This window comes from Lepisma saccharinum, chromosome 20 (assembly GCF_977018435.1).
Source record: "Lepisma saccharinum chromosome 20, izLepSacc3.1, whole genome shotgun sequence".
Lineage (NCBI taxonomy): Eukaryota > Metazoa > Arthropoda > Insecta > Zygentoma > Lepismatidae > Lepisma > Lepisma saccharinum.
The window spans coordinates 34,073,218-34,649,933 of record NC_139248.1 but is presented as its reverse complement, the minus strand read 5'-3'; the positions used below and the strand labels follow the sequence as shown (position 1 = coordinate 34,649,933).

General features: G+C 38.7%; 3 protein-coding genes across 5 annotated transcripts; 1 reads left to right on the top strand and 2 right to left on the bottom strand.

Annotated features, from left to right (window-relative positions):
* Positions 1 to 15,776: 15,776 nt before the first annotated feature.
* On the bottom strand, positions 15,777 to 140,093 carry La (La autoantigen-like). The gene is made up of 9 exons (XM_083141387.1): positions 139,931 to 140,093; positions 75,615 to 75,702; positions 71,537 to 71,713; positions 69,817 to 69,999; positions 58,143 to 58,288; positions 48,580 to 48,685; positions 38,568 to 38,783; positions 31,554 to 31,723; positions 15,777 to 16,751 (listed from the first exon to the last, which is right to left on the bottom strand). Exons 2-9 carry the CDS (start codon positions 75,678 to 75,680, stop codon positions 16,652 to 16,654), a joined length of 1,164 nt encoding a protein of 387 aa, XP_082997513.1. The 5' UTR covers positions 75,681 to 75,702; positions 139,931 to 140,093; the 3' UTR covers positions 15,777 to 16,651.
* A 64,068-nt stretch (positions 140,094 to 204,161) lies between these two features.
* Positions 204,162 to 544,550, bottom strand: LOC146003575 (uncharacterized). Of its 3 annotated transcripts, XM_083141873.1 has the most exons (23): positions 544,507 to 544,550; positions 508,967 to 509,192; positions 506,140 to 506,373; positions 458,563 to 458,671; positions 457,307 to 457,497; positions 453,868 to 453,950; positions 445,583 to 445,705; positions 443,348 to 443,464; positions 442,923 to 443,045; positions 431,394 to 431,519; positions 416,770 to 416,886; positions 407,134 to 407,256; positions 336,056 to 336,178; positions 332,049 to 332,186; positions 331,273 to 331,392; positions 273,551 to 273,673; positions 216,365 to 216,487; positions 214,252 to 214,379; positions 213,398 to 213,668; positions 212,427 to 212,492; positions 211,129 to 211,246; positions 208,164 to 208,249; positions 204,162 to 206,257 (listed from the first exon to the last, which is right to left on the bottom strand). In XM_083141873.1, exons 2-23 carry the CDS (start codon positions 509,179 to 509,181, stop codon positions 206,118 to 206,120), a joined length of 2,997 nt encoding a protein of 998 aa, XP_082997999.1. In that variant the 5' UTR covers positions 509,182 to 509,192; positions 544,507 to 544,550; the 3' UTR covers positions 204,162 to 206,117. The 3 variants fall into 3 exon arrangements, with proteins under 3 accessions (XP_082997999.1, XP_082998000.1, XP_082998001.1); XM_083141874.1 differs by lacking the exon at positions 331,273 to 331,392; XM_083141875.1 differs by lacking the exon at positions 407,134 to 407,256.
* Positions 544,551 to 568,856: 24,306 nt separating this feature from the next.
* On the top strand, positions 568,857 to 572,133 carry LOC146003417 (uncharacterized). Its single transcript, XM_083141700.1, has 2 exons — positions 568,857 to 569,070; positions 571,592 to 572,133. The coding sequence occupies exons 1-2, from the start codon at positions 568,857 to 568,859 to the stop codon at positions 572,131 to 572,133; spliced, it is 756 nt and encodes a 251-aa protein (XP_082997826.1).
* The last annotated feature ends 4,583 nt before the right edge of the window (positions 572,134 to 576,716 follow it).

The following is a 576,716-nucleotide window of genomic DNA, read 5'->3' as shown; positions in this document are numbered from 1 at the left end:
TTTGATTTGATTTTGATTTGGTGTTTTAAGTCCACTTTATGCACAGTAAGGCTAATCGGGACTGGACCTACAGTTTAAAGTGGGATCCGAACCACTTGTGCCTCCACCGGGTATCGAACCCGGGACCCCTTGATTACAAGGCGACGACGATACCACTGCGCCATCGGGGAGGCCCGTGAGTAGCGTTTGACATAATTTCACAGTTCAAACAGCATTTTTCACGGCTGAGTGAAGTTCCACTCCACATCTCCCCTCCATGTTCAAGTAAGATGAGCAGGAAACGTGTTTTTAAGCTGGCCGTTGGAGGTTCCATAGCAATAGTTTATTATGGAATCCTACCGAGAAATCAATAGGTCTGGCAACACTGACGTTGGCCGCTCTGAAGGCTCCTTCCTCCTGTCTTTTTCCCCCACCCGCCAGCGCGATGGGGTCTGCGCAGGTTTCTTTCCTTGTGGTTCCACTATAAAATTGTCTTGCTCGCAATTCCTGCTTACGTTCCAGTATCACCAACCTCAGAGTCTTAGCTAGGGGGCGGTAGGAGTCGGGCCTGGGCCCCGAATGATCTAAATGAAAAAGTTGTAAAAGAGAGAATGCCATGGCACCCTGTGAAATTATTTGCACCCTATTAAAAGAATATTGTTTTCAATTTGCAAGAATTGGATCTAAAAATGTTCTTCTCGCTTCGCTTGCAATGTCATTTTTTCGCTGTAATGAATTGCAAATTACCAGAGAGAAAAGTAAAATCAAATATATACTTCACGTAGTGGGGATTTGACCGCAAATTTCTGTCCTTGCTTGCCTTTTTGCGCATTCGTGTTGGTTTGGCTCCTTCCCCCCAACATATCCATGCTGGGCATGCTGGATATTGATTTTATGTGGCGTAAAAATCTTCATGGGGTGCCAAGCCATTCTGTTTTATAATTTTTTTCATTTAGATTTTCGGCGTCCAGAAGTTGACAAGACTGCAAGAAAAGCAGATACTGCGAGCAAAGCGAGCAACAAAATTAACAAAATTTTGCGAAATGTTTATAAAATTTGAAATCGAGGGGGCAATTGCAGTTCTGTGCCCCCACTGCAGGTGCTCTTGCCCGTCTGAAGAAATAATTCAAGAAAGACGTGAAAATTAATTCCATCTTGAGTACGAGGGTCACTATTTATATTTTGAGCCTTGGCAACACTGATTGAAGTTAGGCGCGATTTGACGTTTGCACGGAATCGTCTGGCATTATTGACCATAACGTACTTCAAATGTTTTGTCAATAGCTTCATTTGTGTTGTTTATGTTGCCTTGGAGATTGCGCGACAACAATAAAATGGAATTAACTCGTGAACATTTTCGTGCGATGATTGTTTTACGATTTTCGACGTGGATTATCAAGACAAGAGTGCATCGATCAACTTACTTCCACATATGGCGATGAAGCCCCATCCTTTGCCACTGTGAAACGCTGGTACGTATAACGAATTTAATCGTGGCCGCCATTCGCTCACAGACGAGATTCGCGAAGGTCGTCCAAAATCAGTTGTTGTTCAAGAAAACATTGATGCTGTGCAAAACCTAATACTGCAAGATCGTCATGTGACATACTGTGAGATTGAGGCAACCATAGGCATTAGTTCCACCAGCATATATAAAATATTACATAATCATTTAGCTGTGAGAAAGGTATGTTCTCGTTGGATCCCACACAATTTGACAAAAACTCAAAAAGACGCTCGCGTCAATTGGTGCAAACAAATACTCAATAAATACAATCGTGGTGCTTCAAAAGACGTATATAAGATTGTAACAGGTGACGAATCATGGATATATGCATATGAGCCGGAACGTAAACAGCAGTCGACTGTATGGGTGTTTCAAGATGAACCCAATCCAATCCAACAAAAGTTGTTCGCGCTCGAAGCACATCGAAACAGATGGTCGCCTGCTTTTTCGGGAAAACTGGTCATGTGGAACTGTGCCTTTAGAGGAACGTAGAACGGTCAACTCTGAATGGTACACAACAATTTGTTTGCCAGAGGTCTTCGGTCAAATACGGAAAACAAACAAACGCCGTCGGATCATTCTTCATCAAGACAATGCCAGCTGTCACACATCTCGTCTAACAACCGACTTTATGAACATCAAAAAATCGAATTGATGGGTCATCCGCCGTACAGTCCTGATTTGGCACCCAATGTTCCCGAATGTCAAGAATAAATTGCGTGGACAACGATTTTCGTCGGCGGAAGACGCCGTTGATGCGTTCAAAAACCATATTATGGAGGTGTCTCAAGAAGATTGGAAAAACTGCTTTGACAAATGGTTCAAACGAATGCAAAAGTGTATTGACCATAAAGGAGAATACTTCGAAAAACAATAAAGCAGTTTTCAATGCCAAATTCCTGTTTTTTCATTGTTAGGCTCAAAATATAGATAGTGACCCTCGTACCCCTTTGTCCTGCTATTCTGCTTTCCTTTACTTCCATGTTAGCCCCCTTAAAATTGATTTCCGTCCAAGGTTGGGGGCAATGCCCCTTGCCCACTCTGTTTTCGCCATCACCCTCCTTTTCCCGTAGTTGCTTTGGACTTTCATCGGCTTGAAAATACTTCATTTTCTTTAAGAGTATAATATCCTTTAATAACGGCGATAAGTTTCCTCTATCCTAAATTTCTAGGTGCAAATTTAATAATATAGGGGCATGGACGTCTGAAAGGGGGTTAAGGATGGCCATATCTTCCCCTTAGAAAACAAATGTCAACCTAAAAGTACATTTTCACAAGTATAGTTTGATTTCAGTCATAATAATTTAGATTAATGATTATAATGGGGATGCAGGAATGCGATAGTTTCAAAATCGAGAGGTGTTTCTTGATGGGGCAACACTATTATTAGGGTAATATGCCCCATGGTAAAATACCTTGCTTGTCCCTTCGTGGAAAAAAATATGCGGACGTCTATGATTAGGGTGGGCATTAGCCCCCCCCCCCCGTGCTCACGCCTATGCTGTTCACTCTACACATGCCGTGAACACGTAGTATTTTAATGTGTGGAATGTAAAATGGAATTTTAATGGCGACGAAGAGGATGTGGAGTAGATGAAATAAATAAATTTAAGAAAAAAATACTGGATTAGTAAATGTAGAAAATATACTACAATAGTAAATAGCTTTCAGCATCACAATTTTGATCTCTCTAAAAATCATTGCATTAAACTTATTTGTTTCATAATTATATCTCCTCACATAAGATGTTGCCGCGTACATTCTCCCGGGTTAAGCAGTTTTGTTTTAAATGTATGAACAATTGTTTTGAGGAAAAGGAGCACACACACGAGAGAGAATTTATATAATTTTTGTTGTTGGTTTGTTATGAGGTGGATGAATTGATTCTGTAAGGTATTTAAATAAATAAATAAATTTTAGAAAAAAATTGTTTTCTTTCTCCTTCTTTGTTTTTTATTTGGCCCATTTTGCCGTCCATGCTTTTATCCATGCATTATATACGAGGGGATATCAAAAAAGTTCGTGCAATTATCTGGAAGGAAACAACTTTTGACAAGTACGAAATCATGGTGGTATTAGTCCTTCTCCCCATAGTCCAAATGCTTGGTGACACATTTCTGCCAGCGGTCTTTCACCTTGCGTAAGCCATTTTTATAGAACACTGCATTTTGGGCTTGAATCCACTGTTCCACCTCAGAAATGACACCATCCCTCGTGTCAAAGTGGCGTCCTTTGAGTGGACACTTCATTTCCGGAAGGAGGAAGAAGTCACTCAGTGCCAGGTCTGGGGAATATGGAGTGGGTGGCAAAATATCGTATCCTAATTTAAATGTTTTCGTAATGGATGCATGAGCAGAATGGGCTGGTGCATTGTCTGCCAATAGCAACACTCCTTTTGTGAGCTTTCCTCGCCTTTTCACCTTCAATTCTTCACGTAACCGAGCTAGGAGATCACAATAATAGTCACTTGTGATTGTGTAACCCTGTGGCAGGTAGTCCGTCAGGATGACTCCCCCACAGTCCCAGAAATCGGACATCACCACCTTAGGGGCTGACCTTTGCCCTCTTGCCTTTATGGGAGGCGGTGAGGAGCTGATTTTCCACTGCTTGCTCATCTCATTTGTTTCTGGGTCACAAAGGTAGATCCAGCTTTCGTCCATTGTAACCAATCTGCTGAAAAAAATCCTCTTCATCCAGCTCACAGCTGCCTAACATCTCAGTGCTGCTTCCTCTCTAGTCCTCTTCTGGAAAGGGGTGAGCAATCGTGGCACACACCGTGCCGACACTTTATGAAGGTGCAGCTGGTGATTGATATTCCAGATGAACCCATAACTAACACCGATTACAGCCATCACACTTTCAATGGTGATCCTCCTGTCTTCCATTATCATCGTCTCCACTTTCTCCATCAATGTGACATCATTTGTGAAGGACGGTCTCCCTGTGCTAAGGGCATCGGAGATTACCATGTGACCGGTTTGGAACTGCCGTTCCCACTTGGAAACCATCTCATAGAATGAGCTTTTATCCCCGTACACTGCTTTCATCTCATCGTGAATTTGCTTCGCTGCTTTCCCCTGGAGATGCAGGAATTTGATGACGCTCCTTGCCTCAACTTTGTCAATTATGACACCTTCCTTTATTCACGTGTATAAAAAGAATAGCAATAAACATCCAAAACAGACAAAAATTTGTGTGCTTAACCTAGCAGGGCCAATGTAACACTTATAAGGTATACCCAAATGAAAAGGAGACTACGGTTATATCTAAAGAGTATTATATTACAGAATATTTGCATTATATAATAAGTGAATTACAATTAATGTGTAACATGATACCTACACATAATTGCCGTTGATTTTGATGCACTGGTCCCAGCGCATAGACGGGAGTGGATGGCTTCAGCGTAGAAACTCCTGGTTTGTTTACGGATCCAGTTTTCCTCTGTGTTCTGCCTTCCTTGTCACAGGTGAACCGTTTACCTTTCAGTGATTGTTTTAAGGGGCCGAAGATATGTGAGTCACGTGGGGAAATATCGGGGCTGTATGGAGGATGTGTGAGGACTTTCCATTGAAATGTTCTCAGCAGGTCGAGGGTCAGCTTGGCCACATGTGGCCTAGCGTTGTCCTGGAACAGCACTATCCCCTTCGAGAGCTTACCTCTGCGCTTGTTTTTGATGGCCTGTTTAAGCCTCAGCAACGTGTTGCGGTACCGCCTGCGATACATTTGTGAAGCATGCTCGCCTTCTGCGTGAAGAAATTGGATTACAGCTCTCTGCACTGATCTGGAGGAATCCATAATGCACCCGTCCGCGCAAAACCACTCTCGTCAACTGAGGAAACGGCAGGCGAAGTCGTTCGCTACACCTGCAAAATGGGACAAACACCACACCATCTATCGGCAATCATATTTACCTTCTTCGATTAGATATAACGCTGGTACAGCAAAGGTCCCCTTTTCATTTGGGCATACCTTATACAATACACATATCCGAGGGGATTTCTAGTTTGTTTCCTTCCAGGATATTGCACGAGCTTTTTGATACCCCCTCGTATATATATATGTTGTTATTGTTACTTCATGAATGTAAATTATTTAAACATGATCAAACTGCTATCCATGCAAGTAAAGTTTAGAAACCCTTTAAACAGCTCTAGTAAGCCTTGTTGTTACTTGAGCTCCCTTTTCCATTTTATTTTATTTATGTGTGTACTTTAATAGACCTGAAAATTTTCTTGGAAAGGGATAATTGCTAATCTTAACCTCACCAAGCTGCTTCACCTATGGAGGCGATGGTTCAGTTTTCGCACGTTGTAGATGCTGGATGTTGTGTTGTCTGTTGGGCTACATCTTTCTTCAAGTTGTAGTAGTTTCCATGGGAAGGGTGCTGTGTGTTACTTTGGTGGTGTCCGAAAGGTGCAAGACCGTGCTTGAAGCGAACATCCTCTGAAAACTGTATCTCAGTTTAGCCTTGTAACCTTGGACTGGACGTGAAAGTCTCTCAAATTCCACTTTGACTGCAGCGTCAAATACGATTAGCAGATAAAACTCCACACATTAGAATAACTTCAACCAACATGTGGTTGACTTTTGACTTCCGTGATTTGAAATGAAGGAATGAATGCACAAGTCAAGTATTCAAGCCTAACAATACAAGCTTCGTGCTATGGTCTTGATTGCTCGTTTAATTGGCACTTTCGAACTGCACTAGGTGATGTCACTTCTGACAAGACCATGCTTTGAGCCTGCTTTATGGACCTTCTGGACAGAGCCTTTGTTTGGCAAGAAATCTTTAGAACTACTGGGGGCTGTGTGGTACGGACCCGTGCACAGAATGTATGTGTACCTTTTATACCAGAGATCATAACTAAACCTGGAAAGTGGGTAGGCCCACACCACATTGAATCCAGTACTTTTAGAGATTCTTGATTATGAAAACAACTTGGCATGCCCATTCACCTTCTTTTAGAATTATCTCTTAGCCTACATGGCATTTTTAGCTTCATGTAATTTTAAATTCTATATTCCAATACCCTCTTTTACCTAATCCTGGATTTATTTTTACATATATGACGAAGTATTTTATATACTGAAAAGAAATACCTACTGCCTGCACAGTCCCAAGTGCAGACTTCTGACCTGTGAGGCCTTGCACACTCTCGTGTCAGTTTGGTCCTTTTTGGCATTCACGCCTTGCGAAGTAATGTTTCAGCATTCAAATTTGCACTACTGACTGTTTCTGCGAGGATTTTTTTTTTCATAATCTTGTGTAGTAGTAGTTGTGCGTTTATGTATCTTTCTTGTGTAGTGGTTGTTATGTGTTTGTGTGTCTTGTGCAGTAGTTGTGCTGTGTAGTGTGTTTGTCTTGTGTAGTAGTTGTGGTGTCTAGTGTGTTTGTCTTGTGTAGTAGTTGTGCTGTCTAGTGTGGTTGGGATTGTCTTGTGTAGTAGTTGTGCTGTCTAGAGTGTTTGTGTTTATCTTGTGTAGTAGTTATGCTGTCTAATGTGTTTCTGTTTGTCTTGCGTAGTATCGGTGGTGTGTATGTAAGTTTCTTGTGTTGTAGTTGTGCTGTCTAGTATGTTTGTGTAGTAGTTGTGCTGTCTAGTATGTTTGTGTAGTAGTTGTGCTGTCTAGTATGTTTGTTTTGTCTTGCGTAGTAATTGTGGTGTGTAGTTTGTTTGTGTTTATATTGTGTAGTAGTTGTGGTGTGTTTGTGTTTATATTGTGTTATAGTTGTGATGTGTTGGTGTGTGTCTTGTGTAGTAGTTGTGCTGTCTAATATGTTTGTGTTTGTCTTGTGTAGTAGTTCCTCCATTCATATTGGGGGTTAGGCGTAGAGCTGACAACTCTGCACTGTAAAAAAGCCATGTCAAGAAACAGCAATATAAGGCCATGGATGTTCCCAAGGTAAAATATTCCGGAGGTAAAATAGTCTCCCGTTCAGATCTCCGGGTGGGGACTACTTTGGGAGGTCCCTGGACTAAGGATAAGATCTACGTAAGGAATAAGGATATTAAATTAGGCACCTGGAACGTTCTGAGCCTTTACCGGCCTGGGGCATTTCAGTGCACGGTTAATGAGATAGTTAAGTATAAATTAGTTGTAGTAGCTGTCCAGGAAGTTAGGTGGCCAGGAGAATGGAATTGTAAAACTAAAAATTATACTTTTTTCTATGGTGGTACTGAAAATCATAATTTTGGAACAGGCTTTTTCATAAATAATAGAATTATCTCGGCTCTTAAAACAGTAGAATTTATTAATGATAGGATATCATATGCAGTTTTACAGGGTAGGTGGTGTAAAATTATTTTAATAAACATACATGCACCAACGGAAGATAAAGATGATAATACTAAAGATGATTTTTATACAGAGTTAGAACAGGTCTTTGATAAATTTTCTCAGTATGATATGAAAATTCTCTTAGGTGACTGTAATGAACAGATTGGCAAAGAAGAGACATTTAAACCCACGATTGGTAAAGAAAGTCTTCATGAATTAAGTAATGATAATGGTATAAGATTGATTATTTTTGCAACCTCAAAGAATTTAATTGTGAAAAGTACCACTTTTAAACATAAAGATATCCATAAATATACCTGGTCTTCTCCAGATGGTAAAACTCATAATCAGATAGATCATATTCTCATTGATAAGAGAAGGCATACTAGTATAATTGACGTTCGTACACATAAAGGTGCTGACTGTGCCAGTGACCATTATTTAGTAATTGCTAAATTAAGAAAGATTACCAAATTAAACTGTCAAATAGATTTGATGTTTTGCAGGATTTAAATGATGATGAAAATATAAATGAAACAGACGTAAATAAGAATTGGGAACACATACGTAATGCAATAGAATCAGCAGCTAAAGAAAGTATAGGATACCTTAAACCGAGAAAAAGTAAGCCATGGTTTGATAATGAATGTCATAATCTAATAGAAATAAGAAATCAGGCTAGACTTAGGTGGTTAAATAAATCTGATGTTACAAATCTAAACAATTATAATAGAATAAAGCGAGAAGTTAACCGCACGTTTAGAAGTAAAAAAAGAGATTACTTGAAAAGCAAAATTAACGAAATTGAAACAAACAGCAAAAATAAAAATATCCGAGATTTATATAAAGGTGTAAATGAGTTTAGAAAGGGGTGGCAACCTAAAGTAAACTTGATAAAAAATAAAGACTGTGATTTTCTAGCTGACCCAAGCGATATTCTAAATAGATGGAAGAACTACTTTAATGACCTTTTAAATGTCCATGTAGGAGATAAATCAGAAGTAAATGAAGTACACACAGCAGAACCTAACTTGACTGAAGTTAAAGATGCTATTAAAAGGCTAAAGTATAACAATGCACCTGGCATTGATTTAATACCAGCTGAGTTAATTAAATATGGTGGAAATTCATTAATATTCATAAATTAATTTGTTTAATATGGAGTAAACAAGAAATCCCTCAACAATGGAAAGAATCCATAATTGTTCCTGTGTTTAAAAAAGGTGATAAAATGACCTGCAATAATTACCGTGGAATTTCTCTACTCTCAACAACATATAAAATATTATCTAACATTCTTTTAACAAGACTAACCCCATATGCTAATGAAATTATAGGTGATTATCAATGTGGATTTAAACGTAACAGATCAACTACAGATCAAATTTTTCACATCAGACAGACACTTGAATAAAAGTGGGAATATAATCAAAATGTCCATCAGCTATTCATTGATTTCAAAAAAGCATATGATTCGGTCAAAAGAGATAAATTATATATTATATTAGTAGTTTGGAATTCCTAAGAAGCTTGTTAGTATGATAAAAATATGCACCAGTGAAACAGAAAGTAAAATTTGTGTGGGTATTAATATGTCTGACAAATTTACAATTCATGATGGGTTAAAACAAGGAGATGCATTATCTCCATTGCTCTTTAATTTTGCCGTAGAATATGCTGTTAGGAAGGTAAAAGAAACTAAAGAAGGACTAAAATTAAATGGTGTGACTCAGTTGTTAGCATATGCAGATGATGTAGACGTACTGGGGGATGATGTGAATACAATTAAGAATAATGCTAAAATATTTTTCAAAACTGCTAAAGAGATAGGTTTGGAAGTCAACAAAGAGAAAACTAAATATATGCTTACAGGACGAAACCAAGTGTTAGGTAATAATCAAAATCTAATTATTGATAACAACTCGTTTGAACCGGTTTCCAAATTCAAATACTTAGGAGTAATATTAACAAATGAAAATTATATTAAAGAGGAAATAAAAAGTAGGCTTAATTCAGGAAATGCATGTTACTTCTCTCTTCATAAACTTTTGTCTTCTCGTTTAATATCTAAGAAACTAAAAGTTAAAATATACAAAACAGTAATTTTGCCTGTAGTATTATATGGATGTGAAACTTGGTCCCTTACATTGAAAGAGGAACATAAATTGAGAGTATTTGAAAATAAGATTCTTAGGAAAATCTTTGGACGTAAAAGGGATGAGGAGACAGGTGAGTGGAGAAGGTTACATAATTTAGAAGTACATAATTTGTATTCATGTCCAGATATTATTAGAATAATTAAATCAAGAAGACTTAGGTGGGCAGGCCATGTGGCACGAATGGGAGAGGAAAGAGGAGTTTACAGGATTTTTGTTGGGAAACCTGATGGTAAGAGACCTGTAGGAAGACCAAGACGAAGATGGAGGGACAACGTTGAGATGGACCTAAGGGAAATCGGTAGGGATGGAAAAGAGTAAATAGATCTTGCTCAAGATAGGGAAAGATGGAAGGCCTGTGTTGCTGCAGCCATAAACCTTTGGGTGTAAGAAGGATAGAGAGTTAGTTAGTTAGGTATTTAAATAATATATATGTATTAAAGAAACATTGAATATGTGCACAATTTAGTGTTAACATGTTACATATATATTTTCTTATTTTATGTTGCTCCATGTTGCATATGTCCTACATGAAAGTTACACATGTCATATGCACAAAAATAATTATATTAGTCATTTTTGAGTTTCAAAAATACAGTGTGTGTGCTTGTTTTCCATTATTGGCTAATGTGAAATTGAAGGTGTTGAAAAAATTCCAGGACAAAACGCCAATAATAATAATAATGTCATTATTATTATTAATTTTATTATTAATATTATTCCTTCCATTATTATTAATGACACGTTTATCCTCCTGGTACTTAACATCCAGACAAAAATTCATGGTTGTGCCCCTGGTTCGTACAGTGACATATTCTGAAAATTCCACAATAATTATTTTTTATTGCATATATTTATTATGCACCTCATCTAGATCAGTTAGATATAATTTAGTGTTAACATGTTACATATATATTTTCTTATTTTATGTTGCTCCATGTTGCATATGTCCTACATGAAAGTTACACATGTCATATGCACAAAAATAATTATATTAGTCATTTTTGAGTTTCAAAAATACAGTGTGTGTGCTTGTTTTCCATTATTGGCTAATGTGAAATTGAAGGTGTTGAAAAAATTCCAGGACAAAACGCCAATAATAATAATAATGTCATTATTATTATTAATTTTATTATTAATATTATTCCTTCCATTATTATTAATGACACGTTTATCCTCCTGGTACTTAACATCCAGACAAAAATTCATGGTTGTGCCCCTGGTTCGTACAGTGACATATTCTGAAAATTCCACAATAATTATTTTTTATTGCATATATTTATTATGCACCTCATCTAGATCAGTTAGATATAATAGAAATAAAACACCAATGCAAGTACAACAAAAACAGAAGTCCGACAACTTCAAATTTTCTGGCAATTTATGTAATATATATATAAAACTTGTTTACTGCCTACAGGTAGTAACAGATAACATGAGAGAATACGTTACTGGGTTCCTAGCCTCAGAACAAGCTCTGGTAGGTTCAACTATAGTTGACATATTAAAATCAAAGAGTGTAGTGCTTTACAGTGATTTACTCCGTCCCTCAAATCACAAAGGCCCATTTTGGTCCTAAATTTAACTTAACCTCCCCCAAGTGGTAAGTTGTGGATAAATCCCTGGTGCTTTGTAATGTTATAATGGATTCCTTTGTATTTAGCATCACTTTCCGATAGTCAAGACTAGAACCCGGATGTTCAGGCAATGAAAAGTATTAAAAATGACAGGCAAAAAGGCAACAAAAAATTGAAAAAAAAAGGCAGTCAAATTTCAGAAAGAGGCAGTGAAAATTGAAGAGAAGGACTTAAATTCTTCTTAAATCTTTAAAAATGTATTTACAAATAATAATTTGAATAACGAGGGTTATTGAAAAACGAAATCAAATAGAAGAGAAATATAATTTTAAAAAATGCCTTGTCGGAATGACAAAAGAGGCAAAAAAAGGCAGCGTAAGGTGAAATAGGCAAAAAAGGCAACATAAAGTATTGTTCACACAATAGAGAGCCAATGGCAGCATGCAGAAACAGAAGTCTTCAGGTCGAAGGAGGTGGATTCCCTGGCACCCTGATGCTTCCCAGTGCAGTACCTACTGAGTCTCCTCAATGGGACCCGTTCGGATAAATGCGTCTACTGCCACAATTCGTGTCTGAACCGGCCAACAATACATGGCAGACTAATTGCAAGACTTGCAGCTGCCTAAGCATGGGAAACTTCTGTGCATGCGCACCTGCGTTCCAACAGGGTTGTCAACTTCTATTGGTAGATACAATATGCGCCACCCTGTACATACTGACAATCTATCTGCATGTCAGTGCCATTTTTCACATGTACCGATACCAACGGGGTTTAATGGCACAGCTGCATGTGGACTTACATAGCCTAACAAATTTCCCAGAAGGACCATCAAAGAGGTGGTATGCAGTCCAAACTCCCCTCGACAAACCAACCACAAGACCCCCCCCCCCCACCTGCACCTCAGGTAATGAAAAAGAGTGCACAGACCCAAGCCATTAAAAGTTTTGCTGTCAAGGAGGAAGTTATTTTGAAGCGGGGCAGCGATGCCAACCCTAGCTCAATTTGAGCTTCACATAGAACATCCATTGTGGTCTAGCACCCTATGTTTCCTATGTTTGCATAATGGGAAAACCTAGCATAATTTGCAAACTTGCTTCTCCGGGAGGGAAAAATTCACTTCAAAGAACAATTTGAGAAATTAAAAATAAAATTATATCCAGATCTTATTTCCGGTTCAAGGATACGCTTTTCCAGCCACACCCTCTTCTCTTCATCCAGATTCGGTTCCAAAATGGGGGGGGGGAGGGGCAAGAAAGTATATTTTCTTTGTAGATAGGATTTAACATAGTGCAGGGGCAAAGTGGCAAAAAGTGGAAGGGGCAATTGACCCCCCTAATTGCCGCAACTATCTTCATCTTTTCATTATTATCCCCTGTTAATCTCACGAGGAACATTTCATGGCAAGAAATATGTAGAAAGTTGTGGGGCACAAATAAAACAAATGTTCCGTTTTGCAGTTGACAAATCATCTCAAACTTTCTCTGGTTCAATGTTGAACTCATCTTGCATAACTTAAAATTACAATCCAAAAAATAATTATAACAAATTACTATTACTAATTATATCAATAATAGTAATAATTCATTAATAATATTATTATATAGATCCAAGCAAAATTCATCAGCATTTAGCATAATTTCACAAATTAAACAGCAAGTTTTCTTATCGGGAGGTTGGCAACGGTGGCCAAGAGCTATCTGCAGTTTCAGGCTTTGTCCGTCATTTAGTGTGGCCCCTCCAACGTATTGGCGAGAACCCCAACTTTGTCAGTGCATGTGCAAAACTCGCTGCTGGCATAGGTGTTGTCACGGAAAATTACCTCGACAAAAGAATGGCACGTGTGCAAGCACACTCATGATCGCTATTAGTTAAAACAATACAAAACATAAAATTAGCAAGAGGTTCATTGTCCCAAAACCACGCATCAATTAATATCTTGCTTATTCTCTTCAAGTTAATATTGTAGTGACTAAGACCATTAATCGTGATGGAGGGTTCATACACTACCAGTACGGGCTGATGATTGATGTTGTCCTCCGTACTGAGGAATTCATACACCATGTCAGTCTTTTTTATGGGCATGGCAAGGGGTGACGAGGTCAAACAAGCTAGTTGGCCTCCTTTGGAAATTGTTGTTCACTTAAAATTAGAAAGAAAGCAAAACAAATAATATTTTGAAAGTCCACATAAAGTAGTTAATTAAAATATAAAATGTTCCAACCCAAAGTAAAAAAAAAGGGGAAAATGGGAGTATACAATCAAACTTCATGTTTTTATACTTCCACTTGATCCAAAGAATATAATCACATAAAATGCTAATTACTATCTGAAAACTTCCAACTGGAGTACACATCGATGTATGAATTGGGAGCATAAAATTCAAGATCATCTTTTTATTGAAAACTCGTCCTGAAACTTGCCAGCTGAAAGCTCATTCACCTCAACTTCCACCTGATGCAAAGAGGAGTGGATAAGAAATTTCCACTCGGTTCTTCAGTGTCAGCAAGACAATGGTTCTTGCCAGCGGTGAATGCACCTCCACCGAGGGATATCCCAACTGAACAGCTGGAGGTGTAACGTCCACCACATTGGGAGGAAAATCAGAACTACTCCTACAGATGTGGATTCGAAAGAACACCCCATTTGAGGAGACTTGCAGAGAACATTGATGCACTGAGAGATTGTGACATTATGAGGTGGCGACACTTCCACAGTGGTTCTGATGTGACAGGAGTAAGAAGCCAAAGAGCAAATCCAGGATGCGGAGAATTATGTCCAGTGCAACTGCATGTCAAATTTCCTGCCCTTCCGTCACTAGTTGCCATGTGACATCATGGTCAGTGATATCTCTGGTGGCCTCCTACCATCTCCAGGGAGCCAGTTTCCTTCCCAACCATCGCCGACTACAGCAGCAAGGGGCAAGTGATGTTAACATTGACACCAGGTCCAAATATCCTTCATTGTATTCATCACTCAAGGTAGAGGTAGCCAACGAATCCCAAAATTTGAAGTATCTGTTTATCTGGTTCCGGTCCCAGCATGACCGGAACCAGACATCATGCTAAAATATAGTGGAATCTCGATTTTATGTTTTTCAGAGGAACCAAGCTAAAAAAAATTTAAAATTGCGGGAAAATTTTAAAAAAAAGCAAATGTTGGGATCATCAAGTCTTGATTTTTGAAAGCATTCGACTCTACATCATAATTACCTACTACATAACTTATCTAATCAATTCGGTATTCATAGCAAATTTAGCTCCAATCAAACACTACCTCCAAAACAGACAACCAAAAGTTTACTTTCTGGAACCACCTCTTACCAAGCTGCATCTACTACTGTACCTCAAGGCAGTGTTCTTGGACTTCCTCTCGTTATTCTGTATCTTCAGGATCTTCCAGAATAGCTTCCTGACTCATGAGGAAATGTTCTTCTGTTCACCAATTGCAAAATATGTAGAAAATCTCTACATTCAGTGACATATCACTTCTGCAAAATAATTTAGATTCCGTAATAAAGTGGGCCAAATATGGAACTTGAAATTTAACCCTTAAAAATGTTCTATGATGACCTCCTTCAAGGAAAACAAATCAACACAAAATTGATGAGGAACTCTCTTTATCTGAGCACATCTCCACAGTCACTAAGAGTTCCTTGCATATACTGTGTATCATTTTACTGAAATAAACAACTTGTCTGCTCTCAACACTTTCTACAATCTTTTGTTTCACCTAAACTTCAATATTGCTCTCCAATCTGGTTCATGGCATATACCTCAAATTTAGATGCCTAAATTCCATTCAAATTTCTTCTTGGCAATTGTTTTTCACTGAAACTCTCCTTCCGAAAATTCTCATTTATCCATACTCCTCACGAGAGAAACTGGAGGACCATATACAGGGTGGTTCAAAAGTATGGAGACACCCAAATAAAACTTGAATGACACTGTTCCTTAAAACTAAGACTGTAGGTTTGTAATAGGGACAGGGGAGGGGTGTTATAGGGCATATGACAATGATGACCACCTTCCTGAATTCAACTTCAGAATTTTAGATGGAAACCATAGCTTCCGACACCTCAATTGAATAAGAAATTTTCTCACCGAGTTCAATACTCTTCCAAATCAAGTAAGCATTTTTGAAAATCTGCAAGTTTTTGGATACATTAGTGTAAAAATGTGCAAGTCACTTTACAGCATGTTTATGTTACTTTCTGTTAGTATATTCCAGTGTTTTGAAATCTTGTTAAATAAATAAAATTAAAAGAGGCAAAGGAGTTCTGATTAGCAAGGTTTATTATTTCCAACAAATATTTAAACAAAATTTCACATTTTTCATTTTTCGTTCTCTAATTCACTGTTGTGTGTAATAAAAAATAATCCAATGTCATAAATTAACACTGCACATTTGCTCCCAAACAACTTTCATATTGACCTATTATATCTGTAGCTATCTGCTGCAATTTCCAGAACATATGATAAAGCACGATATGAAATAATTATGCAATTATTTACAAAAAATGCATGTCAATTCAATATAATCATAAAGAACATTATTTTTTGTTTTGTTGCTCATCAGATGGATGATATACAAATAAAAGTTTGTAAAAGAACTTAAAAACTTGCACTGTTCACAAAAGAAGTGGAAAGTAAAATTCACATTATTGCAACTCAATATTTTCTGCAACACACTCACAATCATGGGACATTGAAGTGTACCAAAATAACTGATGGTATAATATTTACAAAGTTTGCTAACTTTTGTAGATTCAATTACAAAATATAAGAACATAAATACAGTAAGAAAAGCAATTCTTCTAAACAAATTAGTGCAAATAACCACTGTAAAAATGATTGAATTACCACATACCCAGTACTGTTTTGCAAATACCTTCAGAGCTCAAGACTATGTCATACAGATCTCTATAGCTCGAAGTCAAAATCTGAATTTGACTTGCTTCATAAAGCAGATTCTCTCATGATAAAATCAACATTGTTAGCGACACTAATTCATCTCCATCATGGCCATTCATAAGGAATTCATTTCCATGTCACAATTGTGGATAACATATTTACAATGCAGCACAGTCACATAAAAATAATTTCACTGCATTACTTGTCATTAACATTACGTCAACTTTTTAAATTCAATTTCAGTCTGATTCATTTCCCTTGTCTTGCCTTCCTCGCCTCTTAGAAGGTGGACCATCTCTGTGAAAGTCTCCTCTCCTCTTCCAACCTCCTCTGTGACCTCTCCCTGGAAAGATAAAGTTACAAGATCAGAGCAACTTGGTATCAATTCATGAGGTTCCCCTATCTTCGTAAGTAGCAGTACCACAGTCTGCTTCTGGCAAGTCAACCCCTTTAACTTTTAGTCGACAGACCCTCGCGTGCCTGTATTCCCCTTGAAGCTGGCACGTGCTTTTCAAACTTGCCGTAAAGTACAAAAAAAAAAATCATAGATGGAGAACTAAGTATTGTAGACAGTTGAAATTGGTTGTTTTCTTAAAGACAGGGCTTTTGGCGGCGGTAACATTTATACATTGTGCCTCCCAGTAATAAGTGTTAAAGGAAGAAAATTGATTAAAAGAATCAATAGACCGAAGTAAATGGAAAAAAATGCAGTATGTAGCAGAGATACATCCAATAACCATGCAAAGTTTCGTTGAAATCAGACTGACAGTTCTTGAGTAAAAAAATAATGCATAAAGTGGCAGTGTTGCCAGCTTCGGGACAATGTCCGGAATTTCGCTTCTAGCATCAGCCCTATGGATGCTGGATGAACCAAATTTGGAGGGAAGCATGACAAAAGACCACTATGCGGATATATAATAAGCACTTTCTCAAACTTAGCTTGTTAATAGTAGTAACAATGGAAATATTGTTTTGCAATTTGAGTATGTCATACATACAAATGTATATTAAAGATAACAAAAGACAGAACTGAAATATCATGTCTAGTTTTCAAGAAATGGCATTTTTATTGCTGCTGGCCAAAATATAGACTATACTTCCTCAATGGAAATACAGACGTGGTTCCCAGATTGACCATCAAGATGCTAAAGGTTAACCCTCCTGTAGGCATGTGGTACCAGTGTCCCCCATCAATATTCATTGCAAGATTGCAACTTACTGAGAAAAGTGACCACATGGCTGAAAGTGAATATGACATTGCTTAAGTTGTTACATATTCAGGCACATAGGGAACAACTGTCTCCAAAGAATGCGACTGACTAACTTTATAATATTACGTCACTTAGAAAGTGCAGCAGATAATTGCGGCTGATCTTGGAAGAAAGAATGCTCAGCATAATGTATTTCAAACCTTAAATACAGTTAAAAGGGTTGGGGGGGAGGTGTGTAACCCATGCACCTATGTTTGTTACAAAAAAATACACCTAATGCAGGGTTAATGCAAGATTGTGACTTGTGTCTAGCTGTTCATTTCTGTAAAACAATGCAACTACCACCATGGGACTGCTATTCACACCCAATAATAAACCCCCTCTCCCTTACCAGAAGGCTGGGTTTCTAAAGATTAAAGAGAGGTTAGTTCTCTCAAAACAGCCACTTCTGTTCTTCCTGAGTTGGGTAAAACAGGGGGTTATGCAAATTCCCCATTTTCCTACACCAAACCAAACAAGGTTTTAAGGTTGAAAATTGCTGGCCATCATCTTTAAAGCATTTTGTCTCACAGTAAACACTGTGGATTGTTTCTCATTTATAATAGAAATAAGGATAACAATATTCATATTACAAAATAGTCCGGCACTTTGGCCAAGTGGTCCAAGGTATCTGGCTACAGGGTGCATGGTGCTTCGAGTCTCAAGGGAAAAGCGTAACGTAACAACTTCGGCCAGTGCATGGGACCAGTGGCCAGCCATAGGCAGGTGGTAGGCTCTGGCCCTCAAGGGCCATTGCATCAAGGATTATTGCATTACAAAACAATGCACGTATATTAGAACGGAGCTGCAACCACTTTCATTCAATGACACTGCCAACTAGTTTAGAATATTTATAAATTTTCCATTGGAACTAAATCATAGAAATCTACCAATGTTTGCTTTAAAATATTCATAACTCTACAAGAGATAATTATTTAACCACAAAATCCCTCTCTCTATATATACTGTTACAAAAATAATGCATTTCACAGACTTCACAGAACACTTCCGAAGACTCCAGAAAAGTATCGATGATTTAAATTTCAGCAGATATTTTCCAATGATGGCACAGTGAGATTGGTATCTGCTTAGCCACACATACACATCAAAGGAACCTGCCACTTTAAGTATGGATAGGCTAATTGGTACTGGAGCTACAATTTAAAGTAGGATCCAAACCACTATGTACCTCCACTGGGTATCGGACCTTGGACTCGATTACAAGGTAACAATATAACCACCATGCCATCGAGGAAGCACTGAGCTAGGTTACCCTTCACTCCCTCCAGTTTGATTACTGCTACGTCTGCAAACTGACCGAGACACAACTACAGTTGTTATTTAATCAAACTGAAATATAGTCCAAGTTATTTGTTACCAATAAATATTATAGTAGAAGTTCAGTGGAATCAGATTTCAAGTTTCTGATTTTAACATTTTTCCACATGAGGGGTTCAGAGCACAAGTAGCATCACTTCAAGACAGTTTTGAGAAGGCACATTTAACCCTTAAACCTTTTGGGCTCAAGGCTATTTTCACAGGTAACCAACCCCCTTGGCACCAGGAGCAGATTTTGAGCAAAATGCAGTTTCAATTAAATGAGAGTAGATCAGATGCTAATTGCCCTAGAGATATGAATGATATACCGTGGTACGCAGAATGAACCAGAGATTCAGACTATAAAATTTATGCAAATTTGGCATATATGTGGTGGGGAAAGGGGAGAACCCCCAAAATTCCAAAATTTCGGGAAAAAAATGGGGATTTTCCTCCAGCTGCCAACAAAGGGTTGGAAAACAGCTGACTGCTCTTTGCTGTTTCACAAAACTAAGTTAAAATAGTTACTTTCTCTTTCTTCTTCTAACTGATTAAGGAAAATTTATTTTCTTTCCATCAGGATTATAGCTCAATATACTGAACACGAGGCATCATTTGTACCTCTTAACATTCTTAGTTCCGGAAATATAAAATTTCATTTAGAAGCATGCAGAATTTCAAATTTCCCACTGTAAACAAGCTCGGCGTTAGTGCAAATACCTGGAAAATCAGACTCTGTGTCTAAGGGTTAAATAACTTAGTACTGTGTTTAACTGTTGGAGCACAAACACAGTGGTGTCTATGTGAGCAAGAATTTGAAACTTGGGAGATACTTACTTCTAACACTGAAATGTTGAAACTTCACAGTTCTGTGTTATACATGTAACACCATCTCCATGAAAAGTGGAGTTATGTCACTTGTGCTATGAATCCTCACATAATTCTACTTTTCCATTACCCTGTCTAGCCACAACTATAGCTCGACCACAAGGAAAAAAAACCTTCCGTCCAAAGCGTTCATGCAACTTCCCTGCCGTTATCGTTGTTCAGGGCAGTGTTGCCAGGTCAGATTTGAAAAATTCGGGAGATTGTTCCTTGGGAAACCAGAAGATCTGCTACAAAATCCGATGATCTAATAGTAGCGGATGAACGACGTTCTTGGGGACGGAGGGGTGGCATAGTCCTGCGCACTGGGGGGGGGCAAGGTGAGTGGCGCTGGAGTGGCACGCATTGTTTACGGTGTAAACGTCACAGATACTTTTGTAACAATGGTGCTAAACCCAGCACCCTGTGTTTGGCGAAAATATACCGAAGATCTCCATTTCAGGAGTGGATATGTTTCAAACAAAAGAAAGTAAACTGCCCGAGGGAACCAACCAACATCTTTCATCTCTTCCGCATTTTCCGGTTAGAGGGTGCGTGGAAAATACCCTCAAATTTGCCCTTTCTCAGCACCGACACAAGGGGTTTGCGATGCCTCTATTATCGTAAGGAATTTTTATGACAGGAAATGGTAGAAAGTTGTGTTCACAGATGAAGCTAACGTGCCGCCTTTCGTTGTCGGTGATTTTCCACAATCTTTCAAGTCGAATGCTAACAATAACAAATCAATTTGCCTTCTGCTGGTGTTCGGTGTACAGCTATCGTTAGGGGTGGTCACGCGTCCTGCACCATAATGAGAAAATGCATTATGTATGTGAAATATATTTGGTGAATTAGACAGCATGTCTTCCTCAATAATTGAAGATAGCAACACTTATGCTAGGGTGCCACCCATCCTCCCCATCTGCTAGAAAAACACACCCACACTCACATACACATACATGTATAACATAATTTGCACAAGCTACGAAGTCAGTGTTTCCACCTCGTAAGGCAAGGGCGTTTCACTGTGTTTGTCACATCATCCATTTAATCAGTTTTTCATTCATCCATATTGTCGTACTTACCCGTAGAGGCACAAAAGCGACGTAAATTAACTAAAATAGAAATATAGTTTAGGGTTGGATGAAATATAGCCATCTAAAAATAGTAATGTAGTAAAAGTAATGAAATAATGTCCTAGCACAATTGAGTAGCGTTTGACATAATTTCACAGTTCAAACAGCACTTTTCACGGCTGAGTGGAGTTCCACTCCGCATCTCCCCTCCATGTTCAAGTAAGATGAGCAGGAAACGTGGTTTTTAAGCTGGCAGTGGGAGGTTCCATAGCAATAGTTTAAGGAATTTTCCCGAGAAATCAATAGGCCTGGTAACGCTGACGTGAGCCAGCGCGAATGTTGCTTCCCCTGCCCTTTCCCGCACCCGCCGGCGAGATGTGCTTCTGCGCAGGTTTTTTTGCTTGTGGTTCCACTATACATACCGTATTGCTCCAATAACCCTGCTTTTTTTTTTTTTTTTTTCAGCCCACAAAAATGGTTTATAACCATTCATAGCCTAATCTTCGCATGGTATAATTCTGTTAGTCATGCTTAGGGACACTGAAATTTCGCGAACGCTTTTAAATGCGAAATTAGTTTAAAGTGTGTATAATTTTGTTTCGAGTCAAGTGGACATGAGTTATGACCATTTTCCGCTCCAATTTATTAACGAAGTTCCGCGAAATACAAATCAAAATGCGAAATGAAAAGAAAAGTGTCGAAGTTTACGAAATAACACCGAAATTCAGTTGTCAAAACAAAAGAAAAAACAACATTAATTTAACTTCTTTCATAATAAAACATTGGAATGTTATTTTGCTCGTGAAAGTTCAACATTTCATTACAGGTGACAATGACTGCGTAAAGTAGTTTTACATCATCCGAAGCACAAAGCCGCACAGTGCAAGCGGTGTCAGTGATAAGTATTTAGCCTCTTTCTTTTCCGTTCGTTCATTTCTCCATTCCTGCAACTCAGGCTATCTCGCTCCAACGTAATGCGTAAATATGTTGCTGTCATGCAGAAAATATGGAAATTAGTTTTCTGCTGTTAATGTTATGTTTTCGTAGCTAAAACGAAAGTGTTACAGTAGGACTATTTTTTTTTTCAGCCAAAGTTCAGTCCAGGAAGTTCCAATCAGAGGCTTACAGAAGATCGTGTGTAGTCTGTCTCCATTACGTGACACACAAAAATACGAGTTTCAAGGATTTTCGTGTTCATGCTTCTTGTGTGCTTGCTCATAGTTTCTTTGGCGCATTACAATGCCCAAAGTTATTTCAGTATTTGAACGTGCTCGAGAGTTCGAGGAAGAAGGATTCTATGTCTCAGACAAATTTTAAAAAATACTGATGTGCATACTGCAATGAACGAATTGACGACACAATGTGTGGATAGACCAGGCTCATCAAAAGCAGCTAAATCGGATAAGAAGGACTTCGTGCTATCAATCACAAAGGGTTTCTTGGTAGCTAACATACCACTAGAAAAGTTAGATAATCCTGTACTCTGGCAATTGTTGGATGGACATGTTGAAGGTAGGTAAATTTTCAATCTTTAAATCTTTTTTTGAGTTTTTTGATGACAAAGAACTCACCTTTGCACTGTTTTTTCTTTTGTTTTTTTTGCGAGGTGGTACGGGAAGTGCAGAGTAGTTTTCGAGGTGCAAAAATGAATAGTGAGGAAACTATACATGCTCGATATTGGGTCAAAACATTGTTTTTCAAGCATTTACATTATGCGATTTTTGATCCTTTCTTTCTCTGTTGCCGGGTGGTGTGTGGAACATATAAGCAACGATTTTACCTCAAGTGCAATTAGGTTAGGTATGTCAGGTTTTTTTTTAAATAGTAATGTAAATTAGGCACACATGAATTACCACCTTTTGTGGATAGCAAATTAGACCTGCCTGATATAACCTAATGGTATGTAAGGTAAACTTGAAAACTTATCTATTTTCTTTTTTATTTTAAAGGGTGCTGTAGAGAATATTCCATTTCAGCTTAGTTCATTCATGTTGAAACAGATTATTTTTTCTTCAGGTGCTGGTGATTTACGAAAAAGTGCAACTGAAATTCATGCTCAGCAGGGTGCTGATTCATGATGGTTGCGGTAAACGCGGTTTAAAATTACTTACATGAAATTTAGAAGATTCGACACTTCCGCGTTGCACAATTTAATAGTTCAATCCTATTAATTTCGAAGATCCACTGTCTTCATTCACAAAAGGGTACGGCATTTGAAGCGAAGATGGTACCGCGTCACTGCATTGTTTGTTCCCGGGCAGCGGTAGTTGCGATTTCTCCCGTTCGGCTGCAACTGGCACGTGCATCTTGGTTTGCGTCGTCTGCTTCCTGTTGTCAGGTGGCGTTGCCAGTTGGGGGGCTGGGCCGTGCTGCTCAGCAATGTGCCGTTCCTGTTCCCCGCGTGGCTGGAAGGGGGTCGAGTATGTGCACCGCATCTTTTCTTTTTCAGGTCGGGGATCTTTCTGAGGACAGGGTGCCAAGTTGGGTGTGCCTGTCCATTGTCCAGGTTCAGTGCTGGTTTCTGCTGGATGATGGCATGGGTTTCTTTGATGGTGTTTTCTATGACAGAGCCGGTGGGTGCAGGGGCGCCGACTTGTCAAAATTATTGGGGGGGCTCTGATCACTGAAATAAATGAATGAATGACTCACTCCCTCCCTTTTTTAAAAATAAAAATTACGTCTTCGTATACCAGTTTTTAAGCAGCTATTATATTCTTCATGCAAATGAAATGTAACATAAAAAACGTTTAGAAAATATTTAAGACTTTTTATGTCTTTGTGTCTGTTCATTTGTTTTTTAGATAACAATTAACATTTTTATTGAAAAGTATGTATTTACATTAAGAGACCAACCTAACAGTTTTATGCCGGCCTCGGTAGCCGAGCGTGTTGGGTGGTCATCTCAACTCGCTGTGATCCAGAGGTCTCGAGTTCGAGTCCCGGCGAGGGCATGGGTGTGTTTCAATGTCCGCAACAGACATGTGATGGGTTACAAATAACCTTAGTGTTGACGTACCCATAAAAATAACGAATATTTACAATATTTAACAGTTTTATTTAATTATTTACATAAATGCTAACACAAATCACAGGAAAATAGTTTACTTTTTTGTTCTTGCTACAATATTTAACTTTTTTAATATAATTTTGCAATAATAAAAAAAAAATAGGATGTACACTAAGATATAAAGTGACATACGCAACAAAAACATATGAACATGATTTAAAAATAAAGCAAAAGTTGCTCTACGCAGTGGGTTATTTTTTTATGAACTCATTAACGAGCGGCCTCAGGTCCAAATTATCAAGCCCAGTTTGATGTATGTGGAGTACCGCTAAGCTGCTTAGTCTCCTCTGCCTCATTGTAGATCTCAAATATGTCTTTAGTCAGCGAATAGCACTGAATGACCTTTCGGCTGTGGTTGTCGTCAGTGGCACAGCGCGGAGGACCATCATGAATTTGGTAACTTCAGGCAGAAGCTCCTGGAGGGTGCTGTCTTCCAAAAGAAACTTCCTTATGTCACGCATGGTAGATAGAACCACTTTCTTCTGTTTGGCGATATCACCAAGCATGGACATGTGTATACCGCATTTGCTATAAGGAGAGCCTATCGGCATCCAAATCTTGGCGAAAGAATTATCGCGTTTGCTGAAAGTTTGTTGTGCAACTGTTCACAGTTGAGATGCATTCTTTCTCTACGGCTGTCATTTTTTGTAGTCCTGTAGATTCATGTCCTTGTTTAACACATGATTTTGCTGTGTCACACACGTCAGTGTATATTGATTTATAATACTATTTTGGAGTGTAGAACTTTTGATGTTTGGCAGCATCAGGATTTTCAAGTCTCTTAGGGACGTGACGTTGCCGGGGCAATTCTGGCTCATCAACGAGGCTCGGTTTGCCCTCTGTGCATTTCAGTCAGAACTGCTCAAAACACATTCGCCTTTCTTGAAAGATGTCAGTCAAGTATTTTAGTTTTGATTCCACTTCTGTAGCACCAATGCGTGGAGACTGAATCTTACAGTTCACCTCTTCTATTGGACCCATTACATGGCAGTAGAGGGAGAGAAAGAAAAATGTCTTGAAGTGAAGCACATTTTGATGCTGCGTCAGTAGAATCTTCTTCAGAAAATTTCTCAAGAAAATTGAGAAGGTTTTCATAGTTCCTTAAGATCTGTTGCACACTGGAGGCTCTCAACGTCCACCGACGAGGGCAAAGTGGTCGCAGTCCAGTATGGCCAGCTTTCTCATTCACATCAATAATACCATTAAATATTTGCATTCTTTTAGGGGATTCCCAAACAGTCTTTAACAAGTCGTTGGCTAAATTCATTATGTCATTGATTAATATATGTATAATAGTAAATAATAATTATATACTTAGTACCAGGTGGTTATAATTAAAGTGACTGTGTTCAGAGTGGTACAGCACGGGCTGTAATGAGAGTAGCAGTCTGAAACTTCGTAGATATGATAATGAAGCAATGCGCTCGCGAATTATGCAAAAAAGTTCCAATTCTCGCCACCAGGGTAAAAAATGGCGCTGTAAGCAATCAAAACGTGGAATTTTCCGTAACTCTGACGTCAAAGTCGGTGACATTGCCTAACCATTGTGTGAGCTCCCTGGTTGTTGTTGGTGACGCTTGTTGCTTTTTTTTTCCTTTAGTGATGTGAATGTTCGCCGAACATTAAAAGTTTGATTTTTCCCATGTAAAAAGCAATGGCTATTGCGAAGAAAGACCGTGCACTGCTAGTGAAGTTGTTTTACCAGAATGGGAGCAATAGTAACGCTGCACTGCGGAAATATCGCCAACAGAAAGGGCTGAGAAGAGGGCCCATGTCAATTAATGGGCTGAAGAAGATGAAGAAATTCGAGGAAACAGGTGAATTGGGTGTTGCACCAGGGAGAGGAAGGTGGCCCATCCCCGTGGAAGTTGTGGACGAAGTTGCTGTAGCTGTAGCTGACCGTGCAGCACATGCCTCAACTTCTGCAACCAGTGCTAGAGCTGTGGCACGTGAATTGTCACTCCCCTGGTCAACAGTTCGCAAGGTATTGCGGTGCATTTTACACTGGTATCCCTACAAGATTCAAATTGTGCACCAATTGAAACCCCAAGATATTCCACAACGCCGTGAGTTTGCCCATCGGTTTTTGGCACGCATGGAAGTGGATGACATGTGGCCGGGGAATATTCTGTGGACTGACGAGGCGCATTTTACTCTGGTCGGTACAGTGAATACTCAGAACTGTCGCATATGGGGTTCCACTCGTCCACATGTTGTGCAGGAACAACCATTGCACTCAGTTTACGTGACTGCATGGTGTGGGTTCACTAGCTCCTTCATTCTTGGTCCGTTTTTCTTTGAGGAGATGACACCTCGAGGGCCTGTTAGGTGTACAGTGACATCTGCACGTTATAGGGACCTCCTTGTGCAACACGTGATTCCAGCTTTGCAAGAACGGAACTGTGAACACACCACCATTTTCATGCAAGATGGGGCAACACCACATGTCGCTCGCCACATGAAAGATTTGCTGCGAGAAACCTTCACTAATGACCGCATCATCTCTAGGCAGTTTCCAGATGATTGGCCTTCCAGATCCCCCGACCTTAATCCATGTGACTTCTAGCTGTGGGGATATTTAAAAGATCGTGTCTATCAGGGACATGTCCGGTCTCTGCCTGATCTGAAGGCTAGCATACAACGACATGTCGCTCAGATTTCACCCGACATGCTGCGAGCAACCGTCGACCATGCCGTGTTACGAATGCAGCATGTTGCTGAATTGGGAGGCCATATTGAACAGTTCTTGTAACCATAGTTCCTAATAAACATGCCAGAGCCATTGTTCTCATGTGTTTGATCTTTCCTGCCTTTTTCCTGTAACTATACCACGTTTTGACTGCTTACAGCGCCATTTTTTACCCTGGTGGCGAGAATTGGAACTATTTTTTTTTTTGCATAATTCGCGAGCGCATTGCTTCATTAGCATATCTACGAAGTTTCAGACTGCTACTCTCATTACAGCCCGTGCTGTACCACTCTGAACACAGTCACTTTAATTATAACCACCTTGTATATAGTAATAAGTCATGTTTTTTGCTGTCTCCGATCATAGCACCCCAAAGTTGATGATTTAGCGGTCTCAGCCCCCCCAAAGTTGATGGTCTAGAACATTTCAAATGTGTATTTAAAGTTAAGTTCATGTGGCACAATTTAGAGTAAACGTTACAAAAGAAGAAAAATAATACATTAGATCCTCTTAAGCAAAATTATTTGGGGGGCTCTGCCCCACATCATTAACATTGGGGGGGCTCGAGCTCCCCTAAGCCCCATGGAGTCTGCGCCTATGGGTGGGTGAAGTATGGATATGGAGGAGATGGTGTGGTTAGTGGAGTAAAGGTGTTGGGAGAGGCCTGATTTTGGTGTGTCGTTTTTGGCATCTTTTACATGTTCGTTAATCCGTTCTTGGATGCTGCAGATGGTTCTGCCAATGTAGGTGTTGTGGCATTGGTATGTGGTCTTGTAGACACCGGGGGATGCAAGTTTGGGTAGGTAGTATCTCTTGAAGTTGGGTAGTGCCCTTCCAATTTGGGATATTTGGTTTGTGTGCTACACGGATGTTGAAGGGTTTGAGGGCCTTGGCAAATTTGCCAGATGTGGTGGGGTGGTATGGAAAGGCGATCCATTTGGGTTTAGGATTTTGGGTCGGGTTATCTCTGTTTCTTGGGTGTCTGAGCTGAGCTTCTGTGCCCTCCTTCAAGATAGTGAAAAGAAGAAACTAAGGAACACCCACCCCAGCCTTCCCTGTGCATACGGCATACCAAAAACTCACAAACCAGGAACCCCCTTGAGAATCATAGTGGCCGGCTTCAATCAACCGAATGTCCACCTGACCAAATGGCTCCTCCAGAAACTGATCGTGAACAATGACAAACTCACCTACTGCCTAAAAAACAGCATTGAAGCAAAAGAATTTGTCACCTCTCTTGTCAAAGCCGACAACTGCAAACTAGCCAGCATAGACGTAGTGGACATGTACTCCTCCATTCCAATCAGCCTTGCACTTGACTCCACCAGAACATGGCTCCTCAGCAATAGCACGCCCCCATTTGTAACAGATGAAATCTGCAACCTTCTGCAAGCCTGCCTCACCCACAACTATTTCAAGTCGAGGACAGTTTCTTCCACCAGACAGGAGGCCTAGCGATGGGCAACCCCCTTTCTGGCCCCCTTTGCCCAACATTGTGCTGCATGTGGCCGAGCAGGCAATTCTCACCCAACCAGAGTTTGCTCATATAAGATACAAAAGATTTGCCGATGACACCATAGTCATTTACAAACAGGAAGAGGACCTAACCCATCTCCTAACTGCCCTCAACAACATACACCCCAACATAAACTTCACCGTTGAAAGGGAACAAAATGGCCACCTCAACTTTCTCGACCTCAGCATCCGACGACACAAAGACAAGTTCATCACATCCGTATACAGGAAACCAGGTTCGGGCACCCAGTACATCCATGCAAAATCCAACCCACCAAAACAGAAAGCTGGAGTATGGATGAACTTTTACAGAAGAGCCTTCACACACAGCTGCACAGATGACCTGCATGATGAAATAGCGTGCGTAACGGAAATAGGCCTAAACAACGGTTACACCGAGCGCGAACTATCCATGTGGTGCGCAAAAACAGAAGCCCAGCTCAGACACCCAAGAAACAGAGATAACCCGACCCAAAAGGATCACCTTTCCATACCACCCCACCACATCTGGCAAATTTGCCAAGGCCCTCAAACCCTTCAACATCCGCGTAGAACACAAACCCATATCCCAAATCGGAAGGGCACTACCCAACTTCAAGAGATACTACCTACCCAAACTCGCATCCCCCGGTGTCTACAAGACCACATACCAATGCCACAACACCTACATTGGCAGAACCATCCGCAGCATCCAAGAACGGATTAACGAACATGTAAAAGATGCCAAAAACGACACACTGAAATCGGGCCTCTCCCAACACCTTTACTCCACTAACCACACCATCTCCTCCATATCCATACTTCACACAACCGGCTCTGTCATAGAAAACACCATCAAAGAAACCCATGCCATCATCCAGTAGAAACCAGCACTGAACCTGGACAATGGACAGGCACACCCAACTTGGCACCCTGTCCTCAGAAAGATCCCCGACCTGAAAAAGAAAAGATGCGGTGCACATACTCGACCCCCCTCCAGCCACGCGGGGAACAGGAACGGCACATTGCCGAGCAGCACGGCCCAGCCCCCAACCGGCAACGCCACTTGACAACAGGAAGCAGACGACGCAAACCAAGATGCACGCGCCAGTTGCAGCCGAAAGGGAGAAATCGCAACTACCGCCGCCCGGGAACAAACAATGCAGTGACGAGGTACCATCTTCGCTTCAAACGCCGTACCCTTTTGTGAATGAAGACAGTGGATCTTTGAAATTAATAAAATTGAACTATTAAATTGTGCAATGCGGAAGTGTGGAATCTTCTAAATTTCACGTAAGTAAAGGGTTCTGATGTTAAAAGCAAAATTAAGGGGGAAAAGGTTGCTGAACACTGTGATGAAACAACAGACCGAAAAGGACAATGTGTGTTCATAATTTTGTTCGAAACTTTGTGCCCATAACCTGAACTATTTGTTGCTGGTGTGAAAGTGTTAAATAGTGCAACAGCAACAGAATGTGCACGAATATTAATGGATTGCTTCCACAAATATGAAATAGCTTACGAGGACATTGTCTGCTTTGTTAGTGATAGTGCACATTATATGACGAAGTGTATAGACTCTCTGAAGGTGCTGCTCTCTGAGGAATTTATTCACGTTCACTGTTGGGACCATAAACTGAACCTTGTACAGTCACAGTGGCCTTCAGCATTACCTGAGCTGAATGAGAGTATTTCCAAATGTAAGCTAGCTTTTCAAAATACTCGCAAAAGAAAACAATGTTACTTTCTTAAGAGAGAAGTATCCTAATGGTGAAAAAGCCCCTAATATGTTTCCATCCCCAGTTTTAACAAGATGGAATTCCTGGTATCATGCTGTTAAATATATTGAAGTATATCTTACAGATCTGGTTCAATACTTGTGCTCACTTCATGGTGAAAGTTCTAGTGCAATTGATTATTTCAAGAATCAACTCAGACTGAAATTCGTGCCATAGAATGCCAAGCCAAATTTTTGGTAGAACATTTCAGCACTTTGCTGCAACCATTACAGAATATGAAACATCCAAGAAGCCAATGTGTCACAGACTTGTGAATGAAGTTTGCGAGCTAAAAAATACAGCCCAGTTTGTAGCTGATTGTGTGTTGGGAGAAAGAACATCAAAGGTTCTAAACAAAATTTCTACGCTGAAAGCGGCTGCTCTAAAAGGGCAATTTAAGATGTTAGGCAACAAGGCTTGTGCAAAATTAAATGACTTGCTCCGTGAAGACCCATGTAAGAATTTTTTTGAAAATGTTAATGTTTTATTCAGTATGAGGAATGTTGCAAGAAATACTATCAATGAAGACTTGTACTACATTTGCAAGAATGTGCCTATTCTAAAAGCATGTTCACAATTCGATTTTTTGAGAGGGTACAAAGCTTTTCAGGATATGGTAAAGAGTGATGTGAAAGAGTCAGGTACATCTTTGAATTTAATTAATATGCTGCTAGCACTTAAAGATGATCACTAAAGCTTTGTGTCACTAGCTGTGCAAATGTTGTGGTTTCCTGTTAGTGATGTTGACTGTGAGCGTGCTTTTTCAGCTTATGGTAATATAATGACCAACCAGAGATACAATTTAAAACTATGCAATGCAGAGGTTATTTTAAGTGTACCCTTTAACTGATAAAAGGTAGGTGCAGACTACTTAACTTTGACTTTCATTTACCACTTTTATATACCGAAATTGTAACTTTTTAAATACGAAATTCATGGATTTTATTTACCATAAATCATTGTCCCTAGCCATGCTGCTTAAAATATAAACAGAGCACCAATGGCATACGGACATGTTTTTTCTCTCTCATGCACTGCGAGCCTAGAATTCTCAGTGCATGAGCATTGTCAGTACATTTCCAAAAGCCGACTTGTGTGGTTTGTTTAGCTGTAGTTGCAACGAGATCAGGCAGGTGAAGCTGGCATGAGTAAGGTCCGTGATGTGGGAAGGCTTGCATCTTCCTACGCTGGCGAAACTGTACAGATTGTCCGCCAGTGATACATTAATGTGTGAAGTATTTCTTTCTGATTATGGTAGAATATAAACATTATTCTGCATGCTTCAAGCTGAAATTGATTCTGTTCGCTGAACAGCATGGAAAGACAGTTTTCAGTGACTGAAAAGTTTGTGCAAAACTAGCGGAAATTTAAAGAGAAAAGCTTCACATAATGATTGAACCCCAAAAATGTGAAAAAAAGGCATAAAATCTGAGACTTATGCAGTGAAATACAGTAAGCAAATGCAAACAAAAATTGAACTATCTCTACTGTTTTCAGGTTTGATATTCTTACATAGGAAATTGTTTGTCGACAAGATAATTTTAAACATCCATATATGAACAAAGAGACACAAATGTATTTACAAACTAAATTTCCCAGTAATAACTTGCCTCTCCTTCCTCGCTTAAACTGAGCTGCATGTGTTCTTCTCTTTTCTATTTGCTCCATTGTTTTCTTTAGGAATTGTTCTTCCTCTTCCCCTTCAAGAAGTCTGATGGCAATTTCTTTCCCTCCAATTTCCAACTTCTCGCCATTTTCTTTTAACTTTTCCATAAACTAGAACAGAGAAGTACATAATAATATACAGCTGTTAACGTAGTAATTTTGTTAAGAAAACTTTGCTTGTGATTTATCAACATTTCTATACAATAAAGGGGGGAACCCCCGAATGTTACCAAACCTCCACCCCTATGCATTCGAGGGCATACGCTTTGTCCCAGTGCCTCTGTGAATAAACTGGGACGTCTTTTGCTCGAATTACGGTTCCCCCGTTATTGTTTTGCTCTACCACTTTATTAAATTTCCCATTACAATATTTGAAAGTATACAAGAAAATAACATTACTACATACATGAAATGATTACATAAAATAGTGTATGGACACAGTATTACAGTACACAATTATTTCTTCGTGAGATGGAGATTCTGTATGAAAGTGTTTGCAGTTTATTGTAGTTTGGTATGGCTGTAAGTACCGGATTCTGTGGTACCAGAATCTAAGAAATTGAGGATTTGTATGGCTCGAGTGCTCTATTTAATATAGTTGGTTTTTAAAGGTATGATTAGGCTCCTGGACCAGCCACCGAGAGAGGGTGAGTTGATGGTTGAAGACCATTTTTAGTTTGTATTGTTTCGTCGTTTGCTCCACCCCAGAGGATAGGTGTTCCGCCCTCGGTGTCCCGTCCCATTTCCTTTAGGAGGAAGTGGACAAGGTATAGAGCACTCGAGTTCCATCACTATAGTGGAGTATTGCAATTTGTAGTGAGAAAAAACAAAACAAAAAAAAAAAACAAAAAAAAAACAAACAGAAGTTGATAATTTTATGAATTTGGGTTGTGTTGTTTTGAGGCTGTCTCCCTCAGAAGGTAGTCCTTGTGTATTTCTCCTTGCATTCGCATGAGACGAAATCTTCTTCTTTCGGCTGCTTCACTTCTGCCTGTAGATGTCACGAAGAATTTCCTTCTGGGGGCATTTACTGGTGCGTCCTCCTTATCGCTCTTCTCCCCGGGAACTACTGTGGGTGATCTCTACACGTCGAGAGAGCATTTTGGGGCCTCGTCACCCTTCTATCTTGAGGCTGGCTGGGAGTAATGAGAGGTGTAGTAGGTCGAGTCTGCAGCTGTGAGTTGAACCGTTTCATTTCCTCCAAGGAAACTGCGTTTGTCAAGCATTTCAATTTGTCTATTTGTTGCTGACAGAGAAGGATTTTGATATTCGTCGTTGGTAGTTCCTTCCTCAGATTCTTGATGTAGTCTCCAGCTGCCGGGCAGAAGAAGACCTTATGTTCTGGAGTATCCTCTGTCTCTCCGCATGTGGCGCATACTGTTGTTTGCCTGCTACCAATTCGGTGCAAGTGAACTCCATAAGGACCATGGCCTGTCAGCAGGTGAATAAGTCCTCTTATGGGGAGATCACCAGTAGGAATTTTGGCTCTTATGTTCGGGATGAATTCATATGTTCTTCTCCCGTTTTTCGCTCTTTCCCATTCTCGTTGCCAGTCCGTGGTTATTTTGTCGTGAATTTCTTGGAGTGTCGGGTGGAAGGTCCCTATAGTTCTTATTATGTCTCTTTCATTGCCCTTCTTGAAATGGTATTTAGTGGCTCTCCATCTCGCTTCCAGATCCATTGGCAGGTGTCCTGTGACAGCCAGAAGCGCCTCAGTCGATGTTGTACCAAAGGCACCTGTCGTTCTTAAAAGTATCCTTCGTTGTGAGCCTCTTAGTGTCCTTAAATTTTTTTTGTTGTTTAGGCCATCTACCCACGTTGAAGCCGCATATGTTACTATTTGTGCATATATGGATTTAATGTAAGATTGTATAATGTTAGGATGTAGATTAAAATTCTGGGAGGCCAACCTTGTCAGTTTATTCATGGCTAGCTCCCCTTTACTTGTAATAGATTGTATATGAGCTCCAAATTTTAGCCCCTCTTCCAATGTTACTCCCAGATATTCTACTGCATTTGCTTGCTGTATAGATTTTCCTGATATTCTGATTGTTGGATTTCTACTTCTGCTGAGGCGACCTTTGACGATCAGATACTTTGTTTTAGCAGCCGATATCTCAAGTTTAGCATTACGGCACCACCCGTTTAGTTCACTTAGAGCGTTATTTGCTTTTCTCTCCAACTGAGCTCTCGTGTTTCCCGAACAAATGAAGGCAACATCGTCTGCATAGGCTATGACTCTATCGACGTTATTGTTCCTTCCTAATAGTCTCAAACAGGGCTCGAGGTTTATATTCCACAAATGTGGTCCCAACACTGATCCTTGTGGGCATCCTTTTGTTGACATTTTGGACACAGTTTCGCCATTTCAATTTAATTTAACTTTCCTGTCTTTGAAATAGCTCTCCAGGATTTGGATTATGGTCACGGGACAATTCATTTTGTATAGTGTGGAGAAAAGGTGCGGCCACCATAAGTTGTCGAACGCTCCACTGATGTCGGCAAAAATAATTATGATATATTTTCCATCTATTTCCCTTGTTGCTTTTGTTAGTGCATTTACGGCATCCTCGGTGGAGCGACCCTTCGTGAAGCCGTACTGATTTCCAGTGTTACCAATCATTTTGAGGAAGTCCTGAAGTCTTCTATTTATAAGCTTTTCCAGTAGTTTACCAATACTATTTAACAGACAGATAGGTCTATAGGTTTTTAATGCCAGCTCATCTTGTTTTCCCTCCTTTTTAATTACTATCAATCTCCCTTCCTTCCATGGGGTAGGGAATTGTTTCTCAATTAGGCACAAGTTGAAGAGTGACGTAATGAATTGAAGCATCTTAGGGAGAGACATTTTTAATATCTCAGCCGGAATGCCATCAGGCCCTGGAGCTTTGCCATTTCTTACTGTAGCCAGTTCGCTCAACACTTCTTCAGGTGTAAAAGGAAGAATTGGGTTATTATTTGGGTACCTTCCCATCTCACTTCTAATTATGGCATTAACCTCGTTGTCCGTGTCTTCATCATCATCTGGCAATAGTCCATACAGCAATGCTATGGCAGTTTCCTTTAAGTCCATGGTTATGGACCCATCAGGTTTCCTGAGAGTAGTAATTCCTGAATCCTGTTTAATTTTATTTGTTGCAATCCTGTACGGGATTCCCCATTTGTCCTTATTGAGATTTTTATTTACACATTTTTGCCAATTTTTCTTCCTAAAATCCTTGAGCTCCTCTGCGTACCTAGCCTTGGTTCTGCGGTAGTCATCGAGTAGGATCGCTCTAGTGTTTGGAATATTTGATTTTTGATATGCCTTCCTACATCTTCGCATGTTTGCTCTTAATTTTGTGAGTTTTTCTGTCCATGGTCTCTTTTGTATTGCCATACCTCTCATTGGGGTGGATGTTTGTATTGCAGTTTGGAGTTCTTTAGTAAGTATCTCTGCCCATTCATCCAGACTATGCTCAGGTCCAGGATAATCCGGCAACACAATACTATACATTTCTATACATTATATTGTTATTCATGGTTTTCATGATAAATACAGTTTAAATAATGCATAGGTAAAGTTAGGGATGGGCCGTTATAAAATTTCGGCCGATACTGATAAAGTACAGATATTAAATTTACCGATACCGATAACCGATCAGATATAAAATTAGAAGTGATCCTTGAAGAACCTGAAAGGTTCATTGACCTCCTTAATAAATTGTTTCAATGTGACTGCAGTGCAAGAGAAGTTGCATATTTAGACATTTACATTTTAGAAATTGGAGCATGGAGATTATCCATAAAAATTACAACAAAATGGCAGAATTTTGCACTAATTTATCAGATATTTATTGATATATCGGATCGGTAAAATAATCGGTAATTTTACCGATATGCCTATATCGGGCGATTCTGATAAGAGTACCGATTAATCGGTCCCATCCCTAGGTAAAGTTATGTTTTTTCAGAATTTCCAAGGACAACTGCTACGGCATCTACAATGCTGTAACCTTTGTTAATAAAGGCAGTGGTCCTTCGAAATTAAACAGAAAAAGAAATAAATAAAAACTGCAACATGGAAATGCAGAACTTTACATGCGTAATTATAGTGTCAATTATGGAATACATTCCTACATAATCTTATGGGAGAAAACAAGAAGGATTCTTCATCACATGCACAATAATACTGGGGACCACATGCTATTAAATAATTAAACTTAAGCTATCAACTGTGGTGTATTTTACTTTTGTTAATAAAATGGGGTGGGCTTCCAAATTTTTTGTTGTCCATATATTTGCCAAGTGTGTGTAGTTCATAAGACAAAAAACATGCAACTTGATGGGTGGGAAAATTGTCAAAAATTCTTTCAGCAACATGTCCATGTACCTGACTAGAATTGTAAAGATCTTGAAGGTTAAGTAACACTTTCTACAAAAGTATCAGCTGTCCTCAAAAGTGAGCAGTAAATAAGACCAAAACTTCATTTAGTAGCTCAATATCAGCAATTACACATGCTCATAAAACAAAAATAATCCTAAAGCATTTATGTGCACAGAAAACTGTTGGTCCAAATATTTTAGTGCAAAATTTTGCCATCTTGTTATAGTTTTTATGGGTAATCTCTATAACCTACTATTTAAAAAAATAAATCTCTATAACCTACTATTTAAAAAAATAAATATCTAAATATGCAACTACTTTTGCACTGCAGTAATTTTGAAACACACATTATTAAGGAGGTCAATGATCCATTGAAGTTTTTCAAGGTCCACTTGGAATTTTATATGGGATAGGTATAATATTGGAAATCAGTATCCGTAAATTTTGTATTGGTACTTTATCGGTATCAGCCAAAATTTCATGTCGGCCCATCCCTAATATATACATTAAAGTTACAGCATATCAAAGGCTCCCATGTAGCTACAGGTTAGTAATATATTTAAGTCTTGACTCCACATTCAAAACACTAAAAACATTACCGAGTTCATTCTTAGTTTTGGACTTTTAACCATTGTGTTAATCTTTAAATACCAAAGTTTTGGAGGCTAATTCTGCCTCCGTCTTCAGGATAGTGTGTTAATCTACTAAATCATTGTTCAGTACCTGGACACAAGATGTGTTTGGGGACGGTGTCTATATGGAGTGAGAAAAAATGGTTGCCTTGGAGGATTATTCTCAGTCGCCCAGGCTCCACCACCTCGTCTGATGGTCATGTCAAGACCTGTTCTTATATGTAAACTGCCAGGGAGAATTATATTGCGCTGGCCAGGCTCCACCTTGTCAAAGGATTGATACTGCTGGAAACCAACCCCAAAAATGCAATATTCTTCTTCAGTGCTATTACGTGCAATGGTTGTGGGCATATTCTGACACAATCCCTCCATACACCTAAGATACCACGGACAGTCTCTATAGATTATTCATATACATTGCACAACAACCCCCTCTACGTCACTTTAAACATACATCTCCAACCCTGCTTTGGGCAGTCAGCATAACGAGAGCCTGGGCCACCGCAATATAATCCCCCCTGGCAGTTTACACATAAAAACAGGTTTTGACGTGACCATCAGATGAGGTGGAGCCTGGGACACTGATAATCCTCCCTGGCACCTTCCCCCAAACACATCATGTATCCATGGACTGAACTATGAATTAGTAGATTAACACACTATCCTGAAGACTGAGGCAGAATCAGCCTCCGAAATGTTGGTATTTAAAGATTAACACAGTGGTTAAAAGTCCAAAACTAAGAATGAATGAATCGGCACTGATCAGCTACAAAGAAGAATATTATTGAGTTCTTCCTATGAGGAAAACCTGATAGAGGGTAGAAACGTTACATGTAAAGTGTTTCTAAATCTTAATAAACTGCCTTGTTCTACAGGTTAGCAGTCTTGCAAGGTGGGAGCTCAAAGAATTTCCAAACTGACCCAGAATCATGAAGATAATTGGGGAGCTATTTGAAAAGAAGTAGCAGGTTCTGGTCGTGAGTCAGAAAACAGAAGTGATGGGACTATGAGATGGCAATGCATCACCCCAAGAAAAAGGCACTCTGGTCGGGATTGGCCCTTCAAGGGCTGTTGCACAATGGAGTTTAGTTTATAGCATATCAATGTAACAAATCCTTCCTCAAGTGTCTTCATCTGTTACTTTCTGTCCATGGGTTTGATAACCGGAGAAGGCACATAGTGGTTCAGATCCCAATTTAAACTGTAGATCCAATCCCAATTAGCCATTCTGTGCATAAAGTGGACTTACAAACTCAATCAATCAATCATGAAACAAACTCAATCAATCATCACATCTGTAATCACAAAACTGATTTATAAATCTTGATTGTGCAGATCTGGCATATTTTGTATTCCTCAATTTCAATAATTTTTGTTGATCAAAATTGAAGTTCACATACTGATTAAAAATAATTTAGAAAAAAAAATAGGAAAAATTAGAGTTAAGCAGAGTAGCTAACTTTTCAGTTATCAAAAGCATGACAGATAAATTATACATACAAAAAATTGGTACATGCTATTCAACAGCAAAAACAGCTTAGTGCAGTTCCAATTTAATTCTAATTGAGCCTTTATCCAATGATAATACTTCTGAATAAAAATAAATTTTTAAGTTTGTATTTTTCTGAAATATCAACATATTACAGCACTTGAAAATTACATGAAAGTTTTTTTTCAAGTTTACTCAGGTTGATCAGGACTGGACCCACAGTTTAAAGTGAAGTCCAACGGGACTGGACCTACAGTTTAAAGTGAAGTCCCAAATCACTGGTGATCGATCTTGGGGTCATTTCATCACAAGACAACAGTGTTACCACCATACCATGCGTGGTATTTAATAAAAAAAAATATTTCATATTACAAGTGACGATGTTTCAGAAAATTCCTCACCAGACCAAATGGAAATGTAAACATGGAAGCTGTAAAATATGAATGTAAAAAAGGTGGAAAAACTTACAACAACAGCTGCATTCTCTTCATCCAATCTTATCCATCCTTCTTCATCTCCTTTGTTGAAATCCACAAACGCTACTTCAGCACCAAGTTTTGTTAGTGCATCCTTAATATCTTCTCTTGTTGTTTCTTTGGAGATTCCATTAATATAAACAATGGCACCTTTCGGCAAAGTGTTCTTTGGCTTTTTCTCTTCTTCTTCCTCTTCCTCGGCATCTTCCTAAAAAAAACAAAGAATATCACATCAAATTGGTTTCACTTGCCGTGGCCAACCTCACAGGTTGTCTACATAATCAACACACAGAATGCTCGTCATAACATAGGAGATTTTTAGGTAAAAACATTTTTTCATCATTGTAGGAGTGCTGACCATTTGGCTGCAATGTAATATGTGAAGTCTTATTTCACACAAAAATGCATAATTTTCCCTTTACCACATAAAACTCATAAAATTATGAGCTGCGGTGGTCTAAACTCCGTACCAGCTAACTGTAGACCATGTGAAGGAGAACAAGTCTATGTGCAAGTAGTGATGCGATGTTCATCAATGAACAGTGAGAGAAACGGGATTGTGTAATAGGCGACCGGTTTCCTATGCAGCATTGCAAACTTTTGAAAAAATAATACCGAACGCACATGGCAAACGTACCATATTTTTGTCTCCAGGTCCGTACGATTGGTTTAGGGAAATATTAGGGATAAGACTGCAAGAGCAAATTTTGACAAGCAGTGAATTTAGCGTACAGACTAAGGTCTGGACAGTACGTTCGTACATGTACGGTCAGGACCGTACGGTTCGCGACGCTGGGCTTTGACCACACTATGTTCCTCCTCCTCCTCTGCTGATATGCAAGGCCCTGCTCTACAGTTAGTTGGGACAGGGTATAGTTGGTAGGGCATCTGACTGCGGGAGACCCAGGTTTGATGCCGGGGTAGGTGATCTAAAATCAGAATTTTTCTGGCCTTGTCCCTTGTATAAAAGGTGCTCTGGGGCTCACCCAGCCTCACATCACTGGGTACCTGGGGGCAATTCTGCGGGGGTGTTTGGTAAAGGTGGCCGGAGCATGGTGCTGATCACACCACCTCCAAAAATGTCTTGAGATTGAGAATGTGTGGGGCAGCCTTCATGGCATGGTGTTATATGCACGGGGAACTTTACCTTTTTTACCTTTTACATAAAATACATATTTCTATGGAAATAACACAAAATGTATATATTTTAGATATTCAGGACAAAATAAAGTTTCCAAATTAGGTATTTGTGTAAACCCATATTTTGGAGCTAATGCATAAAATAGATGTTTACAAAACTATTTCAAGTTCCTATCTGCAAATCTAAGCTTTTCGTGTGGAGTGATAGAAAAATTGGAAAACTTCTACACAACTGCTTTGCAAAACAGTGGACATATTGCAGTTCGAATGTAATTGAACTCTCTATCAGGCACAACATTGCATGTGCTTAAAGGCAAATTCCTAAGTCTGAAAACAACATGGGGTACCAAAAACTGTACAGTTACTCAGGTTCTGGAGAGTGAACGTATAGGTGAAATTGATGGTGTAAGTGTACTTGACAGCCTGCCTGCACTTTAAATATATGAGGGCATTTTTTTTTTCAACCTCGATGGCCCGTGAAGCACTAGGAAGCTGGGTGTCACACAGTGTGATTGGCATTTCCCTGCCACTACCACTGCCAAGGCCAACTCTTCAGTTGGAGATGAGCGACGGGCCTGTAGAGATGTCTGTACAATCGACTCCCGCCAAGTAGGAGGTGCGTAGTTTGACACAATTTCTACAGGCAGAGAGGCACAATCAATGCTGCTGCATACTGTGAGACATTGTGCAGACTAAAGCCATCCAGAACAAATGGAGAGGCATAATGTATTCAGGCATTGTCTTGCTTCATGATAATACCTGACCCCATGTTGCTGAATCAACCCAAGACCTTCAACGATTCCACTAGGAACTGTTTGATCACCCTCCCTACATCCCAGACCTGGTGCAGAGTGACTTCCACCTTTTCCCGGCGATGAAGAAGTGGTTGGGAGAACTGCACTTCCACACCAATGAGGAGCTTCGGGACACTGTGCAGACCTGGCTCAACAGACAGGCAGCACCTTTTTTTGCAGAGGGTATTCGAAAGCTGGTGCATCGGTACGATAAATGTCTGAATCTTTTGGTGATTATGTTGAAAAGTAGATTATATGTGTACATAACTTTTGCCAATAAACACATTTTGCTATTCACTGCGGTTTTGATTTCATGTCCTATCGGAGGTTGAAAAATAAAAAGCCCTCGTACATGTCTGACTATAAATCATGTGGAAAGGTAGTTTTCACAAGTCATTGTTCAGAAATAATTAGCATATATTTTCAATGAGAATCTGGAGATGTGCTTTTTTCATTGTGATCAACAGAATGCAATAAGTAAGGAATGTCCTGCTGTCACTGGTGAGTATCTACTTATTTGACAATTTTGATGGAAATCATTAAAAGATGCCGTATTTATGTGTGTATAATGCACACCCTGGTTTTTCATGGGGGAAAAGTGACGAACAATTACGGTACATCTCATATGTAATATGTATTACAATTCAGATTCAAGAAATGGCTTTCTTAGTTGTAGGTCGTGAAGCTGTTGCTATGCAGATCAAGAGCAAATAACCAGAGCTAGGAATTTTAGGTGCAAAAATTTGCCAATAAAGGTGTAAAAAAGGTGCCAATTTTTGTACAAAAAAGGTGCTAAAATAGGTGCTAATTTTCAGATGTAAAATTTATTGTGAGAAGTGCATACATATATGATTCAACTTGTCTGGATAAACACTGAGTATTCACTGGTTTTAAATCGTTTAATATAACTAAGCAAAGAAAATTCTCTGATACATTAGAAAGCGACATAAAGGAAAACATGCTTCTTCTTACTTGCTTAGAATTAGTCATCTAGAAAATTGTTAAAATAGATTACATTCAAAATTGCTATGTTCTTCTGAGTGAGGCTACATCTGCGGGCACTAAGCAGATACAAGTGGTGCATATTTTGTTTTCAACTGGTAATCCACATCCTTGTTGGTTGAGATTTCTTGAACATCAGGGTTTTTGGATCAAAACAGCCCACTGTGCTTTCTTTTCAGGACACTGATCCTCCAGTTTTGTGATTGCAGTAGTAAGGAAAGAGAAGCCATGTACAATATAGAGTTCATCTTGCAATACCTGTTTAAATGCAATTTTTTGGGCTTTTTCTACAGCTGAGGAATCACTAGGCAAAGCATTTAAAAATTTCGATATTGTAAGGAAATGATTGCAAATAAACACTGCAGCTTTTAACCATGTACCCCATCTAGTGAGGATGGGAGAGGGTGGTAGTGGAAGTTTCGTAATTTCTACATACTTCTGTATTCTAGAAGGAACCTTTTTCAGTATTTTCTTAATGCTAGAAACAAATTCGTTCACATATGTAAGAGCTTCACAAACTCGATGCAAAGCATGAACAATGCAGGTCACATGTTTTAAGTTAGGATACATATTCTTCAGATTAGAAAATGCAGCTAAAATGTAAGATGTTTGGTTGAAGAACTAACCACACACTATCATATTTTACGCCCTCTGGCCACAATACAAAACATGCATCATTGAAACTTTGCATTACACTTGCATTATCTGTTTTGCCGAGAAAACAAGTTTTTAAAAGCATGGGTCTCACTTGATGTCCATTGAGAGGTGCTACTAAAATGTTCAAAACATACCTGTTTTGCCTATCTGTGGTTTCATCTAGTATGAAATAGACTGGATGGTCAGCTACTATTTGCCTGATCTGCGAGATTTTAGCTTCATAAAGAGGTTGAAGGTAAGATTTCCTTAAGGTGCTCTCATCTGGAACTGACTTCCCAGTATATCTTTGCAAATATGATTTCATGACAGGATTGTTAAGTTTTGAAAGAGGTATTCCACATGCTATAAATGTCCTTACTGTCTCACTGAAAAATTCATTTCTATTTCTGGAACTCGAAGATGCAAACGCCTCACCAATGTATTGCTGTCGCTTCCCACCTTTACCATCTCGTAGTTCTTTATTCCTGACGTGCTTCCCACTTTGTAGATGCTGCACAACCCGAGTGCATTGGTGTTTATCATCTACAGCAATAGAAATATCACACACATCACACCTCAGAACAGATCCATCACTCTGAATGGCGTCACCGCTAAACTGTTTAACTATGTCCTGCAGTTTCCCAACATTTACTGTATGTTTTGGCATGGTGAACAAGCAAATCCGATGCATCGATCAGTCGATCACAGACTGCAGTTATCTTCCTAGCTGAGACGGGAGAAGGAAACGAAAACAAAACAGTTTTCCTACAACAATTCATAAACAATACAGCATAGGACAAAAAGAGCACAACTTCTAGCAATTGTAACACGTCATTATTGGCACTGTTTAAAGACAACGCGTTTACTACATTAACGTCCAAGAACTGGAGAAAGCCGATTCATTGTTGTGCGGTAAACAAGAATCGCGTGCCAAGAAACCGTGCCTCAAATGTGGGTGAGGTTAAACAGCATGCGAGTTGTATTTAAAAAATGATGAAGATGCAATAAGGGCGAAAAGGTGCAAAAGGTTCTGAGATTGTGACAAAGGTGCAAAAAGGTGCAACCGAAACACCATGAGTAGAGTTCAATACGTGCTTATTTTGGGGATGAGTCACTTTTTTACCCATTTTCACACAAAAAAATTTAAGGTGCAGCACCTAAAATTCCTAGCTCTGCAAATAACATCATACCAGTTCAATGATCACCTGTTGCTATGTGGACCAAGAGGAGAATATCATCTTGTGTATACAATGAGTCACCAACCCATGACACCTCCCCAATCTCCCTCCACTGTAGTTCAGCATCTCAAAGCTTTCACTTCTGTAACCAACTTGTTTATTCTGAAGTAGACGAAAGCAAGATCAAAATTATGTTATGGGTTTGCATTGTTTAGGATGTTAGATTCTATTATTTCTTGCCACCAAATACCCCTAATACACATCCCATGTTTATATTATGCCAGAACGGGATGGCACCACTTTTCTTGGTGTCGCAGAATATTTTGTTACAAAGTAAACAATCATGGAAAATGGCAATTTCACTTTTATATTGTTTTTTTTTTTAAAAAAATCCAACCGGGTAATTTGTACTTGGTCTAGTAATATATATGTGTTACACGCAGTGACATAGTGAAAACATGTGTGATTTTAATGTTAGCTGTCTGAATTATTCCGTGCATAATACACCCCACACTTTTTGGGGTCAAAAATTTTGGAAAAAATGCGTAAATATGTTTCAGTTTTTTAACACCTACAAATATGCTCCCGTCATAACATTTAAAAGTATTTAATACCTTAAAATGAGGCCCACTTAGATGAGTTGGTTTGAGTTGACGTTTTAAGTCCACTTTATGCACAGTAAGGCTAATCGGGACTGGACCTACAGTTTAAAGTGGGATCCAAACCATTTGTGCCTCCACCGGGTATCGAACCCGGGACCCCTTGATTACAAGGCAATGACGTTACCACTGCGCCATGTGGGAGGCCCTCCCACTTAGCTGAGTAGTTTAGTTAGAATTCATGGGAATTTCAAAATTTGGTTTTAACCCAATATCGTGAGGACAATTGGGGAGGAATATGAAAAGCAGCAGCTGACTTCCATGTGTAAGATTTGAAGCATTGACCACGTATCTCCAGAATTAATACTTCCTTTATTAGTGACAAATGCATAATTTGACTCTGCTATTATCCATTTTACATTTCTTCGAGTTTTGAGTTTGGCAACATGAAACACAAAACAGTGCAATATCAAATATTTAATGATTGACTTGGTTTATATTACTTCGCTTTACTGTCACTTTTGGCTAACAGCGAAGATGAAGATGAGTGATGGTATGATGAAATTGATGAAGGGATGTACACAAGGAACACCCATGTCCAGGTTCTGATTCAAACCCGCGACCCCTGGCATTGTAGTGCAGTGTGCTTGCTTGGTAACTATTACTCTACGGAGGCTGGCTTATCAAATTATTTAAAAATAATACAGTCAGTCAAGGGTGAGTGCCACACTCACTTTTTACTGGGTAGTTGTCAAGAGGACCATCCTAGCAGAAACTGAAAGTGATGCGTACCTCTTCAACAGATGGTTTTATCACTTCAAAATGGAGCTAAACAAATAATTGACTATGCCAACTCCATTTACATTTAATAATAATAATAATAATAAAACCGTGTACTGTGCTTGCCGCTCAGCCAACAAAGGGTAACACTGTATCAAAACTTAAAAAATATTTATCCACCTTATGGATTTTGGCAACTACTTCCACCATTCACAGAATGTTTTTAGGGGTGAGCTTATACCAATGTCTATGTATCGGTATTGGAAAATACCAATGGTATCGGCATCAATTGAATTTTATTTACCAATAATTCTCAAAACTTTACTGGAATTTTGGTCTTACGCCTCAACACTTTCGCAGTCCAATTATCCTGAAAGTTATGCAAAATTTGAAGTTTATATTTATCTTACACCGAGGTTGTGTGAAAAACAGTATTTCATGATTACACAACAGGTACAGTGAAACCTCGATCATATGTTTTTCAGGGGATCAAGTTGTAAGAACTTAAAATGCGGGAAAATTGTATAGCATTTTGCTCTACCGGGACCATGAGAATTTGATGTATAATGCGGGAAAATGTAAAATTGAGGTTTCACTGTACAGTCAACTCTCGATTCAACGACCTTTCACAGTTCCCGGGAAAAGGGTCGTGATTTAGAAGGGGTCGTTATTGGAATTTGCACCAATTTTCAGCTTAAAGGGAGCTCAAACGGACACAAAGATGCCTAGGAGATGGTAACACCATTTATCCTGGTAGTTATACAACCTGTTATGCACAGGATGTGTGTTGTGAGAAGGAAAATAGAACATGAAAAAGTTTTCACAAAAGAGAATTTAAAATAATGTTACTTTGTTTCAATTGTGCACAGTCGTTGCTTTTCCAGGAAATTCTTACATTTCTAGTACATGAGAAACCCGTTTGCACTGAGACCTATGGAAAGGAAAACAATCTCTCGCTTATTGCAAGCGAAACTCGAAGAATCTTGACACCAGTCAGACTGGTGCCAGCAAAAGTCGGGAGATAATCGGGCAGAATGAATGTTGGATTTTATACAGGTTTACTGGAGCATTGTCTGTTACAAGATTAACTGGTAAGATTAGATCTCTAGGGAGAAACAACACAACCTCTCTAGGTACCAGACAAAAAGAAATAAAGGCAGGGCTGTAATTTTCGTTCTGGTTCGGCTGTGTAAAATACATCGTAAAAAAAGTCACTTTTCTTCGCTTCAACCAACTTCATTCACCCTCCTTCCCCATTCAAGGAAGCAGTCCAAACACCTTCCTTGACTTGCATTGTAATCCAGCGTGAAAAAGGAAATGCGCAACTTGCGATCTGTTTTCACCCAATGCGTATTGTAGGACAGGTCATTAAACAACGTGGCAGTTGATAATCATTTGGGTTTGGAATTGAATTTCACTTTAAACTGTATATTTAGTCCCGATTAGCCCATCAGCATAAAATGAACTGAAAACAAGCTTTATGAAACTGTGCATTTTCACATATCAAAATGGTAGATTGTTATTTACTCTCACGTTAATCAACGATTTAATGTTGGATTTAGGAGTATTCTCGATGTCAAACACCCACCCCTCCAAACGCTTTCCCCTTTCCCCTTGAATAATGTCTTTTTAATCTCTCAGCGACCACTACATTGAACACTTTTTTTTTTCCTCCACATAAGCAAGAGCTTTGCAGATGCTAGACAAAACACTGGTGTCAGCTGCATCGTAAAAACAAGGAGACGGGCTGGAAGTTCGAGCAACAGGTGGCGGAAGAGAAAAGTCCCAGCATTTTAAAGATAACGCAACTGTCGAAGACGGAACTTTTAACAGCAGTGTAAAGAAGAAAGAAATGACCCTTGCTTTACGTTTTACCACGCAACAGACAATAATACGGGCAATATTTCCTATGCAGACAACAGCATTAAAAAAAAATATATAATAAATAAATTTAAAAAAACAACTGAATTCTGCAATTATCAACATTGCCGTGCACACCAGAGGCGGAGAATGAGCTGGGGAAAGGGTAGAGGGTCACCTTTTCTTTTACTTGTTCTATGGTTCTTGTTCGTTTTCAAGAATATATCCAGAACTGGTTACCCCATTTTAGACGTCAAAGGAAAGGAAGAGGGTGGGTCCTTTTCCACCCTCGCCTGTAATCAGCCCGCATCAGCAAGAAAATCGTGGCTGAATCAATCTGCACCCCCCCCCCCCCCCGTTTGCTGACAGGAAAAGAGGGAGAAGTCAGTCAGCCAACGGAACACTTTTTTGGCAGATATTACGACATCGACACAATTAGGAAAACGTATGAAGTGGGAAACGGGAGTTATGAGCGAAGTAAACTTTTGTGGAAACCTGGATGACAACGCATTAAGCGGGTTGACGATCTTTAGTTCACCTATGTGGTTTTGATTATCTCTAACAGTTTCGCTTTTATGAAGTGTTGCAGGGTACAAAGAACACGTTTTGAATGAAAGCAGTTACCGGAAGTTGTCGGCTACAAGGCCGAGAGTTGCTCACTCACGGGAACCTGCTGAACTCTAGGTCAGAGCTGGACAGATGGGCCAGACTTCCAGGCGCCACACATTTGTATTTTCGAACATTCCTGCGATCTTATCTCTCAAGGTGGTGTATTTATCGATGAAAGAGCTTGACCTGCCATACACATTGGCAAAGACTGCAAGTCCAGCAGTCATTTCGGGCTGCTCCCACCCTTCCCCGCGAGTTGTCAGCAGCTCTTAGGACAAGGAAACAAGTCAAGTCGATTTAAAATAACATCCAAGCACATTCGATCTTCTCTTCTCGCGTATCCAAGAGCAAGCGTGACAAAACAAGCCTGGCGCATTGGGTAGCGGCAGTCGGGTGCGGGGTAACATTGGTGCACTTGAGGGAGGGGAGGGCAGAGGTCAAGTGCTATTGGATATCACTCATGCATGGTGTGGTGGTGTCTATTTTTTAGTTCAGACCTAATTGTGAGCGGTAGAGCGCTCGTAAAGGGAATGAGTGGAGGAAAAAACAACGCATTTTTCGGCCGATTTCCTTCAATTTTTCAACTTTTTTTTTCAAATTTTTCTATCTTTTTCTAAATTTTTCACGGTTCCCGGGAAAAGGGTCGTTACTTCGAGAGGGTCGTTATACCCGGGGTCGTAGAATCGAGAGTTGACTGTATTTTAATAATCTGATGTAATTCTTGAATATGGATGGGCGGATATGAAATTTTGCCGATACTTATATAAAACTCAATGTTTTTTTAAGAATCTAAATGGTTCATTCACCTCCTTAATAAATGTGTATTATCACATGACTGCAATGCAAAAGAAGCCACATATTTAGAGATTTGAAATGTTGTTTTAAGTCCACTTTATGCACAGAAAGACTAATTGGGACTGAACCTACAGTGGGATTCAAAACAGTGTGTGCCTCCACCAGGTATCAAACCAAGGACTCCTTGATTACAAGGGATTCCACATATTTAGAGACATACTTTTAAGAAAAGTAGGGCATAGAAACTACATGTTAATATTCATAAAAATCATAAAATGGCAGAATATTGTACTAAATTATAAGATATTTATAGATGTATCAGATTGGTAAAATTATCAGTAATTTTACTGAAAAACCAATATACCTTTGGCTGATACTGGTTAATCTTGTCCCATCCATAATTTTGAAGCAAAACTGTTAAACTGATGATTATAATTGGAGTGGCATAATTACACGATAACATTAACCAATATTTTGAACAACTTTTAATTGTTACAATTTTCAAGCAGACGATTAAAATATTCTTTTGTGACTGAACTGTGTTGACACTTTACTAGGGCTGAGTTGATACCACTTTGAACTGATGTTAAATCAGATAAATTAAGACTAACCTTTTCATTTCCATCATCATCTTTTTTTGTCGAGCCCTTATTTTTACGCTTTCTTGATTCCTTTTTAGCCATAACTTCCTTTTTCTTCTCTTCACAATACACTGTCCTAGGGGGAAAAAAATTCCTGATGAAATTACATTTTGCACATGTGACGTTTCATGTTTCCGCATTGTGAATTGAATTATCTCCCCCAATGTATGGAGATGCCGTAACCTCATTTCACGAAGGTAGTGGTCCTTTGAAGTTAATGAGGAAAAACAATTCATTTTGCAACATGGAAACACAAATATCACTTAAAAACCATGTTTATGGTAGGCTACACAATTTCACCACAAAAAAATATTACAAGAAGGGGATCTACAATTAAAAACAATATAAAAATTTCATGGAAGAAAATGTAAAATTGAGGTTGAACCATGGCCTAAATAAGTGGATATTTTTAAAACATAGGCATAATGAGTACTTTTAGACAAATCCTGTTCTTATTGAAAAATTAGAAGAAATTTACTGATTTACAAAGTAAAAAAATAAAATCTTCAAGATGCTTTTCCTTAAGTCTACGCTCAGGCAGGGAAATTGGGACTGCACTGGACCTAGATTTTAATGTGCGATCCAAACAACTGTGCAATGTGCCTCCAGTGGGGATCAAACACAGGACCTCTTGGATTCTTCGTAGGTTATCACTATCCTATGAAATTTTGAAACAACTTCTGATAAATAATTATAATTTCAGTGCATTTTTTGGTTATTTATATAGGTTATTGCAACTTCTCCCTCCCTTTAGTTTTCTGTGTCGACCAAAATTACCATGAAGAATGATTATAATCATAAGATATCTTTATTTACTACACAGTAAGAGGTTGCTTTACCACATTAACTCTTGACATTTAAAACAAAGAAACCGTATATATTAATGAGACTGAATCAATTACTTAATTACCTCAACAGCTCAATTTATAATCAATCTAAAATAAATCAACCTAAGAGATTTCTATGTCCAGAATTTGTTAATATGGTGAATACAGTAACTTGAGTGCTTTATATTGTGGAACCCCGATTTTAAGTTGCCAGCTTTTACATTTTCTCATATTATACATTCAATCTTGAAGGTCCCAACATAGCAAAATGTTATAAAAGTTTCCTAGATTTTATATTTTACTGTATTTTAAGTTTTTTCAGCTTGGTCCTCTGGAAAACGTAAAATGGAGGTTCTACTGTATTGACTTCAAGCAGGCCTCCTTGATGGTGACGTTGCAACATCATCACATTGTATTCAAAGGCTCCCAGCTTCAATACCTGCTGGAGGCATATAGCGATTCATATCCCACTTTAAACTGTAGGTCCAGTCCCGATTAGCTTATTTGTGCATTAAAAAAATCTGGCTTGTGTATTTCAAGCACACACAATATCCCTGCCTCCCCCTCTCAATCAGATATTGTTATATTTATCAATGAGATTTTGGATGCCAAAACATCATACTGAAGACTAACAAGGTGTGTAGCGTTGTAGAATTGTTAGGTAGTGAGTAACCTGTTGTGCAGCTTTTCCTGTTTTACTTTCAGTTTTAACTAGTTCATTATTTACATCCCTACATCCCTTCCAAGTTAGGTTGAAAATTTTGACTTCATCTCTGAATCATCATGGCTTGTCGACAGTTACACTATTTGTTGTGAGTGTTTTTTAATAAGTGTGTTTGTGGCACGTAACATAAGAGGCTTAAGAAGCAAATATTTATTAAGAAATATTTCCTTTTCTCACGTGTGTATAGATCAGTAAGGTAAGAAATCTGATGCAGTCATGAACTGCTCAGAAAATCAAGCAAGATTTTGCAGAATACCAAAAGCTGCAGAGGTGGTTCTTGCATGAGTACAGCAGGAACCAGTTACACCCTTACAGAGATAGAAAGTTCAGCTGAGTTTTTCCTATACCAGTCAGTGGTAGTTTCAAGCAGTCAGCAACAAGCGGAACAGCGTTCTTCCAGATTCAATTTCCCTTACAATGAAAATTACCTTTCAGACCTTCAAATTTCATGTGGTGTCTGTCTGTCAGGGTGGCTACAAACAAGCAGAAATGAAATTCCCTGACTTTTCCAGGTTTTCCAGGACAAAATTTAAATTTTTCCCTGACAATTACAAACTAAACTAAATCGATGTTTTTGCAAATGGAAATAATAAACTCATACAGATTCACGTATGGTTTTGCTAAGTACCAATATTATCTTCTATTAAATTGACTTAATTTCTCTATTCTCTATGATTTCAATTCAAACTGCAAAATAATGAATTTGGAAAATTATTACAATTCACAAGCTAAGTAAGGATTATGGAATCTTGTCATACGCAGTAAGTTTAAAATAAAATACTTGATTATTTTTAAAGTTACGACTAAATGAGATAAGAGTGATTGATTAAGAAATACAATTTGTAATTTATCAGTCTCCTTATACATTCTCTGTATTATATGCTGATATTTCCACTGAGGTTTGGAACCCTCTGCTTGCAAAAACTATGAGTGCGGACTCATTTTTCAATGTATAAAGCTACTTCTCTCTTCTCTGTAAAGCAAACAACTTAACTCTTGCCTATAAGTGAAACAACTGAATCAAACAAAAGAAAGTGTCATATTTCCTTACATTATCGATGGGATTTCTGCTTCAGTACAGTATATCCAAGTGAAGTACTGTGAAACTGACAACATGCAGTTATACCATTACTGCTGACGAAAAGGGTATGTAAGTATTAGAAATTTAACGCAAGGAATTTATAGAATTGCATTGTATAGGTACCTGATTTAGCTAACCAACCCATTAAAACAGGAACACTCAAATAATAAAAGTTTCTGAAAGTTCATATACGAGGGGCATCCTGAAAAAGCTCCAATAGTGCCTATACGCAACACTAGTGGTCGGAGAGCGACACACACACATACAGGCAGGAAGAAGTGGCATGTAGCTGTAATCTGGTACAGTTGCAATGTAGCCGGTTTAGGACGGTTCTAGGTTAAAGATTGCAGCTCTCATAAAGTCTCTCACCGACTGCGATGTAGCCTACATTGCACGCTCAGAATTTGGCACAGAGCAATCGTGTGAGTTGTGCAGACCGGACGTCGTGCGTGATAGTATGGTCAGACGATGGTGCAGACAATTCACGGAAGGCCAATCGAATGTGCACAAGCACAACCCCATAGAGCTGAGTACACACGGGCCCTTTGCATCACTTCAGGTGAGAGATCTTAGACCACTCCCTGTACAGCGCTGGCCTTGAATGTACCTACTTTCATCTCTTTGTTTAACTGAAGAGGTTTCTGGCAAGGCAACGATTTGACAGCTACATTGCTGTAAAGATAGTTCCAGTCTTTGCTGTCAGACACATATACCATGGGCATACAAAATTTAGTGCCATGCTGCGACACATGCCAGAACAACGGTGGTGATTATGCCGAAAATTTTTCCCAAAATTCACATTTTCATTTTAGCACATTTTCTGGCAAATATCTAAAATTATACCTTCATGGTGTTTTTAAACTACTGTTTCAAATTGTAAGTCACATGGCTTATGCCTCTTCGCGAGAGTTTGATATCTTGAAAGGTATTTTGGGAAAGTTATTTTCCATACCCCTTTATTAATTTTAAGGTAAGGATATTAGATAATGGAATTTTGGTGTGGAGTTAGGGCCCCACACTTTCTTGATCACGGCTGAAGTTGGGGGTAATGTGATCAGCACCACACTCCTGGCTACCTTTATCCCTCAAAGTTTCCTCAAGGTACCAGCTTCATATGATGCTGGGTGGGCGCCGGAGCAGTTTGAATAGGTGGAAAACATCCCGGTTCTCCCCCGCAGGGGATCGACCCCGGGTCTCTCACATAGTAGTCAGATGCCCTAACGACTGAGCTCCATTATTACTCACTCGACAAATGCCGATAGTGCGCACTTAGCTTGGTAATTCAAAACATATCTCGTGCGACAAATTCGAAGATGTGGCTCCCGTGTGACGGTAGATACACACTCGATCTCCTGTTAGAACCCTGCCACTTTGCTCTGTGATGCAAATGGTTTTGATAGAAGTTGAAAAAATCGTGGGAAATAAATGATTTAATGTGGCTGTCGGAATTATTCCACGTACGTATAACTCTATAGTTTACTCTTGAGTAAAATGTTGGAAAACTTACATGTTCTATGTACACAAACATGGCCTAGAAAAGACAAGGGTGTTGGATTTCATGGAATTTTTCATTGTTTTAGGGCATTTCTTTAAAAAAAAATCGCTAAAAATGCCTATAATTCGCATTATTTCGATATTTCGAATGGGCGAAAAATGTGTCCAGACATCACTGCACATTCCTAAACATAATTTCGCAGCAATTACCATTTTTCACGGTTTTGGAGTTTGCAAAAAGTCAATGTACCTAGTAATTGGAAATTACTTTCTGGCCACCCCTCGTATAAATCAGTAGATGGAAAGTGAAAATTTAGCAGGGCTGGCAGAGAAAAGTCAATTCTTGAAGAAAGTGATTTGCTGTTATGATTGAATAATTTGAGTAAATATGATATTAGAATATTTACGTATTTATTATTAGTATTTTATTTCATAATATTGGACATTAACTTCACTCAGTGAGAGATTTAAGACCATCTCTCACGAGATTAAACAGACAGGACAGAGAGTGGCGTTAATTTCATTGCAATACTAGTGTTGCAGTATATTTGAGGTTGGGAGCATGCACTTGCCAATTTTTAAAACATTCACCAATGCAGTTTTATGTTTCACTTTTTCGTGATAGTATTTAATATATATCCCGTTTGGTTGGATTCTATTTGATATCTAAGAATATTGCAATGTCATTGTAAACGTATGTTAACTTGTGCGAAACCAGTAATACGTCAGGATTATAAAAGAAAGCCTTCGCAAGCACTGCTACATTCAATAAGGTGAAGTGAGCCAGAAGAGTAATAAAATTCCAGCAGCATATTTTCAGTCTAAAGCTCTTCTTGTTTATGCATGCGATTTTTGTTGGATGTTTCAGTCCATTCAATTTCTGTTGCATGTTGTAGTGAGATACTTTGTCGGGTGGCGATATTCAACAAAAATCGTATGTATCAATGGAACATATTTGTTTCCATGTTCCTTCAGTTTGCCCAACAAAATGCCTTACTACGATGTCCGACAACTATCGGACGGCGCCACCCGCTCTTATCCCCTCCATCTGTCGACAGGTCCCCTTACTACTCCCATACGGACAAGAAAAAATGATAATTCAATGCATTTTCCACATAATAACATAATATTTAGAGGCTTAACCTTTACTCCTCCGATGATACCAACCATGGTATCATCAGAGTAAGGTCGTACTGGCCCGATGATACCATATGGTATCATGGTGCTGATTACGAAATGAATGTGCTTTTTTGACCTTCATACTCTTATGTTTGTGTGGAAACTCGGACACAGGTCTGGAGCAAGCCTGGGAAATTCATATTGATGACCAACCTCACCCCCCCCCCTCCCCCCCGCTCTCTGCAACATATCCATGCCACATTTCCGAACAGAGTTTCTTTCACATTTTGGCTCATTATTCAACTTGTATGGCACCAAAGAACATGAAATATGTTTCATTCTTTTGAGAAATGTTCATTCTTTGAGAAGAATACTAAGGTTTGCGCCTTCTTCCCAAAATAGCGGGAGAAGAGGATGTAAACTCCAGATTTTTATGTTGTTTTTTCATTGAAATTCGGTGGTCGCGCCCACAACCCCCCCCCCCCCCTTCTTCAGTTCGGTGTTCTGAATTGTACACGGTTGCATGCTATGATGTTTTAGCTGAAAACCAAAACTTATCCGAAGTAGATTGCTCCCATAGTACCCGAGATATAACAATTTTCCTCCAAACATGCAAATTACCTATTTTTCGTAAAAAAAGAAAAATCACATTTTGGCATATTATTCAACTTGTATTGCACCAATGAACATGGAACATGTTTCATTCTCTTGAGAAATGTCCATCCTTTGAAAAGAATACTAAAGTTTGCACCTTCTTCCCAAATAGCGGGAGAAGAGGGGGTAAACTCCAGATTTTTAATTATTTTTTTTTTCATTGAAATTCGGTAGTCGCTCCCCCCAAACCCCCTTTCCTCGGTTCAGCGTTCTGAATTGTACACCGTTGCATTCTCTGATGTTCTAGCTGAAAACCAAAACTTATCCGAAGTAGATTGCTCCCATAGTACCCGAGTTATAACAATTTTCCTCCAAAAATGCAAATAGTTATTTTTCGTAAAAAAAAAAAAAAAAAATTGGCTTATTATTCAACTTGTATGGCACCCAAGAACATAAATCATGTTTCATTCTCTTGAGAAGTGTCCATTCTTTGAAAATAATACTAAAGTTTGATACTTCTTCCCAAAATAGCGGGAGAAGTGGGGGCAAACTCCAGATATTTGTTTTTTCCATTGAAATTCGGGGGACGTGCCCTCCAAAACCCCCTTCCTCGGTCCGGTTTGGAAATTGTACACCGTTGCATGCACTGATGTTTTAGCTGCAAAACAAAAGTTATCCGAAGTAGCTTGCTCCCATAGTGCCCGAGTTATAACAATTTTCGTCAACAGAGTGTTCGAAGTCAATGATGACGAAATTCCCTGACATTTCCCTGACTTTTTTTGACACCTCAAATTCCCTGACTTTTCCCGGTTTTCCAGGTTTTCCAGGTCTGTCGCCACCCTGGTCTGTTAACGTGTTTTAACAGCATCCACATATTTAGAAACAAAAATATGTAATGCTCGAATTGAAGTGAACAAAGTACAATATGAGCAGAAAGAAATAAAGAGTTTAGTTGTGTTGACTTAATATTTCCACATTTCATATACATATGGTGGAACTTCAATTTTACATTTTTCAGGAGACGAAGCTGAAAAAACTTAAAAATGCGGGAAAATGTAAATTCGAGGAAGATTTTACAACATTTTGCATGTTTGAATTATAAAGATTGAATGTATAATGCCGGGTAACATAAAATTGGGGTTTCACTGTATTTCCTTTTACTTTTCCTGTATTTTTTGCCTCCAAAAATTTCCCTGCTGGGAACATCAATGAGCAGTCACTAGCGGCCACAGACAGAATTATTTACCCCACTCTTTTTCCTTTCAATTTTCCAACGAAAGGGGAGAAAGAAAAATATTCCTCTTTCACTTGATCCTGTGCTGAAAAACCTATTCTGAGACTTGTTGACTTTTGGTTTGGCTACAGAGCAATGGTGCATGTTGTAATGTTTTTCAAATCATATAAGGTGTGCGTGTGGTGTGTCTTTCACATTAGTCTGTGTTGTGCTACTGCAGCCCTAATAGAATGAAACACTAAGTAGTTTACTGACAAAGTCTTCCTCCCCTCCCAAGTCTCTCTTACGGAATTTGTAAGTCCAATTGTGAATTTAAACGCATATTACAACCAAAAGTCAACTAATATAACAACCAATTTTGATTAGATCCTCTCTCAATTTTTCATGTAGGTCAGTTTTGGATAAGCTTTCAATGTTTCAAGAGCTAAAATCACTATCAGTCAGTGGGAGAATTAAAAAGGCATTAATAATAATAATAATTTCCTCTTTACATAAGGCAAGTACTGGTTAAGTTTCAGTATTACAAAATTTGATATTTTTTATTGGGAACTAAGCAAAAGTAAAAAAAAAAAAGGTAAAGTGTCCCCCTGTGCATAGCACCACGCCATGAAGGCGTATAGGGGGTGTGGGGGTAACGCCCCACACTTTCTTGATCCGGTCGTGAGTGGGGGTGATGTGATCAGCATCACGCCCCTGACCACCTTTACCCCCCAGGGTTTCCCCCAGGTACCCATGTTATTCGACGCTGGGTAGGCGCCGGGGCCGCTTCCACAGTTAGAAAAGTTCCCGGATTTGAACCGGCCGGGGATCGAAACCGGGACCTTGAGTATGGTAGTCAGACGCGTTACCGACTGATCCACCGCGGCCACTAAGCACACTTTAAAATTTAAGGTGTTATAGCCAGTGTGGTATTTTTTTAAAAAACTAACTTCTTTTGAAACATTGAAAAATTACATATAAAAATCCACCAAGAGCCAAAATTTGCAACCAATACGGGGTTCCAAGAGCAGGAATTCCCTTCGCCCATTCTCTTTTAAATACCGCCCTATTCATAGTTCCCTATTCTAAAGTCGTTTTCACGTTCAGAAGACACAATGGCCTCTTATGGACAATGCTTTTCTTATGGGAATTACGAGCGTGCTGTTGTGAAATTTCTCGATTTACAAATTTAGCTTACGTAAAATTGGTACCTGCAGTTTTGCAGGAAATTTTGTAGAGAATACGATGGTGAGCACAAAAAACTGGTAACTTGTTTACATATTTTTAGATAAATTAAAAACGCAAATTTTCTGTGAAAACAAAATTTTTACATTGTTTTCATTCCTAACGTTGAAACATGCCGTAAAATTGAAGCATTCATTATGAAAAAAATTGACACGGTTTTCTAATTGTCATAGGTGATGATCGTGCTCAGAATTTATCAATACTTTAAAGCATATTCGCATTAAAAAAAATTTAAAAAAAGTATGTGGAGATTTTTTATATTCGTGCAGTAGAAAATGTTGTCGCTGGCAATTTTTTGTTCTGTAATTCCAAGTAAAAACTTCCAGCGACAAAGTTGTGAAGAAAATAATGAAATTATTTTTTATAACCACTCAAAGGTTCCCAGAAATATTACTTCCATGCATTTGGAGTTTCTTTTTAACCCGAACCGCGTGCGAAGTAAGGGGACGTTGTCTGGCCATCTTGAGCCAACTCACCGCAGCATTCCGGCTAATCACCACCAAGTTTGAGTTGTTATTTTATTTCCATTCAGTAAAAATATTAACTTCATTCAGTTTGTTATAATAGAATTGCAATTACTTTAATTTAATAATTGACAATTATTTCCAATGCTGCTGTTGTGAGCAACATTAGTGCTGTCGGAAACACACGTTGTTTTTGTTAACATTACTGTCGACATTAATACTGAAATGAAGATCACCTTTCAGTTTCAAACGTACACATAAATTCATAGACAATAATGAATTTATATATATATATATATATATATATATATATATATATATATATATATATAACACATTACCATATCTCAATGTTATTCTATGAAATAATTACAGAGAAAGGCGAATGAATATTAAATGTGCCTGTGTGTTAAATTAAATCTAATGGGAAAATTACATGCTAATGAACTGTAATGTTCACAGTATAATATTAATATTAATAATTACATATAATTATCATTATATATACAAAATATGTAACACCTTCATTGTGAAGGAAGGTCATCATTTCCCGGCGACATGAGCTAGCGCTGTATTGGCAACACTGTACGGTTTCTCCATAAGCGCCGTTGTGTCTTCTGAACGTGAAAACTACTCTAGTCACATCTGTCTCAGAAGAGTGCAAAAACACAAGAACACCACAAGCCACCACTTCTCTCAATCAGATTCAATTCCTACTCTTTTCCTGGTTTTCTAAGTGTGCTTCCACCCTGAAAGAGAACATTTAACTTACTGCCACTTTCTGATGAGCTCTGTGTCATTGTACTTCACAGATTCTTTTTGTAGAAATGCTTCGGCCAATTCCTTAGTTTCAAAGACAATGAATACAGATCCCTTGAAGCCACTTTTCTGATGTTCTTTGTCGATAAACCTCCTCATCTATAATTGCAAGAACAAAAAGTCAATTATGCAATAAGTATCATTACTATGGTAAAATGTTGGAATTTCTCTAATGTATCAAGATTACATAGAGATAATAATTATTCTTGAAAATAAAAAAAACTAACACTAACAAAAAGAACTATATAACCAAAATAAATTACTCTGGGCCAAGAATGAATTATATTTGCCATCATACAAGGTGCATTCAATAAATAACCGGAAAAGTAGTATAAAAAAATTTAAAATACGGCCGTGATTCATACAGGTTTGTTATTTTTTGAAGGCATCAGTAAGCTATTCATAGCTGGGGCTGACATGCCTGCCTCGTGCATGGGACACTGGGAAACAGTTACACAAGATGGTGACAAACTTACAGGAGTGCTCCAAGGTGGAGCAGCGAAGTGTCGTGAGATTTTTGTTGTGTAAAGGCGTGAAACCGATAGAAATTCATTGCCGCATGACAGTTCAGTATGGTGACAACTGTATGAGTCGATCACAAATATACAAGTGGGTTGAGAAGTTCAAACACATAACCAGTCTTCCAAGATTATCTGCGTTCAGGTCGCTGTCACTGCAGTCTAGGAAAGCAACATTGCTCAAGTGGATGACTTGATACCGGAGAACCCGCATATTACTGTCAGTTAAAATGCTTTATGACAAACTTTGTCATAAGCGACATTCATGGGTGAATTAATTTGTTCTTAACTCACATAATATAATTTGTAAGGGTATAATATATAACTGCCAACCTCGATTTGTTGATTTAGCGAAGTTGGCTATCGTTCATTGATTGCTCACGTGATGGCAGGAGCATACAGCACAGCAGACTGAATTGTTCTGTAGTACCAATTGTACTCAAAAGATATCCTTGGCTTACTCTTTGTATCGAAATGGTATATTTATTGTTTTTAAATGCTCATGAATGTTATAATAAATATAAGGAATAACAACGTATAAATAAAACAGTTTATGTTTTAAATACGATATGAACTGGGATTTACGTATTTAACTTTAGTACGAGTGAGTGAGCATAACATCTCAGGAAGGGAGAATAGGAGTCGCATGGAAGAAAAGTACGAACAATGGAAGTTTGATTTTACGAGCCGCGAGGAATCTGACGAAATCGGGGATATCAAAGGTGTACGAGTTTATTAGAGTAGCATGATATAAGCACCAAAGATAGTGTTTTGTGATATGGTACGAATATAGAGACTAAAGACAGTTTGAAGAAAGTTGAATTTTGATTACGGCCAATGTGGACTCACGGTTTGTATACAGTGACGGCGTAAGTACCCACATCGTCTAAGTGGCAACCAGATGGTTGTATGAGGAACTTTGGAAAGACCAATTATCTTCGCTTTCTATGTTATGCTAGCATTCGTGTGCTGCGGTTTATGGCCATAATTCGTGTAATCATCTTATCGCAAAACATGGTCGGGAACAAAGTGTGTCACGTAGCTATCTTGAAATAATATCTTTGACTAGTCATAAATGAACGTGTAAAGAACTGTTACTGTGACCAACTCTCATTATCGGTATTAAATTTCACTTGGATTGTTTGTAAAGGGTGAAATTAGGTCAAGGTTCTGTGATGCATATTGACATGTAAAAATCTACTGTTTAAAGTGAAGGCTGTTATCTCCTCGGCCAAAATCATTTTTATGTAACTAATCTCTCATTTAACGATATATCCTTATAATTTATCTAATTGGATATCCATCTTATTATTATTATTTTTTTATGCTTTTACTTTTGTCAAGTTAAAGATGCTGTCAGGTGTTGTATGAAAGGCACTAGTATGATATAAATGCTTATACAGCCACATTTGTTTTGGTCTGAAAGTATCATGAAAGTACTCGAATACTGTTAGTCTTATTGCTTTTCATGCAGATAGAAAAAATGCTGGCTGGTAAAATTTAGCAAATGGCCTTATTTGAGCAACATGGAGTATCAGTTGTAGATCTGAAAGTACAAATTCTTTATCCTGTTTGTCGTTAAATAAAAACACATATTGGTAATCCGTGGTGTTGCAATTTAACCCCAAAAGGTTCCTCAGTGTGTAGATCCATAGCAATTTGTGTACTAATGTCAGTTTTCTCTTCCAGAGGGGGGGAGGTTCATTTCTCATTGGTCACCCTAGGTAATATCTATGCTAGTGAGAATATGAAGGCACTGTGGGGTTTGCAATAATATTAAGGGATTGGACAATGTCAGTTTGGGTTAAGGTTCACAATCTCCTGAATTCTCAGGACCACCGTTATTCCAGGGGAGTCCTGTTAGGGGGTCTAGGCCTCAAGTATAGTTCCTAGTGCTATTTTACACGTGCAAGGGCAGTGGTACGGATCCCAGGTGGCTTACCCTTTAACGGATAACTTGTCATTTTCCAGAAGATAATATGGTAACATCAGATTATTGTAACAAATAACTAAGGGGCCTATTCACGTTTGGTCTAGCTTATTGTACAGGGTGTACAAGAAGGAGGGGTACACATTTGTTAAATAAGAATGCAAGATGAGTGAATATCCATTTTATTTGAGGTAGGCACCATATGAAATGCAATGAACAATCGAAGATGAGATTTGGTTTCTTTAGAACGTTTAAGTTTAGCTAAAATCAGTTTCAATTTACAAAATTTTTGCTTGTGGCCCTCCAGTCATCGCTACCAGCGTTACTGGTGAGATGAGAAGGAATCGATTGAATAGTTTAGGGTTTTAGTTGGGAGTTTCGGGAAAGTTTGGAGTTTGGGTTGGAGCTTCTTGTCACGTGGTGGAACGTAGGGAAGACCCCTCCACTGGCGATTTTGTCTCAGCTTCCCAGATGGAAATAAGGGTAGAATCAACCCACCTCAACCTCTGGGCGAAAAACTGAAGCCAGCCATTCTGCAGAGACGACGTGGTCTGGTGTCCACTGGCGTGCTCTTGCTCCATGATAATGTGAGACAACACACTGCCAGTGTCACATTGTCTACCACCGCAGACTTAAGGTTTGAGTGCTTACCCCACCCTCCATATTCATCCGATCTCGCACCTTCAATTTCCACACCACTGGCTCACTGAAAGATGCAAGTGGATTGAGGTTCCAGAATGACGAAGTCCAATCAGCCGTGCATGAGTGGTTATGCAAGCGTCCAAAAGATTTTTTTTCCTGTGGAATCAGTGCCCTTATCAAGCTCTTTCATAGGTGCATTGAACTAGGGGGAGACTATGTTGAAACATAGTACTGTAGTTATTTTGGTGCTTGTAACAAATAATTGTTACAACATATTTCTGGTTATACATTGAATGAGCCTTGTACTACATGTACAGGGTGCAGCAACTGAACCTGGCAGTTTTTAATAAAAAATAAAAACAAAACTCCAAGTCAATTTAATACATGTTGTACTACATCGCAAAGCATTTTACGAAAATATTATGGGTGGCAGTTTCAAGCAGTTTCTTGACCAGAAGAATCCATTTTTTGAAAAGCACACCTATGAGGTGGCTGCCATTATTGCAAACACATTCATGTAGACGTTCTCTGATGTTTTGCATAACACGGTGAAAATTTAAATCATTGTGCAATACCATATTTACACATGTATGTATAATCCACACACTGGTTTTTGATGGGGAAAAGCAACAAACAATTATATCTAGTATATAACGTGCAGTACAATTCAGGTTCAAGAAATGGCTTTCTTAGTTGTACGTCTTAAAGCTGTTGCTATGCTGATCAAGAGCGAATGACATCATACTTATTCAATTATTCAATACCTGTTGCTTTGTGGACCAAGAGGAGAATATTGTCTTGTGTATACAGGGTAAGTTAAAATGATGGACCCGATTACAGAAATTTATTCTGTGAAATCTAATAAACATATGTTATTGTGAGACATGCACTTCGAAAGGTTAACTTTCAAAGTTTAGTTTCCATGCAGTGTTTCCACTTTCTACCGCTAGGAGTCAGCAGCGAGCAGCAAGCTGGAAAATAGCGTTGACTGGAGAACAGAGATCTTTCTGTGTGCTTGATTATCATATGAACAAGTCTGTGATTAGTGTGCAACGGCATTTTCGTACCAAATATCGTAGAGAACCACCTACGGGGAAGGCCATTCGTAAGTGGCATGAACATTTCAGAGATTCGGGCTGCATCTGTAAACGAAAATCGACTGGCTGTCCGTCGACTGGGGAAGAGACAGTGGAACGAGTGCGGAGTCCACAGAAGTCCACCTACTGGGCAGCGAGAGAACTTCAACTTCCACAGAAAACTGTCTGGCGGGTTCTGCGGAAACGTTTACAAATGAAACCCAACCGCTTGCAACTAGTTCAAGCCTTAAAAGACACTGATTATGCTTTGCACGTGTCCTTCTGTTCTGATTTCCTCGCATTAATGGAAACGGATGGGTTCTCTGAGAGGTTAATTTACAGTGATGAAGCAACTTTTGCATCTCCGGAGGATCGACCTTTCCTTCATTGGTCACCTCATTCTCCCGATTTGACCCATGTGATTTCTTCATGTGGGGTTTCGTCAAGGATCATGTTTACGTACCACGACTTCCAACAACACTGGATGACCTGCGTGCCCGCATCACAACAGCCATTGCTGATATTGACCGCAACATGCTACACAAGGTTTGGCAGGAGATAGACTATCGGCTTGATGTGTGCCCTATTACGCGAGGTGCTCACATAGAACACTTGTGATTTGTTTGAAAAAAACTTTGACACTTTACCTTTTTTCGCACATGTCTCACAATAACACTTGTTTATTATATTTCACAGAATAAATGTCTGAAATCGGGTCCATCATTTTGACTTACCCTGTACAATGAGTCACCAACACATGCCACCTCCTCCCTCCAGTGCATCCCAAAGCTTCCACTTCTGACATCACATCCTTTATTCTTTCGTAGAAGGAAGTGAGATCACAATTATGTTGTGGATTTGCAGCAATCAGGAAGTTATTTCCTATTATTTCTCAACAGACAAATGCTGCAGACATCCCTTGTTATGGGAGGTGAATTCTCAAATTCTGCCAGAATGGCGCAAAATTTAATTTTTATAGCATTTTTCTAAAAATTATTATTACTAAGGAAATCCAACCTGGTAATTTGTATTTGTGCCTGTTGATATATACGTGCTATACACAGTGACATACATAGCTTAGCAAAACATTAATGTAAAGATTGTGGCTCAAATAGGGGTATCTGCTGCTTCTACAGAGTCTCAATGTACATACAGAAACTAAAATACTGGGTAATTTAAGCAACTAGCAGTGTTTGTATGTAAAGTTGTTCAGGAAGAGAATAGTGAACAAAACTACATGCATAAATAGTAACTTGTGACAAAGATCAAACTGAAACATGGAGATATGAGGTGGCTCCATAAGTCACTTAACACCCTCAGTACAAGGCCACTGCGGCATGGAATTTGAAATTGGCGATGACCAATCATTGCCTGGCCAAGGGGGAACCACATTGACGCCACCCACACGGTCGGCGGCAATCTTGATGTCCGCCATCTTGAATTCAACTTCAGAATTTTAAATGGGAAGGGGGTCGTGCGACATATCAAAATGGGCTAGAATTTCACGAGAAATGCAATGGTGAAGGTTTTTTCAACGTATCTTTAACCAGTAAAAAGTTATGACTGAATTCTTGTACCAATTTGCTCCTTTTCGAGGTGTTAGAAAAATGCCTTAAAATTTGTTTAGCGCATCAGTAATGCATGGAGATCAAAGTGACGTCTATGGAGAGACGTTCGCATGCCATTGCACATTATTTTAATCGGATACATCCATGAAGAGCTGTGCATTATGAATGGTTGTCGCGAACAATTTACAGTGTGACGCTTCCATTGAATTAAAAGTCCTTCACAGTGACAAGGCTAATGTTTATGTTCATAAGGAAGTTTATAAACAGAATATTCAATGATTTTTATCTGATAACCCATTTTTGACAGATCAAAGCTGAATAATAGTTTTTCTTGTATGTACGCATTGCTTGCATGATAGAATTATTTTCCTGTAGTTTACGGTTATTACAAGCATAAGAAAACAGTTTTTTCTTTGTGACGTTTCAGGAGAACACACGCTCCTTTCATCAGACATTTATTTTCATTTTGACTAAAGATACAGTTATAACAATGGTTAGTAATTTTTAAACAAAAAGAATCTGTTATATAATGGATGTTGTCAATGTTACATTGTTGTAATATAGCAACTTAACTGTGAAAAAAGCAGTCTATTTTATTCTTATTTTAGAATTTTTTATTATGAATCCCAAATATCATCAGGTAATTCAAATTCATCATTCTTTTCACAAAGTCTCTTGATGTTTTCTGTTACATTAAATTTTAAAGATGGTGGCTTACTCCATTTGTGAAAAAGAAAACTCCACACTGGATCTATGTTACCATTTTCATTATTTAATTTATTCCAGTGTTCTTCTGCAATGAACGAGGCTTCCCAGACATTCAACTCTGTGTTTCCCGTTAATCTTTTTAAAACCCTTCTCTTTTTAATCAAATGCCTCTCTTCGATGATATGAGTTGACAAACCTGTTCTTGGGTTTAGATTTATAATGTCCAAATCATGTTCATGCCATCTTATTGCCATTTTCCTTGCTGTTTGTCCCACATAATCTTTTGAACATGAACAACTTATATTATATATTCCTGTGGTTTCCACATCTGGTAGCGAGTTTCTCATTTTGAATTCATTAAATGTACATTCCAAACTTCTTGGTGATTTAAAAACAATTTTGAAATTAAAACTTTTAAAAATTTTTGCAATTTTATGCGAGAATCCCTTGTGGAATGGAATGCGCACAAATTTCTTTTCAACAGATTTTTCATCTTTGTCTGTATTTCTCTTTTCCTTTAGTTTTCTTGCAACTTGTTTTTTGATTTGGTTTATTCTGTTAGTGTGAAATCCATTTTCTTTTGCTATATTAAAGAGCCTTTCTTCTTCATTTTTGATATCCTCATTATTAGTCCATAGAAAAAAATTAGCGGGGGAAAAATACATCCATGCCAAATCAGAACATTCGCGTATAACAATGGATAACATATTTTTTAAATTTTTTCCTGAGAGCACAAAGACTATGTTCTAATAATGAGGATATCAAAAATGAAGAAGAAAGGCTCTTTAATATAGCAAAAGAAAATGGCTTTCACACTAACAGAATAAACCAAATCAAAAAACAAGTTGCAAGAAAACTAAAGGAAAAGAGAAATACAGACAAAGATGAAAAATCTGTTGAAAAGAAATTTGTGTGCATTCCATTCCACAAGGGATTCTCGCATAAAATTGCAAAAATTTTTAAAAGTTTTAATTTCAAAATTGTTTTTAAATCACCAAGAAGTTTGGAATGTACATTTAATGAATTCAAAATGAGAAACTCGCTACCAGATGTGGAAACCACAGGAATATATAATATAAGTTGTTCATGTTCAAAAGATTATGTGGGACAAACAGCAAGGAAAATGGCAATAAGATGGCATGAACATGATTTGGACATTATAAATCTAAACCCAAGAACAGGTTTGTCAACTCATATCATCGAAGAGAGGCATTTGATTAAAAAGAGAAGGGTTTTAAAAAGATTAACGGGAAACACAGAGTTGAATGTCTGGGAAGCCTCGTTCATTGCAGAAGAACACTGGAATAAATTAAATAATGAAAATGGTAACATAGATCCAGTGTGGAGTTTTCTTTTTCACAAATGGAGTAAGCCACCATCTTTAAAATTTAATGTAACAGAAAACATCAAGAGACTTTGTGAAAAGAATGATGAATTTGAATTACCTGATGATATTTGAGATTCATAAAAAAAAAAAAAAAAAAAAAAAAAAAAAATCTAAAATAAGAATAAAATAGACTGCTTTTTTCACAGTTAAGTTGCTATATTACAACAATGTAACATTGACAACATCCATTATATAACAGATTCTTTTTGTTTAAAAATTACTAACCATTGTTATAACTGTATCTTTAGTCAAAATGAAAATAAATGTCTGATGAAAGGAGCGTGTGTTCTCCTGAAACGTCACAAAGAAAAAACTGTTTTCTTATGCGTGTAATAACCGTAAACTACAGGAAAATAATTCAAAGCTGAATGGTTAGTGTTGGTAAGTGCTGTGTGGAACACGATTGGTTAGTCAATTTTCCATCAATGGAACCTTAAATGCTTAGGGCTACTTGGATTTGTTAAATAAACAGTTTTTTCATCCTTGCTTATGGAAGAAGGTACTTTTTACAGAGTTTTTTCAATAGGGAAGAACACCAACACTTACGGGAACGTTATGAACCTGTTTTTGTCCAAAGTTAGTTATCCTTATGAACATAAACATTAGCCTTGTCACTGTGAAGGACTTTTAATTCAATCGAAGCGTCACACGGTAAATTGTTCGTGACAACCATTCATAATGCACAGCTCTTCATGGATGTATCCGATTAAAATAATGTGCAATGGCATGCGAACGTCTCTCCATAGACGTCACTTTGATCTCCATGCATTACCGATGCGCTAAACAAATTTTAAGGCATTTTTTTTAACACCTCGAAAAGGAGCAAATTGGTACAAGAATTCAGTCATAACTTTTTACTGGTTAAAGATACGTCGAAAAAACCTTCATCATTGCATTTCTCGTGAAATTCTAGCCCATTTTGATATGTCGCACGACCCCCTTCCCATTTAAAATTCTGAAGTTGAATTCAAGATGGCGGACATCAAGATGGCCACCGACCGTGTGGGTGGCGTCAATGTGGTTCCCCTTTGGCCAGGCAATGATTGGTCATCGCCAATTTCAAATTCCATGCCGCAGTGGCCTTGTACTGAGGGTGTTAAGTGACTTATTGAGCCACCCTGTATGTGAATAGATAATCACTGGTCTACATATGAATTTTTTTTTCCTGCTGACTTAAGACATTTTAACTGATTCTATATAATTTGAGGTCGCTGATTTCAAATATGTAGTCAGAAAAAGTGTATCACGTCACAATTTTTCACAAATCACATTTGAAAATTTTCACAATATTATAATACTGGGCTAAACTCCAACAATTTTCCATATAGTTATCTGCACATAATGAAATTAGAGGACTATACATAGGTGGCGTAGCTGATAACAGGTATTAAGTTGCATTGTTTCACAAGTCACATTTCAAAATTTTCAGAAAATTACAGCCGGTTACATGCCAACAGCAGTTGCAAAGAGAATGCGACGTAGTCAGATGTCCATGCAGAGTATCACGTCACGTTGTTTAACAACATACGTTTCTATTTTCTCAATAGGGAGTTTTTAATGGACAAAAAGTTTAGGCAATTCCGGCAAAGTGATCAATTTGTTTCACGAGCACATACAGTCAACACCTGATGTCTGTTCTTATGCTAACCTTAACAACATACACCACAGAATAGCACAACATGTATACCTACTTATGCAAAAATTTTAGTTTCTTTGATTTTCTGGAGTAGGTGGCCTCAGGAACATCACGCTGCAAGAATCAGCAATAGTCGGCCATCATATTTTCATTCCATCTCCCCTGATATCGGTGCTCCGTGGCTTTTATGTCTTGGTGGAAGCGTTCGCCCTGTTCTTCACTTACGGCACCAAGATTGGAAGGAAATACATATAAGTGGCTGTGCAGGAAGTGAAGCTTGACACTCATATTTACTCCTAACTTTTGAAACATCATCAACAAATTTTCAACTAGAACCTCGTAGTAGTGCGCCCTGAAGTTTCCAAGAAAGTTTGTAATGACATCAGAAAAGGCACACCATGCATCTTTCTCTGTGCGGTTCATTGTTTGTAAGAATTCTTCATCTTGCATTAGCATCCTTATCTGAGGACCATCAAAAATACCTGCTTTTACTTTTTCATGCGCCAATGCAGGAAATTTTGAGCAAATGTATTTAAAGCAAGCCCCATTCTTATCCAGAGCTTTTACATACTGCTTCATTAATCCCAACTTAATGTGCAGTGGAGGAAGTAACAATTTCTTAGGATCAACAAGCGGCTTGTTCTGGATGTTTTTCGCCTCGACTTGAAAGCTTTTCCTCGCAGGCCACAGTCTTCGTACCCAATGTTCGTTCCTTGCTCGACTGCCCCATAAACACAAAAAGCATGGATATTTCGTAAAACCTGCTTGTTGACCAAGTAACATTGAAATGACCTTGAGATCTCCGCACACAAGCCAACTGTCATTTGCGTACTTTATCTTTCGAAGCAGTTCTTTCATTGTTTCATAGCTTCCCTTCAAATGTACGGAGTGGCCAACAGGAATGGATGCTAACTTATTGCCATTATGCAGCAACACATACTTCAAACTCCTCTTCGAGCTATCAATAAAAAGCATCTATTCTTCTGCATTAAACGTATACGTACATCCCATAGCTTTAATTTGTCCCTTCACATCTGTACAATAGACAAGTTCTTCGTCCCTTTGAAAATATCTTAATGGATGCCTCTCTCTGTCCCGATACATGAAGGTTGTTCCAAACGCTAACATATTTCTTTCCTTTAGTCTACACAGGTCCTGCATACTTTATGAGGTGCCCAGGATTTATCTTGGTCACCCAATTTAATTCCGAAATATGCACTATATGCTTTCCTTACAAAGTCAGTAATATTTGTCCTTTGTTTTGGGGTTAACAATGTTCGAATAACTGATTGAAATAATATTCATTATAATATTCCATGTGCTGCCAACTTGTAACCTCTTTACGGACTACGTTGTTTCATTGCTCTAAATATAGCTACATCCCTAATATTAGATATTTTTCTATTTTCCTTCGAAACCTGACGTGATAGAAAAAAACGGATTTCAGTTTTGGATTTAGCACCCTCTAATTACTAAAGAACAACCATCAGCCTCCAGTCAGCAAAATGGACGTAGACCAGTGAATAGGTCTGTTTTTGTTCCAGAAAAAGTTTAATATTAGGAATATATTAGGGCTATACAGTGTGTCCGGCTTAAAAGTACAATAAAATAAAATTTTATAAGTTTTAAGTTTATTAAGATATTTCCGTAGAGTTTTCTTCTACCTATAGAGTAACTCAAAAAGTTTACACTTCTATATGAGCACCATTAGTTGCTCTACAGATGTCCAACCTGTATTCATCAGGAAGGTCACGAACTCATGTCTGGTACACTTGTGACTTTACAAAACCCCAAAAAAAAAACACACCACGCCTTCTGCTGCAGAGTCCACATAGCTACTGATGCTATGACTGTTCAATTCAGTTCAGTTCAGTTCAATTCAATTCGCATGCAATCCAATGAGTGCTGGCGTTTTGCAAGCACAGGGGAAAAAAACAAAACATTTTGAGGTTACCTTTCAAACTATATAAGGCTTAAGGTGCTCTTGGTTAAATGTTACACGTAATGTTTTTTTTCTTTTATTGTACTTTTATGCCGGACAAGCTGTACAATACTAAACACATGACTTACACCTTCAAATTCACAAAACAATTATGATATTGATATTTCAAACATACTGCCCAACTTTATCAGTAATACATACATAAACTCAGTGATGTTACCTTTACAGTTTCAACTGGCCCATGTTCAGCAAAAAATGTCAGTAGCATATCTAAGGTTGTGCCATCTTTGGGGAAGCCTTTGCAATAGACCATTCGATTCACTGTCTCTTTCTGTGCATCATCATTGGCCTGTGGAAGGGGTTTGTCAGGGGACCGCCGTATCTTTTGTTTGTCCTCACTGATCTGTAAAAGAAATACAATATTGTATGATCAATAAATAGACATTAACATATCTACACAAACCGATAATTTTTCTAACATTTCGTCACTTTTACGTTACACAAAATACAGTGGAACCTTGGTTTTATGTTTTTCAGGGAACTGTGATGAAAAACTTAAAATGAGGGAACATTTTATAATGGTTTGCTACATTGGGACCATGAAGATTGAATGTAAAATCTGGGAACACAGAACCGGAGTTCAAGTGTATATGCTTTAACAAACCTATGCTTATGACCTTATCAAGTCTATACAGGGGATTAAGGTGAAAAAACCAACTGCAGAAAAATTCTATAAAATGTTGCTTTATCAAACCATGAAGATTGTGGTTCCACTATGGTACACAAGACTATATATTCCAATTGAGAAACTTGTGGAAAATTCCAATATCCGAGGTTTGATCACTGAGGTACATAACATTGCAGTAAGTTACAAAAACCGGGTTAACATTCACTGGCATTTTATCATAGATTCATTTTATTGCCTCTCATAGAATAACAGAACTGTATATCTCTTTTCATGGAACTGACAGCCTAGTTTGAAATTTTCAGGCACCAGGACATAACCACATACCACTGAAGGAGGTTGGGATCCCCCCTTTTCTGTATTCTTATTCAGTGTGTCCTGTGTTGGCAATTGAGAAATATAATATTTATCCATGTTTCTACCAAGTAAAAAATAAGGTTTTATGCATTTCATGTATTGCTATTAGGTTTTTGTTAACACATTCTGGACAAGTCTGAAGATAAAGTTTTCCCCAGGAGACGCAACCATAACCATCATAGTGTTGAAAATACAGGCGGAGGGGTATGCCCACTTTGTGACCTCCCTGTACAAAACACCCTCTTTCCAGATACATAATATGTTACATTTTACATAAATTTTCTCACATTTATAAATTCTTTCTGTAACACTATTTTCAATACATAATACAGAAACATTTTACATAAATTTTCTCACATTTATAAATTCTTTCAATAACACTATTTTCAATACATAATACAGAAATAATTCATGAAAAATAACCATAAAACTTCTTGGGATTGAAATTATCACAAAAATGTGAAATATGAAGTGGAAACCTCGCAAAAAATTTACACAATGAGTATATAAAATTCAATGTTTCAAGAGCATAAACAAAAGCACCACCATCTTATTCGACCCAAGTCCAAGTAAAATTCAGGAATGAAGCAAACATGAAATATAGTGGTTGAAATTTGAAGGAGGTACTTACAACACATACACACAACAACATACGCGGTCAGATTTTATTCCATCATTCATTCAGAACATAATTTTATAGGGAACGAAGTGGTTTGCCCATTGCTTGTCTTATTCGACAAAAATTGTATTATGGGATATGACCGTCGTTCATCTGGAAAGGGCTAATTGAGGTATAACTTGGGAGACTATGTTTTAAGTTTGACAACCAAGGTTTATGCAGGAGTCAAATGACAACTAACAGTCAAGGTTACGTCAAGAAATTAGAGTTGATACAAACCTCCATAAGCTTCTCTGTTGATTTAGCAAGTGCAGCAGCGATAACATCCTTGTCCTTAGTGATGTTAGATAAACGGTTGAACTTGAGCATTACGTCCAAGGGAATCCAACCATCATCAAGTTTAATCTGCTCCTGAAGAAATTTGTCTCGAGGAAGATTGAAGTTCCCAAAATAGTACTGGAAATTACAAGGGAAATCATTAGATTTGAAGAGCACTCATCAGAATTATAAATGTTGTACATGCCCTAGATATCTGGGCAAAATCATTATCAGAATCTGATGACACAGGCATAGGTCTAATAAAGCTTCTTACGGCATATCAGGGGCCTGTCAAGTATCTGAGCAACGATCGCTGAGCAAGATTTTCGCTCGTTGAGCAGACAGATCATTTACTTGATGCTGTTTGCTCATTGATCAAAATATCAGGGCCTTTGAATAATCTGAGGAATGTAGGTGCGTCGAGTTTTCATTTTAATACAATTACAAAAACTGGAATATTAAATCACCTTCTGGTACTTGAACTTCTTCTCTAATTACGCTATATCGCACGCCGTTCATCATAAATATTTCCTCGTTGGTTGCCACTCGCGGCTCGCCATCCTCATACAGTTTTCCTCTTCTTCCCTTTGCCTCAGGAGATCAAAACACAAAAACGCTATATTCTGTGGCTCAAACCTGTGGCAAGCAAGGTTCAAGTTCGCTCAGCGATCAAGTGAGCAGCGCTCACAGAGCAATGCCTATTTGGCCTTCAAGTAGCCGAGCGCTCAGATGCTTGACACGCCCCAGGAGAGTGGGGAAGGGAGAGAGAGACTAATATACAGGGTGATTCATAATTCCTTCCGGGGTTTAAAATGTTTATAGTACAAGAACTATACTACATACAGCAAAAAGGTGCCTATCACTACATAAAGTATCTCTCCACGTTTGCACACATAATAATAAGCCCCATAATGTAAAATTAAATTTAACTGCTATGTGGCAGCATAATGCAGTTAACGCAAACATGGCATGTACTGGCACACATATACCATTCTGAATCTTAGAATTCACTAAATGTGGCTCGTCTGACTGTACAATGGACACTTCATACTAAATATCGAACAGAACAACCTGTCTTTGCGACGTGATTTAGCACAACTGCGAGAAAGGATCATGCATGCAGTTGTAGTATTGATTGCGATATGATGGGACGTGTGTGGCAGGAACTTGATTTCAGGATTGATATCTGCCACGTCACCAGGGGTGCACCCGTACGGTACGTACCAAACTTGGAGATATTCTTTAGGTAATGATATGAACGCTTTTGCTGTATGCATTGTAGTTCTTGTACTATAATTGTTCACAACACAGGAGGGAATTATAAATCACCCTGAATATGACCATAATTTAGATTTTTTATATAAAAATACAAGGCTACGTCAAGAAATTAAGAGTTTTTTATGCAGTGTATATTTACAAGGCATTTTTTAAATATATTTTAGCTTTTATATATATATAAAAAAGAAGCTTATATTGTGATTTTTTTTTCACAAACCATGAAACAAATTCCACTTTTGAATGCACGAAGAAAAATTTTGAAATGATAGAATTGTACCCCATTGTACCCATTACATAACTCTCTTCAATTTCTCAGGTAATTGAGATCATTAACATAAACTAACAAAATGAATGAAGGAACAAGTACAGCCAACAGCAAATACAATAGTAGACAAATTGCTCATCCATTTTGTTTCCACAAGGTGGGGTTCAAAAATTGAAACAAAAAGAATGAATAAGTGAAGCACAACCTCTGTCCTCGCACAATCCCGTTCCCTACAAACACAGAATGTAAAAAGAACACAAACAGCGATGGACAATTTGCCTAACCAGGGTTTGAACCCAAGGTCCTTTACTTCATACTATACTGATAGCGGGGTATTAGTGTGTGATAAAGATGGTAAAACTGAAGAAGAGATTAAGAGCATATGAGAAAATCCCAACTGGCAGCTGACCTACTTTTTGCTACATAGCTCTACATGTTCACCAATCGTCTTCGGGGGTTGGCGGGGGAGGGTGGTCGATGAGTTTCAAAAACCCCAGTTGCGAAGTAAAAGCTGTTGTGTTAACATTGCTCACCTGAAGCAATGTTCCCAAGCACTGACCAACTTTCTCTCTCCTCAATTTTACAATACATTTGGAAACATGCTGTTTATCTGACACTCATTAGTTTAGTCCCGCCAGGAACTTTCTGTGTCTTGTGACTCGAAAATGCCCGATGTGAGTTGAAGAAAAATCAACTGATCGCGGACTCATCGTTTCCCAGCCGCCAGATGGAAATGGAATCAGCATAGCTACCTTAACCATTTCAGCATAATCCTTTGAACGTGTGAAAGATGTTTCAGGTTCATCTCCCTGCCATGAAGGCACATTTAGGGAATGTGGGGGTAGAGCCCTACATTTTTTTTTGGTTGATTGATTGAGTTTGTGTTTTAAGTCCACTTTATGCATAGTAAGGCTAATTGCGACTGGACGCACAGTTTAAAGTGGGATCCGAACCACTGTGCCATGTGCCTCCACCGGGGTATCGAACCCGGGACCTCTAGATTACAAGGCAACGGCGCTACCACTGCGCCATCGGGAGGCCAGTATCTGCCATCTTGGAGGTGACATGTTCAGCACCACCCTTCAACCACCTTTATACCCGCCCCATACGATTTGAGTTGAGGCTGAGTGGATTCTAGAGCCATTTTATGAGGGGACAAAGCCGGAAAAATTCAGACAGATCACCCACCCCAGATCAATTCTATTTGACCAGAATCAAATAGGTTTCTTCAACCTATCTTTAATCAGGAAAAAATTATGACTGCATAATTGTAACAAATGTATCATTTTCCAGGTGTGAGAAAACAGTACTACTACATAACTCCCTTCCCATTTAAAAATTTTGAGTAATATTTTGCAGGGGGCCCAAGACTTGTAGATCCGGCACTGATTATTACTGGTACTGTATCTACAGAGTGATCAAAAAGTCACACAACCCATGGAGGGACTATAAAAGATTTTGGAAATGGTCACTATTCAGTTCCTCACACATGTGCACCCTTTTGATCATGTTTCTGAAGACCCTCTGGAGTGTATCACATGAAATGTTGTCCACAGTACGTTGAATATTCGTCTTCAGTTCATCCAAAGCGTGTGGATAAGTTACGTAGGCCGCAGACTTCAGATATCCCCAGAGGAAAAAGTCCGGTGAAGTGAGATCAGGAGACCTGGACGGCCATAGTGACTTTGTAATGATGCACCCAGGTAACACAGATTCAAGACAATAAAAAACAAATGATACATGGGTTGCGTGACTTTTTGATCACTCGGTAGTATAAACATGAGTCAAATTTAGCTTGAGGTTCAAACTTCACAATCAATTTTTTTATTTCGAAATGAAACCTAATACTACTAATCTACACTCCACATGCTTAGTAAAACAGACTGAATAGGATCACTTTGAGATTGAAAGTGTTCAATTTTGCAAATTAAGCACATTGTGGTATTACACTACAATAATCTTGAACTTCACACAACCTATGAAATTATCAGGGCTGATATGGTTGGATTTTACTTACAGATACCAGCTGATATTTTTTCTGGCACTTTGATCATTCAGGAGGTCCAGAAAAATGCATTGCGAACCTTTCATGGGAGTATATCCTGGAAGTTATGCAAAATTCTTTAGTTTGCATGGATTTTGTACCAATATTATGCGGAAAAACTGTATTATGTCATTACATAACAGGTATATTTTGATGTAGGTAAATTTATTAATTGGGAGCGGAATACTTATCCATCATTATTAATTAGTATTTTGAACAACTTGTAACGGTAATTTTCAAGCATTGGTGTCGGGGTAAATTTTTAAAGAGTATTGGTATTTGTTCAGCCCTGGAAATTATATATGCATGATTACATTTCAAAATGCAATAAAAATATACATGTCTTAAAACACAAATTCATGTACGAGGAAATACATTTAAACAAAAAAATCACTATCCAATATGTCTAATATGTTGTCTAACAACATATTGAACAAAAGAATACATAATACCTCTATCTGACGAATTACTTTCTTCTCCAAGTCTGTAGGTTTTGTTACTCCATTTTCTTCACCCATTGTGATGATGGAACTTAAAAGCCTGAAAAGAAAGTTAATTACAATTAGTGTTTTATCAAGCAAGCAAAATCAGACTTGTAGTATGTCACACTTTAAATGGATGCATTTCCTTAAACACATTTGCTAACTGAAATGTTACATAAATTATTTTTTTTAAAATTCATAACAATACATAGAGCAGATAGTACTTTAAGTGGAAGCCATTCACATACCATCAGGAAACAGATAATATTATTCAGTACTCAAATATGTATTTACATTGCAAGTTCAGGTTGTTGTGTAAAATAAAATTAGCTTAGTACAATGAATTATTTTGGGAAAGACAGGGAGAAGATTGATTGAATTGTTGCTTTAAAGTAGTGTAAAAGTATATATTATAAACTCGAGAAATGATGAGCCCCTCTCAGGCAGATTTGCCTACACTTAAAACTTGCTCAACATGCCCATATGAGCTTTTTGCTCAAGTGTGGAACCCCGTCTAATCCAAGATTTTTGTAAAAATGCCCTCGGGAAGTTCCTGTGAAATGATGAGCCCCCTCAGATTGATTTGTCCACACTTACAAAAGGCACTTCTGTGAGATTGTTGTCCATAATCCTGTCAAAAATATGCCCCTCTTGATATTTTTTTTTGGCTACACTTAAAACTAGGGCAAACGTATTAACACACACACACACACACACACACATACATATTTACTTCCGGGCCACTTCCGGTCCACTTGTGGCCTATTTCTGGTTTATTTATATTGCTTTATGTTTTGCAACAAATTATTACCCAATATTAAGCAACAAATTATTAGACATGTGTTGTTTTCTGATTGGTTGGTTATGACATAATGTGATGATGTGTTATATTCTGATTGGCTTATTGTTTCAGATGTTTTCAATGCAGTCTGTGCTTAGGCTATATAAAGAGATTTTGCATTGCATATCAGCCAGTATTGTGAGAGTTGTTGAAGAGTAAGGGTGTGTTGTTGCAGTGTTGTTCATATTTTTAAATACAAAAATATTGCAACTTTATATAAATTGAATTACAAATCTATTTGATTTAATATACAGAATTTTTGACAACCTGTCATAGGTTTATTAAGTATAGAGTTTTGATTTGAACCCCAAGAAATTTTATATAAATACCAAAGCCAAAAATATTAACACACATATACACACACTAGGTATACAAAACACACTGTTGAACCCAACTGATATTTTTTATTAAGCATAGAATTTTGATTTGGCCCCCAAGAAACATAACAAAATTCTAATATTTATTTTTGTTTAACAGGTACAACAAGTTTTGAGCACATAAGCAGTTTCTGAGGAATACAAGGCAGCAGCAGCAGCAAGCAATTAACTTATAGAAGGCAGTGTGTATCCTATCTAATTGCATGGATAATCTTGACACAGGATTTTTTGAGAGAAGATGTATTTCAAAATACATAAAATCTAAGTCACTTGTTGATGATTTAAAGCTTAGATTCTTTGGCCTGTCCGAGTATGACCTGTTTGCTGTGCAGAATGAAACTGAAATGCAGTGGGTGCTTGCCAGTGACAGGCCATTCCAATGCCTGTATCTCAATTTTATCAGTGAGTTTGAAAAATTTATGTACAACAAGTACAAGAGAATTGTTGGATTGTTTGTTAATTTTTATACAGACAGGTGCCATTATAATTTAAGGTTGAAATTGTTTGACAATTATTGGTTCAACAATTGCTATGAGCATTGTTTTGAGTATAGGATGCCCATGATTGCATCTCAGAGTTTAAATTGGAGACATTATAAATATTCAAATAAAATTATTAACAAGATATCTAAATATAAGAAGATTGAATTTGTTACAACTGATAATGGGAATTTGTACAGTGGTGAAGATTTCAATCCAGAGTTTGTATCAAATTCCAACTATATATATTTGAATGAGCTTGTCATGTATTTTATAAGGCAAAAATTTAGAGATTGCACTTATGATTGTATTGTTGAGGCACTGGGGCAGAATAATTTGCATAACATATGCAACTGTGGGAGAGTTTTGTCCAGCCTCTCAGTGTGATTTCAGGCACAGGAATCTGGCAGTTGGGAATCAACAAGCAGCAGGCAGCCCTGATTATTTCAGCAGAGACAGCAATCAAGGTAAATAAATATTTGCTGCAAGTGTAAATCCCTGCCCATCATAGCCAGGCTCGGGTCTGTATGCAGGAAGAGGCAAGATATTTGTTTGAAATCTGCTTGGGTATAATTTTCTGATCTTTTTATAGCAGAGTTGTGTTACTGTTATTGGAATAGGCTTCAAATCACACACAGATACCCTAAATACTTAATATCATCATACCTGACAGAGCTGTGTTGTTAGTGGGGAAGAATTGCCATATCTCTATACATGACAGAGATGTGTTGTTATTGGGAACAGGTTTCATATCCCAACACAGATACTATTATGAATAGGTAACAGATTTTGAATAATATTTTTCCAGAAATTTATACTCCATATCCCTGTACAAAACTGTGATATGTCTTGTGAATTATCCAGACACAAACACAGAAGATAAATATATTCTTAACACCCGCTTTAGCTGTGAGTGCTGTTATTAGGTACAAGATTCAATTACACGTGATTATCTAGATATTTTAATAGATAGAAGATACATACTTAATTAAATCTATATTCAATATCTCTATCCCTAACAATTACAAATCCCACCCAGAACCTCGCCGACATTGCTACAAGCATGAAACTGAAAATAACAGAACTGTGCTGTTATTAGGAACAAGCTTCAAATCCCACACAGACACAGAGCCTTGTTGAGTTTAGAATTATTATAATAGATATTTTAATAGATAGAAGATACATACTTAATTAAATCTATATTCAATATCCATAACCCTATCCCTAACAATTACAAATCCTACCCAGAACCTTGCCGATATTGCTACAAGCACGGAACTATTGCCGTGAAATAACATCTAGATGTTTCCTAAACATAACAGAACTGTGCTGTTATTGGGAACAAGCTTCAAATCTCACACAAACACAGAGCCTTGCTGATATTTCGGAACTGTTGCCGTGAAATAACATCTAGATGTTTCCATAATTTCTATACATAACAGTGATGCTGTTATTGGGAACAAGTTTTGAGGTTCAGGCACTCAAGATGGTTGAAGCCATATATTGATACAAACAAGCTTCAAATCTCACACAAACACAGAGCCTTGCTGATATTTCGGAACATAACATGTGGATGTTTCAATAGTTCTATACATAACAGTGATGCTGTTATTGGGAATAAGCTTCTCCCACACAGATACAGAGCCTTGGAATCTAGATATTTTAATAGATAGAAGATACATACTTAATTAAATCTATACTCAATATCCCTATCCTAACAATTACAAATCACACAGATACAGAGCCTTGCTTGGAACTGTTGCTGAAATAACATCTAGATGCTTCATCCCTGACAGAGCTGTGCTGTTATTGGGAACAAGTTTTGGAATCTAGATATTTTAATAGATAAAAGATACATACTTAAATCTATACTCAATATCCCTATCCCTAACAATTACAAATCACACAGACACAGAGCCTTGCTCGGAACTGTTGCTGAAATAACATCTAGATGTTTCATCCCTGACAGAGCTATGCTGTTATTGGGAACAATCTTCAAATCCTACACAGATACAGAGTTTTGGAATCTAGATATTTTAATAGATAGAAGATACATTCTAAATTAAATCTATACTCAATATCCCTATACCTAACAATTACAAATCACACAGACATAGACTTGCTCGGAACTGTTGCTGAAATAACATCTAGATGTTTCATCCCTGACAGAGCTGTGCAGTTATTGGGAACAAGCTTCAAACTTGGAATCTAGATATTTTAATAGATAGAAGATACATCCTTAATTAAATCTATACTCAATATCCCTATACCTAACAATTACAAATCACACAGACATAGAGCCTTGCTCGGAACTGTTGCTGAAATAACATCTAGATGTTTCATCCCTGACAGAGCTGTGCTGTTATTGGGAACAAGCTTCAAACTTGGAATCTAGATATTTTAATAGATAGAAGATACGTCCTTAATTAAATCTATACTCAATATCCCTATACCTAACAATTACAAATCACACAGACATAGAGCCTTGCTCGGAACTGTTGCTGAAATAACATCTAGATGTTTCATCCCTGACAGAGCTGTGCTGTTATTGGGAACAAGCTTCAAACTTGGAATCTAGATATTTTAATAGATAGAAGATACATACCTACTTAATTAAATCTATACTCAATATCCTATCCCTATCCCTAACAATTACAAATCACACAGACACAGAGCCTTGCTGATATTTCTACAAGCACGAAATTGTTGCTGTAACATCTAGATGTTTCATCCCTAACAGAGCTGTGCTGTTATTGGGACTAAGCCTCAAATCCCACACAGATACAGAGTCTTGGAATCTAGAGATTTTAATAGATGGAAGATACATACTTAATTAAATCTATACTCAATATTCCTATCCCTAACAATTACAAATATTTCTACAACATTTACATGTTTCCTATACATAACAGAGCTGTGCTGTTATTGGGAATAAGCCTCAAATCCTACACAGATACAGAGCCTTGGAATCTAGAGATTTTAATAGATCGAAGATATATAATTAATTAAATTTATACTCAATATTTCTATCCTAACAATTACAATCATGGAACTGTTTGAACTAAATCTAGATGTCTCTTCCCTGACAGAGCTGTGCTGTTATTGGGAACAAGCTTCAAATCCCACACAGATACAGAGCCTTGTAATCTTTAATAGATAGAAGATACATACTTAATTCAATATTCCTATTCTTAACAATTACAAGTATGGAACTGTTGATAACATCTAGACGTTTCATCCCTGACAGAGCTGTGTGGTGATGCTCAAATCCCACACACAGAGTCTTGGAATCTTTAATAGATAGAAGATACAAACTATATTCAATATTCCTATCCCTAACAATTACAAGTAGGGAACTGTTGATAGCATCTAGATGTTTCTTCCCTGACAGAGCTGTGCGGTGATGCTGTTATGAGGAACAAGCTTGGAATTGTTATGGATAGGTGAAGTGAAAAATTGAATCAATATTTAGAATGGAGCCTTGCTGATATTTTTACAAGCATAGAATTGTTCTATGTTGTGTATAGTGTCTTGTTTTGTTGATATTGTTATTGAAATAATAGTAACAGAGCTGTGTTGTGTTTAAGATAAGAATACATACCTGGATCTGTATACATATTTAATAATGTCCCTATCCCTGACAGAGCTGTGCTGTGATGCTGTTATTATGTACAGGCTTCAGGAAATTATACCCAAGCAAATATCAAAATTTTATGTACCATTGCAGGTGTCATGCCTGTTCCTGCATACAAACCAAAACATAGCGGATATTTCCACAGCCCTGCTGGGCAGGAACATACAATTGCTGTACCTGTCATACAGGACAAAATCAAAAATCTGTTATGCAGATATTGAGTATAGATTTAAGTATGTATCTTTTATCTATTAAAATATCTAGATTCCAAAACTTGTTCCCAATAACAGCACAGCTCTGTCAGGGATGAAGCATCTAGATGTTATTTCAGCAACAGTTCCAAGCAAGGCTCTGTATCTGTGTGATTTGTAATTGTTAGGATAGGGATATTGAGTATAGATTTAATTAAGTATGTATCTTCTATCTATTAAAATATCTAGATTCCAAGGCTCTGTATCTGTGTGGGAGAAGCTTATTCCCAATAACAGCATCACTGTTATGTATAGAACTATTGAAACATCCACATGTTATGTTCCGAAATATCAGCAAGGTTCTGTGTTTGTGAGAGATTTGAAGCTTGTTTGTATCAATATATGGCTTCAACCATCTTGAGTGCCTGAACCTCAAAACTTGTTCCCAATAACATCATCACTGTTATGTATAGAAATTATGGAAACATCTAGATGTTATTTCACGGCAACAGTTCCGAAATATCAGCAAGGCTCTGTGTTTGTGTGAGATTTGAAGCTTGTTCCCAATAACAGCACAGTTTCGTTATGTTTAGGAAACATCTAGATGTTATTTCACGGCAATAGTTCCGTGCTTGTAGCAATATCGGCAAGGTTCTGGGTAGGATTTGTAATTGTTAGGGATAGGGTTATGGATATTGAATATAGATTTAATTAAGTATGTATCTTCTATCTATTAAAATATCTATTATAATAATTCTAAACTCAACAAGGCTCTGTGTCTGTGTGGGATTTGAAGCTTGTTCCTAATAACAGCACAGTTCTGTTATTTTCAGTTTCATGCTTGTAGCAATGTCGGCAAGGTTCTGGGTGGGATTTGTAATTGTTAGGGATAGAGATATTGAATATAGATTTAATTAAGTATGTATCTTCTATCTATTAAAATATCTAGATAATCACGTGTAATTGAATCTTGTACCTAATAACAGCACTCACAGCTAAAGCGGGTGTTAAGAATATATTTATCTTCTGTGTTTGTGTCTGGATAATTCACAAGACATATCACAGTTTTGTACAGGGATATGGAGTATAAATTTCTGGAAAAATATTATTCAAAATCTGTTACCTATTCATAATAGTATCTGTGTTGGGATATGAAACCTGTTCCCAATAACAACACATCTCTGTCATGTATAGAGATATGGCAATTCTTCCCCACTAACAACACAGCTCTGTCAGGTATGATGATATTAAGTATTTAGGGTATCTGTGTGTGATTTGAAGCCTATTCCAATAACAGTAACACAACTCTGCTATAAAAAGATCAGAAAATTATACCCAAGCAGATTTCAAACAAATATCTTGCCTCTTCCTGCATACAGACCCGAGCCTGGCTATGATGGGCAGGGATTTACACTTGCAGCAAATATTTATTTACCTTGATTGCTGTCTCTGCTGAAATAATCAGGGCTGCCTGCTGCTTGTTGATTCCCAACTGCCAGATTCCTGTGCCTGAAATCACACTGAGAGACTGGACAAAACTCTCCCACAGTTGCATATGTTATGCAAATTATTCTGCCCCAGTGCCTCAACAATACAATCATAAGTGCAATCTCTAAATTTTTGCCTTATAAAATACATGACAAGCTCATTCAAATATATATAGTTGGAATTTGATACAAACTCTGGATTGAAATCTTCACCACTGTACAAATTCCCATTATCAGTTGTAACAAATTCAATCTTCTTATATTTAGATATCTTGTTAATAATTTTATTTGAATATTTATAATGTCTCCAATTTAAACTCTGAGATGCAATCATGGGCATCCTATACTCAAAACAATGCTCATAGCAATTGTTGAACCAATAATTGTCAAACAATTTCAACCTTAAATTATAATGGCACCTGTCTGTATAAAAATTAACAAACAATCCAACAATTCTCTTGTACTTGTTGTACATAAATTTTTCAAACTCACTGATAAAATTGAGATACAGGCATTGGAATGGCCTGTCACTGGCAAGCACCCACTGCATTTCAGTTTCATTCTGCACAGCAAACAGGTCATACTCGGACAGGCCAAAGAATCTAAGCTTTAAATCATCAACAAGTGACTTAGATTTTATGTATTTTGAAATACATCTTCTCTCAAAAAATCCTGTGTCAAGATTATCCATGCAATTAGATAGGATACACACTGCCTTCTATAAGTTAATTGCTTGCTGCTGCTGCTGCCTTGTATTCCTCAGAAACTGCTTATGTGCTCAAAACTTGTTGTACCTGTTAAACAAAAATAAATATTAGAATTTTGTTATGTTTCTTGGGGGCCAAATCAAAATTCTATGCTTAATAAAAAATATCAGTTGGGTTCAACAAGGTGTTTTGTATACCTAGTGTGTGTATATGTGTGTTAATATTTTTGGCTTTGGTATTTATATAAAATTTCTTGGGGTTCAAATCAAAACTCTATACTTAATAAACCTATGACAGGTTGTCAAAAATTCTGTATATTAAATCAAATAGATTTGTAATTCAATTTATATAAAGTTGCAATATTTTTGTATTTAAAAATATGAGCAACACTGCAAGAACACACCCTTACTCTTCAACAACTCTCACAATACTGGCTGATATGCAATGCAAAATCTCTTTATATAGCCTAAGCACAGACCGCATTGAAAACATCTGAAACAATAAGCCAATCAGAATATAACACATCATCACATTATGTCATAACCAACCAATCAGAAAACAACACATGTCTAATAATTTGTTGCTTAATATTGGGTAATAATTTGTTGCAAAACATAAAGCAATATAAATAAACCAGAAATAGGCCACAAGTGGACCGGAAGTAGGCAAACCGGAAGTGGCCCGGAAGTAAATATGTATGTGTGTGTGTGTGTGTGTATGTGTGCGTTGGTTTACCCGTGTAAACGAGGACATCCATGTGTTAACACATCAGCAGTCCGAGGACATTTTTTGCCGACCGTAGATTCGAGGACGTCCTCGGATCGTCTCGACAATATATTCAAGCATCCCAATGCTTTCTCAGTCTGTGGTCCTTTTCCCAGGCGTGGCTCGGAACGTAGGTCTGGTGCCTGTAGCGATATACACACTCACACAAATGTCCCTATATTAACGGTCTGTAGGCATAAGTAACACATCTCGGATTTCACACTCGGCTCTCCTCAAGGTCACGAAAGCCCGTCAAGGGTCCGGGGCGAGAGGGGGTGAAGTCCTCGGACTGAATGTCGCGTGCTCGTCACAGTACTTCTCTACCGCCCCCACCTCCTCTCCACGCAGGGGACAAAGACCTCCCAGGGTGCACCGTGGACATGTGTTTACTATAATTTCGCCTCGCTTCTGGGAAGAAAGCTTCCACCGAGTCCATGCCCTTTCAGGTTTGCCTTTTGGTCATGTCGACGAAACCACTAAGAATGACAATTTTCCAGTTTTACTTCTCTTTGTAATCTGTACCATGATTTTTAAAATCATTTTCCCTTTTATACCCTTCTTTGTTTTTCTTTGCTTGTCACTCAGACGCATATGAATTATTCAATTGGATGACACACCAAAGAGGACAAAAACATTCATAACTTACCAGTGGTTTCAACGCTTGATTCGTAGCTCATTAGGGGCGTAACTGCAGGATGGATGGAATGACAAGAGTCAGGGGTCGTGATATGAAGTGAGCCAACCCGCTTTTCTCTCGCTATTTATGTTTCTTTCTTCCCTCCCTTCCTTCCAATAAACCATTTTTAACCATTCAATTAAATACATAGCGCATGAGTTCTAATATCTTACAGAGGAAAATCACTTTCCTACATCCAGTTTTCCGGAAAATTGAAATTAATTAATATAATCTATTTTTGGATATATTATATTTTCAGTAATGTATTTTTCATATGCGTGGCATAGAAATCAATTCAGAACATCTCTTTTGCACGTAAGGGTTGAAAATTCAACGATCTTTCAATTTGCGAACAATTTGTACAAATCAATTGGGGACCTATCTTGAAACATTGGCAGGGGTGTCTAAGTTTGTAGTTAAGCCTCTGTAACTCGTACACTGTACACTTCCATTTCTTCGTGTTCTATATCGTTTTCGTGTTTAGGATTTAATTGTTCTTACTATTCTGCCGACAAATCAGGAAGCCAAAAGCATATATTTTTAGTAATTCTAAAAATTACGCCCTACTGTGACAGTAGATGCTAAACAAGTTGCAGCAGCATTTACAAGGTAAACGCGATACTCCACAGGCCTTTATCAATCGGAAATATCAATATTTAACTCTCATTTCAGATAGACAGACGAGCAGGTCGATATATTATATCCTATTGTAGAAAGTGATACTATTTTTAGTTCATAGAATATTATCTCTGTATCTGTAATTGATTCCGTTATTTACCTGAAAGAAGGATCGGGCGTGCCAACGAGGACATGTTATCTAATGAAGATTATCAAGGGTCAATCGAGAATATACGAATATATAATGCACCATGTTCGTGTTCAGGAGGTGTTTCAGTATTCTAAATTTAAAAATCAGAAAACTAATAGTTTCCGCGATATTCAAACGTTAAAAATAACAGTTGTTGATTTTCGGGGGGGGGGCGTCATCGGCCTTGGTGAGCGAGAAAGGTGAGAGAGAAATGTTATAGGAGAGCTAAGCTACATTGTGTTCTACAAATACGCAACTATACCATACTAACTGAAATATTCATATTTGTTCGATACCATGTGTAAAGATCAGCGCTCGTACTGGAAAATTGTTAGGTGAGAGAAGTTGTTCTAGCCTTGGGGGTATTCTTTGCATAAAATATTCTATTGAGGAGGGGAATACAACTCCCCGAATACACTTAGAGCATTGGTAAAGATATAATAGCAAACACATTTATATTTATATACGTATATGGATATACACTAACACAGGGTGTCGTTGTGAAACACCGACATCCTTCCACAGCATGTAAACGACATCAATGTGAACGAAATTTTTCGATAACATTTTGTTCGTTGAGGTCTTATTTTGACAGTACGAGCCCTCAAAATATACCACTTTTATCCTGTATGCTTACAGCCATGAATCACATGCCGATGCCACTAACATTTTTTCTATTGTAAAACGACAAAATGTTTAATACGCTACTGACAGACAAGGAAGGATAGCCTCCAGGATATGAATATCTCTTAATAAAACTTATAAAATATGTAACGTAAAGGTATCAAACACGTTAAGCAACGTACGTGAATTGAACGAAATTTAAATTCAGGAATGTCGTTCTGTCAGATTCTCTGCTACCAACAGTCAACAAGGGGGTCCAATAAGGAAAAAAACAGGGAAAGCTGGAACAAATTTTATTATCTTCATAAAATGGTTCTTAACAATATATTAATTTTGCACGCCTGTACCACCCCAGATTTGGCCGCCATCTTGGAAATTGGCCCTCAAAATAAGTTTTTTTTCCAAATATCTAACTTGGAAAGCATTTAGAGCAAAAGAGGTTATAACAAAAATTAATCTACATACAAATCTCTATAAAAAGGTTCTGTGCATTTTTCTTCTAGGATGCGCTGTTTGGGTGCTAGATGAGCTAGAAATTTTAAGTATTTTTTTCCGCCCCGATTTGGAAGTGCGGAGCTCGTGGAAACATGTTTTACATGAAGTTTTGTGGTAATTCTCTTCTATAATACTAGATTTTTTACATTTGTTCTTTCTCATAGAATGTCATTTATGGGTTCAATTGCTTTTATCACTGCATGCAGTACTTGCAGGATATAGTTTAGCGTCCCTGAGTGCAGGAGATAATATATTTTGTCAAAAATAGAAGATAACTTGAAAGGAACATATTGACTTGGTCCGAAAAGGTTATTTCACAATAAAACGCCCTTGTAATCAAGGGGTTCTGTATTCAATGCCCGGTGGAGGCACATTTCTCAGTGGTTTGGAGCGCACTATAAACTGTAGGTCCAGTCCCGATTGTCTATCTGTGCATAAAGTAAACTTAAAACAACAATTCAAACCACAATAACACGATCAGAAAAGGTTTGGTCTGGGATCTTGTCAGATATGACGATGGAGCCGTCCGTGATGCGCTCCAAGAACAGTTGTGGGGATGGCAGAGGAATGATCAACTCAATGCTAACTAAGTGGATTTTTGGCATGTCTACTAGTTCACAGATAGGCAATTGGGAAACTGTTTGGGAAACCTGATGGTAAGAGACCAGTAGGAAGGCCAAGACGAAGATGGAGGGATAACGTTGCGATGGACCTAAAGGAAATCGGTAAGGATGGGAAAGATTGATCTTGCCCAGGATAGAGACAGATAGAAGGCTTGTGTTGCTGCAGCCATAAACCTTCGGGTTTAAGAAGGCTAGAGAGTTAGTTAGTTAGTTAGTTACCAGTTCACAGATAAAATGGATGAGCTGCATGTCGATGCACGAAAGTCTCGTACATAAAGAGATAAACAAGACTCTCAGTTCTTTTGTCAGTGATTCTCATCTTAGCCACCATTCCCTGCTTTTGATTGATTGTTTTGATTGCATTTGAGTTTTAAGTCCACTTTATACACAATATGGCTAATCGGGACTGGATTAAAGTGGGATTCGAACAACTATGTGCCTCCACTGGGTATCGAACCGGGGACCCCTTGATTACAAGGCGACAACATTACCACTACGCCATCGGGGATCCCTGCTTTTGATTGTATAAAGCTAATAGTTACAAGATTAATAGGGAATAAGAAAACCAATCCTTCCAATGCTCATGATGTTGGAATGTCTTCAATGTTGAGCATTTGGCAAATGTCAAGTTTGAACAAAATGAGAGAGATTCACAGAAGCGATCACTTCTGAAGTAAAAATCAGAGATGCGTTGTATCCAGTTTTAATTTAAATAATATTTTACTAAAAAATCAAGATCAATTCAGAGAAAACTTTAAGTACAAACTTGCCCCGTACCCCTTATAGCTGATGAGGTAAGGATGTGGAAAACGAAGAAGTCTTATCTTTATGATCTCTGTGTAGCACTCTCTGAAAGTATCACAACAGACAAGAAACTGCACCGTCTGAGCTTCTTCGCATTATATTCTGTAAAAGCCTTAAAAGGGGCCTTGTAGCTGTAGGAAAATTGGGCTAAAGTGTTCAATGATCTGTGAACATTGCAATATATTCATGTGTTCAAAATCCGACACTGTTCTATCCTCTGTCCTCGGAATCTCTGGAGCAAGGTCGTGTATTACAGTAGAGTAGGGAAGAAAGCGAGTGGGCGGAGCGAAGCAGCACACGCTCCTGTAAACGGCTAGTCCTTTCAGTTATTTTCCCACGCCACGCAACCCCGTTTCCTCTCACGTGTTCATTCGTCGAGCCCTCTCGAGTTACTACTTGCGCAGAGACTTGTTTTCATTCGCTGGCTCCATAGATTCCCGGGACAGAGTATAGAAGAGACGGAAGCTAATCTTAAGAGATAAATGCAACTTTTCGAAGCAAGCTGCACGTGTCGCTCCAACTGCGCCGTGTTCTCAATACCGTGCATCGTAGCACGTCTGTTGTTCGCGCTTGCACGGGGAATGTTTTACTATAGACTAAAGGGGGACATGTCATCATCACATCGGTTTGAAATCCCTGGGTAGATTATGGTCTGTAACTTTTGCTTCGATCTGAAAGCTCACGACAACTGTGATGAAATTTTTCATATTTATTACAAGAATTCTTGCTGGTAAAAGACAAGGGATGGTTTGGTTTCTAACAGTAGCAAGAAATACAGACATTATATTCATTTGTTTTGTATTAAATACTATAAAATTATTGTTTACGAGTGATTAATATACATATATTACCACTTGAAAATACATTTTCAAGAAAGTCCTTAGAACATTTAGAATAGGTATTTTAGTACCTATGCAAGTTACAGTGCAAAAACGTTTCCTTGTCTTTCTCTCTTGCAAAGTGGAGTGAGGAAAAAAAACTAAAATTTCTCGCTCATTTAGCACCCAAAAGGCGCATCCTAGAAGAAAAATGCACAGAACCTTTTTGTAGAGAATTTTATGTAGATTAATTTTTCTCATAACCTCTTTTGCTATGCAATGCTTTCCAAGTGAGATATTTGCAAAAAAAAAAACTATTTTGGGCGCCATTTTTCCAAGATGGCGGCCAAATTTGGGTTGTAGAGGCGTGCAAAATTAATATGTTGTTAAGAAAACTTTCAGGAAAGCAATAAAATTTGTTCCAGTTTTCCCTGATTTCTTTCCTTATTGGACCCCAAAATCATCCCTTGTTGACTGGCCTATGATCCCGCTTCATGTCTTTAGTATGTTGGCATAGATGAATGAATCTGCAGTGCATGGTTACATATACACAAGATAAGAATATTATGTTTTTCGAGGGCTGGTGGACCTGAAATAGGTCCTAAAGTAGCAATAGTTATTACGGAAAATTGTTGTCTTGATATCCTCTACACGCAGCCAAATTTCGTTGATGGTTGAAGGGAAATTGAAAGGGGGTAATAATTACGCAATATTAATAACTAGTGTGCAGATTTTTGCCCATTTGCCTTTTCTATTCTTCTATAGCATAACGTAGGCTTCAAGTTCGTTTCATGGCGTTTCTAGTTCAAGAACGCATTTTCATCCTGCCTATAATTGCCTATTTTTTGGGCTAGTGCCTATTTTTTGGGCTAGTGCCTATTTTGCTTAACCGTGCCTGAAATGCCTATTCTGCAATTTCTGCTTACTTCGGCTTCCCCCCCCCCCTTTGACTTACCCTGCATTGAAGAAGGCAAGCCTTTGTTTAAATTGAACTGACTGAAATCTGATATTCGACAGATTTGAGGGAATGTCAGATCTTTGAAAATTTCAAATGTCGCTTAATCAGGGTAAGCAAACTGGAAATAGGTTGTTGACTCGTACTCCGACAAAACCCTGTTTTATTTCAACTGGAAGCTTGTAGGAGTCACAGTACTCATTTGTTTTGTTGTGCTTGTAAAAGGATATAAGGTGGCTACGCTTCAAATTTGTGAAGATATCCTTGGTTTCAAAATACCAAAGGACTAGGCGGCCCAAGGTTCCGCGTGCGATTCCTGTACTCGGTATTTCAGCAATTTCATTTAATGATCCTCCATCCTCATCGTCGCGATTCAGTAAAATGGCGGAAAGCAACGTAAGATAAGAAGCATATGAAATAACGGTTCACAAAGAGTGACAATTTTTTAACGGCAGAATTTTTAGCCAATTTTAGTGCAATTTTTAATTTTTAATTTTAGGATGCCTGTTAAGTGCCTATTTCAGTGCTTTTTAAGTGTATTTTGATCCTTTTGGGCGCCTATTTTTCTGCCTATTTGAGCTATTTCTAGTGCCTACATATCCGCACCCTATTAATAACTATGTGAGTTTTAGTGTATAATTTTACGAAGAATTGAAGGTGTATACATATTCATTTTTCAAAATATAAGGGCCTCGTGCTTCCTAACAACGGCTCTGGCATCGGGCACTGATGTAAGTCAGCCATGTCAAGCTCGCGGCCCGCAGCATCTCTTGATGAGGCTCGCCTTGGCGCTACCTACATTTCATGCATAGAGGACTATATATACCGGTACAATTGAAGTTACCCCGTTTTTTTTCCTCATAAAGCAAGCGTCGACTCATCGAAACTTCACCAGATTAACCTATTTCCCTACATTCTTGCATTCCATTAAAAGGGGGAGGAGGCTGCCTATTAAGCAAGTTTATTGACAGGTTGGTTCTGAAGTATAGAAATATCTTGCTGGCTGGTGGAGACGAGCAGGGATACTTTCTGTCGCCAACGAGACAATTGCGAAGGTTTTGCCTTGAAGAAATTTCAGTTTCTGGAAAAGTTTCACACAACCTTGCCGCTGCGTAATACTTGTGGGTAGTAAGAAAATTACTATAAAAGAGGAATGTAGAATTTTTCAAACGAAATAGCAGATTGCATATTTTTGTTGTGAAAAGTGTTGATATTTTGTTTCCTCATAACGTGTATTCACTCAAAAATATTTCTTTGTTACGAAATAAAGTTGTCGACCGCCTTGGTGGAGTGGTTATGTTATCACAGTGTCGCGGTGCGACTCGACTCGAGGGTTCCCAAGTTCGAATCCCGGCCTGGATATGTGTGTGTTCTTTGTGAGTGCCCTTTCTTCCATTTCATCATATTGTCACGTATCATCGCCGTCGCCGTTAGACAAAAGTGACACAAAAGCGATGCTAGATAACAAAAATCGAAATAAAATCAAAGGCTAAAGTATCAGAATTACAGATGAGGAGAGGATTGGTCACTTAACAAGCTATGTCAAAACGAAAAATTGAAATCATAATTTTAAGTTGTTTTTTTTCTTCAAATAGATGAAAGTATGAACGTCTGTGGACTTGCTCAGTTATCTGTATTTACTCGTGGATGCGAGTCTCATCTCAGTGTGACAGAATAACTGCTTGTCATGATTTCCCTCCGTGACACAACAGAAATATTTTCATTGACGTAGAGATCATTTAGCAAAGATACAGTATTCCTTTATCTAAGTTAGTAACATATATATTTTACAATTTACACATACAAGTTATAAGTAACTTAAAACTTGATTAATTTGATTGTTTATTGATTTCTTTATTTTACTTCGCTTTTTGCTTTTGGTTAAACACGAAGATGGGGATGAGCGATGATATGATGAAAGGGACTCTCACAAAAACATTGATGCCCAGGCCGAGATTCGAACACAGGACTCCCAGCGTCGTAGCGCGCTGTGCTAACCACTCTGTCACCGATATCGGCATTGATGAATTTGAAAACAGGGTTCAAGGCTTCAAAGGGGAATTTTCTTATTCGCTAATTCCTTTTCCTTTGATGGTGCGTGTGCAAGTTCCGACCTTGAAATGGAACTTTTTTAAATACAACGCAACTCCGCATTGAGAGAGAAATATCATTACAAGGTTAGCGTTTCTAATTTTTCTTATATCTCCCAGAGCAGCATCCTCGAATAAGTCATTTTGATGCTGGAATTTTAGTGATGTTGGAAGCATTTTCCTTTGTGAACACCTGTTCTCCATTATGAAGATAAATGAAAGAGCCCAACGATCAACAATGACTAATACACATTTGTTGCATGCATTAAGAATTTTCCACTCACAAAAAAAAAAAAATAGTACGGACATTGGGACATTGAGAATCAGGTTTCTAAGACAAAGTGTCCAATCTGTGGGACATGAAACTAGAATTGTCCATCTCTTTTTTTTTTATTTTTTATTTTTTATTTTTTTGATGTTTTCAGCAATTGTAACCGATGTACGCTTGAAACAAACATAAAAAATACTTTCACTAACTGCCAAAATATACTTCAGTTTGATTTTATTTCAATAAAATATATAACCCCACACCTCCTATACGCCTTCATAGCGTGGGGGAGCACTTTACTTTTTTTCCTTTTTATATAAGAACTAAAATTTAAATATTTTCCTTTACAATTACATACGTGCGTAATTATGGAGTCATTCAGTTCTAATCAGGGTTATTTGTGAAGGGGGATGAGGGGGAATTTTTTCTTCTGGTTGTTGCGTCCTCCTCCGGTTGCTAATTTTTAGCACCTGAGGGTGGGGGCTCTCTATATATTTTATATAATATACCGATGCTGGAACAGTAATCACTAGAATCCTCCCGCCTGGGCCAACCTCCAAGATATGCGGCCCTACTTACAAACTGAATTTGACATGGTTGATGTGAGTGAAAGTTTCTTTCCTCTTTTGTTCGTGGATTCGCCTCTGGCCTCACCCTCGCCATCCCTGTCGAAGCAAACAATGTGTTACCCTCGACAAGGGTGAAATCCCAAGAGCAACACACATTGGCCTGGCTTTACGATGGGGGCTTCCCACAACAATTGCGCTAAAGGTTACCAGAAGAGTATTCCGAACGAGCCTAGTATTCCAAGGTCTGTGGACCACCCATCCATGTTGATTCAAGAAGTATGTCACCCATGCCAACGGCCATACCACGCATAATGAACGGTCGGAAGAAGGCAAAAACATGACTGAATATAATTCCAGCGGATATGGTTTGTTTTATTTTATTTTTACCTACAAAGGATGTTGCGAGGGAAGTTTTCCATTTTCTTCTTCTTGCACAAGTATAGATTTTGAATCGTTTCTCTAATCAACATAAGCAGGAAAACTAAATAGGCAACGGTAAACTGCAGCGGCGTATACTCTGGGTCACCTAGGTAATCGGAGATGACCCGGCTATAATTTTTTAAAAAGTTGTTTTTTATTTCTTCGCAATATTCTTCCGAACTAATCTTTGAATCACATATTTCTTTGCTTCCAGCGCGCGAATGTTTTCAACCGTTTGCCGCGGAATGTCCGTGAGGCTTTTTCTCCAGCTGGTGGAATCTGGTGACGTCAGGGTGAGATTCCACCGGCTCCCTTTAAAACCCTTGACGGGAGGGGAAGGAAACACTGCTTCTCAGGCACGGTTATTCCGTGGCAAGGGTAAGCTCCTTCTGGAAAGAGTCCATCGGTCGCACTCTCCACCCCAGAGCCTTTGCCGTTCCCTTGGCTGGCACCCTCTTCTGCCATTCTTCCCCGATGGCCTTTGTATCGTAGGAGCTGTGTTGTTTACGACAGGGAAATTTATCAGGAAACAGGTTTTGGGTTCACAAATTACGTACTGAAAAGGAAAGAAGAGAAAATACATCTGAAAATGCGCGAGAAACAGAGAAATCTGAACAACATTTGCGAACCAATTCTATGAAAATTCTCATTTTACGTTTGCTTCTGTCTTCCTGATCTCTGCTATTTCAACAGATATTGTCAAAGGAAAAAAAAAAACTATTACACCGACCTCCATTGCGGAGTGTTAGCACAGCTCCCTACGACACCAGAGCTCCAGGGTTCGAATACCGGTCTAGGCATGGGTGTTCTTTGTAAATGTCCCTTCATCAATGTCATATCATCACTCGTAGTGATTAGCCAAAAGTGGCAGAAAAGCGACGTCAAATAACAGTTTAATCAATCGATTAATGAAGTAATTAAACTATTTATATGCTTACTTTTTTTTCATTTTTGTATTTTAAAATGCGTGATTACTTTCTTTGTAGCCTTCAAAACCAGTGAGAGTACTTCTTTCACAGAAATGAATAATTTTTAAAAGGGAAAGCTAAAAAAAAAAAAAAAAGGTAAAGTGTTCCCCTGTGCTTAGCACCACGCCATGAAGGCGTATAGGGGGTGTGGAGGTAACGCCCCACACTTTCTTGATCCGGTCATGAGTGGGGGTGATGTGATCAGCATCACACCCCTGACCGCCTTTACCCCCCAGGGTTTCCCCCAGGTACCCATGTTATTCGACGCTGGGTGGCTATCAGAAATAAATTATATATATGTGTACACATATATTAGGTAATTTAAGTTGCTTTTCCCCCCTCTTTAGATTAACAATGATCATAATGATAAAAGATGTTTGAATGTAAAATATATAAACAAAAAACGCAATGATTCCAACTTATAGAACCTCGCGCATCGCAGGGAATATAAAGCTGGGAAAGGGAATTTTTCAACATCCATAGGGAATTTAATTCTGTGTCAAGCAGGAAGGAACCACAATAGAAGATTGGCGCAGGGAATTGAATGCGTGTTGTAGCGATTCGAGAATTTAATATTTGTTTAGCTGTTAGTAGTTTAGTATTTGTGCTAGTGCTGTGTTCACTGAAGTTAAAGGCAATGAATGGATATAATACAATATTTGCGTGCGAAAATATTTGGAACGGGATCTTTTCCGGAGAAATTTCAAATAGTTAATGTAGGTAGGTCAGTAGCATCTCTTGTACCATAGATCTTGAACTTAAACTTCCGTGTATAAAAACAAAAATCGGGAATGCACGAGTGACTGGGTACTGGGGTAACTTGAATTTTACACTTAAATTAATATTGAGTGTTTTTATTTCACTACCGCATTCCTTTCATATTCTTTGTTACAGGTTTTTTCTTATAGATTTATTATATTCTCTTGTTTTATCATTTGAAATTCTAAACGTAGATTAACTGCAACTGCAATCACAACAATTATTCGACAGTGGTCGCAACAATAAGGTAAACTTTTTCACACATATATTCATAAATCCTGTATGGATGTTGAGGTAAATTTGCAGGGAGACTTCAGGAGTGGGTGGATGAATCAAGTGTCGGAGATTACCCACTAGTTAAAACCAGCATACGCCACTGGTAAACTGATTTACTAACAAATTAGTAGTCCGTTGGGATATGAAAGACTTGTAGCTTCCATCGTCTGTCCATAAGGGACAATAATATATCTTACATGATCTACTTGTAATGGCACGAAAATTCATTGAATTCAGAACTTGTATTTTTCCGAATATAAAAATGTCTGCCATTACTTTTCCTTGAAAGATCTCTCCTTGAAGCTCTGTTCTCCACACACCCTATACGCCTTTATGGCGCTTTGCAAAGCACAGGGGAGCACTTTACTTTTTTTAATTTTTTTATTTTTTACTTTTCCTCAAGGTGTCCGATGAGAAGAAAATCCCTTCTTATGGACCCTCGTCTAAGAACCAATGACAGATCTTAAATTAAGACTTGATTTTAGATTTTACACTCTCATTCTGTCTTCTTGAAACTGGATTACGCTAAGAGAAAGTAATTTCCTATTACCTATAGCCTCTACACATTGATTGTCCGCTATTCATCTCCAATGATACGACAATGTCAATTCTATTTTCCAAAGTTGTAGTAACTATTGCAAACACTGTGATGCTAGTTGCATCAGCTTACGAAGTCCTCCCCCCCACTCGCTCCCCAAAGAAAATCCCTTCTTATGGACCCTCGTCTAAGAACCAATGACAGATCTTAAATTAAGACTTGATTTTAGATTTTACACTCTCATTCTGTCTTCTTGAAACTGGATTACGCTAAGAGAAAGTAATTTCCTATTACCTATAGCCTCTACACATTGATTGTCCGCTATTCATCTCCAATGATACGACAATGTCAATTCTATTTTCCAAAGTTGTAGTAACTATTGCAAACACTGTGATGCTAGTTGCATGAGCTTACGAAGTCCTCCCCCCCACTCGCTCCCCAATTCTTAAATCAATAACAGGATCGATGCCAGAAGGCATAATGTCATGTAATCAAATATTCGGAAGCATATTAAGATAATATGATGTAAGGTGTCTAAGACAATGTAACCATTTATTGTATTAAGGGTAATTCAAATAATACAAGGAAAGAAGATACCTGTTTGAGTATCTGAGACTCCAAGGGTGATCGATATGAATGTTATGGTTGGATTGTAACAAGCCACCAAGGTAATTAAAGTGACTAAGAGAAAGGTTCAATAAAATTTTGATAGTTAAACATTAAAATTGTAAAGAGGACTAACAGTTTTCAAACCACATAAACCAGTGGCTAAGTCAGGAAAAATTACCAGAGCGGCCAAGAGAGGACCAGAACGGCAAGTGAAGGGGAGGGGGCACAAAAAATATAGTAAAAAGTCTATTTTTTTTGGCTTCTCTACCTTCATGCAGGACTGTGGGATATGTGTAAATACATCCCCGGTGCATTGAAACGTGCCCCAGACGCACATGAGACAGAGGATAGGGCTCCACATATTCTCGGCCATTGCCACAGTGGACATTTTTGCTCCATAGAATTTATTATTTATTTGAATTTAATCTTTCCATATTTTCACAATTATATTTAATATTCTTCCACTGTTTTTAGTGCAACAACAACATGACATCCACTTCAAACTAGCTACTTTTACTTCATTTGGGAGGAGCTGCATATCCATTAGGTGGACCGAAAGTTTAGTGATGCGAACGATAGACGGGAGGGGAGGGAAGGGTGTCTGAATATATTTTTTTCATGGGAGTGAAACGTTGCAATCAGACATATTAGCCGATCTATTTTGATTTCCAGGGAGTTCAAGGCAAATAATACATAAAAACATACTCCGGTTAAGGATCACCATCATTATTATTGTACGTGCACGAACAAATAAATAAATAAATAACGGTATTCTTTGTTTCAGCAATAATAGGGCAAGTAATGCATATTAAGTTGATATGAGTCAGAAACATTTGTATTGTGAGAGCAGCGAGCAAAGAGACAACAATATTAATGTATTGCTGTACTAATACTTTCAAAGTAATTGGAGGTTCCCTTACAAAGGTTTTGTATTGCGAGAGGAGTAAGCACAAACAAATTTGCTGAATTTAGAGTACATTACTGATCTGCTATCATATCTACATCAAATACCGAGCTTCCAATCTATGGTAGCAATTACATCCACGGTTTTCTTAAAGTTACTTTGATCTACGCTGCGAGTTTTGAGTCAGGAAAAGTGGGGGGGTGGGGGGGAGAGGAGGTAGACGTGTGTCTGGCGGTTTGTGGCCAACCCTGGCCACCCCTTGGCGTTGCCACTGATATGAACACTACGCCACCCCTCCCAAATACACTTATCGCTCACCGAGAATACACATACTTAACATGCTATCATTACGCATCGTTCATGCACCAGCAAAGTAGCAAATGCAGTTAAGAAGTGCAATTTTACATCACAAATTGCACAAGGAACGTTTCTCCAAAAGTAAATAAAATACCAGAGCATTTCATCCAAAATTATCCATCACTGGTTCGGAAGAAACAAGATAAAAGAAAGGGACTTCGGTCCCGAGGTAACACCATTTCCGATGAGCGTCGTACCAGGCTGCACAGCATATTTCTCAGCAACACATTAGGCACATTACTCTTCACTCTGAAACTTTTCTTCCACACTTTAGTACTAGACCTTTCTCGACCTTAGTTGACTGATTGACTGGGTTGGTCTTTTAAGTTCACTTTATACACAGTAATGTTAATCGGGACTGGACCTACAGTTTAAAGTAGGATCCGAAACACTATGTGCCTCCAGTGGGTATCGAACCCGGGACGTCTTGATTATAAGGCTACTTGGATTGGATTGATTTGGTGTTTTAAGTCCACTTTTTGCACAGTAAGGCTAATCTGGACTGGACCTACAGTTTAAAGTGGGATCCAAACCACTACGTGCCTCCACCGGATATCTAACCCGGGACCCCTTGATTACAAGGCGAGGACGCTACCAGTGCGCCATTGTGAGGCCCTCTCGTCCTTAGTGATAGACAACAATTCTTGACTACAAGAATAATTTCTTCTGGACTTTCTTGACCTACTTGTTGATTTCTTGACTTTTTCTTGACATTGTTGACTGGTAGACACCCTGTAAATACTCGGAAAAAGCCGGAGTGGTAAATGCAAAAAAAAAAAAAAGGTAAAGGTAAAGTGTTCCCCTGTGCATAGCACTATGCCATGAAGGCGTATAGGGGGTGTGGGGGTAACGCCTCACACTTTCTATGCAAGCCCCATAAAATGACCCCCAGTTGCCATTCTTTATAACATTGGGTTCTAAGTTAAGAAAATATCTGAAATTCTCCTTTCCATGTATTATGATATTAATGCATCATACTCGCTATTTTCAATCTGTTATTTACTGATTTCAATACGCAAATACATAATAACAAATATAATAGTAATAACACGACAAATTATCCCTACAAGTTTGCGCCACTGAAAGCATCCAGTTATTAATTTCCAGCCCCTCCCGAAAAAAAAATCCTGCGTACGCCAGTGCTTACAGTACATTTAAACCATTCGTTGTTACAAAATGGGGGTTTACCTCTCTACTCTTCTAAACTACGCATTTTCGTCTCAAAGTTTGTTACTAATTTATATTCCAAGCAACATGCTGAACTTCGAATAAGACAAAAGTACTGTAGTTCCATTGCTTCACAAAGGTCTGAAGTCCGTGTGTTATTTTTTAAAAAATAATTTGCATTGTTTCTAAATGATCAAAACAATATACAACATACATTGAAAATTATAATATAAAATTTGAACAGGTTGATTATTTTTCCGCCTCCGTTACGATGTCATGAGTGTAGCAGGCTTCGACGCCAGAGGTTCTCTGTCATGTTGGAATCCTGGGGGAGGTATTGGATTTGTGTCTATTTAATGATGTTTTTCATCGCTTCATCATTCATCCTCAGCTTGCGATTATCCCAGTCCTTTTTCGCTTGAAGCGGGCGACAAAGGCAGTGGAAGGACAGACGAGATGTCTTTCGGGGGGAATGGTTGGCAAAGGGACAAGTTTAGTGATGACAGTTTTATGAGGGTCGCGTCAGCCCCAGGTTTCCATTGCCGAAATACTATATACAACACCTTTGCTGTTTCCTGCGTGCGCTTGCTGTCATGGTCATCAATCATCAACCTGATTTCCTGCATTTGCAATATATCATAATATTATATAAAGAAAAAACAATTTGAAAGCTCATTCAGTACACAATTGAATCGTTTATTTAAGAAACCGCCTATCGACCACTTTTGGCCAAAACGACATTTTTACAGTTTCATTTAGCCCTTACCAAGATGCATCATTTGATGTAGAAACCGCTCATATAACCGCATCCGTAACGAAGGCAAGTGGCCTTGAAATATCCGTTTACTGCAGAAACCCCTCAGGCGCCGCAACATAGAGGGTTTCTAGAGTAAAGATGTAACTCAGTTGGTACCAACTGATTCAATCGGACGTTCCGTACAGTTGGCAATACTACGTACATTGTATCCAAGAACAAGTGTTCTCCTGTGGAGTGGTGTGTTTAACATTGTCGTGAATTCAGTGGCGTGCCCAAGGGGAAGGGGGGGTTGGTGGAGGTCATGCCCAGCATTCAAGAATAAAAGAACACCAAAAGCAGGAAAAGATGGCAAAATGAAGGCTGGCAACTAAACAAATGTATATAGAAAATCCTGAGCACGCCACTGCGTGAATTGTTGCCTGACAAAGTTTATCTTCAGCTAAATTCACCAAAAGCCAACAGGAAAGGTCCCATAATCAGGAAGAAACTGGACGATATTCGTAAGTTGCTGGATTACACACGAGAATATGACAACTTCTACTACAACATTCTGCTGTGGCCAACAACACATGCTGAATGCTTCAACTTGGTCTAGGACAGTGGCGTAGCAGCCGCCCCCACAAAAACCCCGCAATGCTGGGGGGGGGGCGAGTTATAGGGGTCCCACTATATAATCCCGGAAATTCAGCAGTTACTGTCGCTTATTTAAAAAATGGATTTACGAAACAGAAAGTTGGTTCCCAGTTACATATCATATGACGACATCTGCGATAATAAGCAGAGGGGCTCGGGCAACTTGACATTATGGGTCTCTTCCGAAAATCAGAATTAAGTTACTTGCTCATAGATGGCAATCGGTAGGAATATTATCTCATCTCATACCTTTATACCTACGTGGTTTTCGTAATAGTAGCGTAGTGTAGTGTAGTACAGTTGTGAATCGAGTAGAAAGATTCAGTTGCTCAACCGGTTGATGTCTTATTGTTACACAATACCTAAACAAGCAAACTTGATAATTTATGACATTTTTATTACCAGTAATATTACGTGATATTTAAAATGTAACTTCCCACCAAATATTTTCAAGCCCCCCAAGCCTCAGTATGAGATTGAAATAAGATAAATTTCCCAGATTGTCCACACCTATTACATTTTACTTCAAAGGGGCCCAAAAACTCGGGATGTTGAGCCCAGGGGCAATTTTCCCTTTGCCCTTAGGTCCATTAGCCCCAATTCCGCCACGCAGGGTATACAACGTATGCAGTACTCGAAGTGCTCCAATCGCTCCAATAGGTATTTCATTGAGTGACAAATTTTCAGTGAATAAGTCCAGTCGCTGCTTAATTTTCTATCTCTCAAGACTTGAGTCCGCCTCTATTTCTTAGCAGCAGATTGCAATTGACCCGAAGATATTAGGTCACCATTGACAATGTAGAGGTCCAGTTCAATCCCCGTAACTGAAATGATAAGTTTGCTTGAGTATATAACTGACTATTAGTATTAGAAGCGTAATGTGAAGGCTCTTACGTTGAATCTTGGCCTGACATAGCCAGAGGATGGCTTTTTGGGCTGAAGGTGCATCCACCTATAAGTCCAAAAAAGGAGTGTTTACTATCCTTTAAACAATTTACCCAAAAAGTATTTTTTTAAATATATGTGCATTATATGTAACCTACATTAAAGAAAAAAAGCTTCGAACAAAAAATACAAAGGATCACGAACAAAATAGTTGGCTATGTGAAGCCTCCACCCTCCTTAAAAAAAAAGAATCTTGGCCTTGCCACCGCGTTGAAGTAAGAGAAAATATTTCTAATTTCTTCATCCAGTTATTTATGAGAGTCAGACAACCCTGATTTAGTTTCGACAAATTACTAAACTGATATATAGCCTAAGTTGATGTCGAAAAATTGGAAGGAAGGATTAATTCATTTTACAACTTTGGGAGGGGGGGGTGGTAACTATTGTGCGTCTGTCCCAGGCCCGTAGCTAGAACTGACCTCCAGGGGGGGCTTATGGGTATCAGGTGGGGCTTTGTGAACCAAGTCCATTTTTCAAAAGTTCAATAGTATTAAATGAAGGTAAATTATGTGTGTTGGGGGTCATTAAGTTAAATTAAAATATAAAATTTAGAAATATCATACGAATACTACAGTTTTTTTCTATATATCTTCTAAACATCTCTTGAAGTGCTAATGACTGCCACTGACACCATCCCTTAACACACTCTCCATACTATTTTTCATGATACAAATATATTTATCATATGTTAAAATGTACAATATTCACTTCAATCATAGTGCCTACCGTACATTCCACCCCCGCCCAAAGCAATAAAACTTGGGATCTGTTGACATTTGACGTAGATGCGGAAGGAATGTGGATAATGACATCAAAGTCACAGATTTCTGTTAAACGAGAGGCTGCAACAGGGGCAAGGAAGGTACAGATAAAGAAGGCTCCTTATGAAGGAATATTCTAAAGTCTTGAGAATCTTCTAAACACTTGCCGCTGCTTAGACTTCTGCTCATAAACAAGATGAACGAACGAAGTTGTGAACAAAATTATATATTCTGTCTAAATTTTCGCTCTTCACCTCAAATTAGAATACAAAATAGTTTTACCTAATGTCAAGGGACTGGCGGCAGTGCCAAGGGGGGGGGGGTGGCGACCCTGTTAGGGGGGCTGAGCCCCCCTGGCCCCTGCCTGGCTACGGGCTTGGTCTGTCCCACTCTGGCATCATCTCGATGTTCATTCTTTTCCACTGAGGGGGCCCCAATATTTTACTTGCAGGGGGGGTCAGAGAACTGCGCTACGCCACTGGTCTAGGAGAAAGATTAGGTACGTTAGATTACTACCTATTTTGTTCTCTGAAAATGTGAATTTTTTAACTGATTACGTAGAAGATTTTTTTCTTTTGTTCCCCTTAAGTTTAGCTCAAATAATTTGAATAGCTAATGATTATTATGAAGAAAACAATACATTTGTGTTTTCAACCTTTTTCATTTTTCTTCACGCTCATTTATTTCATGAATCAAATAAAGTCTTATTGTGATTCGTTGCGATTTTCTCCCTCCATAAACAAAAAATAATAATAAATGAGCATTATAAAATCTCGCTGATAATGGCGCAAAATAAATGTACAGAAGTGGTTCACTGAAAAAAAACCTGTGAAATTGGAAAAATAATTATTCCCCCACTACTTAATATCGGTAACATTCAAAAACCATGTAAATGTCTTTGGACAATGGGACTTAATTTTGACCAATTTATTTTACTGCGCTCAAATATTATATGGGACAATAGCATTTTTTTTTTGTTTTCTCACAAACGATATTTGTGGAAATGGGGGGTTTCTGAAATAAACTATTCAATTTCTGTCTAGGAACATAAACAAGATTTATTAGTTCCTCTTGACAGTAGTGTATTTGAAGGAAGGGTGTCGGGATGGGATTTTTAGAGAAACGTTTCTAGTGCGAACTAGTAAAGAAAACTTCTATGACTTTCTTAATTAGCAAGTCAGCTGCAAAATTACTCAGGGAACTTATTTTTTTAAAAGGGAGATAAAATACAATGAAAAGTGTAACGAAAGGTGACCTAAGAGAATTATAGCTGAATGAAAGTGAGAATGCATAAATGCATTATCTATTGTTCTTTTATGTCTGCAATGTGTGTGTTGTCAAAGGGAAATAGGAAAGAACATAACGTTTTTTAATGTGTTTAAGAGCCATTAATTTGAAATTCGAACCAAAAAGTTATATTTGGATAGTTGTATTTTTTGTTCTCCGTGATTTTTTTATATGTTGAAGTAGGTCATGAGAAATGAATTTTGTGGAATTTTCAGACGCTGGAAAAATTTTCCCTACCCTGTAGAAAATGTCAAAGTTCAAGGTCAAACCGTCCACTATTCATGAAAAGTGAAACATGAGTACGTTTGGAGTGCTGTATCTTTGGAAAGCAACAACACCCCGAACTTTTGTTTTGATATACTGTTAGTATAAGACTGCTTGTATACATTCAATTGTTTTGATGGGGTATTGTTGCTTTCCATTGTTATGCGGCAACAAAGAGGGTTCAAAATGCAGTTTTTGCCTGTTTTCGGCCCTTAATATCTTGGTTAAGTAACACTACCAAATTTTTTTTTACTGGGCATGGAAACTCACTATTAGGGCAAGCTACCTGATATAGCACATTACTTGGATATTGACGCAGATTTAAACACTCAAAAACTGCGAAATCGGGAACTTTAGATTTAGGCTTATCTCAAAACACCGGAAGGGTAGCAAAAAACGTGGTATGCCATCTTATAGCTGAATACATGTACTAACACATTTAAATAAAAAATCATTGGGGCTCGTCCCATTTTCGAGAAAAAAAAATTCAAAATGTTAAGAAATGTCAATGTAAATTATCACGCTTCCTCTCCTATCAGAAAGTGGAACGGCCATTTCTCCTCCATTTCTTTGTTCCAAATGGAACACTCCATGTCTTGAAAAGTTGTGGGATAGTTTTAGCTTTTATTTCTTTGATGGATAACGTAGTGGTAATGTCACCTCCTTGCAATTAAAGGGTCCCGGGTTTTATGCAGGGTGGAGGTACAAGTGGTCCGGATTCCACTTTAAATTGCAAATCCCCAGTCCCGATTAGCCATCTTGTGCATAAACTGGGTTTAAAGACAAAACTCTAGATACAGTGACGTAACAAGGATTTACGAAATGGGGGCACTTATACATTTATACAATAGTCAGTCATCATTTCGCCACCTTTTTCTGCTTTGACATTCTTTTTACTGGGCCAAAGGGGGATAATAATCTCCTCCAGCCCCCATTTTTGCACGCCACTATATATTTTTTTGGAATTCATGCGATGACAGTATGTTTGTAAAAGATGCTGTATCATTATACCAAAGAGAACAGAACTTTCTTGTAAAATTCTGTACTTGTAACAACATACTGTGAGATTCCCAAAATAAACCAATATCAATTCAGGTAGGCATAGGAGCGGACTTCCTTGCGTAGTGGTTTTCAGAGTACGCTACGATGCCAGGGGTCCTGAATTCGGATCCCTGCCTGGTGTTGATTGTTCTTTGTGAGTGTCCCTTCATCAATTTCATAAATCATCACTCATACTCACCGTCTTGATTAGCCAAAAGTGCCAGAAAGGCGACGTAAATAACCTAGTATCAAGTAATCTCAAATAGATCTAGGAAAAGCAGGTTTAGGTTATTTTCATCATCTTAATATTGTTCCTGCAAAAAAATCAATTTATTTTTGTCATAATCATGGCCATTGTTTCAAAGGAATTTAAAAATATCAGACACAAATTTATATTTTCGGGTGCTTTACCTTGCAAGCATAATTGCGTACTCCAGATGCGCTTCGTTTTCTTTGGATTGTGGTGCGGTGACCAGTTTTTTTTTAAAGAAAAAATAACGTGTAAGTAGGGAGGAATCCAGAATTTTTCTAGCAACATGTTAATACAACCTCAGCGACAACTGTTGCCTTTGCACACGGACATTAGATTTTGATTTAGAACCCATTTGTTTTAGTAATTCCGTTTCACTTCTTTTGAGTTTTGATTGAGTTGGTGTCTTAAGTTCACTTTATGCACAGTAAGGCTAATTGAGACTGGTTTTATAGTGGGATCCGAACCACTATGTGCCTCCATCGGGTATCGAACACGGGACCCCTTGTTTACGTTTCTCTTCTTTTGACTGATGCCAAGTACAAGGGACGATTATTGTGTTGGGGCAAGGGAAGAAATGCATGCTTGTCCCAATAGCCAGTCCGTCCTACGGCCGTATAGTATTTTTCACATCTTTGGTACGGCCTTTAATAGTTACGTACACTCATTGAAATGCGTTTGTAATCACATGTGATTGAAAAATTCAGATGTTTTTCACAGCTTCTAGAGTTCCGCTTCATACTCGTCAATGTTACATTTTATTATTATTACGTGCCACAATCCAACTTGTCAGGTGCAATCTTCGAAATTCGAATATCCTTGAAGATTGATTGATTGATTTGGTGTTTTAAGTCCACTTTATGCACTGTAAAGCTAATCGGGACTGGACCTACAATTTAAAGTGGGATCCGAACCACTATGAGCCTCCATCGGGTATCGAACACGAGACCCCTTGATTACAAGGAGACGACACTACCACTGCGAAATCGGGGAGCCCCTCAATCTTTCAAGTAAAAGGTCAAGTAATACCCAAGCTAGACAGAAATTAAGAAGTAGGAGTTGTAATGGTCGGGTTGACCATTACTAGTTTTGTATTATTGTATTAATTAATTGCCGGCCAGCTACAAGGTGTAGTGTTAAGTAATATGTTTTCCATGTGTGTACTTCTATGATATTATTACATGTAAGTGTATGTGCTTAATGAATTGTGATTTTTGCTGGATATTAGATTCCACTGTTTTTTAGCTTCCCGGTTTGGGGGAAGCTACGGGGTTCACGTTCACGGACGTTTACCCCGACTATGAAAAAGGGCCAGTTGGGCTTTAGGGGAAAAAAAACAGTTCTTCACTACCTTCACAACGACGAAGACCCTTCGAAAGTCTTGTCCAATCAGGGTGGCTAGACTGAATGATTGAGAAGAAAATGTAATACTTGGCAAATGAACAGCTTCGAGAGTCTTAGTTTTAGTTCACTTATGGTGGCTAGACTGGTGACTGAAATTAATGTATCATTTGGCCAAGGAACCTACTTCGAAAGTTTAATTCACTTATGGTGGCTAAACTAATGATGGAAAATATATGTAGCATTTGGTAAAGGTAACCCCTGTTTGAAAAACCACAAGATTCCCAATTACAAAAGATTTGCATTTGTACGATATTGCCGAGTCGCATCATAATGCCTAGCGGGCTGAATGAGGATGCTGCGTAAGGAAACGCAAGACTAGTCGGAATATCAAGTAAGTCGAGGGCAGGCCACAGAGATAGTTAGGCTAACTCTGTGTTAATGAAAGTACCAATGGTTAGGCCATAGGTACACCTTTGCTTGAATTAAGGAAATTGATTGATTATGTAAATGCACATAAGTATGGAAACGCTTTGTAAATATGTAAATAATAGCAACGTATAATAAATCCATATAATCCTACTAGAAATGTTATGATTTGCTGAAGTAACTCCAAGAACTACAGTTACTGTCCATTTTTAACAAAATATTTTTTTCACTTTCTGTACATGTGTAACGAACCAGGGACTAAAAATATAAATGTTATGTGAACCCCCCCCCCTCCCTCGTAATTCCGGCGCAAATATAATCTGCTCGCTTGGCACGCAAGGTGAGGTGGAAGGAGAGATTGAAAGGAAAATGCAAGGGAAGGGAAGTAATCCCGAGGGCCGGAGTTAAACCAGGGATTGGGGGGCCGAACTTTCACAGGGTCTAGTGGTGGTGTTTTAGCTGTGTGTTAAATTTAACAATCCCCAAATTTTCTCTCTCTGGCTGTTGTAGTTTCTGAGATACTCACTTATGAGTGTCTCAGAAGCTATGGTTGACACGGAGGTACACGATGGATCTCGATGTTAATGTAGAACCTAACATTGTGACTTTTAAATCAAGGATTATCGAGTTTGATCCCGATGGAGGAACGTTGCACAGTGGTTCAGACTCATCATTTCGTTCGTTGCCTCATTGACTTTTCAAATTTCACCCCTAACGATCGAAAAGCAAGTAAATAAAGTAGATTAAAATAGTCGCAATCTCGTACTATATGTTCTGCTGCAAGTGACCCAACAAAGGCCCTTAAAATTTCATGCCAGTGACGTTCTCTGTGCCGTCAAACAAATTCCGGTAATTGCACTTCCGTAATTTATTACTACATCTTTCTTTCTCATGGTCAAGCGAAACCTGTAAACGTTGATGTAAAATAGCCAGAAATATAAATAAATCATGCAATTCAACATTTAGATTGTATCCTTAAAGATAATCACGTTGCACATAAATACCGTCAATATCAATATAATCTATAATCTTTGTGGCCCTTCGAAGATTGTTGAATATCTTAAAAGAAGCCCCACGAAGTGATACACCCACAGGGTAAAGTTGGTACCGCCTTTGTTCGTAGAGTGCTTACTCCAAGAAGGGAAAGTGTTAGAACTAACAAGGGAAGTACAATAAATGTGAAGAGAGTGACGGTTTTCACTTTCTGAAAGGGAGATCTCTTCACTTTCTCTTCTTGCGCCCCAGCCTGCTAACTCCACACGTGCCATTATGTAACCCCTTAACCATCTGAGGGATGTTTCTCTCATTGAGGCCAATTCTTAAAGGCAGGCTCCTTTTATTGTGTTTTTGCGAGTTTATGTGCAACACCCCTGTTGTTCCCCATCCCTCTGCACGCTTTCTCTGCCGACCCTTCTCTCTTAAATGTTTTAACATTTTCATCCCTATCACAGCCTCATCAATTTTACCAGAAGGGTTGGACATTCTGGTTCGAAAGATCGGTAATTTATGACAGCTTTCCCCATCTTTAGTGAGTTTTCGAAAATTACTTGATTGACCCCTAACGCATTTCGGTTGAGTCGCACCCTTTTTCCCCCGTAGTTCCACGCTTTTCACTAAAAACAATATAAGGCTGAAAGGTCTGTCTTCAGTGTCCCTACACTGACCAATCGCATGACTCTAAACTGCACTAGAGTTTCTAAAGTTCTTGCCTGAATTTATTTAGACTAATCAGTATTTGCTCACACATTGGAGTGCTCAGAGGACGGAAGAATCATACGTACTGAAGGGTGAGTATTCTCTTGAACAACCACCACTGAAAATATTCGTTTTTATATATTCCAGTGCATATGTTACTTGTTCCAAATTGCTTAGCTTTCATTGCTTTTTTATTTAGTCTTTTTTTTTCAATTCGCACGTTCAGAATATTTCCTTCTGACGTTTTTAAATTATCGTGAAAGAGTTCTTTCAGACCAATATGAATATGCAAACGGAAATTGTGTCTTCGGTCGTGTTTCTGGTAAAGTAGATGCCAAACTCTGACAACACGCAGGCCTGTAGCTTGGAGTGATCTCTTGAGGAGGCGTTTACGGGTTACTGGTGAGTGGCGGTGAGCTTGTTTCAAACATGTAAAACATGATACTTTTAGTTTCAATAGTTAAACAGAAATGAAACATGAACTTCAACTAGAGATGTTTTTTATTTCTTTTTTGTTCAAAGTTAGAATAGAATTCGGTGCTTCTTGAATTCATACATATAACTGTATCAGAATTGTATTACTTTTGAGAAAAGCTGTTCTGGTGGTTTCAAGAGCACTTTCATTGCGAGGAGAGCAAGTGAGAAGATTTTTACTCTTCTTTCTATTTTTTTTTAAAATGGACAACAATATTAATTTTACCGGTGAGAGGGCTAATTTTCATAGTAATAAGTATGAAGTTGATATGACTAATATACAAATCAACGTGGTGATAGCGTATTGAGCAAGAACAAATTACTATTTTTTCTTTGAAAAGAAATCGATAATTTAAATTGAATTATTAGTTGAAATTTTGAAATTGAAGGGAATGCATTGTTCCGTCTCACTTGCCCCTAGTAAATGTTCCCGTTTGCGATATAAGAGATGCAAATTTATTAGATATCAATAAACTTATAAATTCTTTCTGACATGCATGTGAAGAAGAAGCATGGAAGGACATTGTGAAATACGATGAAAGGGGTATCGGTCCAGGTTAGGCTAAGCCACCCTCGCCCATCCCTAGCTACGGGTCTGACAACACGACATTAAAAAAAAGTGTAGAAACCCCAGTAAGTGTATGGCGAAATACATATAATTTCATTTGGAATGGTTCCATGTTCCATACTGCTTTTCTACTATTTGCTACCTACCCTATAATACGTCGTTTTATTTTGAGAATATCTATCTATACCAAACGGTCAACACCGGTAGCAATGATAAGTTTAATTTTCCTGCTTGCTGCTATCGTGCGATTGTAATAGTCAGTTTATACTCGGCATATGCGTGTGCTAGCAGTGCAACTATTTTACCGAAGTGCTTAATTTCAATTTGGACTTGATTTTTTTTACGCCGATTTTCTACCAATTTTAACTAATCGCGACGATGAAGATGAATGATCATCTGATGAACTGCATGAAGAGTCAGTAGTTTACGACTTTTGAGGCGAGTTTTGTCACAAATAGGAGTCCCCAAAGAGCCAGTTTCCAATTTCTAAGCACGGGTGAGTTTTCTCACACTAGTCTAGGCTTTGTAATTATTCCTCTAGCAAATGTATGTGGTGAACATGCTTGCCCTGGTTAAAGGAGTGTATTTACACCCTTTCATCTGCATACAGTGCAAATGCACCCCCTAAGCTCGGGTGAGTATAACAACCCCTCATTTCGCGGGCCGGTAAATGGCTTCCCAAGTTCATGAAGGAAAACTCACCTTTGTTTAGAACGAGGAAACTTGCCTTTTGTGGACGTCTATTTGTTACAAACCAAAGTCACCCCTGTAAGGTGAATTTACAGTGTTTGTTTATCAGTATACTCAAAGCGCTCGGTTACCAGGGCGTACTTCATTTCAGTTAAATATCTAATACTACATATAATTGTATGTAATAATAATAATAATAATAATTAGAAATTCAAATGAACGTGTGTCGTGATTGCAGGGGTTTGGTGAAGGGTGTGGTCAGTAAAAAAAGGTTGGGAACTACTGCATGAATATAGCCAAAACCTTCGGAATCAGAATCATGTGTACATTTCTGTGTAGTAATAATACAACTGGGATGGTGTTTTAAATAATATCATGAACTTTGGGGAAAAAGACCCCCTGCCCTCCCTAAATACATCATTTACAATTAAACCATTACTTTTATATATTATTATTAATGTTATGATTATAAACTTGGTGCATTTCTCTACTCGAAACAGCCGCCCCCCGTGGCGGAGTGGTTAGTTAGCACATTGAGCTACGACGCCAGGCGTCCCTGATTCAAATCCCGGCCTGGGCGTGGATGTTTGTGAGTGTCCATTCATCAATTTCATCATATCATCACTCATCCTCATCTTTGAAAATTAGGCAAAAGTGGTACTAAAGGCGAAGTAAAATAAAGCAATCAATCAATCAATCAATCCACTCGAAACACCTGATGAGCTAATATCTGGCATAATTGTATTTTGTCAGATGTCAATGAAGGACAATTTTATTCATGAAATTTATGTTGTTTTATCTTTAACTTTATCGGATTTCGGTAATTTGATAAACCCTTTCAAATAACAATTTCATCATTCATCATCATCGTCGCGATTAAACAAAAAGGTAGAATGGCGACGTTTAATAAGAAAAATAAATTAGAAATAAATATATTTTCCTTCTGGCATGCACTACAATGTATTTTCTGATGATCGTAAAGTCTCATACACGTCAGTACGAAATAAAATATCCATACAGTGCAAATGAATGGAATACAAGTAGAAAGGAAGATTTCTACTTTCGCTAATATTTCTAAGAAAGTTTCCATGTAATATTTTTGGAAAAGTCATACATATGTAGAAAGTACAGATGGCCAAATCCGTTTTTTTTGTTAAAAAAATATATCCGGTATCCGTATAGTAAAAACGGAGAATCCGGATTTCGGAAGGAATCCGGATTTTGAATGGAATCCAGATTTCGAATTCGATCCATCCTGGCTCACGCTTATTTTAAATGTTTAAATAGTACGTAACTAAGTCTACTGACTATGTTTGCAGCTAATTCCAATCTGAGAAAGAGGAATAGTTGGCTAACTGAAAAGCAATGTACAGTAGTATTGTACAACAGTTCTTTCTTTCCGCCAAACATGCCCACATTGCTCGATGACTCCTTATCTGTCGTAGCAGTTGCACAAGGGCGATATTTTGATAGATTGCAAAAGTAATCGATGTCGTCCGTCACCTGTTGTAAAGCCTCTTGGCTATCATTCCTATCTCTCCTGTCGGATCACACTTTAAACTGTAGGTCCAGTCCCAATTGGCCTTACTGTGCATAAAGTGGACTTAAAACACCAACTCAATCAATCTATCTTTCCTGTGTGAATCTTGATATGGCCTCCCTACTTCTCTCATTTATGTGTCCCTTCCCTGATGCCCTTCAATTGCTCCATTGAGTATGAATTGTGATAAGATGAAGCAGACGAAAGGACAATCACAAACACACATGGGCAAATCACATAACCACAAAAAAGCTCCACGTAGGATTGTACTGGCTGTGAGTCCAGACGCCATAGTCTTGTTAGTCTGTTAAATGCAGTCCATGGTGTACTACGTGGAAGACAGTCTGATATTGGGTTGGTAGATTAGAGTATATTGTTAAATTCATGAGATAATTATTGAAAATATGGGTCGAAATCAGTTTCCCTCCAAAATTTGCTTTCTCTCTGTAATCCGTTATCATTCCAGAACCTGTCTTGCTTCCGGTATTCTTCTTGCTCTGAAATCAGGATTCTCTCCGAAATCCGGATATTATATTTTCCGAATCCGGATTTCAAATTCTCCGAATGCGGATTTTTTTGGCCATCCCTAGAGAAAGGGGGCTGCTTGCAAGTACGATTAAAAGAGAGATACAATTTATTACATAAGATGAATTATATTAAATTAGACTATAATTAGAAACAGTATCACGTTATACATTCTGAGTAGGTTCAGTGAAACTACCTGGACAACTTTTTTTCTTGGATAAGAAATTCCATTTCTGGCATTGTTTCTAAAATGGAACCCAGACCCTCAGGAGTCTTTTTAAGTTGTAAGTTTGCCAACCGCAACACGGTTTACTTCAAAGAAGGAAACATATGGCTTTCATTTAGAACAGTTCCCTTCGCGATAGCCACATCCCTCCTTATCCGACCCTCTCCCTGCCCCCTGTGGTGCACCAGCTGTGGCAACATACATACACTCAGGTCCTCACTTCGTTTGTTGCAGAATCTACAGTTCGAGGACATCAATGTCCTCGCATCGTTGATAGAATTATGTGCGATGCGAGGACCTGTGCACACAAAACACAGGTGTACATTTGGTTATACAGATGACCAACAGTTAGAGGACCGTCCTCGTAATGTCTGTTACATGCCTGTAAGGAGAAAAGTTGTCATATCTTCGTTATTATTTAGCCATTTAGTATGCCGACGCGCGTGGTGTTTCATCTCAATAAAACGTCTTTCTTGAGCGCTACTAATTGCAGTTGAGCCATGTCCTCGTATTGTATGTGATCTGCTCATGTCCTCGCATGGTAGGGTAGACAAATCTGTGTGTGTGTGTGTGTGTGTTAATACGTTTGCCCTAGTTTTAAGTGTAGCCAAAAAAAAATATCAAGAGGGGCATATTTTTGACAGGATTATGGACAACAATCTCACAGAAGTGCCTTTTGTAAGTGTGGACAAATCAATCTGAGGGGGCTCATCATTTCACAGGAATTTCCCGAGGGCATTTTTACAAAAATCTTGGATTAGACGGGGTTCCACACTTGAGCAAAAAGCTCATATGGGCATGTTGAGCAAGTTTTAAGTGTAGGCAAATCTGCCTGAGAGGGGCTCATCATTTCTCGAGTTTATAATATATACTTTTACACTACTCTTTAAGTCTACTTTATGCACAGATAGGCTAATCGGGACTGGACCTACAGTTTAAAGTGGAATCCGAGCCACTGTGCAATGTGCCTCCACCGGGAGATGATGATTTCATTATGCTATCAAGTTATGAAACAATGGACCTCCCTGATGGTGTATACAGTGGTAATGCTGCCATTTTGTAATCAAGGGGTTCAATCAAGCCATGATTAGCCTATCTGAGCATTAGTGAATTTGAACTATGACACATATGAGGTGCCATCGGAAGACAGAAACCATTTATGTGATCCTACAAAGTAACTAAGTTACAGTGTATTAAAATATAAATATTTCCAAGAAAATATTGTTTTAGTTTTTCATGTCTATCATGCAGTGTTTTCATTACAGTACACACACACATAAACACATCATCATCATCCTTTGAATTTTCCTGCCTCTGGCTGGGTCTGCACAGAATTCAAGCCTCTCCATTTTTTCCTGGACTTCCACCACTCCTCTCTTTCCACGGTGTTCCAATCTTGTCCTCTTTTCCTAACACTCTTCACTATCTGCTCTTTCCACCGACATCTTGGTCTCCCCTTTGGTCTTATTCCCACTCCTTGTGCATTGTAAGCTCTTACTGGTACTTGCATCTCATCTGTGCCTGATCTATTCTGTCCTGAAGCTTCACCACATCAGCTGTTTGTTGTCGGATTTCCTCATTCCTTATTCTATCCCTTCTAGTCTACTCCTTAAAAATTTCATTTCCACTGCCTGCATCTTTCTTTTGTCTCTCTCTGTCATTGTCCAAGTCTCTGATCCGTATGTAATTATTGCCACATGTAATATATTACCTTCTTGCATTTCATAGGTACATCCCTGTTCCATGTATGCACAGTATACATGTATCCTCCGGGGTTTCAAATGTTTGTAGTACAATAACTATAACACATGCAGCAAAAAGGTGCATATCAGTACATAATGATGATCTCCACGCTTGCACTCGTAATAGGCCCCTTCACGTAATTATAAACTTCACTGCCAGGTGACAGTATAACGCAGTTTGTGCACTGGTGAACACAAAGTATTCTGCATCTTAGAATTCACTAACTTGCTACACACGAGTCTATTGTGATGGTACAATGGAGATTCTGCTCCCTTTGCCAGGTGATGTAAGCGGGTCATCCATTTGCAAGGAAGCATGCTTCCTTTTCTCCCCCGCCCCCCACCCAGGTCGTTGACCCTCGCACCAGAACGGTTTATTGCTGTCCCAACCAGATGCAAAAGTGGACCATTGGTTGCGGGTGGGATCACGTTCCAAGATTCCTTCAGTTTTCCACAAAAATCAGCATCCCAAACATTTGGAAACTTTGCACCAGTCTGGTCAATTTGCACGTGCACAAAGCTTGCTTCGCTGTTGTTTGGTGGAGGCGGTTTGCAGGTTTTGGGAGGGATTTTCTGTATTGCTATTTATGCACACCTTGTTATGGAAGGTAAAACGCTATTAATACAGTGACAGGCATGAGTAGTAAGTGCTATGAACAACATATTGACATGTGTTGTGTAGTGGAACTGAGTGCAATGAGAGAATTTGCGGTGAAGAAAATTAATTCCTTCCTAACAACTTTCAGAAGGAATATAAAGAAGTTATAGACTCAAAAAAAAAAAAAAAAAAATCAGGCACTTGAGCAGATGATGTTTACAAGCCCACCCTCTCGTATTTTTATGTACACTTCGCAACATCTTATTTGACCGCCCCGAAAGAATTCTAAGTCCCAAGTCCCGAAATCGTAAACTTAGCAACATTGCACTTCGGCTCAAAGTGAAAGTAGCCAACTTTGAGTAGGTCCTTCCACTAGACGAAAAATGCTGCGGTGAGAGGTTTTCAATTTAACACTTGCCATGAACTTACAAACCATAAACCACTATTATAATACACAATCAAACATAAATAATAAATTGGAAAAAGAACCTTGAGGGATATTTACGATTCTGCTTGCTCGATTTGGGAGTTTAAAACACTCAATAGAGTATTTCTCCACCTGGAGGAAATTGCCATCACGTTTGTGCAGAAAGAAGAAATTTGTGAAGAGTTTATGCAACATTTTATTTACAATACCTTGCATAATATGGAACAGTTCTCAAAAACATATATTTTACATGACTTGCAGAGAAAATGTCCTTGAAACACAGGAAGGTGGGAGTCTTCATAAACGTTAACATGTTTTTAAGGGAATAACGTCATTAAGTTAACGTAGAGAAGTTGGTTAGGCGCTATCATCCTTATTTTTCTTCAAGCGTGAAAGGTCGTCGGTTCAAATCCCACCTTCTACTCTTTCTTTTTTTTGTTTGCTGAACAGATACCATTGATATTAGAATATTTAAAAAATGAATCCGATGCACACTTGAGGGACGTCCCTTCTGCGCATATTTCCCCTTAGAAGTTAGAGATTTCCAGGATTTAAAGTTAAAACTTTTCTTTTTAGTTATTGTTCATATGTTGTGTTAACACACACATCATGATTAATTCACAAATCACATACATGTATTCAGGATGCAAAATGTAATGTTATTTAAGTTATGTATTGTTTGTTCTTCACTGAACAATTGAACACTAAAATATTGATTATTTGATTTCGATATACTAAAGAAAGATATACAGTTATGTTAAATGTAGTGTGGTACTGTAACGAAAGAGAGCGTTTAATGAGTTCAAATTGCTAAGATTGGTAATTTTATGTCCGTTCCTTCGTAATGACTGTTTTCAATCCCCTCAGCACCATCTTACCATGCATCTAAAACTAATAGTAAATCGCTAATTAATATAAGTAAATTGTTATTGCGACGAAGGCCGATTCGAATAGAAATTACTAATAAGTATTTATATACTGAGTGACAAACAGAAAATTCAAAACCTCGTAATGATCGTTAATTCCTCACTGCTTTGTATCTAAAATGTTTGTCTTCTTTGAACAGAAAGTACGAGTATCAGATATAACAAACTTTCCGCACTAACTTTGCAATATTAAAAACCACCATTACAGACTTAGCTCTATGTAACTTGATTCTGCGCATTCCACGTGGCATATGACTTCCTCCTATCATCGAAATAACTTCCTCTTACTATTTCCTTCACCTCGTGAAATACAGAGACAACCAATGTTAACTTCTTAGCACGGCGAATAAACTTTACATCCAACGATAAATTCCTGAAAAAATCCTGCCTAGGTGGAGAATCAAACCTACGACCTCCCTCGTGAATATCAAGCACGCTACCTCTTCTCCAGATAGCTCATGTTCAAATTTCCTACCAGTTTGAAGAAACCAATTCACACATAATGTCATATCTATAATTTCCTCATGGCAATTTTCATGAGGAAACGAATTCAGATAAAATCGAGAATCGCTGAAAGGGAAAAATGATGAACATATCTATTGGTGTTTTGTCATATTTTGTAAATTGTGTAAAAATTCCGTGTTTTGAACAAGTAATCATTTAGTTACGAAGTATGTTATTTTTTGTTTAAAGTAGGAACAGGAGAACGAAAAGGAGTCATTTGAACCAGACCCCGTTTAACAAGAAACTACAGCTCCAGGGTGGCTACAAACAAGCAGAAATGAAAATCCCTGACTTTTCCAGGTTTTCCAGGACAAAATTTACATTTTTCCCTGACAATTACAAACTAAACAAAATCGATGTTTTTCCAAATGGAAATAATAAACTATACAGATCCACGTATGGTTTTGTTAAGTACCAATATTATCTTCTATGAAATTGACTTAATTTCTCTATTCTCTATGATTTGAATTCAAGCTGCAAAATAGTGAATTTGGAAAATTATTACAATTCACAAGCTACGGAAGGATTACGGAATTTTGTCATACGCAGTAAGTTTAAAATAAAATACTTGATTATTTTTAAAGTTACGACTAAATGAGATAAGAGTGAAGAGAGATTGATTAATAAATACAGTTTGTAATTTATCAGTCTCCTTATACATTCTCGGTATTATATGTTGATATTTGCACTGAGGTTAGAACCCTCTGCTTGCAAGAACCATGAGTGCGGACTCATTTTTCAATGCATAAAGCTACTTCTCTCTTCTATGTAAAGCAAACAAATTAACTCTTGCATATAAGTGAACTGAATCGAACAAAATAAAGTGTCATATTTTCTTACATTATCAATGGGATTTCTGGTTCAGTACAGTATATCCAAGTGAAGTACTGTGAAACTCACAACATGCAGTTATACCATTATTGCTGACGAAAAGGGTATGTAGGTATTAGAAATTTAACACAAGGAATTTATAGAATTGCATTGTATAGGTACCTGATTTAGCTAACCACACATTAAAACAGGAAAACACTAATAATAAAAGCTTCTGAAAGTTCATATACGAGGGGCATCCTGAAAAAAGCTCCAATGGTGCCTATACACAACACTAGTGATCGGAGAGCGACACGCACAAATGCAGGCAGGAAGAAGTGGCATGTAGCTATAATCTGGTACAGTTGCAATACAGCCGTTTTAGGACAGTTTTAGGTTAAAGATTGCAGCTCTCACACAGTCTCCCACCGACTACGATGTAGCCTACATTGCACGCACAGAATTTGGCACAGAGCCACCAGCAATCGTGTGAGGTGTGCAGATTGGACGTCATGAGTGATAGTATGGTCAGACGATGGTGCAGACAATTCACGGAAGGCCAATCGAATGTGAAGAATCCCATACAGCTGAGTACACACGGGCCCTTTGTATCACTTCAGGTGAGAGATCTTGGACCACTCCTCCCTGAACAGGCCTGGCCTTGAATGTACCGAATTTCATATCTTTGCTTAACTGAAGAGGTTTCTGGCAGGGCAAGGATTTGACAGCTACACTGCGGTAGATATAGTTCCAGTCTTTGCTGTCCGACACATATACCATGGACATACAAAATTTAGTGCCATACTACGACAAATGCCAGAACAACGGTGGTGATTATGCCGAAAATTAGGTTAGGACTCACTGTTACTAATGCAATAAATTACAACTGATATTCTTGTCTTATTTATACCTAATCGGCAGACTATTTTGTTATTTTTTTTAAAATTGGTGTATTTTCTTATTTTTCTTATTTTTTACTATACGGTGTTATTTTTCCCAAAATTCACATTTTCATTTTAGCGCATTTTCTGGCAAATATCTGAAATTATACCTTCATTGTGTTTTAAAACTACTGTTTCAAATTGTAAGTCACATGGCTTACACCTCTTCGTGAGAGTTTGATATCTTGAAATTTATTTTGGGAAAGTTATTTTCCATACCCCTTTCTTAATTCTAAGGTAAGAATTTTAGATAATGGAATTTTCTCCTTATATACTGAAGAGTGCATAATGACCATAAGTAGTGTTGCCCACGGGACGAGACGGGACAGGCTTTTAAAAATTTGAGACGAGACGAGATTGATCATGTGTCCCGAGACAAACGAATATTTTCGAGACGAGACAGCATTTCCACGAGACGAGACAGGCCAAAGTCTCGTCTCGTGGGCAACACTAACCATAAGTGGCGACGCACCCAAAAAATTAAAATCAATCAATCTCACGTGACAGATACCGATATATTATGGCACCAAAAATTGGCATTATATTTTTTTGACTTGTTAGTGTTACGTTTCCCAAAATTCGCGTTTTTGTTTTCGAAACATTTATCTGCCAGATATACCGAAACTTAATACTCCATTGTGCTTGTAATTTCGTGACAGTTTGATATGTTGGAACAGATTTTTGAGGAAGTAAAGGTAAAGTGCTCCCCTTCACTTTTCCATGAAGGTGTATAGGGGCGTGGAGTTAGGGTCCCACACTTTCTTGATCACGGCCGAAGGTGGGGGTGATGTGATCAGCACCATGCTCCTGGCTACATTTATCCCTCAAAGTTTCCTCAAGGTACCAGCTTCATATGATGCTGGGTGGGTGCCGGAGCAGTTTGAATAGGTGGAAAACATCCCGGTTCTCCCCTGGAGGGGATCGACTCCGGGTCTCTCGCATAGTAGTCAGATGCCCTAACGACTGAGCTCCATTATTACTCGCTCGACAAATGCCGATGGTGCGCACTTAGCTTGGTAATTCAAAACATATCTGGTGCGACAAATACGAAGATGTGGCTCTCGTGTGACGGTAGATACGCACTCGATCTCCTGTTAGAACCCAGCCGCTTTGCTCTGTGATGCAAATGGTTTCGATAGAAGTTGAAAAAATCGAGAGAAATACATGATTTAAGGTGGCTGTCGGAATTATTCCATGTACGTATAACTATATAGTTGACTCTTGAGTAAAATGTTGGAAAACTTGCATGTTCTTTGTACATAAACATGGCCTAGAAAATACAAGAATGTTGTATTTCATGACATTTTTCGTTGTTTTAGGACATTTCTTTAAAAAAAAATAAGCTAAAAACGCCAACAATTCGCATTATTTCGATATTTCGAACGGGCGAAAAATGTGTCCAGACTAGGGATGGCCAAACGGATCCGGATCCAAAAAATTCGGATCCATTCGGATCCGGGTCCGGATCCAAAATTTACGGATCTGGATCCGGATCCGAAAGTTCCGGATCTGGATCCGAAAGTTCCGGATCTGGATCCGAAAGTTCCGGATCTGGATCCGGATCCGAAAGTTCCGGATCTGGATCCGGATCCGAGAGTTCCGGATCTGGATCCGGATCCGGGTCCGAAAGTTTCAAATCTGGATCCGGATTCGGATCCGAGAGTTTCGTATCTCAATCCCATTATAATATTACCACACCTTAAAAGGTATTATGATCTTCAATTACAAAGAAATTTTTCATTAGTTAGTCCTACAAGAATTTTTTTCGAGTGTTGTTCCTAAAATACTTTGCTACGCATCGGCTAACACACTCGTACACAAAAATAATCTTACTTGTTTAACATAATATGTCAGAGGTGATTTTGTAAATGCCATTGAAACGAATATGTATTCATTCGAATATATTGGAAATGAAAACACACATAAATGTGAGACATTCCATTCCAGGATGAAACCTTTAACACATATAACAAGATAGAAATGTTATACAAAAATTATACAATTGTTCTACAATTACAGTTTTAAAAATTAAAATAAAACATTATAATATATGCAGTGTTATATAATTACAAAGTGTAAGACTAACAAGGGAGGTTATATAAGTGTCCCCCTCCAATTTCCATGAAACTTGGTAGGTGTATAGTGGGCCCCAATGGAAGAAATATGTATTTTTTTGTTTCACCTAAAAAACTGTTTTAGGGGGCAAAACCCCCTCAAATGTCAAGATGAGGACAAATTGATGTGAGTATCTGACCCCTGTGTCCCCCTCCGATTTCCATGATACTTGGCAGGTGTGTGTATAAACGGGCCCAAAGGAAGATATACGTGTTTTTTTGTTTCACCTAAAAAACTGTTTTAAGGGCCAAAATCCCCTCAAATGTCAAGATGAGGACAAATTGATGTGAGGATCTGACCCCTGTGTCCCTCTGATTTCCATGAAACTTGGCAGGTGTATAGTGGGGCCCAATGGAAGAAATACGTGTTTTTTTGTTTCAACTAAAAAACGGTTTTAGGGGTAAAAACCCCCTCAAATGTCAAGATGAGGACAAATTGAAGTGAGGATCTGACCCCTGTGTCCCCCTCCGATTTCCATGATACTTGGCAGGTGTGTGTATAAACGGGCCCAAATGGAGAAATACGTGTTTTTTTGTTTCTGCTAAAAAACTGTTTTAGGGGGCAACCCCCCCTCAAATGTCAATATGAGGACAAATTTAATTGTGTATTTGACCTATGTGTCCCCCTCCGATTTCCATGAAACTTGGCAGCTGTATAGTGGGGCCCAATGGAAGAAATACGTGTTTTTTTTGTTTCAGCTAAAAAACCGTTTACAGGGCAAAACCCACTCAATTGTCAAGATGAGAACAAATTGAAGTGGGGATCTGACCCCTGTGGCCCCCTCCGATTTCCATGAAACTTGGCAGGTGTGTGTATTAACGGGCCCAAATGAAGAAATACGTGTTTTTTTGTTTCGGCTAAAAATCTGTTTTAGGGGACAACCTGCCCTCAAATGTCAAGATGAGGACAATTGAAGTGGGGATCTGACCCCTGTGTTCCCCTCCGATTTCCATGAAACGTGGTAGGTGTATAGAGGGGCCCAAAGGAAGAAATACGTGTTTTTTTTGTTTCAGCTAAAAACTGTTTTACAGGGCAAAACCCACTCAATTGTCAAGATGAGGACAAATTGAAGTGGGGATCTGACCCCTGTGGCCCCCTCCGATTTCCATGAAAGTTGGCAGGTGTGTGTATAAACGGGCCCAAATGAAGAAATACGTGTTTTTTTGTTTCGGCTAAAAATCTGTTCTAGGGGGCAACCTGCCCTCAAATGTCAAGATGAGGACAAATTGAAGTGGGGATCTGACCCCTGTGTTCACCTCCGATTTCCATGAAACGTGGTAGGTGTATAGAGGGGCCCAAAGGAAGAAATACGTGTTTTTTTTTTTTTTTGTTTCGGCTAAAAAACTGTTTTAGGGGACAAAACCCGCCTCAAATGTCAAGATGAGGAAAAATTGACGTGGGGATCATCTGACCCCTGTGTCCCCCCCGATTCCCATGAAATTTGACAGGTGTATGGAGAGACCCTATGCCCCCTGTTTCTTCCTATGCCCTATTTACGTGGTTTCGGGGTCAGATCCCTACTTCAATTTCTCCTCATCTTGACGTTTGAGGGGGGGGCTTCTATACATCTGCCAAGTTTCATGGAAATCTGAGGGGGAGACTTAGACCTCCCTTGTAAGTGTATTAATTAATTACAAATCGCGCACACACACACTATATATATATATGTGTGTGTGTGTATGTATGTATATTATATATATATGTATATTAGCAGGTAACAATATGTTATAAACACATTCTTACTTTCCAAGAAGCGCATGTGGGATGGCAAAACGGATCCGGATCCGAAAATTCCGAATCCGGATCCAAAAGTACCAGATCCGGATCCGAAAGTACCGAATCCGGATCCGAAAGTACCGAATCCGGATCTGAAAGTTCTGGATCTGGATCCGAAAGTTCTGGATCCAGATCCGAAAGTACCGGATCCGGATCCGAAAAATTTTAGGATCCAGATCTGGCCATCCCTAGTCCAGACATCACTGCACATTCCTAAACATAACTTCGCAGAAATTACCAGTTTTCACGGTTTTAGCATTTGCGGTTTCCTACTAATCGGAAATTACTTTCTGGCCACCCCTTGTATAAATCAGTAGATGGAAAGTGAAAATTTAGCAGGGCTGGCAGAGAAAAGTCAATTCTTGAAGAAAGTGATTTGCTTTTATGATTGAGTGATTCGAGTAAATATGATATTAAAATATTTACGTATTTATTATTAGTATTTTATTTCATAATATTGGACATTAACTTCACTCAGTGAGAGATTAATGACCATCTCTCACGAGTTTAAACAGACAGGACAGAGAGTGGCGTTAATTTAATTGCAATACTAGTGTTGCAGTAAATTTGAGGTTGCGAGCATACACTTGCCAATTTTTATAAAGTTCACCAATGCAGATTTATGTTTAACTTTTTCGTGATAGTATTCAATATATGTCCCGTTTGCTTGGATTCTTCTTGATATCTAAAAATAGTGCAATGTCATTGTAAACGTATGTTAACTTGTGCGAAACCGGTAATACGTCAGGATGATGAAAGACTGCTACATTAAATAAGGTGAAGTGAGCCAGAAGAGTAATAAAATTCCAGCAGCATATTTGCAGTCTAAAGCTCTTCTTGTTTATGCATGCGATTTTTGTTGGATGTTGCAGTCCATGCAATTTCTGTCGCATGTTGTAGTGAGATACTTTGTCGGGTGGCGATATTCGACAAAAATTGTATGTATCAATAGAACCTATTTTCTTCCAAGTTCCTTCAGTTTGCCCAACAAAATGCCTTACTATCGGACGGCGCCACCCGCTCTTATCCCCTCCATCTGCTGACAAGTCCCCTTACTACTCCCATGCGGACAAGAAAAAATGATAATTCAATGTTTTTTCCACGTAATATTTAGAGGCTAAACTAAACATTTACTCCCCCGATGATACCATATGGTATCATCAGAGTAAGGTCGTACTGCCCCGATGATACCATACTGTATCATCGTGCTGATTACGAAATGAATGTGCTTTTTGGAACTTCGAACTCTTATGTTTGGGTGGAAACTCAGACACAGGTCTGGAGCAAGCCTGGGAAATTCATATTGAAGACCAACCTCGCCCCTCTCCGCAACATATCAAAGCCACATTTCCGAACAGAGTTTCACATTTTGGCTTATTATTCAACTTGCATGGCACCCAGGAACATGAAACATTTTTCAATCAATCTCTTTGAAAACGTCCATTCCTTGAAGAGAATACTAAGGTTTGCGCCTTCTCCCCAAAATAGCGGGAGAACAGGGGACAAAGTCCAGATTCTTATTTTTTTCCATTAAAATTCGGAGGTCGCGACCCCCAACCTCCCCCCCCCCCTTCCTCGGTTCGGCGTTCTGAGTTCTACACGGTTGCATGCTACGATGTTTTAGCTGCAAAACAAAACTTATCCGAAGTAGATTCCTCACATAGTGGCCGAGTTATAACAATTTTCCTCCAAAAATGCAAATTACCTATTTTTCTATTTTTCGTAAAAAAAAAAAAAAAATAGGCTTATTATTCAACTTGTATGGCACCGAAGAACATGAAACATGTTTAATTCTGTTGAGAAATGTCCATTCTTTGAAAATAATACAAAGTTCGCGCCTTCTCCCCAAAATAGTGGGAGAAGAGGGGGCAAAGTCCCTATTCTTATTTTTTTGTATTGAAATATTGAAATTCGGAGGTCGCGCCTCCAACCCCCCCCCCCTTCCTCGGTTCGGCGTTCTGGGTTGTACACGGTTGCATGCTCTGATGTTTTAGCTGAAAAACAAAACTGATCCGAAGTAGATTGCTCCCATAGTGCCCGAGTTATAACAATTTTCCTTCAAAAATGCAAATTACATATTTTTCGTAAAAAAAAAATCACATTTTGGCTTATTATTCAACTTGTATGGCACCCAAGAACATAAAATGTGTTTCATTCTCTTGAGAAATGTTCATTCTTTGAAAAGAATACTAAAATTTGCGCCTTATCCCCAAAATAGTGGGAGAAGAGGGGGCAAACTAGTTTTTTTTTATTGAAATTCGGAGGTCGTGCCCCCAAGGCCCCTTCCTCGGTCCGGCGTTCTGAATTGTGCACGGTTGCATGCTCTGATGTTTTAGCTGAAAAACAAAACTTATCCGAAGTAGATTGCTCCCATAGTGCCCGAGTTATAACAATTTTCCTCCAAAAATGCAAATTACCTATTTTTCGTAAAAAAAAATAATAATATTTTGGCTTATTCTTCAACTTGTATGGCACCCAACAACATGAAATATGTTTCATTCTCTTGAAAAATGTACATTCTTTAAAAAGAATACTAAAGTTCTCGCCTTCTCTCCAAAATAGCGGGAGAAGAGGGGGCAAACACCATATTTTTGTTTTTTCCATAGAGATTTGGGGGACGTGCTCCCCAAGTCCCTTCTTCCTCAGTCCGGCGTTCTGAATTGTACACGGTTGCATGCGCTGATGTTTTAGCTGTAAAACGAATGTTATCCGAAGTAGATTGCTCACATAGTGCCCGAGTTATAACAATTTTCCTCCAAAGAGTGTTCGAATTTAAAATTCCCGCCGAGAAGCCCGGGCGAGAGAAATTTCTCTCTCTCCTCCTCCTGGCATCACTGGTTTCTGGCGCCGTGGTCGTGTTGCCATAGAAAAGTTAGTTCTATGGTTTTGCGCATAAAAGGGGCCTAAAAGTTGGGGCCGAAACTTGCGAACGAGATTTCCTGTTCCCGTGCAGAGTTCCATAACGATATCTAAAAAAAAAAAAAAAAAAAAAAAAAAAAAAAAAAAAAAAAAAAAAAAAACAATGAAGACGAAATTCCCTGACATTTCCCTGACTTTTTTTGACACCTCAAATTCCCTGACTTTTCCCGGTTTTCCAGGTCTGTCGCCACCCTGAGCTCTTTTCCAAAGACTGTATGAAAAGAGAGAGGAAATGGATATTCAACGTATGAAATATAAAATACGTTTGAAATTAAAAGAATGGAAACCTTGAAAGATAATACTAATGAACTTCAAACTATGAAAAACATATTTTCGCGGTGGAAAACTCCAAGTCATTTTCGAAATATGAACTTGATTTCTTTCTGTATTATAAAGTGGAGATATGGGATGATACGAACCCTCAGCAAGAGAATTTTAAGTAAGCTACCTCCAACTTTTTCAATGGTCATAATTACTAATTAGGGTCCGGAAGTTGATGAAAAATCAACTATTTTTCTGACCCTTAAAAACAATGCTAAACCTGATATCATGTCCGTTTCCCTTCAGTTAGAGCCGGAAAACACTTTATATTTTACATTTTGTTTTGGCATTTTTCAGCCTTTTTTGGCTTTTAGTTTATTTGTCAGTATTTTTAAGAGTTTTTGTTGCATTTTTACTTTTTTTAAGGTTTATTTTTCTCCTCCCCTGTTGTTTCGTGCATTTTAAATGCATTCACTAGTAAAACTTACATATTTAGATGTCTTGACATGGTCCTTTTAGCAAATTCACCATGAATCGAAAATACGCTCAATGGAAAAGCATATTATTATTCTTAACTGAAATGTTTGGCAATGGAATAAAATACTTTGTGTGAAGATCTACTTTGAGGTTCTTTTTCTGGACACTATAATCGCATTAGTCTGTAGTTTTAAAGTAAAATTAGTCACAATATTAAATGCAATTACACTCTGGCATACGCGAAGCAGAACTGTATTTTCGGATGCTGGCTGACTACAGTATCATAGAAGGCCCACTCTGAAAGGAGATGAATTCGTTGATTTGGTGTTTTAAGTCAACTTTATGCATAGTAAGGCTAATCGGGACTGGACCTACAGTTTAAAGTGGGATCCGAACCGAGTGCATAAAATAACGTGAACCGTGTGGTGTAGGGGGATCGTTTTCTTATGGAATGGAAGGTCATGGGTTCAAACTTACTTCTTTGGAAAATCTTTTTCGGGAAGTAAACAGCTTTGGACGAGAATAGTTATCTACGTTTCTTGGATATTTCCGTTGATATTTATGCGATTTATGTCCAGCATTTCCGGATGCAGAAAGTTGACATGTAAGTTCTTAATATGTGTTAACTTATAAAAGCTGAATGAAAGGAAAAGTATTCATCTTTTACCTGTATGTGCTATAGTTCTTGTACTATAAATGTTCAAAACTCTGGAGTGAATTATGAATTGCCATGTATATACCTCACATTTGTTCATTAAGAAATCAGAACAGCACATCATCTATACTATTTCCCAGGAGAAACTCCTCAGAGTATGCATAGTTCACAAAATACTATGCATAATGAGCATACCTTACCACAAAGTTTGAATTCTCATATGTTTGTCACGCCCATATTTTTCCAAGTGGAGATATAAATATCACTGTTGCATATTAATCTTCGAATGCTTTGATATAAGGTCCACCACCTGAGAACAAATGGTGGTTGACTCTTATCAAAGCATTCAAAGATTAATATGGAACAAGGATGTACCTATGAAAGCAAGAAGGTAATATATAACAGATAATATGTGCCAATAATTACATACGGAGCAGACTTGGACAATGACGGAGAGAGACAAAAGAGATGCAGGCAGTGGAGATGAAATTTTTAAGGAGTACATTGGGGAAGACTAGAAGGGATAGAATAAGGAGATCCTACAGACAGTGGTTGTGGTCAAGCTTCAGGGCAGAATAGATCAGGCCCAGATGAGATGGTTTGGACACATGAAGAGGATGGAAGCAGAGTAAGAGCCAGTAAGAGCTTACAATGTGCAAGGAGTTGGAGTAAGGCCAAAGGGGAGACCAAGATGACGATGAAAAGCGCAGATAGTGGAAAATGTTAGGAGAAGAGGACAAGATTGGAACACTGTGGAAAGAAGAGTGGTGGAAGACACCCCCCCCCCCAAATGGATGCTTAACTTCTATGCCAACCCAGCCAGAAGCAGGAAACTGCGAACGATGATGAGATATGAACAAATACAATTTTGTAAAATTTCTATATTTTACAAATTCAATAACATCACAATAGGGAAAAATATATGCAGCAGTGCTACACCACAACATTCCTTTCATGAATTTATTCATGATGGGTCATGACAAAATGCCAGATATGCTGTTACACACTTGGGACAAAAACTGATTGCATGGCTTTCTTTACTCATACAAGGTGGTGACAATTAAAGTTGCCCTACTTGGAGACCTCAGGAGTCTGTCAAGCATCGGATTGCGCTGGAACATTGTATAGAGGTTATGGAGACCATGGAGAAGTGAATGCTGACTGAAAAAATTAGTTTGACTTTTCACTAATTTAGTGCTGAAATCTGGTGCACAGGAACATCATCTTGGGGAATGCTTTGTGCAATCATTGCTCTTCTGCTGATGATCTTCATTCACATTGACAGGGGGGCATACTGAACACTGCAGTACTGAGAAACTAAAATTAATGGTTGTTACTTCAGCACCACGCTTGCACCTGGTGGTGAAAATTTGAACTAATCTCTTTTCACCATAATCTTCATAGTCTCTATACAAAGTTTCAGTGCAATCCGTTGCTTCGAATGGGACCCTGAGGTATCTGAGTGGGGCAACTTTAGTTGTCACCACCTGGTACTTTTTCTCTTGCACACTCCAAAATGCACGTAAATTCCAGACGATCTGCAAAATTCCCTGACATTTCCCCGACAAGCCAAATTCCCTGTTTTCCAGGATTTCCAGATGTTTAGCAATCCTGAATAACTGATCACTAGGGCTAGGATTTTGATGACCTAAAAATTCGTAAAAAATGCCCTTAAAAAGATGCATTTATGACCTAAAAATTGCCAAAAAATGACTTTAAAAATGACCTAAAAACCGTTAAAAATTCCAAAGTAAAATTTTATTTGCACTTCAAATTACAGCAACTCTAGTATGCAACTTTTGACAAATTATGAGAGGTTACTGTTCAGTTTTAAGTTGCAGTGTGTAACGAATATTTTCTGTAAATTTTCAAAAAGAAATGAATGACGATTGTCAGCTAGCACACTTTTATACATAGAAAAGCTCCTTTCAACATCAACAGAGATAATAGGGGCATATTTAAAACATACAATGTCACTTGGTTCTAATTCGGTTTCAGAGTCTGGCAATGAAAACGTTTTCCCACACAATACGTCACGAATAGAACATATTATTGTGTATCCTGCATTTTTCCCTAGCACTTTCTGCATCTTTTCTCTCACTTGTATTCCAACAGTACCTGGAACTGCTTCCAAATTATCCTGAACTTTGTTAAGGACATTAACTTGATCAACCAATGTAGCTCCAGATGTCTCGAGTGAAGTTATGGCAGAAGGTAGGAAGCCGAAGTTGGACTTTATATAGCATAATTTTCCCTCCATTTCGGGATCAGCCAAGAGTTCCTGTGCTTGTCTTATACACAATGCTTCACTGCTGTCGAACGAGGTTACAACTTCCTTCACAACTTTATAATTTTCACAATAGTAACCACAAGCCTCTAACCATGTACCCCATCTAGTAAGAATAGGAGCTGGTGGCAAAGGCACATCAGGTGCATGAGACCTAAAAGCTAACACTCGTGATGGGGACTTGAGGAAAATCTTCTTAATGTTTGCAATCAGTTGGTCTACATCAGGAAAGTGACTTCGCAGTTCTTCAGCAATACGGTGACACGCATGTGCAAGACATGTTACATGTACCATTTTCGAGTTCAGACCTTTCAGAGAATTCCCTGCTTTAACCATGTACGGTGCCGCATCTGTTACGAAAAGCAACACCTTGTCATATTGAATGCCGTCGGGCCACAATAACTGCATCGCGTTATTGAAAACTTTGCTGATCGTTGAATAATTCACTTTTTCTAGACATTCACAATTTATTAGAAACACTTGAGTAGACTCGGATTCCTGCATCGTACCAATCACTACATTTGCAATGTACCGTCCGAGTGAGTCGGTACTTTCGTCAATTGACACCCATATTTTTTTACCATGAATTTTCTGCCGAATTTGATCCATTGTTTGGTTGTAGCATTTCTTGACATAATTTTTCCTTAGCGTGGAAGAATCTGGTATCGATTTCCCAGTATGTTTTTCCAAAAATGCTCGAAGTTTAGGATTATTTAGTTTACTTAGAGGAATGTCAGCAGAAATAAAAGCGTCGCACAGTTCTTCAGAAATAACAGAGGATTTGGAGGAACACTCACCCATTAACAATTGCACCGTCCTCTTCTGATCTTGAATTTGCTTCAGAGCTGCCTTGTGTTTCTCGCGGTTGACATGTTGCTCCACCGTGAATTTCTTTTCCGCAGCAACTCTTACACCACAAAGCTGACAGAATAATACTGATCCGTCCGTACTGAACGTATTTTCACCATACTGGGACACAAACTGTTTTAATTTGTACTGTGTACTTTGCTTGGTTTTTGGCATTTTGTCCAATGCTTCGAAAACCTGCTCTACTGAACACTGCACCAAAGTAAATTCTCGCAATAAACAGGAACTTCGACAATGGCCAGATCACACGTTCCATCCATTCACTTTCAAGGAACACAACAATTGGTCTGAGCAGATTAGAAGATAAGATTAGGCAGGGCAACGACTTTCTTCTCCTGGGGCAAAATTGCGAGCTGTTTTGAACTTCTAACAATTGAATTTCATTGTAAGGAAATCGTTATATTCGTGTTGTTTATTTTCTTCTGAGACGGATGGAAGGTAGCTGCAGTTTCATATATTTTAAATTGTCTAGGGAAGATATGAAAAAAATTGGATATTTATTCATCTTAATCCTTTCACGTTAATGCTGCCCATGCACTCGCAGCGTACAAGTGCTCTGGAAAACTAAGAAAATAAAAAAATGACCAAAAAATGATTTAATATGCCAAAAAATGACTTATACAACCCATAATGGCAAAAAATGCAAAAAAATGCCCCAACAAATAGTGCTTAAAAGTTTCAGCACGACATGAAACATATAAATATTAAAAGATTTGGGTTTCTTATTCACCAGAAAAAAAGATGCAATTTCATCAAAATCCTAGCCCTACTGATCACTATGCCAACTGTTTATGTTAATGGACATAAATAAAAATCAAACCATGTACAAAATGTGTGTGTGTAACATGATTAGTTTGGAAATGAGTACAAGTTAACATTTGAAATTCACAGAATGCATAGATTCTCAATCCTTTCAGACATGCACGTGCTTTTCAGTGCAGTACAACCAGCACTGCAGTTGGAAAATTTATTTTTGATTATTATTTTTTCTTTCAATTTCTGAACTGTTACCTAAACAAATTAACATGTAAGCCTCAACAACGTCTTGCAACATGTTGACTATACAACTGTTCAACCCAGGGGTAGCAGGACCCAAAAACTGAGAGGTGACCTTGAACTATCCAATAAGTGTCTATATGGAAGAAAACTATTTTCCCCAATCAGCAGGTGCTCAAATAACAATTGGGTACCAACAGTGAGGTTTGTTGATGTACTTAGTGTTGTGAAATGCATGATCAAGTGTCTACTATACTGTATATATTGCCAGTATTATGGAAGATCAACCAAGCAGGTTTAGACATAAATAATTTATAACTTTTTTAATGTAACTTTTAAGTTTGGAAGGGGAAAAAAATGATTACCGAGATACTTATAACATTCTACATGAAGATAAATGTTCCAGGGCAACAGTTGCAAATGATAATGATTTTTTACAAGAAACCTGAAACTTGGGAGAAACAATTGGCAGTTAAAAACTTCAAGAAATATCTTTTACCAGAGCAATGATGATTTTAAAAGGTTGTTATGCAAGCAGCTGTTCTTGGTTTACAGACATATCGGATATGCAGTTCCGGCAGATGTTCATGGTTGAGACCACATATTACGTGAATCAGGTGTTGAAAGCATTTCTGGAAGTTATTTTAATGCTAAGAGCCTTAAACCTGACCCACCTAACATAACAACAAAAACATGTTCGATTAAAAAAAAACTCCCCTTTGCACTCCTTGTGAGTAGCTGGCGGCAATAGTCTGTATCCAAGACAAATAGCTGCTCGCAAAGAATCGTATGCAGGAGTATATACAAGTGAAAAATTGTTAGCCAGAAAACACACAGTATATAATCACTTTGTAAAACAAAGCATTTGTGGGATGATTGGTTTGAAATTAAACATTCAAATTAAACAATCGAAACTTGGGTGAATGTTTTTTTTTTTTTTTTTACACATGACTGATTGGTTTACTTTACAGCTCAAGTTCCTTTTGTTTTATTGCAATTTCATCATGCTACAAATGCAATTTTAACATGGTTCGATTTCCTTCTGTTATGATTTTTTTTTTAAAATTTCCAGTACAGCAGAAGCCATTTTAAACCAGAAAGAAACAACGGTAAAACAATAGACTAAGATCAAAAACAAAATAAAAGGATAACATAATAAACAAGCCAAAACAGCACCAAGGTAAACAGATCAGTTTCACAAAAGCATTACTTACGTACAATTTTTTCTATGTTGGTGATAAAAAATGAATATATATCTATTTGGTTTGAGATGATATGAACTGATTCGGTAGCCTATGGAATAGTGAATGTTGTATGAGTTAGAGCTTGGGAGTTGTAGTGTGGAAAGTTTCCATGCTCCGTGTTTTATGTCAAGGCACTGAGTGAGAGTTTGTGGAGTGGGATGCTGCATCTTAAGTATCAATTTATGATCTTGTATAACAATTTCATATCTGCAACGTATCTACGAGTTTCTGGAGTAATAATGTGCAGATTTACAAGCAGATCTCTCTCAGAAAGGTGTCTCAGGGCAGGCACTATATCGAATGACAGAGGAAAAAGTTGAGAATATTGTCGATCTTGGAGGTATGAGAATGGGCAACCATGTTCCAGATTGGTGGACACAAATGTTTTGAAGTAAATGGAAAGTGCTTTCGGGTTATTGATTTCGGTGAATCTATAAAGTAGGCCTAGCATACGCATTGCTTTTTTGTGATGGTTGATATGTGATTATTGAAATTTAGTTTTGAATCTATGAGGATACCTAGATCTTGGTGTTGTGCTTCCTTTGCTAGAGGGAGGTCTGTGAGTGTATAATTAACTTCAAGAATGTTTTGTTTCTATGAAATTGTTATGTAAGAGTATTTAGAAGGGTTTTTGGACAGTTCCCATCACTTACACCATTCAGAGAATCTATTAATGTCATTTTGGAGAATTTGCATGTCTGATGGCTGTTTTGTTTCTCTCATAATCTTGCAATCATTGGCAAACATTATAATTGTGCTTGAGATGGGGGAATTAAAGAGGTCTGCAAAATCATCCAGATATAATACAAATAACAAATGGGCAAGAACGCATCCTTACGGCATACCAGATATAACAGGAAGTGAGTTAGAATGAGTTCCAGGAAGTATAACGCGTTGTTGTTGTCTATTTCTTAGATAGTCTTTTACTAATTTTAACATGTCTCCAGTGATGTTAAATCTGTTAGATAATGTATGCAGTAAATAATGGTGATCCACTAATCAAAAGCTTTGGACAGATCAAAGTACACAACATCTAACTGATTAAGATTAGTAATTGCGTTTATGGCACAGGATTGCATAGAAGACAGATTGGTAAGGCATGAAGAATTTGGAAGAAAGCTGTATTGTGCTGGGTCAATGTAAGGGGATGTAAATTTCAGAATTTTTTCACAGATAATAGCAAGTGTGGAAAGGAAAGAAATGGGCCTATAACATGTATCGTTAGCATTTCCAGATTTAAAAATAGGAATTATATTTGCTTTCTTCCACTGAGTGGGACAACTTCAGAGAAGCACCTATTGTATAATATTGCAGGAGTAGCTATTGAGTGAACTGTTTTTTTGAAGGAAAATAGTAGGAATATTGTCTGGTCCAGATGCTCGGTGAGAAGGAAAGGTACTTGTTTACTATCCGTCTGACAGATTTCTTCATTTCTTCAGAAGAAACTACTTACCGTAATAAGTTCCTGTAGTATTGTCTAACATCGGGAAGGTGTTTTGTGTGAAATTCAGGTAAGTTTTCCATATCCTGGAAACTGATTTCTTCAAATTTAAAAGTTTGGGGCTCATTTGGGGGCAGGTGACTCTGCCAATTTCTAACATGCCTTTAACTGGGAGTCTATAGAAAAAGCCAGGGTGCCGGAGCGGAGGCACATTAGTGGTTGGGGGCGGTAGGTCAATTATCCCAGGTACGGAGCCCGGAATTGGTGGAAAATTTGAGTCAAAAATTTCAAACGAAAATATTCTTTTTGTTTAAATTTTGCACCGATTCCGGGATTGATAGCCCCAAAAACCATTCACGGAATGTTCCGCGAAGCAGATAGGTAAGTACAAATGTAAAAAATTGACGAAAACTCAGAAGTTATAGGTGTCTGACGGATAGTAAACTTTTACCGAAGAAAAGGATGTAAGGAAGTGCAAAACGTCACCTGATTCTGTAAAGACAGAACTCTTTCTACTGTAATAGTATGGTATAGTGAAAACATATTTCTTAAAATTTACAGGAGAAACTACTTACGGAAATGAGTTTCTGTAGACTTTTGGAAGCTTGTGGAAGTGTTTTCTCTCCTTATTCAACTTATTCGGCCGGTAAATCATGTATTTTTCAACATAAATGTATCTCCGATGCATGGTAGCTCTTGCCACCATTACAGTCGACTACATGAATCGGTATAATTTAACAATACTCCAATTTGTTTGAAATTTCGGATACTTACTAATTTGGGTCTCCTAATCACGAATCTGCACTTAAAATTCGGCGCTCACGCATAGAAATTCCTGAATTATGGCTAGCCCCATGGACCATTGGCGCTAGCACCACGAACCATTGGCACGTGGTTAAGTTAGGCTAGGTTAGGTTAGGAAACAGTTAAATTTTAAGGTCGTAGTAATATCAGGAATATATATATTTCGTTCTTTAAGTATTCGAAACTGAAAATCTTGCGATAAATAATGAGCAATTGTGCATTGTCGGTTGTGATGACTGACCCTCTTATTTTGCAAGTTTGACACATGAGCGCCAAATTTTAACTTCAGATTCGTGATTAGGAGCCCTAATTTAGTGAGTATGCCGAATTTCAAACAAAATGGAGAAATTCCCGGTATTGTAAAATCGCTCCCATGAATCAAATGTTCCGTGCGTTCGATTATGTAACCCCCTGTTAGCGTTGCAACCATGCGGTAGTTTTACAACATGACGTGAGCGCATTTTTTTTCCAATTTAATTTTCTAGGTTTGCCTAACTGAACCTAACCTAACCTCCTGTGAATGGTTTGTGGATCAATTTTCGCTTAAAAACCTCCTGTGAATAGTTTGTGCAGCATTTTTCTTTCGCTATTTTAGTGTACATACAAACAGTTTTGGTACATATGCGATATGGCCCGAACACCTCTCACTCGTTTATTTCGTTAATATTAGCATTGAAATTTACCTATTCTGCATTGCAGAAGATTCTTTAAGGTGAAGTTATCCCTTCTTCCATAAAATAGTGTCAACTTTTCATATTACGAGTCATTATTTGTCTTCCTTGTTCCGCTTGGGTAACAGACAATATGACATGCACTCCTCATGGATCATCATGCATCCTGCTTGTGTTTTGTCGTTTTGGAGTGGGTATGAAGCATTTCAATCTTCTTCACCGAAAAATACCTACTTTCGTGTTCATTATGTCATCAATTGACGGAGAGCCCCAAAAAACCATTGATGGATAGCCCCACAAACCATTGATGGATAGCCCCACAAACCCCACGGACCATTCCGGCAAGGTTAGGTTAGGCTGGGTTAGGTAAGCATAGTTATTAAAAAAAAAATATCTTAAGAAAAAGGCACGTTTGGAAACACTGGCGAGACCGCGTGACTTTAGACGCTCGCGCCATCTGCAAGTACATAATGGAAACAACGGCATAATGTCAGAAAATGCAAGTTCCTTACATAAAAATTGATTATTTCTTGTTCTGCAGCATTCTATGGTGAAGTTTTCAGTTTCCGCGAAAGAAAATACCTCGAAGAACTTCGACAATGCTACAGAAACTGATTTCGCATATTTACCACAGTTTTTAGTAACAAAAGATTCGAAAATACTCCGAAATTGCAGGTTCAAACTTACACGGGCCATTCTTTGCGATCAAATATCTCCGTTGTTTGTGATTTCCTAACGCTGGAATAACTTTTACATTACGTAAAACATTCAAATCTGTCTGATTAAAAAAAAAATCTACGTAGTTTTCACGGGGGTACAGTGGGTACAAATGTTACGGTGGTAAATTTCTCGTAAGGGACAAACGGATTTCATCAAATTTACAGGAGAAATTACTTACCGAAAGCAGTTTCTTTATACTTCTGGAAGTTCGGGGAAGTGTTTTCTCGCATCGTTCATCGATTTTGACGGTAAATCATCTATTTTTCGATATAAATGTGTGACCGATGCACGGAAGTTCTTGCATCCATTTACTTCCAGGTGGATGTAGCCTGTGTGTGATGACGTAATCCTGGTCAGTGTTTCCAAACACGTGTTTTTGTAACTGAAGAAGATACGTTTCCACAAATGGTTTGTTGGGCTATGTGTCAATGGTTCGTGGGGCTATGCGTCAATGGTTCGTGGGGCTATGCGAGAATGGTGTGTGGGGCTACGCATGGTAAAAATTTACTATCCTTCGGACACCTCTATTTTTTTGGTTTCGTCAATTTTTGACATTGATACTTACGTATCTGCTTCGCGGAACATTCCTGAAGGTGTATTAACGTTGTTTTGATGAAATTAATTGCAATTTTTCACATTACCAGAACGTCTTTCTGGTAGGTGTTTTCCCTTGCCTGAGACACAATATCGCGAGTACACCTTCCTACATAATTGCGCGTCCGGCTTCTCTTTTGCCAAATTTTTGACATTCAAACTTACGTATCTGCTTCGCGGAACATTCCTGAACGTGTATTGACGTTGGTTTGTTGAAAGTAAGAGCAATTTTTCACCTTACGACTACTTCTTCCTCCTACCTTTCCGTTTGCCTCACACACAACATGGCGCGCACACCTTCGTAAATAATAACGCGTAGGAATGACGCATCGGCCTTGTTTTTTCTCGATTTTCAATTGTTATGCAGTGTTTCAACCTTCGGAACCCAAGAAAAGCCCGTCGACAAACTTAATCAAATCTATTTCTTTTTAACTTTATTTTTCGCGTTCTGACACCAAATTTTAACTATGTATCCCAACCTAATCAACTAACCTATCCACGCACCAATGGTTCGTGGGGCTAGCGCCAATGGTTCGTGGGGCTATCTTTTTCACTATTGAAACCTTTGCGTGGCCTACTAACCTATCCACGCGCCAATGGTTTGTGGGGCTAGCGCCAATGGTTCGTGGGGCTAGCGCCAATGGTTCGTGGGGCTATCTTTTTCACTATTGAAACCTTTGCGTGGCCTACTAACCTATCCACGTGCCAATGGTTCGTGGGGCTAGCGCCAATGGTTCGTGGGGCTATCTTTTTCACTATTGAAACCTTTGCGTGGCCTACTAACCTATCCACGCGCCAATGGTTCGTGGGGCTATCTTTTTCACTATTGAAACCTTTGCGTGGCCTACTAACCTATCCACGTGCCAATGGTTTGTGGGGCTAGCGCCAATGGTTCGTGGGGCTATCTTTTTCACTATTGAAACCTTTGCGTGGCCTACTAACCTATCCACGCGCCAATGGTTTGTGGGGCTAGCGCCAATGGTTCCGGGGGCTATCTTCTTAACTATTCAAACCTTTGCGTGGCCCTACTAACCTATCCACGCGCCAATGGTTCGTGCGGCTAGCGCCAATGGTTTGTCCACACCCGGCACAAACTTTACAACACACCCACCACACGTCATTCTCCAAACCCTCGATCCACAGTTCTAACTCTCGTCGCAAACGCAGGCAGTTCGAAACACTGGATACCAACAAAACACAATCACGACACGTCATGATAGTCACGACGGTGTATGAAGGTGATGGTGTATGAAGGTGTACGAACTTCATGGTATACACAGATGTACGGGACAAACGCTATCTCCGTCGGAGAATTAATTTTCAACGAATAACATGAATTTCAGCTCTGAAACATTCCCAAATCACACAAAACACCTTCCTGATGTTCGACAATGCTACAGGAACTAATTACGGTAAAAATTTACTATCCTTCGGACACCTCTATTTTTTTGGTTTCGTCAATTTTTGACATTGATACTTACGTATCTGCTTCGCGGAACATTCCTGAAGGTGTATTAACGTTGTTTTGATGAAATTAATTGCAATTTTTCACATTACCAGAACGTCTTTCTGGTAGGTGTTTTCCCTTGCCTGAGACACAATATCGCGAGTACACCTTCCTACATAATTGCGCGTCCGGCTTCTCTTTTGCCAAATTTTTGACATTCAAACTTACGTATCTGCTTCGCGGAACACTCCTGAACGTGTATTGACGTTGGTTTGATGAAAGTAAGAGCAATTTTTCACCTTACGACTACTTCTTCCTCCTACCTTTCCGTTTGCCTCACACACAACATGGCGCGCACACCTTCGTAAATAACAACGCGTAGGAATGACGCATCGGCCTTGTTTTTTCTCGATTTTCAATTGTTATGCAGTGTTTCAACCTTCGGAACCCAAGAAAAGCCCGTCGACAAACTTAATCAAATCAATTTCTTTTTAACTTTATTTTTCGCGTTCTGACACCAAATTTTAACTATGTATCCCAACCTAATCAACTAACCTATCCACGCACCAATGGTTCGTGGGGCTAGCGCCAATGGTTCGTGGGGCTATCTTTTTCACTATTGAAACCTTTGCGTGGCCTACTAACCTATCCACGCGCCAATGGTTCGTGGGGCTAGCGCCAATGGTTCGTGGGGCTAGCGCCAATGGTTCGTGGGGCTATCTTTTTCACTATTGAAACCTTTGCGTGGCCTACTAACCTATCCACGCGCCAATGGTTCGTGGGGCTAGCGCCAATGGTTCGTGGGGCTATCTTTTTCACTATTGAAACCTTTGCGTGGCCTACTAACCTATCCACGCGCCAATGGTTCGTGGGGCTAGCGCCAATGGTTCGTGGGGCTAGCGCCAATGGTTCGTGGGGCTATCTTTTTCACTATTGAAACCTTTGCGTGGCCTACTAACCTATCCACGCGCCAATGGTTTGTGGGGCTAGCGCCAATGGTTCGTGGGGCTAGCGCCAATGGTTCGTGGGGCTAGCGCCAATGGTTCGTGGGGCTATCTTTTTCACTATTGAAACCTTTGCGTGGCCTACTAACCTATCCACGCGCCAATGGTTTGTGGGGCTACCGCCAATGGTCCGTGGGGCTATCTTTTTCACTATTGAAACCTTTGCGTGGCCTACTAACCTATCCACGCGCCAATGGTTTGTGGGGCTAGCGCCAATGGTTCGTGGGGCTAGCGCCAATGGTTCGTGGGGCTATCTTTTTCACTATTGAAACCTTTGCGTGGCCTACTAACCTATCCACGCGCCAATGGTTTGTGGGGCTAGCGCCAATGGTTCGTGGGGCTATCTTTTTCACTATTGAAACCTTTGCGTGGCCCTACTAACCTATCCACGCGCCAATGGTTCGTGCGGCTAGCGCCAATGGTTTGTCCACACCCGGCACAAACTTTACAACACACCCACCACACGTCATTCTCCAAACCCTCGATCCACAGTTCTAACTCTCGTCGCAAACGCAGGGAGTTCGAAACACTGGATACCAACAAAACACAATCACGACACGTCATGATAGTCACGACGGTGTATGAAGGTGATGGTGTATGAAGGTGTACGAACTTCATGGTATACGCAGATGTACGCGCCAAACGCTATCTCCGTCGGAGAATTAATTTTCAACGAACAACATGAATTTCAGCTCTGAAACATTCCCAAATCACACAAAACACCTTCCTGATGTTCGACAATGCTACAGGAACTAATTACGGTAAGTAGTTTCTTCTGTAAAAGTAAATAAATGTGTCCGAAGGATAGTAAATTAGTACCGAAAATAGTTCCTGGGGCTATGTATGAATGGTTTGTGGGGCTATGCGTCAATGGTTTGTGGGCCACGTAGGTATTTTTGGGTGCAGTGGGGTGGAAACACTGCATGCTGAGTTCAGTAGTGAAACTGTGATCGCCATTTTGCGTGTTACCGAAGGCAAAAAGAAACGAAGAAAACTTACTCAATATGTCGCAAATAGAGCTTATTTCCGTGAAATAAGCGAAATGCCACCTTCAGCAATGTTTCTCAATGCAGAATACGTAAGTACGAATATTCAAATTAAATGAACTAGCAAATTTTAGCTGTTTGTCCCATACGAGAAATTTACCCTTTAGGCTTTCAGTGTAACAAGCATTAACCCTAACAAAATCGGGATTTACGAATTTTTGTTTATACCATCCTGCTCCAACTGAATAAAACAATCATGCATAATAATTTGTTCCCTCGACGAATTTTAATTGGTGTACGCTACGAAGATGTTCAACAAGTGTTGAAACCCGTACACACGCACGTGGTCACTTTTACAAATCTTCAGAAAATACAAGACGTCAGGTAGAAATTGTAACGTGTAACTTAAAATATTTCGAAAATATAAAAATAAATTTACCTATTACAACTGATCGGATTCTTCAGGAATAATTTCTGTCTCCAATGTTGAAGTCCAAAGACAAACAAAAACGTAGATATCTTAAAACTTCCTTCCTCGGGGAAGTAACGACAACGTGATGGATGGTAAGCGAGTGCGACAATCTGTGAGTACGACCACAAAACCGGTTGCGTAACTAATCGCACAGTTCGTAATCACCTTTCTTGGTTAAGTGTGCCACCCTTCGTATGTTTACGTCAGGGTCAAAAGATTCGTTGTTAGGTTTGAATGCAAATTTCTGTGACGTCAGTAGTCGAAGGGCGGGAGCGAGCTCGGGAACTGTGCGAAAAGTGAGACCCTGATGGTACGGTTTCTTCGGGTCAAGCAATATATCCGCCATTGGAGTTCCTAGGCAGAAAAATAATGTTGTGTAGTTATGTGACATTATTTGATTGAAACATTGTGAAAAAATGTGATATTATATTTTTATGCATTTAATACTAAGTTACGTGACGAAAGTATCTTTCCTCAAATACTCTTACTCTAGTGGAGAATTAGTTTCATCCACTTTCATCCCTCCCAACAGAAACCCGAATCCGTACATTCCATATTTCATCGATGGATCCACCTCTTCCACCACCGCACGCATATATGCCAATCCCACTCAGTTCAGCATAGGCAATTTGATTCTCCTCTCCGATTGGCTGATTTTGCGGATGTGACGTCACACCAACACAAAAAACAATTGAATGGATAATGCGAATTGGTAAACAACGAACATGCGTATACCGCGTTTGGTAGAACCTGTCCCGCTTCCCGCGCTAGGGAGCGCTCGACAGTTTCGGTGCCAATGAGAAACGAGGAAAAAAATCGTCTGCTGGGCAGTGAGGAGCGAATAGAAGCCAGAAGAGAGGCGCTTACGTAGACGCTGTTGCGACGTTGCGTATTTTAATTGGCTGCCTGGGTTTGACTTTCCCCAGCACCGAGAAAAGCCAGGGAGCATCTAGCGCGGGAAGCGGGACAGGTTCTACCAAACGCGGTATAAGTGTGTGCATTAAAAATATATTATAATATTAATGTAACAACGGTGGAAATTGTGTGTAGTGTGTGCAAAAAAAGTCACTTTCGTACTGTAAACAGGAAATATAATTAACTATAGTGCTAGTTAAGAGAAAACAAAGGATATCTGTATGTATTTAAAAAAAATCAACACAAGCGAAAACTTAGACATTTGAAGTGAACCATGATATTCTTTATCACCTGCTAAATTTTAGTTTTGTACAGCAGAGAAATATTGTAATGTGCAGAAAATAAAAACACGTTGTTAAGTACGAAGCAGTATTCTTGATAACTTTAATTTTATGCTTTAAATATTTCCTTCGTGCTATTTTCACACTAAAATGCGTCCAAGTTTTGACTGTGTAATCATTTTAACAATTTATATAGAAGGGTGGAAAATGCATTTACATAGGTCGCGACTATTTTCACCAGGTGGTGAGAATAGTATATGAGGCTACTGTCACCAGTTTGTGAGGATAGCATGTGGAGCTATTTTCACCAGTTTCTGAGAATAACATATGGGACAGTGGAAAGTGTTTACAGAAGTATTTTTAACGCTAATAACTCTAAACCTGACCTGTCTAACCTAACAACAAAAGCATTTGGGAATGTGTTAAGTACACCTATGTCAAGTGACGTATTAGCAGTAGCAGTGAATGTTGGAACACCTTGTGGTAATTTTTCCAAACCCATGGTGAGTAGTTGTATTTACGGTGGGATAAACTCGAGAAAGTACGAACCCCCCTCCAGCAGATTTGCTATACTTAAAACTTGCTCAACATGCCTACATGAGCTTTTTGCTCAAGTGTGGAGCTCTGCATAATTCAAGATTTTTGTAAAAAATGCCCTCGGGAATTTTTCAGAAAGTACGAACCCCCCCTCCAGCAGATTTGCTATACTTAAAACTTGCTTAACATGTTCATATGAGTTTTTTGTTCAAGTGTAGCACCTGCCTAACCCAAGAGTTTTGTTTCGGAAAGTATCACCCCCCCCCTCAAGCAGATTTTTGTTCATAAACTTGTATCCATACCCACCTATACATATTTACTTCAGGTTTAAGTTCAATTGGATACCAGGTTCTAATATTAAAACAATGCAATATGCAGAGCCCCTTTCTAGAATTGCTTCGTGTTTGCATGTTTCTCCTCTGTGTCAGTGTATGGAATTCCCGAGACGGTAGTATTGATTTTTGCTTTGCCCTCAGCGCCAGTATTTACAGAAATTCCCGAGTATTGCATCATTCAGTATTGTGAGACTGACTGAGGAGAACAGATGTGTTGATACAGTACTTCTCATACTTACAGGTTTAAATTCATATTGAACAATATAAAATCTGATATTTGTTGTAATCCACTCATATTTAGAGTCAAGCTTATATTTGTCCCAGCTTGTTATACATAACAAGGTTATTGCTATTCAAGATATGCATGTTCATGCAGGTATTTGCGCTGGGTCAGTGTGAATGATTTTCCACTTGTGGGCTATTGGTTTTACAACCTGTCATAAGATTAATATTATTAATATTAATCCATAGAGATTAGATTTAAAACCCAGGAAATTTTATATAAATACCAAAACCAAAAATATTAAGTGTATACACACATACACACCTACACACACATACACAGCACAGTGTTGAACTCAACTGATATTTTTATCCAGTATAAAGTTTTGAATTGAAACCCAGGAAATTGTATATAATAAACAACAGCAAAAATGCCGAATCAAAAATATTGCAATCAATGCAATAAGAATATATCCAGTTCTAATTGGGCCAAGCATCAAAAAATTTGTAACCCGGACAAATACAGAACTCCCACAATAATTTGCCCCAAATGCCATAGAGAATATAACATGGAATATTTTACATATAAACATAAAGATACTTGCTCTGCATTGCCCCAGCAACCATCCACTTCTGGTCTGAAAAGGAAGCACGAAGCACCTCTTAATGCTGGACCTGCAAAGCAACCACGCTATGAACCCATCCGTAGCAGTTTTAACGGCCAATTAAGGGATCACCGTTTTGTATCAGAGCCAAGATGCGGCATTAAGAATTTCTTGAACAGTAAAAATTCTGATCTGCAGGCAATTCTCAATGCACAAAATGGCTCTTATAAACTGTCCCTCAAATTGTTTGTACAATATAAGAAGCCAAATGACACAAAATTTACACATCCCCACTTAACAGAAACTGTACCTGTATATTCAAATGCAAATTCAGACAAAATAATAAGCAGATTGATAAATCAATTGAACATTAAACACTCTGAATTTGCTGCAAAAGAGTCTGGATGGACCCTATGCGGTTCATCACACAAGTTATATGTTAATATTTCTGAATTCAGCCCATTACAAGGTTCCACTTATGTGCCATTACCTGCTAATATCAAAAACAAAAGAGCCGTGGTCAATATAAAAAATGCCGACCAGAAATGCTTTCTGTGGTGTATATTAGCTGCTTTGTATCCAGTTTCAAGGAATCCTGAGAGAATAAGTTATTACAAACAACATGAACACGAATTTGACGATGCAATGGAGGGTTTGGAATATCCAATGTCTGTTCAGAATATTGACAAATTTGAAAAAAAGGCCAGGCACATCAATGGCAAACAATTATCTATTAATGTATTTATTTGTTCCACTGGCAATTGCCCGATAGCACCTCTCAGAATCAGTACATTTGATGATGAATCTGCTATTCCGATTGATCTGCTCTTAATTGAAGGGGATGGCACACATCATTACACTCTGATACATAATCTTGAAGCTTTAGTGAGAACACAACTAGACAAATATAAAAAAATATTTAAGTTGTGCAGAAGATGTTTAACTGTATTTGATGGTCAAAAAATGGTGAAAGGGGTTCGGGAAGAGAGTGCAGAAATTGCCAAAAACAAGTTAATTGAGCATCTGAAATACTGTGGCAACCATAAACCTGTTCATATGGTGATGCCCAATCCAAGTGAAAATTGCAAATTCAAAAAGTATGAAGCCTGGTTGGAACACCCAGTATATATTGTCTGTGATTTTGAATCGAACCTCAATCCTTTTGCATTCTGCAATCCAGATCCCGAAGAATCTTCAAGTACACCATACCAGCTACATGAACCTTCCAGCTTTTGTTATATGGTTATACGGGATGGTGTTGTTATTAAAGAATATTCATACAAGGGACCAAATGCCATCAAAATATTTGCACATAGAATAGAAAATGAGTGCCGTGACATAGCATCTAACATCTTATTAAAATCAAAGCCCATGTTGCCTTTAACAAAGGAACAGATTGAAGATTTCAACAATGCAGAAAAATGCCTGGTATGTGATTGTGAATTTTCAGATACAAATATCAAGGTACATCACCATTCTCATACAGATGGTCGATATAAACAGGCCCTGTGTAATAGCTGTAATATTCAGATCAAGAGACCAAGATTTGTCCCCATATTTTGCCATGGAGCATCCAATTATGATTTCCATCATCTGATCAGATACGAGGGGTTTGACAAGCAGAATTTAAATATTTTAGCTGAAAATGATGAAAAATATATATCTATTAGCAATATAATTAAAGTTGATGGTGCTCCTATTCACATAAGATTTCTTGATTCTTACAGATTTTTATCTGCTGGCCTGCCTACACTGGCAAATCAATTATCTGATGATCAATTCAAAATCACACGTGCATTGTTTCCAAATCAAGACCTGAAATTAATTAGGCGGAAGGGTGTATATCCATATGATTATGTCACAGATTTTTCTAAATTTGATGAGTGTTCCCTGCCACCACAACAAGAGTTTTACAGCAGAATCAGAGGATCTGGAATCACAGATGAAGATTATCACCATGCTCAGTTGATGTGGAACAATTTAAAATGCAAGACATTTGGTGATTATCACATGGCATATTTGAAACTTGATGTCACCCTCTTAGCTGATATATTGCAGGCATTCAGAAAATCTTCTATGCAAAATTATAGACTGGACCCAGTGTATTTTTACAGTGCCCCGGGCCTAGCATGGGCTGCAACGTTTTTGAATACCAACATGCAATTGGATCTGATCCACGATCAAGATATGTATCTGTTTATGGAGAAAGGTATAAGAGGAGGGATGGTGCAATGTTCTCAGAGATATGCCAGAGCAAATAACAAGCATATGCCTGATTATGATCCAGCACGGCCATCAAATTATATAGTGTATGTAGATGCAAACAGCCTCTATGGTCATGCCATGATGGATAAACTGCCATATGCAGGGCTTGAGTGGGTTGAAGATTTCAACATTGAAGATCTTCAGGACTTTGATGACAGTGAATATGGCCTCTTCCTAGAGGTTGATCTGATAATTCCTGATCATTTGCACAATAAATTTTCTGATCTGCCCCCAATTCCCGAGGTTCAGTGCTCACCTGGCTCTAAACAGAAGAAGCTCATGATGACCCTGGAGCCGAAACAGGGCTATGTCATATATTACAAAAACCTCCAGTTCCTGATGAAACATGGTGTCCAAGTGACCAAACTTGGCAAAGTCTTAAGGTTCAGGCACTCAAGATGGTTGAAACCATACATTGATACAAACACAGAGCTTCGAACATCTGCAAAGAGCCAATTTGATAAGGCCTTGTTTAAATTGATGGTGAATTCAGTGTATGGCAAAACTATTGAAAATGTCAGAAAACATACCGATGTTAAAATAATTACTGACCCCGGCCGGAGCAAAAAATTGGTTGCAAAGCCCAACTTCAATTATAGAAGAATTTATGATGAGTACATGGCACTTTTCAACATGATGAAAACAAAGATCAAATTTGATAAACCTATTTATGTAGGGGCTGAGATATTGGAATCGTCCAAATTACATATGTTAACATTGTATTATGATGTGCTGAAACCTTTTTATGGTGATCGTGTAAAATTATTGTACATGGACACGGATAGTTTTATTCTTGATATTCAAACAGAAGATGTTTATCAAGATATGTCACAGCCTGAATTGTTTCAATACTTTGATACCAGTGAACATACAAGAATTCAACCCCACAACAAAAAGGTGCCTGGCAAGTTAAAAGATGAGACACTTGGTGATGTTATTGTAAAATTTGCTGGGTTAAGTGCCAAGATGTACACTTTTGAAACATGTAGTGGCGCTGTTGCCAAAAAGGCCAAGGGTATTGGTAAAGTAACTGTTGAAAAAGATCTTCAATTTGAAGATTATGAAAATTGCCTCAAATCCCAGAATTCAATCAGAACATCAGAAAATAGAATTCAGAGTGAGGATCACTTATTGACTTCAAATATTGTAAGAAAAGTGGCTCTGGACCCACATGATGACAAGAGATGCATTTTATCATGTGGCATACATACTCTACCATGGGGGCATTGTGATTTGAAAAATGGCAAACAATGCCCAATTACAGAGCATGATTTGAAATAAATAAACATGCCTATGAACTTATTTGGGTTCAAAAAACAGGCTATTATGGAGCTGCCGACACCACAACCCTCTTCTGATATAATGTCTAAACTGAGTGGCTTGTTAATTATTCATCTGAACAGCATACTTACAGATGTTGATGAAGAAACAGGCAAAATATTGTACATATTTAACAATAATTTAAATCATTACCAATTACCTGTGGGTGGGCAATTGCAATTTATTACAACCCCTGAGGGTGATGTCAAGATTTCAGTAGGGAGAAATATTTATAGAATTAAGCACTCAAACATGGTTTCTGGCACTGTATATACTGTTTCTGCTGGTGACTGCTTATATATTGAGGTCCCTGGGTCATATGACAAGCTTATACCCTTTTTTATAGAATTAAGAATCAGATACTCTATAATAAATAACCACTAAAACAAAAATGCCTAATGATATATTTGGCCATACAAGACATGAAGATCACAGTGACGAGATTCTGATGCTTGATGTCAGAGTCAAGAAATTAAGAAGTGATTTACAAGCTTTACAAACCACACTCAATGCCAGTCTTCAATTAGAAATTACAAATTTACAATCACAATGCATGGACCCTCTTCTTAAAATTGATTCTGAACTCAAAGTGCTGCTTCAGAAATATACTGATCTGGCCACATTGGATAATTTTCAAAGTTTAGAAGAAGCTGTAGCAGCTCTTCAAGCCAAATTTAAGACCCAGGCCACCAACTCTGAGCAATTGAAACAACAATTGGAGGAAAAGATTAATAATGTCCAGGCACAGCTCCAAACAATTGTCAAAAGCATAAAATCACAAGAAGATTTTGATCTAGTGATTTCCACTCTAAAGGAACAGATTCAGTCACTCCAAATACCTAATCTGGACCCTCTGAACAATGCCATAGCCGAGGTTAAAGAAAAAATTGAGACACTTGAAAATTTTATGAACAATTTGCCATCTTCTGATGCTTTGAATGCAATAACTCGGAGTGTAGCAAATATTAAGCTGCAACTTGAAACATATGAAGATTTTGGAAAAATTCAAAGTACCATAACCCATCTTGAGGGTACAATAGCAGCAGTGCAAAGTGATTTGACAAATGTACTAGAATCCCGCCTGCCCGGTATTGTAGATACCCTTGTTAGTGTCCAGGAACAGATCACAAAGCTTGAAAACCTCAACACTGAATCTGAACTATCTCATTTTCATCATTTGATCGATGATATTCAAACAAAACTTGAAATTTTACAACAATCCACACCCACTCAGGCAGATATAGCCCTGCTCCAAAATGCTATGCAAAATGTGGCTGATGCTTCTGAATTAAACAATGTGAAATTGGCACTTGAATCTTTGCAAAATACTGTATCAAATCTCCCTACATCACAGGAACTTAAAAATATTAAGAGAGCTGTGAATCGCATATTGAAATCAGAAGATATCAAGAATATCCAGGCAGAGATCAAACATCTCACACAGACAGTGGCCACTCTACCAACCAATCAACATATTAATGAACTGCATGCCCTGTTTGAGGATATCAGAAGACAGGTCCATGATCTTACTGCTCAAAATTCAAAATTGGCAATTGTTGAAAATTTACAGCAAATTGTAGCTAATATCAAGCAACAGCTAGGGACCATGGAATCCAATCAAGCAAATGCTCTGTCTGTTTTTGCCACCCAGCTACAAGAGATTGTGCAACAATACAAGAAACTTATTGTGGACATAAAAATCAAGCCAGGCCATGATGATGTTGTTAGGACCATCAATGAGCACCTTGAATCTGTAACAAGCAGATTGCTCACAGCAGAAAAAGAAATAACAGGCATAATCGAGAATCCAAAACATACAGTAATTCTTGAATTGTACAGCATCCCCAACAAAGAATATGATTCACCATTTACACCAGGTGGCAAAATATATATGCTGTCCCCTGCACAATTTTATTACAAGTTTTTTGTTGGGGGCACATTGAGACCAATCAAGATCAAATATTGGCATCAGCCACAGGCACACCACTACCCCACCTTATCAATAACAAATGCTGATAACAAAATAAAAATCACCAGTGCAGAGTTAGAGGATTTTACAGACCCCAATACATTAGAAACAGCCTATACTGAAGATGATGGCACTTTGGAATTTAAAATACAAATAGGGGATAAATTATATTTAGAAAATCCTGCAGTATCAGCTGCTGAACACCCTATAGTTGCAATATTCTTGTTTACATATTATGTCTAGAGAAATTATTGTTGATGAATTACACAGACAAGCCAGGCATAATTTTAAGAGACTGCCAGTAGTCACAAAAGGCATAGATGATTTATGGCAGGGGGACTTGATTGAAATAGCAAGTGGACAGTTGAAAAACTTAGACAAAATCAACAAGGGCTACAAGTATCTACTTACTGTGATAGACACATTTTCAAAATTTGCCTGGGCTGTGCCACTCAAATCCAAGACTGGAAAATGTGTTACAGAAGCCCTCAGGACAATCATCAATCATTCAGGAAGATCACCGCGCTATTTGCAAACAGATAATGGCAAAGAATTTTATAATTCAGTGTTCCAACAATTTATTAAAAGCCAGTCAATAAAACATTACTCGAGTTACAGTGATCTCAAGGCCTCAATTGTAGAGAGATTCAACAGAACCCTAAAAAATCTTATGTATAAACAATTTACACTTCAAGGTAATTATAAATGGATTAATGTTCTTCCAGAACTTCTACATAAATATAACAACTCGGTCCATTCCACAATCAACATGAAACCCTCTGAAGTAACTCCATCTGATGAGCAAAAATTAATCAGGACTGTTTATTATCCTAGATACCAGCCAACAACAAGAAGGGCCAAATACAGGGTGGGGGATCAAGTAAGAATCAGCAAATATAAGCACTTATTCAAAAGAGGCTTTACAAGAAACTGGAGCACCGAATTATTTACAGTGGTTCAAGTTAAACCCGGGACCCTTAACACATATATAATAAAAGATCACCGAGGAGAAATTCTCAAAGGCCGATTCTATGAAGAAGAGCTCAGCAAAACTAAACAGCCTGACACATATCTCATAGAAAAAATCATCCGCAGAAAAGGCAAAAAGTTACTTGTCAAATGGCTGGGTCATCCGGAAAACAGCTGGATCGATGCAGACAAAGTGATAATATGAGCACCTGGGATGTTATAAAAAGGCTGCCAGAACCTGAACAGCAGATTAAGAGAAATGGCAAGTTGCTGCCTGAAAATATTAGATGTCTTATTGTTGGGCCATCGGCTTGTGGTAAAACTACACTAATGATTGATAATTTTTTATTGGCACCCAACTGGTTAGACTGGAAAAACAGGCACTTGTATGTTTTCTCTAAGAGCTTGGAACAATTAAAATATCAGCAGCTGATGAAGCTATATGATGGATTGGATATTGCCACTTTTGAACCAGATGTTAAGCCACTCCATGAATGTCTCGATAATTCTGTTGTTGTGTTTGATGATATTATATTGGATAATCAAAACAAGATTAGGAATTTTTTTACACAGGGCCGACACAAAAACATTGATTGTTTCTACCTGGCACAGACTTTTTCTAAAATACCGAAGCAACTGATCCGGGACAATAGCAATTTTATATGTGTGTTTCATCAAGACCATACCAACCTCAAACACATACATGATGAATATGTAGGTGGGGACTTGAGCTACAATGATTTTTCCAAATTTTGCAGCAGGTGCTGGAACCAGGACAGTTATGGGTTTGTCACAATTGATATGACAAGAACACCTAATACTGGCAAATACAGAAATAAAATCAACGATTTTCTAGACGTTGAGACATAAATAAATAAACATGAAAAGGCCAATCATTGATGATCTTAAGTTAAGAGATTATCTTGTAAAAAGATTTAAGGGATGGAAATCACAGAACCGGGGAATTTATGAAAAACACAAACAAACAGAACAGCCTGTCATTGATGCTATTAATAATTTAGGTAAGAATATCAAAACTGTTACAGAGCAAAATGAAGATTTGATCACAGAGCTTGTACCTGTAGCTGCAAGGAACATATTAGATTATCCATTCACCCCACTTTCCAGTATTCATACACCTAGTCCAGTTGCTCCTAGAAGAATTGAAGCTAATCAGGATCCTATTGAATTGGGTCTTCTTGCTCAAAAATATTTAACCACACCTAAAGACAATAAAGATGAGGTGTTTGGCTTATATGCTGACACAGAGCTTGATGGCAGCATCATACATAGAATTGGCAATTTCAGAGTAACATTTATGGGAGATGATATAATTGTATATTCAGAATTTCGACTCGGAGAAAAAGGTGCTTTTGTTAAGTACACCGGCACACCTGGATTGTGGGAATTGATGACTAGGAAAAGGCCTGGCAGCTATACAGATCAGGATTATGAGGATTACAAAGAAATATTAATAAAATCAGATGCTCTATACCAGAACAATGATCCCACACAAAAAAGAGTCAAGTCTAGCAGTGGGGCAAAATACAACAATTTAATCAAGCCCATATGGTCACAAATCAAGACTGGCAGTGGAATCAAACAATACAACACCCTGCCTAAAGAATTTGTGTGGGTTGATGATGTCAGGAAACTTGTAGATAGGTTATTGGTGATAGCTGGGGAGGAAAATGCTGGCAACAACAATTTTTACAATGAAAAAGTTGGAATTATGGACATGATAAGCACAAAATTGTCTAATTTTATAGTGAATGACACTAAGGGGATTGGATATCTCATAAAAATTATTAATACTCTACCACCTAAATTTTGGAATATTTCTGAGGGTCGGGGCTTGGTTAATGACATTATAAACAAGCTGCCATTTGAACTACACATTCCAGGCTATCAGTATTGTGGTCCAGGCACAAAATTGGATCATAGAATAAACAGAGGTGATCCTGGTGTAAATCCCCTAGATGCTGCTTGTAGAGACCATGACATAGCATACAACACACATTCTGATCTTGACAAGAGACATGTTGCAGACAAGAAATTAGAAGAGGCTGCATTTGGTAGATTTGTAAGCAAAGATGCTTCTTTGAGTGAAAAAATAGCAGCATTGGGAACCACCATAGCTATGAGCACCAAACAAAAACTGGGGTGGGGGTTGTGAACATGTATATAATAAACCTAGAATGAAGGCCAAGGGTGTTATGTATCAAATACCTTATGCAGGTCTCAAATCTCTTAAAACTATTGACAGTCTTTTGACCAAAAAGCAGCGCAAGAAAAAAAGCTCTTGTATTGCCAAGGGGCATGGTATGAAATTGTTGCTTAGCACCCCCCAATTAAAAAAATTACAGCAATCAAGAAAAAAATCACATGTGGGTGGATTTATATTTACCATCCCTGCTATCTTAGCTGCTCTCGGGGCTGTTGGGAGCTTGGCTGGGGGATCAGCTGCCATAGCAAAAACAGTAATAGATGCCAAGAAGAATAGGGCAGAATTAGATGAGCAGAGGCGCCATAACCTGGCCATGGAGAAACAGGGCAAAGGTGTTAAGAGAGCCATGAATAAGTTTAAAAAAAACAAGAGCCGCTTACAAACCAAGATATTGAAGCTTTAATCAGGCCATTGGGCATCAAAAATTTTAGAGGTGTGTACATGTCTGATTCTTTGCCGGAACAACCACTCAACAAAGAGTGTGGCATTGTTAATTTGGATAAGTACAAAAATCAGGGCACTCACTGGATTTGTTATCTTAAATATTTAAACAATGAGGCATTTGTGTTTGATTCATTTGGAGGTGTTCCGCCTGAAAATTTAATAAAATATCTAAATTCAGCTAATCTTTATTACAATAATGCCCGTGTTCAAAACTTCAAAGATGTTAATTGCGGACATTTGTGTTTATCTGTTCTCAGATACATGTCTCAAATAAATAAACCATCAATTGAAGATTTTCAAAAAGCCTTGTGGTATTTAAAACATCATGGGGGTATTCCATCTCACCAGCCAAAATTCAATATTGAAACTCAAATTGCATGATGATATAGTGTATCCCAAAACAATAGCTCTCAGAGCATTTTATGGCATGTACCTGATACCTAATATTACTCACCACAACAACACAATTGCAGTAGGTGATCAAAAAATTGTCATCACTCCAGGGCAATATAATCTATCTACTCTAAATGCTCAATTACCCAGAGGTGTAGTATTAAGTCAAAATTCTGTCACTCACAGAGTAGAGATTGTATCTGCTACAGAAACAGTGGATCTGGGTACTATAGGAGAGCTGTTAGGCTTTGAGAACAACACAAAACTTGAACCAGCCATCAAACACACTGCTATGAATATACCTAAATTCTTAGCCATAGAGACTCTGAATATTCACTGTAATGTGGCCGAGGGTATGATCACCAAATCAAATGGCATAGGCACTCACAAACAAACTGGCATCATTGCAACATTCAAACCTAACTCTGAATTCATGGAGCCAATCATCTACAATCCATCCCCAACATTATATTTTCCTGTGTGCCATAACAGAATAGATAACATTGAGTTGATGGTCACTAATGAAAAAGAAGAATTAGTTGATTTTGCTGGAGCCACAACAACTGCAATCATAGAGATTAACATTTAAATAAAAATACATACAATGGAAAATATTGAGAGTTATGAGCTACAGTCATTCCCCCCAAACAGGAGGACATTTGCAAATTTAAATCAACCCAACACAGAGATAGAGGTTGATCTTGATGTAGGGGACGGCTTTATACACCCCCACAGAGCAGATCTATACATCAAATTTGATGTTGTAAAGCTCGATGGAACAGATTATCCGGCAAATACAAATATAAGATTGGTAGACAATTTTGTGCCGCATCTGTTCTCTGAAATTGAGATCAGAAAGCATGGTGTTGTTATAAACAGAGTGGATTATCCCGGCATTACCTCCACAGCTTTGGCCACACTAAAATTATCCAAAACCGAGGCTTCATACTACAGAATCGGTGGATTTGAGGCTGGTGATAAGATATTAACCAAGAACCACACAGTGCTGTTTCCCATGCGCCTGTTGCCAGGATTCTTCTCGGATTACAAAGATATTATGTGGAAGGGTGGGTTAAGAATCACATTTAGAAGAGCTGCAAATGATAACAATGCTTTGATGAGGTACAGCACATTAAACTCTACAGGGGAAGCTCTGCCCAATACCCTACCAGATGCAGGCAAATGCATTATTCAGACTATGGAGCTAAGAATTCCTGTTGTTGAATATGAAGCCAGCTATGCTCTTAAATACAAAGCTGATATCCTAAAAAATCCACAAATTCCTCTGCAATTTTACACATATCAATGCGTACAGAAGCCTGCATCTGGCACATATTATGAGTTTGATGCTACAAATTCATTCTCCAGCATACAATACGACATGCCTGATTTTGTGGTGGTATTGTTTCAGACTGGAAGACACAATAATCAGGAAAAAAATTCAAGTAAATTTGATAACTGCAACATCAAGAACATATATCTTAAAAATGGCAGAAATGAGGTCTTTCCTAGAGAAAATTACAATTTAGACATTTCCAAGGATGATTTTCTTAAATTATATGAAGCTTTTTCGGCTTTCAAGCGTGTCACTACTGGCAATACTGACATGTATTACACACCAGATGAATTCAAGACACGGAGACCCATGTTTGTAATCAACACTTCAAAAAGGAAACAAGTTGTGGTTAATGACAGAACAAGCATTAAAATTATCTGTGAATTCCATGAGGCATTACCTGATGACACCATATGTAGCGTCATTCTCATAGGTGAAAAATCATATGTTTATGATGTAAGAAATGAGCGGGTCACAGAGCAGTTCTAGAAGCACGATTCAAACACAGAGGCTCTTTGGATATAAAACAATACTTTTCCATCAGAAAATATATTACCTACCCATTTTATAGCACCTCTGCTCATGGCAGAATACCTACCCAAATAACACAGCCAAAAGCTGAAATACAGAAATATTGCAATGATTATTCTGTAAGTTAAAGACTTGTATGCAACAAGACCAAACCCGCAATTCGGTTTGCATGACAATATCCAGGAATTTCCTCAATATGATGAATGGTCCCTGAAAAGAGGCACAGTACAGATAAGAATTTCTCTTTGAGTTCCATGACAAATGACATGTAATTTCCCTCGGAAAAGGCGCAGTGTAGATAAGAATTTCTCTTTGAGTTCCATGACAAATGACATGTAATTTCCCTCGGAAAAGGCACAGTGCAGGTAATATCAACAGATATAATCTTCCATGCATTTACTAATGACGATGAATAACTCTGAAAAGACACAATAAAGATTATATCTATTGACATACAACTTCCAGGCATTTACTAATGGGACTGATCAAAAGATTATAAGAACATGGAAACATGTTTTGTTCGCTCTTTCCCATTTACGCACAACTCGGGAAGCAAAAATCAATACATAACCTTGTTATGGCTAGACTAGAGGTGGGCTCTACATATTGCATTGTTTTAATATTGGATAAGCAAATTGAATGGTATCCAATTGAACTTAAACCTGAAGTAAATATGTATAGGTGGGTATGGATACAAGTTTATGAACAAAAATCTGCTTGAGGGGGGGGGGTGATACTTTCCGAAACAAAACTCTTGGGTTAGGCAGGTGCTACACTTGAACAAAAAACTCATATGAACATGTTAAGCAAGTTTTAAGTATAGCAAATCTGCTGGAGGGGGGGTTCGTACTTTCTGAAAAATTCCCGAGGGCATTTTTTACAAAAATCTTGAATTATGCAGAGCTCCACACTTGAGCAAAAAGCTCATGTAGGCATGTTGAGCAAGTTTTAAGTATAGCAAATCTGCTGGAGGGGGGTTCGTACTTTCTCGAGTTTATCCCACCGTAAATACAACTACTATGGTGTGCAGAAGTAGAAGTACTTGTCACCCAAACGAAAATAAATGCAAACTGACGTAAGCTTAATACATGCTTACAACTAACGAGTACACTTATGCATATAACAGGCCAGGTTAGGTAGATTATGCACATGTGCAGCTTAGAAACCTGGTCACTTCATTTAGAATATTGGAAATGTGTGCAGAAGTAAGCTTCAGTTCATGCATGTTTGTTGGGAGCTTTGTTGTTTAATTCTAAGTAAAAAAAATAAACCACTGTTGTGCTTTGATGTGAAAAAATTGTACATGGAAAGTTCTTCTGATACACAGTGTAGAACACTATGTAGAAGTGTAGAATGGCTAGCCATGTGTGTGTGTTTATTAAATTTTGATGTTAGCTTGAAAACGTTGTGGGAAACCAGACGAAACATTGCAGGAAAAATTAAAACCACTAAAATATGTTATATTTTTATGCCTAGACAATGCCCATTCATGTTGTTTGCATGTCTACTATGTGAAACACCATGAAATGGTGCATAATAAGAGTTTTAAGTTTAATGGTGCACTACCAAATCGCATTAGGCGAGTTGTTTCTTCCACTGTGGGCTCTGAAGCCAGGAATTCTTCCTTACAATTCTCAACAAATATAAGACATGATTGTTTCTTAATGTGTGTTGATTGTATATTTCAGTATTTAACATTTATTGGTTAAATGCATTGTAGTTTTATTTTTCTCACTTGACAATGATTTTCTGTCGCTTTTGGCTAATAGTGGTGATGAAGATGAAATGTTGGTCACATGAAATAGATTAAGGAATACAAAGTAACTTCCATCTGCAAAGTAACTTCCATCTGCAGGCTAGATCTCGAGCAAGGGAAGTTTGGTAGCGAGGCTGTGATTTGACTGCTCACCATGCATAGCCACCTAGGTGGTAGGAAATATATAGTACAAAGTATAAAATAGGATTAAGGTTTAAACAGCATTCCATTCATGTTACTATAGCCATTGACAGATAAACTGCCGCAAAGGATATATTTATTCAATCCATTATCTGTTTTAACAGTGTGGTATTCAAGTCTGGTTTCAATTTCTAAATTAGGCATGCTCTTAATTTTGAATATTATGGTTAAATATATCATACCAAACTAACCTTAGAACAAGAATGGTATTTTGTTTACAAACGATGTCATAAATTGTGCAAATAAAAAAGCTGTCATTGGAAAACTAATCTATTTCAAAAATTTTTATAAACTATATTTGACAGATCTCATTAAATCCAGTTAATATTTTTAAATTAACAAAGACAAGAACTTTAATTTTCAATAAACTTCTGATTTTTTTTCTGATTTCATTTGGTATGCATTTGTCGAGTGAAGAAATTCGTTATTGCAAACCAAACAATTAAACTTCACAATATGTTATAACAGGTATGTATTTCCAGCAGTTTGTTTTTGTGTCATGCATATGTGTTTGTGATGATCCCTTCATCGCTCTCATATTACCATCATTCATCTCCATCTTCGTTGCGGATAAAAGTGTCGTAAAATAAACAAAGTGAAACCAAATCAAGAAATAAAGATAAACTACAGGCGGTCATGTTGATATGAACCTCACGGCTCATATCCATGTGCCGTTAATTATTCTGGGTTATTTTATATTAGTTAGTTCTTATTATTTGATATTTAATATTTCATATTTCATAATTTTTGATAAATAGAAAGATTATTACTAGACTTATATAATCCAATAATATTTTCTTTATTGTAACAATAAGTGTAAACGCAGCCTAATGTAATAATCTATATGTTAATTTTCTGACCGAATCTTTAATATTGGATATGTAACTGTGTTCTTTCACGGCAGAAAAATGTTTATGATTTAGATTGACATAGATTTCGTTTAACAACAATGGGAAGATCGAATCTGTTCTTTTAAGTTTAATGTATTCAATAAGGTTCAAGTTGCAACGGGGAATGATTAGAGTTTAGTCCTTATTAACAGAGATGAATCGTTCCCCTTATACAATTTTATTTGGTTTTGCTGCAACGTGGAAATTAGTTCAACTTTGATATTGAGATTGTGAATATAGACATTGATGAGTATTTAGTTTTGGAAATGTCGCAAGTCGCGCTGTGCAAATTACGTAATGCTTAACAAGTGAGCATCGATTGGAAAGGTATATAAGTAAATGCGGAGCTTAGTTTGCACGCATTCCATCAGCGTCAGCTTTACGATATAAACATCTAATGACACTTGGGAATAAATATACCTGTATTTCGCCAAGCACAATTTATATTTCGAAATTTGTAATGCTATGGGACGACAGGTTAGGATAGGCCGAAATCCTTTGAGGTTAATGACGCCTGCCTATTGGACATGTATTTGTCACTGTTGACCCATATACTCTCATTCTTACGGATAAATGATAGAATTTCAGATCTCCGAACTTTATTTTGGCCTTCTTCAAAATTTATTCAACGTAGACTTATTTGGGCAAGGAAGCAAAACTAGACATGTAATGCAATATGTCTCGTTTTTCAATGGAAATGTCATCATTGGCGTGTATCTTGTTGCAAGCTCTGCCTATTAACGTTTCTCGATCCCAAGTACTCAGTGGAGCCCGTAGATTCTAATCTGCTTAAAATCCTGCCCGTATTAACATCGACACTCGTGACACATTTTGGTCGCAATACTGTAGGAAGGGGCATGTACGAAAGTTTTTGTCTGCTACTGAATGGTAGGCCGTAAGCTTCGTCTACGGTTGCAAAAACGACAGGGTTCTCTTCCCTGGTACGGCTTCCTCCTAGCGACACACATACACAAGTAACTATTCCCTACACATATACATATTTGGATTTTCCCCGTGGAGACATGCAACAAATTAGAATTCTGGATTCATCGAATCGAATATTAACGAACAGGGGATTCTGTATTTCTTTTAAATTTAAGGATATTCATGGACTGTAAATTGTAACTTGAGTGTAATGTAAGCTTTCGTATGTATTGGAAATAAACCATCTCCTGGATAAAAATGAATGAAAAGAAAGGTCAAAGTAACCTCCCAGAAGATGCAGTTGCCAATCTTAAAATTTGAGAAGAGTCGTTCATTTATTTCATGATTCACCAACAACACCCTTAAGTTCTCAATGCTTTACTCACCAAGCCCGTACCTGAGAGGGGTCAGAGTATCCCATTTAGCCGCCTGAGTTTTAGCCGAGGTGAAATTAGAACATAAGGTATTTGGAAGATTGAGGCAGGCTAGGATTACCATAACTTGCAGCTCTCTGTGTGTGTGTTACTGAAAGGTTATCTATAGTGGAGAGTGAAATAACACACAGTTATAGTTATATGAACATACATATATATACGTATATGTTACGCAGATGAATTGCGTCTTACATTAAGCTAAGGTCAACCCTCATGCGTGAATAAGCGCGCGTAACGGCCATAGTAAGTCTCGCAGGTAGGTAAGACGAGCAGAGCCGCGCTCGCTGTGAAAGAGGTTGAGTTGACAGTAGCGTCGAGACGTTCGTCGCGTCCAGTTTAGCAGCTGCGGTGCGACCGATCAGTGGTTGTACGTTTTTCTTCGCCTGTGCCTCATTTGTCTACAGTATATTTGGATATACAACTTTACGTCCAACTGGAAGTCACGTCGTCCTTTGGCAAGTAGTGGCACAGCTGCCATTGCGTGCGTCCGTGATAATTGGCACCCTAAACGTGGGGCTCGATTGAGAAAAGATTGGTGATTCCCGATTGAGAAAAGGTTGGTGAAGGCTCGATTGAGAAAAAGATTGGTGATAGCTAGATTGAGACGGAAGGAAGATAAACATTTTAATTGAATCCAGAGATGCAGTCCTTTAAGATAAAACACTCAACGTCCTTTGGATGTTCATCAGTTGTGTCAGAGGCGCAATTATATAACAAGGATCCACTAAAGCTAATGTCTTACGTCCGACCGGAAGTAAATCCAGAAGAAGGGAAGAAAAGGATGGAGTATCAGCGTAAGCTACATGAAATAAATTCAAGAAAATACGTCGAGTGGCAGAGAGAATTCGAAAAGACAGAACAAGATATGTACAGAGAAATACAAACAGAGAAACTAATTTCAGAAGTTGTGTCCGAGCAGATCCAACCTTTGGAGGATTCGCTGCGTGAACACGTGACAAAAGAAATTGCCGACTTGAAGAAATATCTGAAAGAAGAGATGTCTTTGCAGTTTTCCCTGTTGGGGAAGTCGTTAACCGCAGAACTCTCTGGGACAAACGTAAAAGAAGTTGAGGAAATTGCTGGCATTAAAGACTTCAAGAATCCTATAGGAATTCAAGATGGTGGTCGAGATCCGTTGCTCTCTACGATGATGCAAGGCACCGTGCATGTGCAGAGAGATGTAATGGATGTGGCGGTACAAACTGAAGAAGAAATCGAGATGTGTAACCTTTGCGGTTGTCGCAAAGAATCCCGAATGGACTTAATTATAAAGACTATGAAAATGCAAGTGCCTGTAGAAGAAAAACCGGAATGTTCCCGAACAATATGTGAAGATGATGGTTTAAGTGAGATTAGTCTGGACGATGAAATGTTGGTGGATCTAACCATATCTCCAAGACTTTATGACGAACTTAGTGCCCTTGGTGAAGAGTCAGTTTGGAATGAAATGGAAGAAATCAGTGAGGTAGACACGAAAGGAAATTTTCCTTTAGTGTGTGAAATCGATCAAGGTTCTAATCAGAATCTTAAGGAGAAGATTTCCGAGCAAATCGCTGGAAAACAACTGAAGTTTGAAGAACTTGTTAGCCGTATGGTTGCAGAACTTAAGTATGTGGGCAGCCGTAGCAAATTAAAGAAAAGGTTGATGAAACATGTTTGTGTCAATAAGGGCATTGTTTGAATGAAAGTTCCTTGAAATTTAAAGGGGATGTTATGACTAACACTCCAGGTGTTTGGTGTATATAATATGTTTGTAATACCCATAGATATTTAATGGTTTTAGTGGATGTCTGTACCTGTAAATATTCCTTTGTATTAATATTGCGTATTATTTAGTATTTTTGTGAAAAAAAGGGTAATTCGTATAGTGCATATTCTCTGTAAATCGTTCTTCTCCTTCATTTATATATGTATATATGTATTTCGTCCAAGAAACGATTTTCAAAGTGGGGGCCATATGATATGAACCTCACGGCTCATATCCATGTGCCGTTAATTATTCTGGGTTATTTTATATTAGTTAGTTCTTATTATTTGATATTTAATATTTCATATTTCGTAATTTTTGATAAATAGAAAGATTATTACTAGACTTATATAATCCAATAATATTTTCTTTATTGTAACAATAAGTGTAAACGCAGCCTAATGTAATAATCTATATGTTAATTTTCTGACCGAATCTTTAATATTGGATATGTAAATCTGTGTTCTTTCACGGCAGAAAAATGTTTATGATTTAGATTGACATAGATTTCGTTTAACAACAATGGGAAGATCGAATCTGTTCTTTTAAGTTTAATGTATTCAATAAGGTTCAAGTTGCAACGGGGAATGATTAGAGTTTAGTCCTTATTAACAGAGATGAATCGTTCCCCTTATACAATTTTATTTGGTTTTGCTGCAACGTGGAAATTAGTTCAACTTTGATATTGAGATTGTGAATATAGACATTGATGAGTATTTAGTTTTGGAAATGTCGCAAGTCGCGCTGTGCAAATTACGTAATGCTTAACAAGTGAGCATCGATTGGAAAGGTATATAAGTAAATGCGGAGCTTAGTTTGCACGCATTCCATCAGCGTCGGCTCTACGATATAAACATCTAATGACACTTGGGAATAAATATACCTGTATTTCGCCAAGCACAATTTATATTTCGAAATTTATAATGCTATGGGACGACAGGTTAGGATAGGCCGAAATCCTTTGAGGTTAATGACGCCTGCCTATTGGACATGTATTTGTCACTGTTGACCCATATACTCTCATTCTTACGGATAAATGATAGAATTTCAGATCTCCGAACTTTATTTTGGCCTTCTTCAAAATTTATTCAACGTAGACTTATTTGGGCAAGGAAGCAAAACTAGACATGTAATGCAATATGTCTCGTTTTTCAATGGAAATGTCATCATTGGCGTGTATCTTGTTGCAAGCTCTGCCTATTAACGTTTCTCGATCCCAAGTACTCAGTGGAGCCCGTAGATTCTAATCTGCTTAAAATCCTGCCCGTATTAACATCGACACTCGTGACACATTTTGGTCGCAATACTGTAGGAAGGGGCATGTACGAAAGTTTTTGTCTGCTACTGAATGGTAGGCCGTAAGCTTCGTCTACGGTTGCAAAAACGACAGGGTTCTCTTCCCTGGTACGGCTTCCTCCTAGCGACACACATACACAAGTAACTATTCCCTACACATATACATATTTGGATTTTCCCCGTGGAGACATGCAACAAATTAGAATTCTGGATTCATCGAATCGAATATTAACGAACAGGGGATTCTGTATTTCTTTTAAATTTAAGGATATTCATGGACTGTAAATTGTAACTTGAGTGTAATGTAAGCTTTCGTATGTATTGGAAATAAACCATCTCCTGGATAAAAATGAATGAAAAGAAAGGTCAAAGTAACCTCCCAGAAGATGCAGTTGCCAATCTTAAAATTTGAGAAGAGTCGTTCATTTATTTCATGATTCACCAACAACACCCTTAAGTTCTCAATGCTTTACTCACCAAGCCCGTACCTGAGAGGGGTCAGAGTATCCCATTTAGCCGCCTGAGTTTTAGCCGAGGTGAAATTAGAACATAAGGTATTTGGAAGATTGAGGCAGGCTAGGATTACCATAACTTGCAGCTCTCTGTGTGTGTGTTACTGAAAGGTTATCTATAGTGGAGAGTGAAATAACACACAGTTATAGTTATATGAACATACATATATATACGTATATGTTACGCAGATGAATTGCGTCTTACATTAAGCTAAGGTCAACCCTCATGCGTGAATAAGCGCGCGTAACGGCCATAGTAAGTCTCGCAGGTAGGTAAGACGAGCAGAGCCGCGCTCGCTGTGAAAGAGGTTGAGTTGACAGTAGCGTCGAGACGTTCGTCGCGTCCAGTTTAGCAGCTGCGGTGCGACCGATCAGTGGTTGTACGTTTTTCTTCGCCTGTGCCTCATTTGTCTACAGTATATTTGGATATACAACTTTACGTCCAACTGGAAGTCACGTCGTCCTTTGGCAAGTAGTGGCACAGCTGCCATTGCGTGCGTCCGTGACAATGTATGCAAAGTCCAATAAACCAGTTAAAGGGTTCCGTCTTGTGTTCTTTGGGTGTGTTAATTAGGATGGTCATTTGTCAAGGGGTGGATAAAATGTTAACATTTCAGCTGCTTTGGTGATTGTGTCTATGTCTGTTAGAATTTTAGTATAAATGTATATATAACTTAAAATGCTAATTTTTGTCACCTTGAAATTTCTTACGTTCGCACTTTGATAAATAGAACCCAATAAAATAATTAATTCCCCATACCCTTATTCCAATTTACACTAACAAAAGTAAAAAAAAATAAAATAAAATAAGTGCAACCTAAAGTGACTCTTGAGACTTTCACTTATGCATAAAATGTACATCCACTCTTCTTAAACATTATAATATTTTTGGGGAAAAGTTTACTTAGTTCTACATCTTTTTGTCCTTTGCTTATATAGCATGTGGTCGCAGCTGGTAGATTGTTACTAGCGATACATATACATTACATATACAGTCAACGGCAAAGATAATGGTAGGCATATTGTCCACTGCCATTTTCATTACTTCTTTATTCTACATCCTGTGTTGTTTGAAGGAATGAAACTACGTTGGTTCCAAGCAGGCATTGTTCTCTGCTTATTGAAGTCATTATTTCAATTCGTCTTCATCACATTGTGTAATTCAGACTGAATGAAAATGGTGGTGGACAATTCGCCTACTATTTCTTTCGCCGTTGGGTGTACATATATATATATGTGTTCTGTATAGGATGCTGAATTAGAAAATTAAATAAAAATAGGGAAAATATCATGAAAATAGTTATACACTAGACTCTTCACTAATCCGGCCCACATCCGGCCTGTAGTCACTCAAGCAGAAATAACGCGCACAACAATGGATTATCGTGTTCAACAATGTTGTTAGTTAAAAATGTTAAGCAATGCTATACATACGTACAGTATTTGAAATTGTGACTTTCTTACAGTAAAGTTCAGTAGTTCAGTACATACTATGGCTTCTAAAAGGAAACACGTAAAGTACAGCCGGTATAGTCCCTATGTGTTTAAACTACATACTGTAGTAGTACGGAATTTCCGACCCTCTCAATAATCCGGCACTTCCGTGAATCCAGCACCCATATGTGCAAGGAATGGCCGAATTAGCGAGAGTTTAGTGTATTTCACATATATGTAAGCAGTAACATCTCCCATTTATGTATGAAAATCAATGTCGGGCATATGTCCACCCCTACTGAGTATGGATGCATTTATACTCTCCACAAAATTATTGATAACCCTCTCGCAGATGTCTGTCCTAATGCCTCCAATCACCCGTATAATTTCCGCCTTCAGTTCCAAAATGTTTTGTTGTTTGTTGGCATACACCTGTGATTTCACAAACCGTCATAAGAAGAAATCACATGACTTTGCCGGCCATTCCTGGGCACCGTGCAAAGAGATCACTCGTTGCGGGAATTTTTCATGGAGTTCCATATCGTAACCAGAACAAACGAGTCAGAACATTGAGGCTACATTAATCTGCATAACAACAGATACCAACATTGGTAAGAACAGGTCTGACAACATCGAAACAAAATAATAGCACTCGATTCAAATCCGGCATCCTATACGGAACACCCTTTATTAATAGATGAAGTTCTTGTACTAAATTTGTCTCTCGTCAGTGAGCAGTGCGGAAATTTTGAAAAAAATACTATACTTGGGCAAGTGTTCTCTTTCATAATCCAAATGACAACTTAAATTTTTTGAAATGGTAAGAGTCTAGTTTACGTCCTTTTCCTAAGGAATAAGTGTCATATATCATTGGAAAGGTTATTGTATAAGGAATTCAACAAACTAAATCCCAAGGTGAGCAGAAAATCGAGAAAAACCAATGTTGTCCGGATATGCGTGATTCAACGTACTGAGGACATTTTTCGATGATGAAGCACATATTTAGGGGTGAAATGAGTGGTAATGGAACCTAACCTAACCTCGTAGGCATACCTCATTCCCGTGAATGGTTGTCTGCTACCCTAAGAGATGCCGGAGCGCCGGCTGTTTGCTAGCAATGAACGATGCACTGAATTATCACTGGGGATAAACGTATTTTACACTATCTAGAAGTTTTTGGAACCTGTTGTTCTTTAACATGCATTCACAACGCGGACACAAAGACGAGCATGCAGTGTTGTTAACTCCCATCGGTTACCACCAAAAGGCAAGAAGGACGTAAACTAGACTAGCCTTCTGAAATAACAGATGTGATAGTTTATGTTTATATTTACTTTGTATGCAATAATAATAACAATACCAATCACCATTATTATTGTCATCATTAGTAGTAGTACTCATGATTCATTTGTGGTTGACATTCTGGCTATTGACTGAAACTACTTAAAGCACTGGTCATGAAGGTTTTGGCATGCTGTTTCTTCTATTCTGCACTGTGAAACCAGGGATGCTGACTTCCAATCCTGGACAAGACATGCATGTTTCTTCTGGTTTGCAGGAGATGTAGAAAATAAATATAGATACCAACTTTCTGTGTGTGTGTGTCGACCTTGCGGGCGAGAATATTCACGACTAGGAGATGATGTGCTTTGAGATGGGCACTATGGGCTTTTAGGTTACTGCCATGTGGAAAAGGGCATTCAGGATGGATAGGCATTGTTCCTTGTGATGGAAGCTACGGACTGGTATGGGGAATTTATTTCAGAAATGTTATATTTTACATCACATATTAACACCATAAAAACAACCAAGACAAAGTTGGTTGTGACTTTGCATTGCTTGTTTTTTTTAGGGATATTTTTTACACTGAAGCAACATGTGTCAATTGAGGATGAGACAATCCAATGGTGGCTTGTGCAGTGGATCAGTGTGAATTGTTGCTATTCATTCCAAGTGACACATCATTTTAGTGTGAAGTCTCTCTTTAGTTTCCATATGTACCAATGTTTCAGAAACTGGTTCTGCTCCTGTTTTCTGGGTAGTGTACTGTATTTGCTTCCATGTTGTCCCACGTAAGAGTGAGACAGAACCAGTCTCTGAAACATAGGCATATACAAACACTAAAGTGAGCGGTTACATGTAGAAACAATTCAACATGCCACTCCTGACCACTTGACTGGTGGTGAGATCATGAGTCAACTTAACTTTGCTTCATGAAGAGGCTAAATTAAGTCATATGTAAATATATGAAGAATGTATAATGAAGTTTATTGGTCTGTACAGCATGTTATCTTTTGAGGTTTCTTTATATAAAATCTTCTGTGCTCTCCATCCTCATGCCTTTTCTGCATGGCTTAGTATTTCAAGGTGTTCATCATTAACACACACATTATATTACCATCGAAAAAAGCAATTTCTTTGCTATTATCTTTTTTATACTTTATGTGGGAGTTTTTCAGTTAATGAACAAGTGTAAAAAATAAAATATAGTGAAGACAGCAGAACCACTTGAAGTATTGTATTAAAATCAATCATTTTTATCCAAGATAAGAATCATTTCTAAGTTCACATCTATGAAGCAGGATATTTGAATATTGACATTTGTTAAAATTAGCTTACTTCTTTCCATGGTATTATTTGTTCACCAATTAGATTCTGTATAAGACTCCATATCAGTTTTTTTATTCACTAACAAAAATTTATGAAGTGCAAAGGCAATAAACCTCCAGTACTTGTGGACACTGAAATTATATAGTTGCAGTTGCAAACTAGAAATCAACAGTGGCATGTCAGACACACTGGAGAAATCATTCTCAAATCTTGGTATGTAAGGTAATGGTCACTGGTATGTTGAACAAGTAATAAAAATAAATAAATAACAAGCTATAACATGGATACATTTACAGGGTGGCTACTCTAAGTACATGATAAAATTCAATTATAATTGCCAGTTTTCAAGACAAACTTTCAAAAAATTTAGGGGTATACAGGTATTTCAATCTTACGTATTACTGCCTCTCACCATCCACACATATATACAAAGAGTCCGTGTGATTCAAACTTATCCAAAAAGTCTAATTCAATTAAATGGTTTATATACATTTAAAATAATTTAAGGTGCATAATTTACCATTGCACCATTGTGAAATGTTAAATTTGTTTACAATTGTGAGGGAAATGATATTTAATACATATTTATTTATTTACTGACTAAATTTTAGATACAGCATGGATAGCCATTTTACGCTGAAATTGTCAACAATTTAAAGAGCAAAATTAAGAATATCATAAAAATGATTGACAAATTATCAAAAAATAAGTAACACTACTTCATTATTTACAAGCATGTCATGTGATGGAAGACCAAAAGGTATACCAAGTGTAGGTTTTTCTATGTAAAATATATTTGTGATACGTCCTATGTGCATAGGCACTCGAAAGTGGAATTCCTGAAGATGTGTGTTGCAAGGAATTTTGCCATTAACAATTTTGTATAGATAATTGATGTCATTCCACAAATGGTGCTGATAGGGAGTCTCTAAGTTTAAACACAAGAAGAGATGCAGTGTTGAAAGATTGTGTAATGAGGGAACCCTGTAACAAATTATAGCTAGGTAACAGTTTCATACATCGGAGACACATTTCTTCATTTTTACAGAATAAACTACTTACGGAAATGAGTTTCTCTAAGGTTTCCAACGTTAGTCGAGGTATTTTCTTTCATCGTGGTATCTATTTGACCGGGAAATCATGTCAGTGTTTCCAAACCCTTTTTTTTATATATAACTATGCTTGCCTAACCCAACCTTATCGGAATGGTTCGTGGGGCTATCCATCAGCTACCCGTGCATAATGTACAATTTGCACACATGACGAACATGATAGTAGGTATTTTTCGGTGAAGAAGGTTGAAAAAAAGTAGCGATATCGCACCGTTACGTGTGTTCGGTAGCACTTAGAAAAATGCGTTATTTTAGTAGAAAAAGTGTTTGTTTTCGTGTAAAAAGCATAATGGCACCTTGAACTATGTTCCACAATACACAATTGGTAAGTACGAACCATGCGAAACACAAAATATCCGATTTTAATGTGTCTCCAATCTATGAAACTGGTACTCTATAGCTACATAAAAGTGAATCGATTCAAAAGGTTGCGGGGGTAGCACATGATGCTGAGATGTTAACGTATCATCATTACATATTTGGAGGAAGATGCCTGACATGATCGTTATTGCACATGAAGCAAAGGTGTAACAAAAATTATTCATTCTAAGACCACTGTTCAATGTGCTTGTTCACATATGAACAAATTAGTTTGCTTAAAAACCCTCTACAAGTAATTACAAAGTATTAATACAAAAATTCTTCCACATATGTTTGTTTTAAGACACATTTTCCTTTTTAAATTTTGTTTTCTATGAAGTGTACATGCCATATCAGGATTAATTATTATTGATATTCTGATTTGGAAATTGAACGATAATATCTCAGTGGAGAATATCATTACTTGTAGGGATGTGAGGAAGCTGAAAATTTACCGATTCCGATGTACTCACCGATAATTTTTGGAACTGATGCCGATATTTAACCGATTCCAATACATAAGATTATTAAACAGAAATGGGATGTTATTTTCTGCATGACAAAAATAAATTTGGTATGTACATTTCTATTGCATATCATATGTATATACATATATATTCTCAAGAGATGCGAATGTACATTTGCATCTACAACAGGTTATGTGAACCTAGAGATTTAACATTAGGACACAAGCAGTTCTTTGAAATGCAAAATGAATTCCTGTCCTGCCAGATTCAACTCCAGAAATACGAGATTTGGAAGCACTTCAGGAAGTAACCTACTTCTTCTCTTATCGCAAATCTGTTCAGCAACACTGAACACTCAATCACTGAATACTGATGCAGCAGGTATGCTGAAGTATTTTCTCAGCACTTGCTTCAGGTTTGAATAGTCATTTTTAAATTTCCAATACAACAACAGAACCTGGTTCAGCAATGTACTGTTTTTATTTCCGATTTATAGTTAGGTTGATCCTCTGAATGAGAGTTTGCAATAGTTTTATTACAAAAACTCTACAATAATCATATCCAAATTTTCAATAAATCTTACAAAAGTAGAATATAAAACTTATTAGAAGGTAAAACTCTAGTATAATCTGTACCGGTTTAAATATCGGATTTTTGCCGATACCGATGCCAATATGTTAATTTCTGCCGATTTTCATACACCTGTAATCGGCTTCGGCACATCCCTAATTACTTGATATTTGGGCAGGCTATTATTTCATGTTGGAAACCATAATTATTTTTGTTTACATCTTCAAACAACTGATAACATGAAATAAATAATGTTTGTGTTTGCGAACATATTATGCTATGTCATACTTAGGACAAATAATAGATATGTGTATTAATCAATTGGTCCCAGGTAAGATTCCTGTACTAGGTACAGGGCCTCCCTGATGGTGCAGTGGTATCGTCGCCACTTGGTAATAAAGGGGTCCCAATTTTGATACCCGGTGGAGGCACATGGATTCCACTTTAAACTGTAGGTCCAGTCCCAATTAGCCTTACTGTGCATAAAGTGGACTTAAAACAACAATTCAATTCAATGTACTAGATACATTGCACACTAGTACTTAAAGATCCGAAAAGAAACGGTAATTTCAGTGCCGATTAGCCTGTCTGAGCATAAAATCAACATTTGAAAAATACACTCGAGAGCTCTTAGGGCTGCTGCAACTTTTTAATTAATACAAAGAAGTGAAAAAACACAAACTGAAAAGTGAAATCATGTAGATAACATCTTGAAAATATTCACACTGAATTTTCGTATCTATTTATTTATTAGCGTTCAGGTCATACGTTTAACAGGCTGATCTTTCTCATTTATTACCAAGAAAATATTTTAAATTTACTAGCACCTTTGTACTTTTATTATTAACGTTAATATGCCGCCTTCCTTTGACATGCTCATTTTTTATTAATTTTGAATTTGTTGTTTTACATATATCACTTTCAAGGAGAAATATAAGTAGTCAGATGCGTGTGTAAGATTTCTCCTGCAAATGAAACATACAACTTATGAGCTATGTTCACATTTGCATTTGATAGTTTTTATCCATTGTGTACAAATTGTGAATAAGAATTCACTAAATAAACTTCATTAAATTTTAGGAACATTTTTATACAAGGTTTCTATAAATATTTTGAAGCCGCTAATATTTTTCCTGAATAAATGTACAAATAATTATGTACCATCTCAAGATTTACATTGAAACTTGTAATCAATTAATTTCATTTAGGTGTCTTGGCATGGAATTTGCCAGAAGCAGGCATTATTCCAGTAATTTACAGTACTACTCATTGATAAAATATTTCAAGTATATCTATGTTGCTTTCTCTCTCGCAGATAGAAAAATGAAACGCAAATCAAAGGACGTACAAGAATTATTTTGCTTACAAAGCTTCAGTAAGTTGGAAAAATTTAAAGATTCATTTTACGATTTAAATGAATGGATTTTATTTTCTACTAGCTACAGTTACCTTCCGATGAACGTACCATCAGAATAAAAATACTTATTTTCATTAATTTTTTTAGACAATAGTGTACATTTTTACAATTCTCATTAGGCTACATTTTCAACAAATATATCGTGTAGCTACAGAATACGTGTCTTGCTTTCAAAATACCAGCAGAAGACAAGTGTTAGGTCACTTCCGCCAAGGCGACCAATCAGGAGCAAGAATTGTTCCTCCTATGTTGAACTGAGTGGGGTCCGTAAATATGCCCACCGCACCAGCTCTTGAGGCTGGTATAAATTGATGACGTCATGGTTTAAGCTTGTGAAAGCTTTGGTGTGCCTCGGTGAAATACGGAAAGCCGAAGCGTGCATCAGCGGTTCACCAGCCCGTCCACCGATGAAATCTGGAAAGCGCGGTTAGGTGCTGATCAACGCGATGGATATTATTGTGGGTAAAGGCTGAATTACACGAGGCTAGTAATCCTGCTATATTTGGCAGTTGGACTTGGACCATAGGCGTAGCTAGAACTTTATATTTGGATGTGCACAAAGAAAAAAATGAGGTCTTGTACCTTTTTAATAGCATATTTTGCAACACAATCACTTGGCTCTTTAACTGTACTGTTGTTTGTAAAGGAATATAAATTCACTAAATGACAATGTTGAAAATTTCTGAATATATGTAGTAGAAAAAATCAAGTTGCATAGAAATTACACACACACACAAAATGTTCATAAATGTTACAAACAAATACAGGGAGGTTATTTCAGTCGTTCACCGCCAGCGTGACGGCCGTTCGTCGGAGTCTTCATGCAACAGGTCCCGGCAAATTGCGTTCAGGAAGTCCGTAACAGAAACCGCTTGTTTTCTAATGTTTCCACTTTTCACAATTACAGTTACAATTACAATTGAAATAAGCACATACCTTGTCGCAAGGATGCTGGAAAAGGTGTCCTCGCAAATACAAATATTTCTGGCACCTTATTCCTGACATCTAATCTTAGATTAGACATCGCTACTTTATCCTCAGTTGACATTAAGGGAAGACAGCATCCCGGCGCATAAAGCAAACCAAAAGCGTAAAATGATATTTAAAAGTAATAATAATGATGATCACTAACCTCCTGTGTTATAAGAGATGTTGAAAATGACCTCCTTGAACCTTCTTAGGTTCAAGAGATCCTGTCTCTCGTAATTCCCTGACCACTTTTCTGCAAGAATTCGTTTTCACGTAATTATCGTACATAAAAACCCTCTGTTCAAGAGTATATTTGTTTAACGGCATAAGTAATGAATGAATAACAATTAACACACAATAAACACTGGCCATGAGTAGCACATTACAATAACACAGTATAAACAACACGCGTACTGATAAACGCAAACAGAAGTGAACATGAACGTACAGTGACTACGTCTGGTAGCTGACAGTGTTGCTAACCATTTTTCGGCAATGTCCCTACAGACGTAGTCAAAATGTCCCTACAACTGACCAAATGTTCCTGCTCCACGTAAAGCGACTAAAAAAAAAAAAACACCTCATGAGCATGCAAGACAGAAGATAAAATATACACATTTACTTACCAAATCTTTCTGCTCGGTGCTTCCACAATTAATGAAGGAGCGAATTTACTGTACAGGACCCCTCCCTGATTTTTGTAATATTTGGCATACTCACTAATTGAGGCCTCCTAATCACGAATTTGAAGTTAAAATTTGTGGGTCACGTGTAGAAATTGCAAAATAAGTTAAATTGAGTGGTCCGCGATCGGCACGATTGCTCATTATTTACCGGAAGATTTTGTGTTTCCAATACTTAAAAAACGAAATATACATTCATGATATTACTACGACCCCAAATTTTAACTATGTTTGCTTATCCTAACCTAACCGTACCTGAATGGTTCGTGGGGCTATCCGTCAATGGTTTGTTGGTCTACCCGTGCATGTTTTTTTCGAGCCCAAATTTTAACTATGGTTGCCTTGCCTAACCTAACTTAAAATAACCTTACCGAGAATGGTCAGTGGGGCTATCCGTGAATGGTTTTGCGCTAATGGTGATTACGAACCGATAAAAAATCTTATTTTCGTAGCACTTTAACGGCAAACGTTCATCATCGAAGACGCCATTTTCGTATCCTGCAATTTTATGATTGATGTACTGTTGCCAAATTTACCTGTAATCAAATTAGTTCTTCTACATCGTGATTGTCGCTGTCACATGTAAGGACGTTCTTTGGGCAATATACTGAAATCCATAAGTTTATTAATTAGCCCACAGCCATCCTCCTGCACACTCAACCTAACAATCTGTACAACATTAACAACTTTTTACTGTTCTCTTCCGCCATTATTACACAATTCATGCTCTCCAAGTATGAAATCAACAGTGTGGCAACGCTGTAGAAAGCGTAACTAATTGCAAACGTCAATTGTTCATATCAACAAATATGGCTACCATACTTGTATACGGAGAATCATTGCGAGAATTGAAAAGCTTATTTTACAATTTCTACACGTTAATGAACAATTTTTTCACCTCACCCCAACATGTTAACTTGAGATAAATCATCACGACTAATTATTTCGTGAGTATAAGACGTAGCATAGAAATTACAGAAGGGTCCGGTATTGTAAATTCTTGCCTTAATGAATAATAGGGGTGTGCGGGACAGAATTTTTTGGGTCGGGACGGGATCGGGACGGTAATTTTTTTAAATCCCGACATTCGGGACTGAAAAATTTGCAATTTCCCGACCAAGTCGGAAAATTTTCGGGACGGGAAATGTTCGAAATTTTCCGAAGCACTGGAAATCTCGAATTTTACAAGTCATTTTCACTTTAAGTGATTGTTTTTGCATTTCTAGAATAAAAATTTACAATTTTCGATAAGTTCCAAAAACTTACAATGCAGAAAACGTCGAGAATTAACGACTTTTTAAAGTGACCATTCGGTATTTCCCGACTGCTCGGGATCCCGAAAAGTCGCTAAGTCATTTCCCGAAGTCGGGATTGGGACGGTAATTTTTTTTCCCGATCCCGGTCCTGACTTTTCGGGATCCCGCACACCCCTAATGAATAACGTTGAGTCGTTTACTATTGATTATGTTATTTGAAGTCATACATGGTGTTGCTGTGAAGAGATAGATGTTGGTTGGTGATATATGCTGTATTTCCTGCAGTCTTTAACAATTTTGGTCCCATTTTATTTCCCTTTGTTGTTTTTGTATCACTTAACATTGAAAATATTCTTTCCGTTTCCACGTTAGAATGGAGCAATGTTAGCACTATTTTCGCGAGAGTGGAAATGTTTTAAAAAAAGAACGTGCCTTGAAAGTTTTTGGTAACCGATAACATGTTCCAAAATTCTGATGGAGACTTGTCAGCGGTGAACGACTGAAATAACCTCCCTGTACATCAAAATACACGTCATCTGTAGCAAGAGACGTCTCTCAAAAGGTACAATGTTCTTAAACTCATTAATAACTTCATTTTCATCAATAGACTAAGCTTTTTCCTGTTCCACAAATAGCAAGAGAAGGGCTTCCAATCTACCCTGCTTCTGAGTTGCTCTTAATTTAGTTTTAACTTGGGCAAGCTTGGAAAAAGCTCTCTCACACGTGCAGCTTGTGACAGGTATAGAAGAAAGGCGCTGGAGTACAGAGTAGAACGCAGTAAATATCTTCTTTCTCCAATGACATCAAAAAATCGAAAATCTATAGACACTCGTTTCATCAGCGATAATGAACACGTTTGTACCAAGTAATGACATTTTCAACTTCTTACAAACTGCCGCTTATTTTCTCTCTTATTGAAATATATTTAATTCTCTTTGATAAAGCAGCCCATTAGGGTGTGCCTAGGCACACCCGGCACACCCCGTAGCTACGCCTATGACTTGGACTAGAGGTGTTGTACTTTCTCGCCTGCTAGTTTTCGTCTCGCCCCATTAGTATTTTGCCGATACTCTCAAAAATCATTGAAAAAATAGTAAACGATCAAGTTCGTAAGTACATTTGCGACTATAAGTCTGTAACATTCCTCCCCTCAACAATCCGGTTTCCATCCTCACTATAGCACGCAAACCGCTCTCCTGAAAGTGACCAGTGACGTGCACTGAGGAGTAGCTAGTCTAGCAGAGATAGATCAATCAATCTCACATCTCGAATTATATTCAAATCACAATATTTATTGTCTTGTTAAAGCCACCACAGCTCATACGCAACACTTTCTTTTCCACGTGCTTCTCGTCCATCGGTGTTCTCCGCGAGCAAAGCAGGCTGGATACCCTAGCTCGCTCTTCTTCAGCCAGGCCAGTTTCCAGGTAGAAACGGCCGGCCCAAGGAAAAGGAAGATTTCGACCTCTACTTGCCTTGCCCCCACGCCCCCCGCTGCAATGGTTGAAAGCCCAGGCTTTCAGGTCCCCCAGTCTATCTCCTATAGGACAGATAGGGGATTGGTTTGTCATATTTTTTTTGTAAATCCTCTAAAGAACACAGGGTAAAATTTTCTACAGTACTTATGTTCTCTGTATTTACACAACCTTTTACACGTTGTACAATATGTGTGTATGTATAATATGGGATGTAGTTTTATTATTTATAAAATGGGAACGTGTTATGTGCAGACAATAATGTTATGCTTTCTTTCTTTTTCAAATATGGAATATATAATGATTAAATTACAAATATGTGCTCAGGCTCTCTCTGACTCTCGTTTTAGTAGTGTTTTATTTATATATACTAATATATTGGCCTGTAACAGTCATAAATACGGCTGTATTTATTTGGGCAAGAGAACGCGTGTTCATATTGTTGTTGGTTTGGTTTATTTTACTTCGCTTTTCTGCCACATTTGGTTATCGCGAAAATGAGGATTGAGTGATGATATAATGAAATTGGTGAAGGGACCTCATATGAACAATCCAGGCCAGGATTCGAACCCGTGATGAGTGCGCATTCTTGTCCTATGTGTTGCAGTGAATAATGAAATAATTTGGAATGAAAAATGTATCTCAGAACTCAAAAAGTCAAATGAATATCATTGAAGAAACTACAAAAAAGTGTGTTGTGTTTTGTTTCCTGTCACCAAATCAACCAAGCGCGGGGGAGTGGTTATCACAGCGCGCTACGACACCAGGCGTTCCGGGTTCGAACCCCGACCCGGGCATGGGCGTTCCTTATGCTCGTCCCTTCATCAGTTTCATCGTATCATCTTCACAATTAACCAAATGTGACAAAAAAGCGACGCTAAGTAACAAAAATCAAATCAAATCATTGATTGATTGCTCAAATTGGTTTATTTTACTTCGCTTTTCCGCCACCTTTGGTACAACAAAATAGATGAAGGAACACACACAAAGAACACAAATAACCAACCCAGGATCTCCGGCTTAGAGTCAAATCAAATAGTTTTTTTATTTTCGAATGTGGGTGGGGTTTACATGTACTTTTTTCTATAACTTGACAAGTTTAAAAACAAGACGCTGCAATCCATTGTTTGCGCACCTCACATCACATTTCCCCACTCCATTGTCTGCGGCGACGTTCATTCGCAGTGTTGCAAACTGGAGGGAGCTGAATCCTCTGAGAATTTTCAACGAAATTTGAATGTGAAAGGCATGAATTAGTATCCCGTCACCTACGCTACCTATTGATTGCGCTAAATTCTAAATACATTTTGATATTTTCCCTTTAAACCTTAAATGAATTAAGTTATATTAGGGATATTTCTTACCAGCATAAGAAATGTATGAAATAAAACGATAGAAAAATGAAAAATATATAAACGATAGAACTGAGCTCACCTAAATGTTTTCCAGTTCTCCTTCAGATTCACTCTCCCACTCATCCGAGTCTGTGTCTACCGATGAATCTGTGTCCGTGTCTGAATCGGCTTCACCAAGTCTAATTATCAGTTCATCTACACGCTCGTCCATAAGTCCATCTCTTTCAAAGTAAGAATCTTGCAGCCAAGAGTAAAGAACATGAACATTTCAATGCTTTAGAAAAGAACACAGGCAAGCGTGTTATCAGATTGCCTTCTCGTAGTGATTGTTGTACGATAAACAAACGAACCACCACCCCACTCGGTTTAAAAAAATATATAAAAAAATAAAAAAAAACTGGACACTGCTCGATGTCGCATTCAGAAAATGAAGTCATTCGCCCTGTAGTTTCTCTTCGTTATAAACCTTAACGCACGTGCGTAATACTACAGTTTACGATCGGCGCACCGCACGCATTTTCAAAGACCGGATTAAATAAAATGAACCACTGATATAATAGGAGCCTGCATGCACCGTCACGCTAAACAGTGAAAATCGTTTGTCATATTTGTTTTAGCTTAATTTTGCTGAGTTAGCACCACTGGTACTCTCAACGCCAGACAAGTGAGTAGAAGAATGGTGGGGAGGATGACGTAATAGGAAGTGCTCCGCAGCGATCTGCGCATATCGGGACTTAACTTGTCAGGCTATAGTACTCATTCATAATTTTGCAATCTTTTCCTGTTATTGACATTCTTCTTTTTTGAAGGAATACTGGCCCTAAAGAGAGGAGGGGTGTGACTCACACCAACCCTCCCCCCCTTGAGCACGCCACTGACTGCTACCCCAAGTGTCGACGTCACCGCACGTCACTGGTATGTAGTAGAAAAAAATCAAGTTGCATAGAAATTACACACACACACAAAATGTTCATAAATGTTACAAACAAATACATCAAAATACACGTCATCTATAGCAAGAGACGTCTCTCAAAAGGTACAATGTTCTTAAACTCATTAATAACTTCATTTTCATCAATAGACTAAGCTTTTTCCTGTTCCACAAATAGCAAGAGAAGGGCTTCCAATCTACCCTGCTTCTGAATTGCTCTTAATTTAGTTTTAACTTGGGCAAGCTTGGAAAAAGCTCTCTCACACGTGCAGCTTGTGACAGGTATAGAAGAAAGGCGCTGTAGTACAGAGTAGAACGCAGTAAATATCTTCTTTCTCCAATGACATAAAAAAATCGAAAATCTATAGACACTCGTTTCATCAGCGATAATGAACACGTTTGTACCAAGTAATGACATTTTCAACTTCTTACAAACTGCCGCTTATTTTCTCTCTTATTGAAATATATTTAATTCTCTTTGATAAAGCAGCCCATTAGGGTGTGCCTAGGCACACCCGGCACACCCCGTAGCTACGCCTATGACTTGGACTAGAGGTGTTGTACTTTCTCGCCTGCTAGTTTTCGTCTCGCCCCATTAGTATTTTGCCGATACTCTCAAAAATCATTGAAAAAATAGTAAACGATCAAGTTCGTAAGTACATTTGCGACTATAAGTCTGTAACATTCCTCCCCTCAACAATCCGGTTTCCATTCCTCACTATAGCACGCAAACCGCTCTCCTGAAAGTGACCGACGATATTTTCCATGCAATGGACAAATTCCATGTAATAATGTTAGTTTTACATGACGTCAACAAAGCTTTTGACACGCTACCACATAAACTACTTCCCTGGTTCGATACCCGGTGGAGGCACATAGTTATTGATTTAGTATATTTTACTTCGCGTTTTGTGCCTCTTGGCTAATTTGCGAAGATGGGGATGAGTGATGAAATGATGAAATTGATGAATGGACATTCACGAACAAACAAGCCCGAGCGGCATTCGAACCCGGGACCCTTGGCGTCGCAACGCGATGTGCTAACCACTCGGCGGAGACACACAGTGGTTCGGATTCCACTTTAAACTGTAGGTTCAGTCCCGATTAGTCTTTATGTACATAAAGTGGACTTCAAACACCAAATCAATCAATCAATCAAACATAAACGACTTCTTGCAAAGCTACAGTATTACAAATTTTCCCGAATAACAAGGACATATTTTGTGTGGTCCAGGGGGTCCGGGCCCTCGGAAAGACTTACCAAGTACAAAAATGAAATAATGAAAATGTACTTTTCAGCATAATGCTGTACTCGATTTACTATTATCGATGGTTATTTATTTCCTATTATATTATTTATTATTGTTATAGGCTATTTGGATCATATTGCTTTGAAGGACAGTACCATAGAATATATATTCACACTAGCACTCATGATCCTAATATACATAAAATGTTACTCAGAAACTTTACTTTTCGTCAACTGGATCTATCCTTTTTTTTTTGTAATTCGACAAATATTCAATTCTTTATCTATTTGACATAAATTTCTTGTTTTTATGCAAATTTTGGCGATCTTAAGTATACGCAAGCTAGATAATAAATATATGATGCTATATCTTACACCATCTTTTTAAGTATTCATGTAATAATAAAAATGCAATATTAAAAAAAATACATATTTTAATTAACATTTCATTTAATTATAACTTAATGATTTTAATTTAAACATTTATATTGTTATTATTATTATTGAGACACTTGCTTTGGACCCCCTCCGAAATATATTTCTAGATACGTGCCTGCCCAATAGCACTCAAATGGTTTGAGACGTATTTCCGTGGAAGATAAACTGTCATCGCCTCTGCTAGTGAATGCTGGCGTCCCTCAGGGTTCAATCCTGGGTCCTTTATTATTCACGTTAGCAGCTGCTGACTTGATTACGTCAGTGAAATATTGTAATGCTCACTGTTATGCCGATGACACTCAATTGTGTATATCGACAGATATATTTAATTTACAAAATGCAATTGCGCTATTGAACCAGGACTTGAAAAATATAAGCAACTGGTGTGAATCAAATAGCTTAATTCTAAATTCAAAGAAAACTACATTTACTATTATCGGAAATAATAATCTCCTGAAACAAATTAATCTCAGCGAATGCAAAATATTAATTGAACCCAACATTCCCATAAGCAATACAAAATTTGGGCTGGACCATGGATCAAAAATTAGACTTGTCTGAACATGTACTGAAACAGTGCGGTAAAGGATATTCAGTGCTAAAGAGTCTTTACACGCTTGTTGACTTTATTTCACCCAAAATTAAATTAAATTTGGTCCAATCTTTAATATATAGTCTTTTCGACTATTGTGATGTTGTTTACGGACCAAGAATCACAAAAAGGCTCTCAGGCAAAATACAGAAAGTCCAAAATGCATGCATGAAGTATGTCTACAGATTTAAAAATCAAGCATACATTCTCCCTTTGCTTACTCAGCACAAAATTATCAACATGGCAAGACGGAGAGAACTGCACATGACCTGCAGTACTTACAATGTTATAGTAAATAAAAACATCCTGGACTATCTGAATTTCAAAGTGATTCTATGGGTCATTTTTTTTTACATTCATTAGGTCATCAACTTTCGAGTCGTAGTCATAGGTTATCCAACATTTCCCCGCCAATTGTGGAATGTGTTGTCATTCATTCTTTCTTTTATACGGCTTTATGTTTTCCATCCCCTTCTCGAACAGTGAACGTAAAGGATATGAAGGTTAAGAAGAAACTATAGATTCATCACAAATGAGAAAAGTGCGAAATTATTTCTAGGGTGTTCGGGAGAAAGCACTTAAGTGAAAAAATGGAATTTTACATGAGACAGTTTTTTATGTTTATTCTTATAATACGAAACATTATAGACCTGATATATGTATGGGGGTCATCAATATGTACATATACACAAAATAAAATTAAACTTATAATACGTTATTTAATTAATTCGGTGACTGAAGTGAAAATGTTCTCTGTTGTAACATGACTTAAGTGATTGTAACTATCAACATTCAATGCCATGACACTGAAAATACACATTTTAAAGAAATGTAAGACTGCTCAGAAAGAGTAATACATTTAAGCTAGTATGTTGATAGCTTATCTTCAGAATATTTTACTTTAGCGAAACATTAAATTTCCTCCTCTTCCATTTCTAACAAATCAAATTCAATATCCACACAACTGGAATCTTTGAGATCATTATAGAATGGAAGGAACATTGGAGGAATTAATGGTAACAAAGAAAGTAGATTTCTCTTTTGTCTTTACTAATAGGCAAAGGCTTGTCTGTTATGGCATGAAGGGAGATTGGTATGTTCGTTTAAGAGACATGATTTGAAACTGACTGTTTCTTTTGAGTAGTGTTGCCCACGGGACGAGACGGGACAGGCTTTTAAAAATTCGAGACGAGACGAGATTGATCATGTGTCCCTTTGACAAACGAATATTTTCGAGACGAGACAGCATTTCACAGCATTTCCACGAGACGAGACAGGCCAAAGTCTCGTCTCGTGGGCAACACTACTTTTGAGAGAATGCTTGAAGTCAAGAGTTCCAAAATCCCTTGAAGAATATTGTAACCATCAGACATAAGCACCTCGTAAGTCGACTTAGTGCTTTACCCATCACAATTTGAAGAAAAATGTACATTGTTGATTATGATCATTACATTTTTTTTACCATTTCAACTGAATACTGACTTATGAACTAGCTCTCTCTCACTCTCTACATTCTTTAACCCGAAGGTTTATGGCTGCAGCAACACAAGCCTTCCATCTGTCCTTATTCTGGGCAAGATCAATCCAATCTTTTCCATCCTTACCGATTTCAACGTTATCCCTCCATCTTCGTCTTGGCGGTCCTCTTACCATCAGGTTTCCCAACAAGAATCCTGTAAACTCTTCTTTCCTCTCCCATTCGTGACACATGGCCTGCCCATCTAAGTCCTCTTGATTTAATTATTCTACGAAGTAAAACCAACTTTCTGTTTTGTATATTTTAACTTTCAGTTTCTTAGATAAAATACGAGACGATAAAAGTTTAAGAAGAGAAAAGTAACACGTATTTCCCGAATAAAGCCTGTTTTTAGTACTGTTATTTGTGGTACTATTGGCGCGAGAAAGTATGAACCCCCCTCTGGCAGATTTGCCTACACTTAAAACTAGCTCAACATGCCCATATGAGCTTTTTGCTCAAGTGTGGAACCCTGTCTAATCCAAGATTTTTGTAAAAATGCCCTCGGGAATTTCCTGAGAAAGTATGACCCCCCTCAGATTGATTTGTCTACACTTACAAAAGGCACTTCTGTGAGATTGTTGTCCATAAACCTGTCAAAAATATGCCCCTCTTGATATTTTTTTTTGCCTACACCTAAAACTACGCCAAACGTATTAACACCCACACCCACCCACCCACACCCACACACACACTGATCTTGACCTTGACCTTGAGATGATCTTGACCTTGACCTTGACCATTTTTTCGATTATTTTTTCGATTATTTTTATAGTGTAAAAGGCCATATTACTGGGACGAGAAATGATGACCCCCCTCAGGCAGATTTGGCTACACTTAAAACTTGCTCAACATGCCCATATGAGCTTTTTGCTCAAGTGTGGAACCCTGTCTAATCCAAGATTTTTGTAAAAATGCCCTCGGGAAGTTCCTGTGAAATGATGAGCCCCCTCAGATTGATTTGTCCACACTTACAAAAGGCACTTCTGTGAGATTGTTGTCCATAAATTTGTTAAAAAATATGCCCCTCTTGATATTTTTTTTGGATACACTTAAAACTAAGCCAAGATACACACACACACGCACCTACACACACACACACACACACACACACAAAGCATATTGTTGAACCCAACTGATATTTTTTATTAAGTATAGAGTTTTGATTTGAACCCCAAGAAATTTTATATAAATACCAAAGCCAAAAAATATTAACACACATACACACACACATACTAAATATACAAAACACACTGCTGAACCCAACTGATATTTTTTTATTAAGCATAGAATTTTGATTTGAACCCGAAGAAATTTTATATAATAAACATAACAAAATTCTAATATTTATTTTTGTTTAACAGGTACAACAAGTTCTGAGCACATAAGCAGTTTCTGAGGAATACAAGGCAGCAGCAGCAGCAAGCAAATAACTTATAGAAGGCAGTGTGTATCATATCTAATTGCATGGATAATCTTGACACAGGATTTTTTGAGAGAAGATGTATTTCAAAATACATAAAATCTAAGTCACTTGTTGATGATTTAAAGCTTAGATTCTTTGGCCTGTCCGAGTATGACCTGTTTGCTGTGCAGAATGAAACTGAAATGCAGTGGGTGCTTGCCAGTGACAGGCCATTCCAATGCCTGTATCTCAACTTTATCAGTGAGTTTGAAAGGCTTGTATACAACAAGTACAAGAGAATTGTTGGATTGTTTGTTAATTTTTATACAGACAGGTGCCATTATGATTTAAGGTTGAAATTGTTTGACAATTATTGGTTCAACAATTGCTATGAGCATTGTTTAGAGTATAGGATGCCTATGATTGCATCTCAGAGTTTAAATTGGAGACATTATACATATTCAAATAAAATTATTAACAGAATATCTAAAAATAAGAAGATTGAATTTGTTACAACTGATAATGGGAATTTGTACAGTGGTGAAGATTTCAATCCAGAGTTTGTATCATATTCCAACTATATATATTTGAATGAGCTTGTCATGTATTTTATAAGGCAAAAATTTAGAGATTGCACTTATGATTGTATTGTTGAGGCACTGGGGCAGAATAATTTGCATGACATATGCAACTGTGGGAGAGTTTTGTCCAGCCTCTCAGTGTGATTTCAGGCACAGGAATCTGGCAGTTGGGCATCAACCCGCAGCAGGCAGCCCTGATTATTTCAGCAGAGACAGCAATCAAGGTAAATAAATATTTGCTGCAAGTGTAATTTAATTCTCTTCTCATCAGTGTAACACATTTCCTGTCTTATGCAGTTCCAAATCCCTGCCCCATCAGTGCTGTAGAAATATCAGCCAGGCTCGGGTCTGTATGCAGGAAGAGGCAAGACATTTGTTTGAAATCTGTTTTGAAGCCTGTACCTAATCACAGCACAGCTCTGTCAGAGATAGGGACAATGAGTAATATCTGTAATTAATAATTCAGTAATCATTTCTAACAAGTTTAATTTTCAATAGGCTCTTCTCATCAGTGTAACACATTTCCTGTCTTATGCAGTTCCAAATCCCTGCATAGCAGTGCTGTAGCCAGGCTCGGGTCTGTATGTAGGAAGAGGCATAGTTGAAATCTGCTTGGGTATAATTTTTTGAAGCCTGTACCTCATCACAGCATAGCTCTGTCAGAGGATAGGGACATTGAGTATAAAATCTGTAATCAATAAGTCAGTAATCAATTCTAACAAGTTTAATTTTTAATAGGCTCTTCCTGTCTTGTTTTACATGCAGTTCCAAATCCCTGCCCATCAGTGCTGTAGAAATATCAGCCAGGCTCGGGTTTATGTGTGGGAAGAGGCAAGATATTTGTTTGAAATCTGCTTGGGTATAATTTTCTGAAGCCTGTACCTAATAATAGCATCACAGCATAGCTCTGATAGAGATAGGGACATATTTTTCAGGCTCTCTTGTTACAATCTTGTTTCTCTCTGCATCACTATAATAATATCTGCCACATGTTCTATGATTATATGCTCTAACAACTTCAATGAAAACATATTTGTAATCAATAATTGTCAGTAATCAATTCTAACAAGTTTAATTCTTAATAGGCTCTTCTCCTCATCAGTGTAACAAATTTCCTGTCTTGTTTCACATGCAGTTCCATCCCTGCCTATCAGTGCTGTAGAAATATCAGCCAGGCTCGGGTCTGTGTGTAGGAACAGGCAAGATATTTGTAGTTGAAATTTGCATGCAATAATCTGGATGTATGAGATGTTTTATTGATTTTATGTTTCTGTATTTTTCAGGCTCTCTTGTTACAATCTTGTTTCTCTCTGCAACATTGCCACCACTATAATAATATCTGCCACATGTTCTATGCTAACATATTCATAATCTAAACCTGAAAACATATCTGTAATCAATAACAGTAATCAATTCTAACAAGTTTAATTTTTAATAGGCTCTTCTCCTGTCTTGTTTTGCATGTAGTTCCAAATCCCTGCTCATCAGTGCTGTAGAAATATCAGCCAGGCTCGGGTCTGTATGTAGTAAGAGGCATAGTTGAAATCTGCTTGGGTATAATTTTCTGAAGCCAGTACCTAATAATAACATCACAGCATAACTCTGATAAAGAAGCAGCCATTAATGCAGATATTTTTGAAAACATTGACAAGCAAGACAGTGACCCTGGAGGTAAATCCAGAGGACAGGATAAGGAGGGAATCCCTCCCGATCAACAGAGGCTCATATTTGCATGCAAGCAGCTTGAGGATGACAGGGTGCTTTCAGATTACAACATACAGAAGGAATCAATAAAATATAGTTATATTCAGAACAAAACCTCTATAAGATATGACAACCTGCAACAATCTGGATGTAAGAGATGTTTTATTGATTTTATATTTCTGTATTTTTCAGGCTCCCTTGTTATAATCTTGTTTCTCTCTGCACCATCACTATAACAATATCTGCCACATGTTCTATGCTAACAACTTCATAATCGATGCATGAAAACATATCTGTAATCAATAATTGTCAGTAATCAATTCTAACAAGTTTAATTCTTAATAGGCTCTTCTCCTCATCAGTGTAAAAAATTTCCTGTCTTGTTTCACATGCAGTTCCATCCTTGCCCATCAGTGCTGTAGAAATATCAGCCAGGCTTGGGTCTGTGTGCAGGAAGAGGCATGATACCTGCAGTGGTACATAAAATTTTGAAATCTGCTTGGGTATAATTTTCTGGAGCCTGTACCTCATCACAGCACAGCTCTGTCAGAGATAGGGACATTGAGTATAAACTTAATTGAAAACATGTCTGTAATCAATAAGTCACTAACAAGTTTAATTCTTAATAGGCTCTTCTCTGTGTTGTTTCACATGCAGTTCCATCCCTGCCCATCAGTGCTGTAGAAATATCAGCCAGGCTCGGGGGGTCTGTATGCAGGAACAGGCATAGTTGAAATCTGCTTGGGTATAATTTTCTGAAGCCTGTACCTAATAATAACATCACAGCACAGCTCTGTCAGAGACAGGGACATTGAGTATAAACTTTATTGTGAAAACATATCTGTAATCAATAATCATTATTCTTGTCAGTAATCAATTCCTTCTCATCAGTGTAACAAATTTCCTGTCTTGTTTCACATGCAGTTCCATCCCTGCCCATCAGTGCTGTAGAAATATCAGCCAGGCTCGGGTGGTCTGTACGCAGGAACAGGCATAGTTGAAATCTGCTTGGGTATAATTTTCTGAAGCCTGTACCTAATAATAACATCACAGCACAGCTCTGTCAGAGACAGGGACATTGAGTATAAACCTCTATAAGATATGACAACCTGCAACAATCTGGATGTATGAGATGTTTTATTGTTTTTATGTTTCTGTATTTTTCAGGTTCTCTCTTGTTACAATCTCATTGCCCTGCCACATGTTCTATGATTATATGCTCTAACAACTTATCTGTAATCAATAATATTTTTTCTTGTCAGTAGCTCTTCTCATCAGTGTAACAAATTTCCTGTCTTGTTTTGCATGCAGTTCCAAATCCCTACCCATCAGTGCTCAGCCAGGCTCGGGTCTGTATGTAGGAAGAGGCAAGATATTTGTTTGAAATCTGCTCTGAAGCCTGTACCTAATAACAGCATCACAGCATAACTCTGTCAGAGATAGGGACATTGAGTATAAATTTAATTGAAAACATATCTGTAATCAATAAGTCAGTAATCAATTCTAACAAGTTTAATTTTCTTCTCATTAGTGTAACAAATTTTCTGTCTTGTTTCACATTTCCAAATCCCTTCACATCAGTGCTCAGTCAGGCTCGGGTCTGTATGCAGGAAGAGGCAAGATATTTGTTTGAAATCTGCTCTGAAGCCTGTACCTCATCACACCACAGCTCTGTCAGAGATAGGGACATCTATCTATAATCAATAATTCTCAATAATCAATTCTAACAAGTTTAATTTTCTTCTCATCAGTGTAACAAATTTCCTTCTTGTTTTACATGCAGTTCCAAATCCCTTCACATCAGTGTTTAGCCAGGCTCGGGTCTGTATGCAGGAAGAGGCAAGATATTTGTTTGAAATCTGCTCTGAAGCCTGTACCTCATCACAGCACAGCTCTGTCAGAGATAGGGACATTGAGTATAAATTTAATTATATTCAGAACAAACCTCTATAAGATATGACAACCTGCAACAATCTGGATGTATGAGATGTTTTGTTTCTGTATTTTTCAGGCTCTCTTGTTACAATCTTGTTTCTCTCTGCAACATTGCCATCACTATAATAATATCTGCCACATGTTCTATCTAACAACTTCATAATCGATGCAAAAAAATAAACCTGAAAACATATCTGTAATCAATAATAATCTTGTCAGTAATTAATTCTAACTCATCAGTGTAACAAATTTTCTGTTTTGTTTCACATTTCCAAATCCCTGCCCATCAGTGCTGTAGAAATATCAGCCAGGCTCGGGTCTGTGTGCAGGAAGAGGCAAGATATTTGTTTGAAATCTGCTTGGGTATAATTTTCTGAAGCCTGTACCTAATAATAGCATCACAGCATAGCTCTGATAGAGAAGCAGCCATTATAAATATACATATAATGCAGATATTTGTGAAAACATTGACAGGCAAGACAGTGACCCTGGAGGTAAATCCATAAGACACTGTTGCTGCTTTATAGCTGCTGCTGATAATCTGATTCTGATATTTTCCACCATTGTTCCTATATAAACGTTTCAACGTATGTATGTATGTTTCAACATATCAGGCTTCAGAAAATTATACCCAAGCAGATTTCAAAATTTTATGTACCACTGCAGGTATCATGCCTCTTCCTGCACACAGACCCAAGCCTGGCTGATATTTCTACAGCACTGATGGGCAGGGATGGAACTGCATGTGAAACAAGACAGGAAATTTTTTACACTGATGAGGAGAAGAGCCTATTAAGAATTAAACTTGTTAGAATTGATTACTGACAATTATTGATTACAGATATGTTTTCATGCATCGATTATGAAGTTGTTAGCATAGAACATGTGGCAGATATTGTTATAGTGATGGTGCAGAGAGAAACAAGATTATAACAAGGGAGCCTGAAAAATACAGAAATATAAAATCAATAAAACATCTCTTACATCCAGATTGTTGCAGGTTGTCATATCTTATAGAGGTTTTGTTCTGAATATAACTATATTTTATTGATTCCTTCTGTATGTTGTAATCTGAAAGCACCCTGTCATCCTCAAGCTGCTTGCATGCAAATATGAGCCTCTGTTGATCGGGAGGGATTCCCTCCTTATCCTGTCCTCTGGATTTACCTCCAGGGTCACTGTCTTGCTTGTCAATGTTTTCAAAAATATCTGCATTAATGGCTGCTTCTTTATCAGAGTTATGCTGTGATGTTATTATTAGGTACTGGCTTCAGAAAATTATACCCAAGCAGATTTCAACTATGCCTCTTACTACATACAGACCCGAGCCTGGCTGATATTTCTACAGCACTGATGAGCAGGGATTTGGAACTACATGCAAAACAAGACAGGAGAAGAGCCTATTAAAAATTAAACTTGTTAGAATTGATTACTGTTATTGATTACAGATATGTTTTCAGGTTTAGATTATGAATATGTTAGCATAGAACATGTGGCAGATATTATTATAGTGGTGGCAATGTTGCAGAGAGAAACAAGATTGTAACAAGAGAGCCTGAAAAATACAGAAACATAAAATCAATAAAACATCTCATACATCCAGATTATTGCATGCAAATTTCAACTACAAATATCTTGCCTGTTCCTACACACAGACCCGAGCCTGGCTGATATTTCTACAGCACTGATAGGCAGGGATGGAACTGCATGTGAAACAAGACAGGAAATTTGTTACACTGATGAGGAGAAGAGCCTATTAAGAATTAAACTTGTTAGAATTGATTACTGACAATTATTGATTACAAATATGTTTTCATTGAAGTTGTTAGAGCATATAATCATAGAACATGTGGCAGATATTATTATAGTGATGCAGAGAGAAACAAGATTGTAACAAGAGAGCCTGAAAAATATGTCCCTATCTCTATCAGAGCTATGCTGTGATGCTATTATTAGGTACAGGCTTCAGAAAATTATACCCAAGCAGATTTCAAACAAATATCTTGCCTCTTCCCACACATAAACCCGAGCCTGGCTGATATTTCTACAGCACTGATGGGCAGGGATTTGGAACTGCATGTAAAACAAGACAGGAAGAGCCTATTAAAAATTAAACTTGTTAGAATTGATTACTGACTTATTGATTACAGATTTTATACTCAATGTCCCTATCCTCTGACAGAGCTATGCTGTGATGAGGTACAGGCTTCAAAAAATTATACCCAAGCAGATTTCAACTATGCCTCTTCCTACATACAGACCCGAGCCTGGCTACAGCACTGCTATGCAGGGATTTGGAACTGCATAAGACAGGAAATGTGTTACACTGATGAGAAGAGCCTATTGAAAATTAAACTTGTTAGAAATGATTACTGAATTATTAATTACAGATATTACTCATTGTCCCTATCTCTGACAGAGCTGTGCTGTGATTAGGTACAGGCTTCAAAACAGATTTCAAACAAATGTCTTGCCTCTTCCTGCATACAGACCCGAGCCTGGCTGATATTTCTACAGCACTGATGGGGCAGGGATTTGGAACTGCATAAGACAGGAAATGTGTTACACTGATGAGAAGAGAATTAAATTACACTTGCAGCAAATATTTATTTACCTTGATTGCTGTCTCTGCTGAAATAATCAGGGCTGCCTGCTGCGGGTTGATGCCCAACTGCCAGATTCCTGTGCCTGAAATCACACTGAGAGGCTGGACAAAACTCTCCCACAGTTGCATATGTCATGCAAATTATTCTGCCCCAGTGCCTCAACAATACAATCATAAGTGCAATCTCTAAATTTTTGCCTTATAAAATACATGACAAGCTCATTCAAATATATATAGTTGGAATATGATACAAACTCTGGATTGAAATCTTCACCACTGTACAAATTCCCATTATCAGTTGTAACAAATTCAATCTTCTTATTTTTAGATATTCTGTTAATAATTTTATTTGAATATGTATAATGTCTCCAATTTAAACTCTGAGATGCAATCATAGGCATCCTATACTCTAAACAATGCTCATAGCAATTGTTGAACCAATAATTGTCAAACAATTTCAACCTTAAATCATAATGGCACCTGTCTGTATAAAAATTAACAAACAATCCAACAATTCTCTTGTACTTGTTGTATACAAGCCTTTCAAACTCACTGATAAAGTTGAGATACAGGCATTGGAATGGCCTGTCACTGGCAAGCACCCACTGCATTTCAGTTTCATTCTGCACAGCAAACAGGTCATACTCGGACAGGCCAAAGAATCTAAGCTTTAAATCATCAACAAGTGACTTAGATTTTATGTATTTTGAAATACATCTTCTCTCAAAAAATCCTGTGTCAAGATTATCCATGCAATTAGATATGATACACACTGCCTTCTATAAGTTATTTGCTTGCTGCTGCTGCTGCCTTGTATTCCTCAGAAACTGCTTATGTGCTCAGAACTTGTTGTACCTGTTAAACAAAAATAAATATTAGAATTTTGTTATGTTTATTATATAAAATTTCTTCGGGTTCAAATCAAAATTCTATGCTTAATAAAAAAATATCAGTTGGGTTCAGCAGTGTGTTTTGTATATTTAGTATGTGTGTGTGTATGTGTGTTAATATTTTTTGGCTTTGGTATTTATATAAAATTTCTTGGGGTTCAAATCAAAACTCTATACTTAATAAAAAATATCAGTTGGGTTCAACAATATGCTTTGTGTGTGTGTGTGTGTGTGTGTGTGTGTGTAGGTGTGTGTGTGTGTGTATCTTGCCTTAGTTTTAAGTGTATCCAAAAAAAATATCAAGAGGGGCATATTTTTAACAAATTTATGGACAACAATCTCACAGAAGTGCCTTTTGTAAGTGTGGACAAATCAATCTGAGGGGGCTCATCATTTCACAGGAACTTCCCGAGGGCATTTTTACAAAAATCTTGGATAAAGACAGGGTTCCACACTTGAGCAAAAAGCTCATATGGGCATGTTGAGCAAGTTTTAAGTGTAGCCAAATCTGCCTGAGGGGGGTCATCATTTCTCGTCCCAGTAATATGGCCTTTTACACTATAAAAATAATCGAAAAAATAATCGAAAAAATAATCGAAAAAATGGTCAAGGTCAAGGTCAAGATCATCTCAAGGTCAAGATCAAGATCAGTGTGTGTGTGGGTGTGGGTGGGTGGGTGTGTGTGTGTTAATACGTTTGGCGTAGTTTTAGGTGTGGGCAAAAAAAAATATCAAGAGGGGCATATTTTTGACAGGTTTATGGACAACAATCTCACAGAAGTGCCTTTTGTAAGTGTAGACAAATCAATCTGAGGGGGGTCATACTTTCTCAGGAAATTCCCGAGGGCATTTGTACAAAAATCTTGGATTAGACAGGGTTCCACACTTGAGCAAAAAGCTCATATGGGCATGTTGAGCTAGTTTTAAGTGTAGGCAAATCTGCCAGAGGGGGTTCATACTTTCTCGCGCCAATAGTACCACAAATAACACTACTAAAAACAGGCTTTATTCGGGAAATACGTGTTACTTTTCTCTTCATAAACTTTTATCGTCTCGTATTTTATCTAAGAAACTGAAAGTTAAAATATACAAAACAGAAAGTTTCCTCTTTAATACCATTTTCATTTGTTAGTATTACTCCTAAGTATTTGAATTTGGAAAGTGGATCAAACGATTTGTTATCAATAATTAGATTTTGATTATTGCCTAACACTTGGTTTCGGCCTGTACCTATTTAGTTTTATCTTTGCTAGTTTTCAAACCTATCTCTTTAGCTGCTTTAAAAAATACTTTAGCATTATTCTTAATTGTATTTATATCATCCCCTAATAAGTCTACATCATCTGCATATGCTAACAACTGAGTCACACCGTTTAATTTTAGTCCTTCGTTAGTTTCTTTTACCTTCCTAACACCATATTATAAGGTAAAATTAAAGAGAAATGGAGATAATGCATCTCCTTTGTTTATCCCACCATGAATTGTAAATTTGTCAGATACATTAATACCCTACGAATCGTACTCTCTGTTTCACTGTTGCATACATTTATCATATTAACATGCTTCTTAGGTATTCCAAACTCGACTAATATATTATAATATAATTTCAGCTTTGTGTGCAACAAGCCATCTTTTGGGTGAATTAGGTTACCTAGTGTACAAAGTCGTCGTTGTCAGGAGTCTATTGGCACAGATAAGGGTATATACCTTATCTGTGCAGTTAGCCACCTTGGGAACAGATGTAACGGTTTTGTATTTTTTTTAAAGAAAAAGTTACAAGCAATTTTATAAAATATTTATATGGCACATGTTGTTAATTAGTTATAATAGTTATTTCTTAAAATTTCATAAATTTATTTCTCGTTGGCGATTTGTAAGTTAATTTGTTAATTAATTTGTCCCCAACCTGATGCCATAAAAATTCTCGAAGGCACGAATGGGCGAGAGCTGTGGAAATCATGTTCAATCAAAGATTTCATCCTTGTCATTATTAATAACTTCCCGTTTCGCTTAATAATTTATGAGCAATTTATCATCAATTTGATCGGCTTCGGCAATTTTTCGGAGAAGCAGCAATTTCTGATTTGCCTAATTTCAAGTTGCTCATATGAAATTAATTTAATATGGCTCTATTTCAGAAAAGTAACTTCAATTTATAGTCAAAAGGTGAGCATCTTAGTCAATGCAGCAAAAATAAGGAGCAAGATGAAACTGGATTGGGATTTCCTGAATATTACAGGTACTTTTTCATTTTTTAATGAAAGCCATTCCCGTACAGCATCTTCAATTGTGAAATATTAAGTTCCTAATTTTTTATCATTTCAACCAGTGTTTTTTTTTTTACCTTTGTCAAAGATACGTTGGAGATGATCTGCAAAAAAGAATTTCCAAGCCTACAAATTTCAGTAGGTAGGAATACAAAAGGACTCACATGAAAATGCACTTCGTACACTCATTCTCAACATAGTCCCTTCCCGGTTCAGACATTTATCCCAGCGCTACCGAGGTTCATGATGCCTGTCCCATAGAACTTGGGGTCCTGTTGGTCCTATTGTTAGAGCCCAACCCTTGCTTCGTGCTTCACAACATCATCCGAGTGAAACCGGCGTCTTCCGAGACCCTTCTTCAAAGGAGCGAAGAGATGGTAATCGCTCGGAGCAAGTTCCGGAAAGTAAGCTGGATGATAGAGCACATGCCACCCAAAACCCGCCAGGCAAGGACGTTGGGCTCCGACAACAGGATTTAGAGTTCTTCGCTTCAGCACATGGCTGGAATGTCTCTCCGCGAATTATAACAGGTTGTGGCTGTTCGTCCCCATCGACATATATTTGCCTTGAATGCCTGCAATCTGGTGCCAGCCCTTAATAATGGATTCCTTTCCTTAGATGTTGTGATGGAATTAAAATAGCAAACATCGTCTAACAAGGGCAAGGTAAACGTAGCATTTGTGTTTGGATACTGCGTCATAAAATATCCTTCTAAGAACATTTCATGCAAAGACAAATATTGGAGATTGGCTCTTCATTGCTCACAGGCAGGCTGAAAGGGTCGGCTGTCGTGGAGAAAAGTCGTCACTTCATACCTTGTTGCCAGATATTGGAGGAGACGTTCCTTTCTGGTGTTCACCAATGGATCACGGATCACTACGTCACGGTAACTACCCAATCTCCTTGTGCGGCGGAGTTATGAGACTCTCCTTAATGTTATGCTACAATGAGCATTCTCAGGACGAAACGATTTGAACAAAAAATTAGCTTCTTGCTATTTTACAAATTTAATAACACATTTTACCTTTAAACAATCACTGCAAAATAACAATAATATTCACAAACGCAATCACATTTGAATTAAGTTGAGGCTTTTCCTATAAAACCGTGTTTTTCACTAAATAAACATCATCTCACGCAACTCAACTTACTTTCTCCATTTCACGCACTGTTGTCCTGGCAACGGAATCAATAAAAGATTGGACAGTTCTACAAATGTTTATAAACCGGAAATGACTTCCGCTTCCGATATTGCGTGTAACAAATATACAGCAAAAATTACAAATTTAAATCAACACAAACAACAGTATTGAAACTAACAAATAAATCAAACAGATTTCTATGAAATTAACAGAAAACAAATAAACTATTACATATGGCCAAAATAAACAAGGCGTATCAAGTTCTCCTCCCATACAAACAAAGAAAATTGACGCAATGTACATGAAGGAAATTTTCTTTATAGAATAAACTTCTTCGAGCTTACTTCAGAACTCTTCACTCTTCATGCAAACTCGCTCTAAGAAAATTCATATGATCCTACATTTTTTAATCATAAAAACAAATCTTCAAACTATCTGTTCTCTTGCTTTGTGTAGAACATCTTTTCTTTCTTTCACCATCCTTTCCACATCTTCTAAGAGCTTCTTAACATTAACAGCTTTTTCTTCATCCAACTATACATTTCCTAAACATTTGTATTTCCAAACGTTTAACTTCTGAAATTGTTCTGGGCTTAAACTTAATTATTGACATTGAAGTCTCACATAAAATTATACATTTGTTCCCTATTGGACTTTTATCATTTTCGACTATGGCTGTCCTTTCCCTTCGACTTCGCCATTCATTCTCAGATTGGTCTCCTGGAACTAAATTATCAACATTGTGAACTTCTAATTGTTCTGGGAATTATACCTAACGTCAGCCCTCTTTCGGTTTAATAATAATCATTACAGGAAATGAAATTCAAGTTGTATCCAAATCATGTACACAAGCCAAGCATCATCTGAATAATTAGATGGCTTCATAAACTTTTTTTTATCCATTTTCTTCAAAGAATGTGCAGGACTCTCGACAATTACTTTCTATGATGGAATATACTATTCAACCTTCATAATGCAACCAAAAGATAGATTTTCATATACATTTGATAACACGTACTTCACATCTTCACGTGCAAGCTTATTTGATAAAGTGTTTTACAAGTGGTTTCTTTTTGTTTTCTGATCTGTAATCTTCTTCCTTCTTTTTCTCCATAGATCAAACATTTCTTTCTTCTCTGGCCACTTCAATAATTCTCCTTCCAACTTTTTCCTCTTGGACAACGCAACAGGATAATGATTGGAGTAAACAGGTTCTTCACTGGTTAGATTTATTTTACAGATAGAATTCCTAGATAATCCTGACTTGTCGGCGAATATTCTTCCATAGTTCAACAATAAATTAAATAGCTGCTCCTTTTCCTCAACTCTCAAAACATCTGAAGCAAAGGCTTTATCTCTTATGTCTGATTCTGTTGCAGTCCACTCATCAGCGTTAGCTTCTTCCTCCGCTTTCGTACACTGTATTAAGGCTGTCTTCTCCCGAGACTCGCCCTTCTCTGAATCTCCAGCGTTAGGAAGTAAATGTTGCTCTACTGTGTGTCCGCCATTGATCAGATACAATTTTTCAGCGCCTGCATCCAGAGTGACTTTGTATCTTCGAAGGAAAGGATAACCAAATAATAAGTCAGCTTCTAAGCACTTGACCACATATACCAAATCTTCAAATATAAAACCGCCAATTTCAAAATTTATTCGCCTACAACCAGCTATCCGTGATCTTTCTTTTCCAGCAAAATCTTTTAATATTACGCCTGGACACTTCTGCAATTTAAAACCTGGTAATCGCTCTCGTACTTGAAGCCAAATATTATAATTCATAAGGGTACATTCGCTACCCGTGTCCAGAGTACATTTTATTTGGAATCCTAATACCTCCACTGAAATTTCAGGTTTCTTCACATTATCCCTATCTTCTTCCATTATCGTCTTTCTAATTTTTAAATAATTTAGAGGAGTGGCTTCGATATTCAAGTACAATACTTCTAACGGATGTTCTGTTAGGAATGGGTCTTCACTTTCGTCGCTTTCTTGTACTTGCATGCCCTTCATTGCAAGCGTAAGAGTACCGCTTACAACGGGCGCTGGGCTAAACCCAGAACTTCATTGCAGTTAATTTCCCATGGCGACGCTGTAACTCTAAGATTACTGGAAGGTAGCTCTTCCGTCTGTATTGCACACTCTTTTCGTTCTGGAGCTCTTTGATCTCCTCTCCAACTATTTGTGTACGGCGTAGTCCTTCTATGAAGTCTGTTACTTGTCCAGTTTCTATTCTTCCACCTTCCACCCGGGAATCGTTGTCCTTCTCTGGTGATTGGTTCCTTCCCATTTCCGCTCTCTGTGCTGCGGGATCCTCCAGGATTATTAGTAGAAGTTGTCATCTGTACTCTGCGAACTCGAGGTTGGTTAGGTCTCCTTTCTTCTGCTTTATTACCGTCGCCTCTCCACCCATCTATCTGTTCTGAGGCTTCGTACTTCCCCAAGAAGTTGGTCAACTGGTCAATGTTTCGAGGATCTCTTGTTAATACTAGCTGCCGTATTCTGTATGGGAGCTGATGAATAATTAAACTTAACACTTCTGTTTGGTCCACACGTTCGACCAAGTTACAGTATGACCCGTAGACGTCCCAACAATAATCCTCCATAGAAAGACCTGAGGATTTGGAATATCTTCTGTTTCTTAAAATCTGGATCTCTCTCTGCTTCGCTTCTGCAGAGGCATACTGTTTTTTAAACGCGGCACAAAACTGTTCAAAAGACTTCCACCTTCTCTCGTTGGCAATAAACCAGGCTTTAGCTTTCCCTTTCATTACAGAAGGAAGCACCTTTAATCTATAGTGCATAGGCATTCTCATTATGTCCATGGACGTTTTCAGTTCTTCCAAATAACGCTCCGCTGATATGGAATTTATTTCTCCGGTAAATTTGCTCAGAGAGTTAATATCTGACATTCTAAAAAAATGTCCAGTGTGAGATGGACTATGAGGGACATCAGGAGATTTATCAATATCTTCTCTGGGTATCCCTTTTGTACTTTGGATACGTCTTCTCCTCTTACGGTTTCTTTTAGTCAACAATTCAGCAGAAGATACAGATTCTGTTGAAGATATACCGGAAATCAAAGGGTCATTATCATCTCTCACCCATCGAATATTTTCCACAGATCTGTCAGTATTTCCAGCAGTCATTCCTGGATTTCTTTTCACAGATTCTAAATGTAATCTCTCCAACTTCCCTAAAAGGAATTCCTCCATAAAATAGAACTTCTGGTTAATTTCTTTATTAATCTTCTCACTGTCCTGCATACACAAATTCCTTGAAGTACTTTGCTGATCCACGACGGATTCTATCCTTGCCCTTACGGTGTCCAATTCATTCATTACTTTTCGTCTGTCTACTTCCCAGACTTCTTCTATCTTATTTAGAGAATCTCTCCCTTCATCAATTTGTTTTAACAAATCACATCGCACAGCTTCCAATTCTTCTTTGTTTTCTTGTCTTCTGTCTTCTATTACTTTCATCATTTCATTTCCGCTCATCCTCAATCTTCTTCATCAATTCTTCTCGATCTGTTTTCATTCTCGTCATCATTTCCTCCTTATCATTTCTAAATACCTCCTCTAAGTTCCTGAAAGCTACTTTAGTTTCGTTTCTTCCGTCTTCAATAATCTTCATCAGTTCCTTTTTATCCTCTTTCCGTCCTTCTTCTATCATCTTCTTCAATTCATTCTTATCTTCTAGCCTTCCTTCTTCCATTTTCTCAAACCTCTTTATCATTTCATTCTGATCTTCTTTCCTTCCTTCTTCAATGATCTTCCTCAATTCATCCTTATCTTTTTTCCTTCCTTCTTCAATGATCTTCCTCAATTCATTCTTATCTTCTAGCCTTCCTTCTTCCATTTTCTCAAACCTCTTTATCATTTCATTCTGATCTTCTTTCCTTCCTTCCTCAATGATCTTCCTTAATTCATTCTTATCTTCTGTCCTTCCTTCTTCAATTCTCTTTAACCAGCCACAAAGTACCTCCATATTAAAAGTCGCACTATCCGATTTGCAATTTTTACAAACTAAGTCACCATCAGGAAGAAATTCTCTGGATATTGGCAAATTTGCACACCCTAAATGGAAATACGCCTCGCATTTCCTGCACTGAAATATTTCGTAAACGGGCTTATCTTTATCATCACAACAACTCAATTTATCCATTTTCTTCTTGCTCTGGCTTCTCAAATTTCTCCTACTCATACCTTGATATCTCTGCAAAATCAATCACATGACTTACGTCTATGTGTTATCAGACTTTGTAAAGCTCGACAATTTCCTCATGACTTCACACTGCACAAAACACACGTTTTTCACACGATATTACAGTTACATTTATCCTTTTACATCATCGGTGCCTTCACGTTGAGCGCCAAATTTACCTGTGACGTTCCTTTCTGGTGTTCACCAATGGATCACGGATCACTACGTCACGGTAACTACCCAATCTCCTTGTGCGGCGGAGTTATGAGACTCTCCTTAATGTTATGCTACAATGAGCATTCTCAGGACGAAACGATTTGAACAAACAATTAGCTTCTTGCTATTTTACAAATTTAATAACACATTTTACCCAAGGTACCTTTATAAGGTATGCCATTCCCGAGGTTCCGAGATTTTCTCCCATGATTCTGTGCGCGCTATGACGTCATTAAGAGGACAGAATGGAACTTACTTCGTTATCGTATACGGAAGCTTGAGATAAATGGGTCGATTATTTACTTATACACACTTTTTCTTGAATGCCGGTAGATTGAGAACAAATCAACCTGTTTGTGCTCTTGCCACGTGCAATAATAATAGAAGAAAATCGCCTGGAAAAAAGTGATCATCGCTTCCCAAAAAGTTGCTGTAGCAGGATTGATTCAATTTGTTCCTCCAAATTTCGGACTTACTCAGTGGTGCAACCACAGGGGAGGGCAGGGGCATTGTCGCCCAACCTTCGACGGAAGTAAATTCTAGGGGGGGGGCAAACATTGATGGCCAAAGGCACCTGCAGGGGGCACAGAGGAGAAATTGCCCCCTTCTATTTCAAATTTTATACAAATAAAAATACATTTCGTAAAATTTTCTTGCTCGCTTCGCTTGCAGTGCCAGCTTTTCTCAGTCTCGTCAAGTTCAGAGACGTAGCTAGGGGGCGTCGGGAGGGCGCCAAATAATCTAATTTAAAAAAAAAATGTGATAGAGAGAATGCCTTGGCGCCATGTGATATTATTTGTTCCTTATTAAATCAATATTGTTTTTAAATTGCAAAAATTGGATCAAAAAATTTTCTTCCTCGCTTCGCTCACAATATAATTGTTTTTTGTAATGTGATGTATTTAAATAATATGTTTTGTATATATGTAATGAAAAACTTTCAATACGTACATAATTTAGTGTTAGCATCTTGCATATGTATTTTGTTATTTTATGTCGCTCCATGTTGCATATGTGTAAAACATATGAAAGTTATACATGTTATATGTACAAAAAAATATCTTCGGCATGCATTTATCATTCATTTTCTGCCATTCAAAAATACAGTTTGTGTGTTTGTTTTCAATTATTAGCTAATGTAAAATTTCTGGTGTTGAAAAAATATTTCAAATCGTTTGTTCCAAATAAATGCTTTAGTACAGACATCTACCTCCCTTTTGCGTAGTTTATGAGGATAATAACGTCTTTGATGCTACTACTACTACCACTAGTAATAATAATGCCATTATTAATGTTATTATTATTACTATTATTATTATTGGTACGTTTATCCTGGTACTTTCTCCCTCCAGATAAAAATTCGTGGTTGCGCCTTTGGCCTTATCTTCCACACTCGCCTTCCGTATCATCACGTATGCAACTTTCAAAAACCTTTATACAATCGGAACTCAGTTTCTAAGTATTGCTTCATTGAATATTGAGTGCAAGATAAGATTTATTAGCTTTGAAGTTGAAACATCGTCCGCGAAAATAATACTTTGAACATCTCGTAGGTAGCGAACACTAATTAACAATTGCACTGTTACTTTACTTTATGTGCGTTTGTTGAGAAATTGTGCTGAAAAGATAATGTACGACTTACAGGACAGGCGTTTCTCCCCTGCAGATACTTTCAATCTTCTCGTCAATCACTGAGAAGATCTGTCATGTAAATAATGACCAAAGAAGCTATTCAATCAGTCCCGTAGCCAGGAATTATTTGTAGGGGGGGGGGCGAAGTCAAGCCTAGAGGGGACAAATTTTTAATATATTGTGTCGCATTGGCACATATTATGGTAGGGTACACAGAGGCACTTGCCCCCCTCACCCAAAAGCTATAAGTAACAGAAAACGGATGGTATCTTGAAACTGCAACGAACAAAAAACAAAACAAACAAAAAAAAAACTTCGAGCAACATCAAATAGCAATATTTCGATAATGACCTTTCCAGGTTGCCAAAGAATATGAAGTTTAACATAAATAGGCTAATAGGGACTGTACCTACTTGATATTGTAATTGATTGATTAGGTGTTTTAAGTCCACTTTATGCACACTAAGGCTAATTGGGACTGGACCTACAGTTTAAAGTGGGATCCGAACCATTATGTGCCTTCACCCTACTTGATATTTACAGGTCGATAATGTTAATTGATGACTAACAACAGCTTTGGGCCTCTCTGCAGAACTGATTAAGGGAACCCTTTATAAATCATGCTTCATAATGATTCCCTCTAGTTTCCAGTATGCAAGATTTTTTACGCACAAAGGAATCTATCGAGAATCCAACAACACCATTGTGTTGTGTTGTACAAGCAAAATCGGATTAATTACATAATAATGGTTAGGATCTGCACTTTGATGAATTGTGGAAAAAATTGTAATACCTTGCTAGAACTACACTGAGGCTCCGGAAATTCCGCTGTCGTTAATGTCTTCTGCTTTGGACCCGAACTTCCCTGACTCCCACCTTGGATACGTGCTTGACCCGATAATGATTTCTCTCCTTAAATTATCGTCACGTTATTTTATTTCACACCACAAGAAACCAGAAACCTCATTTTAACTATTGTAAACCGCAAACTTTCGGGGGGGCTCGAGCCCCCTAAGCTCCCCCTTGGATACGTGCCTGCTGCGAGTGTCCCTTCATCAATTTAAACTAACCATCACTCATCATGTTCGTCGCTATTAGCCAAAAGTGGAAGAAGACGCTAAATAACAAAAACAAATTTATCCTCATCGTGGCGATCAACTGGAGAATCTGAAAAGTAGTGCAAAAATATTAAAGGGAAATTCCAGGACATTCAGTAAAAATTCATATCAGAATATGCCCGGACAAGAACTTTCCTTAGAATTAGACATTTAAAATAAATGCAATAGGTTAGCTGGAAAGAAAAGCTGGCAGTGGAATACAGCCTACAGGGACAAGATATCACGCATATAATGTATGAAAAATAAACTAAGCATTGTTTTGGAATAAGTGTATTCTTCTATCGCGTATTTGATCTCTTGTTGTCAAATTAAATTAACAGCTTTGGTGTATAATATCAAAAGATGCATGAAAACACAGCGTTTCATGGGCCATCTGCTACATTCTACGCATAGCTTTCTTCCGCTCGTGTCCGCTTGGTGACGTCACAAGCTCTAGCCAATAACGTGCAAGTCGCGGAGTGGCCCCCTCTGCATTTTACCTTTAAACAATCACTGCAAAATAACAATAATATTCACAAACGCAATCACATTTGAATTAAGTTGAGGCTTTTCCTATAAAACCGTGTTTTTCACTAAATAAACATCATCTCACGCAACTCAACTTACTTTCTCCATTTCACGCACTGTTGTCCTGGCAACGGAATCAATAAAAGATTGGACAGTTCTACAAATGTTTATAAACCGGAAATGACTTCCGCTTCCGATATTGCGTGTAACAAATGTACAGCAAAAATTACAAATTTAAATCAACACAAACAACAGTATTGAAACTAACAAATAAATCAAACAGATTTCTATGAAATTAACAGAAAACAAATAAACTATTACATATGGCCAAAATAAACAAGGCGTATCAAAGGGTCGGCTGTCGTGGAGAAAAGTCGTCACTTCATACCCTTGTTGCCAGATATTGGAGGAGAGAGGAGTGGCTAGTCACTTGAACCTGACCTTGTGCTTTTTGTGGAACATGAAATTTAAGGGAAAGAGCAGGCAACTCTGAAGTCAACATCTTAACCCCCATTTCAACTCTGCCTACTGTTGCACACTTTGTATACAGCGCTAATGCAAATATACAGGGTGGAGCATTTTCGATTACCCAGTTTGAAAATAATATATTACTTAGACCTAGAGACAATGAAACTCCAAAAATGTGATATCATCCTTTTCACTACACTTGTCCATTTACATACATGCCACGTAGACTTTACTACTGCGCTTTGTGTGCATTTGCTACAGTTATTTGTGAAACACTCTGTCAGCCAAATGAAAACTTATCGGACATTTTTTAAAATGGAGAGTTGGCCACACTGCGTGGAAGGAAGACGACGGAAACAGCTTTGTGGCCTTGACTATCAGTGCAGCAGCCATGGAGCGCTGGCCCGTTCAACAGCGTGTGTTTTGTGTAGATACGTTTATTGGAACGAAGTCAATCGTAACAGTCCAGCATGCCTTTAGGAATGAGTTTCGCGACGAGCGAAGACGAAGAAACATTCCTAATCGGAAGACAATCAGTGCATGGGTGAAACAGTGGCGTGCTAGTGGAAGTGTACAAAACAAACCACACCCACGGAGAAGAACAGTGAGAACACCAGAGAACATTGAGCGCATTCGTGAGGCTATGGTACGGAGTCTGCAGCGTTCAGCACGGCGTCATGCTCAAGTGTTGCAATTAACACGACGGAGCATGCACAGGATCCTAGGTTTGGACCTTGATTTTCATCCGCATAAATTACAACTTGTGCAAGAACTAAGTGCGCGTGACAAGGAATTACGCAGGCAGATAAGCAACACGTTACAAACCATGTTCGATGACGATCCTCAGTTTATTCATTCCCTGTTGATGACTGATGAAGCAAACTTCCATTTGACAGGTTATATCAATAAACAAAACTTCCGTTACTGGGTGTCAAAGAACCCACTGGGCATACATGAACGGCCGCTACACTCGCAAAAGGTCATAGTGTGGTGCGGTGTCGACATGATGGGAGTAATCGTTCCATACTTTTTCACAAATAACTGTAGCAAATGCACACAAAGCGCAGTAGTAAAGTCTACGTCGCATGTACATATGTAAATGGACAAGTGTAGTAAAAAGGATGATATCAAATTTTTGAAGTTTCATTGTCTCTAGAGCTGAGTATATTATTTTCAAACTGGGTAATCGAAAATGCTCCACCCTGTATATAAAACGTCTGTTGGGGATGCTATTGATGTAAGCAGTTCAATTATTTTCCTCTTCTCCCCTATTCAGTGTATTATTTCACGTGCAAATAATCGACAGACCAAAAATAAGACGAAGTGAACACCTTCCGTTTCACCTGCAGACTAAAGGTGATCCCTACTTAAGAGTACAGTATGGGACCTTATAGACTTTTACTTCTGAAATCACCACTCCCAGATAATAGTCTTTCTGTCAGAATGGAAGAGAAATTCATTAAGGATAGCGAATATGATGTTATAATTTTTTCCATATCATCTTAAGAAGATGTGTTCGTCACCTTTGGTGTAAATTGGTTAATTGCACCTGTGTGTGGACTTTCTTATTTTGAGTGGTTATTGAAACTGGGAACAAGGCAATTGAACGAGAATTTAGTAGTCTTCGAAGTACATAATATTTTTTATTATTTTACTAGTCCTTCTTAATTGATTATAAAATTACTGTTTCTTAGAACCAGTGATTTGCATAGGCATTCGATTCGCAGTGGAATTTTGATCTGCTGCGTACAATTCGGCAACACTGTCTCCATAAGTCCATGCTGTTGTGGTATTACGATACTTTATGTTGCAATATGTGTTCGTATACGAACCTGCGACCTCTACATTGCTTCATTGTTTGTTAGTGTAAATGGTTTGGTTGTTTTTGTATTCTAGATAATAGCAGACCTTCGGCCTAATGTAAGTAAGCACATGGCATTTAATGATAAAATTACCATATGTTTCTACATGTAAAATTTTCCATTTGACTCCAAGGAGGCTGATGTTTTCAAAGTGGCGACTAAACTATAAATTCCTCTTCAAAGCAAATACCAAACTTTTAAAACGGTTCTTGACGTTTAACTATAAAGTAAAATTCTAAACTCTGTGTAACCAGAAATCAGGACAAAGTTTTTCAAGAATGACGCTCATTATACAGAGTGTTCAAACACTTTTGTGAAACACTCTGTATTACATGAGTCACAGTACACTATTCGACTTTGTGATCCACCTGCAATGTTTTGCAATAATTTCCTGAGAGTTTGAAACGTTGATAAAAAATATGACATAGCAGTGTCTATGGAGTAGCTTTCAGTTGAAAATGGTAGAATTAAAATGGCCACCCAGTGCTGCAATGGTACTCTGAAATGTCAAAAGCATATCTTCCATTGCAGCCAGAGTTTTCTAATTTCTTCAGAATGAAGTAAGATTTCATTTTTTTTATTGAAGGTTTCATTCCTTATCTAACCGTTTCGCTATGTACGAACAGTAAATGCCAAAACATTCCTAAAACATTCCTAACACCTTCCTCCTCCTCCCGCAACACCCTATAACATTTTTCAGAAAGGACAAATTTATATTCATTTTGGCTTAAAATTTACTCTTACACCATCTGAAATGTGAACTTTCACCTCCCCCACTACCACATGTAATATTCTGATCTAACATCTAGTATAGAGACATATCCAATCACTGACACAGAATTTAACATATTTGAAACCCTAAAGCTGTCAATAATTCGCTAGGTGGATTTTACAAAGAAGGAAAAAATTCTAATGAATTATAAATAGGTAGTTCAAGATTAGCTAAACCTAGTGGTAGTGTCGAAGGTCCATTTTAAATTTGCTGATTTTGTAATTGCTCAAATTAAATACGGTAATTTTTTGTTAAGAATCGATGAATGTAAACCTAAATGTTCTTGAAATTAATAACTCCTGTGACCAAAGTGTAATCAAATTTATTTTTCTTTTTATAACGTGCACAAATTAACAATTTAAATTACATTCAAATTTAATGTAAATATTTTAGCTGGAATTTCCGTGTGTTTGCGTTAATATATAGAGACTTCTAATCTCAACTTACTTTTACTCTTTCACAGTTGTCATAGCAGGAATCTTTGGATTGTTTATTGGTGCCAGTTTGATGAGCCTCATTGAGTTGATCTTCTACGTATTTCTGTATTGTGAAACCTATTTTAACATCATGTTACTTACAGCCGATAATTTTTTTTTAAATTTTAACTTACTGTTATTGATGAAAGAGTATCGTTAGATTATGATGCATGAATTCATTAATATAAATTGCATGTTATCGTAACTTTATATTTGTTAAAAGAAGGTGTTTGTGAAATACGAATATTTTTGTATTAAATACTTGCTATCATAGGCTTAAATAATGCTTTATTGTTCGTTAGCCATTGAAAAAGAATGATTATTAGGGCCTATAATTTTGTTCAGAGGCTTTGAATTGTTATTTACTGTACTGCAATTAAAACTATATATTTCTTGCAGACACAACGATCATACATTTGCTACCAAAGTTTACATTTAGACTGTATTACATTGAACGGCAAGTACTTCTAGATGCAGTCAATGAGAATTATGTGCATGAACGAGCAAACACGTGACAAATAAGTGTGTAAAAGTGGGTGTACGGCATTGTGTAAAAGAAGAATGTTTCTTCTCAATATTTTAAAAGGTATCATAAAATACGCTTAAATTCCCTTCAAATAAGAATGCTTAATACAGTATGTTCAAAAACTCACGCAGCCGAGACTTTGAACCTTCTTTACTTTTGTATACAAAAGGGGATAGAGACGTGAAGTTTACACTGGATATTAACTTTGTCTATCTATGTGTATATATTTTAAACATGAAAGAAGAAAATAATGATATACATGAACGTTCAGTATGGGCAATAGTTACTAAGGTGTAAACAGTTCTTTTAAGGATTAAAAATATACGTGGATTAAAGGCAGCTGTGGAATCGCTTGCAATTGGTACTTATCGAATTGATAGAAGAACGATAATTTTGTACGAATTTTATGCATTACAGACGATCTATGGGCTTAATTGTGGCATATTCATGAAAACTATGTTGTTGTTTTTTTTTAAATTACGAAGTGTATTGTCAACATTGGTCATGTGAGAGGGCAGTATACCAGGTGAGCCCGACATCTGGGTATGTTATTCAATGGATGTCAACATGAAGGAAAATTTTGAAATTTATCGTACAAAATAAAATAGGTAGGTTAGTTTTTGTTCCATAATACATGTCTTACGTTTCTGACGATAGTTACCAAGATTCTAGCAAATAACTTATGTGTTAAAAGAATTTAATTTCCATGATAAAACATGGCAACATGAAGTTTTAACAATGCGGAAAGGGAATGAACACATGTGCAGTTGTATTTAAAAGTTAACTTGTGGCAATAACTTCAACATATTTGCAATTTCAGATTTTAACATTATTAGCATAAACCTTTAAACATTTGTGAGACTAGATGAATAATTTAACCACTGATAAAATTTTGCAATTTCATCAGCTATTTGATTTTAACCAAACTACTCTGAGTGTTAAAGGGGGTGCCGAACTGTTTATGTTTAATACATTTATAATATAAAGTTATGTTAAATTACATGAGGCTTGTAAAATTAATTTCCATAGCGTCATAATGCAAACACTAATTGAGACGTGTTTGTAAAAGTGTGCAAACTTTCATTATATCGAAAATAAAAGTACAGTTCACAATAATTTCGATAACATCTACATCTTGCAAGATTAAAATACATGTGGTAAAATTTCGGCATTAGAACTGAAATTATATTATACAAATTATTAATTAGTGTTCGGTACACGTTACTAATGTGTCGTGTTTACAACATCATAATATAAAGAACTGAGATAATTAATTAGATCCATTGCTCAAGACACAATTAGTTCATGGCTTGGTCTCTTTTGTTCTGGGACAATCTCTAGGGCAGCATTTCCCTTGCCTGCGGAGAACGAAGAAGTAGATGACGTCAAAGAGGCTGAGAGCACCCACGCCAAGAGAGAGGCCAAGCACTCCACCGCAGTCAGCTGAAAATTTACAAGAACTGCATTATTTACAATTGCCGAGAAATAAGAAACAATTACATCTTAATATATTGTAAAGTAGTAAAGCTGAATTGGCGTCAGCTACTTATCAGCTTTGAAAAAATTAATTAAGTATACTATCTAATGTAATAAAGACCTAATTAAGCTATTGCAGATTACATAAATTATTTTGATTTTCCTATGGGGTTAAGCAAGAGAAAGGCAAGAACCGATACCTGCATTTTAATGCAGCGATCATTAAAATAACTGTGAATTATTAACTTAATGTTATATCCATATTCTTATTCATTTGTGTGTTCTAGTGAATAATCGAAAAGAATAGGCACGTTTCGATTTCTCAGAAACTATTAGCGATCGTAACATGAAATTCTGTTGACAGAAACATCTACATCATACTAACATTACGTAATATGAAGGATTTCGATATGAGTGTCTCTTTATGCAGTCAAACAATTGCAATCAATAAATAATAAAATATCTAAGCTTACATATCTGAGAAATATATATATATATATATATACACATATATATAAAATTTTCTCTCTTGGATATTACTACACAATACACATACAGAGATATAAATATCTGGGAAGAAGAAAATACCACATGCTAGAATAAAAGGATATTTCTTATACCGATGGATCTGGCCATCTGTCTGTCAATGTGGTTAAAATTTACAATCGGAATTATAGTGATCTATCCGTAACAAATAACAGTATAAATATATATTTGCGTAGAAAGGATGAGAGGATAATTTTTAAAAATACGTAGTTATCTCGGTTTGGTTATTAGGGAAACTACAAATGCTAAAGAGATAAAAGAATTATGTGATGAAATCTGATTCAAATGGCAATTTCTCATTGGCAATGGAGAAAATCGTGGTTGTACACTAAGCGTAGCTCCAACTTGTTTATTTGTTTTTAATGACGTGTCCACATTTAGGAGGAAGGCGATTGTGCCAACAAGAGCTTTATGTTGATTGATTGATTGATTGATTTGGTGTTTTAAGTCCACTTTATGCACAGTAAGTAAGGCTAATCGGGACTGTACCTACAGTTTAAAGTGGGATCCGAACCACTTGTGCCTCCGGTATCGAACCCGGGACCCCTTGATTACAAGGGAGCTTTATGTGAACACTCCTCTGCATAAAAGGGCATAATTTAATTTACATAAAGGAGCCAGTTGTATTTGAACTTTTGAACATACGAGGAGTATTAACTAGTTCTTGTTAGTCCGCCAAAGGATCTGGGTGTTGGGAATGGGTTTTAGGTTTCAACTTCTCCCAAGCTTCAGTAAGCGAAATCAAACCCGCCGCCATATTTCCGTCAAACAGATCAGATCCTGCGTTGTAAGCATTATTAGTAAGCATTGTACCGCTTGTCTATGTCGATGTGACTCAAGACTATCGTGATCAGATGAGGACTGTATACTTTTTACCTCTTCTGAATATGGGTAAAATTCCTAGTATAAGCCTGTTGTTTTTGATTTCTTTTAGTTCTAAGAGATATTTTTTGTGCAATGTTTTCTTCTCCGATTTGATATTTTCATATGTGGTGAACAATGTATTATTTAAATATAGCAATAATAGCAAAACATAGCACATCGTAGAATGGGAAGTTTTCCAATTCCTACGCTCTTAATAGATAGTTTTTGCAAAGCTATTTAAGCAAACGTAATATATTTTAATAAGAATTATATATTAAAATGATGCAGTATTATGAAGTGTATCACGTTAATTCTCATACTACAAAAAAATACAACAATTTCTCCTGAAGATAAGACAGCTTGCCCGTTTTAAATATATTCCACCTCACGTGTACTATTATACGAGGCATTCTGATAATTAACACATGAACAAGCAACCTTAAAATTAGGTTATTCATACTACCAATAAAATCAGTCCATTCATAAATCTTTCTTCTTTGTGTCTGAAAGAACTTCTTTTCTTTGAAGAAAACCACAACTTTCGCAGCTCTGGAATAAACCGAACATTTTATCAGACTTGTATACAATTGGTTAAATACAGTATATTTTAACATTTTTTCCTTCTACATTCACCTTTCTAATCATGTAATATTTACAGGAATAATGCTACCTATTATCTGTGAGTTTCAACATATTTTAAAATATTCCATGACATTTTACATCAATTTATTTTCGTCAATCAGTTGATTTTATCATCCAGTATCGGACAGAATGAAACTAAACTAAAAATATCGTGAAACTTTCACAACGTCACAACTCTTCTATGATTTGTAATGTACAGAAAAAGTAAGCCAAGACTGAAACAACGAGCATAAGGTATAACTGTTACTTTATTATTACAGTCATTATAATAATCTTTCTTTTTCTAAAAGATTTGCAACGTACTCATTTGTCATAAGAGATGATGGATATGTTTCCGTTTTAAATTTTACATTTTTAAAATGCTGATATATTCATCTAAAGTGAAGTCAAATATTACATTACATGTTAGAGACTCCTTGAACCTGGATGTATTAGTAATGCCCATTTAATTTTAGTTGACGTGAATCTGATACACTGTCACATATATTTTATGTTTATTTGAAAAAAAATGGAAGTGGAACTGATACGTGTTAGTGAAAATTTCCTAAAAAAATGCCGTAAATGTGTGGATGCAGGAGGATATAATTGCCAACAGTCAATGTGATTGTACGAGCTTCTTTCATTACATAGCTATCGGCTCCAGTTAGGCTGATATTGCATCCTGTTTGCCGGCAGACGCGATCTTACTTTCCACCGCGCTAATTCATCGGACTACTCGATCGAGAAGGGCAATGTATATTTTCCAGTTTTTATATATTGTAAGAATTCTGTTCTTTCCATGCTATAATTTAAACTAGAAAGTCAACTATACCGGGTGGTCGGTCCAAAAGTGCAGAACGGGCCGAATAAAACCGAAATGCATGCGGTTATCGAAATTTTATATGTGTACATGTATTTTAGGGATGGGGGAAAACCTACCGAACCGCTTTTGAAATATGGTCGCCATCTTGAAATCCGCCATCTTGGATCGAGATCACTTTGTTTAAATGGAAACCTAGGGCTGTGACACATGAAGTTACACTGGAAAAAGCTCACAAACACGATGGTAGCATTCATTTTTGCAACACTTTATTCATGTTCATGCTACAGGGTGTTAGAGGAGTGTTTTCAACGGTTTCTCTCATTGTTGCAAGTGCACTAAGAAATGAAGCTCACACAAGCAGAACGCGTGGAAATCATCCTAATGTGTGGGCAAAGAAGCTCGAAAGTCATCGCTGATGAGTTCAATCAGCGCCATCCAGAACGAGCTCCCATTGTTGACCGCACTGTGCGGAAACTGATCGCTAAGTTCAGAGAGACTGGATCTGTTGCAAACAGGCCCAAATCAGGTAGGCCTAAGGTAGCCACAGATGAAGCGACATCGACAGCTGTGTTGGCGGCAGTTACGTTGAGTCCGCACCTTAGTACCCGTAGTCATGCTGCTGTTACTGGTGTGAGTCGTGCTTCCATTATGAGGATTCTGAAAAGGCACAAATGGCATCCATACAAGATCCAGTTACTTCAACACCTGAGTGAGGACGATCCTGACCGCAGGGTTGAATTTGCAGAAGAAATGTCCCGTAAGGTGTCACAAGACCCTACCTTCCCTCACAAGGTGTTGTTCAGTGATGAAGCAAACTTTTATCTAAATGGGGAGGTGAACAGACAAAACATGATATACTGGTCTGAATCGAATCTTCATTGGGTGGATATATCTGGGACAGTGCTCCGTTCAATAGTGATGGTATAGTGTGGCATATGGGGAACCTGTGTGGTAGGACCTTTCTTCATTAACGGCACCCTCAATGCCGAGGATTTTTGAACTTACTGGATACACAAGTGTTTTCATCTCTCATGATCGAGGATGGCAGTTTCCCTGAGTTCTTTCAACATGACGGCGCTCCCCCACATTTTGATCACACTGTTAGGGACTATTTGTACATGCAATCAGTGGATAGGTCGCAGGGGGCCTGTGGAATGGCCATGACGCTCGCCGGATCTGATCTCCCTCGATTTTTATCTGTGGGGCCACGTGAATTCACTGGTCTATTCCGTAAAAATTCGTGATATGGAACATTTGAAAGACAGAATTGTCGAGTGCTGAGCAAGCATGACACCCGACATCTTATCGAAAGTCCATCAGGAATGGGTGAATCGACTCAATATGACACTGGCCAACAATGGTGGACACATTGAGCATATCCTCTAACATCCTGCAACAATGAGAGAAACCATTGAAAACATTTCTTTAACACCCTGTAGCATAAACATGGATAAAGTTTTGCACAAATGAATGCTACCATCGTATTTGTGAGCTTTCTTCAGTGTAATTTCATGTTTCACATGACTACGTTCCTATTTAAAAAAAAGCCGCCGACTACGTTTCCATTAAAAAAAAGCCGGCCCCTGTGGAGGAGTGGTTAACACATCGGGTTACGACGCCAGGGGTCCAGGGTTAGAATCCTGACCTGGGGATGGATGTTTGTGAGTGTTCATTCATCAATTTCATCATATCATCACTCATCCCCATCTTCGCAAATTAGCCAAACGTGGCACAAAAGGCGAAGTAAAATAAAGCAAATCAAATCAAAATCAAACCAGTTAGAAAAGTGATCTCGATCCAAGATGGCGGCCTTTAAGATGGCGACCATATTTCAAAAGCGATTTTATAGGTTTTCCTACCAGCCCAAACTACATGTACACATATAAAATTTCAATAACCGCATGCATTTCGGTGTTTTCGGCCCATTCCGGACTTTTGGACCACCCTGTATATGTATGTAGACATAATTTTGGAAGAAACCTACCTCCTGTTTAGAGAGATTTCTTCGTATCGTATATCGTTCCATTGCAAATCAATTTTGTATTTTAGCTCTGTACAGGCTGGTATACAATCTGAACAATTACACATTCTTAAATTTGCATCTGCAAAAAAGATATAAACTTAACTATTTCACCGCATAATCTTTGCATACTGTTTTTTCATTCCAAAAATACTTTATAAACTTTCATCGCGTACTTGTCGCATGGGCGCGTCAGATAACGAAAACAAAAGAATCTTCTCACACAGAAAAAGTGTAATATTTCGGTTATAATGCACAAATCAATAAAAAACTAATGTGAAAACTCCTTTCATAACGTAAAAATGATCACCAAACTGTCACGAAGAAATTCTGTACATCAATTTGGATTTTCTTCAATTTTATCGTACGATCGCGAGTATTCTGTGCAACCTAATCTTGCACAAGAAAACACTTTAGTAATATTTTTTCAAGTGCCGTTGATACCGACACAATATTTTTTCCAAAAAAAAAGGCATAAAATCTGCTACGATTCTGCGGTGAAATACGGCAATCATAAATTCTGATAAAATATAAACTACAATTGTAATATATAAACTTATATATATTTAATAATTATTATAAAACCAAATTATTGCAAACACATAAAATTATGTTTTAATTTAAGTATTTTATTTTTAATACTGATATTATCAGTTGTACATACATTATGCAACATGTAGGCTACGGATTATAAAATAGCAATTGCTAGTTGATAAAACATGATTTTTCATAGCTTTAGGAAGGAAATGATATATTATTAGATGTCAAAAATTCAATAGTCACAATATCTGAATTTGGAAACGAATTGCATAGTGTGTAAGAAAATTTCTATTAGGTATACTTTTGAGCATAATGCGATATTTAAATAATAATATAATGAAAAATTTCACCGGTATTTAAGCCAAAATATTCAATTTGCAGAGAAACTCGAAGACGATTGTGATGTAACGTCAGTTGAAATTGATTCTTCCGAAATTGATAGACAGAGTACCATATCACTCGAGTGTCCTATTTGTGTAAAAAGTTGTAGTTTTCTTTTGAACCTATACATGTGTGTGTACGGGGTGTTACCGTAAAACATGAACATATTTTCACAGGGTGTAGAGGACATCAACTATTCTTAATGACGTCTTGCGAGTTGCTTCTCTTATTTTCTCACTAATTTGTGTCTCACGCACACGTAGCGATGAGATATTTGGAACAGAAACTATCTATGTGGTTGGTAGTAAGATTTCGCATTTATCATCTATTTTTGAAGCTACCTGCAAATATATTTCTCCTGCAATTCAACTTCTTGGTCACGTCACAATAAGGCATGGTAGCGTCCTCTGAAATTTATACAAAAAAAGAAATATTTTAGTAAGAAACACATTACATTTTTAAGTACTGTTTAATTTTACGGTATTATTAAGCAAATTTAATGGCAACTACGAAGCTAAAGTTTTAATAAATAAGTCAGTCCTCTAAGTCTTTGAATTGCACTCTTTGTATTTTAGTTTAAGTAGTAAAAAAAGCTTTCTTACCTCACGTAAAATTTACATTTTCTGTTATTTTCTGCAAACTTTGGCTAATAGCAACGATAATGGTTACATGAAATCGATGGATCAGGATTATCACCCTTGTCCAGGCCGTGACTCAAACCCGGGACCTTGAGCATGGCAAAATGAAAGTCTACCACTTAACCAGTTCGGCCACCGAACTTATATTATTATTATTATTATTTATGTTGAATCACTGCGATTCTTTGTGTTCTTGTTTCACTTCTCCTATCACAAAATGTAGCTATAGACCCTATAACTATACATGAAAAAGAACTAAATGTTGCGCATATTAATAATTATGTTCCAAGGAGCTAAGTGTGTTAGTATTTAATGATTATATCACCATATTTTTGATGGCAATTACAAATACCTGGTCGTCAATTCGAATTCGCCATTTTTGGGTGACGCAGATATGTGATTTGTGGGAGCTTTTAGAATGTTATTCAGGAAAAACGAAAGTAAATTATTGGCAATTTTTAACTTTACACTATTGTTGGTAAGTTTCGGTCATTTTTCTGAAATTTCTGGGCAATATTCTTTAATATTTCTAAGTTATACCTCACTAGATCATCTTTTATTTTAGCATTACATAATTCATTCACTTCCGCTCTTTCTTGCTTATTGTCTAGGGTATAGGGACTATGCACATATGTTCCTCTATAAGCGTAATGCTCATTTCAGAATACACTCACGTGGCATGTACATTCCAACGCATCCACACTCCGTCTCTGATATTTGTTCCAAACATTCCACTCTGCAGTTGCTCTGTGTGTAGGTCTTGAAATACTTCAGCTTCTTCTCATCAGGAAACAGGCATCCCCTCTGCTTGGGTGGGAAACTCCTTAGAACCTCCTGCGTCGTTGTCAAAGAGGGTGAAACTGCGATTATCAGGGACTGGTTTTCTGGCAGCTCAATTCCATCTGCCATCATGTCTGGTAGTTCTGTCGGATTATGCACAGCTACCTGTATGTGATGAAATTAATATCATAGTGTATATTCCTCATGTTAACATCATATTATATGATAAATATGTTTACAAATATTTACCACATATAGTGAAACATGCAGGAAATATTGTAGTATCATCAGCGGCGGCTGGTCATCTGGCCCTATGGGTGTGCACTTCAGCCTAGCGTTATCACCCCTCTCAATTACTCACGCCCGATTTTACGTACATGTAATTATTCTAAATATACTGGTAACCCACGTTTGATATTGAGACTGTGGCAGAGTTATATTACGAGTACATGTTTTTTTTAACATTTATTTTTCACAAATCAAATATATAAGTGATTTTTCCGTCGATCTCAAGAATAGCGTTGTTGTATTGGGCTATAGATAAGTCAGCATTCGATAACCTGACAAGACCAATTAAAACATTATCAGCTGAGAATAGTGAACAAGGAGAATAAACAAGGTAGCCAATCCGACGACCCCATGCAGAAAATTAGTTGTAGCTAATCTATCTAGTAGTTGTTTATTTTTAATGATTGACTAATCTAATCAATAAAATCAATCAAAATCAAGAAAATAATAAATATTGTACCTTAAAAACCCCTGGCTGAGCCTTCAGAATTGGCCTGATTTGTTCGTTTATCATAATGTTAACCGTAAGCCCTCTTTCAGGGCCTTTCATGGCGCTTCTCACTGGGTAGGTGGATGTGAAAATACTTCCTGAAATAATTTTACACCTTTTTGAATATTTTTATCCAATATATAGAATAGATTATTACATAAAACCGTGTGTGCATTCACCGTCAATACAAAAGAGCCACCTAGATTCTGAAATATTCGTTTCCCTGGAAAGGCGTTATGTGGTTGCCTAAGTCTAAAGTTTCGATAGAAAATTTTCTATTAAAATCTATTTATCACCGTACAGTTAGGTAATACACAAAACGCCTTGCAGGAAAGCGAGTATTTCAATATCTAGGTGTACCATTTTTATTGCGGGTGACTGTACATAACCTACGATAAGGACGCTAATCAATTCCTAGAGCTCCAAAGATAAAGAAAGGTTTAAAGGGTTACTATATTAGACACTATATTAGAAAAGTAAATAAGTGCATTTGGTAGTGTACAATAGTCTAAGGTGGTCCCAGGTTCGAATCCCGCTCGGGTTTGGTTGTTTGTGAATGTCCATTCATCAATTTCATAATTTCATCACTCATCCCCATCTTCGCAAATTAGTCAAGAGGAACAAAACGCGAAATAAAATAAACTAAATCAATCGAAATTAGTCAAGAGGAACAAAACGCGAAATAAACTAAACTAAATCAATCAAAATTAGTCAAGAGGAACAAAACGCGAAATAAAATAAACTAAATCAATCAAAATTAGTCAAGAGGAACAAAACGCGAAATAAAATAAACTAAATCAATCAAAATTAGTCAAGAGGAACAAAATGCGAAATAAAATAAACTAAATCAATCAAAATTAGTCAAGAGGAACAAAACGCGAAATAAAATAAACTAAATCAATCAAAATTAGTCAAGAGGAACAAAACGCGAAATAAACTAAACTAAATCAATCAAAATTAGTCAAGAGGAACAAAACGCGAAATAAACTAAACTAAATCAATCAAAATTAGTCAAGAGGAACAAAACGCGAAATAAAATAAACTAAATCAATCAAAATTAGTCAAGAGGAACAAAACGCGAAATAAAATAAACTAAATCAATCAAAATTAGTCAAGAGGAACAAAACGCGAAATAAAATAAACTAAATCAATCAATAGTCTAAGGCTGAGCCAAAGGTCAACACCAGCGGTTCTTAACTTTCCCAAGCACTTAACACAATTCTTGAAGCCCAAAAGTAATAATGTTGCTCATAAAGGGTATTGCATTATAATTACACGATTGAATTTATTGAAATTATAATTAATCATCACTAGGGCTAGGATTTTTATGACCTAAAAATCACCAAAATATGCAAAATAAAATATGCTGTTATGACCTAAAATTGTACAAAATATGCACTATAATTTGAAAAAATATGCCCTTATAACTGGACTATTTCAAACATCAATATCTAAATGCTGAGATATTTTCACATTTTTAGTTCACTTTAAGGTCCCTGAGTTGCAATGCACAGTGAATGCTTTCTGTAAATTTTCAAATAATAAATTAAAAAGATTTCGAGTAAACATGGGAGTAAGAACGAACCTACTTCGAAAATGACTGTATGTTTCTTGAAAATAAAAAAATATGCTGAATATTGCCGAAAATCCATTAAAATATGCTCTATCTCGCAGGAATTGCCAAATATGCCAAAATATGCCCTTAAAAAGCAAATTAATTTAATTAGTTTCTTCATAATATGAATTTCTATATGTTCAGGGAACATATCACCCTTACCAAAAAAAAATATGCTAAGTCATGAAAATCCTAGTCCTAATCATCACATTGAAAGCTCTGTTGCTTCAACCAGACTATACAATGGGCTTAAACTTTGCAGGACTCTCCATGGACCTGGATATATATTCCATAAACAAAATAATTGAAGCTGATCGGGAAGGGTCTATCGTCCAAAATAAGACATTTGACATGTAATGACCTAAGGTTGAAAACAGGACATTTTCTTAGAAAGAAGTGATATACTAAAACGTCTAGTATGAATAACTTACTTTCACTAAAATGGCACAATGTGAACAGGGTACTTACTGCACATGCTAGGCTCTTCGTCACTTCTATCTCTACATTCCACTACACGGTTGCAAGTCTTGTTAGCTTGTATGCATTGTCCATTTTTACATCTGAATTCTGAAGGTAAGCAGCTGTTTCGCTCTACATCAGAAAATATTATTGCATTATATCTTATTACGTATTACATTCACTTTCACACAGATACACATGATACACATCCATTTCCGGCGATTAGGGGAGGTGTGGGGGGCAGGGCAGTTGCCCACAGTTTTGGAACCCAATTGCCGCCACTGTACACACCTCGTCATGAATAATCACTAAGTTAACTGTAATTTCTAAAATGACAAAGGATTCTCCAAGTTTGTTTGAAGTCACTTTATTTCACATAGGCTAATCCTAACTGGGCCAATAGTTTAAAGTGGCATCCGAACCACTCTGCAATGTGCCTCCACCGGGGATCGAACCTGGACCTTCATTATACTATGGGCCTCACAGCACCTTCTTGACGCCATAGGACTGGTCCGGTATAGTTCGTTTACGACAGCCAACACAATCCACTAATCTCTTTCTTATTCATTCAGAATGTTAACTTCAGCTGCAAGAACATTTAAGATGTTATATAACATTGGAAAACTCATACACAATACCGATCACCATAATCTACCTATACTTTTCAAATTACCAAGGGATAAGGCGATGTAGATTAAATTGTATTCTACGTTTGAAACTTAACTCAAAAATTGGTAAAGAATTATCAACGCTTAGATTCAATTGCTGCGTAATAACTTACGGGTCTGAGTTCCAGATGGAAAATAAGTTTCAAAATGTTTATTTACAGGAGTATGAGGATAGAGTTTGTAAGATTGGAATTTCGTATTAAGTAAGCTGAATCTTTGGAAACGCAATTGTCATTTATAATTTGCACAGATTATTCGAGAAGTCTGGTCCAACTATCGCTGCACAAGTTACAGTGGTCACAAGTCAAAAGTGTTGAAATGGTTTTAGTTATTAAAAACTTTGCGTACAGACACACAAACATGCAGGCGATGACAGAAAGTGTATAAATAATAATGCAACCAACATAACTAGCCTAACCTACTGAAACATCTGTATACTAAGAACACAAAACTTAAATAAGTTAACTTAATAATTCAATCTTTAGGAAGGGAAATACGGTCGCCGGAAAATTAAACTCACTGAGAATATTAATGGAGTAGCTTACTTCAATTAAGCAAACCAAAGCAAAACGCAAGGGAATACAGTAGGCCTCGTATGCAGACAGGAGAATATGTCCATTGATAAAGGACTTTTTGTTATAAAATCCTTATTATCCTGGAAGAGAAACCAGGAAATGGTAAAAATCAAACATGATGCAAGTTGTCTTTCAGGATATGGCGTAAATTGTAGGAATTTAAGCGTGGGTTTCATTAATCCCTAACAACGACAAATTATCGTATGTAGAAATAGGTTCAATTAAAGTAGGTGTGCGTGTATCATGAAGAGATCATCATCTACAGCAAACTTTTTCGTTTCATGGCGCACTTAGTGTTTCAAGTGCCGCGGCGCCCAAGTCAGAATGTAGGCCTATGTAACAGTTGCAACGCTCAGTTAGTGTGGTTAGGTGGTTTGATTTAAGTTAAAAAATAAACACATATATCAAATTCAGAAAGATTTTATGTGTAAGAAGTACTAAATAAGCACATATATGAAACAATAATATCTAAATCCATGTGTAAACTAACAAGTTAGTGTCGTTTCAGTGAAAATATTGGAACACTTCCCAGCGCGCCTGTAAACCACAGGCCGCCGCGACGCACACTTTGGAAACCACTGACCCACAGTCTATACTTGGGAAAAATTACGAAGTATTTTCGAAGAACTAGTCAACAGACAATTTTAACTACTTATTTCATAATAATGTTATTTAGGCCTACACATACACTCATTTCGAGAGTAGTAATTAATTCTTAAGAGCTTCTCAAATTTTGCCATTTAATTCATATTCTTTGAGTAGATATAACTTTAAGTTCACTGACGTATAAAAGTTGATATTTTTTCGTCATTTCCCCTTGTACGTGTGATCTTTACAAAAGGTTGCTACGTTACGCATTTGCGTAACGTTTAAACATTAAATGGAAAGTACAATAATACTATAATTTTAAAATTTTAAAATTGAGGAATTTCAATAAAACTGACGACACTGAAAAATCTTAACGTATTCCACTGTACTACATATTTCAATAATATAAGTTAGTTAACAATAATTTTTCTCCTTACTCAGAAATTTGTTAAAATCAAATTATTTTTAGAGGAATCTTATATTTTGTCATTATCTGCTGTATATTAGGATATTTGTAATGCATTACTTTAAAATATGTCATTGTAATGAAATCATAGCGGTATGAGATTGAAACTTAAAGTATAAAAAACAGAAGTAGAGGGATTGGATTCCTTCAAATCCATACTTGGTACGAGGCCTATTATTTTTAATAATTTTAGCACAGTGGAAAACCTATTTTGATGATGTTTTTGTCGATTTTATACTATTGCAAATCTGTGATTTTTCATCTCGTACTTCGTACGAATGTCATAATTTCTTTCGAGTTAAAGTACGTAACGCCAACACACACGCACACCTACACCCACACACACCCACACCCACCTACACCCACACCTACTTACACCTATTTACTTCCGGTCCACTTCCGGTCTACTTCCGGTCCACTTCCGGTCTGCTTGACAGATACCTGTGAGTTTTTTCCAGTTTTTTTTAAGTATACAAGTACAGTAATTTTGCGGATTCAAAGCCATACTTGGTACGAGGCCTATTGTTTTCATTAATTTAACTACAATGGAAAAACCTATTTTGATGATGTTTTTGTTGATTTTATACTATTGCAAATCTGTGTTTTTTTCACCTCGTACTTGGTACGAGTGTCATATTTTCTTTCGAGTTAAAGTACGTAACACCCACGCACACCCATGCACACCTATGCATACCCACACATACACACACGCAAACCCATGCACACCTACGCACACGTACACCTATACCGACCCACGCACATCCACGCACACCCACGCTATGCAACAAGTTATTACGCAATGTTTACGCAACAAGTTATTACGCAGACCCGTATCTAGCGTGTTGTTGGTTATGGCGTAATGGGTGTCTTCTGATTGACTTACTGTTTCGGATGTTTTCATCCGCGCTTAGGTTACTTAAAGGGTTTTCGCATTACAGATCAGTCAGTATGGCGATAGTGTTCGAAGAGTACGGATGTGTTGTTGCAGTGTTAAAAGTTAAATATTTAATTTATTTTAAAGCTACATACCATTTATTACTTTTAAGTTTAAAAAAAGTGTATCAAGTGATTTTTTTTTCATAGTAATTTCGATCAGATTGAGTTTTGATGTGATCAGATGTTACTTGTTGTCTCTGGAAATTCTGTATAAATAACACAGCTGAAAATTTTATCGTAATAGCTAAAATTATTTTATTTTGAAGGTGGTTCAAGTTGTTTTTCACACAGATTGAATTTGTATAAATTTGTATTTGTATTGAATTTTGTTTTTTTTCCAGAGAAAATTTATATATAAATACCAGAGTTGAAAAAAAATATTATAATTATAACTATTGTCTTTTAAGTTACATTCTATCAATTATCGTAAGTTTAAAAGTGTTTTTTTCTAGTAAATAGAATCTTATTGAATTTTGACTTGATTGTGCGTTTTGTATTTTTCCCTAAGAAAATTTATATATAAATACCGAGAAACTTCTATTTAAATAACACCTCGTGAAAATGACAACTTGTACAACCGACTTACCACTTGAACTGCTGCACAAGATTTTTGCGTACACATTCGACGGAGGTGAGGATGTTGCGAGGCTCGTTGAGTTAAGCAAAATAGCGCCTGAATTTCGTCCACCGTGCGAGATAATTTTTATGGACAATCTTCGCAAAATAAGCGGTATGAAAAACTTCCAGAATCCTGATTCTCTTTTACGGGCTGCAGGCAAAAAGTTGGCCGATATGATGGACGAGCTTCATAAGGCGAGGGAAGGAAGGAGACGATATACGTACGATTGGTATGAGTCAAACGCTGAAACAGACAGCATCATCACACAACTCATCGCATTGACTGAGGCGCGAACTTTCTTCCTAACCTCGCATGATATATAAATAAAATACCATCACTATGAAACCCAAAGGTGTCGTCTGTCAGGTACCATAGGCGGACCTCAAATCTCTCGGAGATTCGAATCCTCTTAGGTTAAACAGCGTGGGTGGGTATAGGTGTACGTGTGCGTAGGTGTGCATGGGTGTGCGTGGGTGTAGGTGTGGGTATACATAGGTGTGCATGGGTGTGCGTGGGTGTTACGTACTTTAACTCGAAAGAAAATATGACACTCGTACCAAGTACGAGGTGAAAAAAACACAGATTTGCAATAGTATAAAATCAACAAAAACATCATCAAAATAGGTTTTTCTTTTGTAGTTAAATTAATAAAAACAATAGGCCTCGTACCAAGTATGGCTTAGAATCCGCAAAATTACTGTACTTGTATGCTTAAAAAAAACTGGAAAAAACTCACAGGTATCAGTCAAGTAGACCGGAAGTGGACCGGAAGTAGACCGGAAGTGGACAGAAAGTAGACCGGAAGTAGACAGGAAGTGGACCGGAAGTGGACCGGAAGTGGACCGGAAGTAAATAGGTGTAGGTAGGTGTGGGTGTAGGTGGGTATGGGTGTGGGTGGGTGTAGGTGTGCGTGGGTGTAGGCGTTATGTACTTTAACTCGAAAGAAATTATGACATTCGTACGAAGTACGAGATGAAAAATCACAGATTTGTATAAAATCAACAAAAACATCATCAAAATAGGTTTTCCACTGTGCTAAAATTATTAAAAATAATAGGCCTCGTACCAAGTATGGATTTGAAGGAATCCAATCCCTCTACTAACAGAGATTTCTTTCTCTGGGTTTCAGTATAATTTAATTATGTATTTTCATCACTACAAAATCATTTCGAGTTTTCTGTCGCACTTTTAGCTGTTGGAGGTTTGGCTTAAGGCGGTTCCTGACCGAGGCCAAAGTCCATATAGGTACCCAAAGAAGAAAATGCTCCCTCAATACCTCCACATGATTGCAGAAAGTGTTCCCTCCATCCCTCCGCCTGCTTGAAGAAAGTACACCCTCCATACTTCCACCGGGTTGAAGAAAGTGCACCCTCCACCGGGCTGAAGAAAGCACTCCTTTCATCTATTCACTGGGTTGATGAAAGTTCACCCTCCATACTTCCACCGGGTTGAAGAAAGTGCTTCCTTCATCTCTCCACCGGGTTGAGCTTCGTATACTAGACGTCCCAACGGGCTCAATTATCACGAATGTTTTGCATTTCGCACACAAATAAAAATAAACTGTTTAAAACGAACTATGATCGACTTCATTCAGCCCTGAGTAGACTTCAGTGTAGGCCATGCGGAGTCATCATTCTCCGGGCAGCAGGAGCATCATGTATCTAACTTTTACTTAGCAATGAAAGTAACAAGGTTTAGATAATGATGACTCTCCCCTATTCCCCCATGTAAATGAAAGTAAAGCAAATACATGCAGTCACAATGACTGACTGCAAAGGGCATTAATGAAATAATAAATCACTTTAGAATCTTGTCTACAGATAAGTACCCCTTACCTTACAATTACTTTAAACGCAGGCATGTAACTCCAGCGCACTACATAGCATTAATCATAAAGATTTTGCTCTCTTTGACATACATTTTCTACAAATAAATAACATAACATCCATTTTTAACATTAGTAGAAGGGTACCAAATTATCCACAATATATTTGTGAAGTATCAAAATTGAAGTCGTAAAACTTCATTGATCACCGTTACATTTATTTCAAGTAAAGTTTACCATTGTCCATGCATTACATTTATGTTTTTTTTTAACAAAAGTTATACAGAAATATTGGGAGAGATGGCGTCAAGGAAGTGCTGTGAGGCCCATAGTATAATGAATTGATTGATTGATTTGCGATATTATACTTCGCTTTTTGTGCCACTTTTGGCTAATTTACGAAGATGGGGATGAGTAATGACATGATGAAGTTGATGAATGGACACTCACAAACATCCATGCCCAGGCCAGGATTCGAAGCCGGGATCCCTGACGTCGTAGCGCGATGTGCTAACCACTCCGCCACGGAGGCTGGCATAGTATAATCAAGGCCCAGGTTCGATCCCCGGTAGAGGCACATTGCAGAATGGTTCGGATGCCACTTTGAACTGTAGGCCCAGTTACGATTAACCTATCTGAACATGAAGTGACTTCAAACAAATTTGGAGAATCCTTTGTCATGTTAGAAATTACTGTTAAATTAGTGATTATTCATGACGAGGTGTGTACAGTGGCGGCAATTGGGTTCCAAAACTGGGGGGAGAGGGCAGTGGCGGCTGGCAGCTAGTATGATGGGTAGTGCCAACGTAATCAAGAAATCGAAAAATTTTCGCTAGCATATGTCATAGAAATCTAATGAAGGAGGTAATTTTAACGGAACTTGGTTTACTAAAATTGCAGACAAAAATTCAGAGTTCCTAAGATTGGTTTAGTTTACTTCGCATTTGTACTATTTTTGGTTAATCTCGAAGATAAGGATGAGTGAACACTCACAAAGAACACCGATGCCTAGGCCGAGATTCGAACCCGCAATCCCTGGCGTCGTAGCATGCTGTGCGGAGGTCGGCCAGAGTTTCTAGGAAATAAATGCAACTATTAAAATTTCGACGCCTGTCACCTTTACCATTTTTTTGATATTTTTAAATAGAATTGATGGTTAAATCTGGCGTGGGACAGCCAAGTTGTTTAACTTTTAATTTAATATCGCATAGTACCTTGGAAAACGGTGTATGTAATAATGCTCTAATCTGACCCATCTTTACTAACTACCCTTCCTTTCACACACCATCGGACACTTTCACTTCACTAAAAAGAAAAACACTGAACAATTAGGGACACCGAGTCGATCACGGTATTCTCACCTTGCTTTGTTTATAATTTGCAACCCCAGCACGGCAGACTGTACATCAACAATCGGTGTTGCTAACAACTGAAATATGATTATCTACTAAATGAACTGTAGATCTACAATTTTTAGAATTCAATGCAATAAATTGAATTATATCTCCAAGTGAAATTCTTATACTGATAGATTTTCCGTGTGATTTTTACAAATATTAAAGTAAAAACTCCCCTGGTGATGCGAATTCCCTTTGATATTTAGGCAATTCTTTTGTACAGAAAATGTCTTCAATGTTGTCAACGTCAGTTGCAACACATGAGTGTCTGTGTGCGTGAGAGCAAGGGATATATCTTTTCTTAAGGAAGAAATCGATAACAAAAAAGTCTGGATGGCGCTTTAGACGCATCTATCTAAATGGTTATATAAATTTGGGGAAGATATTACGTTCGTTCTTGCCAAGTATGCAGGAAAGTATCTTTCTCACGAATTACTTTTCCAACGAGTATTACAAATCGGTCAGGATTAGTCACTTCTCTGTGAAGTTATCAACTATGTCAACACAATGCGAAAGCTCTCGCGTCGTGCCAGCCGAAAAGAGGCACGGCTGGTTGTCTTATGGCTACCACTGGGCTACATGTCGGAAAGTAGGTATTCTATGGCGATCAATGGCAAGAAAGAAACTGAGAACAGAATCTATTTTGGTTTTTGAGGCCATTGCCCAAATTGGGGAACAGTATTCAAGGATGGGCGAGATGAAAGATTTAAAGAATGAGGCAAGAGATGATGAGTTTTGAACTTCACTAAATCTGTATAGAAGACCAAGAAGGCGCATGGCTTTTTTAGTGGTAGCTATAATATGATAATTAAAAGTGAGTTTTTCATCCATGATAATACCTAGGTCCTTTTGAGTGGAAACTTTTTGGATTGAATTGTTTTCAATAGCATAAGCAGACACCACTTTGTTCTTTTTTTATGGAAAAAGTCAGGAAAGAGCATTTCTGAGGGTTTAATTCTAGATTCCACTGACGACACCACTTATAAAATTCTCTAAGAGCATTTTGAAGAATTGTCACGTCCTGATGCGATGAGATCTCCTTGAAGAGTTTACAATCATCCGCAAACAAAAGTATATTGAGGGAGAGAGGACAGTTTTTCAGGGCGGTCATCCATATACAGAAGGAATAGGAGTGAGTCTAAGACACTCTCCTGAGGAACTCCAGACAAAACGGGAAGAACGTTATAGGAGGTACCTGAAATAAAAACATGTTGTTCACGCTCATTGAGGTAGTCCTGCAGTAAAGAGAGAAATTTTCCATGGATGTTAAATCTGGATGATAATTTATGTAGAAGAAATTTATGATTAATTTTGTCAAAGGCTTTCTAAATATCCAAATATATAGTGTCAAGTTGGGAGTTATTATCAACAGCTCTGGCAGCATGCGAAAGTAATACGGAAAGATTTGTTAGGCAAGAGCTGCCTGGAAGAAAACCATGTTGTGCTGTATTGATATACGGTGACGTAAACTGAAGTAACCTGTTTTTGATGATTTTTTCACACATAATTGATAGTGGCGATAGAAGTGAGATTGGTCTATAGGATTTAACACATTTCTTATCTCCAGTTTTGTGAATGGGCACATTGTTGACCCATTTGAAGTTTTTCGGATACACACCCTCAGAGAAACATTTGTTGCGTAAGGCAGACAGGGGAAGAGCCAAAGAGTCGGCAGTTTTACGCAGAAATATTGTGGGGATTTCATCTGTACCTAGGGACCGGAGGAGGGGCAATGAAGCGAAAAGGTTTTTTACTTCCTCGGGGGACGTTTTGATTGAAGATTGTGTGTGAGGACAGACAGAATTTAAGTGGGGGAGAGGGTCGGAAACTGAGGGAGGGTAGAAGTTTTCATGAAAAAAAAAAAACATTGAAAAGTTCGGCTCTATCTTGTCCACTAGCAATATCAGTATTATGAACAATTTCTTTAGGTATACGTGGGCTTTGTTTTCTTGAATTTAGTAATGTGAAGAATCTCTTTGGGTTTGTAGTACATTCGGTTGTTATGTTATTTATATGTTCACTATATTTTTTTTAGTAGGTATTTTGAATGAAGTCTGATGTCACAATGTGAGTGTGAACATTAGGGTGCTGCTTCCATAGGTACCAAGCCTGTTTTTTTTTAACACTAAGAGAATGGCATGCAGTATTTCGACAAAGTTCTCAACGGCTTCGTTCACTTCCTCTTCCATCAACAATCCTAGACCTAGTCATGAACAAGTTCAAAATCAGGGATTCGGCTCCTCGGACGTTGGTGCTACATTGCTGCATCGTTTGGTAGCCCACGACCTGTCATATCGAATTCCTTTTGTGCGCTTCGCCCACCGAACTTCCCTTGTGCGCTTCGCCCACGTGAGTAGTGTAATCAGCCCGTTTGAACGTCATTAAGTGAGGATCAAAAAAACCTCAAAAACTCACTTTCTCTCCACGTTCCGCGCCTCATTTATTGCGCTGACGATGTTTCACAGCGTAGAAAACAGCACCAAAACCTCAAAAACTCATTGAAGTGAGCCACAGTGTTGCAAACCTACGAAAATTTCATCAAAACATCAAAAAACTCACTTTTTCTCTACGTTCCGCGCCTGACGATGTTTTACAGCGCAGAAAAAGCCGGTACGAGTAAATGCACTTTCTCATCCTTCAAGGATGAATGTACCTTATCATAATTTTTTTTTCCAAGTCCCGGCCAATGTTTATATATCGTGACCTTTGTAAACCTCTCTCTGTCGCACACACACACACATATGCGCGCGTGCCTGTATTGTGACGCAAGCAAACAAACAAAATAATAATTGTTTTTTTTTTTTAGGATTCCTGGCCCCTAAAACCCCGCCAGGAGTGAGTGGTGCCCAACGTAAAATTGGTTCACGTGAGATCGAATCTCTTCGGGAATGTCTTTCAGCTCGTACATCTGACCGTACATGCTGTTCATCATCAACTTCGCCGTGTTCTGTTTCGCGTCCATTTCGAGCAGTTTGCCCGGTGGCAAGGTCTTCTCCTTGCAATTCTTGACTTCCTTGATTTTTTTACGCAAGGCCATGATCTTGCGAATGCACGTGGCGTTGAGCGTGTCGGGCGAAAAATACACGTGGAGATCCGCTTCCGTGCAGCCGGTGTGGGATTCGTGCTGTCGCGATAAACATCGACTTCCGTGCCCGGCGGAACGGACGTTCCGGTGTGGAATTCGCGCCACTCCCAAAGTTCACGTTGAAAGGGGAGAGTCCAGCTGCGACCATGTGACGCTCGGGTAGAGTGACGTGAAATCCAGCACCAAAATAATCTCGTCCTCCGTCCTGTTCTTGAGCGCCACGTTCATGTGAGGGGGTTACGGTGCACGTACCCCCCGACCAAGCTTGTGGTGGTACTCGAGATGCTGCCGTGGGAAACACAAACATCGCCCGTTCTGCAACGCTTCGCTGAAATAGTAATGCGAGAGATGCAAGTTGAGTTGGTGCCCGCGAACCTGGTCCGCACGCAGCACGCTCTGGCAGCACGTGGAGACGATCGTTTGCACGAGTCCGTTTTTCAGAAACACGCGTCCCTCACAAGCATCGAATCCTGGACGTTGTATTGCAACAAATCGTCTATCTTGTTTTTCTCGTAGAGCGTCTGCACGGTTTCGCCCTCGGGCATCATTTTTTCTCCCAGGTTGAAGTACAACGAAACGTACTTCAGCGTGTACGAGGAGAGGTTCCCGAAAAGGTAACGCACCACTTCGATGCCGTCCAGTTCGAGTTGATGTCGGGCGGCGACGGTGTTCGGCTGCACACCCCAACCGCTCGCACAAGTCGGGTCGTCCTAAACTCAGAGGCCTAGTGAGTTGGCAATACTGACACGACCTAGTTTTGCTTATATTGTCATCGCAACCGGATGCGACGACGGGTGGGGGAGAGATGACTCGTTCTGTGGTGTCGATGTAGGTCAGATCAAACACAGTACTGTGAAAGTTTCTGTACAGAAGAGTAACGTTTTTGCAACTGTACGCGATTATACAACCGTTTTGTGTGTGTGTTAAATAGCTAGCAGTTTTTTTTGTAGGTAAGTTTTGTTTCTTGTTATTTCTCTTGCATGTGTGTGTGTTAATAATAATAATTGCGAGTTGTGTTAGTGAACAGGAAGTGGTGTTTTGATTAAACATCGAAATTTACGCTAAACAAAAATATGAGCATACATAACGTGCGCTTGAAAAAAAAAACTATTCTTCATCGGGAATAACATAAAAGCGAGGTAACAATCGGAGGGAGGGGAGGGACGATGATCATGATCATGTTAGTTTACTCATGGTGGATGGTATTGACGCGTGTACTCTGGGTTGGATTTGTTTTTTAAGTCTACTTTATGCACAGTAAGGCTAATCGAAACTGGACCTACAGTGGGATCCGAACCACCTCCGCCGGGTATCGAACTTGGTGTTTTTAATTTATACAAGTGCACAGTGGGAAACTTTATCTTTTTTTTTTGTATTTTTTGATACTCTGGGTTGGATTTGTTGTTTTAAGTCTACTTTATACACTGGACTGGACCTACAGTGGGATCCGAACTACCTCCGCCGGGTATCGAACTTGGTGTTTTAAATTATACACGTGCACAGTGGGAAACTTTATTTTTTTTGTATTTTTTGATACTCTGGGTTGGATTTGTTGTTTTTAAGTCTACTTTATGCACAGCAATGTTAATCGAAACTGGACCTACAGTGGGATCCGAATTATACATGTACACAGGGGGAAATTTTATATTTTTGTCTGTGAAGGTTCTAAGGTTTTGTGAACATGTTGGAAAAGCACTAGTATATACATAGACCAAAGTTACAAGGTTCTAGGTCCCATAGGAGTCGAGATAATCAACGTCTTGTAAAATGTCTTGGCTTAGTTTTGACCCTAATTCAAAAATTTTAATAGCATTCGATAAAAAATTGGAAAGACTCTACAACCTATTGGAGGGATGATGACTAGTGCTAGCTGTTTCCGAGTTATTTTAGATTAAAATTTCAAGATGAAATTTCTAAGATGTTTTGTAATTTATAAACTATGAGTTGTAGGAAAATGATTCTTGCTCTATCTGCTATTGCTCGACGAATACTATCATAAATAATGCTTATGGTTTGATTTCAAAAAATGGTGACCGGAAATAACTCTGTTTTCTGAAATTATGATTTATACTTCATACGCCAAGAGGATTGAGGGTTAGAAAGAGATTGTTTGGTAGAACAACTTAAATAGAATTATGTACACATAATATTTTTTGTGTTTTCTATCCACAAATATATTTTTTTCCATTTATTTACAGGATTGATTACGGAGCAACAATATCAGCACCATTGCGAATTAGCCTTCCAAGGTTTTTTTTATTATTATTGCACAGCATTTATTTTGTGGCACTCTACTATATATAAAATAACATACCCCACAAATATTTCATTATCGTGAATTAGCCTTCCAAGGTTTTTTTTATTATTATTGCACAGTATTTATTTTGTGGCACTCCACTATATATATAAAATAACATACCCCCACAAATATTTCATTATACCGAAGTAGCCTTCCAAGGTTTTTTTAAATTGCAAAAGCATTTATTTTGTGACACTCCACTAAACATACCCCACAAATATTTTCACCAAGATGCAATCTGTGAAAATTTGCCCCACGTGTGAAACTGGCGTTTCAGCTAAAAATTTCCAAAGGCACTGTCGTACCTGCGTACCTGGTAAGCATGTGACCGCTACAAAACCATGTCCCAGGTGCGACAAACATATTACTATTAATAATTTAAAAAAGCATATAACATCATGCAAAGTCGTCGGAGCACCTGTTCCACAACCGTCGACCAGCTCGACCAAGAGGAAAGCGGAAGCCGACTCGCCACCATCCGCCAAACGTGTCAAGCCTAAGGCGAAAGCGAACCAGTCTGCTTTCGAGCGGTTGTTAGAGGACTTTGTCCTCACTTCGGAGGGCTCATGTGACGTGCGTAGTTTTTTGGAGAACGTGCAAGCCAAAATTATTTCTATCCTCAACGATGCGCTTGCAACGCACTCCACCAAATTCTACGCATCGCTACGTTGCCAGTACAAGAAGCCGTCTGATGAAATTTACAGCTTCTGCCACAACACCAAGGCGAAGACGTTGCATCTGGCGGATGTCGAAAACCTAGAGGTCATCTACAACAAGTTTGCGGAGGAGCTGGTGACCAAGCAAGAAGAACATGAAGCTAAGGGCTCGGGGGGTTCGCTGTGTAGCGAGCCTCACGAACTGTGCGTCAAACTTTGCAAGTTTGTGCCCCTCTCCGCCTCCAGCTACGTCCCCTTACCACCTACGATTGCGGCAAAGAAGGCCGCCCTGAATATTCAAAACAGTGACGCCAAGTGCTTTCTCTGGTCGGTGCTTGCAGCGTTGCACCCAGTTGAGCCAAAAAATAATCCAAAACGCGTTACCCACTACCTACCCTACGAGCCAGAGCTGGAAGATGCGATGGCTGGGATCGACTACCCGGTGGAGGTCCCGGACATTCGCAAGTTCGAGGCCCGTACACACAACCCTCGGTTGGCCATCAACGTTTACGGTCTCACTGAGAACAAAAATGTGGTGTACCCTATCCGGGTGAGCAATGTAGACGACGATGGTGCGCAGGAAATTCACCTTCTGCTCATCAAGGACGAGACCCATCACCATTACACCCTTATCCGTTCCCTCTCTCGGCTTGTTTCGAGCCAACGGAGCAGTGATAGTCACCACGTCGAGGTGTGTCGCAGGTGCTTGTCAATGTTCGACGGACGGGATCAACACAATTACCAACATGTTCGAGGCTCCAACGTCGCTGCCAAGAAGCTTGCTAGCCACAAGATGTACTGCAGTAACAACGAGCCAGCTGTGGCAGTCTTGCCCAAACCTGGCACCGTGGAGCGTTTCCACATGCACGGTGCCATGGTAGAACACCCCGCTATCATCATCGCGGATTTCGAGGCCTTCCTCAAACCCCTGTCCACTTGCGATCCCGATCCCGAAGTTTCCTCCACCACCCCTTACCAACTTCACGAGGCATCCAGTTTCGCATATGTTTTGGTGCGACGAGACCAACACATCGCCCCCGAGCCCTACGTGTACCGTGGTCCCGACGCAGCCAAACACTTCCTCGAGAGGATGGTTGTCGAGGCCACCGAGATAGGGAAGGTACTGTTGGCCCCCAAGTCTATGCTCCCACTGTCCCCCGACGATCAACGTAGACACGACGAGGCCATCGCTTGCCCTGTCTGCGTCAAGGAGTACACCGCCAACAACCGTAAAGTCCAACACCACGATCACTTTAACGGTAGGTATGTTGGTCCTTGGTGCAACGGATGCAACCTCATGGCCCGGGACCCGCGATTTATCCCGATCTTCTTCCACAACGGCTCGGGGTACGACTTTCACCACCTGATCAAGCATCTTGGGTACGACAACGAGGGAATCAACGTTCTCGCCCAGAACGAGGAGCGTTACATCAGTGTGAGCAAACGAGTGTCGATCCCGGGATCACGCTCTACCGTCGAGCTTCGCTTCCTCGACTCCCTGAGGTTCCTCCAGGCAAGCCTCGATGCTCTCGCGGGGAAGCTTAGCGACGAGCATTTGCTCATCACCTCTGCAAACTTTCCGAATTTGGACGTCGGTCTCTTCAGGCGTAAGGGGGTCTACCCCTACGAATACGTCACAGACCCTACCAAGTTTGCGGAGACGTCGCTACCTCCCAAGGCGAAGTTTTACAGTCAGCTACGAGGCTCGAACATCACCGACGAAGAATATCACCATGCCCAGTCCATGTGGCGCGAGCTGGGTTGTCGAACTCTCGGGGACTACCACGACGCCTACATCAAACTTGATGTGACGCTCCTCGCCGACGTGTTCCAGACGTTCCGTGCGACCGCAATGAAGATCTACCAACTGGACCCCGCCTACTTCTATAGTCTCCCCGGACTGGCGTGGTCAGCCATGTTTCTGGTGACGAAAATCGAGCTGGAGCTTCTTTCCGATTATGACATGGTGCTGTTTGTGGAACGCGCCATCCGGGGTGGCATGGTCCAGGTGTCGCAACGGCACGCGCGCGCCAACAACCATCACATGGCTACTGGCTACGACTCCTCTCAACCGTCGAGCTACATCATGCACACGGACGTGAATAACTTGTACGGGCACTCCATGATGCAGCCACTCCCCTTTAGAGGCTTCGAGTGGGCTGATCCTTCCAACTTCGACATCGAAAGCTTCGACGATTCGGAACATGGGTTCTTCGCCGAGGTGGACCTTGAGTTCTCCGAGAAGCTGCAGGATTTGTTCTGCGATCTTCCCCCTGCACCCGAGTTCAAGTGTCCACCCGATTCCAACCAGACGAAGCTCGTCATGGATTTCGAAAACAAGAAGAATTACGTCCTGCACTACCAGAATCTCCGGTGGTTGATGCAGCGAGGGGTCACGGTCCACGCAGTTCACCGCATCCTCAAGTTCGAGCATTCTCCGTGGTTGCGTCCATATATTGAAGTCAACACCAAACACCGCACCGCAGCCACGTCCGAGCTTGATAAGGATTTCTTCAAGCTCATGAATAATGCGGTGTTTGGCAAGACCATGGAGAATGTGCGGAATCGCGTGGACATAAAATTGGTGACGAGGAAAGAGCGATGTCGTCAGCTTGTCGCGAGTCCATTGTTCAAGTCTCGAACAATCTACAACGAGCAGCTGGCTCTGATTCACATGAAGCAAGGTGAGGTGAGGCTCACCAAGCCCATCTACGTTGGAACCACGGTTCTGGATCTGAGCAAGCTTCACATGTTCGAGACGTACTACGACATATTACGTCCACACTACGGCCACAACATCTCGCTTCTCTACACGGACACGCACAGCTTGGTGTACCACGTCCACTCAGCCGACGCATACAGGGATATAGCCACAGTTCCATCTTTGGTTAACCTCTTCGACACCTCGGGCTATCCCCAGCCGAACCAGTACGGTATCCTGCCCCGCAACAAGAAGGTGCCTGGCAAACTCAAAGATGAGAAGGACGGAGACGTGATTCTTGAGTTTGCAGGTCTTCGCGCCAAGGCCTATGCCATCAAAGCCGAGGGCAGCGTAACCAAGAAGGCCAAGGGTGTCGGCAGACAGGTGGTTCGGGAGCATCTTACATTCGAGGACTTTGTCGATTGCCTCAAGACTAGGTCGTCGGTTCTAAGAGCAGAACAGCGCATCCAGAGCGTCGACCATGTGTTGACCACCAACGAGGTGAGGAAGATTGCCCTGGATCCCAACGACGACAAGAGGTGCGTTCTCCAATGTGGAATCCACACACTCCCATGGGGACACAACCGTTTGAGAGATGGAAAAAAATGTTACAAATGTCCATAAAAAAGTGAACCTAACATCATACTAAAAAAAATAATTGAAAATGACAAAAAAAGTAAACCTAACATCAAACCAAAAAATTTGAAAAAAAAAGTATACCTAACATCAAACCAAAAATTTGAAAATGACAAAAAATCTCGCACGTACAAAAAATAAATAACCAGCATGCCTATGAACTTGTTCGGATACAGAAAGCAGACCATCATGGAAACTGCACCACCAAATTCCAATAACCTCTTACCTTCCGTGTTATCCAAACTCAACGGTCTACTGATCGTTCACCTCAACAGTATTTGGACGAAATTGGATGATGAAATCGGCAAGATGTTTTACGTCTTCAACAACAATTTACATTTCTACGAAATTCCGATCGACGGGAAACTTCGGATCACCGTGAATCCGGAGAACGAAGGGCGAAATATTAAAATTTCTACCGGCAAGAACATTTTTCGAATGAAGCACGACAAGGTACTTTCTAACATGGCGTACGATGTCTCTGCAGGAGATTGTCTTTACGTGGAACTCTTAGGAGATTACGACAAACTCATTCCTCTCTTCGTAGAATTACGAATCGTCTATCCTATTATAAATAACCGTTAACCAAAATGCCTAACGACATTTTCGGCAACACCAAGCGTGTAGACCACGCAGAAGAGATTCTCATGTTGGAAATTCGAGTCAAAAAGTTGAGGAGCGATTTGATCGCTTTGCAGGAGACCTTAAACAAAAGTTTAGAGTCGGAGATCGCTACGCTCCAAACGCAATGTCCCGACCCCATTCTGAAAATCGATTCCGAACTGAAAACGCTAATAAAAAATTATGTTGACGTACCTTCTTACGACAACGTTCAAAATATACAGTTGAGCGTGGATTCGCTTCAAAATGATTTGGCCAAATTACAGCAATTTCAATCGAAAAATGAAGATTTGGAAAAATTGAAACTCGAAATCGAAGAACGAACTTCCGCAATAGAAAAGAATTTCTCTGAACTTAAAACCGTCGTGAACGATATTGATGTGGAACGCTTGCATGTCGTCGTTTCCAAATTACAAGAAGAATTCACCAGCACGTTGGAAGAAATTAAATCCAAGTTGCAGACTTTGGAAGATACCATGACGAACCTACCATCGTTAGACGAACTGCAGGTCATCGGTAAAAGCGTCGCGAACATAAAAATTCAATTGGAGGCTTATCGAGATTTCGAACACATTCAAACCACCATCGCTACGCTTCAGGCGTCCTTGGAGTTGATCAACGAAGAAATTAAAAATATTCACGCTGAAGCAAGCACGTTGACGAGCATTCAAGACACGTTAAGCACGGTTCAGCAGAAGATCGAATATTTAGAAAATTTGAACGTCGAATCCAATCTTGCTCATTTTCATCACGTACTGGACAACATACAGGGTGACTTGGAATCGTTACGGACGAGCGTGCCTTCGAGCGAAGATTTGGAAAAATTGAAAACGGCGGTGACTGCACTATCCGATTCGAGCGACATCAAAAGTTCATTGAGCGATCTCGAAAGTAGGGTGGCCAATCTCCCCACCTCCAAAGAATTACACGCTTTGAAAAGGAACATATCTCGAATGCTGAAACGACTGGAAACGGAAACGGCGAACGTGGAACAGATTCGAGATGAAATTAATTCGCTGATGTCGACGTTGCCCACTTCGCAGAGCGTCGCCGACCTTCACACGCAGTTTACAGAGATGCGAAGCATCGTGAACGATCTTACCGAGAAAAGCTCGAAATTGAATCAAGTCGAGAACCTTCAGAACATTGTCGTCAACATCAGAGATCAAGTTGGAGTGCTGGAATCCACGCAGGAATCGACGCTGGCCTCTTTCGGTGCCAAGTTGCAAGAACTCAACGAAAACTACAAGCAGTTGAACGTGGAAGTGAAAATCAAACCGTCATTTTCTGCCGTAACGGATACCATAGTCGAGCATTTGCTGTCCATCGAAAATAAACTCGGACACGTTCATCGTAATCTGCTCGGCGTCGACACTAAATTCGCCAAATTGTTCACCTTGCAAGCCATCGAAATCAACAGCGTACCCAATCAACAGAGAATCTCCACGTTCGTCGAAGGTAACAAACTGTACATGTTACATCCTTATCATCCGTACTACAAGTTTCTCCTCGATGGCACGATTCAGGTAAACGAATTTTCGTACTGGTCTCACGGCAGAAAAGCTAGCGTTCCCACCATGACCTAATATCAAATCGTGGTGTCCAGAAAGCAGGAAACATTCCTCTGGCACGTTGGAACGAAACGCGCAACATATATGAAATACACGAAGACGAAGATCTTACCGTTTTCGACGTGAGTGCCGGCGATAAGCTGATCATTCAAAACACGAGCGAGGTGCCACCCTCTTTGAATCCCATCACGCTCGTGCTTCTCTTCAAACGTAATCTCTAAAAAAAAATGTCTAGGCAAGCCATCGTCCAAGAATTGCATAAACCTGCACGCCGCAACTACGAACGTTTAGCTGTGGTAACCAAGGGCATCGATGACCTCTGGGAAAGTGACCTCGTCGAGATGAGTAGCGGCAAGTTAAAAAACGTACATAAATTGAACAAGGGCAACAAGTACCTCCTCACAGTCATAGACACATTTTCGAAATTCGCATGGGCTCTACCTTTGAAGGCGAAAACAGGAACATGCGTCACGGAAGCATTCAAGACAATTTTTCGCGAAAGCGGCAGCAGACGACCTCGATTTCTGCACACGGACAAGGGGAATGAATTCTACAATGCCGTATTCCAAAAGTTTATTCGGAAACACGACGTTCAACATTACTCGACCTTCAGTGACGTCAAAGCCAGCATCGTGGAAAGATTCAATCGGACTCTGAAATCGCGCATGTGGTCACGCTTGCGATGGTACAATTCAACATCCTTGGATGCAATGGTCTCTTCCATTGCATCGGCGGACAGTGGTCACTGCCAAAGAGGCACGGATATTAGGGTGCCGCTACCGTCAGGATTAAGAACTAATCCTTCAGTAGACACAACCAAATACCAATGAAACAATCACCACAGTCCGCCTCCAGCTAGCTAGTCGGTAGGGGTGGGACACCACTGAAGGTTTTCATTGCAAATAAAGATAATTACTTAAATCAAAAAAGATTGGAAACAATTTTACTTGAGTTTAATGCTGATAAGAAGATAAGTAAATAAGAAAGTTTTTAGATACAAAAGTTCTAGTTGTTTGTGATTGACATTTTCGAGAGGGGATGATTACTGAATCACCTGGGCTGGCGCACTGTTGTTTAATTTCGTTTTCTTACCCCTTCCATGGGTTCCTGGACGACACTGCCGTGGTGAAGCTCCTATTCTTGCGTCCTGTGGTCCTTTATCAAAACACCGGATCTGCATTGGTCAAACCGATCCATTGGTGCATTTAGTTCCTTGCTCACACTTATGTATTTTATAACACTGTCCGCACAATAAACTTGTACTGAAAATAAGCATAGCAACTTGGACGTCAAAAGTGTTTTTGTCACCTCACACACTTAGGTATCTTAACACTGTCCACCATAATATCTCTTACACTCGGTACTGCTTAGTGGTCACCGACGGATCTCGATGGTATTCGACACCTCCGTCCTTCACCGTACTCGAGCCAAAACTGTTTCCACAAAATTTAGAAGGTTATGGTTATGCCGAAATTGAGTTGACTTTTTGAATTCTATTGGTGGAAATTTGGAGGGAAAAGTTACAAGCAGCAAAGGACAGTTTGCAGTGATGTCAAACCTCCTATGACTTCAGGCAATATATCCCCGCTACACCAAAGCATAGTATCCAACCATATTATCATATTACTATAATTCTAGTGACACATCTTTGGAGTTTGCAACCAGTACAGGAGGATGCAGACCAGATGATCTGGACGTATAAAAGGGGTTGTTGTGAGACAATGAGTTTTATGACTTGTGTCGCCAGAATGGCTGGAGAGAGACACACAGTTGACAATAGCAGTGGCTGCCTCTGGGCCATTAGTGGAAAGATGAATAGAAGAGAGAGCTGGGTTAGCCGATAGTTGCCAGATTTAAGATATTCGCAAGAACGTTTAGTGTAAAGACATAGGGATTTCAGAAGTAAAGATGGCTGTGATGCGAGGCTAGACTCGGGGCGAATCCGTCATGGGCCATGTGTGGCGATTTAGGGTTTGCAAGGGGAAATCTTACAGCAATACTGGCAAGAAGTTGCTGCGAAATCAGAGAAATGCTGGAAAGATCTAGAAATATGAAGAAATGATAGAATTCTTGAATGATATTAGAAAATAATTAGAAATGAAGTATAGATATGAACAGTGGTGGAAAAGAACTGTTCCAAAGCCCCTTTTGAACTTAGAGAAGGAAAATCTGTCCGATTCTGAGTTCACGTTTTTGAGTAAATATGTGAACATTGAAAATATAATTAATAATTGATAAGCTATATCAAATACATATTAACATAACTTGATTAACACAATATAAAATCGGAGATTAAATGTAAATAAGAGTAAATGGGATATAATAGAAAATATAATAAAATATGCAATAATATATTGAGTATAATTTAAGATATATAATCCTTTCCATTCTATGGGAAATGGTTGACAAAAGGGAAAGTTTAGGACAGGTCCGTGGGTGTGTTTGTTTGGGTTCCCTGGTTCCTTGACCTTGACTGGGTCCCTTTATATTGTACTTGCAGGGGGTTGTCCTCGCGGCTGGGAATAATGGCAATCGGTAATCCTTGGCAATTCTTGTTTGGCGCCTTCACACGATGACACGTGTCACACGAGGCTAAAACTTTTCTTATGTGCCGAGCCATATTTTTCCAATAAAAGGATTTTCTCATCTCTGCGAACACTTTCGCACTTCCGAAATGACCACGAATGGTATGAATATACCAAATCAATTTCGTAATGATCGATTGGGGTACACACACTCTCCAATCATTTGCACCATTATTCGTTCTTCTAAATACAATGTTATTTTCAATCGTATGAAGACTCTTGATTTTTCTCTCTTTAAGACTAAGTTTTCTGTTTTCATCTTGCTTTAGAATGTGAATAATATTTCTCAACTTATCGTCATTTTCTTGCAGTTCGGTCATATTCTTCAATTCAGGGACAACCCTCGTATCAATATCATACTCAATTGCTGCGATCACTTCTTCAGTGTCAATGGTTTCAGTGTGACATTCCGTCACTCCAGTGTCAGTATTAACCGGATTTCTACTTAAAAAAATCTGGCACAATATGTTGCTTCCCTGGCACATATCTAATGTCAAAACTCAAATCTTGTATTTGTAAACACCATCTTTGTATTCTCTTGTTAGTGAAAGAACATTTCCACAAGTGTGTCAATACCTTGCAATCTGTTTCCACAATAAAATGTTTTCCTTCGAGGAAATGCCTTAATTTCTTGATAGCATAAATTAGGCTGAGCATCTCACGCTCTGTCGCAGCATATACTTTCTCAGTTGCGGTTAAAGTGCGTGAAATAAAAGCAATAACATGTTGATTTCCATCTTCATCATTTTGATATAAACATGCCCCAACTCCATAGGATGACGAATCTACACTCAAATGAAATGTCTTGCCTTTCAGAGGATAATAAAGCATAACTGTGTTCAGGAATTTTTCCTTTATCTCTTCAAAGGCGGACTGCTGCAACGGACCCCAATTCCAACGAGTGTCCTTCTTCAGTAAAGCGCACAATGGAGCTTCTGACGATGACAACTGAGGCACGAATGCTCTATAAAATCCAACGAATCCTAGATATTTTCTTAACTCTTTCTGGTTTTTCGGTGGCTGCAGTTGTTGAATGGCTTCTATCCGTTCAGGTTGACATTTTATTCCTGACCCGGTTAAATTAAAACCTAAATAACTAATCTCCTTCTTTCCAAATGAACATTTTCTAAGCTTTACATGAAATCCTCCTATTTTCAATCTCTCCAGAATGGCTTCTATTCTTGACAAAAGTTCATCATAATTGTCGGCACTACACAGTAAATCATCGACGTAAACAGATGTGTAAGAGAGAACTTCGCTCCCCAAAACCTGTTCTACGCAGCGTGCGCAAGCACTAGAGGAATTTAACATTCCGTACGGAATCTTGTTAAAAACAAAAGTTTTCCCTCTACAAACGAAAGCCATGTATTTCTTACTCTCCTCGTGCAGTGGAATAGATAGAAAACATTGTGACAAATCAAGCGTGGCAAAATAAGTTGCACCTTGGTGTCGATATAATATATCTTCAATTGATTCACACCTCTCTGCATCTCGTTCAATGAATCGGTTCGCTAAGCGGAGGTCGAGACATACTCTAGGTGTATTATCGTTCTTCTTTACAATCAATAAGGGTGAGGTGTGGGCAGAATATCCTCGTTTAATGACACCTTGCTCCAGCATAGTAGTTATTTCTCTATCTATTATTTCCTTATAAGCCAAAGGAATGTAATTTGTTTTCGCCTGAAATTCTATTATATTCTTCACTTTAATTTTATATTCATATTTCTTCACGTCTCCTGGAAAATCTGACATCACGTCCCGATAATTCAACAACAATTTCAGTAGTTTACCTTGTTGTGTTTTATCTAAATCATCTTGTTTACAAACAATGTTTTTAATTTCTTCCTCGGAATAATATTCCGTGCGCTTTGGCAACTTTAGAGCTTCCTTATTTATTGTTTGGCAAGCGTTTATGTTGACGTCATCACAATATGGTTCTAATGAATGATTAATATGATCCGCATCATTTATTGGCAAAAGAGGTTCTTGAATCATGCATGTAACAATACGTGGCTGAATGGAAACATCGCTCTTGCGAAATGGAACTGCACATTTCTCATCTTGATTCGTGAAATTCAAAAGTCCCTTTTCGAAATCAATATTGGCTTGATATTCATGAAAGAAATCAGCTCCGATTATAACTTCAAATCTCAAGTGCGGAACAACTAAGAATGGATGAATAATAACAGTGTTGCCAAGTCTAACTTCACCAAGAATTTGTTGTTTAATTCGCACTGGCTTTTCTTTCGTGGCTGTCCTAATAATAAGATTAGATACGCCGATAACCGATGTTTGAGGTTCATTTTCTTGTATCCTTTGTAACATAAGGTGTGATATAGCTGATGACGTAGATCCTGTCTCTAATAAACAAATGCTTTCGGTATTATTAACCGTACAATTGGCCTCAGGCAAAGCACGAATCTTCGTTATTAAAGATGGGTACATTTTTCCTCCATCTTCCCAGAATTCGTCTTCGAGAGCTCCTATCGCTCTATCTAAAGTTTCTTGTGACGTTGCTCCACTGTCGGCATTCGTCGTCATTTTATTCATTGTTACATCAATAACGCCTGAGAGGGCCATGGACACGTTGTTATCATCGTCGGCTACTTCACCATGCTCATTTTTGCCAGATCCACCATATCTTCTTGGTTCGTCCATTTTCATTCCATTATTGTTATTATTAACATGTGAACAAAGTTCCTTTTGTGAAATTGATTTTCCCATCCATACGTTCGCATTGTTGCCATTTAGTAATCTATTGTGAATTTCCTTCTCTCCCCCATCTAATTGCGAGGAAGAGAGCCTGTGGCGTTTCCCTGATCGGTACGTGTTACATTAGCTTGACGTTGCTCCTTTCTGCCTTCTTGGTTGGCGCTTGCTTCATTGTTGTTCGAAAAGTGCTGATATTCATTCCTGTTGTCGTTGTATTGGCGGTTATACCTTGGAATATATTCATTCCGTGCTTGGCGACGTCCTACATTTATTCTATCCTCCCGTGGACGTTCAGTCATCACCTGCGCTGCGTTTACGGCATGCATCTGGCCACGCCTACCATGAGTATTGTTCTGAGGTTGGTTTCTGTTGTTCCTGTTTATTGTTACATTTCTTTCCTCATCAATCATACTGAATTCCTTCAATATCGATATAAGCTCAGATAACGTCTTCGGCTTCGCAGCAGTGATATTTCTTTGCAGACCAGGATGAAAATGTCTGGCTAATGTTCTGATAAGTTCGTCTTCTGGCAACGGTGGATTTAAGACTGTGTTTAATTTTGCCATCCTCACTACATACTGGACGTAAGACTCAGATTTCTTCGAATCGTACTTGGATGTATACAATGTAAGCTTGATGTTAGTTAATTGGTGGTCTGAGAGATATTCATTCAGAAATAAAGCCTTAAAATCGTCAAAAGACTGAATGGTTCCTTCAAACACTTCAAAGAACGTTAACGCCTGCCCCCCTAACGTCTGACGTAACACCTTGGTATATAGCCTCCTTGGAATGTTCATAATTGACAAGTATTCCTCCAAGTTTCTTAGATACGCATGCACATTAATCTCGGCATTTTCTCCATCAAAATATGGTAATTGTATCAATTTACTATCTAACAGTTGTTTGGCAACAGCGCAACTTATCTGGTCATTACTTTCCGAATTAGTTGGGACATCAAATGCATTCTGAGCTACATTTCCGAAATTGTCATCAAACGTTTGTTCACTATTAGTGCCATTAGAATTTTGACTGCGTAACTCCGTAACCTGCTGCTCCTAACTTCTCACGTCGCGGTTAACCTTATTTTCTACATTCCTCACTTCTTGTTGAATTTTCTTGTTTAAATTTGTACTTAATTCCTGTAATTCCTTACGAACTTGAATTGATAATTGCTGAGGCGAATTCTGAATTTCTCGCAAGTCATTGTCTAAACTGTTCATTTGTTGCCTAATTTCATTAATAGATTCATTATTTATCCTAATTTCGGATTGCAGCGTTTTATTTTGACCTGAAATTTCTAATAAGTCCTTTTGTACTGATCGTGAGTGATCACTGAACTGATTTTCATAACGTTCATACCGCGTGGATACATCTTGCGCAATGTTTTTCTCAAAATCAGTGACGCGAACGTTGACTTGTGTTTCTACTCGCGTAATCCTCTCCGTTATTGACGAAATATCTCGCGCCGTTTCTTCTCTAGCGTCTTCAATGTCGGTTCTCAAAGCTGAAATATTCTGAGCGGTTTCGTTACGTAAGCCTTCTACATTTTGATTATTTTCCTCCCTTACATTATCAATCCTAGCCTCTAAATTTGACCTGTTCGTTGCCATTTCTTCCCTGAGCGCTTGTATACTAATAGCATGCTCTTTACGCAAATTGCTAATATTGGCATTTATTTGCTCATTTTGAATCTGAATTATCTGGGTTAAACGTATAAACATATCCTCAATAGTGGTCGGCGGCTGTTCAAGATTTATGACCTGTGAGAGACTGACATTTTCCGACGGAGACCCAACATCTGTAAGCACAGAAATTTGTTGCACGGCGTTTTCATTTTCAGTGCCTTCCATTTCGAGGTTCCCTGCTGAGCTTGTGGCATGCAAACCGGCTTCTTCTACGAGATTTTTCTGTAGCCGCGTCAAAGGCATGATAATCGCTTTCCCAAACAAAACGGTCAATAGATAACGGGATACGAAAGGAAAAGTTCCCTACTGTTCACTCAAAATCGGACGAAAGTTCAGTGTTGTCAACTGACGATTTGACAATTTGTTAATGAAGATTATGCAAACACAAGTATAAGATAAATTAAATAGCCCTTTTAGAACATGGTTGCAACAACATACCAAAGACATGCACAAAACTAAACAAACAAACATGCTACAATTAAATGATATCATAACACAGTGCTAATATGGCCAGAGACCCCCCTGCCGAAACGTGACTAAATTGCCTGGGCGCCGTGAAAATGTTACTGGAGATGCAATGAAAGAGATGGTAGCCCCACGTTGAGAGCGTCATGAAAGATGCGATGGTACAATTCAACATCCTTGGATGCAATGGTCTCTTCCATTGCATCGGCGGACAGTGGTCACTGCCAAAGAGGCACGGATATTAGGGTGCCGCTACCGTCAGGATTAAGAACTAATCCTTCAGTAGACACAACCAAATACCAATGAAACAATCACCACAGTCCGCCTCCAGCTAGCTAGTCGGTAGGGGTGGGACACCACTGAAGGTTTTCATTGCAAATAAAGATAATTACTTAAATCAAAAAAGATTGGAAACAATTTTACTTGAGTTTAATGCTGATAAGAAGATAAGTAAATAAGAAAGTTTTTAGATACAAAAGTTCTAGTTGTTTGTGATTGACATTTTCGAGAGGGGATGATTACTGAATCACCTGGGCTGGCGCACTGTTGTTTAATTTCGTTTTCTTACCCCTTCCATGGGTTCCTGGACGACACTGCCGTGGTGAAGCTCCTATTCTTGCGTCCTGTGGTCCTTTATCAAAACACCGGATCTGCATTGGTCAAACCGATCCATTGGTGCATTTAGTTCCTTGCTCACACTTATGTATTTTATAACACTGTCCGCACAATAAACTTGTACTGAAAATAAGCATAGCAACTTGGACGTCAAAAGTGTTTTTGTCACCTCACACACTTAGGTATCTTAACACTGTCCACCATAATATCTCTTACACTCGGTACTGCTTAGTGGTCACCGACGGATCTCGATGGTATTCGACACCTCCGTCCTTCACCGTACTCGAGCCAAAACTGTTTCCACAAAATTTAGAAGGTTATGGTTATGCCGAAATTGAGTTGACTTTTTGAATTCTATTGGTGGAAATTTGGAGGGAAAAGTTACAAGCAGCAAAGGACAGTTTGCAGTGATGTCAAACCTCCTATGACTTCAGGCAATATATCCCCGCTACACCAAAGCATAGTATCCAACCATATTATCATATTACTATAATTCTAGTGACACATCTTTGGAGTTTGCAACCAGTACAGGAGGATGCAGACCAGATGATCTGGACGTATAAAAGGGGTTGTTGTGAGACAATGAGTTTTATGACTTGTGTCGCCAGAATGGCTGGAGAGAGACACACAGTTGACAATAGCAGTGGCTGCCTCTGGGCCATTAGTGGAAAGATGAATAGAAGAGAGAGCTGGGTTAGCCGATAGTTGCCAGATTTAAGATATTCGCAAGAACGTTTAGTGTAAAGACATAGGGATTTCAGAAGTAAAGATGGCTGTGATGCGAGGCTAGACTCGGGGCGAATCCGTCATGGGCCATGTGTGGCGATTTAGGGTTTGCAAGGGGAAATCTTACAGCAATACTGGCAAGAAGTTGCTGCGAAATCAGAGAAATGCTGGAAAGATCTAGAAATATGAAGAAATGATAGAATTCTTGAATGATATTAGAAAATAATTAGAAATGAAGTATAGATATGAACAGTGGTGGAAAAGAACTGTTCCACGCTTTACGCTTCAGGGAAGCTACAAGTGGGTCACCATTCTTCCGAAACTCGTTAACGACTATAATCACACGGTGCACAGAACGATAGGCATGAAGCCAGCTGACGTTACCAAGTCCGACGAGCAGCGATTAATTTCTACCGTTTACTGTCCAAAGTACACACCCACGACAAAAAAGCTAAATACAAAATTGGAGACCAGGTGAGGGTCAGTAAATTGAAGCGAACGTTCGACAGGGGTTTCACACGAAACTGGAGCACGGAACTTTTTACCGTGGTTCGAGTTTTACCCGGGAACCGTCACACGTATATAATAAAGGACAGTGGCGGTGAAATTTTATTGGGGCGCTTCTACGAGGAGGAACTCTCTAAAACTAAATACCCCGACATGTACCTTATTGAAAAAGTTTTGCGTAAGAGAGGTGACAAACTTTTGGTGAAATGGCTGGGACTTCCGGAAACAAGTTGGATCGATTCGAACGAAGTGATTCTATGAGTACGTGGAATGTCGTGAAACGTTTACCTGATTCGGAAAGTCAAACGAAGAAAAGAAACGGCGAATTGCTCCCCGACAGCATACGATGTCTGATCGTAGGACCTTCGGGGTGCGGAAAGACGACACTGTTCATTGATAATTTTATCCTCGTACCCAATTGGTTAGACTGGGAAAACAGACACCTCTACATATTTTCGAAAAGTCTCGAACAAGCGAAATACCAGCAACTTATGAAACTGTACGAGGGACTGGGCATTGCAACTTTCGCATCTGAAATCATTCCACTGGACGATTGTCTCGAGAATTCCGTTGTGGTGTTCGACGACATGATCTTGGAAAATCAAAACGAGATTCGTAATTTTTTCACTCGAGGACGTCACAAAGGATTGGATTGTTTCTACCTGGCACAAACTTTTTCCAAGGTTCCGAAACAACTGCTACGCGATAATGCTAATTTCATTTGCTTGTTTCGACAAGACCACACCAATTTAAAACACGCACACGATGATTACGTAGGGGCTGACATAAATTACAATCTATTTTCTAAATTCTGCTCCCACTGTTGGAACAGTGACGATTTCGGATTCGTGACCATTGACATGACTCGAAAAGCAAACCATGGAAAATATAGGAATAAAATAAACGTTTATCTAGACGTCTCAAAGGCTAACAAGAGGACAATTTCAGATTTGCAACAAGAAGAAAAAAATCCAAAAAAAATCAAAGGTCGTTAGAATCTGAAAAATAAAATTTGAAAAAACGTTCTTTTTTTTTCAAACGTCTGACAAGCATATATAAAATAACCATTACAACAAAAAAAAGTGAGTGGTAGAAAAAGTGGATAGTCTCAAGCGGGTGACAGCAGAAAACTACGAGAACCGAACGTATAGGCTGAGAATTCGACGTTTCAGAAACGTTTCAACGTATATAGAAAAATGTCAAAACGTCAATTTCAAGAAGAGGACAATCTCAAGTTGCGGGAATACCTCGTGAAACGCTTCAAAGGTTGGAAAACCGAGAATCGCGGATCCTACGAAGAGAACAAACGTCAAGATCAACCTGTGATCGACGCCATCAGCGGTCTAGGTAAAGAAATTAAAAGTGTCACGGAACAAAATAAAAAATTGATCAACGAACTCGTACCGCTCGCAGCTAAAAGTTACGCTGTACCCACGCCCATTTCGAGCATTCCTTCGACGCCGTTCGAACTGAAGGACGTACCGGCACGGCGTCGAGCCATAGGTAGCACGTCGTCGTCTTCGGATAAGATCGAGTTGGGACCTTTGGCACGAGACTACCTGAGCACGGGGAAATTCGACAAGGATGAAGTGTTCGGATTGTATCCGAGCATGGAAACCAACGAGGGTGGCGTCGTGTGGAAGATTGGGAAATCGAAAGTCACCTTCGAAGGCAACGACATTAAAGTTAATTTAGGCGAGAAGGATAGTTGGACCAGATATCCGGGTACGGTGGGACTGTGGGAACTCGTTGCCAAAAAGCAGCCGAAAGATTTCACCGACGAAGATTACCAAAGTTACAGGGAAATTCTGATCATGACGGATGCCATGTACCAGAACAACGACGCCTCGCAGAATAGGGTGAAATCGAGCAGCGGTGAGAAGTACAGGAATCTCATCAAACCGATTTGGAACGAGGTGAAGAGTGGAAGCGGCGTCAAACGCTACAACACGTTACCCAAAGAATTCGTTTGGGTGGACGACGTGAGGAAGCTCGTGGACCGATTGTTGGTGATAGCCGGCGAAGAGAATGCAGGCAATCGTAATTTCTACAACGAGAAGGTTGGCATCGTGGACATGATCAGCACCAAACTTTCCAACTTCATCGTGAACGACGACAAGGGCATAGGTTACCTCATTAAAATCATCAACACGCTGCCTCCGAGATTCTGGAATGTGGCCGAAGGAAAGGGACTCGTGAACGACATCATCAACAAGTTAACTTTCGAGATGCATTTACCTGGCTACCAGTACTGCGGACCGGGTACCAAACTCGAGAAAAGATTGGAGAGAGGAGACAAGGGTGTGAATCCGTTGGACGCCGCATGCAAAGATCACGACATCGCTTACAACACCACTCGCACCGATCTGGATGCACGTCACGAAGCAGACAAGAAATTGGAGCGTGCCGCTTTCGAAAGATTCGTCAGCAGAGACGCATCGTTGGGTGAAAGAGTTGCGGCACTGGGCACCACCATCGCCATGAACACGAAACAAAAAATTGGGTGGGGTATATAAATAACATACAGTAAAAAACAACATGTCTCGTATAACTGATTTGCCGCCCGAACTGCTATGTAAAATATTCAAACACGCAGTAAACGGAGATGTTAATAAACTTTTGATCATAGCAAAAACGACGCCGGAATTTTATATCCCTTGTGAAATGGCTGTCAAGAATTATCTTCGGGAGATCAGTGGCATGAGGTGCGGTGATCTCGACACTCTTCTTTCGGCCGCAGGGGAAAAGTTAAACGATAGGTTAGATGAACTTCACGAGGCGAGGCAGGAAGAAGACGATACACGGATGATTGGCGCAAGTCTAAACAGGAGACCGAAGAAATCATCACGCACATCATCTTTTTTTCGGAAGCACGAACTTTCTTCCTCTGTGAAAAAAATAATAATATATACATGTCAAAACTTGATATATAAATAACACACATCGTGAGAAAAAAAATAATCTTCGATATATATAAATAACACACATTGTGAAAAAAAATTAAATTTCTCTAACACCCTGAAATTTCTCTTCGATATGAGTGAAAAAAAATGAGTGACCTCCAAGCATTAAAACAAATGCTAAATTTGTCAGTCGAGTATGTAAAAATTCAGGAATTGGAAGTGGACAAACCTTACACGATAACTTCCGGTTCAATTGTTTCTACCCAGTATGGTCCCAAAGTGCGTCTGTTGCTCAACGGACAATACAGTCTATTTTTACCAGATCGATACGCTAACATGTTATCCGACGAGAAGCTATCTATTTTAATCGAGAACAAAACTCGAATCGTGTACAAGGGGACAAAGGAACTTCTTGGTAAGAAAACGAAGCACGTAATAGAATTTGTGTAACGGCTGCACGGAGTATATAAAATAACATCCCTTGAAAAAAAAAATTACACGAAACAAAAGAAAAATCTCAGAACATTTATATATATATAAATAATATACCTTGAAAAAAAAATTACACGAGAGGGAAACAAAAAAAATCTCAGAACATTTATATATATAAATAACATACCGTGAAAAAAAAAATATATAGAGCATCAACATGAAGCCCAAGGGTGTCGTGTACCAGATACCATATTCCAATCTGAAAAATCTAGGTGCCCTCGATGGGTTACTCACCAAGAAACAACGCGAGAAGAAACGTTCTTGCTTGACGAAAGGACACGTAATGAAATTACTTCTCAGCACACCACAATTGAGACGCTTGCAGCGTTCGCGGAAACAGCAAAAGATCGGAGGTTTCATATTCAGCATCCCGGCCATCCTGGCAGCATTGGGGGCCGTTGGAAGTTTGGCCGGAGGAAGCGCCGCCATCGCGAAAACCGTCATCGACTCGAAGAAGAACAAGGCGGAATTGGAAGAACAGAAACGTCACAACCTGGCCATGGAGAAGAAAGGGGGGGAAGGGCGTGATGAAAAAGTTTAAAAAAAGAAACAGCAGCACTCACCAACCGATACATTGAATCTCTGATCAAACCATTAAAAATCAAACACTTCAGAGGCGTTTTCATGTCCGACTCGTTACCTTCAACCGTTAAAAGAAGAGAATGCGGAGTAGTCAACTTGGACAGTCAAGAAAATCCAGGCACGCATTGGATATGTTATCACTACGCAAATAATAAAGCATTCGTTTTCGATTCTTTCGGAGGTGTTCCACCTACAAATTTAGTTCATTATCTGAAAACGAACAATCCTATATACTACAACGACGAACGCATTCAAAATTTCGGAGACGTGAACTGCGGTCATCTCTGCCTCTCCGTGCTCGCGTTTCTCTCTAAAATAAATAACCCTACGATCGAAGATTTCCAGAAAGCATTGTGGAACCTAAAACAGCATCAAGATGGGCGTGTTCCATCTCACGAGCGAATCTTCGATCTTGAAACTCACGCTGCACGACGACATCGTTTATCCTAAATCCGTAGCTCTGCGTGCATTCTACAGCATGTACCTCATACCTAACGTCACGCAGCACAACAACAAAATTAGCGTCGGAAGCGAACATGTCGTCGTCACGCCAGGCCAATACAATCTTTCTACTTTGCAAGCTCAATTACCCAAAGGCACGTACCTTTCTCAAAATTCGGTCACGCACAGAGTGGAAATCGTGTCGGCGACGGAGACCGTGGACCTGGGCACCATAGGAGAACTTTTAGGTTTCGAGAACGACACAAAACTCGAAGCTGGCATCAAACACACGGGTGCAAACATTCCTAAATTTCTAGCCATAGAGACTCTGAACGTTCACTGCAACGTGGCGGAAGGCATGATCACGAAATCCTCGGACGGGTTGTTACTGGGAAGTCACAAGCAGACGGGAATCATAGCCACGTTCAAACCAAGTTCCGAATTCATGGAACCGAAGTAGATGTATTTACAATAGGGACAGGACCGGAAAGGAAGAGCTCCCCTCCAGCAGCTTTGCTATACTTAAAACAAGCTCAACATGCCTACATGAGCTTTTTGCTCAAGTGTAGCACCTGCTTAACCCAAGAATTTTGGAAAAATCCCCCTCGGGAATTATTCGGAAAGGAAGAGCTCTTCAGATTGATTTGTGAATACTTACAAAAATTGTATTAGCCAGATTTTTGTCCATAAACTTGTCAAAAAGTGATATATTTTTGGCCACACCAGAAATTAAGCTTATAGTATGTTTTTCTGTCAAAATCCCAGGAATCTTGAATTGATATCTATTGGGTTCTGAGACCGAGTGGAGTGTGGTGCATGGTTTTTATTGCCTTGTAATCAAAAGGTTCGGGTTTGAGTCCTCATAAAATCTGATGGCAAAATGTTAATATTGTTGTTTTGTAAACAAGGGGCTTTGGGTTCGAGTCCTGATAGATGTGGCACTCCATACGTGAGATTTTGAGAATAATTATTGTTAGTTGATAGCCCCCAGATCTTAAATTTGGTAAAAAATGTTATACAACAGAGCAAAATTATTCTCTATTAAGAATCACCAGAGTTTTGTTATCTGGGTAAAAGATCAGCTCAACAATACGGGCAAAACTGCCTGATCAATACAATAGAATGGAGGTCAAGTAAACATAATTATTTGTTCCCATGTTCTTTCCAATCTTTTGATCAGTCCCATGTTTCCGCCAACAATTAATCTTGCTTGCCCGGGAGTTGTATGCCAGCAGATAATAATCTTTATTGCGTCTTTTCAGAGAGAAATAACATCATCAAAGAGTAATTGCCTTCTTTCTGTATGCCTGAGTGATTATATTTGTTGATATTACCTACACTGTGCCTTTTCCGAGGGAAATTACATGTCATTTGTCATGGGACTCAAAGAGAAATTCTTATCTACACTGTGCACCCTTTCAGGGACCATCCATCATATTGAGGAAATTCCTTCTCGGATATTGTCATGCAAACTGAATTGCATTTAGACTTGGTCTTGTTGTACACAAGTCTGTAACTTACAGAATAATTATTACAATATTTCTGTATTTCAGCTTTTGGCGGGTAGGTATTCTGCCATGAGCAGAGGTGGTATAAAATGGGTAGGTAATATATTTTCTGACGGTAAAGTGTTGTTTTATATCCAAAGGGCTTCTGTGTTTGAATCGTGCTTCTAGAACTGCTCTGTGACTCGCTCATTTCTTACATCATAAACATATGATTTTTCTCCTATGAGAATGACGCTACATATGGTGTCTTCAGGTAAAGCCTCGTGGAATTCACAGATAATTTTAATGTTTGTCCTGTCATTAACCACAACTTGTTTCCTTTTTGAAGTGTTAATTACAAACATGGGTCTCCGTGCCTTGAATTCATCTGGTGTGTAATACATGTCAGTACTGCCAGTAGTGACACGCTTGAAAGCCGAAAAAGCCTCATATAATTTGAGGAAATCATCCTTGGACATGTCTAAATTGTAATTTTCTCTAGGAAAGACCTCATTTCTGCCATTTTTAAGATATATGTTCTTGATGTTGCAGTTATCAAATCTACTTGAATTTTTTTCCTGATTGTTGTGTCTTCCAGTCTGAAACAGTACCACTACAAAATCAGGCATGTCAAATTGAATACTGGAGAATGAATTTGTAGCATCAAATTCATAATAAGTACCAGATGCAACCTTCTGTACGCATTGATATGTGTAAAATTGCAGAGGAATCTGTGGATTTTTTAGGATATCAGCTTTGTATTTAAGAGCATAGCTGGCTTCATACTCAACAACCGGGATTCTTAGCTCCATAGTCTGAATAATACATTTGCCCTCATCAGGTAGGGTATTAGGCAGAGCTTCCCCTGTAGGGTTTAATGTGCTGTACCTCATCAAAGCATTGTTATCATTGGAAGCTCTTCTAAATGTAATTCTTAACCCCCCCTTCCACATGATATCTTTGTAATCCGAGAAGAATCCTGGCAACAGGCGCATAGGGAACAGCACTGTGTGGTTCTTGGTTAATATCTTATCACCAGCCTCAAATCCACCTATTTGATAGTATGAAGCCTCGGTTTTGGATAATTTTAGTGTGGCCAAAGCCGTGGAGGTAATGCCGGGATAATCTATTCTGTTTATAACAACGCCATGCTTTCTGATCTCAATTTCAGAGAATAGATGCGGCACAAAATTATCTACAAGTCTTATATTTGTATTTGCCGGGTAATCTGTTCCATCGAGCTTTACAACATCAAATTTGATGTATAAATCTGCTCTGTGGGGGTGTATAAAGCCGTCCCCTACATCAAGATCAACCTCAACCTCCGTGTTGGGTTGATTTAAATTTGCAAATGTCCTCCTGTTTGGGGGGAATGATTGTAGCTCATAACTCTCAATATTTTCCATTGTATGTATTTTTATTTAAATGTTAATCTCTATGATTGCAGTTGTTGTGGCTCCAGCAAAATCAACTAATTCTTCTTTTTCATTAGTGACCATCAATTCAATGTTATCTATTCTGTTATGGCACACAGGAAAATATAATGTTGGGGATGGATTGTAGATGATGGGCTCCATGAATTCGGAATTAGGTTTGAATGTTGCGATGATGCCGGTTTGTTTGTGAGTGCCTATGCCATTTGATTTGGTGATCATACCCTCGGCCACATTACAGTGAATATTCAGAGTCTCTATGGCTAATAATTTGGGTATATTCATAGCAGTGTGTTTGATGCCTGGTTCAAGTTTTGTGTTATTCTCAAAGCCTAACAGCTCTCCTATAGTACCCAGATCCACTGTCTCCGTAGCAGATACAATCTCTACTCTGTGAGTGACAGAATTTTGACTTAACACTACACCTCTGGGTAATTGAGCATTTAGAGTGGACAGATTATATTGCCCTGGAGTGATGACAATTTTTTGATCCCCTACTGCAATTTTGTTGTTGTGGTGTGTAATATTAGGGATCAAGTACATGCCGTAAAATGCTCTGAGAGCTATTGTTTTGGGATACACTATATCATCATGCAATTTGAGTTTCAATATTGAATTTTGGCTGGTGAGATGGAATACCCCCATGATGTTTTAAATACCACAAGGCTTTTTGAAAATTTTCAATTGATGGTTTATTTATTTGAGACATATATCTGAGAACAGATAAGCACAAATGTCCGCAATTAACATCTTTGAAATTTTGAACACGGGCATTATTGTAATAAACATTAGCTGAATTTAGATATTTTATTAAATTTTCAGGTGGAACACCTCCAAATGAATCAAACACAAATGCCTCATCTTTTAAATATTTAAGATAACAGATCCAGTGAGTGCCCTGATTTTTGTACTCATCCAAATTAACAATGCCACACTCTTTGTTGAGTGGTTGTTCCGGTAAAGAATCAGACATGTACACACCTCTAAAATTTTTGATGCCCAGTGGCTTGATTAAAGCTTCAATATCTTGGTTTGTAAGCGGCTCTTGTTTTTTTTAAACTTATTCATGGCTCTCTTAACACCTTTGCCTTTTTTCTCCATGGCCAGGTTATGGCGCTTCTGCTCATCTAATTCTGCCCTATTTTTCTTGGCATCTATTACTGTTTTTGCTATGGCAGCTGATCCCCCAGCCAAGCTCCCAACAGCCCCAAGTGCTGCTAAGATGGCCGGGATAGTAAATATGAAGCCACCCACATGTGATTTTTTTCTAGATTGCTGTAATTTTTTTAATTGGGGGGTACTAAGCAACAATTTCATACCATGCCCCTTGGCAAGACAAGAGCTTTTTTTCTTGCGCTGCTTTTTGGTCAAAAGACTGTCAATAGTTTTAAGAGATTTGAGACCTGCATAAGGTATTTGATACATAACACCCTTGGCCTTCATCGTAGGTTTATTATATACATGTTCACAACCCCCACCCCAGTTTTTGTTTGGTGCTCATAGCTATGGTGGTTCCCAATGCTGCTATTCTCTCACTCAAAGAAGCATCTTTGCTTACAAATCTACCAAATGCAGCCTCTTCTAATTTCTTGTCTGCAACATGTCTCTTGTCAAGATCAGAATGTGTGTTGTATGCTATGTCATGGTCTCTACAAGCAGCATCTAGGGGATTTACACCAGGATCCCCTCTGTTTAATCTATGGTCCAATTTTGTGCCTGGACCACAATACTGATAGCCTGGAATGTGTAGTTCAAATGGCAGCTTGTTTATAATGTCATTAACCAACCCCCGACCCTCAGAAATATTCCAACATTTAGGTGGTAGGGTATTAATAATTTTTATGAGATATCCAATGCCCTTAGGGTCATTCACTATAAAATTAGACAATTTGGTGCTTATCATGTCCATAATTCCAACTTTTTCATTGTAAAAATTGTGGTTGCCAGCATTTTCCTCCCCAGCTATGACCAGCAACCTATCTACAAGTTTCCTGACATCATCAACCCACACAAATTCTTTAGGCAGGGTGTTGTATTGTTTGATTCCACTGCCAGTCTTGATTTGTGACCATATGGGCTTGATTAAGTTGTTGTATTTTGCCCTACTGCTCGACTTGACCCTTTTTTGTGTTGGATCATTGTTCTGGTATAGAGCATCTGATTTTATTAATATTTCTTTGTAATCCTCATAATCCTGATCTGTATAGCTGCCAGGCCTTTTCCTAGTCATCAGTTCCCACAATCCAGGTGTGCCGGGGTACTTAACAAAAGCACCTTTTTCTCCGAGACGAGATTCTGAATAAACAATTATATCATCTCCCATAAAAGTTACTCTGAAATTGCCAATTCTATGTATGATGCTCCCATCAAGCTCTGTGTCGGCATATAAGCCAAACACCTCATCTTTATTGTCTTTAGGTGTGGTTAAATATTTTTGAGCAAGAAGACCCAATTCAATAGGATCCTGAGTAGCTTCAATTCTTCTAGGAGCAATAGGACTAGGTGTATGAATACTGGAAAGTGGGGTGATTGGATAATCTAATATGTTCCTTGCAGCTACAGGTACAAGCTCTGTGATCAAATCTTGATTCTGCTCTGTAACAGTTTTGATATTCTTACCTAAATTATTAATAGCATCAATTACAGGCTGTTCTGTTTGTTTGTGTTTTTCATAAATTCCACGGTTCTGTGATTTCCATCCCTTAAATCTTTTTACAAGATAATCTCTTAACTTAAGATCATCAATTATTGGCCTTTTCATGGTTGTTTATATACGTCTCTACGTCTAGAAAATCGTTGATTTTATTTCTGTATTTGCCACTATTGGGTGTTCTTGTCATATCAATAGTGACAAACCCATAACTGTCCTGGTTCCAGCACTTGCTGCAAAATTTAGAAAAATCATTGTAACTCAAGTCCCCACCTACATATTCATCATGTATGTGTTTGAGGTTGGTATGGTCTTGATGAAACACGCATATAAAATTGCTGTTGTCTCGGATCAGTTGCTTCGGAATTTTTGAAAAAGTCTGTGCCAGGTAGAAGCAATCAATGTTTTTGTGTCGGCCCTGTGTAAAGAAATGTCTAACCTTGTTTTGATTATCCAGTATAATGTCATCAAACACAACAACAGAATTATCGAGACATTCATGGAGTGGCTTAACATCTGGTTCAAAAGTGGCAATATCCAATCCATCATATAGCTTCATCAGCTGCTGATATTTTAATTGTTCCAAGCTCTTAGAGAAGATATACAAGTGCCTGTTTTTCCAGTCTAACCAGTTGGGTGCCAATCAACCATTAGTGTAGTTTTACCACAAGCAGATGGCCCAACAATAAGACACCTAATATTATCAGGCAGCAGCACTCCATTTCTCTTAATCTGCTGTTCAGGTTCTGGCAGCCTTTTTATAACATCCCAGGTGTTCATATTATCACTTTGTCTGCATCGATCCAGCTGTTTTCCGGATGACCCAGCCATTTGACAAATAACTTGTTGCCTTTTCTGCGGATGATTTTTTCTATGAGATATGTGTCAGGCTGTTTAGTTTTGCTGAGTTCTTGTTCATAGAATCTGCCTTTGAGAATTTCTCCTCGGTGATCTTTTATTATATATGTGTTAAGGGTCCCGGGTTTAACTTGAACCACTGTAAATAATTCAGTGCTCCAGTTTCTTGTAAAGCCTCTTTTGAATAAGTGCTTATATTTGCTGATTCTTACTTGATCACCAATCTTGTATTTGGCCTTTCTTGTTGTTGGCTGATATTTAGGATAATAAACAGTGCTGATCAATTTTTGCTCATCAGATGAAGTTACTTCAGAGGGTTTCATGTTGATTGTGGAATGAACCGAGTTGTTATATTTATGTAGAAGTTCTGGAAGAATATTAATCCATTTATAATTACCTTGAAGTGTAAATTGTTTATACATAAGATTTTTTAAGGTTCTGTTGAATCTCTCTACAATTGAGGCCTTGAGGTCACTGTAACTCGAGTAATGTTTTATTGACCGGCTTTTAATAAATTGTTGAAACACTGAATTATAAAATTCTTTGCCATTATCTGTTTGCAAATAGCGCGGTGATCTTCCTGAATGATTGATGATTGTCCTGAAGGCTTCTGTAACACATTTTCCAGTCTTGGATTTGAGTGGCACAGCCCAGGCAAATTTTGAAAATGTGTCTATGACAGTGAGTAGATACTTGTAGCCCTTGTTGATTTTGTCTAAGTTTTTCAACTGCCCACTTGCCATTTCAATCAAGTCGCTCTGCCATAAATCATCTATGCCCTTTGTGACTACTGGGAGTCTCTTATAATTATGTCTGGCTTGTCTGTGTAATTCATCAACAACTAGACATAATATGTAAACAAGAATATTGCAACTATGGGGTGTTCAGCAGCTGATACTGCAGGATTTTCTAAATATAATTTGTCCCCTATTTGTATTTTAAATTCCAGAGTGCCATCATCTTCAGTATAGGCTGTTTCTAATGTATTGGGATCTGTAAAATCCTCCAACTCTACACTGGTGATTTTCACTTTGTTGTCAGCATTTGTTATTGATAAGGTAGGGTAGTGGTGTGCCTGTGGCTGATGCCAATATTTGATCTTGATTGGTCTCAGTGTGCCCCCAACAAAAAATTGATAATAAAATTGTGCAGGGGACAGCATATATATTTTGCCACCTGGTGTAAATGGTGAATCATATTCTTTGTTGGGGATGCTGTACAATTCAAGAATTACTGTATGTTTTGGATTCTCGATTATGCCTGTTATTTCCTTTTCTGCTGTAAGCAATCTGCTTGTTACAGATTCAAGGTGCTCATTGATGGTCCTAACAACATCATCATGGCCTGGCTTGATCTTTATGTCCACAACAAGTTTTTTGTATTGTTGCACAATTTCTTGTAGCTGGGTGGCAAAAACAGACAGGGCATTTGCTTGATTGGATTCCATGGTCCCTAGCTGTTGCTTGATATTGGCTACAATTTGTTGCAAATTTTCAACAACTGCCAATTTTGAATTTTGAGCAGTAAGATCATGGACCTGTCTTCTGATATCCTCAAACAGGGCATGCAGTTCATTAATATGTTGATTGGTTGGTAGAGTGGCAACTGTCTGAGTGAGTTGTTTGATCTCTGCCTGGATATTCTTGACATCTTCTGATTTCAATATGCGATTCACTGCCCTCTTAATTTTTTTAAGTTCCTGTGATGTGGGAAGATTTGACACTGTATTTTGCAAAAATTCAAGTGCCAATTTCACATTGTTTAATTCAGATGCATCAGCCACATTTTGCATAGCATTTTGGAGCAGGGCTATATCTGCCTGAGAGGGTGTTGATTGTTGTAAAATTTCAAGTTTTGTTTGGATATCATCGATCAAGTGATGAAAATGAGATAGTTCAGATTTAGTGTTGAGGTTTTCAAGCTTTGTGATCTGTTGCTGGACACTGACAAGTGTGTCTACAATACCGGGCAGGCGGGATTCTAGTACATTTGCCAAATCACTTTGCACTGCTGCTATGGTACCTTCAAGATGGGTTATGGAACTTTGAATTTTTCCAAAATCTTCATATGTTTCAAGTTGCAGCTTGATGTTGGCAACACTCCGAGTTATTGCATTCAAAGCATCAGAAGATGGCAAGTTGTTCATAAAATTTTCAAGTGTCTCAATTTTTTCTTTAACCTCGGCTATGGCATTGTTCAGAGGGTCCAGGTTAGGTATCTGGAGTGACTGAATCTGTTCTTTTAGAGTGGAAATCACTAGATCAAAATCTTCTTGTGATTTTATGCTTTTGACAATTGTTTGGAGCTGTGTCTGGACATTATTTATCTGCTCTTCCAATTGCTGTTTCAATTGCTCAGAGTTGTTAGCCTGGCTCTTAAATTTGGCTTGAAGAGCTGCAACAGCCTCTTCCAAACTTTGAAAATTATCCAATGTTGCCAGGTCAGTATATTTCTGAAGCAACAATTTGAGTTCAGAATCAATTTTAAGAAGAGGGTCCATGCATTGTGATTGTAAATTTGTAATTTCTAATTGAAGACTGGCATTGAGTGTGGTTTGTAAAGCTTGTAAATCACTTCTTAATTTCTTGACTCTGACATCAAGCATCAGAATCTCATCACTGTGATCTTCATGTCTTGTATGGCCAAATATATCATTAGGCATTTTTGTTTTAGTGGTTATTTATTATAGAGTATCTGATTCTTAATTCTATAAAAAAGGGTATAAGCTTGTCATAAGATCCAGGGACCTCAATATATAAGCAGTCACCAGCAGAAACAGTATATACAGTGCCAGAAATCATGTTTGAGTGCTTAATTCTATAAATATTTCTCCCTACTGAAATCTTGACATCACCCTCAGGGGTTGTAATAAATTGCAATTGACCACCTACAGGTAATTGGTAATGATTTAAATTATTGTTAAATATGTACAATATTTTACCTGTTTCATCATCAACATCTGTAAGTATGCTGTTCAGATGAATAATTAACAAGCCACTCAGTTTAGACAGCATATCAGGAGAGGCTTGTGGTGTTGGCAGGTCCATAATAGCCTGTTTTTTGAACCCAAATAAGTTCATAGGCATGTTTATTTATTTCAAATCATGCTCTGTAATTGGGCATTGTTTGCCACTTTTCAAATCACAATGCCCCCATGGTAGAGTATGTATGTCACATGATAAAATGCATCTCTTATCATCATGTGGGTCCAGAGCCACTTTTCTTACAATATTGCTAGTCAGCAAGTGATCCTCACTCTGAATTCTATTTTCTGATGTTCTAATTGAATTCTGGGATTTGAGGCAATTTTCATAATCTTCAAATTGGAGATCTTTTTCAACAGTCACTCTGCCAATGCCCTTGGCCTTTTTGGCAACAGCGCCACTACATGTTTCAAAACTGTACATCTTGGCACTTAACCCAGCAAATTCTACAATAACATCACCACATGTCTCATCTTTTAACTTGCCGGGCACCTTTTTGTTGTGGGGTTGAATTATTGTATGTTCACTGGTATCAAAATATTGAAACAATTCAGGCTGTGACATATCTTGATAAACATCTTCTGTTTGAATATCAAGAATAAAACTATCCGTGTCCATGTACAATAATTTTACACGATCACCATAAAAAGGTTTCAGCACGTCATAATAGAATGTTAACATATGTAATTTGGCCAATTCCAATATCGCAGCCCCTACATAAATAGGTTTATCAAACTTGATCTTTGTTTTCATCATGTTGAAAAGTGCCATGTGCTCATCATAAATTCTTCTATAATTGAAGTTGGGCTTTGCAACCAATTTTTTGCTCAGGCTGGGGTCAGTAATTATTTTAACATCGGTATGTTTCCTGACATTTTCAATTGTTTTGCCATACACTGAATTCACCATCAATTTAAACAAAGATTTATCAAATTGGCTCTTTGCAGATGTTCGAAGCTCTGTGTTTGTATCAATATATGGTTTCAACCATTCTGAGTGCCTGAACCTCAAAACTTTGCCAACTTTGGTCACTTGAACACCATGTTTCATCAGGAACTGGAGGTTTTTGTAATATGTGACATAACCCTGTTTTGGCTCCAGAGTCATCATGAGCTTCTTCTGTTTAGAGCCAGGTGAACACTGAACCTCGGGAATTGGGGGCAGATCAGAAAATTTATTGTGCAAATCATCTGGAATTGTCAGATCAACCTCTAAGAAGAGACCATATTCACTGTCATCAAAGTCCTGAAGATCTTCAATCTTGAAATCTTCGACCCATTCAAGCCCTGCATATGGCAGTTTATCCATCATGGCATAACCATAGAGGCTGTTTGCATCTACATACAGTATAAAATTTGATGGCCGTGCTGGATCATAATCAGGCATATACTTGTTATTTGCTCTGGCATATCTCTGGGAACATTGCACCATCCCCCCTCTTATACATTTCTCCATAAACAGATACATATCTTGATCGTGGATCAGATCCAATTGCATTTTGGTGTTGAAAAACATTGCGGCCCATGCTAGGCCCGGGGCACTGAAAAAATACACTGGGTCCAGTTTATAATTTTGCATGGAAGATTTTCTGAATGCTTGCAATATATCAGCTAAGAGAGTGACATCAAGTTTCAAATATGCCATGTGATAATCACCAAATGTCTGGCAATTTAAATTGTTCCACATCAACTGAGCATGGTGATAATCTTCATCAGTGATTCCAGATCCTCTGATTTTGCTGTAAAACTCTTCTTGTGGTGGCAGGGAACACTCATCAAATTTGGAAAAATCTGTGACATAGTCATATGGATATACACCCTTCCGCCTAATTAATTTCAGGTCCTGATTTGGAAACAAAGCACTTGTGATTTTGAATTGATCATCAGATAATTGAGTGGCCAGTGTAGCCAGGCTAGCCGATAAAAATCTGTAAGAATCAAGAAATCTTATGTGAATAGGAACACCATCAACTTTAATTATCTTGCTAATAGATATATATTTCTCATCATTTTCAGCTAAAATATTTAAATTCTGCTTCTCAAACCCCTCGTACCTGATCAGATGATGGAAATCATAATTGGATGCTCCATGGCAAAATATGGGGATGAATCTTGGTCTCTTGATCTTAATATTGCAGCTATTACACAGGGCCATTAAGAATTTACCATCTGTATGAGAATGGTGATGTACCTTGATATTTGTATCTGAAAATTCACAATCACATACCGGGCATTTTTCTGCATTGTTGAAATCTTCAATCTGTTTCTCTGTTAAAGGCAACATGGGCTTTGATATTAATAAGATGTTAGATGCTATGTCACGGCACTCATTTTCTATTATATGTGCAAATATTTTGATGGCATCTGGTCCCTTGTATGAATATTCTTTAATGACAACACCATCCTGTATAACCACACAACAAAAGCTGGAAGGTTCATGTAGCTGGTATGGTGTAATTGAAGATTCTTCTGGATCTGGATTGCAGAATTCAAAAGATTTGACGTTCGATTCAAAATCACAGACAATATATGCTGGGTGTTCCAACAAGGCTTCATTCTTATTGAATTTGCAATTTTCACTTGGATTGGGCATCACCATATGAACAGGTTTATGGTTCCCACAGTATTTCAGATGCTCAATTAACTTGTTTTTAGCAATTTCTGCGTTCACTTCCCGAACCCCCTTCACCATTTTTTGACCATCAAATACAGTTAAGCATCTTCTGCACAACTTAAATATTGTATTGGATTTGTCTAGTTGTTTTCTGACTAAAGCTTCAAGACTGTGTATCAGAGTATAATGGTGTGTATCATCCCCTTCAATTAAGAGCAAATCAATAGGAATAGTAGATTCATCATCAAGTGTACTGATTCTGAGAGGTGCTATCGGGCAATTGCCAGTGGAGCAAATAAATACATTAATAGATAATTGTTTGCCATTGATGTGCCTGGCCCTTTTTTCAAATTTGTCAATATTCTGGACAGACATTGGATATTCTAAACCCTCCATTGCATCATCAAAATCATGTTCATGTTGTTTGTAATAATTTATTCTCTGAGGATTTCTTGAAGCTGGAAACAAAGCAGCTAATATACACCACAAAAAGCATTTCGCGTCATTATTTTTTATATTGACCACGGCTCTTCTGTTTTTGATATTGGCAGGTAATGGCAGATATGTAGAACCTTTTAATGGGCTGAATTCAGAAATATTAACATATAACTTGTGCGGAGAGCCGCATAGGCTCCATCCAGACTCTTTTGCCGCAAATTCAGAGTGTTTGATATTTAATTGTTCCATCAATCTGCTTATTATTCTGTCCAAATTTGTATTTGAGTATACCGATACAGTTTCTGTTATGTGGGGCTGTGTAAATTTTGTGTCATTTGGTTTCTTATATTGTACAAACAATTTAAGGGACAGTTTATAAGAGCCATTTTGTGCATTGAGAATTGCCTGGAGATCAGAATTTATACTGTTCAAGAAATTCTCAATGCCACATCTTGGCTCTGATACAAACCGGTGATCTCTTAATTGGCCGTTAAAACTGCTACGGATGGGTACATGGCGTGGCTGCTTTGCTGCTCTGGCATTAAGAGGTGCTTCGTGCTTTCTTTTCAGACCAGATGTTGATGACTGTGCAGAGCAAGTATCTTTATGTGTATATGTGAAGTATTGCATGCTGTATTTTCTATTGCATTTGGGGCAAATTATTGTGGGAGTTCTGTATTTGTCCGGGTTACAAATTTTTTGGTGTCTGGCCCAATTAGAGCTAAATATATTTTTATTGCATTGGTCACAATATTTTTGATTCGGCATTTTTGCTGTTGTTTATTATATACAATTTCCTGGGATTCAAATCAAAACTTTATACTGAATAAAAATATCAGTTGAGTTCAGCTGTGTGATTTGTATATTTTGTGTGTGTGTATGTGTGTATGTGTGTTAATATTTTTGGCTTTGGTATTTATATACAATTTCTTGGGATTCAGATCAAAACTTTATGCTTATTATGACAGGTTGCAAAGCCAATAGCTTACAAGTGGAAAAAGAGAATAAATATTCATTCACACTGACCCTCCGCAAATACCTGCACAAACATGCATATCTTGAATAGCAATAATCTTGTTATGTATAACAGGCTGGGACAAATATAAGCTTGACTCTAAATATGACTGGATTACAACAAATATTGTTCAATATGAATTTAAACCTGTAAGTATGAGAAGTACTGTATCAACACATCTGTTCCCCTCAGTCAGTCTCACAATACTGACTGATGCAATATTCGGGAATTTCTGTAAATACTGGCGCTGAGGGCAAACCAAAAATCAATACTACCGTCTCGGGAATTCCACACTCTGACACAGAGGGGGAAACATGCAAACATATAATATAAGAAATAGAGTGTCACGGAGCAAGCAAATTGAACCTGGTATCCAATTAAACTTAAACTGGAAGTAAATATGTGTGTATGTATGTGTATGTGCTTAATTTCTGGTGTGGCCAAAAATATATCACTTTTTGACAAGTTTATGGACAAAAATCTGGCTAATACAATTTTTGTAAGTATTCACAAATCAATCTGAAGAGCTCTTCCTTTCCGAATAATTCCCGAGGGGATTTTTTTCCAAAATTCTTGGGTTAAGCAGGTGCTACACTTGAGCAAAAAGCTCACGTAGGCATGTTGAGCTTGTTTTAAGTATAGCAAAGCTGCTGGAGGGGAGCTCTTCCTTTCCGGTCCTGTCCCTATTGTAAATACATCTACACACCCTCTTCGCCGATCTATTTTCCAGTATGTCGCAACCGCATAGACGACATAGAGTTGGTGGTGACGAACGAGAAAGAGAGGTGGTGGATTTCGCAGGTGCAACGACCACTGCCGTCGTGGAGATCAACGTATAATAAATAACACACATAGTGAAAATGGAGCAAATCGAAAGTTACGAGTTGCAATCTTTTCCTCCCAACCGTCGCACGTTCGCAAATTTGAACGAAGCGAACCGGGAGATCGAATACGACGTGGACGTAGGGGATGGGTTCGTTCATCCTCACAGAGCGGACCTCTACCTTCAATTCGACGTGGTGAAGAAGGAAAGCGGAGAAGCGTTTCCGCCCAATGCAAATTTGATACTCGTGGACAACTTCGTGCCTCACCTGTTCTCGCAGGTGGAGGTGAGGAAACACAACACCGTCATCGACAGAATAGATTATCCAGGCATCACGTCAACGGCAGTGGGAACATTGAAATTATCCAAAACGGACGCGGCGTACTACCAGGCGGGAGGGTTCGAAGCGGGGACGAAAATATCAACGAGAAGTCACACGGTGCTCTTTCCCATGCGTCTGCTTCCGGGATTCTTCTCGGACTACAAGGAGATCATGTGGAAGGGAGGATTGCGCGTCACGTTTCGAAGAGCGGCCAACGACAACGACGCACTGATGCGATACTCTATTTGGGTCCGGACGGCACGCCGCTGCCCAACACTTTACCCGAAGCAGCCAAGTGCGTCATCCGGAGCATGGAGTTGAGAATGCCGATCGTGGAATACGAGACGAACTACGCCCTCAAGTACAAAGCGGAGATCTTGAAAAGTCCGCAGGTATCGATTCACTTTCACGGTTACCAGTGCGTGCAGAAGATAGCGTCGGGAAGTCACATGGAATTCGACGTGACGACGCAGTTCAACAACATACAGTTCGACATGCCAGATTTCGTCGTAGTGCTCTTTCAGACCGGGCGCGATAAGAATCAGGAAAAAGATTCCAGCAAGTTCGACGACTGCAAGATCAAGAACGTTTATCTCAAGAACGGTAGGAACGAAGTGTTCCCGCGCGAGAATTACAACCTCGACATAACCAAAGACGATTACCTCAAACTTTACGAAGCGTTCTCTGCTTACAAGCGCGTAACGGAGGGAAGCGTGGACATGTACTACACGCCCAGCGAATTCAAAATCCACAGACCCATGTTCGTCATCAACACCACGAAAAGAAAGCAGGTGGTGGTCAACGATCGAACCAACATCAAGATCGTCTGCGAGTTCAACAGTCCGTTGCCCGAGGATACTCTATGCAGCGTCATCCTGGTCGCAGAGAAGTCCTTCGTCCACGACGTGAAGAACGAGAGGGTCACAGAGCAGTTTTAACAGGTTTAACATTTTTTCTTGCACAATCAGTTACAATAAGGAATTTTTGTACTAGCACAATCAGTTACAATGGCACAATACGAATTTCACTAGTTCAGATCAGTTACAATGTCAATTTCATCAGTTATCAGTTATTTTTTTTTTCATCAGTTTTTGCACTATAGCACGAGACAATCAGAATTTGCACAATTTTTTTTTTTTACACGAGAAAATTAACAATAAAATTCTTTTTTTTATCGTTTCAGATGCTGTCGAACATCAAAAAACACATACACATACACACACTAGAAAAAAAAAAGCATGCAACTTTATTTGTAACACGCACATATTCTCCATCTTCATCAAGAAAATATTATAATAAACATAATTTTTTTATCTATCTCACAATAAAACTCTATATCCAAAATATTACAACATCAAATAACACTAGAGTCGTTAGTACACGTTGCATGCATTACGGAGGTCCTCTGTAGAGTTTCATGGAAGTTTGAGAGAAAAAAAAAACACGTGAAACTCTATAGAGGTGTGGTTATCTATAACCGCAGCCGTTAGAACCTTTACTTTTTTTTGGTTGGGCACCACGCACTCCTGGCGGGGTTTTAGGGGCCAGGAATCCTAAAAAAAAAAAAAAATATATTTTTTTGTTTGTTTGCTTGCGTCACAATACAGGCACGCGCGCATATGTGTGTGTGTGTGCGACAGAGAGAGGTTTACAAAGGTCAGGTCACGATATATAAACATTGGCCGGGACTTGGAAAAAAAAAATTATGATAAGGTACATTCATCCTTGAAGGATGAGAAAGTGCATTTACTCGTACCGGCTTTTTCTGCGCTGTAAAACATCGTCAGGCGCGGGACGTAGAGAAAAAGTGAGTTTTTTGATGTTTTGATGAAATTTTCGTAGGTTTGCAACACTGTGGCTCACTACAATGAGTTTTTGAGGTTTTGGTGCTGTTTTCTACGCTGTGAAACATCGTCAGCGCAATAAATGAGGCGCGGAACGTGGAGAGAAAGTGAGTTTTTGAGGGTTTTTTTATCCTCACTTAATGACGTTCAAACGGGCTGATTACACTACTCACGTGCGTCTTGTCCACGTAATCGCAAGAGGAACCATTTTTCGGAAAATGTGTCAGCTTCTTCCGTACAGTGCATTGGAAACTGCATTCTTGCAGGCAAACACGACTTGAAGCCTATAATATCCTCTGTGGGATGTGTGTTGTGTGGTCTGTCCATGTACGTTTGTTCCGTCGCTGTTTCATCCAGACCAGTGTCTCTCAATCGCCGGGCCGCGGACCGATACGGCTATCGAGAGGTTCTCAAGTTTACGACTTGCAGCCTTAGTAGCTGTCAACCACCTGGAAATATGGTTTGGACTGCGATAATCGGAAAGCCCTTTGCGACAGTGGCGATGAACGATCAAAGGATCTAACCGGGCGGTGCGTTGCTTCCTGCTACCAAATTTGGAGGTTAACGGATGGTCAACAGGGCCAATTTAGTTTGTGCAGCAATTTTCATTAACAAATCATTGAAGTGGAAATATTTGGATTAAAATTGGACTTTTTTTCGGGTTATAAAATGGAACATTGAAAATCAGCACTTACCTAATTAATGTAAAGATGTTGGCCAGATAAACTAAAATATTCCATTAGATCAAGTCATCAATTAATTTAAAGCAAATTTTATATTTGTCAACAAGGCTAGACATAATCGAGCTAATACTCTCTATGACTATCTATGCCATAATTTATTCATTAATATTAAATGTCAAGGGTAGAAATTATTTAGTGAATGTTAGTAAGCTATTTACCAGATAATTGTTGGGATCGGGTCATCGACTTCTCTAAAAGAAAAATTACGAGGCCGCAGGCCCACGAAGGTTGAGGACTATCCACCCCCCCCCCCCCCGCCAACTGCCTCATCCCCTACCCAAATTTTCTGCAAACACCCTTCCAGAAATGTTTCACAAAAGACAACTTTATGGTCATTTTTGCTATACATTTACTTTTACACTCCCCTAAAAACAACCTTACACACACGTACATGGAAAATTCTGGATAAATTTCTGTAGTCACTATTCATCCTCATCCCCATTGTCGAGATCAGCCAAGCAACGTAAAATAAATTTATAAAAATATATGCACGCTAAAATCTCTACTGTCCATATCCATTTCTGGCGAACAGTCCAAATAACGGTGCAACGTCCGGGCGCCGGAGCACTGCACACTACACCCCGGAGCGGTGCAAAAGTGTACCCATATATGCTAGCTTGTAGCCAGCCGAAGACATGGACTCAAAGTATCTCAGGGCTTGCGGGGTTTAGTATGGAAAGGTCAAAGGTCAACTTGTAAAAGTTTATTTATATTTATACACGCATGTAAATAACCAGTTTAGCACATACGCTCTTAAATCCTCCTCAGTGAGGTACCTGGGCAGTATTAGTATTCTTATCTAATTTAGGGGGGAACCAACTAGTACAGGTAACCAATAGGAACCTGGGTAGCCGTCACGTGCCACGCCGTCTGGGGACAACATGCGAAAGCGTCAATAGCGAGGGACGGGCCAAGGGGCCCGCGGTTTCACAAAGGTGTTGGTGTGAAAGGACGCCGCAAAGTCAATCCAGCTACGACAAGGGAACGGTTCGGTCCCTTGGCATGTCCAGTCAGTAGCAAGAGACGGCAAGGTACAAAGGGTAGGTCTGGAAGCACCCAGGAGACTTGGGCTTGGGCCGCCACGACCCAAGGGTAGCACATCAAGCTCTTATGGGGCAGACCAGGTAGGTAGGAAAACTGCTTTTCTTTTCTCCTCCTTCCTTCTCAAGGAAGCTATTGGATCCTGGTAGGGGAAACTTCCAGACTAGATCTGGGAACCAGGTCTTTCGCAGTCGGCATCTGGCAGTCGACTGAGCTCCGGGCCTCGCTGCTCTGTTTATATACTGTTTGGTGGCAGCACTGAGGCGGGTGGAGAAGATCGGAACTAAGCCGGCTGCAGCGTTGCAAACTCCTTTCAATTCACGAGATGCAACTCGTGCGTTATAAAATATCAAGTTTAGCATTGTAAAAACCACTAGCATGTGGCGATATAAACTTAACACTTGTGTGCTAAACTGAACACGTTACATTAAAGAAATTACAAGATAAAGAGATTCAACAATGCAAGTTACAAATTAAACAACAATTACTGCACAAAAGATAACTGAATGCGTAAACCACGCAGGGTATTTAGCATGCTTTCTTTAACCAAAACGTGTGTGCCATAACAATATATGCTTCATGCTTAACAACAATGCACTCAAAATTAGATAAAAGATAAATCAAAAGCGTAAGCCTCGCAGGGCATTTCTCAAGCATTAATAATTATATATTAAAGAATATGGCTATCACGCAGGATAGCTAAATGTGATGACCACGCAGGGTCGTTACATATGCCCCTTTCTCGGCCAAAAATTTTGAGGAAAATTAAAAAGTTTAAATTTTCAGAAAATTTTTTGGCAAACCAGAGTCTATATCTCTTTTACTCTTCAATCACTAAGTCTTTTCTTCATTCACTATTTGTCTTCTCCGTTCGGGGGAACACCTGAAGAGACGAAGGTTGTCAAAATTCACTCGGTCGACTGGGTTCTTGGTCGTCGGGTTCAACAGCAGGGCAGTGTTGCTTCGAACATCCGAGGCGACATAGGGGCCAATGTATACCTCAAACAATTTGGCGATAGTCCTATTCTTTCGGGAACTTAACTTGTGATTCCTGACAAGAACCAAGTCACCTTCTTCTAATTGAAGAGTGTTTTTTTTTCTTTCATTCTTCTGTATCAACAATTGTTGAGCCTTGCTAGAGTGTTTAGATAAGGCTTCGTCGTAGAGATGGTGAAGTAGTCCAGAACTTCATTAGACAGGGATACACGGAATAGCAACCCAAGAGGAAAACACTTTGAAATATCTGAGACAGGGTGCATGGCAAGTTAATCAGCGAACTCATAACCAATAAATTTATAATGAGACACAATATTAGCTGGACGAAGTTCCAAATCTTCCAATCTTCATTCTCCAGTAAAGCCATCAGGAAAAGCGGTATAGAATGCGACTCGTAAAGAACTGTCTCAGCACACTGCTTATATCCAACATCCTTCAATGGTACGAGCTTCTCAAGAATAATCTTCAAATTGCGTCTCAGCACATTTAGGAACTCCTGCTTATGGGAATCAGTCAAAATATCTAATACCTCTACCTTCCTTGAGAGGTCAGCGGATTTATACATCTCAGCCTTCTCTACCTGGCCTACGTGGATGTACCGCACAGCTTCAATATCCAGAGGATTCCCTTCCTCATGTTCAGGAGTCTTCACGAAAACCAACTCTGCTGAGTGCTGTCTGAAGCATGACATGACTTCAAGAAGATTCGCACTAAATCCCTTCAATATAAATACTTCAGTACTGAAAGTCATTCCACCTATTTGTAGCTCTACTCGCCTACTTCCAAAAACTCGCTTTCTGTGGGTACCAGAGAAATCAACTAATCTTATTTCTGGAACCTTTTGTACCTGAATGCCTGGTATTTGATCCTTTAGTTTAGTCCAGACATTATGACTTAGAATTGAACATTCGCTTCCGGTATCAATTATACAGTTTATCGGTATTTCCATTAATTTTGCAGACACTGCTGGTGATTTGTAACTGGTCTTAGAGGCTCGTGCAGATTTCAGATCACTTTGTAAATTTATTTCCTCTGTTTCGGACAATTGAAAATTTACTTTTAGTTCCTGGATAGATCTTAGTGGTCGCTCCTCCGAGGCCCCTTGCCTAAATGGGAACGAAGCACCTAGACAAGGCTCTAGTTTGTGTGACTAGACTGTGACCTTTGGTTATGCAGGAAGTCCCGGGTTGTCTCTAGGGCTTCCTCTTGCTCAGAGGTCAAGTCTTCTCTGGTTGGTGACTGCCTTCTAGTCTGTTCTGCACCCCGAGGTGAGTATCGTCTAGGGGAACTCCCATCCTGATAATTCCTTATATCAGGGAAGCTTCGACCTCTTTCTGGATAAGGTCGATTAAAGTTCCTCTGACCATCCTGTTGGCTGCGGTCCGCTCCTCTCCAGCCTTGTCTTCTATAAAACTTTGGAGTCCTCGCAGCATTCCTTTCTCTACCGCTGGTTCTGGTCTCGATGTTGCGGACTTTGAAGCTCTTATTATTTATTCCAGACTCTTTACTCTTGGGGTCTTCCCTATTTCTCCAGGCATCGGGATCGTCATAGATGTCGAAATCCTTGAGAAAACTGGTCAATTCATCAACTGATCTTGGAGCATGCGCAAGGCAGAGGTTCCGGATACGATTCGGCAGCTGTTCTATTATTAGATTCAGCACTTCACTTTCGCTGAAATTGTCACTCAAGTTTCGATAGGCAGCGTAGATGCTCCAAGCGAAGCTCTCCATATTCTCGTGGACTGGGCGAAAATATCGTCGATTTCTTACGGCAGTTAACTGTCTCTGTTTGGCTTTCTCAGAGGCAAACTCCTCCTTAAATCTTAGGCAAAAGTCGGCATAGTTGACAAAACTATCTATGTTTCCCGCCAGCCAATGTTCCGCCTTGCCTGCAAATACTCTAGGAAGTAACTCAAGTCTATAGTGCTCAGGTATCTGCATAAGCTCGAAACTGACATTAAGCTCTCTAAGGTACTTCTCTGCCGATTGGGCCTCGATATCGCCTTTGAATTTTGGTATGTGGGCGATATCAGCCATCCTAGGCATCTTGAAATCGGCTCTACGTCGAGGAGGAGATCCATCAGAACTGTCTCCCTCTCTAGGCCGCTTGCCTCTACCTGTTCGAACTGTTCTTTCGACGGAGTAGGGACTTTGCACTACTCTAGGAGGTTCAAAGGTGACCGCTTCCGGGTTTAAGCTTCCACCCCGTTCAATAGAATCCGGGAGTACATCTGAAGTGGCTTCGGTTTGCAACTGCAGTCTTTGAAACTTATCCTGCAGCTCACCTACTCTTCTAATTATAGTTCCAGTTTGTTCATGGATCTCTTTTCGAAGGGACACTTCCAGTCTCTTGGTCTCTTAACGGAGAGAGCTCACTTTTTCTCCAGCAGTTGTTACAACTTCTTCCCGGAGATTCCGCGTCAATGCGTCGGCAGCCTCCTTCTGCTCTCGTACAGTTTTTTCCATCTGCTCGGTCCTTTCACCAAGGGTTTCTACCACAGAACTCATTGCTTCAACAGAGACCTCTATCTGTTTAACCCTCTCGGGATCGTCACTTTCAGTTTCTTTCCTAGTAACTTCCCCTCTAGACTGGACCAGTTCTAAGCAGGTATCTAGATTCCTCTTCATCTGTTCATGCTCTCTTTCTATCTCTCCACGCCACTCAGCTAAGGGCTCTAGTTGTTCTTCTACTACCCTTACTACCTCCTGTTGGCAAGAGATCCGGATTTTCTCCAACTCTTCTCTAACACTTTCTCGTTGGTCAACCTTAAGCTGAGAGAAAAAAGTTCGCAACTCCTCCCTACTTTTCTCGGCTTCTAGCTGCCTTCTTTCATTCTCTGCCTCTTTTTCTTCCTCTTCTTCCTTTTCTTTCTTTCTCTTTTCTTCCTCTTCTTCCTTTTCTTTCTTTCTCTTTTCTTCCTGACTTTCCACCAGGACACGGAGAACTTCTAACTCCCTTTCTCTTTTCTCTTCAGCTTCTCGCTTCTCCACCTCTCTTTTCTCTTCAAGAGACTTTATCAGTGTCCTAAACTGATGTACCTCTTCTTTCCTTTTAGCTTCTTCTTCTGCTTTCTCTCTTGCCCTTTTAGCTTCTTCTTCTGCTTTCTCTCTTGCCCTTTTAGCTTCTTCTTCTGCTTTCTCTCTTGCCCTTTTAGCTTCTTCTTCGGCTTTCTCCTCTTTAATACGGGCTGTCTCCTCTTCCTTCTCAAGGAGTCTCCTCTCCTCCATGGATTCGACCACCTGTCTCAGCTCTATCAACTCTTTCTTACGAGTTTTCTCTAATTGAGCAGTTTCCCTTTTCCTTTGTTTTTCATCAATCTGTCTACGCTCTTCCTCTTCTTTCTTACGTTCCTCTTTATCTTTCATTAACCACTCCAGCAGCCAATGGTCGGATTGGGTCTTACTTGGAAGATTTGGTTCAAGCAGGGACGCTACCAAGGGTGCTGATAAGCATGTTTTACACCTAGCCTCTGCATCAGTCTCTGAGGTCTCTTCTTGCCCCTCACATCTCAAATGGAAATTCTTGAGACACTGGAAACATTGGAAGGACTCCATCTCGGCTCCAGAATCATCACAGCATGCGAACCCAGTCTCACCTTCCATGGTTTTTCTCCCTCTGCTCCGTAGACTCATTCCGGACGTTTCTTTTTCCATTTTGTCACAATCGTATATGTCACAACACTTTACCTTCGTGAATTCTGTATGGTTCCTCCGAAAACACTTCACTACCTTCGTGAATTCAATGGACGAACACTGTCACTAACTCTTGCACTACAACCAGTGAGCCACTTCTAGTCCATATACGGCTTCACGACGTAACTAATCTGACCCCACGTTTTACAAGTCGAGCCCTGTGTTTTTGCAAATCGGGCCCCACGTTGGGCGCCAAAAACTTTTGCAACGTCCGGGCGCCGGAGCACTGCACACTACACCTCGGAGCGGTGCAAAAGTGTACCCATATATGCTAGCTTGTAGCCAGCCGAAGACATGGACTCAAAGTATCTCAGGGCTTGCGGGGTTTAGTATGGAAAGGTCAAAGGTCAACTTGTAAAAGTTTATTTATATTTATACACGCATGTAAATAACCAGTTTAGCACATACGCTCTTAAATCCTCCTCAGTGAGGTACCTGGGCAGTATTAGTATTCTTATCTAATTTAGGGGGGAACCAACTAGTACAGGTAACCAATAGGAACCTGGGTAGCCGTCACGTGCCACGCCGTCTGGGGACAACATGCGAAAGCGTCAATAGCGAGGGACGGGCCAAGGGGCCCGCGGTTTCACAAAGGTGTTGGTGTGAAAGGACGCCGCAAAGTCAATCCAGCTACGACAAGGGAACGGTTCGGTCCCTTGGCATGTCCAGTCAGTAGCAAGAGACGGCAAGGTACAAAGGGTAGGTCTGGAAGCACCCAGGAGACTTGGACTTGGGCCGCCACGACCCAAGGGTAGCGCATCAAGCTCTTATGGGGCAGACCAGGTAGGTAGGAAAACTGCTTTTCTTTTCTCCTCCTTCCTTCTCAAGGAAGCTATTGGATCCTGGTAGGGGAAACTTCCAGACTAGATCTGGGAACCAGGTCTTTCGCAGTCGGCATCTGGCAGTCGACTGAGCTCCGGGCCTCGCTGCTCTGTTTATATACTGTTTGGTGGCAGCACTGAGGCGGGTGGAGAAGATCGGAACTAAGCCGGCTGCAGCGTTGCAAACTCCTTTCAATTCACGAGATGCAACTCGTGCGTTATAAAATATCAAGTTTAGCATTGTAAAAACCACTAGCATGTGGCGATATAAACTTAACACTTGTGTGCTAAACTGAACACGTTACATTAAAGAAATTACAAGATAAAGAGATTCAACAATGCAAGTTACAAATTAAACAACAATTACTGCACAAAAGATAACTGAATGCGTAAACCACGCAGGGTATTTAGCATGCTTTCTTTAACCAAAACGTGTGTGCCATAACAATATATGCTTCATGCTTAACAACAATGCACTCAAAATTAGATAAAAGATAAATCAAAAGCGTAAGCCTCGCAGGGCATTTCTCAAGCATTAATAATTATATATTAAAGAATATGGCTATCACGCAGGATAGCTAAATGTGATGACCACGCAGGGTCGTTACAACGGTAAAAATCATGGGACTTATATCCTAGGGAAGGTAGAGCATAATTAAGAATTTAAGTGTTCTTGGTTGCACCTGGCCACCTTGATTTGACTTTCCCACGCTTCATTCCACCCGTACTGGTATCGTGTCTGGTATCGAATCTGGTATCCCTTGATTACAAGGCGACAACGTTACCACTACGACATCGGGAGATACGAAATGAATAGCTTACAAAAATAAAACAGTGCTTAGCTATATTCATTATCACCAAGAAATTCTAGGAAATGACAAGGAAAAATATCAAAACTCAACAAAGAGGTACTGCGTATTGTTTAAATCAGCAATGATGCAAGCAGCAGTTTGCCCTTGTAAATAGTAAATTTTGGGTGATTCTTGAATAGAAATTAAAATCTTCAAAGAAAATTACACTCGTCTTTATGCAAAACTAGCTGAACATTACACTAAATACTGGAGAGGAAACTACTCACTGCATAATTCCTTGTCCTCATCACTCCTGTCATCGCAGTCATCCGTAAGGTCACAAATCCAAGACTTTGGAATACACTTCGCGTTGTTGCAATGAAATTGTGATTCTCGGCAATTATCAAGAACTGAAAAATAGAAATGAACAGAGCTTGGAACGAAAAATAGAATAGAAACACACTTTTAAAAGAAACTAATATTTTTATCACTCCTTCTCCCGCATGTTCATAATTGCAATGACCATTTATATTTCTAAAGATAACTAACTTATGTTACTCCACACACACACAAACAAACGGGATGCGATTTGAAGGAGTTCGGTTAAATTTCCTTTCTGTCTTGCATCATCCCACAAACGGGATATGTAAACTGCATTATTTAATATGTCATCCTTGTAGAGTTCAAGTTCATTAAGTATTGGCAACACTGATGGTATTAATTCTCATTTTGTTTCTGAGTTGTAGACTAGATGGTATTGGACTCAATGGAATGCAATCTGCCAACACCAGCAAGGCACCGAAAAATCAACAGGCGACCTTGAAGGGAGGGTACGCTATGTGGAGGGAAATTTTGTTTTCCAATCGATAAGGGCTGAAAGAAAGCCAGAGTGCAATCGGTTCAGCCTGTTGATGTCCTCAGTGTTACGAACTGCACGATTAAGTGTCAAGTGTACTGTATACTGTCAGCGATGTAGCATATCCACCAAGCTAATTAAAATGTATATTCATAAATAAACTAAAAAGTTTCAAAACACAGGAGAGACAGAAAAATATGATTGCTGACATACGGATGACATATTCTATGTGAAGATAAATGTTTCAGAGCGTTCGATGTATTAAGACAGCTAACATGTCCATGGACACATCCGCCAAATAAAGTTGGTAAAACTCGCTGGCCGCGGTCACACTTTCTCCAAGCGCTTTGCGAGGTGAAAAGTTACTGTCAGTAGTGTGATTTGTGGTACAACCAGCACGAGAAATGATGAACCCCTCTCAGGCAGATTTGCTTACACTTAAAACTAGCTCAACATGCCCATATGAGCTTTTTGCTCAAGTTTGGAACTCTGTCTAATCCAAGATTTTTGTAAAAATGCCCTCGGGAAGTTCCTGTGAAATGATGAGCCCCCTCAGATTGATTTGTCCACACTTACAAAAGGCACTTCTGTAAGATTGTTGTCCATAAGCTTGTTAAAAATAAGCCCCTCTTGATATTGTTTTTGGCTACACTTAAAACTAGAGCAAACGTATTAACACACCCACACCAACACACACACACCCACACCCACACACACACACACACACACACACACACACCCACACACACCCACAAACACACCCACACACACACACACACACACACCCACACACCCACCCACACACACACCCACCCACACACACCCACACACAACCACACCCACACCCACACACACACACATATTTATTTCCGGTTTAAGTTTAATTGGACACCAGGCCCAACTTGTGCAATATGCAGAGGCCTTCTAGAATTGCTCTGTGACTCTCTCATTTCTTACATCATAAACATATGATTTTTCACCTATGAGAATAACACTACATATGGTGTCATCAGGGAGTGTATCGTGGAATTCACAGATAATTTTAATGTTTGTCCTGTCATTAACCACAACTTGTTTTCTTTTTGAAGTGTTGATGACAAACATGTGTCTCTGTGCTTTGAATTCATCTGGTGTGTAATACATGTCAGTATTGCCCGAGCCTGGCTGATATTTCTACAGCACTGATGAGCAGGGATTTGGAACTGCATGTAAAACAAGACAGGAAATTTGTTACACTGATGAGAAGATTCTATTAAAAATTAAACTTGTTAGAATTGATTACTGACAAGAAAAATAATTATGAAGAAACGCAGTCCCTATCTCTGACAGAGCAATGCTGTGATGAGGTACAGGCTTCAGAAAATTATACCCAAGCAGATTTCAAACAAATATTTTGCCTCTTCCTGCATACAGACCCGAGCCTGGCTGATATTTCTACAGCACTGATGAGCAGGGATTTGGAACTGCATGCAAAACAAGACAGGAAATTTGTTACACTGATGAGAAGATCCTATTAAAAATTAAACTTGTTAGAATTATTTTCTTGCATCGATTATACAATTGTTAGAGCATATAATCATAGAACATGTGGCAGAGTGATGGCAATGTTGCAGAGAGAAACAAGATTGTAACAAGAGAGCCTGAAAAATACAGAGACATAAAATCAATAAAACATCTCATACATCCAGATTGTTGCAGGTTGTCATATCTTGTAGAGGTTTGTTCAGAAAATTATACCCAAGCAGATTTCAAACAAATATCTTGCCTCTTCCTGCATACAGACCCGAGCCTGACTGATATTTCTACAGCACTGATGAGCAGGGATTTGGAACTGCATGTAAAACAAGACAGGAAATTTGTTACACTGATGAGAAGAGCCTATTATTGTAGAATTGATTACTGACAAGAATAATAATTATGAAGAAACACAGTCCCTATCTCTGACAGAGTTATGCTGTGATGCTATTATTAGGTACAGGCTTCAAAAAATTATATCCAAGCAGATTTCAACTACAAATATCTTGCCTGTTCCTGCATAGAGACCCGAGCCTGGCTGATATTTCTACAGCACTGATGAGCAGGGATTTGGAACTGCATGTAAAACAAGACAGGAAATTTGGCAGATATTGTTATAGTGATGGCTGCACAGAGAAACAAGATTGTAACAAGAGAGCCTGACATCCAGATTGTCGCAGGTTGTCATATCTTATAGAGGTTTGTTCTGAATATAATTATATTTTATTGATTATGACTAATGTAATAATTATGAAGAAACACAGTCCCTATCTCTGACAGAGCTATGCTGTGATGAGGTACAGGCTTCAGAAAATTATACCCAAGCAGATTTCAACCTTGCCTCTTCCTGTATACACACCAGAGCCTGGCTGGTATTTCTACAGCACTGATGAGCAGGGATGGAACTGCATGTAAAAAAAGACAGGAAATTTGTTACACTGATGAGAAGAGCCTATTAAAATTTAAACTTGTTAGAATTGATTATTGACAAGAATAATAATTATGAAGAAACATAGTCCCTATCTCTGACAGAGCTATGCTGTGATGAGGTACAGGCTTCAGAAAATTATACCCAAGCAGATTTCAAACAAATGTCTTGCCTCTTCCTGCACACAGACCCGATCCATTTCTACAGTACCGATGAGCAGGGATTTGGAACTGCATGCAAAACAAGACAGGAAATTTGTTACACTGATGAGAAGATCCTATTAAAAATTAAACTTGTTAGAATTGATTACTGACAATAATAATAATTATGAAGAAACACAGTCCCTATCTCTGACAGAGCTATGCTGTGATGAGGTACAGGCTTCAGAAAATTATACCCAAGCAGATTTCAACCTTGCCTCTTCCTGCATACACACACAGAAACATAAAAGCAATAAAACATCTCATACATCCAGATTGTTGCAGGTTGTCATATCTTATAGCTTCAGAAAATTATACCCAAGCAGATTTCAAACAAATATCTTGCCTGTTCCTGCATACAGACCCAAGCCTGGCTACAACATTTCAACATATCAAATATCTTGCAGGAACAGGCAAGATATTTGTTTGAAATCTGCTTGGGTATAATTTTCTGAAGCTATAAGATATGACAACCTGCAACAATCTGGATGTATGAGATGTTTTATTGCTTTTATGTTTCTGTATTTTTCAGGCTCTCTTGTTACAATCTTGTTTCTCTCTGCAACATTGCCATCACTATAATAATATCTGCCACATGTTCTATGATTATATGCTCTAACAACATATCTGTAATCAATAACTTGTCAGTAATCAATTCTAACAAGTTTAATTTTTAATAGGCTCTTCCTGTCTTTTTTACATGCAGTTCCAAATCCCTTCCCATCAGTGCTGTAGAAATATCAGCCAGGCTCGGGTCTATGTGTAGGAAGAGGCAAGATATTTGTTTGAAATCTGCTTGGGTATAATTTTCTGAAGCCTGTACCTAATAATAGCATCACAGCATAGCTCTGTCAGAGATAGGGACATTGAGTATAAAATTCTTGTCAGTAATCAATTCTAACAAGTTTAATTTTTAATAGGCTCTTCTCTTCCTGTCTTGTTTTACATACAATTCCAAATCCCTGCCCATCAGTGCTGTAGAAATATCAGCCAGGTTCGGGTCTGTATGCAGGAAGAGGCAAGATATTTGTTTAAAATCTGCTTGGGTACTGAACAAACCTCTATAAGATATGACAACCTGCAACAATCTGGATGTATGAGATGTTTCTGTATTTTCAGGCTCTCTTGTTACAATCTTGTTTCTCTCTGCATATCTGCCACATGTTCAATGATTATATGCTCTAACAACTTATCTGTAATCAATAATTGTCAGTAATCAATTCTAACAAGTTTAATTTTTATCTTCTCATCGTGTAACAAATTTCCTGTCTTGTTTTACATGCAGTTCCAAATCCCTGCCCTGTAGAAATTTCAGCCAGGCTCGGGTCTGTGTGTAGGAACAGGCAAGATATTTGTAGTTGAAATCTGCTTGGGTATAATTTTTTGAACAAACCTCTATAAGATATGACAACCTGCAACAATCTGGATGTATGAGATGTTATGTTTCTGTATTTTTCAGTCTCTCTTGTTACAATCTTGTTTCTCTCTGCAACATTGCCATCACTCTGCCACATGTTCTATGATTATATGCTCTAACAATTGTATAATCGATGCAAACATATCTGTAATCAATAATTGTCAGTAATCAATTCTAACAAGTTTAATTATTAATAGGCTCTTCTCATCAGTGTAACAAATTTCCTGTCTTGTTTTACATGCAGTTCCAAATCCCTGCTCATCAGTGCTGTAGAAATATCAGCCAGGCTCGGGTCTGTATGCAGGAAGAGGCAAAATATTTGTTTGAAATCTGCTTGGGTGCCTGTACCTAATAATAGCATCACAGCATAGCTCTGTCAGAGATAGGGACTGTGTTTCTTCATAATTATTATTCTTGTCAGTAATCAATTCTAACAAGTTTAATTTTTAATAGGATCTTCTCATCAGTGTTACAAATTTCCTGTCTTGTTTTGCATGCAGTTCCAAATCCCTGCCTTGTAGAAATATCAGCCAGGCTCGGGTCTGTATGTAGGAAGAGGCATGATATTTGTTTGAAATCTGCTTGGGTATAATTTTCTGAAGCCTGTACCTAATAATAGCATCACAGCATAGCTCTGTCAGAGATAGGGACTGTGTTTCTTCATAATTATTATTCTTGTTAGTAATCAATTCTAACAAGTTTAATTTTTAATAGAATCTTCTTATCAGTGTAAAAAATTTCCTGTCTTGTTTTGCATGCAGTTCCAAATCCCTGCCTTGTAGAAATATCAGCCAGGCTCTGGTCTGTATGTAGGAAGAGGCAAGGTTGAAAATCTGCTTGGGTATAATTTTTTCAAGCCTGTACCTCATCACAGCATAGCTCTGTCAGAGATAGGTACTGTGTTTCTTCATAATTATTATTCTTGTCAGTAATCAATGCTAACAAGTTTAATTTTTAATAGGCTCTTCTCATCAGTGTAACAAATTTCCTGTCTTGTTTTGCATGCAGTTCCAAATCCCTGCTCATCAGTGCTGTAGAAATGGCTCGGGTCTGTGTGTATGCAGGAAGAGGCAAGGTTGAAATCTGCTTGGGTATAATTTTCTGAAGCCTGTACCTCATCACAGCATAGCTCTGTCAGAGATAGGGACTGTGTTTCTTCATAATTATTACATTAGTCATAATCAATAAAATATAATTATATTCAGAACAAAGCTCTATAAGATATGACAATCTGCAACAATCTGGATGTATGAGATGTTTTATTGTTTCTGTATTTTTCAGGCTCTCTTGTTACAATCTTGTTTCTCTCTGCAGCCATCACTATAACAATATCTGCCAAATTTCCTGTCTTGTTTTACATGCAGTTCCATCCCTGCTCATCAGTGCAGCTCTGTCAGAGATAGGGACTGTGTTTCTTCATAATTATTACATTAGTCATAATCAATAAAATATAATTATATTCAGAACAAACCTCTATAAGATATGACAACCTGCAACAATCTGGATGTATGAGATGTTTTGTTTCTGTATTTTTCAGTCTCTCTTGTTACAATCTTGTTTCTCTCTACAACATTGCCATCACTATAATAATTTCTGCCAAATTTCCTGTCTTGTTTTGCATGCAGTTCCAAATCCCTGCTCATCAGTGCTGTAGAAATGGCTTGGGTCTGTGTGCAGGAGGAGGCAAGGTTGAAATCTGCTTGGGTATAATTTTCTGAAGCCTGTACCTCATCACAGCATAGCTCTGTGAGAGATAGGGACTGTGTTTCTTCATAATTATTACATTAGTCATAATCAATAAAATATAATTATATTCGGAACAAACCTCTATAAGATATGGCAACCTGCAACAATCTGGATGTATGAGATGTTATGTTTCTGTATTTTTCAGTCTCTCTTGTTACAATCTTGTTTCTCTCTGCAGCCATCACTATAATAATATCTGCCAAATTTCCTGTCTTGTTTTGCATGCAGTTCCAAATCCCTGCTCATCAGTGCTGTAGAAATATCAGCCAGGCTTGGGTCTGTGTGTATGCAGGAAGAGGCAAGGTTGAAATCTGCTTGGGTATAATTTTCTGAAGCCTGTACCTCATCACAGCATAGCTCTGTCAGAGATAGGGACTGTGTTTCTTCATAATTATTATTCTTGTCAGTAATCAATTCTAACAAGTTTAATTTTTAATAGGCTCTTCACATCAGTGTAACAAATTTCCTGTCTTGTTTTGCATGCAGTTCCAAATCCCTGTCCATCAGTGCTGTAGAAATATCAGCCAGGCTCGGGTCTGTGTGTAGGAACAGGGAAGATATTTGTAGTTGAAATCTGCTTGGGTATAATTTTCTGAAGCCTGTACCTAACAGCATAGCTCTGTCAGAGATATGGACTGTGTTTCTTCATAATTATTAATCTTGTCTGTAATCAATTCTAACAAGTTTAATTTTTAATAGGATCTTCTCATCAGTGTAACAAATTTCCTGTCTTGTTTTACATGCAGTTCCAAATCCCTGCTCATCAGTGCTGTAGAAATGGATCGGGTCTGTGTGCAGGAAGAGGCAAGATATTTGTTTGAAATCTGCTTGGGTATAATTTTCTGAAGCCTGTACCTCATCACAGCATAGCTCTGTCAGAGATAGGGACTGTGTTTCTTCATAATTATTATTCTTGTCAATAATCAATTCTAACAAGTTTAATTTTTAATAGAATCTTCTCATCAGTGTAACAAATTTCCTGTCTTGTTTTACATGCAGTTCCATCCCTGCTCATCAGTGCTGTAGAAATACCAGGCAGGCTCTGGTGTGTATACAGGAAGAGGCAAGGTTGAAATCTGCTTGGGTATAATTTTCTGAAGCCTGTACCTCATCACAGCATAGCTCTGTCAGAGATAGGGACTGTGTTTCTTCATAATTATTACATTAGTCATAATCAATAAAATATAATTATATTCAGAACAAACCTCTATAAGATATGACAACCTGCAACAATCTGGATGTCAGGCTCTCTTGTTACAATCTTGTTTCTCTGTGCAGCCATCACTATAACAATATCTGCCAAATTTCCTGTCTTGTTTTACATGCAGTTCCAAATCCTTGCTCATCAGTGCTGTAGAAATATCAGCCAGGCTCGGGTCTCTATGCAGGAACAGGCAAGATATTTGTAGTTGAAATCTGCTTGGATATAATTTTTTGAAGCCTAATAATACCTAATAATAGCATCACAGCATAACTCTGTCAGAGATAGGGACTGTGTTTCTTCATAATTATTATTCTTGTCAGTAATCAATTCTACAATAATAGGCTCTTCTCATCAGTGTAACAAATTTCCTGTCTTGTTTTACATGCAGTTCCAAATTCCTGCTCATCAGTGCTGTAGAAATATCAGCCAGGCTCGGGTCTGTATGCAGGAAGAGGCAAGATATTTGTTTGAAATCTGCTTGGGTATAATTTTCTGAACAAACCTCTACAAGATATGACAACCTGCAACAATCTGAATGTATGAGATGTTTTATTGATTTTATGTTTCTGTATTTTTCAGGCTCTCTTGTTACAATCTTGTTTCTCTCTGCAACATTGCCATCACTCTGCCACATGTTCTATGATTATATGCTCTAACAATTGTATAATCGATGCAAGAAAATAATTCTAACAAGTTTAATTTTTAATAGGATCTTCTCATCAGTGTAACAAATTTCCTGTCTTGTTTTGCATGCAGTTCCAAATCCCTGCTCATCAGTGCTGTAGAAATATCAGCCAGGCTCGGGTCTGTATGCAGGAAGAGGCAAAATATTTGTTTGAAATCTGCTTGGGTATAATTTTCTGAAGCCTGTACCTCATCACAGCATTGCTCTGTCAGAGATAGGGACTGCGTTTCTTCATAATTATTTTTCTTGTCAGTAATCAATTCTAACAAGTTTAATTTTTAATAGAATCTTCTCATCAGTGTAACAAATTTCCTGTCTTGTTTTACATGCAGTTCCAAATCCCTGCTCATCAGTACTGTAGAAATATCAGCCAGGCTCGGGCAATACTGACATGTATTACACACCAGATGAATTCAAAGCACAGAGACACATGTTTGTCATCAACACTTCAAAAAGAAAACAAGTTGTGGTTAATGACAGGACAAACATTAAAATTATCTGTGAATTCCACGATACACTCCCTGATGACACCATATGTAGTGTTATTCTCATAGGTGAAAAATCATATGTTTATGATGTAAGAAATGAGAGAGTCACAGAGCAATTCTAGAAGGCCTCTGCATATTGCACAAGTTGGGCCTGGTGTCCAATTAAACTTAAACCGGAAATAAATATGTGTGTGTGTGTGTGTGTGTGTGTGTGTGTGTGTGTGTGGGTGTGGGTGGGTGTGGGTGGGTGTGGGTGTGTGTGTGTGTGTGTGTGTGTGTGTGTGGGTGGGGGTGGGTGTGGAAGTGTTAATACGTTTGCTCTAGTTTTAAGTGTAGCCAAAAACAATATCAAGAGGGGCTTATTTTTAACAAGCTTATGGACAACAATCTTACAGAAGTGCCTTTTGTAAGTGTGGACAAATCAATCTGAGGGGGCTCATCATTTCACAGGAACTTCCCGAGTGCATTTTTACAAAAATCTTGGATTAGACAGAGTTCCACACTTGAGCAAAAAGCTCATATGGGCATGTTGAGCTAGTTTTAAGTGTAAGCAAATCTGCCTGAGAGGGGTTCATCATTTCTCGTGCTGGTTGTACCACAAATCACACTACTACTGTCTTTCGGTCGGATGAATTTATATTTGTTTGCTTCAAAAACTTTAGTGTTGTTATTGTGTACTATTTACTACGGAAAGAACTACATGGTGCCAAAGTGGATTTGTGAATATTGCAATGTGTGAAAATCTTGAAAATTGTTTTCAATCATCCGCGATCGTCTGCTGCATTATGTTTGACAACAGACCAACTTAAATTCGAGAAAATAAACAACAGCGCCAGGACATTCAGGGACGTTACGGAAACTGTATCAGGTAGAGTGCTTATTTTATCAGTACAACGTACCATGTAGAAGCACTAAATTATTGGTTTTGTTAATTTTTCGGGATCTGTTTCCCAAACGGAAAATGTCACCGAACGCCACTGTGTTTTAACTGGTGCCGGATCATCGTGAAATAGACTTCTCCATTTCTCAACACATCTTCCATATGAGATACTTAAAATATGCTTTCAACATAGCGATTCGCTTTGTGCGCGTAAAGATTAACGTCCACTACACTCAGAGAACTAAATGCATCATATTGATTGATGCATCAGAATGCATCGATTGATGCACTAAAGTGCGTTTTGTAGCTTCTTCAAAGAATCAGATTCACATTTGATGTATTTGGGTGCATTTTTGTATGTCGTAAAAGAAACACCAAAGTGCATCATTTGATTCAAGTGAGGATTTATTTCAGTCGGGATGCACTTCAATGCATCAGTTGATGCGTTTTGATACACCTTGATGCGTTTCGATGCACCAGAATGCATCTTCTTTGATGATGCACTTAAACGTTTCGTCTGAGCTACATAAACTCTGTAGCTCAGACCAAACGTTTGAGTGCATCATCCAAAAAGATGCAGGAAGGTGCATCAAGGAACATCAACTGATGCATTGAAGTGCATCTCGATTGAAATAAATCCTCACTTGAATCAAATGATGCACTTTGGTGTTTCTTCCACGACATACAAAAATGCACCCAAATGCATCAAATGTGAATTTGATTCTTTGAAGAAGCCATAATACACACTTTAGTGCATCAATCGATGCATTCTGGTGCATCAATCGATATGATGCATTTAGTTTTCTGTAAGACGCGGAGCAACGTGGCAACTGAACGAAACCGACACATGTTCGGCGTCTCAGTGGGCGTTAACCTGTAAGATAACCAGCAGACTTCTAGCATGGATATTCCCGCTTCACTTCCGCGCGTTTCACTGTAATAGGCGTTACGCCATTTGATTTCAATAGAAGGAGACAACAAAAGTTCTTTTGCCGCAATTCTCCGCGTTTCTCCACGTCTCAGTGGGCGATGTGCTTAAAAGGTATTGTTGATAAACTGTGTTTGTAAGTCTCACACCGAGGACTGTATAACAGCGGCACTGCTCTAAATATAACATAAACTCGTTCTTGAAAGTCACGCCAATCTCTTCAGGCAAGCTTGCCAACTCATCCAGATGAATGCCTTAGTAGCTTCTTTTTAAATTTATCAGTGCGGGGACTTTTCGAACGCACTGTATAATGTTTCAATAAGCACTACTCAAAACATACTCTTAGCGTTAACTATCGTCAATCATTACCCTTATCACTAGGGGGCGGATTTATATGCACTAAAAAAGCCAAAATATGCATGCAAATATGCACTAAAAAAGGCCAAAATATGCACTAAAAATTTTCAAACCAACCTATTTTAAGGTTCTCTACACATTACATGGGAAGTAAATGTATCGTTAAGTCGCTGAACGCAATCATAGAAATTAAGTGTGATAAATTGTGCTATTTAGGATCACCAAAAAATACTCATTAACAAATTAACAAAATGATTATATTACATGCATTGCTTAGGAGGCTTGCTTTAAAAATATTACGGTCCGCTCGAACGGGGTTGCCTAAGCCTATCTATTCTGTGAGGTTACTTATCTCTCCCAATTGTCACTCCCACCTACCACATCCAAGATTCCAACCACTTAACTTTCTCACGATCAATTCCCTCTCACATCATAGAATAACCGTACGGTCGCGCCGGCGACAATTGTTTGGTCTCAATAAGTCAATCCTTGCTAGAAAGAAATAGTACAACCAAGTTTCAAATTGACTCTGATTTAAAATGAAAATAAAGAAATTCAGAAATTAGCCAATCTGATGGAAAACACCCTGTATTAAGCAGTAACACAAAGTAGTTACTAAAAATCCCTTACTTGACACTCGCGCCCTTTCCCTGCGTTATGCTTGACAAGTCTGAGAAATCAATTTGTGGCAAGACGTGAATATGTCAATTCACCAACACACCTTTGGTTTACGAATTATAACAAGTTCAATATCACGCTTGATACATGTCCCTAATGTCAAACAAACCTTCTGACATCTCTCTCACCTGAAAGAAATTTCATAGTTAGTAAACATTCACTACTTAAAAACTAGACATCATTCATGTGTATCTGGGTGAAATCTAACTCACAGGAACGTTCAATACTTTATTCAAATTAGTGACGAATGCGAGTTTACACCAAATGTTGCAATTATTTTAAGTGACAGACCTTTGATACCGAATAAACAATTTGCGTGTAATTAATTCTCGACTTAACAACTATGACGTTAATTTTAACGTACTTATGACATCAAAAGAAAGAACACCTGAGGTACCTCTTTTTCATAAATAGACTGAAGTTATATTTAAATGTCAAACATATTTTCATGTTCTGTCCGACCAGCTGGTGCACCTAGCTTAACTACATAATACACGCACAAACTGAAAATTACCAAATGATCTCATATCACGTGAAAGTGGGTTTCAATATATATCCAAAGTCAATTGTTCCTTTTAATAGCTATTTATATCTGAACTGTCCGTGCACTAGACATTACCCTAACCCAACAGCGTTGGTGCCAATTGTTCGTGCTCGAACAACGCGAAGAAATGCATGCGTGACGTCACTTTAACGTACGAACAAAATGATACTGATTTCTGTTCCGATTCTTCAGTTACCCACTGCGGAACATTTTATACGTAGTTTAATTTCGATCTACTTGAAGTGAATTTCGTCGACGAAGGATATCCTTTTCTCTGGTCAATATGGCGGCTTCCGTTGAGCCACATGCACGTCTGGATTTGAGCTTAATAATGCGTACCAGTATCGTGAATGACACGATTGACAGTTAGTACTATAACTAGTAATTGTACGTGGCGTTTATTTTATGTTCTTTCGTCGCGACAAACATGAAAGTAATTTCACCCGACGTCGATTCCTCTTTTCGATCGTCGCTGCACTTGGAAAAACAAAGGCCTTACCTCGTGGGCGAGCTCTCCTCTATCACCTTTCACAGTCCTTGCAGGCGTTACTCACTGCTTAAATCACCACAATCCATCTGGATTCCCATTTTGGTGGTCACGAGTACTTTTTCGATCTCCTTTTTCGATCATTACAGTGCCAAACCACTCAATTCTGTTGCGCCGTTTCTTGTCGACCAACAACTTTTGCCTCCATTTTTTTGAGTGCGTTCATTGTTTCCTCCACGCCTGACGCAGTTTCCGAACACCTGATAACCAAACACCATCACACGTTCACACTTAAATCACTTTAACGTCCACAGGTTTCTAACTACGACAGGAGTGCGTGCGTGTGTGTTAAGGTATAATTAACAAATACTTATATCCAATCTTTAAAACCTTATTATTAGAATATTAGATATTTGATGTCCCCTTTTCCTTTTTTTATCACTTCCGCCTCCGAGTTTCCGAACACTACTGTTTCTAACTGATTAGTCAAAATGTCCCTCATCGAGCGACAATTAGATTAAAAAATATTCACGTGAATTTAAAAATAAATATTTGATGGTAGTTAAGTTTCTAATGAATAAACTGAAATTTCTACAAAAAGTTTAATAATGTTTAATACTAATTCAACTAGTATTTGTTCCCTTTTAAATTAATACAAAGAGCGATCTCTAGCGGTTAAATTTGTAACTTTGGCTTCCAGCTCAATTTATCCCCGTAAGCAGCTGCCCTCTCTCGGGAATTTCTCCGAGTTACGTATGCAATCACAGCACGGACAAGCAATCTTTACAGGTTAGGTTAGTTTTCCAACCATCAGAATATTACTGCAGCTGGCTCACGTTTCATCACCAAGGGAATTATGACTACAAACCGTCATAAATGGCGCTCAACATGGGCCTAACCCATTGCACCCCCTAACTCTATCCCAACACAGCTTTCACATCACATATTACAGATAAATAATTTTCACTTTACCTAAGTATAGACATACACTCATATTCTGTACACTATTTACAACATTTTATTACAACACAATTCACATTAGTCCCACCTTCAAAGTGAGAGAGATCCCAAATGCTTGTCTGACTAACGACTTTAGAGACTACTGAAGAACCAAGAAGCGAGGTGACAGGTCATATAGCTCTGTGCCAGCCCGCCGCGTAATCTTTCCTACTTGATTTTCATATCCGCCGCGGTAAAGATTTCACTTGGCCCACAAGAGTCAGTTGAGAGATCTGACTTCCCGCCGCTTCGCCCCTCATTTTGCCTCACTTCCCACAGAACCTCTAAGCCTGTGAGAGTCTGTCAAGTTAGGATTAACCTGATCATCTTTGATATAACCCGAATTTAACATTTTGGTGATCCATTGCATTTGCTTTTGCTGTGTACACTTCCACAGCTTGCAGTTTTCCACAGATTGGTTTTCAACTCTCTCGCCGGTAACACAATCTACCAATGTCAATGTTGAATCTTGACTGTTATCAACACACAAATAAGGACCCAGAAACAAATCACAATATTTTCTTATTACTTTATTACCCAAATTACCGAGAGCATGATTCCTTATGAAAACAAGATCCCCTCTGGCAATTTTAGAATGATTAATCCCTCTCTGATTAAGTTTCTGGAGTTTATCTCTCCGTTTGCCAATGCTAGCAAGATTTGCCATGATTAATTTTTTATCCCACGGAATGTCATCCTGAAACAGATCTTTCAATGCCACAGCCATCAAGCTCTTGTTCAAGTTCAATCTTAATTCCTCTGGGGAATACCCAGTTTGTGAGGAAATGGAACCGTTTAGAAGAAACAGAGCTTGTGATACCTTTTCCGGCCACTTGGCATGATTGTCTGAACACAAAACTCGCATCAGCCTATTCAATTCGGCATGATACCTTTCAACCATATTTGAGCTAGGATGATATACCGGAATATATACAATTGCAACCCCCCAAGATTTCATAGTGTCTTGAAAGAGTTTCGATTTGAATTGAGGCCCATTGTCTGAAAAGATGCGATTCGGGACCCCCAAATGAACAAAATAACTGTTTACTATCTTGTTTATTGTTGTTTTTGCATTGCTGTTAACTACGGGATACGCCACAAGATACCGAGAAGCAGAATCTAAAATTGTGAACAGGAATCTTTCTCTTTTTGGTCCAGATGCGAACGGCCCTTGCAAATCTACAAACAAATCTTCCCCCGGCCGATCCGAGACATGTATCCTGGCTACAAATCTGGAGGGGTGTTTATTAGGTTTAGTTCGTAGACAGACTTCACAATCTTTGACGTAGGATTTCACGTCCGACTTCATTCCTTTCCAGAATAAAGACTGATATATACTGGTTAGAGTCTTAGCTGCCCCAAAATGTCCCAGAGTGTCGTGATAATGAATCAAAACTGTACCAATCAAACTCACCGGCACGCAGACACGAATCTTGGATGCGACATGAAAATCTCTGATAACCAGCACCTCATTATGTAGACAATAAGTCTGATCCCATAATCTAGACCTAGAACTTCCTTCACCTTTCTTCCCTTTTAAGTGATCAATTATTTCCCTGAGCGCAACATCGTTCGATTGGGACGTAATCAACTCCTCAACTGAAAATAGTTTCTGATCTAAATTCATAGCTGTAACAGCGTTAATCATATAACATGAATCTGGCATGTTGGGAAAGTTTCGACTGGGGATGTCAGCTAATATGTTATCGGATCCCTTACAATATTTGACTTCGAAGGAGTACTGCTGGATTTGCAGGAACCAACGAGTTAGCCTCGCATTCCACGAATGAGCAGATTCGAGCCATGTAAGTGATTTGTGATCCGTAACAATAACAAACTTTCTACCTTTAAGATAAGTGGCAAATTTACTAATCGTGTACAATATTGCTAGTACCTCTATTTCTGTGGAGGTGTACGCTTTTTCAAAAGGTCTGAGCAATCGGCTCACAAACCCCAGCGGTTTAACATCTCCTTCCTCTAATTGATAACAATATCCACCTACGACAATTAGAGACGCATCGGTTTGGATATATAACATTTTGTTAAAATCAGGATAATTTAGAGTCACATTCTGTGCTACTAAGACCTTTAGTTTTTTAAATGCTTCTTCAGCTCCCTCAGTCCACTTCCATTTAGTTTTTTGCTTCAACAACTCATAAAGTGGACTGGCCGTCGAGGCGAAGTTTTGTATATACTTAGACAACCAATTAAAACAACCCAAAACTCTCTGTAATTGCTTTAAATTCGTCGGCCTATTCAAACTAAGCACGCTCTCAACGTACGTAGGATCCTTCTTATACCCTCGCGTACTGACTAGGTGTCCAAGGAATTTCAACTCCTGAACTACGAACTTGCATTTGTCGATCTTCAACGTGAAGCCAGCCTTATGCAATCTGTCTAGAACTAATCGCACATGTTCCAAATGTGACTCAAAGTCCCTTGACTTCACGATGATGTCGTCGACATATACTACCACAAAATCAGAATATGGTCCTAAAATTCGATTCATAACATCTACAAAGACTGCTGTACCATTGATGGATCCAAAGACGACCCGCTTAAATTGATACAGAACTCCCTCAAAGGAAAACGCTGTATATTTCCGACTATTTACGTCCAACGGAACTTGCCAATATGCGTTGCCCATGTCTAGAGATGTTAGAAACGTACAATCTTGAAAAGACGATAGCAACTCATCTACTTTCAAAGGAGCCAATTGTTTGAGTCTTACGTGTTGATTTAATTTCTTCAAATCTACGCACAACCGGATATCCCCATTCGGTTTCGGAACCACCAGAAGCGGAGAATGGTACTCTGAATCGGATAACTCTATTACATCCCAATCCAACATTCGTCGAAGTTGGTCCCTAACCTTTTCGCGATATGCCATGGGTATGGGGTAGTTTTTCGCCACAACCGGCTGATCCGTATCTAGTTCCATTTTATGTGTATATTCGGTACATAGCCCTGGCTTGTCTGAAAACATGACCATGTAAGTTTTTAACACTTTTGTGAACAGAGTCTTTTCATGTTCATTTAGACAACAATCGTGATCAAATTTTTGCGCAAAATCAATCGCCCTATTTTCACCCATCTCTGGTTCAATTGTTAGTTCCCCTACACTTATATCCCCCAGTGGGAGATCCACTTGCTCTAAAGGCATAAACCTTTGAAAAACGCGACCGTTAGGCGTATTATAGAAAAACGCATTTCGATCAAAATTTAACTCCCCTTGAAGATTGTAAATTACATCAAGACCCAAAATCAAATCTACATTTAACTTCTTGACAACTAAAAACTGCACATAAAGATTATATCCCCCTAGATCAATCTTCATTTGCGTGATACCTTCTACAACCTTTGATTTAGAACCTGTATAATCCACCAATTTTATGTTACGCGAAGATTCTAGCCTTGGCCTGGATATCACGGAAGATATCCCTTTCCAAACGTCAAATGCCAAGACGCTGACCTCGGCGCCTGTATCACACAAGGCCTTATACTTTTGATCAAATATTTGAACCTCCACCATCGCAGAAGCCCTGTTATTAAAATTTGTATTCATGGGTACTTCTACACCAACTGATTCCCCCCAATCTTCTTCACTAAATTCATTCATAATATTTACATAATAAATAGCAGGATTATTCAATTTCCTCTCACCCCCTGCTTGCTGGTAAGAGTTCCTGCCCAGTTTCCCGAAGGATGCTGGCCACTGTTACTGTTGGTCACACCTTCTCTCTTAGCAGTTCTAGTTCCGTAGTTTGAATTTCCTTGATTAGATACGAAATGACCTAGCCCCGAAAAGACTCCCTTTTGCTTAAGATAAGCCAAGACCCTGATCATTCCTTCCCTATTCCAATGAACCTTATCGACTCTTCCTTTAGAGGGATTTCCAAGGAATTCCTCAAATAATTCCATTTTAATGTTCCCCTTTTCATCAAAGAATATATGTGTAACATCGTAGACCTTCACTGAATCCCCATTATGGAACGAAAGAATATGTTTATTCACTTGTTCCCACCTCATTCTACCATACGTTGACTCAACTAGCATTGTCCGCGGTATAGCAGGTAAAGTGATCCAATGGATTTCTTTAGTTCTGGCCTTAAGTAAATTTAACGTCTCAGTAAGATCACGTTTAATTTTATCCACAGACATAAACTTCATGACATCGTTAGTGCCTATCATCACCACGACAGAGTCAGCTAACTTCGTACATGTTTTAAGTCGCTCATTTAGTTGCTCGCTCGTCTGTCCACTCACTGACAACCCTATTCTCCTCACACCACCATTTTCAAAATTCACATGATAGCCCCCAAATTTTTCTGCTAACCTGACCATCAAACTGTCCCCTAATAACTGTTTACCTTCCAGAACCGGTTTAAAGGATTTTTCACTCTCACCGAGACTAGCCTTATCCGTCACAGAGACCTGGTTAACAGGAGGATCATTCCTAAACCAACTCATGTCACCCCCTACGGCATGAGTTGTTCGCCATTTCCCGAACTTGCACCATCCGAAGAACGCCCTTTATTTCGCGATCGTCTGAAGCTTTTTGGACTAAAGCGTAACCTGTTATTGCCATCGTTTTTGTTCGATGTCCCCTTCGAGTCACTATTCTCGCTTGGAGGCGACTTCTCCAAACCTGGGACAGACACCGATACCTTATTTATCCCTCCTTTGAAGGTTTTTGGTTTTTGACCAAGAGTGAGCTCCCTCTTTGACCCTACTTCCTTCAATGATTCAAAATTTTCAATCACGTGGATTGCATCAGAAAACGTGCTCACATCTTGCATGACAAAATGCTCTCGCAATCGGTATGGTAACAAGGTACCCACTTGAGCAATAATATGCGATTCCTCAGCTTTTGGCTGTATTGATCTCAATAACTTAAAGTTTTTAGAGAAAAAATGCAGCACTGTATCATCCGAAGACCTAACATACGGTGTGTTCAATATTTTGGCTAGGCACGAACTCCGCCAACGAGAGCTCTCATAATGAGCTATGAACTCCGCTTTGAATGAGACGTAAGTGTCTAATTCTAACTTTCTATTATTATACCATAATTTTGCACTTTCCGTTAATAGTTTAGGTACATATTGGAGGTAAGCAGGTTCATCTATCCCATACAGTTCCAGAAGCTCTTCAACCTTCTCTATGAACTCGGTAGGTGTCACATCAGTGATTAACCCATCAAATTTAGGAAATTTCAAAAGATCCTGTGGCTTAATCGTTAACACCTTTGAATGGTGAGAGCTGACCTTTTGGTCCTCTTTCAAACCCACCTTATCTCCCTGACCTAGACTCTCCTTAGAATCTTGCTCTTTTGAGTACCTACATTTATTTCTCTTGTGTCTTGTTTTAAGGTAGCCCTTCTTATTGCAACCCTCATCCCTTAAGGATATCTTTCTAATCTCGTCTGAAGAACCTGCACTAGATGTTCTAGAACGTACATTTTTTACTTTCTTATGTGAGCCCAGAAAACCATCCGACCATGAGCTTTCGGTAGAAGTGGCTTTATCTGCCCTACCCCTCTTATGACCCACAACATTTTCCTGAAACGATTCCCTATTATCACCACCTATTATTTCCTTCTTCTGACTACTGTTACCACCCACATTCGGCTTAACTTCCCATTTAGACATTGCATTTACAAAGGTAGACATTGTTGTCTCCAACGCTTTCAGTGTTGACAAGATACTTGACGAAACTACTTCACCCTCCAAATGAGATTGGCCCTCAAAATCAACAATGCCAAGAGAAGAGTCTTCCTTTTTTATGGAATTCAACTGCTTAACATGAACATCTAGTGGTATCTGTAAATCCGAACCTTCTCGTACCAACCCACTCTTCTTCACATCTGTACACTCCTGCACTTTTATCTCCAATCGCTCCCCCCAATTCCTAATCTGTTCCACCTGATCTACTTTCAACTGTTCCACCACCTTATACACCCCTTGCACTTCAGATTCTAGCTTGTCCGACAAAACATCATATTTTCTCTCCACGGCTTCAGCTCTCGTCATACATTCAACCCTATATTGAGACAGACTTAATCGTAGATCTTCCCCCCTTTGCCTAAGTTCTGCAACATTCTCATTTGTGCTTCTCTGAAGCTCAGCTATGTCCGCTTTTAATTCTCCATTGAGAATATTAAGCTCGGCCCTAACCGACTCCGCAGTTTTGGCAAACCTGCTTGTCAACTCAGTTTTCAGCTGATCATTATTTTCCTTTGACCTCTGCTCACTAAGTTTCATGAACGCCAAAAGTGACTCTAAAGTCACCGGATCTTCTTCCGTACCCATTTTAACAATGGAAGCAAGAATTTGTAGAATTTAAAATTCCCTCAAATTCCACCCTGAAATTAACTATCCCTCCAGCAAGCAAGACTATGAGAACTCAACAAATTGAGTCTCATAATCTTCTATTACGGTCCGCTCGAACGGGGTTGCCTAAGCCTATCTATTCTGTGAGGTTACTTATCTCTCCCAATTGTCACTCCCACCTACCACATCCAAGATTCCAACCACTTAACTTTCTCACGATCAATTCCCTCTCACATCATAGAATAACCGTACGGTCGCGCCGGCGACAATTGTTTGGTCTCAATAAGTCAATCCTTGCTAGAAAGAAATAGTACAACCAAGTTTCAAATTGACTCTGATTTAAAATGAAAATAAAGAAATTCAGAAATTAGCCAATCTGATGGAAAACACCCTGTATTAAGCAGTAACACAAAGTAGTTACTAAAAATCCCTTACTTGACACTCGCGCCCTTTCCCTGCGTTATGCTTGACAAGTCTGAGAAATCAATTTGTGGCAAGACGTGAATATGTCAATTCACCAACACACCTTTGGTTTACGAATTATAACAAGTTCAATATCACGCTTGATACATGTCCCTAATGTCAAACAAACATTCTGACATCTCTCTCACCTGAAAGAAATTTCATAGTTAGTAAACATTCACTACTTAAAAACTAGACATCATTCATGTGTATCTGGGTGAAATCTAACTCACAGGAACGTTCAATACTTTATTCAAATTAGTGACGAATGCGAGTTTACACCAAATGTTGCAATTATTTTAAGTGACAGACCTTTGATACCGAATAAACAATTTGCGTGTAATTAATTCTCGACTTAACAACTATGACGTTAATTTTAACGTACTTATGACATCAAAAGAAAGAACACCTGAGGTACCTCTTTTTCATAAATAGACTGAAGTTATATTTAAATGTCAAACATATTTTCATGTTCTGTCCGACCAGCTGGTGCACCTAGCTTAACTACATAATACACGCACAAACTGAAAATTACCAAATGATCTCATATCACGTGAAAGTGGGTTTCAATATATATCCAAAGTCAATTGTTCCTTTTAATAGCTATTTATATCTGAACTGTCCGTGCACTAGACATTACCCTAACCCAACAGCGTTGGTGCCAATTGTTCGTGCTCGAACAACGCGAAGAAATGCATGCGTGACGTCACTTTAACGTACGAACAAAATGATACTGATTTCTGTTCCGATTCTTCAGTTACCCACTGCGGAACATTTTATACGTAGTTTAATTTCGATCTACTTGAAGTGAATTTCGTCGACGAAGGATATCCTTTTCTCTGGTCAATATGGCGGCTTCCGTTGAGCCACATGCACGTCTGGATTTGAGCTTAATAATGCGTACCAGTATCGTGAATGACACGATTGACAGTTAGTACTATAACTAGTAATTGTACGTGGCGTTTATTTTATGTTCTTTCGTCGCGACAAACATGAAAGTAATTTCACCCGACGTCGATTCCTCTTTTCGATCGTCGCTGCACTTGGAAAAACAAAGGCCTTACCTCGTGGGCGAGCTCTCCTCTATCACCTTTCACAGTCCTTGCAGGCGTTACTCACTGCTTAAATCACCACAATCCATCTGGATTCCCATTTTGGTGGTCACGAGTACTTTTTCGATCTCCTTTTTCGATCATTACCGTGCCAAACCACTCAATTCTGTTGCGCCGTTTCTTGTCGACCAACAACTTTTGCCTCCATTTTTTTGAGTGCGTTCATTGTTTCCTCCACGCCTGACGCAGTTTCCGAACACCTGATAACCAAACACCATCACACGTTCACACTTAAATCACTTTAACGTCCACAGGTTTCTAACTACGACAGGAGTGCGTGCGTGTGTGTTAAGGTATAATTAACAAATACTTATATCCAATCTTTAAAACCTTATTATTAGAATATTAGATATTTGATGTCCCCTTTTCCTTTTTTTATCACTTCCGCCTCCGAGTTTCCGAACACTACTGTTTCTAACTGATTAAGCCAAGCGTCAGGTTAACCTTGCAGCAGGTTTTCGCATATGTAGATCCAAACGTGCGCGCAAGAATATAGTTCCACTGAGACGGGTTCTATTCCGACACAACTGCATACTTGCAAGAAAACAGTTATTTAATTTGTAAAATACAGACAAAATAATACATCCATTAGCAGGTGTGGACTTGATCGGTTGCAATCACTGTGCAGACGAACTTGGATCCGCAGATTCGCCAACTGGAGTTTGTATTGAGCTGAGGAATCCCTGAAGCCCAAGTGCGAGTCGAGGAAGACTGAATACGTTGCAGAGCGTGTGGAATCCGTGACACCAGTGTTGCACATCCCACTATTTTAACCCTATGTTTATTGTGATTAATAATCGTGCTATACATCGGCGAGAATGGCTGAATCAAGCAAGGTCTCCTGTTCAGCGAGTGTTATTGTGGGCTTCATCCGAAGGGAAAAGCTCTTCAAATCAAGCAAGTTGTTTAAAATGCATAATCCTCCTTACGGAAACAAGATCAAAGTAAAACAGGGCGTGAGGTGATTTGCCGTCAATGGGCGCACGAACTGTATCCCGGGTGTTGAATGATTTGCGGTTTGAGTTTAGGAAGAGGAAACGATTATTTGTTGTTTGACAGTAGTTATGTTCCCGGATTGAGTCCGATAAATCAATTGATTGGAAAAGATCGATGAAAGATCAATTGATGATAAAGGGCAGTGGACAAGGAAGCATTGTTTGTATTTTGGTGGAAGGCCAGAAATGGGCGGGGTTTGAGATATGGGGATGTGTTTTGATTGGGTTTTGGGGTATGGGGAGATGGTGGCGTGGGATGGTGAGTGAGAGTGTTGTTTGATAAAGGTGAAAGGTTACAGATGAGCGGTTGGAATGACGAAATCAGGATGTGTGTGTGGGACTGTTGGGTGATATGGAAGTGGGGTAGAACAAAGGAGGTATTGTGGACGGTGTAAAGGTTGGAGATAAAGTTCGTTGTATGTTTCCGGGAGATGTTTTTGCGTGTTTATCGATAGTGGCGTCATTGTATGTGTGGTCGGTATAGGGTAACGACCGTATAGGGTAACGACCGATGGAGGGAGAAGTGAAAAAGGAAAAAGTTGTGGAGAAACAGGGAGTAAATAAAGTAAATAGAAAAAAAGTACAATTTGCGGAAGGGGATAGTGTGTATAGTATTCCGGGGTGGGAAGAGGATAGGAGGGGTACGTGGGCGTTGGACGCTTTGCGCGAGAGGATGCGCAGAGAAAATAGGTGCGTGATAAGCAAGGAGGATGAGGTATATAAGGACGATTGATCTGTTTATGTTTACATCACAGTGAGCACCCTGTGTGACCATCGTCTTCTTCCAGAGATCCAGAGACTACCTTTCAGAGTCGATTTCGAAGTGATTTACCAGGTATATAACGGTATCCGGAGGTAAGTATAAAAATGGGTATAGTATCGTGGATGATGAAATTTATTGGAGGAATGATCGGGATGACTTCATCTCCTGATCGATCAGAGAAACCGGTAACTAGACAGAGTTCTCGTCCGTTACCGACTCCTCCACAATCACCACGATCATCGATACGGTCAGGAATGTTGTCGAAAAAAGAGACATATGTGAATGTCCCTAAATATTTTACGGAGAATGAATTTCGAAAGTTGTGGGAAGAAAAGAACGCTGCCCAACACGGGTACGAAAAAATGAAACGTTATAGAAAGAACAGTATCGATGATGCTGGTGAATTGTCGAGGAAACGTAAACGTGATATGTATAATAATGTAAAGTGCAATCCTATGTATGGGTATACAGAGTGTTCTCCCGAAAAGACTGTGTATCAGACATATCCTGTAACAGTTAATAGGTCAAAGAAATTTAAAAGTTGTAAATCGGAAATATTTGGACATCAGAATACAAAATTGATTATTTTTGACGCCCCTGTAAGGTTCAGAGAATCCTTTTTAATTACCGTCTACAATCAAAATTTAGTGTCTGAAACGTTTTTGGAAGTTGAAAATAACGGTTTTCCGATCAGTATGCGTTTTATTAATAATCGCAGAGCAGGTTTATGTGAGACACACTATCTGTTCGAAAGAGCACCTGTATACGGACATCTGTCATACGGTATGTGGACAAGTCGTGTAGCTAGTGAAATAGCGACACACGGATACAATGCAGGACCTTTTATTTTAGTATCAGGGCTTTCCTCATCGGATTGCATCTGTATAGAAACAGAATCGGAGTTAAATTCGGAGTATTTAGATACATCTGAGTTACATGCTCCTCCACGTTGCCGGGCAACAAAATATATCATGATGGCAAATGAAAGACTGAATTGCGACCGTACCGATGTCGAATTGACACGGTACGAAAATTTGGAAAATCTGCTGAATAACGAAATTCCTCAATTATATAGGGTCGGCTGCCACGGTAAGTATATGATGGTAGATCATTGCGATGTTGCAACGTTAATGCAGATATTTCGGAGAGAGTACCGAGAATCTGTATTAACACTGGGGGAGATATTCCGTTGGTTTAGATACAGTGTGACCCCTGAGGACCTGATAGGTGAAATATTAGGAATAAGAGGTTCTACATTGGATCTAGAAGAGTTATCGGATTATTGTTACAATCCATTACGACGAGATGATGTAAGAAATAAATATTTGTTTATTTCTAGCCTTCACAAAGTAGAAGAAAAGTTCAACAGAACTTTGACCCCACCTCACCGTGAATTCCCTGACATCATCGAGGAGACCGATACATCAGAAGTGGAAGACGTGTAAAAATAAAAGGTGAGAAAAAATATTACCTATATTTATTGATAGATTATAAATCGCCGTCCTCTTCATCCGTGATATCTATAATTGAAGGCGTAACAGGAGGAGACGGTGACGCCGCAGCAGGAGAAGGTGGCGTAGCAGCAGGGGACGGGGGCGTAGCAACACGAGGGACCGGCACAACGGCGGGAGGAACAGGCACAGCAGCAGGAGGAGGTGGTGCAATAGCACCATTCCGGACGAGTTCCAGGAGAGGCTCCGGCACCAACCCGAAGAACTGAACGGCTCGTTCTTCGTGGATACGACGGAGCCTGAAAAAAAAGAAGGGAGTTAGAATAATAATATTTCATATTCACACATAAATCGGAAGTTGTATAGATAGGGGTGATGATGTAATAGATATAATTGAAAAAATATATTACCTTTCCTGGATCTCGCCGATTTCTGCCTCCAACTCTCTCCTAAACTCTTCCCGCCTGGTTATGAATCCGTTGTTCGCGGTAACGGCACGTTGGAGTGTTTCCACCAAACGGTGTCCTATATCCTCTAATTCAGCGCCTAAACGGTCACCAGTTGTCTGCGCCTCCACATCGACTCCTGCCACTCTATCCGTGTACCGGCGAAATGCCCTCTGCATGTTTCGGATTTCTTCCTGCACATCGGCGTTAGCCATATACAGAAGGAAGGCCTCTAAAAGAGCCAACCCCCGATTGTTCTAAAACAAAAATGTATAACTGTAATCAAGGTGTACGTGCGATATATCTAACATATTTTCTTTATATTTTCAGATATGACATCCCTACCATTTGAATTCAATGTATTGCATGGGAATCTTAAAGATGCAGAACATTCCGGGGAACGAAGGAATCTGTGGAGCAAGGTCCAAGCTCGCCAAGTGGAGAGACAGATCGCATGCTACATAGATTTCTGCGAGGAGAACGGGTTAGCAGAGAACCTGATGAAGAACCTGGAGGAGGTCTGCCGTGATATGGAAGTCCAAATCGACACGCTCACTAAAATGTTTAGTTACATATCAGAAAAAAAGAACACGTCCCCAGTATTTGGGGATTTTTTGGAAAATGTAAAACAGGCACAGTATGTGCCATCTCATTTATCCCTTCGTGTATGTTTCGAAATGATGGAGGTTTTCAAAAATATTAGAAAACAAAAAACTGAGGAGACAAAAAAGAACGATGAAAAGGAGATGGAGAGTAAAATGTCAGAACTTCTAAAGAAAAGAAAATTGGACAAATAAATACTAACACCACTAATACACTAACACTTTTGTCCGATTTTCGTTTGTCTACACCCGAAAAATTAAATGAGAAAGTGTATAGGTGATTTAGTAAATGAAATGTATATATTTTAAAATATAACTAGATGGATATGAAATGTTTGTAATAAAATATAATCAGAAAATATGTTATTTTTATATTAATATGAAATACCTGTATGTTAATTACGTTTTTCTCATAATACATTGGTGACATAGCTGTTTTATAATCAGAGTTCCGGATCTGCTATTCCATAAAAATGGTTCGAATCCGATTTTACTATGGTGACATGTCTCATAATTAAGGTCCCGGGTTCGACACCTAATAAAAATACACAGTAATTCGAACTCTTGATTTTGATTGGTTGTTTAAAGTCCACTTTATGCACATTAAGGCTAATCGGAACTAGACCTACAGTTTAAAGTGGGATCCGAAATGTGCCTCCACCGGGAATCGAATCCGGGATCCTTGATTACAAGACGATGACGTTACCACTGTGTCATCGGGGAGGTCTAACAATTCGAACCCCGGTGTAAACTGGAGGTCTAGTTGTGATTAGTCTCTTTACATAAAATAAGTTAGAAACAGACAAACATGCAAATTACTTACCAAGTTTCCGTTCTCCATTTCTGTTCTGTTACAGACGATAAATGTGAAGAAAGACTGCTATAAATATTCCATATATTGACGCTATAGTTTGATCCAAATTTTGTAACATCCTCCTTGTATCATTTAAAGGTTAGCGGTCAAATTATAATTGGGAATCAAGAAACATATTTTACAAGTTGTTTTGACATTCTAAAGGTTATAGAGGTCACGTAGCAATTAGTGGGAAACATATTTTACAAGCTGTTTTGACGTTCTCTGAAAGTATCTCTATGTATCATTCTAAAGGTTAGAGGTTACGCAGCAATTGGCAGTCTCGAGAAGGTTCTCTGTCACATTTGAGAGTATTGAGAAATAATGAAGGAGTCGATAAACTCTCGAGTCTTTTTCATTCTCCGGTGTTTATAAATTCTGTGTTTCAATATCTCGGTAGACGTAATGTTTAAAAGTTAAGGATGCAATTGTAATCAACAGTTTTGAGATCAGGGTTAAAGGTTTACAAGAAGAATAAACCCTAAGGAGGTTATTTGCGGTCGATCTTTTACGAAACTACACAGAACAGACACTTTAAAAATATGGAACCGGGTTTTGTGTCAAATGATATTTATTGAAAACCTGGGCCGGCCCGGACCCTTAAAAATGATGAACAAGGTCTGGTAAAGTTATCACTGCATGTTAAAACCAGGGCCGGTCCGGACCCTTAGGAAATGGTGAATAACCATCGTAACGTTATTTCTGTATGTATATCGAAAACCAGGGCCGGCCCGGGCCCCTAGGAAATGATGAATAACGATTGTTGAAGTTATCACTGCATGTTAAAACCAGGGCCGGTCCGGACCCTTAGGAAATGGTGAATAACCATCGTAACGTTATTTCTGTATGTATATCGAAAACCAGGGCCGGCCCGGGCCCCTAGGAAATGATGAATAACGATTGTTGAAGTTATCACTGCATGTTAAAACCAGGGCCGGTCCGGACCCTTGGGAAATGGTGAATAACCATCTTAACGTTATTTCTGTATGTATATCGAAAACCAGGGCCGGCCCGGGCCCCTAGGAAATGATGAATAACGATTGTTGAAGTTATCACTGCATGTTAAAACCAGGGCCAGTCCGGACCCCTGGGAAATGGTGAATAACCATCGTAACGTCATTTCTGTATGTATATCGAAAACCAGGGCCGGCCCGGGCCCCCTAGGAAATGATGAATAACGATTGTTGAAGTTATCACTGCATGTTAAAACCAGGGCCGGTCCGGACCCTTGGGAAATGGTGAATAACCATCGTAATGTTATTTCTGTATGTATATCGAAAACCAGGGCCGGCCCGGGCCCTTTGGAAAATGGTGAATGACCTTTGACCCCGATTTTTTTTTTTTTTTTGAACTTTTTTTTTTTTTTTGGATTTTTTTTTTTTTTTTTTTTTTTTTTTGGCAAATTTCCAAATCGTTATATCTCCGTGCCTAATTGAGATAGAAGGATGATCGATAGGTCGTTGAACTCGGAATGAAATCCTCTTTTTATCGGAAAAGATTTCATCATTCTAGGATCAACAGTTTCCTATTTCCTTTATTACCAATCGAAGACTCCCCTTCCGACCACTCTACTAAAAGGTCTCGATGTGCAGATTCCGAATCTGTAACGGTTTTCAGGCTAACTCAATCAGCAACACGACTATGTCTCTTTGAAATGTTTACGTTTTCTGAAATTTTGCCAAGTTTTAGGTTATCAGGCAATTTGACCTCTACAATTGTTGTTCTACTTTATTAGAAATATCTTTTCATTATCGAAGACTTTAACCTTGTTTATAGATAAGAACCAGGAAACCGTTACACATTTCTAGAAAGTTTACAATACAACCAGGAAACCGTTAGATAAATCATTAAAACAAAAGGGGTCGTAGATACCGGAAAGATTGTTACTTATTTCCTGGAAACCTATAAATCAGACAGTAAAACCGTTAGAATCAGTATTGTGATGCTGAGGTATATAACATAGACACCCTCTTTCGTGAGTAGTTTCTGGAATACTATTATCCTCCTATCATGGACTTACAGTTATCTGCTGACGAATTGTTAGTGTTATATCGTAACGGGTATTACAAAACAGCTGACCAGTTACGAAAACTACTGGCGTACATTGCACAAAGGATAATTGAAGGAGAGACTGTCTCTTTAGTTGAAGAGTATGATCAATTACTACGGGCAGTAACAACAACAACAGCAACACCCGAACTTTTCGGAAAAGGAGTATCATCGCCACCGAATATTCACACATCCGATACTGCATCATCTCAAGGAACTTCAAGGAATGCCGTATCCAGACCAGACCCGGAACCTCTACCTGGACCGTCTTGGAGAGAGGACCCCTTACCGACAGTTGAACAGTCACCTCAGAATATTTCTGAATCACATAAAAGAGGTAAGAAAAGAAAACGTGATACAATACCTCCTGAACACATAGGAAATATATTGTTACACAATATTCAGGAACGTGAATACCCTAAATTTCGTTCCAAGGGACAACGTGTGGAATTCAGTTTCTCACATCCTCCAGAAAATGTTGACCCTCACAGTTGGATTCGTCAAGGTGTTGAAAACCTTCTCACCTATGTGAAAAAGAATGCTAAGGACGGAGATAAAATAGGTTTAACACTATCTAACATATCCGACCCAAATGTAAAAGATATTTATATCGGATGGCATAGAAGTGATCAGTTACATAGTGATATGGTATGGACTGTTATGCATAAAATACTACAAAGTGCAAAAACATTTTCAAGTACAGACCGCCTAATTTTACGGGCTGACCGTGTTGATATACCTGTCGGAGGAGGAGGAGACGGTAAGCGTGCCTATTGTTTACCAAATTATATCCTAAGTACACTGAAGAGAAGTGTTGTCAGTGTACCAAATAGAAAACAACCTCTTTGTTTAGCTGAAGCTCTGGTTATAGGGAAAGCCCATGTAGATAAAGATCCATCGTATACACAATACAGAAAAAATAGAAATCTTCTTAGACCTGTTTTTGAACTAATGCGAAAGGCAGGTGTTAATCTAACAGACAATACGTGTGTCGGAAGTGGAATTCCTGAACTCAAAAAATTTCAGCAAGTTCTTACAGAATATAAAATCACTGTGTACAATAACCTTCGTGATGTTAAAGATATTCTTTTTGAAGGAGAGGTCGAGAATGTCTCCAAATACATATATCTTCTATACGACAGTACTCGGCAGCATTACGATGTTATTGTGAACCGTGTTGGAGCTTTTGCAGCAAAACAGGAATGACAGGGATGTAACGAACTTATATTTTGTAAACCACATATTCATCAGTGCAAACAAATGTGTTCCATGTGCCGCGCAATCCCTCCATGCGTACCTGAAACAGGAGTTTATAAAACATGTCAAACATGTCACAGGATTTTCAAAAATGAGAAATGTTTTACAAATCATGTTTCTACACTATTTCGAAACGGTACAGTATGTAGTGAAATCCAACAATGTCCTCGATGTTTTAGAATTGTTCTCACAAATAATTCGTATGAGAAAGTACATAGGTGTAACATGAAATACTGTACTGTCTGTAACTGTGTGAAACCTATAAATCATATGTGTTACATGTCCATTCCAAAAGCTAAACAGAATTCGAAATTTCTATTTGTGTTTTATGATTTCGAATGTTATACTGATATTCCGTACTGCGATAAAGAAAAAACTTTTCTTCATGTTCCGAATCTAATTGTGGTACAAACAGCCTGCCATGCATGTCATAACGAAGAGGATTTAACAGTTTCGTGTTCTGTCTGTGGTACAAGACAGTTTATATTCTGGGATGATCCTGTAGAAACATTTCTCTCCTATCTCGAACTGCAACATAAGTTTTCCAATATAACTATTTGTGCACACAATGCACGAGGTTATGATTGCACGTTTATATTGAGAAAAATGTTGGAAAAAGGGATGAAACCTCGTATAATCTTGGATGGAACCAAAATCATCAGTATGACGTACCAAAATCTCTACTTTATCGACAGTCTTAATTATGTTCAAACGAATCTTGCAGGGTTTTCAAAACTGTTCGGTCTTCCAGTGCAGAAAGGATATTATCCGCATTTATGGAACACATACAAAAATCGAAATTACATAGGACCTACACCTCCTCCTTCTGCATACGGATATGAATATATGAAAACAATTGAAGATCAGACAAATTTCATGTCTTGGTATGATACTGAATGCAAAAAAAATATGCCTTTCAACAACAAAACAGAACTACTCCAATATTGTATTAAAGATGTTACTCTGTTAAGACAAGGATGTCTGAAACTGAGACAGAATTTTCTGGATATATGTAAAATAGATATTTTTAGGAATTGTATCACTATAGCATCAGCGTGTTCATTAATTTACAGACATAAATTTATGCCCGCTGACACTATAGGAATAATTCCTAAAGGAGGTTACCATCATGCAGATAAAATGTCAAAATTTGCATTGAAATGGTTGACTTATGTTGAAGAACAAAATCACATAATACTTCTCCACGGCGGACGTACTCGTGAAAAATATGTTTTAGGAGGACGTTATAAAGTAGATGGATATCACGAGGAGACAAATACAGTGTACGAAGCGCTTGGTTGCTTCTGGCACGGCTGCAGACGATGCATATCAACAAACAGGGATATGTATCCTAAAGATATCACGGAAGATGAAAACACCCAGGAAAATGACGGTCAAACCAATAGTGACATGCTAAACACTGCAGCTTTTAGATACGAAACAACATGTCGTAAACTTGCAGCTTTACGTTCTGAAGGTTACCATGTTGTCACAATGTGGGAATGCGATTTTGATAGAATATTAAAAACTGATCCTGAACTCGATAGACATCTATCTACACACCCTATTGTCTGCTGTATTCCTTTAAATCCGAGAGATGCCTTATATGGCGGAAGAGTTGAAACAGTCAGAACTTATTACAGAATCAAGGAAGATGAGAAATTACAATACAACGACTTTACAAGTTTGTACCCTTATGTGAACAAATATTGTACCTATCCTGTAAGGCATCCTACCATATTTTTAGGAAATTCTATTCCTCCAGTCGATGAAGTTTTAAACATGGAAGGACTTGTTAAATGTACAATTCTACCCCCTACAACCCTTCTACACCCTGTTTTACCCTCCAAAATAAATGGAAAACTGATGTTTGTATTATGTAAAGAATGTGCTATCACACTAAAATGTGAAGGTATTTGTGAACATTCAGATGAACAGCGTGCACTTTCAGGAACTTGGGTTATCGCAGAAGTACGTAAAGCTTGCAGTTTAGGTTACAGAATGTTGGAGATGTCGGAAGTGTGGAAATATGAAACATCTATGTACAATCCTGTTACACAAACTGGAGGACTGTTTGCTGAGTATGTCAACACATTTTTGAAAATAAAACAGGAAGCCAGTGGGTGGCCTACTTGGTGTCAAAACAGAATGGATAAAGAAAAATACCTACAGGACTATTTTGATAAAGAGGGGATTCTATTGGAGGAAAACAATATTGAGATCAATCCTGGAAAACGTACTTTGGCTAAACTTTGTCTTAATTCTTTATGGGGCAAATTTTGTCAACGAGATAACCTTTCCCAAACATCTATTATCAAGGAGTCGAAAGATTTCCTCGATAAAATGACCGATCCTAATATAATTATCGGAGGAGTTATATTTATCAATCAGGATACTGTTATAGTAAACTGGAAATATGTTGAAGAGGCAATCACCCTGAACAGAAAAGTAAACGTTCCTATTGCAGCTTTTACGACATGTCATGCTCGTTTGAAACTGTATGAACTTCTTGAAAAATTGGATGACAGGGTATGTTATTGTGACACAGATTCGGTGATTTACATAGATAGTCCTGAAATGGAATATCATCTCCGAACAGGTGATAAATTAGGGGATCTCACCGATGAATTAAGTGATTTCGGTCCCGATGCAATTTGTGAAGAGTTTGTCTCAACAGGACCAAAAAGTTACAGTATGAAAATTAAAAAACCTCATTCTGAACCCCAATATATCTGTAAAGTTAAAGGGATCACTTTAAACACTTCCACATCAAAATTGGTCAACTTTGATACTATGTGTGATATGATGAACAATGAAAAATCTGACGTTACAGTAGAAAATATCTTTAGAATTAGAAGAACAAAACAGTTTCAAGTTATCAGTACAAATGAAAAGAAATTGTTTCAGCCAGTATTAATGAAACGTTTTTTTGACCACCGACATTTATCATTTCCTTTCGGATACCGTACAGATTAGGTTATAAATATGTCTGTAATCCTAATCTGTAATAGGTATTGTAATAGGTTTTAGGTCCAAAGTTCAAATTTTTGTTTCAGTATTTTTTATATTGTATACTTGTATTATATAATCTTGTACAAAATAAATATAAAATGTAGTAATAGTCTGGTAAACCGTCATTTTCTTTCAAGTTCCTGGATACAAATCTGTAAAATTTTTGCTTAATATAAAATGTTTCCTAAACTTATCCATCCTTTTACAATGATGGTTTGTGGAGCATCAGGAAGTGGAAAAACTACTTTTGTAACAAAACTTGTCAATTCTATTTTTTCTTTTGTCGAAAAACCTGTTAAAAAAATAGTGTGGTGTTACGATCAGGAAAATAGTATCCCAAAAAATATTGGTGATGTGGAATATCATAAAGGAATTGTTAATTGGCAATCATGGAACGGAAAAACTCCTACCCTTATAGTGCTAGATGATCTTATGATGGTTGCTGAAGGAGAAAAAGTTGCAGATCTTTTTACGAAAGGTAGTCACCACAAAAATATTTCAGTTGTTTTTATAACACAGAATCTTTTTCACCAAGGAAAAAATTGTAGAGATATTTCTTTGAACGTAAAACATTTTGTTATATTTAAAAATCCACGAGATATGAACCAATTTACTGTGTTTGCACGACAACTTCAACCTCATCGCATGAAGGAACTTGAAAAAGTATATATAGATGCAACAATAGAACCTCACAGTTATTTGTATATTGATCTTTCCCAGTCAACACCGGATCCTTTACGTTATCAAACAGATATTTTTAATACAGATCATTCAACCATATATCTTCCTCAGGAATGCCTGAAACCTCGAGATGAAGAAAACGAGGAAGAGACGTACCAACTTACGTTCTAAACAGAATATTTCTTTTAAAACACATTCACCTTTTTTGCACATATTGAAAAATTCCCCAACAAAAGTTCGTAAAACATTATTGAAAAGTGCTCCCAAAAAAACAATCCGTTTTATCAGTGAATGTTGTCTGAATGTTTTAAAAGGCAATATAAAACTTCGGCCGTCTGTAAAGCATCGTCTAACACCTTACAAAACTGTTTTACGTAGACTTGTAAAACCTAAAGTAAATATCGAGAAACGAAGAAAAATTCTTGTTCAAAGAGGAGGGTTTCTACCCCTACTTTTAGGATCTCTATTATCAGGTCTTCTAGGAACTCTCATTCCACATTAATAATGACACCTGTTTACAAAAAAATGATTGTTCTTTCACCAGAACAATTGACACGTATTCGCGGTTCCGAACAGTCTATAAATCAAAAATTATCTGTTCTGGATAAAAAAATGAACGAAATTTTTAAAATGAAAAATATACCAGATGACCAAAAATGGCGTCTTTATAGAAAAGAATTGGATGAGTATTTATGGTTGAGTCGAAAATCGAAAGAACCATTAGAGATTCCTATTATCCAGGATAATGGTGATTCTAGTATTTCACCAGGATCAACATATTTTCCTCCAAACCTGGTAGAAACATTACCACGTAATACAAGACAGCAGTTAGAAAATATTATTGATGAGTATCAATCTACAGCCCAACGTCTAATCGAAAAAGATCAGGAAAAAACGCTTCCGGAACCGAGATCTTTAAATTTTTCATCGTCATCATCACCAACGGAGATTCCTGGTCCGTCTCGTAAACGAAAACCTGCAAAAAAAAAGAAGAAAAATGTTGTCTTACGTGTTTCCAGAAAAACTTCACCATTTTTGAGAACACCTGATGCATACAAACTCGTTCCTTTAAGAAAAAGTCGTAGACAGAGAGACCAATCATGGGAGTCCCTAAAGTAAAACATGATAAAATTCTTGCTAGAATATATTACGATCCTCAACACAGAGCCTCATTTTCATCTGTGGATCGTTTATGGAAAGCTGTACGAGATAGGAATATATCTCGTGATACAGTAAAAAATTGGTTAATGCACCAGGAAACATACACTCTCCACAAAAGTGCACGAAAAAGGTTTCCTCGAAACCATTACAATGTATGGAACATAGATATGCTCTGGGAAGCCGATCTTAACGATATGACATCGATACAAAAACATAACGACGGATTTAAATATCTCCTAACAGTGATCGATGTATTTTCAAAATATGCTTATGCATTACCCCTAAAAAATAAAACAAGTAATTCTGTAACCGAAGCTTTCAGAACCATTTTTGAACAAAGCAAAAGAAAACCTGCCACATTACAGACAGATCAAGGAACAGAATTTACGAATTCTGTGTTCCAGAATTTTCTGAAAAATGAACAAGTAGACTTTTCGATCGCAATTAACCACCCTGTAAAAGCGAGTATAGTGGAACGTTTTAACCGAACGTTAAAAGAACGAATGTGGAAATATTTTACAGCAAAACAGACAAGGCGTTACATAGATATTTTACCTCAACTTCTTGAAGGTTACAATACTGCGATCCATCGTTCCATAGGAATGGCACCTCAAGATGTAAACGAAACTAATGTTTACACAGTGTGGAAACATCTCAATAGACACAACAACCGTATCTCACACACAATTTCAGATTTGAAAGTTGGGGACATTGTGCGAATTTCTGTTGTTAAAGGACATTTCGAAAAAGGATACGAACAATCGTGGTCACGAGAACTTTTTAAGATTCATTCCGTCGTTCAACGGCAGCCGGTACCTGTTTACATATTGGACGACTTAAATGGTGAACCTGTAAAAGGAACATTTTACAAACAGGAGGTTCAGAAAGTATATTCGGATCCTGACGAAGAGTATAAAATTGATAAAATTTTAAAAACACGAGGTAAAGGTAAAAATTTAGAATACCTTGTTCGTTGGCTGGGTTATCCCTCCAGTTTTGATTCATGGATCAAGGCATCATCGCTAAAACCGATAGCAGACAACTAAACCTCAATATATATCGAAATATATCACCATTTCGAATCAGTGAGTTCTTCTTGTTCAGTCAGAATGGATGATAATTTCTACATCTACCTCCCATCGTCTTCATCAGAAAAATATTTTTCAAACAACACATTAACTCATTTTACTGTAAAATTGGCAAAACGTATCGATCTGCCTCCAGATTTGTGGGAAGTCGGTTTAGCAGAATTATGTCATTCAACTCTTTATGATAACGTTCTGGAAACAGATTCAGGACAACTAACATTTCCTGTTCGAACATACACAAATGTTGACGACTTGATTTCGTCGATCGTAACTTCCCTTCCCGATAATCGAGAAATACGAAAATCTGTGCTTTACAAATTCTGGCATCTTCTGGCTGACCCGCAATGGAGTTCATTCGAGTCATCTGTTTCTACAGATAACACACTATATATTAACGATCAACCGTTTTATTTTCCTGCAGCTACTTATACAATAGATGATCTTATTTATTTCCTGAAAACCAACCCTGCAAATGTAGCTATTCCTACTCATCTTCGATTCTATTTTAAAGCTGCCGTATATAAACACTTGTCCGAAACAGGAATGCTCGACCCTGAACCCGATGCCTCTGTAGACAATACAATAACACCAATAGATTTAACAGACGACTATGCTAAATTTCGATATGATATATTACAATCTATCTACTCTTCGCACGTAATATCTAATAACGTTGTCGATAAAAATCCTTACATATTTGTATATTCATATATTGTAAAACAACAGTTGGTCGGTGAAGAAATGATACGTCTTTTACGTCTTACTCGAAAACAATGTTCAGAAGTAGATACCACATGTACGATACCTGTAGCTCATCACACATTCAATCCGATTCACTATGTTTCTCTGGATAAAAGTTCTTTTGAAACAATAGAAATTACTTTAAACGATCAAAAAGGAAACTTTTTACCTTTAAGAAACGGTTCCGTTCCTACTATCGCTGTTTTACATTTTCGTAAAAAAACAAAATCCTTTTAAAAAACCGACATAACACTATTTTCTCAGTCTATATTGGTAAACGAATGAGTCATCATGAATTCGCAAGCAGAATATTACACAACCCAAATACATGGAGGAATCGGACCCATTTTTCGTTCTAACAGAATTCAGAAAGGAAGAGGATTAGGTTCTCTTTTTGCTGGACTTTTCAGAATGGTGAAACCTCTTCTCTGGAGTGGTGCAAAAGCTATCGGAAAAGAAGCTTTAAAAACTGGTGCTAATATTGTTACAGATATTGCAACAAGTGTAACCTGCTGGTTGTGTGCATGAAGAAATAGAACAAATTAATCTCAAGGGAAGCGTGAAAAAGGTCCGGGATCTATTTATGCACAAGCTTAAAGTAAAGCAACAACCAACAGATACAAATTCAAAATTATTGAAGGTTACGGCCAGCCTTTAGGGCTACCCCCTCAGTCTCAAAGAGAGCCAATGCCTATTATCGTGCGAATTCAAATATAACGCGAGGATAAATTGTTCCCCACTTACCAATCAAGAGAGGAATTGTAGGCAAACATAAATGATCACAAAATATCGTGGAAAATTACACTACTACAATTTAGAAAAATTATCGCATAACACATAATAACTACATGCAACAAACTACATCGTCTACTATATGCTTCAACACTAGTTCTTTTTTTTGGTATCAATAATAGATTCGTTACTTTAGTGTTTTACTTTACGCAAAGTTTATTAACAAAAGGAGAGGCACAGAATTGTATGAAAGTTTCGAAAAATACTTTTGAATAACAAATTTATTTATATCCAATCATGAACAAGAAACAGTAAATTTCTCCAATAACAACAATATAAAAAGGATAGTTTTATGACGTACAATTCTAATTTTACGTATCCTTTTTTTTTTAACTTCCTTCGAACTATAACGTTAACAATTTCTAACTGTCATTCTTTGTCTTGTCATTAGACGTGGCAGTGATTATATACATGCGTTTTACGCAAAAATTACAAAGTTCCAGCGAATGCTAATACGCCCACCAGTTCCAATTGAACCTCATTACTTAATGCTGGTTATAATTCTGAACATATCAAAGAATTTTGAACATTACAATTTGTCGATATGTTAACCTCTTATATTACGTATCATTTTTATTTCTTTTGGCAATAAACAATCTTATAATTTCTATGACATTTGATGCTCCCAGTAAATTACTTATTTATTGGTGCCAGTCCCCGTGTGCGTCTTATTTTTACATTTTTTAGGAAAATCGCAATTATAAATAGCAAATAGCTCGCGTACGCCAGGGTCTACGCTTGCAATTATGGCGAAGAATGCCGCAAGTTCGTTTGCGTTACTATTAATGTGCAATCCAAAAGATAGTTTGACACTAGGGGGTGTGACGAAGTGCTGTAATAATGATTTTTGAAGCGAACTAGCCTTTTTTGCCGATTCGTCGTTTAGTCCTAATACACTCTTTCTTTATATTTTCGATCCGGTTAAATTAAACGTATTCCAACCCATCACAGTGCGCGAACTTGCATTCTTTTGCAATCAAAAGGAGGGAGAAAACAACACAGTACATACCTCCATTAGATTTCGCACAGAGTACCAAACAGCAATCTCTCACAACCAGATACGGCAGACACTACAAGTCGTGGCTTCCTTCACGTCTCGCCTTCAGGATATTGGAGTCACACGTAGGAACATCTCTGGGTTCGTATTCAATCACCAACATGGATACTAATTCGTGTTACTGGAGAAAACACCCAAATCAAACTGGGCAGTGAGCACCTAGGTACATTCGTCAAACTCACCCTTCCATAAAAGTGCTTCGCGATATAAAGTCCAATGCTTGTGGAGAGAGAAAACTAATTCTTTGTGCGCGCAAAAAAGAGAAGAATTCAAAATTGGGTTAAGTCTCGCCAGCGAGGCAACGTGCACACTTAACCATGCGGCGCACGTAAAATTCTCTCTCACGCTCGTGACGCAAAGTCACGTCGTTCTTTTCGCGATGATTACAGGATCGGAACTTACTGCTGCTTTCTGCTCGGGAAGCAAGCACGGAGCAAGGGGTCGGTGGAGACCTCTAGCGTAATAAATTATAATCCGGGGAAACAAACAAGACGCAAAGCGTACGAAGGAAATGAGAAATTGTGACGTTTTTTTACGCAAAAATACAAATGCGTAGAAAAAAAAACGTCACAAACTCCCCCTTGTGGCAAAAGAAAAAAAAGGGGCACCAATTATAGTACAATTAAGAATCCAAAATTTAGAAGAAAAAAAGGGCACATAACTTACACTCACATGCAAATACCACCTTCTGAGAGCATCAAGGATACCTCTAAAATAATAATAGATGGTCTATAAAAAGACCCATTTGAGAAAACACTAAGATAGAATTTACCACATGTATCATATATGACAATGGACAACTCAGTAACAATAAATATATATATATAGTGGCATATATAACCATAATTTAAAGACTAGAATAGGATCTTTACCCTGACTATACACTTATATAAATAATTTACACAGGGTAAATAATGCAATAACAATATAACAAGCATTAATCATGTAAAAATGAGGCATGAAAATGATGAATTGATTGCAATCAAATGACTTTTTGAAGAATATGAAACGAAAATTAATTTAACCCTCTTATAATGGTTAGAATACTATAGCCAAAAAAGGAGAAAGAGGGGAAACATTTACCTGAATTTGAAGCACACAATTTCACCATACACTAAGCATAGAATACCTGATATAAATAACAATGGTATACAAAAAAAGGTACATATGTAATATAGTGCGGCGAGAAAAACTTTTTTTGTTTGTTGACGAACAATATCGAAGACGTCGCAACTATTCCATGTGTAGTCCGAGATAGCAATATATGATGCACACAAAAAGGGAATTTCCAGGATGGCACACTCGACACATAAGTTTCCTCGATAAAACATGCAAAATAAAGAAAAAAAAGAGAGAATTAGAAAAGAAGAAGAAATGGAAGAGAAAAAAAAGGATAGGAAAGAGTGGAGGAAAACCTATTGGAGGGGAATAGAATAAATAATTAGGAGCATCAATTACAAAGGTAACTTCCATCACAAATTACATATCAAAAATACAGGCAAAAATATACTATAACACATGCTAGTGAATGAAATGAAGCATCAACTTTTGTATGTAATAAAAAGGCAAAATTCAAATGATATATGATACCAAACACAACACTAAACCCACAATACATAATTCAATGAATAAAAATGTGTATACACCATTAAATGTTAGCGAATAAATACTCTTAATTGTTGCTAGATTTGCAATAGTACAATACACAATAAAGGGAAAAAAAAAAATCAATCCTGTGTCAACTATACACAATACTCTATTATCTGCGACGAGCAGATTCATAAGCTGTATGTTGGGCAGAAGGAGGGCGCCGTCGACAATGTGAATCAGAATGTCCAGCTCGATGACAAAAATTACAATAAAAGGACTGAAATGGACGTGAAGAACGTCGTGAACTCTGATCTCGGGTGGTAGCTGTAGGCAGTGGCAAATCCACATGCCGGTCAATCCTACCTGATTGGCGTTGGGAGTATGCGTTTTGCATCTCTAGGGGTGTAATAGAGTGGGCAAGAGTTACCAATTCGGGCATAGACTGAGGGCGGGATTGAAATAATAAACAATTTGTAGATGTATTGTTTAGGTGTTGTAAAATAAACGTGACCAAAATATTTGTATCCCAGCCCAATGCCAAGGCCTCCGCCGAATCATGCACGTCCGACACGTAAAGGTGGAGAGTCTCTCCCTCGCGTTGGGGACGAGTGACGTAGTCATTAACTAAGGTGTTATATAGAGACATAGGGACCGAATGGCGCCATATGTAAGATTTCATATGTGACCAAGACATTGAAGATGCAAGAGCTGTAGCCCAAAGAGTCTGTAGGACCCCTTCGGTACGGCGAATAACATTGTGAAGTAACCAAAGTAAAGGGTATTGATGAGAAGTTACAAGGCGTTGGAGAGCCAACATAAAGGTAAATAAGACAATATGATTACGACCGTCACACATGGGTAGGGCGTTCACACGGGTGTCTAAGTTCTTCAGCATAATTTTATGAAGAATATGCGTATCTCCGTTTGGATGGGAAGATGACGCCAAACTGGGTGAGGAAGGGGCCATTACGGTCGGAACAGTCGTAACAGGCAAGGGAGAAGAAGGCATGGTGGGAACATTTGAGGTTAAAGCCCCTGTAGCTTGCGCCGACGGTACCTGAGCGGTAACCTGAGTAGCATGTACAAAATGCGGACCCGTGAGAGAGGGAGGTGGTGGTAAAACAAAGGGGGGGGGTTTGTTCTTGTTGGAATGTTACTAAATCATTAAAGTCGTTTAACTCTGGTGGCGGCATAATGATAAAAAAAATATCTAGACGTACAAAAAAGGAAAAGGGGGGGATGTATGGCTGTCAAAAAAAAAAAATGTTAAGGACCCAAAAAAAGGGGGGAACAAGTATCAAAAGGTAAGCAAGGGAAAAAAATTTTGTAAAATTTGAGATGTACAGATTAATATAACCTGCTCTGGTACCAGGAAATTTGTAACCTGCTGGTTGTGTGCATGAAGAAATAGAACAAATTAATCTCAAGGGAAGCGTGAAAAAGGTCCGGGATCTATTTATGCACAAGCTTAAAGTAAAGCAACAACCAACAGATACAAATTCAAAATTATTGAAGGTTACGGCCAGCCTTTAGGGCTACCCCCTCAGTCTCAAAGAGAGCCAATGCCTATTATCGTGCGAATTCAAATATAACGCGAGGATAAATTGTTCCCCACTTACCAATCAAGAGAGGAATTGTAGGCAAACATAAATGATCACAAAATATCGTGGAAAATTACACTACTACAATTTAGAAAAATTATCGCATAACACATAATAACTACATGCAACAAACTACATCGTCTACTATATGCTTCAACACTAGTTCTTTTTTTTGGTATCAATAATAGATTCGTTACTTTAGTGTTTTACTTTACGCAAAGTTTATTAACAAAAGGAGAGGCACAGAATTGTATGAAAGTTTCGAAAAATACTTTTGAATAACAAATTTATTTATATCCAATCATGAACAAGAAACAGTAAATTTCTCCAATAACAACAATATAAAAAGGATAGTTTTATGACGTACAATTCTAATTTTACGTATCCTTTTTTTTTTAACTTCCTTCGAACTATAACGTTAACAATTTCTAACTGTCATTCTTTGTCTTGTCATTAGACGTGGCAGTGATTATATACATGCGTTTTACGCAAAAATTACAAAGTTCCAGCGAATGCTAATACGCCCACCAGTTCCAATTGAACCTCATTACTTAATGCTGGTTATAATTCTGAACATATCAAAGAATTTTGAACATTACAATTTGTCGATATGTTAACCTCTTATATTACGTATCATTTTTATTTCTTTTGGCAATAAACAATCTTATAATTTCTATGACATTTGATGCTCCCAGTAAATTACTTATTTATTGGTGCCAGTCCCCGTGTGCGTCTTATTTTTACATTTTTTAGGAAAATCGCAATTATAAATAGCAAATAGCTCGCGTACGCCAGGGTCTACGCTTGCAATTATGGCGAAGAATGCCGCAAGTTCGTTTGCGTTACTATTAATGTGCAATCCAAAAGATAGTTTGACACTAGGGGGTGTGACGAAGTGCTGTAATAATGATTTTTGAAGCGAACTAGCCTTTTTTGCCGATTCGTCGTTTAGTCCTAATACACTCTTTCTTTATATTTTCGATCCGGTTAAATTAAACGTATTCCAACCCATCACAGTGCGCGAACTTGCATTCTTTTGCAATCAAAAGGAGGGAGAAAACAACACAGTACATACCTCCATTAGATTTCGCACAGAGTACCAAACAGCAATCTCTCACAACCAGATACGGCAGACACTACAAGTCGTGGCTTCCTTCACGTCTCGCCTTCAGGATATTGGAGTCACACGTAGGAACATCTCTGGGTTCGTATTCAATCACCAACATGGATACTAATTCGTGTTACTGGAGAAAACACCCAAATCAAACTGGGCAGTGAGCACCTAGGTACATTCGTCAAACTCACCCTTCCATAAAAGTGCTTCGCGATATAAAGTCCAATGCTTGTGGAGAGAGAAAACTAATTCTTTGTGCGCGCAAAAAAGAGAAGAATTCAAAATTGGGTTAAGTCTCGCCAGCGAGGCAACGTGCACACTTAACCATGCGGCGCACGTAAAATTCTCTCTCACGCTCGTGACGCAAAGTCACGTCGTTCTTTTCGCGATGATTACAGGATCGGAACTTACTGCTGCTTTCTGCTCGGGAAGCAAGCACGGAGCAAGGGGTCGGTGGAGACCTCTAGCGTAATAAATTATAATCCGGGGAAACAAACAAGACGCAAAGCGTACGAAGGAAATGAGAAATTGTGACGTTTTTTTACGCAAAAATACAAATGCGTAGAAAAAAAAACGTCACACAAGTCAGCAAACCCCGAAAACTATTGTTCGTCAGCGAATACGTGAAGCCGGTCAGAATCTTAAAACTAGAGCACAACAAAAAATCGATTCTCTGACAGGTTCGGGTATAAGAAGAAGAATTGCAAGAAAAAATACCCATTCGATGTTAAAACGTTCAGGTACCCGTGCTAGAACCTCGAGAATCAAGAAAAAACGTACATCCGTAAAACGTCGAAAAACATCATCGAAATCTAGGAAAACACGTAAAAGAAAAATCAGACAAAATATCAAAGTCAGAGATATTTTTACATCATGATACAGAACAGCACCTGGGTAATTTCACAGTTCGACCTTTTTCAGAAAAACATACTATTCCGTACAAACCTATTGCTTCCTTCGATAACCAGAATGTAACTTCGTTTCTCGAACCTGTCTATCTTCGTTTACAGCTGAAGATGATTAAACAAGATGGAAGTCGTATGAGAACTCTACCGTCCGATAAAAAATCGATTCTCTGACAGGTTCGAGTATAAGAAGAAGAATTACAAGAAAAAATACTCATTCGATGTTAAAACATTCAGGTACCCGTGTTAGAACCTCGAGGATCAGAAAAATCAAACAGACTATCAAAGTCAAAAATATTTTTACACAATGATGCAGGACAACACGTGTATGATTTCACAGTTCGATCTTTTTCGGAAAAAACCTATTCAACAAAATGTCGAAAAAACCTACACTGTTACCTACAAACCTATTGCATCCATCGATAACCAGAACGTGATACCATTTCTCATACCTGCAACAGCAACAGATTTTCTGGATCTTGCATCTGTTTATCTTCGTTTACAGGTGGAGATGGTTAAACAAGATGGGAGTCGTATGAGTGCTTTGCCGACCGATAATGCAACCACAAAAAATTGTGGGGTAGTAAATTATCTCCTCAATACTATATTTTCACAATGTAACGTTGCTATCAACGGTATATCTGTAACAAATGCTGACAACAATTATGCATACAAATCGATTTTTGAGGTACTTCTCAATTACGGTACTGATGCTGCAAATACACATCTTACTAATGCTTTATGGTACCTGGACACACCTGGAAACCAAGATAAAATCACAACCAATAACGAAGGTTTCACCACCCGAAAAAAATTTTTCCAGTACGTTCCGTCATCAGGAAATCCTATGGAAGTAACAGCCGAAATGGAACTTATGGGAAAACTCCACATAGATTTTTTCAATCAGCCTAAATATCTACTCAATGGTGTGGAAGTACGTATCGAACTTATCAAGTCACGTGATGCTTTTTATATCTGGGGAGATCAAGATTCACCTAGCGTACAAATAAAAATTTTAAAAGCTGCTCTCGAAATAAATCACGTCATTCCTACTCCTAGCACCAGTTTGGCTATAGACAGAGCACTTTCTTACGCTCCTGCACATTATCCGTTCACAAGAAGTATTATCAAGGCATACTCTTACGTTGCAGGAACGCAGCAGATTTCTATCGACAATGCTTTTCAAGGTCCTTTTCCGAATGTTATTCTTTTTACTATGGTATCCACCGCCAGCTTTCTCGGAGACAGTAAAAAAAATCCGTTCGACTTTAGAAGTTTTAACCTATCTTCTTTCCATCTTGTAAAAAATGGAGAGCTCACACCTTCTGAACCTTTACGAATCAGTACAGGAGGGAATAGCGGTTTAGTAACACGTGCCTACCAAACTCTCTTTTCCGGCACAGGTATCCATCACAATAATTATGGACATCAGATAACAAGGAAGATGTTTGAAAACGGATCATTTTTTCTAATTTACGACATTACACCAGATTTTTCAGGAAACGATACACACATCAGTCTACAGGAACAAGGTACCTTAGGAGTAGAAATGCAGTTTTCTCCACAACTGTCGGAAAATGTTACCTGTCTTCTCTATGCTGAATTCGAAGTGGCCTTGGATGTGACAAAAGACAGAGGTGCTATCCTTCACTAATAAACCTAACAATTTTACTCTATAAATTTGGTGTATTCCTGTTTTCTGCCACAGAAACCTACCTGTATCGTAATAGAAAAAGACTATCGTGTTTGTGTACTTTATTATAAACGTATCCGACATGAACACATCACAGATCAGACATATTTTATCTCACAATTGTTCCACCAAAACAATTTTTTGTGGTGTTTACCCGAGAGATCTTCTGCCTCGAACGTTCTCCACCCCTGCTTTGATAATCGCAAACACGGATACTTCCGATTCCGAAGGAACACACTGGGTTGCTTTCTATTTCGACAAAAACAATAAGGCAGAATATTTTGATTCATACGGTTTCCACCCCTATTACCCAGAATTCATAACATTCTTGAACCGTCATTCCTCTATTTGGACTCACAATAATACCCCCTTACAAGGAATATTTGCTACAACTTGCGGACATTACTGTTGTGTATATGCTTATTATAAAGCACATCACGTCACAACCAGGGATTTCATCCGGATATTCCCACCGGGTGTCAGTAAAGATGAATATATTTTACACCGTTTTCGTCAGATCTTCAAATGTTTACCGCATTCAAAGTGTCCTAAAGGAGCACAAGTGTGTCGTTCCATCAAACCAGTTCGGGAGTGTATAAGGTGATTTCTATATAAAATATGTATGATGATTCTGCTCACTCTCAGTATCATCTTGACACCTTTAGTGAAAACATCATGGAACCGGTCAAAAATTCTACAATGGAAAAACATGATCAGCTTCTAGACCGTATTACTCATATGGATGGTGTTTCTAGATGTAGAAAACGTAGACGTCTGCCCCCTACCAAAATTGAGATTCCTGTTATAAAAACTGAACCGATCGAGAGTGAACCGGATGTGACAAAGGATTGTGATTTCATGAAAATACGTCAAGAAAACAGTTCTTCCCAAAATAAAACCGAATGTTCGGAACTGCACAACATAGATGTCTGTTTGGATCTTTATCTTGCAAATATATACTTTCTGAACACAGAAAAAACCAAATATGTAGCAGTAGGATTCGAAAAACAAACACCTTTCAATCTGGTATGGGAGTTTTCGCAACAAGGAATATTACCCGTACGAATTAATTCTTCACAGATTAGAGAATTGTGTGGTTTGAAATCTGATGTACTTAATTACATCGAAACAGGTCGACGATTTAATTATCTCGTCACAGGGAATGTTACTGTCAGTGCTGTAAATTTTTTCGGAAAACGTTGTATTTCCATGTATCAACATTCCTCACCGGATGCTTTTATTTTTACACCCCCGGAACTACATTTATTTTTTTGTGAACTTTTCACACCCTTAAGAAAATTAACGAACGAACGTTATCATAAATTACAGCCACATATACAGACTTTTGTGCATTGTATCGAAAAGAATATGTTTTCAGAAAGAAAAGAAGTACCGGAAAACCTGATAAGCCATTTTCACGTTCTCTGGTACAACGAATTGATGATTGAAATATATCTTCAACACAATCTTGGACATTCATTGATATTATAAATAATTTTATTATCCATTATGTATTTTTACTGTAAATGTATATCTTTATATGTATATTATTAAATTGTAAGTAAAACATTTGAAAAAAAGGTTAAACATTTTTTTATTTTTCTCTATTACAGTAGAAATGGTACATTTTCCAAACATTTTCAACTGCACAGGTTTTGTTCACATTTTTTGATTCACTATGTTCTCTACATTTCTTTTTCTCTACCGAAAGTTTCACACTCTCCAATTTTGGACACCCAAATTCTTCAATATTATCTACGGTTAACGTACTCATACGTTTTTCTCCGATACATTTTTCCAACCATTTAGTTTTTTCAGTACCTTTAACATACACATTTTCATTTACAAGTACAGAATATAAAAGATCTCCTAACTTCTCATACGGTACCCAACCATTTTCCCAGGAGAGTCCGTGTTTGTTTGCACGGAGCCAATAATTCACACGACGATATTTTTCACTTAACAAATGTAGACCGTATGGAGGTTTTACTAAATAATCAAATGTACATTCAAAAGGAGACTTCAATATTCCGACTTCTTTCCATACAAATTCACCGTCTTTTCCTCGTAAACCTTGAACGTCCAAAAAACATACATCCATTGTTCAACAGGTAAAAACTGTCAATGTATTTTTAATAGATCCACGACATATAGCACACTTATCGAGTTGTGAGGCACAGGATCGACAACTGACAAAATGTCTGCACGGGAGAAACACTATATCGCAAACATTCAAAAAACAGATTTTACAAATCATTACAGAATCTGCATTTTTTTCAATAACTTGTTTTGCAGACTTTTCTCTATTAGCACAATATTTACATTCGACCTTATAATGTAGTAATGCAACACTTTGTATAAAACTACAATGGGGCACTGCTGCCAGATGTCTTATAACAGGACAATCTTCCGGTGTCCAATCACAAAAGCCATAAAAACAATATGAACACAGTACTCTATCACCGTGGCCTGAATAGTAACATCCTGCAGTCACTAACTCTTCAGGTGTCTGTTGTAATCCTACAGGCCACTTTTCGTAAGTTTTGTATCGAGAATCGACTGATAGGTAGTTATTACAATGCCCCGAAAATCGGTAGCAGGGGTAACTGAACACTTTCATAAATCAGCCAAAGAAAAACAATCTGATACAATAGGTGATGGGGTTCCAGGTATTGGTGATAACGGTACCGGCACAGTATCTTCTACATCACTATCGAACAGGGCTCTGGAAAAACCAAGACGATTCGAAGATAACACTGGAAAACAGGGGTGTCCTTCTAATTTACGTAGTAGAGAACGGTTGCAGGTAGTACACCACAAAATAGTTTTGTTCACTAACACGGCAAGCCACTCTTTCACTCTTTGTTTTAAAGCTTCAGCAATCTCATCTTCATCCTTCCTCTGAATGAGTTCACACGAACATTTGTGACTGGGAAATCCTGTTCTCTCATCCGTAAACTTTTTTCTTTCCACTATCTCCTTCAACGTCTCGCAGGAATGATGGACTGCTTCTCCCGATCTATTGAACAGGTAACATCCGCACCATGGAGCTTCACGTAGTGCTACGTACATAAACGGGAACTGTTTCAACACTCGCTGTACAGCCTCACGATCGGTATCGATATCGCCGCAGGATTCTATGACTTCCCAAAACTCTTCGTAACTTATCTCGTAGAAATTCAGAGCTTTCTCCGGAAACGTTATGTAATACTCTGCCATTGTGACACACTCTCGTTCTTTTTATACCGTCTACATATATATACCCTTCTTCCTATTACGTCATTTTCCTTAAACATGTCCAAATAAATACTTTTTGTATTCTTAAATTAATACAACGATCTTTGAATCAAATGAGTCAGCAACATTTTCCCGGCTTCTCAAAGACAGGTTGTTGACCTCTATACTGAATGCGTCATTAAATTCGAAAACCTAAATCAACCTCTGTACCGAAAAACAAACATAATAAAATAAAAAAACAACAGTAAAACATTCCCCATCCGTTATCTATACCCTTTTAACCTCTATCTCAAACTCCACACATTTTTGGAACCCTGCCAAATAATAACAATATCTGCTTGTTCACTCGAACATTAACCCGAGCCAGGAATTTCCGGTCACGTGACTTTCACGTGATTTTGGCGGGAAATTCTCAGAATCGGCCCGAATCAACAATTTCCTATCACGTGATTTTCACGTGATTCACACAACATTTTCTAAACCTCAACCTCTTATCTATAACCTTTCACCTTTCTCAGACAACATTTTAATCATCATTCAACTGACTCAGTAATTTCCTGTTGAAATCAAGCTCGGGAATTTCCCGTTCCGGGGTCAAAAAACTCTTCAACCAATCATAACTCAAAACACCTATGACGTCATCATCTCCTCATCCAAACAACCAATCAAATCTCTCACCCATATCTTAAACCCCGCCCATTTCTGGCCTTCCACCAAAATACAAACAATGCTTCCTTGTCCACTGCCCTTTATCATCAATTGATCTTTCATCGATCTTTTCCAATCAATTGATTTATCGGACTCAATCCGGGAACATAACTACTTTGACTACAAAAGAATGTCCCCGGTATTAAAAGATATCCCCGTGAGAAGAAACATGTTTATTATTTGGACCAGACGTGCTTTAACTCTGGGAGGGGCGTGGGCGTTATATTGATTTTTTTTATATATATATATCACCATGCAAAACCACCGCCAGGGCTGAAGAAACCGACGAGAAAGGGAGAGGGGAAGGGGGAGGCTTATTGTTTCACCCACTGACGGCAATGACGTCTTTGTTGAAGGCGCATATATTTACTGTTCCGTGCAAGGAAAGGGATGGATGATTAGCAAGAAATGGACAGACCAAGATTTGAATCCTGGTTTAGTGAAGTGATTCATAAATTGTAACCAGAATAATAGCAGCAGACAATGCACCTGATTGTATATATCCACAATAACAAATCATACTTTTTTTTTTTTTTTGCTGGTATAACTTGAAGTGCGTGTGTCTTACAGTAACAAAGGTTTTCATAAACGTATTTTTTTATAAACCAAAAACAATAATTTGTCATTAAATTCAAGAGGGCCTGTCGTTGTTTTCTTATATCTTTGTTTATTTTTAGTTTTGCGTGCTCGAAAGATACACACATGCTCATGGGCGTCCGGAAGGGGGGGCAAGGGGTCCGTTCCCTTCCTGGAAAATGAAAGTCAACCAAAAATTATGTATTTCACACATATAATTTCATTTTAGCCACAATAATATGTGTTAATTATTGCATTAACACAATAAATTCAAATTTAAGCAATGTTATTAGGGAACTACACTCTTTTGGGGGAAATGTGACTTGTTTGCCCCCCTGGGAAAAATACTCTCATGTTTCGAAGATTTTTCGCATTTATATTAAGTAATGACACATTTTTTAAAATAATTTATGCGCCGAAAGTACTTCTAAAATGTTATGTTTCAGGAGACAAAAAGAAACACAAATATATTCCGCTTGACATGCATGCGGGTTTTGATGTGTTGTGCGGTTGGCAATACTGTGGATTTTCTCAGTGTCTGCGATGTAAGCAGCTCGGCGGTTGAGGCAAGACTGGCACGGAAGATTCTGTGCTCAGTTCCCGCGCGGATTGATACATAAAACCTGCTGCAAGGTTAACCTGACGCTTGGCTTAGTCAAAATGTCCCTCATCGAGCGACAATTAGATTAAAAAATATTCACGTGAATTTAAAAATAAATATTTGATGGTAGTTAAGTTTCTAATGAATAAACTGAAATTTCTACAAAAAGTTTAATAATGTTTAATACTAATTCAACTAGTATTTGTTCCCTTTTAAATTAATACAAAGAGCGATCTCTAGCGGTTAAATTTGTAACTTTGGCTTCCAGCTCAATTTATCCCCGTAAGCAGCTGCCCTCTCTCGGGAATTTCTCCGAGTTACGTATGCAATCACAGCACGGACAAGCAATCTTTACAGGTTAGGTTAGTTTTCCAACCATCAGAATATTACTGCAGCTGGCTCACGTTTCATCACCAAGGGAATTATGACTACAAACCGTCATAAAAACTACAGTATTGCAATTATAATAATATACATATCTTGTTTGAAGCACTATGCACTTTTCGTTGAATTAATCAATATCTTATTCTTTTTTAGCATCTCAAAAAATATATGTTATTTATCGATATTTTCATGTTTGCGATTGTCAAAAAGTAAGTCTTTGTATATTCAAAACGTTCTTTCCATTTCACAAGATGCCACTGGACCAGTGGCGTCGCTAGGCCATCTGCTTTGGGGGGGCTGCAACCAGATACATGACTTACTACTATTGTAAATATTTTTAATGTTTGAAAATACCAAAGTAATTAATAAGACAATAATATATAACAATCATAAGGAATTAAAACTAACATAGACTTACTGCATTAATTTTTATGAAAACAGATGGAAATTCTTATCCTGTTTTTCTAATGCTGGTGAACTATGTCTTTATGTATCAGCTGTACTCTGCGGTTCGAATTTCTTCCAAATTATCAATAACACAATTCATGACACACTTCCTTTTCTATGGCCAGTATGTCAAGTGAGGAAAGTCTGTCTTGGCCTATACTATTACGCAAAAATGTCTTGATTCTCTTCAAACAGCTAAAACTCCTCTCACACGATGTTGATGTCACAGGAATTGTCACTGCAATTTGCAACATTCTGCATAAGTTCGGAAACATTTCTTTTGGAATGGCGTGCATTAAATGTAGTATGGATGTGATGGTGTACGTCAAGTTATTTAGGTAATTTTTTGCAACCATGATTTCAGCGATCGGCACTTGTAATTGAAAATAGTCACAAAAACCACTCAAGAATTGAGGGTTCAAAAATAAGTCAAAATGTGTTGTAAGTAAAGAAGGTGGCATATGCTGAATTCCAAAAAGAACACTGGAAGTTGCTTTATCTTTGAAACGACTTTCCAGCTCATTTATCATTCGATCAACGATAGTGTAAAAAAATCCGCAGAATGCAGGTTTATCGGTATCAGTTTTGTGGCCCAGGGTTTCATTTACAACGTGGCCTTTCAGTGATGATGGTAATGTGTGAACACGTTTGTGAACTTTTGAATAATATTCAACACTTGTTTCATTGAAAAGTTACCTTCTGTTTCGCAAATGACTCTGCCTCTTTGTATACAGAGTTAAAATATTCTTCATTTCGCATTTCGTAAAGTGTCAAGCACTGCATTAACACCTGCAATTGCCTCCGCAATATCAAGGCTTGGTGACTGCAACTTGTTATTGAGAATTTTTGTTATGAACAGAAGCTCAATGAAAATAAACAGAGACATCATGGTTGAGAATTTTCTCAAGAATTCATAAAGGCCTAGGGCTGTACATTTATCTGCTGAATCTGATGGTTTCCTCAGATATTTCAAAAGAGCATCATAAGTTTTTCTCACCGCAAGTAGAGACCTTATTTGGCAAGCCCATCTAGTGCTACTTAGATTTTTTAGTTCTGCACAAACATTTAACTGCACGAACATTTACTTCGAATAATAAATTTGTCTATTGTTGTACGAACAACAGTAAATGTCACAAAAAGCTTTGATAACAAACACAATATCACAAACTCCGTAACACAAAACGCACCACTACCGTTTCCTCGCGTAGCAACCGTTGTGAAAATAGAACAAATGACGGCGATCGTTTGCACTGTTACCAGCTAAAGACATGACGTGTCAGATGTAAGATCGTGGTTTAAGAAAAAATTATGTCACAACGAAACGATTCTTTCCGAGAATATGTATCTAGAGGTATGTTCCTGCATTAACAATTGTTCAAATATGTTTTCTCGAAATACTGTATGTAATAATAGCTAAATATTGGGGGGGCTTATCGAGGGATTGGGGGGGCTGAAGCCCCCCCTAAAAGGGCCTAGCGACGCCACTGCACTGGACAGTATTTGTTCGTTTCATTTCTTGTGTTGATATTCTGATGTAAAATGGATTTTTCTGTATTCATCATTTCTAATAAATAGAAACATTTCAGTTGTGGAATAACCAGGCAAACCCTGGATATGTTCCCTCTGCAACAGTGAAATCACCCGTCTCAGGAACTTCAAACCTGTGTTTCTGGAAGCCATTGCTCCAATTCAGCATCTCAAGTTTTCCTGGTACTATTTTCTTTTGAACAATATCGAAAAGAGATTGGATGGACAAATAAAGAAACAAAATCTAATCTTTGTTCAAAACTATCAACGAAATTTTATCACAATTTTAATTCAATTAACAACACAATGGTACAACTACAGACATACCACAATGGTCTGGATGGCCTAGTGCGGGAATTGAAACTGCAAACACTCCGAATGTAAATCCATCACCTTAACCATCAGTTCAAAGGAAGCACATTGCTACATTTAACGCGCACTTGTGGTGGCGATAGTTCGCACAGAGATAAATGTAATATAGACAGATAATGCAAACCGTCTGCACTATGAATCTATTGTTCGCACCAACCGTAACATGGGAGTCGAACAAACGCTATTTGTCGCGTGAGATTTTTTGGGAATTAATGCACAACGTTAGACCAAAAAATAATAAAAGCATATTTCTATTTACATAAAATGTGTTGAGAATTTTCCTTACCAAAACCAGAACCGTATTATACGCCCATAAAAATGGCATTAAATATATCAATAAGTACACAAATCCCATGGAAGCTATCTCAGTTACAACACCAGTCGTTGGTTGATGAAACGGTGGGTTTTCTCGATATTCGCAACCAGACCACCTACAACTGCAACACCATGAGCTATGGAATTTCCTTGGCCCAACTAGTGTCCATGACCAGACAGAAGTAAGCTATTTAGTAATGCTAACACAAAGAACGGGGGAAATGAAGCAGACGAACTTGAAACAAACAATTACGTACATGAAAATTACTCCCAATATATGCAAATTATATGCACGTTAAATTAAAATATGCACTAACGTCCCAAATATGCATTTCTATGCACTATAACTCTTTACCAGAGTAATCCACATAAAGTGAAATGGATAAATCCGTTGAGAGCACATCAATTTTCCTTAAGGTAAAAAACATGCAAATATGCAAAAATCCGCCCCTACTTATCACATGTACGCTAGAAGTTAAAAATAATTTTAGTACCTTTTTCCCAAATTTTTATGCAAATCAATATCTTCATTTTCTTATACCTTGATTTTAGAATTTAGCTTAGGATACTCTCCATTTTATATCAGAATTAGATTTTAAATAATCAATATAAGCTGTGCGTCAAGTTAACTTTGCAGCAGGCTTTCACATATGTAGACCCAAACGGTCTCACAGAATATAGTTCCACTGAGACGGGTTCTATTCCGACATAACTGTATACTTGCCACAAAACAGTTATTTAATTTGTAATATATAGACAAAATAATACATACATTAACAGGTATGGACTTGATTGGTTGCAATCACTGAGCAGACGAACTTCTAATCGCAGATCCGCCAACTGGGCTGTCGGTTGTGCGAAAGGAACACTGAAACTCATAAGCGAGTCGAGAGGGGCTGGAACACGTTGTTTGCATAGCGCGTGGAATCAGTGATACCAGTGTTGCTCACCGCAATATTTTCACCCTGTTATTATCCTGATTCGTTGCTAATCGTGCTATACAACGGCGAAAATGGCTGAATCCAGGTGTCCTGTTCGGTGCGCGGTTTTTCCCGAGTGTTACTTTGGGAAAAGTTCTTTAAAGTCAAGCAAGTTGTTTTAAATGTATATTCCTCCTTACGGCAACAAATCAAAATGAAACAGAGCTTGAGGTGACGAAAATAACGCCAGTGCTGACAGGTTTCAGCGAACATTCCATTTATGCGATGAAAAGTTTAACATGTAAGATGAAAGCACCAGGCAAGAATAGGCCTCTTGCCGTTCAAGAATGGTGGTGTTAATGATTTCTCCGCTGACTGATTTGGAAGAACGTGCACAAGGTTTATACTCCACCGCAATGGACTTTCAAATATCACAGCCAAGTAAGAGTGATTTGCTGTCAATGTGTGCACGACTGCGTCTAGGGTGTTGAATGATTTTGGGTTTGTTTGAGTGCAGAATAAGGAAACTATTATTTGTTTGACAAAACAAGAATCTCCGCGGTATTAAAAGATATTGCCGTGAGAAGAAACATGTTTATTATTTGTCAATGCGGCGTACATTGAACAAAGTGTGGCCAGTCTTTCATTGAAGGGACTAAGCACTGGGTTGGTCGACGGGAAAGGTGGAGAGGGAAGCTTATTGCCTCACACATTGGCAGTAATGAATGCTTTGTTGAAGACGCATGTTTACTGTTCCGTGTGCAAAGAAAGGGAAAGTTGGATTATTACCAAGAAATGGACAGACCAAGATTTGAATCCTGTTTTAGCCAAGTGATTCATGAATTGAAACCAAACAGAGTACTAGTAGCTGACAATACACTACATTATTGTGTAATATCACCAATAACAAATCCTTATTTTTTTATGTAAACTTGAAGTGCGTGTGTCTTATAGTAACGTGTGTATTTCGAACGAAACAACCCAGTTTTTAACAAATGTAATTATTTCTAAACCAAAAACAGTAACTCACCATTACATTAAAGAGGGGGCTGTCGTTTACTTTTATTTCTTTTTCGTTTTTCACCTGCTCGACACATACACACGCCCTCGTGTTTCGAAGATAATTCGCGATTTATATTAAGCAATGACTCAATTATTACGTAGTTTATGCACAGAAAGTCCTTTAAAAATTGTATGGTTCAGGAAACAAAAAGAATCAAAAACATATTCCGCCTGATATACGTGAACGGGTTTTGATCTGTTGAGCGATTGGCAATAGGCTACTGCAGATTTTCTCATTGTCTGCGATATGAACAGCTCGGTGGTTGAGGCAAGAGTGGCAAGGAAGATTCTGAGCCCTGTTGTCGCGCGGATTAATACATAAAACCTGCTGCAAACTTAACCTGTCGCTGGGCTTAGTTGTTACATAATTGTAACGCTATCGTCGTGTAATCAAGGGGTCTCGGGCGTGATTTCATGTGGAGGCATTGCAGAGTGGTTCGGGTTCCATTGTAAAGTAAAATAGGTTCAATCCCTATTAGCCTCTGTAAGCATAAAGTGGGTTTATAAACAAAGCATATCCTACAGGGTGTCTCAAAAGTAATAGCGCAAACTGACACAGGTGAAAGTACACGATAATAGAAGCAAAAAGTCTCAGTAAACATGGATCCGCAAACGTGCCGTTTTCGAGATAATTGCGAATGTGTGGATACAAACCGCCACTGACTTCATTGTTTGTAAACGTCGTCCTAGTTGGTTGGTTGGTTGGTTAATTTGGTGTTTTAGGTCCATTTTATGCACAGTAAGGCTAATCGGGACTGGACCTAAAGTTTAAGGTGGGATCCGAACCACTAAGTGCCTCCACCCGGTATCGAACCGGGGACCTCTTGATTACAAGGCGACGATGCTACCACTGCGCCATCGGGGAGACCTCGTCCTACTTGGTAAAATATTATAATACAATAAGAAAAGTCACTCCCACAGTACGATTAGACTGTGTACTGATTGTATCCATTCTGTTTGATTACAACGCCACCTCTCGGAAATGTTCTATTTTGTAAACAAAGAGCAAACCTCGGAACGTGCAAGGAGTAAAGCACTTGGTGTTTACAAAATGCAATCTAACCACACATTCGCACACATTATTAGCATTTTACCAACTAGGACGACGTTTACAAACATTGACATCAGTGGCGGCTTGTAACCACACATTCGCAATTATCTCGAAAACAGCTCGTTTGCAGACCCATGTTTACTGAGACTTTTTGCTTCTATTATCGTGTACTTTCAGCTCTATCAGTTTGCGCTATTACTTATGAGACACCCTGTATATTTGGAAAAGTTAGTAATCGGTATTATACTCTATCCCGGGAATCTGTGGAACAAGGGGAGAGAGAGAGTGGGGGGAGCAAAGCAGCTCATGCTGCTGCAAAGGTTAGTAACTGCAGTAGTTTCCACCTCCATGCAAACCCGTTCCCTTTCACGTGTTCCTTGGTGGAGCCGTCTCGCGTCACTACTTTCGCAGAGACTGGTTTTCATTTGCTTGTTCCAAAGATACTCGGTACAGAGTATAGTCAGAAAGTGAAAGAATGCGATGAACATAAATGAAGGAGTTGAGTTAATGCGTTTCTAAATATTGGAAGCGGTTTTTAGACAACCAAACATTGAGTCTACTAGCAATATTTACCTTGCTTTGAAACCTTAGTATCGGTGCGATGTGAGGTTTTATTTATTCATGATGTACACTGCTGGAAGTTACAGTGGAATTTATAAAGTTCTACCGTTAAAATTTAACGGTTTTCCTGTTGATTTAGAAAATGAGACACAACTGTATATTATTTATTTAAATTTGAATATTTTTTATCGTATCGTGCATAAAAATAGTTAATGATTACAAATTCCAGTTGTGTGCACCATAAATATATTTTTAAAACTTGAATCCTTGAAATTTAATTAATTAATTTGTTCAACAATGTAATTGTTTGAAAACGGTCACGGTTATTATTTTATGGTAGTCGGATTAATAGTCATATATCGTCATTTCTTATATCAGATGTTTACAGTGTAATACACAAGTTGATGAGTATATCTACCACTAAAGTGAATTCGTCATTAACCATATGTCATAGTATGTTACTACAATGCCAAAAAATTGAAAATACTTCAAGTACAAATTTAGGTATCATAACATTATACAATCTAATAGTTTCAGGTTCAGGATCAATGTAGAATGAGCTTAAACAATACTTGTACTTACGACATACATCCGCCTCGTCGCTTTTATCTTTGCAGTCATCTTGTAAATCACAGACCCGACTGCTGTCTATACATTTACCATTCTTACATCTGAAGTACGTTTCGGGACAGGGACGCATGTCTGCAGGAAGAAACCATCTTAGGTATAGGGGTTTGCATTTACACGAATATAACATTTTACTTCATAATTAAATTTAGATGCATATACAATTTTGTACCTGTTTTTTGCATGTGTGTGAGTTTTTCTCCTTTGAAGACACCAAAATCCTAGCAAACATGAAATACGGTTCAAGTGGGAATTCATTGGTGTTGTCCTTTTGGCAGAATTATGAATAATCTCCTCTGTAAGGGGCCACTTTTGCCCTAAACCTTATGTACCAAAGGAAAGTAAACTGTCCTTGCCCCCTAGTTTTGGAACCCAATCGCCGCCACTTGTAATGGTTTATGTTTTTTGTTAACAAAATTTTGGGAAAGATATCCTTTTGTGTTTTTTCTCATAAATTGGACATTGCAATATTAAGTTATTATCATTTTACAGAGGAAGTTTATATTTACATTTAGGTGAATTAACTAACATGATATTATGTAAACAATGTTTTAATTTTATATGACCTGATCTGAGACTCACTATTAATATTATGGATTTCCTATCTATGAAAATTGACTTCATTCTTTAATGATTGATCTACATGCGTTATAATTTGATTATCGACTATCGTGCATTCAATTAGTTACTTTAGACTGTTGTGACACTGTTGCGGCTCTATTGTTACTTACTACATAACTCTGAATCCTCGTCACTCCTGTCTTCGCAGTCGAAAACGAAGTTGCAAACCCTGGCATCGGGTATGCACTCTCCTGTTCCACACTCAAACTGCACCACAGAACATGTGCCGTTCTTTCTAGATGTTCCTTCTATATTTCCAAATAAGAATTGAAACAAGTTTCATGTGTATCTAATAATATTGGTTCATTTACAAATAAGAAACTTGCACTGTTGAACTTCCAAAGATATAAGATTCTAATAGTTCTTAAACTTTATAGACTACAGATTCATAAGCTAACAAGGAAGTACTCCAAAATCTTCACGAATACGATTCAGGAAAAACAGTTTAATTTATCATGGAAAAATTATGAAATAGGGTCACCTCATTCAGGTCTATTGAATTGTTCCACTCAGTGGTGCATTTAATGTACATACGCTAGATTGTACAGTACACACAGAACTCAAAATGCATCATGCAAGGCTGAGACAATCTTGAGGCAACAATTCACACGTTAAACGTGAAATTTTGGTTTGGCTGACATGTTCGATTGATTGATTGATTATGTGCTTTTAAGTCCACTTGTACCTCCCCGATGGAGTAGTGGTAATGTCGTCGGCTTGTAGTCAAGGGGTCCTGGGTTCAGTACCTGCTGGAGGCATATAGTCGTTCAGATTCCAATATACGTCCAGTCACGATTAGCCTTTCTGAGCATAAAGTGGACTTAAAACAACAATTCAATCAATCAATCATTGAAGTTCACTTCATGCATAGTATGGCTAATCGGGATTGGGCTTACAGTTTAAAGCGGGATCTGAACCACTATGTGCCTTAACCGGGTATCGAACTCGGGAGCCCTTAATTACAAGCCGACGACGCTACCACCACGTCATTAGCGAGGCCTGAAATGTTCGAATCTGATCTCCCCAATTTATAAATTTTTAATGTATTACAAGGAGGAACGGTAGTACTACAGTAGTGGCTGAGGGAGATAGCTCTAAAACTTATTATGGCAGAAATAAGTACAAATGGTCCAGCGTTTCTGCTGTGAGAGGACGAGCACCTGCTCATAACATTATTTCTATCTACCTGGTGTAAAAGGTCCTGCAAAAAATACGTGTTCTACAGATCCGTTTGTTGTGTGAAACTATCTCATTGATGATTCAGTGATTGACACTGTAATGAAATTTACCAATGTGGGAATTACATCTGTTGCATCACTTTACAAAACAAAATCCTCATTTACTGCAGCTACAGATCCTGTTGAAATGAAAGTTCTGTTTGGATTACTTTACTTTGCATTACATCTGTTGCATCACGGTACAAAACAAAAGACTCATTTACTGCAGCTACGTATCCTGTTGAAATGAAAGTTCTGTTTGGATTACTTTACTTGGCATTACATCTGTTGCATCACAGTACAAAACAAAAGCCTCATTTACTGCAGCTACGGATCCTGTTGAAATGAAAGTTCTGTTTGGATTACTTTACTTGGCAGTTCATCTGTTGCATCAGTACAAAACAAAAGCCTCATTTACTGCAGCTACGTATCCTGTTGAAATGAAAGCTCTGTTTGGATTACTTTACTTGGCAGTTCATCTGTTGCATCAGTACAAAACAAAAGACTCATTTACTGCAGCTACGTATCCTGTTGAAATGAAAGTTCTGTTTGGATTACTTTACTTGGCATTACATCTGTTGCATCACAGTACAAAACAAAAGCCTCATTTACTGCAGCTACGGATCCTGTTGAAATGAAAGTTCTGTTTGGATTACTTTACTTGGCAGTTCATCTGTTGCATCAGTACAAAACAAAAGCCTCATTTACTGCAGCTACGGATCCTGTTGAAATGAAAGCTCTGTTTGGATTACTTTACTTCGCAGTTCATCTGTTGCATCAGTACAAAACAAAAGCCTCATTTACTGCAGCTACGGATCCTGTTCAAATGAAAGTTCTGTTTGGATTACTTTACTTGGCATTTCATCTGTTGCATCAGTACAAAACAAAAGCCTGATTTACTGCAGCTACGGATCCTGTTGAAATGAAAGCTCTGTTTGGATTACTTTACTTGGCATTTCATCTGTTGCATCAGTACAAAACAAAAGCCTGATTTACTGCAGCTACGGATCCTGTTGAAATGAAAGTTCTGTTTGGATTACTTTACTTGGCATTACATCTGTTGCATCAGTACAAAACAAAAGCCTCATTTACTTCAGCTACGGTTCCTGTTGAAATGAAAGTTCTGTTTGGATTACTTTACTTGGCAGGAATATTCAAGTCAAGCCATGAAAATTGGGAGGGACTGTTTGCCTCTGATAGCACTGATCGGGTCATTTTTCGTGCTACTATGCATTTGAAAAGAGAGTTGTTTCTTCTAGTATGTCTTAGCTTCGATGAAAAATCTACCGGTGATGAGAGAAGGAAGACAGATGAGACTGCTACTATTTCTGATATATTTCATCATTTGATCCAAAACTGTGCTCTGAACTTTTCTGTCGGAAAGTATACAACAGTAGATGAGATATTAGTGGGATTTCGTAGGCGCTGTGCATTCAAAATGTATTTAATTATAATCACCTGGTACATTCCATATAAAGCACGGAAATGTGGAAACAAGATCTTCATTCTTGCAGACGCTCGGAATCATTATTGCCTGAATGCGAAGATATATAGTGGAGCAGCTCTAACTCCGAATCAGTGCAAACTGCTGAAACCTACGCAAGTTGTAATGGACTTGGTGTCTCCTATTGAAAACACAAGTATGAATGTTACAGCTGACAACTGGATCACTTCAATTGAGCTGTTGGGTGAACTGGAATAGAAAAAAACTCACATATGTCGGGACAGTCAGGACAGAAATTCCTCCTCCTTTCTTGCCAAATAAAGATCGAAGTGTTGGGAGTGCGAAATATGGATATGCTAAAAAAGAAACCCACTGTTAGAAGAGGACGTCTGACGTATTAGTTTCCACTATGCATCATTGTGAAGCTGCTGATCCAGATAGTGGTAAGCCAGAAATTATTGAATTTTACAATAACACCAAGGCAGGAGTGGATGTCCTCGACCAGAAGTGTATTACTTATTTTTGTGGGAGAATCACCCGTCGTTTGCCATTGTCAGTGTTTTATGCTATGTTAGACATTGCGGGAGTAAATGCACATGTTCTTCATGAAGCTTTAAGCAACAATGTGGCGACTGAAAGACGAGAGTTTCCGTACAGGGACGAGCTCTGATGACACCATTGCTGGAACAGAGGAAATCGGTGCCAACTCTGCAGAGGGATATCCGTGGTTTAGTGCTTAGACAAGGAGATCAAGAAGAACCACCAGCTGTTGTAGTAACTACTGAAAAATCCAAACGTAAAAGATGCGCATTGTGTCCCATCAAAGAGGACAGGAAAACAAACAACTACTGCCACCGTTGCAAATTACCAATTTGTAAAGAATGCAGCCGCACATTATACTCACACTGTTCATAAAAAGTTTGATCTCTTTTGTAGCAACTCATGAGAGCATCTATATTGTACCTGAAAACTTTTGAGCACTAAAGAAAATGGTTAAGGTCAAAATTTCCAATTTTTAATAATACGGGTCCCCAGGACTCAAATGTACCAGTCATGTAACTTTTTTAAGTGTACCATGGGAGGGTTAAAAAGTACCCGTTGATACATTTCTGTGTAATTTGATAAACTGAAGTCATAAGCAGTTTATGCATATTAATATGTTACTAGAGTCCACATATGGCCTAGTACCCAATATGGCCTATTTGCTATTTCCAAGTAGTTACATGGTTAATTCAACAAAAGAGGTTAGTATGTAATTTTAACTGTCCGAATGACGTGACCTTACAGATAAGTTAGTCCAACAACATACTAACTTCGTAACTTAGTGAAGTGGAAGGTCTTTGCATTACGGGAAGAGTAGTATCATAATAAATAGAACCCTGGGTCACAAATCATATAGTACATGCTCAATTATACAAGTGCAAAAATTATAAGTAAAATAATGAAGATTGTTTACCACACATGGCATTGATCTCGTCACTACCATCCAAGCAATCATCATGCTTATCACATGCAAGTTCCAGTGCAATACACCTAGCATTATGGCATCTGAATTCTGACTCCTGGCATGTAGCCTTTCCTAGGGGGAACAAATACATAATTAGTTCTTAGACGTTGAATCACTGTATGATGTATTCCTTTGAACTACATGCAGTGTTGTCATGTGACCTGGGTATGATTTTTACCTATCGTCACTTTCAATCATAATTCAAGGGCACGGGAGTAAAACATGGTAAGTGGCAAAATGCAGGTTTCCAGATATTAAAAGTTGATATTTCAAAAAAATCTGAATTATGTATTGCAATAAATTTCTAACATATTTACAGCAAATATGACTCAAATGTGTGTTTACTATCATATAAACACGATATTACATCATAAATATTTTTGAACTTTGTATTTTGTAACACAAAAATGACAAAAACGTCTTACCATATTTACCCCAGAGCCCTTCAGTTGATGTCATGAAATCTGTTGTAATTTGGAGGATTAATATGTGCATATAGTCATGTAAGAACCTTGCTGGCCATTGGAGTAAGAGCCGAGAATTTGCCTCTCGAACCCCCCCCCCCCATTTTCCCTGGGGGTGCCCTAGTTTAAGATCTAGGATACGTTTTGGGGCCCCTTGAACCAGGCATGTATCAATGACAAAATATTTTATTGTGTTCCAAAATATGGTGGAAACCTTAGGCATTGACTACCAAGTTCCTTTGAAAACACATTAGCCTGGGGACTACTTTGAGGCCACGAATCAAGTAGTCAACTCAAGGAAAACAAATTGTTTAGTTTTTTACTACACATCCTACTCGCAAAATGTTTATTTCATAATATTGTAGAAAAGTTGAAAGAAAGAAGCGTGCTACCTCCCTTTAGGGTGCAAATCCTTCCACGGTTAAGGGTTCTTTCTTGTAATTGTGAATCAAGACACTAAGGATCTTCGAATGGAGATAACAAGCATATTGTATTTTATAAATTTCTTCACGATACAGAGTTGTATTAACATTATTCTTTTCTATTTATGTGTATTAATATATATATATATATATATATATATATATATATATATATATATATATCACTTTCTTTTTATACAGTTATATGTCATTAATCATCGGGATATTCAATAATGTAATAATGTCCAATATTCGTCTCACTATATTTTCAAACTTATATCACTTTGCTAATTATTCATATTCATCGATCCTTCCTTCTCCGGACGGACAGACTTCTTGCTATGTACGGACGGACTAGACTTCCTTCAATTGAATGGACTGGACTTCCTCTCTGCAATGAGACTGGCTGAACTTCCTTCCTTCAATGGGATTGACTGGGCTTCCTTTCTTCAATAGGACGGACATGTTCCTTCAATGGAACAGACTGCACACCCTTCCTTCAATGGAACGGACTGGTATGCACGCGGATCCTTCGGATTACTTAATGGCACTCCTTCGTATATACGTCACTTAACTTCGAAATTTGTAGTCCATAGTGAGGTCTATCCTTGACCTCTACGAACTTTCGTATTCTGCGTTACAAGCAAGTCCTAAAGTATACAAGAAAAACTGGCAGCGTCACTCTCATCAATGTTATGGATTCCCCTAATCTCTGGCATCGAAGTTCCACTAAACTAATTTTCCCAAAACATTTGGGGCGTCGGCTGGAACGCTCCACCAAACTATACTTCCTAGCAACCACAAAGTGTGAACTCGGTGCCACGGCTCGAACGCGCAGCCGAGTCGGTGCAGCGCTTGTCACGCGCAACCAAAATTCTGTGGTGCTGCGACTCTATTGGGAGACTCAAAATTCATACCAGCCTTACAATTTGCTATCTATTTACATATGACCACTTTATTGATTGATTGATTGATTCAATTTATTTTACTTCGCGTTTTGTGCCTCTTGGCTAATTTACGAAGATGTGCTATTCTTACAGGAATTATTTGTTCTTCATTTGTGACATTTATACTGCGAGCTTGTGGGGTAGGTTTTTGTCGACTGGTTGTTTGTTGTGCAAGGGGACGACAACAAAAACAGGATTTAATTTTACGAACAAAACATGCCGTAATTGATAAAAATAAGATAGTCCCTACAATTATTAAAGATATCGCTGTCGCTGTATGAGACGCAGTTTCGAAGCGCAGTGCATTAGTTCGAGTGATATCTGGGAAATCATTTTTTTCTTGCAATGAAACACAAGAATTATCAATATTTATGAAAATTAATTCATTAACTGTTCTCACTCATATGTATTATGAGGAATTCGTTATATATATGGAATTACCAGAATTCCAGAAATTGTGTACTAAGGGATATCAGATACGCTCAAGTGCGCACTATACTTAAATGGCTATCTATGAAGATAAAACCTGTCCCTAGCCTCATTAAACTTTACATAAGTGAAATATTATTATTGCGAGCGTAAATTCATACATACTGTATATAAATATAACTTGTGCACTATTTCATTTAAACTATAACAGGAGTGTATACTCTGCAATATACATATGAATTTACACTAAATATCTTAATGCTCGTTATTCTCTTAATGTTCTAATTTCTCTATTATATAAGTTTCTTGCATAATCGTGTTTCACTGTAATCTTCGAATACAGATGATGTGAGTTTTGGAGAAACTGCTTACATGCGAAACCTCTGTCACTTCTGCTAGTTGCTTGTTGTTCGTTTGATGTCACTTTCACGATGACGTCACGCTACTTCGTTCAGTTTATTCAACGAATGACAGTTTAGAGTGGTTATAACGAAATTCTTTCTTTTTTTGGAAGAGGACAGTTCCTGTATATTTTGATAAGATTTAACAAAATAAATTTCATTTAGGTCTTAATTAAACATGGGTGCTTCGATTGGACTGCTTGTTTTGTATCGTAGCTTTTCTTCCCCTTTGACTAATCGCGACGATGACGATGAAATGATGGAATGACAACGTTCTTTCCCATTTGACTTTCTGTGGAATTATGTTTCTTTGACTTTTGTCTCTTCGGTTTCTGACTGTTCTACAGACATTTCGTCGATGTTATCATTTTCTTCTTGTATTTTCTCCTTTTCTTCGAAGAAGAGTTTGACTCTTGTTATGGAAAATGTGTCAATTTTATCCTTTCCTCGGCCGTCCTTGTAGCTTATTCGTACGCTGTTGGCATTTTCCATTTCAAGAACTGTACCATGTATTTTGAAGTAATTTGCGAAGTGCTTAGGTACATTTCTTTTCGGTACTGTGTCTAAAATTAGCACTTTTTGTCCAGGTTGAAATTCAACATGCCGTGTGTGTTGGTCTGAGTACTTTTTCTGTGTTTTAAATTTCTTCTGGAGATTTTCCTGTGCTTGTTCACGCATCGCTTGCAATATGTCTAGGCGTTCCTTGTTAGAGTGCTGCAACGAATTTGGATCTATTCCTAGCAATGAATCCATCGCATTCTTTGGTTCGTAACCGTGCATAAGATAATGTGGAGAATATCTTGTTCCTTTTGTACTTCTGTATTTATCGCAAACGTTATGGCCGAGAGATACAGATACCACTGTGCACATTTTTTCATTACATACGGTCTCAGCCTTTGCTTTAATTTCTGAATGTGTCTTTCGGCGAGTCCAACTGTTTCGTGGAAGTCTGTCTTTGCGAATCTGAGTCTGACGTTCAATATTTGACTCAATTATTCCATGATTTTTGAAGTGTGCGCTGGTGCACGATCAAGCGTGATGTTGTCTGGCACACCAAATCGCAAAATGATCTGTTCCATTAATGCATTGGGAATCGTTTCGGCGTCAACTGAAGGTATAGATGTCGTTACAATGTACCTGGTCGCTTGATCAACGCAGATGAGAACGTAGCGATGTCCGTGGTTGGCTGTGGCCTGCACGTGTCGATGACCCACTTCCTGGCTGGGGTGGCGATCGGTTCGAACGTCTGAAGGGTGAGCTTCTTTGGTCCGAAATCTCTCTTCGACATCTGGCATTCGAGGCAACTTTTTGATTTCATGTACACCCATCGTTTTAATCCTGGGAAGTAAAATCTTTTCCTGAAATTTTCATACGTGGAAGATGGTGAAGCATGAGCTGCATTGTATTCACTGCAATCAATCTTCTCGAAAATTGCATCTTTTAATTTGTGTGGAATGCACAAGAGAAGTTCCTCTGTCTTGTTGTATCGATGACGTCTGTACAGTTTGTTGTCTTTGATGACGTAATACTGTGCTGCTCGTACTACTCCTGGATCTTGCATCGGATCGTTGTTGATGACTTTAATGATAGGGCCGAATAATGGATCGTCTTCTTGGTGTTGTCTAATGCTGAAGTTTTCGTCCTCTAGGTGGAAAATTAGTTCAGGGTTGTCTTCACTGTCGGCAGGAGCTTCCTCTGCTGGATAGCGGCTTAAAGTGTCTACAAGGGCATTTTCTGAAGACTTGACATGCTTCACATCGAAGTAAATTGAATTGAATTGAATTTAAAATTTTGGGAGCGTCAGCACTTAGGCTATTTTGATCCCGTCACGTTATACGGGGGCCAGGCCCTTACCATTACAAATAACAACTCTAACGAAGCATAACTAAAACATTTAAAATGTTCTGACTTCTGTTAAAAGCTGAGGCTGTAAAGGGGCACTCAGCACACATAAGGACAAAACAACAGGACAATACAAACAAAATTATACTGGCCATGGGGCCAGTCGCCAGAGCCTCGTTAGTCTTCAGTCCAGGGTGTACTAACGTGGAAGTGAGGTTGACATTTGGGTGTACTACGTGGAAGGTCACCCCTTACACCCCGACATCGAAGTAAAACTGCTGTAGTTCCAGTGCTCTCCTTGCCAGCGGACCTGTCAAATTTGATGCTTGTCGTAAATATGATATGGAGTGATTATCAGTTATTAAAGTAAAATGGCTGTTTAGCAAATAATATTTAAACGCTTTAACTCCATAGACCACTGCGAGAAATTCTAGTTCAAATATTGATTTCTTCTTCTCTGTGTCGGTTAATCTGCGGCTCGCGAAAGCAACAGGGTGGCGTGAGCTTCCGTCTTCCGAATCTTGCCAAATGCTGGCTGCGAGGCCAACTGTAGACGCATCGGTGATGAGGTAGGTCTTCTTGTTTTGAGAATACAGTTTCAGAACGGGAGAATTGAGAATTTTATCCTTTAGTTCATCGAACTCTTTCTGGTGCTGCTCTGTCCACGTGAACGGAACGTTCTTTTTCAAAAGTTTATATATGTTATCCGCTAAAAATGAGAATCCGGACACATATTTCCTAATGTAAGAAGAAAGTGCTAAGAAGCTCTTCACGTGTTTCTTATTGCTAGGTGTTGGAAAATTCTTGATTGAATTAATGATTTTGTCGGAACTGTTCACCCCTTTCGCAGAAAGAATATGTCCCAAAACGATGGTTTCTGAAAATGCGAACTTACATAAATTTCTTTATTCCAACTGTAATGTTTGCTTTCCTAATCCTATCAAATATTTGTTGAATTAGGGAGAAATTCTCTTCAAAAGTGGAAGTTGCTATGCACAAATCATCTAAATAGGTGGCTAGTTGATTGTCGGGAAGACCACTAAATACAATGTACATTAGTCTATTCATAAAACTACTGGATGTCTTCATGCCCATAGGTAAACATTGGTAACGGAATGAACCACAACCTGGAATTGCGAAGCTGGTAACTGGACGTGATTCTTCTGATATTTGAATTTGAAAATAAGCTTGAGCCATGTCCAGTGTAGTGTAAGAAAATTTACTCGCAAGACGTGCTAAAATGTCATTGCAATCTGGAGTGGGATATGAAACATTGTATATTACTTTATTAATTTCTGAAAAGTCTGAAACTAGTCTGTAGGTTCCATTTGGTTTCTTAACTAAGAATATTCGATGACGAAATGGTGAGTTTTCACAAGGTTCAATGATCTGTTGTTCTTGAAGTCTTGTTATTTCATTATTCATTTTTTCCCTTAAATTTATGGGTATGGGAATTTGCCTAGCAAATGGAGGAACACATTCAGCAACATCTATGTGTGCTTCCATTGCGTTTGTTTTAGAAAAGCACTCAGAATTCCAATCCATGTATCTGCATAATTGTAAATTAAATTTTGAATTTTGAGCTTTTGGTCTTCTGTTAGTTTTGGATTTATATCAATTTGTTTAACGTCATAAAATTTCCTATGTTTAGTGAGTCGTTTTAAGGTTTCCTGGTCTAAATTTTCGTCACCTTGCTTGAATAAATGATGTACTTCATGACCACTATTTGCATTCGCATTGACGTTAGTGTCATAAATTTCAGGAATTATTTGGTTACTTCCTGCTGAACCAATTGGAGTATTTTTCTGTATTACCAACGGATGATTTTTTGTGTTTGTTAGCAAAATGTGGGGTTTTTCTTCATTAACTAATGCATAAGGTGCTAAAACATCTATATTCCTTTCCCGGATTCTCTGGAGTAAGAAAACGCGAACGCGTTCTGTGCGAATGTTGAAGGGTGTGCGCCTCGTCCAATGAACGCGCGGAGGGGAGGGGCATCCACGAGAGGGGGCTCATTCGCGGTCCAGTAGTTCCGTAGTAAACATGTTAGCTCGCAAGTCTAGGGGAACTCTATTCAGGAGAGCGCCTCATAGTGAATGTGTTCTAGAACAACTTGTTTGAAAAAAAACACATGGCTTTGTTTTTTTACAAATGTTTAAAAGAAAGTGTTTGAAACATGTTTTTGAGACTTGTTTAAAACAAATTTTGATACATGATGTTTCATAGTTTGTGGTTATTTGCATGTTTTTTTTGATAATGTATGTTTAAATTTGTTTTAATTTTTTTCTGTTCTTCGCAGCATCAAAAGACAAATAAACGTGCAATATTATTTGTTATTTGTGTAAAACAATACACTGGCCATTGTTAAGAATAAAAGAAGAAATTGGCAGCAGAAAGCGTTTTGCTTTACGGCCGTTACACCGCGCAGCACTTCGTTGCTTTCATCCCGCACCCTTCCCCACCTAGTCTGGCCCCGCCCACAAGCTTTCCCATAAGTTGAGGATTTCTGTTTTAATGTTATTTTATGTTGTGCTACAAATGTTGAACTTTGATTTAAATCTAACATTTGAAATATTTGATTAGGAATGGTGTGTACTTTGCTTTCGTCACTGGAAAATTTGCCATTTTGGTGAATACCCTAATCTCTGCAATGAGATGTATTATCTCCTAACGATATATTTGCTTTATGTAGATTTAAAAAATCTGTGCCCAAAATTGCATACTGGAATTTTGTATTAGGTATTCTGAACGGGTGACAGTAAAATTTCCCACTGATTCGGAATCGTATGAAGGCAATTTGTCTGAAAGTTATGGAATTTCCACTTCTTCCTGCTATGGTTGAATTTATGTTTATTCTTTTTGCATTTGTTGGAACCAAGTTATCATTTATTATACTACAATTTGCACCTATGTCTACTAGTACTTTACAAGGTTTCCTATTTACTGTTGTTTCTAGAAAACTAAGATTATTCTGTTTAATTATGGGAACTGTATGCGAACTTTTCCCCTGACGACCGTTCCCACGTTCATAGGGTTTCAATAGTTTAAAGAGGCATTAGGTGATTGTTGTTCCGATGAACCTGTCTGATTGTAATATACTTGTTGATTATATTGCTGGGCTGTATTTTGTTCACGTTGAGGGCAACAGTTTTGACATGGTTGCCATCTCTGAGCTTGTTGAGGGTGTTGTCTCTGGAATGACCTATAACCTCCTCTGTGGTAATTGGAACGACCCCTGTCCACACGTTGGTAACCATTGTTTGAATTATTTGATCTATAAAAATTGTTACTTCTTTGGAAATGTGAACTATTCCTACCGTTATATCTTTGGTGTGCAGGAAATCTATTATTAGTTCTAGTAGGCTGTGATCTATTTCTGAACGTTTGTGCACTATTCTGAAAATGATTAATTTGGAGCTCATTTATTTTAATCTTCAAATCTTTTAATTGATCTTGTGTTACAAAGTTTTTTTCTGTTTGCAGTTGACTGTTTATTTCCTGTTGATTATTTGAGCTAGTTTGAGGTACTTTTATGGGAGGTTGGGTTACTATATTTTGCAATCCTATCTGATTTGTTGATGCAACTAGACCTTGGGTATATTCGTAACGAACCGTAAAGTTCGTGGGATCTTACGAGTACCTAGAATGTTAACCAATTAATCAATGGGTGATGTAAGTTACTCATCATTCATCCTCTGATGAGAGCACTCGTCATTGGCATGACGAGTTAACGCTTGGCAATGCGAAAGGTACAAATAAAATTAAGGAACTAAACTGCAGAAAAGACAATGGTCACTCGTTGGGTTTTGTGAACTTTTGAACCTTAATCATGGCTGGGTGTTAGGATAATTACCTGTCTACCTGATGAATTAAGATGAATAGAATATACGAAGTCCTCTGTTGGCTTCTCAAATTGTCGACCAGAGTGTCGTCTCACTTCTGCCCTACTTCTCTTCTAACCACTTCTCCCTTCTCAACTCCAATCCAAAAGTCAGTCCCCTCTCAGCTTGTCGCACCTCTATATCACTAGGCCATCGAGCTCTTCCTCCATGCTGAATAGTGTTTTTTAATTGCCACTATGCAAACCGCCGACTCCATAGGCAGAAGAAACTACCTGTTTCCTGAATGGCTCAGGAGGTTTGCATAACACAACACTGTGCATTGTTTACATGCCTCAGAGGATGAGACAACTGAGAAAAACAAGTGAATGCCCTGGTCAACGTGAAGCATTCAGAGAGACTTTATAAAATAAACGTATAATCTTAGGGATTGATACGTTTTACCGCCGTGGAATCCATGTTGAAAATTTAAAAGTCAAATCGCAAAGCTTGACATGACCCAGGTTCGCCAATTCCATATATTTTCTTAGAAAAAACAAACATACAAAATATAAAACCAACAAAACATAGCTTTCTTTTGATTTCCCAACCCCCAAAAAAATATAAATTCCATTCCCTAAAACATTACAATCGATAATAACAAGTACGCACGTCGATATGATATAAAAACAATATTATGTATCATTATATGACTAGTAATTACAAAAGTTCATGTCATTAAATATCCACATAAATACACATGGTATAAGCTTGCATGTGTATGTGTGGGAAAACAACACTGTAGCACAATTTGAACAACAACTCCGTAATTATTGTTGTAACCAAAAACTGCTGCTTGTGGGATATATGTTTTCTCTGCTTCTTTTCTTCTTTGTATTGCTTGTCTTCTTGACTTAGTTTGGGGCAATGTAAAAGGTGTAATAAATTACCCGTAAAACTTGGGAGATGGGGAAAAATGTTGTCCCAATTGCAAACGGTGTGGAGGGAAATTTTATCTGGTTCCTTCACTAGGTGTCGTTGATAGTCTGTAATCCACTAAACTGGGAAATTCATGGTTGGATACAGTCTTCCCGGTAAAAATGTAGTCCTCTTGTAGTATGACTTAAAAATGTCTGCATACCTCCCTCAAGTTGTTGGTGACGAGTCTCTCCGCGTGGTAGTTGACTGCTTCTGCGGAGGTCCTTCATAAAAAAAATGCCCATAATTGATTTAGGCATTGCTCGTCCACGTCGTTTCGTATAGACAGGTTAGGTTAAATAAGAGGAAAATTATAACAATGAAAGGAAACTGCTTAGGATAGGTGTATTTAATTCCTGTATGGACACAAGACCAAACTCATTCCATTGCCTTTTCTCAAAATTAAATTAAATTAAATTGCCTCATCAAGATAAAATAAGATTAAAATAAATTGATTAAATAACTGCCATAACTCTTTGAAAATAAATAAGGAAAATTTAAATAAAATATACAACCATAATTAAAATATTAATGTCCATGATTGATGTGTTGCCTTAAATTATAAATTATTACTGTGCTGCTCTGAATGAACCTGTCTTGCAAGTTGACGGTGCTTATAAAAATAATACCCAAGTGCTGCCGTTAGCAATAAATTCCAAATAATAAAAACTAATATAGACATGGGCAAAGGGTTTAAAACTAATTCCTGAAATGAAATTCCCTTACTAACAGATTGATTAAGTTGCTTTAAGGCAAGTTCAAGCGGAGTCCATTGGGGAATAGTGAAATCAGATAAATTCTTGGGAATATGAAGTGATAAGTCAACTTCATTCATTTTTACCTGTTCAAAAGCTAAAATTCTGGTATGTAAAATTTGTTGATCCACAATAATCTGAGAAAAATCCTGATAATTAAAAAATATAGATTGTCCCTCGTTAATCTGAATTGATCTGTGGGTGTTCAAATTATTATTCAAATTCTGAATGAGAATAAATTGACATGAGCCTGATATTAAAATACCATTACGTGTTTTGATAAACTGAAATAATTCATTGTCAGTAATAGATTTCACTTCAAAATTTACAGAATTTAAAATTATTAAGCAAAAATAAGTCTTGCAAGCATGTTCTGAATTCTGATTAAATTTAAAAAAATTATTATGTTGTGAACCCTTAAAAAAAATATAAAATTCGAGTTGCGCAAAGCAAGCTATTAGTGTCCTAAGAGGTTGCTTTGGCAAGCCTCTAATGGCCTCCTAATAAATGATAGGCCGATGCAATTTGCCGTGGTTCATATATGCAATGTAAAACAAAAATTCAGTAAATGCTACTTCGGACTTTCGTTGAAACTCCAGGTTGTAACAAATATAGCATCAGGGAATTAAAAGAGTGAAATTGAAATTTTAAACACAATAAGGATAATAAACTTTCTAAATTCCAAATTTTCTTTAAAGAAAATAAATTTAACCACTCAAAACTTCTCGAGTCCGCCGTATACTTCAAATCACTTGGTCTTATTGACAGACCCCCCGCGGAAAAGATATACTTGACTCATATAAAAATGGTGTGTCCCTTAGGTTTGTCCAAACAAAATAGATCGAGAATAGTTATGCAATATATTAAAATATAAATACAAATTACTAATTATTACCTACTGTACTAAAATTAACACGAAGTTAATCAGTAAGAAGTAATGAATTCATTGCTGCATCGTCGAATAAGGTGCAAATTGGGTAAGTGAACTAAATTTCCTAATAATAAATATTATTATTATTAATAATAATAATAATAATAATAATAAATATATTCTCAAATTATAACATTTGTGGTAAACCACACTGTTTAAATTTGGAAAGGCTAACGGTGCCGTGGCGACTTTTGCTGCACATGCCTGTGCTAATCACCGAGGCTTAGCCCGGGCATATTGCTGACAATTTTGATTAATCTATGTGCAAAAAAATGCTAAAATTGCCCTTTTATAAAATTTATGTGATTTCTATCGAAATTTCGTTTGGTTTTATCCTGACTCTAATCAAATGCAAGTCGATTTCCCAAAAAAATTACTTACTATAAATATCTTTATAATAAACGGGAAAATTTTGCGAGAACAACTAAAAAAAAATCTCGTCTTGTTGTTCCTTTGTTAAAATTATTGGTCGTGATTAATCTTAAGTGCATAAATGCGACGTTTTATGGAAAAATTTATCTATGTAGAACAAAATATCCCTAACATTGTGGATATGAAATTCTATCGTGAAAATCAAATTCTGATGGCTATATCCTTAACTAAACTGGTCCCATGAAAATTTAATGAGTGAACGCCACTGGTTCGAAAACATATGCAGTCTAAAGTTTTCGTAGTCGTTTCCATGCTAATTCTTTCTGAGCTACTAGCGTGCTCTGGAAGGCGTCAACGCGGAGAAAAAAATTTGCTGACATCAGATATTCAAAGTTTTTGCAAAGTTGCATTTTGTGGTCGCTGGACTTAACTGAGCTTTCTCTACAGCGACAGCGAGAAAGCTTACAGGCTCGCTGCCGTGTTCCAGCGACTTCGGGTAACGTTCAGGTTCCGTCGGAATAGCGGAGGAATGAGAATCGTTGCTTCGAGAAACGGGCAAAGGTAACATTCCTATGGGCGGAGAAAATGAAGCGCTATGATTTGCTGACTCGCTGGATGACGCGTTAATGTTGACAAATCTTTAAATTATTACGAACAAGGTTTAGTAAGAGCTGCGAGAATCTAAACGAAGTCAAGGACTTTTGAAATAACGTCGTAGGCGGGATGGAGAGAGAGAAAAAATCGTGGCGCTGCGACAGCGTGGCTACAAAACTCGAACACTTCCGTGATCGTACAATAACAAAACTTGGGAAGGTGCTAGCAAATAAAAGACTAAGAAACCGTGCATAAAATACATTCAGACCTCAATAATGGATTATAACTTAAAATTTAAAACGTAATAAATATAATAGAAATTCTAGGCAAACGTATAATCGTAAAAAATATGATCAGTAAAAGATACAACAGGTTCGGAAACCTGAGAATTTGGCTTACTTTCTGCTTTCTGAATGAAACTTGGAACTTTATCGACTTTTGCTGTTGACTGATTTACCAATAAATCTTTAACTTTTACAATTGGTTGGACACAGGGTGAAATAATCAATTCACTCTCAATTTTGCGGCTGTTTTGAACAAAACTTGGACCCTTGCTTACGGCCAACTTCTGAACCCTCTATCTTTAACAGATACAATATTCTTAGGCAAATCTAAAACGTCGTCTTTGGTGACTAATATATTTCGGGATGAATCTTGAACTTCTTCTTGTACACTATGCTGAATAATAACGGGCTGGGAATATGGCGGTGGTATCGGCGGGTGATTAGTTTTGGATGGTACCACTTCAGCAATTTATGCAAGGTCATCGTAAAGCTGGTCCATGTACGGTGAATCATTATTAAGTTCACTTAACGCTAATTCGTTGGTACACTCATGGTCATAAGTAATAGATTTCTTGCGTTGACATTTACAGTAACAAATTATGAAAATTATATAAATACTAACAATAAATGTTGTTAATAATAAACTTGTAAAAATATTATGAGGATAGTCAAAGGACTTTTTCAACAGATAAACAAAATTTGAAGCTTTTACGTATGGAAGAAATCCGTTTAAAATAACTAAAATCACAATGATTTTCATGTTGCTTTGGCAACAAAATAAACAGTTCTTCAAAACTAACACGGACTTTAAGCCTGCCTAGTTTAAATTAGTAGGTATTTAACTCAACTTAATTATTTCTGATTCTAGGCTCAATTTATCTGCTTAATTTATTTATTTGATACAATTGATTTATTCTCTAAATTTTTAGCACTGTTTAACTTATTTTATTTTAAATTTTACTGCAAACTTATCTTATTTAATTTCAGGTGTTATCTTTATTTTTAAACACTTAAACTCAATCGAACCGTACTGAGGTACAAGGTAATGGAAAAAATTGAGACTGATTTACTCCTGACTACCTGAAACAAAATAATAATTATTATTTATGCGATCTTTAAGTGCATTAAAATACTAACATCACTAAAACTTGAAGAATCTTTAATTCTCTCAACTCATTGCAAAATATGCTTAGCATATTATTGTGGCAAAGCTTGAAACTAAAACCTTTGTGGTTTAATCATAATCATTCTGCGATGGCAGAATGGATTTCCAGGATTATTGGTCTAGATCCAATATCCGAAGGAAAATACTTGTTATTGGGGCGCAAAAAATCTTGACTTCGACGTCTACATATTCATATAAAATAAATATTCTCATTAACTGGCGCTTAAAATAAACTTTGCTAATATAATTATATACCTTCTTCTGAAGTGTAACTATAAAATTCTAGTGATGTACTTGCTGAGCTAGTATTTTTAAATACTGCAAAAACTTTTTGTGCCAAAAAGGCACATTATTAAGTGATAAGTCTGCTTTTAACCTTTAATATTATTAGTGCCATTTTTATTATAAATTATTATTATGTCACGTGAAATTAAAATATTAAACCTGTTACTTATATTAATTACTTCCGCAAGGCATTGAATCTTGCGTCGATCTCTGAAGTAGGTCGCGACTGTGCAGACGCAGCAGTGGCCAGATTGTTATTCTGCAATAAAATATGCTGCTGTTGCGAAACTGTTGGTGCACTGTGCAAAGGAAGGAATAAACTGTCCCTTTGATCTTCGCACCTCAGCTCTTTCAGCTTGCGCTGTCTCATCAAAAACTGAAGCTTTTCAAAGGATTTTAAATCCTTAAGCAACCCATGCACTGACTCGTATTCCTTATGGTGGATATCTTTCATGTAATCCACCTGTAATCCTAATATAATGTGTTTGATTTGTTGTTGAACACTCATTTTGGGGTCTGCCTTAAGTAGAAGTAACTGTTTGTCCCGACATAATTTGTAACTGGCTCAGTTTCCTTATGTAACCTGTATCGAATTTGTTCCTCGATCTGGAGTTGATCCAAGGACCCTGTAAATTCGTCTTTAATTTATTGTCGTATATTCTCGTAAGAACTGTCTTGATTTTCTGGAATATCTTTCCAAGCCTGATACCATCGTAACGCTGGCCCGGCCAACAGGGCTGGGAACAATTCCTGCTTTCTGGCGCTGCTCCAACCATTTAAAATGGCAAGGCTATCTACTTTATCTAAAAATGTTGCTACATCTTCCCCGGCTATCCACTGAAATGGGATACCCTCTAGAATAGTTGGGGGAACAAACTGAGACTGAGCCATAGTTGCAAATTGTGTTGGGCCTAAATCTCTAATATCCTGACCTTGTTGCACTAATTGCTTTTCATATTCCTGTTTTTCTAATAATTGTCGCTGAAGGCGTCTAGTTAATATTGGGCTATGTTTAAATTTGGGGGTTGAACTTGCAGTTGGACCGCTGACATCTAAATTAAAACTTGTAGTCCCTCGTGCTATATCTAATAACTGGTCTAATGTTTCATCGAGTTCATCAGCAAGTTGAAAGCTCGACATCTATCATGGCATATGTAATAAAACCTTTCCATCTGGTTAAAACCCTTTAAGCCCTATGTATTTTCAAAATGAAATGTGGCAAGGACATACTAAAACCCTAAACAAGTGAGCAAAATTTTTGGGGTGGGTTTTAAATTTAAAACTGGATAACAAACTCTTTTCATTTCTAGTAGTATAAAAGTATATACTATTGGCGCGATAAATGATGAACCCCCCTCAGGCAGATTTGGCTACACTTAAAACTTGCTCAACATGCCCATATGAGCTTTTTGCTCAAGTGTGGTACTCCGTCTAATCCAAGATTTTTGTAAAAATGCCCTCGGGAAGTTCCTGTGAAATGATGAGCCCCCTCAGATTGATTTGTCCACACTTACAAAAGGCACTTCTGTCAGATTGTTGTCCATAAACTTGTTAAAAATATGCCCCTCTTGATATTTTTTTGCCCACACCTAAAACCAAGCCACCCTCACACACACACACACACACCCACCCACCCACATACACACCCACACACACCCCTCACACACACACACACACACACACACACACACACACACACACACACATAATTACTTCCGGTTTAAGTTTAATTATACACCAGGCTCAACTTGTGTAATAAGCAGAGCTCTTCTAGAATTGCTCTGTGACTCTCTCATTTCCTACATCATAAACATATGATTTTTCACCTATGAGAATAACACTACATATAGTGTCATCAGGGAGTGTATTGTGGAATTCACAGATAATTTTAATGTTTGTCCTGTCATTAACCACAACTTGTTTCCTTTTTGAAGTGTTGATGACAAACATGGGTCTCTGTGCTTTGAATTCATCTGGTGTGTAATACATGTCAGTATTGCCAGTAGTGACCCTTTTGTATGCTGTAAATGCTTCATATAATTTAAGGAAATCATCCTTGGACATGTCTAAATTATAATTTTCTCTAGGGAATACCTCATTTCTGCCATTTTTAAGATATATGTTCTTGATGTTGCAGTTATCAAATCTACTTGAATTTTTTTCCTGATTATTGTGTCTTCCAGTTTGAAACAGTACCACCACAAAATCCGGCATGTCATATTGTATACTGGAGAATGAATTTGTAGCATCAAACTCATAATAAGTACCAGTGGCAGGCTTCTGTACACATTGATATGTATAAAATTGTAAAGGAATCTGTGGATTTTTTAGAATATCTGCTTTGTATTTAAGAGCATAACTGGCTTCATATTCAACAACCGGGATTCTTAGCTCCATAGTCTGAATAATGCACTTGCCTTCATGAGGTAGGGTATTAGGCAGAGCTTCCCCTGTAGGGTTTAATGTACTGTACCTCATCAAAGCATTATTATCATTGGCAGCTCTTCTAAATGTGATTCTTAAACCACCCTTCCACATAATATCTTTGTAATCTGAGAAGAATCCTGGCAACAGGCGCATAGGGAACAGCACTGTGTGGCTTTTAGATATAATTTTATCACCAGCCTCAAATCCACCTATTTTGTAGTAAGAAGCCTCGGTTTTGGATAATTTTAGTGTGGCCAAAGCTGTGGAGGTAATGCCGGGATAATCCACTCTGTTTATAACAACACCATGCTTTCTGATCTCAATTTCAGAGAACAGATGCGGCACAAAATTATCTACCAATCTTATATTTGAATTTGCCGGATATTCTGCACCATCGAGCTTTACAACATCAAATTTGATGTATAGATCTGCTCTGTGGGGGTGTATAAAGCCATCCCTTACATCAAGATCAACCTCAATTTCTGTGTTGGGTTGATTTAAATTTGCAAATGTCCTCCTGTTTGGGGGGAATGATTGTAACTCATAACTCTCAATATTTTCCATTTTTTTTGTATGTATTTTTATTTAAATATTAATTTCTATGATTGCAGTTGTTCTGGCTCCAGCAAAATCAACTAATTCTTATTTTTCATTAGTGACCATCAACTCAATGTAATCTATTCTATTATGGCACACAGGAAAATATAATGTTGGGGATGGAGTGTAGATGATTGGCTCCATAAATTCAGAATTAGGTTTGAATGTTGCAATGATGCCAGTTTGTTTGTGAGTGCCTATGCCATTTGATTTGGTGATCATACCCTCGGCCACATTACAGTGAATATTCAGAGTCTCTATGGCTAAGAATTTAGGTATACTAATAGCAGTGTGTTTGATGGCCGGTTCAAGTTTTGTGTTGTTCTCAAAGCCTAACAGCTCTCCTATAGTACCCAGATCCACTGTTTCCGTAGCAGATACAATCTCTACTCTGTGAGTGACAGAATTTTGAGTTAATACTATACCTCTGGGTAATTGAGCATTTAGAGTGGACAGATTATATTGCCCTGGAGTGATGACAATTTTTTGATCCCCTACTGCAATTTTGTTGTTGTGGTGTGTAATATCAGGGATCAAGTACATGCCATAAAATGCTCTGAGAGCTATTGTTTTGGGATACACTATATCATCATGTAATCTAAGTTTCAATATTGAATTTTGGCTGGTGGGATGGAATACCCCCATGATGTTTTAGATACCACAAGGCTTTTTGAAAATCTTCAATTGATGGTTTATTTATTTGAGACATATATCTAAGAACAGATAAACACAAATGTCCACAATTAACATCTTTGAAATTTTGAACACGGGCATTATTGTAATAAAGATTAGCTGATTTTAGATATTTTATTAAATTTTCAGGTGGAACACCTCCAAATGAATCAAACACAAATGCCTCATTTTTTAAATATTTAAGATAACAAATCCAGTGAGTGCCCTGATTTTTGTACTTATCCAAATTAACAATGCCACACTCTTTGTTGAGTGGTTGTTCTGGCAAAGAATCAGACATGTACACACCTCTAAAATTTTTCATGCCCAGTGGCTTGATTAAAGCTTCAATATCTTGGTTTGTAAGCGGCTCTTGTTTTTTTTAAACTTATTCATGGCTCTCTTAACACCTTTGCCTTTTATCTCCATGGCCAGGTTATGGCGCTTTAATTCATCTAATTCTGCCTTATTTTTCTTGGCATCTATTACTGTTTTTGATATGGCAGCTGATCCCCCAGCCAAGCTCCCAACAGCCCCAAGTGCTGCTAAGATGGCCGGGATGGTAAATATGAAGCCACCCACATGTGATTTTTTTCTAGATTGTTGTAATTTTTTTAATTGGGGGGTACTAAGCAACAATTTCATACCATGGCCCTTTGCAATACAAGAGCTTTTTTTCTTGCGCTGCTTTTTGGTTAAAAGGCTATCAATAGTTTTAAGAGATTTAAGACCTGCATAAGGTATTTGATACATAACACCCTTGGCCTTCATTCTAGGCTTATTATATATATAATCACAGCCCCCCCCCCCAGTTTTTGTTTGGTGTTAATAGCTATGGTGGTCCCCAATGCTGCTATTATCTCACTCAAAGAAGCATCTTTGCTTACAAATCTACCAAATGCAGCCTCTTCTAATTTTTTGTCTGCAACATGTCTCTTGTCTAGATCAGAATGTGTGTTGTATGCTACAGTATGTCATGGTCTCTACAAGCAGCATCTAGGGGATTAACACCAGGGTCCCCTCTGTTTAATCTATGGTCCAATTTTGTGCCTGGACCACAATACTGATAGCCTGGAATGTGTAGTTCAAATGGCAGCTTGTTTATAATGTCATTAACCAACCCCCGGCCCTCAGAAATATTCCAAAATTTAGGTGGTAGAGTATTAATAATTTTTATAAGATATCCAATCCCCTTAGTGTCATTTACTATAAAATTAGACAATTTGGTGCTTATCATGTCCATAATTCCAACCTTTTTATTGTAAAAATTGTGGTTGCCAGCATTTTCCTCCCCAGCTATCACCAATAACCTATCTACAAGTTTCCTGACATCATCAACCCAGACAAATTCTTTAGGCAGGGTGTTGTATTGTTTGATTCCACTGCCAGTGTTAATTTGTGACCATATGGGCTTGATTAAGTTGTTGTATTTTGCTCCACTGCTAGACTTAACTCTTTTTTGTGTGGGATCATTGTTCTGGTAAAGAGCATCTGATTTTATTAATATTTCTTTGTAGTGCTCATAATCTTGATCTGAATAGTTGCCAGGCCTTTTCCTAGTCATCAGTTCCCACAATCCAGGTGTGCCGGGATATTTATCAAAACCACCTTTTTCTCCAAGATGAGATTCTGAATAAACAATTATATCATCTCCCATAAATGTTACTCTGAAATTGCCAATTCTATGTATGATGCTACCATCACGCTCTGTGTCAGCATATAAGCCAAAGACCTCATCTTTGTTGTCTTTAGGTGTGCTTAAATATTTTTGAGCAAGAAGACCCAATTCAATAGGATCCTGAGTAGCTTCAATTCTTCGAGGAGCAACAGGACTAGGTGTATGAATACTGGAAAGTGGGGTGATTGGATAATCTAATATGTTCCTTGCAGCTACAGGTACAAGCTCTGTGATCAAATTTTGATTTTGCTCTGTAACAGTTTTGATATTTTTACCTAATTCACTAATAGCATCAATAATAGGCTGTTCTGTTTGTTTGTGTTGTTCATAAATTCCTCGGTTCTCTGATTTCCATCCCTTAAATCTTTTTACAAGATAATCTCTTAATTTAAGATCATCAATGATTGGCCTTTTCATGGTTATTTATATATGTTTCAATGTCTAGAAAATTGTTGATTTTATTTCTGTATTTGCCACTATTGGGTTTTCTTGTCATATCAATTGTGACAAACCCATAACTGTCCTGGTTCCAGCACCTACTGCAAAACTTGGAAAAATCATTGTAGCTCAAGTCCCCACCTACATATTCATCATGTATGTGTTTGAGGTTGGTATGATCTTGATGAAACACACATATAAAATTGCTGTTGTCTCGGATCAGCTGCTTCGGTATTTTTGAAAAAGTCTGTGCAAGGTAGAAGCAATCAATGTTTTTGTGTCGGCCCTGTGTAAAGAAATTTCTAACCTTGTTTTGATTATCCAGTATAATGTCATCAAACACAACAACAGAATTATCGAGACATTCATGAAGTGGCTTAACATCTGGTTCAAAAGTGGCAATATCCAATCCATCATATAGTTTCATCAGCTGCTGATATTTTAATTGTTCCAAGCTCTTAGAGAAGACATACAAGTGCCTATTTTTCCAGTCTAACCAGTTGGGTACCAATAAAAAATTATCAATCATTAGTGTAGTTTTACCACAAGCTGATGGCCCAACAATAAGACATCTAATATTTTCAGGCAGCAACTTGCCATTTCTCTTAATCTGCTGTTCAGGTTCTGGCAGCCTTTTTATAACATCCCAGGTGCTCATATTATCACTTTGTCTGCATCGATCCAGCTGTGTTCTGGAAGTCCTAGCCATTTGACAAATAACTTGTTGCCTTTTCTGCGGATGATTTTTTCTATGAGATATGTGTCAGGCTGTTTAGTTTTGCTGAGTTCTTCTTCATAGAATCTGCCTTTGAGAATTTCTGCTCGGTGGTCTTTTATTATATATGTGTTAAGGGTCCCAGGTTTAACTTGAACCACTGTAAATAATTCAGTGCTCCAGTTTCTTGTAAAGCCTCTTTTCAATAAGTGCTTATATTTGCTGATTCTTACTTGATCACCCACCTTGTATTTGGCTTTTCTTGTTGTTGGCTGGTATCTAGGATAATAAACAGTCCTGATCAATTTTTGCTCATCAGATGAAGTTGATTGTGGAATGGACCGAGTTGTTATATTTATGTAGAAGTTCTGGAAGAATATTAAGCCATTTATAATTACCTTGAAGTGTAAATTGTTTATACATAAGATTTTTTAGGGTTTTGTTGAATCTCTCTACAATTGAGGCCTTGAGATCACTGTAACTCGAATAATGTTGTATTGACTGGCTTTTAATAAATTGTTGGAACACAGAATTATAAAATTCTTTGCCATTATCTGTTTGCAAATAGCGCGGGGATCTTCCACTCTGATTGATGATTGTCCTGAAGGCTTCTGTAACACATTTTCCAGTCTTGGATTTGAGTGGCACAGCCCAGACAAATTTTGAAAATGTATCTATGACAGTGAGTAGATACTTGTAGCCCTTGTTGATTTTGTCTAAGTTTTTCAGCTGTCCACTTGCCATCTCAATCAAGTCGCACTGCCATAAATCATGTATGCCTTTCGTGACTACTGGCAGTCTCTTATAATTATGTCTGGCTTGTCTGTGTAATTCATCAACAATAATTTGTCTAGACATAATATGAAAACAAGAATATTGCAACTATGGGGTGTTCAGCAGCTGATACTACAGGATTTTCTAAATATAATTTGTCTCCTATTTGTATATGAAATTCCAGAGAGCCATCATCTTCAGCATAAGATGTTTCTAATGTATTGGGATCTGTAAAATCCTCTAACTCTGCACTGGTGATTTTTGGTTTGTTGTCAGCATTTGTTATTGATAAGGTGGGGTAGTCGTGTGCCTGTGGTTGAAGCCAATATTTGATCTTGATTGGTCTCAGTGTGCCCCCAACAAAAAACTGGTAATAAAATTGTGCAGGGGACAGCATATATATTTTGCCACCTGGTGTAAATGGTGAATCATATTCTTTGTTGGGGATGCTGTACAATTCAAGAATTACTGTATGTTTTGGATTCTCAATTATGCCGGTTATTTCTTTTTCTGCTGTAAGCAATCTGCTTGTTACAGATTCAAGGTGCTCATTGATGTTCCTAACAACATCATCATGGCCTGGCTTGATTTTTATGTCCACAACAAGTTTCTTGTATTGTTGCACAATCTCTTGAAGCTGGGTGGCAAAAACAGACAGAGCATTTGCTTGATTGGATTCCATGGTCCCTAGCTGTTGCTTGATATTAGCTACAATTTGTTGCAAATTTTCAACAACTGCCAATTTTGAATTTTGAGCAGTAAGATCATGGACCTGTCTTCTGATATCCTTAAACAGGGCATGCAGTTCATTAATATATTGATTAGTTGGTAGAGTGGCCACTGTCTGAGTAAGTTGTTTGATCTCTGTCTGGATATTCTTAATATCTTCTGATTTCAATATGCGATTCACAGCTCTCTTAATATTTTTAAGTTCCTGTGATGTAGGCAGATTTTTTACAGTATTTTGCAAAGATTCAAGTGCCAATTTCACATTATTTAATTCAGAAGCATCAGCCACATTTTGCATAGCATTTTGGAGCAGGGCTATATCTGCCTGAGTGGGTGTTGATTGTTGTAAAATTTCAAGTTTTGTTTGGATATCATCGATCAAGTGATGAAAATGAGATAGTTCAGATTCAGTGTTGAGGTTTTCAAGCTTTGTGATCTGTTGCTGGACACTGACAAGTGTGTCTACAATACCAGGCAGGCGGGATTCTAGAGATTCTTGTACATTTGTCAAATCACTTTGCACTGCTGCTATTGTACCCTCAAGATGGGTTATGGTACTTTGAATTTTTCCAAAATCTTCATATGTTTCAAGTTGCAGCTTGATGTTTGCAACACTCCGAGTTATTGCAGTCAAAGCATCAGAAGATGGCAAGTTGTTCATAAAATTTTCAAGTGTCTCAATTTTTTCTTTAACCTCGGCTATGGCATTGTTCAAGGGGTCCAGATTAGGTATCTGGAGTGATTGAATCTGTTCCTTTAGAGTGGAAATCACTAGATCAAAATCTTCTTGTGATTTTATGCTTTGACAATTGTTTGGAGCTGTGTCTGGACATTATTTATCTGCTCTTCCAATTGTTGTTTTAATTGCTCAGAGTTGGTGGCCTGGGTCTTAAATTTGGCTTGAAGAACTGCTACAGCCTCTTCTAAACTTTGAAAATTATCCAATGTGGCCAAATCAGTATATTTCTGAAGCAATAATTTGAGTTCTGAGTCAATTTTAAGAAGAGGGATCATGCATTGTGATTGTAAATTTGAAATTTCTAGTTGAAAACTGGCATTGAGTGTGGTTTGTAAAGCTTGTAAATCACTTCTTAATTTTTTGACTCTGACATCAAGCATAAGAATCTCATCACTGTGATCTTCATGCCTTGTATGGCCAAATATATCATTAGGCATTTTTGATTTAGTGGTTATTTATTATTGAATATCTAATTCTTAATTCTATAAAAAAAGGTATAAGCTTGTCATATGATCCCGGGACCTCAATATATAAGCAGTCACCAGCAGAAACAGTATATACAGTGCCAGAAATCATGTTTGAGTGCTTAATTCTATAAATATTTCTCCCTACTGAAATCTTGACATTACCCTCAGGGGTTGTAATAAATTGCAATTGACCACCTACAGGTAATTGGTAATGATTTAAATTATTGTTAAATATGTACAATGTTTTACCTGTTTCATCATCAACATCTGTAAGTATGCTGTTCAGATGAATAATTAACATAGCACTTAGTTTAGATATTATATCAGAAGAGAGTTGTGCTGTTGGCAGGTCCATAATAGCCTGTTTTTTGAACCAAAATAAGTTCATAGGCATGTTTATTTATTTCAAATCATGCTCTGTATTTGGGCATTGATTACCACTTTTCAAATCACAATAACCCCATGGTAGAGTATGTATGCCATATGATAAAATGCATCTCTTGTCATCATGTGTCCAGAGCCACTTTTCTTACAATATTTGTAGTCAACAAGTGATCCACACTCTGAATTCTGGATTCTGATTTTCTGATTGTGCTACATGATTTGAGGCAATTTTTGTAATCTTCAAATTCAAGCTCTTTGTCTACAGTCACTCTGCCAATGCCCTTGGCCTTTTTGGCAATAGCGCCACTACATGTTTCAAAACTGTACATCTTGGCCCTTAACCCAGCAAATGCCACAATAACATCACCAAGTGTGTCATCTTCTAACTTGCCAGGCACCTTTTTGTTGTGGTGTTTAATTTTTGAATGTTCAGTGGTATCAAAATATTTAAACAATTCAGGCTGTGCTATATCTTGATAAACATCTTCTGTTTGAATATCAAGAAGAAAACTATCTGTGTCCATGTACATCAGTTTTACACGATCCTTATAAAAAGGCTTCAACACATTATAAAACAATTTTAACATGTGTAATTTGGCCAATTCCAATATCACAGCCCCTACATAAATAGGCTTATCAAACTTAATCTTTGTTTTTTTCATGTTGAAAAGTGCCATATTCTCATCATAAATTCTTCTGTAATTGAAGTTGGGCTTTGCTATCAATTTTTTGCTCCGGCTGGGGTCAGTAATTATTTTAACATCAATATGTTTTCTGACATTTTCAATTGTTTTGCCATACACTGAATTGACCATCAATTTAAACAAGGTCTTATCAAATTGGCTCATTGCAGATGTTCGAAGCTCTGTGTTTGTATCAATATATGGCTTCAACCATCTTGAGTGCCTGAACCTTAAGACTTTGCCAATTTTGGTCACTTGAACACCATGTTTCATCAGGAACTGGAGGTGTTTGTAATATATGACATAATCCTCTTTCGGCTCTAGAGTCATCATCAATTTCTTTTGTTCAGAGCCAGGTGAGCACTCAACCTCAGGAATTGGGGGCAGATCAGAAAATGTGTTGTGTAAATCATCAGGAATTGTCTGATCAACCTCTAAGAACAGGCCATAGTTACTGTCATCAAAATCCTTAAGATCTTCAATATTGAAATCTTCAACGCACTCAAGCCCTGCATATGGCAATTTATCCATCATAGCATAACCATAGAGGCTATTGGCATCTACATACAGTATATAGTTTGATGGCAGTGCTGGATCATAATCAGGAATATATTTGTTATTTGCTCTGGCATATCTCTGAGAACATTGCACCATGCCTCCTCTTATACATTGTTCCATAAACAGATACATATCTTGATCCTGGATCAGATCCAATTGCATTTTAGTGTTTAAAAACATTGCAGACCATGCTAGGCCCGGAGCACTGTAAAAATACATTGGATCCAGCTTATAATTTTCCATAGAAGATTTTCTGAATGCCTGCAGTATATCAGCTAAGAGGGTCACATCATGTTTGAAATATGCCTTGTGATAATCACCAAATGTCTGGCATTTTAAATTGTTCCACATCAACTGGGCAAGGTGATAACCTTCATCAGTGATTCCAGATGCACTGATTTTGCTGTAAAACTCTTGTTGTGGTGGCAGAGAACACTCATCAAATTTAGAAAAATCTGTAACATAATCATATGGATATACACCCTTCCGCCTAATTAATTTCAGGTCCTGATTTGGAAACAAAGCACATGTGATTTTGAATTGATCATCAGATAATTGAGTGGCCAGTGTAGCCAGGCTAGCAGACAGAATTCTGTATGAATCAAGAAATCTTAAGTGAATAGGAACACCATTAACTTTAATTATTTTGCTAATGGCAATATATTTTTCATTATTTTCAGCTAAAATATTTAAATTCTGCTTGTCAAACCCCTCGTACCTGATCAGATGATGAAAATCATAATTGGATGCACCATGACAAAATATAGGGATAAATTTTGGTCTCTGGATCTTAATATTACAGCTATTACACAGGGCCATTAAGAATTTACCATCTGTATGGGAATGGTGATGAACCTTGATATTTGCATCTGAAAATTCAGAATCACATACCGGGCATTTTTCTGCATTGTTGAAATCTTCAATCTGTTCCTCTGTTAAAGGCAACATGGGTTTTGATTTTAATAAGACATTAGATGCTATGCAACGGCACTCATTTTCTATTCTTTGTGCAAATTCTTTGATGGCATCTGCTCCCATGTATAAATCTTTTTTACTAACAACCCCATCCTGTACAACCACATAATAAAAACTAGAAGGTTCATGTAACTGGTATGATGTAATTGAAGGTTCATCAGGATCTGGGCTACAGAATGCAAGGGGTTTGAGGATTGATTCAAAATCACAGACTATATATGCTGGGTGTTCCAACAAGGCTTCAAATTTTTTGAATTTGGCATTTTCGCTTGGATTAGGCATCACCATATGAACAGGTTTATGGTTGCCACAGTATTTCAGATGCTCAATTAACTTGTTTTTAGCAATTTCTGCATTCACTTCCCGAACCCCATTTATTATTTTTTTACCATCAAATACAGACAAACATCTTCTGCACAACTTGAATATTCTATGAGTTTTATCTAGTTGTGTTCTGACTAAAGCTTCAAGATTATGTATCAGAGTATAATGGTGTGTATCTTCCCCTTCAATTAAGAGCAGATCAATCGGAATAGCAGAATCATCATCAAATGTACTGATTCTGAGAGGTGCTATCAAGCAATTGCCACGGCCAGTAGAACAAATAAATACATTAATAGATAATTGTTTACCATTAATATCCCTGGCCTTTTTTTCAAATTTATCAATATTCTGAACAGACATTGGATATTCTAAACCCTCCATTGCTTCATCAAAATCATTTTCGTGTTGTTTATAATAACTTATTCTCTCAGGATCCCTTAAAACTGGATACAAAGCAGCTAAAATGCACCACAAAAAGCATTTCTCATCATTATTTTCTATGTTAATCACGGCTATTTTGTTTTTAATATTGGCAGGTAAAGGCAAATATGTAGATCCTTCTAATGGGTTGAATTCAGAAATATTAATATATAACTTGTGTGAAGATCCGCATAGGTTCCATCCAGACTCGTTTCCAGCAAATTCAGAGTGTTTAATATTCAATTGATCTATCAAACTGCTTATTATTTTGTCTGAATTTGCATTTGAATATACCGGTACAGTTTCTGTTATGTGGGGCTGTGTAAATTTTGTGCCATTTGGCTTCTTATATTGTGTAAACAATTTGAGGGACAGCTTATAAGAGCCATTTTGTGCATTTAGAATTGCCTGCACATCTGGATTTATACTGTTCAAAAAATTCTTAATGTCACATCTTGGCTCTGATACAAAACGGCGATCCCTTAATTGGCCGTTAAAACTGCTATGGATGGGTTTATAGCGTGGCTGCTTTGCCGGTGAAGCATTAACAGGTGTTTCATGCTTCCTTTTCAGACCAGATGTAGATGGTTGAGGGGGCAATGTTGATGACTGTGCAGAGCAAGTACCTTTATGTTTATAAGTGAAGTATTCCATGCTATATTTTCTATGGCATTTAGGGCATATTTTTGTGGGAGTTCTGCATTTGTCTGGATTACAATTCCTTTGATGCCTGGCCCAATTGGGGCTGGTTATATTCTTATTGCATTGATTACAATATTTTTGATTTGGCATTTTTGTTGTTGTTTATTATATAAGATTTCCTGGGGTTCAAATCAAAATTCTATGCTTAATAAAAAATATCAGTTGGGTTCAGCAGTGTGTTTTGTATATTTAGTGTGTGTGTGTATGTGTGTATGTGTGTTAATATTTTTGGCTTTGGTATTTATATAAAATTTCTTGGGGTTCAAATCAAAACTCTATACTTAATAAACCTATGACAGGTTGTACAGGATAGCCTACATGCACAAAGATAGAATAAGTATTGATCCACTGAAGCACTGACCTTTCACAATTGCATGTCTGCACAGGCATGTCGTGATGTGCATGGAAAGGCATTGACCTAATACCATGTGTCATGTATTGATCTTGTATAACAAACTAGGGCAAATATAAACCCTTTGTTCAATATATTAGAAAATTCTATATATTGAATCAAACAAACCTATAATTCAATTTATACAAATCTGCTATATTTAAAAAAAATAAGAGGAGCACTGCAACAACACATCTGTACTCCTCAGCCACTCTCACAATACTAACTGATATGTAATACAAAAAGCTCTTGCATCATAATTTGTTGCACAACATAATGCAAAAGCTCTTGCATCATAATTTGTTGCACAATGCAAAAGCTCTTGCATCATAATTTGTTGCATAATACAAAAGCTCTTGCATCATAATTTGATGCATAACATGATGCAAGAGCTTAGTTTTAGGTGTAGCCAAAAACAATATCAAGAGGGGCATATTTTTAACAAGCTTATGGACAACAATGTGACAGAAGTGCCTTTTGTAAGTGTGGACAAATGAATCTGAGGGGGCTCATCATTTCACAGGAACTTCCCGAGGGCATTTTTACAAAAATCTTGGATTAGACGGAGTACCACACTTAAGCAAAAAGCTCATATGGGCATGTTGAGCAAGTTTTAAGTGTAGCCAAATCTGCCTGAGGGTGGTTCATCATTTATCGCGCCAATAGTATATACTTTTATACTACTATTTCTGAAAAAATGAAAAGACCCGAAGCAACTCCAACACGTATCGAGCTATTTTCTCATCGCATTTCCGAAAAAATGATGCATGAGAAGCCCCAGCAAATCCACCACGTAACGAACCGTAAAGTTCGTGGGATCTTACGAGTAGCTAGAATGTTAACCAATTAATCAATGGGTGATGTAAGTTACTCATCATTCATCCTCTGATGAGAGCACTCGTCATTGGCATGACGAGTTAACGCTTGGCAATGCGAAAGGTACAAATAAAATTAAGGAACTAAACTGCAGAAAAGACAATGGTCACTCGTTGGATCTTGTGAACTTTTGAACCTTAATCATGGCTGTCTATCTGATGAATTAAGATGAATAGAATATACGAAGTCCTCTGTTGGCTTCTCAAATTGTCGACCAGAGCGTCGTCTCACTTCTGCCCTACTGCTCTCCTAACCACTTCTCCCTTCTCAACTTCAATCCAAAAGTCAGTCCCCTCTCAGCTTGTCGCACCTCTATATCACTAGGCCATCGAGCTCTTCCTCCATGCCGAATAGTGTTTTTTAATTGCCACTATGCAAACCGCCGACTCCATAGGCAGAAGAAACTACCTGTTTCCTGAATGGCTCAGGAGGTTTGCATAGCACAACACTGTGCATTGTTTACATGTCTCAGAGGCTGAGACAACTGAGAAAAACAAGTGAATGCCCTGGTCAACGTGAAGCATTCAGAGAGATTTTATAAAATAAACATATAATCTTAGGGATTGATACGTATTTAAGCGCCGCTAATTCCCTAGCTTCTCTGTACGCTTGCTCTTCCAAAAGGGTTTGTTTTCTTTGCAAGTTGTTTATGAACCGTAAAAGTTCATCCACCGAATTAAAATTCTTGTCGGAAGCTACTTGAAGGTACTGCGTACGTAGTCCCCTCACACTGTAATAAATTACATACTCTATTGATGCTTGGGGGAGATATTCCTGGATCAAGGCATGCTTATGCAAGATGTAAGCCTGCGGGGTTTCCTGAATTTGTTGGACTTGTTCCTTTAAGAAATCCTCAACCAGGAGAGGTTGACTAATGTCCCTAAAAGTGTTGGTAATTTCTGTTTTTAGCGTTTGATACTCCTTATTTGCATAATCTGGTTGAGATTTTATTCCCGGTATTAAATCTAAAGCGATTCCAGTGAGGCATAAAGGCAAGAAATCTTTCCTTTTTGCAGGGGTCCAAGTTAATGCATCCGCCATATTTTCAAAAGTTGTGAAAAATTGATCAACTTCTAAGGGTTTTGCCCCGGAAAACTTTTCAGGTTGAATAAAATTTGGTATGTTCAATGCCATGACTTCAGTATTGTTGACAACGGTGGAAGGAATAATGGCAACACAGTCCGTGGAATGTGCAGTGTTGGTGGAAAACTGCTGTATGTATCGCGACCTTGCCCTGGTGACGGGACGAGACGATGAAATCGGAACCGTTTTTTCCGCCAGCTGTTGAATCCTCGTTAAAGATAAGTCTAATTCGTGTTCATTTTTCCTTAACATTCCTAACCCGCGTTCTGAAGCACATATTTCCTATAAGGAACTAGCACCTACAACTAAAAGTTACAAAAAAGACCGGTGCCGCCAAGAATGTTTCCCCCTTCCCTTATTTTATTATTTTAGTACTGGGATGTAAGTAAGAAAATGTACTAGCGACAGGTCGTGTAACAAGGCTCAGACCTTTATAATTTCGGAGTGCCGCCTCCGTCCTCCAGGTACATACATACCTGCGCTCTGTCTTCCTCGATGTTTACACACCAAAACCAAATCCAAAACTCATCTCAAAATTTCCGGCCGATCTTCTTAGATCGGTTCGGTTGCTTCGCTATACAAATTCCAATACCTGTCGATTCAGATCCGTTTGTCAGGCTGGTACCTTTCCACGGATGAGGCAAGTAATGGAATTTGTAAGGTCTGCATTCCAAACCGACGAGAACATCCTGTCTCCGTAATGTTTCGTTCTCAAGTACACCTTCTAATTTTTACCTACAAGTCAACAATATGAAGATACACAATTGTTCTCTCCGATATATACATATTTACACCTACATTTCTTCTATTTATATCCGTGTAACACAACTAACACAATGTTTAGGCCTCTATTTTGGTCTATGCTTCTTATATCTTCCTCTCTCCGTATTCTTTCTGGAGTTCTCGCTCCGAGAAAGTAATTTATTATTAATTCTATGGCTTCATTCCCTTCTTACTGAGGTATTGTATCTCTTCTATCTATTTCTTCAATTGATACATTTCCGCGACATTCTATTTCGCTTGGTTTATATCTGTTTCTCCATCGTTGATCTTCTGTGTCATAATTTCTAAAATTGTTCCTAAGTCTATAACTTCTCCAATTTCCTCTATATCTGTTATCATTCATTTCTTTTTGTTCTGCGAAGTTGCAGTTTCTCTAGTATCTTTAATTTATTCTCCCTCTATTCCTTCCTTTTATACCTGTTCTCTGGCTTCTTACATCTATTCTTCGTATATCAAATTCTTGCATCCTAAATTTCGGTTTAGGACGACTTTCTTCTTCTAATTGCTGTTTTCTACCATAAAATCTTTTGTCCTTATCATTCCATGAATTTTGGGGTTTTCCTCAATATGTCTTCTATCCTTAGATATTCGATCTGGTTCTCTAATTCTTTTATTTTGGCAGCTGCTATAGCTCTCTGCATTCTTATAGGTAGTGCTGTACAAATTTGCAACGTCCCTCGGTTGTACACCAGTCATCACAAAGTTAGTCCGCTACTCCTTTAGTCGGGAACATGAGAATCTGCAAATCATCAGGGCTTGCTGGGTAGAAAAGAAACACAACACTGTTTTCAAAGTTAAAACGCAGTTTTATAATCGCGTATATTTCATAATCACTTACCAGTAAAACACTAGAACATTCAATAATAACGTTGGGCAATTCCCTCACACATAGCGAAAGTCAAAGAACATAATTAATTGCTTACTTTCAACTTATCGGCAAGAAGAAAACTCGAAAAATAAAATCTATACTTCAATTCTCTCCGTTTCCAAGTTCTTATTGATCTTCACCTTCACCTGTTTTTCAAACTCAGTCTGTCGTCAGGTGAGGAACATTTAGGTGGGTTCACTTCCTCGGCTGAGATTAGAAAGTGACGTCAACACGAACAGATTTTGACGTATTTATAAACATATATAAAAGTTCCAACTACAACTGTATCAGTCTAACTATAATTATCTGTGACAACTTGAACATTATTTGAAGTAACAAACATTTTAAAAATCTTAACTTCTTACAAATATAAAACCTTAAACTCTCAGGTTCGTTACAATTGCCCCTCGTCCGGGGAAAATTTTTGAAGAAATTGTAATTTGCAAGTTCTGAAAAAAAAATTGAATACATAATGAAACTTTAAATACAGAAATTATCTTGACACTAAGTCAACTTCATCAACCAATGCTTCTCTTCATTCGACAACAACTCAGAAGGAACGTAGTTTGTAGTATCCAAAACAGAATACAATCCAGGATAGTTAATCAGGCAATAAGCAGTGAATTCAGGCAATGATTGATTTCATGATGGTTTAATAGAACAGTTGGCTTCCATATATCCAGTTTCTTCTCCAGAAAGACTTTGTAGAAAAAGGTATAGGGTTTGATAAGCAATGAACTCAATCAGAACTTTCCTATAGCACTTCAAACTCAATACTATTCTTGCTTCTGTGCTTCTAGAATAATGCCTTTAAATTCCACACCAGCAATATAATAACTCCTGCTTACAGGAATCAATCCAAATATTTACTATATGGACCTTCTCTGAGAGGTCTACGGATTTATACATCCCGAATCTATCCTCATTCTGGACCTTTCGGATGTACCGCACTAAATATATATCTGGAAAATCCTCCTTCATTTGATCAGGAGTGGTAACAAATAACACATCAACTGCATTTTTATTAATACTTATTTCTGCCTGGTGCAGTTTTTAGAAAAGGCACAGTCAAAGAAAGTCAGAACCACAATCTTTTAAAATGAAAAACATCGATGCTAAAATTCATGCAACTAATATCATGTTCTACTTGTCTACCACTTAGCACTATCTTGAGTCTTCCGGAAAATACAGCAGTTTTACATTCGGATTTTTTTTTTGCACTTGACTGCTAGAAAATACATTTTCGGTCAGCAAAAATAATCTACATATTATTCTTGTATTTTACGTCCATTCGAGTTTACTTGTCTAAACGAAGAGGAGGCACTTAGAAAAGGTCGACGTTTGTTTGACATGATTGGGATCGCTGGTTGTGTAGAAACTCTCTAGTAGTCTCCACTGCTTCTTCCTGCTCTGAGGCAACGTCATGTCTTGGTGAGAAGGAACCACAATTGTCACCTCTACGTGGTGGAGAGTACCGTCTGGGCGAAGTAGGATTACGTCGTTCTTGGTAACGCCATCCGTCTGGGGAGTTCCGCTCTTGTTCTGGACAAGGTCTCTAGAAATTTCTCTGTCTTTGGCTTTGATCTTGGTTGAAACCTCTCCTGCCTAATCCTCTGTTGAATCTTCGAGGTCGTGAGAAATTTCTTCCTCGACTCTTTGAATCCGTCTGGATATTCCGGATCTTAAAACTTTTATTGCCTGCAGCCTCTTTATTCTTAGGGTCTTCTTTATTCTTCCAGGCATCAGGGTCATCAAAAATATCGAAGTCCTTTAAGAAGTGTGTCAATTCATCCACACTTCGTGGAGCATGCGCCAGACAAAGATTCCGAATGCAATACGGCAACTGTCCAATGATCAAATTAAGTACTTCACTCTCATTAAAATTGTCAGCCAGGTTTCTATACGCTGCGTATACACTCCAGGCAAAACTCTCTAAGTCGTCGTGGACCAGGCGAGAATACCTTCGGTTCCTCACAGCCGCTAGTTGTCTTTGTTTTGCCTTTTCTGATGCAAATTCATCCTTAAAGCGTGTGCAGAAATCAGCATAATTCACAAAGTTGTCCATATTACCAGCTAACCAATGCTCAGCCTTTCCGGTGAAAACCCGAATTAATAATTCCAATCTATAATGCTCAGACACTTCCATTAAGTCGAAACTGACATTTAATTCACGCAGATATCTTTCAGTAGATTGAGCTTCGATATCGCCTTTAAACTTCGGAATGTTCGCGATATCAGCCATTCTGGGCATCTTAAACTCTGTTCTTTGTCGAGGAGAAAACCCGTCATTACTATCCTTTTCTCTAGGCCTCTTGCATCTATCAGAAGTTGTGGTATTACCGTGGAAAAATGGGTTTGGAAGTACAACAGCAGCGTCATAGACAGTAGCTTCAGGGTTCAGTCTTCGGATTGGATCAGGTAGTATATGGGAAGAGGTTTCTGGTCGAATCTGTAAGTTATGGATCTTTTCCTGCAGTTCACTGACCCTACTTATAATTATACCTGTCTGTTCCTGAATTTCTTGGCGAAGAGATACTTCCATCTTTTTAGCCTTTTCATAGAGAAAATTAACCTTTTCTCCAGCTTCCTTTATTTCAACTTTCTGTTCTTGCACTATATTTTCTATGAGTTCTGTTCGTTCACCAAAGGTTTTTAGTGCTACATTAAATGACTCTACAGAACTCTTTAATTCTTGAACTCTCTCTGGAGGATCACATTCAGATTCTCTTCCAGACTGGACAATTTCAAGGCAGGTTTCAATATTCTTCTTCAATTGATCCTGTTCCTTCTCTATCAGTCCTTGCCGAACTGTTAAGAACTCTAGCTGCTCTTCCACAATTTCCTTTACCCTTTCGTCCACCTTTTCAGTGACTTTAATACTAAGCTTTTCTATCTCTCCTCTGATGCTCTCTACTTGTTCAAGTTTATGTTGAGAGACTAGAGCCTGTAACTCTGACCTTAGTTTTATATCTTCCTCTATCCTCCTTTCTTCCTGGTTTTCAATCAATGAACGGAAAATATCTAAGTCTTCTTTTCTCTTTCTCTCTTCCTCCTTTTTCTCTTTCCTTCTCTTTTCTTCTTCCTCTTCTCTTTCCTTCTTTCTCCTTTCCTCTTCCTCCTCTTTCTCTTTCCTTCTCTTTTCTTCTTCATCCAATTTCTCTTTCCTTCTCTTTTCTTCTTCCTCTTCTTTTTCCTTCTTTCTCCTTTCCTCTTCCTCTTCTTTCTCTTTCCTTCTCTTTTCTTCTATAGACTCAACTATGAGTTCAAAATCCATCATCTCCTTCTTTCGAACTTTCTCTATCTGAGCCATCTCTTTCTTACGCTGTTTCTCCTCCTAGTCTATTCTTTCCTTCTGTCTACGCTCCTCATCCTTCTGTCTACGCTCCTCATCCTTCTGTCTATGGTCTTCTTCCTCCTTTTCTTTCTGTTTTCGCTCTGCTTTATCTTTCATCAACCAATCAAGTAGCCAGTGATCTGATGAGGGTTTGGTAGGAATGCTCGGTTCTGGTTCTGGTGCTGACAAGCATGATGTGCATCGCATCTCTTTATTTGATGCCAACGTTACTTACTGCCCATCACAACTACTATGAAACCTCTGCAAACATTGGCAACACTGGAAGAATTCCCTGTCATTGTTAAGATCATCACAGCATCCAAATTTGGTTTCTGCATCCATTGTCGTTCTGCCTCTGTTTCGCAGATTCATTCCTGTCGCGTCTTTCTCCATTCTACAACACCGTCTATGGCTCTTCCCAGTTAATACCTTCACTTCACTATCACACTTTTACCTTCGTGAATTCCAAGGACTTTCACTATTACCTTCGTGAATTCTATGCACGAGCACTTTCAGTATGCACTAAATCGGGTATCACGTTTTAATTGCTAAAATAACTTTGCACTCAAGCCCCACGATTGTACCAAAATAACTATGCACTCGGGCCCCGCGTTGGTGTGCCAAAATAACTATGCACTCAAGCCCCACGTTGGTGTGCCAAGATAACTATGCAACGTCCCCCGGTTGTACACCAGTCATCACAAAGTTAGTCCGCTACCCCTTTAGTCGGGAACATGAGAATCTGCAAATCATCAGGGCTTGCTGGGTAGAAAAGAAACACAACACTGTTTTCAAAGTTAAAACGCAGTTTTATAATCGCGTATATTTCATAATCACTTACCAGTAAAACACTAGAACATTCAATACTAACGTTGGGCAATTCCCTCACACATAGCGAAAGTCAAAGAACATAATTAATTGCTTACTTTCAACTTATCGGCAAGAAGAAAACTCGAAAAATAAAATCTATACTTCAATTCTCTCCGTTTCCAAGTTCTTATTGATCTTCACCTTCACCTGTTTTTCAAACTCAGTCTGTCGTCAGGTGAGGAACATTTAGGTGGGTTCACTTCCTCGGCTGAGATTAGAAAGTGACGTCAACACGAACAGATTTTGACGTATTTATAAACATATATAAAAGTTCCAACTACAACTGTATCAGTCTAACTATAATTATCTGTGACAACTTGAACATTATTTGAAGTAACAAACATTTTAAGAATCTTAACTTCTTACAAATATAAAACCTTAAACTCTCAGGTTCGTTACAAATTACTTGACCAAATCTTCTTCACTGCACCATTCTTTTAGATTTTTGAAGCTTCTCAGTGTTTCCCACGTGTGTTCCTCAAGGCTGTCTATTTTAGACCAATCTACATATTTCCTCTTTATAGCCTCTAACTGCCTATCTTTCATGCCCTCACTATAGTAATAGTCCAAGAATTGTCTGCTAAGTTCTTTAAAATTTCTCAATTTGTGCTGATTAAGTTGATACCATCCTGCTTCAGAATGTTAAAAACATGTTCCTATAACGTAAAATATCATTTCTTCAGGGATTCTCATAAGTCTAACATTTGTTGTTAATTACCTTAAAAACATTCTAGGGCACTTATCAGATATATTACCATTAAATTTACACAGATACTGAAATTCTTGTGGTAAGGGAATCCTAGTCTTGAAGTTCTTGCTTCAGTAACATTCATTATCCAATATGTCTAACAACCTTTCGTTATTGCTCTCGTCTTTGCTACTTTTCCATTTTCTTCTTTTACGTCGGCCAGTATTCCTATACTTCTCATACTTCTCTTCTTCTTCAACTGTACACTCTTTGCTGCAACTGTTTCCTCTTATTTCCCTACCAACAAAAGTTCCATCCTCTTCACTTTCTTGAACATTAAGTTTTCTATTGGTTCTTTTAGATAACAGCTTTTCTAATTTGTTCTCTACTGCCTCTATCTTCCTTTCTATCATATCTATTCTAGTATTTGCTACGCTTGATTTGCTATGTGTTTCCTTTATCCTCTTGTCCGCTTTAACCTTAACTTTATTCAACTCCATTTTCCATAGTTTCCTTTTCCATACTTAGGGCTTTCTTATCTTGGACTTTGAAACACTGTCGTATGTTTTCCTCTCTAAGTCTCATCGCTTCCTTTTCAATTTACTCATTTACGTCAAGAGTCCTTCTCTTCTAACAGCTCTTACATGTGTAGTCTTCTCCTCTTTCACTTAACCCTATGTATTTCTCCTTTCTCATTCCATCACATATCCAATGTTTTATCTCCTCACATGTGCTACATAATATATTTTTCTTCTTTGTTTCCTTCTTCTCCACAACAACTAAAAGTTTATTTTCCTTTCTGACTTCCTTCATTGTATCTGCGTTGTCCTTCTCAACTTGATCTTTCTCCTCCATTTTTCTACTTTCCGTCGCTTCACTGTCTGGTTTACATATCTATCTTTAGCCGCAAGGTTGAGCGTCACTTAATTATGCTACCTCCCTTTTGGGGTGCAATTCCTTCCACGGCTATATATCTAGCGTTGTGGGTTCTTTTTTAGAATTCTGAATCAAAACAGTAAGGATCTTCCAATGGAGATAACAAGCATATTGTATTCAATAATTTCCTTCACGATACATAGTAGTAGTGAGAGAAAGAGAGTTCACCAACCGAAAGTGAGGCTCGCCTTAATGGTTTTCTCTTGTAAGGCATAAGCCTCATTTTCTCGCAGTGTTGCCAACACCTTACTCGATCACGATCTTACGTGACCTATTTTTTTTTCTTACGATTTTTTTACGATCTTCAGTGATATAACTTAACCTACCATTTTTTTTATTTGCATCAGACCGTTTCTGCGTCATCAAGTGAGCCACAGTGTTGCCAACCCACGAAAATTTCACCATATGATATTTCACAGCTGCAACTAGTGAGTTGGCAACACTGATTAGTTGCTTCACAAACCTCTTGTTTTTTAAACATATGATATTTCACAGGCGAGGCTAACCTACAAGTTACAAGTTGACGGCGTAGCCTTCTATAAGATGATAACTATGCAGTAAGATGAAGAAGACGCCAGCTGGCAATAGCGAGTAGGTGGAACCCAACGTTCTGGCGACGTCCTTTGACCTACTTTTTATTTTACGACGTTTTACGGACTAAAATAACCAACAATGAGAGAAAAATGGACAGAAAAAGCTCTGGCATCACTTTTTAAGTTATTTTTTACCTCCTGCAAATTTTGCTCTTATGCTACCTCGCCCTTTGACCTATTTTTGAAATAACTTACCTAAAAGTCTGCTGTCTCCTCTTTACTGTAAGGTCCATCAGTGTAATCTACTACGACCTTGCTCTCAGCGTAATCTGCCACGACCTAAAATACGATGATTTTTTTAAACTCTCATGTGCGATCTTCTACAATGTGTGCCCCCCTGCTACGACCTAACGGGACCTCTCTCCTACGATGGTTTTGGGCTCCCTTGCTATGATGATGTTTTTTTCTCCTCATGATGCAAAAATGGTATTATAGCGGTATTTGAAATCGACTGTGCTGCATGAAGGGGTGGGGGGGGGAAATCTTCATGTTCACTGAACAAATATAGGAGAGCTGGAAGAGTACTTCCTGGCTTTTCATCGAAAAAAAACGGGGCGCGATGATGATGTTCAGTTCAGACAATGGAATTGTGGAACTAATTTTCGGATGCGGATTACGCCACCTCGCACCCCTTATAATCCGAAAGCTCTCTGCCATGGAAACTTCCATATCATCTAGAGCGACTGTTCTGAAGGCGATATTTAAAACTGTTCCGTGACCCTCTCGTTCTTCACATCATGGATGAAGGACTTCTCGGCGACCAGGATGACGCTGCACACGGTATCCTCGGGCAGCGCGTAGTGGAACTCGCAGACGACCTTGATGTTGGTGCGATCGTTGACCACCACCTGCTTCCGCTTCGTCGTGTTGATGACGAACATCGGCCTGTGGGTTTTGAATTCGCTGGGCGTGTAGTACATGTCCACGTTTCCCTCGGTCACGTGCTTGTAAGCAGAGTACGCTTCGTAAAGTTTGAGGTAATCATCTTTAGTCATGTCGAGGTTGTAATTTTCGCGCTGGAACACTTCGTTCCTACCATTCTTGAGATAAACGTTCTTGATCTTGCAGTCGTCGAACTTGCTGGAATCTTTTTCCTGATTCTTGTCCCTCCCGGTCTGAAAGAGCACTACGACGAAATCTGGCATGTCGAACTGTATGTTGTTGAACTGCGTCGTCACGTCGAATTCCATGTGACTTCCGGACGCTAATTTTTGCACGCACTGGTAACCGTGAAAGTGAATGGGCACCTGTGGACTTTTCAAGATCTCCGCTTTGTACTTGAGGGCGTAATTCGTTTCGTATTCCACCACCGGCATTCTCAACTCCATGCTCCGGATGACGCACTTGGCTGCTTCGGGTAATGTGTTGGGCAGCGGCGTGCCGTCCGGACCCAAAGTAGCGTATCGCATCAATGCGTCGTTATCGTTGGCCGCTCTTCGAAATGTGATTCTCAGTCCTCCCTTCCACATGATCCCCTTGTAGTCCGAGAAGAATCCCGGAAGCAGACGCATGGGAAAGAGCACCGTGTGACTTCTCGTCGATATTTTCGTCCCCGCTTCGAACCCCCCGCCTGATAGTATGCTGCGTCCGTTTTGGATAATTTCAAAGTTCGCACTGCCGTTGACGTGATGCCTGGATAATCGATTCTGTCGATGACGGTGTTGTGTTTCCTCACCTCCACCTGCGAGAACAGGTGAGGCACGAAGTTGTCCACGAGTATCAAATTTGCTGCTGCGGGGAACGCATCTCCGTTTTCCTTTTTCACCACGTCGAATTGAAGGTAAAGGTCCGCTCTGTGAGGATGAACGAACCCGTCGCCTACGTCCACGTCGTATTCGATCTCCCGGTTCGCTTCGTTCAAATTTGCGAACGTGCGACGGTTGGGAGGGAAAGATTGCAATTCGTAACTTTCGATTTGTTCCATGATGTGTATGGTTATTTATTATACGTTGATCTCCACGACGGCTGTGGTCGTTGCACCTGCAAAATCCACCACGTCGCTTTTCTCGTTCGTCACCACCAACTCTATGTTGTCTATGCGGTTGCGACATACTGGAAAATAGATCGGCGATCCCAAGTCTTACCGTTTCCAAGATAACCCCACTTCCGGTCGCCATTTTCGATTTCCGAACATAGGTTCTATTCATACTTTTTCTCACGTATAGGTGTATATGATGAATCCGCAAACAGATTTTTCCCAAGTCTTACCGTTTCCAAGATAACCCCACTTCCGGTCGCCATTGTCGATTTCCGAGCATAGGTTCTATTCATACTTTTTCTCACGTATAGGTGTACATGATGAATCCGCAAACAGATTTTTCCCAAGTCTTACCGTTTCCAAGATAACCCCACTTCCGGTCGCCATTTTCGATTTCCGAACATAGGTTCTATTCATATTTTTTCTCACGTATAGGTGTACATGATGAATCCGCAAACAGATTTTTTGCTAAGTCATGAATTGGAACGTTCTATGACAACCTATATTAATAATCCTGATCCTGTTTCTTCTAGCATGTGCGACGTTTGTTGTGGTGGGATCATTGGGGGAAATGTGATTCTCCCAGTATGTCATCTGACTTACTAGCATATGCGATACGAAGAACAGGTGTGTATGTGGCTTACTAGGATTAAACTCATGGTAATGAGGTCCTAGTAGCTGATACGTATGTCGGGGTATTTTGCAAAAAAATTTCCTTAAACAGTTAACAAATATAATATATATTTTTTTAATTCAGACATTAGATGGATTTTACAAATATATTCGTAACTTTCGATTTGTTCCATGATGGTTATTTATATGTTAATCTCCACGACAGCAGGGGTCGTGGCTCCGGCAAAATTTACCACCTCACCCTTCTCGTTTGTCGCTGCTAATTCTATGTTGTCTATGCGATTACGAGATACAGGAAAATATGTCGGTGAGGAGGGTGTGTAGATGATTGGCTCCATGAACTCCGAACTTGGTTTGAACGTGGCTATGATCCCAGTCTGCTTGTGGCTATCCGGGATGCCGTCCGAAGATTTGGTGATCATGCCTTCCGCTACGTTGCGGTGGACGTTCAGAGTCTCGATGGCTAGAAATTTAGGAATGTTGGCACCGATGTGCTTGATGCCAGGTTCGAGCTTGGCATTGTTTTCGAGTCCCAGGAGCTCTCCGGCGGTACCCAGGTCCACGGTTTCCGTTGCAGACACAATTTCATTTCTGTGAGTGACTGAATTTTGAGGAAGTAGCACACCTCTCGGCAAGTGAGCCTGCAAGGTAGACAGGTTGTACTGACCAGGGGTGATACTGATTTTGTCGTTGCCGACTTTGATTGTGTTGTTATGCACCGTCACATTGGGTATCAGGTACATGCTGTAGAATGCGCGAAGAGCAATTGATTTAGGATATATGATGTCGTCGTGCAACACGAGTTTTAAGACCGAAGTCTCGCTGGTGAGATGGAATACTCCCATAGTGCTTCAGGTGCCACAATGCTTTTTGAAAATCCTCGATCGAGACAGAAACACAAGCATTGATATGCAGAGATGACCGCAGTTCACTTCGTCGAAACCTTGCATGCGTTCACCGTTGCAGTAGAGACTCGAAGCACCGAGGTACTTTGCCAACCCAGCAGGTGGCACACCGCCGAATGAATCGAAAACAAATGCTTTGTGTTGTTGCTGGTTTTCAAGTAGCAAATCCAATGTGTACCTGGAATTTCGTAACTGTCCAGGTTAACCACACCACACTCTTTTTTCTTCACAACAGAGGGTAGAGAATTGGACATGAAAACACCCCTGAAGTGCTTGATTCCCAACGGCTCGATCAGAGCATCAATGTCGAGGTTGGACAGCGGCTCTTTTTTTTTTAAATTTGTTCCAAAGCTTTGAGCTTCCTGCCCACGCCTTTCCCCTTCTTTTCCATTGCCAGGTTGTGGCGTTTTTGCTCTTCCAACTCGGCCTTGTTCTTTTTTGCATCGATGACGGTTTTGGCGATAGCGGCACTTCCGCCGGCCAAGCTACCCACAGCACCCAGAGCAGCCAGGATGGCCGGGATGGTGAATATGAAACCTCCGGTCTTTTTCTTGCTTTCGCGAATGTTGCAACCTCTTCAACTGAGGGATGCTGAGCAGCAATTTCATTCCGTGTCCTTTGACGAGGCAAGAATGTTTCTTCTCGCGCTGTTTCTTGGTGAGTAACCCATCGAGGGCACCCAGAGTTTTCAGATTCGAATAAGGTATTTGGTATACTACACCCTTGGGCTTCATTTTGACGATATGTTATTTATATATTGAGTAAGCTTGAATATTTTTACAGAGCAGTTCGGGTAGGTTGTTATTTATAGACCCCACCCCAAATTTTTGTTTTGTGTTCATGGCGATGGTCGTACCTAATGCAGCGACCCGTTCACCCAGCGAGGCGTCTCTGCTGACGAGTCTCCCGAAAGCTGCGTCCTCTAACTTTCTGTCAGGATCATGACGTACATCGAGATCGGTATTAGTATTGTAGGCAATACCGTGATCCTTGCATGCAGCATCCAGGGGATTCACACCCTTGTCGCCTCTCTCCAGTCGCTGATTAAGTTTGGTTCCGGGGCCGCAGTACTGGTAACCTGGCAGGTGCATCTCGAAGGGTAGCTTGTTGATGATGTCGTTCACGAGACCTCGACCCTCGGCCACGTTCCAAAATTTCGGAGGTAAGGTGTTGATGATCTTCATGAGGTACCCTATGCCTTTGTTGTCGTTCACGATGAAGGTGGCAAGCTTGGAGCTAATCATGTCCACGATGCCCACCTTCTCGTTGTGGAAATTACGGTTGCCGGCATTCTCTTCGCCTGCAATGACCAGCAAAACGGTCCACGAGCTTTCTCATGTCGTCCACCCACACAAACTCCTTCGGCAGGGTGTTGTAGAGTTTCAACGTTTCGGTAAACGTTACAAGAAACGTCTTGACGTACTATAAATAACTACATACCAAAACAAATGAAACGCAAACTTGCAGACGACAACTTGAAGCTGCGCGACTTCCTGACGAAACGGTTGAAGGGTTGGAAATCCGAGAAGCGTGGAATTTACGAAGAGAAAAAGCAACAGGACCAACCTATCATCGATGCCATCAGCGGACTCGGTACGGAAATCAAAAATGTCACCCAGCAAAACAAAGAGCTGATCAACGAACTCGTGCCACTCACTGCTCGAAATTATACCATACCAACACCCATATCCAGCATTCACACTACCCCATACGAACTTGCGCCGCCACCAAAACGTCAGGCTCTAGGCAGCACCTCTTCGGAAAATGTAGTCGAGCTGGGACCGTTGGCGAGGGATTATCTAAGCACAGGGAAATTCGAGAAAGACGAGGTTTTCGGATTGTACCCGACCATGGAACTCAACGAGGGCGTGGTTTGGAAGATCGGAAAATCGAAAGTCACGTTCGAGGGTGACGACGTGAAAGTCAATTTGGGAGAGAAGGACAGCTGGAACAGGTATCCCGGCACGGTTGGACTGTGGGAAGTCATCACCAAAAAGCAGCCAAGAGATTACACAGACGAGGATTACCAAAGTTACAAGGAAATTTTGATCATGACGGATGCCTTGTACCAAAACAACGACGCTACGCAGAATCGCGTCAAATCCAGTAGCGGTGAAAAATACAGGAATCTCATCAAGCCGATCTGGAACCAGGTCAAAACAGGTAGCGGCGTCAAACTCTACAACACCCTGCCGAAGGAGTTTGTGTGGGTGGACGACGTGAGAAAGCTCGTGGACCGTTTTGCTGGTCATTGCAGGCGAAGAGAATGCCGGCAACCGTAATTTCCACAACGAGAAGGTGGGCATCGTGGACATGATTAGCTCCAAGCTTGCCACCTTCATCGTGAACGACAACAAAGGCATAGGGTACCTTATCAAGATCATCAACACCTTACCTCCGAAATTTTGGAACGTGGCCGTTGGGGTCGAGGTCTCGTGAACGACATCATCAACAAGCTACCCTTCGAGATGCACCTGCCAGGGTACCAGTACTGCGTCCCCGGAACCAAACTTAATCAGCGACTGGAGAGAGGCGACAAGGGTGTGAATCCCCTGGATGCTGCATGCAAGGATCACGACATTGCCTACAATACTAATACCGATCTCGATGTACGTCATGATGCTGACAGAAAGTTAGAGCACGCAGCTTTCGGGAGACTCGTCAGCAGAGACGCCTCGCTGGGTGAACGGGTCGCTGCATTAGGTACGACCATCGCCATGAACACAAAACAAAAATTTGGGGTGGGGTCTATAAATAACAACCTACCCGAACTGCTCTGTAAAAATATTCAAGTTTACACAATATATAAATAACATATCGTCAAAAAGAAGCCCAAGGGTATAGTATACCAAATACCTTATTCGAATCTGAAAACTCTCGGTGCCCTCGATGGGTTACTCACCAAGAAACAGCGCGAGAAGAAACATTCTTGCCTCGTCAAAGGACACGGAATGAAATTGCTGCTCAGCATCCCTCAGTTGAAGAGGTTGCAACATTCGCGAAAGCAAGAAAAAAAGGCCGGAGGTTTCATATTCACCATCCCCGCCATCCTGGCTGCTCTGGGTGCTGTGGGTAGCTTGGCCGGCGGAAGTGCCGCTATCGCCAAAACCGTCATCGATGCAAAAAAGAACAAGGCCGAGTTGGAAGAGCAAAAACGCCACAACCTGGCAATGGAAAAGAAGGGGAAAGGCGTGGGCAGGAAGCTCAAAGCTTTTGAACAAATTTAAAAAAAAAGAGCCGCTGTCCAACCTCGACATTGATGCTCTGATCGAGCCGTTGGGAATCAAGCACTTCAGGGGTGTTTTCATGTCCGGTTCTCTACCCTCTGTTGTGAAGAAAAAAGAGTGTGGTGTGGTTAACCTGGACAGTTACGAAAGTAGTGTAAACTGATTGTTTCTACGCAATACTTGGTACGAGCCCTTTTTTTTTATGGATTTAACCTCAGTGGTAGCAAATTTTGACGATTTTTTTGTTGATTTTATAGCGTTTGTCGACTTTTCAGTGCAATTTTCACCGCATCTAATTTTTTTCCCACTCATACTTGGTACGAATGCCACGATCTTACGTGATATAACTTAACCTATTCATTTTTTTTTGTGCTAAACTACACGAGAGCTTCTACTTGCTTTGACCTACTTTAGAGTAGTGAGAGAAAGAGTGTTCAACGCCCGAAAGTGAGGCTCGGTGAGGCTCACCTTAATGGTTTTCTCTTGTAAAGCATAAGCCTCATTTTCTCGCAGTGTTGCCAACACCTTATTCGAAATAAAATCACCAAGATTTTTTCCTTGGTCTAACCTAACCTAAAGCAAGGAGCTGGCAAGCTTTTCTTTATGGATTTAACCTCAGTGGTAGCATATTTTGACGATTTTTTTTTGTTGATTTTATAGCGTTTGACGACTTTTTTCACCGCATCTAATTTTTTTCTACTCATACTTGGTACGAATGCCACTATCTTACGTGATATAACGTAACCTATCCTTTATTTTTCTTACGATTTTTTTTTTAAACTGCTCGGTGACCCTCTCGTTCTTCACATCATGGATGAAGGACTTCTCGGCGACCAGGATGACGTTGCACACGGTATCCTCGGGCAGCGCGTCGTGGAACTTGCAGACGACCTTGATGTTGGTGCGATCGTTGACCACCACCTGCTTCCGCTTCGTCGTGTTGATGACGAACATCGGCCTGTGGGTTTTGAATTCGCTGGGCGTGTACTACATGTCCACGTTTCCCTCGGTCACGCGCTTGTAAGCAGAGTACGCTTCGTAAAGTTTGAGGTAATCATCTTTGGTCATGTCGAGGTTGTAATTCTCGCGCGGGAACACTTCGTTCCTACCATTCTTGAGATAAACGTTCTTGATCTTGCAGTCGTCGAACTTGCTGGAATCTTTTTCCTGATTCTTGTCCCTCCCGGTCTGAAAGAGCACTACGACGAAATCTGGCATGTCGAACTGTATGATGTTGAACTGCGTCGTCACGTCGAATTCCATGTGACTTCCGGACGCTAATTTTTGAACGCACTGGTAACCGTGAAAGTGAATGGGCACCTGTGGACTCTTCAAGATCTCCGCTTTGTACTTGAGGGCGTAGTTGGTTTCGTATTCCACCACCGGCATTCTCAACTCCATGCTCCGGATGACGCACTTGGCTGCTTCGGGTAAAGTGTTGGGCAGCGGCGTGCCGTCCGGACCCAAAGTAGCGTATCGCATCAGTGCGTCGTTGTCGTTGGCCGCTCTTCGAAATGTGATTTTCAGTCCTCCCTTCCACACGATCTCCTTGTAGTCCGAGAAGAATCCCGGAAGCAGATGCATGGAAAAGAGCACCGTGTGACTTTTCGTCGATATTTTGGTTCCCGCTTCGAACCCCCGCCTGATAGTATGCTGCGTCCGTTTTGGATAATTTCAATGTTCCCACTGCCGTCGACGTGATGCCTGGTTAATCGATTCTGTCGATGACGGTGTTGTGTTTCCTCACCTCCACCTGCGAGAACAGGTGAGGCACGAAGTTGTCCACGAGTATCAAATTTGCTGCTGCGGGGAACGCGTCTCCGCTTTCTTTCTTCACCACGTCGAATTGAAGGTAAAGGTCCGCTCTGTGAGGATGAACGAACTTGTCGCCTACGTCCACGTCGTATTCGATCTCCCTTCCGGCCCAAATCGAATTGAGTCGCGTGTCTTTCCACGAACTCCAGGTAGGCCTTCGCCGTGGGCCACACGATGCTCGTGACGATCTGATCGACCGAGTCCGTCGTACGATATCCCGTGTCGAAGTATTCACGCCACGCTCTCTTCAGGATCGTGATCAGAAAATTTCTCTCTCGCACGTCTATAGCGGTCCTCAGCCCTTTAAATTGCACGTCGTCGCTGTCGGCCAGCTGCACGACGTACTTTTTCTTGGTCAGCGCGAAAAAGTTTTTCAGTACGAATTCGACGTTCGCTCGCAGTTCGGGAACCAACCGCTCGTGCAGATGATCGATCAAGCTATTCTGAGCGCGTTTATACGTGAGTATGAAAAGCGAATCCGTGTCCATGTACATCATGCGCGGTCTCGGGTTCGAGGGAAAATTTTCGACCACGTCGCGCGATTTCAGTAGGATGGTTCGCGACAGAAAAAGTGACGAGGGGGGCGCAAGCGGGGTTCTTCGAAACTATCGAGCCGCACGTTTTTCCGTACGGCCTGCGTATGTAAGGTTGGTTCACGTGAGCGCGAATTTCTTCGGGAATGTCTTTCAGTTCGTACATCTGACCGTACATGCTGTTCATCATCAACTTCGCAGTGTTCTGTTTCGCGTCCATTTTGAGCAATTTGCCCGGCGGCAGGACCTTGCAGTTCTTGGCTTCCTTGATTTTTTTACGCAAGGTTATGATCTTGCTGATGCACAGGGCGTTGAGCGTGTCGGGCGAAAAATACACGTGGAGATCCGCTTCCGTGCAGCCGGTGGGATTCGTGCTGCCGCGATAAACGTCCACTTCCCTGCCTGGAACGGACGTTTCGGTGCGGAATTCACGCCACTCCAAGTTCACTTTGAACGGCGAGAGCCCCGCTGCGACCATGACGCTCGGTAGAGGGACGTATGAACCCCGAGAAAATTCTATATAAAATAACATACCTGGAAATTATATTCACAGTAGATTGAATTTTGATTTTTGTATTCCCCGAGAAATTCTATATAAATAACATACCTGAAATTCTATTCACAGTAGATTGAATTTTTGAGTTTTGTAATCACCCCAAGAAATTATATATAAAATAACATACTTGAAAATTGTATTCACAGTAGATTGAATTCTTGAGTTTTTTGTATTCGCACCCAAGAAATTCTATATAAAATAACATACCTGAAATTCTATTCACAGTAGATTGAATTTCTGAGTTTTTTAATTACCCCAAGAAATTCTATATAAAATAACATACCTGAAAATTTGTATCGCTATATACTAGACTTTTTGATTTCTGTGATTTTGGAGAAAGCATAATGGAATCCACCAGTTTGATCGAATGTGTTACTTGCGAAAAATTAATATCTAAAACTAATATTAGCAAGCACAGGGCAAGATGTAACGAAACAGGTTCGAGAATTAATCGTTCGTTACCTTCTAAGCCTTGTGCTCGATGCGGAAAGATGATCAGCATTGCAAATTTAAGTAAACACCTGAAAATTTGCAAACCATCGATTGAACAAGGAACATTGAAATGAAAAATCGATGATCCTGGAACCGAAGCTTCTACTTCCAAACAAGTTAAATTATCCGATGAACGAAAACCAATTAGATCTGCATTTAAGCGTCATATTCAGAATTTCTCTTTTACTTCGGAACCAGGCTGCGACATTCTTAGTTTCTTGCGTGAAACGAAAACATCCCTGATAAATATTCTAAAAAATAATTGGAAAATAATTCCATAAAAGTATATGTTGATCTATTTTCCGAATACGAAAAAGTCGATGGTACAACAAGAGTCTTTCATCATCGAACAAAAAACCAAGCTGTTCATTTGGCGGACGTCGATAATTTGGACGAATTTTATTCTGATCTTTCAAATGAGCTGGTTAAGAAACACGACGATTTCGAGGCTAAAGGGTCGGGATGGTCTCTGTGTGGAAGTCCTCACACGTTAACTGTTTACGTGAACCGATTCTCGTCTCTTCGTGCATCCAGCTACGTTCCTCTTCCAGTGGATATTAAAAATAAAAAAGGCGTGCTGAACATTCAAAATATAGATGATAAATGTTTTCTTTGGTGTGTGTTGGCGGAACTTCACCCGATTCATTGGTCAAATCATCCAGAACAGGTTTATCATTACAAGCAGCATGAACCTGAACTCTAAAATGCAATGGCTGGCATCGAATACCCGGTGACCATTTCTGATATATCAAAATTCGAAACACGAGCACGAGATGCAGAAGGAAAACGCTTAATCATCAACGTGTATTCCTATACGTTGGATAAACATGTCGTGCATCCCGTCAGGATAAGCGATGTCGACGATGATGATGCTTGTGTGATTAATCTTCTTCTATTTTCAAACGACAGTGTTCATCACTACACGCTAATTCGTTCTCTATCACGTTTGGTCAGAAGTCAAACTACCAAGTATGCAAACCACATCGAAGTTTGCCGGAGATGCCTAACCACGTTCGACGATCGAAAACAATCCAATTATCGAAATTACACCGGACGTCAAATTGCTATCGAGAAACTTGCCGAACATAAAATTTATTGCGGTGACAACAGACCGACTTGCATGTTGATGCCGAAATCAAAAGAGATCGAAGAATTTAGGATGCATAAGGCATTGTTGAAACATCCCGCAATCATCATTGCTGATTTTGAGTCTTTTCTCAAACCGTTGTCGTACTGCGAACCAGACCCCGAACTTTCTTCCACAACACCGTATCAGTTGCACGAAGCCTCGAGTTTCGGATATGTTGTTGTGCGACAGGATAGGATAGATGAACCGTATGTTTACCGAGGACGAGACGTAATCAAACATTTTTTTGAAAAGATGGTTGAAGAGGTTGAGACTATTGGCAGCCTCTTACGCGAATCGAAACCAATGCTTCCATTAACCAACGATGAACTTCAATCTCACAATAACATTGAAACGTGTCCGGTGTGCGATCAACATTTCACCGACGAGAACCGGAAAGTATTTCACCATAATCACTTCACTGGAAACTACATCGGTGGAATCTGTAACACGTGTAATCTAAAGATCCAAAAACCTACCTTTGTCCCCATATACCTTCATAATGGCAGCGGTTACGACTTCCATCTCTTAATACGGAATCTTGGATATGATAGACAAAAAATAAATATTCTAGCAGAGAATGAAGAAAGGTACATCAGTGTCAGCAAGCGAGTATTGATTCCGGGAACAAACGAAACTGTGGAGATGAGATTTTTAGATTCTTACAGATTTTTATCTGCGAGCTTGGACGCTCTTGCAAGCAAACTTTCGCCTGAACAATTTAGAATAACGAGAGCTAATTTTCCCACCGTAGACATAGAAATGATTAGACGTAAAGGTATTTATCCATATGAATATGTTAGTGATAATTCTAAATTTATGGACGACACTCTTCCACCTCAAAAAGAATTTTACAGTCGACTCAGAGAGAAAGGAATCACGGATGATGAATACGAACACGCGCAACGGATGTGGGACAAATTAGGATGTAGGACACTCGGCGATTATCACGATGCCTACTTAAAACTGTACGTGACAATACTCGCGGATGTTTTTCAAGCATTCAGGAAAACGTCGGCGAATATTTACAAATTAGATCCTGCATATTTTTACGGTCTCTCGGGCTTAGCGTGGTCTGCCATGTTATTACAGACAAAAATAAAACTCGAATTGATACCGGACGTGGACATGTTATATTTTATCGAGAGGGGGATACGAGGTGGAATGGTGCAATGCGTACAGAGACATGCAAAAGCAAATAACGTTCACATGACAGAAGAATACGATCCTAATGAACAATCGAAATACATATTTTATGTGGATGCAAATAATTTATACGGACATGCTATGATACAAAAACTTCCTTACGGCTGGTTCGAATGGGTGGATACCACTTCCATTAACATTAATAATTTCAACGACTGTGAATTTGGCTTGTTTATAGAGGTGGACCTCGAATTCCCCGACCATCTACACGATTACTTCAAAGATCTACCTCCTGCACCCGAACTAAAATGTTCGCCTGATTCAAATCAACGTAAGCTTCTGTTAACATTGGATAGGAAAGAGAGATACGTTCTCCATTACAAAAATCTTCAATTCTTAATTGAGAAGGGAGTTCAAGTAATAAATGTGAGAAGAATAATGAAATTCAAACATTCCGAGTGGTTAAAACCTTACATTGAAAAAAATACGTATCATAGAACACGCGCCACGTCAGATTTAGATAAAGATTTTTTTTAAACTCATGAATAATGCTGTTTACGGAAAAAACAATGGAGAATGTCAGGAAGCACGTGGACGTGAGATTAGTTCCCGATTCAAATAAATGTAGAAAATTGATAGCATCGCCGACATTCAAATCACGAAATATATATGATGAAAACCTGGCCCTGTTTGTGATGGATAAAAAAATAATCAAGTTCAACAAACCAATCTACGTGGGGGCGACGGTTTTGGATTTATCTAAACTGCATATGTTTGAATTTCATTATAATGTCATGAAACCCTTCTATAATGAAAATATAACACTTTTGTACACGGACACGGACAGTTTTATTTATTCCGTACAGACATCTGACCTCTACAACAATTTGAAACAACCGAAAATGATTGATCATCTCGACACATCTTCCTTCCCTCAACCAAACAGATTTGATCTCCCTTCTCGCAATAAAAAATTGCTTGGTAAAATGAAGGATGAATGCAACGGAGAAATCATTCTGGAGTTCTCCGGTTTACGTTCCAAAATGTATGTGATGAAAACAGAAACCAGCATCACCAAAAAAGCCAAAGGTGTTGGTAAAAATACCGTGAAAAACAAGCTTGTGTTCGAGGATTACATCAATTGCCTCTATTCACAGTCGAGGATTCTACGTTTGGAGACAAGGATACAAAGCGTAGACCACGTGCTTACCACAAACAAAGTTAAGAAAATTGCGCTGGATCCGCATGACGATAAAAGATGTATCTTGTCTTGTGGAATCCACACGTTGCCTTGGGGGCACTATCGTTTAGAAATTAGTAAAAACAGCGCGAGAAGAAACATTCTTGCCTGGTCAAAGGACACGGAATGAAATTGCTGCTCAGCATCCCTCAGTTGAAGAGCTTGCAACATTCGCGAAAGCAAGAAAAAAAGACCGGAGGTTTCATATTCACCATCCCGGCCATCCTGGCTGCTCTGGGTGCTGTGGGTAGCTTGGCCGGCGGAAGTGCCGCTATCGCCAAAACCGTCATCGATGCAAAAAAGAACAAGGCCGAGTTGGAAGAGCAAAAACGCCACAACCTGGCAATGGAAAAGAAGGGAAAAGGCGTGGGCAGGAAGCTCAAAGCTTTTGAACAAATTAAAAAAAAAAGAGCCGCTGTCCAACCTGATGAATGCAACGGAGAAATCATTCTGGAGTTCGCCGGTTTACGTTCCAAAATGTATGTGGTGAAAACAGAAACCAGCATCACCAATAAAGCCAAAGGTGTTGGTAAAAATACCGTGAAAAACAAGCTTGTGTTCGAGGATTACATCAATTGCCTCTATTCACAGTCGAGGATTCAACGTTTGGAGACAAGGATACAAAGCGTAGACCACGTGCTTACCACAAACAAAGTTAAGAAAATTGCGCTGGATCCGCATGACGATAAAAGATGTATCTTGTCTTGTGGAATCCACACGTTGCCTTGGGGGCACTATCGTTTAGAAATTAGTAAAAATTGTAGGCAATGCAAATGAAAAAAAATAAACTTAAATAACTATAACTAAAATAAAAAAACTTTAACTGTCTCATACACAATAAATAAATAGGAAGGACAATGAATCTTTTTGGTTTCCGAAAACAGATCATCATGGAAACTGTACACCGCACGACAGATCTACCTTCCGTGTTATCCAAACTCAACGGTCTACTGATCATTCATCTCAACAGCATTTGGACAAAATTGGACGAGGACGTTGGTAAAACCTTTTACGTCTTCAATAACAATTTACATTTCTACGAAATTCCGATCGACGGAAAACTTCGGATCACCGTGAATCCGGAGAACGAAGGGCGAAAAATCAAAATTTCTAGCGGCAAGAACATTTTTCGAATGAAGCACGACAAGGTACTTTCTAACATGACGTACGATGTGTCTGGAGGAGATTGTTTATACGTGGAACTCTTCGGAGATTACGACAAACTCATTCCTCTCTTCGTATAATTACGAATCACCTATCCTATTATAAATAACCATAATGCCTAACGACATTTTGGGCCACACCAAGCGTGTAGACCACGCAGAAGAGATTCTCATGCTCGATGTTCGAGTTAAAAAGTTGAGGAGCGATTTGATCGCTTTGCAGGAGACCTTAAATAATAGTTTAAAGTCGGAGATCGCTACGCTCGAAACGCAATGTCTCGATCCTATTCTGAAAATCGATTCCTAACTGAAAACACTCATAAAAAATTATGTTGATGTACCTTCTTACGACAACGTTCAAAATATGCAGTTGAGCGTGGATTCGCTTCAAAATGATTTGGCCAAATTACAGCAATTTCAATCGAAAGATTTGGAAAAATTGAAACTCGAAATCGAAGAACGAACTTCCGCAATTGAAATAATTTCTCTGAACTTCAAACCGTCGTGAATGATATCGATGTAGAACGCTTGCATGTAGTCGTTTCTAAATTACAAGAAGAATTCACCAGCACGTTGGAAGAAATTAAATCCAAGTTACAGACTTTGGAAGATACCATGACGAACCTACCATCGTCAGACGAACTGCAGGTCATCGGTAAAAGCGTTGCGAACATAAAAATTCAATTGGAGGCTTATCAAGATTTCGAACACATTCAAACCACCATCGCTACGCTTCAGGCGTCTTTGGAGTTGATCAACGAAGAAATTAAAAATATTCACGTTCAAGCAAGCGCGTTGACGAGTATTCAAGACACGTTAAGCACGGTTCAGCAGAAGATCGAATATTTAGAAAATTTGAACGTCGAATCGAACCTTGCTCATTTTCATCACGTACTGGACAACATACAGGGTGACTTGGAATCGTTACAACGAGCGTGCCTTTGAAGGAAGATTTGGAAAAATTGAAAACGGCGGTGACGGCATTTTCCGATTCGAGCGACATCAAAAGTTCATTGAGCGATCTCGAAAGTACGGTGGCCAATCTCCCCACCTCCAAAGAATTACACGCTTTGAAAAGGAACATATCTCGAATGCTGAAACGACTAGAAACGGAAACGGCAAACGTGGAACAGATTCGAGATGAAACTAGTTCGCTGGTGTCGACGTTGCCCACTTCGCAGAGCGTCACGGAACTTCACACGCAGTTTACCGAGATGCGAAGCATCGTGAACGATCTTACCGAGAAAAGCTCGAAATTGAATCAAGTTGAGAACCTTCAGAACATTGTCGTCAACATGAGAGATCAAGTTGGAGTGCTGGAATCCACGCAGGAATCGACGCTGGCCTCTTTCGGTGCCAATTTGCAAGAACTGAACGAAAACTACAAGCAGTTGAACGTGCAAGTGAAAATCAAACCGTCATTTTCTGCCGTAACGGATACCATAGTCGAGCATTCGTTGCCCATTGAAAATAAACTTGGACACGTTCAGAGTAATCTGCTCAGCGTCGATACTAAAATCGCCAAATTGTTCATCTTGCAAGCCATCGAAATCAACAGCGTACCCAATCAACAGAGAATCACCACGTTCGTCGAAGGTAACAAACTGTACATGTTACATCCTTATCATCCGTATTACAAGTTTCTCCTCAATGGCACGATTCAGATAAACGAATTTTCGTACTAGTCTCACGGCAGAAACGCTAGCGTCCCCACCATGACGTTGATATCGAATCGTGGTGTCCAGAAAGCAGGAAACATTCCTCTGGCACGTTGGAACGAAACGCACAACATATATGAAATACACGAAGACGAAGATCTTACCGCTTTCGACGTGAGTGCCGGCGATAAGCTGAACATTCAAAACACGAGTGAGGTGCCACCCTCTTTGAAACCCATCACGCTCGTGCTTCTCTTCAAACGTAATCTCTAAAAATGTCTAGGCAAGCCATCGTCGAAGAATTGCATAAACCTGCACGCCGCAACTACGAACGTTTGGCGGTGGTAACCAAGGGCATCGATGACCTCTGGGAAAGTGACCTCGTGGAGATGAGTAGCGGCAATCTGAAAAATGTACATAAATTGAACAAGGACAACAAGTACCTCCTCACCGTCATAGACACATTTTCGAAATTCGCATGGGCTCTACCTTTGAAAGCCAAAACGGGAACATGCGTCACGGAAGCATTCAAATTAATTTTTCGCGAAAGCGGCAGACGACCTCGGTTTCTGCACACGGACAACGGGAAGGAATTCTACAATGCCATGTTCAGGCAGTTTATTCGGAAACACGACGTTCAACATTACTCGACCTTCAGTGAGGTCAAAGCCAGCATCGTGGAAAGATTCAATCGGACTCTGAAATCGCGCATGTGGTCACGCTTTACGCTTCAGGAAAGCTACAAGTGGGTCACCATTCCTCCGGAACTCGTTAACGACTATAATCACACGGTGCACAGAACGATAGGCATGAAGCCAGCTGACGTTACGAATTCCGACGAGCAGCGTTTAATTTCTACCGTTTACTGTCCAAAGTACACACCCACGACAAAAATACCTAAATACAAAATTGGAGACCAGGTGAGGATCAGTAAATTGAAGCGAACGTTCGACAAGGGTTTCACCGAAACTGGAGCACGGAACTTTTTACCGTGGTTCGAGTTTTACCCGGGAACCGTCACACGTATATAATAAATGACAGTGGCGGTGAAATTTTATTGGGGCGCTTCTACGAGGAGGAACTCTCTAAAACAAAATTCCCCGACACGTACCTCATCGAAAACGTTTTGCGTAAGAGAGGTGACAAACTTTTGGTGAAATGGCTGGGACTTCCGGGAACAAGTTGGATCGACTCGAAGAAAGTGATTCTATGAGTACGTGGAATGTTGTGAAACGTTTACCTGATTCGGAAAGTCAAACGAAAAAAAGGAACGGCGAATTGCTCCCCGATAGCATACGATGTCTGATCGTAGGACCTTCAGGGTGCGGAAAGACGACACTGCTCATTGATAATTTTATCCTCGCACCCAATTGGTTAGACTGGGAAAACAGACACCTCTACGTATTTTCGAAAAGTCTCGAACAACCGAATTTACAGCAACTTATGAAACTGTACGAGGGACTGGGCATTGCAACTTTCGCATCTGAAATTATTCCACTGGACGATTGTCTCGAGAGAATTCCGTTGTGGTGTTCGACGACATGATCCTGGAAAATCAAAATGAGATTCGTAATTTTTTCACTCGAGGTCGTCACAAAGGATTAGATTGTTTCTACCTGGCACAAACTTTTTCCAAGGTTCCGAAACAACTGCTACGCGATAATGCTAATTTTATTTGCTTGTTTCGACAAGACCACACCAATTTAAAACACGCACATGATGATTACGTAGGGGCTGACATGAATTACAATCTATTTTCTAAATTCTGCTCCCACTGTTGGAACCAGAGTGATTTCGGATTCGTGACCATTGACATGACTCGAAAAGCAAACCATGGAAAGTATAGGAATAAAACAAACGTTTATTTAGACGTCTCAGAGTATATTAATCACCCTGAGGCTAACAAGAGGAAAATTTCAGATTTGCAAGGAGAAAAAAAAATCAAAGGTCGAAAATCTAAAAAACAAAATTTGAAAAAACATTCTTTTTTTTCAAACGTCTCAAGCATTTATAAAATAACCATTATAACAAAAAAGTGAGTGTTAGAAAAGTGGATAGTCTCAAGCGGGTGACGGCAAGAAAACTACGAGAACCGAACGTATAGGCTGAGAATTCGACGTTTCAGAAACGTTTCGACGTATATAGAAAAATGTCAAAACGTCAATTTCAAGAAGACGAAAATCTCAAGTTGCGGGATTACCTCGCGAAACGCTTCAAGGGTTGGAAATCCGAGAATCGCGGATTCTACGAAGAGAAGAAACGTCAGGATCAACCTGTGATCGACGCCATCAGCGGTCTAGGTAAAGAAATTAAAAGTGTCACGGAACAAAATAAAAATTTGATCAACGAACTCGTACCACTTGCAGCTAAAAGTTACACTGTACCCACGCCGATTTCAAGCATTCCTTCGACGCCGTTCGAACTGAAGGAAGTACCGGCACGACGTCAAGCCATAGGTAGCACGTCGTCTTCGGATAAGATCGAGTTGGGACCTTTGGCACGAGACTACCTGAGCACGGGGAAATTCGACAAGGATGAAGTGTTCGGATTGTATCCGAGCATGGAAACCAACGAAGGCGGCGGTGTGGTGTGGAAGATTGGGAAATCGAAAGTCACCTTCGAAGGCAACGACATTAAAGTTAATTTAGGCGATAAGAACAGTTGGACCAGGTATCCGGGTACGGTGGGACTGTGGGAACTCGTTGCCAAAAAGCAGCCGAGAGACTACACCGACGAAGATTACCAGAGTTACAGGGAAATTCTAATCATGACGGATGCCATGTACCAGAACAACGATGCCTCGCAGAATAGGGTGAAATCGAGCAGCGGTGAGAAGTACAGGAATCTCATCAAACCGATTTGGAATGAGGTGAAGAGTGGAAGCGGCGTCAAACGCTACAAAACGTTACCCAAAGAATTCGTTTGGGTGGACGACGTGAGGAAACTCATCGACCGATTGTTAGTGATAGCCGGTGAAGAGAATGCAGGCAATCGTAATTTCTACAACGAGAAAGTTGGCATCGTGGACATGATCAGCACGAAACTTTCCAACTTCATCGTGAACGACGACAAGGGCATAGGTTACCTGATCAAAATTATCAACACGCTGCCTCCGAGATTCTGGAACGTGGCCGAATGAAAGGGACTCGTGAACGACATCATCAACAAGTTACCTTTCGAGATGCATTTACCTGGCTACCAGTACTGCGGACCGGGTACCAAACTCGAGAAAAGATTGGAGAGAGGAGACAAGGGTGTGAATCCGTTGGACGCTGCATGCAAAGATCACGACATCGCTTACAACACTCGCACCGATTTGGATGCACGTCACGAAGCAGACAAGAAATTGGAACATCCCGCTTTCGAAAGATTCGTCAGCAGAGACGCTTCTTTGGGTGAAAAAGTTGCATCACTGGGCACCACCATAGCCATGAGCACGAAACAAAAATTTGGATGGGGTATATAAATAAATAACATACAGTAAAAAAAAAAAAAATAACAACATGTCTTGTATAACCGACTTACCGCCCGAACTGCTATGCATCATATTCAAACACGCAGTAAACGGAGATGTAGGGAAACTTTTAATCATAGCTAGAACAACACCGAAATTTTGTATCCCTTGTGAAATGGTTGTCAAGGATTATCTTCGGGAGATCAGTGGAATGAGGTGCTGTGATCTCGACACTCTTCTTTCGGCCGCAGGGGAAAAATTAAACGACAGGATGGACATACTTCACGAGGCGAGGCAGGGGAGAAGACGATACACGGATGATTGGCGCAAGTCTAAACAGGAGACCGAAGAAATCATCGCGCACATCATCGCGTTTTCCGAAGCACGAACTTTCTTCCTCTGTGAAAAAAAATAATAATATATACGTGTCAAAAAAAGAAAAACTTGATATATAAATAACACACATCGTGAAAAAATCTTCGGTATATATAAATAACACACATTGTGAAAAAAAATTAAATTTCTATAACACCCTGAAATTTCTCTTCGATATGACTGACCTCCAAGCATTAAAACAAATGCTAAATTTGTCAGTCGAGTATGTAAAAATTCAGGAATTGGAAGTCGACAAACCTTACACGATAACTTCCGGTTCAATGGTTTCTACCCAGTATGGTCCCAAGGTGCGTCTGTTGCTCAACGGACAATACAGTCTATTTTTACCAGATCGATACGCTAACATGTTATCCGACGAGAAGCTATCTATTTTAATCGAGAACAAAAATCAAATCGTGTACAAGGGGACAATGGAACTTCTTGGTAAGAAAACGAAGCACGTAATAGAATTTGTGTAACGGCTGCGAGGTGTATATAAAATAACATACCTTGAAAAAAAAATACACGAGAGAGGGAAACAAAAAAATCTCAGAACATATATAAATAACATACCGTGAAAAAAAAACATGAAGCCCAAAAGTGTCGTGTACCAAATACCATACTCCAATCTAAAAATTCTAGGTGCCCTCGATGGGTTACTCACCAAGAAACAACGCGAGAAGAAACGTTCTTGCTTGTCCAAAGGACATGGAATGAAATTACTTCTTAGCACTCCACAATTGAGACGGTTGCAGCGTTCGCGGAAACAGCAAAAGATCGGAGGTTTCATATTCAGCATCCCGGCCATCCTGGCAGCATTGGGGGCCGTTGGAAGTTTGGCCGGGGGTAGCGCCGCCATCGCGAAAACCGCCATCGACTCAAAGAAGAACAAGGCGGAATTGGAAGAACAGAAACGTCACAACCTGGCCATGGAGAAGAAGGGGAAGGGGGTCATGAGGAAGTTTAAAAAAAGAAACAACACTCACCAACCGAGACATTGAATCTCTGATCAAACCATTACAAATCAAACACTTCAGAGGCGTTTTCATGTCCGACTCGTTACCTTCAACCGTTAAAAGTAGAGAATGTGGAGTAGTCAACTTGGACAGTCAAGAAAATCCAGGCACGCATTGGATATGTTACCACAAAAATGATAAAGCATTCGTTTTCGATTCTTTCGGAGGTGTTCCACCTACAAATTTAGTTCGTTATCTGAAAACGAACAAACCTATATACTACAACGACGAACGCATTCAAAATTTCGGAGACGTGAACTGCGGTCATCTCTGCCTCTCCATGCTCGCGTTTCTCTCTAAAATAAATAAGCCACAGGTGGAAGATTTCCAGAAAGCATTGTGGAACCTAAAGCATCACGATGGGCGTGTTCCATCTCACGAGCGAATCTACGATCTTGAAACTCACGCTGCACGACGACATCGTCTATCCTAAATCCGTAGCTCTGCGTGCATTCTACAGCATGTACCTCATACCTAACGTCACGCAGCACAACAACAAAATTAGCGTCGGAAGCGAACATATCGTCGTCACGCCAGGTCAATACAATCTTTCTACTTTGCAAGCTCAATTACCCAAAGGCACGTACCTTTCTCAAAATTCGGTCACGCACAGAGTTGAAATCGTATCCGCGACGGAGACGGTGGACTTGGGCACCATGGGAGAACTTTTAGGTTTCGAGAACAATCACCCAAAACTCGAAGCTGGCATCAAGCTCACGGGAGCAAACATTCCTAAATTTCTAGCCATAGAGACTCTGAACGTACACTGCAACGTGGCCGAAGGCATGATCACGAAATCCGACGGATTGTTAGGAAGTCACAAGCAGACGGGAATCATAGCCACGTTCAAACCCAGTTCCGAATTCATGGAACCGATCATCTACACACCCTCTTCGCCGATCTATTTTCCAGTATGTCGCAACCGCATAGACAACATAGAGTTGGTGGTGACGAACGAGAAAGGAGACGTGGTGGATTTTGCAGGTGCAACGACGACGGCCGTCCTGGAGATCAACGTATAATAAATAACACATAGTGAAAAAAAATGGAGCAAACCGAAAGTTACGAATTGCAATCTTTCCCTCCGAACCGTCGCACGTTCGCAAATTTGAACGAAGCGAACCGGGAGATCGAATACGACGTGGACGTAGGGGATGGGTTCGTTCATCCTCACAGAGCGGACCTCTACCTTCAATTCGACGTGGTGAAGAAGGAAAGCGGAGAAGCGTTTCCGCCCAATGCAAATTTGATACTCGTATACAACTTCGTGCCTCACCTGTTCTCGCAGGTGGAGGTGAGGAAACACAACACCGTCATCGACAGAATCGATTATCCAGGCATCACGTCAACGGCAGTGCGAACTTTGAAATTATCCAAAACGGACGCAGCATACTATCAGGCGGGGGGTTCGAAGCGGGAACCAAAATATCGACGAGAAGTCACACGGTGCTCTTTTCCATGCGTCTGCTTCCGGGATTCTTCTCGGACTACAAGGAGATCATGTGGAAGGGAGGACTGAGAATCACATTTCGAAGAGCGGCCAACGACAACGACGCACTGATGCGATACTCTATTTGGGTCCGGACGGCACGCCGCTGCCCAACACTTTACCCGAAGCAGCCAAGTGCGTCATCCGGAGCATTGAGTTGAGAATGCCGGTGGTGGAATACGAAACCAACTTCGCCCTCAAGTACAAAGCGGAGATCTTGAAGAGTCCACAGGTGCCCATTCACTTTCACGGTTACCAATGCGTGCAAAAATTAGCGTCCGGAAGTCACATGGAATTCGACGTGACGACGCAGTTCAACAACATACAGTTCGACATGCCAGATTTCGTCGTAGTGCTCTTTCAGACCGGGAGGGACAAGAATCAGGAAAAAGATTCCAGCAAGTTCGACGACTGCAAGATCAAGAACGTTTATCTCAAGAATGGTATAAACGAAGTGTTCCCGCGCGAAAATTACAACCTCGACATGACTAAAGATGATTACCTCAAACTTTACGAAGCGTACTCTGCTTACAAGCGCGTGACCGAGGGAAACGTGGACATGTACTACGCGCCCAGCGAATTCAAAACCCACAGGCTGATGTTCGTCATCAACACGACGAAGCGTAAGCAGGTGGTGGTCAACGATCGCACCAACATCAAGGTCGTCTGCGAGTTCCACGACGCGCTGCCCGAGGATACCGTGTGCAGCGTCATCCTGGTTGCCGAGAAGTCTTCATCCATGACGTGAAGAACGAGAGGGTCACGGAGCAGTTTTAAAAAAAAATCGTAAGAAAAATAAAGGATAGGTTAAGTTATATCACGTAAGATCGTGGCATTCGTACCAAGTATGAGTGGAAAAAAAAATAGATGCGGTGAAACAAGTCGTCAAACGCTATAAAATCAACAAAAAAAATCGTCAAAATATGCTACCACTGAGGTTAAATCCATAAAGAAAAGCTAGCCAGTTCCTTGCTTTAGGTTAGGTTAGACCAAGGAAAAAACCTTGGTGATTTTATTTCGAGTAAGGTGTTGGCAACACTGCGAGAAAATGAGGCTTATGCCTTACAAGAGAAAACCATTAAGGTGAGCCTCTCCGAGCCTCACTTTCGGGCGTTAAACTCTCTTCCTCTCACTACTCTAAAGTAGGTCAAAGCACGTAGAGGCTCTCGTGTAGTTTAGCACGAAAAAATTGAATAGGTTAAGTTATATCACGTAAGATCGTGGCATTCGTACCAAGTATGAGAGGGAAAAAAATTAGATGCGGTGAAAATTGCACTGAAAAGTCGTCAAACGCTATAAAATCAACAAAAAAATCGTCAAAATATGCTACCACTGAGGTTAAATCCATAAAAAAAAGGACTCGTACCAAGTATTGCGTAGAAACAATCAGTTTACACTACTTACGAAAATCCAGGTACACATTGGATTTGCTACTTGAAAACCAGCAACAACACAAAGCATTTGTTTTCGATTCATTCGGCGGTGTGCCACCTGCTGGGTTGGCAAAGTACCTCGGTGCTTCGAGTCTCTACTACAACGGCGAACGCATGCAAGGTTTCGACGAAGTGAACTGCGGTCATCTCTGCATATCAATGCTTGTGTTTCTGTCTCGATCGAGGATTTTCAAAAAGCATTGTGGCACCTGAAGCACTATGGGAGTATTCCATCTCACCAGCGAGACTTCGGTCTTAAAATTCGTGTTGCATGACGACATCATATATCCTAAATCAATTGCTCTTCGCGCATTCTACAGCATGTACCTGATACCCAATGTGACGGTGCATAACAACACAATCAAAGTCGGCAACGACAAAATCAGTATCACCCCTGGTCAGTACAACATGTCTACCTTGCAGGCTCACTTGCCGAGAGGTGTGCTACTTCCTCAAAATTCAGTCACTCACAGAGTTGAAATTGTGTCTGCAACGGAAACCGTGGACCTGGGTACCGCCGAAGAGCTCCTGGGACTCGAAAACAATGCCAAGCTCGAACCTGGCATCAAGCACATCGGTGCCAACATTCCTAAATTTCTAGCCATCGAGACTCTGAACGTCCACTGCAACGTAGCGGAAGGCATGATCACCAAATCTTCGGACGGCATCCCAGATAGACACAAGCAGACTGGGATCATAGCCACGTTCAAACCAAGTTCGGAATTCATGGAGCCAATCATCTACACACCCTCCTCACCGACATATTTTCCTGTATCTCGTAATCGCATAGACAACATAGAATTAGCAGCGACAAACGAGAAGGGTGAGGTGGTAAATTTTGCCGGAGCCACGACCCCTGCTGTCGTGGAGATTAACATATAAATAACCATCATGGAACAAATCGAAAGTTACGAATATATTTGTAAAATCCATCTAATGTCTGAATTAAAAAAATATATATTATATTTGTTAACTGTTTAAGGAAAAATTTTTGCAAAATACCGCGACATACGTATCAGCTACTAGGACCTCATTACCATGAGTTTAATCCTAGTAAGCCACATACACACCTGTTCTTCGTATCGCATATGCTAGTAAGTCAGATGACATACTGGGAGAATCACATTTCCCCCAATGATCCCACCACAACAAACGTCTCACATGCTAGAAGAAACAGGATCAGGATTATTAATATAGGTTGTCATAGAACGCTCCAATTCATGACTTAGCAAAAAATCTGTTTGCGGATTCATCATGTACACCTATACGTGAGAAAAAATATGAATAGAACCTATGTTCGGAAATCGAAAATGGCGACCGGAAGTGGGGTTATCTTGGAAACGGTAAGACTTGGGATCGCCGATCTATTTTCCAGTATGTCGCAACCGCATAGACAACATAGAGTTGGTGGTGACGAACGAGAAAAGCGACGTGGTGGATTTTGCAGGTGCAACGACCACAGCCGTCGTGGAGATCAACGTATAATAAATAACCATACACATCATGGAACAAATCGAAAGTTACGAATTGCAATCTTTCCCTCCCAACCGTCGCACGTTCGCAAATTTGAACGAAGCGAACCGGGAGATCGAATACGACGTGGACGTAGGCGACGGGTTCGTTCATCCTCACAGAGCGGACCTTTACCTTCAATTCGACGTGGTGAAAAAGGAAAACGGAGATGCGTTCCCCGCAGCAGCAAATTTGATACTCGTGGACAACTTCGTGCCTCACCTGTTCTCGCAGGTGGAGGTGAGGAAACACAACACCGTCATCGACAGAATCGATTATCCAGGCATCACGTCAACGGCAGTGCGAACTTTGAAATTATCCAAAACGGACGCAGCATACTATCAGGCGGGGGGTTCGAAGCGGGGACGAAAATATCGACGAGAAGTCACACGGTGCTCTTTCCCATGCGTCTGCTTCCGGGATTCTTCTCGGACTACAAGGGGATCATGTGGAAGGGAGGACTGAGAATCACATTTCGAAGAGCGGCCAACGATAACGACGCATTGATGCGATACGCTACTTTGGGTCCGGACGGCACGCCGCTGCCCAACACATTACCCGAAGCAGCCAAGTGCGTCATCCGGAGCATGGAGTTGAGAATGCCGGTGGTGGAATACGAAACGAATTACGCCCTCAAGTACAAAGCGGAGATCTTGAAAAGTCCACAGGTGCCCATTCACTTTCACGGTTACCAGTGCGTGCAAAAATTAGCGTCCGGAAGTCACATGGAATTCGACGTGACGACGCAGTTCAACAACATACAGTTCGACATGCCAGATTTCGTCGTAGTGCTCTTTCAGACCGGGAGGGACAAGAATCAGGAAAAAGATTCCAGCAAGTTCGACGACTGCAAGATCAAGAACGTTTATCTCAAGAATGGTAGGAACGAAGTGTTCCAGCGCGAAAATTACAACCTCGACATGACTAAAGATGATTACCTCAAACTTTACGAAGCGTACTCTGCTTACAAGCACGTGACCGAGGGAAACGTGGACATGTACTACACGCCCAGCGAATTCAAAACCCACAGGCCGATGTTCGTCATCAACACGACGAAGCGGAAGCAGGTGGTGGTCAACGATCGCACCAACATCAAGGTCGTCTGCGAGTTCCACTACGCGCTGCCCGAGGATACCGTGTGCAGCGTCATCCTGGTCGCCGAGAAGCCCTTCATCCATGACGTGAAGAACGAGAGGGTCACGGAACAGTTTTAAATATCGCCTTCAGAACAGTCGCTCTAGATGATATGGAAGTTTCCATGGCAGAGAGCTTTCGGATTATAAGGGGTGCGAGGTGGCGTAATCCGCATCCGAAAATTAGTTCCACAATTCCATTGTCTGAACTGAACATCATCATCGCGCCCCGTTTTTTTTCGATGAAAAGCCAGGAAGTACTCTTCCAGCTCTCCTATATTTGTTCAGTGAACATGAAGATTTCCCCCCCCCCACCCCTTCATGCAGCACAGTCGATTTCAAATACCGCTACAATACCATTTTTGCATCATGAGGAGAAAAAAACATCATCATAGCAAGTGAGCCCAAAACCATCGTAGGAGAGAGGTCCCGTTAGGTCGTAGCAGGGGGCACACATTGTAGAAGATCGCACATGAGAGTTTAAAAAAATCATCGTATTTTAGGTCGTGGCAGATTACGCTGAGAGCAAGGTCGTAGTAGATTACACTGAGGGACCTTACAGTAAAGAGGAGACAGCAGACTTATAGGTAAGTTATTTCAAAAATAGGTCAAAGGGCAAGGTAGCATAAGAGCAAAATTTGCAGGAAGTAAAAAATAACTTAAAAAGTGATGCCAGAGCTTTTTCTGTCCATTTTTCTCTCATTGTTGGTTAGTTTAGTCCGTAAAACGTCGTAAAATAAAAAGTAGGTCAAAGGACGTCGCCAGAACGTTGGGTTCCACCTACTCGCTATTGCCAGCTGGCGTCTTCTTCATCTTACTGCATAGTTATCATCTTATAGAAGGCTACGCCGTCAACTTGTAACTTGTAGGTTAGCCTCGCCTGTGAAATATCATATGTTTAAAAAACAAGAGGTTTGTGAAGCAACTAATCAGTGTTGCCAACTCACTAGTTGCAGCTGTGAAATATCATATGGTGAAATTTTCGTGGGTTGGCAACACTGTGGCTCACTTGATGACGCAGAAACGGTCTGATGCAAATAAAAAAAAATGGTAGGTTAAGTTATATCACTGAAGATCGTAAAAAAATCGTAAGAAAAAAAAATAGGTCTCGTAAGATCGTGATCGAGTAAGGTGTTGGCAACACTGCGAGAAAATGAGGCTTATGCCTTACAAGAGAAAACCATTAAGGCGAGCCTCACTTTCGGTTGGTGAACTCTCTTTCTCTCACTACTCATAGTTATATTAACATTATCCTCTTTTATATATATATATATATATATATATATATATATATATATAGTGGCCGCGGTAGCTCAGTTAGTTCCTCGGTGGACGCCGTTGGTGTTGGACGTGCTGATATTGTTCTCTGGTATTGCGTTCCCCGAGTGCAGCTAGTGAGTCAACTACGTCTGAAAAAATTGGACTTGTAAAATAAGAGAGAAATCGATAAACCAGTAAGTACTATAGTGGCAAGTAAGAATAACGAAATGAATAGTTTAAATACGATAAAGATAAGCTTTCCAGTGAATGCTCCTAAACCGAGGGCAACGGATATACATGAATTTATTCACGGACAATTACGTCTGCATGTTGACGAATTGATGGGAATACAACTCCCGACAATTTTGCGTTGCGTGTATATTAAATTCGTGAGAGAAGCGACAATAGAAAACTATTAGAACAACATGGGCCTGACATGGAGTTTCGTTACGCTGATGGCAATAGTGTGAAGATGTCATTAGAAGATGCGGGAAGGGAAATGAAATTTGTGCGTGTCTTTAATCTCCCATTGGAAATGGACGATGATAGCGTGAAAGAAAAACTGCGAGAATTTGGAACTCTCGATAGTGTAGACAAAGAACAATGGTCGGGGAACTTTCGATACCCAGTGTATAATGGAGTGAGAGTGGCTAAAATGGAAGTCACAAAACCAATACCTTCGTTTATAGTAATACGCTCGTTTCAGTGTCACGTTATCTATAATGGACAGCAACGGACATGCCAGATTTGTCACCAGGCTGGTCACGAACGTAGGATGTGCGACCTTCGTCAACCCACTGTCCTGAGAGTTCCGCTCAGGCACGGACGAAACTACAGTCAAGTGGCGCAACAACGAGAAGGACCATACCAAGAAGTTCCATCCAGTGAAACACCTTCTACTAGCCTTGAGAATCACTTGGAATCAACTGAAATACATACAGAAATACACCCTTACCCCCAGAAGGACGGAACACCTACCAACCCCGTAGAAGACACCACGAAGGAAGCAGAAGTGTCAGTTGCGGCTTCGAAGGAAGAAAATTCCAAACCGGAATCAATGAAATAAGTAGTCGTAGAGGATGGCGTTGTACGTACCAATGACATCAAGGATCAGAAGACAGCAGAAAGACAGGAAGAACAACAAAACGCAATGGGAGACGATATGGATAGTGAGTTGATTACTGATGAAGATAATGAGAGTAGTAGTGTAAATATGAAAATGGGAGTGGAAAATGTAACTGGTACAAAAAAACGGACTTAAATTGCGGCAAAAGTGAGCGACATGAACTTACCAAAAAGAAGATATAGGCGCAGGGTAGGTGATTTAAGTAAATCAAAACAATAATTTAACAAATAGTTTGGCCTTGATAATTGGTGTGAAATATTGCATATATAGCCAGAATAAGATTAAGGTAAATTGAACTGGAAAAGAGTATTTTCTTATAATTCTATATATATTTATATATATCTACATGTAATCCTTAGTTTTTCATTATACATTCATAATATGTTTACCTATACAGTAGTTACTATTAATTATAATAAGTCGTGTAGTAATATTAAGCAGGAAGCGTTACTAGACTTCCTTAAAAAAAAGCGTATGTGGATATAGCCTTTTTGCAAGAAATCGGAACTCCATATTTAGAAGACGGTAACATATATGATGTGTATAATAATTTTACTCCACAAAATCATGGTACAGCTCTCTATATTCGTAAAGGAATACCGATACAACAGGTACAATGTTACTATTCAGGAAGAATAATAACAGCAATATTAAATGGAATACAACTTTGTAATATTTACGCACCTTCTGGTTCACAAAACAGAACACAGAGGAACCACTTCTTTATAGAAGACGTGGCAGCGGAATTAAGTGGTAATATTACATCTATCATCTAGGAGGTGCTTTTAATTCAGTTCTAAGAACCATTGATCAAAAACCAGGTTACAACTACTCCCCAACTTTAAAAGCATTAATAGATGGATTACAATTAGTTGATACATGGGAATATGTTAAAGGAAATTAAGAAGGTTATACGTACATCAAACCAAATCATGCCTCGCGCATTGATAGAATTTATGTATCTAATAATATTAAGCACCATCTTTCTAATGTGCAAACTTTCCCAATTTGCTCTACAGACCATTTTGCATATATCGTTAGGATCAAAAGAGATTCAGATAATATTTGTAGAGGACCAGGTTTCTGGCATTAAAATAATGCGTTGATTCAAGACAAGGAATTCATAGTAGGTTTTCAAGAAAAATTGAAGACGTGCTCAACAAAAACCACTTATAAGACAAATCTTGTGGAGTGGTGGGATAGTTGCATTAAAGTAGAATTCCAAAAACTTTGTAAAAACTATGGAAAATAAAAATATCAAGACAGAAATAGTATGTACAATTTTTACTATAGTGTTTTGCATGAATTAAAATATCAAGTATTGCAAGGTAAGTCAGTACAAGATAAAATTAAGCATGTTCAGGCGATATTATTAGGATTCCATAGAAATAAAATAAAAGGTATTCAAGTAAGAAGTAAGGTACAGCCCTTTGATCACGGAGAAACAACCATATTATATCATATAAAACAAGAACGAAATAGAGGTCAGAGAAAAATTATAAACAAAATTAAAGACAAACATGAGAAAGAAATGATAATGCAATCTGAAATTCAACAAGTAATAAAGGAACATTTTCAACAAAAATTTGAAACAGAAACGATCGACATAATAGAGGGCAACATAATAATAAATAATATACCCACAATACTTCAGGATGAAGATAGAAATATATTAGAAAAAGAGTTTACTCAGGATGAAATAACTAAAGCGGTTTTCAGTTTACGTGGAAATGTATCCCCAGGTATCGATGGTATTACAAGTGAAGGTTATAAAAGATATGGCCTACTATAGGACCCACAGTAACATATTAAGGTACTTGTTAATGGGTTCCTAACATCGACAATACAGGTGAAAAGAGGAGTCTTACAAGGATACCCGTTAAGTTCATATCTGTTCATGTTATCGTTATCACCTTTTCTGAACATAGTTCAAACAAAATTGTCATCTCTAAGATCTTGTGAAAATAACTTACATGTATGTGGGTATATGGACGATGTAACAGCCTTCATTAACTCAAAGACTGATTATGACGAAGTTATAGTCTGTCTAAATGAATACATGCTAATATCAGGTGAAAAAAAAATTATAAAAAATCGTATTTGTTGCCGCTGGGAAAGCAAACAAACTTAACATATGGACGTGAAATTGTAACTAAAGATAAAGTAAGAATATTGGGGATAGTTTTTCAGAATAAATTACAATGGACGATAAATATAAATTTTGGGGAGCACTTTACCTTATATATATATATATATATATATATATATGTATATATATATATATATATATATATATATATATATATATATATATAACTTTCTTTTTGCGGCCTCCCGATGGCGCAGTGGTAGCGTCGTCGCCTTGTAATCAAGGGGTCCCGGGTTCGATTCCCGGTGGAGGCACAAGTAGTTTGGATCCTACTTAAAAATGTAGGTCCAGTCCCGAGTAGCCTTTCTGTGCATAAAGTGGACTTGAAACACCAAATCAAACAAACACTTTCTTTTTATACAGTTATATGTCCATAATCTTCTGAATATTCAATAATGTCCAATATTCGTCTCACTATACTTTCAATCTTATATCACTTTGAGAATTATTCATATTCATTGACTCTTTCTTCTCCGGACGGACAGACTTCTTGCTATGTACGGACTGACTAGACTTCCCTCAATGGATCGAACTGTACTTCCCTCCTTCAATGGAATGGGCTGGACTTCCTTCCTGCAATGGAATGGACTGGACTCCCTTCCTTCAATGGAGTGGGCTGGACTTCCTATCTGCAATGAGACAGACTGGATTTCCTTCCTTCAATGGAACGGACTGGACTTCCTTTCTTCAATGGAACGGACTGATATGCAGCGGATCCTTCGGACTGCTTATTGGCAGTCCTTCGTATATACGTCACTTAACTTCGAAAGTTGTAGTCTATTGTGGGGTCTATCCTTGACCTCTACGAACTTTCGTATTCTGCATTACAAGCAAGTTCTAAAATATTCGAGCAAGACTGGCAGCGTTACTTTCAACTCTCATCAATGGTATGAATTCCCCTAATCTTTGGCATCTAGGTTTCCCTAAACTAATTTTCCCAAAACCTATGGGGCGTCAGCTGGAACGCTCCACTAAACCATACAACCACAAAGTGTGAACTCGGTGTCATGGCTGAAACGCACAGCCGAGTCGGTGCAGCGATTGTGACACGCAACCGAAGTGCTGCGTCTGAAACGCGCATCCACTGAAGTAAACCCAAAGTTTCCACAAGAGGTTCGTAAATGACTTAACAGATTGAAATGTATTGGGAGACTCAAATTCATACCAGCCTTTCAACTTCTTACAATTTGCTATCTATTTACATATGAGCACTTTAATTTTAGTTTTAATATTCACATATATATCTAACATTCTATTCATTATTTTCTTTTGTATGTTATATATTATTACTAGCTATCATATTCCTTTAGTTTTACATTTTTATAAACAGTTTTATAAGCATAAGTATTAATTTTATCTTTTCGGCGTAGTGCTGCCATCTATATCTAACTTTGGTAAACTTTACGCTTACTGAACTCTACATGCACGTAACAAGCGATACGTTTCTATTTCTAGTCAACCAAATGATACCCTAATTGTATATGTGGACTGAAAATGATTTGTATGTTATGATTAGGAAAAGGATTAGCACATTTATCCCATTTTACCCCTTTTGGATGCTTCAGCACCTTTTTTCTTCCCCTTTTTTTCATATTTTCTTTAAAAAATGGACAGAAAAATGAATGATTTTTACTCTTCTTGAGCAGCTACATTACATCCTATAGTCTAATTTTGTAGAGCAGAAAGAGAGCTACAGAATTGTATAATATAATAATTGCAGCCCCAAAAGTTCCCAAGATAATGTAGCAAAACCCAACAGAGAAAACACAAACTTCAACAAAACCTATTCGGCAGAACCACAGTTCTCTATGCAGTCCGCGCGCATTATATAGAGAAAGCGCAGAAAAAGAAAGCATCGAATAAAAGCATTTTATCAGCTCCTTTTTTTTGCACCTTTTTGAAAACATTTTCAGAACCTTTTTTTCCCCTTTCCCGACTGTAATTTTGCACCTTAAAATCGGTTTCCTAGTTATGATAATTCCAGTGCATGATTACCAATGGTGAAGGTCTTTATTAGATACTAGCTTATGAAGTTAAAGAGCATTTTAATTATTTACAGAAAATTAATAAATACTGGTATTATTTCTGATTAAAAAAAATGGATATTTTCCTCTTAGAAAATGCGCACAATTTTCACCTAGGGAACAGAAAATATGAAAGCATTTCTTTTTCTCATAACAAAATCACGTATTTGCATCATTTGGTGAAGACACTCACCGCAAAGAGTCCAGACCTCGTCACTGTCGTCATTGCAATCATTTACGGAATCGCAAGTGTAATGTTCTGGAATGCATTTGCTGCTGTCATCACATAGGAAGCCATTACACGTGTACCCTTGCGCTAGAAACAAATAACTTGATTTTATTGTACCTGTTAATTCACATATGGTAAATATATTGAAGTTTGAACAAACTTTTACACTAAAGGTTTTCTCCGAAGGGCAAAACCACTGACATCAAATTTACATAGAAGTGGTGCCCAAGTTAACTCTTAGTCTCATGATTTGAGGTGGTTGGTCAGTAGAGTAGAACAGACAGGTTTAAAGTGAGATCAGCAGTAGAGATGTAGTGAAATAAAGAAGGCTAAAATAATGTAAAGAGAGAGTGTGATAAAAAAAGATTTTATGTAGATTAGAATGGAATGGTCTTTATTTAAGCAGGCGTGTTTCGGCCTCGTGGGCCGTTCTTGCAACCAACCCTTATCTGAGATACAATAAATGAATATAAAGAAAGAGAGAAAAAACATAATGATCATGATAATACAATAAAGATAATATAAAGATTATACAATAAAAATCATTCAATTGATTAGTATGTACCTAGTCTTACCATAAATACTGTCACAAAGTTTTAAGTAAATTGACACAAAATGCTGAGAGATATTTTAATATCCTAATAACATTACTGAAATGGATGCATGACAAATCAAAATCACAAATCAATATTCATAATGGCCGCCCTTAGCATGCACACATTCCGTAAGTCTTTGTGGCCACGCATCAATTGAATTACGCAACACATCGACTGGAAAATGAGAACTGCCTTCAGAAGAGACCGACCGCTTTAAACTTTCAATATTGGGATGTCTCTTCTTGCAAGCCATCTCCTGAAGCTTGGACCACAATTTGTAGTCCAAAGGGTATAGATACGGACTTGCAGAAGGTCAATCTGAAGTGGAAATGAAGTCTGGAACATTTGCTATGAGGGTACGCTCCATTTCTGTGAAAAAGGGGTCAAAGCATCAGCCAAAGTGCACCAGCAGACAGTGCTTGAGAGACTAGTCAAGAATGTCAACAACACTCTCTTCCATGGTCAGAACTGGAGCTTCTAGCAGTATTCAGCCCCAACATATGGGGCCCGAAAAACTCAGCAGTGGCTGGAGGCAAATGTACCAGACTTAATTTCCACTTCGGATTGACCTTCTGCAAGTTCATGACCTATACCCTTTGGACTACAAATTGTGGTCCAAGCTTCAGGAGATGGCTTGCAAGAAGAGACATCCCAATATTAAAGCGGTCTCTTATGAAGGCAGTTGCTCATTTTCCAGTCGATGTGTTTCGTAATTCAATTGATGCGTGGCCACAAAGACTTACGGAATGTGTGTGTGCTAAGCTTGGCCATTTTGAATAATGATTTGTGATTTTGATTTGTCATGCATCCATTTCAGTAATGTTATTAGGATATTACAATATCTCTCAGCATTTTGTGTCAATTTACTTAAAACTTTGTGACAGTATTTATGGTAAGACTAGGTATACTGTGGAGTAGAGATAATTAATAAGTCTTCAGTAGTGCATTGTATATGGGGGGAGGGTCAGGTATGCATTATATGATGTGTAAGTGCAGGTGCAATAATTAAGCCTAGGTTAATGTAGTTGTTGGGACAATAGTAAGTTCTTTAGTGTTATCTTAAAACAGTATTTTTTAGGAGTATATCGTTGGGTGTAAAGTTTATCCATCGTGCTAAGAAGTTAACATTGGTCTCTGTATTTCACGAGGTGAAAGGAAATAGTAAGAGGAAGTTATTCCGATGATAGGAGGAAGGAAGTCACATGCCACGTGGAATGCACAGAATCAAGTTAAGTAGAAAAGTCTGTTAGGTAGTTTCAAATATTGCAAAGTTAGTGGGGAAAGTTTGTTAGATCTGATACTCGTACTTTCTGCTGAAATAAGAAACATTTTAGATACAAAGCAGTGACGAATTAACGATCATTATGAGGTTTTGAATTTTTTATTTGTCACTCACTATATAAATAGTTATTAGTAGTTTCTTATCTCATCAGCCTCCGTCACAATAACCATTTACTTATGTTAATTGGCGATTTACTTTTAGTTTTAGACGCATGGTAAGATGGTGGTTAGGGGATAGACAACAGTCATTACGAAGGAACGGACATAAAGTTACCAATCTTACCAATTTGAACTCATTAAACTCTCTCCTTCGTTACAGTAATTCACTACATTACTACTTAACATAACTGTATATGTTTTTTTTAGTATATCGAAATAATCAATATTTTAGGTGTCAGTGGAGAATATAAACAATACATCCTGCATCCTGCATCCTGAATACATATATGTGATTTGTGAATTAATCATGATGTGTGTGTTAACACAACATATGAACAATAACAAAAAAAAGGTTTAACCTTAAATCCTGGAAATCTGCAACTTCTAAGGGGAAGGGATGTCCTCAAGTGTGCATAAAAAAATAACAAGAAGAGGGTGGAATTTGAACTCGCGACCTTTCACTCTTGACGAAAAATAAGGATAGTAGCAGCCAACTAACTGCTCTACGTTAACTTGACGACGTTATGCCCTTAAAAACATGTTGACGTTTATGAAGACTCCCACCTTCCTGTGCTCCAAGCACATTTTTTCGACAAGTCGTGAAAATTATTATTTTTTTAGAACTGTTCGATATTATGCAAGGTATTGTAAATAAAATGTCGCAAACACTGCTCACAAATGTGTTTCTTTCTGCACAAGTTTGAAACACTGTATTCAGCGTTTCAAACCCCTCTAATTTCAAGTCGCGCAAGCAGAATCGTAGACATTGCTCAAGGTTATTTTTCCAGTGTATTATTTCTGTTTGATTGAGTATTATAATAGCGGTTTATAGTTTCTAAGTTCATGGAAAGTGCAAAATTGAAAACCTCTCACCGCAGCGTTTTTCGTCTAGTGGAAGGACCAACTCAAAGTTGACTACTCTCACCTGGAGTGTTGCTAATTTTACTAATTCGGGACTTAGAATTCTTTCGGGGCGGTCAAATAAGATGTTGCGAAGAGTACAGGTATACCCGTGAATGTTATACAACCCGCAGAATTTCAATGTTAGTTAGGTTGTCTATACACAACGCGCTTGGCGATCAGTCACCGAGGACTACTAGTGTAGTGGTAGGATTAAAAATTATAGATACTCAAGTTTGGATTCCAATTAAAAATTAACCAGTAAAGTTACATAAAAACGAGTTACATCAAAATTGAGATTATTCAATTCTGTGTTAATCTATGCTAAACAAATTTAATTTCGAGTAAGCCTTGTATTTGTAATCGTCGTGAGAACAAGAAAGTGACAGTGTTTTCTTTAGTTTACAAACGATACCTCTGTTTGAAGTTCTGTAAATAAAAAACGGCTGGTTCGTTCGTGATAGAAATTTATTACGGTGCAGACAGAAAGGTTTTAAACACAACTCTTAATTTTCAGATTTTTAAAATTTGTCAAAAAAAAGTTCTTATTAATTTTGCGAAACAACATTTTGTTAGTATTGGGTAGTAGTACAAATACAATAATGGTTTTGTTTTGAAGCTCTGTGTATCTGTTTTTATAATCCATTATTATTGTCAATTTACAATGGAAACCGATTTTACACAGATTTTTATTCTACGGAGTAAATATATACGTGGAAAGTGGCAACCCAGCAATCAGCGATGTCCGCTGAACGGTGGTAACTACGGCCTTTCAGTGCTAGATGCAACATCGGTAGTTGACGCGCGAGAAACGTTTTGCAGTATTGAGGAATGTGATGCGATTTTCGTGAATATCGAGGGCGTACTACTATCACACTGGAGCCATAAAATTGGTATTTGTCGCGTGAAAAATAATGGAAAAAAACTTCCTGAAAACTCGTTTGCACTGTATGAAAGAGTTACGAATAATTTAAAACATTCCTTTAAAAGCACGATGAAGGTTTAAGTTTAGGTATATTTGGCATAAAAGTGTGCTCAAACAAAAACGTTAATTTTGGGGAAAATAACACAGAAAAATATGGAAAATAACACCGAAAAGTAAGGAAAATTACACCGATTTTGGAAAACATAACACCGAAAAATCAAGGTCTCTGTGTATAGCTCATATGTATATTGGTTCATTTACCAGTTATGCCTCCATAGCACTTCTCACGTAAATTCGCCACCAGACTTTTTAAGTCAGACTTCATTTTCCATTATTTTTCTCCTTATTGCCTTTTTGTAAGTAGAAGCTTTACATGAAATATATCGGTAACTATTATGACTCATGTCCTTGTTCACGTCCTTGTTCTACCTCCCGGAAATCTGTATATTGGTACTGAATTACCCTGTACAGTACATCTACACTTTCTCGGCGAACTGTCTTCGAGAAAGAGTCCTCTCGGCTTCACCACTTTTTTGGTAATACTTACCAACTATAGGGTCTACCAATTTGAACGTCAGATCTTTAAAATTAGATATTGAAAACCACAAGTGACAATGGCATTATGTTTTGAACAATATGTCGTTCAAATGTCTTCCTCTGCTTCGGTGTGTGGAATGGATTCTGAATGCCCAATTTTCCAGCACGTCCACACACATATTGAGCGGTATAGCCTCGATGGTTCGTTCGATGTTCCGTTTCAGGTCACGAACTGTGCGTGGCTTAGTCTCATAGACCTTAGATATGACAGCTCCATAGAAAATAATCCAGGGGGTTAGGAGACATGATCTTGGTGGCCAGTTCACATCACCCTTTCTGGACAGAACTCGCCCGGGGAACTTTTCCTGCAATAATTCCATTTTTTGGCGAGCTGTGTGGCAAGTTGCACCGTCCTGTTGGAAACACATTGTTGATGTCAAGATTTGCCAGTTTAGGCCACAAAAACTGCACCACCATATTCCTACATCGCTCCCCATTGACAGTCACGTGATTTCCATGCTGGTCCTCAAAAAAATAAGGCCCATTCACGACATTGGCCCAAAACCACACCACACAGTCACTTTCTTAGGATGAAGGGGTACGTCCAGAATCACTTGCGGATTTTCATCTGCCCAAATCCTATCTTTGTTTGTTAACGTAGCCATGAAGAAAAAATGTGCTTCATCGGAAAATATGATTTTACGGCCAAAATCTGGATCGGCATCCAACTGCTGTAGAGCCCAATTAGCGAAATTCCGACGCAGACGATGATCGTTAGGCTCGAGTTCTTGAGTCAGTTGCATTTTATAACCTTTTAGGTGAAGATCGTGACGCAAAATTCGCCATGTTGTCATCTGTGAAAGGCCGAGTTGTTGCGAACGCCGTGAAACAGACAGGTTTGGATCGTCCACCACGCCCTGGCTTACCGAAGTGATATTCTCAGCTGAACGACCGACTCGACGATGGACAGATGTTGGCTCGTTTGCTACTGAGCCAAGGGCAGGATTAACCTATGGTCAACTGGGGCAATTGACAAAGGAAGCTGTGATGGGCATCCACCAAAAAAATCTTTTAACCAGCTGAAAAATTACATAAGAATTTGTATTTTATATGGAAGGGTTATCCCCAAAATCAAAGGTTTCTGACCATTTTACCAAATTGTGGTCACATTGCTATTGCTAATGCGTTATTGCAGTTTCTAGACCATCATAAGATTGATATACGTGACTGTTGTAGTCAATCGTACGATAATGCTGCGAATATGTGTGGAAAGTATAAAGGCATGCAAGCTCTCGTCGAGGAAAAAAATAAACTAGCAGAGCTAGTACCATGTTGTGCCCACTCTCTGACTCTGGTAGGGAAAGCAGTGGCTAATGCATGTCCTGCAGCTGTTCATTTCTTCGATTTTGTACAACGGCTTTATGTTTTCTTCACAAACATTGGTGGATAAATTACGACAAGCAGAAGGGAAATACTATGTTCCCAAGCATTTAAGTGAGGCTCGGTGGGCATGTAGAGCAGATGCCACAGAATCCATAGTCCAAGGTTACAAAAAATTTAAGCAAGCTCTAGGCAATGACAAAGAAGAGAAGGGTATTGTTACAAGTGAAGCGAATGGGCTCTCACGGCAGATGTCGTCCCTGAAAATCGCATTGTTAGCCGTCTTCTGGAATGACGTTGTATAGAGATTTGATGCTATCAGCAAATACCCAGGATCCAAGGTTAGTTCTTCAGTCTGCCATTGATATTTTGATGTCTTTAAAGATGTTCGTAGAATCAAAAAGGAACTCGTTTTGTGAATATGACGAGATAGCCAGAAGAAGAAGTGGCACAGAAGAGTACAATAAGGAACACTCACGTCAGACTGAATTTTCTTGACAATGAAAATGAACCTCAAATCCACCTCTCGCCTAGTGAACATTTCAGGGTGGGAGGTTTTCTACCAGTGATTGATCAAATCACTCATCACTCGCAGACAGGATTTTTCCCTATGGAACTGTCGCAAAGAGGTTCAGTATTCTAAATGAACTTTCAGTGGCAACTCCATCACAAATTACATCTGCAGCTCGCGAGCCTGTGAGCATATACGAGGAGGATCAGGAACCGTCGCTACAGAATGAGCTGATACAGTTTGTACACCTAGTAAGCAGTAGCAATGTCAAACATCAGAAAGACATCCCAATGGAACTGTCTATGTAAGGACCCGTTCCGCAGTACATTTCCCAATGTCGAAATTATCTTTTGAATGTACAACCTTGGTGACAATGAAGTTCGACCAGAAAGGAATACGTGATTAAATGTACAGAGTCATAGGCGGTGGAATGGGTGACCCGCAGAAGTGACGCATGTGTGTAAGAGGAGGCGTGTGAGCAAGTAAGAATCGTGATCCCAGCATGTTGCACCCAAGGTCACGTAAAGCATGAAAACGGGGAACCTATACGCGTGACATTGAACTTCGACCAGGCACCAGACCCATACGGGAAATTCCAGATAGTGGCGCATTCGACGGAAGCATGACGTCACGGACACGATAAGGGAGTCCGCCGTATATAAGCGCGTTCTGTGCACCGAGGAACCGCAGTGCATCATCACCATGGCCAGGGGCAAACCTATTGACAACACCGTGAGGAGAAGAGTGGTGGAGTTGCAACGGGATGGACTCAGTGAACGGGAAATAGGGCACCAACTGAACTTACCCAAGTCAACCGTCCACTGCATCATCAAACACCACCAAAATACGGGTCCTACAGAGCCAGGTAAGGCCCCCGGTTGAAAACGCCTGCTGAGCGTGCGTGACCTACGGATATTTAGGCGCTATATCCAGACCAATAATCATGTTTCTGTGGCCGAATTACGACTGTGGATTCGAGAACGCTTTCACATTGAAGCGTCAACCAGAACCATTCGCCGTTACCTACAGCGATGCGGTTAGCGAGTGTACAAGGCGAAACGTAAACCCTTCCTTTCCATGTTGAACAAAGGCAATCGACTACGGTGGGCACGAATGTACCGGGGATGGACATTTCGGCAGTGGAACAGGGTTTTGTGGACGGACGAATCCATTTTCAATGTTGTGTATGGGAAAATACGGAAAACAGTCATTTGTCGGAAGGAGGAACAGAATGAAGAAAAATGTTATGCACGTCGGGTACAGAAACCTGCGTCAGTGATGGTATGGGGATGCATGACGGCATCTGGGGTTGGCCCACTACACGTCTGTGAGGGCATTGTGAATGCACACGCCTATACACGCATACTGGAGAGGCATCTTCCCACAGTGCGAAGGCACCTGTTCCACAGGCGGCGTCTCATCTTTGAACACGACAATGCCAGGCCTCATACAGCGCGGCTGACAAGAGAATGGTTGACTCGCCATCACGTGCGAACTCTGCCATGGCCACCATCGAGTCCCGACCTCTCGCCCATTGAGAATGTGTGGCGTGTTCTTAAGCGACGTGTGCAACAGAGAGGACCCACGACAGTGGCTGCTCTTATCGCCTGCCTGCAGGAGAAATGGCACCGCATCGATGTAGAATACCTTGAACGACTCGTCCGCAGCATGCCCCGACGCATTGCCACAGTTATTCGCCGACGGGGCGGCGTCACACCATGGTAAACAGGATCCCCTCTAACAGTGGTCGAACTTCAATGTCACGTGTAGATGGACGAAAATGTTTTATTTTGTGTGGACACCATACATTGCTGCGTTGCAGCGGAAATTTATGTTTTCCTTTGTTCCATATAGCCTGCTGAATAAAATATGTTCAGCATATGCATGTGTTCTCCTTCTTTCACAACGCACTCCTATATTTGTGACTGGTCGAACTTCATTGTCACTAAGGTTGTATTTGGTGTTAATGGTAACAAACTGCAGCGGAGAAAGATCTTTCTCAAAAATGAAATTAGTGAACAACAGGCTTCGTGCTGCCATGGGAGAGGATCGCTTATAGAATCTTTGTTTATTAAGCATTGAACATGAACTTCTTCGTGAATTGGACTTCGATGATATAGTAGATGAATTTTCGGCGAAAATGGCAAGAAAAGTGTGTCTACTATAAGAGTTAACCCTTTGGGAATTTTCTTGAACAAAGTGTAGTTACTATTTCCACAATAAACCTGTCGGTAATTGTCCAGTAGATGGACCGTGCATATGTAGTGACATACTTATTTACTCTTAATTGTAAATATACCTAAGTACAGTCTACTGCTCAGTTCTCTGTTTCCGTCTGAACCCCCTTAGTATTTACTATATATTGTAGTTACGGTGTTCACTCTTCATAATATACTGTAGACATTTAGACGCAGAATTTTACTGCTGCTATAGCGCTATAATTTTCGTTCTGTAACTTTATTTTACTGCGCTATTCTCCCTGCAAACCTATCTGCGATATGTTCGATTGTGAATGACTACTGATTCTAAAATCAGGTCTACCATTTCAACTGCTGGAAATTGGTGTTAACATATTGAGCTATTAAAGCTCCTAGTAAAAAAATAATAAAAAATGGGGGGCTCCCACAAAACATTTTGCCCAGGGGCCTCCACAAACCTTGATACGGCCCTGACTGAGCCTGTTCACTCAAATTTATCTACGATGGGGCAAATATAGCGTTCTGTCGGTCGATTATGTTGACCTCTCAATGCACGAAATGTCCGTCGAACTGAACACGAATTTTGATAATAAATCCGAATAATTTCTATGCGTTGTTGCATTGTGTATCTCTGCATGACTACTGCACACAGATGTTACAGTTCCATCTCGTCATTCCAGTCAGTGTTGCCACAACACTCTTTCAAAATTCTGACGTTCAAATTGGTACACCCTTTACGTATTTTTATGAATTGATTGATTTCTTGATTTGGTGTTTTAAGTCCACGTTATGCACAGTGAGTCTAATCGAGACTGGACCTACAGTTTAAAGAGGAATTCGAATCACTATGTGCCACCACCAGGTATCGAACCCGAGATCCCTTGATTACAAGGCGACGACGCTACCACTGCGTCATCGGGGAGGCTGTATTTTTTATGGACTAGAAACTTTTGTAAAATGCTAAACAATGAGAGAGGTGATGAGGCATCTTGTAATCACTGGGTCAAGGTTACAAAGAAACAGGCAATAAGAGTGTTAACAAGATAATATTGTGGAGTAAATACAGTTATTCCAAGAGTTGAGTCAAGCTTCATTAAAAAATTCTTCACTTACTACAAAGTTCAGGATCTTCATCACTTTCATCCTTGCAATCAATGATACCATTACACTGGAGATCATCGGGTATCCATTGATCATTATTGCAAGGTCTATAGGAGAGGTTTACTCTTTCTGAAACATAATAACGAAAGCAGTGTCAAAAACATTAATACAGAATCATTGAGCATTATAATACGAAGAACACCATTCTAGGAGAGAACGGTGGAATAACATACAGAGTACAGAGCAACACATTTATCTGAGATTATATTTGCCAGTTTTGTTCCACATCTTAAAACAAACACATTCTTCATTATGGTACCAAGCAGAATTGCCACAACGTTCATTCCCCTTCTCCCCTAGGAATTTGTGGACCTCATAGAAACGTAGTAATGGTTGTTTTCTTCCAGGGAAATTCACGTAAATAGTTGGGGAGGTCGATTGTCGCTGATTATTTTAATAATGAACTCATGATTTGGGAATTGGTCAATAAAACCCTTACTCCGTTACTCCTACTTACTCAATTGTGCTCATTTCAACCCATCTGATCTAAAACAAAATATGAACCAACGACAGATCAATAAAATACCAGCGAGCAGCAGACTGGTGAACAGAAAAGGACGTCAAAACCAAGGTTATTAGAAGTATAGGTCGAAATACACATAAATCTATAAAAGTTCTTGACAAAACAAATGAAGTTCATATTTCCATAGCGTGTGTATTAGGAAAACCTCAGTGATAGTGACGAAATTTGAACTGACATAAAAACCCTATCTTCCGACTTCCTCTTTACAAAATTAGTGAAGGTGAGCATTTAAGTTCTCCTGCCAGAGAGTAAATGTGAGAATTCGTCATTAGAAAAAAAAACACTGGAATTGTTCATAATATTCAACTTTTTGAGGTTGTCGCTGAATAAAATCATGAACTTTTGACATACCGGTTCGACTCTCCTTTGGAAAAGCATAACAACATTTATTTTTTCTTGCCGTTTCGGCCAGTGCATGAGGACCGTGGCCACCAACCACCTTGAAGAAATTGGGGAGCTTCTACGAATGGTTTCGTAAGGCCGTCATGGAAAACTTCTACAAGGACTGCAAATTCTTCGTGAGTAGAAGAGTTCGGTTGTTTTTGGAACATCTTTTGACGAGGTTTTATTTTTCTGGCTAAACCTTGTGACAAGATTATAATTTATGGACTATTTTTGGCGAGATTCTGATCTGTTTGATAATTTTACGGTTAGAAATCCTGATTTTCTTTTGGTTGATCCTTTGAGTTATCTTTTAACGAGGTGGCAGGAAATCCACTCCGGATGATGCAGCCGGAGACCTCGCGTATGCATATGCATCGAGTTGGGACTTGCACTGTTATGGTTTCCAATCCCGACCACCCTCAGCACCTGTTACGTGAACACCAGAATTAATGACGTCATCGCAGACCTTGGTTCTTCAACCGCAGCGAGCTGGGATTTGTATTGCCAGCATACTCTCGATATCCTCATTCCAGGTCACACTTATCACCTGTTATCAGGATATTGTTTTTGACACATGCTAAAAAAAGTCAAATATCTTCGAAACCATTGACTGCATCGAGCCGGGATTTTGACTACCAGTATGGTCTCGATGCCTTCTATTAATTTAGACCACACTTACTACTTGTTATCATGGACAATATGGTAGTTGTGAAGGAGTAGGTTTGCGGCCGACATCTTGGTGGAAGCACTTGTCTAAAAAAAATACTATTTTTGAAAATTTAAATCAAAATATAATACCTGTCAGGAAGTATTTATTTTAAAATTTGTTTCAGACTACTACTTCAATTGTGATATTTACTGAGCAGCGAGTTTACCGATTTTGGTCTATATTAGATTGGGTTATTTATGGAGGCGATGCAAATTGCGTCTGTGCCTCCAGTTAGTGGTAGAACCCACCTCCGCCACCTCTTGCGGGAATTGAGTCCCCTTTGGACAGTCAATTGCTTGCATGGTGTCTTTCTTTCTTTCTTTCTTTGTTTAATATTTGGCATCTTAAGTTTTCTCTTGTGTGTTGTGGACGGTATAATATAAATGAGGAAAGTTTCTCTGGCTTCGCTAGTCCCACACGAGACAAGCATATCCCCCTCCTAGATTTTTTTCCTTCTAGATATCGTTCTGTGTCTACAGTTAGAATCACCTAACTGAAAACATCAAGGCTGACTAAAGATATAGACTCTACAATCTGCTTGTTCCCACGTTGGATAGATGGAATTTGTTGGATCGGTGAAGGAAACCTATTTTCAGGAAGTAAATTGCCATTTGCACCCGAGCACGTTTGTATATAAATACCTACATCCCCTCAAAAAAGTTACATATCACATCTTCCAGCAATCAAAGTGTGCAGAAAGTGCGACGCCGCTGTGAATATCTCGAACTGGACGAGGCATCAACCCACGTCCGCATCAGAGAACTGTTTGTTAGCAACCAGTCTCTGCTCTCGAAGGGGAAATAACATAACCATAATCAACCTGAAAAGGCACATTCAAATCTGCTGAGCTCCAGCTAATCCTGTTATGTCGAACCTTATCAACTAACCAAATCACCAGCAACGACGCAATCAAGAGGAAAGCCGAACCAACTGGAACTGGTAACAGGTACTTTGACTTAAATTTAACATAAATACAATCTATTTTTGAGACAAGTGCTTGCAACTGAACTCTGACCCACAATCACATAATTCTCTAAATAATAAATTAATATGACCGACGTTTCATTCCGGTCTTAACAAATCCCTGCCCCCAGAACATGTTTTGACGATATTTGGATCTTCACCCCAGGGTGGTCTCGCTATGACCTCTTAATCCATATTCTGACTCAAGAAGGACTGCAGAAAACATATTTCACACAAAGCAGATGTTCAATTTCTGGAAATTGACTTATTGCAGCGTTCCAGACATTTAAAAGTTTATTATGACATTTCATTTTGGAAGAAATATCTCACTCTTTGCCCCAGACCCCAAAGAGGGGAAAAATTAAAAGGAAACCCTGTTTCGGTGATGCCAGCAGAGACCTGCACGAGACCCGGAAAAAATCCCGTCTGCGAGGAGGCGCGCCTACAATAATATGCAGCACGCACGTCACGCCCAGGTGTTCGACATCGCGCAAGCCATCTTCATGTCACAGCAGTGAACAGGCCTCGATGCCTGCCACGTTTTTATCTTTACCCGGGTCGTAAGAAGACTCGTGAGACTAGATCTAGTTCTTGCAGGTAGACGCGAGCACTACTGTCAGTGTTGCCAACGGCCATTATATTTCACTACGCATGGAAATTTTCTGATAGGCGCAGGTGCTTTGAGGTTGTATAACCATTGGCCTACAAGGGGTGGGTGAAGTTGGCGACCACCCTGGGCCTCGCGCATGTAGGGGCCTCGCGTCCCATGGGGTTGATACGAATAACGTAATAAATGGAAGTGAGAAAAATAGAAAAGGCATATTTTTGTGGGCAATAAAATTAAAACCTTTTGCTTTTATATGGCTTTATATTCTAGTTTAACGTTATAATTTGAATGAATACGTCAAATCAGAGTCGGACAGAAGCTCTATGCCTAAGGGGCCCTGAAAAAGTCAAAATAATTATAATTTATCATGTGAAACATTAACGCAAAAATTGCTTGGACATTTTTATCCATTTATTATTTTCTTGAATAAAAAGCGCTTTGTCTTGCTGTTCTTCTGTCTCATTTGCATAGACTACCCGATTTTAATATGTTAATGATAAAGCACCTCAAACTGCCACGGAGCAAAGTATGGGGCATTTAAATGCTTCCGTTGTTTTAAACTGAATAAGGGCATGGTTAATATTAGCAGTTCTTCCTTCCTTCCTACAACTTCAGATGCAACTATTGCCCTCTGTAACGGGCATGAAGATGATTTATCTTCCGAACTTCCTGATCAAGTTCTACGTTTCAGGAATGTGCTTAAATCTGAAATCAAGTGTTATGGCAAAGTTTCTTCTCCTTGATAGCTCTCCAAGTAACAACCACGAAAAAAGAACCATCTTTATCAAAATTGAAACTTAGGAAAAACTTCTGGAAGGTATTGTAGAATGGTATGATTCAGCCAAAATTTAACGGACTCAGTAATCTCACTCTTGAAGAAGAAAGGGCAAGATCTAATGATGTTGTGAAGTAAAAGTGTCATTCGCTACCCAGAAGCCAGCTTTCTGATTTAAACCAGGTTGATTTAAATCAAGATTTAAATTGGGGAATTATATAAAAAAAACACTTATTGATATCACATTAAATAAAATTATGAAATAATGTACACAAGAAATTTGTAGATATCAGAATCACTTTTTGTGAATGTACATTAAACTTGTAATCATTTAATGGTGTTTATTATGCTGTAAGAAAGGAACTAAAGGAAACAGAATATATGTACTGATGGGGTGAGAAAAACACTTAATTTTTATAAACAAAAATAGCACATTTTTAAATAGAATAATATACAAAATACTAATCATGTTAAACCGTAAATAGTGTAATTTGCATTGAACTGTAAATAAATATGGCCGCTGATATCTGGCTAACTATCATTTAAAACACTAAAATGGAGCTACAAAGACTGTAAAAATTATTTTAAGTTAAAATTAGTACATCTAGAATATTTTATTTTCACTGTAAGAAAAGTTACTGAAATCATAATAGTTTCAGTAACAAACTCAAAAAACATTTTCATATTAGGTTCATTTTGTTCAGTTCCAGAAACAGAGAAATGCATATTTACATGTAATTTGTTATTTGCTTTAATCAAACTGTTCAAATATTTTACAGGGCCGTTTATCAGAAAAAAGCCTTTCTATATAAAAATATGTCTATGTGTACGGTCCCAAAAAATATACAAGCAATTTTAAGCGTGTTTTATAAAAAATAAAAAAGATCAATTTAAATAAAAAAATATCGAAAATGATAAATAAAAATCTTCATTTTTATCCACCCATCTGTTAAGAGGGGAGGGGGAGGGGATAAGTACGTATTTGTATTTTCTTATTTTGAATACATAAATGTCAAAGAAAGATATGTTGTAATATGTGAAAATTCACATGTAGAGCATCGATTTCTATAATTATTAGTGTAGATGTAGCCAGAACGATCCATTCTAAGTAATTACATAAATTTCCTGGAAGAATCTGACTATACTTGAGGGACACAAATTTCTTTCTTGCGGACGCGTACTTTACGATTTTGTTACGCCACTGCGTCAAATAAATAATATTACAAGAACATTAAGAGGTAACAACAAAATGAGATTCACATTTATTATTATCATTTAAGTCCTAAAATTCAAAATTAACTGATACAATTAATGTCCAACAAAGTCAAAATTGCTAATTAAAAAAAGTCAAATTATCTGTATCAACTGATTAGCTGATTCCACCAAAGATTTCACACTTATGGGGCAAATGACTATTGTTATAAGATTTGTTGATGTTGAAACCGATTGTGTCGAAGAGCTTGTAGGTAGATATTTTAGGTTCCTAGACAGGATTGTGGTTTAGCGCATCCCCTTCCCCCCTCTCTATCCTTCGATATTTTCTACTTAAGCCATGGTTTGTGACATTTACATCCTACAAACTTTGAAATGAGGAAACAAAGAACGAATCATTATATAATATATAGGTTATATTGTATCATTCTAGTGAATGATGGGATCGAAATCTACCACTCCCACAATAAATCGATGGGTGACGTAGCTTATTAATCATTCATCCTCATAAATGATGAGAGCACTTTTCATTAAAATGACAAGTCTAAATGCTTGGCTGCGAAAGATAAATCTGAAATAAAATTTCTAAGCAACTAGAAAAGACAACGGTCACTGATTCGGTTTCATGAATATTTTCAAACCTGAATCATGCATGTTGGTTGGATAAATACCTGTATATCTGAAGAATGATAATGATGAATTTTAAAGTGTCGTAGACTACAATTTATCGAAACTCTCTTTGTACTTCGTTACTTGTTGACCAGCGACACTCTGACCTTTCTTCTCAAGTCCTCTCTCTCGACCTCCTCCCTCTCGCAAATCCAAATCAAAAGTCAGTCCTCTCCCAGCCTCCGTTCTTTATCTGTTTTGCGCTAGTACTAGTGCGAATTTTCATAGTGAAAAAGTGTTGTCCGCCTTTTGAAATTGCAGTAAACGATGGGAATATGTTTGCAGATCAGTTCTATGACAGATACTTGAAAACTCTGAGTGCTTTTCCAACGCTTTGTGCTCTTCGAGGGGCGACCGCGTGCAAGGACGCTTCGAAGAAAGCCTCGCCCGTTACCTCCGCCAGGAAGTGCGTGCTCCAGCACCTCTTCCTCCTGCTGTTGCTGCACGGAGACGTCGAACTTCAGCCTGGACCAGGGACGTCTACGGGGATAACAACAAGTGATGGTGCCTTTCACCTATATTATCAAAACGTACAGAGTCTAAAGAATACGTTTTTGGACTGTGAATTAATGACGACTGAGTTCTCCGAATACGACTGTGTGTGCTTTAGTGAGTCTTGGCTCAATTCTGATATCTCGTGTGTTGAAATTCCCCTCTATGAGCAGTTCGATGTTTACCGTAAATATCGTGAAATGCGTAGTGGTGGTGGTGTTATGGTGTGTGTGAACAAGAAGTGGCACAGCAAGATACGATTGGATTTACAACGAGACTGCTAATTACTCTGGATAGAAGTAAATACTAACCACCGTAGAAAAATACTTATAGGTTGTTTCTATCGGCCTGATAGGCGGAGTCCCAAAGAACTCTTAGAGTGTTGCTCTGATTCCACTTTGGCAGCTCTGTCCAGCCACGAAGTTATTTTGTGTGGGGATTTTAATATGCACATAAAATGGAATAATCCTGTAAATGGCATACCAACCACTGGAGACGAAGACTGGTTCATAGACACAACATGTACAATACGAGAAAAGATAAAAACCTTGACTTCATATTGTCCTCGTTTGAAACCTGTGACGTCACGCCCTCTTTGAATCTGCTTCAGTCGGGCCACGAGTCGCTGTGCGCTACCTTCAAAATCCCGGGGAAAGCGGGAGGATCCCCTTCTGCACCCCCCCAGGCATAATATTCCGCTGTGGAAGAAAACGCCGTGGGACGCCGTCCGTCGAGCCATTGACGTTTTCAACTGGATCCTGCTTTCCGAAGAGATCGTGACCGAGGCTGTCGAACTGTTTACGGACGTTATTCATGCCCTAATTCAGGACTATGTGCCACATAAAACAATGAAAAGAAAAAAAGTTTCCCCCGTGGTTCGATATGGAGTTACAGCATCTGTTGCACAACAAAAAGAGAGCATGGTAGCTGTGGAAAAGTTTCCCCAATCCTCCCACACACAAACACTTTCAAAGCACTTAGTAAGCACAGTAAAGACCTTACGAAACAGAAATACACAGAATATGTAAACACAGTCACAAATGAACTCCTTACTAATCCGAAGAGATTCTGGACATTGATAAATACACGGAGACAAACCAAACGCATCCCTTTGGAAGTAACACACAATGGCATTTCAGCTGTTGGTAATGATAGAGCTGAACTATTCAATCAAACTTTTCAAAATAATTTTGTTTCAAATTATGTTTTAGATCATCCGCCTATCAAATCTATCTGCTCTCACTCTCTTTCTACCGTCTTTACAGAACGAGGTGAAGTATTGAATTTCCTTACCTCCCTTTCTTCTCACCGAGCATCTGGACCAGACAATATTCCTACTATTTTCCTTCAAAAAACAGCTCACCCGCTAGCCACTCCTCTTGCAATATTATACAATAGGTGCTTCTCAGAAGGCTGCTTTTCCACTCAATGGAAGAAAGCAAATATCATTCCCATTTTTAAATCTGGCAATGCAAACGATACTACATGCTACAGGCCCATTTCTCTCCTCTCCACACTTGCTATTGTCTGTGACAAAATTCTAAAAAATAGACTTCTGAAATTCACATCCCCTTACATTAACCCAGCACAGCACGGATTTCTTCCAAATTCTTCATGCCTTACAAATCTGTCTTCTATGCAATCCTATGCCATAAACGCAATTACTAATCGTAATCAGTTGGATGTTGTGTACTTTCATCTGTCCAAAGCTTTTGATTCAGTGGATCACCATTATTTACTGCATAAATTAGCTAACAGATTTAATATAACTGGAAACACGTTAAAAATAGTGAAAGACTATCTAAGAAATAGACATCAACGTGTTATACTTCCTGGAACTAATTCTAACTGGCTTCCTGTTATATCTGGTGTGCCGCAAGGAAGCGTTCTTGGCCCTCTGTTATTTGTATTATATCTGGATGATCTCACAGACCTCTTTATTCCTCCATCTCAAGCACAATTCTAATGTTCGCTGATGATTGCAAGATTATGAGAGAAATAAAGCAGCCATCAGACATGCAACTTCTCCAAAATGACATAAATAGGTTCTCCGAATGGTGTAAGCGATGGAAACTGTCCACAAACCCTTCGAAATGCTCTTACATAACAATTTCATTGAAGCAAAACATTCTTGAAGGTAATTATACACTCACCAACATCACTCTAGCAAAAGAAGCACAACTCCGAGATCTAGGTATCCTCATAGATTCTAAACTAACTTTCGATAATCACATATCAACCAACACAAAAAAGGCAATGCGTATGCTAGGCTTACTTTACAGATTCACCGAAATCCATAACCCGAAAGCACTTTCCATTTACTTCAAAACATTTGTGTCCCCCATTCTAGAATACTGTTCACCCATCTGGAACATGGCTGCCCCTTCTCGTACCTCCAAGATCAACAATGTTCTCAGCTTTTTCCTCTCCATCGTTCGATATAGAGTGCCGGCCCTGAGACACCTACCTAAGAGAGATCTGCTTGTAAACTTAAACATAAATACTCCAGAATCACGTAGATACGTTGCAGATGTGAAATTACTACATAAGATCATTAATGGAAACCTAAGATGCAGCATCCCACTCCACGAACTCTCCCTCAGAGTGCCCAGACACAAAACACGGAGCAAGGAAACTTTCCACACTGCAACTCCAAGACTCTCACTCATTCAACGTTCACTATTTCATAGGCTACCAAATCAGTTCAATGTCATATCAAACCAAACCGATATATTCAGTTCATATCCATCTTTTATCACCAACATAGAAAAAATTGTATATAAGTAATGCTTTTGTGAAACACATCTGTTTACCTTGGAACTGTCTTGACTTGTTTATGTTTATATTTATATTTTCTTTATTTTATTTTATCTTGTTTCGTGTGTTCATTTTAACACTAGTGTACTGTTTACTGTTGTTTCTTTCCGGTTTAAAATGGCTTCTGCTGTACTGGAAATTTCAATAAATAAATAAATAAATAAATAAAAAGACAGGCCATGGAACTCTTCCTCCATGCCGAATCGTGAGTTTTCCACCTGTTTATTGCAAACAGCTGACCACCTATTTTCCTGATCAAACTCGAATTTCCTCAACGCATCAGGAAGTAAGTTTACTTAATGCTTAACTGTGCAATACTGAAATACCACAGAGGGTAGACGACTGGTGAAAACAAGTGAATGCCCTGGTCAATATGAAGCTTCCAGAGAAGGATTAAATAAAATACAATCTTATGGATTAATACGTTCTACCGCCGCGGGAAAAAAATCCATTTTGAAAATTGAAAATTTAAATTTAAATTGTAAATCTTGTCATGACCCAGGTTCTCCAGTTTGATATATTTACAAAAAAGACAAACACAAAATATAAAAACAAAAAGATAAAAAATCATTGAATAACTAGATATATCTTTCTCTTTTTCTCTTACCAAAATTTACCTGTTACCCTAATGAAATTTATAATTCAAACCATAAAATTAAATACACAAATTGATAATAATAAAAAAAATCAAGGTAAAAGGAAATTCTTTGTACACGCATTTCAACTTTATGCATGTCTCTAATTAGATAAAGTATTGTGTATAATATTGCATGACTCAAATAGCAAGAGTTCATTTTATTATATAAGTGTAGAGAAAAAAAACTGATTCACTCTTGACTACCTGAAATAACATAATTATTACTTATGCGATATTTAAATACTAACATCACTAAAACTTGAAGAATCTATAATTCTCTCAACTCATTCTAAAATATGCTTAGCATATTATTGTAGCAAAGCTTAAAACTAAAACCATTTAAACCATTAGTGGTTTAACCATAATCATTCTGCGATGGCAGAATGGATTTCCAGGCTTTTGGTCTAGATCCAATATCCGAAGGAAAGTACTTGTTATTTGGGCGCAATAAAATCTTGATAACGACGTATACATATTCATATAAAATAAATATTCTCAATAACTTGCGCTTGATACAAAACTTTGCTGATATAAATATTTGCCTTCTCCTGAAGTGCAACAAAAATTTTTAGTGATGTACTTGCTAAACTAGTATTTATTTTTAATACCTGCAAAAATAATTTTGCGCATAAAGCACATTATAAAATAATAAAACTGCTTTTAACCTTGAATATTATTAGTGCCATAATTATTATGAATAAGTATTGTGTTACGCAAGTGGAGTTTTTTTTTTTTTTTAAAGATCCTTAGTTTGTATTTCTGATTTTCAAAAAGAAAGTTTAGCATACGTATTTAAGGATATTTCAGTTGTCTTACTGCCTAAAGAACATTTTAAAAAACGTACTATTACTACTATATTGGTTAATGAAAATTCCTGCAGCGTGTAACTGTAACTGTGCCAAGTGGAAATTTCTTGGTCGCGTACTATTAAATATAATTTTCGTCAGAGATTTATTATTATTATTATTATTAGGCTATTATATAAATATGATAAGTTGCTGACGTTTCCTTGATGACTGTGTATCGATTCACATTGATATTTCAAATTTAAAGAAAGGATGGGGCCTTGCATTTTAATCTCGCCCAGGGCCTCACGATATGTTGCTACGCCACTGTACCTAAGATTTTGTAACTTCTCAAATTATTTTCATTATTATATCAAACGAACTACACATATTTTCAAAATTTGTTTTGAAAGTCTTGAAATAGGTTTGTGTGTCTTTTCTGATCTTGAAATCGTAAATCTTCTCTCGGTTTCATTTTTACGTCGTTTGTTTGTTGAAATGTGTAAATAGCGTTGCCTATTTGCACCCGTATGAAGGTACAAGCTAACAATTATATTCTGCATCGTATTACTATCAATGCGGTCTGTAGAACTAGATAACTAGCAACAACATGAGCGAACGACGATTTTTGGAAGAGATGACAATATTCAAAAACCTTTTATAATGAAAATTCTGATTTTATGTTCCATTTTATGGACCATCGTGCCTTAGTGTTCAGGCGGGGGGGGGGGTTGAGCAACTAATTCGGATATTGAATTGGCAAAATTACACCAGAGAGAAAATCTGTTTGATTGATTCATTTATTTGGTCAATTTATGCACAATAAGACTAATCGGGACTGGACCTACAGTTTAAAGTGGAATCCCAACCACCGGTATCGAACCCGAGACTCCTTGATTACAAGACGACGACACTACCACTGCGCCATAGTGGAGCACCTCCAAAAAATGTATAATGTACCTAGCGTTAACAACTAGCAGTCACACAAAGTTCCAAAATATTTACGATGGCACTTCTTGCGAAACTTGGGGTATACCAAACTTGGTTCGTACTCATTTATAGGTGTCAGCAGTGTCGTCGATTAGGGGCCAAGGGGATACTTGCCCCCTTTTGCCACTTTTGCACCACGCTAACCTCATGTACCAAGGAAAATTAAATTGTCCTTGCAGCCACCCCCCACTTTTGCACCTTGGCCCCTTAGTTTCGGAATCCAATCGCCGCCACTGGGTGTGAGAGATACAAATGTTTTCTATCAAGGAATAAATGTATGTAATTTCAAATTGATAAACATTTTAAGTGCTCCTTGACCAGTTTAGAATCTAAAAGTTGGCAACGGTGACTGCGTGACTCATGTATTTGGAGACGATGCAAAACCGGAATGAGCGTTCGCTGAAGATAAGCGAGCTTCGTCTTGCAAGGCCTTCTAGTTACCCGTGGTCTTTCGATGCTTGACCCAAGTCTATAGTTTTACTCGCCCGCTCGCCAGCCAGGCGGGCCTAGTAAGTAAATCTGACCAATGTGCAGCTCTCTGGATGCCAGCCAGCTGCTCTGGAGGTAAACAAACCCGCGCTGAGAGCTTTAAACACACAAACCCCTATCCAATAAATTATTGGCTGTAGACGATTAGGCGGAGTCCAGGACATTTCCCTGGCAAATGAGCGATAGAGAGAACCTGACACAAGTGACCCTTTTTGTGTAAACTAAAATCTGCAAACACTGTCTGGATATTCTAACATCTCCCTGACACGAGTGTTTACGAGAATTTTAAAAGGAAAGTTGCCAGACATCATAAGTTTCTACCTTCGTGACATTACATCGTCCAGCAAGAACAGTGACTAATTTAAATGTCCGGAGTTAAAAGTGGTCGCAGAAAATTTACTGTAGTGTGGCTTAGCCATGTGCTAAATAATTTTAATCGGTTCCCACGGCCAGTTGTGGTCGTGAAAGCCTGTGTTTTAGTCATGAAAGCCCCGTAGAATAGTCACCCTAGTGTACAAAACACCCTCAACGTGGGCGGAGCTACAGTGAAGTGACCAATGAGAAAGGAAGACAATCCACCCTTGGAACAGCGAACTTGGTGTACGTGAGGACAGTACTCGTCGGTTTTTAAGAGTTCCAACACAGTTTTTATGGAAAGTTTACAGTTTTCCAACCGAGTCTCCACCACAGTTCTTATCCACAGTTCCATACCGTTTTATACAAAGTCTTCACATCAGTGTTACACGAGGAAGTCTTAGACTTGTTTTACCCTACCCTACGACATGTAGCGTATGATTCTCGTAGTGAGCAGCTGTATTGTGTTTGAATTATTCTTACTACCCGCGTGTGTACTTAAAACCCTGAGTAGGCGTGAACTCTTGATACGGAAGGCAGGAGCGTATATTCTAGGCTAGCTAGGCTGTCTGCAAAGCCTGAAGTCTAGAGAATAAAATACAAGAGAAAAATCGATCAGCAATTGTAAATAAAATTATTCGTATCAGTGAGATGATGATGGTGAATATGAAGTTGGCTACCTGATTTCTTTTGAGTTGGCAACCTGATTTCGTATGAGTTGGCATCCTGATTTACTATGAGTTGGCAACCTGATTTTCTATGAGGTGGCAACCTGATTTCCTATGAGTTGGCAACCTGATTCCCTATGAGTTGGCAACCTGATTTTCTATGAATTGGTAACATGATTTCTTAGAAGTTGGTAAACTTATTTCTATTCATAGCCTAGGACCACGTGACATAGTGAGATAGCCCAGATGTTGGACTCAGTATACGCCACTGAAAGGAAGGTAACATTAGCATGATTGAACAATCTATCTGTAACATATTCTGATTCAGGCTGAAGCATTCCCGTTGTCTCCAGTATACAATTTGACAGACATGCAAGTATATTAGTCATCAGCATCACCAATGTCTCTTATTTTGTGTGCAACGCTGGCCATCAATGAGTAGCGTTCGTAAGTTGTCCCCAGACCAGTGTTGGCTGAGACTTGCATGCTGTCAGTCAGTCAGCTGTCGCAGTACCCTATCGTGTATAATGGTTCACGTAAGTAATGTGAATTAAACAAATTCTACTTTTACCTACACAAATAGTGTCTTGATTTCATGTACTGGTAGATTTACGGCCGGCGTGTTATGCAAGACCAAGGGATTATAGGAATTAATCACCTATTTCCTTTGGCCGAAACCTGGACCGTCGAGATCAAAAACCCTTAACTTTCAAAAGCATGATAGTTCTGTAAATGTATTTCTTGTCTTTCTAATTGAACATTCATGCCAAAATAAGGTACGAATCCAGCTCTCGTTATAAATATACATCAAAATCGGTAAACCCTAGTTTTGTACATGCGCGCATGGATATGTGAATATGTAAGTCTGCATATAACAATTACATTACCACATTTGCCAGCGTATACCCCCTTTAGTGTACACATTTTTTTAGAAGAAAAGCTTTATCACTGAATATTATAATTAGTTTACAGTATTTCAAATAGAAAGTAATATGTAGATCTGCTTTCAGCAAATAACTTTAATCTTCTTCGTCAAAACCCAGACATTTCTTTCCAGAGCTAACAGTTAAATGAAGAGTCACTTGAAACCTCTTCTAGATCAGAATCTGAGTCTTCATACAACAAATTGTACTCGATACCAACCAGTACATTACTAATGCCAGACTTTTTAAATGATTTAACCACTGTGTTAGTGTGTCGGAGTAAACAAAAACTGAACATCGGCGTAAAAGACGCACCCTGTTCTTCAGACCTATTCTTAAAAGGAAAAGTGCGTATTATACGCCGGCAGATACGGTATAATATATATTTTCTGTGACATAGTTATATTCCCATTTTTTAAGTACAAAGCGGAGTGCCTGTCTTCTGTACGATATGAATTAGAACCACAATATCTAACCCGCTGAGTACATGACCCAATGCATGTCATGTAAAACGTATTGAGCAGTGGTAAGAAAAATCGAACTCCCAGATATTCGTATTTAAAATATATGTATACTCACTGCATGACTTCGTTTCTTCGTCCATGTTATCACCACAATCATTTTCAGAGTCACAGGTGAAAGACAATGGAAGGCACCTTCCTGTCCTACATTTAGTGTAATCGCTAGACCAGCATTCCTTTTCATCTAAGTAAACAATGCAAAAACATTGTAAGTACGCACAAAGTGTCTTCCAATGGTATTTTATTAACAGATAGTTTTAGAATAATTTAGATATATTTCAATTATTCTTACCTTATTTACTCTAGGATTATCCTAAATTTCTGGAATCCACCTTCCAGAATTTCGGTTTCCGGTATAACGACTTTGCATGACTGATGCAATCGTTTTCCTTACAACTAATTTAATTTTACATATGGTTGCAAATGTGTATGAGTCATTCCATGCCAAATCAACACAGATATTTGCAATTTTCAACCTGACCATTTCCGATTTTCATGAAATTTTGAGTCTCGTTTGTCTTGTAATTGTAAAATTGTTCAAGGTCAAAGTTAGCAGAAATTACCCTTTCTGAGCCCGTTTAGCTATACTAAATGTACTCTAACTATGTCGCTATTTGGCCTAGGAAGCTGAAATAAAGTTTATTATGTAGGGAATCGAACAAGCTTTCCAGTGATATGTAACAAGCCTACCTCTGGGTAAAGAAATATTGTCAAGTGACTTTGACCTTAGACCTTGAATATCTCAAAACATATCATCATCAAAAATCGTAGAAAAATATATTTCGCACATCATGCTATACTCTAAAACATATGAAAAATCAAACTGGGACTGCAATAGGATCAGGAAATACAAAATAATATGTATTGCTATGTGTGCCTCATTACTATGTACACTCGGCTCATCAAGTACTTCTTTACCCTCCCACACCCGAACCGAACCCCGGCTAAACGAAAAACCACGGTTAAGGTCTCAAGACAGCCAACCCTGATTGGAGGAAAATACACACTTCCTTATCGCACTACTGTAAGGTGTACGTCCTTTAGGCGAACACTCCTGGATATCGAGATCAAATGAAAAAGGACGCTTTCTCTTCTTTCTTCCTTTTTTCCTTACATTCGATGACCTGTAACAAGGAGCAAGGACTTTACTTGAGAGCGACACCGATGCTCGCACCGTGATATGAAATTATCAGGTGTGTGAATGCGTGAGCGTGGTGTGTTGCGTGTACGCGAGGGGGTGGGGTAGGGGCGCAGAGGGACACGCACGTGTTGATCGAAATGTAAGAAATGCATGTCAAACTATTGATCCACGCTGCTGACATAACAGTTGGGCTGAAAAGTTCGTAGGCTGACTCATAGATGGCGTTACTAGAATTAAATCCATGTGATTTTTACTTAGTACTAACCTTCAAAAGATACGTGTATAAATTTCACAGCTGCCGGATAATTAGTTCGTGAGATATAGCATTGTGAGTGAAGCAGCTTTTGTTATTGTGAAAAAATGGATAAAAAAAGAATTTCGTGTGTTAATAAAGCATTGCTTTTTGGCGAAAAAAAATACTGTTGAAGCCAAGGCTTGGCTTGATAAACATTATTCGGACTCTGCACCAGGAAAATCAACCGTTGAGAAGTGGTTTGCTAAATTTAAACGAGGCGAAATGAGCATCGAAGAAGATGCACGCAGTGGACGCCCCAAAGAGGCTGTTACCGACGAAAACATCAAAAAAGTCCAGAAAATAATTTTAAATGATCGTAAAGTGAAGTTGATCGAGATAGCTGAGATTATTACACAGCATTGTTGGAGCGTTTAAAGGATGAAATCACGAAAAAACGGCCCCATTTGAAGAAGAAAAAAGTGCTGTTTCATCAAGACAATGCACCGTGTCACACATCAATGAAAACGATGGCAAAATTATATGAATTAGACTACGAATAGCTTCTCCATCCACCATATTCTCCAGATCTGGCCCCCAGTGACTTTTTCTTGTTTGCAGACCTTAAAAGAATGCTCGCTGGAAAGAAATTTAGCACTGATGAAGAGGTAATCGCCGAAACTGATGCCTATTGTGAGGCTAAAGAGAAATCGTACTATAAAAATGGCATCGAAAAATTGTATGACCGCTATAATCGTTGTATCGCCCTCCAAGGCAACTATATTGAATAATAAAATCGAATTTTGTCAAAAAAATATTTTTTACTATGTTAGCCTACGAACTTTTCAGCCCAACTGTTATGTGGCGGAGTGGTGAGCAGAGCACACAACGTCGCCAGGGGCCCGGGTTAAATCCCCGGCCGCCTGGGAATGGATGTTCTTTAGGAGTGTCCCTTCATCAATTTCACCATATCATCACTCATCCTCATCTTCGTGATTAGCCAAAAGTGGCAGAAAAGCGAAGAAAACAAACAAAAGCAACCAATCAATGAGTCTTAATCCCCACCGACCCTTTTCTCATACGTAGCACCAAAAAAGTCTCAAAATGAACCCCTCTCGCTTCTTCTTAAACATAACTCAGGTCTTCTAATGCTTGTTAATATGTTAATATATTTTTTAAAACAGAAAAGATAGCACGATTGATTTCCCGATTACGTGCGTTTCATGACGAAAAAATTGTAAAAAGTTTATCAAGCAATTTACATGCAGGCCTCTCCGATGTTGTGGTGGTAATGTCGTCCCTGGAAAACTAGGGGTTCGGTTTCGATACCCGGTAGAGGCACATGGTGATTCGGATCCCACTCTAACCTGTAGGTCCAGTCACGATTAGTCTGTCAGCATAAGAAGTAGACTTAAAAAACATCCAAACAAACCAATTCAGCTCCTGTAATTATTAAAATTAATATGTGTCGTAATTTGCAATTATTAAGGACATTTAAATTTCATATAAATAAAGTAACGCTAATAATCTATTATAATGCAACCCAACGTAAATAACTAATTTTGATTTGATTTATTTTTATTTAGCGTAAAATCAATCAGTCATTATCTTATTTTTTTCTGAAAAAAAAAGGAGAGCCTAAAATTTCCAACAGTCCTCCATGACCTTGTGGTCTAAGGCGCAGTGCTTTGGACTCCGACTGCGGGACGACATGGTTTCGAGCCCGCCTGGGTTCTCGGCATTTGTATAGGACCTGTGGCAACCCACCATCATGAGGAAATTGGGGAGCTACGAGTGAGTAGCGTAACCTGGGCTGGGAAATGACTTATGGCAGAGGGTTCGACGTGCTGACCCCACGACACCCCATTACCGGTTGAAGATCTCCACACTTATAGGTAGGATTGTGCGAGGGAGACTGGGAGTCGGGAGATGGGCCAACGCATTACGTTATCCATTTGTTTTCAGATGTCTTTATTTGGCTCTAATTCCCCTACATTAGTGTAATAGTGGCAACATATCTTTTGTAACAAGATCAACACGTCAAATGCTGTTTTCGAGCTGACACTACCTCAACTAAGAGATTACGTGCGTGTGCGAACGCACACGCACACAAAATAACCAGGTAGACAATTTGTCACTATCATATAGGAATCTTAACTCCCACAGATGCATGTAAATTCATCCCCTTGTTGCATTTGTAAAGTAGGGCTTCCTTTCCTAGTATGGTGACATTACAGTGAAATGATCCTGTATTAAACTGTAGATCTGCATGTTTTCAGGTTTAAAAAATGGTGTTATACTTGATGTATTGTTGCTGGCGCGTATGAATAAAATCAGAACATATTCACGGGTGGGCACACGCAAAATGAAATGTATATATACGTGAACATATCTGCAACCGCATCACTAATGTAGCCTATTTGTATTTACTTTTCTACCACTTCTGGCTAACTCGACAATCAGCATGGATAATAATTACATGAAATTGACGAAGGGACATTCACAAAAACTTCCATGCGCAGGCCGTGAATCGAACCAGGGAACTTCGGTGGCAAGATCGAAAATCGACTAGGCAACGCCTTCGGCCATCGAAGGGGATTCCATGCTTCTCAGTGAATACCAGCGAATCTAAACACCCCCTCCTCCTGTTTGTTGTGTCGGTCGTGATCATTCAATCGCTTGAACAATTTACATGTGTTCAAGCGATAAGCGATAAGCCGGTGTGGGTGAAAATGAAGCCTCGGACATGTTTTCTTTCTAGCCAGGACTGCATTTCGTATCATGGCATTATCAGATTAGATGCAGGACTTCTTTCTGAGGTGGCTGTACAAGGGTGAGTCAAAAGTCCCTTAACACCCCCTATAAAATGTAAAGGAGTTATGCTGGGTAAAATTGGTCATTATAGAAACATGTTAGGCCTAGGTGAGAAAATAGTTGTCTGTGTCAAGCAGAGGTCCGCCATATTGTTGGTCACCATAGTGAATTAAACTCGAACATTTTCAATGGAAAGGGGGTGATGTGATATATGTATAAGTTTCAACATTTTGGAACAACATATAACTTATATGATGCAAATTTCATAGATTAATTGAGGATTCTGCATGAGAACATTTTAACCTTATTTCGTGAGATTTCTAATTCGAATTATTTCCTTCATTTGCTATTATAAAACTTTTGCATAAAGGAACTTTGCATACAAGGAAGCGGGTAATTACGCAGGATTCTCTTCTGAAATGGGCATATCAAAAATGTGGAGTTTTTCACCTAACAGAATCTTTATATTGTCCAGCATGCCTGTGCGTTTACTCCACTTCAGTATTACTTTTTTCGAGCACACAGTAAATGAAGGAAAAAAACGCATGGTGTACATACATAATCAAAATATAGTTCATTTCTTGTCCTGCTAACAAAGTTTGATGTACAGTGGTGGAAAAAAGTTCTTCCCCATAAGACTTTAATGGCAGTAAATAATGCCGGAAAGGTAGGCAACACACATTGCACCTTTAGGTGATCGGGTGATTCTGTCTGTCTCAAGGAGCAACTCGTCTTTCATGCAATAGCCAACAGACACAGGAAATGAAGGAAAGTCACGTGACATCAGGTGGAATGTTGTTCGTCATAAAATCGACTTTTCTCAAGCCAGGTCGCAGAACCGACAAGAGTTATAGCCGATGTCCGAAAATGATTCCCCTAAAACCGTTTAACGAAACGCTAAAATAATTCTTGCCTTAATTACAAAGGCTACTATACTATTTGTGCCGCGGTGGCTCGGTCGTTAGGGAGTTTGATTACCATGCGAGAGATCTGAGTTCGATCTCCGACTGGGGAGAATTGGAATTTTGTCCACCTGTTCAAGTTGCTCCGGCGCCCACCCAGCGTCGTATAAAGTGGGTACCTCCAGGAAACTTGGGGAGGGGGGGTAAAGGCGGCCAGGGGCGTGGTGCTGATCACATTATCCCCACCTTCGGCCGTAACAAGAAAGTGTGGGCCCTAACTCCGCACCCCCTACACGCCTTCATGGTTTGCTGTAAAGCACAAGGTAGCACTTTGCTTTTTCATTTTTTATACGTCCCGATTTTGTCGGAACAGAAATTTCCAAATTCTACGTGGACTTTCTTCCAAGTTCCGTAGGGATGTGAATAGGCTCCAGTTTTTCTTGACACAATTCATTCATGTTATATTTCGTTATAAAAACCACGGCCGATATTCTGTGTGTGTGTGTGGGGGGGGGGGGCTATAATTCAAACATGTGAGGTGATACTTTTCTCACTACACCATTCTCCGATTCTTCGTATCAGAAATAAATCTTAATTCCACACACTGAAAATGTTGCACTTCCTACATCTTATCATGCAAATATCTAGCAGCAAAGTAATGTGTAGGCACATAGTGGTTCGGATACCATTTTAAACTGTAGGTGCATTCCCGATTAGTCTTACTGTGCATAAAGTGGATTTAAGACACCAAATCAACCAACCAACACAATCCCGTTATCGTCCAGATTATCGAAACCAGAAGCTTCGTCGCGAATAACATAAGCAGGAAAACAATGTGAAATTACCGAACAGAAACAGAACCTAGAACGGCTAGATTAGATTAAATCGACGATACAGCACGCGTTCTGTAATGAAGAAGAATACGAAAGTTGAAGGACCTCGATACACACACACACACTTTTCCTCCCCTCAATGGTAAGATATCTTTCTTGCAGAGAAGCCTTTACGTAGGCCTTCAAGGACACGACGAGAAAGTGTTTTACATGCAATGGCGGGACCAAAACACAGGTTAGTTTGATATGAAAGCAGTGTTCCTCCTTATTTCGTACGTCATTGATAACAGGAACACGGGCCTCGTCTGCTAACCCTAGTTTCGTAGAGCAGACGCCTGTTTGCCACCCTTTGGTTCCGTGACCTTCGCTCGTAGTTAGTAAGAGTGAATGACTCACCAGATACCTGTTGCCTGTGAGCTTATACAAGAATAGATATTTCCTTAGCGTCTGTAAGTATTGTTTCATCTGCAGTTAGGTCAGTTAACGTTCGAATTGTTTCCTAATGGTTACGTTATTTATAAATTAATTCTCGAGAGTGAGCTTTCTATCTATTTGTATGGGGAGGGGGAGTATACAGCCTGCATGTATTATTTTTTTCCTGAAACAAGAAGAAATTCCAAGACAAAATAGGAGTCGTAGAAGAGTACTTAACAAAAAAAAAAGAAGAAAACGAAAATGTAAATGTTTAAATAAATTATTGTATAGATCGAGTGAATAATATTTTCTCACGGGGCCTCCTCGATGGCGTAATGATAACGTCGTCACCTTATAATCTAGGGATCTCGGGTTCGATACACGGTGGATGCACGTAGTAGTTCGTATGTTATTTTAAACTGAAGGTCCACTCCAGATTAGCTTATCTGTGCAGAAAAACTAAAAAAGAAATTGTCACAGTGTAAGAAAATTTCATGTTCAACCACATACAAAAGGGAATAATTTATTCCATGTTGGAGTTCACATTTATAGCATCTAACCAACACAATTATGGATCGCAACGTATTTTCTCAGATCCATTTTAATTATACGTGCATGATAAAATAACAGAAGTTGAGGAAAGAGAAAGCCAAGCGAAACACAGATGCCTTCTCCAGAATTTCAAATCTCGTTACGTAAGGTTCTGGGTTGAAGTCCCGGGCAGGCATGACTTTCTTGTTCTTGCCCTTTTATCTGCTCTATTTCATCATAAATCGTCGTTATGGTTTACCTACAGGGGAAGAATAATGACAATAATTGCCAATACAAAGCCAATAACGAACAGAACAACAACTCAATTAGGAAGATGTCAAGAAAGAAACAAGACTTTACAGTGTCTCCGTCTCTCGGTTTCTCGAATTGAAAATTGCTCTCCCGTTCTCGGTCTCGGCTAGTTAAATATAGAAATCGAAAAAGTATGTGAAGATACATATATTTCATATATCCCGGTTTTATAGGAGATTTCGTGAGATATACTCTTCGATCATGTTTATTTTTATTAGTTTTGTTACGTAACATCACTTTTCTTCCTACTCGCGGACGAGTAACCATTACATGAAATTACTGACGAAATTCTCAAACACCTGTGACAAGGACGATACTCAAATCCGGGAACTTTGGTGACGAGATGGAAGGTTGACCACTTAATGAGCTTGCCCACCGAGTCGGCTTAATGTTGCTTGTGTCAGGTAATTCGAAATAACTGCCAATATCCAACATTCATTATCATTTGTTTCATAATTTATCTTATTGATGTTATTAACCTGAAGTCGAAGAAATAGGTGAAAGCAATAATGAAAGATTGAATGTCTATGATGTTACTTCGTGCCGAATAATATGACGTGATATTATTATATGAATATATTAATAATATACTATGCCTAGTCATTCCATTGATTGATCCCAATTGCGTACACAAAATATGGTATAATGTCCACTCCTAACCAACCTCCGTGGCGGAGTGATTAGCACAGCGCGCTACGACAGCATGGGCCCCTGGTTCGAATCTCGGCTTGGCCATGGGTGTTCTTGGTGAGTGTCCGTTAATCAATGTCATCATATCATCACTCATTAGTCATCTTCATCGTCGCTATTTGCCAAAAGTGAAAGAATAGCGACATTAAGTAACAAAAATCCAATCAAATGGAACATCTTCACCGATTTAATTGTATATCGTACCAAATTCCCAGTTTATTACTGCTTCTTGCTTCATTTTCCTGCATCTCAATTGTTTTCCGATTCGAAAAAAAATTGGAATGTTGAGCAGTTGATTGTGCATTGTTTCGTTGTTTGGATTGTTTAATTAACGTCGCATTAATTAGTTTTAGACCAATCGTGACAGAGGGAATCGAGAGCACAAAGGAAGGGGAAAAGACAAGTTAGAGACCACGGCTCTCTTTAAAGGTAGGATTCCTTGAACACGACTGAAGTGACTGCAGAATTTTTATGGATAAAATTTGTTTCGCTTCTTCCTTTTATTTCTGTTTCAGTTATTTTACTTCGCTTATCTTCTACCACTCGTGTTAATCGTGTCGGTGAGGAAGAATTATAAACTCGTGAAATGGACGATGGGACAAAAAATATATATGCCTCTCCTACGGTTCGAAACTGTGACCACAAAATATTGTGTTATTTTTAAAATTTACGTCAAATATGGTTTCACTCGTCTCTTTCTCAAGGCGTTCCATTGCCTATCCGATGGCGTAGTGGTAACGTCTTCGACATGTAATCAAAGGCTTCCAAATTCAATACCAGATAGAGGAACATTTGGTTCGGATCCCACTTTAATCTGTAGGTCCAGTGCATAAACTGGACTTAAACCATTAGCGTGTGGCATGTGGCCTGTGATGAGAACCATCATTTCAGTGAACCTTCTTGACAATGACCAGTATCACTCGAAAAATATTTTCTTACGAGTAGATCTTGTTAAGAAACCAGTTGCTCAAATGTTCTTCTTGAGGCCACGTAGCACCCAGCTGTTGTTTGTTGTTGCTGGGGCATGAGTCATGTGATTCATGCTATCAATGCTCAATCCTTCCCGAGAACTCAGATCCACCAGACAAACTTAAGCGAATAATTTGTTATTTGGGTTGCATAAACAACAGGCTTTAAGACGTTACAAAATTCTAGGTCCCGTGGCCCAGGTAATTCTTTCTCCGACTGTACACCGGTATGTATGTTTGTGATGAGAGCTACGTAATTATAATTACAATTTTGAAAGCTTTTCTGAAGTGTGTCGCTACTACTGAAAAAACCTTGTCCCTCCCGGGAAAACTGAAAAAATCGGTATTTATACATTGCTTAGCTCTGCCCCCGCCCCCTTTCAATATCGGAAGAAATCGGCGTCTATCCCCACAAGCTTAGAAGGAGAGGGAGGAGGAGAAGAAGAAGCAAAACAGTGATCATTCTACCTGGTCAACCCTCTTTGGACCGGCAGGTATAGTCAGGCAGTTACCGGAACCCCGTGTACCTGAATCTGCCATACCTGTAACTGGTTACAAGAGAGTAAATGTGCTGAGCAACACACAGTGTAAATATGCCTGAACATACGTGTATAAGCCCTTATGCGTAGTCTTTAAAATTATCCGCCAAGCTCTGAGATACTTGCAGTTCCGTGCCTTATGCCTGGTTAAGCTAAACGTAAAGATTGTTCAGTGACATTTTTCGGTATTTGTCTACACTGCTGACCACAGCCATTCTGTCTGTTGAGAAATTTACCGACACAGAGAAAATCTAGAATTCTTCAGAGTATGTCCCTCTCATGTGACTGTTTTTCAATTCTGTAGTAAAAATTGTTCATTTCAAGAAATTTGACATTCTTATAGTGCAGAAAACACAAAGAATTAACCACTTTCAAATGTGATTCTTAGGGATTTCTCGACTGCCCGAAAGTCGAGACATAATTTTCCGAAGTCAGAATCTGGCCATGACATTTCTCACTTTTTGATTCCAGAACACTTTCGGCACGTATAAACATGGATCAGAGGGACCATGAAGAAGAGCAGATTAAGTGACGTCTGTTTGATATATATATACACACACATTGATTTGATTTATTTAACTTCGCTTTTTGTGCCACTTTTGTCTAATTTGCGAAGATGGGAATGAGTGATGATATGATGAAATTGATGAATGGACACTCACAAACATCCATGCCCAGGCCAGGATTCGAACCCGGGACCCCTGGTGTTGTAGCGCGATGTGCAAACCACTCCGTTACGGGGCTGCTGATATATATACATTTCGAAAAATTACAAAATGAAAATAGAACTATTCATCAAGAAAGTGATAAATGATTTTAGAATAAAGCAAGACTAATATTTTTTTTAAAAAAATTACGAACTCAAGTCATAACTTGTCAACAACGCCAAAGTATTTCCAATTCAATTTCAATGTTTATGATTTGTACAATACTAATAGTAACAATAAGAATAAAATAATGAAAGGTAAGATATAAACTTCTATGACTGAAGGGTAAGATGTTAAATCTTACTCTGACCTCCTGAGAAAATATCCTGTTGGCGCCCTTGCACACAGAGCCATGACCAGCCCAAGGAAGCACTCACAGGCCGAACCACTAATCGAAAAAAATGCCCTATCAAATATCAATTTTCCAGACAAAATATATGTTTGCATCAGTATTAATGTGATGCTCTGCAGATGGTATCCTTGTGACTTTTTGATGTCTGTACACAGCAACTCTATATCGATCAAATTCAATTGTTAACTGGAAACAATCCAATGAAAGAGCTAATCATGCATCAAGTCGGTATTCTGCTGAAGGTATATCTGTTCACCATATTTCATCTTGCATCCAAAATGGGTTTTTAAGGCCAGTCGCACATAGGATCTGACACGACACACAATGCAAGGCAACTTAACACAAAGGGGCAAGACGAGTTTGTTATCTAAAATCTGATTGTAGATTTTGACCATGTACGCAGTAGGTCTAACTCTGTCTTTTATAATTTGGGAAGCTGGTAAAGCTGCATTATAACACTTCGCAGCAGAATCAATGTATAAATGTATGTGTAGATTTATATTTCTAGCAAATAATTGATTAGGAAATACGATATAAACCATTTAATGTAAGATTCAAAGACTACATTTAATTTCTGGCTTTAAGTTGCTCCCGTTCGGTCTGTGGCTGAAGAGAATGGATTTGCGCATGCTCAGATCATTTTGTGGCAAGCCGCTCCACGCAAGACCAAATTCCATGGACCTTCGTTGCTTTGTTGCAAAACGTAGCAACCTGTCGCAAGGTGACTCGAATGAATTAATCAATTTATTTATTTGCTTTACTTCGTTTTTCTGCCACGTAAGGTGGCTCGAGTCAAGTGTTTAATCCGATGAGCGGCCACCCTTAAGGGACTAGGGTAAAGACTTCCCTGAGAAGGTTTGTGACAAGAATGACTCGTCGTGTCATGTGTGCGGCTGGCCTAAGTATATCAACGTTCAAAATATATCTATTGTTGGCTTGTGATTGTTTTCCTTCCATAGATAAGCATATTTTTTATGTGTTTGATAGGTCTATCTATTCTTTTCCAACTCTGGTTGATATTTTACACGGACGGACACAAGTAGTACGCCTTTCCTTAGCTTTTGTCTATTAGTAACTCAAAGTTATTCTTGAACGTGAGTTAAACATATCACATTGGTAATTTGAAAATAACAGTACACAGAAGCTACTCACTGCATACATCGAACTCCTCGTCGCTAAAGTCGTCGCAGTCCTGTTCGTCGTCACATAGCCAATCTCTTAGAATGCACGATCCGCTCTTGCACATGTATTCGTTTGGGGGACATCTTCTTCTAACTGAAATGAAAGCAGAAATTAAACAATTTTGACCCGTAGTGTAATTCTTTTGTTTTTCTCGAATCACAACAATGCCATCGTAATATAAGAATAAATTATCTTAGTTATATTATTCGGCTATGTCGTTTCCAATAGTAAACAAAGGGCATCTGAAATGTTTTTCTTCAAATGTTAATGAGAACTATACACAGTGTAAACAGTAGAATCGAAACATGTTAAGGGAATCAATGTATCCCATTCAATATTTTCACAGAAGGAACCTGTAGCTGAAAATACGAAGCAAAAAAATCTATGGTACTTACAGCACAAGTCGGCCATTTCATCACTTTCATCACCGCAGTCGTTCTCGGAGTCACACACCCAACTGTTATTTATGCACCTTCCATTTGGGCACCGAAATCCTGAACACGAGGAATCATCTATAATGTAAATAATTTCGTCTTATAAACACGCACGAAGATATAATTTTTACAAAATTTACGAAAAATGTTGAAACCATGAATTATTCTACCTGCAAGTCATTAATCGTGTGGAAAAATTAGATGAAGGTTCATGAAGGTCAAACTAGTGATTCCATACATATCTAGAATATTAGTCCTCGTGAAGGACAAATAAATTATTCCATATTTAGTATATTATTTTTACAGTAAAATACACTTTCCATTAGAGAAATACATTTCATAAATTCTGTAATATTGCCAATAAATATAAAAGTTCTTACGACAATAATTCTACTCAAGGAGCAGCGAGCGGTTCATCTGTTACTGTCCCACACTACAATTAAGGAATGGCGTGAAAAGCAAGTGTTTTTTGCCCAAATATGCATTTTGTATGGTATTGAAGACTGTTCCCTAGAATATATTCTAGCGCCCCCCCATCTTCTCCCTCCCCCAAAATATTTTCTGACTCCATTACTGATAAGCAGGCATCATTTTATGCTTTTATTTTATACCTTTCGATTTTGTATAATTTTAACAATACAAGACTGCTTTCTTCAAGATCTCATAATTATAATCAGCGAATACATTCAGCATGGCATCACACATTATACGGAATGTGCATTAAAGCTTGAACCATAGTAAAATTTCATCACATGAGTTATTCCGAATTTTGCTCAACACCACTTTTAGAAATAGACTCAATCGAACCTTTCTGATTCGATTTCAGAATTACGTATTTAAAGACGTGTGATATGTGATCATATATACTACATACATGGTACGGTGCAATGTGCACAGGAATCTTTGCCTAAACTTTTTGATCTATGATCACCTTTGGGTTCTGTGAGTAAGGAAGATCTGAGACATAGAATCTACGAATCTACGTAATTAAATATCAATATCATATGTTGAAGTTAAAACGATATCGTCAAAACTGAATAAAAATCAATCACTTTGGATTAATTCGAATAGTCAGAAGTAACAACCAGCATTTTGTTATTGAGATCCTTCATGAGCATTCTCTGTATCCTTCCGATTTCATTACTGCTATACTCTTGATCCGTAAGAAATATTCCTAATTTATTTCAAGGTTGGTTGCATGAAAAACTGTTCTACTATATTAAAAAAAAAAGTAATTCGATTTATTACATTGTGAGAATGTCAAAATAATTGGTTTTGGAAAGCAAATCTTCTAGCCTGATAATAAATAACATGCGAATATATTGATTTAATTATTTCTTACTGTCATTTTTAACAGTGCACTAGATATCTTGGATCTTCATGTTCTGTTAACTCAGAAACACTTCATCTCTTGGCTGCTTCCGCTCAAAATTTTAAGAAAAATCACTTTGCGGGAAAAACGTACCACTAAAAATTTGGCTCTTTTCATCTCAAGCTGCTGTAAGGAACATCACACATTTCTTTGTAGCTATGTTGTTTGAATATCGATGTCTTACTATCTGTGAGATTGTATATAAGTGTGTGTGTGTGTGTGTGTAATATTATGGTTAGGTATATTTTTAATCACTGGTATTTTATTTCTAAATTTATATGGCGTATATGTGGGTGATGATGTTTAAGTATGTGCTCATAATATTAGCATTTTTTGTTTTTCAATAGTTTTTATTATTTTCGTTTAAATGTCTTTGTGTGACTACATTATTATAGTTACGAATATTCTCGGTCCAAACCTATATTTTTACACTTTTCCATTTTATGTCTATTTGTAAATCTTCCACGAGCATGCTCTAACGTAGGAGACTTACGTTGGATTGGAAAATGCATGCTTGCATATGTGTGTAGTGCAGGAAGATCATATTTTGGATTCCATTTTCATTTGTCATTTCTCACCTCACTAAAGTTATCAGCATAGAGGCTGGCAACAAACATTGCACTGAAATGAATGTGACAATTCCTATTTAGCTTGACTTGTTTTGTATATTTTATGCAGCAGTTAAGAAGTCAAAATTTCACATTAAAAGATAGCAAAAAACAAATGTGTCCTCTTCTGTCTGTGTGTGTCATTTCAGATGTACTTCTGGATTCTGTCAATCTCTTATTTACGACTAGAAGTGATACAAATTATGTCATACTTACGGCACATTACTGAATCTTCGTCACTATTGTCCTTGCAATCCGAAACAGTGTTGCAAATCCACTTCTCGGGAATGCATTCTCCACTTCTGCATGCAAATTCAAATGGGGAACAGCGCGGCTTGTCTGTCGGAGAATACAACTCAGATTTAATGCTTCTACATTGAAACAGCAACCCATCTGAATGAAATATTCATTTGTAAAACCCACTATCGGAATAGCCACTAGTGTGACAAAATTGAATAATTTCTTACCGTTGGTGAGACCACGCAAAAATCATCTTCCACATTCATAATCCAAGATATTGGTTTTTGTTGTCAACATAACAACTTAGGCAGTTAGAAAAGCATTTTTTACCCGGAAATGTTTCATTTAGGTGTGCACGCTTGGGACAAGTTCATCCTTTCATCCTCGACCCCAAACTACATGCAAAATTCCCGTATGATTTGAATTCATGAGTGTCATCAAAGTTCTTGGGTTCGAGTTCAGGGATGGGCATGGCTGTTCTTTGTGATTATCTAATTGTTACTCATCCTCTTCGTGGCAATTATCTCAAAATGGTAGAATGTTAACGTAATATAATAAAACACACAAATTTAACTCACGAGACAGGTTGGCACCACTGGGACTAACTAACTAACTAACTAACTAACTCTCTAGCCTTCTTAAACCCGAAGGTTCATGGCTGCAGCAACACAGGCAACACTGGGACTAATGGTAATGATAATTTCAAATATGGCCACCCAGTAATTTGCCTATAGCTATTGTAATTGCAATCGTGTATCACTGCTTTCTACTTACTACAAGAAGATATTAATCAAATTCCTTTCAAATTATGCCGAATTGCAAAGCAAACTATGTAAGTGAATATTCTAACTTGCTGTTAATATTCATAAGGATGAAATATCACGAATTGAAGATTAAAATTGGTAAACGCTGTAAGTGCCACAATAATTCAAACACCGTTTTCCACGTTACACTGTGAAATTTACCATGCTTTATAATGTGGTAAACGTGAAATGTGGCTGGTGGCGCTCTAAGTAGTTCAAAGGGCGTGTAAAGAGGTCACTAGTGTGAACGTACTTACGGGCTGATGTGCTGAGCGATGTGATTTCCCAACACTTTCGCTTTTGGCACTTACATCGTTTACCACTTTTAGTCCTCAATTATTAAAAGTTGCAAGGTTTTTATGCTGATCGCACTTGTTAATGTTAATACTTATGTTAACCTTTGCATGCACCATACTACGTATATAATGTTGAGTCAGTACTCTATTTTGTTTAGAAATAAGTTGTCCTTAAGTTTAACAAAATTAAGTCAACATCATTATGAACTTTAAAGAATTTCTAATAATAAGGCTATAATACATGTTATTGACGGTTAAATTACTAAATTAATGTTATAACTAAGGTATTTTAAAATCAGCGTATTAGATCTCCAATTTGATTTTTTCATTGCTTTATTATCTACACTACTCCTGGTCATATCAGTGGTATGAAAAGTAATAAAATGATACATGTTAGGGAAGGTAAAGGTTATGACATGTATTATTTTTGTATAAAATTATACAGTTTCTTCATTTGGGTATTGTGCCCCTCGAACGCGTGCCCATGTAGTGGAACCACGCCACTTGCCGGCAAAATCCCCTGAACTCAAGCGCATAGCTTTAAGTTAATTATTTTATTTAAATTATTTCTAACTAGTATTCGAAGTAAAAATTCCTAGGTGGAGGATTCTGTTCCAGTTTGGAAATGCATGGGGAATGCTTCTTCACTATGGGGATATTCGGGGAATGCTTCTATGCTTCAACATGGAGAGAGTGAAGAAGGTGAGGGGATGCATTACACAATTTTCTTCGTTCCTCCTACTTTTTCCAACAATAACTAAAGGAAAATATTAAGTTAATTAATAATTACATAATAAACCTTTAATTTCTTCTCACCAATCTCTTTTTTTTATATTTCATACCTTATTGCAATTTTAAAACTCATTAGTTTAGATAGATGGCGTGCCAAGAGCGGGTTGGTGGGAGGTCATAACCTTATTTGACCACGAATTTGTAAAATAAGAGTCAAATGCAGGAAAGGAGGCAAAACACATAGGCTGTCTACTATCAACCTTGGCCACGATACTGGTATAGATAGGTACTCTCGTGCAGCATTAATTTATTTATTATTTCTTTTAGTAATTTGAAAAATTCTGAATGCAAAGAACAATCCACTTTATCTTAAGATATCAAAAGAGAAAAATGAAAACTTTCGAATAAGATGCACCCGCTCACACACACACATACATACATGCATATATATATATATATATATATATATATATATATATATATATATGACAAGAATAATAACAATTACAACTTGGGTAAAACCAATATTAATTACTGTCGGACCCTGTGGCAGAGTGTTAGTCTGCCTGCAACACGTAGCGAGCTCCGCTCTTCGCGTGTGACGGCTGAGTGGTCGAACTGCCCGAGTTAGATAGGGCCGGATACGGTTTGCTAGTGTTGTGTTACTTTCCTTTCATTTGGAGTGAGTGTGTGGTTTTGATATACAATTATTGAGTGACAGTGAACATACGATGAAATAGACCACGATGAACACCCAACGAGAAAACACCTTGAAATTTGTTTTCACTGATGTCAAAACGCGACACACGTCATTGGATTTTCATCGATGGTTTCACGATACATACGCCACTTGTCTACGAACCAAGTGCTCAGTTTTGAAACAGATTACTTTCGTATGTGCTTGTACGTGAAATTTGTGACAAAAGTGGTAGGCGAACGATTAGGTGACCATAAGGTTGAAGTAAAATGGGCCCACCAGAGACACATAATTGTACGAATCCATGTAGCGCCAACTGAATTAAGTGCAGAAGTGATAGGTCGAGTCATGAGTGTTTATGGAGAAGTGTTGAAAATTGAGGACGAGACATACCCTGTGGAACACATTTACCCTACTCGAACTGGACGTGTCCTGATTAAGTTGATATTACGTAAACCCATACCTTCATATGTAATGATGAATGGAGACTCATACTTGGTGACATACCCTGGGCAAGAACGTATATGCCTGGCGTGAGCAGAAGTGGGGCTTAGTGTGGCCCAGTGTCCCAAACGTCCAAAAGTCGATACCCTGAAAATTGGCCCCGCAGGAGCCCAGTCAATATACCCGCTGACAATGTACCAAAAGGCCTATGAATCTACTGTGCTACCCGTGTAGACTAGACCAAGACATTCAGCGCCATCAGCAGCAGACGGCACTGAGTCAGAAGATAACAAAGGAGAAAACACAGATAGCACCATAATCACCGATGCGGTACCCGCCACGAAAATAGTGTAGAGAACACACCAACAGGATGTTAAGCAATGGAGCAGACAACCTTGATCACATTAGAAGAGTTCCATCCCATACCTCTTCTCCCTCCCAATTGCTTTGTTCACGAAGACAGAATTTCCAGTTGTTTCCTGCCTTAGAAAATCACGTTCGCGATCAGTATCCAGGTTATATCAGTTGCGGAAGAGTCAATGGTGTTACATAGGAAGATGAAGAAAAATAATGAAGGCGTAAGTTCCAAATTAGTTTAAAAATAATTTAGAGTAGAAACCGGTAACACAAAACAAGATTCTCAACAGGTCAGTATAACAAATACTTCGGACAATGCAACTAAAGAAAAACCTTCTAATAGTAACAAACGTAGCCCAGATATATTTTGTGGAAAGCGTAGTTAATGTATTCTAGGAGAAGTTGACGATTAATAATGTTGAAGATGTTAAGTAATTATTGTACTATTGTGTAATGATAGCGGTTTACACCATGACTTATGAATGATAATTTGATAGTGGCTATACACTGTGGTGACCATACAGGTATTATGATAGAGGTCTACATGAATGATAATTCGATAGTGGCTTTACACTGTTCAGAGTGGCAACCCATGTTTACGGGAGTATTTCATGTGTTTTTACCTTTAATGATAAATATTATTATGAACACAACTGTTAGAGTAGCGACTATTAACATAAATAAGTTAAGTTCCACGATGAAACAACGCGCTTTAGAGTTGCCCTTCTGCAGGAAGTGTTTGTGACCCAGCTTGCATTACCAGCCCAGTATGTGGCATATTCAAACCCCACGTGTCATGCACAAGGAACGGGCTTAGTTGTCAAAAAAGGACTGCCGATCTCTCACGTAACTCAACATCCATCTGGCCGTATAATAGGTACAAAAATATCAAATATTTGGTTATTCAACATATATGCTTCGTCTGGAAATACAAACCCGTCACTTGCGAAATGAGTTTTTTTTTATATACTGATGTAGCAGCAGAATTACAAGGGAGGAAAGAGCATATAATATGTGCAGGTGACTTTAATTGTGTTTTATATCCACAGGATCAACGACCTGGGTTCTCAACATCGAATTCATTACAAAAATTAGTTCATGGTTTTATTTTTGTGGATGTTTGGATCGCTAAGCATAATCGGAAATTGGGATATACATATTTCCGAGACAACTGTGCATCACGTTTAGATCGTTATGTCACCCCCCAATTAAGTCAAAATGTGAAATCAATACAACTTACTCCCACGTGTTTTTTCTGACCATTCAGCTGTAATTATGGGGATAAATTTGGATATCCCTCAGGTTGCGAAAGGATACGGATATTGGAAATTAAATACTTCGATTTTCATAGAGCCAAATTTCAAACACGCCTTTCATGAACAATGGAAAAAGTGGGAAAAAGATTTAGAGAAAAAGACAGATATCCTAGGTTGGTGGGAAAATTTTTTAAAACCTGGTATTAAAAAAATTTGTGTTCAATTTTGCAAAGAACGATCCGAATATTGGAACCTCAAATATAACTTCTATTACAGTGTGTTGCGTGAGCTTATAAAGGATGCAACGAATGGTAAAACAGTGCAAACTGATATATAGCAAATTCAAGCCACTTTATTACGTATGCATGCTCAGAAACGTAATGGTGTCGAAATTAGGAGCAGACTCCCACATTTAGATTGCCATGAAACTGTATCTCGCGCTCATATTATACAAGAGAGAGGAAAAACGCAACGAGGCAAGAAATTGGAATCTTTCAAATGGATGATGAACGGGAGTATACAAAACTTTCGGACATTAAGAATGTACTTTATGATCATTATAGTCACCTTTATTCGGATACAAGTACTAATGGTAATTCAGATGCTGATGAATTTTATGAAAATATTCCCCCAGTGTTGCATGATACTGATAGAGATCGTTTAGACAATGTATTCACTATGGAAGAAGTATATAAAGCAGTCATGGCGGGAAGACCCTTTTCCTCTCCTGGAATTGATGGACTTCCCACTGCTCTCTTTCAAACCGTTTGGAATTTGATGGGGGAAACGATAACAAAATGGGTGAATGTAGTTTTTAAGAACCACATCACAGGTAAATCATCAAATACTGGTGTTATAGTATTAGTACCAAAAATAGCGCAACCAAAGAAAGTTTCTCATTATCGTCCCATAACTCTACTGTGTGCAGATTACAAAATATTTTCTCGGTGTATGATGCAAAGGCTGGCTCCTTATGCTGAACAATTAGTTGGTAAGATGCAATACTGTTACGGTGAAAAAAAAAATGCCCGACCCTGTGGCCGAGTGGTTAGCATATCGCGCTGCGACGCCAAGGGTCGCGGGTTCGAATCCCGGTCGGGCTTGGTTGTTTGTGAATGTCCATTCATCAATTTCATCATTTCATCACTCATCCCCATCTTCGCAAATTAGCCTAGAGGCACAAAACGCGAAGTAAAATAAACTAAATCAATCAATCAATGTTACGGTGAAAACAAAAATATATATGGTGTATTGCAAACACTCCGTGAAGTAATTGCTAGGTCAAACTCCAACACTGCAAATGTAAATCATGCCATTTTAGCTGTAGATTTCCAACATGCTTTTGACTCTGTTCATCATGAACAAATGTTCAAGGTTTTTGGTAAACTTGGTCTAGGTGGAAATTTTCTAAATGCCTTACAAGATCTGTATAAATTCGCAGAATCCAAAATCCAAATAAATGGATTCTTAACGAGCCCCTTCCCTGCGTGTGCAGGGGTTTCGACAGGGAGGTCCTCTCTCCATGTTGGCTTTTTGTGTCTCGCTTATGCCATTGTTAATATCCTTACAAAAGGGAATATCTGGTGCTACAATTAGCAATCAAAATATAAAAGTATTATCGTATACAGATGATGTCAGTATTTTAGTTCAGTCACAGACTGACACAAAAATTATACATCAGCAACTGAAGAAATACAAACTGGTTTCAGGTTTAAAGATAAACTATGGAAAAACTCGTATGATGTATTTAAATTCTACAAACCAAAACAGATCTCAAGGACCTTTTCAAGTTGTTCCAAAATTGAAAATACTTGGAATAATGTTTACTATGGCAATTAAACAGATGCAGGAATTAAATTATAATTCGATAATAGGAGCTATAAAAGCTGTTTTATGTAAACATAAGCTTAGGAATTTAAGCTTACTATCACGTGCAGCTTTTGTAAATATGTTCGCGCTCTCCAAGGTCTGGTTTCTGGCGAAAATTCTTCCACCACGAAAAATAGACCTTGCGAAACTGAAGAGTGCTATAAATTGGTTCATGTGGTCTGGACATATCCTTTGGGTTAGCCATGAAACAATGTGTCTATCTGTTGAACGCGGCGGATTAAAATTGGTTCATGTGGCAACCAAATGTCAAGCACTAATGATTCAGGCTAACTTTGCCGCTCTGATAAATGATCCTGAAGGTCTGACAGCTACGATGCTCCAGCAATGTTTGAACTCTATTGTATTAGCATGTCCACTTGATATAAGCACTATTCCCAAACAGTGCCAATATTTGGTAGATTATATTGTGGAAATATGTTATTCTTTGTTACTACCGGGCAATCTACAAATACCCACTGTAAAAAATATATACAAAATTATCTGTAAGACTAGGTATAATAAATGTAAAATAATGTTGAAGCACCCTCGTGTCCTGTGGAACAGAGTTTGATGTAATGTACATGCAACACATATATCAACAACGCTAAGGTCTGCATGGTATTGTATGGTTCACCAAATTGTGATAACTGGCACTAAACTTCATCGATTCCGACTAGCGGAAACTCTGCTGTGTAAATGGTGTAATGTAGAAGAAAGTGTAGAACACCTAATCAGTGAGTGTATAATTACAAAATCAACGTGGGAGTATATCACGAAAATGATCAGTATAATATGCAGAACAAGCCAGACGCAAATCACGATTGAGCATCTTTTGTACCCAAGTTTTACTTATTACCCGAAAACAAAGGTACATAGTGTACAATGGATATTAGGGGATTATGCTTGGTTTCTTAGTACCTATAAGAAACATGATTTTCGTGAGAGATTTGAAATATATATGAATCAAGAATATCAACATATTTCTTCATATTTTATGCATACTACGTATGCAAATTTTTTAACTGTCATGCATACTATGTAACTATTACTAAAAACAGTTGTATTGGATGGACATATTTTGTATTCTGGAAATGTAACAAGGAAATAAAGTACTTTAAAAAAAAAAAAAAAAGAGGTTAGCACATTGCGCTGCGACGCCAAGGGTCCCGGGTTCGAATCCCGCTCGGGCTTGGTTGTTTGTGAATGTCCATTCATCAATTTCATCATTTCATCACTCATCCCCATCTTCGTAAATTAGCCAAGAGGCACAAAACGCGAAGTAAAATAAACTAAATCAATCAATCAATCAATCAATATTAATTACTCTTCAGCTGCTTGATGCACGCGTTCTGAAAGTCTACTTGGAAAGATGGAAGCCTAGAGAATCGCTTAATGAATTGTAAATTGTTTGTAACCAATGCGCAGAAGTGATCTTTGTTCTATGAATAGCATTGGAGATTTATTGTGTGAATGGTGACAGGAGAAAAAAATCCATTAAATTCTCTCATTGTTACTACTTTTTACCAAATAAGAACAAACACCTAAAATATTTTTTTATTATTTTTTGATAATATGTTGTGTTGTGTATTTTTGATAATATGTTAGTTTATCGTAATGTCAGTTGAAAGCACAAAAACGTTATTTGCTTTGTGAACAAGTTCATTTTTGAAAATTGTTTGTATTATTCCGTCTAGTATATTGTTTTGAAAGCGAAAAATCATCCCTGATAGGAGTGAAAATTTAAGTTTATTGCTAGGGATAATTGAGGTTAGTGAGGAGGGTCCCTGGCAACCTCATTAATACTCACCGTCAGTAGTTGTGTATCCATCTTGAAGGGACCAATTTGCCATTTTCATGGTCTCGTTGATCAATTTAATTCGACTGAAATCACTGAAACATATTATTAATTACTTTAATTTATGTAAATAACACTTCTGATATAGCACAGTAATAAAATAAAAATACCAAGATGGGATAACTGAAAAATCTTTTTTTTTTTTAATCTTGCAACTTTCAGGTGCTCATTAAGAGTCTGGTAAGTGTTAGGTGACAAGACGTCATGTATAAACCTGTACGAATATGCGACAAAACGTACCAGCGACAAAACGTACCTACCACCCGGGCGGCTACCTGCGAAGCGTCTTGGAATGAGTCTTAAAATATTTGCGATGCGACAAAACGTACCACTTGATGGGACGGCATCAAAAATCGTGTCGTTTTTTATTACAGTTCCACACTGTTATTCGAATTTCCGCGTTTTGAAACCAACTATTCACAAAGTAATCAAAGAAAAGAGTTAGCTTCGCTGATTCTGGGGTTTGAGAGTGTATTTCCAGTCATCCATCATAAACTTCCTCCGTTTTTAATAAGGCCAGAGCGGCAAACATGCGTATATCCAAAGGGATTTCCTCATTCTCTCGATACTCGACCGAAAGTCCTATATCTTGAACTTTACATCAAAGGCATTTCTTAAAATGGAAAAAGCACCCACTGATTTCTGTCGAAGGAAACACTTTGCGAATCGCAGATATGGCGGCCAATTTGGGAGCATGAACCTATAACCTAACCTAACCTAACCTATCGTAACCTAACCTAACTCAAGGTCAAGTTAGCTGGGTGCTGATTCGGGTGGCAGATAGCGCACCGTATTGGAATGTCTGACATGTCAAGGGCAAGTTCAAGCGTTTTCCTTGAAGTGGTACGTTTTGTCGCGGAGTAAATATTTTTAACTTATTAGTAGATCCTTCACAGGCAGCTGTTTATCTGAGTGGTACGTTTCGTCGCGAAAACCCAAGTGGTATGTTTTGTCGCTGGTACGTTTTGTCGGGACACCACCTGTACAGTCCCTTTTTATGAGTCCCCGTCCCGATTTATTAAAATGTAAAACGGAATCCCAAAATGTCCCTTTGTGTGACATTGACTTATCGGCATAGAATTACTGCAACAATACACCTTCTCTACTATTACTATGAACTGTGACATTGGGTAGAAATTATTTCGCATTCCAATGTCAACAATGTGTCATATTCCAATTTTCTTAAAATATTGAAGTTTCCTCTCTCTGTTTACTTGAAATTAATGCCCCCACTGAACGAGTGTTTTCATACGTGAATGATTTGTGAACAAATTACAAAAAAACTCAATCAGTACAAGCTATGTTGATTAATCAGATGAACTTTAATCACACATGTGTAAACTTTTTCAAAATGTTACTTGAAAAGTTGGATGCTGAAGAATAGCCATTCATCGGTAAAATATCAATGAATGACTTCTAGGTTGGAGTGATATGTTCATTGTGTATATCACCATTATGTAAGTTATTTATATATTATTTATTTATTTAGTTTTCAAACATAAATATTTATGACGAAAGAGTTTCTACATTAAAATGTGTATATTATGCTGTCCCGTTTTGTCCCGTTTTTCCTTCAGAGAAATATGAATAATGCCTTGTTTGTTGTTTTAAGTATATGGTCACCTTAGGTAAGTGTCATAAGAAAAAGGAAGTCTGTACTACTGAGCGGGAAAATGTGGTTTCTAAATAAAACGTTCCAAATGAACACGAATCTAAGTTGTATTCATGAATTTGAAAGGATTTTTACAAAATTTGATTGAAGTACCAAACTCTGCACTGATATAGTCTGTATCACCCACGAATTCGCTTGAACTGAAATACAGAATTTTTGTGGCCCTTTTTTCCAAGTTAATTTTTTCGTTTGCGTTAAAGTTAAAAAGAGTAACACATTCAAAATCATAAGAATCTAAATTTGGAACATAACTCTAGAAATATTACGTAGTTTTGATGTAAAATGTGTTTGGTAACTTTTCGAAGACTATTGCGTAAGTTTTGTTTTGAAGTATTGAAGTTAAGGTTTCGTTGGAGAGTAATGGAGACAAAATCGATAGTTCCATATAATGAGTATGAATACTTTACTTCAAAGAATAGAGTAAATCGGCATATATCAAAACGCTTTGTAAGGTGAGTATGAAAACTCAATAAAGAAACGCTGCGGAAATATACTTTGCCTACTTGTGCTGTTTTGAAATGTGGCTATAAATTTGACAACTGTAGATACTAACTATATGTTATTTCTTTTGTTGTTTTCTTTGTACGGAAATACATTTCATGACTCAGGTCGCTACCAGTTTGTAATGACTTATTATATAGCCCTATAGGAAATCGATATCACTTTAATTATTTAAAGCTTTTTGTGGTGAAATTTGCTATAAGAGGGGAAGCATACCTGATTAATCTACGATTTACTGTCACTGTCATAAGGAGAAGACAAAGCCAGTGGCCAACTCGCGATCTAAAATGGACAGTCATTTGTTTACTTTTCTCGCAGTCACCACTTCGCTTGTGCTAGTCTCTCTCCTTATTTATGACATAATTGCTTCTATGTCAAAAAATTAAATAACCTTAAACATTACGTTCCTTCGTGCAAATACTTGTCACTGAATAAAGGTGACGATGATGTGTGGAAGAACGCCACACAATTTAACAACGTGGGGGAAGGATTACGTTGTAAGCAGCTGATTGCATCATCCACGCTCCTTTCTCTCGCTTAGAATTGAACACTCGACGACAGCGTCAGGAGGTTTTTCTCTTCATGGTAGAACAGTAACTATCGATACTTCAGTATCTGCAAGATCTATATGAAGTTCTCGTTTTCTAAAAATGGCAAAAAATACAAGCATATCCACAACAAAGCGATACGATTTATACCATAACAGGCCTGCATACATTTGGTATTGTCTTTTTTTTTTATAATACCGGTATACGTCTACTAGCATCTGAGGTATTGAGAGTAAATCATACATAAGTAAGACTGTCATGGCAAGGTACATAATTCTTCCTCTTTTGCCAATTGTACAAAGAAAAACTTAAAACATTTAAGGTGACATCGAATTCATGTAATAATAATAATAATAATAATAGCATCGAATGAATGAGGCATAGACATTGTTTGAAGTGTGTTAATCAAGAAAGAAAAAACTATGACAACAACCATATTAGGTTATAATAATATGTTGATACATACAGAAATTATATTAACATCATCACAAAATACAGTAATATTGTGTAAGGTAAATCCCACTATAATATGGATACATCATTCAATCACCATATGTATATTTTGGCGCATTTGAATGAGCATTTCATATAAGTCTGAAATACCCACTGTTTGAAAACACGTTTTACCAGTACTTAGTCTTTTTAACATCATCTCTCTAAAATAGCTAACCTGCTGTTCACAAACATGTCACCTCCATTCAACATATTGACAGATCGGCAAATTCCATAGTTCGTAAGTACAGGCAATGCCCATTCTATGTTTGACAGACCAGCCAAGAAGTCCAGGTTCTTGTATCCTAATATTCCTGAATGTGAAATATGATCAACAGGAAGCTTTAAGTTTCTGTCGAAATGTAGATGCTGCAAAGTAAATATATATATATATATATATATATATATATATATATATATATATATATATAATTAGGAGGAAAACTTAGCCTATGTGGGAAAACTTACCTTAAACGGGAGGCTTAACCTGTAAATTGTTCTAAAGCCCAGTAATAACTTAACAAAAATCAACACTCGTGCATACTGCATCTTGAGAAAAGGTTGGTTAATTTTTGGTTTTCGATTCTACTTCGCAAATCGTTGAAAATATAGAAAAATGTGTCTAACAGAAGTTGAGAGTGCGTTAAAAACGCGAATTTTGTTTTTTCACATATTACACAATACATTTTCTTTTGCTTTGTGACATTTTCAACTGTTTGCGAAATACGGCTGATTAACGAAAAATTAACCTCCATTTTCCAAGATGTCTTCCATAGCACAGGATGTAAAAGTGTCAATTTGTGATTTGTTATCGCTTAGCACTAGAACTATTCATAGATAAAGTCTCACTTTCGAGATATATTTCCCAGGTAAAATCCTGAAATGATTAGTCATATATTTTATAACAAGTGAAGCGAACAAATGCAGTTTTCCCTATCAAATAATTTCTTAGAACCTGCACAGCTATCTCTGAAGTCTTAATACTTTCAATCCTTCACTTAAAATATGTCTCCTTGTTTCAAGTTATGACCGGATAGACTGTCGAAATAGTTCTTATAGATTATACATTGTAAAAGCAGTGGCGCAAACTAAGACCAAGCAAGGTTTTGTAATACTTCTTTGGTGTATTTTATATCTGGATGTCTAGCAACATTACGTGTAGAGGTCACTACACCAATTAGTGGCTAGTATTAAGTCAGGATTGGTAGTGTATCAAAACTTAGTAGTACAAAGGAATAAGATGTAATTATCATGCAAGTAGGATCATATATGTAGTTAGGACAGTTTCTGGCTATTGTGCAGCGGTTGTTTAAAGCTAAAAAAAAGTATACTAGGCTACAGTTAAGTTACATTTTTAAAAGTGACTGCACTTTTGCTGCAAGCATTCACTCGCAAAAGCGATTTACACGAATTTTAGCACCATTTATTACCCACCTTGGAGAAGTCTGTGCCATTCAAAAAGTTACCCAGATTTTCACACTGCGGAATGTTTGGAATTTTCACGCTCCAGAAAGACCCTTTCAAGGCACAAAGAATCATCAAACTGCAAGCAAATAAGTATAAACAGAATTCATGTAATAAGTTAAATGGATGGTTATGTGTGCTATTATTATCTTATTCTGAAATTGAAACTTCATTGGGAAAGCTAAGTAAATGTACTACAATTGAAGGAATATACAGGGTGGTCCATATTGATGGGAAACATTTTATTTCATATTGCAGACAATGGGAATATACTAACATTTTTAAAATGCAATGTACAAAGGCTGTCGCAGAGAAGGTGAGACAGATTTTTTCCTGGCTTGGCAACACTGCCTATGGTTTCGGTACTAGTCGCGTCGTATAGGATGACTCATTCTGTTTCCGTAGCAAGTTGTCACATGTTACGAAACCACATTAGTGAGCAGCTGTGTTGATTTGCGTGGAACGTGTTTCGTTTACCCCTCCACGTTTTTGTGTAAAACATTGCTTTTCGCGATGAGTATTCAAGATGAACAGCGACATGCCAAAAAATTTTGTTGGGGTTTAGGGAAAAGTGCTGCGAAAACATATGCCATGTTTCAACAGGCATATGCCGATCGAGGCCGCGTCCGAATCGGCAGCAGATGTCACCTAGAGCACCGTTCCATCCGGGGACTCAGCCAATCTCCGTTGTCCGAATTGGCGGCAGACGTGGAGTCGGAGGGGAGAGCTGAGAGGCGCGACAGATGCACGCTTGAACTCGCTGTGACCCTGTGCTGGGCTGCCATATTACAACTTTCACTTTGTACAGACAACATTTACTGAATAAACGATGTAAAACTCAGTGATACTTGGACATTTTATCGATATTACTGAATGTAGAAAAATTGTAAATGAAGAAATAGCATGTTACATTTTTAATATGATTAACAAATAGGTGGAAATCATTGTGTTGTTTGTTTGGCGTCTGCCTTCTGCTTCCGTACTGTGCGCCTGCGCTCCAGGACGCGGTGGGTGACGTTCGGGCTGACACCTGGCGGGAAAAGTGACAACCGTACTACAAGGGGACATGTAGATTCGGACGACTTGGACGTGACTTCGACGGCACGCGAGAGCAACGGGAGAGAACGGGACGGAGCGCTTGCCAATCCGGACACGGCCCAAGACAGACTGAGTAGAGCCACGGTATTACCAAGGAGTCTTTGAGACTCTGCGCCAGCACGTAGCAAGAAAGAGGCTGCATTTGAAGAACTCCTTCATATTGCACCACGATAACGCACGCCCGCATACCGCGCGGGATTTTCAGGATTACGCGACGAAGAGAAAAATGGAAATTTTCCCGCATCCAGCTTACAGCCCTGACCTTGCAGCCTGCGACTTTTGCCTATTTCCACTTTTAACGGCCGCTTTACGTGGTCGTCATTTCATGACGAACAAAGAAGTGATCACCGTAGCGCGAGTTTTCTTCAGTTCGCTACCTGATGACGAATTTTCAAAGACATTCACAAAGTGGCAGGAGCGTATGGACGCTTGCTTAGCTGTCAATAGTGCCTATTTTGAAAAAGATGTACGTCTACTCGATATGGCTGATTCTGAATAAAAATTTTGTGGTTCGTAATTTTTTTTGTTTCATTTTAATGATTCTTGGAGGGGTCCATGTACATGCTTGTCTTTTAACTGCTACGCAGTCACGACTTTTTGACCTATTTCGTTTATTTTGGTCTCAATCGGCAGGTAACAAACCAAATTTTCACCCTACTACATTTGCTAGCCAATGGAGGTTGCTGTTTTCCTATACAGGAATTAGTCTCACCTTCTCTGCGACAGCCTTTGTATTTGGAAGCTAGAGCTTGGGAGTTAATTTTAATTCATTATTTATTTTATTTTTCCACTGAATTATGGTGCTGTGGACTCTGGTTGAAATTACTTATGTTGTGGAAGAGTTCCTCACTAGTGGATGGTAATTCTGTGTCACTGCTGAGCGCTACAACGACATGTTAATCACGTTTTTCGTTCCCTAAATGAGGACGCAACAAGATGGTGCCACACTGTTGTTCGTAAACTCCAAACAACTCAGCCCAGGTCTTACGAGTGGATTACGCAGACGTCACAGGAATCGTCACGTCGACGTCACTAGCGAAGCTGCCCCACGCTGGAGTTTACGAGTTGGTGTTTTAAGTCCACTTTATGCACAGTAAGGCTAATCGGGACTGGACCTACAGTTTAAAGTGGGATCCGAACCACTTGTGCCTCCACCGAGTATCGAACCCGGGACCTCTTGATTACAAGGCGACGACGCTACCACTGCGCCATCGGTGAGGCCCTCTGGAGTTTACGAACAGCGTGGATTATGGCGTTGTGGATCGTCTGCTTGACTCTTGAGCATGTTTAAAAGCAGTTGACTTTCCTTTGGAAGTAGTATTCATTTCTAGCCTGTGGTACTAGGTGTAAATTAAATGGCACTAAATCTCACCTCTATATAAAGCTCGGTTGCATTAATATAAATTAATAGAATATTTTGACAAGTTTTATAAATTTGCACAAAAAATAACCGACAAAACCGAATCAACTGTATGCCTACATATCAAAAATATTTATTTTGTAGTATTTTATTGGTTGGTGAATTTACTTTAGTGTACCGTGGATTAACATCAACTAATAACGTTGAATTATGGTAAATGAAATGGTTTTAAAAATATTTATAAATAAATGATTGCCGGCCATTGAAAGCTGCTGCGTCATGTTTTCTGCTAGTTTTCATCTGCAGTCAGCCAACTCAGTCGTATCGAGAAAGGCTTACAAATCTTAGAGCCAAGTAAGCCGGATACGTCACCGCGACGTCGCGGAAGTGTGTGGAGCACATGAGTTTACGAACAGTAAAGAGCGGCTTCGGCTGACCTGGCTAGAGTTTACGAACGCCGTCACTGGTCATACAGGATTAGTGCCAATGAGAACCCTTCGAGACCATTTCCCTGGTCGCCTTATTTTCAGATTTGGTGATATCAGTTGGCCATCAAGATCACCGGATCTAGCCCCAAAGGACTACTTCCTGTAGGGTTACCTAAAGGAAAGGGTGTACAATGGTGGAAGAAAGTTCTTCCGCATAAGACTTTAATGGCAGTAAATAATGCCGGAAGGGTAGGCAACACACATTGCACCTTTAGGTGATCAGGTGATTCTGTCTGTCTCAAGAGCAACTCGTATTTCATGCAAAAGCCAATAGGCACAGAAAATGTAGGAATGGCATGTGATTTGTCAGGTTGAATGTTGTTCGTCAGAAAATCGCCTTTTCTCAAGCCAGGTCGCACAACCGACAAGAGCTACACGTTATATATCCGAAAATGATTCCCCTAAAAACGTTGAACGAAACACTAAAACAATTCTTGCCTGAATTACATAGGCTACTATACTATACAGGGTGTCGCAAAACTCTTTCAACAACGCTTGGGTGCTGGTAGATATCATTAAAACAAGTAACTTTTCCCTATAAAGTTTACCTCGAAAGCGCTTAGTTTCTGCGCTATAAGCGCTTAAAATCTATCCTGTACGTATGCAACCCAACACAGCAAACGCTTGCTCTGACATAACTACCAGGGGCGCGTGGCAGGGTTGCCACTAGCGTTTTCCTCGTTAAGAGAGACGACTTGAAAACAACAACTTGGGAGTCTTGCCTGAGCAAAATCCAAAACATTAATGATACTTACGATGTTGTAAGAAGAATTGACAGTATTTATAAACTGACCAAGACAAATAATGGGCAGACTGAAATTCAAGATTACTTACTCATTCTAAAATATCTCCATAATTGATTGATTGATTTGGATTATTATAATTTGCTTTTCTTCTACCTTTGGCTAATCGCGAAGATGAGGATTATAGCTATGATGAAATAACAAATGACACCATTGTCTAGGCCAGGATTTAAACCCGAGACACCTGGCGTCTTAGCGATCTTTGCTAACAACATCACCACGTAGTTTTTCGTGTATCATGCAATATCAACAATTGCAAGGGACACGTAAGATAGAGGAAATCCACGAACGAACAAATGTAAGTAATGCGCAAATGTGCAATACGAGTGCCCTTTACAGTTCAGCGCTTGATTGATATATGTATGCATTTATTGGCTTTGGTTCTTAATAAGCACTAGTTTTAATTTGTGAATTTATTCATGTCTAAACGACGTTTTGCATTATATTGAAAGTCGGCCCCCGTGGCGGAGTGGTTAGAACATCGCGCTACGATGCCAGGGGTCTTGGATTCGAATCCCGGCTTGGGTATGAATGTTTGTGAGTGTCCATTCATCAATTTCATCATATCCTCACTCATCCCCATCTTCGCAACTTAGCCAAAAGTGGCACAAAAAGATAAGTAAAATAAATCAATTCAATGAATGAATGAATCAATCAATCATTAAATTAAAAGAGCCTTGCAATTATTTTCTTATGATTGTTTCATTGGGTGTTTAAGTCCACTTTATGCACAGTAAGGCTAATTGGAATGGGCTTACAGTTTAAAGTGGGATCCGAACCACTATGTGCCTCCACAGGGTATCGAACCCGGGACCCCTTGATTACAAGGCGACGACGCTACCACTGCGCCATCGGGGAGGCCTAATGAGACGAACACGATTAGCAATAACGCTAGCACAGATAGGAATAATTTTCAAATAAATTCTAATAACATTACAGTCTGCGTGTTCGAAATGAGGCAGCAAACACGTCATGTTTACATTTGTTCGTTCGTGGATTTCCCCTATCTTACGTGTCCCTTGCAATTGTTGATATTGCATGATACACGAAACACTCCGTGGTGATGTTGTTAGCAGAGATCGCTAAGGCGCCAGGTGTCTCGGGTTTAAATCCTGGCCTAGACAATGGTGTCATTTGTTATTTCATCATAGCTATCATCCTCATCTTTCAATTCTTCTTACAACATCGTAAGTATCATTAATGTTTTGGATTTTGCTCAGGCAAGACTCCCAAGTTGTTGTTTTCAAGTCGTCTCTCTTAACGAGGAAAACGCTAGTGGCAACCCTGCCACGCGCCCCTGGTAATTATGTCAAAGCCAGCGTTTGCTGTGTTGGGTTGCATACGTACAGGATAGATTTTAAGCTCTTATAGCGCAGAAACTAAGCGCTTTCGAGGTAAACTTTATAGGGAAAAGTTACTTGTATTAATGATATCTACCAGCACCCAAGCGTTGTTGAAAGAGTTTTGCGACACCCTGTATATACTATATGTGCCGCAGTAGCTCAGTCGTTAGGGCGTTTTATTATCCTGCGAGAGATCTGAGTTCGGTCACCGACGGGGGATAATCGGAATTTTGTCCACCTGTTCAACCTGCTCTGGTGATGTGATCAACCCAGCGTCGTATAAAGTGGGTACCTGGAGGAAACTCGAGGGGGCAAGGCCACCAGGGGCGTGGTGCTGATCCCCACCTTCGGCCTGATGAAGAAAGCTTGGGGCCCTAACTCACACCCCCTACATACCTTCATGGCTTGGTGCAATGCACACGGTAGCACTTTGCTTTTTAATTTACTATACATCCCGATTTTGTAGGAACAGAACTTCCCAATCTCTACGTGCGCTTTCTTACAAGTTCCGTAGGGATGTGAATAGGCTCCAATTGTTCTTGACACAATTCATACATGTCATATTTCCTTATAAGAACAACTGTCGATATATTTTGTGTGTGTGTGTGTGTGTGTGTGTGTTGTGTGTGTGTGGGGGGGTATAATCCAAACATGTGAGGTGATCCTTTTCCCACTACTCCATTCTCAGAAATAAATCTCAATTCCACACACTGAAAATGAAGCACTTTCTACATCTTAGCATGCAAATATCTAGTAGCAAAGTAATGTGTGAAAAGAGAAAAATTAACGTTTTGTAACGCACTCTGGAAATTTCGTAGTATTTTTTCCCAATTTGAACTGACATTCAAAATATTCATTAACTAACGAATAGCTTAGTCGTTCTGCTACTTTCAATTCTTCATTACCGTAGTCACCGTACCTCTCTCTCTCTCTCTCTCTCTCTCTCTCTCTCTCTCTCTCTCTCTCTCTCTTAGCCTTCCCGATGGCGGAGTAGTAGCGAAGTCGCCTTGTAATCAAAGAGTCCCCGGTTCGATACCCGGTGGAGACACATAGTGGTTCGGATCCCACTTTAAACTGTAGATGCAGTCTCGATTAGCCTTACTGTGCATAGTGGACTTAAAATACCAAATGAAAATAAAATAAAAATCACCGTAACACTCTACAAAGCCAGAGGATCCAGGTTCGATACCTGTTGAGCCTTAGATGTAGCATTGCATTCGTATCATTACCCATCATCTTCATCGTCGCGATTATCGCAAGAGGTAAAAATGCGACACAAAATAACCCAAACAGAAGCTTGAAATCAATCTGAATATTGGTTACGTTGGATACGTGGTAGAATTGTATTAAAAATCACTTCCTGTAATGTAATAGGGTTTTTGATTAGAGACAATTTATATAATACATAACGGTGTTGCAAACAATGAGTAGTTTCACGTTCACCACACTTCACACATCTTCAGCTGAAAAATTAATGTTGAAGTGAACGGTTGAGTTCAAAATTCCTCAACTGATAATTAATAGCACGGACGTATGTGATTTCAACTTGTTTATACAAGATAGAACGTTTTTCGTCGAGACGGGGCCAGGAAGGGAAAACAATCCATGAATTTGGGAAGGAAAAAGTTCACAATTTCGTAAACAAAGTCTGGAAGTTCTTGTTTATTGAAAAATGTAAAAAACTACTATACACTGGGGAAAAACAGAATGTTGTGCCTTATTTCTTCAATAAGGACTGCTTATATAATTTCTGGAATGAAACTTGTTACTTCGAACAAATTACCGACACTTATAGTATCGATAAAACTTCACAAAGTAAGCATTTTTATACATATATCCGGACTTTTCCGGATCTAGATAATCGGGAAGTAATTTCTAAGCTGGGATTGTAATTGTTTTTCCGAACATCCAGTAGCAACCATGCACACTCTTTGATTTAAGCATACTTCTCCAAGAAACCACGTTATCTCAGACTCCCCTTACATTTTCTGTTTCTCCATCTAATTTGAAGTTACGTGATGCCCAAAATACGTATAAGACATTTGTGATTTTTTTCAAATTCCTTCCGGAGGCCAGACACAACTCTAAAATCTAGGACACGTCCGGAAATAAGAATGATTCTTATAACCTTTTTTTATTTTCTTATTTAGCATCGTTTTTCTTTCACCTTTTGCTAATCGCGACGACGAGAATGAATGATATGATGAAATTGATGAAGGGGCACTCATAAAGCACACCCATACGCACGACGGGATTCGAAACCAGGACATCAGACATCGTAGCGTACTGTGCTAACCACTCGGTCACGGACGGAATTCTTATAGCCCTAATCGTTCCGCAAGCATTTTTCCTATCTTTAACCACACACGAAACAAAGAACAATCTAAATAAACAGGTGCCAGTTCACACTCTAATCGTAAAAAAACATATGCATGTGAAAATTCAAAATAATATTTATTTTAGGTATTAGTGATTTATTATTGTATATTAAAGAAATATATTAGTGATAAAATGACGGAAGTAGAGGAACATCTCCAATGAAGCACTCATGCCTTATGGTTATTTGTATTTCTTGCCGAACAAGGTTCCGAGTTCGAGTTCCGATCAAAATGGGTTCACTGTGTATGTTCATTCATGTCTAAATGTAATCATAAATCGTCGTCATGAATAATTTAACTTCAGTAGTGCAAGTGGGCGGTTTCTGCAACATCTTGTGAGGAGCTGAAGTGAGGAGCTCGCCTTAATGGATTTCTCTCGTAAGGCATGAGCTCTATTTGATGGTGCAGTGTTGCTAGCTTCTTACTCGAAAAAATCACCAAGGTTTTTGGTTTAACCTAACCTAAAACAAGGAGCTGGCAATTTTTTTCTTGCAGTGTTGCCAACATCTTACTCGAAAAAATCACCAAGGTTTTTGGTTTAACCTAACCTAAAGCAAGGGGCTGGCAATTTTTTTCTCGCAGTGTTGGCAACACTACACCCGAAAGTAAAGCTCGGTGGGGCTTGCTTTAATGGTTTGCTCTTGTAAGGCATAAACCCCCCCCCCCTATTTTCGGACACAGTATTAGCAACATCTTACTCGAAAAAAAAATCACCAAGGTTTTTGGTCTAACGTAACCTAAAGCAAGAAGCTGGCAACCTTGCTTGAGGCTTGTTTTACAGTGCATAAAGCAAGGTTGCCAACCTACTGGTACTTTTGCCATAGCCTTTTACAAAAAAGAGAGAGAAGAGAGAGAGGGAAGAGTTAAACAGCCGACAGCCCACCTACAGCTTTTTTTCCCTTGGTCTAACCTAACCTCAAGCAAGGGGCTGGCAATTTTGCTTGAGGTTTGAGTTACAGTGCATAAAGCAATGTTGCCAACCTACATATACAGGGCAAGGAGAGCCGGCACTGCCGTAAAAGAGAGAGAGATGGATGGATGGGAACACTACACGGGTTCAACGTCATCAAATAAAAATCGCCTTAATGGTTTTTTCTTGTAAGGCATGATTTCTATTTTCTCGCAGTGTTACCAACTCCTACCTACACTTTTTTTTAGTTGGCAAGGGCTAGAGAGAGAGAAAAACTTATAGCTGGGAGCAGTAATGAGCGAATGCGCCATATCGTAATTTTCCAACTCTGTATATCACAACCTTTGTAAACCTCTCTCTCTCGGGGGAACGACGTGCCACACACACACGCGCACGCACGCGCGCGCGCGCGGGGGCCAAAATTTTTGAATTTACGGTTGGAAAAATGTTTTTCTATGACATGTTTTCGTTCGAGGCAAATTCGTAGGTAGATATTGTTAAATAAATATTAATATTGTAAATATATATATATACTTATTGTATTTAGTTTTTCGGTATCGAAAAGCGACTGTCATATTGTATTTGAAAAAAATATTACGCTTTTGCCTGTGGATATCTAGAAAAACGGCAATTTCGTTCCCTCTCTCTGTATATGCTATCAACGTTGGCACAACGACACGAATTCAACAAATATGTAGTCAACCGCACATCTCTTTTTTTTCCTGACAATTTCGTTATCTGACTAGGACGGAAATGGGTTTTCCGGTGACAGGAAATACGTTGCTCCGTTTCTATACAAATAACCAGAAATCACCATATACATTTCGCAACTATGCTTGGTGGTAGAGCTGGCGAAATGAAAACACGAAGTAACGTCCGCTCTCGTGGGTGCAGAGACGGGGTCAGGGACTATGAAATAAATAACCGGAAAATTCATTGTATTTTTTCTCTACCACCAAGCATAGTTGCGAAGTACATGTGACTGAAATGTAGGGGGGAGAATGTTCTAGAGAATTTGGTTCTTGGATTTCTATTGGTCCACGTTACGTTGACTAACATATCATTTTTGACGTTATTAAAAAACCGTATAAAACTTAAAGCGCTGGTGTATAAAGTTCTGTTTTATTTTCAACGTTAGTGAAGAGTATTTCCGCAGAATTTCTAAAAGTAAGTAACTTTGTTTCTTAGCTCGCATGAGTTGGTTTTGATTTATAAGTATGGCAATGCTTTTGCGGAAGAAAATATACTCACAAAACATGCAAAAAGAGAGAGAATATAGAAGGTGTTTCATGTCTCTCTCTGCTTTTATATATTTGAAGCATGCATCTTGGTAGCTGGAATATTTTTTTTCTTCTGTGTGCTGTTGTTGGTAGGTAGGAAAAATACAAAAAAATAAATGTGTTAAATTGTTAGAGGAAGACATGAAAAATAGAGGAGAGTTGCGTGTTTTTGATATCTAGTGGAAGTACTGATTAATTGATTGAGTTGGCGTTTTTTTTTGTTTAAGTCCACTTTATGCACAGTAAGGCTAATCGGAACTGGACCTACAGTTTCAAGAACCACTTGTACGGGTATCGAACCCTTCATTACAAGACAACGACGTTATCGCTACGTCATCGCAGAGGTTAGTGGAAGTACTGATTGATTTGATGTTTTAAGTCCACTTTATGTACAGTAAGGCTAATCGGGACTGGACCTATAGTTTCAAGAACCACTTATGTCCCCACCTGGTATCGAACCCTTCATTACAAGACAACGACGTTATCGCTACGTCATCGCAGAGGTTAGTGGAAGTACTGATTGATTTGATGTTTTAAGTCCACTTTATGTACAGTAAGGCTAATCGGGACTGGACCTATAGTTTCAAGAACCACTTATGTCCCCACCTGGTATCGAACCCTTCATTACAAGCCTACCGCTACGTCATCGCAGAGGCTAGTGGAAGTGTTGATTGATTTGATGTTTTAAGTCTATTTTATGCACAGTAAGGCTAATCGGGACTGGACCTACAGTTTCAAGAACCACTTGTACGGGTATCGAACCCTTGATTACAAGGCTATCGCTGTGCTAACGCAGAGGCTAGTGGAAGTACTGATTGATTTGATGTTTTAAGTCTATTTTATGCACAGTAAGGCTAATCGGGACTGGACCTACAGTTTCAAGAACCACTTGTACGGGTATCGAACTCTTGATTACAAGACAACGACGTTATCGCTACGTCATCGCAGAGGCTAGTGGAAGTACATAGTTATTCGAATCTTATTTATTTAAAATATTTAGTTTTTTTTTATGCACGCTTATTGATTTTAAACCTAAAATTAAATAAAATCCGGCAATTATATCCAATTATACTTATGGCTACAACGAGCATTGAGATTTTTTTTGCTACGTAAACAAAATGGCTGACATGCCAAATATGAACAGGCTATATAGATTTGAGAGAGAGATGGATAAAAAAAGTTAATTAAAATTTAATTTCATGATTGCACCACGGAACTTAATGATTGATTTAGTTTATTTTATTTTATGTTTTGTACCTCTTGGCTAATTTGCGAAGATTGGGGATGAGTGATGAAATGGATATTCACAAACAACCAAGCCCGACCAGGATTCGAACCCGGGACCCTTGGCTGTCGCAGCGCGATGTGCTAACCACTCGGCCACAGGGTCGGGCAAGTGCTGGTATATACATAGACCAAAGTTACATGGTTCTAGGCCCCATAGGAGCCGAGAAAATCAATGTCTTGGAAAACGTCTTAAGACAAATATCTCAATCTTTAAGAAAGTCGACTTCCGGTATCTCAAGATGTTACTTCCGGTCTGTCAAGAAAATTTTCTTAAGACAAAAATCTTAAGACGTTTTCCAAGACATTCATTTTCTCGGCTCCTAATTGAGCTAGGATGATGATTTTAGGTTTGTTGGATAGGATTCGACGAGAACTATTCGACTAGCAAATAAAATCGATTCTACCCCCTCAAGTTTCGGAAATACAGACAATTTTTTATTTTTTTGAGAAACTTGATTTGCAGGCTTAGTTTTTGCCCTAATTCGAAAATTTTAATAGCAGTCGATACAAAATTAGAAGTACTCTACAACTTATTGGAGGGGTGATGACTACTGCCTGCTGTTTTCGAGTTATTTTGGATTAAAATTTCAAGATGTAATTTCTAAGATGTTTTGTAATTCATCAACTATGGGTTGTAGGAAAACGATTCTTGCTCTATCTGCTATCGCTCGACGAATACTATAAACATAAATAATGCTTATGGTTTGATTTTTAAAATGGCGAGCGGAAAATAACCATGTTTTCTGAAATTATGATTTATACTTCATATGCCGAGAGGGCTGAGGGTTAGAAAAAAAAGATTGTTTGGTAGAATTATGCACACATAATATTTTCGTGTTTTCTATACACAAGCTTAATTATTTTTTTCAATTATTTACAGGATTCATTAAGAAGCAAGAAGTAGCATAAATAACACACTCCCATCAAACCCAACACTATTGTGAATTATTGCACAGTATTTATTTTGTGGCACTCCACTATATATATATAATAACATACCCACAAATATTTTCAACAAGATGCAATCTGAGAAAAGTTGCCCTGTGTGCAAGATAACCATACCAAGCCAAAATTTTGCAAGACATTGTCGTACCTGCACACCTGGTAAGCGTGTAACCGCTAAAAAATCATGTCCCAGGTGCGGTATACCTATTACCATTAATAATTTGAAGAGGCATATAACATCATGCAAAGTTGTCGTTGAAGCACCTGTTCCCCAACCGTCGACCAGCTCGACCAAGAGGAAAGCGGAAGCCGACTCGCCACCACCCGCCAAACGCGTCAAGCCTGTGACAAAAACAAACCAGTCTGCTTTCCAGCAGTTGTTAGAGGATTTTGTCATCACTTCGGAGGGCTCATGCGACGTGCGTAGCTTTTTGGAGAACGTGCGAGCCGAAATTATTTCCATCCTCGGCGATGCGCTTGCAATGCACTCCACCAAATTCTACGCATCGCTACGTTGCCAGTACAAGAAGCCGTCTGACGAAATTTACAGCTTCTGCCACAACACCAAGGCGAAGACGCTGCATCTGGCGGATGTCGACAACCTCGAGGTCATCTACAACCAGTTTACCGATGAGCTGGTGGCAAAACAGGAGGAACATCAAGCTAAAGGCTCGGGGGGTTCGCTGTGTGGCGAGCCTCACGAACTGTGCGTCAAACTTTGTAAGTTCGTGCCTCTCTCCGCCTCCAGCTACGCCGCCTTACCACCTACCATTGCGGCAAAGAAGGCCGTCCTGAACATCCAAAATAAAGATAACAAGTGCTTCGTCTGGTCGGTGCTGGCAGCGTTGCACCCTGTCGACAGGAAAAACCAACCACACCGAGTTAACCACTACCTACCCTATGAGGCAGAGCTGGAAGTTGCGATGGCTGGGATCAACTACCCGGTGGCGCTTTCGGACATTCGAAAGTTCGAGGTTCGTACGCGGTTGGCCATCAACGTTTACGGTCTCACTGACAAAAATGCGGTGTACCCCATCCGGGTGAGCGACGTAGAGGACGATGGTGCGCAGGAAATTCACCTTCTGCTCATCAAGGACGAGACCAATCACCACTACACCCTCATCCGTTCCATCTCTCGGTTGGTGTCGAGTCAAAAAAGCAAGCATCGTGATAGCATAGAAGTTTGTCGAAGGTGCTTGTCAACTTTTGATAATCGAGAACAGCAGGACTACCAGCGCATCAGAGGTCCCAACATCGCTGCAGAGAAGCTTGCCAGCCATAAGATCTACTGCAATGCCAACGAGCCAGGTGTGGCAGTCTTGCCCAAACCTGGCACCGTGGAGCGTTTCCACATGCACGGTGCCATGGTAGAGCATCCCGCTATCATCATCGCGGATTTCGAAGCCTTCCTCAAACCCCTGTCCACTTGCGAACCCGACCCTGAAGTTTCTTCCACCACCCCTTACCAACTCCACGAGGCCTCGAGTTATGCCTACGTTGTGGTGCGACGAGACCAGCATATCGCCCCCGAGCCCTACGTGTACCGTGGTCCCGACGCAGCCAAACACTTTCTCGAGAGGATGGTTGTCGAGGCCAGCGAGATAGGGAAGGTACTGTTGGCCCCCAAGTCTATGCTCCCACTGTCCCCCGATGATCAACGTAGACACGACGAGGCCATCGCTTGCCCTGTCTGCGTCAAGGAGTACACCGCCAACAACCGTAAAGTCCAACACCATGATCACTTTAACGGTAGGTATGTTGGTCCATGGTGCAACGGATGCAACCTCATGGCCCGGGACCCGCGATTTATCCCTGTGTTTTTTCATAATGGCTCGGGATACGACTTCCACCACCTCGTCAAGCATCTTGGGTACGACAACGAGGGAATCAACGTTCTCGCCCAGAACGAGGAGCGTTACATCAGTGTGAGCAAACGAGTGTCGATCTCAGAATTACGCTCTACCGTCGAGCTTCGCTTCCTCGACTCCCTGAGGTTCCTCCCGGCCAGCCTCGATGCTCTCGCAGGGAAGCTTAGCGACGAGCAAATGCTCATCACCTCCGCGAACTTTCCGAACTTGGACGCAGGTCTCTTCAGGCGTAAGGGTGTCTACCCCTACGAATACATCACAGACCCTTCCAAGTTCGCAGAGACGTCGCTACCTCCTCGAGCAAACTTCTACAGCAAGCTGCGAGGCTCGAACATCACCGACGAGGAATATCACCACGCCCAGTCCATGTGGCGCGAGCTGGGCTGTCGAACTCTCGGGGACTACCACGACGCCTACCTCAGACTTGATGTGACGTGTTCCAGACGTTCCGTGCGACTGCGAAGACCATCTACCAGCTGGACCCTGCCTACTTCTACAGTCTCCCCGGACTGGCGTGGTCAGCCATGTTTCTGGTGACGAAGATCGAGCTTGAGCTTCTTTCGGACGTGAACATGATGCTGTTTGTGGAACGTGCCGTGCGGGGTGGAATGGTCCAGGTGTCGCAGCGACACTCGCGCGCCAACAATCACCACATGTCCACCGGTTACGACCCCTCACAACCGTCCAGCTACATCATGTACACGGACGTCAATAACCTCTATGGACACTCCATGATGCAGCCACTCCCCTTTAGAGGCTTCGAGTGGGCTGACCCTTCCAACTTCGACGTCGAAAACTTCGACGATTCGGAACATGGGTTCTTCGCCGAGGTGGACCTTGAGTTCTCCGAGAAGCTGCAGGATTTGTTCAGCGATCTTCCCCCTGCACCCGAGTTCAAGTGTCCACCCGATTCCAACCAGAAGAAGCTCGTCATGGACTTCGAGTCCAAAGAGCGTTATGTCCTACACTACCAGAATCTCCTGTGGTTGATGCAGCGAGGGGTCGCGGTCCACGCAGTTCACCACATCCTCAAGTTCGAGCATTCTCCATGGTTGAAGCCATACATCGAGCTCAACACCGAACATCGCACAGTCGCCACTTCTGATTTCGATCGCGATTTCTTCAAGTTAATGAATAATGCGGTGTTTGGCAAAACTATGGAGAATGTACGGAATCGTGTAGATGTGAGGCTAATATCAAACGAAGCACAATGTCGCAGGCTCGTAGCAAACCCGTTATTCAAATCGAGGACCATTTATAACGAACAGCTTGCTCTGGTGCATATGAGGAAGAGCGAGGTGAAGCTCAACAAGCCAATTTATGTTGGCGCCTCAGTATTAGACCTGAGCAAGCTGCACATGTTCGAGACGTACTACGACATATTACGTCCACATTATAGCCACAACATCTCGCTTCTCTACACGGACACGGACAGCTTGGTGTACCACGTCCACTCAGCCGATGCATACAGGGATATAGTCACGGCACCAGCTTTGGTTAACCTCTTCGACACCTCGGGCTATCCCCAGCCGAACCAGTACGGCATCCTGCCCCGAAACAAAAAAGTACCTGGCAAACTCAAAGACGAGAAGGACGGTGATGTAATTCTGGAGTTTGCAGGTCTTCGCGCCAAGGCCTATGCCATCAAAGCCGAGGGCAGCGTTACCAAGAAGGCCAAGGGTGTCGGCAGACAGGTGGTTCGGGAGCATCTCGCATTCGAGGACTTCGTCGATTGCCTCAAGACCAGGTCGTCGGTTCTAAGAGAAGAACAGCGCATCCAGAGCGTCGACCATGTGTTGACCACAAACAAAGTTAGAAAAATTGCGCTGGATCCCAACGACTACAAGAGGTGCGTCCTCGAGTGTGGTATTCACACATTGCCGTGGGGGCACTATCGCTTAGCAGAAAGCAAAACCTGCAACATATGTCCATCTTCAACAGAGGATTCATAAAAACAAAACAAAACAAAAAAAAAACAAACACTTTGACTGTCATTACAAAAAACTTTGACTGTATTCTTAAATAACCAGCATGCCTATGAATTTGTTCGGTTTCAAAAAACAGATTATTATGGAAACCATACCAGATCATGAAGTCCTACCTTCCGTGTTACCTAAACTCAACGGTCTGTTGATTATTCACCTCAACAGTATTTGGACGAAACTGAATGACGATGTGGGCAAGATGTTTTATGTTTTTAATAACAATTTACATTTCTACGAAATTCCGATCGACGGGAAACTTCAAATCACCGTGAATCCGGAAAACGCAGGCGAAATCAAAATTTCTACCGGCAAAAACATTTTTCGAATTAAGCACGACAAGATGCTTTCTAACATTACGTACGATGTGTCCGCAGGAGATTATCTTTACATGGAACTCCTCGGAGATTACGACAAACTTATTCCTCTCTTCGTAGAATTACGAATCGTCTATCCTATTATAAATAACCGTTAACCAAAAATGCCTAACGACATTTTCGGCAACACCAAGCGTGTAGACCACGCAGGAGAGTTTCTCATGTTGGACATTCGAGTTAAGAAGTTGAGGACCGATTTGATCGCTTTGCAGGAAACCTTAAACAAAAGTTTAGAGTCGGAAATCGCTACGCTCCAAACGCAATGTCTCGACCCCATTCTGAAAATCGATTCCGAACTGAAAACGCTGATAAAAAATTATGTCGACGTACCTTCTTACGACAGCGTTCAAAATATACAGTTGAGCGTGGATTCGCTTCAAAATGATTTGGCCAAATTACAGCAATTTCAATCGAAAAATGAAGATTTGGAAAAATTGAAACTCGAAATCGAAGAACGAACTTCCGCAATAGAAAAGAATTTCTCTGAACTTCAAACCGTGGTGAACGATATAGATGCAGAACGCTTACACGTCGTTGTTTCCAAATTACAAGAAGAATTCACCGGCACGTTGGAAGAAATTAAATCCAAGTTACAGACTTTGGAAGATACCATGACGAACCTACCATCGTCGGACGAACTGCAGGTCATCGGTAAAAGCGTCGCGAACATAAAAATTCAATTGGAGGCCTATCAAGATTTCGAACACATTCAAACCACCATCGCTACGCTTGAGGCGTCCTTGGAATTGATCAACGAAGAAATTAAAAATATTCACGCTGAAGCGAGAGCGTTGACGAGCATTCAAGACACGTTAAGCACGGTTCAGCAGAAGATCGAATATTTAGAAAATTTAAACGTCGAAACGAATCTCGCTCATTTTCATCACGTACTGGACAACATACAGGGTGACTTGGAATCGTTACGGACGAGCGTACCTTCGAGCGAAGATTTGGAAAAATTGAAAACGGCGGTGACGGCACTATCCGAATCGAGCGACATCAAAAGTTCATTGAGCGATCTCGAGAGTAAAGTGGCCAATCTCCCCACCTCCAAAGAATTGCACGTTTTGAAAAGAAACATATCTCGAATGCTGAAACGACTGGAAACGGAAACGGCGAACGTGGAACAGTAGTGTATATTAGGCGTTTCAACGCAATACTTAGTAGGTATCCTCTTTTTTTATCAATTGAATATCATTTTTTGACATACTTTGACAATTTTTTGTCGATGTTTTAGCGTTTAGCGATGTTTTAGTACAAATTTTCACTATACTCATTTTTTTTCCACTCATACTTGGTAGGTATATTATGATGTTACGTGATACAACTTAACCTATCCTTTTTTTACGATTATTTAATTTTTTTTACGATCCTAAGTGATATAACTTAACCTATCATTTTTTTTATTTATGCACTGTTTGAACGTTATTATTTGAGGATCATATTTTGTAGGTATTTTTTTTTATCAATCGAATATAAGTTTTTGACATATTTTGACAATTTTTTGTCGATGTTATAGCGTTTAGCGATGTTTTAGTACAAATTTTCACTGCACTCATTTTTTCCATTTATACTTGGTAGGTATATCACGATGTTACGTGATACAACTTAACCTATCTTTTTTTTTTACGATTTTTTAATTTTTTTTACGATCCTAAGTGATATAACTTAACCTATCATTTTTTTATTTACGCACCGAACTAACCTACAAGGGGGACTCTGTTTTGTTTTAATATTTCAGTATTATAAGGTTTTCACAAATTTTATATAACCTAAAATGTGTTGGATGTTGATTTTTAGTATGTGGCAATTTTTTATGAATTTTAAAACTGTTCCGTCACCCTCTCGTTCTTCACGCCGTGGACGAAGGACTTCTCTGCAATCAGGATGACGCTGCATAGAGTATCGGCAGGCAGCGCGTCGTGGAACTCGCAAACACCCACTCTACAAAAATTCTACTATATGATCTTTCACTGGCTAAGCTAACCTACAAATAGGAATTGGCAGCACTGACTTATAAACCCACTGGGTCTTCTTGGCATGTTTTTTCATGATGTGTTGCCAGGCTATTGGGCATCTTGGCGTATACAATGTATATATTTTGAGAGGGGGGTTATAGCTTTTTATGCTGTACGAATACTAAAAACTTGACAGTGACAACCAACAGAGTAAATAAACCTACATGCAGAAACTAACAACACTAGTTTCTGACAGTGAATTTGAAATAAAATATTAAACAAAATACATGAGTAAGCACTGTGATTACAAATAATACTAGTGTTGTGCCCCCCCCCCAACTCCAACTGGACAACTGGGGAAAATAATTGTACAACAATTTGTACCTAATTGTACAATACTTGTACCTAATTGTACAACATATACACAGACATAAAAAAGAGAGCCTTCCCGCAACTTACTTCATGCACAATTTATATGATTTTACAACTGTGAAAAGAAAGCATATGTGTTCTGTATGCACACATTCATTCTTATTTTTCGAAGTTGAATGGAAGCACATGTTTTTACGCTCTCGTAATACTGACCTTGCTCCACTGATTTTAAATTGCTTCCATCCGGTTTTTTTTTCTGTGTTATTTCCGCATGCACGCAACATTCGCTTTCAATAGACAGAAGGAGTGTTAGTTTAGCAGGTTTTGAGTTTACAATTTATTAAATTAAACAATAATTTATGTAAGAATATACTTGTACTTACCGAACACAAAATAATAAAAGCACATGTGAATCTTTGCGTGTGTTCATGTTATATGACGACTGAGTAAAAAAATAATGTTGACTCCCCGAAAGATAAAAGTTCGCAGTTCGATATCAGATGCATGCAAATTTTATGTTTTGCTCTCCAAAATCTTGATTTTTATGTTTGTGCTATTTGTCATACAGCAGAGGAGAAGAGGGGAGAGGGAGGGGAGGGGGTACTATTAGCGCCATCTATTAGCAAACAATAGAAATAAAAAAGTAGGGTCAAACTTTTTCAACACCCAAAAATTTTAAACGTCCTCGTTTAGTAATACGATCAGCAAAAGACGTTTAAAAGAGTACTCTTAGTCGATAAAGCTAATTGCTAGGGCCCATATATTGCTAAAATGTTCTTTAATTTACATATTTCTCATACCGCCATATGTTGTTCTAGTTGACTTCTTCCAAAAAAATGCTAATTAGCGAGAGTTAATTAAGCCAGGCAAGTAAAAGAAGCAAATAGGACAATATGTGGTGGCGTGGAAATATGTAAAAATTCGATAAAATTCGAATTAAAATTGGGGGATATTTTGCATTTTTTTCCTATAATGTACAAAACATTTACCGTACATAATTTTTTCTATTTACAACAGTATAAAATAAGAGGAACGTGTGACAATATCCATATTAATTAGGAAGGTATGTTGTATGCTAGGTTAGCTAATTGTGTCTTCTACAGCTTCACTGTATAGAGGAAAGATGGAAAAAGAGAGCTCTACAAAAACTAACGCTCTTAACAATATTGTACGTTCGTGAAAATTATATATAAATAAGGCATAAGCGTATTATCTGCTTTCATGTCAGATTTTCCCGACCTGTGAGCTGTAGTGTTTAGGCGACAAGCGACGTGCTCAAATATAATACTGTTGACAATATTGTACGCCCCGTGAAAATTACATATAAATAAGGCATAAGCGTATTATCTACTTTCATGTCAGATTTTCCCGACCTGTGAGCTGTAGTGTTTAGGCGACAAGCGACGTGCTCAAATATAATACTGTTGACAATATTGAACGCCCCGTGAAAATTACATATAAATAAGGCATAAGCGTATTATCTGCTTTCATGTCAGATTTTCCCGACCTGTGAGCTGTAGTGTTTAGGCGACAAGCGACGTGCTCAAATATAATACTGTTGACAATATTGTACGCCCCGTGAAAATTATATATAAATAAGGCATAAGCGTATTATCTGCTTTCATGTCAGATTTTCCCGACCTGTGAGCTGTAGTGTTTAGGCGACAAGCGACGTGCTCAAATATAATACTGTTGACAATATTGTACGCCCCGTGAAAATTACATATAAATAAGGCATAAGCGTATTATCTACTTTCATGTCAGATTTTCCCGACCTGTGAGCTGTAGTGTTTAGGCGACAAGCGACGTGCTCAAATATAATACTGTTGACAATATTGAACGCCCCGTGAAAATTACATATAAATAAGGCATAAGCGTATTATCTGCTTTCATGTCAGATTTTCCCGACCTGTGAGCTGTAGTGTTTAGGCGACAAGCGACGTGCTCAAATATAATACTGTTGACAATATTGTACGCCCCGTGAAAATTATATATAAATAAGGCATAAGCGTATTATCTGCTTTCATGTCAGATTTTCCCGACCTGTGAGCTGTAGTGTTTAGGCGACAAGCGACGCGCTCAAATATAATACCGTTGACAATATTGTACGCCCCGTGAAAATTATATATAAATAAGGCATAAGCGTATTATCTGCTTTCATGTCAGATTTTCCCGACCTGTGAGCTGTAGTGTTTAGGTGACAAGCGACGCGCTCAAATATAATACCGTTGACAATATTGAACGCCCCGTGAAAATTATATATAAATAAGGCATAAGCGTATTATCTGCTTTCATGTCAGATTTTCCCGACCTGTGAGCTGTAGTGTTTAGGTGACAAGCGACGCGCTCAAATATAATACTGTTGACAATATTGTACGCCCCGTGAAAATTATATATAAATAAGGCATAAGCGTATTATCTGCTTTCATGTCAGATTTTCCCGACCTGTGAGCTGTAGTGTTTAGGTGACAAGCGATGTGCTCAAATATAATACTGTTGACAATATTGTACGCCCCGTGAAAATTATATATAAATAAGGCATAAGCGTATTATCTGCTTTCATGTCAGATTTTCCCGACCTGTGAGCTGTAGTGTTTAGGCGACAAGCGACGTGCTCAAATATAATACTGTTGACAATATTGTACGCCCCGTGAAAATTATATATAAATAAGGCATAAGCGTATTATCTGCTTTCATGTCAGATTTTCCCGACCTGTGAGCTGTAGTGTTTAGGCGACAAGCGACGTGCTCAAATATAATACCGTTGACAATATTGTACGCCCCGTGAAAATTATATATAAATAAGGCATAAGCGTATTATCTGCTTTCATGTCAGATTTTCCCGACCTGTGAGCTGTAGTGTTTAGGTGACAAGCGACGCGCTCAAATATAATACCGTTGACAATATTGAACGCCCCGTGAAAATTATATATAAATAAGGCATAAGCGTATTATCTGCTTTCATGTCAGATTTTCCCGACCTGTGAGCTGTAGTGTTTAGGTGACAAGCGACGCGCTCAAATATAATACTGTTGACAATATTGTACGCCCCGTGAAAATTATATATAAATAAGGCATAAGCGTATTATCTGCTTTCATGTCAGATTTTCCCGACCTGTGAGCTGTAGTGTTTAGGCGACAAGCGGCCCGCTCAAATATAATACCGTTGACAATATTGTACGCCCCGTGAAAATTATATATAAATAAGGCATAAGCGTATTATCTGCTTTCATGTCAGATTTTCCCAACCTGTGAGCTGTAGTGTTTAGGTGACAAGCGACGTGCTCAAATATAATACTGTTCACAATATTGTACGCCCCGTGAAAATTATATATAAATAAGGCATAAGCGTATTATCTGCTTTCATGTCAGATTTTCCCGACCTGTGAGCTGTAGTGTTTAGGCGACAAGCGACGTGCTCAAATATAATACCGTTGACAATATTGTACGCCCGAGAAAATTCTATATAAAATAACATACCTGAAAATTATATTCACAGTAGATTCATTTTTTGAGTTTTGTAATTACCCCAAGAAATTCTATATAAAATAACATACCTGAAAATTGTATTTACAGTAGATTGAATTCTTGAGTTTTTGTATTCGCACACAAGAAATTCTATATAAATAACATACCTGAAATTCTATTTACAGTAGATTGAATTTTTGAGTTTTGTAATCACTCCAAGAAATTCTATATAAAATAACATACCTGAAAATTGTGTCGCTATATACTAGACTTTTTGATTTCTGTGATTTTGGAGAAAGCAATGGCATCCACCACCAGTTTCAATCGTAAAAATGATAAAACTGAATGTGTTACTTGTGGGAAGCTAATCTCAAGGAACAATTTATCGGTACACAGGGCAAGATGTAGCGAAACAGGTTCGAGAATTAATCGTTCGTTACCTTCTAAGCCCTGTGCTCGATGCGGAAAAATGATCAGCATTGCAAATTTAAGTAAACATCTCAAAATTTGCAAACCATCGACCGAACAAGAAACATTGAAAAGAAAAATCGATGATCCAGGAACCGAAGCTTCTACTTCCAAACAAGTTAAATTATCGAATGAACGCAAACCAATTAGATCTGCATTCAACCGTCATATTCAGGATTTCTTTTTTACTTCGGAACCAGGCTGCGACATTCTTAGTTTCTTGCGTGAAACGAAAACATCCGTGATAAATATTCTAAAAAATAAATTGGAAAATAATTCCATAAAAATATACGTTAATCTATTTTCCGAATACAAAAAAGTCGATGGTACAACAAGAGTCTTTTATCATCGAACAAAAAACCAGACTCTTTATTTGGCGGACGTCGAAAATTTGGACAACTTCTATTATAAAGTTTCCAACGAGCTGGTTAAGAAACATGACGATTTCGAGGCTAAAGGGTCGGGATGGTCTCTATGTGGAAGTCCTCACACGTTAACCGTTTACGTGAACCAATTCTCGCCTCTTCGCGCTTCCAGCTACGTTCCTCTTCCACCGAATATTCAACACAAGAGGGCTGTGTTAAATATACAGAACAGCGATAACAAGTGTTTCCTTTGGTGTATATTGGCTGCACTGCATCCTGTTTATTGCAAAAATAATCCACAGTGGGTTGGACATTACAAACAATACGAGACCGACTTTCAAAGTGTAATGTCTGACATCGAATACCCGGTGACATTGTCGGATATAACAAAGTTCGAAAATCGTACAGGAAAACGCATCGCTATTAATGTGTATTCCTTCACGTCAGATAAATATCTCGTGCACCCTGTCAGGATAAGCGATATCGACGATGACGATGCTTGTGTAATAAATCTCCTTCTTATTTCCAACGAGGATGTTCATCACTACACGCTAATTCGTTCTCTATCACGTTTGGTCAGAAGTCAAACTACCAAGTATGCAAACAACATCGAAGTTTGCCCGAGATGCCTAACCACGTTCGACGATCGAAAACAACTCGATTATCGAAATTACACCGGACGTCAAATTGCTATCGAGAAACTTGCCGAACATAAAATGTATTGCGGCGACAACAGACCGGCTAGAATGTTGATGCCCGAAACGAACGAAGTCGAAGAATTCAAAATGCACAAGGCATTGTTGGAACATCCCGCAATCATCGTCGCAGATTTCGAGTCTTTCCTGAAACCACTCTCCTACTGCGAACCGGATCCTGAAATTTCCTCCACAACGCCGTACCAGCTTCATCAACCTAATAGTTTCGGCTATGTTGTTGTGCGACGTGATAAAATAAATGAAGCATATATATATCGCGGGCCAAATGTAATCGAACACTTCCTGGAAAAAATGGTGGAGGAGGTTGAGGTAATTGGTAGCGTACTGCTTACATCAAAACCGATGGCACCTTTAACTGAAAATGAACTTCAAAATTACAATTCCACTGAGGTGTGTCCGGTATGTGATCAAAGTTTCACTGATGAGAACAAAAAAATATTCCACCACGATCATTTCAGCGGAAACTACATAGGTGGAATTTGCAACACGTGCAATCTTAAAATCCAGAAACCTAAATTCATCCCCATATTCTTTCACAACGGAAGCGGATATGATTTTCACCACCTGGTGAGACATCTTGGCTACGATCCGAAACGTATAGGTGTCTTGGCCGAGAATGAAGAACGCTACATTAGTCTCAGCAAGCAAGTGTCGATTCCGGGAACGAAAAATACAATCGAGATGCGCTTCCTGGATTCGTATAGATTTCTCTCTGCAAGTCTGGATGCTTTAGCGAACAAACTCACCGACGATCAATTTAAAATAACTAGAGCTAGTTTTCCCAACGTAGACATAGAACTCGTTAGACGTAAAGGGGTTTATCCTTACGAATATGTTAGTGATGGTTCTAAATTTAACGACGACGCTCTTCCACTTCCAAGAGAATTTTACAGCAGACTCAGAGAGAAAGGAATCACGGACGAAGAATACCAACACGCGCAACTCATGTGGGAGAAATTAGAATGTAGGACACTCGGAGACTACCACGACGCATACTTAAAATTAGACGTGACGATACTCGCGGATGTTTTTCAAGCGTTCAGGAAAACGGCAACGAATATTTACAAATTAGATCCAGCGTATTTCTACAGTCTACCGGGATTAGCGTGGTCGGCAATGTTATTCCAGACAAAGGTCAAGCTGGAACTGATATCGGACGTTGACATGTTGCTATTCATCGAAAGAGGGATACGAGGTGGAATGGTGCAATGCGTACAGAGACATGCAAAAGCTAATAACGTACACATGAAAGAAGATTACGATTCAAATCGAGCATCGAATTACATCTTCTACGCCGACGTTAATAATCTCTACGGACATGCCATGGTTCAGAAACTTCCTTACGGGGGATTCGAATGGTTAGATCCCACTTCGATAGACATTATTCATTTCGACGATAGCGAGTGTGGTTTCTTCGCAGAGGTAGATCTCCAATTCTCCGACCACCTGCACGACACGTTTTCGGATTTGCCTCCGACTCCCGAAATCAAATGTCCACCCGACTCGGTTCAAGACAAGCTTTTGTTAACATTGGACCCTAAACAGAGATACGTCGTCCACTACAAGAATCTCCTGTTTTTGATTGGGAAGGGTGTTCAGATAGTGAATGTTAGACGAATACTAAAGTTTAAACATTCCACGTGGTTAAGATCTTACATAGAAACTAACACACAACATAGAACAGCCGCCACTTCCGATTTAGACAAGGACTTCTTTAAATTAATGAACAATGCGGTGTACGGAAAGACCATGGAGAATGTTAGAAAGCACGTAGACGTGAAATTAATTTCCGATAAGAATAAATGTCGGAAGTGGATAGCCGATCCTAGATTCAAGTCGAGAAAAATTTACAACGAGAATTTAGCACTTTTCAATCTACATATAAAATTGATGAAATTCAGAAAACCAATTTACGTTGGCGCAACGGTTCTCGACTTGTCGAAACTTTACATGTTCGAATTTCATTATGACGTGATGAAACCCTTCTACAATGATAAGATATCACTTTTGTACACGGACACCGACAGCTTCATTTACAGCATACAAACACCTAACCTATACGAAGACATAAAAAATCCTTCCATGCTTGAGTATTTCGATACTTCTGCGTACCCTCAACCCAACGGATTTGGAATTCCATCCCTCAACAAAAAAGTCCTAGGTAAACTGAAAGATGAATGTAACGGTGATATTATTGTCGAGTTCGCGGGTTTGCGTTCGAAGATGTATGCCATGAGAACAGAGAGTAGCGTCACGAAGAAAGCAAAAGGTGTGGGCAAAAATACGGTGGAGAACAAACTCACCTTCCACGATTACATCGATTGCCTTTACTCACAATCGACGATACTAAGCATAGAACAAAGAATCCAGAGCGTCGACCATATCATCACCACAAACAAAGTTAGAAAAATTGCCCTGGATCCCAACGACGACAAGAGGTGCGTCCTCGAGTGTGGTATTCACACATTGCCTTGGGGACATCGTCGTTTAGAAATAAATAAGAATTGCACACAGTGCAAATAATTAACACTCACCACCACACACAACAATTTTCACTAACTCAAGAAAAAAAACATTTTGTTACTGAGTAAAAAAAACACTTTAACTGTCATTACAAAATAAAACTTTGACCGTATCCTTAAATAACCAGCATGCCTATGAATTTGTTCGGTTTCAAAAAACAGATCATTATGGAAACCATACCAGATCATGAAGTCTTACCTTCCGTGTTACCTAAACTCAACGGTCTGTTGATCATTCACCTCAACAGCATTTGGACGAAACTGAATGACGATGTGGGCAAGATGTTTTATGTTTTTAATAACAATTTACATTTCTACGAAATTCCGATCGACGGGAAACTTCAAATCACCGTGAATCCGGAAAACGCAGGCGAAATCAAAATTTCTACCGGCAAGAACATTTTTCGAATCAAGCACGACAAGATGCTTTCTAACATTACGTACGATGTGTCTGCAGGAGATTATTTTTACATAGAACTCCTCGGAGATTACGACAAACTTATTCCTCTTTTTGTAGAATTACGAATCGTCTATCCTATTATAAATAACCGTTAACCAAAAATGCCTAACGACATTTTCGGCAACACCAAGCGTGTAGACCACGCAGAAGAGATTCTCATGTTGGACATTCGAGTTAAGAAGTTAAGGACCGATTTGATCGCTTTGCAGGAGACCTTAAACAAAAGTTTAGAGTCAGAAATCGCTACGCTCCAAACGCAATGTCTCGACCCCATTCTGAAAATCGATTCCGAACTGAAAACGCTCATAAAAAATTATGTCGACGTACCTTCTTACGACAACGTTCAAAATATACAGTTGAGCGTGGATTCGCTTCAAAATGATTTGGCCAAATTACAGCAATTTCAATCGAAAAATGAAGATTTGGAAAAATTGAAACTCGAAATCGAAGAACGAACTTCCGCAATAGAAAAGAATTTCTCTGAACTTCAAACCGTCGTGAACGATATTGATGTAGAACGCTTGCATGTCGTCGTTTCCAAATTACAAGAAGAATTCACCAGCACGTTGGAAGAAATTAAATCCAAGTTGCAGACTTTGGAAGATACAATGACGAACCTACCATCGTCGGACGAACTGCAGGTCATCGGTAAAAGCGTCGCGAACATAAAAATTCAATTGGAGGCCTATCGAGATTTCGAACACATTCAAACCACCATCGCTACGCTTCAGGCGTCCTTGGAATTGATCAACGAAGAAATTAAAAATATTCACGCTGAAGCGAGAGCGTTGACGAGCATTCAAGACACGTTGAGCGCGGTTCAGCAGAAGATCGAATATTTAGAAAATTTGAACGTCGAAACGAATCTCGCTCATTTTCATCACGTACTCGACAACATACAGGGTGACTTGGAATCGTTACGGACGAGCGTACCTTCGAGCGAAGATTTGGAAAAATTGAAAACGGCGGTGACGGCACTATCCGATTCGAGCGACATCAAAAGTTCATTGAGCGACCTCGAGAGTAAAGTGGCCAATCTCCCCACCTCCAAAGAATTGCACGCTTTGAAAAGAAACATATCTCGAATGCTGAAACGACTAGAAACGGAAACGGCGAACGTGGAGCAGATTCGAGACGAAATTAGTTCGCTGGTGTCGACGCTGCCCACTTCGCAGAGCGTCGCCGACCTTCACACGCAGTTTACAGAGATGCGAAGCATCGTGAACGATCTTACCGAGAAGAGCTCGAAATTGAATCAAGTCGAGAACCTTCAGAACATTGTCGTTAACATCAGAGATCAAGTTGGAGTGCTGGAATCCACGCAGGAATCGACGCTGGCCTCTTTCGGTGCCAAGTTGCAAGAACTCAACGAAAACTACAAGCAGTTGAACGTGGAAGTGAAAATCAAACCGTCGTTTTCTGCCGTAACGGATACCATAGTCGAGCATTTGCTGCCCATCGAAAATAAACTCGGACAAGTTCACAGTAATCTGCTCGGCGTCGACACTAAATTCGCTAAACTGCATTCTCTGCAAGCCATCGAAATCAACAGCGTACCCAATCAACAGAGAATCTCCACGTTCGTCGAAGGTAACAAACTGTACATGTTGCATCCTTATCATCCGTACTACAAGTTTCTCCTCGATGGCACGATTCAGGTAAACGAATTTTCGTACTGGTCTCACGGTAGAAAAGCTAGCGTTCCCACCATGACTTTGATATCGAATCGTGGTGTGCAGAAAGCAGGAAACATTCCTCTGGCACGTTGGAACGAAACGCGCAACATATATGAAATACACGAAGACGAAGATCTTACCGTTTTCGACGTGAGTGCCGGCGATAAGCTGATCATTCAAAACACGAGCGAAGTGCCACCCTCTTTGAATCCCATCACGCTTGTGCTTCTCTTGAAACGTAATCTCTAAAAAAAATGTCTAGGCAAGCCATCGTCGAAGAATTGCATAAACCTGCGCGCCGCAACTACGAACGTTTGGCTGTGGTAACCAAGGGCATCGACGACCTCTGGCAAAGCGACCTCGTGGAGATGAGTAGCGGCAATTTGAAAAACGTACATAAATTGAACAAGGGCAACAAGTACCTCCTCACCGTCGTAGACACGTTTTCGAAATTCGCATGGGCTCTACCTTTGAAGGCGAAAACGGGAACGTGCGTCACGGAAGCATTCAAATTAATTTTTCGCGAAAGCGGCGGCAGACGACCACGGTTTCTGCAAACGGACAACGGTAAAGAATTTTACAACGCCGTATTCGAAAAATTTATTCAAAAACACAAGATTCGACATTATTCGAGCTTCAGTCACATCAAAGCCAGCATCGTGGAAAGATTCAATCGAACCTTGAAAACACACATGTGGAAACGATTCACGCTTCGGGGAAATTACAAATGGGTCGACATCCTGCCGGAACTCGTCGACACCTATAATGAAACGGTACACAGAACGATAGGCATGAAGCCAGCTGACGTTGCCAAGTCCGACGAGCAGCGTTTAATTTCTACCGTTTACTGTCCAAAGTACACACCCACGACAAAAAAAGCTAAATACAAAATTGGAGACCAGGTGAGGATCAGCAAATTCAAACGCACCTTCGAGAAGGGATTCACAAAAAATTGGAGCACGGAACTTTTTACGGTGGTTCGAGTTTTACCCGGAAACCGACACACGTATATAATAAAAGATAGTAGCGGCGAGATTTTGAAAGGAAGATTTTACGAAGAGGAACTCTCTAAAACAAAACACCCCGACACGTACCTCATCGAGAAAGTATTGCGTAGGAAAGGTGACAAACTGTTTGTCAAATGGCTGGGACTTCCGGAAAAGAGTTGGATCGACGCGGACGAAGTGATCTTGTGAGTACGTGGAACGTGGTGAAGCGTCTACCGGATCCGGAAAGTCAAACGAGAAAAAAAAGAACGGCGAGTTGCTTCCCGACAGCATCCGCTGTCTGATCGTAGGTCCTTCGGGGTGTGGGAAAACGACACTGCTCGTGGACAATTTTCTCCTCGCACCGAATTGGCTAGATTGGAAGAACAGACACCTGTACGTGTTCTCGAAAAGTTTGGAGCAATCCAAATACCAGCAACTGATGAAACTGTACGATGGTCTGGACATTGCAACGTTCGCTTCGGAAATAAAACCACTCGACGATTGTCGTGAAAATTCAGTCGTCGTGTTCGACGACGCCATCCTGGAAAATCAAAATGAAATTCGCAACTTTTTCACGCAAGGTCGTCACAAAGGAATGGATTGTTTCTACCTAGCTCAAACGTTTTCCAAAATTCCAAAACAGTTAGTACGCGACAACGCCAATTTCATATGTTTGTTTCGTCAAGATCACACCAACCTCAAGCATGCGTACGATGACTACGTAGGCGGAGACATGAACTACAATCAATTTTCGGAACGCTGCTGCTCTACTTGCTGGAACGGTGACGATTTCGGATTTGTGACGATCGACATGACGAGGAAACCCAACGACGGAAAATACAGAAACAGAATCAACGACTTTCTAAACGTTGCAACGTTGTGAGAAACGACGTATATAAATAACGTCATGACGAAACGAAAAATCGAAGACGAAAATCTCAAGCTTCGCGATTACCTCGCGAAACGCTTCAAAGGTTGGAAATCCGAGAATCGCGGATTCTACGAAGAGAAGAAACGTCAGGATCAACCCGTGATCGATGCCATCAGCAGTCTAGGTAAAGAAATTAAAAGTGTCACGGAACAAAATAAAAATTTGATTAATGAACTCGTACCGCTCGCAGCTAAAAGTTACGCCGTACCCACACCCATTTCGAGCATTCCTTCGACACCGTTCGAACTGAAGGATGCACCGGCACGACGTCGAGCCATAGGTAGCACGTCTTCGGATAAAATCGAGTTGGGACCTTTGGCACGAGACTACCTGAGCACGGGGAAATTCGACAAGGATGAAGTGTTCGGATTGTATCCCAGCATGGAAACCAGCGAAGGCGGCGGTGTGGTGTGGAAGATTGGGAAATCGAAGGTGACCTTCGAAGGCAACGACATTAAAGTCAATTTAGGCGACAAGGATAGTTGGAACAGGTATCCGGGTACGGTGGGACTGTGGGAACTCGTCGCCAAAAAGCAGCCGAAAGATTACACCGACGAAGATTACCAAAGTTACAAGGAAATTCTGATCATGACGGATGCCTTGTACCAGAACAACGACGCCTCGCAGAATAGGGTGAAATCGAGCAGCGGCGAGAAGTACAGGAATCTCATCAAACCAATTTGGAACCAGGTCAAAACAGGCAGCGGCGTCAAACGCTACAACACGTTACCCAAAGAATTCGTTTGGGTGGACGACGTTAGGAAACTCGTGGACCGATTGTTGGTGATAGCCGGCGAAGAGAATGCAGGCAACCGTAATTTCTACAACGAGAAGGTTGGCATCGTGGACATGATCAGCACGAAACTTTCCAACTTCATCGTGAACGACGACAAGGGCATAGGTTACCTGATCAAAATCATCAACACGCTGCCTCCGAAATTTTGGAACGTGGCCGAAGGAAAGGGACTCGTGAACGACATCATCAACAAGTTACCTTTCGAGATGCATTTACCTGGCTACCAGTACTGCGGGCCGGGTACCAAACTCGAGAAAAGATTGGAGAGAGGAGACAAGGGTGTGAATCCGTTGGACGCGGCATGCAAAGATCACGACATCGCCTACAACACCACGCAGACGGATCTGGATGCACGTCACGAAGCAGACAAAAAATTGGAACATGCAGCTTTCGAAAGGTTCGTGAGCAGAGACGCATCGCTGGGTGAACGGGTCGCCGCACTGGGTACCACCATCGCCATGAACACGAAACAAAAATTGGGGTGGGGTATATAAATAACATACCGTAAAAAAAAACTTGATATATAAATAACACACATCGTAAAAAAATAATCTTCGGTATATATAAATAACACATATCGTGAAAAAAAAGCAATTAAATTTCTCTCTAACACTCTGACAACTGAAAAAATGAGCGATCTCCAAGCATTAAAACAAATGCTAAATTTGTCAGTCGAGTATGTAAAAATTCAGGAATTGGAAGTCGACAAACCTTACACGATAACTTCCGGTTCAATCGTTTCTACCCAGTATGGTCCCAAGGTACGCCTGTTGCTCAACGCACAATACAGTCTATTTTTACCAGATCGATACGCTAACATGTTATCCGACGAGAAGCTATCTATTTTAATCGAGAACAAAACTCGAATCGTGTACAAGGGGACAAAGGAACTTCTTGGCAAGAAAACGAAGCACGTAATAGAATTTGTGTAACGACTGCGAGGCCTTGAAAATATATAAATAACATACCGTAAAAAAAACTACACAAAAAAAATCTCAGAATATATATATAAATAACATACCGTGAAAATAACACATAGAGCATCAACATGAAGCCCAAGGGTGTCGTGTACCAGATACCATACTCCAATCTTAAAAATCTAGGTGCCCTCGATGGGTTACTCACCAAGAAACAACGCGAGAAGAAACGTTCTTGCTAGTCGAAAGGACATGGAATGAAATTGTTGCTCAGCACACCTCAATTGAAAAGATTGCAGCGTTCGCGGAAACAGCAAAAAATCGGAGGTTTCATATTCAGCATCCCGGCCATCCTGGCAGCCTTGGGGGCCGTTGGAAGTTTGGCCGGCGGAAGTGCCGCCATCGCGAAAACCGTCATCGACTCGAAGAAGAACAAGGCGGAATTGGAAGAACAGAAACGTCACAACCTGGCCATGGAGAAGAAGGGGAAGGGCGTGATGAGAAAGTTTAAAAAAAAGAAACAGAAGCACTCACCAACCGAGACATTGAATCTCTGATCGAACCGTTACAAATCAAACACTTCAGAGGAGTTTTCATGTCCGACTCGTTACCTTCAAGCGTTAAAAAAAGAGAATGCGGAGTAGTCAACTTGGACGGTCAAGAAAATCCAGGCACGCATTGGATATGTTACCACAAAAATGATGATAAAGCATTCGTTTTCGATTCTTTCGGAGGTGTTCCACCTACAAATTTAATTCATTATCTGAAAACGAACAAAACCTCCATATACTACAACGACGAACGCATTCAAAATTTCGGAGACGTGAACTGCGGTCATCTCTGCCTCTCCGTGCTCGCGTTTCTCTCTAAAATAAATAACCCTACGATCGAGGATTTCCAGAAAGCATTGTGGAACCTCAAACAGCATCACTAGGATGGGCGTGTTCCATCTCACGAGCGAATCTTCAATCTTGAAACTCACGCTGCACGACGACATCGTCTATCCTAAATCCGTGGCTCTGCGTGCATTCTACAGCATGTACCTCATACCTAACGTCACGCAGCACAACAACAAAATTAGCGTCGGAAGCGAACACATCGTCGTCACGCCAGGACAATACAATCTTTCCACTTTGCAAGCTCAGTTACCCAAAGGCACATACCTTTCTCAAAATTCAGTCACGCACAGAGTGGAAATCCTATCCGCGACGGAGACCGTGGACCTGGGCACCATGGGAGAACTTTTAGGTTTCGAGAACGACACCAAACTCGAAGCCGGCATCAAGCACACGGCAGTCAATATTCCTAAATTTCTAGCCATCGAAACTCTGAACGTTCACTGCAACGTAGCCGAAGGTATGATCACGAAATCCTCGGACGGATTACTGGGAAGTCACAAGCAGACGGGAATCATAGCCACTTTCAAACCAAGTTCCGAGTTCATGGAACCGATCATCTACACGCCCTCTTCGCCGATCTATTTTCCAGTATGTCGCAACCGCATAGACGACATAGAGTTGGTGGTGACGAACGAGAAAGGAGACGTGGTGGATTTCGCAGGTGCCACTACGACGGCCATCGTGGAGATCAACGTATAATAAATAACCATACATGTAAAATGGAGCAAATCGAAAGTTACGAATTGCAATCTTTCCCTCCCAACCGTCGCACGTTCGCCAATCTCAACGAAGCGAACAGGGAGATCGAATACGACGTGGACGTAGGCGACGGGTTTATTCATCCTCACAGAGCGGACCTCTACCTTCAATTCGACGTGGTGAAGAAAGAAAGCGGAGACGCGTTTCCCGCAGCAGCAAACTTGATACTCGTGGACAACTTCGTGCCTCACCTGTTCTCGCAGGTGGAGGTGAGGAAACACAACACTGTCATCGACAGAATAGATTATCCAGGCATCACGTCGACGGCAGTGGGAACGTTGAAATTATCCAAAACAGACGCGGCATACTACCAGGCCGGGGGATTCGAAGCCGGAACCAAAATATCGACGAAAAGTCACACGGTGCTCTTTCCCATGCGTCTGCTGCCTGGTTTCTTCTCGGATTACAAGGAGATCATGTGGAAGGGGGGACTGAGGATCACGTTTCGAAGAGCAGCCAACGACAACGACGCACTGATGCGATACGCTACTTTGGGTCCGGACGGCACCACGCCGATAGCCAACACTTTACCCGAAGCAGCGAAATGCGTCATCCGAAGCATGGAATTGAGAATGCCGGTGGTGGAATACGAAACGAACTACGCCCTCAAGTACAAAGCGGAGATCTTGAAAAGTCCGCAGGTGTCGATTCACTTTCACGGTTACCAGTGCGTGCAGAAGATGGCGTCGGGAAGTCACATGGAATTCGACGTGACGACGCAGTTCAACAACATACAGTTCGACATGCCAGATTTCGTCGTGGTGCTTTTTCAGACCGGGAGGGACAAGAATCAGGAAAAAGATTCCAGCAAGTTCGACGACTGCAAGATCAAGAACGTTTATCTGAAGAACGGTAGGAACGAAGTGTTCCCGCGCGAGAATTACAACCTCGACGTGATCAAAAACGATTACCTCAAACTTTACGAAGCTTACACGGCTTACAAACGCGTGACCGAGGGAAGCGTGGACATGTATTACACGCCCAGCGAATTCAAAGCACGGAGACCCATGACCGTCATCAACACATCTAAGAGAAGGCAGGTGGTGGTCAACGATCGCACCAACATCAAGATCGTCTGCGAGTTCCACGACGCGCTGCCTGCCGATACTCTATGCAGCGTCATCCTGATTGCAGAGAAGTCCTTCGTCCACGACGTGAAGAACGAGAGGGTGACGGAACAGTTTTAAAATTCATAAAAAATTGCCACATACTAAAAATCAACATCCAACACATTTTAGGTTATATAAAATTTGTGAAAACCTTATAATACTGAAATATTAAAACAAAACAGAGTCCCCCTTGTAGGTTAGTTCGGTGCGTAAATAAAAAAATGATAGGTTAAGTTATATCACTTAGGATCGTAAAAAAAATTAAAAAATCGTAAAAAAAAAAGATAGGTTAAGTTGTATCACGTAACATCGTGATATACCTACCAAGTATAAATGGAAAAAATGAGTGCAGTGAAAATTTGTACTAAAACATCGCTAAACGCTATAACATCGACAAAAAATTGTCAAAATATGTCAAAAACTTATATTCGATTGATAAAAAAAAATACCTACAAAATATGATCCTCAAATAATAACGTTCAAACAGTGCATAAATAAAAAAAATGATAGGTTAAGTTATATCACTTAGGATCGTAAAAAAAATTAAATAATCGTAAAAAAAGGATAGGTTAAGTTGTATCACGTAACATCATAATATACCTACCAAGTATGAGTGGAAAAAAAATGAGTATAGTGAAAATTTGTACTAAAACATCGCTAAACGCTAAAACATCGACAAAAAATTGTCAAAGTATGTCAAAAAATGATATTCAATTGATAAAAAAAGAGGATACCTACTAAGTATTGCGTTGAAACGCCTAATATACTCTACTTGGAACAGATTCGAGACGAAATTAGTTCGCTGGTGTCGACGCTGCCCACTTCGCAGAGCGTCGCCGACCTTCACACGCAGTTTACAGAGATGCGAAGCATCGTGAACGATCTTACTGAGAAGAGCTCGAAATTGAATCAAGTCGAGAACCTTCAGAACATCGTCGTCAACATCAGAGATCAAGTTGGAGTGCTGGAATCCACACAGGAATCGACGCTGGCTTCTTTCGGCGCCAAGCTGCAAGAACTCAACGAAAACTACAAGCAGTTGAACGTGGAAGTGAAAATCAAACCGTCGTTTTCTGCCGTAACGGATACTATAGTCGAGCATTTGCTGCCCATCGAAAATAAACTCGGACAAGTTCACAGTAATCTGCTCGGCGTCGACACTAAATTCGCTAAACTGCATTTTCTGCAAGCCATCGAAATCAACAGCGTACCCAATCAACAGAGAATCTCCACGTTCGTCGAAGGTAACAAACTGTACATGTTGCATCCTTATCATCCGTACTACAAGTTTCTCCTCGATGGCACGATTCAGATAAACGAATTTTCGTACTGGTCTCACGGTAGAAAAGCTAGCGTTCCTACCATGACTTTGATATCGAATCGTGGTGTCCAGAAAGCAGGAAACATTCCTCTGGCACGTTGGAACGAAACGCGCAACATATATGAAATACACGAAGACGAAGATCTCACCGTTTTCGACGTGAGTGCCGGCGATAAACTGATCATTCAAAACACGAGCGAAGTGCCACCCTCTTTGAATCCCATCACGCTTGTGCTTCTCTTGAAACGTAATCTCTAAAAAAATGTCTAGGCAAGCCATCGTCGAAGAATTGCATAAACCTGCACTCCGTAACTACGAACGTTTGGCTCTGGTAACCAAGGGTATCGACGACCTCTGGCAAAGTGACCTCGTGGAGATGAGTAGCGGCAATTTGAAAAACGTGCATAAATTGAACAAGGGCAACAAGTACCTTCTAACCGTCATAGACACGTTTTCGAAATTCGCATGGGCTCTACCTTTGAAAGCCAAAACGGGAACGTGCGTCACGGAAGCATTCAAGACAATTTTTCGCGAAAGCGGTGGCAGACGACCACGGTTTCTGCAAACAGACAACGGTAAAGAATTTTACAACGCTGTATTCCAAAAGTTTATTCAAAAACATGGCATTCGACATTATTCGAGCTTCAGTCACATCAAAGCCAGCATCGTGGAAAGATTCAATCGAACCTTGAAAACACACATGTGGAAACGATTCACGCTTCGGGGAAATTACAAATGGGTCGACATCCTGCCGGAACTCGTCGACACCTATAATGATACAGTACACAGAACGATAGGCATGAAGCCAGCCGACGTTACCAAGTCCGACGAGCAGCGTTTAATTTCTACAGTTTACTGTCCAAAGTACACACCCACGACAAAAAAAGCTAAATACAAAATTGGAGACCAGGTGAGGATCAGCAAATTCAAACGCACCTTCGAGAAGGGATTCACAAAAAATTGGAGCACGGAACTTTTTACGGTGGTTCGAGTTTTACCCGGAAACCGACACACGTATATAATAAAAGATAGTAGCGGCGAGATTTTGAAAGGAAGATTTTACGAAGAGGAACTCTCTAAAACAAAACACCCCGACACATACCTCATCGAGAAAGTATTGCGTAGGAAAGGTGACAAACTGTTTGTCAAATGGCTGGGACTTCCGGAAAAGAGTTGGATCGACGCGGACGAAGTGATCTTGTGAGTACGTGGAACGTGGTGAAGCGTCTACCGGATCCGGAAAGTCAAACGAGAAAAAAAAGAACGGCGAGTTGCTTCCCGACAGCATCCGCTGTCTGATCGTAGGTCCTTCGGGGTGTGGGAAAACGACACTGCTCGTGGACAATTTTCTCCTCGCACCGAATTGGCTAGATTGGAAGAACAGACACCTGTACGTGTTCTCGAAAAGTTTGGAGCAATCCAAATACCAGCAACTGATGAAACTGTACGATGGTCTGGACATTGCAACGTTCGCTTCGGAAATAAAACCACTCGACGATTGTCGTGAAAATTCAGTCGTCGTGTTCGACGACGCCATCCTGGAAAATCAAAATGAAATTCGCAACTTTTTCACGCAAGGTCGTCACAAAGGAATGGATTGTTTCTACCTAGCTCAAACGTTTTCCAAAATTCCAAAACAGTTAGTACGCGACAACGCCAATTTCATATGTTTGTTTCGTCAAGATCACACCAACCTCAAGCATGCGTACGATGACTACGTAGGCGGAGACATGAACTACAATCAATTTTCGGAACGCTGCTGCTCTACTTGCTGGAACGGTGACGATTTCGGATTTGTGACGATCGACATGACGAGGAAACCCAACGACGGAAAATACAGAAACAGAATCAACGACTTTCTAAACGTTGCAACGTTGTGAGAAACGACGTATATAAATAACGTCATGACGAAACGAAAAATCGAAGACGAAAATCTCAAGCTTCGCGATTACCTCGCGAAACGCTTCAAAGGTTGGAAATCCGAGAATCGCGGATTCTACGAAGAGAAGAAACGTCAGGATCAACCCGTGATCGATGCCATCAGCAGTCTAGGTAAAGAAATTAAAAGTGTCACGGAACAAAATAAAAATTTGATTAATGAACCCGTACCGCTCGCAGCTAAAAGTTACGCCGTACCCACGCCTATTTCGAGCATTCCTTCGACGCCGTTCGAACTGAAGGATGCACCGGCACGACGTCGAGCCATAGGCAGCACGTCGTCTTCGGATAAAATCGAGTTGGGACCTTTGGCACGAGACTACCTGAGCACGGGGAAATTCGACAAGGATGAAGTGTTCGGATTGTATCCCAGCATGGAAACCAGCGAAGGCGGCGGTGTGGTGTGGAAGATTGGGAAATCGAAGGTGACCTTCGAAGGCAACGACATTAAAGTCAATTTAGGCGACAAGGATAGTTGGAACAGGTATCCGGGTACGGTGGGACTGTGGGAACTCGTCGCCAAAAAGCAGCCGAAAGATTACACCGACGAAGATTACCAAAGTTACAAGGAAATTCTGATCATGACGGATGCCTTGTACCAGAACAACGACGCCTCGCAGAATAGGGTGAAATCGAGCAGTGGTGAGAAGTACAAGAATCTCATCAAACCGATTTGGAACCAGGTCAAAACAGGCAGCGGTGTCAAACGCTACAACACGTTACCCAAAGAATTCGTTTGGGTGGACGACGTTAGGAAGCTCGTGGACCGATTGTTGGTGATAGCCGGCGAAGAGAATGCAGGCAACCGTAATTTCTACAACGAGAAGGTTGGCATTGTGTACATGATCAGCACGAAACTTTCCAACTTCATCGTGAACGACGACAAGGGCATAGGTTACCTGATCAAAATCATCAACACGCTGCCTCCGAAATTTTGGAACGTGGCCGAAGGAAAAGGACTCGTGAACGACATCATCAACAAGTTACCTTTCGAGATGCATCTACCTGGCTACCAGTACTGCGGACCGGGTACCAAACTCGAGAAAAGATTGGAGAGAGGAGACAAGGGTGTGAATCCGTTGGACGCGGCATGCAAAGATCACGACATCGCTTACAACACCACGCAGACGGATCTGGACGCACGTCACGAAGCAGACAAAAAATTGGAACATGCAGCTTTCGAAAGGTTCGTGAGCAGAGACGCATCGCTGGGTGAACGGGTCGCCGCACTGGGTACCACCATCGCCATGAACACAAAACAAAAATTGGGGTGGGGTATATAAATAACATACCGTAAAAAATAATAATAATAACAACATGTCTCGTATAACTGATTTGCCACCCGAGCTACTATCTAAAATATTCAAAAAGGTAGTTAACAGAGATGTTAATAAACTTGTAATCATGGCAAGAACAACGCCGGAATTTCGCATCCCTTGTGAAATGGTTCTCAAGGACCGTCTTCGGGAGATCAGTGGCCTGAGGTGCGGTGATCTCAACATTCTGCTTTTGGCCGCAGGGGAGAAATTAAACGATAGGTTCGATGAATTGCACGAGGCAAGGCAGGGAAGAAGACGGTATACTGATGATTGGTACAAGTCTATGCAGGAGACGGAAGATATCATTACGCACATCATCGCGTTTTCCGAAGCACGAACTTTCTTCCTCTGTTAAAAAAATAATAATATATATACGTGACAAAAAAACTTGATATATAAATAAATAATCTTCGGTATATATAAATAACACGCATCGTGAAAAAACAATTAAATTTCTCTAACACTCAGAATTTTTTTTGATATGACGACTGAAAAAATAAGTGATCTCCAAGCATTAAAACAAATGCTAAATTTGTCAGTCGAGTATGTAAAAATTCAGGAATTGGAAGTCGACAAACCTTACACGATAACTTCCGGTTCAATCGTTTCTACCCAGTATGGTCCCAAGGTACGCCTGTTGCTCAACGCACAATACAGTCTATTTTTACCAGATCGATACGCTAACATGTTATCTGACGAGAAGCTATCTATTTTAATCGAGAACAAAACTCGAATTGTGTACAAGGGGACAAAGGAACTTCTTGGCAAGAAAACGAAGCACGTAATAGAATTTATGTAACGACTGCGAGGCCTTGAAAATATATAAATAACATACCGTAAAAAAAACTACACAAGAAAAAATCTCAGAATATATATATAAATAACATACCGTGAAAATAACACATAGAGCATCAACATGAAGCCCAAGGGTGTCGTGTACCAGATACCATACTCCAATCTTAAAAATCTAGGTGCCCTCGATGGGTTACTCACCAAGAAACAACGCGAGAAGAAACGTTCTTGCTTGTCGAAAGGACATGGAATGAAATTGCTGCTCAGCACACCTCAATTGAAAAGATTGCAGCGTTCGCGGAAACAGCAAAAGATCGGAGGTTTCATATTCAGCATCCCGGCCATCCTGGCAGCCTTGGGGGCCGTTGGAAGTTTGGCCGGCGGAAGTGCCGCCATCGCGAAAACCGTCATCGACTCGAAGAAGAACAAGGCCGAGTTGGAAGAACAGAAACGTCACAACCTGGCCATGGAGAAGAAAAAGGGGAAGGGCGTGATGAAAAAGTTTTAAAAAAAGAAACAGAAGCACTCACCAACCGAGACATTGAATCTCTGATCGAACCGTTACGAATCAAACACTTCAGAGGAGTTTTCATGTCCGACTCGTTACCTTCAAGCGTTAAAAGAAGAGAATGCGGAGTAGTCAACTTGGACGGTCAAGAAAATCCAGGCACGCATTGGATATGTTACCACAAAAACGACAATGATAAAGCATTCGTTTTCGATTCTTTCGGAGGTGTTCCACCTACAAATTTAATTCATTATCTGAAAACGAACAAAACCTCCATATACTACAACGACGAACGCATTCAAAATTTCGGAGACGTGAACTGCGGTCATCTCTGCCTCTCCGTGCTCGCGTTTCTCTCTAAAATAAATAACCCTACGATCGAGGATTTCCAGAAAGCATTGTGGAACCTCAAACAGCATCACTAGGATGGGCGTGTTCCATCTCACGAGCGAATCTTCGATCTTGAAACTCACGCTGCACGACGACATCGTCTATCCTAAATCCGTGGCTCTGCGTGCATTCTACAGCATGTACCTCATACCTAACGTCACGCAGCACAACAACAAAATTAGCGTCGGAAGCGAACACATCGTCGTCACGCCAGGACAATACAATCTTTCCACTTTGCAAGCTCAGTTACCCAAAGGCACATACCTTTCTCAAAATTCGGTCACGCACAGAGTGGAAATCCTATCCGCGACGGAGACCGTGGACCTGGGCACCATGGGAGAACTTTTAGGTTTCGAGAACAACACCAAACTCGAAGCTGGCATCAAGCACACGGCAGTCAATATTCCTAAATTCTTGGCCATAGAGACTCTGAACGTACACTGTAACGTGGCCGAAGGCATGATCACGAAATCTTCGGACGGATTGTTAGGAAGTCACAAGCAGACGGGAATCATAGCCACGTTCAAACCAAGTTCCGAGTTCATGGAACCGATCATCTACACACCCTCTTTGCCGATCTATTTTCCAGTATGTCGCAACCGCATAGACGACATAGAGTTGGTGGTGACGAACGAGAAAGGAGACGTGGTGGATTTCGCAGGTGCCACTACGACGGCCATCGTGGAGATCAACGTATAATAAATAACCATACATGTAAAATGGAGCAAATCGAAAGTTACGAATTGCAATCTTTCCCTCCCAACCGTCGCACGTTCGCCAATCTCAACGAGGCGAACAGGGAGATCGAATACGACGTGGACGTAGGCGACGGGTTCGTTCATCCTCACAGAGCGGACCTCTACCTTCAATTCGATGTGGTGAAGATGGAAAGCGGAGACGCGTTTCCTGCAGCAGCAAACTTGATACTCGTGGACAACTTCGTGCCTCACCTGTTCTCCCAGGTGGAGGTGAGGAAACACAACACCGTCATCGACAGAATAGATTATCCAGGCATCACGTCGACGGCAGTGGGAACGTTGAAATTATCCAAAACGGACGCAGCGTACTACCAGGCCGGGGGATTCGAAGCCGGGACCAAAATATCGACGAGAAGTCACACGGTGCTCTTTCCCATGCGTCTGCTGCCGGGTTTCTTCTCGGACTACAAGGAGATCATGTGGAAGGGGGGACTGCGCGTTACGTTTCGAAGAGCGGCCAACGACAACGACGCACTAATGCGATACGCCACTTCGGGTCCGGACGGCACCACGCCGATAGCCAACACTTTACCCGAAGCAGCGAAATGCGTCATCCGAAGCATGGAATTGAGAATGCCGGTGGTGGAATACGAAACGAACTACGCCCTCAAGTACAAAGCGGAGATCTTGAAAAGTCCGCAGGTGCCGATTCACTTTCACGGTTACCAGTGCGTGCAAAAGATGGCGTCGGGAAGTCACATGGAATTCGACGTGACGACGCAGTTCAACAACATACAGTTCGACATGCCAGATTTCGTCGTAGTGCTTTTTCAGACCGGGAGGGACAAGAATCAGGAAAAAGATTCCAGCAAGTTCGACGACTGCAAGATCAAGAACGTTTATCTGAAGAACGGTAGGAACGAAGTGTTCCCGCGCGAGAATTACAACCTCGACGTGACCAAAAACGATTACCTCAAACTTTACGAAGCGTTCTCGGCTTACAAACGCGTGACCGAGGGAAGCGTGGACATGTACTACACGCCCAGCGAGTTCAAAGCACGGAGACCCATGACCGTCATCAACACATCTAAGAGAAAGAAGGTTGTGGTCAACGATCGAACCAACATCAAGGTCGTCTGCGAGTTCCACGATGCCTTGCCCGAGGATACCCTATGCAGTGTCATCCTGATTGCAGAGAAGTCCTTCGCCTACGACGTGAAGAACGAGAGGGTCACAGAGCAGTTTTAACAAGTTTTTTAACATCTTTTCTTGCACAATAAGAAATTTTCTGCACTAGCACAATCAGTTACAATGGCACAATACGAATTTCACTAGTTCAGATCAGTTACAAATGTCAATTTCATTAGTTATCAGTTACAATATCTTTTTTGCACTATAGCACGAGACAATCAGAAAATTTGCACAAAAAAAAAATTGTTGTTGTTTTTTGCACGTGAAAATTAACAATGAAATTTTTTTTATCGTTTCAGATGCTGTCGAAACATCAAAAACACATACACACACACTAGAAAAAAAACATGCAACTTTATTTGTAACACGCACATACATTCTCCATCTTCATCAAGAAAATATTATAATAAACATAATTATTTTTATCTATATCTCACAATAAAACTCTATATCCAAAAATATCACAACATCAAATAACACTAGAGTCGTTAGTACACGTTGCATGCATTACGGAGGTCCTCTGTAGGGTTTCATGGAAGTTTGGGGGGAAAAAAAAACACGTGAAACTCTACAGAGGTGCGGTAATCTATAACCGCAGCCATTAGAAAACTTTTACATTTTTGGTTGGGCACCACGCACCCTGGCGAGGTTATAGGGGCCAGGCATCCTAAAAACAACAATTATTATTTTGTTTGTTTGTTTGTGTTACAATACATATGCGCGCGCGCGTGCGTGCGCGTGTGTGTGTGGCACGTCGTTCCCCCGAGAGAGAGAGGTTTACAAAGGTTGTGATATACAGAGTTGGAAAATTACGATATGGCGCATTCGCTCATTACTGCTCCCAGCTATAAGTTTTTCTCTCTCTCTAGCCCTTGCCAACTAAAAAAAAGTGTAGGTAGGAGTTGGTAACACTGCGAGAAAATAGAAATCATGCCTTACAAGAAAAAACCATTAAGGCGATTTTTATTTGATGACGTTGAACCCGTGTAGTGTTCCCATCCATCCATCTCTCTCTCTTTTACGGCAGTGCCGGCTCTCCTTGCCCTGTATATGTAGGTTGGCAACATTGCTTTATGCACTGTAACTCAAACCTCAAGCAAAATTGCCAGCCCCTTGCTTGAGGTTAGGTTAGACCAAGGGAAAAAAAGCTGTAGGTGGGCTGTCGGCTGTTTAACTCTTCCCTCTCTCTCTTCTCTCTCTTTTTTGTAAAAGGCTATGGCAAAAGTACCAGTAGGTTGGCAACCTTGCTTTATGCACTGTAAAACAAGCCTCAAGCAAGGTTGCCAGCTTCTTGCTTTAGGTTACGTTAGACCAAAAACCTTGGTGATTTTTTTTTCGAGTAAGATGTTGCTAATACTGTGTCCGAAAATAGGGGGGGGTTTATGCCTTACAAGAGCAAACCATTAAAGCAAGCCCCACCGAGCTTTACTTTCGGGTGTAGTGTTGCCAACACTGCGAGAAAAAAATTGCCAGCCCCTTGCTTTAGGTTAGGTTAAACCAAAAACCTTGGTGATTTTTTCGAGTAAGATGTTGGCAACACTGCAAGAAAAAAATTGCCAGCTCCTTGTTTTAGGTTAAACCAAAAACCTTGGTGATTTTTTCGAGTAAGAAGCTAGCAACACTGCACCATCAAATAGAGCTCATGCCTTACGAGAGAAATCCATTAAGGCGAGCTCCTCACTTCAGCTCCTCACAAGATGTTGCAGAAACCGCCCACTTGCACTACTAACTTCAGAGGAAGAAAACTGAGATAATTACTAATAAAAACAATAACAAAACAAATTTGATCTTAAAGCCCTGGCTTTGCGCTACATATTCCATCACGGGGACTAACACTTTACGTAGGTGTAGACACGCTTCGTACAATTTGATGATATCGCGATTACGTAATGGATGTGCAGCCACTTAACTGAACACCCCAAACTTCTAATTTTATTACTAAATTCTAAATTAGCATAATATCACATAGTTTACCTATTATTCAACATCCGGTTAATCGTGGCAGGCAAAGTGGAGGGAAAATGACAATGAAGCAGAACGAGGGGGGCCTTGGTTCCCGATTAATTAAACTTTGTCAACATTCAACTGAGTCGCTGCGTGAAATCACTGAAAATGTTATTTATTAATTTCTTAATTTTACTTATTTTATATTGCATTTCTAGCACTTGCGTCAACAAAGGCGATGAGGATGATTAATGCAGCTATGAAATGGATGATAGGACATGATGATTCATGCTTTACACAAAATTTTAAGTTAGGACTAGTGAATATCGATTCGTCTTATCATTTGTCAAGTAGTTGTTTTTAACTCCAATCGTTTGCAAGGACTTCTGGGTTGACAGCATGTGTGTTGTGCGATGATGATTCGATGAAAACAACCATTTCAGTGAACGTTCTTGACAATGACTCTAGTATCAGTAACAAGAACATTTCCTTACGAGTAGCTGTTGTTAAGAAACCAATTCCTGAAACTTTTTCTGGTGGTCTTACGGCACCCAGCTGTTGTTTGTTATGGCTGGGCCAGCTACTCAATAGTTCCCGAGAAGCCAGGTTCACCAGGAAAACCTAAGCGAATATTTTGTTATTTGGGTTGTATAGGCAACAGGCTTTAAGATGTTACGATATCATGGGTCTCATGGCCCAAGAACTACTTTCTCTGACTGTACACCACGATACCCCAAACAATTGCTGAACTCAAAGGAAATATCCGGAGGGAGAGAAAGGTCATTGCGGCCGATACTCAACGACACAGTATGGCTTCCAGACCACAAGAATATTCTCCTCAAGGTGGAAACCTTCTACGGAATCTCACATCCAAACGATGAATATTATTGCAAACTCCCGTATCTTGGTTATGTATTTCACATAATGCTTGATAAAAGTGTTTGTTCAATTCCTAGAAATTTGCATTTTAAATGTGTCCCAACATTATGGACCACCCTATTTTTAAATGATCCTTTCGTTACAACCAAATTTCCTCCCGAGAAGCATTGCTTCTATGGCATAAATTTACTTGGTCATCATTATTTGAATCTACTATCAACGTACATATCAGATTATTGTAATATTTAATATTTATTTGTAATATTATTGTAATTAGACTCCTCTCATCAAAGTTGGGAAATATGTCATTCAATAAATATCGTTTAGGCTTCATGGAGTGGAGTCTACGATTCTTAAAATACCAATGACGGCCATACGAGCGGGCGTGGGGCAAGGGGGTCTAGTTGCCCTTCTTAGTATTTATATTTGGAAATTTAAATTAGATTTATCTTATCAACGCTATAGTCTTTAAAGAAAAATTAATCTATTTCAAGCAGTTGAAGGTTCCAAGCAACGATGGAAGCATTATGTCATGTGTAATTGGATGTGCCAGTAACATAGTGGAGGTGTTTAAAACTATTGTACTAACATTGTAGGATGGTGTACTTTCATAACATTTCAGAAGTTCGTTCCAATGTTTGACGAACAGTGTTTCATGTCGTATCCAATATTTGTAAATATACAGTATGTGCATTCAAAGTTTTAGTATAAGAAGAGCCATGGTATGTATATATGTAAGAAGTATGGCATGTATAAAATTAGGCCTAAAATTAAACTAAATGTACTACATAGGAAAGATATATTGTGTGTCCGAAGCCACAATAGGTACAAAGTTTGTAAAACGATGAGATGGATTTTTTGTCAATCAATGCAAGATACCTGACTTTTTTGGACCTCTGAAATCCACTGACTTTTCCTGGTTTGTCGCCACGCTCATTCCAAATGCATTTGCTAGCATAACTTACATATTGAAATTTCCTAACAAGTACGCCATTAATTGACAATAAGTTCAGTACAAAAGCACAACATTATTTTTACTAAAATCTCTGTCAATGCATTAAGTAATTAATTGTGGTAAATTTATTTTTTCCTCCAGCAAACTTAAAATAATTCAGTATTTAATAGTTATGAGAGTTTCTGTTTTCCCGAATAAATTATCATCATGGCTTTTGACCCCTCCCCCTTATCAGAGGGTGTTACCAATGCCAATGCCAATGGCAATGATGTTGGCAGCACCATCCATCCACCACCTTCACGACAGCAAGCAACGTCACAGATGAGATTACAAGTTACGTTGCGTTGCAAGCATGCAGGCTGCAAAACGGTCTCTTTGGAACGTTGGTAGAGCCGAAACGACACACCAACGATATAAATGGTACCAAGACCAGTTGTTTGTTTTCATATCCTCTATACGTGTCTGTGGTCCGCAGACACGAAATTAATGACACCCTATATTTTACTTATAAAAGGCCACAAAAAAATAGCTTGTTTCTCTTACTCTTTCGTTGTGATTATCACGTAACCTTAGCACGTTTTCTCTACTTTTATTTCTATTTTGGTTATTACATCTCGTTTTTAACCTCTCAAGGTTAATCGCGACGGTGGGAACGAATAATTAACTGATGAAGCACACCTATCCCTTGCCCAAGATTCGAACCTAAGACGCCTGGTATAATAAGTACAATAGACAAGACATATCAAATACCTTACGCAGAGGAAACCTACAACATTGTTATTGCTATGAGTATTGTTCTATTCAAATCTACATAACAGCTTTTGTTATACTACCTACTAATTTTGAAATATTATGTTGTTAATTGAATAAAAGAGTAGTCATGCAGTATTCAATGAAGGGACTCCAAGAAAGAGGGTTTATTTTTCAAGTTATATTCTGCACTATCAATGAACAGTGAGACTATCTTGTCGGAAACACATGGAAATTTTCCCTTGTATCTACCTTTCCAATCATTACCTTTTATGGTGTAGGAATTTGTATTCTAAAATATCACACACTAATTATGGACTATAAAAAATATCACTCACAGTTCAGCTGTATTTGTATCCAAATTTTCCTTGGCTGTAATTTCCATATTAAATGATTCATCCAGAACCCAATCTCTGCATATGGTAACAGCTGGGAAGGGGATCTCTTGAATTTCGATTGGTCTGCTTAACGTTAAATATTCTATTTTGGCGCCTGTCCATTTGAACAGTAGCTTTCCTGTCGCGTGACAACATGTTGCAATGCATACTCCCAGAAAAAATATACACAGCATCCTACAAAAATGGAACAAATCTTATTAGAAGCAGGAAAATTTATAAAAAAATTTCAAAAAATGTTTTTTATGTCTTTCTCATGGAAGAAACTTTTCCAATTTTCAATAAGAAACAAATATATTATACATTTGTGATACTTTTACAAGAATATAGCAGACAATATTATCCCAATAATATACGTTCTATATATTTTGACATATATGTTATTCTTGTTCGAAATATATTTTATGAGATGGCATATTTAATTGCTAGCTTTTCAAATACTTTTAATTAGTTTTGGTAATTTTCTTGTCCATTTGCCTAAGGATTACGGAGCAATTTGGAATGAATAATATCGGAGATCACTATCTCATATTGCCTTAAGGAAAGAATTCTGTATGATTTTATGTTTGTTTAAATTATTTTTTCGTTACATATCAAATTACGAAATTCTGTTCACAAAGTCTTAAAAGCACTCAACGAAACCTACGTGAAGATGACTTGGTCGAACATATTCGTAAATGCTGTGATATACGACTAAGAACTTGGATACAGACATTTCTCCATTATAATGTGATGAAATATAGGGTCTCACCGACTCGACTTGGCATAATCAAACTCAGATCAAAACCAAAAGAAGAAGAATTCAAAGGAATACTTTACTCCCGCCTTGATTTCCTCATCAGGGACATCGATGTAAGTTTCAGTCATGAAACAGTAAATATGGTTGACTCATTGGCTATTACATTAAAACGTAATCAAGAAGATTTCGGTCTTATTTCTACTCTGTTCAGTGCGTCCAAATACTCAGCTACAAGCAGAAGTTCCACGAAGGCTAACATTGCAGGATTGGATAAATTATTTAAACTACAGAAGGTCATTCCAATGTTTGGCCATCAGTGTTTCATATGCTGTGCAGAGACAATTTATACTGGGTTGCATATAGAGTTAAGCTCAGTTTCAGGATTGTCACAGGCACAATAGATATGTGTGAAATACGCAAAAGGAATAAAACTAAGTGTTATACTATATTTAAAAATATAAAAAAATTCAGTATTATATCGAAAATTGCCAAAGAATGAAGGAAATAAAAGTTCCTCTACTTAAAGAAAATCGATATTCTACTATTTTGTCGCTGATGGAGGAGACTATATATAAGAAAAGAAGATTGATTGTTTGATTTGCTGCTTTAAGTACACTTTATGCACAGAAAGGCTAATCGGGATTGAACCTACAGTTTAAAGTGGGATCCGAACCACTATGTGCCTCCACCGGGTATCGAGCCCGGGACCCCTTGGTTACAAGGCGGCCACGCTACAACTACGCCATCGGGGAGGCCCAAGAGAAAAGAAGAGAGAAGAATGTAGGAGAGAAGAGTAGAGGGGAGAAGAGAAAAGAGGACAAGAGGAAAATTAGATAAGAGGAGAGCAGGCAAAGGGAGAAGAGGAAACTCAGAGAAGGAATGAAAAGAGACGAGATGTAATGAGAGGAAAAGAAAGAAGGTCCGAGGAAGAGATGAGGAAAGGGTAAAAGAGAAGAAAAACGAGATGAGAGGAAAGGAGGAGTGGAGAAGAAGGGAGTGGAGAATAGGGAAAAAGAGAGGAAAAGAGAAGAACGAAGAGGAGAAGCGAAGAGTGCAGTGGAGTCGGTAATCGAAGACAAGAGAGGAGATAATAGGAGTGGAGAAGAGTGGGATGGGGACAAGAGACGATAACAGGAGGCAGATATGATAATGAAGGTGAGGAGATGAAGAGAAGACTTGGGGATGAGAGGAGAGGAGGGGTAGTTCCATAAAATATCGTCTGAGCGTCAGCAATTGATGCATTGACAAAATTATCTACATGAAACAATCAATAGCATTTTAAAATTGCGATCTAATACATTCTCAGCGAGAGGTACCTTTTGAGTGATCTTCCGCGTGAGATTTTCTATTTTACCTGCGATTACACCACTACAGCATGAATTTGTTTTTAATAATTATAAGAAGTATCCAGTTTATCCCACTTCTTTCTTCGTGAATATTGATATTATATTCCTTAGTATTTCATCATTATTGACAAAGAGAATCATTCCATTTCATACGGCGTGGACAATAAACACAATGGGATATATCTAAAACTTATGAAATGTTTCTGCTACTGGTGGGGGTTGAATCTATGACCGTTAGGTTGAAAACTCTGAACGGTATCTACTACCCTAGAAGCTCTCATTTCTTCCAGTTATGGTTAAAATAGAAAGAAGAACTGACGAATATCAAATGCAGATGCAACTCGCCTACTGCATGTATTTTGTAAAAAATACTTGATTGTAACAAAGACAACGAAGGTAGTATGGATCGACGTAAAGAATTAATGGGAATTTGCACATGGTGAAAACTATTCATTCGATATTTGCGCAGGTAGCCCTGCATTTAACTCAAGTGGAGAAAGGGATGTGAATTTTATGTCAATATCTTTTAATTCGTGCACAGTCATCATGAGATATCATAATCTCACGATCTTCTAACTTTTATTTGCCACATGAAAACGCCCAGAAGGTGTACGTACGTCTATGGGAACAGGGAACTTCCAAAATATTCACCGTGCAGTGTGCACAAAGTTGTGAGAAGACATACCTGATCTTGAAAGGTATGTTCTGGTCAGTAACATGCTGTAAACTGTGCTGCTTTCTATTTTCAGAGAAGTGTCTGATGGAATTCCATACTTTTGTGCTGTGCTGCAAGCAACGATTTTTCATGTTCCTCTCCTTCACCCTTCTTTCAGATGCAACAGACACGATGGGCTTCAAATGCCGTGGTTCTCTAAGATCTTCATACTCAAGAACATTCATTTCGACAATAACTGCAAGTGAAACAAAAACAATCAATCAGTCATGTACCCCAAGACAAACATTCTAAATTCATTGCAAATACTACTTTAAAATCAAACACCAATTTTGTAATCAAAAGTATTAAATATTTAATCGTACATTACTTTTGGAAATATGTAAGCGAAACTACAGAATTTTGATTCGCATAGACAAAACAGAATAATTACAAAAATGCTCATTACTACTTTACTTTTAGGTGAAAATAATAAAATAAGAACATTCGAGATTGTAACATAATAATACAAACATAAAAATATATGTGCATATATACAGGGTGATTCTGAACAACAGGAACAAATTTCAGGAAGAGATTCCTGGCCGGACAAGGGAAAAAATTCCAAATGAACATATGCATTTACGGACATACATACAGGTAGGCTATGTTCACGTGGACTTCTTTTCCTTGTCCGGTCAGGAATCACTTACTGAGGTTTTGTTTAGATTATATACAGGGAGGTTATTTCAGCCGTTTACCGCGAGAGTGTCGGCCGCTCAGCGGCGCCTTCATGCAACAGGTCCCGGCAAATTGCGTTACAGGAAGTCCGTAACAGAAACAGCTTGTTTTGTAATGTTTAGACTTTTCACAATTACAGTTACAATTACAATTGAAATAAGCACGTACCTTACCGCAAGGATGCTGGAAAAGGTGTCTTCCCAAATACAAATATTTCTGGCACCTTATTTCTGACATCTAATCTTAGATTAGACATCGCTACTTTATCCTCAGTTGTCGCGAGAGCGCCGGCAGCTTATCGGCGGAGTTTTCAGCCCCGAGAGGGCGCTTCATACTGCATGAATGCGACACCTGACTGCAGTGATGCCAACCGTAGGGACATGTCCCTACGCATAGGGACTTTTCACTGTATTTCGCCCGCGTAGGGACGTAGGGACAGATTTGCCAAATGAGGGAAAACGTAGGGACTTTTTTTCAATCTTGGAAAATAACATTTTATTGTGCAAAGGTGAAAAGTTTATTCACCAGTCAGTTGCACTTTCTTCGTGCTCGGTTTGGAATGAATGGATTAGTTTATCTGGATACTTTAGCGATGAGAAAAAAAAGAACTAACTAACAAATCTCCATCAAAATTTTGGAACATGTTATCGGTTACCAAGAACTTTCAAGGCAAGTTCTTTTTTGAAAACATTTCGACTCTCGCGAAAATAGTGCTAACATTGCCACATTCTAACGCCGCAGAAACTGAAAGAATATTTTCAATGTTAAGTGATACAAAAACAAAAAATAAAAATAAAATGGGACCAGAATTGTTAAAGACTGCAGGAAATACAGCATCAACAACGAACATCTATCTCATCACAGCAGCAGCATGTATGACTTCAAATAACATAATCAACAGTAAATGACTCAACGTTATTCATTAGGTGTGCGGGATCCAGAAAAGTCGGGACCGGGATCTTAAAACATGTTTCCCGTCCCGATCCCGACTTCGGGAAATGACTTCCCGACTTTTCGGAATCCCAAGTAGTCGGGAAATACCGAATGGTCAGTTTAAAAAGTCGTTAATTCTCGAAGTTTTCTGCATTGTAACTTATCGGAATTGTAAGTGTTTATTCTAGAAATGCAATAACAAACACTTAAAGTGAAAATGACGTGTAGAATTAGAGATTTCCAGAGCTTCGGGACATTTCGAACATTTCCCGTCCAGAAAATTTTCCGACTTGGTCGGGAAATTGCAAATTTTCCCGTCCCGAATGTCTGGATTTTAAAAAATTCCCGTCCCTATCCCGTCCCGACCCAAAAAATTCTGTCCCGCACACCCCTATTATTATTAAGGCAAGAATTTAGATTACGGGACCATTCTGTAATCTCTATGCTACGTCGTATACTCACGAAATAATTAGTCCTGATGATTTATCTCAAGTTAACATGTTGGGGTGAGGTGAAAAAATTGTTCATTAACGTGTAGAAGTTGTTAAATAAGCTTTTCAATTCTAGTAATGATTCTCCGTATACAAGTATGGTAGCCATATTTGTTGATATGAACAATTGACGTTCGCAATTAGTTACGCTGTCTACAGCGTTGCCACACTGTTGATTTCATACTTGGAGAGCATGGATCGTGTAAGAATGGCGGAAGAGAACAGTAAGAAAAAGTTGTTAATGTTGTACTGATTTTTAGGTGGAGTGTGCAGGAGGATTGCCGTGGGATAATTAAAAATCTTATGGATTTCGATATATTGCCCAAAGAAGGTGCTTACATGTGACAGTGACAATCACGATGTAGAAGAACATGTGGAATGTGAACTGATTTGATTACAGGTAAGTTTGGCAACAGTGCATCGATCGTAAAATTGCAGGATACGAAAATGGCGTATTCGATGATGAACGTTTGCTGTTAAAGTGGTACGAAAATAAGATTTTTTTTATCGGTTTGTAATCACAATTAGCGCAAAACCATTCACGGATAGCTACACTGACTATTCTCGGTAAGGTTAGGTTGAGTTAGGTTAGGCAACTATCATATCGACAGGAGGGGTTGCGACCTCGGTGTTGGATTAAGATATCGTTTGGGTGTAGCATTTCAAATTTGATGGTCTGTTCGACCTTTAATTTCTTACATGATCTGAGTTCAAACCGGCGTGAGGCAGGTTGGTTTCTATCTCTTAATATTTAAAGTGTTTTAGTACGAAAGGACCAAATATTTATATTATATATAATATATTGTTTAATAATAATTACTACTGTATAATGGCAGAGAAGTGCATTGAATTTAGGATTCAAAAATGAACATAAATATCCTTTTTATAGTAAATGGTATTGGATTTATTTATTGGAATTATTTCTTTTATTATTTTGGTTGTATGTGTTTTAATTAGAGTTGCTCTTTTTTACTTTGTTTGAACGTAGGATTTTAGGGTATATTCAAAATCGTAGGGGCCCTAACAGCACGGGTAGCCCCACAAACCATTGACGGATAGCCCCACGAACAATTCACGGTAAGGTTAGGTTAGGTTAGGATAGGCAAAAATGGTTAAAATTTGGGGTCGTAGTAATATCAGGAATATATATTTCGTTTTTTTAAGTATTGCAAACACAAAATCTTCGGGTAAATAATGAGCAATCGTGCCGATCGCGGACCACTCAATTTCACTTATTTTGCAATTTCTACAGGTGACCCCAAAATTTTAACTTCAATTCGTGATTTGGGGTCCTCAACTAGTGAGTATGCGAAATATTACAAAAATCGGGGAGGGATCCTGTATTGTAAATTCGCTCCTTCATTAATTGTGGAAGCATCGAGCATCAAGAAATAAAGTTGCGATGTCTAATCTAAGATTAGATGTCAGAAATAAGGTGCCAGAAATATTTGTATTTGGGAAGACACCTTTTCCAGCATCCTTGCGATAAGGTACGTGCTTATTTCAATTGTAATTGTAACTGTAATTGTGAAAAGTGGAAACATTACAAAACAAGCTGTTTCTGTTACGGACTTCCTGTAACGCAATTTGCCGGGACCTGTTGCATGAAGGCTCCGCTGAGCGGCCGACACTCTAGCGGTAAACGACTGAAATAACCTCCCATGTGTATAGTGTAACCCAAGAGTCTCTGCCGCGATCGGCGCGGCACAAGCGAGAACCAGTGTTGCTAATCCGTTCGATAGAAAAATTGATACAGTGCGCCGAAGCACAGATGTTACAGAAGTGAGCTCTATCTAACGTTGAGTTTTGAACGCCATGCATTATAACCAGGGCTGGGATTGATATGTATAGTCACGGACAGTTCTGGGTTGTAACAATCTCATTAAGTTTCAATGGATTCGTTACAACCCAGTAGTGTCCGTGACTGTACATACATATGAACTAAAACTTCGCTAAATATGGACTAACACATGCGTAAAATTACCCAAAATGATGTAAAGACGTCTTCATAGTGATTCATTATTTGTGTTATTTCAAATAAAGTAAAATAAAATATTTTTCCATTACATTAATGGACCTGGTGGCATTTTAACTGTTCACTCCCAATAAGCCCGTCCACACTGGTACTGGAACTGCAACGATATGTGATTGATACAGGACTGACACTACCACTGGTTTGAGAACTAATAACCTGCAAATGTGTTAAACCGCGACAATTGGACCACAAACACTCCTTAAGCAGTATTATTGCCTCTCTGTCGGCTGCCTTTGTTGTACATTTACAAACGATGCCTGCTTTCGCAACAATAACAAGAATAAGAAGTTCATATATTGCCACGAGACAATAAGCCGCGCGGCTTTTTCCTTGTTATAAACTTGTCACCCATCAAAGCATGCCAATTTTAACAAAGAAAGCAATATGCATCGCATTAGCAGCAAACATAACAGCTTCCGTCATACAATTTCTACAAGAACATGTGCCGGAGCCAAGAGTTGAAATTATCATGCATCAACATAAGTTATTTCGTTTGAGCAATTCTAAAGTGATGAAATATGAACAATAGTACTGGAGGCATTATGGAATTTAACGTTCACTAACCAAACACATACACTTTCACATACACACACGCAATACACGCACTAAACGTCAAACCAGTCAAATACGTAAAATAAAAATTTGGTGCTTCCAATCCAACAAAACTCACCGCCACTTTGCCTTTCTTCTTCCGTGATATACTTAAAACTAACTAACTAACTCCCTAGCCTTCTTAAACCCGAAGGTTCATGGCTGCAGCAACACAGGCCTTCCATCTTTCCCTATCTTGAGCAAGTTCTATATACTCTTTTCTATCTCTACCGATTTCCCTTAGGTCCATCTCAACGTTGTCCCTCCATCTTCGTCTTGGCCTTCCTACAGGTCTCTTACCATCAGGTTTCCCAACAAGAATCCTGTAAACTCCTCTTTCCTCTCCCATTCGTGCCACATGGCCTGCCCACCTAAGTCTTCTTGACTTAATTATTCTAATAATATCTGGACATGAATACAAATTATGTAGTTCTAAATTATGTAACCTTCTCCACTCACCTGTCTCCTCATCCCTTTTAGGTCCAAAGATTTTCCTAAGGATCTTATTTTCAAATACTCTCAATTTATGTTCCTCTTTCAATGTAAGGGACCAAGTTTCACATCCATATAATACTACAGGCAAAATTACTGTTTCGTATATTTTAACTTTTAGTTTCTTAGATATTAAATGAGAAGACAAAAGTTTATGAAGAGAGAAGTAACATGCATTTCCTGAATTAAGCCTACTTTTTATTTCCTCTTTAATATAATTTTCATTTGTTAATATTACTCCTAAGTATTTGAATTTGGAAACTGGTTCAAACGAGTTGTTATCAATAATGAGATTTTGATTATTACCTAACACTTGGTTTCGGCCTGTAAGCATATATTTAGTTTTCTCTTTGTTAACTTCCAAACCTATCTCTTTAGCAGTTTTGAAAAATATTTTAGCATTATTCTTAATTGTAATCACATCATCCCCTAGTATCTACATCATCTGCATATGCTAACAACTGAGTCACACCATTTAATTTTAGTCCTTCTTTAGTGATATACTTAGTGCTTCATTAATACAGTTAGCAACACTAGTTACTAGCTAGCCAATGAACATGCACTGTATAAAAGAAGCAAGCACTACGTCATATTATATTGACACATTACCGTCCCTGTCGAATGCTGTGAACCGCGACCTGGAGCGCTATTCAATTGTTTTAAATTATGTTTGCGCGAGTGTGTCCAGTAATGGAATGACAATTGGCAACAATGGCATAGGTTCGCGAGCAGGGTAGAACACGTGATGCTCAGAAAGAGGGAGACAAAACGAAAATTGGGATTTGCGGAACGGCAAAGATATGTGTGTTGCACTTTATAAACCAGTGCCAAATTTCCGGGAAAGCTTGCACAAATTAGCACAAATTAAGCACTAATTATTGTTTTGATCCGTTTCGATTAAGTGTTTGGGCTAGTGTGAAGTTAGCCCACAAATTTAAATTACAAATTCCTGCTAAACCATAGTATGTGCACAAATTCTGCGACAGGGTGCACAGATTAGCACAAATTATGCACTAAATATTACCATACTTTTTATTTTTGGTTTTGATCATGTTGTAGTGCAAATTTTATGTGACTGGTACTTTTGTTTCAATCACAGTAGTACAGTGGAAATCTTTAGTAAGGCCTCACTGAGGCCTCACCTTTTACAAAAAAAAATATTGAATTGGAAACACTACAGCGTCAATGCCGAAACTCTATGCAAGATAAGGAAGAGATGCACAGCTGTCAGTCGTGAACACCACACAGAAGAGCAATGTTAATCATGAGTCATCAAGGAATTAGCACAGCGTTTATTCTGTGGTCATTCGGCCTCGGAAGAAATATTTTTTTGAGCTCTCAAGAAATCAGGTTCTGAGCTGGCGATTTATTTCCTAATGAATGAAAATAGGTTGTTCATTTTTTCGTTTCTTTTCTCTCTTTTGTCATTAGCTCTAAAACAAATATAAAATGAAAACAAGCAAAGAAGGTCGTTTCTTTCGGCACGTAACAGGCATGTGGTAACTTTGCTACTTTTACGACATATTATATCCCTCTTGTTTACTTTCAACGAAAAAGACGAATGTTGGAGTGACCAGAAAAAATGAACAAACACAATGAGCTCTTAAATATTACCCAAGCTTCGAAAATAGATGTCGGCCCCAGTGGCAGAGTGGTTATCACATCATGCTACGACGCCAGGGGTCCCGCCTTCGAATCCTGGCTTGGGCATGGATTTGTGAGTGTCCATTTATCAATTTCATCATATCGTCACTCATCCCCATATTTGATTGAGTTTGATTGATTGAGTTTGTGTTTGAAGTCCACTTTATGCACAGTAAGGCTAATCAGGACTAGACCTACAGTTTAAAGTGGGATCCGAACCACTATGTGCCTCAACCGGGTATCGAACCCGGGAACCCTTGATCACAAGGCGACGATGCTACCACTGCGCCATCGGGGAGGCCTCCCCCATATTTGCAACGTAGCCAAAAGTGACACAAGAGGCGAAGTAAAATAAAGCAAATCGATCAATCAATCAATCGAACATAGGGTCTCCGGTTTCATAGAGCAGTATGCAAAGCACTCTGTCATGAAGACCCTCAAAATTGAAATAATAAGTGGAACAAAAAACCTGATATTAGAGTATTTTAAGAGTTTAGGCAGATTAACAGTTCACGTCAACCTGCAACAATTTCAGCTGTATTGTGTGACATATGGTTCTGTCCTAATATACGTGGCCGTACCCAGAAGAAACCGAACTAATTTTGTGATGGGCAGAGCTTTTGTAGTACCGCGTTTTGACGCTAGGAGTGCATAGAGCGAACCTTTCTGAGTCCGTAAGCCGAGTGCCGTCGCTGAAGCAGGTCAGGACACGTTTCGGCGGAGTTTAGAGTGACAGCTGTTTTGTGTTTTCGGGAACAGCGTGCGGCGGTGAAATTCTGCTTTTTGCTGGGAAAGAGTGGAATAGAAACTCTTGAAATATTTAAAAAAAAAAAAAAAAAAAAAAGCGTACAAGGACGATGCTATGGGGAAAACTCAAATTTTTGAGTGGTTTTCCCGTTTCAAAAATGGTGAAATGTCAATTGATGACAACCCTCGTTCTGGTCGTCCTTCCACGGCCCGAACATATGACAATGTTGAAAAAATTCGTGAAATCATCAACGAAGATCGACGACGGACCATTGAACAAATTGTGGAGCTGTCGGGACTGACTTGGAGTTCAGTGCAGCGAATTTTGACAGACGATTTGGGAATGAAAAGAGTGGCTGCCAAATTCGTGCCACGACTGCTGACTGTTGAACAAAAACAAGGGCATGTGGAAGCATTCCGTGCTTTGAAAGAAGAGTCCCAAAATCATCCAAACTTTTTTTCAAAAATTATCACAGTTGAGGAAACGTGGTGCTATGGTGACGATCCTGAATCGAACCAACAGTCAAGCCAGTGGAAGACTTCAAGTTCGCCTTGCCCCAAGAAAGCTCATCAGGTGAATTCGAACATTAAAACAATGCTGCTTTGTTTTTCCGATGTGAGAGTAGTCGTCCATTCAGAGTTTGTTCCGCAGGGCCAGACAGTTAACCAGGCTTTCTACTTGGAAGATTTGAAACGATTGCGCAACAGTGTGTGGCGGAAGCGGCCCGATTTGTGGCAGTCGGGTGGCTGGTTTTTCCATCATGACAATGCCCCGGCTCACATAGCCCTTTCTGTACGACAGTTCTTGACCAAAAATGGTATGACCCCTGTTCCTCACCCCCCATACTCACCCGACCTTGCCCCGTGCGACTTTTTTTGTTTCCTAGAATGAAAGGAGGAGACATGAAAGGAAAGCGTTTTGCTGATGTTGCTGAGGTGAAGAAAAAAACGACGGAGGCGCTGTCACGCATCACAAAAGGTGACTTTAAAAAATGTTTTGAAAAATGGAATCAAAGGTTGGACAAGTTCTTAATGCAAGTGGAGAGTACTTTGAAGGAGATTGAAGGTTTGTACTTAAATTGTGAATAAATAAGTTCACAAAAAAAATAGTTCGGTTTCTTTTGGGTACGCCCACGTAATTGAATTGAATTGAATTGAATTGAAAAGTCTTTTTATTTACTACAGAGCGAGATTCAGCCCTGGGCTGCTCTACCACCTAACTCTGGTGAATAAAAGTTACAATACATACATTTATAATACTGAATAATACTGAAATCAGATAACATAACATGAATGAATTTGACATAAATGAAAAATAATAAAATTATAAGAGAATACAATGACAGATACATTAACACACACACACACACACATACACACGTGTACATACGCAATTTCCAAATCGATACTAAAATAGCATGCACACAGGATGAAATAAATATTCGTTGTGTCAGATAAGTGTTTGCGAAATACATGGTTTTACTTTACTTGATTCCTGTTGCTTAGCCGTACGAGCTAATGCTCAATTGTTGTCTTTGCAATAAAAATAATACGACTTGTTCTTTGAAGTTTTTGGGTGTTGTAGCAAAAGAAACATAATCGGGAAGGGCATTCCAAACCTTTGCAGACCAGAGGGAGAAGGAGCCTTCGAAACTGACAGCAGAGTGGCGGGGAATGTCTATTTTTCGCCGACCTCTAGTATTGTATGGATGTATGGAATTTCTAAATATCAATTTCTCGTGGAGATAGCTAGGTGTTTGCAATTTTAATACGTTATATATTGTAGAACACTGATGCAGGAGGCGTCGCCTAGACATGTTAAGGATTTTGTATGTATTGAGCAAGGGTAGGATGTGCTGATTTCTCCTGATCGAGAGAACGTAACGAATGCAAGAATTCTGTATTTTTTTTATTCTGTTCGATATTTTACGTTGTAAATTCGTGCCGTACACCACATCACAGTAATCGAAAATAGGATATATTAGGGTTTCGATGAGATATAATTTCGTTTCTTTAGTGAAAAAGTCTCTCCTCCTGTAGAGTGATCTCATTATTGTTAGCGCTTTTGTGCATTGCGCTGACATATGCCCTGCCCAGGAAAGTTTGGGATCGAAAGTAAGGCCTAGATTTTTAACGGTTGGTGCATAAATTATGTTTTGGTTTTTAATTTTGATGTTAATTGTATCATAATTTACTTTTTCAAGATAATACTTAGAGCCTAAAATTGTGTATACGCATTTATTCTGGTTAATTGCGAGCCCATTTGCAGTGAGCCACTTGTTAAGGGTATGTAGATCATTGTTTAGATTATCTATCTTGTTTAACAAATCCGATGGTGATGACGATATCATCAACTGCGTATCATCCGCGTAACAATGTATATTACAATGGCTGATGGTCTTTGATATATCAGCGACGTATAAGGTGTATAAAAGGGGGCCAGAATGGAACCTTGCGGGACTCCTCCATTTAATGTTATCGGTGATGATCCGGTGTCGGCAGGGTAAAAAACCCTTTGTCTTCTTTCGTGTAGATATGATTGGAACCAGTTTATTACAGGCTTCGAAAAACTGTAGTATTTCATTTTTGCTAGGAGAAGGTTATGATTGACAAGATCGAAAGCTTTAGAAAGGTCTAATAATACTAGTATAGTTAGTTTTTTATCGTTAATCGAACGTAAAATATTGTCCGTGACAGATAATAATGCCGTGGTTGTACTATGAGAAGTACGGAAACCTGATTGAGAATCAGGTAAGATTTTATATTTTGCAATGTACTCTTTTAATTGTATAGATACTATCTTTTCTGTGACTTTTGAAAATATTGATAGAATGCTGACTGGTCTTAAATCGCTTAGAGAGGTTAACGTCTGCTTTTTGGGGAGCGGAATAACTCGAGCTTCTTTCCATGCATTTGGAAATTGGCTGGTTTTCAGAGAAAAATTTATGGTATGCGTGAGTGCCGTAAGTATGAAGGGAAGGGCCAGTTTAAGCATTTTGCACGTAATGTTGTCCACTCCTGCAGCATTTGATCGAATACTGTACACTGCCTTTTCAACCTCAGAATCTTGAACCTGGCGAAAGGATAATTCTTTTGCATCGTTTTGAAAGCAGTTCTCTAAGAAATACTTGCACTCCTTTGCAATAATGGCGTTGTCTCGAGGAACACTGTCGTAGACATTTGCAAAATGTTTATTAATTTCAGCGGGACTGCTCAGGTGACGCGGAAGTTCTCCCGCGTTCCGTTTGCCACCGATACCAGTAGTGGGAAAGTATATAGGATGAGCGCAGAATTTTTCTTGTACTAAAATTAGGCTAAGATGCCTATAAAAGTTTATTGCTCAAGTGCCCCCCTCTATAAAATTTAAGATTTTTGTGCAATATTGCTGGGATGAAGAGGGAAGAGAAATGAAGACCCCCCAAAATTGATGTGGCAAAACCTGAATTTGCTAAAATTGCTGTTTATAAATTTGTTAAAAATAAGCATTTTCTCGACATTGTTTTAACTACACTAAAAACTACTCCAAGATACTCTTAAGAGTTTTTAATTATACAGTAGTACACTGTAAAATAATTTTAAATACTTATTCCAAATATTTTTGTACTATTATGTTAATATGTTGACTTGTAATATTCTGAATATTTTAATTCAAGACCAGGCTCAATTTGTTCATCTATTACTAAGATAATGCATTGTGCAAGAGTCTTCTAGAATTGCTCTGTGACTCTCTCATTTCTTACATCATAAACATATGATTTTTCACCTATAAGAATAACACTACATATGGTATCATCAGGAAGTGTTTCATGGAATTCACAGATAATTTTAATGTTTGTCCTGTCATTAACCACAACTTGTTTCCTTTTTGAGGTGTTGATTACAAACATGGGTCTCTGTGCTTTGAATTCATCTGGTGAGTAATACATGTCAGTATTCCCAATTGTGAACCTTTTGTATGCTGTAAATGCCTCATATAATTTAAGGAAATCATCCTTGGACATGTCTAAATTATAACTTTCTCTAGGGAACACTTCATTTCTGCCATTTTTAAGATATATGTTTTTGATGTTGCAGTTATCAAATTTACTTGAATTTTTTTTTTATTATTGTGTCTTCCAGTCTGAAACAGTACCACCACAAAATCTGGCATATCATATTGTATACTGGAGAATGAATTTGTAGCATCAAACTCATAATAGGTACCAGTGGCAGGCTTCTGTACACATTGATATGTATAAAATTGTAAAGGAACCTGTGGATTTTTTAGGATATCTGCTTTGTATTTAAGAGCATAACTAGCTTCATATTCAACAACTGGAATTCTTAACTCCATAGTCTGAATAAGACATTTACCCTCATCAGGTAAGGTATTAGGCAATGCTGCCCCAGTAGAATTTAATGTACTATACCTCATCAAAGCATTATTATCATTGGCAGATCTTCTAAATGTAATTCTTAAACCACCCTTCCACATAATATCTTTGTAATCTGAGAAGAATCCTGGCAACAGGCGCATAGGAAACAGTACTGTGTGACTCTCAGATATTATTTTATCACCAGCCTCAAATCCACCTATTTTGTAGTATGAGGCCTCGGTCTTGGATAATTTTAGTGTGGCCAATGCTGTGGAAGTAATACCAAGGTAATCTACTCTGTTTATAACAACACCATGCTTTCTAATCTCAATTTCAGAGAACAAATGTGGCACAAAATTGTCTACCAATATTATATTTGAGTTAGCCGGATAATCTGTACCATCGAGTTTTACAACATCAAATTTGATATATAGGTCTGCTCTGTGAGGGTGTATAAATCCATCTCCTACATCAAGGTCAACCTCAATCTCTGTGTTGGCTTGATTTAAATTTGCAAAGGTCCTCCGGTTTGGAGGGAATGATTGTAACTCATAACTCTCAATATTTTCCATTTTATTTATTTATTTATTTATTTATTTATTTTTTGTATGTATTTTTATTTAAATATTAATTTCTATGATAGCGGTTGTTGTGGCTCCAGCAAAGTCAACTAATTCTTCTTTTTCATTAGTGACCATCAATTCAATATAATCTATTCTATTATGGCACACAGGAAAATATAATGTTGGTGATGGAGTATAGATGATCGGTTCCATAAATTCAGAGTTAGGTTTAAATGTTGCAATAATGCCAGTTTGTTTGTGATTGCCTATGCCATTTGATTTGGTGATCATACCCTCGGCCACATTACAGTGAATATTCAGAGTCTCTATGGCTAAGAATTTAGGTATATTAATAGCAGTGTGTTTGATGGCTGGTTCAAGTTTTGTGTTGTTTTCGAATCCTAATAACTCTCCTATAGTACCCAGATCTACTTTTTCTGTAGCAGAGACAATTTCTACTCTGTGAGTGACAGAATTTTGAGTTAACAATATACCTCTGGGTAACTGAGCATTTAAAGTAGACAAATTATATTGCCCTGGAGTGATGACAATTTTTTGGTCACCAACTGCAATTTTGTTGTTGTGGTGTGTAATATTAGGTATCAAATACTTGCCATAGAATGCTCTGAGAGCTATTGTTTTGGGATAAACTATATCATCATGTAATCTAAGTTTCAATATTGAATTTTGGCTGGTGAGATGGAATACCCCCATGATGTTTTAGATACCACAAGGCTTTTTGAAAATTTTCAATCGATGGTTTATTTATTTGAGATAGATATTTAAGAACAGATAAACACAAATGTCCACAATTAATATCTTTGAAATTTTGAATACGGGTATTATTATAATAAAGATTAGTTGATTTTAGATATTTTACTAAATTCTCAGGTGGAACACCTCCAAATGAATCAAACACAAATGCCTCATTGTTTAAATATTTAAGATAACAAATCCAGTGAGTGCCCTGATTTTTGAACTTATCCAAATTAACTATGCCACACTCTTTTTTGAGTGGTTGTTCTGGTAAAGAATCGGACATGTATACTCCTCTAAAATTTTTGATGCCCAGTGGTTTGATTAAAGTTTCAATATCTTGGTTGGTAAGCGGCTCTTGTTTTTTTTTAACTTATTCATAACTTTCTTAACACCTTTGCCTTGTTTTTCTATGGCCAGATTATGGCGCTTTTGTTCATCTAATTCTGCCTTATTCTTCTTGGAATCTATTACTGTTTTTGCTATGGCAGCCGATCCCCCAGCCAAACTCCCCACGGCCCGCAATGCTGCTAAAATAGCTGGGATACTAAATATGAATCCACCTATATGTGATTTTTTTCTAGATTGCTGTAATTTTTTTAATTGTGGGGTACTAAGTAATAATTTCATACCATGTCCCTTGGAAAGACAAGAACTTTTGTTTTTGCGCTGTTTTTTGTTTAGAAGACTATCAATAGTTTTAAGATTTTTAAGACCTGAATAAGGTATCTGATATATAACACCTTTGGCCTTCATTTTTTGGGTTTATTATATACATATTTTGGGATTAACTACCTCAATTAAATTGTATCTAATTTACTTAATATATTACAACCCCCACCCCAGTTTTTGTTTAGTGTTCATAGCTATGGTAGTCCCCAATGCTGCTATTCTCTCACCCAAAGAAGCATTTTTGCTTACAAATCTACCAAATGCAACTTCTTCTAATTTTTTGTCTGCCACATGTCGCTTGTCAAGGTCGGTATGTGTATTGTATGCTATGTCATGGTCTTTACAAGCAGCATCTAGGGGATTAACACCAGGGTCACCTCTGTTTAGTCGATGGTCTAGTTTGGTACCGGGACCACAATACTGATAGCCTGGTATGTGTAGCTCAAATGGCAACTTGTTTATGATGTCATTAACTAGCCCCCGACCCTCGGAGATATTCCAAAATTTAGGTGGTAGAGTATTAATAATTTTTATAAGATATCCAATGCCCTTAGTGTCATTAACTATAAAATTAGACAATTTGGTGCTTATCATGTCCATAATTCCAACTATTTCATTGTAAAAATTGTGATTACCAGCATTTTCTTCCCCAGCTATGACTAGCAGCAATCTATCTACAAGTTTCCTGACATCATCAACCCACACAAATTCTTTAGGCAGAGTATTGTACTGTTTGATCCCACTACCTGTCTTGATCTGTGACCATATGGGTTTGATTAAATTGTTGTATTTTGCTCCACTGCTAGATTTAACTCTTTTTTGTGTGGGATCATTGTTCTGGTATAGTGCATCTGATTTTATTAATATTTCTTTGTAATGCTCATAATCTTGATCTGTATAGTTGCCAGGTCTCTTCCGAGTCATCAATTCCCATAATCCAGGTGTTCCAGGATACTTAACAAAACCACCTTTTTCTCCAAGATGAGATTCTGAATATACAATCAGATCATCTCCCATAAATGTTACTCTAAAATTGCCAATTCTATGTATGATGCTACCATCAACCTCTGTGTCAGCATATAAACCAAATACCTCATCTTTGTTGTATTTAGGTGTGGTTAAATATTTTTGAGCAAGAAGACCCAATTCAATAGGATCCTGACTAGCTTCAATTCTTCGAGGAGCAATAGGACTAGGAGTATGAATACTAGAAAGTGGGGTGATTGGATAATCTAATATGTTCCTTGCAGCTACAGGTACAAGTTCTGTGATTAAATTTTGATTTTGTTCTGTAACAGTTTTAATATTTTTACCTAATTCACTAATAGCATCAATAATCGGTTGTTCTGTGCGCTTGTGTTGTTCATAGATACCTCGGTTCTCTACTTTCCATCCTTTAAATCTTTTTACAAGAGAGTCTCTTAATTTAAGATCATCAATAATTGGTCGTTTCATGGTTATTTTTATATGTTTCAATGTCTAGAAAATTGTTTATTTTATTTCTATATTTACCATTATTAGGTTTCCTTGTCATATCAATTGTGACAAATCCATAGTTGTCCTGGTTCCAACACCTACTGCAAAACTTAGAAAAATTATTGTAGCTCAAGTCGCCACCTACATATTCATCATGTATGTGTTTGAGGTTGGTATGGTCTTGATGAAATACACATATAAAATTGCTGTTGTCTCTTATCAATTGTTTTGGTATTTTAGAAAAAGTCTGTGCCAGGTAGAAACAATCTATGTTTTTGTGTCGGCCCTGTGTAAAGAAATTTCTAACCTTGTTTTGGTTTTCTAATATAATATCAACAAATACAACAACAGAGTTATCGAGACATTCATGAAGTGGTTTAACATCTGATTCAAAAGTGGCTATATCCAGTCCATCATATATCTTCATAAACTGCTGGTATTTTAACTGTTCTAAACTCTTAGAAAAGACATACAAGTGCCTGTTTTTCCAGTCTAACCAGTTGGGTGCCAATAAAAAATTATCAATCATTAGTGTAGTTTTACCACAGGCCGATGGCCCAACAATAACACATCTAATATTATCAGGCAACAGATTGCCATTTTTCTTAGTCTGGTGTTCAGGATCTGGTAGTCTTTTTATAACATCCCAGGTGTTTATATTATCACTTTGTCTGCTTCGATCCAATTGTGTTCTGGAAGTCCTAGCCATTTGACCAGTATTTTATTGCCTTTTTTGCGAATGACTTTCTCTATAAGATATGTGTCAGGCTGTTTAGTTTTGTTAAGTTCTTCTTCATAAAACCTGCCTTTGAGAATTTCACCTCGGTGATCTTTTATTATATATGTATTACGAGCCCCAGGTTTAACTTGAACCACTGTAAATAATTCAGTACTCCAATTTCTTGTAAAACCTCTTTTAAATAAGTACTTATATTTGCTAATTCTTACTTGATCACCAATTTTGTATTTAGGTTTTTTTGTTGTTGGTTGGTATCTAGGATAGTAAACAGTACTGATCAATTTCTGCTCATCAGATGAAGTTACCTCAGAGGGTCTCATGTTAATTGTAGTGTGAACTGAATTATTATATTTATCTAGAAGTTCTGGAAGAATAGTAAGCCATTTATAATTACCTTGAAGAGTAAATTGTTTATACATATGATTTTTTAGAGTTCTGTTGAATCTTTCCACAATAGAGGCCTTGAGATTACTGTAACTAGAGTAATGTTTTATTGACCGGCTTTTAATAAATTGTTGGAACACCGAATTATAGAATTCTTTGCCATTATCTGTTTGCAAATAGCGCGGTGATCTTCCACTCTCATTAATAATTGTCCTGAAGGCTTCTGTAACACATTTTCCAGTCTTAGATTTGAGCGGCAATGCCCAGGCAAATTTTGAAAATGTATCTATGACAGTAAGTATATACTTGTATCCTTTGTTGACCTTGTCTAAGTTTTTCAACTGTCCACTTGCTATTTCCACCAAGTCACACTGCCATAAATCATCTATGCCTTTTGTAACCACTGGCAGTCGCTTATAGTTACGTCTAGCTGGTTTGTGTAATTCATCAACAATAATTTGTCTAGACATGGTATGTAAATAAGAATATTGCAACTATAGGGTGTTCAGCAGCAGACACTACAGGATTTTCTAAATATAATTTGTCTCCTATTTGTATTTTAAATTCCAGAGATCCATCATCTTCGGCATAAGATGTTTCTAATGTATTGGGATCTGTAAAATCTTCTAACTCTATTTTAGTGATTTTTGGTTTGTTCTCAGCATTAGTTATTGATAAGGTAGGGTAGTGATGTGCCTGTGGTTGTAGCCAATATTTAATTTTGATTGGTCTAAGTGTGCCTCCAACAAAAAACTGGTAATAAAATTGTGCAAGGGATAGTTTATACAGTTTCCCACCTGGTGTAAATGGTGAATCATATTCATTATTAGGGATACTGTTTAATTCAAGAATTACTGTATGCTTAGGATTCTCGATTAGGCCAGTTATTTCTCTTTCTGCTGTAAGCAATCTACTTGTTACAAATTCAAGATGCTCGTTGATAGTCCTAACAATTTCATCGTGGCCTGGTTTTATTCTTATGTCTACAGCAAGTTTTTTGTATTGTTGCACAATTTCTTGAAGCTGGGTGGCAAAAACAGACAGAGTATTTGTTTGGTTGGATTCCATGGTCCCTAGTTGTTGCTTGATGTTTGCTACAATTTGCTGTAAATTTTCAACAATTGCCAATTTAGAATTTTGGGCAGTAAGATCATGGACTTGTCTTCTAATATCCTCAAATAAAGCATGCAGTTCATTAATATGTTGATTAGTTGGAAGAGTGGCTACTGTCTGAGTAATCTGTTTGATTTCTGTCTGGATATTCTTGATATCTTCTGATTTTAGTATGCGATTTATTGATCTTTTAATATTTTTAAGTTCCTGAGATGTGGGCAGATTAGATACAGTATTCTGCAAAGATTCAAGTGCTAATTTCACACTATTTAATTCACTAGCGTCAGCCACATTACGCATAGCATCTTGGAGCAAGGTTATGTCTGCCTGAGTAGGGGTCGATTGTTGTAAAATTTCAAGTTTTGCTTGGATATCATCGATCAAGTGATGAAAATGAGATAGCTCAGATTCAGTGTTGAGGTTTTCGAGTTTGGTGATCTGTTGCTGAACACTAACAAGAGTGTCTACAATACCAGGCAAACGAGATTCTAGAGTTTCTTGTATATTTGTCAGATCACTTTGTACTGCTGCTATGGTACCATCAAGGTGAGTTATGGTACTCTGAATTTTTCCAAAATCTTCATATGTTTCAAGTTGCAGCTTGATGTTGGCAACACTGCGAGTTATAGCACTTAGAGCATCAGAAGATGGTAAGTTGTTCATAAAATTTTCAAGTGTTTCAATTTTTTCTTTAACCTCGGATATGGCATTGTTCAAGGGGTCCAGATTAGGTATTTGTAGTGATTGAATTTGTTCTTTTAGAGTGGAAATTACTAGATCAAAATCTTCTTGTGATTTTATGCTTTTGACAATTGTTTGGAGTTGTGCCTGGACACTACCAATTTGCTCTTCTAGTTGCTTTTTTAATTGTTCAGAGTTGGTATTCTGAGTTTTTAATTTGGTTTGAAGAGTCGCTACAGCCTCCTCTAAATTTTGAAAATTATCCAATGTTGCCAAATCAGTATATTTTTGAAGCAATAATTTAAGTTCTGAATCAATTTTAAGAAGAGGGTCCATGCATTGTGATTGTAAATTTGTAATTTCTAGTTGAAGACTGGCATTGAGTGTGCTTTGTAAAACTTGTAAATCACTTCTTAATTTTTTCACTCTGACATCAAGCATCAGAATCTCATCACTGTGATCTTTATGTCTTGTATGGCCAAATATATCATTAGGCATTTTTATTTTTATTTTATTTTAGGGGTTATTTATTATTGAATATCTAATTCTTAATTCTATAAAAAAAGGTATAAGTTTGTCATAATATCCCGGGACCTCAATATATAAACAATCACCGGCAGAGACGGTATATACAGTACCAGAAATCATGTTTGAGTGCTTAATTCTATAAATATTTCTCCCTACTGAAATTTTGACATCACCCTCGGGAGTTGTAATAAATTGTAATTGACCACCTATAGGTAATTGGTAATGGTTTAAATTATTGTTAAATATGTATAATGTTTTACCTGTTTTATCATCAACATCTGTAAGTATGCTATTGAGATGAATAATTAGCAAACCAGTTAGTTTAGATATTATATCAGGAGAGGGTGCTGGTGTCGGCAGGTCCATAATATCTTGTTTTTTAAATCCAAATAAATTCATTGGCATGTTTTATTTATTTCAAATCATGCTCTGTAATTGGGCATTGATTACTACTTCTCAAGTCACAATGTCCCCACGGTAGAGTATGTATACCACATGATAAAATACATCTCTTATCGTCATGTGGGTCCAGAGCCACTTTTCTTACAATATTTGTGGTCAACAAATGATCCACAGTCTGGATTCTACATTCGGATGTTCTAATTAACCTATCTGATTTAAGACAATCTTCATAATCTTTAAATTCAAGCTCTTTATCTACAATTACTCTACCAACGCCCTTGGCTTTTTTAGTAACACCACCACTACATGTTTTAAAACTATACATCTTGGCCCTTAACCCAGCAAATCCTACAATAACATCGCCAAGTGTCTTATCTTTTAACTTGCCAGACAGCTTTTTGTTGTGCGGGTGAATTTTTGAATGTTCACTGGTATCAAAATATTTAATTAATTCAGGATGTGATATATCTTTATAAACATCTTCTGTTTGAATATCAAGAATAAAACTATCTGTATCCATATACATTAATTTTATACGATCACCATAAAAGGGTTTCAACACATCATAATAAAGTTTTAACATATGTAATTTTGCCAATTCTAATATCACTGCCCCTACATAAATAGGTTTATCAAACTTAATTTTTGTTTTCTTCATATTAAAAAGTGCCATATTCTCATCATAAATTTTTCTATAATTAAAATTCGGCTTTGCCACTAATTTTTTGCTCCGGCTGGGGTCGGTAACTAATTTAACATCACTATGCTTTCTAACATTTTCTATTGTTTTGCCATATACTGAATTTACCATTAATTTAAACAAAGTTTTATCAAATTGGCTTACTGCAGATGCTCGAAGCTCGGTGTTCGTATCAATATATGGTTTTAACCATCTTGAGTGCCTGAACCTCAAAACTTTCCCAACCTTAATTACTTTAACACCATGATGCATCAAAAACTGAAGGTTTTTGTAATATATTACATAATCCTGTTTTGATTCCAAAGTCATCATCAATTTCTTTTGTTTAGAATTACGTGAACACTTAACCTCAGGAATTGGGGGCAGATCAGAAAACTTATTGTGTAAATTTTCAGGAATTATCAGATCAACTTCTAAGAATAGACCATAGTGACTGTCATCAAAATCCTGAAGATCCCCAATACTAAAATTTTCAACCCACTCAAGTCCTGCATATGGCAATTTATCCATCATAGCGTGACCATACAAATTATTGGCATCCACATAAAGTATATAATTTGATGGCAATTCAGGATCATAATTAGAAATATATTTGTTATTAGCCCTGGCATATCTCTGAGAGCATTACACCATCCCTCCTCTTATACACTGTTCCATAAATAGATACATATCTTGATCTTGGATTAAATTTAATTCCATTTTAGTTTTAAAAAACATTGCAGACCATGCTAGACCTGGGGCACTATAAAAATAAATTGGATATAGTTTATAATTTTTCATGGAAGATTTTCTAAATGCCTGAAGTATATCGGCTAAAAGAGTGACATCAAGTTTTAAATATGCATTATGATAATCACCAAATGTCTGGCATTTTAAGTTGGTCCACATCAACTTGGCATGGTGATAATCTTCATCAGTAATTTCGGATGCCCTGAGTTTACTATAAAATGCTTTTTGTGGTGGCAGAGAACACTCATCAAATTTAGAAAAATCAGTAACATAATCATATGGGTATACACCTTTTCGCCTAATTAATTTCAGGTCCTAATTTGGAAACATATCACAAGTAATTTTAAATTGATCATCAGATAATTGACTGGCCAGAGTAGCCAAGCTAGCAGACAGAATTCTGTATGAATCAAGAAATCTTAAGTGAATAGGAACACCATTAACTTTAATTATCTTGCTAATAGATATATATTTCTCATCATTTTCTGCTAAAATATTTAAATTCTGCTTGTCAAACCCCTCGTACCTGATCAAGTGATGAAAATCATAATTAGATGCACCATGGCAAAATATCGAGACAAATTTTGGTCTCTGGATCTTAATATTACAATTATTACACAGTGCCATTAAAAATTTACCACTTGTATGGGAATGGTGTTTCACCTTGATATTTGTATTTGAAAATTTAAAATCACATACCGGGCATTTTTCTGCATTAATGAAATTTTCAATTTGTTCTTCTGTTAAAGGCAACATAGGTCTTGATTTTAATAAAATATTAGATGCTATGTCATGGCACTCATTTTCTATTCTATGTGCAAATTCTTTGATAGCATTTGGTCCCATGTATAAATATTCTTTACTAACCACACCATCCTGTATAACAACATAATAAAAACTAGAAGGTTCGTGTAACTGGTATGATGTACTTGAAGATTCATCAGGATCTGGATTGCAGAATGCAAGAGGTTTGAGGTTTGATTCAAAATCGCATACTATATATGCTGGGTGTTCCAATAAGGCTTCAAATTTTTTGAATTTTGCATTTTCATTTGGATTAGGCATCACCATATGAACAGGTGTATGATTCCCACAATATTTTAAATGTTCAACTAACTTGTTTTTAGCAATTTCTGTATTCACTTCACTAACACCATTTACTATTTTTTTACCTTCAAATACGGTTAAACATCTTCGGCACAACTTAAATATTGTTTTAGATTTGTCTAGTTGTTTTCTTACTAAAGCTTCAAGATTGCGTATTAGAGTGTAATGATATGTGCCATCCCCCTCAATTAAGAGTAAATCAATCGGAATAGCAGATTCATCATCAAGTGTACTAATTCTGAGAGGTTCTATCGGGCAATTGCCACGACCAGTAGAACAAATAAATACATTAATAGATAATGGTCTACCATTGAAATCTCTGGCCTTTTTTTCAAATTTATCAATATTCTGAACATACATTGGATATTCTAAGCCCTCCATTGCATCATTAAAATCATTTTCATGTTGTTTATAATTACTTATTCTCTGTGGATCCCTTAAAACTGGATACAAAGCAGCTAAAATACACCACAGAAAACATTTCTCATCATTATTTTTTAGGTTAACCACGGCTTTTTTTGTTTTTAATATTGGCAGGTAATGGCACATATGTCGAACCTTGTAGTGGGTTAAATTTAGAAATATTAATATATAACTTGTGTGGACTTCCACATAAACTCCATCCGGATTCTTTTGCGGCAAATTCAGAGTGTTTAATATTCAATTGCTCTATCAACTAGCTTATTATTTTATCTAAATTTGTAATTGAATATATAACTACAGTTTCTGTTATGTGAGGGTGTGTAAATTTTGTTCCATTTGCTTTCTTATATTGTGTAAATAATTTAAAAGATAATTTATAAGAGTTATTTTGCTTATTTAGAATATCCTGCACATCAGGATTTATATTATTCAAAAAATTCTCAATATCACATTTTGGCTCTGATATAAAACTGTAATCACTTAGTTGACCATTAAAACTACTATGAATAGGTGCATAGCGAATCTGCTTTGCTGATCTAGTATTATTAGATGTTTCAAGTTTCCTTTTTAGACCAGATGAAGATGTAGATGGTTGTATATAATAAGTATTTTTATGTTTATTACAATTTCTTTGGTGCCTAGCCCAATTAGAGCTAGATATATTGTTATTGCATTGTTTACAATATTTTTGATTTGGCATTTTTATTATTAGTTATAAGATTTCTTGGGTTTAATAATATGCTTTATATACTTAATATGTTAATATTTCTTTTATTATTATATAAAATTTCTTGGGGTTTAAATTCAAACTCTATCTTTATTATGAAATATCAATTAAGTTTAGCAATATGTTTTGTGTACTTAGTGTATATATTTAGTGTGTGAGTATTTTTTTATCCTAGGTTTATTATATACAATTTCTTGGGGTTCAAACCAAAATTCAGTACTTAATAAAACTATGACAGATTGTCTAACTAAAGCCACTTGTGCGAAGGTAGAATAATTGGTTGGTTGCTTGGTTGATTTAGTTTATTTTACTTCGTGTTTTGTGCCTCTTGGCTAATTTGCGAAGATAAGAATAAGTGATGAAAGGATGAAATTGATAAATAGACATTCACAAACAACCAAGCCTGACTGGGATTCGAACCCGGGACTCTTAGCGTCGCAGCGCGATGTGTTAACCGCTCGGCCACAGAGTCGGGCGAAGGTAGAATAAATATTGATCCCCAGAAGCACCCGGCCTCGAGAATTATTGCCCTTGTGCAATTGCATGTCACCACAGGCATAGGAAGGCAGTGACCATAATAGCGTGTGTTATGTTTTCGATCTTGTATATTGCAGTATCTATCAAACAGCGAGACTTAGCCACGCGAAACCAAACAGCGAGACTTAGCCACGCGAACCCAAACAACGAAACATAACACACGCTAAGCCAAGCAGCGAGACTCAACAAATTAAGAATAGCCACGCGAACCCGAGCAGAACAATTCTAGAAGAGTTTTGCACAATACATTATCTTAGTATTAGTTATATCAATTAAGCCTAGTCCTAATTCAGAATATTACAAGTCAACATATTAACATAATAGTACAAAAATATTTGGAATAAGTATTTAAAATTATTTTACAGTGTACTACTGTATAATTAAAAACTCTTAAGAGTATCTTGGAGTAGTTTTTAGTGTAGTTAAAACAATGTCGAGAAAATGCTTATTTTTAACAAATTTATAAACAGCAATTTTAGCAAATTCAGGTTTTGCCACATCAATTTTGGGGGGTCTTCATTTCTCTTCCCTCTTCATCCCAGCAATATTGCACAAAAATCTTAAATTTTATAGAGGGGGCCACTTGAGCAATAAACTTTTATAGGCATCTTAGCCTAATTTTAGTACAAGAAAAATTCTGCGCTCATCCTATATACTTTCCCACTACTGATACCAATTGTTTTCAGGCTATTCCACATATTTTTTGAATTTCTCTTATTGTTATTTACAATAAAATAAAAATAAGCTTTCTTCTCTTGCATCGTAACAGAGGTGGTAAAATTTCTTAATCTTTTATATTCGTCCCAATGTAAAATTAATTTGCTTCGCTTGTATTTACGCAGCGCACCATCCCTCAATTTCATAAGCAGCTTAAGATTATCCGTTAGCCACGGCGCTGGCTCTTTCGTCACCCTAACCGTTCGTAATGGGGCGTGAACGTTAAACAGGTCGACGAGATTTTTCTCAAGAAATTCTATTTTAGAATCGATGTTTCCAAGTTTAAACGTTTCATTCCAATTGATGTTTACAGCATCTAGACATAAATTTTCATATTCAAATTTCTTAAAATCTCGGTACGTAACGTACTTGGCTTTATCCCTGGGTTTTGCGCAATGCAGTGACACGCTCGTCAAGCAGTGGTCTGAAGTTCCGATTGGACTCGCGATTTCGAAAGAAGATACAATGTTGGGGTTGTCATCAATTATTAAATCTAACAATGTTTCGGAAGATTCTGTTATTCTAGTGGGTTTATCAATCAATTGTGTTAAACTATACGATTTTATAATATCTTTAAGAAACAGGGTCTCCGCTTTTTGTGTGCTGAGCATGTCGCAATTAAAATCGCCTAGCATAAGGAAAGTGTCTACACTGGCATAGTTATCTGAAATAATTTCTTCTATGATGGCGAGATTTGTATAGGGTACATTTGGTGGACGGTAAAACGCGCAGATGCCAAGTTTTAAGTCACTTACACTAACTATCATGCTAATATATTCAATATCATTGTCTTCGGATGGTCGGAAGTCTACGAATTTTACTGCCAGCGCCGAGCGGATAAATATGGCAATGCCCCCGCCTTCTTTCTTGTTTCTGTCGTTACGGAAAACCGAGTAACCGGGGATGTTGATTTCGTTCGTCCCGTCTGCGCTACAGAGCCACGTTTCCGTTATTATTACGATATCGTAAGCACGTTGGCGTACCACGAACCTCAGTTCGTCTATTTTCGGGATTAAAGAACGAACGTTTGCGTGTGCTATGCTGAGGTCGGATAAATTTGGCAACCTCTGCTTCCGAACCAGGGTGTCGTGGGTCTTTGACCGAGTAACGGGGGTTGAGACTGTTTGATGGTCAGGCGGGTAGGGGTCGCTCCCTCTCATGACGTTTTCACCCATTCTTGAAAGAAAAAGGCGCTTCTGTTTCTCCTTCCCTCCCCTCTCTCTGCGGCCGATCGGAATACGTAGCTGTGGGGACATTCTTTGATCGAAAAAGCGAACAATATATCAAGGCAAGCACTTACCTGACTTACACGAAAATTTCTAAGACACACATCCAGGTTATTTCTTCTCTTCATCGGGTGGAAACGAGTACACAAACAACGACACACAATCACACACACATTTACACACACTATTGCTTGAGACGAAGACACAAACACATAATATTTTAATGGCAAAATAGAGTTAAACATATTTAGATTATTAGTTTTCATGGCTCTTGTAGAATACACTTCCTACGAGCGACATAGGAGGCACTTGCTGCTCTCCCAGAGTTTTTTCTTGTTTTTTTCGCGTATTACGGCTAGATTGTTTTACAGGTTTGACAGTTGTCTACACGATGTGACATAGTGTTTCGTGTTACCTTTCCTGACCACTATTTTCCCATCTTCCGTGTACACCTGTTTGAGACTGAACTTCTCGATGGCCTTCCTGAGAAGCTGCAGCCGTGCACTGCAGAGATCTTCTCTTATGGAGATTCCAGAGTTTTTTAGTTTCCTTTTGTTCCTGAAAACCAGCGACCTTGCCCTGTAATTAGTAAATTTCACGATGATGCCTCTGTGCGACCCGGGAGACTTCGGACCTACCCTGTGGGTGCGGCACAAATCACCGTTGCTTACGTGAACCCCTAAATGCTCCTCAAAAAGAGACAGGGCGATGTTGTCGGTACTTTCCCCTTCGGTCTCTGGAATTCCGAAGATACGTATGCTATTTCTTCTTTGGTATTGTTCCAGATCCTCTGTTTTTTTCCTGCAAATTTCGAATATTTTCGTCTCTGTCCGCCAGTTCCGCGCGAAGGGAGTTGACTTCTTCCGAATTGAACTTCATCGTTTCTGTCAAACGATCCACCACAGCTTTTGTGATCGATTCAATTATGGAATCTTTGATCAGTTTTAGCACTTCTGGGGTTTGCACCGCTGATTTCACTTGCTCGTAGATCTCCCTGACGAAGGCCGCTGTGTCCTGCAGGGGTGACTGACCTCCAGCTGCTGCTGATGCTCCGCGTTTTCTAGGCGCCATGGCTGCTGGCTGCTTTGTTCGCGTTCACAAGCGAGATAAACTATTCAATATTTCTATAGAGTGACTGGGGTGGGAAAGTATCTCTATACAGAAATCGTTCACACTATCACTTACGAAACAGTTTCTATGAAACAACACCGCTTATCCTCTTTACACCTGCCTTTGTATAACGAAATTCTGGGAGCGCAACTTACACACGTTCACTCGGCCATGCAGACTCTCGTGAACGTGCTCTTGGGATAATAGTTACACATTTCCGTCTTGCAACACACAACCTCGACTCGGCACGATATGTGCATTTCCTTGCCCCTTTTCTGTATTTTTTCTGTTTAGGATATATTACGTTGCCTTTTTGCCTCTTGGTTAATCCGTGGCGATGAGAATGATTGACCAATTGATAACATGGATGTGATGGGGCAAAGATGCATTAATCATGGTTCGAACTTAAGACCTCTGTCTTCAAAGCACGTTACAATCTGCCACGTGTGTCTTTTCATCTCCAGTCACCATTAATTTCAAGAGGTAGAAAACGACGTTACTGAAACAAATTGTATAAATAATTTCCATGACCATAAACATTTGTTACACTTGTTGAGAGAAATCCATACCCTCGTAACGTTATAAGTAAACGTCGACCTAGTTGAAAATCACACTGTGTCCACAGGATTTATGACTGAAGGCTTACTAAAGTAATAGAAATGTGCATCCCCATTTCCATTAATCGTTCACTCTTCGTATATTTTGAGGTCAGCTAATTCGAACATACGACCCTAAGACAACTACACACTGCCAAAAAAAAAAAACTGCAGTGTCATCAAAGTAATTACTGTATATTTATATATTTTATTTTTGGTAATGGAATATTTTCCCTTCAGCTTCTTATTAATGTTTGATTTGGTTTATTTTACTTCGCTTTTCTGCCACTTTTGGCTAAACGCGACGATGAGGATGAGCGATGAAATTATGAAATTGATGAAGGGACACTCACAATGGACACCGAATGAACACAATGCCAAGGCTGTGTTTAAGGAAGCTGTGTTAACCACTCTACCACGGAGGCCGGAATCCTTCTTAGTTAGGAGAAATCGTTCCTTGACAGCGAACTAAGAACAGTTAATATGCGTCACGTCAGAGTTATAATATTTTAAATTTCTAACAATCAATTGGGATTTACTCTTAACCATTTTTTTTGCCTACATAAAAACTTCCACACAGATAAGATCGTTTACACTAAGGACAACAGCGTTAAAGTCTATACTTTAAGGAATGATTGATTAAGCACACTATTATGATGGAAAATAATAATTCACATGACTATAGTGATGCATTACATCGGTGAAACATTAATTTTCGATCAGAAAGAAATATTGAAAAACGAAGGGACACAATGACCAATTGATTTATTTATTTTACTTCGCTTTTCTTCCACTTTTGAGTAATCACATAGATAAGGATGAAAGGTGTGTTAAGATGAAATTTGTGAAAGGCAATCACAAACGTAGGACACAGCCCAAACTCCACAGACCATTATACTGACCTTGTGTCTAGACGCCAGATCCTCGTTAGTCTGCAAAATACACTCCATGGTCACAATGACGTAAGCATTCGTAGAATAAATTTGTATATCATTCTCCCCCCCCCCCCCCCCAAGAAACGTGAGCTAAACTATTGCGCATTCTGTGATATGTTCATTACTTCTCAGGAACCACTCGCGGCCTTCAACTAGTTTATCCTGAAAAAACTGCGGGATAGGATGTTAACAGATATTTCAGGGACAATATTCAAAGAATACTGTCACATACGCAGAATGCAAAACATTTCTATTTTCTCATTTCTAATACAACCCTGGCGAAAAAAAGCTGATGGAGCGTGATGCTGATCGTATCACCTCCAAAATGGCCGAGCTAGAGAATATGCGGTGCCCTACTACCACATCCCCTAAATGTGCCTTCATGGCACGTTGCTATACTCACGAGGAACTTTACCTAACCTTTACTACTACTAACTACTCATGCCAGGAATTTTGGTATTTTTTATACTTTTTTATTTGCCCATTGCTAACCTGGTTAATTCCTAGCCATAACAGCAATTAGTCGATGCAATAAAAATACGCCAAACTTAAAAAGAAACAGGTGTCGGCGTGCGCGCTCTAACGAACCTGAGAGTTGAAGGTTTTATATTTGTAAGAAGTTAAGATTTTTAAAATGTTTGTTACTTCAAATAATGTGCAAGCTGTCACAGACAACTATAGTTAGATTGATACAGTTGTGGTTGGAACTTGTGCATAAGTTCAGAAATACGTCATAATCTGTTCGTGTTGACGTCACTTTCTCATCTCAGCAGAGGAAGTGAACCCACCTGAATGTTTTTCACCTCACGACAGACTCAGTTAGAAAACAGGTGAAGGTGAGAAATCAACAGAAACGTGGTAACGGTTAATGGAATGCCCGAATAGTGTAATTGCTGATTATTTTAGTTTCATTCTGGCTATACTCGGAAATAATAATTAAGTACAGAAACTTTCGTGTATTTACGTTTGTCTTGTCCAACGTTAATTCTATATGCAAGTGTGTTTAGTGATTGTGATGTGATTTGATATGCTATGGAATTGTTCCTCTTCAGGCAGAAACGTAAGCAAATCTGTGCCTTGCTTGTAAGTCCACATAAGATAGGAAATATAAGTGATTATAAAACTGCGTTTATCTTTGAATACTGTGTTGTGTTTCTTTTCTACTCAGCAAGCCCTGATGATTTGCAAAGATTCTCATGTTCCCGACTAAAGGAGTAGCGGACTAACTTTCTGATGACTGGTGTCCAACAGGGGGACGTTACAGCGCGCGCACACACACACATACACACAGAGGGGGAGGGGGGGTAGGAACACAAAAACCTTCCGCAAACTACCCAGATCATGCCTGACAAGACTCTAACAGAAAGCTTTCCGGAAACAAGTTTACGTGAGCATAGGGTAGTGATGGCCTTGTCTGCAACTGCCTTCCCCCACTTTCTTATCCAATACAGGAGTAATGAAGTGTTTCCAACTACCTTCCAATCTAGCTAAGAGGAGGGAGATCTTTTTTTAAAGTTCGCCAGTGTACAGTGGTGGAAAAAAGTTCTTCCCCATAAGACTTTAATGGCAGTAAATAATGCCGGAAAGGTAGGCAACACACATTGCACCTTTAGGTGATCGGGTGATTCTGTCTGTCTCAAGGAGCAACTCGTCTTTCATGCAATAGCCAACAGACACAGGAAATGTAGGAAAGTCACGGGACTTGTCAGGTGGAATGTTGTTCGTCATAAAATCGCCTTTTCTCAAGTCAGGTCGCAGAACCGACATGAGTTATAGCCTATGTCCGAAAATTATTCCCCTAAAACCGTTGAACGAAACTCTAAAATAATTCTTGCCTTAATTACAAAGGCTACTATACTATATGTGCCGCAGTAGCCCGGTCGTTAGGGAGTTTGATTACCATGCGAGAGATCTGAGTTCGATCCCCGACTGGGAAGAATTGGAATTTTGTCCACCTGTTCAAGTGGCTCCGGCGCCCAACCAGCGTCGTATAAAGTGGGTACCTGTAGGAAACTTGGGGGGCGGGGGGAGGTAAAGGCGGCCAGGGGCGTGGTGCTGATCACATTATCCCCACCTTCGGCCGTAACAAGAAAGTGTGGGACCCTAACTCCGCACCCCCTACATGCCTTCATGGCTTGGTGCAAAGTACAAGGTAGCACTTTGCTTTTTCATTTACTATACTTCCCGATTTTGTCGGAACAGAACTTTCTAATTTCTACGTGGACTTTCTTCCAAGTTCCGTAGGGATGTGAATAGGCTCCAGTTTTTCTTGACACAATTCATCCATGTTATATTTCGTTATAAAAACCACGGCCGATATCCTGTGTGTGGGGGGGCGCTATAATTCAAACACGTGAGGTGATACTTTTCTCACTACTCCATTCTCCGATTCTTCGTATCAGAAATAAATCTTAATTCCACACACTGAAAATGTAGTACTTCCTACATCTTAGCATGCAAGTATCTAGCAGCAAAGTAATGTGTAGGCACATAGTGGTTCGGATACCACTTTAAACTGTAGGTTCATTCGCGATTAGTCTTACTGTGCATAAAGTGGACTTAGACACCAAATCAACCAACCAACACAATCCCGTTATTGTCCAGATTATCGAAACCAGAAGCTTCATCGCGAATAACATAAGCAGGAAGACAATGTGAAATTACCGAACAGAAACAGAACGTAAAACCTAGAACGGCTAGATTGCAATGACGGGACCAAAACACACGTCTAGTTTGATATGAAAGCTGTGTTCCTCCTAATTTCGTACGTCATTGATAACAGGAACATGGGCCTCGTCTGCTAACCCTAGTTTCGTAGAGAAGACGCCTGTTTGCCACCCTTTGGTTCAGTGGCCTTCGCTCATAGTTAGCAAGAGTGAATGACTCACCAGATACCTGTTGCCTGTGAGCTTATACAAGAATAGATATTTCGTTAGGGTCTGTAAGTATTGTTTCATCTGCAGTTATATCAGTTAACGTTCGAATTGTTTCCTAATAGTTACGATATTTATAAATTAGTTCTCGAGAGTGAGCTTTCTATCTATTTGCACGGAGGGGGGGTGGGTATACAGTCTGCATGTATAATTTTTTTCCTGAAACAAGAAGAAATCCCAAGACAAAAAAAGAGTCGTAAAAGAGTAGTTAACAAAAAAGAAAGAAGACAACGAAAATGTAAATGTTTAAATAAATTATTGTATAGATCGAGTGAATAATATTTTCTCACGGGGCCTCCTCGATGGCGTAATGATAACGTCGTCACCTTATAATCAAGGGATCCCGGGTTCGATACACGGTGGATGCACGTAGTAGTTCGTATGCCATTTTAAACTGAAGATCCAGTCCAGATTAGCTTATCTGTGCAGAAAAACTAAAAAGAAATTGTCACAGTGTAAGAAACTTTCATGTTCAACCACATACAAAAGGGAATAATTTATTCCATGTTGGAGTTCACATTTATAGCATCTAACCAACACAATTATGGATTGCAACGTATTGTCTCAGATCCATTTTAATTATACGTGCATGATAAAATAACAGAAGTTGAGGAAAGAGAAAGCCAAGCGAAACACAGATGCCTTCTCCAGAATTTCAAATCTCGTTACGTAAGGTTCTGGGTTGAAGTCCCGGGCAGGCATGACTTTCTTGTTCTTGCCGTTTTATCTGCTTTATTTCATCATAAATCGTCGTTATGGTTTACCTACAGGAGAAGAATAATGACAATTGCCAATACAAAACCAATAACGAACAGAACAACAACTCAATTAGGCAGATGTCAAGAAAGAAACAAGACTTTACAGTGTCTCCGTCTCTCGGTTTCTCGAATTGAAAATTTCTCTCCCGTTCTCGGTCTCGGCTAGTTAAATATAGAAATCGAAAAAGTATGTGAAGATACATATATTTCATATATCCCGGTTTTATAGGAGATTTCGTTAGAGATAAAATAAGTACTCTTCGATCATGTTTATTTTATTAGTTTTGTTACGTAACACCACTTTTCTTCCTAGTCGCGGACGAGTGACAATTACATGAAATTAATGACGAAATACTCAAACACCTGTGACAAGGACGATACTCAAATCCGGGAACTTTTTTGACGAGATCGAAGGTTGGCCACTTAATGAGCTTGCCCACCGAGTCTGCTTAATGTTGCTTGTGTCAGGTATTTCGAAATAACTGTCAATATCTCACATTCATTATCATTTGTTTCATAATTTATCTTATTGACGTTATTAACCTGAAGTCGAAGAAATAGTTGAAAGGCAATAATGCAAGATTGAATGTCTCTGATGTTACTTCGTGCCGAATAATATGACGTGATATTATGATATGAATATATTAATAATATAATATGCCTAGTCATTCCATTGATTGATCCCAATTGCGCACACAAAATATGATATAATGTCCACTCCTAACCAACCTCCGTGGCGGAGTGGTTAGCACAGCGCGCTACGACAGCATGGGTCCCTGGTTCGAATCTCGGCTTGGCCATGGGTGTTCTTGTTGAGTGTCCCTTAATCAATGTCATCATATCATCACTCATTACTCATCTTCATCGTCGCTATTTGCAAAAAGTGAAAGAATAGCGACACTAAATAACAAAAATCCAATCAAATGGAACATCTTCACCGATTTAATTCTATATCGTACCAAATTCTCAGTTTATTACTGCATCTTGCTTCATTTTACAACATGTCAATTGTTTTCCGATTCGAAAAAAATTGGAATGTTGAGCAGTTGATTGTGCATTGTTTCGTTGTTTGGATTGTTTAATTAACGTCGCATTAATTAGTTTTAGACCAATCGTGACAGAGGGAATCGAGAGCACAAAGGAAGGGGAAAAGACAAGTTAGAGACCACGGCTTTCTTTAAAGGTAGGATTCCTTGAACACGACTGAAGTGACTGCAGAATATTATGGATAAAATTTGTTTCGCTTTTTCCTTTTATTTCTGTTTCAGTTATTTTACTTCTCTTATATTCTACAACTCGTATTAATCGTGTTGCTGAGGAAGAATTATAAACTCGTGAAATGGACGATGGGACAAGAAAAATCTATGCCTCTTCCACGGTTCGAAACTGTGACCACAAAATATTGTCTTATTTTTAAAATTTACGCCAAATATGGTTTCACTCGTGTCTTTCTCAAGGCGTTCCATTGCCTCTCCGATGGCGTAGTGGTAACTAGGTATGGCCAGATCCGTATCCTGGCGGATCCGGAATTTTCGGATCCAGATCCGGATCCAGAACTTTCGGATCCGGATCCAGAACTTTCGGATCCGGATCCAGAGCTTTCGGATATAGAGGGGCCCAAAGGAAGAAATAAGTGTTTTTTGTTTCGGCTAAAAAACTGTTTTAGGGGGCAACCCCCCATCAAATGTCAAGGTGAGGACAAATTGAAGTGGGAATTGAGCCCTGTGTCCCTCCGATTTTCATAAAACTTGGCAGGTATATAGAGGGGCCAAAAGGAAGAAATACGTGTTTTTGTGTTTCAGCTAAAGAAACGGTTTTAGGGTGCAAAACCCCTTCAAATATCAAGATGAAGACAAATTGACGCGGGGATCTGACCCCCGTGTCCCACTCCGATTTCCATGAAATTTGGCAGGTGTATGGAGGGGCCAAAGGAAGAAGTACGTGTTTTTGTGTTTCAGCTAAAAAAAAACGGTTTTAGGGAGCAAGCCCCCCCCTCCCCCATGTCAAGATCAGGAGAAATTGAAGTGGGGATCTGACTCCGAAACCACGTAAATATGGCGTAGGAAGAAACAGGGGGCATAGGGCCCCTCTATACACCTGCTAAGTTTCATGAAAATCGAAGGGGGACACAGGGGTCAAATGCCCACTTAAATGTGTCCTTATTTTGACATTTGAGGGGGGGGGTTACCCCCTAAAGCCGCTTTTTAGCCCAAACAAAAAAACACGTAGTTCTTCCTTTGGGTCCATTTATACACCTGCCAAGTTTCATGGAAATCGGAGGGGGACACAGGGGTCAGATCCCCACTTCAATTTGTCCTCATCTTGACATTTGAGGGGCGGGGGTTGCCCCTAGAACAGTTTTTTAGCCGAAACAAAAAAAAAAAACACGTATTTCTTCCTTTGGGCCCCTCTATACACCTGCCAAGTTTCATGGAAATCGGAGGGGGACACAGGGGTCAGATCCCCACTTCAATTTGTCCTCATCTTGACATTTGAGGGGCGGGGGTTGCCTCTAGAACAGTTTTTTAGCCGAAACAAAAAAAAAACACGTATTTCTTCCTTTGGGCCCCTCTATACACCTGCCAAGTTTCATGTAAATTTTTATTTATTTTATTTTATTTTAATTTTTGAAACTGTAACTGTAGAACAATTGTATAATTTTTGTATAACATTTCTATCTTGTTAAATGTGTTAAAGGTTTCATCCTGGAATGGAATGTCTCACATTTATATGTTTCCATTTCCAATACATTCGAATGAATACATATTCGTTTTAATGGCATTTACAAAATCACCTCTGACATTTTATGTTAAACAAGTAAGATTATTTTTGTGCAGGAGTGTGTTAGTCGATGCGTAGCAAAGTATTTTAGGAACAACACTTGAAAAAAGATCTTGTAGGAATAACTAATGAAAAATTTCTTTGTAATCGAAGATCATAATACCTTTTAAGTTGTGGTAATATTAAAATGGGATTGAGATACGAAACTCTCGGATCCGGATCCGGATTGTCGGATCCGGATCCAGTTCCGGAACTTTCGGACCCGCATCCGGATCCGAAACTCTTGGATCCGGATTTCTCGGATTCGGATCCGTTCGGCCATCCCTAGTGGTAACGTCTTCGACATGTAATCAAAGGCTTCCGAATTCAATACCAGATAGAGGAACATTTGGTTCGGATCCCACTTTTATCTGTAGGTCCAGTGCATAAACTGGACTTAAACAATTAGCGTGTGGCAGATCTTGTTAAGAAAACAGTTGCTGAAATGTTCTTCTTGAGACCACGTAGCACCCAGCTGTTGTTTGTTGTTGCTGGGGCATGAGTCATGTGACTCATGCTATCAATGCTCAATCCTTCCCGAGATCTCAGATCCACCAGACAAACTTAAGCGAATAATTTGTTATTTGAGTTGCATAAACAACAGGCTTTAAGACGTTACGAAATTCTAGGTCCCGTGGCCCAGGTAATTCTTTCTCCGACTGTACACATATATGCATTCAGAAGTGTTGTCATTGTAATTTTCTCTTCCCCTATCTCATCACTTATTGGCCAACGGGACATAACCTTCATGATCGGTGACATCCTGTTCGGCTAAATTAAACACCTCCTTTGGCGTAACGATCGGTATATCAATATTTTTATGGAAAATTACAAAATTATTTTTAAATATTGAATGAAATGGAGTATGAATATTAATATAGAAGTCATCAATGATAGTGCTTATCATCTTACCTTGTTTCCAAGGGTTGGCGCTTTGAGGTTCTACTCAGTTCAGAAGGATAAACCGTTGAAGCAAGGTATTGCTTTAAAGCTGAATATACTCACTCAATAACGATTTTGTAACTTCGCAGTAATGTTCTGCAACAGTTCAAAATTACACGGCTTGTAGTTATTCAGAAGTTTTCCCACTGTTGTGTAATGTAATTGGTTAGTCAATAAAAGAAATTATGAAATTTTAAATTAGTATTTCGTAAATCCTAACGTTGCAGAAAAATGTCAATTAGCTTCAAAGGGTATAAGTTTAAACAAGAACGTTCTATCGAAATTTCAAGAAATTATAATTTCTTCCTTCATTTCAATAAATTTCAAGATAACGTATCTTTATTTTTGTTTATCCAATCGTTATTTTACACCCAAAATCTATTTCTACTTTTATTTCTTAGGGATAGTTCATTGTAATACCGATTGTTGTGAATTTTATCTCCAATTGACAGACAGACGGACAGATATATATAGATATTAGTAACCCATTAACTGATATCTGGTATTTCCTTTTGTCCATAAAAGTTGGTGTTGGTGTTTTAATCCCACTTTATGCACAGGAAGGCTAATTTGGACTGAACCTACAGTTTAAAGTGGTATCGAACCCGGGACTCCTTGATTACTAGGCGAGTTTGTACAGAATATATATATTTGTATTTGTAATAAATTCCCAGCTACCAACAGGTATGAAATGGTTACTTTGTCGGCATGAAAGGCTCAACGGAGTGACTAATTGGCAATTTTTTATAGAATTAGCTGATATTTTATACGATGGACACATAGTATCTTGCAATATACTATGCTACATGTTTGTAGTTTTGCTTCTAATATCCAAGGTTATATCAGTTGCGGACTTGCAATTGTTTGGCTGCATGCACAGACACATCACCGAATTTCGATTTCGATCGTTAGTAGTTTTCATTCCATTAGATTGTCCACTACAACAAACAAATTAAAGTGCCGATCAAAAACATGGATTTACTTTAAGTTAATAAGTCAAAGTTCTTCTAAATCGCAGCATTACAAATGTAGATATCGATTGTTAACCCCATAGGCAGACGGGTTGGTCAATCAAAATACCTTGTGTGTGTGATGAATAATAGGCTACATCAGGCCTTTATATACATTAAATAGTCTACTTAATTGATGCTTTTAAAGCTGACTGGTATTTGACGTAACAAATCCCCTTATGTGTATTATCTCCGTAATTGTAAAAAATGTAGTTCTTGTAAATTTTCAGCTGACTGTGGCGCATTGTTTGGTGTGTGTCTTGGCTTGGGTGCTCTCGGCCTGATTCACGTCGTCTATGTCTTCGTTCTTCGCTGTCGTGGAAGTAGTGTCCTAGAGCAGTATTTCTCAACCGCTGGGTAGCGGTCCTGAACCGGGCCGCGAAAGGTTCTCGTGAAAAAAGAGAAGAACATTGCTCCCTTGCCCCCTCTCTCAAAAAACTGTGGGGAGGGAGCAACGACAGTTTACTTTCTATTGGTAGACGAGATGGTATAGTGCAGGATTAAAAATCAGCAAAAAGTTAGGGGTAACTGGCTCTTCTCGCCCCCCTCTCCCCAGTCACTTTATGCAGGAAAATGTTCGTAGAATTCCCACCATAAATCACCTACCCCGCGAATCTCTCAACTTTAAAAAAAAAAAAAAAAAACTCTTCTCATATCTTACATTCGGGTTTTGTATCTTTTGCTGTTGTTTTGATTTCTATTATTTACTTCTTATTTATTCAATGGGACAGAAACAAGCTCAAGCATCCACGTTGTATCCAGGATTTGAATCCGGAACCCCTGGCATCGTAACATGCTATGCTAACCCCACCACGGAGGTCGACACAGGACCTTTGCTGCTCTCTATGAAGGGTACCATACATAAAAGTAATTAGTTTGCATTACACTTGTGGGCCTTCCATTTAGATATGCAATTGTTATTTGCAATGTTTGATCAATATAGTTTGTTTCGGTACAACATTTCACCATTCAAAAGGGGCATTAGCAAGAGAAGCGTTGTCATCATCGTCAGGTCCATATTCACCACAACTTTAGAAGCAGAAACAATTGAGGACTACAAGTGGTAGGCTAAACGTTGTAAGTGCCAAAAGCAAAAGTTTTGGGAAATCGCAAAAAAATGTTTTTCCACATATCTATCTGGCACTTACAACGTTTACGATCTTCACTCACCCTCAACGTGAAACCTCTTTTGGTACCTGAAATAATAAATTAAGTTTATTTTTATGAAATGTTCATTCTTGTGTATGGAAAAACATGTCGCATTACCTAATTCTGTTTGTGAGGATGTTTTTTATCTGGTTAATATTGTATATTTAAATTACACACAGTGGTCTCTCTTTACAAACGTAAATACAGACTGCTGCTTTGACGCTGTTCACCTTGCTTGGCACTTCCATCGTTCACCAAATCAGCCCGCAGCGACGTTCACACTCGCGACCTCTTTACACGCCCTTTTGAACTACTTAGAGGGCTACCAGCCACTTTTCCCGTTTACCACATTATAAAGCATGGTACATTTGACAGTTTAAAATGGAAAACGGTGTTCCAATATTTTTGGCACTTACATCGTTTACCAATTTTAGTCTTCAATTTGTTAACGCTCTTATTTTTTCACTTGGTTGCATTCAATTACTTGTAGATTTCATGACAGGTAATAATGAAACATCAACCAGGAGCAACTAATATCAAAAATAGATGAGAGAATAGGTGATAATGAAACCAAAAACAAGTTTTATGTTAACGAAAGAAGTATGAATGTATGTGTGTGTGTGTGAGAGAGAGAGAGAGAGAGAGAGTGCTCGCACTCGCCCCTATGTGGATGCCCGATCATTCATGAACTAACATACCACAATATTTAGAGTATTTCATATGATTAACACAAAAACAAATGAAGACTAAAATTGTTAAACGCGGTAAGTGCCACAATAATTCAAACACAGTTTTCCACGTTAAACTGTGAAATGTGCCATGCTTTTATGACCAGCTTCTTATTGCACGTCCTTTGAAATTATTCACTAACAAATATTGTCCTTCATTACGACACAAGGCTTGCAACTGAAGTCGGTACATTAACCTAGCAGAAATATAAATATATAGCAGTGGAAGGCTTAAGCCGTAAAATTGCAGGTTTAGAGGAATTATACATAAAAGGCTTGATAGTAAAGAGATTTATTCAACATAATGCCTGAAGGGCTTGAGACTACATAAATGGTAAGAATATAAACAACCCCAATCTAAATTCAATAAATAATAAAGAAATAATTAAATTATACAATTAAATCTTTACATAACTAAGATTTCCTTACACTTTATTTAACCAAAAGGAGATTATAATAATTTAGTTTTAATATTCATTTTCCCCAAAAAAGACCTATCTCAGAATAAATCAAAGAGTGTTGTGCTTTAATTAAAAATCCCAACTAAATACTCTACGTAAAAACTTAAAATACTATACCACTATAAAACAACTACTCCCTGTACTTTGTTCCATTCCGAGATGACCCCTTTCAACACTCAAAGAGAACTCAACTTAACGTGTTTTAACCTCAGCTAATCAGTGGCTGGCAGCCCTCTAAGTAGTTTAAAGGGCGTGTAAAGAGGCAGTAGTGTGAACGTACTTATGGGCTGATGTGCTGAACGATGCGATTTCCCAAATCAAAGCCATCTTACGTTCTTACGGGCTGATGCGATTTCCCAACACTTTCGCTTTTGGCACTTACAACGTTTACCACTTTTAGTCTTCAAATAACAAACTAACTTGAAGAGTATAGACACTTATCTTCCCAGAAAAAACACTGTACATACTGATTAGTGACCTGTTGGTTCGGTTCTGACATTGTTCACAATCAATTCAATCATATTATAGTGGTTGAAATATTTTCTTCGATTGTTTTCTGTCTTTCTTATTTCATCATCTTCTTCTTCTTCTTCTTCTTCTCTCTCTCTCTCTCTCTCTCTCTCTCTCTCTCTCTCTCTCCATCTCCCTCTGTGTGTGTGCGCGCGGATGTACGTGTGTGTGTGTGTGTGTGAAACGAAAGAGTTTATTTGAATTTACCCCAGTAATATCATACTTGGCATCTACAGTATATGTATGTGTACGAGAGGGTGATCCAAAAGTATGGAGGCACACGAATAAAAGTTGAATGACATACTGTTCTGCAAAAACTAACACTGCAGGTTTATAATATATGTGGGGGAAAATGTTATAGGGCATATGACGATGACGGTCGCCATCTTGAAACCCGCCATCTTGAAATCAACTTCAAAATTTTAAATGGAAATGGGGTGATATGATATATCCAATCAGGCTAGAATTTCACGAGAAATGCAGTGGTCAAGGTTAATTCGACGTATCTTTAACTAGTAAAAAGTTATGAATGAATTATTGTACCAATTTCCTCCTTTTCGATGTATCAGAGAAAAGCATTACAATGGCTCTAACGAGTCAGTAACGCATCGAGATCATACTGACGTCTAGGGACAGAAGTTCGCATGCCATTACACATGATTTTGATAACGGATATTCCCGAAGGGTTGAAATTTGTGACTGGTTGTTTCCAACAATTACAGTGTGGTAAAGTGACGAGTCTGATCTTTATGTTCATAAGGAAGTTAGTGAACAGAATATTTGAAGCTTTTTATCTGATAACCCACTTTAGACAGAAAGTTTCTCACAACGTTGTTCCCATAACATTCTGGCGCTCCGTCCTGTTGAGAAAAAAAACTCTGCAAAAGTACCTTCTTCCGTCAGCAAAGTTGAAAAAAACCTGTTCATTTAACAAATCCAAGTAGCCCTCAGCATTTAAGGTTCTGTCGATGAAAAATGGACTAACCAATTGCGTTCCTCACACCAAACAACACCATTAACATACCAACACTAACCATTCGACTGTGATCAGGGACGACGCGACGGATGGGCGCGGGTGGGCAAGTGCCCTCCCAAAAATTCATCTGCCTACCCGATTGCCCACCCAAACAAATTCAAGAAGTATTTATAAGTATTTAGAAAAATACGAATGCTTGTCTTGACTCCGTGCATATTTTTCTTATGAATATTGATGATACGAGAAAGGCTCACAAATTATCATCCTGTAAGAAGTTTCGCTGCCTTTGGATTTACATTAGTTTAACGAATAAGATAGCGGAAATCGTAGCAAAATATGGTGAGGGATAATAATATATATTCCATATTTAAAACTTGATTCATAAGACTTCTGATCGAGTTAACACTTCTGTGGCTACAATTACAATATCTATCTTACAGCCAAAGTGCAATTTTCCCGATGTGGAGTACAAACTCATGCAGGAAGAATATCTAGAAAATCCAAACAAATAAATGAAAACATCTTCACATTACTTCCATATAGTATGCAAAATATCTTCGATTCATGACCAGGCTTCTTTCACCTAGCATTTTGGGTAATGGGTGACTTTGTTTGCTCGTGTGGCAATTGTGAGTAACTGAAACTGTTTCCAAGAGTTTCAAAGCGTTATGAACAACAGAAACTCCATTTGTATGAAGGTAAGGTGTGAACAGGAGAAGAATTTCAACATAGCTACAATCATCAATTTTCATTTTTTTACCTAACTTACTTAAATGTGTTTGTTTTCTCAATCTCTAGGCATACTTCTACCACATCGAGCATCTCTCTTTTCTGCATCATTCAGATCACGATTTACTTCAGCAAGTGATGACATAATTTTTTTTGATGTTCCTTTTGCAATTTTTAGTTTTATTTTGTGTGAAAATTCACGTTTTTATGCGAGGAAAGTTTAATGCAGAATGAAAAAAGTACTTCAAAACTTTTCTAACAGGCATTAATTAAATACAAAGGTTCATACAGGCGGCTACACGTATCAATTTGGAACACCTCTATGAGTCAAGTAAAAGCATAATTAATTAAGTCTCAACGAAGAAGTAGTGATATTTTCAGTTAAAAACTCATAATATTATTAAACTTGTACATTCATTATCATTCACTTGCATTATGGTCAAAAACCAAAATGTATTTCTTCACTATTGTTGGGGTGTATCATACTTTCTGTCATCATCCTTGAATGTTTAATGTATGGGGCATATAACATTGCATCGCAAGAAAAACAAGTTATTTCGTTTTCTAAAGTACGTCAGTAGCAGCATAGTAGCATTTCTTCTGATATTTGGGGAGGCCCAATGCTAAGCAAAGCGTAAATACATATTTCCTTCCGTTTGCGCGGTGGGGTGTGTGTGGGGGGGGGAAGGGGGGTGGCGAGCAAGTTTTCAAACATCAATAGTAGGGACCTAAGAATAAACTCTTGAGTTTACCTTTGAAAAACTGTAAAACTGTTTCGGCGTCCCTGACAGTTGAAATTTGCGCAACTGTAAATGTCGAATTTTGGCATAATTTCGAATCTAAAACGCTAAAATTACATTTCAAATAGTTTTGCTGCTAGGTTCACTCCATGAAGCAGTAGGCCTTAGCTATTTCTCTCCAAGGGACGAAGTTATAGTTATATTTATAGTTTCACACATTCAAATACTTCTTGTAGCCTTCGGTGACTCTTGCATTTGTAAAGAATTTGTTCCATATTTTTCATAATTTTCGCATGAATTAAGCAATGTACTCTAATCGTCCACCTAAATGTCAACCTTTCTTCCACGTTACACTCTGGACTGTAATTTGCAGACAAACGAGACTTTGGCGCCTGTATTGTCCATGTGTGTTTGTGACTGTCTATTTCATTTTATCACAATTCATTCTCATCTTCGCGATTAGCCAAAAGTGATAGTAAACCGTCAAATAAAACAAATCAATCAAATCAATTAATGTAATCTGCTTCGTTCAGCTAATTAAATATAGTCTATAATAATTTCCTTCTTAATTGAAAGGGATAACACAAAATATCCACTGTACAAAGCGAAGTACACAGTGATCAGTTGAAAGGCATGGGCAGCAGGGCCGGATTAAGACGAACTTTGGCCTGATGCTTGAAATCTTCGGTGAACAATAAACACAACGACGTTATAGTTACGTGACAGCGCAAAGAATAATAGTAACTGTATAATAAGTAACGTTGCGTCTAGGCGTCCGAAATTGGGGCTCCAAATTTCATTCTAAGATTTATTTTCAGGTTAATATCGCAAAAGAAAACTGTTCAGCTTTCGGAAAATTCTCGTCTGTTTTCATCTGGGCCTATTTCAGGAATGGGCCTCATGCTGCAGCATCAATAGCACCCACCTTCATCCGGCCGTGATGGACAGGGAGACACAATGAAGGGAAGGAACATTGAAATGAGAGAAATAAGGTAGGTTATATCAAGATTGACACAGGGAAGATAGGAAAGATAGACAAGCGGCTTTACAACAGGTGACGGCATGGAGTCACTTCCTACTCTTTCCTAGATTGGAGTGGAAAGAAGGAAATTTAATCAGAAGATTTGGCGAACGGATTACTCGTGCGCGCACATGTATGTGTGTGAAAGCCAGAGTGGGAGGGGTAATACAAGCAGAGGTAAATGGCGGAAAAAGGTAAATAAGACATACAACAGCATAGAGAAAAGGCGAAACAAATACAAAGGAATACAGGAGAGGGCGAGAGAATACTTGTTTGTGAAAATCATTTTTTTTTTTATCTGCCCACCCTAATTTATCAACATTTGGCTCCTGCCCACTCGGTCAAAATTTTCTGGCACCGCCCCTGACTGTGATCTCTCCAAAATTGGTTATCAGATAAAAAGCATAGAATATTCGGCTTATTAACTTCCTTATGAACATAAAAATTAGCCTCGTCACTGCGAAGGAATTTACATTCCAGTGGAAGCATCACACTTGGAAACAACCAGTCACAAAATTCAACCCTTCGGGAATATGCATGATTTAAATCATGTGTAATGGCATGCGAACTTCTCTCCCTAGACGTGTTAGAGCCATTAGTATAATATTTTTTCATACACCTCGAAAATAACCAAATTGGTACAATAATTCATTCATAACGTTTTACTAGTTAAAGATACGTCGAAATGACCTTCACCACTGCATTTCTCGTAAAATTCTAGCTTGATTTGATATATTACTCTCAGTCGATAAGTCAACCCTCTTACCGCCTCCACCCACTCTCAGTCGACAAGTCCACCCTATTACCCCCCTCCCAACCAGTAAAGAGAATGTAAACAAATGAATCCTCTTTTAGCCCAAATATGCATATTCGTATGGTATACTGAAGCGTATTTTAAACTTCATTGTTCTCCCTCTCCCACCCATTTTGTCAGATCCCGTAAGTGATATAGCATTAAAAATTTACCATGTTTCGGTCCAAGCATCGGAAAGGAGGACCCAAACCTGATATGGTATTACTGTTAGCCTTGCATGACTCTCTATTCAGAATACATCAATAATTACTAGTTTCTCGTACCTTGCGCAGTTTGGGTATCATATAATATATGTATGAATGATATTTGTCCTTCTTCGAACACGCGACATTCAAACGAAAAGCATATTAATATTTTATCAACAATCGAAGGTCGTCATGCCTTACATATTCATTTAGGTAGAAACATCGTGGGTTCCACAATCCTTTGAAACATCGCCTAAGTATTGCGTAGGTATCATTTGTATCGTTATAAATATTATGTTCGTTTCAGTGTATTTTCATACTTGGTATTGATGCTAGACAGGTTGTGGTAAAACTGATTAATGGAGAACAAATTGGTGCCGGACATTTTGGTGCTAGGATATTTTAGTGCCAGGACTTTTTGGTGCAACATATAACTGGTACACACAAAGAAAATAATGTTATTTTGAATTGACCTATCTTTATTGTGTCCCTTTATACAAGCAATTTTACATGGAAAAGTTACGAGCAAGACCTCGCAGGTAGCGAACGATGTCTGTCCTATCACATGCAGCAACCAATGTTTCAAGTCGAACACAACAGTCTTTGTATTTCTTTCTTGGCCACTCGACGATTCCACTGATTATGTGTCCATAGCGAGTTTCGTTCAGAGCTGCTTCTCAACGGAGGACTTCCAGGAACCGCCAAATCGTGGAATGGTCGGCGGAAACATGCGACTGGACTCCTCGATACCAGCCCTCCACAGCATTGTTTGTTCTTCATTTTCTCCATTTAGAACAGCTTCGTAGTGATTCCAAAGTCCGACAGAGAACTTCGGCTGACGCCTTCCACCTCTTCGCTGCGGACGTCCTACGTAGTTGTGTTCGAAGTAATCCGGAACTGGCTGTAGATCATCTGATACTAAGCTGCAAAGTTCTACAAAAGCTTGAGCTACATCCATTTCTGGTACCAATGCCAAAGCTGGTATCATACGGCACTGAAGTGAGAATGCTGCGTCCTTTGCATATCTCATCTGCAACCCTTCCGACTGCACTCGGCGATATATACATTGTACCTAGTGGAAAAAACAAAACTTCACTTGTATTCCTTGGAAGACATGGCAAAATGCGTTTGATGCTGCCACTTCCATATCGAGCATTACGTGATGTGGTTTTGTATTTGGAACCAAGTCAGTGACCTGAAAAAGATTGATAGATAAATAAATAAATAAATAATAAATGTAATACTATAGAATAAATAAATAATATAAAAATAAATAAACAAAGAAATAAATAATAAGCAAATGCACGTATGCATAAAACAATATACAATTGCAGTCTTGACAACAAACCATAACAAAAGAAATAATTACCTTTTCCAGTAATTCTACGTATGTTTGTTGCTGTTTGTTTGCCATCAATACGTACAACGCTGGTAGTACCGAGCTCTCTATCTGCACGTAGATTGTATAGCTACAGCTGATAAAATAATGTAGGTGCAACCTTAAATGTCCCATCCGCAAACCGTCTTGATGAATTCTTGGTAAGTTCCAGGCTGGTGTTAGTTCCAAATAGAAGAATCTTATTAGTCTTCTCTTGGCCAGAATCGTACAACAACAGAAATTGCTGTCCGGTTTTTGTGATTCTGTTGTTAATAGAGTAATCACATTGTTCATTATTTTACAAGTTATTATGCTTCATCATCTAGATAAAAGATGCAGGCAAAATGATAAAAATAAGTTGGTGTAGAGTGAAGTCGGCTGTTATCACTCAGAGATTTACTGAGATTGAGAGGTATATTTTGATTCATTGATGACTTTAGACACCGAAAATACCCCTGAGCAGCATTGGTGCACGTATGTACATTAAAGATTAAAATATGTTTACAACGCACATACATATTTGCATAAAATTATGAAATTGGGAACTATGTTTTTTTTAGTGCTATAACAATGATATACTATACACTAATGTAAAAGCATACAAAAACAATTCTGTCTTTATCAAAAACAAAGCTATCCCCTGCACATTGAAAGTCATACGAGGGGATGTGGAGGTGAGGTCTTATACATTTTCCATCTAAGCCATTTGTGGAGGTGGTGTGATCAGCAGCACGATGCAGCTGCCTATAACACATAGAATTGCCCCTCAAGTATCCATTTATAAGACCTTGATGAATCCCAGTGCAGTAGCGCTGGACAGTGCTGGAAAAATTCCTAACCTGAAATCCCCTCCGGATTCGAACCCGGGTCTCCCTCGTGGCAGTTAGACGTCCTACCGACTTTTTTGAAAATATATCTTTATAGTAATTATAACAAACTTACATGTAGCGGATTTTTTTAACGGACGCCTAGGTTTCTGGTATAAGTTTCTTTGTACTGGATATCCAATACTAACGTTATTCAAATTATTTGCACATGACACATTTTTCATAATTTCTCTCGTTCTTCATTCCAGATATTCCATTAAATGGATATGGAGAAAGCGCTGGTGTTAATGCTATCATTTATAATTCAAATTGAGGCTCCATTACTAGATTACATGAAGTACACTGATGACGAAGATTTGAATTGTCTCTTGAAAGATATAGTAACTAACATTTATCAAGAGAAACGCTGTTTTGTCATTACTCAAGACTATAACTACTTACTGAAAGCTCCTGTTGATCTCGATGTATCGAGTTTTGACATTGAAGAAAGCAAATCAAATGAATTACGTGACATGAAAAATGCATTTCTGCAGGCTATGGACAACGGGTGCTCTACATTTATAATTTCATCCACAAACCTCTCACAAACATTTTTGTGTTTGTTTGAGGCCACGAAATTGTCAATTGTGAGAAGAATAAGGAAACTTTTTGTTCTATTGAGAAAGGAATGTGATTGCTCTAGTGATTATTCAAATGTCAAGTGGTTGGAATTATTTCCATATACTTACTTCATTAGCCCATTAAATATGTGCAGTTCACTAAATACCTCCTCTACACACATAGTTCTGTCTCATTCTGTAGAACATAATTTCAGAGCAGGGACATTGGAAGTTGTTTCTCTGTGGGAGAATGGTAGATTTATAGGAAGCAATGCCTTGCAAGAAAACAAGTTGCTGGATTTCGGTGGTAAATATCTCACTATTATACTCTACCACTACATGCCGTATGTAAATATAGAAGGTAATGATTATGAAGGACTGGAATACAAAATATTAGAAGAATTTTCGAGGAAGCATAACATAACTTTAGACATTAGACTAGGAAACACGGAAGTCGACACGTATCGGAATGGAACCAGTTTACCTGTACCAATTGTACTGGAAAATCTGAATTTAGGACGAATGAAGATAACTTTATGCGGAGCATTCATTACCGAGTATAGGAGTAAGTATGTAGATTTCAGTTTAGCATACACACATGCAGCTGTAAGTTTTCTTACGCCAAAACCTAAACGCATAGAGAACATATGGGCTATATTTTCTCCACTAGAATTACCTGTATGGTTAGCGACGTTGGGATTTGCATTCATTATGTCTCTTCTATTCAAATGGTTTTCTTTTCTTCATAATCGAATCTGCCCTGTCGAAAATTTTAACCCCTATCTGCAATATAGTTATTCTCTTTTCAGTGTTATTCAAGTGATAAGTGGAATGTCAGTACCTAGAGTGACTCACAACTTTATGAAGCATTTGTTGGTATGGTTGTCAATGACATCAATGCTACTGATTACTGCTTACAATTGTAATCTTGTATCGTTTCTTACTCTACCCCTTTATGACACCCCAATTGATTGTGTGGAAATGTTTCTAGAATCCGTGTTGAAGTGGACATCAGCACATAACACATTCATTCACATTTTTGAGGACTCTACCAGCTTAACTACAAGAGCTGTTGCTGAAAGGTTCTTGGCTGTGAGCAACGTCGAGGAATTCAATAGGCTAGCCAAAACTGGGAAAGTTGCATTGGTGGCAGAATTAACAGCAAGTGGACGCTTATGTACTGTGCACTTTCTTCGCAACGATGTTCTTCAATACATGTACCTTATGAAAGAAAACATGCTGCACTATAACATTGGCTTAATGTGTGAAAAGGGGTTTCCTCTCTTGGACATATTCAACAAGTTTCTCGCACGCCTGAGGGATTCGGGACTAGTTATGTTCTGGGAGAAGGATGTGTCTGAAAATGTTCAGCCGAAGGAATATTTACTACCATTGAAGTACAAACAAGATGTCGACGAATCTCCAAGAGCTCTTATTATGGACGACGTTTACGGAGAATTTATTTTACTTCTTCTGGGTTTCTCTATATCCTTGGTGGTATTTGTTGTAGAATATTCACACAAGATGAAAAAACATCGACGTTCTTGTTGAGGAAATTCGCTGACTTCATTCTGCCTTGGGTTTCCATTGTGATGTAGCTGTGATCTTTCATTTTCATGTAACCTAACAAAGAGTCAGCCCCGTACCGAGGAGAAGATTTGGGGGGGGGGGTATTACGTCTTGTTGAGACATATTCAGTCTCATATTTCTAATTAACACGGTAGGACGCGTTCTTGGCACTTATCATCGGTAGATGATCAGGAGTCGATATAATCTAATTAACACGACGACCCTTACTAATAAAGCAACATCAGAATTGAACTTATATTAGATCGTGCCAGATATAACCTCTGATAAAGCAGTAGAAGACAATTTCACTACCATCAGAATGTAAATCACATCTTAAAATAGCTGCACAGGAAGAATATCTTGATAACTTAAAATTGTTGCACTATGTCTACTTATTATTGATGGTGTACTTAGGTGTAAATATTTTTATGGATAGACTTTTGCTCAAGTTTCACTATTCAGTCGAATCATATTATAACCTGAATATATTCGTCTTTTCAACAGTATGGTATTCTTTAAGAAACCTTAGAAAACTATTTTTGTAACAATATTCTAAAAGCAATGAACTCAAATCAAATTTGTATTAAGAACAGTATACATTAAGTGTCTAACTTATACATTTGTATCTCAACAGATGAAGATATGTCATCGCATCAGCAAAATCATATTGAAAGATTACAAGATTTTATCTTAAATACTGCATTACAAATTTTCTCAGAAGATTTGGTGCATTCTTATGTTTCACATCGTAAATACCACATTTCTTTCTTTCCACGAGGATAAAACTTTCAAAGTTCACTAGTAATGTGCAATTATGATAATTGAAACTTTTAATTGTGTATTAAATTTATTTAACTATGTTAATCCATCACTTTATACTTATCTTGATGTTTCATGCTGAATCTAAAATGGACGCCAAGTTCAGATCCTCTTTGTGTCACGAAATTTTCATATTTTTACTTTTCCGACTTAACAATGCGGAATTTTTGTTATTACAATTTAATGCTACACATTTTCATATTAACGTGACAACATGTTTCGTCAAATTAGATCTTATTTAAAACAAGATTCAGACCGATTTCAGTCTTTATCAAATTAACGACCTGCCATTGCTGGTCCTACCATCCCAAGGATCATCAGTGTATACCACTCCATATTCTTTTCACTATACTCACAAAATATAAACTTGTGAACAATTTATATGTGAAAAATGTAATTTTGAACATTATTCTTACATGAATATTATTGTTACATAGTGTTTGCACAATAAATCAAATTATTAGTTACTGAATTGTTTGTTATTATTTATTTTGAGTTATTGGATGTTAGAGAAAGCCTTTTTTAACTTAGGTGGGATAAAGGTTTTTTTTCGAAGAACATAATTTTTTCCCGTGGGACATAGATTTTTCCCACACAAAGAATTGGCAATATTTATCAACTTTGCATAAGCAGGATTACTGCGCACGGCGCTACTAACATCTAATCGTAAATTTTTATACAATTTTTACTTTAAAACAACTTAATTTTGCTCGAATATGATTTCAAATCATATGAAATATGTGTGCGTAACCAAATAAGTACAAGAAAGCTAGTAAATCACAACGTATTGATGTTCTTATGTTTATAGCAATCCTAACGTAAGTACGATGGTGAGTAATTGCAACTGAAATAACATCGCCCATCTAGACTATCCTAAAACACTTCAATTTCAGAAGTGTACTCTCATTTTTATTATTTTTGAAAGTTTAAAATTTAGATTTCACTTTTTCCGAAATATAAATATTTGTCCAAATAAGAGTGTTTAAGCTATTATCATCATAATTTATAATGGTACGTGGTCAAGTACCGTTATAGGGGGGAGGGTTGAAGCCTAGACACCATGCACAGATGGTGCCATTCAAAGCTTTCTCTTCAAGACAAATAGGAAGAATACGTGACGGAGAAATTTACACTTGAAGAGGTATATTCTAGTAATACACTGGTCCAATTTTCTTTTCACAAAGTAGCAGTAATAGTATGTTTTTAAATAAATTCTTTAGACGCCAGGACATAAATGAAGTATTCTTTATTATGCTAAACGTTTTCATGAAATCATACATTCAAACTACGAACCTTTAAATATAATCTGCGTATATCATTTTAATGAGTTTTGTTTGTTTCATTTTTCAAAATTTGTAGGATGAAAATGCCATAAGAAGGTAAGGTCGTATCCAGAGAGAAAATTAAGAGGATGGTAATCATACTTTATGGACATGTATTTATTTATATTATTACTCCACGGTTGTCAGACAGTAAACCGTAATACAAGGTACCAATCACATTATGTTACAGTGACTGATTAAAGACAATGTTTGTAAGAAACAGCTGAATATTACACACAATAAAATAAATATATGTAAAACAGATATAGATAATGTAACGTTCATAATATGAACCCAGCAAAAATCTGTGATAAATAATTTTCTTAAGGTCTTACGAAATACAAATCTAAGTTCATATATGTGAATATTTACATTTATTTTTGTGATATTGCTCATATAATTTCTCTATTATACCTGTATCAAACACAACCTAACCCTATAAGTGGTAGTTAATGATCTCTACATAGTGTATTAGAACTACAATAAAAGAATTAATTATCGTTAACAATATTCAAACTATTGAACAAATAATTGTTGAAGGAAAGAAATCACCACTTTATAATTCTAGTTGCCTAGATAACTAGATTGTCTACTTAAGCGTGATACTGACTTCTGAATTAGCTATTCGACCAATTATACACTACAATTGTAAATATTTTAATTCAACGGATAAATAATTTTCAAGTCATGTTTTTCTATTCTTGCATGCAATAGGACTTTGAATCCATTATGTAACAACGAAGGTTCAAGAAAAAAATGAGTGGCGAGGCAAGAAGGAAGGGGGTGATATTTCTTGGAGTAGTTACACTTAAATAAAATACAAAAATGCATAATTGTGCTAAAGATAACAATCATTAAGTATTTCTTGGTCGCTAGAGGAGGAGAGGGGAACGAATTAGTCGACCACGGGGCGTACGTCAACTGCTCCCAATTGATGTCTTCACTGATCTACCCTTTGTATTATCTCTCAAATGTCATCTTGTGTACAGTCAACGGCAAAGATACTGGTAAGCAAATTGTCCACCGCTATTTTCATTACTTTTTTATTCTACATCCTGTGTTGTTTTAAGGAATGAAACTATGTTGGTTCGAAGCAGGCATTGTTCTCTGCTTATTGAGGTCTTTATTTAAATTCATTGTCAACACATTGTGTAATTCAGACCGAATGAAAATGCGGGTGGACAATCCGCCTACTGTTTCTTTCACCGTTGGGTGTACCATTCGGCAAGAACTACCGTTGTATAGTTTTAAGTCCGATTCTAGAAACGGACAACCCATGTAGTACACATCTCCCAGGGATATACATATGATATCCACATGTGTCCACATCAGATCCATGGGGGCCTCTCCGAGGCCTTGCAATCAACGGGTCCCGGGTTCGATACCAGGTGGAGGTACATGGCACAGTGGTTCGGATCTTACTTTAAACTGTAGGTCCAGTCCCGATTAGCCTTGCTGTGCATAAAGAGGACTTAAAACACCAAACACATTCATAGATATTGTGGATATCCAGAGAATCCCGTCATGAATATCCATAGGATCTCTCGTCATACAAACTTTGCTTATCATGGATACAAGACATTTTTCGGATGTGTAGACGTGTGTGTGTGTGAATTTGTGTACGTCCGTGCGTGCGTGTGCTTGTGAGAGAGAGTAAAAGGAGTATTTGTTATTTCCGCATGTGTGCACGAGGTTTTTGATATGCGTAAATCTAGTCCAGGAATGTTCTTTTCGTATCCAAAGTAGGCTACGTGTGAAAAGTATCTGCATAATGTAGAGATTTGGTCCAATTTTAGTCCAGTATATATCTTTGCACATAATGAAAAAAAAAAACATCCGTCCCGATCATGTGATCCAAGTCGCACTGATATCCGAAACATGTCCAAAAGTCATCCATAGAATGTCCAAAACATGTCCAAAAATGAATCACAGAATGTTCAAAACATGTCCAAAAAATAGTTCACATAATGTCTAAAACATGTCCAAAAATGTTTCTCAGAATATCCAAAATATATAAAAAATTATCCACAGAATATAAAAAAACATGTAATTCGGGATGCCAAAGGATTTATCTCCTGAACGGACATATGGATATCCAGGAGACGTCCAATCAATATCTACTAGACATTCCAGGATATTCTCTGCATATAAAGAATTTCGGCACTAATATCCAGAAGATATCCATTATATATTATCTGGGTATTTGTATGCTGTATGGGAAACTAACAGTGCAACTGAAATAACTCTCGCTTCCAAAGTTTCCTTAAGAAATATTATGTTATTTAAAAAACATACAGCTCACATTCAGATGCAACTTCGTTTAAGTAGCAACACACACTTGTATTAACAAAATATAATGCTTAGTGTTCGTACACAATTGATACAGATAACGAGAAGCAAATGAGTCATACGTTTCAAATGTCGTTTTGGGCCTCACATTCGCCGTGTAATCGAAGGATCCCGGATTCGATACGCAGTGATCCTACTTTAAACTATAGGTCAAGTCCCAACTAGCCTTTCTGTGCATAAAGTGGACTTAAAACAAAAATTCAACTCAAACTCTAATGGCATCTTGTATGTTGAATTAAATTGAAATATTTTGTCATAATTTTTACATAGCAGAAAATCCTAACTTCCATATGGCATGAATATTATTGATTGACTTGCTTCATTTTACTTCGCTTTTTGTGCCATTTTTGGCTAATATACGAAGATGGGGATGAGTGATGACATGATGAAATTTATGAATGGGCACTCACAAACATCCATGCCCAGACCGGAATTCGAACCCGGGACCCCTGGAACGTATCCATTTATAAAACCTTGATGAATCCCAGTGCAGCAGTGCTGGACAGTACTGGAAAAGTTCCTCATCTGAAATCCCTCGGGATTCGAACCCGGATCTCCCTCGTGGCAGTTAGACGCCCTGCCGACTTTTTAAAAATATATCTTTATACTGATTACAACAAACTTACATGAAGCGATTTTTAGTTTAGTTCTTCGTCTGAGGAAGACCCTGATACAGGGTTGAAACGTTACCTGTTAAGTGTTTTTATCTTAATAAACTGCCTTGGTCAGCAACTTAGTGTTTTTAATATGGAAACAAGGCTTAATTATATTACAATCAATCAATGAATTGTACTAATAAAGGGAAGGTACTCCAACTTAGGAGTTAACACGTGATCCACCAAGAATTCGTTCGGGATCGGCGGCATATAGTTTCAACAGTGGCGTGTTACCGGCCATCAGACGTTATCATCTCCACTCTACTTTTTTTTTCAATCCGCTCAATGATTTGTTTAGCCACAATCACTCCTAGAAAGAACTACCACTCATGAGAGGGTTACCGCAAAAATCCAATGAATAGTAGTCGAGCCTTGTCAACCATCTCTGTTTCTTTGCAAACAGGTGGAAAGGGGAAGAAGAACCACACATTTATCGGGTGAGTTTGACGTTTCTGCGGTGAGCAGACGACAGAATTCCCCTCCTCCAGCGGAGGGAGGGAAGTCCAGATGTACGTACTACTGTTGCCAACGTAGTGTTTTGGAGCAAGGTTTGTTCAAATCACGAATCGCATCAAGTACTTATCTTTTCGTCTATACGTAAACGGTTTCAGTTGTAGTTAAATCCAGCTTTGGCTTTGCAGTCTAGCTCTTGTTGCTTCAGAGAAATAGTATCCCCGTTTTAGGCGAGATTTAGCTCTTTTCTGGAAATCCAATGTGACAACACTTGCTGATCCGGTAGGCCGCAACGGCAACAGGGCCCCTAAACAGGCACACTTGCCTCCTCAAGTCTTTCCCCGCCGTTCCCTTGCATTGGCGCCCTTTCCTCCTGTTGCCTCTTGAGAGTAGCGGAACGGCCTGTCTCTTCGCTTTTGTCGGCTGCAGGAAAAAATGTCCTCTGCAATATAAACTCAACTGCAACGCTATCGGTTAACTTATTTAACAATGTTGTTATTTTATTGAGAAAAAAACAACTTTTTAATTTCTTTACATTTTGCTGTTACCTGCGGTAACACCGGTTACATGCACCCCACGCCTCTGAGTTCCAAGTAATTTACATACTGTAGATGTTTCCAGTGACTAGAAGTAACTGTTACTTCTTAAGGCATTCTAACTGTAAGTGCTACGTTTAATAATAATTATTTGTAACTGTAACTGTTATCTTTGTACATGTCCCAGGGGAAGGAATTAAGAATTTCCCAACTTCTGATGCTATTTCAGTAATTGATCTTTACCAGTTGGACATTTCAGTGATCTGTTTTTTTCAGTCAGAAAGTCTGATTGATTTGATTTAATTTTTCTGCGCGTTTCTGCCACTTTTGGCTAATTGGAAGGTGAGGATGAATGATGGGCGATAAGATGAAATGGACAAGGAACAAACACATGTGTACAGCACACAACACAAGTCCCATACAGGATTTTACTGGCCATGGGTCAAGACGCCAGAGCCTCGTTAGTCTGCAAAACTACGTCCTGTGTGTACTACGAGAAAGGGTGGTTGACATTTGGGATTTGGGTGTCTCTGCAAAAGGTCACCACTTAGAGCCCACAATCACTCCGAAAGTACTCTTAATTCCCTCAGGGTAGGACGAACTAGCATGTACAGCGCTGTGTATATACACACGGAGTTCCGACATTTCCGACACCGTCATTTGCGACACTAAGGCAAAAACTGGTTTTTTCCCGTCATAAGCGGCACTGCTCGGATTTTCCGCTACGATTTCTAATTTGTTTACCAGAATTAGCGACATTTGCGTACGTGCAGTTCTGCATGCAAGTCTTCAAGGTCCGCAGGTGTTCGTCTTAGTGTGTTTCGGTGGTTGCTAAGCAACGGTAAGTATATAAAGCCACCCTCACAACGACACCCTCTGCGACACAAAGTGTAAATAGCTTCCCTTCACACTTTATCCAGGCTTAGAACTGGCAGCATAATGGAAGCTGGTGTGTTTTTGAAAACCTTTATTAGTTTTCCTACACACTGGCATCATGGAAGCTGGCGTGTTTAAAAGCTGGATGTATTTATATTTTGTCAATGACGGATTTTTTCGATCCCTTGTCAGTATAGGAGCAGACTGCAATCCCTTGTCAATGTAGAAATGTAGAATGCGTCGTTTCTCTTGTAGTTAAACCAACATCTTACTATTTTCATTCTAATTTCTGAACGTACGCCATTCTCCTCAAAAAGCGCTTAAGATCTCTATGCATTTCATAGTCGGCAAACGCTCTTTGTATTCTCTCATCTAAGGTAATGTACTGACGTCGTCTACGTTTCCCTTTAAGATTCAAGGCCCTCCTCTCACATAAGTAGTCGTTGTACACAGCTTCTAATCTTAAAGTCTTCACTAATTGGTACACGTTAGGACTTGACTTTTCCGTCAATACATTAACTGTATGGTTCCATCTCTCGACTGCATTGTTAGTCCTGTGCCGCTGTTGGGAGCAGTTCCACATGGAAATGTCGAAAACAGAGTTGTTCATCCACTGTTCAACGAAATAATCCAAAAATGTTCTCAATATGTCGTGGTTTGGCGCATCTTCCATCACACACAGCCATCCATCATCGACGTCAGCCACAGGGAGGTAAGCCATAGCTGAACACATTCTTATACACAGCCGTACGTCTGGATCTGTTTTGTAATCGTTTGTCAGTCCCAACTCCTGCACCTTTCGCCACAAACATTGGTTAAAATGATAATTACAACCACTGATCTGAGCCTCGGGAAATACTTTCTTCAAAGACGCTATTGCTGCTGCTTCGAAATCCATTTTTATAAATTTCGGGTTCCATCCATCTACATTCGCCTTTACCAACCTGAAAAATTTTTCATATGTAGTCTGATCCTTTTTGGGTAAGAGAGCATAGACTAAAGGGATAATGTTAGTTTCCTCGGCGGAGCTTCCAATGTCAACGTGTATGGTGTACATACTGTACAACTGGGAAAACTGTCGACTGCTGCTCCTGAAAGTACCGTCTATGAAACACGTCGTGTGTTCCGCTAAAGTCTGTCTTCCCTTAGCACTGCAGAATATTAGTACCCTCTGTTCAGCGCGATCTGCAAGTAAGAAACTTGATCCGTCATCCATCTTCAGAATATCGTCTGGTAGTGCTATTTCTTCAGCCGTTGAAGGATCTGGCGGTGCTTTCCCATTCTCCCTCCTTTCACGCTGCAGTGTTCTTTGAATAGATTGGTATGTGGGTACTTCGTAACCCCTGGCAAACAGAGTTTCACATTCCTCTCTGTAAATTCTACTTATTGGAGTATTTTCTTCTCTCACCCGTTTCTTCATCGCACAAACCTTTTCTCTCACTTCAACTGCAGCTTCATCAGGCCTGCATGTATGATCACCTTCATTCAGCAATTGATTTTCACTTGTCGTCAATAGTCTCCCTCTACATTTCAGGCTCTTCTGTTTCAAACAAAGCCACGTTATGTTGCCGTTCTTAAAACGCCGATGCATTCGGTACTGATACCCATGATGAAGAGCGCATGGTTTCTTCTTCGAAGTTTCAATTATTTGAACAGTGTCCACTGAAAAGAAGAAAGAAAAATAAATTTCGGGTTCTGATTACAATTAATCAGGCGCTACGCCACTGGTGAGAAATGTTCATACAGAGGTTTTCAAACTTTTTGTGCAGTAGCAAAATCTACACGCGATTTCCAGCAATGATAATAATTAACGTAGCGACCCCTACAAATAGTGTTATTTTATTGGATTAGTATAATGGATACCGGTGCATAATTTAACTCTCATTAAACAAAAGCTTGGATTAAACAAAAGCTACATTCACAGCACATTTTAAAATCTAGACACTTTAAAACTTGGTACTTACTTTTCCTCTGGAAATTATGAATGACTATATCGTCAAATGTGCTTCCCCTGGAGATAATATCGCTCATGTGAATGAAGGTCGTTGTGAGGGTGGCTTTATATACTTACCGTTGCTTAGCAACCACCGAAACACACTAAGACGAACACCTGCGGGCCTTGAAGACTTGCGTGCAGAACTGCACGTACGCAAATGTCGCTAATTCTGGTAAACAAATTAGAAATCGTAGCGGAAAATCCAAGCAGTGTCGCTTATGACGGGAAAAAAACAGTTTTTGCCTTAGTGTCGCAAATGACGGTGTCGGAAATGTCGTGGATTCTGTACACACACACACAAACACCCCCCCCCCCCACACACACACACACGTCATATCCACTGTTCATGTTCCTTTACATAACTTACTCCCTTCTTCAAGTTATATTATTTTAAAAAGTGAACGTATGAGGAATATAAAATGTTTTAAATTGCCGTCTCATTACAAATTCTTTCATATCGTATATTACAAGGGTAAGTCAATAATTATCCGCACTCTTGCTGCAATTTTCTTTAGGTATGCCGTCCTGCTTTTTCCTTTTGCATCAAAGAAGAACCGCCAGCAGTGATCCTTTTTGTTGTTATTGTTGCCTGAAAGTGTACTAAGGACCGGAATCCAGCGAAGCTTTGCATCACAACACGGGGAAAGTTCTATAGCTCGCTTGTTTGAATGGTTTGAGAAGTTAAAAAACAATCGGATAAGTGTTACTCATGAATAGGGAGACAAATTTATGGTAAATAAAAACTGAGGAGAGCGGTAAATAAAATGTTAGATCAGCGGTATATACCAGCGGTGGGGAAAAAAATTGGCACGCACTTCTTTCATTATGAGAGGAAACAACATACAAAAGAGCTATAAATTGATAAACTACTTCATTTTTATATATTGTACACATACACAAGTACTTAGCTGTCCAACCAAAAAGAAAACATCAACACAAAATCACTTCATTTGTAAATTGCATATCTCAGGTGATTTATTCATTGTATGTATTTAAAGGATATCCTTGCTGTCCAACAAATAAAATAATCACTACTGCACATACACAAACATATGTTGAAAATCACATGATGATAAACAAAATTCATTCATGACTGAACACAAATGACACCATTGTTCTCCTTGATGTGCGGGAACAGACTAATCTTATCGCTGCTACAGCTAGCAAGTTCAATGAAACTGAAAGTTGATTGGTTTGGTTTGAGTTGGTGTTTTAAGTCCACTTTATGCACAGTAAGGCTAATCGGGACTGGACCTACGGTTTAAAGTGGGATCCGAACCCCTGTGCCATGTGCAAACTGAAAGTTGAGTAGACATTCGGGGGAAGAAAGGAATGCAGCTTGCCAGGGAGCGAAGTTTTCGAACTGAGATTATGTGCATGGGGAATTCCAATTTGCAGCGTCTTCCTTATGCGATCGAAGATATAAAAACGTTCTTCAGCTGCAAGTGGTAGGAAACTTTAGGCAAACGTTTCATTACAAATCGAAAGTTTGCCCGCACAACCTCGATTGCCGGTTTTTACGTGTTTTCTACTTAATTTGATGATATTTCACAGTTATTTCGCGAAAAAGTGTTCATTTCGTGGAAAAGCACACATTTCGCATTATTTCGCGAATAAAACTCATGCATATTTCATCATTGGGGGGTGTTGTTACGTGCAGAATGTTCAAAATTACATTTTTTTTTCAGATTTCGTGATTTCGCGCGTCGCGAAAATTCAATGTCCCTACTCATGAACGAGGAGCAGAACATTAAATCACATCCACTAGTGACAACGCCATTGAGCAAGTTCGTGCCACGATTCTGACAAACTCACTAGTGACTATCGATGAAGTAGCAAGTCATCTGCACATTAGTGATACAAGTCTTCGGTGGATTTCGTTCCTGGGTGCACCATGAAACAAATGATCACTTCTCTGTTCTTCTTCTTCTTTGGTGCAAACGGGGAGTGGCGTATTTATGTTTACTCTGCAACAACACGAAAATGAAATTAGTGATGAACGATATATATGCGATAAGGCAACGACAAATGCACACTCTGTTGACGTGCGTGCAGAAAGTACACACAGGCAAGTAGTAAATGCATCAGCTTAAACCAAAAAATTTTTAAAGTCTGTAGCTCAGACCAAGTGTTTAACGAGTAAGATGCAGGAAGATATAAGTAAAGTACAGCTTGATATGGAAAGAAGTATTCCCTTGTATCACATGATGCACTTTGACAAATGATATACAAAAATGCACCAAACTGTAAACCTGATTCTTGACAAAAGCCAAAATAACACTTAAGTGCATCAATCGATGCTCTTCTGTTGCATCAAATACATTAGTTCTGTTTGTGTTTTGTGGGGCCAACAAAAATAAGTACAGCAAAAATCCGGATAATTATTGGACTGGCATTCGTGCAAATTTGCTTTCCAAAATGGCTGCTATCTATAATTTTACATGATTTTATTCATTCACACATGCAAGTGTGAAATGTACTTGGGCTACAAAATCTCACTAATGTTGTTGCAATGTAATTTTTTGATTGCAGTGCAAGGATCAAATTCAGCATGAAGATAATTTCATTCATAGCTATGTGCTGTGTGTTTCAAGTAGCTGTGACGTAATTTAGAAGCATGCCAAAGAACAAAGGAAAATTAGTTGAATTTCTCACGATGTTAATGCTTGACTACTTTCAAGAGGATACTTGTGTGATGATAATTCGAGATGATAACTTTCTAATAAATGCTGTAAGGGAACACTTGGATTTTTCACTTGTGTATGAAATTGATATCTTCCTCCCAAAGATCAGTCACACTGTTGATCCGTTTCTCAGTGCTATGGATCACGGTTGGTCAACTTTTATTTTCTCAACTTCTTTTCTGTCAGAAGGAGTTAGCACCATGCATAAAGCAACGAAGATATCTCTTCAACGAGAAACAAGGAAAGTGTGTTCAAAGAAATATCAGTTAAGGATATAGATATTTTGAGAAATTCGGAGTGGCAAAGAATGTTTCCATTTACTTTTGTTGGGGTATTTAAAGAAGTATGTACGTTGCAGACAGTTCCAAAGCCATTATTGACTGGAGTGACGTCAAGTACACGGATCGTGAAGAACTCAAGATGGCGGATATGTTGAATATTAAGGGGAAACTTTTTGGAATGATTTTATACCCATGCACCCCATACGTGATATAAGAGAAAGGAGTTCTGGACGGTTTTGATTACAGACTAATGAAAGCGTTCTCCAAAAAATACAACTTTACGTGGGACACTGATTCGCTACAGAAGCAATCACTGCAGGTTTATATCCATAATCTGTTCACTGGCAAATACCTAGTGCAAATACCGAGACTCTTTATAACAGAAGCGAGATACAAGAATGCAGTATCAGTGTTGCTTATATGAAAGCTAGTATACACTTTCTTACTCCAAAACCTGAAATGGAGAGCCAGGTGTGGTGTATGTTCGAGACTTTGACAGCTAGCGTTTGGGTTTCTGTGTTCGTCTTTGTCCTTGGAACAGCATTTTCGTTGTTCCTCTTTTCTGCTGCTCAGCAATATATACACCGACGAAGATGGAGGGACAACGTTGAGATGGACCTAAAGGAAATCGGTAGGGATGGGAAAGAGTATATAGATCTTGCTCAAGATAGGGACAGATGGAAGGCCTATGTTGCTGCAGCCATGAACCTTCGGGTTTAACAAGGCTAGAGAGTAGTCCCTAGAAAGCAATCCTTACCTAAAATTCACTTATTCTATGCAAATGTCTGTTAGAATAATGATCGGTTCTAGCATTCCTCATGCCAATCAGTCACTTGTCAAACACTTACTTGAGCTTCGAGGAGAAAGTATTCGAGTTGACCGCGGAGGCAGTGACAACCCTCATAATGAGTTCTCCGCCCTTCAAAAGCAGTGTTTGCAACCTCACTCATTTCTTGCTATTCTCAATATATGCTACCAGAATGCCTGTGATAACCAAGAGCATTTCTTAGCAAAGCTGTATATACACTACGTTCTTTTAATTGAAAAAAAGAAAAGTATATCGACCTTCTAACCTATTACGGCCATGTTTGTTTTGTACGCAATGCCGCGAGCTCCTCTTTCCCCCATTTCCTTCTCTCTCTTTTTCGTAATGGAAGTTATTGGATTAAAACATCTGTCCATCCCTCTGACATCATCAATGCGTATACACGTCTCTTCTCGATGTATTTTTTTTCACTAAGGCACCAAATATTTTACTTGCGAAACACCACAGGAAACTGTGCTACGTCGATGGTTGCCATTAGAAGCCTCTAATTCCTTTTCCACTTGGTGGTAAAGGCCTTACAACGTCTTTGTCACACTGCCACGTTTTGGCACCGTATGATGTTCGTTTATGTATGTCTTGTCTAAATAGAGTACACTGTTCTTCCAGTGTTTGGGCAGTCATGAATTTCTCTAAGGAAATCGGCGCGCAGAACAATAATATCTGGTTTCTCCATCAAAACCTCCTACTGGTTTCAGTTCTTTAATGAGGGAGTAAACATTTCCATAATGTGAGCCCAAATGAAAATTGTTTTTTTTTTTTCTCTCAACTTCTTTGATAGGTGTAGGTACAGTATTGTCCACAACGTAAGAATTTCTTACAAGCCTTCTAATAACCTCTTTTTACGGTTTGTGGCGGAGTGGTTAGCACAGTGCGCTTTGACGTCATAGGTCCCGGGTTCGAATCCCGCCTGGGCATGGATGTTCTTTGTGATTGTCCCATCTTCAGTTTCGTCTTATCATCAGTCATCCTGATCTTTGCGATTAGCCAGAACTGGCAGAAAGCGAAGTAAAATAAATAAAATCAATCAATGAATTAATAACCTCTTTATCCAAATTGGATCCATTGCTTTGGTTTATTTTACTTCGATTTTCTGCCACTTCTGGCTAATCGCGAAGATGACGATGAGTGATGATATGATGACATTGATGAAGGGACATGCACAGAAACACTACCGTCTACAAGCCGGAATTCAAACCCGGGCCTCCTCGTGTCGTAGCGCGCTGTGCTAACCACTCCGCAACGGATATCGGCGAGTATCTTGGGAAACGAGGCTTCTCCCACACTTTTTGCCTGGCTTCGCAATGCAGAACCCCTTTATTTCCGAATTATGCAAATCTACAGCTAAACTGAGTGACCAGTTAATTGATTACGTCTGTAGATGGCAACATTAGAATTTTGCTCCACCAGCCTGCCTTTTTCTTGACAAAACCCATATGGCCCCCTCGGATTTCCACTTTCCCCAGAGCTCAAGTTGTCGCGCGAGACCTTATAGTGTGGTCATACAGTATCTCCACTTTGCTCATCACTGCATACAACTGCAATCTAGTTTCGTTCTTCACAGTCCCTGAATATGACGATCCAATCGACACCTTTGATCAGTTCATAGATTCAGGGTTGAAGTGGATAACAATGGAGAGGAGCTGGGTGGTCATATTCCGCGATGCAAGAAACACAAAATTGAAGGAGATTGATATTAAACACAGATTAATCACTAGTCCGAAATATTTCAACGCACTTTGTGAATCGCAAGATGTAGCGTTTGTGTCAGAAAAATTATCTTCTGGCCGTATATGTAGTGACAATTTTCTGAACAAAGATTTACTCACGAACCTTTACTTGATGAGAGAATCGGTGATGAGTTTCAACGTCGGCTTTGTTTTTGAGAAAGCTTCTCCCCTTTTGCATATATTTAACCCTTTTCTATCACGACTCCGAGATTCAGACATAATATATCAATGGAGAAAGGAAGTTGCTGATCGCTACCAACCCATAGAATATTCATATCCTTTGAATTATAAAGAGGAGAATAAAGTATCAGATATACCACTATCCTTGAAGAACATTGGGGGTGTTTTTATACTTCTTATCACTGGTCAGGTTTAACATTTTCTATGTGTTGCATGGAATTGTTGATTATGTTCAACAATCACTAAACCTATGTGCTCTGGTTGAAAGTGAGTAAGGATTGAAACTTAGGGCAATTCCACGGAAATGTCAACCTCCAGTCCAAAAACTGAAGAGCTTTGTCATACTTGTTAGTTTGTTTTGAAGTGCGTGGCTGGTGACTGAAATATATTTGGGGTGGTGATACGTTGAGTGGAGAACCAATAATATAGTCTATTTGACAGTGGTGGGACCAGAAGAGAGTTGGCAAGAGTGGAAGAGGCAAAATTGAGGCGAGAATATTTTCTGAATTCTAAGATACCCCTAAATACAATACCATACGAAAATCTTAAATTAAAATGATCGCCCCCTACACACACACTCCTTGGTGCTGTCACTGTTATCTGAACATAAAGCAATTAACTTTGTCAGTAATCTACCGGCCAAAATTTGATAATTTTCCCAGTACTATCTCTACGAACCAAAGCGTGTAGTGTCTCAAAAGGTTTAGATAAGTCCACTTTGCATAATTTTGGTGAACCCCCAGCAAAATTATGCATGAGCCGCGCCTGCTTTGTACATAAAAATGAAGATGATATCATACAAGAGTTATACTTGTATGTAGTTAATGGAACATACCGTTGTTTCATTAAAAACAATACGGCAGGTGGTTAAAAACAGTATTTTTCAAGATGGCCGCAATATACCTCTGACGCAGTGAACTCCCTGTGCTGTATTCTTCCCTGTTCTATCTAGCTCCACGGAAGAAGCCGAAAAAAGCAAAGGGGGAAAACTGGGAGTCGGACCACGTGCCCTTCCGAATGAACACTTAACAGATGGCAGAATGCCGATAGCGACCGAGGTTCGAGGGATTTTATTTTTCGTTTCGTTTAGCTTCTGTATTGGGGAAAAGTAAGCATTCGTCAGGATATTATAATGCAAGAACTGTTTGCATGTATTGTTATAGTAATTCCTAAGATCTTCGATGTTTTAGCCTAATAGCCTATCTAATTTCCAATACATTTCGCCAAAAACTTAAGGGCGCAAACTTCCTCAACAACATTACAAATAGTTGTCGGGCACCCAAAGCCTTGCATGGCGAAGGTTTTTATGATTTAAAACACTATATCATCAAAATGAGCAGATTTACACTTAACATCGACATTTAAAATTGTTGCTTAATCCTTCAGTTAATGTAGACAAGTCAAAGAGAAAGAAGACGAAGACATTGCTAGTAGAAACTAATATTTATCTTGGCACACATGTAAGCGAGTATGGATATTGAAAATAAATTATAATTGTTATAAACTCCTACAGGTAAATTTTAAAACAATAATTTTAAGTTTCGCGAATTTTTCTTGATTGATTGATTTGCTTTGTATTTTGCTTTCTGTGCAACTTTTGGCTAATTTGCGAAGATGGGATCAGTGATGGATGATATGATGAAATTGATGAATGGGCATTCACAAACATTCATGCCCAGGCCAGGATTCGAAGCTGGGACCCCTGGCGTCGTAGCGCGATGTGATAACCATTCTGTCTCAGGGGCCGGCTCGCGAATTGCAATTCGCGTCATGAAGTTTGAGCATGGCCAGAGACTTACTTACCAAGCTGCTGTGAAATTAAAAATTGCTATTGAAATTTAAAAAAAAAACATATTCGTCGATATCATGGTTAGTGGAAATGGTGGAGGTTAATTCTTAGGAACAGGCAAAATAATTTCCAATGAGGAGAGAAGTAAGGCATTTCAATAATTGAAACCGGAAAAAAATGTATTGTGTACCTTAGTAATGTCTGCTTGTTTTGAGGGCATTGACGGGCGAGGAGGAGGGGGGGGTGTTAAGTTGAAACTATAATAATTCACAGTAAATGAAAATTGGCCTGTGTTTTGTAAATGGATTTTCGGTGGGCGTTCTCGACGTCAAGGGTCCCGGGTTCGAATCCTGCTCGGGCTTGGTTGTTTTTGAATGTCCATTCATCTATTTCATCATTTCATCACTCATCCCCATCTTCGCAAATTAGCCAAGAGGCACAAAACGCGAAGTAAAATAAACTAAATCAATCAATCAATCGGTGGGCGTTCTGGCGGACTGGCTAGCACAGTACAATGTCCCAGGTTCTTATTCTTCATAAAACATGAATTATTATAATTATTCATATTCCTTGTTTTACTTTAGTTTATTATTTTTTCCTTGTACTCTTAAATTTATTAACGAAATATATTCTGACTTCACTAGAACAGTTCTGTACCGTTCAAATTTGTATAACTAAAATAAATACATTCGCAGAAAAGACACCCAAGGTTTATTTTATTTATTATATATATTGTAGAGATATGGTGATTACAAATACGAGAAAACCTCGTCAAGAGAATATTTACGCTTGTTTATTCATTGGAATTGTCCGACCAACGAGCAATCTCAAGAATGCGCAAACTTCGTAACTTCCGTAAAGCAATGACTGAAAAGCAAATGCGTGGATCTAACATGATCCAGCGTGTTCGAAAGGTGTAATAACCTTTCGAATCCAAAGATTATAAAAGGAAGCTCGCCCCAGAGCTCGCTCTCATTGAACTCTCATTAATCTCTCATTACTCTTGGATTACTCTACCACACATACAACTAACCGAACTACGACGACGGTACATGAAGTTTACGGCGGCATAAGCATGCAGCCAGTCGTGCGGGATTGCTCGGATCAGTGAGCCAAGGGTCACCGTATCGAACCTTGACATCAGTCACAATTCGGTCTGCAAGAAGCATCTGGACAAGAACGTCACTCGCCTACCAGGTATGAACAAGCGTAAATAACCTTTAAATTCAACCTTCCATATCTCATTCCTCTTAATCGGAGCAGGTTCAGCTGACAGGTACAATTAAGCTCTACCTCAAATGTATTTTTGAAGCATCCCTGTGACCTCAGATCCCAGGTAAGACAGGATTACAACAATATATACGTACAGGGCTAGCATAAATGATTCATTCATTTTGAAAAGGCTATATTTTCAAAAGTATTACACATACACACATGAAAGATATATGAAAAGAACACAAACTCACCAAGTTTGTATTGTGTATTACAGGTGGCAGCACGAGATCATTATATTTTTCTATTATCTATTATTTCGCCGCCAAGTTGATATTCAGCAATGAAGCAACGTTCCACTTATCCGGGAACGTGAATCGTCATAATGTGCGATTCTGGGGCACAGAAAATCCACGTGCAGTCGTGACAGTTGAAAGAGATTCGCCAAAGGTGATGTTTTCTGTGCAGTGTCACAAACAAAGATGTATGGGCCGTTTTTCTACACTGAGCAAACTGTGACAGGTAAATGTTACCTGGATATGTTGCAGTTGTGGTTGTTCCCTCAATTCAGTGCTGACTTCAGGGATTTTTTCTTCCAACAAGACGGGGCACCACCTCATTGGAACATCCCAGTTCGTGACTACCTAAACGATGAACTTCCGCATCGCTGGATTGGGCGTATTTGTGAGGATGACCTAGCTTTGTTCCCCTGGCCTCCCAGATCTCCTGATTTAACGTCCTGCGACTACTTCCTGTGGGGGTACGTTAAGGACCTTGTTTACGTACCCCCTCTACCGCAATCCTTAGTCGAGCTCAAAGAACGCATCAGTGCTGCAGTGCAGACCATTGACAGGACTATGCTACAAAATGTATGGTATGGAATGACCTCGAGTATCGTCTGGACGTGTGTCGTGTAACCAAAGGGGCACATATCGAACATTTGTAGAGGGTGTATAAACTTGTTGAGTTTGTGGTTCTTTTCATATATCTTTCATGTGTGTACGTGTAATACTTTTGAAAATATAGCCTTTTCAAAACGAATGAATCATTTATGCTAGCCCTGTATAATAACCCATGGCGCAACAGCCCTCGAAGGGCCTTGACCTATCTCCCGACTGCCAGTCTCCCTCCCACAATCCTACCTAGAGGTGTGGAGTTCTTCAACCGGTAATGGGGTGACGTGTGGTCAGAATGTGTTTTTTTTTCTGAATTGGTGGTTGGTGTATTAATGATTTACATTTGGGAGGTCGTGGGTTAAAATTTCGTGGCTCGACATTCTGAGGTTATCCGTGGCCTCCTTCAGTCATTCCCGATGGATGGTGGGGTGATACATTTGATGAACGCCGCTTACCACTTTCTAGGGCTTTCCTGCGTTCTGTCATCTTCTGTCATAACATCTAGATGAATGACGTTAATCAAATCGATCAGCATAGGTTCTTGTAACCTTGTTTAAAACTTGGTAAACAGTTATATGTTCTTGCGGATATTGACGCGGAATAGTTGATAGTTGTTGGTAGCGTCAACTTGAAAAGTTTCAGCTCTTAATGTTTATTAAATTTGCTTACTATTTTTGTCCAAAGAAACTCTAGACAAAATACCGAGATAATCTTGTTACTTGGTTAGTGTAGGGCACTCTAAAAACGGAATTCATAGCTTCGATTTTTGGCTCAAATTTCGCCTTTTTGTATGCTCAATTAATCAATTTTCCACATTTACCGTTTTCTTCCCTGTGATTGTGATCAACAAATTGGTTCTCAATGTGTCTGTATCCGCCGGTC

Bases quoted from the DNA above. Each gene is read 5' to 3' on its own strand.
- La (XM_083141387.1), bottom strand. From the start codon at position 75,680: ATGGGTGAAGAAAATGGAGTAACAAAACCTACAGACTTGGAGAAGAAA. The intron at 48,686-58,142 runs GTAAGTTAAATG...TTTTCCCCCTAG, and splicing joins GAGCTCATCAGAAAGTGGCA to GACAGTGTATTGTGAAGAGA. The intron at 16,752-31,553 runs GTTATTACTGGG...CTTTCCAGGGAG, and splicing joins AAGCGAGGAAGGAGAGGCAA to AGGTCACAGAGGAGGTTGGA.
- LOC146003575 (XM_083141873.1), bottom strand. From the start codon at position 509,181: ATGAATGTTCTTGAGTATGAAGATCTTAGAGAACCACGGCATTTGAAG. The intron at 336,179-407,133 runs GTGAGTGTCTTC...TGTTCCCCCTAG, and splicing joins CGAGGTCTGGACTCTTTGCG to GAAAGGCTACATGCCAGGAG. The intron at 214,380-216,364 runs GTAAGTACCCTG...AAATTATTTCAG, and splicing joins CGAAGAGCCTAGCATGTGCA to GAAGTATTTTCACATCCACC.
- LOC146003417 (XM_083141700.1), top strand. From the start codon at position 568,857: ATGCCAAAGAACAAAGGAAAATTAGTTGAATTTCTCACGATGTTAATG. The intron at 569,071-571,591 runs GTTGGTCAACTT...CGTTCTTCACAG, and splicing joins TCTCAGTGCTATGGATCACG to TCCCTGAATATGACGATCCA.